Here is a 568580-nt window from a genome sequence, read left to right on the forward strand (position 1 = left end):
GTTTTGACTTTCAAATACCTCGGGGTGTGGTTTGATTCCAAATGCACGTGGGGAGGACACTTTAGGTTTCTGATAACAAAATGCCAACAAAGAGTTAATTTTCTTCGAACAATAACAGAATCTTGGTGGGGTGCTCATCAGGAAAATCTAATAAAATTGTATCAGACAACGATACTTTCAGTGATGGAATATGGATGCGTTTGTTTTCGTTCCGCTGCAAACTCTCATATTTTCAAACTGGAGCGAATTCAGTACCGTTGTTTGCGAATTGCCTTAGGCTGCATGCATTCGACATATACAATGAGTCTTGAAGTTCTGGCGGGAGTTCTTCCATTAAAAGATCGATGTTGGGAACTTTCATCACGCCTGCTAATAAGATGTGAGGTGCTGAATCCCATGGTAATTAATAATTTCGAACGACTAGTCGAGCTTCGATCTCAAACAAAATTCATGACAGTATATTTTAATCACATGTCACAGGAAATCAACCCATCAAGATATATTCCTATCCGTGTCAGCATCCTGAATGCTCCTGACTTAACTTTATTTTTCGACACATCCATGCAGCGCGAAGTGCGTGGAATCCCGGAACACATACGCTCGTTGGAAATCCCAAAAATATTTTCAACTAAGTTCAGGCACTCTGACTCTGAGAAAATGTTTTACACGGACGGATCGCGAATTGAAGAAGCGACAGGGTTTGGTATGTTCAACAATAATGTTTCGGCCTCATTCAGGCTTCAAGAACCTGCATCTGTTTATATACCAGAGTTAGCAGCAGTTCGTTATAGCTTGATTGTAGTCGTCATATTATCTCCAAACCATTATTTCCTCGTCACAGATAGTCTGAGTGCAATTGAAGCCATTCGCTCAAACATGACTGGCAAGAATGAACCGTTTTTCTTGGGCAAAATAAAACAGTGCCTGAACGACATATTGAACAATAATTATCAAATCACTATAGTCTGGGTCCCGGCTCATTGCTCCATTCCAGGCAATAAAAGAGCCGATGTTTTAGCCAAATGTGGTGCTATTGAGGGTGAAATTTATGAGAGACCGATTGCTTTCAGCGAATTCTATAGCTCATCTCGACAAAGAACACTTGTCAGCCTGCAAGCTTCTTGGGATAAAGATGATCTGGAACGGTGGATGCACTAAATTATTCCGAAAATATCGACAAAGGCATGGCTCAGGGGACTGGATGTGAGTAGGGATTTCATTCGTGTGATGTCCAGACTCATGTCCAATCACTACACGTTAGACGCACATCTCCTTCGAATTGGGCTCTCCGAGACTAATCATTGTGCTTGTGGAGAAGGTTATCGGGATATTGATCATGTCGGTTGGACATGCGTGGAGTATCGTGATGTCAGATCTCAACTAATAAATTCTTTGCGTACTATCCAATGTCCTAGTTCGAGACATTCTTGCTTGTCTTCTTGACAACTTCTTTATCATTTCATTAAGAAAATTGGAGTTTCAATTTAATAAAGGCCCCTTTTAAAACTTAGTTCTGATTCCAGCCGCGTCCATGAGCTCAACCAATAGCTAAATTAGAATAAAAATTATGTAATGATACAAACAAACTAGAAATAGTTTATGAAATTATCAACAAAATGTCTGAGACTAACAGCTTATTTTATAATTTATAGAAGTTAATCGTTTGGTTCAAATAATATTTCCGAGATTACCTAAGATGATATTTAAGTAATAAGAGGAATATGTTTTAATAAATTTAAATAGTTGTGACTATTTTAGAATTATATTTGGATAAGAACTTTATGTAAAAGTGATGCTACGGCGAAGAAAAACTTATGTAAACTGCCTTAAGAAATAAACGTATTTATGAAAACAAAATCTGGGTTCGCGTGTTTGATGTTGGTTCCTAATAAAGATCAAATTTAACAAACTATCGTGCAACTGCGGATTCAAAAGTGTGAAAGTTGATTGAACTGTTTGATTGAAAATGTCGATCAATAGCTTTGGTTGCCTTGTTCCACATCAATGGCTCGAACAACCCCATGGGGCTGATTCTTGTAGTATTATACACCGAAACCTCCATTTACGAACTAAACGGGGGTTGGTAAAAAGAGGTAGTTCGTAAAAAAAGTTTACGTTATTTGGGATTTGGCTCGTGAAAAAAGTTTTGTATAATGAATGTGAAAACCGCGCATCATATGGTTATTTTCGGAACGGATGTGAAGAGCAAGTGCAAGAAAATGATGTTTAGGCTCGTTTCAAAATCCAAGATGGCGGCTTCCGGTTTGTTGATATTCCTTGAAACCCCTTTCAATATGGGTACTTTCGGAACGAGATAGAAAAGTAGACGTCGGAAAACGATATTTGAGGTGGTTTAGAAATGCTAAACAGTGAATTCCGGTTTAATAGTATTTTTCTGAAAGTTTTTGCCGTATCCCTTCAACTTGGTATTTCTTTAAAACACTATACCGGAAGTCACCTCATTAAATTTCGAAACGAGCTCAAACATCGTTTATTGGTATCCAATATGTTTCGGATTTTTTTTGTTTTAAGAGTTTTTAAGGCATATCGATAAACCGGAGGATATTATATTTGAATTCGAGACGACACCAAACATAGTTTTTCGGCATCTGTTTATTAAATACTTTCCAAAAATAACCATACTGTAAAGGTTTTCCAGGAATATCGATAAACCGGAAGTCGCCATCTTGATTTTAGAACCTCCTCAAACATCGTTTTCCGACATCTACTCATCAATTCCGTTCCAAAATATTCCACTATTACACTCTCAGGTTCAGAATGTCAGAATTCTTAAAAACGGCCTAATGCCACCTATAAGACAACACACGATATTTTTAGAACCAGTTTGAAATCATTTCAACGTTTAAAAATTTATCGGTCATTTCCGTTACCTTTCGCTTTAAATTTAAAATTTTACTGTAAAGTTAATTTGGTGAACTCAAAAAAAATTAAAAAAGAATTGTTACTATTTAGGCATTACCCCTTCTTAAAACAAAATGCAGAACCAGAGATGCCATTTATACAGATTTATCAGTATTGAATAGATTTTTGCGTTCGCATACTGATTTAAATCAATGTACAGATTTTATACAGATTTTCTAAATTTAATACATATTTGTACAGGTTCATAAAAAGTGAGAAGTAAAATATAAGACTTATCTCTCTGAGTATCTATTAGTATTTGATTGCAATGATTCTTTAAAAGTTTAATAATCAACGGACAAATCACATGTTAAAGTGGAAATCTTTTATGCAGATAATTGATTATGATAAACACCATTTTATTGGTGAAAACAGATAGAGCAGATATAGACTTTCTATGCAAAGTAATACATATTTTCTAGGAAAATATCTGGCATCTCTGTGCACAGCCGATGAAACACGCACACTTCACAGCGTTATGTTGACATATAGCGGAATGAAACCAGTGCTTTTTTATTATTTGTTTCTCGAAACAGTTTTATTGAAACATTAATATCAATAATATAATTAAACTAATGTCACAGATACCAAAAACATACCTTCTGATAATAATTTGAAGAAGGAAAACAATTTTTGTTTTGTAACATTATGAGATAACTTGGCAACTTTGCGAAACCAAATGAGATGAAAACAAAGCGTAATCAAGTGAACTAAGTGAAAAACTTTCATCTCATATTTTTGAAGACTTTTATTGCTTGTCGGGTAATTTTTGAAGTTTTTAATCGTTAACTAAACAAGTGGGAAGTGAACATTACTAATTATGAGTTCATCCAGCATTCAATGGTAGTGTAATTGTGCGAAATAGTTATCATGTTTTGAGACGAATCGATTGGTAGATAATCATAAACATTACGACCCGTAAATCTTGAGACGAAAATGTGTCCTGAATTGAAAAGTGTGTTTATTTTAAATGAAAAAAATGATCACCGAAGAATTTAAAACCATTTCTATCAATGGGAAAGTGTGACAATAGCTTTTATAATCATTTTAAAACATTTCACAGTTTGGTTCCGGTAGGTTGTAAAATATTATTCATGTTCAAAGTAATGAGGTGACGGGATGAGATGGAAATAGGAGCTCAGATGAAATAGGGAGCCGTTACCCTAATTAAATGAAATTGGCGTTTACGTCCGGGTTGGCGGTACAATGCATAGGGAACTGGTCTTACAATCCAGTTATCGTATGTTCTAGTCCCGACCTGGAAGGGTTCTTAGTGTCAGTTGGATCGTAGCACCAACCATGCAAAGATTCTGAACACAATGAATCGACTGCGAGGTCTGTTGAAACTGAAGGTCAAATCCCACGAAAGGAATGTAATACTAAGGCTTTGCTTTTGCCAACAGGGTTCAATACTGATGGCGGTTACAAAAACTTAGACTATGTTCAAATATTAGAATATTTACTATTAGAAACATAAAACGATATTACATTCCTCCCAAAACTGTCGTCTCTGTTAGTGATGGCCATGACAGTGTCTTGAAGATCAAGAAAAATGAGACATTGTTTGCTATTAGTTGGATTTTTGGCCACTAACTATCTAAAATGTTTTTTCATCGTTGGGTAGAAATAATTCCAAGCAGTAAGAGCAATCATACAAAAAATCGGTAAAAAAGGAATTAAAAATGTCGGAATATGGTTAATAGCAGCGGAAAATTAACAATGCTTAAACTGCTCTTGTTGACAAATGTGAAAAAATAACTTTTAAATTTTATCAAATCAATTTATTCAAAACACAACTATCCCAGCAAGAAAAAGATAATTCCTAAAAAGACACGCATTTTGTACCGCTGTCTCCGTTGGACATTGCTTGAACGCATGTCAAGTCCTCGGCTTTCTCTTAGCGAATGTTGTGCGTTGTAAAGAGGTTTACAGAACAAAGGATTAGCATAAGGTTGACAAGTCATCAAAAAAACTAAAAGAAATGTATCAACCTGCCATCACACTTCGGAGGAAATCCTATCGATACGATCGTGTGATCGTGTTACACGCCGAAACATCCAAGACCAAAGCGTCAGAGTATTCATTTTTATACGCAAAGGTTCCATCGTCATTAGTGCCAATGTAAGCCGATTATGAAAACCTCACAGTTCCCCAACGAACATGAATGAGTAAAATAGTGAAAATCCGGTGATCGTATTTATGTCACGTCTTTCCCCCGAAGTCACCTGCTATCGTTCGTTAAGCAAATTATGATTTCAATTATTTTTTACGATTGCCTTAAATTTTATGCTTTATGCTGATTTCCGAGCATCCCTCTCTCTCCTGCGGACGGTTGGTTTTCGGGCCACAATAAGCTATCATTTGTGGAATCGTTGACTTGTTGAAGTCATACCAGAGCGCAAGGACCTATTCGCGTTCCAGTTTTCTCCAGACCCTTAATTCCATGAATTATCATTGTAGTGGCATAAATATTAGTGCAATTACATCGACTGCATCGTCCACACTGCGAACGTCTGTCTACACTCGAGGTAAGATTAAGTATGGTGCGAGATTCCGTTGTTGTTGTTGTTATGAATAACACTCGTAAAATAAAAAAACTACTTCGGTGCATAGCACAATCAAAATGTGTGGATTCCGATATGGGTTACATGACGATCAGTGTCTCATCGGACAGGGGTCATCGGAACACGAATCGTAACTTTAAATTGGATCAAGCAAAATCCGTATCCCGTCACAAGGGCAAGTTTTCGCATCATCGTACAATGCTTGGGCAAAAACCGTACATGAAACCGTCCTAAATCGGTTATTTTATGGTTACGGCCGTTTCGTGTAAGTATGCACTGTATAAAAACGAGATTGCTGAAAAATGGTTCATATAGATTATGTCTCCATTGAACTCCATGTTGCGATATAAAGATCGGAAAATATTACCCCACGCGATTGGATTGAAAATAACGACATTTAGGACGGGGATGGGGCTTTTATTTATTTCATATTGTATTAGCGAGAGTTGAGCTTTAATATACGGCACTGACCTTTGTTTGCTTTGTACCACTTGGTGAGCTTTATTGTTCTTTTTCGCATGCAGCTGTGTGCATGTGAAGCTCAGCCATAGCCGAAGCAGAAAAAAAGATCGGTCCCGGAAAGCTCGAATCGGTCGGAATAGCCTAGCGCGGATAGACCTGTTCCCATTTTTTTGGGTGGATAGGTGTTCGAAACTAAATAACATTCCTCGGAGTGTAATTGGTACTCTAATCGAATTTTCAACGCTTGAAATATTATTTTTATTGCTTTTTTGTGGCATGACTTGTCCACAAAAAAGGCAATAAAAATAATAGTCTTCATGCACAGCAAGTTTCATTAAAATCTGAGAGGTTGCTGCCAAAAGTCACGAGAGTTGTCTAGTGTTCTCACACCAACATATATGCAAGAAAAACAAGTAATTCGGATTGAAGCAATAGTTTTATTTCCATCGTATGATCGAACAGTTTGAAAAAAAAAACGCGCTTTGAAGTTTATGTGCTAATGAGGAATGGTATGGTGCGAGTAAAAGTAAAAGTACGACTTTGAAACTTTGAAATGATGTTATCAGACAATATATTTATCGATTAACAAGAAAAAAACCTTAAACTAAACCATGCCTGTCAAATCCGGAATCCAACTTTTTGTTCACCATTTTCCTACAATCACCAACGTTACAAAAAGATAAAGATCGGCAACGATAAAGAGACTTCATGAACCAAACGAAAACAACATAGGTTTTGTATTTTTCCTGCGAATCACGCGTTCACATACAATAAATAACTAAAACCTCACTTTCACTTTGTTAAAATCACCACACATTTACTGTATTTTCTACGAAAACGAGCCAAAATTGATACTAAATTTTGATGAGAACAAAAAATTTTCGCGTCGCCTACTGCGATCGTCTTTACGGTTTTTTTTTTGTTTTTTGCTACAAAAAAATAATTACGATGGAGGAAAGTTTAAAAAATACAGTTTTAAGAAAAAATGCGTTTAAAGGTTCAAGTTTAAAACAATGAAAATCTTGTCCTCTTTGTTTTGAAACTCTCTCAGAGCAGATTGTTCTTGAGTTAATTCAAAGACTGTCCCAGAAAGTATGGACGCACTTTGATTTCGCTGTAAATAATTCACAAGTGTTAGAAATTCAAATTTTATTCGATATACTGATAATATTAGACTAAAACAAAAGAATATTATTCTCAACATTTGCTACTTAGTCATTGTAGACTAGCTGGCGCACCTTCTTGCGAACGTTCCTCAATAAATTCCGTACAGACTTCTTGGCGACAAGTTTTGACACTTTTTTTCCAATCTTTTTCGAACTGTTGAATGGTTTCGGGTGCTGAGACATGTTTCCTAAGATGTGCCTTCGTTAATGCCCAAAATTTCTCAATTGGTCGAAGTTGTGGGCAATTTGGTGGATTCATGTCTTTTGGGACGAAAGTGACATTTTTGGTAGTATACCATTCTACCGTTGATTTCGAGTAGTGGCAAGAAGCAAGATCTCGCCAGAAGACAACAGGATCCTTGTGGCTTCGAATCATGGGTCGATTTGTAAACATTCCTTCATGTATATTTCGCTGTTCATTGAAGCAGTGGTGATTAAGGGTTTCAAAATCTTATCGCAGCTACAAATTGCTTGCCAGACCATAGCTTTCTTACCAAATTTTTCGACTTCAATCGATGTCGCGGACTGGTTTAACACTTACCCTTTTCGCACCCGTTGAATATTGTGGTCCCGGCAAGGATTTGTAATCGAGTTTCACGTAGGTTTCGTCGTCCATGATTATGCAGTTCAAATTTCCAGCAAGAATCGTATTGTACAGCTTTCGAACCCTCGGCCTGATCGATGCTTCTTGTTTCGGACTACATTTTGGTTGTTTCTGCTTCTTATAGGTTCGAAGATTCAAACGTTCTTCAGTACGAAGAACATTTTACTTCGATGTGCCCACTTTTTTGCCACATCCCGAACTGAAACCTTCTTCTTTTGCTCGAACGCCTTCAGTATACGTTTATCCAACTGAGGGTTAGCAGAACCTTTTTTTTTCGACCCGTTTTCGGTTATTCTAACCGAACTTCCTGATTGCATTTCGCATGGCTTTTTCACTTACTCCTTCCATTTTTGCTATCTTTCTCAGTGACAGTTCACGTTTTGGGCACCATTTGTACACAATTTTTCGACGTTATTCTGCTGAAAGTCCACGCATTTCGAAACAAACTAATGAAAACGACTAAACAACTGCACAAGTGGTTAAAGAAGAGTGTAAACAACAAGACGCAACCATAAAAATTGACAGATTCTAAACCATTGCGAAATGGCACCGGTTTTTGGTTGCGTCCATACTTTCTGGGACAGTCTTTAAGCTTGTTTAACGATATCACTTATGCACCGCTCAGAATGTGAGATTCGCTTTTCATCACGTTTCTCAACATAAGTATGGGCTTCGAAGCCAATGGGGCATCCCATAACCGACATTACTTTTAAAACTACTTCTAATTTGTTCTATTATTATGAAAATAAATGATTTTTGGGTATTGCGCTCTTCGAAGTTAAGCCAGGACTAAAATAACTTCAGTAATATATTTTCTAAAAATGTAGAAACTGAACCTCATAAAAGCGTATATGTGTATAAAAGAGTGTCAGGTACCAAGCCTACTACACAGATGGAAATATTTTGTGAAATTACATACATTTTCATGCACATACGCTGGAACCTCAATTTACGCGCAGAGCCGGGAGTGCGTAAATTTAATAAGACATCGCGACATTTCACTTTTTTTTCACATTTTACAAATATGAAGTTTGTTTTCGAGCAATGAAAAAAATGCATATGCAGCTCAGCCAGAAAAAGTCAACGCCGGAGAGCTCGGATCGGTCGGATCTGCATAATGCGGATAGCCTTTTAAGCCCGTATCCGAGCGAATTGCGCGTACGGGTCGTAATTTAAAAATTCACTGCTCCGAAATGTAGAGGATGAGCGAATATAAAGAAAAAGTAATCTGTATATAAGTTAAACTGAAAATAATGCAAATAATGAAGTTTTGTGGATGTTGACCTTATTATTCTTTCCGTGTACTTTGCATAGTTGAGCAACCCTGCTCAGAAATTTAGAAATTTTTTTTATTTAATTAATAACTTTTTTCATTATATTAACTTTAAAGGTTGTTCTATGGAATCGCTTATTTGAAAGCTAAGGATAAGACGCATATTTCATGTCTTGGATGAATTTTTGTATTTTTATTAGATTTTACAGTATAGGCTTTTGAAAAAAGGCAAAATTTCAAAAAAAGCATATCTCGAAAATTGCACGTATCATATTGAAATAAAAAAATACTTGTCGAATATTTTCGAGGTTCTTTACCGAAAAAAATAGTTGAGATTTTCTTCATTTAGCAAAAACCGTAAACGTAAATTGAGATTTTTGTGTATTTGGAGCAGGCAATCGAATGGAAAGTTACTTTACAGTTCTTTATTATTCAATATACTTTGAAAAAAAACTATACTAAGCATTTTTGGAATTATACAGCATTGTTCATTGAAAAGTCAAAGCATACCAATTTAATTTTATATCTATCATCTTTTTATGTCAGATTTTAGATTCAACTGACGTCTAGTTCATAGAATTATTAATTTACATGTCGTGAAAATTTCAATACACACAATAGGCACGAACTCAAACTTCCAACACAACGATCCGAATTTATTGCGGTAGGGGCCTTCAGTTAAAAGAATCAATCATAGTAATGATTGCTTATGAATCTAATTCTCAGTGCGCCTTCAATAGCTTTTATTTTTTGGAGGCATGAGCGCAGTTTTGAAATACATATCAATTATTAATAATAACTTCCAAACTCACTTAGCAACTACTTAAGCATTATATGGGACTGTGTGAGATTTTTAACTATCACTAGAAAGTTTTTTGTGGTGATTACACTCTTAAAATGTAATCACCAGAAAAGGAAAACTGAAATGATTTTGTCAAAAAGAAATATTAGAAGACAGAATTTCATGGATTTTTTTTTTGTTCGAATGGTATAAGTGAACCTTTACCTTCCTACAATAGCTGGATGAAACAAAACAACAATCTTTTAGAAAATTAAAAATTTTATAACACGAACATTCATTAAGATGAATTACTATAGTTATCATAATAACTTTTTCGGGCGCTCCAGGCGTGCAGTCATTCATAATCAGCTACTGATAGTCGCATTGTGATGCCTAAAGTGCCCGAAGAAAAGTGCAAATACGGTTACACTTTAAAGGCCGGTTGACTTATTTCCTTCGCTCAAAAAGAGTCCTTTATCACGAGACCGGGCATCGTCCGCTTTTAGTTGGCTGGTTGTGGTCGACGGTGATTTTCGGTCCGGTTCGTAAAGGCCAAGAACCCGGTGGGCCTCTTAATGAGAGTCCATTATCGACTAAATGGGCCAATTAATTCATACTCGACAGCGTTTCCCAGGTCAAACATTTTTCGAACCAGCGAAATCAATTATAGCCCACACTGCGTCCCGGCGCCGTTTCGGAGGAAACGATCGGTAATTTGACGGTGTGACATACCTTCAAATTGGATCCTTGCATCGCCCTGTCGCCCAACAAATCTCCTCGGGGCAAAACGAGAACCAATTCAATTAAAGTGAGCAAATCAAGTACGATAAGAATCAGAGTGTAAAGATATATGAGCGGCTTACACATACCAAAGTGGTTACTGACACGACATGTCTCCGTCTCCGGGGGATACTGTCCGAGGAATGCAAATTTTCGCATATGCCATCGATCGCACTCGATGGGAAGGCACCGCGGGACTGCGCCTTCATAGCTTCGGAGAACCTCGTTAAGATCTGCGCCTGATTTCGGAATTGTTCCTTCGGGCGTTACACGTCGATTTTGTGTAGTTTGTCTTTATTCGGTGAAATTTTCTGCAATATATGCCAATCATTACCCGAATCCGGGCAATGTGTGTTCTGAGCCTTGGTAGGTGCCTCCAGTCGAACTAGCCCACCTACCAAAGCCAGCTCATTCATTGATCGCTTGAGGTTTACTTGTACATATGGTTCGGTTCTATAAATGTATGAAAAAATTCGAAATCATCGAACCATTGCAGTAAGCTTCAACTTCAACGAAGGAGAATACATCAAACTCCAATTCAAACAACGAAGTCGTGCAGGGGCGTATCTGAAATAGTCTGATCGACACTGTCTATGTTTAACAGGCGGAATCAAAGACGGCTTTTCTGTGGTTCTCTATTGGCAGCGATTTAAGATAAGTTAGAAATTTAAACGCCACAATCAACAATTTCAGTAGCTACTGAATAAGTAGCATCGAAACAGTTTGTATTGCATGACCAGACATCGAAATCCTACGAGCATTGCGGGTCTGATCTATTCGGTTGTGGCATAGGGCAACATGCTTTAGCACTTAGTTAAGTGTAATTAATATGTTAATTGAATCGTTAGGCTCAACACAAGATAAATTGGATGTCTTTCTAAAGGAGAGGAAAGGGTTCACTTGTTTAGTGTTCAACTTGCACTTCTTTGCTAACTCCTGGGTGCCATGTGTAGTGTCTGTCTGTAACAAGGTGTCGATTCGGTTGTCTATGATTCAACAGTTTCGCCTCAAAGCTGCAGTACGTCACTGCAGACATCAGAAGTACCTAGAAGATTGAACACCAGTGTGACTCAATCAATCTTTCAAACGTCAAATTATACTGCTTTGCCTACTAAGCCTAGGTACTAGGTTGTGTTAGTAGTGCAGTCAGAGTCGCAATTCATCATGTTTAAGAAGAATCGCGTGGTCAAAATGCCAACCGACGGCAGACGACGAAAGCCCACATAGCCACCGTTGAACGTCACACGAGTAGAGCAAAAATTTATGATGGCTTGATTTATTGCCTCTAAGAAGGATTACTATTTTAGGAATTCTTGCAACTGTCAGCTGAGAGAGTAGAAGTCTTTCGAGTCGATTAAAATTGACAACTTGTGCGGTAGTGGACTGTACTTTCGTGAAGAATTTCAGATGTTATACACAATCTATAACGTTTGTAATTGCGTATTTAACCGGCTGCATGATACTAGGAAATAGTATATCAAGCAGAATCTAAGTTTGTGAGAATCGGTTCAGCCGTCTCCGAGAAAAGTGAATGCAAAAATGTTACATACATACAAACACATATACAGGGTGATTTTTTAAGAGCTTGAGAACTTTTTTAAACAATAAAATGCATAAAATTTGCAAAATCTCATCGGTTCTTTATTTTAAACGTTAGATTGGTACATGACATTTACTTTTTGAAGATAATTTCATTTAAATGTTGACCGCGGCTGCGTCTTAGGTGGTCCATTCGGAAAGTCCAATTTTGGGCAACTTTTTCGAGCATTTCGGCCGGAATAGCCCGAATTTCTTCGGAAATGTTGTCTTCCAAAGCTGGAATAGTTACTGGCTTATTTCTGTAGACTTTAGACTTGACGTAGCCCCACAAAAAATAGTCTAAAGGCGTCAAATCGCATGATCTTGGTGGCCAACTTACCGGTCCATTTCTTGAGATGAATTGTTCTCCGAAGTTTTCCCTCAAAATGGCCATAGAATCGCGAGCTGTGTGGCATGTAGCGCCATCTTGTTGAAACCACATGTCAACCAAGTTCAGTTCTTCCATTTTTGGCAACAAAAAGTTTGTTAGCATCGAACGATAGCGATCGCCATTCACTGTAACGTTGCGTCCAACAGCATCTTTGAAAAAATACGGTCCAATGATTCCACCAGCGTACAAACCACACCAAACAGTGCATTTTTCGGGATGCATGGGCAGTTCTTGAACGGCTTCTGGTTGCTCTTCACTCCAAATGCGGCAATTTTGCTTATTTACGTAGCCATTCAACCAGAAATGAGCCTCATCGCTGAACAAAATTTGTCGATAAAAAAGCGGATTTTCTGCCAACTTTTCTAGGGCCCATTCACTGATTTGCAAGCGTTGCTCGTTAGTAAGTCTATTCATGATGAAATGTCAGAGCATACTGAGCAAATAATAATGCATGAAAATCATAACCTCAAAAAATCTGAGCAAATACTAATGCATGAAAATCCTAACCTCAAAAAAATCACCTTTTACATGTGGACATTGTGAATTCTTCACTTTTTGCCTTTCTCATATAGAAAGGTTATGCAATCACTGTGAAAACCAACTTTTGAATCGAGGCCCAGAGAACCGAGTGTATGTGTTTAATTTTATCCGGTTCCGACTTCCGGTTCCGGAATTACAGAGAACAGAATGTTAAAAAATTTATACCGTCACTCAAAGCGTCAAAGCATAATACGTAAAAGGATTTCCAAACTGCTCTAAAAACTATTCCAATCGGCTGTCATTGTCACTAGACGAAAAATGAAACTAACATAATAACTAAAGGAAAGTAATAAGTGCAATTGAAGAGCAATTTAGAGTTTTAACGAAAAATTGACATTCTTGATTATATACATTACTTCAAAATGTTTGTTAGATTTTTTTTGATTCTGCGTTTATAAAATGAGTCATCGGTTTCACGTTTAAGTGACCAGCAGTAGTTAGCTATCATCCTAACTTGATTGTTTGCTCTAAACTATTTTTCAATCTTTAATATTTCTTGGAGGAATCGATCACTTTGTTCATCGCTGAATTGACCGAGATTGCCTGGTGAAAATTTCTAATGAGAATGCAAGACATGATTTTTTCTAGACATGTCCCGATCAACAGAGCATAACAGGATGCTATCAAAATTATATATGTTCCTAATATTTATATCTCATTATGTTATAAATATGATTCCAAATCAGAAGCAAGATTATAGATTATAGCAAGTCCAGATAAAACTCTTCTAGAGAATTGAGAAAAAAAAAGTTCAAACACTTTTGTCAATCATGTTTTTGACTTTCAACCAGAAAAATGCTATGCTTCAATAAAGAGCAATAACAAACACTTTTCCAATTTCACATACCTGAAGATGCTTTTGAAAACAATAATTTGATATTTGATTTTGGAATGACGGCCTAAACTTCAAATATGAGAACGTAATGAATGCTTGAATTCTTCAATTTTATCGGTGACCGATTTTTGTTTCCGAAAACACAGAGGTGAGAAGTGTTCAAAATTTTAAAACGTCTTCAAAAGTGATGCTGCAATAAACGGAAAACAAAATCTAAACTGGGCTCAAAACCAAAATCTAAACTCAGCACAATACTTTTTCGATTTATAGGTCTTTTAGCGGCAGTTTGAAAATAGTGGCTTTAGTTTTACCGGACCCCGGATGTACTGGAAATAGAGAAACAAAATTCTTAAAAGAAAATTCGTATCGATTTATCTTTAGTTCTTGCTGTACTTTTTACTATGTTGATCTGATGATTTTCTACGTAGTTCTAAATAAAAAAAACTTTGTTAATATAACATTGAAAAATGTTCACTGGTGCTGGAGCTGATGATATTATCATGGCCTAAAGCAAACTGAAGTAATATCGAATCACTTTCACAATTTTTCGATCCAAACCCAGTAAAATCGAAATGAGTTGGTTAGGTAATCTATTAATAAGATCTACAATTTGCAGATATCGTTTTTTACCCGTTGTATCTATATCATTGCATGAACATTTTTACATTCATGAATCAAACAAAAACGATTTATCGCACCATAATACGTTCGATTTGGAAAGTTCTATTTATCCATATCTGATAAATTTATGATTTCGTAGTATTTTGATTACTTCCAATCCAGAATCATGAGCTGGAACTCGAAATTTGCAATGTAGAGTTTAAAGCAACCGACCCGCATTATGAGACTTTCCATTTAAGCCATTTTTCTGTGAGTCAATCTAGGTAGATATCAAACAATCAAACCGGAATGAAAGTTGAATATTGATGGTTTTTGAACATTACTTGCTGGGCTTCTGGCTGCGGATATCGTAAACTAATGTGACTAATAGGCAATTGGTTGATCATCAATCATAATATATACTTCTTCAAATTTTTCACTGTCTTTCAAACGATGCAATCGTCGCGTATGTTGGTAACTCAAAACTTCTTGGTTCGGAACCAGTCGCTCAACTATGCATGACTTTTTTATGGCAAATCAAATCGCCTAAAGGTATGCAATTTCATCTTACTTCGCGAAATCTATTTTTAGATTTGCACGGTAAAGCTTTTCCCCTTTAAAAAAAATGGGTAATAACAGCTGAAAAATCGAACTAAATTTGTAACAAATTTTGATATAATATTGATATTTACATATCAAGGTTTGCAACAATTTTGTTATCACCTAGGTTAAATTGAGTTATAATTTTTGTTATTTTAACTATTAACGAGACCAAGAATATGACTAATTTAGATAGAAAAAACGAAACAACCCCAGATACAATTTTGTTCTCCCTTGTTGATCGGGGTTGCATCCCATTTCTTCATAAGCTTGCAAAATTTCAATTTCAATAAAATTTCTCCTCTAATTTTGGTGAGTTGTGCAGTTCTGAAGATTTTTATTTATTTTCCAGTACTGACCAAAATTCGCAGATTTCAGAAAGAAAGCAAATCAAGAAAAACTGTCACTTGCTGGTGCGGTCTTTTGAAAATTTTACCGGAAATTATTTTGCTGCGTTGCGTAGCGTAATGATGGTCTTGGTGAATTTCCACACTGATATCATCATGTGTTCTTAGCTTTTAGCTTAGCTTAGCTTAGTTGACCGTCCATGAGTTTCCCGTGATTGATCGGAAACCAGTTGAAATTGCATATTGAACCTAAACTGACTTAGAAAATGGACTGATCAATAACGTAGATGGCCACGTCTATGCAGGTCAATATGAGAAGGGAAGGAATGTTATATCAACAATTGTTGCTATTAGTAACCGAGGAATTCTCTGCATCACCACAAGTGTCACAGGAAAGGAGTGGTGTTAGTGGGACGAGGAAATGATCAGGATTTATCTTGGTAGATAATGTGATCTACTAATTACTTATAATATTATAAAGCATCTATTGCTCTGGATAGCCGGGAATACCGTTGAATAGAAATAGGAAAGTTTGTTCGGAAATAATCTAACAATCTCTACAAATCCTGTTCATCATGCAGTTCCGGAACCGGAAGAAGTATCCATAACAAATTTAGGAATTCCGTATGAAACTGAAAAGACTTTTTCTTTGAACCTATAATTTTGTGAAAATCGATTTGGCCATCTTGAAGGAAAGTGTGTGATACCCTTTTGCAGTTTTTAATCACCATTTCCAATTCTTCCGAAACCGGATTCAGTTAGTTTGTTTGCCTGCAACAAATATGACCTAAAAATTGGAACAGTTTTGAATCTAGTTAGACCTAGAATTACTATCTCATGCTGCGTTTCTGTTACTTCTGTATAAGTAAGTCAAGCTAAACAACATGAATCAGTTGCACAAAACATGTAGTAGGATTATTACTTCTATTATTATTATTATTGACATCATTACACCACCGGCAAGGTATTACTGCTCTACCGGATGTGAAAATTTCATATTTTTTCAAATAAATTTGAATTCATTGACATTCGCTTATTTTTTCAGTCGTACTGACATTAAAATAGCTATAATTTTTATCAACCGCAGCACCGTCTTTTACCAATATTACACACTAGTAGCAGACATCCGTCACCGTTTCGATTTCTTCATAGCGTGTACGAAATAGAACAAAGCACGCATCAGGTGTTTTGGGTTTTTTTCTTCTTTCTTCTTCTTTTCGCGTTGTACATATTTTCAATCTATATGGCGATTTGAAAACTTTGACACTCATCGCCCTGTAACTGCGGAACCGGAAGTTGGATCCGTTGGAGCTTTAATTCAAATCAAGATATGTGAAAATCGGATCAAGCATCACAGAGAAATCGAAGTGAGTTCTATTTTTTAAGTTTTTCTGCACCACTTTTGGTGCTTCTGGAACAGGTAAAGGGGGGACCAGTAGTGCCGAATTAAGCTTTTATGCTCACAAACTAACAAGTTCTTTATTAATTTTAGTTGTTTGACGTAAAGCCGCCATAACTAAGTTCAGTTTTTGCAATGACTGAGCGGAAACATATATTGGAGAAGCCAAATGAATGAAAAACTAACAGAAAAGATGAATTTTTGAAAAAAGCGACAGGGCTCGAACCTGCGTTCTTATGCATTCCGTGCATACGCGCTACCATTTCGCCACTCTGAATCTTGTTTTAGTCACTCTAAAACGCCAGTCAGACACAATAGCGCGTACATCGAACATGGTCTACATCCTGGCCGTCACCCGAACGATACCTTATATCCAAACATCTTCTCTGTCCATCAAACACTAGTCTTCTCGCTTTATACCTATTTCTCCGATCAAGCATTGAGTAGAAGAGTGTATTTATAATCGCTTGTCACCTTCTTTAATGGTGCCAGATGTCCAGCCAGCGACTGGAAAATTCCAAGACACGGTGACACAAGATTTTCCACTACAATTGAAACAAGCTTCTGGCAGCGCCCAATATCGTCCTCGATCAAATGTTCGGCTTGTGAAATGGCATCAACATTTGTTTTGCTTACATTCTAAAATCTGTTTAAAACCAGTAACCAAGGTTATGGTAACTTTTATTCAAAATCAATAATTTATCAACTTGTGCTGCCAGTTTCAACATTTTTTCTAGAGATTTCGTTTTGACATTACCAGTTACTGAGGGGTAGTTAAATTTGCGATAAAGTTTCGATAGGAGAGTGGCAGGTCGTGTCGTCTTTATATCATTGTTTGTGAAAATCAGCTGAGCCGTTTTAAAGGAAATTAAGTGCACACTTTTTCTTTAATTTTCACATATTACCATGTACCTCCGGTACCGGAAGTTGGATCCAAATGAAATTCAATAGCAGGCTATGGGACCATAAGACCTTTCATTTGAATCTTAGTTTGTGAAAAACGGTTCAGCCATCTCTGAAAAAGTGAGTGCATATTTTTGTTACATACACAGGCATACACACACAGACATTTGCTCAATCCGTCGAGCTGAGTCGAATGGTATATGACATTTGGCCTCGGTTAAAAAGTAGGTTTTCACAGTGATTGCATAGCCTTTCTATATGAGAAAGGCAAAAATTCAAAAAAAAAGTTTCGGGATAACACCACATCTCGACGTTTCATGCATTTCTAAGACAAAACACGAAAAACAGACAACTTCGCTAAAATCACACGTTTTTTAGCGAATTTTTAAAGTTATGCGGGTTTTAAAATTATTCGGAAATCCGCTTAGAAAAAAGCGCGTAACTTCGGAAATCCGCACAAAAAACGCGTAGCTTCGGAAGCCGCGTAGAAAAAGCCTTAAAAAAGATTTCAGTATAATGATTTTTTGCCTTTCTCATATATAAAGGATATGATGTGAAAACCGACTTTCGAGCCGAGGCTAGGAAGGTCGAGTATTACATACCAATCGACTCAGTTCGTCGAACTGGGCAATATCTTTATGCGTGTGTTTATAATTTCTTAATTCCTTAATTTCATCTGGATCCGACTTCCGGTTTCGGAAAATCAGGGTGAAGAATGTTAGAAAATTAATACCTTTATTTAGAGCGTCAAAGCAAAATACGTGAAAAGATTTATAACCTGGTCTTAAAACTATTCCAATTGGCAGTCATTGTCAGTAGACGGCCAATCAAACCGATTCCGACTATCCTGGTTCCCGGTTTCCGATTCCGGAAGCATCGGAAATAGTGGTCATATAGTCGGAAATGAAAGTCACTTATTTTGCTCAGAGATGGCTTGCCCGATTTTCACAAAATTAGTTTCAAATGAAATGTCTTATGCGATCTAGGAGTTGCTCTGAACTAGCGACACTACCGTGAGTTAAGATGAAACCAATACTGAATGATTGGTTTTCACCATAAGGTGTAAAAATATGATATAATTAAAACTATCTCACCGATTCCGTCATTCCTGTCAACTCGGGAATCTGAATAAAAATTCACTTCTACTTAACATAGAATCATAACATAATCACAATAACTAATACTATATTTACTACATTTTCACTAAAACGAACAAAAGTATCGCCCTTATTCTGAATTACGTCGTATCGATTTTACGATCGTATTTCATTTGTATTCCTGATAACGCTAGCAAAATCAAAGGTAGCTGGGATTCGATCGAAAAATCAATACGTCGTTATTCAGAATAAGGGCGTATGTTTTCGAAAAATTCTGATACGCTCGACGTGCCTACTGCGATCAGTTCTCAATTTAATTTTGAATTTTTTTTAGCGTCATATGTACGATTCAGACGGTCGCCTTCTTCCATCACCGTCACCGGAACGTCAGCTTCCGTCAAAATTAGTTTAATACTTTTTTACCGGAACGTATTAATGTGCCGGAAGGAGACGGATCGCCTGAATTTGTACGATTCATTAGCATAAGCTTCATTTTAAATTTTAAGACAATCTCAAACTTGCCGATAAATAAAATAATTTTCTTATTTTTGCTTATTACAAATCAAAATTCTGTTCCTGATTTTCATTGTAGTTCTAATCCTGATTGGTCTACCTAAGGCGCATGGAACGTACTCTATGTATAATCTTTCCATGCCATAAAGTAGTCCAAGAAGAGGCCTTCTGGTTGAACTGGTTTCGCTTATCGTATTCCTGTCCGCGAAAAGCACTGACTCAAAGCATGACGGGATATGAGTTGTCATTTCTGTTTCTTGGCTTTCATCGAACTAGAGCAGGCTCCAGTTCAAGCTGACACGTGAATGATGGACTCGATCGGTGGATAGTTGTTACCGGTGTACCTTAAGGTTCAAGTATGTTTAGAACGTCAAATCAGCTTTCAAAAAAATTGCCTTCCATTGAGTACAATAATTTTTTTCTAAAGATTGACTCAACGGCAAATCAAATGTGCGCTTTGGTTATCTTCATAGATGGCGGCTTTGTGCTACTTCTCACTACTACCTTAATCACCGACAAGCCAACGATGCAGACTTTGTATTCGAGAAGGATACACGCCGTTTGATTGCGGACAAACGCCAGACATATACTTTTGCAAGTGTGAAGTGATTACTCACAACAGTCAATTAAAGTCTGAATTCAACCATCGGATTAATGCATTCAATGGACGGATCATGATTAGATCGAATTTGGCTCCGACGGTGCACTGAAATGTTAATCTGCCAACCGGTCAGAGCAAATTAATTCATTAGAGCGGAAGAAATTAATTGCTAGGGGTAGATTTGATACAAAGTTGCAAACTTCATCGTTCGAACTGATGAGTTTACCGAAAACTAAATCTTTCAATTCGTACTCATTAGGAAACCTCGCGTAAATAAGCCATTAATTTACAGAATTTTGTGCTGTGAGAGTTCTATTTACATTCGAGAAATTATTATTTCCTGGTCTCATTTCGACAAATTAAGTTACATTCAACAGTCGACCGTTCCACTGATTGCAACTGGCACCGAGCCCTCGAGGGACGTTTACGACTCCATCTCATTTTCGAATGCACGATTGCAACCGGGCGTAGTGCGGCAAAACCGTACCAAATGTATTGACGTCGGTTTCGATCTGATCCTTTCAATTCGAGCCCCGGTACCGGTCCACTGCCGACGAAGATTTTTCATAAATTTTATTACCGGTAATAAAATGTTCGTTACCCGGTGTAAATTGGTTTGTAAATACCCGCAAGCGGCATTCCGTTCCGATTCCAACAAAACGGCAGCGCCGGAAAGGGCAGATCTTAACGTTGAAGCGGAAGACTTGTGCCGAGGGACCTGTTTCTGATCACAGAAGCTATTTCTTCGTCACAAAGCGAAGACATTTCTTCCGATAATTTATGGCTTTCAAAGCCTACTGAGCGAACCGTTGTGCAGACAGAAAACCTCCAGGCTACTGCGCGACGAGTGCCGCGGTCTGCGCGAAAAGTAGTCTTTGGCATGCAAGGCTCCATTAATCTCGACCGAATCCAATCACTGTCCTAATGAAAAAAAAACGGCGAGACGTGGATGCGCTCGGTGCTGACGGGTTTTGCTTCTAGGGATATCGGTGTTGACCTGTTTAAGTGTTCGTTTCAATACAGGACGGAATCTAACCCTCCGGCTTGCATCGTTCGTTGCATGTCAACAGGTGCTCATCGTTATGGGCAAGTCTTCCGAATGCTTTCCAAGCCAACCCGTACCGGCATAGCGGTTGTGAACTCCGTAAAAATATCGAACCATTTGAAAGTATAAATAAAAATGATAAATTGATACCTGATGACGTCCCGGCATTCCAGGGTTGCTTTTGCTCGCACAAGTCGATCGTTGAACATGCAATTAGTCTATTGCTAACATTATGTTACAACTCTACAAGCATTCACATCACTACACGTACACGCTGTAGAGTTTGGGGCGTGAAATGTGACCAAACGCTTATCAAGATTGCCTTCCTTATTCGTAAAGCTTAAAAGTTACTTTAGTTCGGTCCCGTTACCAACATGGCTCGACTCGACGCGGTGCATTTCGGTTGCACTTGCAGTTCGTCAGCAGCAGGTGAAAAGGTGAACATAGATGCCTGAAGGGGGGTGGGGGTAGAGACGCAACATAGTGTGACTTTCAGCAATCTCTTTTCTATTCCGAACATGAATTGCGTGCACTGCACCTGTAGGGCTATAACTTTTTCTTTGAACGCAGATCAATTTAATTGTTGCCTCTTACATCCCTAGCCGGTTCTTGTTTGCGAACCAGTCGATAATCTTCGCGAGGTTTGCCACGACCTATGTTGAAACACTGGTAACTGGTAATGATAGCTTATCTAAATGTTTAATCATCTACACTAACATCCATGTTAAGCATACGTTTGAGTTTAACTAGAAAAAAATTACAATGCAATCATTCAAACGAACATCGTGATGAAATCGAAGGTTGTTGAATCAGCTTGTGTAACAAGCTGCAAAAAATCCAGTAATTTTTTCATCTCCAAGGGGTCGTCCATCTCAATCAGATATCCAACATCGGTACGGCGTCATTCGACTGACATGGATTTCATCGTTATGTTATCGTTTTGATAGCGCCAAAAATTGGCACTTAAAAATAGGATACCTGTTTGCCACTGCGACAACAACATTTGGAGTGGATTTCATTAGCAACATCTGGCGGTCTGTTCGCGTAACACAGCATGACGTTTGCTTTTTGTTCGTTTTCCATATGCGTTAATGTTAATTATCCCCTAGTTTGGGTCGGAACCATCAATCATGTTGTTTAAAGAGGGTTTTGTTATTGGGACGGTATTAAAGCACTGTCGCCGAAAAAAAACTATCATATTTTCGCTACCAAAGAAAACAAAACAAAAAACAAATGTCGTTCAAAAGTTCTCAGAGTTGCAATGGGCAGGTTTCGACCTACAACCGGAGCCAAAAGTGTTCACACCATTGTCTCAAAATCCACCAATCCATCAAACGTGTTCAACCCGAAATAACAGAAACAGGAAGTAGAGCAAGATAGCAGGGCACCGAAATGACGAATAATATTGATGGGTTGCTTTTAAGTGGTCAATGGAATGATATTGCAGAAAAAAAAGAACTAATGGACGGTAATTTGTCATTATGGTTCTTCGAGAATCAGCAAACAAAACCGATGAATGGGGCAGGAAGAAAAAAAAGCGAATGTTGCACCTGCACTTGGAAACAATTAAACATACCTTACAATAAAAATTCCATATCTTTTACGTTGTTGAGCGATCGAAATTACCAACTGAACAATTACCAACTGCCCCGGTAATTGTCATTACCTCAGTCTGAATATAACTTTTTGGTTGGCGACATTCCAGTATTTCAATGTTTTTTTTTCGGTTTCCTGATACATACGAAACCATACAACATATCATGGAAGGACCGTAAAAAGTGTCCAAATATTGAGATAGCACATCGTGTCGAAATATTGGTGACAATAATAATCATAACAATAATAATATAAGCGGGAATAGCACAGACTTCGTTGACATTGACAACGAATTATCGAGGATTTTCGTTTTGCGGCTCAAGACTCGAAAGATAGCAGTCAAATATGTCGTTTTCGTTTGAGAACTAACCCAGGGCATTTTATCAAACCAACAATTTTCACGAAATGGTACAAAATAATGCAGTTTACATCGATCTAAAAGCAGCATTTGACCGTATAGACCACCAAATTCTATTACGTAAACTGATGCGATTTTGGTGCTTCACACAAGTTCGTTGAATGGTTGAGTTCCTATTTGTGTGGTAGAGTTCGTGTACGTGTACAGTTGGCAAACCTAAGTTTCATCCTCGTTTACGATTAAATCAGAAGTTCCACAAGGCCTCCTTCTGTTCGCACTGTTTTTCAATGATGCTGCTTGATTATGAATGCAAGCTGATCTACGCCGACGATTTGAAATTGTACTTAGTAATTCGTAGTTATGAAGACTACGTCCATCTCCATAAACTTCTGGATGAATTTGTAGCTTGGTGTCGACGAAACCATCGTGTGGTCAGCATTGCCAAATGTCAAGTAATTACATTTCACCTTGAAGTATTCGGTAGTATTGAAGCTGTATTGGATGAAAAACTCACCTCTAATTAGCATCGTTCTGATTTAATATCTAAAGTAACGGAACAACTCGGATTCATAGCTGGAATTGGCAGATATTCCAAGGATCCACATTATTTGAAGGCGTTATACTCGTGCAGCCATTACTGGAAAATGCAAGTTTGGTACGGAACTTGCGGATCGAGCATGTTAAAAAAGATTTGTTCGGTTTGCGCTAAGAGATCTCCCCTGGCGAAATCCCTTTGATCTGCCACCGCACTCTGATCGATGTCGTCTGTTAGGTCTGGACACCTTGGAACGACGAAGGAAGATTCACCAAGTTGCGTTTGTAGCAAAGATTATCAACGGCGAAATCGACTCCGGGTTTCACAACGAACTCTACGATCAACAGGCTTGCTTCAGTGAAGATTCCATCGGACAGCGTTTGGAGCCAACGATCCTATTACAGCGTGTGTTTGGATTTTCTCCCTAGAAGAAAATTTATTTGATTTTGGTGAATCATCGCATAAGTTTGTTCAAAAAGTGTCTCAATCCTCGATTTTATAACTTGACCTTAGAATCATTAAGACTTTTTGTCTGATGAAACAAGCAAACAAATAAACAGATAAACAATGACGGTGAAATTACACTCTTAGACAAAATGAAATTGACGCTTGACGTAAATTCAAGCATTCTTCGGTGATGACACAATATTACATCTATTAGCATGTAAAAATAATTTTAGAGACGATACAGTAAACTTAATCGAAATTGCATGTGAAGTTAATGATATGACTTATATTTACATGATTTGAACTGTAAATTCAAGTAAATCACGACGCTTCTTTTATGTGAATGTATAAAGACGTAAATTTACACGATTTTTTTAGTGTGTACGTCGAAATTGATTTCAAACAGTTCGACAACGAACGAAAACAATATTAGTTTGTTTGGTTAACGTAAAATGAGTTCATTCAATCATGTTGTCTGTTACCATGCCGGGATCGTCCAAAGCTTCAAATTACTACACTCTTATACGGTTTTCACTAGAAGCCTCACTAAGTCAGTTGCTACACCAAGAAGAAAAGCCTCGGTATTACATTCCTTTTGTGGAATTCAAACTTGTGTTGCACCAGACTTCGCAGACTGTTTATACACGAAACGATCGAAATTAGCTCTGCGCCTAATTCCTATAACTGTTTTCGACTTAGTTGATTTTAACAACAAAATTTCCAAAATAACTATAAAATTAGTTAAAATTGAGAATTTACTTTGCTGAAAAAAAACTCTTATTTTTAGAGAATGTGTTTAGTTGGCGAATATCCTGGACACAATACTTCAATCCAATACGAAGTTCTCAGTGACAACTAATTTTGTTATTAAAATCAGAAAATTTTTTTCCAGGATTAGGAGAGAGATAGAAGCCGCGTTTTGGAAACATTACACCAAGAACACATGTCCATTTATGATGCTTTCGGTAACGAAAGGTGTATTCCGCATGCCGCAAGTACAAATCATTTGCTAAATTAGGAACTGCACCACACCAATTATCTAGGAGATATAATACAAATAAACATTTTTCATGAACAGCTCCGCTCCCGAATTATGACACTATCAAAGTAACCTTATTAATCAGAACCGAATCAAATTGCGCATTGGAATGTAATACCACAAACGAATTTCCAGACATGACAGTCACGATCTTTTTTTGGCACACATCTACGGTCCTCCGTGAAACTGGCACCAATGGTGATAAATTGGTTGCACTGCTGAGTTCCCATCATCGCATTCATAATGCAAATGTCAAACCGTGAGAACCCTTTCGATACGTTAGCTCATTTGTACACGCAGAGAAATAGAGCATGTTTAAAATAACAAAACAGTTAGTAGAATTTTTAATATGATTTATGTTCATTTCAAGCTAGAATATGATTATTTTGAACCAATTTCTCCCTTAAATATAAAAAATGTTCACTGTTTGATTTGAATCTAAATTTTGGTTTAACCAAACGAAATATTTAGGGGACGGGCATAGCGTGATGGGTAAGTCGATACTTTTCACGCAGCCCGCCTGGGTTCGATTCCCAACCCCGCACATAGGGTCAGAAAGTTTTTCTGGTCCGAAGAGGCGAATGACCTTAAGGTTAAAACCTCTATAATCAAAAAAAAAAAAACGAAATATTTATTTGCTCTCAATGAATTTTGCTGTTGAAATAAATTAACTATTTGTTACATGTCAACCAAAGTTGAATTGACGTTATCGAAATATCCGTGTTGACTCAATCCAAGGAAAAAAAGGGTCAATTTATCTATGATATTAGTTGTGTACTGATATAACTAAGTTTACTGTTCAAATGAACCGTAATAGTTTTATTTCCAATAGACAAGAGCATTTTTCCCGCGAGAATAATCCAGAGCATTTTTTTTATCTCCTGCGAATAAAGTTTTTTACAAGTTTTATAAAAAACGTTTATCTGCTTCTTTAATTAACTAAGGGATTTTCAATAATTCAAGCGTATGTATCGATAATTGGAAAGACTTTGAAAATTGCATAACATTACATAACACATTTTCTTTGCAAAAAATATTTCATGCAGGATCTCTATTTTGACTGATGGAGCACCGAATCGTTGGATGCTATAAAAATTAAAAAATCAGGACTTGATAGTGGGGTATGGAAATAATTGTATATTAGGAAATTTAAAACAAATAAAAGTAGTATCAAAAATTATTTCTTTAAATTAGTATGAAAGAAATTATTTTATTCCTGAAATCAAACAAAAATGTATGGTTTCAACAATCGAAAGCGTTAGTTAAAATAACTAATTTTAAGGAAATTTATTTCAACTAAAAGAATTTGTGAATTTAAAGCGTTACAATTATTGACTTTACCTAGAGCTCGTTTCATTTAAAACTATATTTTAAGTTGAATTTACTGTGAAATTGTTTGTCAAGAGATTGACAGGAACGCGCAAGTAAAATATTTGTTATTTTTATAAAACTGTTTATTGAAACAAACTAATCCACCGAGAAATATAAACCATCATGTTTTGTAGTTTCAATTAGCAATATTTACAATATTAAACCAGATTTTCTTTTGTCACTATATCAACAAAAATATTCGTTTGGTTATTTTTACAATTTTTTTTCTCTGCATGTATATATTGAGATTTCTAGCTAGCGTTTCATGGCACACTTTGGTCGAAATCAATCTCGCGCTCCACCAAGCGGTGAGTGCGGTCATTTTAGAAGGTACCGGGAACGGACCAGATTTTTTTTTATATTTGTAAGCACATACATGTCTTTATTATTTACCTTTGGTAATACCATGACTTTGCTTTGTATCATATTTTGAATCATCATCGTTTAACATTGTTTAAAATACTACAAAATTAATTGTAGCTATACAAAATAAAAGAGCATGTTAGTAAGTCCTACTACTTCATCGTCAGTCTCCAGTTTTGTTTTTCAAACTGACCGCTAGTTGATTTTTCATCAACTTTTTTTTAGTAGTATATCAAAAAAGTCAAGCACGGTATGAAAAAAGCTAAACATTTCATCTCTACTCATGGTACTAAAATTGCTGCGATTTTTTGTGTACAAACATATCCACTGCTACGACCTTACGGAGACCACAAGGGAATTCAAAAAAAAATACGAAAATAATAATGTGCAATCAACGTTTTATCATAGATATACAATAAACCAGCATTTCATGAACTCTAATTAGATCAGCCGATTAACTTCAACGATTTCCGTTCCCATGAAACACCCTAAACTTCACACCGGAAGCCTACACCATTACAAAAACGCATTTCGTACATTCCTCCTCTTATACTGGCGACTGCTAGTCTCAGTTAATCTCATCCTCATTAAAGCAAAACTTAATCCAACCTTGGCAAAGACATTCGTTTGTTTCCTTCCCAAATTCAAACCGATCCCACATTGTCACTAGTAGTATCAATTTCAATCAGTTACGACGAGTTTAACACTCCGAATGAATTACTCGATCAACAAGCTGAACCAAACACGAACATGATGTTGAGCAGCAGAATTCAACTCGCAACGTTGATTGGTCCAAATCGGACAGCCGTGGATGCTGTGGGATGAACTTCGTAACGCATGCGAAGCATGGTTTAAAACGGACTCGGCCAATATAACCCGTAGGGGCACAACATCTTTCGCGTGCCGTTGTCGTTTGAATCATGCTGCTAGCCAAAAGGCGCAACTTGCGGATCGATCGCACGATCAAGTGTCTTGGCCGCGGAGTTGGAAACTGCGAGTCTTTAAACCGTTTTGGAACAGGCAGTCAGTTCTGTTTCGGATTTGCTAGCGTTACGTCGAGCTTAAAACAAGTGTCTCTCCGCTGCCGTTGGTGTTCTAGGTGTTCAGAATCTCCGGTGAAGTTTCTCAGTCCTGGATATCATACATTGGTGAAATTGTGTTCGACCATTCATTTTCCACAAAACGAAATCACTTTTGTACAAAGTGAACATAAAATTATTCCAAAAAGTAGAGAAAATAAAGTGCTATTGCAGGAAAACCATGCAAAAATTGTTTCAAAACTGAACAAGTGACCGAAGAAGAAGAAGAGGAAGATAAGTGTTTATAGCCATGGAAACGCCATCAACTAGCTCGGAAGGCCCCAAGCGACACAGCCTGACCGTGCACAATGAAAACGAAAGTGAAGCCTCTAAACTGTCTCGATCCCGCACTCCGTCACCCCCACTGCCATACAAGGGCCCGAAAAAAGTTTCGTTCTCCGATGAGTTACCCCAGGACGGTGAAGCGTCCGTCTCCGAGGCGTCTTCGGATTCGACTATGGCCCCAAAAGGTGAAAGTGTCAAACTGTCCCATTTCGATGTGAATCCGTTTGTATTTTTGCAACAGAAAAATGATTCCTATTTGAACGATTTACACCAGAGAGGTGACACCGTCGACTCCGTTCCGATGTCCGGCTCGGATATTTTCCCTAACCAGCGGAAAATTTCGATACACGGAACGGATGAAAGTGAATCCGTTGACACTGAACCGAAACCGCCTACGTCGATCTTGAAACCTAGTGACCTAGTTTCCAAGCAACCGTCGGTGAAACCGACCGACAACTTTGATCCAATATCCGCCGGGTTGGTGAATGATCTGCGGGCTCAAAGTAAACTAGTGAACCATCCGATCGTTGGAAAGAAGCAAAATTTGGCCGATAGTGATAAAATTGAGAAAAGTGTCGTAGTGGCCAGTGGTGGCCCGGCCGTCAGTGCAATGGAGCTGGAAGTGCAACGCGATAAACGTCGCTGGTTACTGATATCCGAACTGAGCGCTATTTTCGGCGAAGAGAAACACACCGTCGACGGTTTCAAGCGAATTTTCCGAGAACAGGTGAGTGTGAATAATGTTGTTCTAGTGCAATGAAATTGAACGAAGAATCGTTCCAATCACGTCAAACCAAGTGTGCAGGAGTGCTTATTCATTGAAGAAAAAAACAAACCTATTAGAAAACAATGCAAAGTGCTATTTGTAGTTTTAAATAGTGATTTGCCGTGCCAACGCTTTACCCTGAAGGGGGGAATTATAATTCATACAAACCATCATTTCCATTTATTAGCATATTTATACATTCACGATTACGCGCGAGTGGCGGCGGCGGTTCGTTGGATTTCACAAATTACTTTAACATCTGACAATAATATTCAGCGCCGAGGGTTGGTTGATGATGCTCTCCTCTTGGGTGAAGTGATAGGTTCAGAGCTGCACAAGTGTGTTTTGTGTCATTGCCCTTACAACTCATTATTCTACGGATTGGAGTGTGAGGTCGTGATTTTTGCACTAGCAAGGCGATTGCGAATTTTATGCAATCGTATGATATTATGAAGTCAAAGCACAATTCAGTTGCTGCGAAGTCACCACCCGACGAACAATCATAATTAGGTTAAATAAACGATATAAAAGGAGACTTCAAAGTCAAAGTTATATCTCACGTCTTTTGTGATAACGGCCAATAAACCAACTACCAAGATTCATTTTGACAAAGAATTCCGAAAGACTTGGTACTCACTGAGAGGAGTTCATAATAGTAAACGATAGAGAAAAGTTTTCTCTCTCGTCTGGTGTAAAAATCTAATACTCTACTTTCCATAGCTCGCCTGCCATTTCTCTCAAAAATGAATGGCTTATTAGCCGTTATCGCAAAAACGCGTGATATATTCATTAAACTTTGTTCAATGGCTACACTGGAACTACAACCGTTTCAAGATTTCCGTTCTGATTATTAATCATATCATCTCTTATTTCGACAATAATAATCCTCCAAAAAAATATTGTTATATCTACACACGGAACGACCGAAATTAGCTCTGCGCCTAATTCGTATTACTGTTTTTAAATTAGTTGTTTTTTACAATAAAATTTCCAAAATAACTATGAAATTAGTTAGAATTAAGAATTTACTTTGCTGAAAAAACTCTTATTTTTAAAGAATGTGTTTAGTTGGCGAATATCCTGGACACAAACCAGCAATATTTTAATCCAACACGGAATTCTCAAACTAATCTTGTTAATAATATCAGAAAATTTGTTTCTATTTATCTATCACCATCATTGTTGAAGGACAGTACAAAGAAAACAAAAATGAAATTTGTTTTATTAACAAGTTTTTTAGCCAAAAACTCATGAGAAGTGTCAAAGCAAAACAATCCATGAAAAAGCTTAAAAGAACAGCCTTGTTGAAACTGCTTGCAAATTGTTTAGTTGTTTTTCGCATGTGTTACGATATATCCATATATAAATTTCCAAACCGATTTGTTAAAATGACATAAACTCTTAGTGGAAAGTGTATTTATTCAGAATTTGTGCGCATTTGAAGCGATTGTGCGTAATAATGTTGTTACGCGGAACAGTGAAGTGAGTTTCAAATGTTGCACTTTAATTGAATGTGTCAAATGGTGTATTTTGTATCTTTCAACCTACGCGGTGTATTACTTGTATTCGTTGTTTGTTTTCCGAGTGCTCAAAGTTTTCAGTGAGAGAGTCGATTTCGCGAACTCGAATGAAGAAAACAGCGATTTAGAAGAAAAATTTTCAAAAAGAAGTTTATGTTCCGTTTATGTCTTTTTCTCCAATACATCATTATACCTGCCAATATAGAAAAGACAACCGCGACTGAAATTTTTCTCGGTAGTAGTGTGCCATCTAGTGGCTAGTAGTCATTACGGTTTTAAAGATTTTTCCGTGACAGTGCGCCATATAGCTGCAAATTGCAGAAACCAATTCAACCATTTATGTTGGTTGAAAACAACATTTTATTTCTCTAATTCAACTAAAAAATTAGTTGAATGAAAATGAAGTGTGTCTTAGCTAAGCAATGACAGCACGTTTAATTGGTGAATTCAACTAAAAAAAACCGTTTTAACAAATATTTTATTATTATTAAGGAAATGAGAATTAAAAAATCTAAATTACCAAAAGTACAATTAGAAAATCAACTATTTTTTTCGCCAAAATGTTGATTTCGGTCTTTCCGTGCACGTCTCAAAAAATGTCTTTCATGCTCTGGAATCATGAACAAAACATATAGTTTTGAAAACAATTAAAAATTCAATTCTTTTATTTATTAACATTATGCACAGATAAAAAATTGAGTGTTTTACGTTTGGAACCTAGTGTAAATAAACCAATTACTTGAAGTGATAATGGTGAACATTTATTACTCAGTGAAACAGTGTTTCTACACGTTTGAAGTGACATAGTAGAGATTGTTTATCTGGTCGAACATAACACAAAACCGTGTTAAAAATGTAGGTAACCCTAAAAATCTTTATTTATTTTTAAAAAAGCGCGATTTAAATTGAACTTTCTTTGTTTTGTACGACAAAGAAAAATTTTTTACGTTAAAATCTGAATTTTAGCCTTTTTATTCATGTTTTTCCTATTTTGGAGTTATTTTTCTGGTACTGCTGTCTTAAATTGCTTGATTTAGGACACATATCGTTGTTGTGCAATCAATGCTGAATAAAACTAGACAAATTTCATTGAAAAATAAATAGAGTAAATTAGCGAAATTATTAAATTTACCTAAAATGAGTATTGAAAGATAATGCCTTCAAACGGTTGAACTAAAGTTATGCACTGATAATTTTAGTCAATTTATATGAGCTTGAGTGCATCAACCGCTGGGAATTGGAATTTTGCGACGGCAATTCAAACGCGCCATTCAATCGCAGCGTGTTCTGTGTGTTTGAAACCCTTCGCCCTTGTTACTTTTATAAATTAAATTCATGTCAAAAAGCGTTGTATTGCTAATGCAAGAACATCATCATCGGTATCAAACAGCTGGAAGTAAAACAGTCTGCTGGAAGTAAATCAATGATCGAATTTGAAGCATAAAATTTTTGCGCATACCTGAAAGATTACGAGATGATCATTCATTAACATTTTCTAATTTGTCACCAAATCTTTTTCATCTTAAACAAGGTTAACTTTATCACAACACCGCTGTTAGATAAACACTTGTTATCTTGAATTTCTCAAATCGAATGAACACAATTTCACCAAACGCTTTAACCATCGATGTTGTTTTCATTGACATTTTGAAGCGACGCGAACAGTTTTCAACTAAAAAAGTTGTTGATTTTGCATTGCGATTATTGTTTTGCTTTCAATTGTCTCCGGCATTTGACAGCATTCAAAACAACATATTTTTCAACTACTTGAATATATGCAAATCAAAAACCAAATTGGTTGAATCAAAAAGAAATTAGTTAAATCAACTATCGCAAAAATCAAAAACTGCGATATCGCAATTTTATGATCGAAGGGTTCTCCGTGTAGTTGCTGTAGATGCACCTTATTGTGCATTGGTTGCAATTGCTGGTTGGTTGGATGGTAAGCTGTTAACTGCAGCTGGTGTACTTTGTTCTATAGGGGTTACGTTGGATGGTTTCGTTGAAGGGGATACTTCCCTGTTGTTGGTGTCTGTCACAGGTGCACTGGGGTTGCTTGGGGTTGGTGTGAAGGAAGCACCGTTATCCTTTGGTGTAGTTGTCTCCTTGTCCACTTTATCACATGGCTTACCGTAGTGAACAGCTTTTTGGCAATATTGACATGTGGCCATCTGATTGTCATAGGTAACAAGTGATTTGCACGGAATTCTTATATCTTGACCTAAAATCACATAAGAAGGTATAGCCTTCTTCAAGTGTATGCGTAATAAACGTACGCCATTTAGAATACCGGGGAAAAAATTCTTCCACTTTTATTTTTCGATAGAGAGAATCTCTCCGTATTGGGACATAGTTTTGCGAATATAAGAATCGGTGACGCTTGAGTGAAGATCATGCATACGCACTTCTATAGCTTTATCATCCATATATACTGGAATGTTGTACCTAATGTTCTGTAATCACATTATTTGTCTTATTGCATTGAAGTAAATGCACACGTTTAATGTCAAGAAGCATTTGCTCCTAAAGCAAACCTTCAAGTTCTCGTATCGAAGGTCGAATTTTGCACTGCCTGAAGTCAACTACAATTGTATTCTTTCGTGTCGGCGGTAGCTTTTGTTCGTTTGGTTCACTCATTTCGAGGTCGCTCTATTGTTCACTACACAATACTGTACTTGGTTTCTTCTGGCCCGAACGTAAGCGGTTTTGTTTTATCGACTGACTTGGGTGAGATGTGAAAGCGAACTGAATCCAGTTGATTTGATCTATGCCATGTCATCTAGCAACTTTACACTAATTATCTTAACATCTTCATTCTTACTGGAGTGCTATTGCTTCAAATAGTTTAGAACTTCAAAAATAGCAAGTTCAGCGTGGTTATTTTATTTCGATAATATAATTTTTTAGACACACTGCTTAAGCTCTAAGATGCCGAGGTCAAATTTAGTGCCGTTAAAATTAAAGAAATATAAAATTTATCACATTGAAGGTACTGATTAATCTAGAGCAACGGATATTACCATTGTGATAGAAGCCTGATTGTTTGGATATCATTACTTTCACGATCATTAAATGCTGCAATGAATTTATAAACGGAAGTAACATTTTCATCCATTCTTCAAACTATGTTTTTCAAGCTATTGTAGCTAATACAAAGAACTTTCAGTTTATACATTTCTACAACATCCGTTAGATTGAACTGTGTTTGCTACAAATTTTATTCTCACCAAAAGCGTTGACCATTTTCCTTACACTTGCGAATGAGAAAAAAAAACTGCAAGCAAAAAGAAAGTATGTGTGTGTGCAACCTGTCACAATTCTCCCCAGGAGAGTTTCCTTTGCAAGCGGCATCCCGCATCTTTGCCTTATTGTTGCCCGTAGATTACTGTCGAGGGCTTTCCGCGGGCCGTGCAGGGTCGATCGTCCGCCGTTCGTACGCGGTGCTCGTATCTTCCGCGATCGTACGCGATTTATTACACGAGTTTGGAGTTGCGCGACTCGTTTGAACTCTGCGCTTTGTACGCCGAAACGCAGGCCGTCAACGGTCGACTCGCATTGCGCTCATTCAATCGATAAGCCTGACAAAGCGCACGGTTCCCGGCAATGCGATTCGATCACCCAACGATGACAGTGGCCTGTAAATCGCACAAGGAACGTGTTGCCTCATTTCTTGTTATTCCTTTTCTTAGTTTACCCGGTCTGTCTACCATCAGCGAGTACGCGGGCATTGACAGTAACATATTGAGCGATGAGGTGAAAATGATACGACGATACGAGCCCTTTACCAAAAATGGGATTTGCCCGGTGCCCATCAGGAAGGAGGTGCAAAAGTACAGCTGCACTTGTCCATGTCTTGCGTTCCGAAAAGGGTTTGAAAAACACTTGCCATCAGTTGGCTGCTGCGGTTGCGACACCTGAGAAACAAAACATACCAATTAAGGGTGGTGTGGCCTTTCGTTGACGTTGGTGGAATTATAATGGGAAACTTTGTGGAGACCTTTTTGTTGGGTTTTTTGTTTACCAATATTTAACAACTGTGACACTTGTTAGAGGTGCAAGAGTATGTCATGAGTTTGCGTTGTGATTTTCGAATACTAAATCACAACTATCAATATTTTACCTTGCTGAAAATAGGGTTCATGACAGACAGCCTATAAAAAAAGGGCTCTGACAACGAAGTCGAAACCGGCGGACAAAAATCGATAAAATATTATTGTCTTCAATTTGTCAACCAGTAAAAAATACTGCAACGCATGGGCTTCTTTTTTTTTATTTTTGCTCCTGCAATATCAAAATGTAATGACACTGCCCATGCGTGCCCATGTTCCGTTCCCGATCGGCGCTCGCGGGAGTCAAAGTGTGGAAAGACTACGATTTTTGCTTTTGGTGATTTTTGTTTAATCTTTTCAACAGTTTTCGGTATTGGAACGCACTTTAAAGAAGGCGGGAATTGCAACAGGACCAAGCGAACCAACGACATCTGCCGGAACGGAACGTGGAATTTATCGGCAATTTTTATTGTTCCTTGTGCTCTGTGTGCTAAAACGGGTAAATGATTGCACAAATTGGAAGCAATTATTACTTTCGACATGATAAGTGCTTCAGCCTTGGTGAGAATGAGGTTTCCTTTTTTTCCAGGGCAGAAAAAATTAAGCTGTTAAGTTTCATTAAGTTTGTTTTGACTTTCGTTCCAATAACTACGGCTTGTTTCCGATTTTATGCGTTTTGACTTGTTCACTGTGTTGAAATCAGTGATTTTTTTAATGCATTGGTCCAAAGTAAAATAATCTGTTACTTCATATGACTCAATACTGACATAAGCATTCGGTAGATGATTTCAGCAAATGCGATTTTGCGGGTCGTAAACTTGTATGATTTATCGTAGTAATTATGAACGTTGCTCTCGAAAGTTGACCACAGAATCATGAATCAGTAACATCACAGTAACAGTAACTATCAGGTACTGATTTATTAAAATCAGTTTCCTGGTTTAGCTCTACTCATGTTTTATTGGAAAGACATGAAGATTTGCCTTATTTTTATAGAATTTTCATTGTAAATTTAGAATAAAAATAATGAAAGTAATGAAGATGAGTTTGCCTACAACTTATTCTATTTTTGTATACTATTTTTGTTCAATTAACTATTGCCGAAACTGTAAACCGATTTTAGTTATATTAGTTATAATTAGTCACTTCCTCCGTGCGAAACAAATGACAAACCATTTCTAAAGCTACGTGAACGTATCATGCGCTTATTTAAGAATTGTGAATTACTTGCAGCCCGGGTCGGCGGTTCAAAATATAAGGCACTGATCTAACAAATCAGACGTCGTACATTCAAGTCCTGATATGGTAGGATTCTTAGTATTTTCTTTTGTGTGTCTTCTTTTCCGTGTGTCTTCTTCTGTCGCCCATTTCGATTCAACACTGCTTTTAGCCACTTCTAACATAGAAATAAACGGGTCATTTAATTCTTCCTAATTTTACTAAGACTACTCGTATCCCCAACAGGGCTACCATATTTACAGATTCGCTTTGCTGCACACATTTTTTGTCACAGATTGTAGATTTTTTGTTCATATTTTAGAATTTTATTTAGAACAGATTTCTTCAATTTTTTATGATTATTTCTAAAAACTGACAGACAGCTATGCCGACATTATTTTGGTGAAATTGTTTCAGTAATTTTTGAGTAACTGATTTTAGTTGTCTATCGAGTCCTACGCGAGGGGCTTTCGGAATCAATAACCATTGTAACCAAAGAGATTTCGATTGGCATTGAATTGTCGGGATAATCTAAAGCAATTTTATTCGATCTTTTTCAAGTTCTAATTATGGACGTTTTGTAGCTTACCACTCGCATTATGACATTTAAAAAATTACCATTCTCCTCTCTTCCAACTCCGGATCTGGAACTCAGATCCAGATAATACTGTTACGCAGACGGTTGCACTTTTCCACACGAAATGTGGAACTACGGTAAAACATAACCGGATCCAATAAAAATCATCTACCCTATTGAGTATCTTCGGAATCGGAATATTCATATTTTTTTCGTCTTCGAACAATCAGTGCGTTAGCACTTAATATTGAATTGCAAGCACAACTTAGCAGTTAAACATAAACCGCTATACAGATTTTAAATTAAACTCAACTCTGAGTAACGACTCTTTTACAAATGTCATCGAACTGCAATGTCTAATCTGATGTCTCAAAGAACATGTTAATTATTTCCGAGAAATTACCGAGATTTTCATTCACGCAGAGACAAACTGAGAAATGCCAAAGCGATTCCTGCAAACCTTAATGGGACTAAAAAAACTCTCATCTATCGAAAACTCTAAAACATTTTACTAAATGCTTAGTAAAATGACGTTAACTTGAGGTACTTCTGTCATATGTAAAATGTCAAATATTTCGTTTTGCAGTTGCATCGATGATTTTGGCGTGCACAAACAAGGACATCAAAAATAATGATAAAAAATCAGTCGCGATATGAAACCTTGCGTGGATCATGCGACTCGTCGGAGTGACGGCCGAACCAACTTCAATGTACGGCACTACACAACACAATAAAAATTTTAATTCTAAAAATTACACTAGCTCAAATGAAAACATTTTTAACACAGGATGTGTCATTAAGAAGGACCTATTGAAGTATTGAAAAGCTCCGCTGTTTTGCAACCGGTATTGACAAATCGGCCAGATTCTAACACGTCAATCTTTGCCATTTTAGTCATGGATCGAATTACGCCAAAAAGGCGAACGGAAACTTTAGCCATGTTCATTGAAAAGAATCGTTCAAACCCGTGCGTGTTTATCGTAAAAAATGTGTTAATAGTGACGTATTTTTTACTCGATTAATCAAAATAATCGAATAAAAGGCTAAAGTAATCGAGTACTTGTAATCGATTAACGGTAATGCAACTAATCGAGATAATCGATTAATAGCAATCAATTAATCGAGATCTATATCAATTTGTAGATAACGTTTAGTCTTAGGCTGCAGATAGAGTAAACGCGAGAAGCTGAGCTAAATGGCCTTAGCAAAGCAAATGCGGGATTGATATTAGCAGCAAATCAAGCGATACTCAGCTTTCTATATACAGGGTCCGGCACTCGGAGTGTAACCAACTTCAGACCGCTCGCGCAGCTGACGCACGGGCATCAGCTCTCTAGAAATTTGCTAAATGACAGTTCGGAGTTGTATTGTTTACAAGCGCAAGAAAGCATTTTGCCAAAAGTGAACGCGAAAAAAAAATTTTGACTTGAGAGAGCGAAGGAGTTGCTTCGTTTGGCCGAAAGCGGTCAATTTCCGAACATTGTATTTTCTGACGAGAAAATTTTTCCAATTGAACAATTCGTAAACTCTCAAAACGATAGGGTTTACTTGACCGACCGTTCATACGAGAATTTGAGTCATCGATTGGCCACCAGGAGGCAGCACCCGCAACAGATAATGGTTTGGGCCACTGTAACCGCAGATGGGCGCTCTCCAATCGTTTTCATCGAGCCTGGCGTCAAGGTAAATGCGACATACTATCGGGAAAGTATTCTGGAGGTTGCTTTGAAGCCCTGGGCAGACAAACATTTCGGTGGCAGACCATGGACGTTTCAGCAGGACTCGGCACCGTCTCACAAAGCTCGAGTGAACCAAGAATGGCTGAAAAACAACGTTCCGAACTTCATCACGTCCACACAATGGCTCTCGAATTCACCAGATGCGAATCCAATAGATTATTCTCTTTGGGCTATTTTGGAGAGCAAAGTCCGAACTAAAAGATACACCAGTCTCGAGGCGCTGAAAAAAGTTATTGTCCGTGAGTGGGCCAAAATACCTGCAAGTCACATTCGGCAGCTTGCGATTCGTTTTTTGACCGTCTCAAGGACATAGTCAAGGCAAAAGGTGGTCATATCGAGCAAAAGTGAATTGATTCTGAATTTTGTATTATTTTTACACATTTTGTACTTTGAATTAAGTAAAAGTAATTTTCCAAACTGAATTTATGGCCTTTTCAATTGGTTACACTTCGAGTGCCGGACCCTGTATTGGCCACCCCATCCTCAATTAGGTTTTGCACGAACGTGACATAACCTCACAAAAATGAACAGAATGAACTTTTTTTGACAGTCGACGTGTACTTGTTTACAGTTTAAAAGTTCATCAGAAGTTCATCGTTCGAATGTAAAAATTGCAAGTCGCCTCACACTCAACAGATTCATACATATATCGCCCCTTGATGCTGGAAACACATACAGGTCAATCTTCTTAGTTATATCCACCGTGGAACAGTTTTTAACAGGTTTTTAATTTTTTCAACTTTTAACTTGCAGTCGCAAAACAAAACAAGTACACGACATCTGTCAAAGATGAACTTGATTCATCGGCAGTTCATTTGTGTCGTCATCGTGCAAACCTAATTAGATTTTTTTTCGTGACGTCACAAATGAACAAGCATTCATCTTTGACAGTTTAGCGGTACTGTTTACAAACAAGCTCAAACAAAAATCGAAGAACACGTCTTAAACAATCATCTTTACACTTTGTACTAGTCACTTTTATTTAATAAATCTCAAAAACAAACCGTATCCAATCGTGAACAAATGTTTTAAAACTCTATTTAGACGATATGGACCGTCCAAATTGTTAACAGACAAACATAAAAATATCTGTTTACAAACAGTACTGCTGGACTGTCAAAATGTGTTCATTCGATTGAGGTTAGCAGTGACGGTAAAAAACCTAATTGGCATTAGCAAACACACGATTTTGAAATTCATGTTTCCGCAGTATGAAAAAAAGTGTTGTCAGGATCACCGGCATTGGTTTGTTTTGTTCTTAATGTAAGAGAAGATTAATTTTTTCAGTTGATTACTGTTTGCCATAATCTTTAAATGAAGTATATATAAAGTGCAAAGCATTGTTTTGCAAGCGAATCAATTCGAAGAATACACAACCAAAGTTCTTCAGTTAGTACTTTAATATGGATTGTAATTGAAATTAAATTGAATATTTATCATCTTTTTCTGTTCTGGTATCATTGGTCTAGGGCCTTTTAAAATATACATCAGGGATCCACAAAAATAAGAAGATGCATTTTATATTGAAAAAAGCGGATGGAATCATTTACGAATAAAACCAACATGCCCTTTATCACATTTCCGAAAAGCGATAATAAATCGATAATTCTGGAATTGGACTCTAGAACTAGACTCAAAATCTTGAACAGGCTCAGAATTCAGTTGCAAAATTCTGGTCCGGAATCCAGATCAAGAATTCAGTACATGAATTTAGTTCTAGAGCTATGAAACTGAACTGAATCGAACTTCCAGAATTGAATTCTGAATTTGAACTCCAAACCTGATTGAAGGAACTGAATACAGTTTCGAAATCCAGTTCCAGAATCCATGTTCGGAATATAGTTTCAGCATACATGTCTTGAATTCTGAATATGAATTCTGAAAATGGATGTACCAGAATGATGAAGGTAAAATCAGAATTCTGGGCTCAAATTCCGAACATAAATTCAGAAAATATGTTTCCAAATTTAGTCAAAAAATCAGTTCCAGAATCCGGAATTATAATTGAGCTCCAGAGTCATAGTTTAAATTTCTGAACTGGTCTACAATGCCGTTCTATTTTTTGTATACTTGAAACACGAGTAAAACATTGCTGGGGCTGCCAGTTTTTCTTGTTATAAAATTCAGATTTAAATTTTGTAACTGACATAAGTTATGCATCTAGAACTAGAACACTACTGAATATGCCCTTATGATACACTAATGGTGAAGATTTTTTATTCAACACAGATTTTCATTTGGCAGCTCTGATTCCGCCTAGAATAATTTTATCGATTAATAACATTAATCGATTAATGCCTAATAGTATTCGATTACACTAATCGACTACTCTTTTATTAATCGAAAACATAATAATCGATTAATACGAAAAATCAGACATCACTAAATGTGTAGCGCTCGACGCACATGCCTACTACGATTCCCCTCTTTATTTGGCTAATATCGTACTGGTGGTTAGCAGAAACTGCGATACAACGAAATCATCACAAAGAAAGTGAAATTTTTTCGCTTCAATTCTATCCTTTCGAGTCCATAAAATAGAAAAATAATACCTGAGTCGACCGTAGCGATGTACAATTTTGAAAAACCCACTCACTATTTTTTTGTCGCACAGGTAAAACTATTAAACTCAGCTTTAATTCAAATGTTGAAAATTTCATACGATTTTGACGTCGAATATAAATTTTGGTAGGACCATAATTACGTTCATTTGAACCTAATATTGGAAATATCGGTTCAAAAATCTCTGGAAAAGTGAGTGAGATCCATTTTTGAGCATGTGACTATTAACTCTCGTCGTTAATCAAAAACCGGAAACCAGGATAGCCCGAATCGGTTTGTTTGGCTCCCTACTGATAATGGCCACCGATTGGAGTAGGCCAAGTTAGATTTTTTACGTATTTTGTTTCGTTGCTTTAGGTGAAGGTACACAATCTTATACACACTTTACCATATAATTCCGAAACTGGAAGTCGGATCCGGATGAAATTTAGTAATTCCGTAAAAAAAACACGAGACCTAAGTTTGTGGAAATCGGCCAAACCATCGCTGAGAAAAGTGAGTGAGATCCATTTTGGAATATATGACCACTATTTCCGGTGCTTCCGGAACCGAAAACCAGAAACCAGAATAGCCGGAATCGGTTTGTTTAGCTGCCTAGTTATTATCAGCTATCGATTTATGTAGTTTTGAGTACAGTTTAGAAATTTTTTTACGGTTTTTGTTTCGTCGCTGACGGTGAAGAATATTTAACACACTTTATCCTATAACTCCGGAACCGGAGGTCAGATCCGAATGAAATTCAGGAGTCCCGTATAAAATCATGAGACGTTTTATTTGAATTTTAGTTTGTCAATATCAGTTTAGCCGTATCCAAGGAAACCTAGTGAGATTATTTAACACATACATACACAGACAGACATTGCTCAGCTCGACGAACTCAGTCGAATGGCATGAAACTAAATTCTCACTTGTCGATTTTTCAAGTGATTGTATAACCTTTCGATATGAGAAAGGCAAAAATTCAGAGTATATCCACTTTGATTTAAGAAACCCTGCTTGAGATTACGTAGTCAACAGCATTAAAAATACAAATGAAATATTTATACTTAATATTTGACTAAGATCTTTCTTTTGAGGATACTAAACGGAAGAAAGTATTGGAGGAATCATGAATCAGAACAAGCTTACTCAAGTGGTGCGCTGCTCATAATTAATTGCGTATTTATGCATTTTAAGCCCAGCTATCATCATTAGCAATGGAAGAACAGAAAAATATCACTATTTAACGTGAAAGACAGATTAAGGGGAATTTAGCGAAATTATGAGATTGAAAACTGCCAAAAGTTCGCATAAATTTTTCCCAACCTGGGAAATCGTTTTAAAAATTAAACGACTCTGCCCCTAAATAAAAGGATACGAGCAAATTCATTTTATGTATTATATCCGTTTCCACAATCGGAATTTCATCGCACTGAATTCATAAGTCCACGTATTTCCAACAAACAACTGCGTTCGACATACTGAGCTCATCTTCAATATGAATTCAGTTAACGACTCAAGCTAAGAATCTTTGAATCAGCCCTTTTTCTATTCCAATAGGAATTCAACCCAACAATACAATACCCAACGAAACAGAATGCTCTAATTTCATTTCACTACAGTAAGCACCAACTGCCACGCACAGTAAAAATGATGAAATTTTCAGGTTACACAATTCCACAGGGCTGAATTTCACAAAGAGATCTGAATGTATACCAACCATATCGTGCCTATCAAGCAGGCGTATAAATTTACATGTTTCAGCACCTGAAAAGAAGTCAGAATGCATTAGCCATTCACACTTCGAAAATACATCTTATTTGATACACATAAATGGAGCATCATAGTTCACGTAAATTTACGTGAAGAACATATATTATTGTTTCTAAAATTCCATGACAAGATTCAAGAAATAAAATTAATACTAATAGCAACCGTAGTGATTCGAACCTAGAATCATTGGATTACAAAGCACGTTCGTTAACCGACTGACCCACAGAAGCACATATCTGCTTGGCTGGTGCATTTGAATTCATACAGTCGCACTTACTAACCGAATGCAAGTTACAGTCATAACCAGTCAAATTGATGGCAATCTAACAATAAGTCATTACAAATAAAATTTTCCGTCATTTGATGAATTAGGTCATTATGAATTGCATCGTATGAGGGATTAAGTTACCTGTAAAATTCATTTTTTTAAGTGTGTTTTAGATAAACTGCCAGTGTGTTGGTGTCGGAAAACGAATAGGATTTTTTTCTAGGTGTGCGATTTAATATGTTTCATGTTACTTAAATTGCGTTTAAATAATACTATATGTTATATATAATACCATAAAGACTGTCGCAGAAAGTATGGACGCACTTTGATTTCGCTGTAAATAATTCACAAGTGTTAGATATTAAAATTTTATTCGATATACTGGTAATATTAGACTACAACAACAGAATATTATTCTCAACATTTGCTACTTAGCCATTGTAGACTAGCTGGCGCACTTTCTTGCGAACGTTCCTCATTAAATTCCGTACAGACTTCTTGGCGACAAGTTTTGACACTTTTTTTTAAATCTTTTTCGAACTGTTGAATGGTTTCGGATGCCGAGACATGTTTCCTAAGATGTACCTTTGTTAATGCCCAAAACTCCTCAATTGGTCGAAGTTGTGGGCAATTTGGTAGATTCATGTCTTTTGGGACGAAAAATACATTTTTGGTAGTATACCATTCTACCGTTGATTTTGAGTAGTGGCAAGAAGCAAGATTTTTCCAGAAGACAACAGGATCCTTGTGACTTCGAATCATGGGTAGCAGTCGTTTTTGTAAACATTCCTTGATGTTTCGCTGATCATTGAAGTAGTGGTGATGAAGGGTTTCGAAATCTTACCGCGGCTACAAATTGCTTGTCAGACCATAGCTTTCTTACCAAATTTTTCGACTTCAATCGATGTCTCGGACTGGACTTGCCCTTCTCGCACCGTATAATATTGTGGTCCCGGCAAAGATTTGTAATCGAGTTTCACGTAGGTTCCGTCGTCCATGATTGTGCAGTTCAAATTTCTAGCAAGAATCGTATTGTACAGCTTTCGAACCCTCGGCCTGATCGATGCTTCTTGTTTCGAACTACGTTTTGGTTGTTTCTGCTTCTTATAGGTTCGAAGATTCAAACGTTCTTTATCACGAAGAACATTTAACTTCGAAGTGCCCACTTTTTTGGCCACATCCCGAACTGAAACCCTTCTTCTTTTGCTCGAACGCCTTCAGTATACGTTTATCCAACTGAGGGGTAGCAGGACCTTTTTTTCGACCCGTTTTCGCACGGCTTTCTCACTTACTCCTTCCATTTTTGCTATCTTTCTCAGTGACAGTCCGCGTTCTGTGCACCATTTGTACACAATTTTTCGATGTTGTTCTGCTGAAAGTCCACGCATTTCGAAACAAACTAATGAAAACGAATAAACAACTGCACAAGTGGTTAGAGAAGAGTGTAAACAATAGGACGCAGCCATAAAAATTGACAGATTCTGAACCATTGCGAAATGGCAGCGGTTTTTGGTTGCGTCCATACTTTCTGGGACAGTCTGTATTACTCTAACAATATGAAATTTTATTTCATTGCATTAATTTCTTACAATGTTTCACTCATTTTTCCAAATGTTGTATTTGCTGAATGCTTCAAATTCTTAAGTATAAATGATCTTATTTAAAAAAATCCCTTTCAAATTCTCCAACTCTGCATCTGCCGCACGAGAATCGTTCCCTTATTAATCTATTTGCTGTTTACTATGGTTGTACACTAAAATACGGAGATCACGCAGTTGTCCACTTTAAATCCAATGTAACCTCAGAAAACAAGGCAAACATTGATCTGTGAATGTTTCAAGCCAGTTGTTGCTGCGTTTTATGGAAAGCAGTTTTTAATCAACCGCCGAGGAATGATTTATTGATTTAGGCTCAAAGGCGCACTGTCCGATTGCGTATCCGTTGCTGTTTCGAAAACAGTTGTAGCAAACAGAGTCAATGCTGTACTGATCGTGTGCTCCCTTTGGGTAGCTGAAAAAGGATAAACTAGATCATTTGCTACGGGAATTTGACGGTTTCTGTTAGCTAAATACGAAAATTGATTTATATCTTGTGCTGGTATAAACCATTTTCCGTTGAAGCCTATCCAGTTTTGTTCGTTCGGACTTAAATGAAACGATCCGAACAATTTAGAGCGCATTATGTCGACAGTTTAGCATGTGTCCCTTCGGAGCGCACTACCCAGCAGCTCAATGAATTCCATTGAGGGATGTCCTAGTCGCTCATCGATGATTCTCTCATCTGCCACAAAGACCGAACATTTAGGCACGAAACTGGTTCAAGTGTTTGATTCAGGCTAATGTCCTCGCATTCGTTTGAACCATTCCGCCTGCTGGTATGACAGGTTTTGTAGACAGATCGTTGCCGGCTGACAAATCTTTCCATTCTTCGTGACTGAGACCGTTTTACAACCAACTTTTGACAACAAACGATTTATTTTTGACGCAAACCGAAAACGTGTCATTATTAATCACTTAACACGCTTGAAGTGTTTGAAACTACAGTTTGTTTGAGCAATTTTAAAGTCTCAATAGAGCGTCTTGCATAATCGACTTCCTTTCGAAATGAGCAAAAGAAAACCTTCAATGTTCATATAAAACCAGCTCAGCTGATTCAGCTGATGAGTAATCAGAGAACTCAGTGGACCAAAATATATTAACATTTTTTATCGTATCACTCGATTGCGTCTTATAGTTATAATTCATCTCTCTAAACTACGCGAAAAAAAGGAAGAAAAAAAACATTAAGTATTCTGCATTACCCCGACGAGCCCGAAAAAGTGATGTTCCCATCATGTAAATTAAACGCAAAAGTAAACAATTTTTGAGTGAAACAACAAAGTTCAAAGTTTAATCTTCCGACCATTTCCACTACAACTGGCTGGTTACGTTTTTTTAAATCGAGCCAATAAGATGCTCCATACGGTTCGAGCGACCGCGAATTGTCAGTTCCAATAAATTGTTTAACTTTATCTTGCGGGCGCAAAATGTCGGTACTCTGGCGGACCGAGTAGTGTGTGTGCCCCGGTCGTCCCAAGCGCAGGAAACCGTCGATTGGCGATTTTTATCGATTATTAGTCGCAGCTTATTAAGTCTCGAATAAATTACACCTCGGAATGAGCAGAGCACCGTAGATACTCCCGACATGAACGATGCCAGATTGAAGGTGCCATACACGATCTGTATAAATATCGGCATCGAATGCGTCACCTTCAGACGACCTTCCACTGGTTCGCTCCGGTTGGTTCAGCCAAACTGCATCAACTGCAGTTCGGATACCACCAATATACCACCGCCGAGAAGTGTGCACCGCTCAATCAGCATCATTCGACTGGAAGTGGAAGCCCGAACGTAACATTTGCTGTCATTACGAGCAACGACCGACCAATTTGCATATGCTGCTCGTAAAATTCGAGAGCAAATGTTCGAAAGTGTGCTGGACGACGCACAGAAATCGATGCATCGGTATCACGTCAGTCGGTGCAATCCATAACCTTCGCGGCAACCGCTTTTTTTTTCAATCGTAGCACTGTGAGTGGGTCTTCGGGAATTGTATAGGTTTCGGATAGTTTTGTGGAACTCGGCAGTTTCTTGCATGACCAATTGCGGGAGCAGCCCGCTCAAATCTTGTCTCGTACTATTGGGACATATTTTAAATATCTCATATCTCACTTGCCGCAGTTGGTATTACGTATCGTTTAAGGAATATTTAAATGGTTCATGAATTCAAAAACCACACTGATCAATATGCTTTGCCATATTTGCAGCCGGAAAACTATATCATAAATTTTTTTAGAGAAAACTTTACGTCTGCTTAGCGGTTTAAGTGTAATTGCTGAGTGGCGTGTCAGTTCAACATGAGCTGCTACATACTGATGAGTCGAAGTCGAAAAGTGAAATTAAAAACAAATAAAAAAATAAGTAGCTTCTACATCTTTATCATATCTGCAAACAAAATTCAATTAATTAGAGGTATTATTTGGGCAATTCTATATGTAAATAGACATCAGAAACTCGTGGTCGCTTCCGTAACACAGTTCTGTTCAGTATCCATCGACTCAAAGCTGGTTGGTCGTCACTTCGAAGAACTTCTGAATTGTTTGCAAAGTTTTGATTGCCGGAAACCTGTAAGTCATATGCTCTGTACCATCATTTCACTTCATGCCTCATTAAGCCTGAGTGAAATATTCATACAGTTACTCATAAAATTGATCGTATGATGCTACATTTTATTGCAGTTTTGAAACATAATTGAACGAAAACTTGGATTAAAATTATTTTGTTGTTAGAAATAATCGATTTATAAGGAAATGTATGCCTTTTTTAATCTCACAAAATTGATCGTACACCACTATCTACACAATTTACTATGAACTCGTTTTGTGTGTAAGCTGTCAGTGTTAGAGTAAACAACAATAACAGTTCGTTTTAGCTTTGGTTTGAGAGTTATAAAGTGGAATACAGAGAAAACCGTTTTTTTTTGTAATGGAAGGCAAACGAAAGCAAAAAGACATTTCTACAAGAAAATTGATCAAATCCTTACGCGAAATAGGAGAAATCGTTGGACACAGTAGCATTCCACCGTACAGAATATCATTGACAACTGGAAATACGAGGGAACTCTGAAGAACAAGGCAGAAAGGGGAAGAAAACGGATCCTATCGAAAGTTGACGAACGGTTTATAGTTCGCAAAATACGAAATAACCCGAAAATAAGTGAACCGAAATTGACGGCGGAAGTGTCTCAAGATATCAACCGACCTATTTCAACTGAAGCTGTTCGCCGCGTTCTCCGGAAATCTCATCTGCATAGTCATGTTGCCCGTAAAAAGCCATTCATATCAGCAGTAAATCAGAAGTGGCTTGAGTTCGCCAAAACCCAAAACACAAAAATAAATTGCTTTGGATTTGATGGCAGACAATTTTTTCGGAGGGAGCCGAATACAGAGGTGGAAAAAGCAAATTTTTTGATTCCCAGTAAATAAAAATAGTCAGTATTATTTTTTCATATCACATATTTATTGCAGATATTATAATGAATTTTGGAACGAATGATTTTTGATAAGATAAATTTTGGTTTTATTTGAAATATAAAAATGTCTTCATAGTTACCAGTATCACTGTCTGATTCGGAAATAACAAAGTGAGGCCCCTTTTAATGCTACTCTGTGTTCATTAAACAGGTTTGAAGTTCAAATGGCTGTCACTTACGATTCCGGTGATATAACGGTATAAGTGACGTATACGTCAAAACTGATTACCGCTCAATTTTCTCGGATATGAATTATCCGATATCAATAATTTTAGGCTCGTTAGGTGAATTTATTTCGTCGGTCGCATCAGAATTCCATGCTTCGTTATGTATTTGAAATTTATTCAGCAATACCGTCGTGGTGAAGTAATATCATCAATGAAAACAGCTAATAATATTAACATACATGCTGCGATTAATAATAATTATAATGATAAGAAAAACATGTCCAATCACAATGCATGCTATGCAGCTGAATAATATTACCCTATTTAACTTGAATATCATACACAGAAATAACAGGAGTGCAGGAGTTTTCTACGCCAATTTATACGCACCATTCGAACGCTGCGCTCCTGTTTGAGCACCTTCATACATATAAATTGACAAAATTCATTGATGTACATGCTCCTTTAAAATACCTTATCACCCATTTTCCACGATTTTAAAAGTCTCATTGACACGCGTTAAGATAAAAATTTCCGTATGATTATTTTTGTTACTAGTTTCCACACCCCTCGTCGGGATCAAGAATTTTAGACGTAAATCATTCGGCACTCATGTCTGATCTTGCTCATATTTTCTTCCATCATGCTCAAAGCTGATCGAATCACTGATAATAGTAGCTCAAAATCACTACCTATTTTGTGTGACGGAAGATCAAGATTGATTTTGATCAATGTGATTCAAAAATCACTTATCAACTGATCTTAAAAAGATTAGGACAGGAGTGATCTTTGTTGGGAAAGATCACAAGCAATCATCTTGATTTTCCCAACCCTGATTCAGTTTCACTGCCAGTAAAATTCAAGAATTCTACGGCAGGATCTTTCACATATGGGTATCGTTTTCTAATAAGATGCAAAAATTTTAAGAATAAAAAAGATGCCTAAACTATTCGTAGATTCTCAGCAAAACGACGCAGAAAAATTAAACTCGACATATTTTTTTAATATATTCGTGATTCAGTTTATATATTCGACATAAAAGGTAATTTGAAATGTATGTGTGAGACCAGTTTTGAATATTTATAGCCTCTTTGTGTTCATTTATATGCCAGTTTTAATTTTATTTGGTGAAGTTTATCTGATCCAGAGAGGTAAATAACCATAAGGTTAAAAGTCTGATAATTTTAGAATTGCAGGATGGGAAGTTGGATCTAAATGGAATTCAATTCATATTAACTTCGTTTTGAACCGTAAGTAAGTTGTAAGTTCGTGAAAATTGATCGATGCCAGTTCCATTTTGGATTTATTTAATTTTAGACTTTTACATCGTGATTGGAATGATCGACAACAACAAAAAAGTTTTGTTCACATGAATGAAATATTAATTTACAAAGCTTTTTATCAAAAAATCTCTGTGTGTGATACTGTTTGAAACATAGCAGATTTTAAAAAGTTATTGAGCGTTATATGAAAGGCTAATAAGTGCAACTTATCGTTGAAACCTCCTTCTAGTAGTTTTGAATACGAAGTAATATTTTGTGTGCCAAAAGTTCCGGAATTTTCAAGTGTGTGTTCAAGTTCCGGAATTTTCCAGAGCAGAAAACATTTGAAATCATTTTTAGTGCAAGAATTGGACAAAAAAGCAAAGTCTCGAACATACGACAGCTGGCTTGTAAGACCAGCGTCTTCTGCATTGAACCAACAACCCGGGACGAAAACCGGGCAAAAAACTTAGAATAGGATGACCGGATAAAATCTTAGCCGGTACTGTCAGAGCAAATGTGTTTACTTTCTACATGTTTCCCTCGGCTGCGGGATTCATTACACATATTGAATGTTATGTATTTTATCTAACAGATTCAAAGTCGTTTGATGTATCAATTAAACGTATGCGCTTTCATCCTACTATTTAACCTACAACTTTTTTGAAATTTGAAACATTTTTGAAAACAGGATATTGATGACAAACCTTTCATTTTAATCTAATTGTGTACAAATCTGATATTTTTATCTTGACGAATTAAGTCTATCAAAATATTTTTCGGAGCCAAAATTCAAATCAAAAATTATTTAAATTATCGATATTATCAGGTTTGAAAAGTATTTTAGTATAATTTAAATTACTAACAGGATTACTATATTCAATGCTAGACCGTATTGGAAAGGTTTTTATGTATGACCACGCAAACAATTTTAAGGTGGCGTTGAGCAAGATCGCATCGGAATTTTCAAGAAGAAGATAAAATTTTTTAAATGATTGAATAGTTACAGATACTTTTCCCCACCTTTGAAAACCTAACTATTAACAATTGCGCCGTACGCCAAGGAATGTAATTAAACAAGTCTCAGAAAACACAACTGGCAAAAAATCTAGGGTTTGATATTCTTACAAAGTTGTATAAATGTTATATTGTTATTGGGTCTTATCGGAGAGTTAAGTCACACAAACCTCGTTCTTGGCTAAATGCGCTGAAACCGTACGAAATGTTGTACATTCATTTCTGCCACGGCACATAAATGCGCGAACGAGTTTTTGAGAGAGCAGCTGAAGTTCTCCGCTTGCGCTTGGTTGTCTTCCAAGAAAGAGAACAAATTTGTCTAAGCTCAATAAAAAGAGCGCGGTATGCATAAGATCTGCTGCTACTCTGTGTAATACATAGTTTCCAAAATTTAGAAAATAATTTCAATTTTAGTTTTGTTGCTCAATTTTTTAATTCACGATGTTCGGTTTCTTGATTCACAATCGGAAATCTTGATTCACATTTTTGTGCGCAAAATGGGCTTATTTCCACCTCTGGCTCAAATATAAAAATTTGAGACCAACAGTGAAACATGGCGGTGGCTGTGTTATGTTGTGGGGTTGCATGGCAGCTTTCAAGCACAGGAACACTGGAGTTTATCGACCGGAATATGGACAAAATGCTATTTATGGATATCCTAAAACGTAACCTAAAACCAAGTGCACAAAAATTAGGACTATCATCAGGATATTATTTCGAACAGGACAATGATCCAAAACACACCTCACATGTTGTTCGGGAATGGCTGTTACATAACGTTCCTAAGCAATTCAATACACCACCACAGTCACCAGACATGAATCCCATCGAAAACCCATGGGATAAAATTAATCGGCGGTTCAAGGATACTAACACTTCAAAGAAAAACACGCTGAAATAGGTTAAAACCGGGGGTAAATAAACGATATAATAATAATAATAATAATAATAATAATAATAATAATAATAATACGCTGAAACAGAAAATAATATAAGTATGAGAAAACATCCGAGCATCTTGCGCAAAGAACTAGTGGACCCAATGCTCCGTCGTTTGTAATCCGTAATCAACGCTAAGGGAGGCCACACTAAGTACTAAATTTGATATTCCAATCCGCATTCCCCAGCTACACTTATTAATGCAGATTTCCATAATGAATGTACGATCATATATTGAGATAGAACTAAGGCGTTTTTTGTTGCATCGAACCACCAAATGGGAAGAATCTTAATATTTGAATAAAATGTATATTAATCCAATTCATGAAATATATAACATTGAAATTACATATATTTTGTTACTCTAAACTTACTAATTGAACAACAAAATGTGAAAATGTGATATTTTTTCGTGTGTACGATCAATTTAGTGAGTAACTGTATGTTAAATATGTTCAGTATATTGTGGAATCAAAACGCTACTGACATCTGCTGAAATTTTCTTTAGAATAGTCAAACCCTTAAACGACCTTTGTTCCAAACTCAAATAATTCGTTTAAAGTAGATGCGTCCGGAATGATACAATCAAACAGCCTCATTTTCGTTTTTTACTGTCTCATTCGTAAGTAATTGTATTTAGAACAAACGAAGAGAGCAAGAATTTTCGTCTCTCACTTCAACACAAGAGAGTATCAATTCCAACGTACCTCGTTTGAATTTGCGAGCAAATTTAGTCTATTATTTATTGAAAATCTATTAAGTTTGGCTTTAAAAAAGTCTAAAGTATTATAAATAAAAATTATTACACTTTAGAGCCTCTTTGGAAACCAAAACCACTATAGATAAAAGCATCAACAGGTAAAAATCATTGTGTATCGTTTTCTGTCAGTATCGATACTCGAAGCTTCGGTGCAACATCGATACTGCATAGTATACAAATTTCACTGAAAAACCGAAAATGACTGAATTTGAAATTTTGAAACAACTATTCCGCTTTTGTCTCTGACTGGACTTTGACTCTCGTTTCCAAAATGTGCAAGCGGAGCTGAGAGTGACATTTATTGTTCATCATTTTCGTCTATGTTGGGATCAATGAAAATTACTTTTATTAGCTCTGACCAGTGCTGTAAAACTTCATTCAATTCAATTGAAATCGAATGTGTGCACTGCAATAAACTTCACATTCTAACACAACAACTGGGTATAAAAATTTCACTGTATGCGAAAATTCCCAGGAAAATTTATATTGAAGCCTAACACACTTTTTCTTTTATGGGCGCGTTATCAAACGGTATAAGGAAACATTGACGACGATTCGGAAGCCTCAAGTCAATCGTCGGAGTGGAACTGTCTACCGGAAACTGCATGGTAAGATTTTGAAGACGATTAAGAGGAATCCTAATCTGTCGGACCGTGATTTGGCCAAAAAATTCGGTTCTGCCCATAGTATCGTGAGGAGAACTCGATTCCGGGAAGGAATCAAGTCGTATAGAGCTAGCAAACAGCCAAATCGGACCATAAAACAGAATAGTGTGGTCAAAATTCGTGCTCGGAAACTATATGACCAGGTGCTGACCAAGTTCAACGGGTGTCTTCTGATGGACGATGAAACCTGTGTCAAGGCTGACTTCGGTCAAATCCCAGGTCAAAAATTCTACTTGGCAACGGCTCGAGGGGATGTTCCAGCCAATTTTAAATTTGTTTTTGCCGACAAATTTGCAAGAAAATTTATGATTTGGCAGGGCATTTTCAGCTGTGGCAAATAAACGAAAGATTTCGTTACAAATAAGACAATGACATCGGAACTATGCCAAAAAGAGTGTCTCCAAAAACGAATTTTGCCGTTCATTCGATCCCACGACCATCCCGTAATGTTTTGGCCAGATTTGGCAAGCTGTAATAACAGCAAAGTCGTTCAAGAATGGTATACAGAGAAAGGGGTCCAGTTTGTTCCCCCCCCAGTTCCGCCCTATTGAGAAATACTGAGCAACCATGAAGAGGAGACTTAAGCCAAAGGGAAAGGTTGTCAAAGACATCAATCAGATGACGACCAGGTGGAATAGGATAGCTAAAACGATGGACGAAGAAGGTGTTCGCCGCCTAATGAGCCGTGTTACAGGAAAAATTCGAGAATTCCTTCGAAATCGTGACGAATAATTTTATCCGTATTTTTTCTTAAAAGTATAAAGAAAACGCTACATTTGTATAGAAAAAGATCTTGAGTTCAATAATAAATAACTAAAATACAGGCGAAACAGGTTTTTGTTCCAATTCTATCTGAAGCAAGCTACAAAATTTTAAGTGTCATATATGTTTTGTTTCCTTATAGTCTATAGCGTCTATTTAACTACACGAACGGTGATGTACACTATTTCAACGGCGATAACAAACATCCATGGGACGAACTGTATGCGATAAATTGATCTTTGAATAAATTGCGATATCCACAATGATCTACCCAGAATGAGAAAATTATTTTTGGCTATTTCCAATATCATCAATATCTGGAACATTTTTGTTTAATTGTTGCCCTTGCGTCCTTGAAAAATTTCGGCAAAATCCATTTTTTTAAATGTACTGGGCGCTGGTCTTACAATCCAGCTGTCGTATGTTCGAGTCCCGATCCGGAAGGATTCGTAGTGTCAGTGGGATCGTAGTACTAGCCATGCAATGATTCTGTACCCTAGGAATCGGCGGCGAACTCTGTTGAAACAGAAAAGCCAAATTCCACAAAAGGAATGTAATGCCAGGACTTTGCTTTGAGTAGAAACTCCGGTTATTATTAAATACATTACTTTCCCAAGGCTATCGAATGACAAGCAATTGAAATATCGATTTGCACAAGACCTATGAAATCGAATGCAAAAATATCCTTTAATCGGCCAAACAATAAAGTATATTTCCACAGCGTAATTAATATACTTCATTGGCGCAATGATATCTCTCCGAATACGATCATTTTGCAATCATTCAACAAGTAAAAATGCTAACAATACCGACATCTTATTCTACAACCGATAGCCCGAAGTATTAAGCTAAACGCAAGCCTCTACAGTGTTCGGATTCGTTTCCAGTGCACGGAACAATGAAAAATACGCGATTTTCAGCCCTGCCGTTTGAGGTCATTTCACCCGCTAGTGCACCAAACTCTGGCAGATACGATATGATCTTCAAGCCGGGTAAACAAATAATGATAAATTCATTTTCCTTCCTTTGCCGGTCGATCGCACCGGTGTGGAACCAGTCACATTTGATTCACCTTTAATTTAATTTGTATAACATATTGTGGGAAAGGGGGGAAGCCAAGTAAGTGAGAACGGCAACGGCAGAAAAGAAAAATCAAAACGTTTGTACCGTGGGAACCTTTGCGGCTTAAACGCACACGGCAGCGAATAATTGCACTTAATATTGAGTGTTGTTTTACGGCAAGCATTGCTTATTTTTCTCACTTTTCGATGGATGAACAAATGATACCGCTGCTAGTACTCAAGCAGACAGTCTTTAATTATATTATCACTGAATTTTCATTTTATTATATACTAAGAAGTATAATAATTTTTGGGCAGCGTTTCAGGTTAACACAGAAACATGTCATTATCTTCGTTCAAGTGTCGCCAGCTTAATCAGATATATGTAATAAGTTTATAATATATACGTGGCTACATTAAACAGAATCCAATATACGTAATGCTAAGTAAATATTATTTTATTTATAACACCCATACTTACGTTTTATAAAGACGATTAAGGATAAAACAAATTACGCAAATATACTGCTATTAATTATATAGTACAACATAATATATACAATTTAGGCCATAATTACTGGATCCACTTTACCACTTTTGAGTAAGATTACTTTATGATGCAGTTTCATGCTTTCCTGAGACGACGAACTGCAATTCCGAAGTGTTGCAGCGGTTCATTCGAATGTTGCACAACAGCAGTGCAACATTCATGCGACTTCTACAGTGTATCAAACCGTATCGCTGTCGATCAGTAGTCGGATGAAAGTGAAAGCTGGGCTTCGTGCCAGGTTGTGTTCATCTTCGCTGGAGTTTCGACGATGACGACGATCGCCACAAACCCGAACAGTGTTCGAGAGAAGTTGAAAATGAAAGAAAAGAACGATAGCAGGTTCGTCGTCTGTTCTAGTAACTTACATTCAGCGTTCAGCTCTCTTCTTTTGGTGGCTGTTTTTTTTTGCAAGGCATTGAATGTAAAGAAAATATTTTAGCTCATTTTTATTTAGTAGATAAAACTGAACCTATAATCAATCATGAGTCCCATTAAAAGTCGCAGTGCTTTTTCTCTAGATAAGACTAATGGGTATGTATCGAGAGCAAATCCATTACCGTACCCAAAATGTCCGAGACAGAACAGTTTAAGATTAGCTTTGGCTCGAAGGTGGTCATTAAAACAAACAAATAACCTTCCAGAAATGAGCCGGATTGCAAGGACCTACCGGAGATCTTTCACATTGGTGATGGCGGCGGGATTTTTTTTTTCATTCTTTTTTTTAATGATGCAGGTCTTAAACAAAAAATAAACTGAAAAATGTAGCCCTCCAAGAATTTCAATAAACAAACCGACCGAGCCAGCGTGTCGGTCATTATGATACGGCTTTGGATCCGCACTTGTGAACGCTCAATCACCATCGGCGGTTGCGCGGGCTGACGAAGATGGATAAATGCCCATTAACTGCGTTCATTCGCAGCCGGTGCTGATGCCGTCGATGCTCACCCTTTCGGGAATCCATCGTAGCCTCCGAATGTCAGTTTAACATTTCGATAACATAACTCAATCGGAACCCGATGGCGGATACTCAATGCTCATGCTGATGTGTTCGAAAAGTTTTGTCGACATTTTGTGAGAGTCGTGTTTTTTTTTTGGCTTTCTTTCGTCTGCTGATTTACGATTCGGTGGCTTCTGGCGGCGCAAGCACGATTCAATTAGCCGGTGTGTTGAGCCACGCCGAATTCGCCACGACTTAACAGGTTGAAAGGTGAATGGAGCAAATGCCATTTAAGGTTAGCTTTTCGTGGGATGCCACTTATGCAGTGAGGGGGTTTTGAAGGTGGGAATCTAGCTGAGTAGAGCATTATGAAGTGATGATGATAATTGGACTACATGCGTGTTGATTCACTTCTTGTCCGGCACAAGTTAGGTTTTAGTTGAACTTAGACTATTTGGTAATACTGAAAACCTGTTTAGATAAGATTTCGCAACACTGGAGTTTTTTTAGTCGAGAAGTGATTTCAGGATACTGAGTATAAGCATATCCAAGCTAAATAAAAAATCTAAATGAATCTACTATCAAAGGAAGTGAGAATAAACACGATTGCACTAGACAATTTTTACTGTCCATTAAAACATTAATTTCTAAAGGTTAAACGACGAAGCAATTTTTACAAAAGAAGAATGAAAGTACACCGAGAAAACTTGGTTCCGAGAGTTTCACGGTGGCCGAAACTCAACTGCCGATAAATCTCGCAAACGGCTGGTCCTCCCACGAGGTTATACAGGACCATGTTGAAAAAAAATACGTGAAATGGTGTTAACTGACAAGTCACAAGAATTAGGACTACAAAATATTCGTATATATATTGGATCCAGACCAAAAACCATGAACGCGAGCGCATTTCGGTTGCGTATTTGACCATGCAGATACGGAATCGAGTAGACTTTGTACGTCGATTGGTTGATGAAACAAGTAATCCATTATTACACGCCAGAGAACACTATGAGTACCCGACCTCACACTCGAGCCAACACGAGTGCTCTAAAACTGACAGATTTTGCCCAAGCAACGAATTATATTGCGGCAATATTATACAAACTAGGTTGCAACAAAAATGTTCATATTATTTCTGCTAATTTGCTACTAGGATGAGAATGCCATTTTAATTGTCTTTAGGGTGTATTGATGCTTTCTCCTATTACTTATATTTCCATCTACACTTTTTTATGCGGTTTTTTACACTTTTTTATGCGGTTTTTTAAGCGACTTTTTTATACGAATTTTCAGAGTTATGCGGTTTTTTTATGCGAATTTTCAGAGTTATGCGGTGTCCTTCTGCGGTTTTTTATGCGAAGTTTCAGAGTTATGAGGTTTTTTTTATGCGAAGTTTCAGAGTAATGCGGTTTTCTTATGCGAATTTTCAGAGTTATGCGGCGTCCTTCTGCGGTTTTTTTATGCGAAGTTTCAGAGTTATGAGGTTTTTTTTATGCGAAGTTTCAGAGTTATGCGGTTTTTTATGCGAAGTTTCAGAGTTATGCGGTTTTTTTATGCATAAAAAAAGACTTCAGTGTATATTACTTGAGAATTTTGTCCCGAATTTTATTTCAAACTTGAATAAAAAATAGAAGATATATTTGGCTTTAAACAATTATGTAAAATTTAGAAGAATTCTAGCCTTTTCTGCATCGTTGTTCTATATGACGGTTTGCAATTTTAAACGCACTCTACCCTATAGCTTCGGAACCGGAAATCTGATCTGGATGAAATTTAGAGTTATGTCCATTTAGAATCCGGAATAATAAAATCACCTGTGCCTCGGTAACGAATTGACGTAAAAATAAGGTTCATACATAAAAACAAAGATAATTCACTGTACTTTAAGGAAAAATATCAACACAAATCATTTCTCTTTGTTTCTAATGAAAATTCGCGCTTCTTGATTCCTCCCATCAAACGTTGCACACCTCCGGAGTCAACTTCCTTGGTACATTTTGTTTTCCGCATTATTGCTCAAAATCTCTCGATGGAATGGAACTGCGGGCAGTTGGGTAGATTTATGTTTTTATCTTTGAAATCTACGTTATTATTACGATACCACTGGATGACTTCCCGGTTGTAGTGGCAACTGGCCAAATTTTGACAAAACTTCACGGAACCTTTATGGGTCTTAATGCAAGGTAGTACGCGGTTTTTGAGGCATTCCTACTTGTACAGTTTCGAGTCCCCCGTCTTCTTCGTCAAGAACACTTTGGTCGTTGCTCCGCAGTTGCATATCTCTTGCCAAATCACCAGTTTTTTGGCAAATTTGTTTATAAAGCAAACCTAAACTTTGACGGAACATCTCCTTGTACCGTCGCCATGTCGAATTTTTAGCTGTCCGAAATCCATTTTGACGTAGGGTTTCATCGTCGATGAGCAGGCATTCTTGGTACTTTGTCGAAACCTGTTGATTTGCTTCAATGTTCTGTTTGGTTGCTTGCTGGTTCGATAAGAATATTTTTGTGCGATTTCATTATCTGATAGTGATGGGTTTTACCATTTGGACTAACTTTCCGTGCCGCTGCAACATAATAAATGATTCCTAATTCCAACTGGACATAACACGGAGAACCCTTCGATCATAAAATTGCGATATCGCAGTTTTTGATTTTTGCGATAGTTGATTTAACTAATTTATTTTTGATTCAACCAATATGGTTTTTGATTTGCATGTATTCAAGTAGTTGAAAATAATGTTGTTTTGAATGTTGTCAAATGCCAGTTGAAAGCAAAACAATAATTTCAATGCAAAATCAACAACTTTTTTAGTTGAAATCTGTTTGCGTCGCTTCAAAATGTCAATGAAAACAACATCGATGGTTAAAGCGTTTGGTGAAATTGTGTTCATTCGATTTGAGAAATTCATGATAACAAGTGTTTATCTAACAGCGGTGTTGTGATAAAGTTAACCTTGTTTAAGATGAAAAAGATTTGGTGACAAATTAGAAAATGTTAATGAATGATCATCTCGTAATCTTTCAGGTATGCGCAAAAATTTTATGCTTCAAATTCGATCATTGATTTACTTCCAGCAGACTGTTTTACTTCCAGCTGTTTGATACCGATGATGATGTTCATGCATTAGCAATAAAACGCTTTTTGACATGAATTTAATTTATGAAAGTAACAGGAGCGAAGGGTTTCAACCACACAGAACGCACTGCGATTGAATGGCGCGTTTGAATTGCCATCGCAAAATTCCAATTCCCAGCGGTTGATGCACCCAAGCTCATATAAATTGACTAAAATTTTCGCAAATCAATAACATTGTTCGTGTTGATTCAACTATTTGCAATGTCTGAAACAAATAAAACCGATTTATTGTTCAACTAACAGAATTTTGTTTCAATAACAACACCAGTTATTTCGACTAAAATATTTGTTGAAATTGAAAGGTATGTGTCCTCACTAATTGACAGCATTTTTTTTAAACAGTTAGTTGTTTCAACCATCGTTTCTGTTAATCGAAAAACAAAAATGACAGTTTAGTTAAAACAACAATCGATTAGTTGTACCAAATTTTAACCAATCGAATTCAGAAAATCAACTAATATTCTGGTTGAAATGGGATCACGGGTGGTTCCGTGAACTTTAATCGCAATTTAAGAAACTATAAGACCTTTCGGTCGAGCCTAAATTTTTGAAAATCGGTCAAACAATTTCCTAAAAAAGGAGTAAGTTCCGTTTTGGAGTTTTTGATTTCCGGTGCTTCTGGAACCGAGAACTGGGAACCGCTATAGCCGTCTCCGGTTCGTTTAGCAAGTAACTAACATACCCTACAAATGAACATAGTTTTGACCGAAATTTAGAAAAAATTTACCCTATTGTACATTGTCGTTTTCCTTTCTTTTGCGCTTAAATTTTTTTAAATCTTCACAGCTATCTCTGAGAAAAATGAGTGACATGACACTTTTTACAAGTTTTACTAGTTGATTAATGAGAAGGGCAAAAAGAACAAAAAAACAAATAGCATGTATTACTGCGCGTTATTAGAGCGACTTTCGCATCCACGGCTAAAATTCACATTTCATGGCTCCAGTTACTTCCCTGTCTACCTTATTCGCCAGATTTTACTCTCTCAGATTAAATTCTAAAATATGGCTCATCAACAAAAAATTCAGCTCGCGTGAGAAAAGATATCCATGTCCTCTGGTTTACGAAGAGCAAGCATAATTGTTGCTCTCGAACCGACAATATCAACGAGAGCACTTCTCTCTCACACATATACACCACTGTTCTATACAGTGTGCACGCATTACGAGAGCGCGTGTTCATTTTCTTTCACCTCTAGCATCGGATCACACGAAATGCTAGAGCAAAGCTCTCGAATGTTCTGAGTTAAGCGCAGGTATTTTTACCGTAGTGTACACGCTGGTGTACACTCTGGTGTATGGTTAACATATATTTTCGCTGAATATAGTTTATTTATCGTAGAATTTTCGTTTTTTCTATATTGCTCTAAAAATTAATTAAAATCCCAGAAGTGTTCGCCCACCACTGCACGTGCCAGTGCGCACTTGGGTGTATTTAGGTTAGAGCACGTGAGAACGATTTATGCCATAAGTTAAGTTTTTTTTCCGCCGGATTCCACACGGCATCTAGGCAGGTACTGTCCGGAGAAAGATAATAGGTACTATCATTCTCCTAGTGGACCCCAGCCCCTTCTTCGAAATACTTTTCTTTGACATGAGAAAGTTTGATCGAACATCAATCTTAGAATTTTTGAGTTATGGGCCTATTTTAGAAGACATTTTTAAAATTATTCTATTTTCGCTTTAAATAATTTAAATTTTAAACATTCTTCACCACATAATGATTTAACCGAGTGTCGAGTTCAAATAAAGTTCAAAAGCAATCTATTGGACTATAAGAATCTATGTTTTGAGAAAATCAGTCCAACCATAATTCGAAGTGAAAACAATGTTTTGGATTTTTTTATCACAATTTTCAGAGCTTCCGGAAACATGGGGACCCAAACAAGCGGAATCTGTTCGTTTTGCCAACCAACTAACATACTCCACAAGTTGAATCAGTTTTGAGTCAAATTTAGAAATAAATTTACGTTTTATGAACTGTCGCTTTAAATTACTGTTTGTCAACCTGTAATTCCGGAACCGGAAGTCAAACCTCAATGGAATTCAGTAGCAATATAATACCTGTCAAATGAATCTAAGTTTTGTGAACATTTACTCAGCTACTTCTGAGAAAACGAAATTGGTTCCATTTTGGAGTTTTTGGTTACTATTTCCGGTACTTCCGGAACCCAGAACTGGGATATGGAATACCGAAATGAAACTTGATGGCCATCCACAAACAAGTCCAACAAAATAGATGAGTGCTATGGCAAGTTCAAAGCATTTCGTTCGTTTTTACTTCATCATCATCACACTCTAGGAATTGAGTTTTCTTCTCACGTAACAGTCTGAAACTCCGCAACTGGAAGTCGGATTCCGAAAAAGATTAATAGCATTCTACGTGATTATGGTAATATGATACGATTATATGATTTGAAGCATGAAAATGTCATTAATTAGTCAGCAAAACTTTTTTTCTTTTTCTACTTTCTCTGTTAACTAAACTGACCCACTTTTACAGTTTTTCCGTAAGGAGCACATCGCATGCTCATTATCATATGTATTAAAACCATCGCAAACTCATAAAACATTACGACATTACTTCAAAATGCAAAAGCACTACAATTTCGCACATAGCGCAGATCAAATCGAGCAGATCAAATTGATGTAGAAGAGAGAAACTGGTTCAAAACAATCATATTCTAGCTTAAAATTAATAGATATATTTAAACGTGGAAAACTGTAAAACGGCTGTCTCAGTCTTATAATACAAACGAATGTTGTTTACTGTCCGACGTTTCGGCCTTTGATATATTTAAAAGTCTACTGACTGTTTTGCTATCTTAAACAAGTTCCATTTCTCTGTGTGTGCGTAATGAATCACGAGACATACCTTATGATCAAAAAAGAACCGGAATTTTATTAAAAAACGTGATTAATCCACCTAGCAGTGAGATGATATTTTTTTTATCAATACGCATGTATTTTTGCATGGGTATTCTTAGGTGTTTTAGTTCTCATGACATTATTTTAATTATCGTCGTTTAAAACGGCAAATTGAGATTTTAATCGCTCATTACCCTGTAATGCCGAAACTGCAAAACATATCGAATTTCAATCTTAGCGTGTGACAATCGATTGAACATTCCATGAGATGTCGAAGTAAGTTCCACTTTAGAGTTTTTCGTCATTATTTATGGTACTTCCAGAGCCGGTATTCAGGAATTAGCATAGCCCAAAATGATTCGAATGGCCATAAATTATTACGCCAAACAATTAACATGAAATTTATAAACTCATCATCTGTAATTCCAGAATCGGATAAAATTCACCAATTTTGTATGGGACCTTAAGTCCTGTAATATTTGTTTTTGAAGTTCGATTTGGTCTTTTTTGAGAAAATGGTTCCGAGCTTTGAGAATCGATTCGATACTGGAACCGGAATTCTAAAATCGGTGTAGCCGAAATCAGTTAAATTCACCTGAGGAGTGTGTAGACATCTTTGAGAAATTGTAGTGCGAATTAAAATTTGGGGGTACATTCCGAATCCAAAAACGAATACCGCTCAAACTGAAATAAATTTATTTGGTAATCGACTATCCAAATCTGCAAACCCGATAAACCTGATTAATTTATGTGAAATGAACATTTTTATACTAATCACCCTGCATTTTCTAAACCAGAAGTCGGATCTGACTAAAAAGTAAGAGGTTTTATAGGATTTTAAGACCTCTCATTTGAATCATAGATGATTCTTAGATTTCATTTGAATCTTAGATCGGTTCAGCCATCTACGAGAAAAATTAATTGCATTATTTTAATTTCGTTTCACATATCATCCTGTGGTTCCGCAATCAGAAGTCGGATCCAAACGTAATTCAGGAACCTTGTTTGGGAGTATACGACTTTTCATATCAATCTGAGTTTGTAGAAAACGGTTTAACCATCTTCGAGAAAATTTAGTGAAATTATTTGTCACACACGCATTTGCTGATCTCGACGAACTGAGTCGTATGGTATATGGAAGTCATGTTCTTCCAGCATTTATTGCTGTAAATAGTTTAAATCAATATAATTATGTAATTACTTCCAACTCGATAATGCTGGTATCATCTGGTTTACATATGTCATATTCGAAAGATTATGTTGCCAAAAATGAACCGTGCTAAAATTGGTCCGAGGCAAATTGTCATAAAAAAGGATGCTGTACACAGTCTTTTTGGTACTTAGAAACAATTATATGTAACAGTATAAAAAATCGTGTTTCATGTTGCTCCCAAGCATTGCTTTTTCATACAGCGCTCAAAATTCCTTCTACTGGAATAAGGCTTACACAAAAATATCGATATCACCGTTAAAAATGGACGGATTTTAACAATCTATGGCTTGTTGGATAGGTATTACCGAGCGAAATCTATGTCTGGAAACATATTCTGTTTTCAAGGTCAAATGTGACAGATACTGTCAAAAAACTGAAAATTTTGACATAAAACTTCGTATAACTCAAAAAGTAAACATCCGATCTCAAAACCATTCAATAGCATTCTGGGTGACGGGGAGACCTTTCATTTGCGACTAGTTTGATCAAAATCGGTCCAGCCATCTCTGAGATCTCGACCTCTTAGTTGACAACACACATACACACACACACAGACATTTGCTCAGTTCGTCGAGCTGAATCGATTAGTATATGACATTCGGCCCTCCGGGCCTCGGAAAATTTTTCGAAAGTTTGAGCGAATTCTATACCTATTTTTTATATATATATAAAAAGGTAAAACTCAAAATTTCAATTTTTCATTAATTTCTTTATTATCGCCTTCAAAGTACTCTCCCCCTGCGGCAATACATGCATGCCAACGCTTGATCCAATTTTCCATACAAGTTTTATAGGCCGCCGAAGGTATGGCCTTTAGTTCACGCATCGAATTCTCTTTTATGGTCTCTATGGTCTCAAAACGCGTTCCCCGCAATGGCAATTTGAGTCTGAGGAAGAGTAAAAAGTCACACGGGGCCATATCTGGAGAGTACGGTGCTTGGTTGATGATATTGGTTGAGTTTTTGGCCAAAAACTGCGACACAACCAACGCTGTGTGAGCCGGCGCATTGAATGAAGTTCAGCTTTTTTGGCACCAGCCGAGAAGCGACGCGTTTCAAACCCAAAACATCAGTTAAAATGTGTTCGACTGATCCATAAGAGATGCCCAACAACACAGCAATCTCTCTAATCGGTACAGAACGATATTGCAACACGATTTGCTTCGCCGATTCAATGTTTTCTTCAGTAACAGGTGTTGGTGGGCGGCCAGAGTCCAAGCTTGTACGACCACCTTTGAAGCGTTTATACCACTCGTATGCCTGTGCTTTTCCTAGACACGATTCACCAAAGGCCTTTTCTAACATTTTCAACTTTTTGGAACACTTAAATCCATTTGCAACACAAAATTTGATGCACGCACGTTGTTCTAAATTTTCATCCATTATAAAAATCGCCACACGAAAATTTTTCAACTTTGTATAGACGCCAATCAAAAACTAATCGTACGATATGCGTCAAAATTTGACAGAATGTGTATAAAAGTGTTGCCAATGTTGAGAGAATAAAAGTTTACCGATTGGACAAGCGCGGGAATTTTAAAATGAAAATTCCGGTTCTCTTTTTATCATAAGGTCAAGGTGGACTTCAACCAGATTTCAGGAAACCTGTTTGTGACTTCCAAGTATGAGAGTGATCAACATCTTTGCAGTTAGCTCGAGATTTAAATATAAAATAGATAGAAATGATACAAAACAAATTTGCTTCCTAATCCCAACGCGGTAAAAATTAATTGTTAATTCAAGACCCTATCGTTCAGACATTGGGTAAGCAAAACAACAACAAAACCTCACATATCATTTCTCAACCGGAGAAATAATGTGAGGTCTACTGGTAGAGGAATGAAGTTTTTGAGTGCGAAATTAGATCACAGGGGATCAACTAAAACGTGAACTTAATCGACCGTGCACAGTCCGATCAAATACCAAGTTCTTTTCTAGCGGGAAGTCTTCTGAGTTGTGTATCATAATATCCACAGTAGTTCGGTTAGCAGAACAATTTCCCCGGATTGGAGGAGCTTGCGGGTGGATTTGTAACTGGCTCAGAGAGCTTGTGACGCTGGTTTTTGGATTTCGTTATTTTCATTTTATCTGCCATGATTTCAGTCTGTCTTTTCGTTGGGTAATAGAAACAAGTTCTGCATTAGGCGTGTTTTCTTGTGACATATGTGCACAACACTGTGTATATTTTGAGATGCTCACCCAAAAGTAGCCTTTTGAGTCAATTCCTGTTTTGGTTTTACTTGTGTAAGAGACAAAAATGAAAGCACTTGAAATCAAACAGTTTATTTGAGGTCAAACAGTTTATTTGTGACTCTCAAGCGATGACTTTTCACAGGAGCAATTACGACAGAAATAAAGTTTTGGTGACTAAGATGTGCATGACTGTGTTTATTACATTTGTTAGTATTTGGTTCTATGATTGTTAGAAAAACTTGCAAGTCCTCTCACCCAGTAATAATTAAGCGATATCTAGATCTGGATTATGGTCCTGAACACTGCACAGTGGGAAAAAATTAAAAACAATCCATTTATCTAACTTATGAGCATGTCAGGAATACCTTCCGATTGGTTGAATTGAATTTTTTCCAGAGTTTCATAGTTAGTTTTCAAAGTAAAGTAAAAAAAAGAGGAACTGGAGCAAAACGGGCATGATAGTGAATTTTGCGGATCTTCTAACTATCATAAATCGAATCTACAGAAAAATTTGCATAACAAATACTAACTTTGAAAATATTTGCTTATGTTTTTATAAAATTATTGAGCAAAGTCGCGTTTTTGATCGTTTTTTCCCCACTGTGCACTGGATTAGAATACTGAACTATCGAACAAGGTTACTGAATCAGAATACTGAATCTGTACCTGGATTCTTGAAAGAGATTCATGACCTAAATATGGATTCTGAACTTGAAGCAGAACTCAGTACTTATATTCGGAACATTAATCTGGATTCGACGCCAGAATTCTGTTTTCTGGACTTCTGACAGAGTTTCCGAAACTAAACCTATTTTGCACTTGGATTGTGCGCCTGGATTGGATTCTGGACCTAATTATCTAGGATTCCTCAATTCTAAACATGAACCTAAATTATTGAAAGAGAGTTCAAACCTAGACCAGAATTCTGAACCAGGATACTGGATTTGGATATCCGACAAGGTTTCTGGATCTGAATACTGAATTTGGACATGGCTTTTGAATCAGAATTCTGACAGAGATTCTGAACCTGAGGCATCTGCTCTACTACTGAGCACTACTACTCGATGAAGGTCTTAGGTCTAAATCTGGAGCAGGATTCTAGAGCTGGATTCAGGATTTCAAACAAGATTTTTACTTAAAAATTTTTACAGAGATACTGACAATGTACCAGAATCGTAAACCTGAAAATTGATCCTGATTTAGGATTCTGAATTTGAAGCTGGATTCAGAAACATAACTCTGTACTTGAATTCTGGGAAAGAAATTTGAAGCATGACTAAGGATCTGGTTTCTGGATCTGAGTTCTGGACCTGCATTCTGACCTTGGATCGTGATTCTGTATTGTGAAACTGATACAGAATTCTTTAATTGGATTTTGAATCTATATCTGGATTCTGTACATTGATTCTAAGGCAAGATCTGATATCTAGACAAGGATTCCCACTATAATTGGAACTCAGAACCAGAATTGAGTAACTAACCTCTGAACATGATCTGAGTACAGAGTGAACTTAAAATCGGGACTTCGATTCTGGACCGAAATTCTTAGTCTGGATCTGAATTCTGAATTCTGAAATTGGACCTGAACCTGAATTCTGCACCGGAATTCTGAAATTTAATTTTCAACCTGGGCTTGGACTTTTGTTCTGGGTCAGAGTTCTGACCCCGGATCAGCTCCTGACAGAGTTTTTGAACCTAAACCTTGATCCTGAACCTCTTGACTCTTCACCTGAATTCTGGATTTGAATTCTGGACCTGGAGTTTCAGAGCATGGGCCTGAATTCTTGAACGAAAATCGGGATCCGAATTCTAGGCCTCCATTTTGGACCTGGGTTATAGACCTGAACTCCTGACAGAAATACATAGGTTTTCGTGTGTTTTGGACATGAGTTCTGATCCCAGGCCTAGATTCTGGGTCCGAATCCCTGACAGAAATTTTGGATTAGAATCTAAATTTTGAACCAGGAAGCGGATTCTGGTTCTGAATTCCGAACATGAATCTGAATTCTGCGTCTGACCTCAGGATTTAGACTGATTTTAGACCTCAGGATCTGACCTCAGGATTTTAGACTCGAATTTTGAAATCTGGATTCTGAACTTGGACCTGAATTTTTTTCTGCATTTTGTATAAATTGAATTTGGAATATAGACATGGCAAGAATTTCTGATGAAACACTTCTTGTCGACAAGTTTTGACACTTTTTTCCAATCTTTTTCGAACTGTTGAATGGTTTCGGCTGCCGAGACATGTTTCCTAAGATGTGCCTTCGGTAATGCCCAAAATTCCTCAATTGGTCGAAGTTGGGAGCAATTTGGTGGATTCATGTCTTTTGGGATGAAAGTGACACATTTTTGGTAGTATACCATTCTACCGTTGATTTCGAGTAGTGGCAAGAAGCAAGATCTGGCCAGAAGACAACAGGATCCTTGTGGCTTCGAATCATGGGTAGAAGTCGTTTTTGTAAAAATTCCTTGATATATATTTCGCTGTTCATTGAAGCAGTGGTGATGAAGGGGTTCGAAATCTTACCGCAACTACAAATTGCTTGTCAGACCACAGCTTTCTTACCAAATTTTTCGACTTCAATCGATGTCTCGGACTGGTTTAACACTTGCCCTTCTCGCACTGTATAATATTGTGGTCCCGGCAAGGATTTGTAATCGAGTTTCACGTAGGATTCGTCGTCCATGATTATGCAGTTCAAATTTCCAGCAAGACTCGTTTGTCTGATCGATGCTTTTTGTTTCGGACTACGTTTTGGTTGTTTCTGCTTCTTATAGGTTCGAAGATTCAAACGTTCTTTAGCACGAAGAACATTTGACTTCGAAGTGCCCACTTTTTTGACCACATCCCGAACTGAAACCTCCTCCTTTTCCTCGAACGCCTTCAGTATATGTTTATCCAACTGAGGGTTAGCAGGACCTTTTTTTCGACCCGTTTTCGGTTTATCCTCAAAGGTGTTATCCTCATCGAACTTCCTGATTGCATTTCGAACGGCTTATTCACTTACTCCTTCCATTTTTGCTATCTTTCTCAGTGACAGTCCGCGTTCTGTGCACCATTTGTACATAATTTTTCGACGTTGTTCTGCTGCAAGTCCACGCATTTCGAAACAAACTTATGAAAACGAATAAACAACTGCACAAGTGGTTAGAGACAGTGGACAGATTCTGAACCATTGCGAAATGGCAGCGGTTCTTAGTTGCGTCCATACTTTCTGGGACAGTCTTTATTTGCGACTCATTACCCACCTGTTAACAATTTTGAGATTAATATCCACTAAAAAAGAGCTAATGCCTACTAGTGGGCGGCTGTAGGGACCAGATTGGGAATCACTGCTCGATACCAAGAACGTGCTACAGTGGTGTATGGCGAACGATGCCTACGCCCAACAGGAAATCCTGTGCCATTATAAAGCAGTACCTTCTAAAACTACCTAAACTAAATGAAAGACGTCAATTCTAACTTTAACTGTTTCTTCTTAATCCCTGAAAATTTAGTGATAATTCTGTGTATGATTTTTGAACGGTACATCCTTCAATACCAAGGCTTTGCTTTTCGTAGCCAAAGCTGACACAAGAAATGATTATATTGGTTAAAGATTCTAGGTAACAAAAAGCCATTTCCTCTGAGACCACGCTCAAAACGATATCTGTCTCTGATTGCTACCAAGCTCATAACTTATTTTTCTTAGCACTTGATCCATGATCCTCAAGACCTCAGCATTGACTTCTACAGCCAAACGAAGTTTTGGATGACGCTATCGACATCAGCTCGTTATCGTCGTTCCAGTTTCTTTTCGCCCCTCCTACGCACAGATCATTTCACACCTTTGCCTAAATTAAGAAATCAAATATACAAACAGCATTGTTTGTGGTCATTCAGACAGCAGTCAAAATAAATAAATCAAATATTTAGATAGATTGTTTTTTTCTTCTACAGGCTTGTACACGAGGTCTCATAGAAACTCTGCTATTATAACGGTCTGATCATGTCGGTTTCGGATTAGAGGTGGGCGTTAAAACACCACTGTACTGCTTATCGAAACTGGGCCCGGAAATTTTCTTGCTGGCTCGAAATTTTAAATCAAATCAAATCAAAAACTGTATGTTATTATTTTTGTTTCGATTATCAAAGTTTTGACCATGTACATCCAGAGATTGGGAATCGACTTTAGGCAGTCTGTCAATATGTCTGCCCCCATCTAAAATATTCACTGCAGTTTGGGCCTGGTGATCATACGATGAAATAATCACTCATCAACAATAGACACGGGAGCTTTCACCGTCTACAGCTGGACCCATACGTTCGGGTCATATCCCCCGCATCATCCCACATCGAGCAGCATTTAATCTACTCCAACCATCTCCGGGGTAGCCAATACAAATCAATCAAATCACGACTCCTAATGCCAACCAGAAGCGTTCATCGTTTTCTGCTCACTAGCCAAACGATCCGACGATTTCGAGAAACACCGAAGGTAATCAGTCAAAAAAGAATCACTTGCGGAACACACAGCGGCGGCGGCGACTGCGGCGTGGTATCGAATCGAACCGCCAAAATCCATCATAAGAGAGGCATTCATTAACAGTTTTACGGCCTGCTCATCATAATTTTCTATTAGCTTTGATCATCATCATCATCATCATCGCCATCATCATCCACATCACCATTATCGTAATTAGCCAAATAGGCGGTGCAGAACTCTCCCGGCATCGCAAAAATTACCCCAAACAAGTCCCATTCAACTCACGAATCAACTCGCTACTTTTTCCCTATGCCGTGGCCGGCTTCGCCTTTGAGGCAAGGAAAGTAGAATATGCAATTAGATAACTAGCCACCACATGCATGGTTTCGGATTGTAGCACTACAAAGTTATTATTTTCACACGATTTTACAGATTGAGATACACGAGTAAGTGAAGGCTTTTTAGTTAGTTGTTAATCGGTTATGGCAGGGCTTGCGAAAGCCGGACTGGCATGCGAGGTGAGCTGTTCGCACATTGGAGGTTAGCATTTTTTTGCGGTATTTTGAATGATTTCTGTTCGAAAAACTTTTTCTATTAAAACAAATACTGCAGGTTCATAGAAATCTGCGCGCACAATGCAAACTTCATTCGCTCATTTTTCACTTTTGATGAACTTGACACCGATAACTCATGCAAGAAAAAAAATCGTTTCACGACATGTGACTCCACCGGAAAACCTATCGGCTCGGCAAGGGAAGAAAAAAAAGCAGCTAAATAAATTATGTAAGTAGAACAATTTCTGCTTACTTATTATGACATTATTATTAGATCGCGAAAGGAGTGAGCGAACATAAAAATTACGATCGGTGAACGGAGATCGAAACGAACGGCTGCAACTGGCAGAGCTCCGTCTCTCTTACTCGCACAAACCGTCGTCGTCGTCGTCAACACGGAGCACACTCATGTCGATCCGAAATGTTCCGATCGAACATTTATAGGTTCGCGAGTTGTGTCCCAATTATTGACCTACACCATCATCGCTCGCAGCACACACGCAATCGCTGCCGTTCAAATGTCAAATTTGCCCTGATGCCCCAAGGGAGTTCCACGTCCGTGCATGAATCTAAGGCGACCTACGTGAAACCGAAGTCATCGGATCCGTGTGCAATTGCAAACGACAGTACAACTGCGTACGTGCGGCTTCTGAACGCCGTCGTGTTCGCGCCACGGCTAACGATCACGGTTCATTTTTCCCTGCAAACAAATTCACGCCGGGTTTACGCCTTCTTTTATTTACTGAACTGACTGCGACGCGTGACTGCGAACCAGGCGGTCACACGTTTTGTGATCAGTTTGAGGAGGAACGCCTTCATTCGAGCAGCATTGATCGGGTGCTACCGTTCGAAAAACTCATTCAACACAAGTGACGATTTAATCGGTTTTTGTCCCATCTTAAAAAGGGACTGTCCTTCGATCGGGAGTAATTCGGTCGTCATCCCTTTCCAATAGTGACACATATGCCACATGTTACATACAATTTTACATGATGTTGATCATTCAAGCTTCAAGGTTACCACGGCACACAGCAGGAAAAAATCTAATTACTATGCAGACCCGAAAACATCGGTTGGCTGAAAAAAAACCGTGCGATAATCCATCAAACTGGCCAAGCGGGCTATAAATCACTATCGACATACGATCAAATTTATCTAATTACTGATTAGTGTGCATGTCGGTCACTGTGTGTGAGAAAAAAAAACGTTCCTCCGTCCGAGTAAACGCTGCAATTAACCAGTGGCCTGAAGCACCGGGCGTTTGATAGATCATTTGAAGGAACGATCGTTTTTTTTTATTGGCCCTTTGAGGGCCACGATGGCCTCATCCCTTCAGTAGCGCATTCATGGTCGAAGCAAAATTGGACTGTCTAAAAAAACTATAAAAATTGCCGTTTCACAGAGTATAGTATAATTTCATGGCTAATACAGCAATGTTACTGTCGAAAAAGGTGTTTTAGATTGTAAAATACTGTAATCGTTAATTGTTCTTGTATTTGAATCGTTTCCTGTTCTGTTCGGAAATTCAATACCAGAGCAGCTCAAAACCGCTAAGGTAGTCAAAACAGGCTAAATATAGCACAGACAAGCATCTTTATAGGCTTACAGTTATTTGATTTTGATGACAATACGTCTTACTTTACTATGGGGCGTCTTTCCAAAATTTACCTTGTAAAAGAATGACTAGAACTTTCGCGTGAATATCTCTAGTTCTGCTTAACAATATAATTTTTCTTAGTACGTGGATCAATAAGTTGCAGGACTAAATAAGAGAAAAACATTTTCTGGTAAAACTTAACTTTATTCATCGACATAGTTCCTTTCTAGAGCAACATATTTATCATTTGTTTCGAAATCGGCGTTTGTTCCAGTGTTTTTCGAAGCATGAAGCATATTGTAGTCGCATGGGGCCTTATCCACTGAATACGATGGGTGCGGCAGATATTCGAAGCCCGATTCACCCACATTGACAACAACTTCCTAATAGACAAATATTCATGGAAAATAGTGTTCACTCTGCTGTATAATATCTTTAAGATGTCAGTTATATCACAAAAGTTTTATTTACGGTTATCCAAAACTATTTTGCTGGACTTTTTTCACGGTTTCCGATGTAATTAGTTTATTTTTCGCTATGGCCGGTAGCTTCCGTGTCAGTAATAGCTTGTTTTAATTCTGCATATCTCCGACAAATGGTTGTTTTTTGATGGAGTAGAGTCCTAATAGCACTTTTGAGGCTATTACTGAGCATGCATTGTGTGTTATTTTTTATCAGAGCCACATGGTAAATCAACACAAGAAATTGTTTTAAATTTATTATTTTACCTTTTTACATTTTTTTATAAAGATACAAAATAGGTATAGAATTCGCTCAAACTTTACAAAAAATTTTCGAATGTCATGTACCAATCGATTCAGCTCGGCGAACTCTGAACGTTATTGAATGGTTTTGAGATAGGATATTTACTTTTCGAGTTATACGAAGTTTTCTGTCAAAATTTTAAGTTTTCTACCAATATCTGGCACAATTGGCCTTGAAAACAGAATATATTTTCAGACTTAGATTCTGCACGGTAATACCTATACAACAAGCCATAGATTGTTAAAATCCGTCCATTTTTAACGGAGATATCGAAATTTTTGTGTAAGCGACTTTTTCCCCTATTCCAGCAGTAGAAGTTTTGAGCGCTGTCTATCAAGAAAATGCTTTGGAGCAACGTAAAACACGATTTTTTATACTGTTACATACAATTATTTCTAAGTACCAAAAGACTGTGTACAGCATGATATTTTGCCTCAGATCGATTTTAGCACGGTTCGTTTTTGGCAACATAATCATTCGAATATGCCATATGTAAACCAGATAATGGCAGAATTTTCGAATTGAAAGCAATTCCATAATTATATTGATTTAAACTACTTACAGCAATAAATGCTGGAAGAACATAACAGCCATATACCATTCGAATCAGTTCGTCGAGATCAGCAAATGCGTGTGTGACAAATATTCTCACTCAATTTTTTTCTGTTTTCTCCCAAACAAGGTTCCTGAATTATGTTTGGTTCCGACCTCTGGTTCCGGAACTACAGAATGATATGTGAAACGAAATTAAAACTGTGTAACTCATTTTTATCGTAGATTGCTGAACCGATCTAAGATTCAAATGAAAAGCTTTAAGATTCTATAAGACATCTTGTTTTTCAGTCAGATCCAACATCCGGTTTTGGAGATACAGGGTGATTAGTATAAAAATGTCTATTTCACATAAATTAATCAGGTTTATCGGGTTAGCAGATTTGGATAGTCGATAACCAAATAAACTTATTTCATTTTTGGTTGTATTCAGTTTTCGTTTCGGAAGGCACCCAAAAATTTAATTCGCTCTACGATTCCTCAAAGATGTCTACATTGATTTTCAAACATTTTGAAACAAATGTAAACTATACAGTACTCAGGTGAATTTGTCTGACTTCGGCTACACCGATTTTCGAATTCTGAAGAACTGAAAAGTAGTGTTTGTAGCAGAATTTCACAAAGAATCTGAAAATGCAACTCAAAATTATAAAATTTTAGCTAAAACAACCGAAATTTGAAAAAGTTTACATAAACTTTTCCGCATTTTTTTATTGCTTACGTGCTGCTGTTTCGTATTGAGGTGGTGTGAGAAATGCATGGTGGGCACGGTGGCATTATATCGTGAGCAAAAATTACATATAAAATCATGACGCGAATTTATGCAGCATTGGGTTTTGTGTTGAAATAAAAACGAGTTGAATACAATAAAATGGGTATTGTAAAAAATTGTTTATTCTCTAAGTAACTGTCATTTATAATACTAATAATGTCCAATTGCATTGATGTTGCTGAAGCAATAAAGACTGGCTGTGTGATATCGTATAACAGGTATTATTTTAGATTGCAACAATTTTTATAGCAAAACTATAACTTCATCATTGACAAGCTACTGAATGAAATACAAACCAAGTATTATCGTGATACAAACAATGTAATAAACATTGAAAAACAACAGGCATATACATGGTTAGCAAGTTAGTCAATACATATACATATAACCTCATGTTACCCAAGTAACAATTTTTGTTACGCTAGCTTGTTTGTGACTAGTTTGCAACCAGATATTTGAGTGATTGTTACTAACATCTAACCACTTGCATGACTCAAAAAGCGCAGTTTCTACTAGTTGTTAATTCAGCTAAAAATAAGTTGTCGTTACGTTGTAATGCCATACTAGAATAACTTATCTTTTCATAACTTGAAAATAACTTGTTTCCAAGTAAACTAGTTGAAACTTAGTCACCATCGACATTATAAACATTGAATGAATCCAGAATACTTTTCTATCTTCAATAAAAAAGCAGGAGAGTGCTTTAAATCACAAACTTGATACAAGGTACAAATTTCACAACGATTTTAAAACTGTCGAGCGGAATTCAATTTTACTTAACTGTTTTTCATGCGCCTTCAATCAGAATCTGTTTATAAAGATATGAAAAATAAACAACAAAATAACGCTATGTTCAGAATGCTCAAATTAGAGTGATTTCTTATCATTTTAAATTCATATATCATGAGAGTTATAATATTATCACAATCGATGCTCAATCCCTATATTATTTTCTTCGTATTTATGACAGTGCATAGAACAAAAATGATTATTCTGCCTTTCACTATTTTCGGCAAAAAGTAGTTTGGAAAAAAGTAATCTCCTGGTTTTATTTACGTTTCATACACTTCTTGAGACTCCATATTGTATTCGCCATATTCAAGCCAACAAAGGTTGTTTTGTTTGCATTTTCGTTATCATAACGTTGGGAAAACCTACCGATAACTAACTGAATCAATGAAGAATTTTATGTTATAATCTCATAATATCTAAGTTATTACTACATCAATTCACATAGTAACGATTTACATATACGCTTACGTATTTATAATGGTTTCGCAACCTTTTTTCAACTTGTAGCTAAAACTAAAACTGTGATTAAAGATATGTTAGAATCAAGTAACGATAACTTACTAATGATAGCTAGTTCAATGTTTATGTTATAAAGAAACACTGCCGTCACCTTGTTTTAACCATAACATAAAAAAACATGTTCGTGTTCTTGTTGCAACATAGTTGGGCTAAGTGGTATCAGAACTAGTTACGGGTTGCCAATATTGGAGTCTAATAAACTTATTTTCAACTAGTAGCTAGTAATAAAGTTGCGATTAAAGATATGTTTGGATTAAGTTACGATAGCTTATAATTTATTATTAATTCAATATGACAAAAAGATGTGGTGATTTGAAACCTAAATAACTATTTCGTAACTGGTTAGGTTATGAGGAAACATTGCTGTCACCTTGTTTTAGCCAGTATAACATAAAAAACATATTCGTGCTCTTGTTGCAACATAGTTTGGACTTAGTCGCATCAGAACTAGTTGCGGATTGCTACTTGGGTAGTCATTCATAATTACTCATGATTTATAGCTCGAGTGTAAGAGTAATCACTAACAATAACGATTGAATTAGCATATATTCAAAGTGTGAAGGATTCAAAAATCCATTCCGTCCAGTCTTGTTTACAAGCCAATATAACGAGAGGTAAACCCACTGCGCTCAATCATTGAAAAAAGTTCTTGTCTCTATGTGTCCGTTTTTCTTGATTTCAAATTATTTCGTGCATCGAATTCACAGCTGACATGGTATTTCTATAGAGCAGCTGAATAATTTGATTATTTGGTGTGATATCAACAGAATTGTTTTGAATGCCTCCAAATGCTATGTTCCGTCATCTCCTTTAGTCGCCAACAGTAAATAGTAAAAATCGACTATAATATTTCACAAATTGTTTTGGAACGTTTATCGTCTGTGAAGGACTTTGGTGATCTCTTGGACTCTATGTTTGTTTTCTGTTCGTCGCTATGTTAGCAAGGCTACTTTTGTGACAGGTCTCTTCCAATCATGATTAGGTTGCTCCAAGCTCTTATAGCTTTTACAATTAGATATCCATCGCTGATACTATTAATTTTGATTTTAACTTATCACGAAATATTGTAAAAAATTGTTCCTCGAGTTACAATCTTATTAGTTTTAGTTGTTTTAGAAATACCACATTTAAATGAAATGTTTTATTTGGATGATTATAATCTGTTGATGCAAAAGAAAAGGAGGTTTTAAGCCTGTTGGAGAGCAAATTTGAAAGAAACTAACTCCACCAGGCGTTTATCTACTCCAAATGAACAAATAAACGAATTATGAAGTCACTGCAATAAGGAGTGTATAGATAATAAGCTATCCACATACATTTGTGTTGTACGCATATATTTGAGATGGTTTTTTATGCTCAGATCACAGTATGCTGTGCGTTTGGCTGTCAGTTTTCGTTTGTTTACTTGTTTGTGCGGTAGAAATTCCGCGTTTTCAAAATGTCGCGTATTGAATAGGAAGTGAAAATTAAGGTTCTGGACACATGGCTAAGTGAGAAGGGTATGACTATGCGAAAATTGGCGAAGCGGTTTGGAATTCATCATGCCAGTGATAAAACCATCATTAATAAGTTTGGGTAACACTATTCTTTGGATGAGCTACCACGAAGAGGCAGAAAACCCGGTTCTTCCAACCCGAAATTGGACCAGAGAGTGGTATCTCTAATCACAAAGAAAAAATCAATGTCAATACGTGATTTGGAGAAAAAAGCAGGAACGAGTGTCGGAATGATCCAGCATATCAAGAGGCGAAATCACCTGAAGACCTACAAGAAGCAGAAAATCTCGAAACAAAGTGTAGAACAGAAGAAGCGAGCAGCAACAAGGGCCCGGAAATTGTAGTCGCTTCTTTTACAGTTTCCCGATGCATGTGTTTTGATGGACGATGAGACCTATGTAAAGGAGGACTCAAAAACCCTTCCAGGTCCACAATATTTTACTGTCGTCGTTGGGAAGGATGTGAGCGATGCGGACAGGTCGATTCAAGTGAAGAAATTCGGTCGAAAGATACTGGTATGGCAAGAAATATGTTCCTGTGGTTTGAAGTCAACCATTTTTTATACTACCAGAACTATAAATGCAGAAATCTATCGATCTGAGTGTCTCCAGAAGAGATTGCTGCCTTTATATACGAAGCATAGTACATCTCCACTGTTTTGGCCGGATTTAGCGTCGGTTCACTGTGCCAAAACCAATCTCAATTGGCTTGTTGAAAAGGGTATACATTTCGTTGAGAAAAATATCAATCCACCAAATTGCACTCAGCTTCGACCAATCGAGCGTTACTGGGCAATCGTGAAGAGGGTCTTCAAGAAGACTGGTAAGGCAGCTGGGAACATGCAGGAGTTCCAAAAATTTGGGCTCAAGCGTCCAAAAAATGTGATGCAACACTTGTCAGAAACTTGATGAAGAGCGCTCGATGAAAAGTTCGAAAATTCGTGAAGAAATAACTTAAATTTCATTCGGTTTTCATTATGCTCAAGTTTAACCTCGTACAATAAAGGATCCATTTTTAGTTTTAATAAAATATCGTTTTTTATCATAATTTAAAAGAAAAATTTGTGGATAGCTTTTTTTTGATATACTTCTTAGGAGATATTCACGATCAAATTTCCTAAATTTTTTCGCGTGCAAAAGCAATAATCTTTTAGATAAACTTCTCTAGACGATTTAACGAATATTAAGACGTACAGAATAATTGTTACGATCAATCAAATTAAGCATTCATCCAAGCCTAACTCTTGTTTAAAACCTCTACAATTTTGAAGTTATAAAAAAATCTCTTTCAGAGACATATCCGCTAACATTGTATTAAAAGCTATGAATTCCTTGTCGGAACACATGTTTGCAAAAGCCACGATTGCATTGTCCAGTAATCGGTCTTCTGTTAAATTATACTCAATAACAACGGAAATAGGTAGTAACTTACATATGACCCGGGTATGTTTTGGTCTATTATCCCATTCAAGAGAGGTTATAAAAAAAACTGTCTGTAACCTATCGAACCAAAGTTGTTTCTCAACTTTAGCATTGTCAGTAGAGCGTTGTTCGCAACAAAAGCGTATATCTCACGGCTGTCATGTTTTCGTTTCTCCGTCATTTAATACACAGTAGACAGTATAGTGAGTGGCTTTATTTATGGTATACCGAAAAAAAACCACACCATAAAATAGCTTGAGACGGGTAGGAGATTTGGTAGCGTTTAGTTTGCCCACCTCGTCTCGGATTGTCACGACATGACTCGCCCGGATACTCAAAACAGGCGTATTTTGATACTTCGGTGAAAACCGCGACTGAACATAGAATCAAATCAAAGCGGCACGGCTCCCGCGATAATTCCGCCACAAGAGTGGAGAGTGAACTAGTTCCCCCTCCCCCCGAGACTGGATAATTTCTCTGACCATACATGGACCTTCCGTCGTGATCTACAGGAGACAGACCACTCAAAAGGAATGCCAACATGTTTCGGCTACTGCCACTTAATTTTACCGCAGCCAGACAAGTGGAAGGAAATACAAAGCCATTATTGAAGTTTTAATTTCCACCGACTGATCGTGGTTTTGGGGACGGCCTAACAAATCAATTCTGCAGTTTCGACGATAATTTGAAGAGATGTTTTAGGACTTTCGTTTTTTTTTTCTCTCTCTGCCTCGAAACGATCAATCATATTTTCGAACCGCTATCACCACAATTTTATGTTATACGAGATTCATTCACGCCTGTGCCGATTCTGAACTGATAGCCACGGGACGCTATTTTTTGCACTTCCAAGCTTGTACGAACAATCGTGAACACAATTCACGCGCTTCTGTCGGAATCAATATCTTCACCATGCAGGTGATAACTTCACTAGAAAAAAATTTAAACAGTTGAAATTGGATGGGAACGAGACAATTTGCGTATAGTCAACACACGATGGTGTGATTTCTGTTTATTTGAACTGGTAAAAAAAGGTTACGACATCAACAGATCTATTTAAATTAGAAATTAAATTCAATACAATGTTAAACAATCAAAGCGGTTATAAAACCGTGGCTAAGCACCATTTCGAATATCAAATTACCATTCCCTCCTTTTCAGACCGTAAATGACACACAGCGATCAATCGGTTTCAGTTTTAACTAAGGTCTGTCACGCTGTGTTCGTCGCGCAGCGGACACTTCAATGATCAATCGATTGTCCACTTCCAAACGTCAAAAGTCTACGTCCGCTCAGTCACACACATGTGTAATGGTGACTTCTGTGAATCACTGATCAATCTCCATCGGGCGCGTTCGACGATTCTTACATGGCGGTCCTAATTTGACATGAGCGGTTCCTCGTGCAGTCGGGACCGGTGGCCAACCGGGTTGACTCGATCGGAGAACGGAGTTCAACAACCAATCATCACATACCGCGGGTGACGACGGGAGCCAGAAAACTTTGACTGAAAGCAAACAATTTCGACTGAGGGTTAAAAAATCGATTTCACCATGCACTGTCGGAACGTTCAGGAATTGGCCGATCTCGGATTGTGATATCACCGGCGGTTGCACGGAAATCTACGATCTCCGGCGGCAATTGCGGCCACGTTCACTCGATTGTTAGCGATTCGATTCGATCCATTGTCCGGTAGAAATAGCTTAATCTAGAGTGGTTTCTTCAATTTGATTGGCGACTACTGTGCGGTTGACCGCTGCGCTGGGATTTTCGGTGATTTGGAAGAGCTGAGCTCATGATTCGGTTTCCTGCCGGGTGTGACGGATTCACGATGTTGACACAGTGGAATCTTGATAATTGAAGAAGGTTAGCGGCTTCTTTGTTTTCTTTTCACATTTGCAGAAATCGTTACAATTAGGATTTGCATTAAAAAGGTGACTTGATGTGTGAGACTGTCAAAAGGCACTGTCAATCAGGCAGCGGATTTCTACTCATTTGCTTGATTGAAGTTTTCTTACTATCTCTAAATCAGAGTTACTCTTTCATCCTCCATTATATTTCAAAATAATAGAATATGTGTTGCTTTATAAAAAAATCGATATGTCTTTTGATGTGACCCTAAGCAAACATAATACAATAAACAGAAATTGGCTTCAACGCAATTCGCTTCCGTGTCTCATTCAATCAAATCGAACAACGAACAGACGAGCGTTATTTCCGTTTATTTATTTGATACGACTCAAGATCCTGGAAGCTGAATGGAGCCGGTTTATCATATATATTTTGAATATAAATAAAAATACAATTGCAATTGTTTTTTTTTATGTTAGGCTTTTTCGATGCCCTTTCACTTGGGGGAGCTGTTGGTTTATCAATCGCACCATCGCCTTTTCTTATTACTTTCGTCTTTATAATCTTCTAGATTATTGATGTTATTGTTGTTGGCATCAGAGCTTAAATTTGTTACACATTTCCAATAAAAACATTCAATCCAACAGCTCTCATTGCACCAAAAGAGAGTATTAATGCCAACCTCACTCGTTCTTTTACGACGAGACGGAACAAAATTTGCAGGGAGAATCAGTCATTTCAATTCTCATTCTTTCATCGATATAATGAAAATCTGTGACGGGTTGGCTAAGTAGCACATGGGCTGGAAAGTCCCGGGCCTAACAAAGAGAACACATTTTTTTTGGTTCAAAATTAACTTTATTCATCAACGTAATCTCCACCAAATGCAACGCGATCATTCCAGTGCCACTCCAATATTTTAATACCACTCTTTTAGATCGATTTATCTTTTGCTTCGAAAATAGGTATCAGCGGCGAGCATTTTTTCTGGTCTGCGAACAGCCAGTAGTAGCTGGGAGCCAAATCTAGCGAGGGAGCAATTCGAAGTTCAATTCATGTAGTTTTGCCATGCGAGCCACGTGGTCGATTTAAAACTCAACACGCGACCCTCTGTCCTCAGACCTTAAGAGCTGTGCCAATTACAAGGTTTAGGGTGGCCAAATGGTAGCACGTGTGTAATGAATGCATAAGACCGCAGGTTCGAGTCATGTCTCTGAGCGGATCTTTTTCCAAAAAATCATCTTTTCTGTTAGTTTTTCATTCATTTGGCTTCTCCAATATATGTTTCCGCTCAGTCATTGCAAAAACTGAAGATCTACGAATTGGAATAGTGTTAAAAGCACATGAAATTTTCATCACTCATCGCCTTATATTTCCGAAACCGGAAGTACATGAAATAGAATCGAAACTGAAGGGATCACCAATTTAATAGAAATTTATAGGGATTATTAGACTTTTCACTTAATTCCAAGTGTATCAAAATCTGTTCAGCCATCTCTAAGAAATAAATATGACTTGAACTTTCGAGTTTTTAACTGCTACTTTTAGTGTTCCCGGAACCGGTACAGTCAAAAACAGTTTGTTTGGCAAACAACCAACATTTTGCTTCGTTATAAGTTATAAGTCCCCATGAAATTTTAATACTTTACAATTATCACCCTGTATTTCCGGAACATGATGTAATTCCATTACAATGCTTCCGACTATAAGGCCTTTCATCTTAATCTATCTTTTTTTTTAAATAACTATTTATTGGAATATGAGTTAAAACTAAATTATAAATTATTAAGATTTAAATTTGTTCAGCGACAAGTGGTGACTTTTCAGCCCTATTATATTTATGATTTGGTTGTTACCATGAGGACATCATTTGCTTCCGCAATTCTGAGATTTTTGTGTAGGGAAATTCTAAACCTACTTTTATTGTGTAATAGGAAGAAAGAACTTATATATTAACTCACTAACATTTTGTCGGAATTTGCTTATGATATTATGTGACATTACATCTAATGGTTCTATATTTGTGAGTCTGTGTAACTCATTTGTACTAAACCAGGGAGGACGCTTCAAAATCATTTTCAGAATTTTATTCTGAATCCTTTGAAGCGTTTTCTTCCTGGTGGAACAATAACTTGACCAAATTGGTACTGCATAAAGCATGGCTGGTCTGAAAATTTGTTTATAAATTAACAATTTGTTTTTTAGACAGAGCTTAGAATTTCTGTTTATAAGAAGATATAAAAATTTAATATATTTGTTACACTTTGCCTGGATTCCTTCAATGTGATCCTTGAAAGTGAGTTTTTTGTCATACGTTAAACCTAAGTATTTAGCTTGATCAGACCATGTCAATTCCAAGCCATTCAATTTGAGAATGTGATTATTGTTTGGTTTAAGAAAAGACGCTCCCGGAAAGATAATTATTTGCGTTTTTGCTGCATTTGGTTTAATTTTCCATTTTGACAGATAATCTCTGAAAATATTTAAACTTCTTTGTAGGCGACTGCAGATCACTCTAAGATTTCTGGCTAACAGACTTGTGTCGTCACAGAATAGCGATTTCTGACAACCAACGGGTAGATTTGGAAGATCAGAAGTGAAAATATTATACAAGATTGGAGCTACGCTCGAACCCTGCGGAATACCTGTTCGTACGGGTAGCAATTCAGATTTACAATTCTGATAGCTAACCTGAAGAGTACGATCAGTTAAATAATTTTGAATCATTTTTACCAAATAAATAGGAAACTGGAAATCAGACATTTTTGCTATTAAACCTTTCGCCAAACACTGTCGAATGCTTTTTCTATGTCTAGAAGAGCAACTCCAGTGGATGACCCAGAAGATTTATTTGTTTTTATCATGTTCGTTACTCTGACAAGTTGATGAGTAGTTGAATGTTCATGACAAAATCCAAACTGCTCTGGTAAAAAATTGATATCTTATTTATATGAGACATCATTCTCAACAAGATAATTTTTTCAAAAAGTTTACTGATAGAAGAAAGTAAGCTAATTGGTCGATAACTTGATGTTTCTGTTGGGTTTTTATCGGTTTGTGGATAGGAATTACTTTAGCGTTTTTCCATCTTTTTGGGAAGGAAGCTAAAGAAAAACTCTTGTTGAAAATTTTCACCAAGAGTCTCAAGGCAACATCGGGAAGATTTTTAATAAGAATATTAAAAATTCCATCGATACCAGGAGCCTTCATGTTTTCAAGTTTCCTAATAATTGATTTATTTTCATCAAAATTCGTCTCAATAATGTCATCTTTTGATAACACTTGGGTTGAAATATGATCATATTTCAGTGAGACTTCATTTTCAATAGGACTCACACCGTTCAAATTAAAATTGTGGACACTCTCGAACTGCTGAGCAAGTTTTTTTGAGCTTTTTCGCCATTTGTAAGAAGTATTTGATTTCCTTCCTTGAGAGCAGGAATTAGGTTCTGAGGTTTCTTAAGAACCTTAGAAAGTTTCCAGAAAGGTTTAGAAAGGTTGTCATCGATGATAGGAGAATTTAATTTAGTTTGAGCTTTGGGAACTGAAAGATTTCTAGCTTCGATAATGTAATGATTCAAATTATCAATTGCTGTGTCGATGTCTAAACTAGTTTCATGATCCACATGATTTTCAATGTGACATCTGTAATCTAACCAATTAGCTCTAGGATAGTTGAATATAGAACTAATTGGATTAATTAAAGCTTCGTTGGAAAGTCTGAAAGTTACAGGAAGATGGTCTGAGTCAAAGTCAGCATGTGTAATCGGTTCACTACAAATGTGACTTTGATCTGTTAGAACCAGATCAATTGTAGACGGGTTTTCCACGGAAGAGAAACAAGTCGGATTACTGGGATGAAGAACTGTGATGTAACCAGCTGAGAGTTGATTATGAAGTATTTTACCATTACTGTTATTTTACCTACAATTCCACTGGGCATGTTTAGCATTTAAGTCCCCTATTAGGAAAAATTTCGATCGATATCTTGTGAGTTTTTGCAAATCGCCTTTAAAGAAATTTAATTGTTCGCCGGTGCATTGGAATGGCAAATATGCTCCAGCGATGGAATAAATTCCATGAATGGTTTCAACTTCGATTGCCAAGCTTTCAATAACTTTAGTATTGAAAGAAGGTAAAATTCGATGTTTAATTTGCCGTTGGACAAAAATGGCAACTCCACCACCCATTCCATTAAACCTGTCAAATCGATGGACCACATAATGTGGATTGCTTTTAAATTTGACATTTGGTTCAAGAAAAGTTTCTGTCACAATGGCAATATGAATTTTATGAACTTAGAGAAAATTATAAAATTCATCTTCACTCGATTTCAAAGATCGAGCATTCCAATTTAAAATATTCAAATAATTATTTAACATCACTGTTAAATTTTAAATTCATTATAATATTATTTGCAAATTACCATCCGATTTGAAATGCTTCAAAAAGTGATGAAGTCGAATTCATTCGGATGATCATTTGAAAAAGTCGATCATTTTATTTTCAGTTATATCGCCTAAATCAACTTCATTTAAAGAAGCGAATGGCATTGAAGGAATATTTGTAGGTAGACTGCCATTAGAAGAAGATGATTTTGCCGATCTACCTATTAATAAATTGTTTTCGTTGAAAGATGAATTGCAAAGCGTTCCTGTGTTTTGAATATTTACATAAGAAGAATTAAGAGGTATTTGTCTACCTGTTACCAAAGCATAACTGCCATTAGAAGAAGATGATAACGAGGTCGATCTACCTGTCAATAAATTGTTTTCGTTAGAAGACGAATTGGAAGGCGTACCTGTTTTATGTTTTAAATTTGAAGAAATAAGTTCCTTAGAAGAATTAGGCGTGGCATTTGGAACGGTTTTTTGATTTTCAGGTATGTTCTGTAAATTTAAGGTCGTTGATTTGACTTGTTTTCTAAGCGAACGAGCGTTTAAAATTTTTTCCCTGACAGGACATTTCAAATAATTGGATTCATGATTTCCATCGCAATTTGAACATGAAAATTTATCAGTGGTTTCATGCATTCGACAAACGTCTTTCGAATGCGGTTTACCACAATTCAAACACCGTATATCCATATGACAATTTTTGGTTCCATAGCCGAAGCCTTGGCAACTACGACATTGCGTTAAGTTTGCAATACGATTATGCCGTTTATAATGTTCCCAATGAATTTTAATGTGGGAAATGAAACGTACTTTTTCTAAAGTTTTCAAATTGTTTACATCACTTCGATTGAAGTGTATTAGGTAAAGTTCATGGGGAATTCCAGAGCGTGGTTTAGAAGTACCATTCGCTCTTTTTTATAAGTATTACTTGGGAAGAGGCAAAACCAAGAGGCAATTCTTTTAGTTCATTTTTAATTTCAGTACTTTGATCATTTGATAAGCCTTTCAAGACAGCCTTGAAGGGTCTGTCTGATTTTATATTATATGAATAAAATTTATGAAGTTTCTCGGACAAATATCGGATAAGACGTTCGTAATCTTCCAATGCATCAACCAAGACTCGACATTCTCCTCTTCGTCCGATTTGAAATGAGACTTTTACTTCCGGGAGAAAAGTAGAAAGCCCAGTACGGAATGCTTTGAAGTCGGAAATCATCACCGTCACTGGAGGCATAGATTGTTTCTTCCCAGAACGACAAGCGTCCATTTTGGGAATTTTTGAAGAATTTTCTTCTATGTCGCTACAATCGGATTCAGGAAGAATCTCGTAAATATTGTTAGACGGCATAGAATCAACGAAAGGGAAATCCGTCCGTTGTTTTTATATTTTTACATTCAGATTCTATAAGATCGAGAATGTTATTAGAAAAATGTTGAAAAAACGGATTGTGATTTATTCCGTATTGAATTATTTTTAGCCTTAGGCTTGTTTCCTATCCGGTTGGACGCAGGCATTTTTGAAATGAATGAAATTTTAAATTAAATTAACTAGGCTGAATTAGACTTCGATTAGACTTCTAGTTTGGAGAAGTCTTGATAAAGACTGATTTTATGGTAGTCTTAATAAAGACTGATTAGTTCGAAGAATAGTTCTTTGAATAAGCCTATTAATTATAGGCTGGTTAATTTATTAGTCACTCTAATATCACTCTTTGTATAGCCTTGAGAAAGGCTGACTAATTGTTAGTCTTTAAAAAGACTGTTAGTGATACAGGTAGCCTTGAAAACGACTGAAGCCTTGAATCAATGAAACTGTAGGTAGCCAGAAAAAATTCCAGGAGCCAAGAGCTATACGCGTGCGGTGCGAACGACTGTTCAACACCGACTGATCTTAATCTATCTTCGTGAATATCGGTTCACCCATTATAGAGAAAAATGTTTGCATATTATTTTACCTTTCATGTAAATCTAAAATCTTCGAGAAAATCCAGTGCACATTTTTGTTACATACATATACATTTTTCATAAAATACATTCGCTTTTTATAAAAATTCACACCTTTATGCGCCACATTTCGAACTGAAATATCATATCAGACGGTTCAACGCTCGACACTATGCAGTTAACTATTTCCAGCAACATAATGTCCAATGTTGTACTGCAAATTAAATTGTGTGCTCACCAAACTGCAGGTTTTGTTTAGGAGATGTAGAAAATTTTTAATTTATTACCAGAAACATCGAACACTGTTAAGCTCATTTCTTCATGCCACTTTCGAGCTCGAAACAATTCGTGTTCTACAAAAATGCCTTTCAATATCTCCACATTTTTGTCAATGACACATACATTTTTTATAGAATACATCATCCTTACTTCATTACATTACACTTACATCATTACTTCATCCGTCATGAAACATAGAAAAAGTTTCATAAAAATCAAGGCTCGATCATGATTTCCCCACTTTTTCTGATGTTTATTTTCTGGAATTGCTTTAATCTGAGTACTCACTGCAGTTATCGGTCTATCAATATGACTTCTCTTTAACTGATCAGTATCATAGAAATTTGACCCACCGTCTAATGGTTGTGTCTCAGTCTCTGCGATTCAGATCAGCTTTTTTTGTGGACCTTCGAATAAAACAACAGAACAAAAAATAAAATTCAAATTTTACCATCGCACACCAAATTATCGGCAGTGCATCGTAGATGATCGAGAGCAACAAATCCATTTACCTAATTGCATTCTGCTGGCGCGCATTAAATTAACTTAGCGCTGCTTTAATTGGGCCACCTCGGAGGAGAGGCGAAAAAATGGCGATACAATCGACAGGAATTCGGCTGGGCCGGTTCGCCGTGTGTACGGTTTAATTAACGCAAATTAACGCTCCTTGCATATGCCCATGCCAGACCAGCTGCGACCATAAATCGGAACGATAATTATGGACTCGTTATAGAAAGTGTAGCGAAATAACTCGGCAAAGGAAAAAATTCCAAACTTTGAATTTAATTAGGTTGCGTTCTTTGTGAGGCAATCACAATTTGCATAGATTTCTCAACGATGATTACATCAACCAAACTGTCAAATATCAAAGGAAAATCAATGATTCTCCAGTCAAAGAAATGTTCGAGCTTAAGACAAACGCATGAAACATGCGAATGCGTTCGGTTTTGACGGCAATGTCAATTAGTTAGAACATCAGTTTCATTTCCAATTCTCATTCTTTACACTTTACTTAAAAGTTGAATCGAAATCTCCGGACTAAAGTAGATTGTAGATTGTAGTGTTTGTTTATGTACTTTGTCTATGATGTCAACTAGTCACGTAGGCCGGGCAGCCCAATAAAATAGAGCAACTTGCCAACAAAAAAGGACAGATTATGGGCTTCGACAAGCTCAAACAAACCTAACCGAGAGTTTCGTTATGTTTCGTTTTTTTTTACCAACGAAACTGTCTGCCCGTTCCTCGTCAATGTCAGTGCAAATTAAATCTGACACAAGCATGCTAACCCAATCAAATGCAAGTGCCCCTATCAATACTTATCGCTCCCAGCAGCTAGCTTTTCACCAGCATTACTCGAGCCGCACCGGTTGCAAACGCTGACCATCGCCGACCCTCGAAACGAACCAAGGAACCATATTTGGGTATCGGTTATTCAAGCCGTTCCACTCAATGCCGACTACTACGAATCTCGGCACTTGAGCATACATGCTTCTAGCGGGCCTAAACTGAAGCGAGGTCAGTGCGATTGTATTTCTTTTGCCATCCCGCATGGATGAGAACCCCACCACGTTTCGTCGGTTTGCGAAAATGTGCCAAAGTAAGACCCCGATCCTACAGGCAACCGCTACAATAGTCTTCACCGGTAGCACTCGAACACTTGATCGCTATGGCAAACCTTCATTACGGGACATCATTGTCAATCAAATACAAGAAAAATAAGATTGCTGTCTACATAGAAAATGGATAGATCTGGAGTGGAAACGAACGCGGCCTTTCTATAGCCCGAAGGAGACACACGGGAGATGAGGTTGCGTAAAAAAAACATTCATCCGAAAACGGTAGCTGTCGCTGACGGCAGATCTTTTATATCTTTTGGATCGAAAACTGAGCTTCAAATATCTCCTGCTACTTGACTTCCTACGATCAAATTCAGTTTCGATTTATCTGGGTCGTCAGGTGTTTTTTTTTGTATCATTCAGAGTTGATAGTTTTACGTTACTATGCTGGAACGATGTCTCACAATCAATCACGCGTTGATCTTTCGAAATGGAGTCACGCACAGTATCAATGTTTTCTAATTCAACAACTTCAAGAGTACAATGTATCATGAAACGAAAATGTTTCCCGGAAAAATTCGATTTTCTGTCGATTATAATAATGCTACTCACTATAAATGACGCAAACAGATTCGAGTGACAAAGTGTTCTGAGCACGCACATCAATTAAAACACTCAATTGTAACGATGCCTGATGGTAGATTTACGAAGAATCATTTTCATGTCCAACTTGTGTTTCTGTCAGCAATTGTGTCTAACAGAAGCAAATAGTCACCAGCCTTGGGCCACCCGTGTTTTATTGAAAAAGGTAGAAAATAAATTGAATTTGAGTTTTGTATTGTCAGTAAAATGAGTAATTTCTGTTACCTCCATCCGAATTTTATCAAAAATATTACTTTATTGCAAAAGAAAAAAAGACGGGTGGGTAATGTCAGAGACATAACTGAATGTCGTGAATACGAAGAAAACTGACATTCACTTACAAACTTCGTAAAAATTTTCTTTAGTTTGAACGAATTATATACAATAATGTCGAATCCTAGCAAAATTTGAAACAATTACATTTTTCATGGAACTGTAAGTAAATTGATGTCGACTACCGACGTATAACATGTAAAAAAAATTAAATGAAACCAAATATTTTTCATTTGTCAACTCATAAAGTTGTAGTGTATTGTAATCAATAGTGATGTATCTGAGTATTGGAAAGTTTTTACAAATTACATAAAAGTAAAGATGATCAGTCGACCACAACAAGTATCACACTCAGCATTCGCATGTCTCACCTCTGAACCGAATAAGCAGTACACAACTAATGCAAAAACTTTTGATCCGTAACAAAGAATGAACAATGTTCACTAAAGACTGTCCTAGAAAGTATGGACGCAACCAAACGCCGCTGCCATTTCTCAATGGTTCAGAATCTGTCAATTTTTATGGCTGCGTCCTGTTGTTTACACTCTTCTCTAACCACTTGTGCAGTTAATTATTCGTTTTCATTAGTTTGTTTCGAAATGCGTGGACTTTCAGCAGAACAACGTCGAAAAATTGTATACAAATGGTGCACAGAACGCGGACTGTCACTGAGAAAGATAGCAAAAATGAAAGGAGTAAGTGAAAAAGCCGTGCGAAATGCAATCAGGAAGTTCGGTGAGGATAACACCTTTGAGGATAAACCGAAAACGGGTCGAAAAAAAGGTCCTGCTAACCCTCAGTTGGATAAACATATACTGAAGGCGTTCGAGCAAAAGAAGGAGGTTTCAGTTCGGGATGTGGCCAAAAAAGTGGGCACTTTGAAGTCAAATGTTCTTCGTGCTAAAGAACGTTTGAATCTTCGAACCTGTAAGAAGCAGAAACAACCAAAACGTAGTCCGAAACAAGAAGCATCAATCAGGCCGAGGGTTCGAAAGCTGTACAATACGATTCTTGCTGGAAATTTGATCTGCATAATCACGAACGACAAAACCTACGCAAAACTCGATTACAAATCCTTGCCGGGGCCACAATATTATACGGTGCGAGAAGGGCAAGTGTTGAACCAGTCCGAGACATCGATTGAAGTCGAAAAATTTGGTAAGAAAGCTATGGTCTGACAAGCAATTTGTAGCTGCGATAAGATTTCGAAACCCTCCATCACCACTGCTTCAATGAACAGCGAAATATACATCAAGAAATGTTTACAAAAACGACTTCTACAAATGATTCGAAGCCACAAGGATCCTGTTGTCTTCTGGCCAGATCTTGCTTCTTACCACTACTCGAAATCAACGGTAGAATGGTATACTACCAAAAATGTCACTTTCGTCCCAAAAGACATGAATCCACCAAATTGCCCACAGCTTCGACCAATTGAGGAATTTTGGGCATTAACGAAGGAACATCTTAGGAAACATGTCTCGGCAGCCGAAACCATTCAACAGTTCGAAAAAGATTCGAAAAAAGTGTCAAAACTGTACGGAATTCAATTAGGAACGTTTGCAAGAAGGTGCGCCAACTAGTCTACAATGGCTAAGTAGCAAATGTTGAGAATAATATTCTGTTGTTGTAGTCTAATATTATCAGTATATCGTATAAAATTTGAATATCTAACACTTGTGAATTATTTACAGCGAAATCAAAGTGCGTCCATACTTTCTGGGACAGTCTTTATAGACACTGAGAGAATTTCGGTTACAAAAAATGAATGACTAAATTGACCGTCTTGAAAAGCAGGCACAAATATGTCTCCCTGATATTAGACAAATAAAAATATTTACGTTTTATAACCATCCATAGTAAGTGTCTGTTTTACTAGCGAACAAAAGGTGTAGTAAGCACACAGCACGGTTTTGCACGATACATTTTGTGCGATGGTCAGAGCTGCTAAATGTCACTATCAACTAGCAACTTTCCACGACGAAGACTGGAAAGTTTATGTCACTGGACTGCTACCAACCAGGCTTTACCAATCATCATATACTGATATCATAAAAACACCGCTAATACACCGAAGATGAATATAAATTGTATTCGAAATACGTATGTGTGATGTGACGTTCATTATACATGATTTATAGTGTTGTGAGATACATAGTGAATTTGTATAGTGACATGATATACTTATAACAGAATTAAATGGTAATATTAAAAAAATTATCCTTGAAAATCATTCTGTTCAAACACTCAAACGAAAAGTTAATCAAACGAAAAATTAATATATTGAGTGTCTGAGAGCCGATCTGTCATAACTTAAATTCTCTTGATATTATACTCACTAGGACGCTCATTGATTGCCGATGAGATTGATATTATCTTCATTTCTCCTGTCACCGCTTGATTACGATGTGACTAAATATTAATCAAGCAGCATAAACATTGAATTAAATTCATGTACACCAATAAACTCCGGAATCCGATGACTTTTTACAAAGAACAATCAACTTTATCAATTTATGTTTGTGTTAGTACTCTCATGGAATTTTTTACTTCAACAGGGAGTAGGAGAATGAGAGAGAGAACAAAATGCGTCATCTGTCTTTGACTGAGTATACTTCTACTTGGTCATTGAACTATCGAGTATGTTATCTCATTTGACAGACACTTTGACCGTATCGATTACATTTGACATGACTGACAATTAGCAGCTCTAGCGATGGTTGGTTCAATTCATGTGTTCGGAATTCTGCGCGCCTCATTTTGGTACTGAAATTCTCCTTATTGCTCGTTCATACATTTTAGAACATTTTAGAAAACTACAACTTTGAGTTATTTTTGGACATACCATACTACTGAAAATTTTATCATGAATTGCATATTTTCAATGGTATGGAGAAGAAATTATGTAGCTGCGTTCAATACAACAAGAGATATTCACGATTAAGTTATATCCATTCTTGTACAGGGTAAATTTTGGAAAGGCCATAGTAAAGTAAGTCATATATAGACAATACAACAATGGAATTGTTGTTTTTTTTCAGATTTACGTAGTAGGAAAACTTCGTATAGTTCTTTGGGAGAGTATTAATAGTTCTGAAAAAGAATCGATTTATAGAATTCAGGAACTGGACCCGAATTCAAAAACTAAACATGCTTAAAACTCAGTTACAATTTAGTTCTAGAACTAAATTCTGAATTTGTATTCCGAAACTAAATCTAAACTCCGAGTTCCAGTTCCAGAATTCAATTCCAGAATTCGGTTCAGGTTTTATACCACGCAAAATGTCTGCTTTCATTGCCAAAGACTGCTCCTCTTGACGACCGAATTCCAAATGAGGTAGGGAGAACCTCACCTCGAATTCCAGTTCCGTCTGAATCATGATATGAACGATTTTCGATCAAAGTTTACCTTGTATACTCTTTCAATAGAACATCGGAACTGGTATGTGCCTGGCAATCTAAAAACCGTCGTCCGGGTGCAGAAAAGGTAGGCAATGTTTGTATGTTTGTATGTTTGTATGTTTGTATGTTTGTATGTTTGTATGTTTGTATGTTTGTATGTTTGTATGTTTGTATGTTTGTATGTTTGTATGTTTGTATGTTTGTATGTTTGTATGTTTGTATGTTTGTATGTTTGTATGTTTGTATGTTTGTATGTTTGTATGTTTGTATGTTTGTATGTTTGTATGTTTGTATGTTTGTATGTTTGTATGTTTGTATGTTTGTATGTTTGTATGTTTGTATGTTTGTATGTTTGTATGTTTGTATGTTTGTATGTTTGTATGTTTGTATGTTTGTATGTTTGTATGTTTGTATGTTTGTATGTTTGTATGTTTGTATGTTTGTATGTTTGTACATTATTTTGATTGAAAATGAGTTCAAATGCTAAATGAAAACTACATTAGCAACTTTTTGCAACAGCCATTTTAGTTCAATTAAGTTTGATAATGTTGAGAAATTAGGCTATGTTTAAGAGTTCAATGTTGTCCGGACACCAAAAGACAGTTAGTTAAAAATTGGATGCGTAAGTAAATATACCATTTAGGATTTGGATTTGGAAAAAAAAACATTAATAACATAGTGGATATAATTGAACTTTTGCACCTAACTTGTGTTTCAACAATAATTATTATTAACTTTATTAACACGTTGATCACTGTACTGTGGACTCCATGTTTCTTCCTAAAGTGGTTTGCATTAACGTACACATCTACATTATTGATCATATCATATTTTAAGTTGAGTGATCAATGATCGTTTACCTACCGAACAAAACGTTATTAAATTTCCCAACTGGTCGAACAAGTGTTCGGCTTAGATTTTCAAGTAAAATATTGCAATTTAATGGCCTCATACCTAACTGCGACCCTGATATTTCGTGGCATGAGCATGAGCAGATTGGTGTTTTCCTCACCTGCTATTAAATCTCAAAAGCGATATCGCGCTACCTAGATCTGACTTTAATGCGCCTAAATTGAAAGCGTCATGCGGCTCGAACAAGCCCCTGTGAAGACCATAGGACGGAATAAATAGCCTAACAGCGTTTGCGCCGCAGCAAAACATCTCATTACCTTCATAATTTGAAAAGTACTGATTTCACACGGCACAACAAAATGACATCAAAGGCTTCATCCATGGTGCGCTCCGTAGGATGAGGGTTACAGAAAATAGATGAAGAGTATAGATTTGATGATCAGCAGTACAACATCATCAACCGTCATATTCATCATTACAATCATGATGTAAGCATACAGGAGACAGTGAATTTTGCAATCTGATTGGCGTGATTGGCGTATATTTGATTAAATGAGTGTTTAGTCGTCTTGCAAATTGAATGCATTTGAGCATAAAACAAGTACATTTACACATATAAAATTAACTAATTATTCCATTTTTTTTCGTTACAGGTGAGACCTCATTACTGAACGAAATTCCACATTTTTTCACGCCACATGGCTGTGCTCGGTATGATATGAAGAAAACTCATTTTATTGCCATTAATCTTTCAAAGCAAATGCTCGCTATTGGGTCAGCCTTCCATTTGCAAATTTCAGTATAGAAGAATAGAGCTTATGATCTATGCCGGCAAACCATTTCGGTTTACTCGCGAAAAAATTGTGAATGTCACCCAACAACTAAATCCGACGACAAAATATAATAACCCGATTCGGTTAATGATGTTTTGAGTGGTGAAACATGCGAAACAGTCAATCAAATTCGTTTCACTGGAAAACAAGTCACAGAATCCGATAAGCGTCGAATACTAATTAAGCCACAACTCGGTTGAGGATCACCGAACATTGAAAGGCATGTAGGATGGCACTCACGTACACGATGTAGAGTGCTATTCCTTCCAGCATTATTCACGGGTAACAGTCTTCTGTTGGTGCACTTGTACTGCAGCCTGCCATGCAGTTGAGAGCAGTACACTCAAATGGGTAGAATTGCCGATAAATCACGTTAATTACCTACCAACGACCAGCCAGATCTCACATCTTACACGCCTCAGTTTGGAGCAGACTGAGCCGAGTCCACTCCTCCGCATCAGCCTCTAGGGCGGGAGGAAACTTGCTAAAGGGAAAATAAAACATGAAACACTGGTAGACAAACAAGTTAACTTGTTTGCACTGGAAGATATTTTTCTCAATCAAACGAATGAACGATCGAGTTCAACAACATTTCATGTGCAATTTATCCTAATGGTCGTATGATTCTTCTTGCGAATTAGCTAAACCCGATCTCTAATTTGTTTATATTTATTAGTCTAGTACATTATAATTAAAAAATATTATGTTTCAGGTTCCATCGCAGTGTGGAGCCGTCGATTTTAATGACTGTAACACTAATGAAGCAACAAGTTTTAATCATTAAAAATGAAAACTATTTCAAAAGCAGATTATTCGAAAATGTTCAAAATTGCAATTTTGAATAATTTACATTTCATACAGGCATTTGTCTTTTTAGTCAAGTCGCTCGTTACGAAATCAATGAAAATATTGGTTAACTGTCGTTTTAAGTATAGTTTTCCCATATACATAGTAAATGTCATGGCATATGGGGCGATTTTGCGTATCTAGACGTAAGATTCTAGCGATAACTAAATAAATTCCATATAACTAAACACTTAACTTATGATGCATCAAAACACATAAAAAAATATTTTATTCAAACGTTTCCTTGCTGAAATAAAAATTGAAGATATGATATACACTACTGAAATTCACACATGGGCTGAAAAGTCCTAGGCCTAACAAAGAGAACATGATTTTTTTACCCTGTGAACGACCGCAAATAGATTAAAAACGGGTATAAATAAACACGACTATTTTCGATCAAAACTAGCTTTATTTATAAACCTTATCTCCATCAAGAGCAAAGCATTAATTAATTTTTTATTGGTTTCCTTTCTAAAGATAGTCGATAAATATTACACCACGCACATCCTAAAACACCGAGGCCATAACCTTTCCAGCCGATTGTTGTGCTTTCGGGACGAGCTTTGGACGAGGTTCACTACACAGTAGTCCACTCAGAATGCGATTGTTTTGATTTTGGAGTGAAGTGATAAATCCATGCTTCATCAATTGTTACATATCGACGCAAAAATTTCGATTTGTTACGTTTAAATATGACCAAACACTGCTCAGAATCATCAACACGTTCTCGTTTTTGGTCTGAAGTGAGCAAACGCGGTACAAACTTTGAACAGAACTATCTCATTGTCAAATGCTCATGCAATATAAAGCAATCACGTTCTTTTGGATCCTGACGATGTCTGCTAACTCACGCAATTTCACTTTTTGATCATTCAAAACGATGTTGTAGATTTTTTTACGTTTTCTGGTGTTACCGTCTCATTTGGACGGATCAGGGTCATTTCGCCAAAAGTCATTTCGCCGAAGGGGTCATTTCGCCGAATCCTGAAATCGTAATTAGAATTGATTTAAAATAAAGACAATTGAAAGATGATAGCGTTAACGCCCGTTTTGTTGACCTACAATTGTACTTCTTGAATAAAAATTGATTCTTGTACTCTTGAATATTTTATGTATTCAAACGGGACAGGCTGATGCTATACAGGAATAGCAGTCTCTGAGGAATATAGATCAATAAAGAAATAACTACGTGTTTTCGTGTCCAGTAACCAAAACGTTCTGCTCCAGTTTTATTACTCTCATACCTTCGACCCTTTATTCTTACACTCGATCACTCATTCGTTTAACGAGAGGGTTCATGCATTTTACCGAACGTATTTTAAATCGAATCATATAGTATCGTATACTACAGTCCTTCCTTCTCAAGAACTGTTTTACATATTATTAAACAAGTTGGAAATACTTTTTCAATCGATTATACCTCAAAAGTAATTCATGATCAAAATATTTACAAATCGATTGCATTACATGCATAAGTTTTCATTAATCAATTAAACATTTTTCTTGACAATTCGAGCCCGACTCCTGGTCATAATCAGGCTATCGCTCGTTTTTCGATATTTCATTTGACTGGGGTTTTGATCGCCTATATCTTCTGAGAATCCTAAAAATGGTCCTTCCTCGACCTCAGATCCCGTACAGCCCCGAAATTCTTCCGACTCTGCACGACTGCGTTTCCTTTGATTGACTTCCGGGAGTAAAACCATCGAGCTTCGAATCGGAGAATGAGCCAGCTTCAATTGGTTTCTGTGGGCCATGATCGTAGAGCTGTGAAGTATAATTTGAAATGTATTTTTAGAGAGCTGTTTGATGAACTTCGCCTCGATCCATCTTTGAGGATCGGTTTTCTTATAGTTTTTGTAATAAATTTTATCACCTGCAACTAGTTTTTTAAATGGGTCTGTTTGAGGAAATTGTGGCGTTGGCGAATTTACGAGACTAGAATTTTCTAAAAATTGCTTATGTTGTTTCTTTGGATGAATCAAATCAATTAAAACTTTTGGTTGAAAGGATAAAATTTTGTGTGATGGTGGAGTCCCTTCTTTAGTAGCAATTTGGTTACGATAGTTGATAAGAAAATAGTTTATTTTACTCGTTAAATCTAACTGTCGCAATTGAGGATCCAGCAAAAACTTTTTAAAAGAATCTTTTACTACTCTTACTAGACGCTCTGGTTGACCGTTACTGCTTGGATTGTAAGGAGGGCTTTTCATTACCCTCACACCATGTTTTTCTAAAAATACAACAAATTCTTTGGAATTGAAGGGAGGACCTCCATCTGTAACCATCACATCAGGAAGGCCGAACCTAGCAAAAAGAGTCGTGAGTGGGGCAATTACTCGTTTTGCGTCTGTTCCGTGTAGCATAACCTCTACTTCTACCCATTTTGAGTTACTGTCGACGACTAAAAGAAAAGTTTTTCCATCGAAATGAAAGAAATCTGCATGCAAACGACTGAAAGGCCTTGACGTTGGCAACCATTGACCATGGTCAGATTTTGAAGAACCCGTTCCCATTTTGATACATGCCTCGCACATCTTTACAAAATTCTCTATATCAGAACTAATTCCTGGCCAGAAAACTTTATTACGTGCTAACTGTTTCATCTTGACAATGCCGATATGATTTGCATGCAAGAGCGTGAGCACATTTCCCTTCAATATTGATGGAATTATTACTCTATCTTGGTAAAGAAGGCAATTTTGTACCACTTCAAGATCTGCCCTGATTGAGAAAAAATTCTTAACCGAACTATCCGGATTTTTAGGCCATTCAGTTTCTACAAATTGTATCACTTTATTTAAGTATGGATCTTTTTCAGATTCTCTAGCAATTAAGTAATAATCCAACGGAAATACCTCTGAGAAGTTTAAGCTGTTTATTTTCCCGATATCCAGGCTTTTGGGAACAGGTTGTTTTAATGGAAATCGCGAGCAGAAATCCGCGTTTCCCATATCTCTTGATGCTCTGTAGGCTATTTCAAAGTCGTAGATTGATAACTCCATGGTGTATCTCTGAAGTCTAGTTACAAATAGCGAATTGTTACCAGATTTGCCAAATATTCCCACCAAAGGTTTATGATCAGTGTACACCTTAAACCTTTGGCCAAAAAGAAATTTATGAAATTTCTTCACTGTACAAACTAACGCCAATGCTTCTAAGTGAAGGATAGGGTATCGTTTTTGAGCAGAATTTAGCGAAAATGATGTGAAACAAATAGGTCTTTCTAATCCATTAATTTCATGGGCTAGAACACCTCCTAATCCGCTTGAACTAGCATCCGAGACAACAATTAACGGCTTACTAGGGTCGTAGAATTCCAGTATATCTGCGTTTAATAAAGCATTTTTGCTAGCCTGAAATGCCTTCTCGCATTCCTCTGTCCAATCAAAAACTGTATTATTTGCTAGAAGAGCGTATAAGCATTTTAATTTTGTAGATAAATTAGGGACAAATTTATTGTAAAAATTTATCAACCCAAGAAATGCTCTCAGCTGAGTTACGTTTGTCGGAGGTTCAGCTTGACTAATCGTCGAAACTTTTTCAGGAGAAGGTGAAAGTCCCTTATCAGTTACCAAGTGTCCTAGATATGGTAATTGTGTAACGAAAAATTTGCATTTTTTTAAATTCACTTTTATGTTTGCTTTGAAAAGTCGTTCAAGCACTGAATCTAACGTTTTTGTGCATTTTTCAAAATTTTCAGATGCAATGAGGACATCATCTAAATAGCAGTTTACACCTTCTAGTCCGTGTAACACCTTGTCCATAATTTGCTGAAAAATTGCCGCAGAGCTTGATGCCCCTTGCGGAAGTCGATTGTAGATGAATAACCCTTTTACTGTGTTGATAACCGTGTACTTTTTGGAGCGCTCAGATAAAGGAACTTGTGTATATGCTCCTGCTAGGTCCAGGCAACAAAATATTTTGCAGCCCGCCAAGGAAGCGAATATGTCCTGTGCTAGTGGTAGAGGATATGTATTAGGTACTAATGCTTTATTTATAGAGACCTTGCAATCTATTACTAAACGTATATTTTGATCCCGTTTAACTACCACTATTACAGGTGACGCCCATTCACTAGCCTTTATAGGTGTGATTACCTTTTGTTGTTCCAGTATATCCAAATGTTCCATAAGCTTGTCTTTCAATTTGTAGGGTACCGTGTATGCCTTCTTAAAAATGGGTTGTTGATATTTCAGGATCAGCTCTCCCTCATAGCCTATGATAGGTTCTGAAAAATCCTTGTCGAAAATTTTCTTGTATTTTAATTTCATATTATCAACCACGTCATCTATACTTTTATTGAATTTCAAATTATTTATTAACGCTGTGTTCAAAAACCCAGATCTCCAACCAGAAAAGAAACAATCCAGCCACGATCGTCCAATCAGAGGAACAAAGCTGTTGCCACATTTCAACACAATCAAGTTTTGTTGCATTTTTAACCCATTTAACTCTACTTGCACAGAAATTTCCCCCAGAATCCTCAATCGAGCACCATCAACAACAATAAGCTGTCTACCAGAGCTACGTATTGAGATTGATTTGAAAAATTTCCTATAATCGGTCTCACTGATCACGGAAACAGCTGACCCAGAATCAACTTCCATCACCAAAAAACTGTCCTCTATCTTTGCCTTAATCATGCACGGCTCATTCAATTTGTTTACGGCTGAAATCATTAGGCATTCAACATCATCAGTTTCTTCCCCTGAGTCTTCATGCACACCTCTTTTAAAATCGTAGCTCGTATCATTATTAACCTTTTCTATGTGATTCACCAAATTTCGATTTCTCAAACTGTAACAGTCTCTCCGCAAATGACCTCGCTTTTTGCAATAATTACAAATTGCATTAACATACGCATTACGTCTTCTGATTTCCGATGGAGATCTATCACGGAATGTAACTCGCCTGTCATTCCAATTTCCGCTTCTACCTCTGTATGGTTTGTCTCGTCCATAGTCTTTACCACTATCATTAATTTTTCCACCTAATCTATTCTTAACTGAGAACACTTCATCATTTCGATGATCACTATTACTTATTGCTTTGGTCTGTTTATTAGCTACTTCACTACTGAGTATTTTTTTTCTATGGCTTCTAGTGATAGAGTATCCGACATAAGTAAGGTTTTTTGCAACTCCCGATCATGTAGCCCCATTATTAAACGATCTCTAATGGCAGTTTCCTTAAATTCTTGAAAATTGCACAGCTCTGCCTGAAGTTTTATAGACAATATATAACTTTCGGCGGATTCGTCTAATTTTTGAAATCTGTTGTAAAAATAAAATCTCTGCATCATATCAGGATCAACTTTGTCGAATCTCTCTTTCAGTTTTTTTACCATATCTGCATAATTCAGAGTAACTAACTCAACTGTCGGAAACATAAGTTTTAATTCATCATATACCACTGGACCGGTAAGAGCAATCAACACCGATTTTTTATTCTCTTCCGACCAACCATTGAAAGAACTGAGATGCTCTAAACGTTCCAAATAATTTGTGAAGGACGTGCCCTTCACGTAATGGTCAAGAGTTCCAAATGAAGGCATGCTGCTATTGCAGAACAAAAGTAATAAAATATTAAATGTCACTTACTTGAAAACTTTCGCTCACCGAGAATGAGAAAAACTCTTGTTTTTGCTTTACACTAACGAGTGGTTCTTTCCCACAACTCACTGTGAGAGCTCTTCATCTTTTGAGGGTTTCTCACCCGGAAACTCACAATTATGAATTCTACTATCGCACAGTCACTCACACTGCTACCAAATGAGTGTCTCTTTCTATCTCTCTCTGTGTACCGAGTCTTGTTCGATGATTTACTAATTCTCTGAAAGATTGAACAATGCCTCTTTTGTATAGATGACAATAGCCAAATCAAGGAACCTCTGACCTGCGAATAATCATAAAAGGAAACAAAATGGCCTCAGTAAGGTGAATATTTAATCAAAAAGGAAGCCTAGCTTCGAATGTATAATATGCACTCTATTTCTATATCAGCTTTATTAATTTGATCAAGGTGTGACGACCTCTTCCAATTGATTCAAACACAGCACAAGTTCTCTAGAGCTTACCACTCCCCAAAAACTTTACTTTATCTTACTTACTCAGCTCACTCTGAAATTTCCTTGCTAAAGGAATTATTTCGTTTGAGGAAGAATAAAAATGTTTCCCTCGTCGCCAGCTTTTATGTATTCAAACGGGACAGGCTGATGCTATACAGGAATAGCAGTCTCTGAGGAATATAGATCAATAAAGAAATAACTACGTGTTTTCGTGTCCAGTAACCAAAACGTTCTGCTCCAGTTTTATTACTCTCATACCTTCGACCCTTTATTCTTACACTCGATCACTCATTCGTTTAACGAGAGGGTTCATGCATTTTACCGAACGTATTTTAAATCGAATCATATAGTATCGTATACTACAGAATAAAGATTGATTCATGAACCTCAGAACGGAGCTCCCAAGATTACTTTTTGACTATTAGCTACTAAGCATCAAAACAATTGCATGGGTGTATCTACCAGGCAAATGTATGTGGTATTTTCCGTTTATTAAGTGAAAATGAAAATATATCTAATGCGGCTACGCCACATCGTCTTGGTTCATGTTCTGTTCGACCTCGCTCGATCGGACCTAACTAAAGCAAAGAAACCTAGTTTTGAGTAGACCGGACAAACGAGGCGGTTACAGGTTTGTATGCAAGAGGCCGCCGCTTCCGGCGGCGGGTCAGCGGCCGACTCAGCTGGCGTCGGCTCGGCGGCCGACTCAGCTGGCGTCGGCTCGGCGGCCGACTCAGCTGGCGTCGGCTCGGCGGCCGACTCAGCTGGCGTCGGCTCGGCGGCTTTGTACCGCCGAGCCATCTTGGCTTCGGTTATGTGGCTGCGCCACATCAGTTATACAGGAGACATAACATACAGGAGACATGACGCTTTCGGCAAAATAACCCTTCCGGCGAAATTACTCTTTCGGCGAAATAACCCTTTCGGCGAAACAAACACTCACAAACTGAATAGAATATTATGAAATTTTAACAGGATAGTATTAATTGAAAAAAAAGTGACTGCAATAAAACTACCGCCATCTATTTGTTAGGCCCTGGACTTTTCAGTCCATATGTTATGACAACAAATCCATTGGATTGTTCTGGTCGTACTGTACTGTGATGAAGTTAGCGTCAAAGAAAGTCACTTCTCCGCGATAATCTTCCTGGAATGTTGAAATAAGCAATCGATGTTATCAGTCAGTAAATCGGAAATGAAGAGCCTTTGAAGAATGGCCCGTCTAATTTTACATGATGATCAGTTTCTCGCAACGTGAATATTACGCAACACGGATCAGATTGTTACTCCGTGTTACAAAATAATATTGGGAGTACAAATTCGTTCATTCCGTTTTCAAAAGATGGCTCTGGTTGTTTTGAATATTAAACAGTAACAGTTTTTTTTTATTTAAAAGATATTTTATCCAGGCTTATTTGCGTACAAGCTTTACGTGGCCAATTTAGCTGAGTTTTTAGATATTTTTTTCATTGGATCTCGTTGTCACCCTTCCAGGAGAGGAGCTTCCATTTTCCCCCTGCGAGGATTGAGGGCCAGTTTGTTCGTGGTTCGTCTCGTCATCCATTGCCGTGGTATTGTTGTTGATATCGTTGCTAGTTGCTGTAGATGCGCCTTGTTGTACATTGTTTGCAGTTGCTGATTGTTTAGATGGTAGGCTGTTAATTGCAGCTGGTGTACTTTGTTCTATAGGGGATAACACTTTTGAAAAATCATTTATTTTTTTCTTTATATTTTCTAATAGTAAAACATTTAAAGAATATTCTGTGAAATTTTCAAGCCTATCGGAACAAAACTCAGCAAGTTGTGGTCTTGATCTTTGCTTATCTCATACTGCGAAGAAGTAAGAGCTCGGCACATAGGCCCAAGCCTTCTACTTCGATTGACTCAAAAACTTGACAAAACATTCTTGAAAAGTTTCATTATAACAAATTATAAAAGAAAATATATGATTTTTCAAAAGCAAGGCAGTTGGGTGCCTTATGAACTGAAACCGAGAGACATTGAAAGGCGATTTTTCACTTGCGAGCAGCTGACTTAAAGGCAACAAAGAAAGGGTTTTTTACATCACATTGTTGCTTGGGATAAAAAAAAAAAGAAGAAAAATTACTACACCATGCCCGGTCAATTGTTTCCATTGACCTCAATATCAACACCAAAGCCGAATATTCATGGTTCGAAGGTTATGTTGTGCATCTGGTGTCCAACACCAACTAGGCGATACAATAACTGGCGATAGGCATAGGCTGCAATTAATTCGTTCGAGGCATGAATAACGAGAAGTTATTATTCTGCATATAAACGCTCGCCCTTATGTCGTAAGAGTCGTGAAAAAAGTATTTGGGAACATTTTGCCGCACCCGTCGTATTCTCCTGACATTGCTCATTCTGATTACTGGTTGTTTCAACGGATGTAGCACGATCTGGCAAATCATCGGTTTTCTTCTTTCGCAGAAATCGAAAATTGGTTTCAAACTTGGATCACCTCAAAAAACGAGACATTTTTGGGAGATGGAATTCGAAAGTGGCCTGAGTAGTAACTAGCGATGGACGATAGTTTGATGATTCTTCAAATTCCTTTTCTTTTTCGGACAATAAACAAAATTCGTTCGTATTATGAGACTGTAATAGCCGCATTTCCTGAAATTTTCCTGGCTATCTCATGCAACTGAATTTGTTATCATAAATTACTGAAAATATTGTTGATGACGTAGAAGGATTACACGAACAAAAACTTCGACACTCTTTTTGGTATAGTTCCGATGTCAATGTCTTATTTGTAACGAAAACTTTCGTTTTTTTGCAAAAAAAAAACAAAAAAAAGGTTTGTTCCAATTCCAAATGAAGCAAGCTTTATTTCAAACGATTCAAGATCATCAAAGCTAAACAGAACCTAAATAGTAAACTAAATTTTATTTAAATAAAATGATTGAAATAAATTCTTCTCTTTTGTCGTGGAAAAGCGTCGTCATTACCATCCAGTGCAGATTGGGGGATCGTTGGCTCGCAACTTGCATATTCGTTCATATCTTTGTTTGCCATTGTTGTTATTTTCCGTGTTGGCGGAGACGTCGTTATGGAGCGTTAAAAAGAAATTATTGAACAAAGGAGGCATTGCCTGGGAAAACTCTATAGTATCTGATCAGAACTGAAAATAGCCAGCGCAGCATGCCCATAGATCCAAAAAACGACATGGCTACATGGGTATTCCCAAGCTGCCGATAGGAAAGAATTACAGCGATTCAAAACAGCATTCATCGGGTCATGTTAACAACTTCATTTAATTGCCTTCTTCTGCAGCAAGTAACTCGGTACAATCTCGTCGTCGTTGTCGTATCTAGTCTCTCATCGCACCTTGCTATTACTTATTGCAGAAACAGCTGGTACAAGTGTGAAGAATACGGAAAATGTTACACACTGGAATCCACCGGGTAATCACGCATGTCCATAGAAATGTACGTTGGCTTATTTTCGAATTAATTGCCACCATATGGAAGATATGTATTTACCGGGCTGTTCATCAGTCCTTCATCAGCTTGTTAGGATTGAACTTACGAACACTGGTTCACGAAACCGGTGCGCCGCAACCGAACTAATAATACGATGTTGCGGGGTTTTGATAAAATCAGCGAAATTGCCGGAATACGCACTGAAACCGCTCATTGTTCGCTTCACCACTTGAAACGGAATTTGATCACCAATGTGGATGGATACATCAGCAGCACCTCCAGGTATGGCAAATATTTAGCCAAGTTAATCCAAGACAAATTTTCTCACGTGAAGTGAGACAACACGAAATATTAGCATTAATCCGCGGCTAGTTGTAAATTTATTTCTGCTCCTATTATCGCAACAAGTACATAACTCAACGCACTAACGAAAAATTTACACCTCTCAAGAGGATCTTACAGAAAAGGAGCTCGAAGACTGCATTTTCAGCAGATTGGCTTGTTTGCTGTGTTTCGCGAAGATCGGAATTGAAGATAATTTACGCGCGCGCGCGCTCGGTTGCTCAGTTCCGAGCTCTTTCGACAGCAAAGAAGGCTCCATTATTGGATTTCGAATCGGAAAACCTGCTTGAGCTGGTACACACACCTAACCTAGAAGAAGTACCGATGTGAACAAACGGGGTGAGGAAACCATTTTATTTTGTGACATGATACATTTTCCGTTCCTTATTCGTGCACTTGCATGTCGTTGTTCGCAGTTTGTTCGTCGGCATTTTCCAGTTAGCGGATTAAGTCGAATGCCACAGACACAGGGGGGTTCGGTTTTTTTTGTTCAGTATAACCTCTACCATTGAAGCATCTGCGGACAGCGAGCGAACGGTGGAAAGTTTGTTCTACGCGGGCACTTGCGCGGTCACATTATGCTGGATGAGAAGCAAGTACACTCTGGTAAATTATTGCCAGTTGACCGAACTGTCGCGCGGCTAACTCTATAAATTATTGGCTAGACACCTGCCACAGACTCCGCCTGAACGGGGTCCTGCCTGAACCAATCGAGCTTACGAAACGGAACACCACGGCCGATTGAAAGTGGTAAATTTTGAGGCGGCTTAGTAAGTTTTTTTTCGATTCGAGAATTTTCTTGTAGATATTATATGTGTGATTTGTTAAGTTTCTGAAGTGTCTCCGTTGATTGCATTCTGCAAGCGAGCGTTACCTGAAAGTAGAACAAAGTAGAAACTTTTGTCTTGAAACTGCAAATTTTATTTTCATATGTACGTTATTATTACGAGATTCACGTTCAGAAAATACAACAAAGCTATAGAGCAGATATTTAGGAAAAATCGCACTCCTTGCCTGTGTGAACATTCAAAGGTCTAGAAAGTCTCGTAGCTTTCTGGCAACCCTATTTTTTATACTGTTTTAAACCAGAGATTATCCTAATGTTGTTCTTCGGACATGCAGACATGTCATGATCTCTACAAACATTATAAATATTAATAGTGTAAAGCAGTCCCTTGAACATTAAAAAATCAATTTGCCAAGGCATCTGTTCAAGAACAAAACCAGCGGATGTTCCGAATTATATGCTATCGCAGCATGTGAAAGACCTTCACAGCCTCACAATATCAATTTAGATTAACTAAATTGAATAGTCGTGACCCGTTGCAAACTTCCAGCCTTCAACGAGTGAAGCTTATTAACTCAGTCATACCCGAGCCCGAATCAGTCTGAAACGATCCAGCAGTAATCAATGATCAGCCAAAGATTATAACTTAATTTTTGCAATAATCCAGATCAAATCCACAGCTCGTCAGTAAAACCAGCTTTCAAACACTGACCGACCATTATCATACGAGTGACTGATGAAGTGCTCTGCTGCTGGTTTAGGTGAAGAGATAATCACTATAATAACATCAATCCGATATCCCTTGGCTTCCGACGATGGCTAGAGCGGCTCCTGCTGTTGCTACACCAACAGAAATGATTAGTCCGTGGATCTTAATTCTCTTGGTCGAATCGAGCGAGGCGGACAGCGAAAAATGTATTTAATTAGAATTGTTAAATTAAAAGTACATTATCTCCACCTTCAGGTGCGTGGAATGGTACACTCCCTCATGGGAGCCGGTGATTGAGTGATTGGTCAAACAAGATATTAATTAAAATGCAGGCTACATTACCCTGCTACTGCAGGTACAATGATCGAAAGGAATCTTAAAAGGAGAACGACCAACGAATCATGACAGTTGTATATCGACGTGTTGCCATTGATTAGTCAGTTCAATGCATTCAACCCGGTACTTAATTGGGTATCAAAGTTTTTTTTTATTTGAATGATCAATGATTGAAATTCCCAGAAATTACCATTCTGAACTAAAATAACATAAAAAAATTTTGCCGTGTAGTGGCATGAAAATAATCAATTTCTAATTCTATTTTTGGTTTAACTTTTTAAAGGAGCGGTATAACGAAAGATTGAAAATAAATCTTTTTGTAGCAATGGAGAATATATCGAGCATTTTCCGAGGCTTGTTTAAAAAAAGTCGACAACGAGTGTTAAACATTTAGCTACATATAAACATACTAACATATATACAAGAAAAACAGTGTGTTCCCTTGCTGCTTTTGTTAAAAATAAAGTAATGAAACGACACGAATTAATTCAAGAATCAGGAATCAAAACAAATTGGCTCAAATGGCACGTTCCCCTTGATATTTGGAGATTTGTGCCTTGCCATCAATTTGTTTTTAGCATCATTTTTCCGATATATAAGAAGGAGGGATTTAAGGGAAATGGTAAGGTTTGGACTAGGAGAATTGGGAAAATTGGCGACACAAAAACTCAGAAAAGCAGAAATAAATTCTCCCCCTTCGAGGAATGCTGAACAATCTGCTGAACCTCTACGAGGTCCCGAACAGTCTGCTGTAAAACCTGTTTAGGTTTGTTACTATGTGCGTTCTTTCTGATGAACGATGCACAGTTAATAAAACCTCCAACCCCCGAGAAGATTTAGAGATTTTACAAGAGCGACACCATTCTGCACTCTCGGAAGAATGCAGAACGATTCGCAGTATGTACGAGCAGGAGTAAAATTGGTACCCCATAAAGGATGCCAAACGATCTGCTAAACCCTATTTAAGGTGAATACATAAAGGGTTCATTCACTCCAGGAAGAACGATGAACACTTCTTACTCTATAGCTCCTTGTCAAATTGGGTGAGAAACGAGAGAACTCAACTCCGCATACACAGACTCAACCATGTATGGAGAACCAAAAACCCGGATACGTAGTTGCGTCAATGCGGGACAGTTACATATCAGATGATATGAAGTACCGTAATCGCATTCACACAAATCACACGAATAATACTCAGCACGTTGAATAGTAGCCATGTGATAATTGAGTTTGCAATGTCCAGTCAGAGCTCTGGCCAGAATACTGCAATGGTGCTTGGAAAAATGCAGTAGGCACTTTGACATTATCAGATTTAAATCTGGTAAAAATACTTTTGTCTGAGCGCAAGTTTGCAAGCTGTGCCAGTAGCTGGCATATTTGGATGCAGCCCAAGAACGAATCTTGTGCTTCATCCAACTAGTTGAAAGTGGTAAAGCTGGTTCCGGACCAACAAAATCATTCGTTGCACCAGCTCTAGTCAACTCATCAGCCCATTCATTTCCAGTAATACCAGAATGGCCGGGTACCCATAAGAAGTAAACAGCATTTGAAATGCTAAGGTCTACAATTTGAGTTCGACATGCGATCACTAGATTCGACTGTGAATCATTCGAACTGAGTGATTTTAAGACTGCCTGACTGTCGGAACAAAATAATTTCGCTCACCACAGATTCTCTGCTGAAGTGCCGATTGTATTCCACACAAAATCGCGTAGATTTCTGCTTGGAACACAGTACAGTATCTACCAAGTGAATGAGATTGCTCCAGCCTCATTTCACGACAGTAGATACCAGCACCAGCACGACCATTCAACAGAAAACCGTCCGTATAACAAACTATGTGTTCATCAAGTTGTCGTTCCAGACAACCAGACAACCATTCCTCACGAAGAGGATAGCTTACATTGAATGTTTTGAAAGGAAAACTGCATGTGAGAGTTAGGTCACTAGGAGCGAGTAAATACTCATCCCAGGTAACCATTTGAGACCATAAGCGAGTGTGGCTAGTAGCTTCATCTTAAGGGTTACTGTTCCAAAACCCTGTAACCTTAAGACGGTATGCACAAGATAATGCTTCTTGTTTTAGGTACACATGTAGTGGTTTAATACACAGTAGCGCCTCTAGAGCAGCAGCAGGAGTTGTCGTGAATGCTCCTGTCATCGCCATTAGGACCATCCTTTGGAGATGATTTAGCTTTGACTGAACTGTCGCGACTTCTCCTTTTTGCCATCATACAGGACATCCATATGCTAAAATTGGTCTAACAATAGTTGTGTAGATCCAATGAATGTATCTGGGTTTGAATCCCCATGATGAGCTCGTCTGCATTGGCCGAAAGCCATGCAAGCTCTTTTAATCTTGAAGTCAATGTGAGCAGACCAATTCAGTTTTGAATCAAGAATAACTCCGACGTACGAGGTCTGTTCAAAAAGTTCCCGGAATTTTTTAATTGCGCGCGTCTGGAGAGTCCGGTGGTCAAAAAAATTTTTTATTGTGTTGGTACATATGTCCCTAATGTATGGTGAAATTTTCAGCTGTATTCATTGTTTACATTCTGTCTTGTAGCGGCTGGTGTAGACGTGTTTTTTTGAGCTCGGTGATTTTTGTTACTTTAAACAATGGAAGAATTGAAGAGTCAAAGAATTTGTATTAAATTTTGCGTGAAAGATGAAATAAAGTGTAACCAAGTGTGCGAAATGTTACAGAGAGCCTACGGTGAGTCTGCTATGAAAAAAACAAGTGTTTACGAGTGGTATAAGCGTTTCCAAGATGACCGCGAAGACGTTGAAGACGACGAACGCTCCGGTCGACCCAGCACGTCAATAATCGATGAAAATGTGGGAAAAGTGGAAAAAATGATTATGGATGATCGCCGAATCACTATTAGAGAAGTTGCTGATGAAGTTGGCATATCAGTTGGCTCATGCCATCATATTTTTTCAAATGTTTTGGGCATGAAACGAGTGGCAGCAAAATTCGTTCCAAAACTGCTGAATTTTGATCAAAAAAACAAACGCATTACCATCGCTCAGGAGCTGTTAAACAACGTCAACGACGATCCAAATTTACTTGAAAGGGTCATAACTGGTGATGAAACATGGGTGTACGGTTATGATGTCGAAACAAAAGCATAATCGTCCACGTGGAAGCAGCCAACGTCAGCAAGAGTGAAAAAAGCACGTCAAGTTCGATCAAATGTCAAGGTTTTGCTTACTCTTTTCTTCGATTATAATGGCATAGTGCATAAAGAATTCTTGCCAAAAGGTCAAACCGTCAATAAGGAGTATTACCCTGAAGTAATGCGACGTTTGCGTGAAGCAATTCGAAAAAAAAACGCCTCGATTTATGGAAAAAAAAATCCATGGGTTTTGCACCACGATAACGCGCCTGCTCATTCATCGTTGCTTATTCGTGATTTTTTGGCTAAAAACAAGACTTTAATCATGCCCCAACCTCCTTATTCACCAGATATCGCTCCGTGTGATTTTTTCCTGTTCCCAAAGTTGAAGAGACCCATGAAAGGACAGCGTTTTTCATCGATTGAAGAGATAAAGGCAGAATCGCTGAGAGTGCTACAGAGCATTACAAAAAGTGACTATCAGGGGTGTTTCGAAGACTGGAAAAAACGCTGGCATAAGTGTATTATATCTAGGGGGGATTACTTTTTGAACAGACCTCGTATTTAACTTGATTAACCACAGTAACCTCTGAACCGAAGAACTGTAACGGACGAGCTCCTGTGATTATCCTACGATGTGTGAAAAGCACCATTGATGTTTTGCCCGGATTTACAGTTAAACCAACCTGACAATACCATTGCTCAACAAATCGTACACGGAACGACCGAAATCAGCATTTTCGCGAAAAATTTAGTTGATTTGCTGATTTTAGTTAGTTATTTTTTGAGACAACTAAAAAAATCTTACTTTTGCTAATTTAGATTTTTTATTCTCATTCCCTTAATAATAATAAAATATTTGTTGAAATGACTATTTTTTTTAGTTGAATTCACAAATTAAACGTACTGTCATTTCTTAGCTAAGGCACATTTCATTTCCATTCAACTAATTTTTTAGTTGAATTAAAGAAATAAAATGTTGTTTTCAACCAATATGAATGGTTGAATTGGCTTCTGCAATCTGCAGCTATATGGCGCCCTGTCACCCTGTAATGACTACTAGCCACTAGATGGCACAGTACTGCCGAAAAAATTTCAGACGCGGTTGTCTTTTCTATATTGGCAGGTATAAATACGATGTTGTATTGGAGAAAAAGATATAAACGAAACATAAACATCTTTTTGAATTTTTTTCTTCTAAATCACTGTTTTCTTCATTTTCACTGAAAACTTTGAGCACTCGGAAAACAAAAACCGAATACAAGTAGTACACCGGACGGTGCAGCTCGGAAGGTTGGAAAATACAAAAAAACTTCATCACAATTAGAGTGAAACATTCGAAATTCACTTCACTGTTCCGCGTAAAAACATTATTACGCACAATCGCTTCAAGTGCGCACAAATTCTGAATAAATACGATTTCCACTAACAGTTTACGACATTTTTACATATCGGTTTAGAAATTTAAATAAAAATATATCGAGCACATGCGAAAAGCATCAAAACAATTTTCAAGCGATTTCAATAAGACTGTCCTTTTTAGCTTTTTAATGGATTGTTTTGCTTTGACACTTCTCATGAGTTTTTGACTAATAAACTTGTTAATAATACCCATTTCAGTTTTGTTTTCTTTGTGCTGTCCTTCAGTAATGATGGTGATAGATAAATAGAAACAAATTTTCTGATTTTAATACAAAAATTAGTTGTCAATGAGAATTTCGCGTTGGATTGAAATTCGCCAGGATATTCGCCAACTAAACAAATTCTCTAAAAGTAAGAGTTTTTTCCAGCAAAGTAAGTTCTCATTTTTAACTAATTTTATAGTTATTTTGGAAATTTTGTTGTTAAAATCAACTAATTCAAAAACAGTAATACGAATTAGGCGCAGAGCTAATTTCGGTCGTTCCGTGTAGGGCTTGCTGCATTACATCAAAAAGAGTGTTAATGCTTATACCGATCATCAATACATGATAATCGTCGGCAGAACCATAAGTCGGAAATCCAAGGTTATTAAGTTCCCTTAACAAACCATCAGCGACTAGGTTCCATAAAAGTGGGGATGGTACACCAACTTGAGGACACCCACAGACACTCAGCTTTCTACTCTGTGCTTGCCGAAGCGATGAGCAAAGAAGTCGATTGCTAAGCATTGCGTGTATCCAATATGTGATACTTGAAGGTATGCCATGACCACGGGCTGCTTCCAGAATTGAATTGAAAGACACGTTATCAAAGGCACCTTCAATATCTAGGAAAACTCCCAAGCAATATTGCTTTTGTGAGAAAACTTTTTCAATGTTGTACACAACATTATGTAACAGGGTTGTAGTGGACTTCCCACGCTGGTAAGCATGTTGCATTCCATGTAACGGATGCACGCCCAAACTAACATTCCTGATATAGTGATCTACTATGCGTTCCACTATTTTAACATAAGAACACGGAACGACCGAAATTAGCTCTGTGCCTAATTCGTATTACTGTTTTTGAATTAGTTGATTTTAACAACAAAATTTCCAAAATAACTATGAAATTAGTTAAAATTGAGAATTTACTTTGCTGGAAAAAACTCTTACTTTTAGAGAATTTGTTTAGTTGGCGAATATCCTGGACAAAAACCAGCAATATTTCAATTCAACACGAAATTCTCATTGACAACTAATTTGTTATTAAAATCAGAAAATTTGTTTCTATTTATCTATCACCATCATTACTGAAGGACAGCACAAAGAACACAAAAATGAAATTGGTTTAATTAACAAGTTTATTAGCCAAAAACCCATGAGAAGTGTCAAAGCAAAACAATCCATTAAAAAGCTAAAAAGGACAGTCTTGTTGAAACTGCTTGCAAATTTGTTTTGATGTTTTTCGTATGTGTTACGATATATCCATGTATAAATTTCTGATTCGATTTGTGAAAATGACGTAAACTCTTAGTGGAAAGTGTGTTTATTCAGAATTTGTGCGCACTTGAAGCGATTGTGCGAAATAATGTTTTTGCGCAGAACAGTGAAGTGAGTTTCGAATATCTTCCAAACTTCCGGGCTACGCCGTCCGATGTATTACTTGTATACGGATTTTGTTTTCCGAGTGCTCAAAGTTTTCAGTGAGAGAGTCGATTTCGTGAAGTTGAATGAAGAAAGCAGCGATTTAGAAGAAAAATTTTCAAAAAAAAGTTTATGTTTCGCTTATGTCTTTTTCTCCAATACAACATCGTATTTATACCTGCCAATATAGAAAAGACTACCGCGACTGAAATATTTTTCGGTACTAGTGTGCCATCTAGTGGCTAGTAGTCATTACGGTGTTAACGTTTTTTCGGTGACAGTGCGCCACATAGCTGCAAATTGCAGAAGCCAATTCAGCCATTTATGTTGGTTGAAAACAACGTTTTAATTCTCTAATTCAACTAAAAAATTAGTTGAATGGAAATGAATTGTGCGTTAGCTAAGAAATGACAGCACGTTGAATTGCAGAATTCAACTAAAAAATAGCCATTTCAATAAATATTTTATTATTATTAAGGGAATCAGAAATAAAAAAATCTAGATTAGCAAAAGTAAGATTTTTTTAGTTGTCTCAAAAAATAACTAACTAAAATCAGAAAATCAACTAATTTTTTCGCCAAAATGCTGATTTCGGTCTTTCCGTGAAGAAATGAGTTTAGACTGATAGGCCTGAAACTCTTCGCTTCCTCATAAGTGTCGCGACCGCCTTTGGGAATAAATTTGACAATTATATTCTGCCAAGCTCTTGGAATATATCCTGTCGCAAGACTAAAAGTAACTATTTTCTTCAAAACATGTTTAAAATGTTCATACCCTTTCTGCAGTAACACTGGGAAAACTCCATCCTTTCCAGGAGACTTGTACGGAGCAAAACTCTCAGCTGCCCATTTGACCGATTCAATCGTCACAACCAGAGCTTAAAATTGTCACGCATTCTTAATGAAAGAAACCATTCCAGCAGTCTCATTTCCAGTGTTTTGCTGTCTAATTCGTAAATAACAGACACCAGAACAAACGAATAGAGACGAAGCATTTTCGTTTCTCATCGAAAAAATGAGAGAGTATAATTGCCAACGTCACTCTTTCCTCTGTGGCAAGACGAAACCAAACTAACGTCTTCAGGTAGCAACAACAGAATTTCAATTCTCATTCTTTCATCGATGTATTGAAAATATGTGACGCTTGGCTATAAAAAGTGACCAAAATATGGCAAATCGAAGTAATTACATCCCAGAACTTATTTGGAAACCAAAACTACTACAAATTCGAGCACCAACAGTTAAAGCTTATTGTGAAACCTTTTTCTGTCGTTTTCAATTCTCACAGCTTTGGTTGAATATCGACACTGCATTTTATGGGATTTTCACTGAAAGGGCAAATGAAAGAAAAAACACAATTTTGAAACTACTGTCCCGCTTATGTCATTGACTGGACATGGATTTCGTTCTCATAGTTTGCAAGCGAAGCTGAGAGTGACAGTAATTTCTTGTCATTTTGGTCTATTTTTCAGTCAATGAAAATGACTTTTATTAGCTCTGGTCACAATGCTTCGAGCAAGGGCCCAAGAATCGTAACTACCTGAAAAAGTCTCGGGAAGAGCTGTCGGTGATGGATCCATACATCCTGGAAAGTGAGTGTTAAAAAGATAGTGAAGTACATCACCTTCATCAGACAAGTGTTCACCATCTGAAGTTCTTAAGAAACTGACATTAAAGTCCTTAGACTTCGAAAGTAACTTATTTAATCTGCTAGCCTCGTTGAGACTAGAGACATTTGTGCAGAGGCTTTTCCAACCACTTCGCTCAGACGATCGAAGAGCATTTTTGTAAGCCCTTCGAGCCAACACGAATGCCTCCGACCCATTTCTGCGACGGTGGTTCCAAGCTCTTCTGCATAGTTTCCTTAGTCTAGCAAGTTCAACATTCCACCAAGGAGTTCCTCTAGTAGCCGGCACAATCCGAAGTGGACAAGCCTCTTCATTTGCTGCAACTATGAGTGAGTTTGTCTCGTCGACAACATTTTCCAAATCAATTGGGGTTTCAATTGTTGGTTAGTACCCGTAAAATCTAGTCGCCAAGCCCTCTTCATAGAGGTCCCAGTTTGTAGATTTGGGATTACGATATGTGATAATATCAAATTTAACGTTTGAATGATCAAAGAAGATGTACTTATGATCAGACAACGAAGGTTCGAGCTCATCGGAGACGAGCCAATTTACCAACTCATGCGCAATTCTATCAGAGCAGAGAGTTACGTCCAAAACCTCCTCTCTTCCAGATCTCGCAAAAGTTGGACGAATTGCTGCATTGACTAGGTGCAGGTTTGTACTGCTCACAAATTCCATCAAATCAGAGCCTCTCGAGTTTATATCTGTGCTGCCCCAAATGATATGGTGAGCATTTATGTCACTGCCGGTTATAAGTGGTAAATCACTCTTGCAGCAGTATGATACAACCTTTTTGAAATCACCGCTTGTCGAAGGTTGGTTATACGGCAAATATGCCGAACAATAGACATATTTTCTGTCTATGCCATCAATAGTCATACCAACTGTGACAGTACAAATATTCCGAACTGTGATCTTCGATATGAGAGAAACATCGAGAGCACTATTTGCAAGTGTGCATGCTCGAGGCATTTCACGTGGATTAGTCATACCGGTCTTGTTGAAGGCAACAAAGACTGGGTTTAACAATTTTCCAACGTAGAAGTTTCCCTTTTGGAAATATGGTTCTTGAACCAAATCTATAGAAGCTTTACCTTCTTGCAGAAGTCTGGATAGATTCATAGTTGCTGTACGTTTATGCTGGAGATTGATTTGTGCTACTCTAACAATTATCAATTAGAGTAATGAACACTCCACCTCCAGCACTTATCGTACAACAACTAGAAGAAACCAAATATATTGGCTTATAATCGCCTATAGCAAACCATGTACGGATTTTTTTAAATGTTTAAATCATTTAAATCCCACGAGTTGCGAAGAAAGAAGTCGTCCACTGTGCCAGAGCTTCGCTTAACACAGTAAGGGAAAACCCCAAGATATTCCGTTCACAACTGCATTGTTTAACCTCCTGCAGCCATTCAGCCATCGGCACGGAAACACACCTTGACTTGGGAGTTCCTATTTTTGTGGCCTTTTACGACATGGAACAGACCAGCGCCGTATGCATTGAACCACCAACCCGGGTAAAAATGAGTACCACACCTAACATAGCACAAGTTCAGATTACTGTTCATTATTCATTGCATTGGTAATCAAAAGGCTGGAGTTCGGAGCAAGTGTCTCTAAAAAGGGGTGTTCATTGTACAACTTATCAATTTGTAATTGCAAGTTTCAGTATAACTACGATCATAAAGGAGAGCTGTAGTAAGCTCACTTAAAAACGTGGAGTTCAATATAAAATTTATTCGACGAGAAACGATACTTCTTGACAAATACAGATACTACTTTTATATCAAAGGTTATATAAGGTTACTAGCGAACCCCTGAACACTTCGTCGCGCAATAATATTAGATTAGATGTAGAAAATCAAAACTACTTATCAATTTTAATGATTATTGAAGAAAAAATCATAATAATGCTATATGGTAGTGGCCCCAACCTTTTTATATCGCGGACAACATGACAAAATTTATAAAACCGATGGTTTGCCGAAACGCGTACGGGCAGCATATAATTTTCCACCTGAAACAACTCTAAATTCACGCTTTAGACTCATAATGATTGCCCACGCTACAAACTCCTAACGATTATTGCCGGTAACAGAAATGTTAAACGGATGGGAAAATGACGTGAAATGAAAACTTTTTCTTATTTTAATTTGTCATTCAAAATTGTTGCCTCAGCAACATTTGCAATCAACTTTTGAACTTGAAATTTTTTTCTGTACTTGTTCCTCTATTTTCTGCACTTTATCTTGTACTTTCTGTGCTTGTTTCAGAATTTTTTTCTGCACTTGCTGTACCTGCTACAGTATTTTCTGTATTTGGTCTTGTAACTTCTGTACTTATATCTGTACCATCTGCACATTCTGTACCTTTTCTGCACTCTCTGCAATTGTACCAGTACTTCTTGTACTTGTTTCTCTCATTTCGGTACTTGGTTTTGTACTTTCTGCACTTGTTCCTGTATCTTCTTTATTTTTTCCTGAACTGTCCTGCTGTACTTGTTCCTGGGGGTCAAAGATGCACGACATCCTGGAAAGAGCGACAAATATCATATCATACTGTTTGTATCGGCAGTTTGATTGACTTAGCTCTGGTCGTCACAAGCTCCCACCTCATACCTACCCGGTGTCAAATGATGACTGGTGACTCCTGTTTTTAGCAGAATGAGGAGGTGCGGAGTATTAGCAAGCGGTGGGACAAAGTGCAACTGTTGATAAGGAGCTACCATATTACTATAGATGTCTCGATTATCAACCCACTTTGTGACTCTTACTAATATTCTTAACGTGGGAAGTGTGCAACACGTTCATAAATTTTATATTATTACTAGTAACTATCCTATTGCCCTAAGCTTTGGATGATGAACTACAGGGCGCGTATCTTTGCTTGTTATTCAGAATAAGGGCGATTATGTCATCTGGATTGATCACGGAGTTGACATGACTAGTACTGCTTGAAATTGACAATAGGCCATTGGGTGGTTTCAGGCATTCTTATGTCTGGAATTGGTCACCAATTTGAATTATCTTGAGATGAGTGTTCATCCCGGTTCAGTATGTCGTTCGTATAGGATTGTTTCGAACGAGGGAGGCATTTTGTGTTCTGTGCTCGATCGAGTCCGAATTTTCCATACAAAAGCATCACTCGATCGAGTTACAGAGTTTGAACTTTTGCATTCGTGAACTTTTGCACTTTCCGATCCGGTTCGATATCGGTACTTATACAAATTGCATTGACGGCGAAACTGATTCGGCCAGAGGCGAGGGCATTCGCCCTTGTTCTGAATGGCGACGTGTCGTTTTTTCGACTGTATTTCATTCGTATTCCTAATAACGCTAGCAAAATCAAAGGTAACTAGGATTCGACCGAATCACATTCGATCGAAGAATCGATGCGTCGTTGTTCAGAGTAGGGGCGACTGTGACTTCCCTGGACAATCTAGTGTTGAATTCGCATCATTACCTTACATTATATAATTCAACAAACCAAGTAACTGTTATTTTTTATTATTAATATAGTTCCGTACGCTTTATTTTCAGCCATAAACACAGTAGTTAGTAGTAGTTAGTAAACTTCTAAATGCTAAATTTCCCTATTCATCTCCACTATCCCTAACCTAATGTATCTGAAACCAGTGGGACTCAGAGCAGCGCCTGCTGGTGGAGGAAGCCGGTGTGCTATACGGTCTAGTGCATATCAACGGTCAGGCTTTAGTAGGCTCACAACCAGCTTGTAGTGAACCTCACTCAAGCAGATGGGCGGACACGGTCTGCCAGGTTGTGGGCTGATAAATTACAAATTACAATTACAATTACAACTGTCCTGCTGTACTTGTTCCTCTTATTTCTGTACCTGTAGCTGTCCTGGTGAACTTCTCACAACTCAAAAATTATCTTTGGATTAAAATTTTTTCGAATATTCTAAAGTCAGAATGATCGAACGACCCTCATGATTGCTTGCGATCAGTGAAGTAGAATGGCACTGCCAATTAAAGGAAAAACATTCTCAAGCAAACTTACATGTATAGGTAAGCCCGGAGTTTGCATGGTTAATAACTGCGATACGCTGGGCCTGTCATTAAAATGCCCAACGATAGTCCAGTGTGGATCAAATTTTTTGATCTAAATTTGGATTACTTTCAAATTTTACAAAAACACTTCAAAATAGTCAAACAATTTACTAATTAAAAGTACAAAAGTAAAGTATGTAGGAAACCCAGAAAGTTACACACATAACTTTAGCGGAACTTGTTCAATGATACCATTGCAGACGAACCGTCACCTAAACATATGGCGATAAACAACGTGGATGAATTGAACTCACTACCATGCCTTGTTCCTGTCTCTTCTCTTAATTAACATAAACGAAGAATGCAATAAAACACGTCTTTACGCTCAACTCATCGCAAACAGTTGGACAACTGAAAAGTCAATGTAAACATAAAGACACTGTTTGACACTTTTCGTCGAATATCGTTAATAAAATATTATTTATTGACCGACGTCGTCCTGCATCCAGAGGAGTCCGGCATGTGTGTAGGAAATGTGGTGACCATACGCGTATTAAAATGAGCACCATCCCACCGAAGTGAGTGGCAGCACCCAGAGGCCAGAGGTTAATTTAACTGCAAAAGTTTAAACCTAATAAATAGCCAAGTGAACATACACCGCACATAAATTTGAGTGTCGTTCCGTCCTGCTTCAACTATCCGGAGCAAGGTAGTTACGACCTTTCGCGATTGGTATCTCGCTTCGCTGATCCGTGGCTTGAGTTGATTTTTATTCACTCTAATGACTCACCAATAAAAATCACTGGTCAGCTTTACTGGACAAAGCATGAATGAGGGAGGGGGGGGGGGACGTGGGTCTGGCGCATATCAGGCCAACAATGTTAGTGCACGTACTGACTGCCAGTTGCGAATGAAAATTAAATTCAACCTGCGCTGATCTACATTGGCGATAAGGTGTGTTAATATTTACAGCAGAAATCGCATTTAACGCAGGTTGACGCATTCGTGCCCCTCTTTCGGAGCGACAGGCCCTCCAGCTTGCAACGACCCCCGTAGGATATTTAAGTGGTGGCGTGTGCGGCATCCCATAGCCAATAGGCCGCCCGGGCTCTATCTCACGAGTTCCATTACGTAAGTGCTTCGACTGGACACAGCTTGACAATCACCATGTTTTTTTTTTGCGTCTCACTGAACGCGATATAAATTCTTGGCCTACCGCGGACTGCCCACCAACGGCCACTTTACGGGCATCGGAGGTGTAGTAAAACTAGAGCTTCAGTTTAGGTTCGCGCGCGCGCATTCCCCTCGTGGGTCAATTAGTGAGGGTTCTTTTTAATGTCAGAGCGAACATTTAGCTCCACCCAGAATTCGGTTCGTGGTTTTGTTCGTATTCATACCATACCGTTGGCAGTGTAAATGTGCGTTGTTTGCTTTGAAAAGGTGATTATTGCATGAACGTATTTATTGTATACCAGGAGCTAAACCTGCTGAGAGCCAGCGAAAATCATTGTGTTTGATATGGGTTTTCAGACACTGATGACCATCGAGTAAAATGGCACCAAAAAGGTCACATAAGGATTTAGAATCCATGCTGTTTGTTTTTATTGCTATCTCGTTGTTCAACTCATAATAATCTAATGCCAGAGGGAACCTCCCTCGTTCATTGCTCATTAGTAAAACATTTTAAATGTTTGTCTTTATTATAATCTATATTTGATGTTAAGTTCATTTAAGTCAAACATGTTGAAGTGAGTTTCACCAAATTGTGCGCTGCTGTTTTAGAATATGATTATAATAAGAAGCAAGCATGAATAGTTAGTTGACGGAACCCCAATCTAACATTCAAATGGGCTTATCGTACGATATATCCTAATCACATGTTGGTACCATTTTGATTTGATCAGGCCAAATCAAGGCCAAATAATCATATTCTTTCCCAGAAACCTCGAGACGTGATCATGAACCCAGTTTTGGTGACCTTGCAAAAGACAGACAAATAAAGAACTGCTTTCGACAGCATCGGTACAAGACTGCTAAGATCTGCTGAATTAATGGGAGCAGAAACAACTAAAACGAAACCCAAACAAGTTGCACACGTGGAAATGAGGAGTCGAAAGTTGTATAACTCAATGCTCGCAAAAAGCTGTAACGGGTTGCATAATTATGAATGATGAGCCCTACGTAAAATTCGAGTAACTGGAAATGGCTAGACTGGATATGGCTGGAAACCAGAATTTTTTTAAATTTGTCCGTTAAAAAAAAGTTATGGTGTGGCAAGGAATATGCGATTGCGCACAAAATCTTGCTTGGGAGTTTTCCTAGATATTGAAGGTGCCTTTGATAACGTGTCTTTCAATTCAATTCTGGAAGCAGCCCGTGGTCATGGCATACCTTCAAGTATCACAAATCTATACACGCAATGCTTAGCAATCGACTTCTTTGTTCATCGCTTCGGCAAGCACAGAGTAGAAAGCTGAGTGTCTGTGGGTGTCCTCAAGTTGGTGTACTATCCCCACTTCTATGGAACCTAGTCGCTGATGTCTGTCTTCTATTTAGTCACCGCAACTTCGTTAGATTTTGTTGTTTTTTGATACTTTTCGGTTCCTCACCGAAAAGTATCAAAAAACAACAAAATCTAGTCGCTGATGGTTTGTTAAGGGAACTTAATAACCTTGGATTTCCGACTTATGGTTTTGCCGACGATTATCAAATATTGCTGACCGGTATAAGCATTAACACTCTTTTTAATGTAATGCAGCAGGCCCTACGATTTGTTGAGCACTTATCGTAGGATGATCGCAAGAGCTCGTCCGTTACAGTTCTTCGGTTCAGAGGTTACCGTGGTTGATCAAGTTAAATACGTCGGAGTTATTCTCGATTCAAAACTGAATTTGTCTGCTCACATTGACTTCAAGATTAAAAGGCTTTCGGCCAATGCAGACGAGCTTTTGGAAAATCATGGGGACTCAAACCCAGATAAATTCATTGGATCTACACAACTATCGTTATACCAATTTTAGCATATGGATATCCTGTATGATGGCAGAAAGGAGAAGTCGCGACAGTTCAGTCAAAGCTAAATCATCTCCAAAGGATGGTCCTAATGGCGATGACAGGAGCATTCACGACAACTCCTGCTGCTGCTCTAGAGGCGCTACTGTGTATTAAACCACTACATGTGTTCCTAAAACAAGAAGCATTATCTTGTGCATACCGTCTTAAGGTTACAGGGCTTTGGAACAGTAATCCTTAAGATGAAGCTACTAGCCACACTCGCTTATGGTCTCAAATGGTTACCTGGGATGAGTATTTACTCGCTCCTGGTGACCTAACTCTCACATGCAGTTTTCCTTTCAAAACATTCTATGTGACCTATCCTCTTCGTGAGGAATGGTTGACTGGTTATTTGGAACGACAACTTGATGAACACATAGTTTGTTATACGGACGGTTCTCTGTTCTATGGTCATGCTGTTGCTGGTGTCTACTGTCGTGAAATGAGGCTAGAGCAGTCTGATTCACTTGGTAAATACTGTACTGTGTTCCAAGCAGAAATCTACGCGATTCTGTGTGGAATACAATCGGAACTTTAGCAGAGGATCTGTGGTAAACGAGTTTATTTTTGTTCCGAGAGTCAGGCAGCCTTAAAATCACTCAGTTCGAATGATTCACGATCGAATCTAGTGATCGCATGTCGAACTCAAATTGAAGACCTCAGCACCTGTTTACTTCTTATGGGCACCCGGCCATTCTGGTATTACTGGAAATGAATGGGCTGATGAGTTGGCTAGAGCTGGTGTAACGAATGATTTAGTTGGTCCGGAACCAGCTTTACCACTTTCAACTAGTAGGACAAAGCACAAGATTCGTTCTTGGGCTGCATACAAATATGCCAGCTACTGGCACAGCTTGCAAACTTGAGCTCAGACAAAAGCATTTTTACTAGATTTAAATCTGAAAATTTCAAAGTGTCTACTGCATTTTTCCAAGCATCATTGCAGTATTTTGGTCAGAGCTCTGACTGGACATTGCAAACTCAATTATCACAAGGCTACTATTCAAAGTGCTGAGTATTATTCGTGTGATTTGTGTGAATGCGATTATGGTACTTCATATCATCTGATACGTTTTGTATTAACTCAACTATCGCTTCACTAAATGATCCCGTGTTGCAGAAGGATGAACGAAATGAATATAAAATATGGGTATACTACCAGAACGTTCGTGGCTTAAGGACCAAAATCGATGAGCTTTTCCTGGCAGTGTGTGACTGCAACTACGATATCATCATTCTTACCGAGACCGGGCTCGACGATCGGATCAATTCCCAACAGTTATTTGGAAATGCATTCAACGTTTTCCGCTGCGACCGCAGCTTAGCAAACAGTGTCAAATCAAAATTTGGCGGTGTTTTAGTTGCTGTTTCTCAAAAATATGCCAGCACTGTTGTACAAACGGTGAATGGTCGTTGCCTCGAACAAGTGTGTGTATGTGCTACCGTGCGGGACTTAAAGATATTTCTGTGCGGTGTGTATATCCCTCCCGATAAAAGCCAGCAAGTTGGTGTGATCGATGAGCACATTTCTACTGTTTCGGAGCTGTGCAGCAAAAGTTCCGCAAGTGATATTGTTTTTGTGTGCGGTGATTTCAACCAGCCACGGATAACGTGGGGTCATGGATCAGACGAAACACAATCTCCTTCCTCTCTTCTACCCGCTGCCAGTACGACACTGATAGATGGTATGGATTATTTAAATTTATATCAAAGGAATCGCCATAAAAATCATCTCGGACGAACGCTCGACCTGATCTTCTGTTCGTTAGAGAGCCAATTGGTAGTTGATCGTTGTGTTGCCCCACTACTACCCGTGGACCTTCACCATCCGCCTTTAGCTGTTTCATTGCCCGTTGATTGTGAAAGCGTTTCATGTGATACCCAGCTTATTGTCGAATCAATGCCATTGAACTACCGAAAAATTGATTTTACTACCTTTCAAGCATATTTGCAGGATGTTAATTGGTCTGTTTTGTATGAAACTGATAACGTGAATGAGATGTCTTCGCTATTCTGTGATGTTTTGTTTCAATGGCTCAGTTCTAATCTTCCATTAGCAAAACGACCCATTGCTACTCCTTGGACTACAGCGTACTTACGTAAACTCAAGCGGGATCGTAATGCCTGGCAACGCAAACATCGTCGTTTTCATAATGCTGAGACATAAAGAATGTTCAAATACTCCAGTGAAAGTTATCGTAAATTGAACGCGCGGCTATACAAAGATTATGTCATGCGAGTTCAAACTGACCTTCGACGGAATCCCAGGAAGTCAACTCAAAGCGAAAATGTTCATCAATACCTCCAAATGTTTGTCTCGATGGCGTGGAGTCTAACTCAACGGTGGATTCGTGCGAGCTGTTCGCAACATTTTTCGCTTCGGTATTTGCTGAAAATACTGCTTCCGACGCCGAAGCTGATGTCGCTGCTATGAACGTTCCTGAAAATTTAGTGTCGATGGATACGTTTATAATTACTCCTGAAATGATTCTTGCTGCTGCGAAGAAACTGAAAAAATCGTATTCAGCAGGACCTGATGGAATAGCCGCTGCAGTTTACACTAATTGTACTGCTGCTTTAGCTGAGCCTCTGTGCATTATTTTCAACAAATCTTTCGAGCAAGGCATTTTTCCTGAGATTTGGAAGCAATCCTTCATGTTCCCTGTATTCAAGAGTGGTGACCGTCGTAATGTAAGAAACTATCGAGGCATAACAAGTTTATCTGCTGCTTCAAAGCTTTTTGAAATAATTGTAAGCAATGAGATGCTCTTTCGCACTAAACATTATATCTCAACTGAACAACATGGGTTTATGCCTGGACGCTCGGTCAGCACAAATCTATTAGATTTCACTTCGACCTGCATTTCGCGTATGGAGGAAAAGGTACAAATCGATGCGGTATACACGGATCTAAAAGCAGCGTTTGACCGAATAGACCACCGAATACTCCTTCGAAAGATGTCGCGATTAGGTGGAACTCAAAAGTTCATTGATTGGTTATACTCTTACTTGTGTGGTAGAGTTTTACGAATAAAATTAGGCTCGAGCGTTTCATCTCAGTTTACGAATGTGTCAGGAGTACCTCAAGGCAGCAATATGGGGCCGCTTCTGTTCTCTTTGTTTTTCAATGATGCTATTTTGCTGCTCAGTAACGGCTGCAGATTAGTTTACGCTGATGATTTGAAATTGTACCATGTAATTCCATCTATTGACGACTGTGTCCGGCTCCAACAGCTCCTCGATACATTTGTTGCTTGGTGCAAAAGAAACTGGTTGATTATCAGTACTGCGAAATGTCAGGTCATAACGTTCCACCGAATACAGAATCCATTGCATTTTGATTATCAAATTGACGGACAAACGCTCCAAAGAGTTGATCATGTTAACGACCTTGGTGTTTTGTTGGATGCCAAACTTACATTCAACCTACATCGCTCAACTTTGATTTCAAAAGCAACACGGCAACTGGGTTTTATTGCCAAAATCGGACGTGATTTCAAAGATCCCCATTGCTTGAAGGCATTATACTGTTCATTGGTTCGACCGCTACTTGAGAATGCTAGTTTAGTTTGGAGCCCGTATCAGATTGTTTGGAACTTACGGATTGAACGTGTTTAGAAAAGATTTGTCCGACTGGCTCTAAGAAATCTTCCCTGGCAAAACCCGCTTGACCTTCCACCGTACCCCGATCGCTGTCGTCTGATAGGTCTTGATTCATTGGAACGGCGCAGGAAAATTCAACAAGCTGTGTTTGTGGCAAAACTAATCAATGGCGATATCGACTCACCGCAACTTTTGTCTCTACTTGATTTCCGTGCCACGCAACGATTGCTGCGTTCTACTAGTCTACTTCAACCGAGATATCATCGAACGACGTTCGGATTCCATGAACCGATAACAACATGTATAAGAACATTTTCCACTGTTGAAAATCTTTTCGATTTTAATGAACCGACACATAAGTTTATTCAGAAAGTGTTACGATCGAATATTTTATAACTTGACTGATATATTCATTAAGACTTATTATATTGTCAGATGAATAAATGGAATAAATAAATAAATACGTAACTGTCCCGCATTAACGCAACTACGTATCCGGGTTTTTGGTTCTCCATACATGGTTGAGTCTGTGTATGTGGAGCTACAATTAAAGGATATTCTCTGGTTTCTCACCCAATGTGATAAGGAGCTATAGTCAGAAGGGCTCACCGTTCTTCCTGGAGTGAATGAATCCTTTCTGTATTCACCTTAAATAGGGTTTAGCAGATTATTTGGTATCCTTTATGGGGTACCGAATTTACTTCTGCTCGTACATACTGCGAATCGTTCTGCATTCTTCCGGGAGTGCAGAATGGTATCACTTTTGTAAAATCTCTAAATCCTCTCGGGGGTTGGAGGTTTTACTAACTGTGCATCGTTCATCAGAAAGAACGCACATAGTAACAAACCTAAACAGGTTTTACAGCAGACTGTTCGGGACCTTGTAGAGGTTCAGAATTTACTTCTGCTTCCACTAAATGTGATCGCCAGCAGATTGTTCAGCATCCCTTAGAGGTGCAGAATTTACTTCTGCTTTTTTGATTTTTTTGTGTCGTCAATTTTTCCCATCCCCCTCTTATATATCGGGAAAATGATGCCAAAAACAAATTGATGGCAAGGCACAAATCTCCAAATATCAAGAGGAACGTACTATTTGAGCCAATTTGTTCTGATTCCTGATAGTTCTGTCGAAAACTCCTATCTGTGCCTGTCGAAAACTGTCGATTTTCGCAAAATTCGAAACATTTTGCCTCAAATTTCCCCTGTTAGCAAAAACTTACACCCATCTACCCCTTTGAAATATTCTTATGGCAACCTATGAACAGCAATCTGAACTTGTGCTAAGTTAAGTGTGGTACTCTTTTTTACCCGGGTTGGTGGTGCAATGCATACGGCGCTGGTCTTACAAGCCAGTTGTCCTATGTTCCAGCCCCGACCTGGAAGTTGAAACAGAAACGCCGAATTTCACATATTTAGACATTATGCAGGATCCCAATAATCTTTAAATGTGTATACCAATACCCGTATGACTCGCTCCTCGGTTCATATCGATGCAAGATTTGCTGAATAAAACATTACATCAACACATCATTAAGTTTGAGAGACTAAACATTTTCGTGAATTAGTTTATGAATATGTTTGGCCATAGAAGCGGTAGGTGAATTATTACATTAAAATTCCTGCACTGATAAGCATTGAATCGTTATTCACGTAACAGAAGATATCGCGGAAACTAGCGGCCACGTAATTGTGCAATTTCCTCAAAAATACTCTCCGTACTGACTGGCATCCAGCCCGTCGTAAGCTTTTACCAAGCACCACATGGGCATTTGACAATGTGATATAACAGGTGCGACTAGTTTTTGCAATTAAAAACTCTGATTTTAATCTCGTTTATTACGGTCCTTCACTACGCTGGCCCCGAGCGAGGTTGCAGATCGATGCCGCCGTTACTATCGGTTATAGGTACGCATTCTCTTTTCTAGTTGTTTGATCGACCGATCGTTCGATCTAATAGATAAGAAACGGCCTCCTTCGATCTCTTCCCTCGGCAGGTGTTGAACTCAATCGGCGGGGTCATTGCTCTCGGCTGCGCCACCGAGTGAAAAATGAGCATCCTCTCGGAATAGGGTGAAGAACATCACACCACGGTGAGAGGTGCATAAAAGCACTTTAATCGAGCCACATTAAGTCTAGTACGATTTGCATTCGAGGAGCAGAAAAAAATTACACTACATACACTGGAGAACAGGTTTTCGAGAGGGTCTTCGTAGACGCTGTGCTCGATTCTTGGCGTGGCGCACTAAGTAAACCAAACAAACAAACTTAGCAACAAGCGCAATTTAAAATAAAGTACCCTACCCGAGTCCGGGCACTTGAAAGCTCTCTTCGATACATTGCGTTTACGTGTGGAACCGACGGCGGCCACCTTCACGATCTTCCCCAGTCGGGTTCCGAAGCATACATCTGGACGGATGCATGGTGGTTGTACTTTGTATGCAAAAAAAAAATATGTAAACCTATATGATCAATTATGCTATTTAGTCACACACCAGGTGGTCGTCTTATCGGTGAATGTACAACTGAAGTGATTAGACCGGGAGGGCACCGAGCAGCAGCTACTCGAAGATGGAACGATTGCTTTCGCGAAACGAACGGCAAAATATATCGTCTCTCGCCTGTCGCGACGCATTCAAGTGGTCTGTCATTATGCGAACTTCAACATTTTCCGTATTATAATTATACCATCCAAACTAATTGACGAGATAAGTCAGATGCGACCAGATTTGAATAATGTTTGATTCCCTCTTTCCTGCGGCCACGAACTTTCCAAGTTACCGTACCCCTTAATCTTAATTTCTGTACCACAGGAAGCAAAATCAATTTCTTGTAAGATAAAGAAAAATCCCAGCATGTCCTCCGATTCCGAACCCCGATCCGCAGCTTCAAACGGACACCGAACCGTAAACGACCAATTCAGAAAGTCGATTTTTTTCGATTTACATAATGTTGTACCCTTTTTGCAGCAACACGTGCATATTTCGCGTTTTATTGACAATCTACCCGGACCGGGCACGGAGTACCTACGGTTGGCCCCAACCGGGCAGCAGTAATCGAAGTGTCAGTCGAACAAATCTTCACCCAATTCCCTGTAGCCCACTTTAGCCGGTCCCGTTGGTTTCCCCTCGCGCACTGCCAAACGACAGGGAACATGCACTTATCGTCCAGTCGATCCGTGCTTCCTTGAAATGTCCGCAATGCTTCGCCCGAATGCCACCATGCAAAATGGAACATGTAAAGTAACAGATGGTTGATCGTTTTATTTTTTCTTGTGCGACATTTTAAAGAACTTTCGTTGTTATTTGAATCCTTGACTAAAATGGATCATTGAATTTTCTTTGTCTTAAACTGAAAACAACCCAGACGCCGCCCGTAATGCTGTTCGACCAGACCCGTACCCAGGATTTCGTTTCGGGAGGGGCCAAAAGATAAAAAAATAACTCTACTGAAGATTGCTTATGTACCCGAATTCTCGGTGTGTCTTTTACGGGTGTTTATAACAGATACTTTAAACTTTTAAACTAGAACTGTTATTGTATTACATTTCTTTACATTTACTGTCTTGTTGTTTCTGTAACCCATGTCTGAGACCTCCTAAATAATTATATATCTGTTTTTGATTTCGGGAGGGACCAGGGCCTCCTCTGGGTACGTGACAGCGTTCGACAATGAACTCAGGATTCCGTGTCGGAGCACACGACAGCAATCAATACTATCCCGAGTACCTAGCATGTTGCTGATGAGGGTATCGCGCGACGTCGTCTTTCAGTGCATACGAGTGGGAGGCAGGGAGGGTGGTAGCTACTGACAGACTCGACATGAAAGTCGACGTAATTTATGTAGGTAAACATTTAATTTGAAATTTAAATTTTAAATCTGACATCTGCTGCGGCACTGATTATACGCCAAGCGGAGTCTCTGGATGATTCGGTTTGGTATTCGGTTGAGCTGCTTTTTATTCATTTGTTTTGTTTTAATCTCTGCTCTGGTTTAGTGTAGTGGTTTGCTAGCCTAAATAGGCTATTAATACGGCAGACGGAAGATGAAAAACAACGCCGTTTTGATTGACGGTTTGTTGATATTATTCTTGTGATTATTTTTTTCAGGCGTTCCTGCAGAACCTGTTCCGGCTGTTTGACATGGACAATGAGAGCTGCTTGACGCAGGATAAGTGGATCGAGCATCTCAAAGGAAGATTGACGTAAGTTGAAGCCTCATAGCTATGAGTTTGTTTTTTGATGATAACAATGATCCACCCGAATGATATCACTCTTATTTGAACATGATATGGTTCCGTTTGACTACTTTTACCGGTATATCTGTTGAAAGAATCTATTTACTGTGATAACCGCTAGGAATCGAACGCCGAAAAAATTCATACCTTTTGGTAGAGCATTGATATTGAACTTGATGGCTAGAGATTATGGTCATAACGACGTTAATAGAAAATTTGTGAACTTGTGAACTCCGAATATGTTCAATGAATATATTCAGACTATTTTGGATAGAGCTAAGATGTAAGATGTTCGTCTTTCTGTTGTAATGCCGTTTTTCATTGAGAACACTCGTGGAATGTTTTGCTCGATTCGTGCAGTCGAGCAATCAAAACAGGTGCACTGTGTTTCATTGATTTGCACCGCACGAAAAAAATGCGCCTTTGGGGCAATTTGAGGGAAACTATTTTGCACCCGTTTTTACCGAGCAGCAAACGTGCAAACCAAACTTTACAAAACCGATTCATTGATCAACTGTCAGAGCAAAACACTGGCATCAAGCGATTTTAGAGTCGTTTTTCATTGATTCTAGAAAAACGACTCTAAAATCGGCGGTTTTATTTATTTTGCAATCGCAGTAGAAGGAGCTGGCGCACCTTCTTGCGAACGTTCCTCATTAAATTCCGTACAGACTTCTTGGCGACAAGTTTTGACACTTTTTTTCCAATCTTTTTCGAACTGTTGAATGGTTTCGGCTGCCGAGACATGTTTCCTAAGATGTGCTTTCGTTAATGCCCAAAATTCCTCAATTGGTCGAATTCTACCGTTGATTTCGAGTAGTGGCAAGAAGCAAGATCTGAACAGAAGACAACAGGATCCTTGTGGCTTCGAATCATGGGTAGAAGTCGTTTTTGTAAACATTCTTTGATGTATATTTCGCTGTTCATTGAAGCAGTTGTGATGAAGGGTTTCGAAATCTTACCGCAGCTAGAAATTGCTTGCAAGACCATAGCTTTCTTACCAAATATTATTGTGGTCCCGGCAAGGATTGTGGTCCCGGCAAGGATTTATAATCGAGTTTCACGCAAGTTTCGTGGTCTATGATTATGCAGTTCAAATTTCCAACAAGAATCGCATTGTACAGCTTTCGAACCCTCGCACAGTGGTCCAAAACTGGAAAAAGACGGTCAAAAGTCTGTACTGACTTCCATTGATTTTTAAGATCTAACGTGTCTTCGACAAAGTTTTACAAGATTATATTACGCTTCTTTTGAAAGTGGCACCTTAGTTTTTGTTAAGGGGGTAGCACCAATTTCGAATAAAAATAATTTTTTTTTCACAAAAAAATTTTTTTTCTATGACATTTTGAAGAAAAAAGCATTTGAAGTATTTTTGCTGAAGATATAAATAGTGTAAAAAATTGTTTTTGAGATATATTCACTTTATTTTAAAAATATTTTTTTGGATATATCTACGTAGAATCTACCTCTATTACCTAAGTATCTACTACAAAGTGCGCGTAAACACGCATAAACATGCTTAAATTGTTGGGATTTTTATTTTGTTTACTTTCTGAGAATTAACAATATTATAAAAAATCTAAGTAGAACTCGATGCAATTTTTTAGGCCTTTTCAAAGTGGGTTTTAAGTGGATTTATTGAAAATCCGAAATATTATCACAAGTTTAACACATATTAAAAAAATGGAAAAATGTTTTCCAATCAAAATATGAAAAAGTATTGCAAAAGTACAAATCTTTACGAAGAGATTTCATTTTTTAACGTGTAAATAAATTGAGTTATCGCGAAGCAACACGTTTTTTAAGATGATATATTGATCGTGCGACGCTCACTTAGAGATGTGCGAGGCAGCTCATACCGGTGAGCAGCTCCGAACCGATCAGCTCACTAAAGGGATATATTGATCGTGCGACGCTCACTTAGAGATGTGCGAGGCAGCTCATACCGGTGAGCAGCTCCGAACCGATCAGCTCACTAAAGAAAATCGATTCAATGTATCAGCTCATCAGCTCATTAAGATTCTTACTCCGTTTTTCTTTCAAATGCATGATCGAAATCATTGATGCAAAAAGAACTTGTCTGCGAATTATTATTATGTCATATTTGAGAATATCTGCAAAAGTGGCATCCCTGAATGTACCTTAGCCTACTGAATGAGAGGTAAGATTTCTTATTCACAACGGCTCATTCAATCTGTTAAAGAAGGATAAATACACATTTGGAAAAACGAACAAAAGCTCATGCACACATTTCTTCTCATTTATAACTCGCTCTTCAAGAGCCGAAAATCCGTTCAGCTTGTAGCTTGTTTCCACCTTACTAGCAGGGATGCGAGGTCTTTTTTTAAAAAATCTGTGATCAAGCCAACAACCTGTCTGTGCAAAATCTGTGCACGTTTCCCCGTTTCCATACTAACTAATAGGAATCATTTTGGTAAGCAAAAAAAAGGTCTCACTATTTCCTAACGCTCTGTAATTTTTGGTGCTAAACTGTGATAAATTTCAAAAATCTGTGATCGATTTCAGAATCAGTGTAAATCTGTGACCATTTTCAGAAATCTGTGAAAATCTGTGCCATTTTTTAAATCTGTGCAAAAGGTTGAAAATCTGTGAAACACAGATTAATCTGTGAACCTGGCATCCCTGCTTACCAGTGCGGTGATCTGGTGAGCTGCGGTTCTTTTAAAAAGAGCTGTGAGCTATCAGCTCTTTTTAAAGATTCGATTCACTGGAATAGCTGAGGAGCGAATTGCCCATCTCTACGCTCACTGCAAAAGTGAGTTGCAGAAATAGCAGACGCGTGAAGCCCTCCGTTTCTTAACCATTCATGGTTTCAGCATGGCCATAGTGAAAATGAGTCTCACGAATAGTACTCAGGATATTCTCATTGGAAAATAAATTGGATTAGGAATATATTTTCTTATAAGTATTGAAAAGTTTGCTGCAATAAGTTGCATGTTTCGCTTCGGCACAAGGTTTCCTAGGTAAAAATAGGTAAAATGATGTATAACTGTTCCAGAAAAGAATAAACTTATGCATTACCTTCTACAAACTTATGGGATTTTATATTTTCTACATTTATGCCAAACAAGTATGTATAAAAAATAACTTGAAACAAGTTATGATTAGAAAACTAGTTTTAAGAGGGTTGTCATAATTCAATAACTAAAACTAACTTTGGAATGGCCAAAAAAAAGTTCCATCGAATTCCACTTAGAATTTTTTTTTATAGTATTGGGCATATCTCTTCCTATAAATTTTGTAAAAATCAGCTGCATAAAGTTGCATATTTCGCTTCGGTGTAAGGTTTTATCATAGGTAAAATGTTGTATAACTTTACCAGGAAACAACAACAAAAATATGGGATTTTTTTTCTTCAGTTATTCCAAGCAAAGTATGCATACAAAAATAACTCGAATTAAGTTATGATTAAAAAACTGTTTTTAAGGGGGTTGCCATAAAAACGCTTCGTATATCCGAAACGGTGCGACCTAGACTTTTAGTATATTTGACAAAGTAAATTATTTTCAATAGTTCTAAAACTTTGTAGAAGAAAAAAATTTTCTATCTCTTCAGAAAAAAAAAGTTATGGTTATATTTTTTGTCAAAGTAGGCCATGAACAATTTGGGATAAAATCAAATTATGCGGTATATATTTGTAAATAATTTCTCAAAAGCAACTATATGCATTAAAAGAACGTTTTGGCAGCTACTGATTTATGTCCACGTTTTTATTGATTCGAACCACTGTGCCTCGGCCTGATCGATGCTTCTTGTTTCGGACTACGTTTTGGTTGTTTCTGCTTCTTATAGGTTCGAAGATTCAAACGTTCTTTAGCAAGAAGAACATTTGACTTCGAAGTGCCAACTTTTTTGGACACATCCCGAACTGAAACCTCCTTCTTTTGCTCAAACGCCTTCAGTATACGTTCATCCAACTGAGGGTTAGCAGGACCTTTTTTTCGACCCGCTTTCGGTTTATCCTCAAAGGTGCTATCCTTACCGAACTGCCTGATTGCATTTCGCACGGTTTTTTCAGTTACTCGTTCCATTTTTGCTATCTTTCTCAGTGACAGTCCGCGCTTTGTGCACCATTTGTACACAATTTTTCGACGTTGTTCTGCTGAAAGTAAACGCATTTCGAAACAAACTAATGAAAACGAATAAACAACTGCACAAGTGGTTAGAGAAGAAGGTAACAAACAGGACGCAGCCATAAAAATTTACAAATTCTGAACCATTGCGAAATGGCAGTGGTTTTGGTTGCGTCCATACTTTCTGGTACAGTCTTTAGTGTAAAACATCATTGCATGGCTGGTGCTACGATCCTGTTAATACTAAGAACCATTCCTGGTAAGGGCTTGAACATACGATAACTGACTTGAAAGACCAGCAGCTAGGCGAGTATTATTTTTGAAAATCGAACATAGACAAAAATATTAAAATCCAAAGAATTACATTATCACTGTTCAACTTGCATCAATACTCTTACTTAAAGGCAGAAACACATCTACACTTTTTATGCTTCTGTGATGTAGGGAAAAAATGTAAAATCAACAAAAAACAAAATTTCGATTATCAGCACTTACGGTTGGACCGAGCTTCTAAAAGCGCTCTAGTGAATGAAGTCGCTTTTAGAAGCTCGGTCCAACCGTAAGTGCTGATAATCGAACATGACGTAGTACATCACTAATCTTGAGAAGCACGTTTCGGTATACACTCACCACAATTGATCGGTTCGAAGAGTCATACATAAATTAAATTATTGCACAATCCATTTACAGCTTTACCTGTTGCTTGCCCATTTTTGGAGCAGAGCGAAAAAAAGGGTACCCTACTGAGCAAACAAACAAACAAAAAAAAGAAACTGGTTCAGTTTAAATGATTCTGCATATGTGCAATCCCACCCGGACCGTGGTGAGAGGAAATTAAAACATTAAAATAAAATCAGTTCATGGCGGCAGATTGAAACTGGCAGCATATCACCGTCCGAAGGAGCTCGTCGATTGTCAGAAATTATCAAATTTATGAACTCCACGTACCCCGATTTTGGTTCGGCGGTTATGATCAAGTTGTAAATTATTTTATGAGCGTTTGCCCGTTTCTGAATGTTGATGATGTTTTCAGGACCAAATATGGTCGGACAATATTTCTTACCTCATCTGCCCGTCGACAAGCAGGCCCCGTACGAGTGGGATGAGAGAGACACAAAGTCACGTCGCAGATAATGTAATGTCATTCTGGAGTGGTTTTATCAATTAAGCAAAATTGGAGACCGGTGTAATGAATGCTATTCATGTTATAAATTATGCTTTGATGTATCTGTCATAGATTGGTGTATTTCTGCATAAGGCGTATTCAAATTTTACTTACTTGTCGGGCCATTAACGCCCCATTCATACTTCTAAACATCATGCCATAAGCAACGGTAATTGAAGCAGGTACAGTTCATAAAATTTAACGCAATGTAACACGCCAATTGGTGATGCAGTCAATTCATTCCGACTAGGTTTACCTCCAAAGAAGAGATCCAGTTTGGTGGTCGTCCCCCTGCCGTGGCTGTTCACTTATTAATTCAAATATAAAAGGTGTTAAATAGTAATAATTGATTTTAAAAATGAAAACAAGTCAAAGCTGCACAGCTACACAAGAAACGTTATAACTTACGATCAGTCATTACTACACTCCACGCACAAACCGATGTACAAAGTTGGCAATGTAGGCTTCTTAGGATACCGACTTCTCCCTGGTGGCAACCGGCAGCACACAGAAGGCGATAAAAGTACCGTAAAGATGACCAGGTTGTCTCGATGCCTGTCAAGCTACCGGTGCGCCACTTTTGAATTATCATAATCGCCCAAGTCACAACACTGGCTGCTAGGCGACGCTTGGCTTGGGCTTGGTCTTGGAAAACAATCTGCATAACTATTTGTGCACGCACCTTATTTTCTTGTCGCAAGGGGAAAACGGGATTTCGTGAGAGGTGCGAAACTTCTGCGACCCCTTCTTCTGCTGTGGTTTGATTGCGAGACTCAAAAATATATATAAAAAAACGTGCAACCATTTATTTGCTACCAATAAGGCATTCTGAGTTGCGCTCCCAAACTGGTCAATCGGCGTCGCCGAATCGATTATGAATTCATAAATTCCTTCTGATTTTCATTGAATTTTGGTCGCTGCATGCGCAGATTTGACATTTCGAAATGTCCCATTGCTATTCGGATCGGAAAAGAGCTATTTATTGCTGTCACAGTTACGGGTCCCTGGAGCATTGTTTAGCGCAGTTTCATTTGTTCGAAATAAATCATGCAACATTGTAAAAATAAAATGTCGAACATTTCTCATTCAACGTGTGAAAATGGTTTTTCCACAGCTTGACAAACAATCGATTTCTGATAGTTTTTCTGGTGATATTTTGTAAGCTGGTGTAAAATGTTTCAGGGCTTCACTAATCGTGGAAGAGTCGCGCGACAAAGTGCCGTTCATTTAATTCCAGCGTTTCAATGTCAGAGTGAACTCGTTCGCAGTGATCGCATCAAACTTAAGGCAAGCATTCGTCCATTTTGAAATCAGATTTCAACCTTTGCAATCAGATGGCAATATAATTCATCAAATTTTTCAAGAATTACTTATGAATGAAATCAATTTTAGTGAAATTTTTGGCAATATTTATAAACTTTTCCATTAAGTACGTTTAAGGGATAAAAGGTTTTTACCCCCTAATTTATGCTAAGTGCACATAACCATTTTTACTTATATGTACTTATATGTACGTCAGTGCCTAGCAGTTTATGTTGAACTCCTTTTTGCTATTTGCAAAAAAACATTCATTTAAGTGTGATATCAAAACTGACGCCTCGGACGAAACAAGTTTCGGCTTGCTAGCTGTGGTACGTTTATATGAATAATCAATAAAAAATTTTCAGAACATGTTGATTAATTTCCATACGCATGGAAATGTGTATATAATTATGTAATATAAAATTTTCATTTTATAATTGACTTTTGCGCTAAATCATATTCGCAGTTGGCAAAATTTTCTCAGACGACCCCCAATGAAAATGTGGGGAAGCTAGTGCTAAAAACATTCAAATGTCTTGGTGTTAGTTTGTCCCGTGATTCCGTTGTTTCGTCATCCCGATTGTATGCGGGTAATAAAAACAGCTGCGCTCCAATTCCAATACGAGTGGTCTTCAAAGACGAAGCCATTAGAGAGACAGTTCTAGACAAGAAGCAGGAACATGGCCCTCTGATTGCTACTGCTGTTGACAAATCCTTCAAGACTAATGGAACTGAAATGAAAGTGGTAGTTCGTGAGGAGCTGTCAACTGCTTCTTTGGAACTGTTAAAAAACATGCGAGAATCTCAAAAATTATTAAATATTAAGTATGTATGGCCAGGTCGTGGAGGAGTTATATTAGTAAAAAAGGAGGACCATTCTAAATTGGAAAAAAATCGTAATAAAATAGATCTTGATCGTGTTATACATTTTTACCGATCCACACAATTGACGTCTCCTTCCCCAGATCAAGTACCACTCAAGCGTAAAAGAACTTAATTTAGCTATTATATTGATGTTACATGTGTTGTTATTTGTTTCTCTTTTAAATGGATAATACGACTACCAAAAATTTTTTTCACGAAAATATTTATAAGTTCAATAACAACTATACATTAAACGACAAAAAAACACTTAAGATTTTGCAATGGAATGTAAGAGGTATTAACGATATTTCAAAATTTTATGATATATTAATTGATATTGACAATTTTAAAACTCCTATAGATGTTATAGTAATCGGAGAAACATGGTTGAAAAATGAAAATTGTGCTCTCTATGAAATACCGCATTATAAAGCCTTTAATGCTTGTAGAGAACATTCTAGTGGAGGCCTAGCAATATATGTCAAACAAGATATTGAACATAGACTGATTAAGAACTACACGTCCGATGGATTTCACCATATAAACATCGAGCTTTGTATCAAAGGACACTTTTATAATATTCATGGTGTGTATCGTCCCCCTAGCTTTGATTTTAACGAATTTTCCGTTTACCTAGAAAGCTTGATGTGTTCAATTCAACCGAGACATACGTGTTTTATTGTAGGTGATATAAATGTTCCTATAAATCTCATTCATAACAACATTGTGACAAGATATAAGGCTCTGCTAGAATCATATGACTTTTCGTGTACAAATTGTTTTACTACAAGACCAATTAGCGACAATATACTTGACCATATTATTTGTAAACTTGACGACGTTAATCGTATTCGCAACGACACAATATTTAATGAACTAAGCGACCACTCTCAAATCTCAACAACTTTCAAAATACTGGCTGATAAAGAACCTATGACGTTAACGAAAAAAATAATTAACTATCGTCAGGTAAATCTTGATTTTTCCAATTTTATTAGTAGTATTGATGTCATTGAGGACGCTGAAACAGTTCTTCAATCTATAGTTTTCGTATATAACTCTCTACTCGAACAACATACAAGAATAATAACTAAAACAGTCACAGTGAAAGGTAATCATTGCCCATGGATGAGCTTTGATTTATGGACACTAGTGAAAATAAAAAGCAATTACCTCAAACGTATTAAAGCAAGCTCCCACGATCAGCATCTCAAACAAATGCTATCACATATCTCTAAAAAGGTCGACTCCATGAAAAAGGCGAATAAAAAAATTATTACGAAAACCTTTTCATTAACGTACCTCATTCGAAATTTTGGACAAATCTTAAATCTACGTTCGGACTAACAAAAGAAAAGGATAAGATACGCTTGATCGATAGGGGCAACAACATTAATGACAACAAGGAAGTTTGTGATATTTTCAACAAATTCTTTTCAAATATCGGTAACGAATTAGCTAAAGCTATTCCTGTAAACTCATCTTTTTGTCCAATAAGTAACGTTCCTCATGTTTGTGATTCTATTTTTCTACGTCCTTCATCTGTAAATGAAGTGATACTGTTAATACAAGGTTTGGATAATAAGAAGAGTAACGGCCCTGATAACGTCTCTGTCAGTGTACTAAAACATAATTCATTTGCATTCGCTAAAATACTCTCTCAGTGCTTTAACGTAATTATTCAGACCGGTTACTACCCTGATTGCCTCAAGGTGGCTAAAGTCATTCCTGTGTTCAAATCGGGTGACCGTTGTGATTGTAATAATTACCGTCCTATATCTACATTGTCCGTATTCAACAAAATATTTGAAAAACTTCTAGTCACTAGACTTATCGAATTCCTAAGTAAGCATAATATCCTCTTTAGATTCCAATATGGCTTCAGACAAGGTTCTAGCACCCAAACCGCTATAATTGAATTAGTTGACGAAATTATAAGCGAGATCGATAGTAAAAATATAGTTGGTGCATTATTTTTAGACCTTAAAAAAGCTTTTGACACATTAGATCATAGTATACTTTTGGACAAACTCGATTGCTATGGGATCAGGGGCATTGCTAATTCAATTATCCGTAGTTACTTGACTAATAGAAAACAATTTGTATCCATCGAAAGTGACAGTAGCAACCTTGCTCCAATAAACATTGGTGTTTCACAAGGAAGTAATATTGGTCCACTATTGTTTCTTTTATATATTAATGATATAGGTAATTTACATCTTAAAGGAACTCCACGACTATTCGCCGACGACACAGCTCTGTTCTATCCTGACAGTGACATCAATGCTATTATTAACTCAATGGAAAGTGATTTAAGAACTCTTGATCAATATTTCAATGCGAACTTATTATCATTAAATGCCACAAAGACTAAGAATATGATTTTCCGTTCCACAAGGAAAATTATACCAACGCATAATCATCCCCAGCTTGGACACAATATTATTGAAAAAGTTGACTATTTCAAGTATCTGGGCATATATTTCGACCCCACATTAACCTGGGCTCACCACATAAAGTTTGTTGCCAAGCACGTGGCGTCGTACTGCGGTGTTTTATGGAGAGTCAAGTCCTTTGTTCCCCAGCGTGTGCTGTTAAATTTTTATTTTGCTTACATCCATTCACAGCTCAACTACTTGGTATCGGTGTGGGGGCGAGCCGCTAGTTCTTATCTGAAGAAACTTCAAACTCTACAAAACAGATGCCTAAAAATCATTTTCAATAAACCCTTACTATTCTCGAGTCTATTGTTATACTCTGACAGAAACCATAATGTTTTACCAATAACATACTTATGTGATGTCCAAACGTTGCTATTCATCCATGATAATTTGTATAAATCCACAGTACACCATAACCTACAGTTCCCAACTATATCCCATTCTAGAACAACACGCCGTAGTAACAATTTGTTTCGTGTTCGAGCAGCTACAAGCCTTGGTCAAAGACGGATCCAACTAAATATAATGCACTTCCGCCTGACATACGAGGAATAAGCAATCGTGCCACATTTGCGCACAGATTTTAAGCACAGACTGAACGAGATATTTAGCTAATTTAGTTTTTTGTTTTGTAATGTAATGTATTTATCGTCAACAGTATTTCATATTAATACCTAAAATATTTGTACTTTCTTTCCAACATAGCGTGGTAATTATATTGTGGATCCCTTAAAAGGAAATCTTTTCCACTGGGACTCCACTTTAATAAATTGCACATCAAACCATGAATAAATAGAATCTCAGCGGATTTTGTATCAAAATTAAATTTGTATTTCTAGTATTATTATTGCCAGTGTCTATTTGTTTCTTGTTTTTCCGCTGAGACTAGTTGCGTCCACTACCAGGGGACTTCAAATTGAAGCTTTTTGGTGTGGGGGAGTGTGGTGGGCAAAAAAAAAGACTTGAATGAAACATTCTAGACATGTAGACTTTGTCTTAAAATGTCACATTGCATACTTTGTGTTTTTTTTTCAAACTCTATCTATACTGTCTTTTATAAAGGGCAAAACTTTTTTAACAATTTTCATTCAAATAGTTGACGAAAAATGACAAAGCCTGCAAAAAAGTTTTATATTATTTAACAAAATCAGTCTAATTTTCCAATAAAAATATTTAAAAACATCCGCATCGAGTCCAGTCCACAGAAAAAAAATTAACTTGAAATATTTAAAATCAATTTACAAAAAAAAATTTACAAAATCTTTTTATCGAAAACTCAATCGAGTTCCTCGAATTTCATCACGAAACAAAACAAATTGATATTCCGAACAACCACCCAAAACTTGTTTGCATTTCATCGGTAAAGATGAAAGTTCCATTCCGTCATATCACTTCTGGCGGAGCAGTTCGGTTATCGCGGAACCACTCCGATTTGCATTCAGCCTTTATTAAGTTATCTGTCGGGACCGATCTGCTATTGAAAAATGACCCCAATCTGCAGCCGAAACAGGAGCAGCCCGTGTAGCCACCATGTATGGCGGGTCGCTTCCGAACTACACCCCCACCTCCCTGTCACCCGCTCCGTCATCTCGTGTCCAATCAGCTTTCGGATTATCCAGCAGAGTGACAACAGCGAAATATGAATTATCTCACCTGCATCATCTGGATGTGGAACCCCTCTCCTACCTTGTTTCGAGGCTTGGCACGCACAGCCACACAACCGATCGCGATTAAAGTTTATGATAATTCGAACACAGTCTGTAACACGAGTAGGACCGCGAAATGGATCGGCCCGTTGATGCATCTGATGGCGTGTCCTCGGAAGGAACAAGCGAATTCTCGTGTACTTTTGCGCCAAATGAACACGTATTTCTTTCAAAAGCCTGAGCAGCTCACTTTCCACCTGCGCACACTCCCTGCTCCGTTGCACGCAATTCAATTTGTCAGTTTCGATTGGCCACATATATATTCCGCCACTGCGTCCAGGGCCTCTCAGGACTTGGCCCAGGAGAAGCCTAAAAGAAGGCAGTTGTTTCTTTTTTTCGTGAACACTGGAGAGAAATTAATATTGAAATTAATGCACGACAGTTCACATTCGTAAAACATGAACTTGCATCATGTTCCGTGGACTGCTTCAGTGTGCGTGTGGGTTGAGCGGGAAAAACTGTATTTAGAGAAATATGATTTATGATGATGGCTTTGCATTTTCGCTTAATATGATCCCGCGAGTCTTTTTTCGATTCCATTTGTTAATCTGATGTTCGCGAACTAAAAAAAAGAACTGTACCCAGCAAAGGATGCATTTACAGATCAACTCGATATGGTTGCGATAGTCGGATAAGCCGGGAAGGCTGGATTACTGTCGTGGGATCATAAATTAAAGCTGCGTACCCGCCTTCGCACATATTCCTCATTTAGCGCGACAGAAAGAGTATGAACTTTGTGCCGCTTTTGCGAAAACAATTTAAGCGAGATTAATAACGTCTCGTAGTCGCTGCTGCCGACCAGGGGAAAGAGATTTATCGGCATCGCCGTCGATTAGCGACAGTCTCGGATAACCCGCAGTCTCCTTCCCATTGGTTGGTGATTTGCGTTTAATCCTTTCTGGGAACGGTGCTACGGAATGGGAGAAAATTTACTTTTCCCCGCCTGAACCATACAATAAACGGACGGGCCGTGGAACCATTTAAATAATCTATCGAGAATTAATTGTTCGAGACCGATGAAATTAATATGGATTAGTTTCGAAAATATTACCCTCTGCTGCCTTGTACAGTCAAATCGAATTCTTTCCACACTTAACGCTTGGGCGTATTTCATCGAAATGAAAATTTAAAGTTGCATTTAATTTTTGTTTCGTTTTTCCGACTACTTCTTTCTTATCATCTTACTGATTCTCAACAATTTACCTCTATTACCTTTGCAAATTACATTAATAAATTTCATTGAAAAAAAAGTTGTAGTTATTTATTGAAGATGGCTTTTTGGTCAAATATTTCTTTTGGAAATATTTATTTTGTGTTCACTCTTCCAACTCCGCCCCTCAATTCAGATTATCACCTGAACCGAAATAATAGACCAAAGTTGAACCAACAACAAAAAATGCATTTAAAACTTTTCATAAAATAGTGAATAGTGACGCCGACCTCGACCAAATGTTGTGCTACTGAGAATGTCAAGGAATGTTAGTCCGACACTCATTGCTTCTTGATACCGCTGGCACCACTGCAGTTCCACGATTATCTCGGGAGAAGAATTGTATTAGTGTGGACGGAAGATATGTCCTGGTAAACAATGTGATCTTTACAGAAAGTCATTAAAAAAAATTCATGTTATCCCAAACAGTCGGCTGTCATTCATATATTAATTGGCAACATATCCCTAGGCTTTGGATGATGAGCTACAGGGCGCGTACCCCCCTTTGGCGGATGGGGGTGGGAGTCAATTTATACTTCGTATTGACAAAGTCGGACCATACCGAGATCGATCGATCGTTCGCTTATAAAAGTAAAAAAATGAAAATTATTATGTTATCTGGATCGATCTCGGAGTGGATAGGACTAATACTGCTTGAAATTGACAATAGGTCATTAGGTGGTTTCGAGCATGCTGAGTTATGCTTGGTATTGGTCACCAATTTGAATTATCTTGTTCTAGTTGGGGTAAATATTAATATAAAAAATATTCGTCCTTAACTGGTGAATTTAATTCAAAAAGGAGGACTATTGTTATCAGGAATAGGAGTAAATTGATATCTTATGAACCGTTTAAGAACTTTCAAACCTTTCCGATCTGGTTCGGTATCGGTAATGTTTACAAATTGCAATGACGCCGAAACTGATTGATCAGGTGTAAATACACACTCAAATCGGGAAAGGTTTGAATGTACTTAGATTTCTCCAACTTGGACACAGATGTCACCTTCTAACTAAGAGTGTGAGATGTGTGTTTCTGGAAGAGAACGGTTCACGTGGACCATTCCATACAATCACACCAAGTATTTCTTCACGAAATACATGTAGTTCTTGTTTCCTGGATGCGTGCTCAACACTAGAAGGCCCAAAACTTAGTATTGACCTAAATTGCTCAAAAGCAGTCAAAATGATTAAAAGAAAGAAAGTCAATAATAAAAACTGTGACAAAATAAATAAAAGCTAGTGAAGTGTGCCTTAGTGCATATATCGTTAAATAAAGAATTAAAAAAGTTCGCAGAATTTTAAGCAATCCTTCTATTGTTTACATATTGTGACTTTCCTGGGCAAACTAGTGTTAAATGCGCATCTTTACATTATATAATTTAACAAGCTTACTAACACCTGATTTTATTTTATTTTATTTTCTTGACGAAAAATGAGCCTGTTGAAATAAAGGATTATCATCGAAGATTTAAGACCAAGAAAAAGACCCTAGAATGTTCTCAAGAAAATGAAGAAAAATAGGTATTTCATGTAATTACCTAACTTTTGGTAAGTAAAATGCAGTACGATTTTATTATCACTTTTATTATTATTATTATTATTATTATTATTATTATTATTATTATTATTATTATTATTATTATTATTATTATTATTATTATTATTATTACTATTATTATTATTATTATTATTATTATTATTATTATTATTATTATTATTATTATTATTATTATTATTATTATTAATCTTATTATTATTTCTTTATTCTTGATAATCTATTAGCTTGTGATATTAACAGGTTTCTCCGGTATAGTAAAAAGCAATGCAATGGGGCAAAAGGAAACGTAACGTAATATCGACAAAGATAAAAACAATCAGAATTGATTAGATTGGATAGTGTTAGTAGACCAAACGTATCTACATTGATTTAGTAACTGGAAGTACGTGGAATCCCAGAACACCTATGCTCGATGGATATCCCAAAAATATTTTCAAGTAAGTTCAGGCATATTGACTCTGAGAAAATGTTTTTCACGGACGGATCACGAAATGAAGAGGCTACTCCATTCCAGGCAATGAAAGAGCCGATAGTTTTGCCAAACGTGGTGCTATTGCTCGCCAAAGAACACTTGCCAGTTGGCAGCCTTCTTGGGATAGAGATGATCTGGGTTGGTGGATGCACTCAATTATTCCTAAAATATCGACAAAAGCATGGGACTGGATGTGAGTAGGGATTTCATTCGTGAGATGTCCAGACTCATGTCCAATCACTACACGTTAGATGCACATCTCCTTCGAATTGGACTTTCCGAAACTAATCATTGTGCTTGTGGTGGAGGCGATCGCGATATTGATCGTGTCGTTTGGACATACGTGGAGTATAGTGATGTCAGATCTCAACTAATAAATCCCTTGCATACCAAAGGTAGACTATCCAATGTCCCAGTTCGAGACATTCTTGCTTGTCGTGACCTTTTATACATGAAACTTATTTATCATTTCATAAAGACAATTGCAGTTTCAATTTAATAATTGACCCTTTTGAGGGTTAGTTCTGACTCCTACCCGGTCCATTCGTTAATCCAATAGCAAAATTTTAATAAAAATGATGTGCTGATATAAACAAACTCAAAATAGGTTACGAAATCAAAAACAAAATGTATAAAAATTTCAGCTTATTTTATAATTTATAGCAGTTAATCGTTTGGTTCAAATAATGTTCTTAAGTAGATTTAATGATAAATAACGAAATACCTTTTATGATATTTAAAAAGTATATGTAGGAATATGTTTTATTAAACCTAAATCGTTGTGACTATATTAGTATTATATTAGGATAAGAATTCTATGTAAAAGTGATGCTACGGCACGTATAAACGTATTTATAAATAAAATAATGTTCTTTCAATAAGTCAAATGTTTCGGCTGCAGTGTGACAAGTGGCACCATCCTGTTGAAACCACAATATCTTATAGATTAAGCAACAAAAATTCATAAATCATGGTTCTGTATCGATTTCCATTCACGGTGACGCGTCGTACTTCCTCATTTTTAAACAAATAAAGACCGATGATTCCATCAGCCCAAAAATTGTCCCAAAGAGTACATTTATCAGGATGCATCGGTTATTCTTGAACAGCGTGTGGATTATCTTTGCTCCAAATATGGCAGTTTTGCTTGTTTGCGCCTCATCACTGAGGAGAATTTTGCGCTATAAAAAGTTTTATTTGAACACTGATTTTAAAAATAAATTTCCACGATTTGGAAGCGTTGTTCAGGAGATAACCTATTCATGCTAATTTGCCAAACAATACTAAGTAGAGACGTCACTTTACACTATAAAAACTATCCGTTATATGTACAACCCATGAAAACGACAATCTAATGATCAACAGTTAAAGAATTGTGCCACAGGAAGAAGAAAATGCTTTGTGACAAAACTTCTAGAACACGAATTTTTTCAATATTAAAAAAAAATTAACTAGTTTTGTAAAAATCACTACTACGACATTTTTTTTGTAAGATTCTTCATTTTAGACTATAGCCAGTTGAAAAAAATTGGAAAAAACGGTTTGTCCCTTTTTAAAAGACAGTCTAGTCATTTTTGGAAAGATAAACAAAGTAAGCAAAGTGCCTTTTTGTGACAAAGTCTTAAAGACTGTCCCAAAAAGTATGGACGCAACCAAAAACCGCTGCCATTTCGCAATGGTTCAGAATCTGTCAATTTTTATGGCTGCGTCCTGTTGTTTACACTATTCTCTAACCACTTGTGCAGTTGTTTATTCGTTTTCATAAGTTTGTTTCGAAATGCGTGGACTTTCAGCAGAACAACGTCGAAAAATTGTATACAAAGGGTGCACAGAACGCGGACTGTCACTGAGAAAGATAGCAAAAATGGAAGGAGTAAGTGAAAAAGCCGTGCGAAATGCAATCAGGAAGTTCGGTGAGGATAACACCTTTGAAGATAAACCGAAAACGGGTCGAAAAAACGACGAAACCTACATGAAACTCGATTACAAATCCTTGCCGGGACCACAATATTTTACGGAGCGAAATGGGCAAGTGTTAAACCAGTTCGAGACATCGATCGAAGTCAAAAAATTCGGTAAGAAAGCTATGGTCTGGCACGCAAATTGTAGCTGCGGTATGATTTCGAAACCCTTCATCACCACTGCTTCAATGAACAGCGAAATCAAGGAATGTTCAAGGAAATCAAGGAATGTTTACAAAAACGACTTCTACCCATGATTCGAAGCCACAAGGATCCTCTTGTCTTCTGGTAAGATCTTGCTTTTTGCCACTACTCGAAATCAACGGTAGAATGGTATACTACCAAAAATGTCACTTTCGTCCCAAAAGACATGAATTCACCAAATAGCCCACAACTTCGACCAATTAAGGAACTTTGGGCATTAACGAAGGCACATCTTAGGAAACATGTCTCGGCAGCCGAAACCATTCAACAGTTCGAAAAAGATTGGAAAAAAGTGTCAAAACTTGTCGCCAAGAAGTCTGTACGGAATTTAATGAGGAACGTTCGCAAGAAGGTGCGCCAGCTAGTCTACAATGGCTAAGTAGCAAATGTTGAGAATAATATTCTGTTGTTGTAGTCTAATATTATCAGTATATCGAATAAAATTTTAGTATCTAACACTTGTGACTTATTTACAGCGAAATCAAAGTGCGTCCATACTTTCTGGGACAGTCTTCAATGTACAGAAAATTTCATCATAATCTGAAAGCGTGCTGCTATCTCGGAATACGGAAATTTCGTCATATAGCTTCCCATACTTAATTCAAGTGTTTCTCACAGCTACCGTGATAAAAGTTACTGGAATTGTGTGTACATTGAAACAAATGGAATACGAGTAAGGTAACGAAGTTCTCCGGAATTGGAATTGTAAAAAATAAAATTCAATAATCAAATGATTATCCTCAATCTTTTGTTACTATTATTTTTCTAATTGAAGCTCGAATTCTTTAATCATAAGAAACAATATCATTGCGGGTTACTCACTTTCAGTCGGAAAAACTTGGACTAAAAGTTTAACGGTCTCGTCAAAACCTACTTCTACTGTTCATGCGTGGTAGGCTTCTGTTATCAAATCAGTCTTATTTCAATGCACATCCCATTGCTCAAGGCTAGAATGCAGCACAGCATGCTCGTCAAATGCGCGTGATTGCGAAACGAAATAATCATGATAATTTACGTCCACATGTGACTACCCCCCTGGGACCAGCGAACTCGGGGCTCGGAGTGATCATATAATGTCAGTCATTTTCACCGACTCGGGTACCGGCAGTACTTCACCAAGTGGCAATTACGGATGTCTCTCAGTACATTTACCTCGGCGCACTTCGGTTGGTGTTGAGCACAAGAACCTGCCATCAACTAAACTGGCGACCGTAAGACTTATCAGCTGACTGGCAACGGACGGTTTATTGAAAGTGTCCTTCAAACAATAACAACTAGCAATAACATGTGGTCAGAGGGAAAACAGCTAGGGAACCTGACAGGAGGAGGGATGAATCAAAAGCGCACGGTCAAAATATCGAATCCTTGCCGAAAAGTAATGTGCTCCGAAACCTACCATTGCCGGCCAACCAAATGGTCTGTAATTACGCGTACCGTAATAGCAACTAATGAAGGGCTGCAAGGATGGACTCGCGACAGTTATTATCATGACCTTATACACACTGATCATGAAATGATCGCTCACGGCAATGTTCCTTCCATGGCAAATGCTCATTCGTAAACAATTCTGTTGGCCTTTAGTCGCATCAGCGTACCGCCCAAACGGCCCACCGCACAGAAACGAAACAATTAATTCGAAAATGCCAATTAAGCGCCACACCACATTTCAACTTAAGTCAAGTTGAGCCCCTGCTGCTGGCTCGAGTGTTAAGGCTTAATAATCGAACGAGTTGTTTGGCGCTTTGTTTATGTGATGACGATGACGACGACGACGACGACGACGTGCTGTGTAGGTCTTAAGCACCCGAAAACACTTCGATTCAAGCTCCAGCGACAAATTGGATCTGGTTGACTCCATGGGTTTTTGGGCAATTCGAGTGGTGCGCTTATTTTGGGCAAAAAGAAATGAACAAACCCACGCACCGAACGACTGTTACTACTGACACTCATGATGATGGCGCAGGACAGGGCTCTTTCAACAAACAATTTTCTCGCATAAAGATAAGGACACTAATCCGTAATTGGTTGTAGTCACATTTGAGTGAAGTGATGTGAAGTTGGCTTTCGTAAACAGATTACCTGATAGCAGCTGGTGGTAAATTACTTCATTTCGGGTTTGCCCCTGCACTTGTGACCTATGAACTTTACGAGAGCGCCGAAATTAGCTAGTTCGATGCGGCTAGTTCTAAGAAATTAAATTATTTTCTGCAAAATGGCAAAATGATGTTGGCACCGTCATTGACAACGATCGCAGAAAACACAGTTGGCTGTGATGACACATAACATACCCAATCGAAGGAATATTTCTATCTCATTACGGTCTCGGCGAAACCTGTCACTCTTCGTCAACTAGTCAAGGTGGCATCTTCAAATGGCGAAAATGAAGAAATAAAATTCCCGCTGGCTCTGACAAACGATACCCCAGCGCAGAAAAGGCAATTAAAATGTGTCCGCTAGCGCTGGTCTTTCCTTCTTCATTTCTGATGCAACTGTTGCCGGAGAAGGGAGAAGGGGGAGCGGGGCTTTGATTGGGGATTGATCGGTAAACGACGGAGTGGATCCAATTCTCTTGGGAGGTTTTTACGCACTTTAAAACACGTTCCTGTCTATCACTTCACTGCTCCTGTCCAGGAGTGTGCGGTATACCATTTTCGAGTGGCGTGTGTGGTGGTGGCCAACCCTACCGACCGTCCATCCGTTTCGGGCTGTGCCGATTTCCATCATTGAACGACGGAGCAGCAAATTCTTGTCGATTTCAGAGATCTGTATCTCTGGGTGCGATAAAAGCGCGAGCAACACTTGTCCGACCGCATTCGCGTGTTCCAGGTGGTCTCCCTTCCACGGATTGATGCTCCGGAGCTCTGGGCATACGGAATGAATCGATCATTCCAACTGTGAACCCTTGGAGATTGCCAGCACCCGTCAAACTTGTTACAACGACCGCACGCCAACCTACAAGCGGGACTAGTATTAGCTACGTTAAGTGTCCGTCGGTTGACAAAGTCTGAAATGTTGTCCACTCTAACCGCGTTCGACAGCGTCTGGTCCGAAGAAACGGTCGCGCTGGTCGTCTGCATGGCGAACGTTTCGACCCGGATCGATGTTTAAACTCCGGACACATGCAACAGGTCCTGACTGACGCCTGTATGTTTCAACAAAGTTGTTAATTAACTTAATTGCATCAATTTTTTAACTCGTGCAAATCCACTGGCTTATATTTTTTTAGAGCAAATGCTCTTCACGAAACTATTTGCGACTTAAATTTCTTGTATTTTTGACATAATATCGCGTATCTAAACTTGGAAAAATTTAACTGATAGTTTCATAGCATATCTAATAATATACGGATTGACTCATGTTTAAAATTTGATTTTTTGCCGATCATATAATGTACATCGACTTAGTCTAGCTTCCAATAATAGCGACAGAACCCAAATTCGCCAAGCTTATACACCCAAGTAACAATTCATTGCCTTATGGTTTTGATTATAATTTATAGGAGTTTTGTAATTGATTTTTCAATCACTACCTGTTTTATGCCAACTAAAGGGTGATTTTTTAAGAGCTTGAGAACTTTTTTAAACAATAAAACGCATAAAATTTGCAAAATCTCATCGGTTCTTTATTTTAAACGTTAGATTGGTACATGACATTTACTTTTTGAAGATAATTTCATTTAAATGTTGACCGCGGCTGCGTCTTAGGTGGTCCATTCGGAAAGTCCAATTTTGGGCAACTTTTTCGAGCATTTCGGCCGGAATAGCCCGAATTTCTTCGGAAATGTTGTCTTCCAAAGCTGGAATAGTTACTGGCTTATTTCTGTAGACTTTAGACTTGACGTAGCCCCACAAAAAATAGTCTAAAGGCGTCAAATCGCATGATCTTGGTGGCCAACTTACCGGTCCATTTCTTGAGATGAATTGTTCTCCGAAGTTTTCCCTCAAAATGGCCATAGAATCGCGAGCTGTGTGGCATGTAGCGCCATCTTGTTGAAACCACATGTCAACCAAGTTCAGTTCTTCCATTTTTGGCAACAAAAAGTTTGTTAGCATCGAACGATAGCGATCGCCATTCACTGTAACGTTGCGTCCAACAGCATCTTTGAAAAAATACGGTCCAATGATTCCACCAGCGTACAAACCACACCAAACAGTGCATTTTTCGGGATGCATGGGCAGTTCTTGAACGGCTTCTGGTTGCTCTTCACTCCAAATGCGGCAATTTTGCTTATTTACGTAGCCATTCAACCAGAAATGAGCCTCATCGCTGAACAAAATTTGTCGATAAAAAAGCGGATTTTCCGAATGGACCACCTAAGACGCAGCCGCGGTCAACATTTAAATGAAATTATCTTCAAAAAGTAAATGTCATGTACCAATCTAACGTTTAAAATAAAGAACCGATGAGATTTTGCAAATTTTATGCGTTTTATTGTTTAAAAAAGTTCTCAAGCTCTTAAAAAATCACCCTGTATAATAAGTCTCTCTTTTAACCAGTAATATCATAGTTTTCAAAGCTTCTATAAAACCCTTTACCTGCACTAAAAATAAAATTAAAATAAAACAATTTGCACTAGAATAAAACCATGCAAACACTCTTAATATTGCTTTCAAACATTTTCTTTAAAACATTATTGCCAGTTAAATTCTTTCATAAATCTAGTTTTGTGTGTGTGTGTGTGTGTGTTCATTCTATGACAATTTCACTCAGAGTAAATTTGAGGGTTCTAAAGTACATTTATGACACATTAGTTGTAGGCTATTTGATTTATTGCTTCTTAGGTTAAGTGTAATTTGCATTAAAAGGAATTTCATGGCCGCCATTATGATGTTCTATACCGTAGCATTTACTGACATCAAATAAACTTCAAAATGCAAAAACGAGGGAATATGTTGGACTTTCATGATTCATTTTCAGATCGTATGCACAAGTTTTATCGCCACAGAATAGTTTTATACAAAAATGACTATGAATCACAAAAAATAATTTTCATAAATCATGGAGACTTTCGCAAAAACCGCATTTATTTCAAGGCGATTAGTTATAATTCTTATTTTTATCCTTACATTCACGATAAAAATAAAAGCGCATAAAGTTTTTACGTTCGGAAAAGGTCTCGAACTCGTAATTAAAATATAATATATTCTTACTGATTGCATTCAAAGTAGACATGACACACATAGTCAAGGAAAATATCATCAAAACGACAGTTTATTCATAGCGGAATTCATTCCATCCAAAGAAATTTAATGTTGATCGTAAAGCTGGTTTCAATTTTTTTTTAAATTTGGAGTTTTAAAGCAGGTTTATGCTGATTCTTCATTTTGATTTATAAACCTTATGAAGAATGGTCCACTTGGCAGGAACATGCTTTTATAGAGGCTTTCAGTAGGTTTTCGTGGAGTTTAAAGTTTTATTGCAAGATTTATTATGTAGCATTGAAGACAGCTACAAGTATTTAATAATATTAAAAATGTTACTTGGGCAATGCATGTGACTGCTCTAACAAACGAACCACCCTGTAGATGTGAGAAAAACACGTATTGCTTTCTTTGTTGTGACGAAAATGATTGTACACCATAGAACTCGCACATTACTAAAGATGTCCAAGTTTTTTCATGTACATCAAACGATTTGAGTCGATCTTTCGTAAGCAGGATATGAATTGTAATCGTTCATTTGAGAATATTGTAAAGTAAGGTTCGAAGTTTTCGTAGAAGTGTTCACGATCTAGAAAAAAGTACTACTTTATTTGCAGTACTACAAAAAGCAGACGCAGCGCTTGGGCGCTTGTTTTTGTTCGCTGTATTTGCCGAGATCGCCAGATCGCCATTGCTAATCCTGCGCTCCTTCTACTTCTGTTTCAAATATTCAAGTATATATTGGTATATATAAATATAACTATATTTTTACCCTCTTTTTACCTGACACAAATTAAATAAGTTTTCGTAGCATAAATCCATCATTAACATTCTCATATTAACATTCCGATGCATTATTTATTCCACGAAGCGCGCTAACTACGTAAAAGAAACCAGTCAGGACGTTAGAATAAAATCAAACGAATGCTTCGTTTGAACGGCCGTCGTACTGCGATACGGCCAAAAGAGTGTAAACGAATGGGAGCATTGAAAGACAAAACAGAAAAAAATCATGCACATAAAATACTTTGAAAAATTTTGTGCTGACGTAAAAATCTTCACAGCTTCAAATGACTGCGGCTTTCATTCGAATGAATGCGGGCTAGTCACCATTCGTTTAAATATTTGATCGGTTAAGCCTAGCTACGAATGGGATTACACACAAACATACGCACACAGACTTTTGCTGATCTCGACGAACTGATTCGAATGAAATATTACATCTTCCGGATCGGTTCTTTAATAAACTTTTTTTCAAAATTTGGTAAGCAATTTATATATGAAAATAACTAGTAATAACTAGTTCTACAGGGTGCGGCACTCGAAGTGTAACCAATTAAAAAGGCCATAAATTCAGTTTGGAAAATTACTTTTACTTAATTCAAAGTACAAAATGTGTAAAAATAATACAAAGTTCAGAATCAATTCACTTTTGCTCGATATGACCACCTTTTGCCTTGACTTGATGACTTGAGAGAGCGAAGGAGTTGCTTCGTTTGGCCGAATGTGACTTGCAGGTATTTTGGCCCACTCGCGGACAATAACTTTTTTCAGCGCCTCGAGACTGGTGTATCTTTTAGTTCGGACTTTGCTCTCCAAAATGGCCCAAAGAGAAAAATCCATTGGATTCGCATCTGGTGAATTCGAGAGCCATTGTGTGGACGTGATGAAGTTCGGAACGTTGTTTTTCAGCCATTCTTGGTTCACTCGAGCTTTGTGAGACGGTGCCGAGTCCTGCTGAAACGTCCATGGTCTGCCACCGAAATGTTTGTCTGCCCACGGCTTCAAAGCAACCTCTAGAATACTTTCCCGATAATATGTCGCATTTACCTTGACGCCAGGGTCGATGAAAACGATTGGAGAGCGCCCATCTGCGGTTACAGCGGCCCAAACCATTATCTGTTGCGGGTGCTGCCTCCTGGTGGCCAATCGATGACTCAAATTCTCGTATGAACGGTCGGTCAAGTAAACCCTATCGTTTTGAGAGTTTACGAATTGCTCAATTGGAAAAAATTTCTCGTCAGAAAATACAATGTTCGGAAATTGACCGCTTTCGGCCAAACGAAGCAACTCTTTCGCTCTCTCAAGTCATCAAGTCAAGGCAAAAGGTGGTCATATCGAGCAAAAGTGAATTTGATTCTGAATTTTGTATTATTTTTACACATTTTGTACTTTGAATTAAGTAAAAGTAATTTTCCAAACTGAAATTATGGCCTTTTTAATTGGTTACACTTCGAGTGCCGGACCCTGTAGTACTGAACTACTAACGGTACTTTCAGAGACGATTTTTACCACTTATTATAAACAAGGTGTTCGTGGTTATGTGAATGTTTCAAGAAAATCCGGTAAAATCCATTGTCACGTTTTTAATTTTTCAAATAAAAATTTTACTACACGTAAAATTTCTTTTAGTTGTGTAAAAGCGAGTAAGTTTGAAGAATAGTTACAAGCAAAGTTAACAGATTCTCGGTTCATCGTGATCAAAGTTCTGTTGGATTCATCAAAACATAGTAATGGTGCGGATTTCGGTCTGGCGGCATCATTGGGCCATTTTTCTTCGAAAATGAGGCAGGAGCCGCCGCCACGGTCAATGGCGAGCGCTACCGCGCCATGATTAGCGATTGGTTCTTCCCGTTACTTGAAGAGGAAGACTTGGACACCATTTAGTTCCAACAAGTCCGTGTCACACAGCCAACGCTACGATCGATCTTCTGCACACAGTCTTCGAAGATCGAATTATCAGTAAAAATTCAGATGTCGTTTGGCCACCTCGGAGCTGTGATTTGACGCCGTTAGACTATTATCTGTCAAAGATAAGTGCTATGTGGACAAGTCAGAGGCAATTCAAGCCTTGAAGTACAACATTCGTGAAGCCATAGCTGAAATAAAGCTGCATACAATCGAAAATGTACTAAAAAACTGGACCGACCGTATGGCGTACTGCAAGGCCAGCCGAGGCAGCCATTTGAATGAAATTATATTCCACAATTAACCGGAGGGATTGTACTTTAATATGAAAAAATAAATTGCATGTTTAAAAAAAGTTAAATGGAGGACCCTGTATATCTAACCGGCAAACGATAGATACGAAAATATAATAATTCTAGATTAAAAATAGATCTACATTAGAGATGTTCGGAAAAGTGTAGATTTTCACTCCAGGCGAACGATGGACAATAGGAAAGGATGATGACTGGAAAAAGCATGGAAGCGGCAGTACTTCATATTATAATTAAACATAACTAAACATGTACACTGTGTACGTGTACAGAATACCGTTCATACGGGTACAATTGAGGTACAATTCACTCACACTTATGGGGAGATTTTTAGAGTTTTGAAAATTTGTGCTCTGTCAGCAAAATTTTTCCCATATCATCAAACTATAGTTTTCGTACTTTTCAGCTTTTGGATATTGTTAGGAAAACATAACTCAATTACTTTATTTTTCAAATACAGTTTCAAAATCACGTAATACCATTGCATCGTTCTCGAACAATCCTAGCCCCGTCCCCGACTTCTCAAAGTAGGTTTCGACGGTTTCTTTGTGTTCAGATTTTTCACCGCATAAACCATTTCTTTGATGCCCACAAAAGACTCCTTCACGATCTGGTCAATGGCACTGGATGGTGGTTGAAAATCACTGTAACCATATTCGGCAATTTCCATCGCAAACGGCAGCTCGATTCCAATGGAGTACGCATAGTCGATGCTAGTTCCTGTAGCCTGATAACGTAAAATCTCGGCACTCGAACCAACCTTGTACTCGTTTCTACTGTAATGCCATATAGCACGAGCGGCACCAACACCCACCTGACGCAGATTGGCAACATTCTGTACCGTGGTACTGTCATGACTCCACGGAAAGATGAAATATCCTCCATAGCTGTGCAAACTAATGTACAGTTTCGCTTCGTCATTACTGTCCAAAACGCTTCGCAGTGCTCTAGCCTCGGGTTCCGAAAACGGTGCCGTTCCTCGAAAACCAGGATGGCATTCCTTCGAGTACAAATCAGCACCCGATTCCCAAGAGAAGCCAAAGTTGCGGTTTATGTCTACTCCAAAACATTTATTATTGACCACCCGACGGTTCTTCCGCCAGTAGCGATCCGTTGTCATCGAGTAAATATATCCATCCGGATTGACGAGCGGAACGATCACCCATTTGTAATCGTGCAAATACCGATACTGGTCACTATCTTCAATCAATTTCTTGATCAGATAAAGTGCAGTGGAAACCGTAATCCATTCTCTTGCGTGAATTCCTGCATCCACTATGATAGTATCCGTCTTCTTATGGTTAAGCGTAATCGCCCGAATAGGACGACCTTCAACTGACCAACCGATAATTCGAATACGAATCCATTCGAAATTTTCCGTTGCCATTTGCATCAGATAATCGTTGATTTCATCGTACGTGGGAAAACTGTTCTGGAAGGTTTGATCTTCCATCGGTTGCTGAAGATGTTGACTCATGGCATAGTTTCTGTAAGTGGATGTAGCGTTTAATTAGGTTTTGTTTGGTTTAATCTGTTGGCCACGAGGCCATACTTTCCGAAATCTTCTGCTTTTACGGTATAGTTTAGTCGATAGTGTTTAAAGTATGTTTCGGTCATATTCTGTGCCGGCGGAGGCACTAGCAGCCGTTTGGGCCCCAACCGATCCAAACCCCAGATGTCAATTCCTGGCCGGTTGCTCTGAAGATGTACCAAAAGCTCGACTTCGTGGCCGGATTTGATGTTCACTTCAAACAATTTGTAGCTACAATTGTATGTACGGTCATGAAACATTACGGATTGGACGGTACACACATCCGAAATACTTACCCATCATATTTATTCGGAGCCATACCACTGAAAACACTGATCAAAAGCAAAATTACTTTGATGGATCTATGATTCATGATGTAAAATCAGTGTCGTCGTCCGGTCAACTGTTTCAGCGGACCACAGCCTGTTTAAGTTTTATATAGAACATGCTTTGTTTAGAAATTTTCTAGTATTTTATATCCATGACTAAGTACCAGATGCTTGGTTTATTTACTGCCCAGATCTTATGATTCAAAATTAGCTGATTATTTATTACGACAGCAGAAATTAGAATCAATGAAACGCAAAACATATCATAAACAAAATCAACTTCAAGATTAAAATTCGAATCTATTCCGAGATGATATTTATTGCAGCACTCTTGCGTTACTAATGGGCATTTATTATTTATTGTGTCATTCCAGGGACGAAAAACAAATCGATTTCGCCGAACAGATCGAATCAGTGGCGTATGTGCTTTGTGGCGAGGGAACTGTGAGCTACGAAAAATTTTGCCAAATATGGCACGCTAAAGGGGTAAGTGATTGACAGGAACGAGCTCGATTTATATCACACGGACCCGCTTTCAATAATTACTTCTATCGGTTTCCCCGTATGGTTGCAGATCTTGGACAAGCTGTACCGGCTAATAGACGTAGATTCTACTAACCTCTTATCCACCAACCAAATTATGGAGTTCATCTCGAACCTGACCAACTCAAGGTAAGTCCATCAATCCGAAGGAGAGCCATTTCTAATCTAATTTGCGATCAGCACCTTTATTAAAAGCCGATTCGTAAAAAAAACTAACGGCATTTAAAAACATTCCACGAAATTATTGCTACCGTGCTAGCAATTAAACTTATTATACAATCTACACTTGCCAATCCAATCGACGTAACTACCGCGTGCTCAGTAGAAGGTCGCCGGTCCAATCCAAGGCGAAGAAGTTGAATTTGAAAATTGCTTTTCTCCTAATACGGTTTTCTGGACCACCGACAAAAAAAACAACAGCTTCACATAACTCTCTACACACCAACCATGTAGGGATCTGCGTCATCCGATCTGACCCTCGTTCGAACTGATGCACGCCGTGAGAGATCATTATCTATCTGGAGTTGTCCAATCTCCGATCGCCGGCCCCAGTTGGGGAAATCGATATCTAAATGTGCTATCAACAAAATACCTAGCACGGTTTGAGCCGAGGGTGCCGGTCAATTAATGCAATCCGTCCGCAGTCATTTTCGAACATGTACTCGCCGGAGATCTTAATCGGTTGGCAATGGAAGGAATGGTATTTGATTACCAGCTGCGATGTAATCACTTCCACAAAATAAGATGTCTCAGTTAGCAGGGTAAAATGTAGAAGATTTTGATGCATTTTTCAATATATGTAGCTTCACAGACATACAAACCTAGAACCATCAAAACGCGTAATTTAATAAACGACATAGTTCCCTTGTTCATTATTGCAATAAAATCTTAGAATTTGTTTCAAAAGTACTGGTATTGGGGGGAGTTGGAGTTTGTTCACTCGAATGGATCGTTCAGAAGTATTCCTATATTCCACAACGCTATCCTGTTTTTTTTTTGTTTCGTCCCGACCAAAAGAGGCTTGAGACTGCATCGATCGAGGCACGAGAGCTAACTAGAGTTCAAGCTCTTACAGAACTGATATACTGTTGATTCAGCCACTAGAAATTGTTTCTTTTTAATTTAAAACGGTCCAGTGCAAATCACTCAACAATTCTCAAAACGTGCTTTATATATACAGAGTGAGCCATTCATATGTGGCTCATGTAAACTCTTTGTAACTTTTTAATACGTCGTATGTCACATCCCATTGGCTAAACCCTCTATGTGTGGGCTCGAGCATTAGCTACAATGGGAGCGGGTCGTTGCGCCGAAAGCCATTTCGCTGAAAGTCGTTTCGCCGAATGCCATTTCCGAAAGTCGTTTCGCCGAATAGGTCATTTCGCAGAAAGTCGTTTCGCCGAAAGAGTCATTTCGCCGAAAGGGTCATTTCGCCGAAAGGGTCATATCTCAAGCATGTTATGTCTTCTGTAAAACTGATGTGGCGCAGCCACATAACCGAAGTCAAGATAGCTCGGCGGCATAAAGCCGCCGAGGCGACGCCGGCTAAGCTGGCCGCCGACCCGCCGTCGGAAGCGGCGGCCTCTTGCATACAAACCTGTAACCGCCTCGTTTGCCCGGTCTACTCAAAGCTAGGTTTCTTTGCTTTAGTTAGGTTCGAACGAGCGGTAGCGAGGTGGGACAGCACAGGAATCAAATCGATGTGGCGAAGCCGCATTAAATATTTTTGCCTTTCTCATATAGAAAGGCTATGCAATCACTGTGAAAATCGACTTTTCAACCGAGGCCCGGAGGGCCGAATGTCATATACCATTCGACTCAGCTCGACGAACTGAGCAAATGTCTGTGTGTGTGTGTGTCCGTCCGTCCGTGTGTGTGTGTATGTGTGTGTGTATGTAACAAAAATAAGCACTCACTTTTCTCAGAGATGGCTGAACCGATTTTCACAAACAAAGATTCAAATGAAAGGTCTCATAGTCCCATAGCCTGCTATTGAATTTCATTCCGATCCGACTTCCGGTTCCGGAGATATAGGATGTATGTACCAAAAAAGTGAAAAAAATATGCACTCACTTTTTTCAGAGATGGCTGAACCGATTTTCACAAACTAAGATTCAAATGAAAGGTATTATGGTCCCATAGCTTGCTATTGAATTTTGTTTGAATGTGACTTCCGGTTCCGGAGTTATATGGTAATATGTGAAAATTTGAGAAAAAGTTTACACTCAATTATCTCTGGAACAACTCAACCGATTTTCGCAAACTTAGATTCAAATGAAAGGTCTTATAATACCCTAAAAATTTGTGGAACATTTTATCTGGATCCGACTTCCGGTTCCGGAACTAAAGCGTGATAAATGGAAAATTACCAATTTTATTAGTATTTTCCCACGAACGATGGTTAAAAACAGGTACAAATCCCATAAAACTGTCTGATAAATTCTTCTAGTTTGCAGAGCTTGTTAGTTTGTGGGCATAAAATCTTAATTCGGCACTACTGGATTTTCACAAATCTTGATTTCAATTAAAGTTCATACTGTCTTTAAACCTACTGTGAAATTTCATCCGGATCCGACTTCCGGTTCCGCAGTTACAGGGCGATGAGTGTCAAAGTTTTCAAATCGCCATATAGAGTGACAATATGTACAACACCGAAAGAAGAAGAACACACAAAACGAACAAGGCGTGCTTTGTTCTATTTCGTACACGTTGTGTAGTGATGTCAATAATAATAATAATAACAATCCTACTACATGTTTCATTCTGTTTAGCACGCAGTAGTAACAGAAACGCAGGTTCGTTTCGTTAGATTTAGTTTAATTAGTTTAAACGAAATAGAACATGAGATAGTAAGTATAAGTTTAACTACGTTCAAAACTGTTCCAATTTGTAGGTCATATTTGTTGGTAGCAAACGAACCAACTTCGTCTATTCCGTTCATCTGAATCCGGTTTCGGGAGAATTGGAAATAGTGATTAGAAACTGCAAAAAGGATCTCACTCACTTTTCTTGGAGATGGCCGAATAGATTTTCACAAACTTATAGGTTCGAAACAAAAGTCTTACAGTTTCATACGGAATTCCTTAATTTGTTGTGGGTACTACTTTCGGTTCCGGAACTACAGGTTAAACAGGATTTATAGAGTTTGTGAGATTAGATCCGAACAAATTATCCTATTCCTATTCAATAAACAGTTGTTTTTGCGAATTTCACGGTTATATTTACGATGTAATAAGTAATATAAGAAAGGCATCATTACACCACTAGGTGGATTAAAATAGGTTTTTTATTTAGTAAACGGAAAATACCACATACATTTGCTTGGTAGATACCTATGGAATTGCTTTGATGATTAACATAGTAGTCAAAAAGTTTTTTTGGGAACTCCGTTCAATCTTTATTCAAGAAGTACAATTGTAGGTCAACAAAACGGGCGTTAACGTTATCATCTTTAATTTGTCTTCATTTTAAATCGATTCCCATTACGATTTTAAGACAATTGCAGGAATTGGCGAAATGACCCTTTCGGCGAAATGGCTTTCGGCGAAATGACATTCGGCGAAGTGGCCCATTCGGCGAAATGACATTCGGCGAAACGGCTTTCGGCGAAATGGTTTTCAGCGACATGACCCTGATCCGCTACAATTGGCTTATGTTTATTTGTCCACTCAGTTGAGCCTCAGAAGTTGGTGAATCTTGCAAATTTACCACAGTGGGGAAAGGGAGGGAGGTGGGTTCGGTGTACAATAAAAGTCCGAATTCGAGATTTTTTTTATGCGAATAGACTTCAATAAAATTGCATGAGACATAAAGATTTAATAAAATCTCGTCTTTCTGGAAAAAGTTTTGAAATTTCCAAAATCAAATTGCATGGTATTAATCGTGGAGATCTGGTGTTATCTCTAAAAATTTTTATCCAATTGAAAGACATTCTACAACAAAAAAAAAATCTGTTTTAATCCACCTAGTGGTGTAATGATGCCTTTCTCATATCAATCATACTATCATATATAATACTGTGGTATTCTTCAAAATAATTGTCTTCGATTCTTAAAAGAATAACCGAAATCGGTTTGTTTGACCATCTACTGATAAACACTATCAATTGGAAAAGATTTGAGGTTGATTTAGAATTTTTTTAAGGGTTTTCCCTATTTTCGGTGATGGTATACAATTTTTAACCCACTTTACCCTATATTTCCGGATCCGGTCGGGTGTGAAAATCGGTCTTCTTTTTTTCACATTTTACCCCATAACTCTCGAACCGGAAGTCGGATCCAAATAATATTCAGGAATTTTTATGGGACCTCAAGACCTTTCATTTGAATCTAAGTTTGTGAAAATCGGTTCAGCCATCTCTGAGAAAAGTTAGTGCACTTATTACTTCGCAGCCGATTCAGGAAACATTGCATGGCTAGTACTACGATTCTACTAAAACTAAGAATCCTTCCAGGCCGGGTCTCAAACATACGATAACTGGCTTGTAAGACCAGTGTCCTATGCATTGAACGGTCAAGACGGGCCTACGTGGACTCCATCAAAAACAACCATTCTTTGGCTGACACTGAAAACGAAAACCATGAAAAAAGTACACCAAATCGTGTTTGAAAACCGTTTGATGTACCGTGAGATAGCTGACATCAAAATAGCGTACGATAGCCGACATCTCAATGAGATCATTCTTCAGTGAGCACACTATTTTGTATGAACGTTTGCATATGAGGAAGCTATTGTTAAAGAGAATCCCGCGTTTGCTCAGCGCTGTTTGGAGCTGTTTCGTAGAGATAAACCGGATTTTTTTGCATCTATATGTGACAATGGACGAAACCTGGATCCATCACTACACTCCGGAGTCATAACGGTTGTAACCCGCGTGAACTTCAGTCGATGAGAACCATGAGAACGGTTATGGTCTCCGTATTTTGGCATGCTCGTGGAATCTTGTTCATCAACTACCTTGGAAAAGGTAATACTATGAGGAACGAAATCGGTGAGAAATGACTTCAAATCAAGAAGACAAAAGTGCCCTTTCGCCAACACAATCCGTGTCACTTCGAATTGATGAGACATACACCATATTTACCGCAGCGACTACTACCTTTTTGCAGGTCTCAAAAAAACTCGAAAACAACAATTCTGTTTGTCCAAATGGATATGGAATAATCAACAGATACATTTAGTTGTAACAACCAGAGCAATATGGCAATTGTGATCTGAGTATTCATCTTGCACACGGAACCCCTCGCGATCGTGAAACAGTCAAATTATTAGTTGTTTTTCTGAATTTGACTGGTTAAAATTTAGTACAACTAATCGATTGTTGTTTTTTCTAAACTGTCATTTTTGTTTTTCGATCAACAGAAACGATGGTTGAAATAACAAAATTTTTGGTTGAAAAAAAAGATGCTGTCAGTTAGTCAAGACACACACCTTTCTATTTCAATAAAGATTTTAGTTACAACAACCGACCTTGTTTTTGATTTAACAGTTATGTGAGTTGAATAATAAATCGGGTTTAGTTGTTTTAGATATTACGATTAGTTTTTTCAACTTAAGCAAAATGATTGATTTTGAATGACAATAAAATATTCCTCATTGATATACGTTCTGATTTTTTCAATGAAATTTTTTTCAATGATTTGCGAAAAAACTAGTACAGGGTCCGGCACTTGAAGTGTAACCAATTAAAAAGGCCATAAATTCAGTTTGGAAAATTACCTTTACTTAATTCAAAGTACAAAATGTGTAAAAATAATACAAAATTCAGAATCAATTCACTTTTGCTCGATATGACAACCTTTTGCCTTGACTATGGCCTTGAGACGGTCAAAAAACGAATCGCAAGCTGCCCGAATGTGACTTGCAGGTGTATTTTGGCCCACTCGCGGACAATAACTTTTTTCAGCGCCTCGAGACTGGTGTATCTTTTAGTTCGGACTTTGCTCTCCAAAATGGCCCAAAGAGAATAATCCATTGGATTCGCATCTGGTGAATTCGAGAGCCATTGTGTGGACGTGATGAAGTTCGGAACGTTGTTTTTCAGCCATTCTTGGTTCACTCGAGCTTTGTGAGACGGTGCCGAGTCCTGCTGAAACGTCCATGGTCTGCCACCGAAATGTTTGTCTGCCCACGGCTTCAAAGCAACCTCCAGAATACTTTCCCGATAATATGTCGCATTTACCTTGACGCCAGGCTCGAAGGTCTGAAGTTGGTTACACTTCGAGTACCGGACCCTGTATATCAATTCAAAGTCTAATGAGATCCTATGTTCCTAAAATTTATTTTTAATTTTTAGTTTTCGGTAAAGGATCACACTCATATCTTATCAAGCCAAGTATTATTTTTAATGAAGCAGAAAAATGATATTACCTTCCATCTATCGGTATGATAAAACCTTTCTCAGTCCTTGCTTTATATTAAATGAATTATTCATTGAAACCATTTTAAATTTGTGTTTTTAATATACTGTCTTTTAGTAGTGCTGGTGTCAACGAAACTTTCTAATTGTGACCACTATATTACTTACGAACAAAAAGTCGAACCGAATGTACTGATTTTTATTTTTTGACCATTGCAACTTACAGTTTCTGCAGATTATATGAATGAATATTAAACATTTTCAATTTAATCACTTTGTTCATACAATTTTGTACATGACTTGAAGATAACAAGATGCTCATTCATTAACATGCATTTCACGATGGAGAATCAAGTTGATTTTAAGACCAAAATTCAAACGCATACAATTCACTGGGTTCTAGTTTTGGTTAAACACGTTTTGTTAATTGCAATATATCTAACGGCTATCAGTTCTGTGCATAGCACTACTTTATATCAATCGTTTCTTCTTGTAACACCTAAGCAGTAAAGATGTAGATAATTTATCATCACATTTATATTCTGACAACTAGTGTTATGATAAACATTAATTTACTATCATTTAAAAGTTACTCTTCACGAGTTTTACAAACGTGTAATAAGCGAATTTCGTTTGCATGAAAATGTTTAAGAAACGCGTTTAAATTTCAACTAAAGTAATGGTTGATTTTTCATTGCGATCTTTGTTTTGCTTTGTGCTGTTTTTGATATTAGACAGCATTATAAACAACATATTTTTCAACTACTTCAATGTGTGCAAATCAAATAGCAAATTTGTTGAATCAACTAATTATTAGTTAAAACAACAACTGCAAAAATAAAAAATTGCGAGATCGTGATTTTTTTGATTGGAGGGTTTTCCGTGTAGTTCCGAAACCTGCTTCAAGGAAACGGCTTGATTGAGTCAAAACTGGATTATTGTCAAGCTGCCTCAACAATTCGTTAAGACACACCCCGTTGGCCTGAAAATACTCACATCAGTCGAAAACACTATTATCTCATAATAATATTAATTCTTCAGGAAACCAACTTCTAAGTGAAGTGAAATTGTAGGTTGGTAATACGTCCTAATCATCTAATTTACTAAATAAATGATAATGTAAATCAGTTCCATCGATAAATCATGACTCAGATCCATAGAATTTATAAAACATTTCATGATTGTGAATACAAAAAATCTTCTATGTACTTTCAATGTGGAATATTGATTCTCTTAGAAGAAGATGTGCAAGATAGAGCATAATGCTTGACATCAATCAAACAAGGGTAGCTATTTCAGCTAATAACAGTCTCGCAAAGTCTGCGTACTGCTAACATCCTCAGCAAATAGTCTTGCTAGAGTGAGACACAAATCTATAACCGATCGACAAGCCGAGATATGCGTAAATGTTCGTTAAAACGGTACGATCGGTAATCTATAGCCGAGTTGACGAACGTCCAGCAGCAGCAAACATTACCGGTAGCGTTCGACCTGAAACGGTAGCACTTGTGGTGGAGGCATTACGTTGCATAAATTATGGATTTTATCGTCCCGGCTACGGCCAAGAGACCGAGACTAAGACCTGCTCGAACAGGAATTCCAATCCTATCATTGGTATGGTTGAACGGTTAGTCAGTGGCTGTCGGTCGGTCTGTGGCGCTCACACAAAAATAACGCCCAAGCAACTACCAGCCAACACTTGCCATTACTATGGATAGTGGCCTACAGCAACAGGTAAAGTCAACAAGATCGTGATCGAGATGGATGACTTTCTTGGCTCGATGCTTGAGTTGAAATGGACAAAACTCCTTCTCATCAACATCATCATCATCGTCATCATCATCGTCATCGTCATCGCCATTGCTGTCTTCATCGTCGGTACCAACATCCCACGAAGATCATGACCATGCACAACTTTCCCGGAGCAGCAGTACAAGAGCCACTCGCCGTCTGAGATGACACGAGACGAAGGAACGCGTAAATGGATAGATGATCAGTTTTTGCTAGGTGGCAGAAAAAATTACAACCACACGGGTGCGTAGGTTGAGCTGATAGAGAGATTGATAGCCTTACGGTCGATGAATGTGAAATGAGCGCGGTCGCGGTGTGTAAATACCACTCATCTTCCCCGGTGTACAGCCGTTTTTTTTGCCGTGTGGCAACACCAAAGCTTCTTGAAGGATGAGGCGACAATGACGGAAATGACAGATCATTATGGACGGAGGAATTTCGTCTAACAAGCGAACGTGATTGAAAAGGGTAACGAGCAGTCTATCTGGTGTTGAGTCAGATTAAATTTGGCGTACAATTACAGGGACAACATCAAAGCAACTAAATATGTTGGTGAAATTACTTTTCCGGAGACCGGCTATCCGACATCCGAAAATTTCAATCCTATTACCCGTCAAATGGAACGGTGCAATAATTTTACCGAAAGCCGACAAAGTGTGCTCATCCAATAATAGACCGAAGTGTTCGATACCCCCAACGCAGATTTTTTATTTTTTGCAGACAATTAATCGAATTGTAATCCGTATCTAACCGAGCGTTACGACGTTTCCAGTAAGGGACACTATCAAAAGAAACCATTCATTCCTGTCCGAGTGGTCGGCTGTGCTGAAAACCGGATGACGCACTTGACTGCAAAGATGATGGGCTCTTGTGGTGCGCCAACGAATTCATTCGCAGCCGAATGTCCATCGTCGACTAGGGAGAGTCAATCAACATAGAAAGAAGCCGACTGTTTTCCGCCAGAGTATCCAAGTTTAATAAACCCGCGCATGAACTACTGCAGTAAGTGTGAAATTCGGTTAAAGTGCTTTGGGTTCACTCAAATGACCACTTCAGTAGTGGTTCGATGTCCGTCCCAAGACAGTGTACCGAGTGTTTTGGCCTTCGATTCAATGTGAAAACAAAGACATCTAAATAAAAACTGCTTATCATTCGATTCATAGAAATGGTACCAAATTGTAAATATTTAAGTTTATACTTCAAATATTTATTGACACACTTACTAGTGATGGATAAAATTTAAATATAGTGCTGAAATATAATATAGTTACCCTTGGATGTAGATGACTTGTCCAGTTTCTCACAAGGCTTCCCATAGTGAATAGTTTTTATCAATATGTTAGTAGTATGCGACCAGTTGATGATCGTAGGTGACAAACGATTTATACGGAACCCTAGTGTTCAAACCGAAATTTCCATAAGCAGATATGCACAGTTAGAAAAAAAACTGTAAAATTTCACTGTTTCACCTGTAACAAAAAACAACCATCAAGTATAATAAAATTTTACTGGCGATTTGGAAATAACATAACTTGAAAATCAATAAAAAAAAACCTGTTTTAATCCACCTAGTGGTGTAATGATGCCTTTCTCATGTACATATGATATTGTGGTATTCTATTCAAAATTTTTCTCTTCGATTTTTGAAAGAAACCAAGAGATTGTTTATGCATAACATACAACAGTGCTTTGATTGCGTAAGTCATCTTTAAGAAAACGAAATGGGTTCACTACACGGAAAACCCTCCGATCATAAAATAACGATATCGCAGTTTTTGATTTTTGCGATAGTTGATTCAACTAATTTCTTTTTGATTCAACCAATATGGTTTTTGACTTGCGTATATTCAAGTAGTTAAAAAATGTGTTGCTTTGAATGCTGTCAAATGCGAAGACAGCTGAAGGCAAAACAATAATCGCAATGGAAAATCAACATTTTTTAGTTGAAATCTGTTCACGTCGCTTCAAAATGTCAATGAAAACAACATCGATGGTTAAAGCGTTTGGAAAAATTGTGTTCGTTCGATTTGAAGAAAATTATGATTCCATGACAAGTTCTCTAAAAATAAGAGTTTTCTTCAGCAAAGTAAATTCTCAATTTTAACTAATTTTATAGTTATTTTGAAAATTTTGTTGTTAAAATCAACTAATTCAAAAACAGTAATACGAATTAGGCGCAGAGCTAATTTCGGGCGTTCCGTGCAGTATTGTACAGCGCTTCACCCCAGAAGTACTTAGGAACTCCTGATTCGACCAATAACGCTCGCATCTTCTCGGTAATAGTGCGATTAAATCGTTCAGCAACTCTGTGATGCTGAGGCGTATAACCGACCGATGACTCTACTTGGATACCATGCTGTTTGTAGTAGTCTAACTGATGTTTGCTGAAGTATTCACGCCCAATATCACATCGCAAGCTTGCTATTTGTAGTCCGAATTTTGCAGTAGCCATTACTTGATAATTCTTAAAATATTCGAACACTTGATCCTTAGATTTCATAAGGTAAACAACTGCGAAATGCGTGAAGTCGTCCAAAAACGTAACAAAATATTGATAACCTTCTATCGTAGCTGGAGTACTTTTCCCGCAAACGTCTGTATGAACTCTCTCCAGCGGTCTACTTGTTCGCGGTTTTGAGCTGTTAAATGGTAACCGTATAAGTTTTGCTTCAGCACCGGTTTAACAAAACATTTCGTCTTTCTTCAGTTTATCCATTCCACTGACCATTTCCAATCGTTGTAGTTTCTGGAGATTTCTATAGCTCAAATGGCCGTAGCGCTTGTGCCACAATTCGTGATGCATATTTCTTCACCTGTTACCAAGGCCGTGTGCACGTTTTCCACCTCCAGCGTTATGTAGTAGAAATTATCTTTCTTCAAAGCTTCTCTTATAACCTCCTATAACCATAACACTTTCCAGCAAATTTTGTTTTACGCTTACGAAAAACTTTCTTATGATTCCCAGTTTTCACTGCTAATACAGTTCCATCAGATCGATTTGAGACTCCACCGCTTGAGTCTCGTCCATGTCGTTTTTGCTCTTCAGCTAGCAAACGACTCTTCACTATGGCTAGGGTAAGCTGATTTTCTTCCAGGTTTTCGATTGCCGTGGTTACAACGTCATATGATGCCGGCAGCGAAATGAAAAGCTGGCTCACCTGGTCTAATTCCGTCAGTTTCGCCCCTGCGTCCTTCAACTGTCTCACAAGTTCATCGAAGTTACGAAAATGATCCTTGAGAGCGTCTCCTTTTTCCATCCGTAGCATTGCAAGCGAACGACGGATATAGGTTTGAGCTGCAAATCCTTTCTTGACAGACGTTGCTCCAAGGACTGCCACATCGATTTAGTAGCAGTTTTATCCCGCGCATATTCCAAGTGACTATCTGCAATGAACGAAACCAGCAAAGCCTTTGCTTTTTCGTCCATTTCCTTAAACACTTTTTTCGTCGCTTCAGTAGCCGTTTCTGTCGGAGCATCTGTTTCCAGAATTTCCCGTATTCCATGAGCCGACATTTGAGTTTCGACTCGGAACTTCCATGTATCGAATCCATCTCCAGCGAATTGAACGATCCCAGCTTTCTTCGCGCTACTTGCCATCGTTCGTGTCCTACAGATTCTTGAAAGAATAAACAGCTATTGGGCCTGATCTTCAACACCTCGTCGTATTCTTACGGTTCAGCCTGACTGGGCCAGAAATGGTCTTAAACTTCATATTGTCAATTAATCAACTGCTACTGCGATTTGTTCTTTCATCATGTACAACATTGAACACACTTCACCCTATAATTTCGGAACCGGAAGTTGGTTCATCCGGATTCAGGAATTCCGTATGGGACCGGAAGACCTTTCATTTGAATCTAAGTTTGTGGAAATCGGTCAAACCATCATTGAGAAAAGTGAGTGAGATCCATTTTGGTATATATGACCACTATTTCCGGTACTTCCGGAACCGGATACCGGGAACCAGGATAGCCGGAGTCGGTTTGTTTAGTTGCCTACTGATAATGACTAGCAATTTGTGTAGTTTTGAGACCAGTTTAGAATTTTTTTTACGTGTTTTGTTTCGCCGGTTTAAGTGACGGTGTACAATATTGAACACTTCAACACTTCTCCGTGCAACCAAACCGTGACTGAGATAGAAGCGACTGATTATAACTACCATCCTTAGTTAGCAGCTGAAATGTTGACTGGTCGCACAAACAGATCGAAGTTAGCTTCAACAAAGATCGTCTTCGTGCTTCATAAGCAACTCAAATTTGATTAATCAGACCGGTTTGATGATCGTCGCCAGTCAGATTCCCACAACCTTCACCTGGAATAATTGGATCATGTTTCGTGTTACTTCCAAACTGCCACTAGAGTTAATCCTTCCACTTGTCTTATGGAGACACGAGCAATTTTAACATCCCCTATAAAAGCAATCGCAATGGGTTCCTTCGGCGTGAGATACAATGTTAGGTCATTCAGCTACCATAATCTCTGAGTCTAACAGCTCTTCTTAGATCACGCAATTTCGTGACCACCATTCTCTTTAGTATATTTACCGAACGACTTAGCCAACATTAACAACAAATTTAATGAACCAAAATATTCATCCTACGGCATAGAGGCAGAAGAGGAAGACTCGAACCAAGCAATGTCTCATATCTGTCAGAAGTGGTCACGAACATCAGGTTGAGCGCAGGTTTGATCGAAGCTTTGGAAGACCACTGCTTTAATGAACAACAAACCGCTGATCACGAATGCCGAAGGAAATAGAAAGAGAGTGTGCGTGCGTGTGTCAGCAAATATTCGCAGATTAGCGACTCTTTTATAATTTATAGTTGCATCTTACTAAAGATTGCGAGATTGAAGCAAATTAGAAGCCAATTGGTGGTAGACAAGGCCTTTGGGGCCAATCTCACCTCACAGACACGCGGTATGTAGTTAAGGATTTCCCTATCAATCAGATTGATCTATAAAATAAAACAGCTAATGCATGCACGCAAGCGTCGTCGTAGAGATTGACGGCTTGAGATATGGCTTTTTGGTACATGACTGCGATCCGATCCAGCAGCTCAGAGGGAATATTTGCAACCGAAACTAGAGCACCTAACGCTATAATTTATGCCCTTGCCGATCAACGATTATAATAACAACCATCCCAAATGATGCAGCAATTATTTATGCATACATAAATTTTTTCATTATATAATTTTTGCAATCTGTTCCGCTCACAGGCCGCGAACCGGCTTCGATAAATCTTCACTGGAACGGCTGGAGCAGCTATTCATCAAAACGGTTGGGAACGAGAAGGAAATCCGGCGGGAGGAGTTCAAAAAGATCGTGACATCCAAAAATGTAAGATAATCTAGCGACAGTGCAGAAAGCGCGACAAAGCAAAAGCATCAGCAGCAGTGCGATGAATTTTCTTATACACCATTCATTATCTTGTTGCAGCCTTTCTTCACGGAACGCGTGTTTCAGATCTTCGACAAGGACAACTCCGGATCAATTTCACTGCAGGTAAGCACCGTGAAACCTTTTACCGAAACCGTTGATTACTTTCATTCGTTTTATCACTTTGATCTTCACTTGTTTGTTTTCACCCTTCTTCCCCACCGACAGGAGTTTATCGATGCCATGCATCAGTTTGCCGGCCAGTCTGCAGAGGATAAAATTAAATTTTTATTCAAAGTATATGATTTAGATGGTATATATGAATAATTTGATTTATTTATTTTAATTTACAACAATTAAGCTTTAATTATCGCCCGCTTCTCATACTTTCATACCTTTCATTCATGCGACAAACAACGCCCATCTCGACCTGTAATCGGACCCCGGTTCGCTAAGACATAATTCCTTCATTTGCCAGACACCGAACAGTTTCGACCATCGAGTTTTCCGTCCGGTTTTGCGGAAAACATTTAGGTCCGAACCGGTCAGCCCCAAAGTAATTGTCTTTTTGGAACCAGCTGGCGCCCGAACATCGTTAGCTCCGATAAAAAAAAGCGTTTTCATACACCATCGAATCGATGGCCATCAGGAATGTAGATTAATGGGTTGTCAATCAGAACCGTGAACTGCCTCACACCGACGTTAAACGTTACATGCTCACTCACTTAAGATCCTAAAACAACAAAGAATTGGTAATCAGATCAACACACTCGCTGTCTCAGTCAGCCCCAGTCTGTCAGTCAGTGCCAGCAGGAGGATGGCCAGGCCCCAAGTAGTCCACTTCTTAACCTGGTGCTTCACGACCAGCGATGATAAGTCCCAGTCCAGTCAGGGGGCCTAAAGCCCTCAGGGAGGATTACGTCGCACGGCACGGCACACACACACACATTCGGAGGCGACGGGTTTGTAGAGTGGACTGGTTTATACAGCTAATTTGGATGTTTCGGAACCAAACAAGGTAATTACAGGTGAAAGGCATTTGATGGAGATGCCATTATTTACATTTCATAGTGGGCTGTATTTACATTTCTGGTCTGTACAGCCTTTTGAAAACTTGACACTGTTTCGAATGTGGTATGGACCATCAGTATGGTATGAGCGTTTAATTTAGTAAACATGTTTGAGATAGCAGGATACAAGACACTGATATCGTAAAACTAGTGAACATCAATATTGAAGATGGATGCAAATCGGGTCATCGCCTTTCAAGGCAGCACTTGAATGGGAATAAATTTAATATTTATATCATAAAGAAGTTTTGGTCAGAATTATTTCTCCAATCATACAATAATCCTAAAAATTGCTTCGGTGTCTGAAATAAGTACATTTTTGCTATCAAGCCTCGATATCGTTCGTTCAGATTCAATTCAAACCAAAGGACCTAGCTTAGGCTTTTAGCGAAATGACACTGTGGAAAAATTACTAAGTCTTAAAATGCTGCCTCCGATTTTCTATTCCCTCCAATCCAGTCAGCTTTGCTACCGTTAAACGTTCTCCAAACACTCGAATGTGACAGTTAATTTGAACATACATCACAATTACACCAACTTCACCTGCGAGTAGTTCGAAATTTGACGACACACTAGCAAAATTTTGGAGCGTTGCTCCTCTAGATTTGAGGATAATTTAAAAACGATAACGAAAATGTCAAAGTCTACCAGTAAAATGTCTTTAAAATGAGGAATGTGAAGGTTTTTCAATACATAATTGAAAAATTTATTATGCAATCAAAGATCGATTTAGTTTTGTATGTTTGTGATTTGGATCAAATTTTGCATAAGTACACCCAAACCTCCGTTTACGAACACTTTCTATACGTTACCTTATTTTACGTACCTCTTTTTACGAATCAAATCCCAAATAACGTAAACTTTTTTTACGAACCTACTTCTTAAAAAGAGGTTTTGTCATTCATCGAAAGCGATTTCCGACTCCATGGAAACTACTACAATATAGGTATTTTTGGAACGGGTTTAAAGAGTAGATTCCGGAAAATGATGTTTAAGGTATTTTGGAAATCCAAGATGGCGACTTCCGGTTGAATGATGTTCCTCGAAAACCCTTGCAATATGAGTATTTTCGGAACGGAATTGATGAGTAGATGTCGGAAAATGATGTTTGAAGTGGTTCTGAAATCCAAGATGGCGACTTCCGGTTTGTTGATATTTCTTGAAAACCCATACAATATGAGTATTTTCGGAACGGAATTGATGAGTAAATGTCATAAAACGATGTTTGAGGTAGTTTTGAAATTCAAGATGGCGACTTTCGGTTTGTTGATATTCCTCGAAAACCATTACAATATGAGTATTTTCGGAACGTGGTTAATGAGTAGATGTCGGAAAACGTTATTTGAGGTGGTTCTTAAATCCAAGAAGGCGACTTCCGGTTTGTCGATATTCCTTGAAAACCCTTGCAACATGGGTATTTTCGGAACGGAATTGATGAGTAGATGTCGGAAAATGATGTTTGAAGTGGTTCTGAAATCCAAGATGACGACTTCCGGTTTGTTGATATTGCTTGAAAACCCATACAATATGAGTATTTTCGGAACGGAATTGATGAGTAGATGTCAGAAAACGATGTTTGAGGTAGTTTTGAAATTCAAGATGGCCACTTCCGGTTTTTTGATATTCTTTGAAAACCCTTACAATATGGATATTTTCGGAACGGTACAGTGTTTTAAAGGAATACCAAGTTAAAGGAAAATGGCAAAAACTTTCAAAATATACTAATGAACCGGAAGTCACTGTTTTGCGTTTCAAAACCACCTCAAATATAATTTTCCGACATCTACATTTAAATTTCTTTCCGAAAGTACCCATATTGTAAGGGGTTTCATGGAATATCAACAAATCGGAAGTTACCGTCTAAAATTTAAGAACCACCTCAAACATCGTTTTCTGACAACTACTCATAAATCCCGTTCCGAAAATACCCATATTGTACGGGTTTTCAGGGAATATCAAGAAACCGGAAGTTGCAATCTTGGATCCACCTCAAACATTGTTTTCTGACATCTTCTCATCAATCCCGTTCTGAAAATACCCATTATGTAAGGGTTTTCAAGGAATATCAACAAACCGGAAGTAGCCATCTTGAATTTCAAAACTACCTCAATCATCGTTGTCTGACATCTACTCATCAATTCCGTTCCGAAAATATCCATATTTCAAGGGTTTTCAAGGAATATAAAAAACCGGAAGTCGCCATCTTGGATTTAAGAATCATCTCGAACATTGTTTTCTGACATCTACTCATCAATCCCGTTCCGAAAATACCCATATTGTAAGAGTTTTCAAGAAATATCAACAAACCGGAAGTAGCCATCTTGAGTTTCAAAACTACCTCAAACATCGTTTTCTGACATCTACTCATCAATCCCGTTCCGAAAATACCCATATTGTAAGGGTTTTCAAGGAATATCAACAAACTGGAAGTCGCCATCTTGAATTTCAAAACTACCTCAAACATCGTTTTCTGACATCTATTCATCAATTCCGTTCCGAAAATACCCATATTGTAAGGGTTTTCAAGGAATATCAACCAACCGGAAGTTGCCATCTTGAATTTCAAAACTACCTCAAACATCGTTTTCTGACATCTACTCATCAATCCCGTTCCGAAAATATCCATATTGCAAGGGTTTTCAATGAATATAAAAAAACCGGAGTCGCCATCTTGGAATCACCTCAAACATTGTTTTCTGACATCTACTCATCAATCCCGTTTTGAAAATACCCATTATGTATGCGTTTTCAAGGAATATCAACAAATCGGAAGTCGCCATCTTGAATTTCAAAACTACCTCAAACATCGTTTACTGACATCTACTCATCAATTCCGTTCCGAAAATATCCATATTGCAAGGGTTTTCAAGGAATACAAAAAAAACCGGAAGTCGCCATCTTGGATTTAAGAATCACCTTAAACATTGTTTTCTGACATCTACTCATCAATCCCGTTCCGAAAATACCCATATTGTAAGGGATTTCAAGCAATATCAACAAACCGGAAGGCGCCATCTTGGATTTCAGAACCACTTCAAACATCGTTTTCCGACATCTACTCATCAATTCCGTTCCGAAGATACCCATATTGTTAGGGGTTTTAGGCAATCTCAATAAACCGGAAGCCGCCATCTTGGATTTTGAAACGAGCCCAAACATCATTTTCTTGCACTTACTCTTCACATCCGTTCCGAAAATAAACATATGATGCGCGGTTTCCACAAAACTTTTTTTACGAAGTAAATTCCAAATAACGTAAACTTTTTTTACGAACCAAATCCCAAATAACGTAAACTTTTTTTACGAACTACCTCTTTTTACGAACCCCCGTTTAGTTCGTAAATGGAGGTTTCGGTGTATTCTTTATGAAAATTTGCATGATCTATCATCCCAGAAAATTTTCAAAAATTCATTTGAATCATCCCAGAAAATTTTTGAAAAGCAATGTCTCATAAACGGTTTGTTAGATTGATTTGGTGTTGCTTTCGGTAATGTTTTAGGCAAAAAATGGACACATCTAGAAAACCAGTTTTGATCCACCTAGTGGTGTAATGATGCCTTTCCCATATATAATAATGTGGTATTCTGTTCAAAATGTACTTCCAGCACCGGAACCCTAAGATTGGGAATAAAGGTTTTGTTTCGCCGGTGTGACGGTGTACAATATTGAACACACTTTACCTTATAACTCGGATCCGTATGAAATTCAGGAATTCCCTATAGGACCTTGAGATCTTTCATTTGAATCTTTGAAGTTTGTGGAAATCGGTCAAACCCATCGTTGAGAAAAGTGAGTGAGATCCATTCTGGTATATATGACCACTATTTCCGGTGCTTCCGGAACCGGATACCGGGAATCAGGATAGCCGGAATCAGTTTGTTTAGTTGCCTACTGATAATGGCTATCGATTTGTGTAGTTTTGAGACCAGTTTAGAAAATTTTTCACGTGTTTTGTTTCGCCGGTTCAAGTGACAGTGTACAATATTGAACACACTGTACCCTATAACTCCCAAACCGAAAGTCGGATCCGGATGAAATTTCACAGCAGCTTCATAGATAAGATGAGCTTTAATTCAAATCAAGATTTGTGGAAATCGGTTCAAGCATCGCAGAGAAATCGAAGTGGGGCCAGTAGTGCCGAATTAAGTTTTTAGGCTCACAAACTAACAAGCTCTGCAAACTAGAAAATTTATCAGACAGATTTATGGGATTTGTACCTGTTTTTATCCATCGTTCGTTACTCATGAAATTGGTGATTTTCCACTTATCACTCTTTAGTTCCGGAACCGGAAGTCTGATCCAGATAAAATATTTTACAAAGTTTTAAAAAACTACAAGACCTTTCATTTTAATCTTAGTTTGCGAAAATCGGGAAACTTTTTCTCCAATTTTCACATATTACCACATAACTCCGGAACCGGAAGTCGGATCCAAATGAAATTCAATAGCAGGCTATGGTACCATAATATCTTTTATTTGAAGCTTAGTTTGTGAATATCGGTTAAGCCATCTCTGAAAAAAGTGAGTGCATATTTTTTCCATTTTTTTTGGTACATATCATCCTATATCTCCGGAACCGAAATTTGAATCTTAGTTTATGAAAATCAGCACAGCCACCACTGAGAAAAGTGAGTGCATATTTTTGTTACATACACACACACGGACGGACACACACACAGACATCTGCTCAGTTCGTCGAGCTGAGTCGAATGGTATATGACATTCGGCCCTCCGGGCCTCGGTTAAAAATTCGGTTTTCACAGTGATTGCATAGCTTTTCTATATGAGAAAGGTAAAAATCGTTTAAATTTACGTCTTCTGAGACCGACATATATGGGCGTCAAAAACTGACTCAATTCTACAGTAAATCTAACCCATATTCAATGCATTCTGATACTTATAATTTGTTTCATATGTGAATTTGCGTCACCTGTAAATTTCATATATTTTTGCTGTTTATTTTTATTTTATTCTCAAAATAAAACAAAAAATCAATTTTCTCAAAAAAGTTGTTCTTTCTAAATTTTCGATATATTGTGGCTGACAAATAATGAACTTCGTTGCAATATAGCTCAAATCGGATTATCAGCCTTAATATAAAATATTATTTCTTTATCACCCATGTTTTGTTGATTTTTCAATGAAGTATTTTTAATACAATAAAGACTGTCCCAGAAAGTATGGACGCACTTTGATTTCGCTGTAAATAATTCACAAGTGTTAGATATTCAAATTTTATTCGATATACTGATAATATTAGACTACAACAACAGAATATTATTCTCAACATTTGCTACTTAGCCATTGTAGACTAGCTGGCGCACCTTTTTGCGAACGTTCCTCATTAAATTCCGTACAGACTTCTTGGCGACAAGTTTTGACACTTTTATCCAATCTTTTTCGAACTGTTTAATGGTTTTGGCTGCCGAGACATGTTTCCTAAGATGTGCCTTCGTTAATGCCCGAAGTTCCTTAATTGGTCGAAGTTGTGGGCTATTTGGTGAATTCATGTCTTTTGGGACGAAAGTGACATTTTTGGTAGTATACCATTCTACCGTTGATTTCGAGTAGTGGCAAGAAGCAAGATCTCGCCAGAGGACAACAGGATCCTTGTGACTTCGAATCATGGATGGAAGTCGTTTTTGTAAACATTCTTTGATGTATATTTCGCTGTTCATTGCAGCAGTAGTGATGAAGGGTTTCGAAATTTTACCGCAGCTACAAATTGCTTGCCAAACCATAGCTTTCTTACCAAATTTTTCGATTTCAATCGATGTCTCGGACTGGTTTAACAATTGCCTTCTCGCACCGTATAATATTGTGGTCCCGGCAAGGATTTGTAATCGAGTTTCATGTAGGTTTCGTCGTCCATGATTATGCAGTTCAAACTTCCAGCAAGAATCGTATTGTACAGCTTTCGAACCCTCGACCTGATCGATGCTTCTTGTTTTGGACTACGTTTTGGTTGTTTCTGCTTCTTATAGGTTCGAAGATTCAAACGTTCTTTAGCAAGAAAAACATTTGACTTCGAAGTGCCCACTTTTTTGGCCACATCCCGAACTGAAACCTTCTTCTTTTGCTCGAACGCCTTCAGTATACGTTTATCCAACTGAGGGTTAGTAGGACCTTTTTTTCGACCCGTTTTCGGTTTATCCTCAAAGGTGTAATCCTCACCGAACTCCCTGATTGCCTGTCGCACCGCATTTTCACTTACTTCATTCATTTTTGCTATTTTTCTCAGTGACAATCCGCATTCTGTGCACCATTTGTACACAATTTTTCGACGTTGTTCTGTTGAAAGTCCACGCCTTCCGAAACAAACTAATAAAAACGAATGAACAACTGCACAAGTGGTTAGAGAAGAGTGTAAACAACAGGACGCAGCCATAAAAATTGACAGATTCTGAACCATTGCGAAATAGCAGCGGTTTTTGGTTGCGTCCATACTTTCTGGGGCAGTCTTTAGTTCTGGCGTCATGATTTAAAAAAAAGAAAGATTACAGCTATGTAGACCTGTTTCTACCTCTATAATAACTTGTTCGAGGTTAATTTTAGAAGAAATTGCATAATTTAACCCAAGATTGAGAAGTTTTGTTTGTTCGTTGATGAAATTCTGAGATGAGCGATTGATTAGGATGTCCTCTGAAAACAATACCGAAGGTTTTTGGGGTCGGCGTAAGGAATTTTTGAAACTTAAATTTTCGAATTGCTTATGAAGTAGAATTCGCATGCGCTCAGATTCGCAATGTTCTGCAAATTTGACTTTGCTTAGACAAATTTCAAAACCTTGGGGATAACCGTTTTTACGTTTAAAATGCTAAACATTTCTTTAGTCTTCTCTTTCAGAATTTCGTATTGAATTTTATTTTGAATCTTTATATACAGGGTCCGCCATGTAACTTTTATTCATATTAAAGTACAATCCTTCCGGTTAATTGTGGAATATAATTTCATTCAAATGGGTGCCTCGGCTGGCCTTGCCGTACGCCATACGGTCGGTCCAGTTTTTTAGTACATTTTCGATTGTATGCAGCTTTATTTCAGCTATGGCTGCACCAATGTTGTCCTTCAAGGTTTGAATTGTCTCTGACTTGTCCACACAACACTTATCTTTGACAGCCCCCCAAAAATAATAGTCTAACGGCGTCAAATCACAGCTCCGAGGCGACCAAACGACATCCGAATTTCGACTGAAGTGGATTCTTAGTGTCAGTAGGATCCATAGTACTAGCCTTACAATGATTTCTGTACACTAAGAATCATCTGCGAAGTCTGTTGAAACAGAAAGGCAAAATTCCACAAAAGGAATGTAATTCCAGGACTTTGACTTAGGCTCACTTGGCTTGGTAGCCATTGTCACTTGGAAGCAATAAGAGAAATAAAACTACGCTGCATATGGAAACACATGAAGAGATAGCCCGTTGAAAGTCAATCGAAGGTTTGATCATGTTCATTACATTGTGTTCGAGATCACAATCGTTACTGCTGCTATCACATATTGGCTGAGATCGTCACGTAGATGTATGATGCTGGTGTGAACCTCACTAGGTAGCGAAATAGACAAAAACCAAATCTCGAATCAGTGTCGGCGAAGTGTGTATGTTCTGTTGAATTTGTTTCCGTAGATTTAGGACTGCAAGTGAATACCGTGGTGACCAAGTACAGCGAAGCATGCATGGTTCATCCAATCAATTGAGCTTTCTGTTCATGTGTTTTTAGATGCAGGGTAGTTGGTGTTAAGCAAATTTTTTGCTAAATGCTTCCGTTCTGAAGATCAGCGAATTGAAATTAACAATTACTGGACATCTTTAACTTTCGGTCGATTTCGAATCTTTCTGGGCTCTTTTTCTAGTAGATGTGATAATTTTTGACTTCTACTTTACTTCAGTAATTCCGAAATATAGTAATTCAGTATGGTAAAATAATGTGCATTGGAAAAAATTTCATCAATTTTTCAATTTTTCGAAAAGAGCCTTTTTATTCTGTTGAAGTTTATTTATATGGTCTAGCGGATAACTAAAATTACTTTTTGCGTAGTGAGTCAAAAAGTAAAATATATTCGTAATTGAGATTATTAAATACCCTTGGCTCTTAGAGCTTAAGCAGTGTGCCTTAAAATATATTATACTATTAGAAAAAATGTAAAATATATGATAAAATCATAATGAAATAGTAATCAAATTGCAAAATGTTTATGAATCGAATTTATATAAAGATAATGTAATATTCAAGTAGAAAATAAAATTTTGAACGATCAAATAAACCATTTATGAGTCAAAGCTTTTGCTAACCCCCTTATCAAAAGTAAGGCTAGTGTTAAAATGGCAAACTTAAGATGCAAATTGTTCTTTTTGGTCACGAAGAATACTTGTGCAGAATTTGAGCTTAATTACAAAAAATACGATATGAAATTTAAGACAAAAAAATGTGATCTCCGAAGCCAATCGTTCAACTCGAAAAAATGATTTAAGTGGCAGTTGAATTTTTGGATGCAAAATCTGTTATTTTAAAAAAATTGAATATCAGACACAGCTGAAATATATCAGAAAAATGAAAAAAAAACTTCACTAAATTTTTATGTTTTCAGAGAATGCAGGAAACCGGTTTTATTGAACGTGTCTGACATCATGCAGATTATGAAAAAATGATTTTCATTCTCTCAGTGAACAACACTTTTTAAAAGACAAAACGTTAACATAAACCAAAGCTTAGTTGAATGGATAAAATGAAGCTAGTTCTCCTTCTGATTACAACGTTGTTGGTTTCCCATTTCTACCCCAGTCTTCTCATTCGACCGATTTGTCTCACTCGGACTATTACACGCTCCCAATAATTCCGCAAGAGTTATGAGTCGAGCTAACAGTCCCACAGTCAAATAATTATTGACTAAGTGGGACAGTACCGCTTCTATCTAGTAAAAATTGTCGAATTTCTGTAGATTTCGTCTGAGGATCCGTTATCTGAAGTTTCATCATTTATTACGACTTGGTGTGAGAGACGTACTTTGTGGCATAAGTTGGTGGATCCGTGTATTTCAATAGCTCAATGTTGTCGTCCGAGTGTGAGAAATCATTTGAATCTATCACTGTTCTGATAGACTAATGATGGTTTTATCTTAAGTTAAAAATGCACCAACTGTTGTCTCAAAACGATATTGTTTCTTCTCTCAATGACCATAATGGTGACAGTTAGGACTGAGGAAAAAAATATTCATCTTACTAACAGACACTGCGATCATTTCGTTGCATTCTAATATTCATGAAACTTAATCCAAACAAATAGAAAACGTTTCAACATCTGAACAATAAACTTTCTTTTTCAAATCCCAGGTGACGGATTGATTCAGCATTTAGAGCTGCAACACGTGATGCGAGCTTGTATGGAGGAAAATGGCATGCAGTTCTCAGAAGATCAGGTAAAGCTACACCTGTATTTTGACGTTTATTAAAAACTAAAAAAATAGCTCAGTTCCAATCGTAACTACTACCAATAAATACATTTGAAGCCAATTTTAAATACTAGCTACAATTTAATTGAGTTTGGGATATGTTTCGAACTTAATCCGATCTTGCTTCTTGGTCCCCAAGCGTAATCTACAAATCTTATTTAAGGGCGCTCATATTGAAATATTTAAAGGGCGCTTAGATTAACAGTTAATCGAACAAGAATGTGTGTAATAAATAATTTTTTTTTCGTTTTGTTTATACAGAATAAAACAAACTATCCACTCAAGCTTATTTTTAGCAAATAAAAATTTCAGGGTCTTTCGTTCGGTTACTTTCTTCGCCTCAGAACGCCGCTCTATAACTGCATCCGACTCCTAAACAGAACGGACGTCGTCAGAAGACTTTGAAGAGTTTATTGAGTTATTGGTGTAAATAAATTCCAATCCCATTACGCTGCTGAAGTGCGCAAAAAAACATCTCGTGTTGTAGACTCTCTGTTCTTATGGCTTGAAGAATAACATTCACATCGCGATCGGGATCATCAGCCAGAAATTTACGTTCAGGAGGTGCCGTTCTGTTTTAGTTGGGTTTGGCATTATGCCATTAATTAAAAGCTCTCAACACACCAGAGTGACGCTGAATAAATATTGGGCAATCATCAGGTGGAACCTCAAGAAGATGCGAAAGACAGTTGTCAAAAAAGGAGACATACAAAATATTACAAATTACCGAGGTATAACTTCGCTATGTGCTCGATCAAAGCTGTTGGAGATTTTAGTGGGAAACGTTTTATTCTGTGAAACATCTCTAATGATCAGCATGGTTTTAATACAGGTAGATCTACAATCCCTAACTTGACACAATTCTGTTCCCTTTGTATTAAGAACATTGAAACTAGACCACAGATAGATACAATATATACAGACCTGAAAACTGTGTTTGACCGTGTAGATCATACGCTCTTGCTTGCGAAACTTGAGCGTCCAGGTGAAATTCCTCTCGTCTAATTTCTCTCAGTGGCTTAAATCATATCTCGTAGGCCGAGTTTTATCAGTGAAGCTAGGAAATGTCGAGTCACACAACTTCATAAATGAATCAGGCGGTCCTCAAGGAAGCAATCTCAGACCATTGCTGTTTTCATTATTTTTAATGATATTTCTTTTGTTATTCCACCAGGATGCAGACTTATGTATGTGGACGATTTGAAACTGTTTCTTGTTGTGCGATCGACAGCTGATTGCATGAAACTTCAGCAGCACCTAAACAATTTTTGTGAATGGTGCACTATAAGTGTGTCCAAATGCTCTGTGATTTCTTTCACACGTGAAAAAAGCCCGATAGTCTAGAACTACACTATTTCTGGGGAAACACTTGAAAAAGTAACTGTTTTCAAATATCTTGGTGTGCTTCTTGATTCTTCAGACATCTTTACTCGCATATAATAGCTCAGGCAAATAGAAACTCAGGTTTCATTATGAGGATATTAGTGGATATTTGGTGTCCTTACGCCAGTGTTTGAATCAATAGAATTGAAGCAGTACAATCACGATTTCTACGATTTGCTCTTTGATCTCTGCCATGGCGTAATCCGACAGAACTTCCACCATACATTGAGCGCTGTCGTTTGCTCGACATGGACACACTAGACAAACGACGAAACATACTCAGAGCTGTATTTATAGCAAAATAGAACTTAACGAAATCTGACAGACGAAATGTCAAAGCATCGAATAACATTTCAGAAATGATCAATATAAGCTTTAAAATGTTTTGCACTGAATAATACAGATTCATTTAGATGTACTCTAGCTAACTATGATCGAGAAAGTCTAGAAGTACCTGTAAAAAAATCATATCGTTTTCGAAATCAAAAATTTAGTTTGTTTGTTTCTGATTTGAAACATCATAGTGAATAGACACAGAAGCTCGAGTTTTAATTGTGACATTTTTTTTAATTATACGACAGTCTGTCATTTTAAAACAGATATCCCTCACCGCGTCGAAAATAGCCCTAGGTTGTTCGCAACGCTGTTTATCACGTATGGGTTGATCTATTTTAGATCTACTACTAAACCATGTCAATCACAACGCTGAGATCTTATTCCATTTTCCGAGTACAAATTTGATACAGATTTAAAACTGCTCGACGAATTGGTTTCAAAATAATGCAAATTTGAAACACGAATAGAACACTGTTTTAGTGAGTGTGGGTAACGAGATCTGACAGGCGAAATGTCAAAGCGTCGAATGACATATCAGAAATTGTCAGTATAAGCAGGAAATGCACTGAACAATACAGTATCATTTAAAAGCACTGTAGCTCACTATCATCGAGAAATTTTCTCTAGAAGTTCGTGACAAAACTTTATATCGTTTTCGAAATCTTTTATTTCGTTTGTTTGTTTCTGATTTGAAACATCACAGTGAGTTGACATAACACCAATAAAGACTGTCCCAGAAAGTATGGACGCAACCAAAAAACTGAACCATTTCGCAATGGTTCAGAATCTGTCAATTTTTATGGCTGCGTCCTGTTGTTTACACTCCTCTCTAACCACTTGTGCAGTTGTTTATTCGTTTTCATTAGTTCGTTTCGAAATGCGTGGACTTTCAGCAGAACAACGTCGAAAAATTGTGTACAAATGGTGCACAGAACGCGGTCTGTCACTGAGAAAGATAGCAAAAATGGAAGGAGTTAGAGAAAAATGCAATTAGGAAGTTTGGTGAGAATAACACCTTTGAGGATTAACCGAAAACGGGTCGAAAAAAAGGTCCTGCTAACCCTCAGTTGGATAAACGTATACTGAAGGCGTTCGAGCAAAAGAAGGAGGTTTCAGTTCGGGATGTGGCCAAAAAAGTGGGCACTTCGAAGTCAAATGTTCTTCGTGCTAAAGAACGTTTGAATCTTCGAACCTATAAGAAGCAGAAACAACCAAAACGTAGTCCGAAACAAGAAGCATCGATCAGGCCGAGGGTAGGAAAGCTGTACAATACGATTCTTGCTGGAAATTTGAACTGCATAATTATGGACGACGAAATCTACGTGACACTCGATTACAAATCATTGCCGGGACCACAATATTATACGGTGCGAGAAGGACAAGTGTTAAACCAGTTCGAGACATCGATTGAATTCGAAAAATTTGGTGCAAGCAATTTGTAGCTGCGGTAAGATTTCGAAACCCTTCATCACCACTGCTTCAATGAACAGCGAAATATACATCAAGGAATGTTTACAAAAATGACTTCAACCCATGATTTGGAGCCACAAGGATCCTGTTGTCTTCTGGCCAGATCTTGCTTCTTGCCACTACTCGAAATCAACGGTAGAATGGTATACTACCAAAAATGTCACTTTCGTCCCAAAAGACATGAATCCACCAAATTGCCCACAACTTCGACCAATTGAGGAATTTTGGCATTAACGAAAGCATATTTTAGGTAACATGTCTCGGCAGCCGAAACCATTCAACAGTTCGAAAAAGATTGGAAAAAAGTGTCAAAACTTGTCGTAAAGAAGTCTGTACGGAATTTAATGAGGAACGTTCGCAAGAAGGTGCGCCAGCTAGTCTACAATGGCTAAGTAGCAAATGTTGAGAATAATATTCTGTTGTTGTAGTCTAATATTATCAGCATATCGAAAAAAATTTGAATATCTAACACTTGTGAATTATTTACAGCGAAATCAAAGTGCGTTCATACTTTCTGGGACAGTCTTTATGTAGCGAAACAATAAAATAGTCTTCAATAAAGACTCTAACGTCCTAAACGTGTCCGGCCTAGCCCTGGTCTCCCCCCGAGTACGTATTGATGTACACGTTAATATTTATTTAATAAACTAAATGAAATTGGTATTTTTCTTTTGTTCTCCGTTGAACTTAGTTAGAAACTTGGATTACGCTCTGTTATTTACATTTCGATATTTTCAATCTATATTCTCCTGAGATTGAATAACAACGAAACCCACCTCGTAAGAAACGCCCGTATTGTAGTACTGTCAAAGATTCGCATGGTGTTTTGCGCTTACGCTTGCGATTTGTCCCGACATAGTTGTCTGATGTGGATGAAAATTGTCTTCGTATTTTTTCTGTTTTATAATTTAATTAAACCTGATTCTTGATCAAAGACCCGTGGTGGTGTGTCAACCAGGAGGAAGACGAGTACCTTTCGCACTAGGCAGTCTCCGGGATCGTGAGTTGTGATCGTTACGATGAGAAGTGGCAATACGTACTTGGTTAAAAAGTGGTTTGAGGAATTTCTACTGCTAAAATCGAATTAAGTAAGTAATGAGTAAAATGCATTATTTATTGTCTTTTACGGGTTTATCTTTGGTTTCTTCTTCTGGTAAGCGACATATAGCTACAGTTAGAGGTACGTCGATTTAAAATTATAATTTAATCAACCGAGCTCACAGGGTTTACCTATAATAGGCGATGTGAATTTATAAAAGACAGCTCGTTTGGTGTTGCGTTTAGCGAAAGAAACGGCACAATATAGATAATGATTGAATAATTGGTAATTATTTTTTAAACGGGATTGCCGTTAATATATTTGTTGGTGAGTTATCCATTAGCTTCTATTTATTAGAAAATATGAATGTCTTTTTAACCAAAGAGTTGATTGAAATTGTAACATTTACTCTTTCCATTGAAGGTGTGCGGTTTGAACTTTAGCTGAAAATGGCTGATATTCCCTTTTCCACACTTCCACATGCTAACCAGAAGCACACAATGTATGTGTAATGAATTGCTGCTTTATAAAATACTTCGAATGGCTCATAAAAATGTAGATTATGTTCGCAACTGCCACCGGTTACCTTTCGGGGCCTTTGTACAATGTCATAATGTTAAATTGAGTTTCCCGAAGAATGTAAAATACCACTTTCAACTGCGGTGTTGGGGCGATAGCCGCACTCTCGCTATCTCTCTCTGTCCTCAGATGCAGATCACCGGTTGTACAGGCAAGAGAAATGATTTACGCCGAGCGGATCTGTCCCGGTATGATTAATACGGGTTTCAGTTGTGATTTATTTTATAGTCCCCGTTTATTCTACGGCACTGGCTCGCCAAATACGGTTCCCGTATTGATTTTTTTTATGAGCATCTGTCTGCGGCTGAGATTGCAGTGCTTCTTGTAAACTACGGAGTGAACAACTTGTTAGATGTAAAATGTATCATTCGCACTGGCTTTTCGAATCGTCGAGCTGAACCATTGCAGTGAGATGATTCATACTTTTCCCCGAGTTTATCTCTAGGAAAGAAATTGAATTGAAATCACAATATTTGACTTGAAGATAAAATGAGCTCATTTCTACAATCAGATATGAAAAATACTAATTCTCATGGTGAGAAGGTCTAGATGAACTTATGCTTGAGTAGAACATTACTGGTTAAAGGAAGCGAGAATCATCATCTTAACGAAAACTTACAACCATTTAAAAAAAAGAATATACTTTCGTTTAAATCTTGTATAAAAACAGGAAAGTTTGTTCGGTCATGAACTATCATAACCTACAAATTGAAACAGTTTTGAAAAATAAAATCATATTTAGAAGAATCGTCTTCGTTCATCTTCATGGTCGCTCAAAATGATGGTTTAAAAAATTAAACACACTCCATCCTGTATCTCCGGAACCGGATGTAGGATCCGGGTGAAATTCAACAGCAGTATATAGAGCCAAGGTCCAGAGTTGGCGGTTCAATGCATAGGGCACTGGTCTTACAAACCAGTTGTCGTATGTTCGAGCCCCGACCTGGAAGGATTCGTAGTGTCAGTAGAATCATAGCACCAGCCATGCAATGGTTCTGTACACTCTGAATCGGCTGCGAAGTCTGTTGAAATAGAAGGTCAAATTCCACTACAGGAATGTAATACCAATTTGAAAATTCCATTTGGTCCTCACTGTAAAAATCGATATATTTACTATTACTTCCGGTACTTCCGGCATTTATTATTATTTACTATTTGGGCAATTACATACGAAATCGAAGGTCGATTTTTTCTTGCATCTTTATCTTGTCGATTTGGCTCAGATTTTGCATATGCATCCTTTATTTATTTATTTTTTTTATTAATTTATTTATTTATCTATTTCTTTCCGTTTACCCTAGTTTGATCTTAATGAAGTTTTGGTGGAGTGGGAAAAGGCCATTTGAGATTCATCAAATGCACGTAAAAACCCATCATCTTCTTAACATATTCACAGGCTATTCACAACACTGTGATGGATATCTGTACTAAAATGACAGGTTGTCGTATAATTTAAAACGCGAAGATTTAAAATCTGTTCTACATTTTTCTGTTGATGTAAAGACTGTCCCAGAAAGTATTTTTTGTTAGATTTTCTATTAACGTTCTTTCACTTCCAACCGAAAATTAAAAATTTCCGCGCCGGAACACTCTCTTCGATAGCTGGGGGGGGTCACAAACCAATCTGCCGTGGACCGTGGATGTGGACTGTAAAGATTTCTAAATAGTTCACGGAAGCAATCTCTAATAGTTCTTTTGAATATCAAAGTTTAACTCAGACTTGGTTCTGTTCGGATAAATAGGAACACTGCGTGTCACGGTTTGATAATTTATTGCGATTCTGATCTGCTTTTATAGCGTTTTACTGCCTACTGTGCTATCTCACACGAGTGTTAATTCGAAATCTAGAGACAATAGGTTTCTTTATTTTGCGTTCGCAACACATTCCTTGATGTATATTTCGCTGTTCATGGAAGCAGTGGTGATGAAGGGTTTCGAAATCTTACCGCAGCTACAAATTTCTTGCCAGACCATAGCTTTCTTAGCAAATTTTCCGATTTCAATCGATGTCTCGGACTGGTTTAACGCTTGCCCTTCTCGCAAAGTATAATATTGTGGTCCCGGCAAGGATTTGTAATCGAGTGTCACGTAGGTTTCGTCGTCCATGATTATGCAGTTCAAGTTTCCAGCAAGAATCGTATTGTACAGCTTTTGAACCCTCGGCCTGATCGATGCTTCTTGTTTCAGACTACGTTTTGGTTGTTTCTGCTTCTTATTGGTTTGAAGATTCAAACGTTCTTTAGCACGAAGAACATTTGACTTCGAAGTGCCCACTTTTTTGCCACATCCCGAACTGAAACCTCCTTCTTTTGCTCGAACGCCTTCAGTATACGTTCATCCAACTGAGGGTTAGCAGGACCTTTTTTTCTACCCGTTTCCGGTTTATCCTCAGAGGTGTTATCCTCATCGAACTTCCTGACTGCATTTTGCACGGCTTTTTCACTTACTCATTCCATTTTTGCTATCTTTCTCAGTTACAGTCCGCGTTCTGTGCACCATTTGTACACAATTTTTCGATTGTTCTGCTGAAAGTCCACGCATTTCGAAACAAACTAATGAAAACGAATAAACAACTGCACAAGTGGTTAGAGAAGAGTGTAAACAACGGGACGCAGCCATAAAAATAGACAGATTTTTAACCATTGCGAAATGTCAGCGGTTTTTGGTTGCGTCCATACTTTCTGGGACAGTCTTTAGCCCTGCCATGATTATGTACGCTACAAATCGGCTGCGAATTCAGTTGAACAGGTAAAATTCCATAAAACGAATGTGATACAAAGACTTTGTCCAATATTCCAAACGATCAGAAATGAAAATGAACAGAAGAATTTCAAATACTGTTTGCCAACTTGAAACGAACTCCAACTTTCATCGTAAGCCAACAGACGTACAACAATATTTATTTACTTGCGCACTGCAGCAGTGCACTACATCAGCCGCACCTTTCATCACGGTTGTCATACTACAGTTTCGCTAAGGTTCCGTCGATAAATCATTCGTCCCGTCGATTATAATGCCAGAACTGCACTGCCAAAGGCAGCCGGAAACATAAACATATCATGACTCTCTTACCATCCGGAGTATAATTTGTATCATAAATTAAGACCGGAATAAATTATGAATCTCGATTTAGCTCACAACTAACCCGATTGCTACAAATAATTCCATTATACGAGAGCCACCGGCTAGTCGAGATTTCCTGACGGATGTTTCGATGCGAATAGGTCTAAGAAAAGTTATACGCCATTAATTGGCATCGGAACCGCCTTTCTCATTACCACATGTCAAAATACACGTATCTCTTAATGTATGCAATTTTTGAAATAGTTTCACAGGATTTAATAATATTACGGTTTACTACGCTCCCTAAGTAGCAAATGAGCGTTAATTACTAATTATTGTTTTCTTCTTCCAACTTATTTTCCTGTTCGACTCATCAACGCCCCTGTCGGTACCATCGGGGCTGGGACAATGAAACATCTAACGCACCCCGGACGAATGATCGATCGGCCGGGTCGACATTTCTGCTTTCATTATCACGCCATCGTCGCTGAAACCGGCACAACTTCCGGGGACTGAAGATCGAAGATCTGACCATGGCAATGTTTGAAGACGCCGACAAGTTCAACCGGGGCGCTATCACCTACGAGGCACTCAAAAACCAACTGGAAAAGCACGGCGGTCTGTTGGAGAATTTGAGTATCAGGTAAATCCAAGCATCCGCTATTTGCCGTTTGATGAAACTAATCACCACTTTTCTGATTCCTGCAGTATCGACCGGTGGCTGGTTCCACTGCCTCAGGAGGACAGTGCCAGGAAGAAGCATAAAAAGAAACCACTGCCCCACCAGTTGACGGCGCCTTACATCAAGAATAATTACGTGTATCTGGCCTTTCTGGCTATCTTCACTCTGATCAACGTGGGCCTGTTCATCTCGCGTGCGATCCAGTATCGCAAAAGCAACGGATTTGTCATACTGGCACGAGCTTGCGGTAAGTTTTGCGGCACATGCGCCCCGTCCTTCAGTGTCACTGCACGTTCTGTGGGCGTTGCATTTAAATGAATGTACGATACACGGTGCATTGCATACGAGATAATCCGTTCGAAATCACCGATCAATAAAATCAATTTTTTTGTGAAAATTATTCAAGGCTATTACTGATATTTTGCTCACCATGCTGGCATGATGATCTTGAAAAGTAGTCAAAGCCAGAGCATAGCAAAATGGCCGTAAATGAAAATCATTTCGAGAAAAATAAGTTGAAGTATTGCTTCGACCATCTAGGAATCAGTTACCTCATAAACAAAGCTCGGGTTTCAACTATCTAGTAGAGTATTGGCGCCTTTCTTCTAAGTTATATTTTGCTGAAAATAGAAGTCATCAACCAACGAGAATTGAAGACAAATCTTATCCTCCTTATGTTCACTATAAGGAGTGTATCAATAAGTAGTTAGAAACATTCAAAAAGTTATTACTCTGAAATGGCTTAATTTTAAGCAGCGTGTTTTGCGGTGACATGTTTGTTTACATGTCAATAACAGCTGCGCAATCGATTGGTTTCGGTACGGTTTATCGTTTCAAAGATGTGTCGACTTCCGGTGAAACTCTCAACGGGTGAGCACGTTGCATCATGTTAGTCCGGAGAAAATTCGAGTATTTCGCAAGAAAGAAAGGATTTTCAGCCGTATTTTGACGATTCGACGCAGCCACACAGCGAGATTTTCGCTTGTAGTCAAGTGAAAAAAAAGTCCATTGGACTATAAACCAAAATTAACTGGCAATATAGCCTTAGTTGCTGTGCCATCAATTCGGCGTCATCTCAAGTGAGGTGATGCCAACCAGAAAAGAAGAAGAAGAAATGTGTCGAATTGATCCGGAAACGCGAAAGAAAATTCTGCACACTTGGTGCTCAGAAAGTAGTGTCACGTACAATGAAATTGCGAAACGGGTGAAAGTGCACCACACCAGTGTCAAAAATACTATCGAGAAGTTCGGTAAGATCCTTTCCATGAAGGATTTGTCCCGATCCGGTAGGAAAACGGGTCCCAGCCAGCCCGGCCGGGACTTAAAAGTGGTTGAGTACATCAGGAAAAACCCATCGGCGTCGACGCGGGATTTGGCCAAGCAGCTCAACACCAGCATCGAGATGATTCAACGGTTCAAAGTTCGGAACTCCCTGAAACCGTACAAGAAACCGAAGGTGCCGAAAAAGTCCCTGGTATAGCAAGTTCAGGCCAAAACAAGAGCGCGAAAACTGTATAACCGGATTCTACAGAATAAAGACGGATGCATCCCGATCGACGACGAAACCTACGCCAAGGAAGACTCTCGAGCGCTGCCCGGACCGCAATATTATACGAAACCGGTGTACCAGGACCTGGACGACGCTGACACCACGGTGGCGATGGAAAAGTTTGGGCAGAAGGTGTTGGTCTGGCAAGCAATTTGTACCTGTGGTTTGCGGTCGTCGATTTTCTTCACGAAGGGTACAATTAACGCCAAGGTGTACGAGGAAGAATGTTTGAAGAAGAGAATGCTGCCACTGTACAGAAAGCATAAGGCTTCTCCTCTCTGCTGGCCGGATTTGGTTTCAGCCCACTACGCCAACTCCGTTCTACAGTGGTTGTCAAAAAATATTGTACAATTCGTGGAAAAGGACATCAACCCACCGAACTGCCCCGATCTTCGGCCAATTGAAAGGTATTGGGCAATTGTCAAGCGGCACTTTCGGAAGGAAGGTACAGTGTCCCAAAACATGCAGGAGTTAAAAAAAATGGACAGCTGCCATCAGAATTTAATGAACAATGTCAAGTCCAAAGTGCGAGCGTTTTACAGAAACTAGGATTTTCTTCAATATAATCAGCGAAATGCATAAAAATGTATTTTTTCTACAATATATCGAAAACTGATGTCAAAATATGTTTTTTTTTCGCTTTTTTATTCAATAATCAATGTTGCTAACTACTTTTCGATATACTCCTTATTAGTTACAGCAATATAATTACACTTTTTTTTAATACACGTTTGCTTGTCGCAACGCTTTTACTGTTTTACGCATTAAACGGCGGACGAAATTCTTCAGTCAATGAAAACATATGGAAAGAATGATTATCCTATCTGATATCAGATATCTTCCGCTAAGGTGCTTCAAAATAATTATAATTTATCACTTTATTTTTTCAGGACAATGTCTCAACTTCAACTGTGCTTTCATTTTGGTGCTGATGTTGCGGCAGTGTATTACATTTCTTCGGACACGAGGTTTCACCACCATCCTACCACTGGACCAGCATATCTATCTGCACAAACTGACCGGGATGCTTTTGGCCGCCTATAGCTTACTCCACACCATCATGCACCTGTTCAACTTCAGTAAGTTGCTTTCGAATAATGGAAAACTTTTCGTTGTAAATTGAAATGTGTACAAACAGATTTTTTTTCCTAACTTCTTACATTAGATAGATTGGATGATCTAATGTTGAAATCGTCGTTTATGTGGTGCTCTCATAGTAATTATTTTAGCAAAACAAATCACTTCGCCTTTTGTTTCATTAGCCGATAGCATAGCAGCCAACGACTGCATAGAGTCCATATAGAGTATCAATTATCATAGCCTACTTGGGACTCTGCCGAAAGAGTCACAAACAATATTGAAGCAAATTTAAACTTGTTGCATAAAAGTGAAACTGCGATCCGCTTTCAGTTTCACTTAACGATTGTAGCCACCTACCGTGCTCTGGTTTTGTCAGTTGAGCATATGATGCTGGTAATCTTCAATACAAGGGGACATACATTCTATAGTCGTTATTGTGTTATTTTGTTTCAAAATATCAATTTTCTCCTGCAAAATATCAATTTTCTCCTGCAAAATTAATGAAATACAATATTGGAACCAAATTGTACATTGGCAACGATACAGTAGATGAACTATACATCCGCCATCCTCAATTTCCAGAATGGTAGTCCAAATCGAAACACACTACTTTACCATACTGCGACCGTAAATATGAAATAAACATGACATTTGAATATAATACGGTCTCATGGGAGGTCAGATTATGAACCAACAACAAATCGAACGAATCGTATTTAACCATTTTGGGAGATACGCCGCTGTGATTTCCCACCGTCTGCATTAATAACCCTAATAATAGTCCGTTCAATTGATATGGGAAAATAAATTAAACATGGAGATTATGTCGAAGCTATACCCAGATGGTATCATCATTAGCTAGATTGCTTTTATTACGTGTTTTTCGGAATAATTATTAAAAGATAGTGGATGAATAAATAACACAGATTATCACGTAGAATTTGACCATTGTTGAATTACATCCCACTTGAGCCAATTAGCTGATTTCTGATACCGAAAAAAACACGACCTTTTCCGCAATATTCGTTTGATTATTTCCGATTTCACGGCAATTGTAAATGTTATAATGATATCAACTCTACCGAAATTTGGTTCTACCGACTACCGAAATTTGGTAGAGCTGCAGTGCAAAGATGAGCGACATTAATGATTGGAGATTTTTTAATCAAATGTGCTAAATTCCTTTTACTTTGCACATACATTTAGTAGCATCGTATTATTTTTTTTATTCAACAATATATTTAATAAGGGACACGGATCGTATTATTTAAAACAATTTGGAGTCAAGTTTCCATAAAGCTGAACCACATCATGGAGTTGTTAAAAGATTCCAGTATACTACTGTGGTAAAAAAAAATAGTGAGACTTTGTTCATAATTTAAAAATTCTTTAGTATTCTTCCAAATCTATTTCGTTCCCGACCGAAATACACTATCAAGGTTTTTTTCCAATTCTCGAAACAGTTTTTGAAGCCAATTTCCGGAATAGCCTTCATTGCCTGAAGCGATTCACGTTTGATGTCTTCGATTGACTCAAAACGGTTTCTTCGTTTGCGGTTGTCTGAGTTTTCCGAATTACCAGAAGTCACACGGAGCTAAATCAGGCGAATACGGTGGTTAAGCAGTATACGGCATCGTGGTGCAAAAACCAAGAGTTGTCTGCCCGTAATTCCGGCCTGTTTTTACGAATAGTCCCGCACAAATAACGCATAACACTCAAATAGTATTTCTTGTTGACTGTTTGGCCGGTCGGAAGGAATTCGGAGTGCACCACACCTCGCTAATCAAAGAAAACTGTCAACATTATCTTGATTTTTGTCTTACTTTGAGGTGTCGCATTCCTTGAACAACTTGTACCAATCAAAAACACTTGCTCGCGACATGCAATTGTGATAATTGACCTTTTACAACATTCTGAACATTTCGGCACCAGAAATTTGATTCCGCACATAAAATTTAATGTAACCTTCTTGTTTCGATGTTGAATAATTTCGCTCACTGTAAAAATCGCCGAATAAACTTTTTTGCCTTTCTCATATAAAAAGGTTAAGCAATCACTGTGAAAACCGACTTTTGAACCGAGGCCCGGAGGGCCGAGTGTCATATACCATTCGACTCAGTTCGTCGAGTACGCAAAATGTCTGGGTGTGTATGTGTGTATGTAAAGTTTTTTTGCACTGACTTTTCTCGGAGATGGCTGAACCGATTTTCACAAACTTAGATTCAAATGAAAGGTCTTGTAGTTCCATACAAAATTCCTGAATATTATTTGGATCCGACCTCCGGTTCCGGAATTATGGGGTAAAATGTGCAAAAATTGTAAAAATAAGTGCACTAACTTTTCTCAGCGATGGCTGAACCGATTCTCACAAACTTAGGTTCAAATGAAAGGTCTTGAGGTCCCATAAAAAATTCCTGAATATTATTTGGATCCGACTTCCGGTTCGGGAGTTATGGGGTAAAATGTGCAAAAAAAAAGAAAATACGTGTTCTAATTTTTCTCATAGATGGCGCCACCGATTTTTACAAACTTAGGTTCAAATGAAATATAGGGTAAAGTGGGTTAAAAATTGTATACCATCACTGAAAATGGGGAAAAACGTTAAAAAAAATTCAAAATCGACCTCAAATCTTTTCCAATTGATAGTTTTTATCAGTAGACGGTCAAACAAACCGATTTCGGTTACTCTTTTAAGAATCGCAGAAAATTATTTTGAAGAATACCACAGTATTATATATGATAGTATGATTGATATGAGAAAGGCATCATTACACCACTAGGTGGATTAAAACAGGTTTTTTTATTACTATTTATTGGAATATGAGTTAAGATTAAATTATTAAGATTTAAATTGGGTGTTCAGCCACAAGTGGTGACCTTTCAGCCCTCCACGGAAGGGGAACAAGTCGAATTACTGGGATGAAGGATTGTGAAGTAACCAGCTGAGAGTTGATTGCGAAGTATTTTACCATTACTGTTATTTTGCCTACAATTCCACTGGACATGCTTAGCATTCAAGTCCCCTATTACGAAAAATTTCGATCGATATCTTGTGAGTTTTTGCAAATCGCCTTTGAAGAAATTTAATTATTCGCCAGTGCTTTGGAATGGCAAATATGCTCCAGCGATGAAATAAATTCCATGAATGGTTTCAACTTCGATTCTCAAGCTTTCAATAACTTTAGTATTGAAAGAAGGTAATATTACATGTTTAATTTGCCGTTTGACAAGAATGGCAACTCCACCACCCATTCCAGTAAACCTGTCAAATCGACGAACCACATAATGTGGATTACTTTTCAATTTGACATTTGGTTTAAGAAAAGTTTCTGTCACAATGGCAATATGAGTCTTGTGAACTTTGAGAAAATTATAAAATTCATCTTCACTCGAATTTAAAGATCGAGCATTCCAATTTAAAATATTCAAATAATTATTTAACATCACTGTTAAATTTTAAATTCATTATAATATTATTTGCAAATTGTCATCCGATTTGGAATGCTTCAAAAAGTGATGAAGTCGAATTCATTCGGATGATCATTTGAAAAAGTTTATCTTGTAGGTAGATCATTTTATTTTCAGTTATGTCGCCTAAATCGACTTCATTTAAAGAAGCGAATGGCATTGAAGGAATATTGGTAGGTAGACTGCCATTAGAACTGCCATTAGAAGAAGATGATTTGGCCGATCTACCTATTAATAAATTGTTTTGGTTAGAAGATGAACTGCAAGGCGTTCCTGTGTTTTGATTATTTACATCAGAAGAATTAAGTGGTAGATTTCTACCTGTTACACTAGCGTAACTGACGTTAGAAGAAGATGATGACGAGGTCGATCTACCTGTCAATAAATTGTTTTCGTTAGAAGACAAATTGGAAGGCGTACCTGTTTTTTGTTTTAAATTCGAAGAAATAAGTGCCTTAGAATAATTAGGCGTGGCATTTGTAACGGTTTTTTGATTTTCAGGTATGTTCTGTACATTTAAGGTCGTTGATTTGACTTGTTGTCTGAGCGAACGAGCGTTAAAAATTTTTTCCCTGACAGGACATTTCAAATAGTTGGATTTATGATTTCCATCGCAATTTGAACATGAAAATTTATCAGTGGTTTCATTCATTGGACAAACGTCTTTCGAATGCGATCTACCACAATTCAAGCACCGTATATCCATATGACAATTTTTGGTTCCATGGCCGAAGTTTTGGCAACGACGACATTGCGTTAAGTTTGCAATATGATTATGCCGTTTATAATGCTCCCAATGAATTTTAATGTGGGAAATGAAACGTACTTTTTCTAAAGTTTTCAAATTGTTTACATCACTTCGATTGAAGTGTATTAGGTAAAGTTCATGGGAAATTCCAGAGCGTGGTTTAGAAGTACCATTCGCTTTTTTTTTTCATAAGTATTACTGGGGAAGGGGTAAAACCAAGCAATTCTTTTAGTTGATTTTTAATTTCATCAGTACTTTGATCATTTGATAAGCCTTTCAAAACAGCCTTGAAGGGTCGGTCTGATTTTATATCATATGAATAAAATTTATGAAGTTTCTCGGACAAATATCGAATAAGACGTTCGAAATCTTCCAATCCATCCACCAAGACTCGACATTCTCCTCTTCGTCCGATTTGAAATGAGACTTTTACTTCCGGGAGAAAAGTAGAAAGCTCAGTACGGAATGCTTTGAAGTCGGAAATCATCACCGTCACTGGTGGCATAGATTGTTGTTTCTTCCCAGAACGACAAGCGTCCATTTTGGGAATTTTTGAAGAATTTTCTTCTATGTCGCTACAATCGGATTAAGGAAGAATCTCTTAAATATTTTTAGACAGCATAGACTCAACGGAAGGGAAATCCGCCCGTTGTCTTTTATTTTTACATTCAGATTCTATAAGATAGTGAATGTTATTAGAAACATGTTGAATAACAAATTGTGATTTATTCCGTATTGAATTATTTTTAGCCCTAGGCTTGTTGCCTTTCCGGTTGGATGCAGGCATTTTTGAAATGAATGAAATTTTAAATTAAATAACTAGGCTAAATTAGTCTTCGATTAGACTCCTAGTTTGGAAAAGTCATGATAAAGACTGATTTTGTGGAAGTCTTAATAAAGACTGATTAGTTCGAAGAATAGTTCTTTGAATAGCAAGCCTTAAAAAAGGCTGATTAATTTCTTAGTCTTGCAAAAGACTGATTATATTAAAATATCACTGTTTGTGTAGCCTTGAGAAAGGCTGACTAATTGTTAGTCTTTAAAAAGACTGTTAGTGATTCAGGTAGCCTTGGAAAATACTGAAGCCTTGAATCAATGAAACTCTAGGTAGCCAGAAAAAATTTCCAGGAGCCAAGAGCTATACGCGTGCAGTGCGAACGACTGTTCAACACCGACTGCCGATTAAACTTTTAATACTTCAGAAAGGCTTGGCACTGATGTCATTGACAGTCATACCAACCTAGAAAAAAAATATTTTTACGAATAAAGTTTTCGCGCGAAATATAATTGAAAAGTCCTTTGACTTTTTGCCCACAGTAGTACATATTTAAAATCGATTCTCGAGCTCGGCAAATTGAAATGCTGAATCTGATCTGACACAACATTTTACTGATTGTTTTTCCTAAGCTTCGTAAGGAGAAGTGGTGATTAGTGCGCACCTAGGATTTTTTTTAAATCACTAACACGTCTACGTAAACGTGCTTTACAATAACATTGAATGAACAATTACAATTATTATGTTGCTTCCGAGTGTTTATGCCCACATACACCATTATTTTCTTGAAAGATTATGAAAAACACTTTCCATTTTCTTAATTTTACTCGAAGCTGCTCAAAACAAAACAAATTTGCTCATGACAACAATAAACATCATCGCACTTGTACACGCCGAAACAAAAAGACGGGTGGGTAATGTTACAGACATAACTGGATGATGTGAATGAGAATAAAACTGACGTGCTTCTTCACTTCTCTTCCGAATATAGATAATCGTTCGTATTAGTAGATTGTATGAATTTAGCAACTTGTACTGCTTTGCTTTCATAAATCTAATGGTGAATCTATACTAATATATAACTTATCGACGACAAACGTATTCTACCATACAATTGAATAACATGGAACAAATACAGTCGCATAACCCTTTAGGAATATTTTAGTGGTTCTAAATCGACTTGCAAAATTTATCCAATGTTGACCCAGACCAGACAGATAAACTGCTACAGTTGTAATTAGATTTTACAAGTAGACGTCAACGTAGAGGGCCAACCATTTCTAGCAGAAAATTTCGCATGTCAGTTATTAACGGTTTTACATTTATAGTGCCTTTTCTGTTTAGTTTCTTCTTTCATTGGATGTATTTATGAAGAGCAATTGAGCTGCTAAAAACTATATATAACCTCATATATTAATAAATCTTTTGGTAATCTCACCGAAAGTGAAATCTTCGTCAGCTCTGATTACTCCAACTAGCTGCCTATCTGCATCTGTATATTATATGTAATTATAAGTTCTACCTTCACCTCTGAACTCTCGAGGAATATCCAATATAACTCATGTACACAAATGCTCATATAATTGTAGTATCGACACTAATCCACAGACAAATACCGTCAATTTCAGTTAACTCTAAGTACCCTTTCTTTATATTTCTTTTTAATCAAAACCGATCCTGCTCGAATGATCATCCGCCTGCCTGCTTGTGCACCGTAAACACACGTACCTCTTCCACTATTCTTCGATCTACTGTACTTCCTACTTTTCCTGCTTCAATTTCCTCGATCCGGACATGCACCGATTGGTCTGTAAATATGAACATACTCCTGTATATACTAACTAACAAACAGCAACGATCGTGGTCAACGATCCGGTTATAAACGCAAAGAACTTCACCACGGCAGAATGGCTATTCACCACCCGGCCTGGTCTATTCGGTCTAGTAGGCGGCTGTGCGAACCCGACCGGAATCGCCTTGGTATTCATCCTACTGGTCATGTTCATCTGCTCGCAGCCGTTCGTCCGACGTGGAGGCAGCTTCGAAGTATACCAATCTGCAAAACAAAAACTCATCTAGCATCTAGATAAAAGTTCTCGGCAACTGTCTAACCATAACACTAACATTTTTTCTCTCTTCTTTGATTCTATTTTTCCGGTTTAATTCGGCAACCGTTCGTTACGCTTTGAATTCGTTTCTTTTTCCTCGAATCACCAGGTATTCTATTGGACCCATCTGCTGTACATCCCCTTCTGGATACTGGTGCTATTTCATGGTCCGAACTTCTGGAAGTGGTTCATCGTACCCGGGGCCATCTATCTAGTGGAACGAACCGTTAGGTAAGCATGTTTTTGCAAGAGCACAACCCTCAAGAACATCACGTAATAAATCATTCACCAAAGATTAGTTTGGATGCGAACACAACATGGCAAAACGTACATCTCATCCGGGCTGCTGCTGCCATCTAAGGTAACTCATCTGGTCATAAAGCGGCCACTCCATTTCTGCTTTCGACCAGGCGACTATGTCTTCGTCAACATTCCCGTCATTGCCAAGTACGAGTGGCATCCGTTTACTTTGAGTAGTGCTCCCGAACAGGAGGACTACATTTGGTTGCACATCCGAGGAGTAGGTGAATGGACAAATCGCTTGCATGGCTTCTTCGAGAAAGAACAAGAACGATTACACAACGGAGAAATTCCGGCGGTCATTGCCGGTTGCTCGACCAACCCGTGTTCTTCGACTAGCGTGGTCGTACAGGAGAAGCCCAAGGAGTTACCTATAAAGTTTTCAGCAGGCATACCCAAAAGCGCTAGTGTCGATTCTCCGTTGGCCAAGATTACGGAAAATACTTTCGAAAAACCTCTAATAAATAAACGTGCTCCTCCCGGAACGTCCAAGCTAGCAATGGAAAGCTATACCGCTCCCACGCCTAATGCGGCACCGAAATTCGACAGGCAACTCTCGGAAAACAAAGCGATCAAAAAGATTCAAGCTACACTTCAGCGAACATTCTCCAGGAAGGATCAGTTACGAGGCAATGGTTTCACTAATGACGGTTTCACCGGCGACGATGAACAGGACGAACCCAAACGAAAGGTAACTCCAGAGCATAATCTGCATAAACTGCTTTTTCAGCAGAAGGTTCCATTGGAAAAATCACTTTCCATGCCAGACATTCAGAATAAAGTGAAGAAACGAGAACGAATGATGGTGTAAGTAAAGGAATTCTATTTCATTTCTCATATCAAATGATAGCATTATCGTTTTAGGCTTCGCGAGTACATGCGCTCGGAGTCGGAAAGATCGTTCGATGAGGTTCAGATTCGCAAAGCTCGTCTGCAGTCCTTGGGTCTGGCTTATCTGAGCCCACAGAATAAATCACTGGCTCAAAGTTTCCGCTATATGCGCAACAAACCCACAATCATTGCCTTCAAAACTCCCAGTTTGGAAAACTGCGAACCACGCGATTCAACCAACTCCATGGTAGTGTCTCCCGGATTATTCACCCAGAAGGAAGCAGAAGAAGGGAAAATTCTTCATCGAAACGGGCATTCGCCCCAGGACAAGCCCGGCGCTACCGACGAAGACAAACTGCAGCGACCGGTTAACTATCCGGTGGGGAAACCACTAGAAATATACATAGATGGTCCCTATGGAGCACCCTCAAGTCACATTTTCCAGGCACAGCATGCCATCCTGATAGCGACGGGCATCGGTGTAACACCATTTGCCTCTATCCTGCAGTCTATCATGCATCGGTACTGGAAAGCACGACACTGCTGTCCACGTTGCAGTTTCGAGTGGTCCAGCGAAATTCCTCCCACCATCATGAACCTCCGGAAGGTCGACTTTTTCTGGATCAACCGAGATCAGCGATCGTTCGAGTGGTTTGTGAATTTACTATCACAGCTGGAGATCGAACAAGCGGAACTGGGCGGTGCGATGGAACGGTTTTTGGAAATGCACATGTACATCACCAGTGCTTTGCAGAAAACCGACATGAAAGCGGTCGGACTGCAGCTAGCACTGGATCTGCTACATCAGAAGGTCAGTATGTTTGCTCGGGTTTTCTTCGCTTCGATATCTACGCTTTTGCTGTAGACGTAGATGACTGTTTTAGCCGTTCAAAAATAGGATTCTTGAAAGAAATTAGATGTTATAAATAATTAAGGATCAAAAATTGATCAAACAACTTTATTTATCAGCGAACTGTCAAGCCTTCCTTTCGACTGCTTTCATCAAGCACAATCATCAAGTCATTTTTCGATGCCGGCATCTTAGAGCCTTTAAACTTATATTATTAAATTAGTCAAGTCATTTTTCTAGCCGAAGAACCTACTTGGAGAATATTTTGCTATTGGACGTAACTCCACTCGGCAAAAATCCGATTCTAGAAATGAGCAAAACGAGTCATGATTCAATGAAAATAATATATTTTCATGTTATCATTAAAACTTCTCGGATCATGATCCATTTGGACTGATTTCACTTTCGAGTATAATTTTAGTCGTGTTTCTGCTACCGTTTCTTACCTAGGTTTTTTACCGTCACTGCTAACCTCAATCGGATGAACATTTTTTGACAGTTCAGCGGTACTGTTTGTAAACAGACTTTTTTTTGTTTGTCTTGTGACAAATTTGATGAGACCATTTACGGTCCATATCGCCTAAATAAAGTATTAAAACATTTGTTCATGATTGTATTTTTGAGATTTATTAAATAAAAGTGACTAGTTACAATGTGATTGTTTAAGATGTGTTATTACATTTTTGTTTAAGCTTGTTTATAAACAGTACCGCTGAACTGTCAAGGATGAATGCTTGTTCATTTGTGACGTCACGATAAAAAATGGTAATTTTTGCAACATAAATTTAAGCGTTATGTTTTAAAATATGAAAATTTCAAATATGAATTAAATGGAATGTACATCTGAACATTAAACGGAATGTACAGTGAAAAGCACGACGAACTTCTTTTAATCAAAATCATAAACAATTAAAATAACATGGTTTTGAAAAACGACGACGCCTAAAATAACTTGCGTTAATTGCTCCAGTTTTAATTTTGTGTTTCAAAAATTAAACACTTAAACGAACTCCATGAAAAAAACACGTTTGAATCAAACCTCCTCAAAAGTATGTCCAACTCTTGTGAATACCACGGATTGATTTTTCCTTTTATATTTTCAAAACATCGCATGCAAAATCGTCTTATTTAAAATAGTGTTGTTATATCTATGAAACAAATTAATCAAAGTGGTTGAACAAAAAACTACAAGTATCAGCCCCATGGGGTTGTTCGAGCCATTGATGTGGAACAAGGCAACCAAAATTTCAAATGATCTACAATCAAACGCAGTTTAATTAATCTTCACACTTTTGACCCCGCAATTGCACGAGAGTCTGCTTAGATTGATCTTGATTAGGAACCAACACCGAACTTTGTTTGTCTTGATTTGTATTTGTTTTATAGCCGACGAAATTAAACCAATATCCCAAATGTATGCAATTATATCTTTGTACATACTTGCGATGCAGATTTCGATATTTCTGTATGAAATGATGAATGTAACAATCAGAGGTTCTCTTTGTTTACTTTCTCTCTCGATTATTGCGAAACAGTCCTGCTTTTTTGGGTAATTTCTTCAGTGCAGATTTAAAGATGATAGCTTTAGTTATTATTATCGGTAAATAATTGGAGTGAAGGATTGCTAACAGTACCGTAATAATCGAAAGAGAAAGTAAACAGAGAAAATCTCTCATTGTTGCATTCGTCGTTTTGAACATTTCATACAGATTTAATCTTCTCTTCGCCAAGCTTGATTTCAAGTTTTGTATGCAAGCATATATTTTATAGCGTTAAGAGCAAATTCAACAGCTGCAAGATTCATATGGGTGGTCTATAATGAAACTGAAACTGAAACAAACGTATCCCCAGCAAGCCGTTTTAGTTTTATTTATTCGAACAGTTCTACTGTCAAATTTAAAACTGGTATACGCTGCCGTTCTATTTTTTCTATATTTGAAACACAGATAAAACGCTGCTGGGGCTGCCTGTTTATTTTGTTATAAATTCTAGAAGAAAATTTTAAAACTATCATAAATTATGCATCTAGAACTAGAACACTCCTGAATATGCCCTAAGTTTCTCTACTATTCTGCTATTTCGGTTGAAGCGACAAACTTTTTCTCATTATCAATGGAGTTCATCTTATATAAATTAGAAATTAATCTTAAGCACTCAAAATTTATCCTAGGGTAGTTGTCAATTTCTCAGGCGAAACGACATAACATGGAATTTCATCCGAGCTTGCATGACACAAGATCAGAGCATACCAATTAAAGCTTCTAATCGTTTCATGGCACTTTTTGTCTTGCTGTTTAGCAACAACCTACCTCTAGCATGCTACGCGTAGGACTGAAACGTTAGCTATAATTTAGCTTATATTTATAGGTTCGCGTGCTTCCAACAGCTTCGCTTTTGCATCAATTGACCAATCAGAGCGATGCTTTCCCCTTTGATATATCGTTTATTCCTTCAAAACCGTCGTCTATGGCAGGGAAATCCGATATGCCGGAGATTTTTAGCAGACAAAATAGGGCACTGCTTGCTACTAATCAAAATTTCAATCATTTATTATTGAAAATAGGTGGCTTGATACACTCAAATCTAAGCTTAGAAACATTTCCAATCAAAAAATACAAAACATACTGAGCTGTAAGTGTTTAAAACCTGACCACATTTCCACGTGTATTTTTCCTTGAGTTTCTGATTTGCACCCCTATATAGAAAATTAAGATGTGTTCCACATCAAAATTTTCTGATTTTCGTTAGATGGCGTTCCAAGATCCCAGTCCAAATTATTTTTCGGTTAACGTTAGCTCTTGGAATATATTTTTAACAAAAATGGTCACATCAAATACGTGGTAGGGTAACAGAGGTATTTTGGCCCACTTTAGGATTGATTTTATTTTGGCCCACTTTGTAAAAATATCCACAAAATGTTGTAATATCTTTGAAAAAACTTCCGCATTAGGTAATTTAATGTGATTAGCTTCAAATTGATGCAACATGGGTTACTTATCATCGACTAAATCCATAAAGTTTGTTAGGTGGGCCAAAATATATGAAGTGGCCAAAATACCTCTGTTACCCTAATACGTTCAGATATATTCATACAAAATGTAACGTTTATATTTGCCAAATGAAAAGCGGGGTCGTGCTCAGCCTGTTACGATTTCAATTTTCGGTTCATTATCTTTATATTGTCAGTTCTCTGTACGCCGGTAGGTAAAACAATTATGAAATGAATATGCCTCAGGATCAAGTAAACATTGTCAGTAGTTCTTGCTTTTCAATGTCTGCGTTTTGCCTTACCATTTTTTTTTTCATTAGGAAATCTATCACATCACTTGAGGCAGAGGGTTCAACGTGATATCCGGGTAGAAAATTGGAGTTACGAGCTTCGAAAGAAATACATTCCTCAAGTAACGAATTTTCGAACCATGATTTTGCTTAAAAAAATTATTGGTTTCATGATTTTCTAATCATGACAGCAGTAACGGATTTCTTTCCGTGTATGTAAATGACACTCTTCAAACCACAGAAACAGATGGCCTACTGCACTTGGGATATTTTTTGCGAAATTATGTCGTTTTCGCTTAATGCCAAACCTAGCCCAGTTTCCACCCTAACTGCTGTCAAACCGTTTGTTTGAAACTAGTTTCGAACCTAGTTTCAACTTTGTTGGACTGAAAACCGAATCAGTTTCGAACCCGGTTTTTATATCAGTTTTGCTCAGATCCCCGTTGCTTAGTGCGAAATTAACACAGATTTGTTAAAATTGTTTGTTTGATGATATTTTTTCTCATTATTAATCGAGTTCATCTTATTTAAATAACAAAATAACCTTAGGCTCTCAAAATTTACCCTTGGAAATTTCTAAGACGAAAACAACATAACATAGCATTTCATCCAAACTCGCACGACACCTAAGATCGAAGCAAACTAATTAAATATAAAAACGGTTATGTGCCCTAGCACAAAATTTAGCTAACCCCTAAATGAAACTAATTAAAGCTTCAAATCGTTTTATAGCACTTTGTTTGATACTTGCTGTCTAGCAGCAACCTTCCTATGGCATGTATCATGTGAGACTGAAACTATAGGATAAATTTGCTCATATTTATAGATTCGCGTGACTTCCGGTGAAACCCTCAACGAGTGAGCTCATTTTATCGTGTAAGTACGGTGAAAATTTGAGTATTTCGCGAGAAAGCAAGCATGTTATCCGTATTTTGACGACTCGACGTTGTCACGCAGCGAGGTTTTCACTTGTAGTCCAGTGAAAAGAAAGTCCATTGGACCAAAATTATCTGGTAATATAGCCTAAGGTAATGTGGCATCAATCGGTGTCATCTCTTTGAACTTCTAATTTGCATCCTAATATAGAAAACAATGATGTGTTCTGCATCAAAAAATCAAATTTCCGTAGTTTTTTCCGTAGGTCCGTAGAAAATCTTCGAACCCGCAGATATACGGAGATTTCCGTACATCGCTGCTTTCAAGTTGATAGTTTAGCTCGTTTTTCAAACTCGATACATGATTGTAGTTGACACTTCCAGCTTGTATGCCACATCTCATAAGGAAAGGTTGGGATTCAGTTAGTAACAACTGGCCACTCTTTTCGTTTTCCCCTCTTCTTCGTTGACGACCAGTGTTTGCCGAACACTTTTATCGCGTTGATAAGACTTAATGTCACCAATTTCAGCACTTTCACCGACTTGGCGTGCGAGTAGTTCGGATTTTCGTGATGCCCGAGCAAAAAATTGAGCGTGGCTTCTCTTGTTTCTAAGCCATTTTCACAACTTAAGAGCTAATTTTTTAAATCAAACGGTACAACGGTACAGCAAAACAAAGTTCTATTTACTATGTACGGGAAATCAAAAATTCGGATACGCGATTGCTCAGCACGCTGGAGATTCTCCGTATGTAACGATGAGTCTAACTGCCTTTCTGACAAGAGATGCAATCTTATAGTTTTTGTAGTCGTTTCTATCTTCACACTTGCTGTAGCACTTCGTGTCCTCCTTAACGACATGACCGTTGGGCAACTTGACCGCGATTATGCGGGCTACTTCCCTAAATACGAGGCGTACCACCATACCTTAGAATCGATATTGCCAAGCCTGTGTCTACTACAGCACACAAACGAACCATTTGCCCTTAATCCCAAAGGCGTGATAGTTGAAGCTGAGTTTATCTTTGAGCATCACTCCAAGCTGCCTCAGCGATCTCCTGGAGCGTTATAACGAAAGTTCTGCGGGATGTCGTGAAACAGATGTTCGTAAAAATGTACAGTAAGAATGATTACGTGTTTCAACAGGGCGGATAGTGAATTCGATCCAAAATTGACCTTCCAGTTCACCAGATGATGAACCATTAGATGTTTTTTGTGTTTAGTAAATTGGACAGACTTGGATTCAGCTCGAATATTCAGTGAGTGTCAATCAGTAAACTAACAGCTTTTAAGGCTCTAACCAAAAACTTACCCCACCTTTGACAATACTTCACTTTTTGAATTATTATTAAAACCGTACATGCACACTGTATGACACCGGACCACACAAGGTTTGATACCAGGGCCTTACATCCGGAACAATTGACCAAGACTAGTCATAAAACCAATGATAATAGGCAACCTTAAATACCATCAGCACCTAATTATATTCGATATTTCGTTTGCGGAAAATCATGAAAACTCTATCTCTTGGTAGATTTTTGCGAATAACATTTTTCTCTTATCACCATACTCAATCTGCATTACTTTTCAGGAAAAACGTGACCTAATAACCGGGCTAAAAACGCGTACCAACGCCGGCCGGCCGAACTGGGACAAAGTGTTCAAGCAAATACAGGATCAGAAGAAAGGCAAAGTGACCGTTTTCTACTGCGGACCCCCGCAACTGGCTAAAACACTACGTTATAAGTGCGACCAGTTTGGCTTCCAGTTTCGCAAAGAAGTTTTCTAAAGTCCTTTCCGGCGCACAAACAGACATGCACACCCACAAACACGTTATCCTCATATTGATTTACATTGTTCACCCATAAAATGTTATGCAAATCGTTCAGATGCCGATTCACCAACTGTAAATTACTGACTTTATACTACCTGACCTAATCAGTGCTGTATGTAGAGCAATAAAGTGATTTAATTTATTGAGCTATCCTTAGTTGCGTGTTATTTCGAATTAAAAAAACAATAATCAAATACAAGTATACGAGAAGATTTATTAAACTAATTCCGAAATTGATTCCTATTTGTCTTGAGTCTGGTTTGGAAATTGCTTCAGTACCTTGTTCAACTGTTTGTAGTTGAGATCCTTACCGGGAACCAGAATTCCTTTACTAGAAGTTTCTTTTTTGGAGGCTTTTTTATCGATGTACACTTTGTAACACTTTTTGAAACTGGACACTTCCTTTGGGCAAAGCCGTTCGTCGAATTCGTTTGCTTTAAGACACGAGAACATAACGGCCATCTCTTGCAGGCATGCAACATCGCTTCCCTTGTCCGTTTTTCCACTGACCTGATTTTTGAGTCGTAGAGGTAAGATTTCCTGGAATGGTACGGCGTTCTCATTTTGAGGTACCCGAGCCTTCAACAACGCTGAAGCAATCCGCATTCTGAACTGTGAAACTGGGATACGAGAAAAACAAGCGAAATAATTACTATTCGCATACAATAATACCGAAATATGTCATTTATTCCACCTTGCATTACATTGTCGATGAACTTAAGTTCATCAGAAAGCAGAAATTACCTTAATATTGCTTCGAAATTCAATAAAATCCCGGCAGGTGTATTAGATAATAATATTGTTGAATGTTGACAATTTATGCATACACGGTGCCAGACAATTACTGACTTCAGATTCTGCTTACCCAACGAAGAAATCACATACACGAAGACAGAAAAGCACTGAATAGTTCGACGACGATGAGACGGTACCGGAAACTTTTGATTTTTTCTACAAATCAAGTAAACCTAGAATTTCAACTGTACGGACACACTGACAGCGCTACATGAATAAAAAATATTGTAGAAAAACAATGCGATTTGCTGTTCCTTCCACAATTTTGCTTTGACCAATGAAAAATATTTTAATGTATTGTTATACACTGTTCAATTAATTGTGAACATGCTTTTTACAATAGAATGTATAGGTTGTTAAGTATCGTAACAATTCAGATCATAAATTTTTCTCATACATGTTTTCTTGGAAAACAATCAAATGTACAGTTTGCATATTATTTGAAACACCACGTGTACAATAAATTCAATTGTAAAATCGTCGAAACAATATATTGAATGGTTGGAAATGAAAACTATCTTGTCAAGATACAATAAAATGTATTGTAACCAATAGATTTAATTGTGAATCAATTGTTTATGATGTAAAATCAATGGTTTATTTTTTTACGGGTATGCTTGAGAATCTACTGTGGTCGAGTGAAATGGGGTCACTAGCAGATCAATTACACTACTATTATACAGGGTAATCTAGATGTATTTGGTTTATGCTTTCGGTCAGTAATGAGAATGTCATGTCCGGTGGAGCTCTCAACGTGTGAGCATTTTTGTTCGCGGACAGTGCATAGGTTTTTTGGTGCTGAAGTGGCTCCGTGTTGTGACGCTGCGAGATACCATCGGTAGTCAAAAACAATAAAGTCCATGTGACCATAAACGAAACCGATGGATGTAGGATCATTATAACCTTTCCAATCAAACTAAGAAATAAGAAGAAGAAACACTGAGAAGGTAATGAACATCAGCCTAGCCGCGTCACAATGATCGAAATAGATACTGTCACTTGCTTATACGCCCGTTAGAATAATTCGTCGAAAGTTGAAAATCCAGCATTATTTCTATTATTTAATTATTCATCTTTATTTGTAATTCTTGGCATTAAAATACCTACTCTTCACTTATGTAATCGCAGTCCAAAGCTGCCAATCATACCGATTTTTGTGGCAAAGTGTTGAATCGGGCAAAGTGTTGAATCAGGTAGTACATTTTTTGGTTCATTTTTGCGACAAATAAAGATTTAAAAAACTGGTTGGAGCTCTGCTACAGTTCCATAGCTTGCTATTGAATTTCATCGTGATCCAACTTCCGGTTCCGTACCGCGTAACTTCGGAAATCCGGGAAAAAACCCAAAACTAAAGAAAAAATGTTTTGATACCAAATGTCTTAGAAGTGCATGAAACGTCCAGATCTGGTGTAATATCGAAAAAACAGTTTTTATGAAAATCTACTTTGAGAATTAGAGACCGCGTAACTTCGGAAAACCGAAAAATGGAAGAAATTTTTTTTATGCCAATTGTCTTAGAAATGCACGCAAATTTTGTGCAATCTGAAAAACAAATTTTATTTTTGTTCAAATCGATTTTGAGACTTAGAGAATTTGAGACCGGAAATTCGTGTAGAAAACAACCGTAAAATGCAAAAAAAAGTTTGATACCAAATGTCTTAGAAATGCATGGAACGTCCAGGAGTAATCTAAAAAAATTTTTTGTGAAAATCGAATTTTGAGACTTGAAAAATCATTTTTTTTTTTCATATCGAATGTTTTAGAACCGCATGAAACGTCCAGATCTGGTATAATCTGAACATTTTATTTTGAAAAGTATCGAAAATTTTCTAAGTGTCAAAGAGTTAACTTCCAAAAATATTCCGGGATAACACCAAGTTTTATGCAATTCTAAGACAAAACAAAAGAGCTGCGTAATATGGGAAATCCGCGTAACTTCGGAAATCCGAATAAAATAAATCGCGTAACTTCAGAAATCTGCGTTAAAAAAAGCCGCTATAAAAAACGGCGTAAAAAAGACCCCAGTATAATTACCCCTTAATTACATATGAAAAAAAATTAAAAAAGTGCACTCGATATTTTAAAAGATTAATCAACCAAATACAAATAATAATACCCCGGTCGGATAGTCAATGTTTGGTTCCCAAAATGATCAATTAAGCCCAGTCCATCTTTTTGTTTCGTTCTAACAACTGCGGATTTGCAGAAAGTGTTAATTCTGGCAACGTTAGCTGGTCGTTGCTATAGGTTTTAATTCATTTGTTTGAAGAGTAATAAAAATGTAATAAAAACAAAAACAGTTTCGTAAATGAATGTTCCATACGATTCACGAACTCCGAGTGGTATTTAATGTCTCTAAAGAAACCTGGTAAACAAACGCAATATAACTTACGGTGTATAAAATCAATATGATTTCCATTGCTCATTCTAGAAAAATTACTTGTGAATTGGACTCAATACACTGCGAATGTCAGAGGAACGGAAGTCGCTTCAATGTCATAGAAATTATATAAGAGAGCTGGAATACTATGATTATGCGGATTCGAGAAAAAATTGATGCAACATTTGAGAAGACAAGTAAGTTTAGAATGAATCAGTAAATTTTCAACGTCCTAGACTGACACATTTCTGAACTATCTTGATAATATTTCGATTCTTAGCAGTTATTGTCATATATTGAAACTCTGAACTTGAATTCTTATATGAAATTATATAACCAAAAATTCTTTAATCTTTTTTACATGATGCCACATATTTATCTCTCGAAAAATAACAAAAAAAATCACAAGTTGATAATGTGAATCTAATAAATAAATTGTTATTTTCAAGCATAGCAAATACAGGTTTTATTTAGGCTGTGAACCATTTCGCGGTTAGTTTTAACTTTTGGTTAAAATCTGACACTCGAGCGGTTAATTTGATGTTGTCAAAAATAACCCTGCTCGAGAGCATGGTTATTTTTGACAGATCGATAGTTATTTTCCGACACTAAAAAAAATCTTGCAATGAAAATTCTAATATTAATACTTTAGTTGAAATTATTTCCAGTGGAAAATAAACCCGAATAACTTTCCGTCCGTCAAACTTTGAAATGGGCCACAGTTTTAGTTAAATTTAACTACTCGACACGAAATAACCACTCAAGTGTCAGATTTTAACCAAAAGGTAAAATTAACCGCGAAATGGTTCACAGCCTTAGAGTAGATTCATAGGTTTTGTTTAGAGTAGAACTAATCTTTTGTACGAATTTGATTCATGATAAATGTAAACTAAATACTTTTAATAATCAGTTTTTCTAGTTCAACGTACTTAATTGATCCACCTTACTCAAAAATGACTCGTAGTGTGTTGTAAAATAGTATAGAATTATAAAGAGTATTGAAATAAAATGAAATGATTATTTTGAAAATATAAGAACAAAAGTAAACACTTTGTACATAAGAACAAATCAAGTGCCGTTTTCCGAGTTTCTAAATTTCAACAAGTGATGATATTCAAAATCAACGAAGAAACGAGTATACTAGAGTATGCTCGAACTTGTTTGTTTATGAAAACATGAGTTAATGAGGAAGGAATCCATACAGGCTTTTTTTAATTCACAAACTTTTTTGTCTGAAGGCTATTCAAATTTTTCAAACTGGCATCGCTGCACGGTACAGCAATATGTGAATCAACCCTAAAAGTTTTACATTTCCTGGCATCTGTTTGTTGGTTTGTTTACATGAGATTTCCAAATTCCAAAATATAATCGTTTTGTGCTGTCCTAGATCGGTCCATCGTATTTTAAAATAAAATCAAAGCTGTTTTATTTAAGTTGAAAATATATTTAACTAAAAAAAGGTTAATTACTTATTAATAAAAATGTCCTTTAGTGCGGAAACATTAAGTATTGAAGAAGATCCTGAATTTCTAGATGAATATTCATCACACGGTAGACAACATGTTCCAACACCATAAATATACATTAATTTCGTATTCTTTTCAGCAGTACCATGTCCCCCATCGGCGTTGATTGCCAGGGACAAATTCTGTCGATTGTGCCTAAAAAAATCTAGCACATTTCTGCTTCCGCTAATAGCGAAACTCGAACTTGTAAGCGTCATGGAAATGCTAGTTGATGTGACCGGAATCGAGATCGAAGTGAATCCACTGTATCCAACGAAAGTGTGCTCAAACTGCATGACGAAGTTGGACTATGCCTACTCAGTACGACAGGAATTCTTGAACAGCTCGGAACTGCTGTTGAAATTAGCCGTTGAAAATCGACTTCCGGCTTATTATGCTCAATTTGACGACGAAGTTTCGCTTGATCCGGGTTTCAGGGATGAAATAGCATTATCCAATCATGGAAATGAAAATGATAAACAAGAAAATTTGACGCTTTCTACAAGTAGAGACGAGCTAACCGAAAATGGAGAGGAATTGACGGTGTTGGATCGTCAAGTTAGTTTAGAAACAATCACAGAAATTAGGGATAAAGAACACTGCAGCGCATCGGAAAATATTGCTCAGGAAATAGAAAACGAAAAATTTGTTTACTCATGGAAGGAATTAATAAAACCGAAACGAAAGAAAAAAGATAAACCGAAAAATCCACTGACTGGAATAAAACGTAAAGCGAAAGCGGATGCTAAGTTACTTGATCAATTTCCGCAGACTACCTGCTACATTTGCGACACGGCACATCAGACATTACAGCAACGGGATGAACATCTTAACAGTCACATTGGAATGGTTCCCCATAGATGTGAAACTTGCAGTACGGAAGCAGAGCCAGTTATTTCGAAAAGTGTGGTGACATTAAATCGGCATCGGTTGATGCACCGTTTACCTCACAAATGCGAGTTCTGCTACCGGCGGTTTATCTCCAGTGGCAGCCAGTACACACACGTTTGGAGTATGCATATGGGCGACACTGAAGTCCTGACCTGCGATTACTGTGGCAAAGGATTTAATCAAAAGCGCTCCTTCCAGGCACACGTCCGTCGACACCGGTACAAAGCGAATGGGAAATATAAGTGCAACGTCTGTGAGGAAACGTGCGGTTCGAGTTTGCTTCTGATCCGACATAAACGTAAACATACTGGGGAGAAAAATTTCTCTTGTCCCTACTGTTCCAAATCGTTCAGCAGGGCGTGCAATCTTCTGACACACAAGCGAATCCACACCGACGAGCGGTGCCACAAGTGTCCGGACTGTGAATCTACCTTTCGAAATATTGTTACCCTGCGAAAGCACCGGGAACGGTTTCATCAAGGTAAAAATCCCACCTCGAAGATCGATCGGAATCCGTATGTGACCCTGGCAGATGGCCGGAAGCAATTTATTTGCAAGTACGACGGATGTTCGTACACGGCTTATAGCAGCACGTCTATTTCACGTCACAAAGCGCGCCACTCGAAACGGTACGCGTGTGGAGAATGTGGCAAAAGGTTTGCAGAACCGAATCTCGTTCGTCGACATCAGGATTCGATGCATAATGAGAAACTGGCGGACAAAGCTTCGAAGCAAATGATGGCGATCCAGCCCGTATCGGAGATTCAGGTAATCGAAAAACCTCTGAAGCTCGAACCGGACTATGAAGTGGAGATTGTAGACGAAATCGGGGAAACGGTGGAAGTTATTTACACACAAACGTAAAATAAAAATGAATATGGCACAGTGAATTTTTTTTTTGTTGTTTACGTCCGATTGATGTCGGCTGTAGGAGTTAAAAAAAAAGTGAATAACATTCAGTCATGCATATATAGATCTTTAAAAGTAATCAGGTTAATGCTATATATGTTAAAACTATTTCAATATAATTATTTCTCACAGAGGAACCATTTGGTATTACACACCCTCTGCACGAGACCTAAACTGAACATTTCTCATATGCAAAGGTCTTCCTCAAAGTAGTCATAATCTTCCACTATCAGATCACTTCCGTTTCCATACTCTAACGACTCATGTTTGGTGCGGACGTGCTTGTTCAGTTCTCCGTTTGTTTTGTACCGATTGCCGCACAGCGAACACCCATAGGAACGGTCCTCGGAGTGCGTCAACATGTGCGCCGTTAGATAGCGTGGCCTCGTAAAGGACTTCCCACACAGCTCACAACTGTACGCTTCGGCTCCCCGATGAATTGCCATGTGTTCCTTGTAGCTGAACATACGCCGAAAACGCTTGGGACAGACATCGCATTTGAACGGTTTCTCACCGGTGTGCAGTTTCTCGTGCACCCTCAGCTGATTGGCGAACGCAAAACGCTTTCCACAGCTTGCACATTTGTACTGTTGCAGATGTTTGGCTCGTTTGTGCACGTACATGGCCCCGTAAGTTTCGGCTGTGTAGTTGCAACCATCGAATGGACACGTACTGCTTTTCAAAATAGGAGCTTTTTTATCCCGATAGCTAACCAGACCGATTTTCTTGTTACGAAACTTTACTAGACACGTACCCTCATCGACATGCTTCTGAAGTTGCTCGGATGTATCGCAATAAAATTTACAACATCCGCAGCGATACTTTCCCTTCTCATGCAGTATACGATGCGCTCGCATATCATGTCCATCTTGACCCACATGCCCACATAAATGGCAGCATAAATTTTGCTCATGGATTGCAGCGTGTCGTGTCAGACGATCCTTCGTACCAAATGCCTGAAATTGGAATATTTACTAGACTAAGCTATACCAAACGTCTTTCAACATACCTTGTGACAAGTTGAACATTTAAAGGACCCCTTCAGCACATGGTCATGTCGTTTAACGTGATTCTGAAACGTCTTCCGAACCTTAAATGTTTTCGAACACTGAGTACAAACGAACAGACCGCACTCATTTGGAACAGCTTGCCTATTCTGTTGACGTTTATTTGCCTGTTCAAACAGGGTCGGGTCCTGACTGTCACCAGAATCTTCGCAGATGAAATTAACCATCTCTTGCGAATCGTTTTCTACGTATTTCTCGCAAACTGAAGATGATTCGTGTTCAGATTCTATCCATTCTTCTTGGTCTAATTTATTAATTGTGAAGGACAGCAGATCATAACCGGAATTAACATCCGAAACGTCGTTAGGTAAAGTTTGAGGGGTCTCTTTCGCCGATTCCAGCTGCTCAATTACATCCAATGTATCATTCTTATCTTTGACCAATTCTTCCTCATCATTGATTTCCTCCACTATCATATCCAAAGATTCGGAGAGAGAACTGTCAGTCTCGATGATATCGTCCAACTGCGGTGAAGAAATTTTCTCTATCACTTTGGGCGTCGTCTCCTCGATTAAATCATCCTTCTGCTCCTGTATCACAGGTAGCAACTTGAGAATGACCTCTTCGGAGTATTTTTCTTGAAGGGCGTCTTCCGACTGCTGGAAACGTTCCAATTCCTCCAACAGCAATCCTTTCCAACAAAAACTTCTCAATCGTTCCTCCTGTTTACGAAACTCTTGAGCGATACTGTAGGCCAAATCCAGTTTGTTTAGGCATCGTTCGCAGACGACTCTCGGTAATGGCTCCAGAACATTAATCAATGTCCCAGAAACCTTCCACAACATTTCGGGTATCATGATTCCATTGAACTCACTCGTCAGCGGCAATAGCACGGCTTTTCTCATTAAACAGAGCCGACAAAAGTCGTCAAACTGTAATTTCGCTGGAAAACCAATGTTAATTTCATACAAACATAACATTTAAATATGTGTAATTGCAACTAACCAGTTTGCTCTGCCTGATTCGCTATTGATGATTCCAGCTCCATAATTATAGGAACAACAAGGAAAAAATACCTGATATACAATAAACACTTCAAACTTTTACCAATTTGAAGACCTATTTAGTTACATCTTTCGAACTAATTGTACAAGACAAATCTTTAAAAAATATAGAATATTCTCCAAAACAATTTCCAGAACAAAAACGAATTATTGGTTCTATAGAATACATAGAATATATCACTACATAGTCAGAGATGCCAGTTTATTTATATTCAATACATTTAATTTTAAGATTGCCATTGCCCTCCTCTTGAATTTCGTAAGTTTAGTTGAGTCAGAAAAGATCAATGCAATTTAAAATTAGAAAAAAAAGTGTGTTACCGGAGGCCTGCAAACCCCACTGAAAGTGTATAATAATCTACAGGTGTAAAATAAGAAATCTGTAATATGGCGTTCTTCATAAGAAAGTTTCCCGAATAAAAAATATTGTAGAAAAACAATACGATTTGCTGTTACACAACCTGCCACAATTTTGCTTTGACCATTGAAAAATATTTTAATGTATTGTTATACACTATTTAATCAATTGTGAAAATGCTTTTTACAATAAAATGTATAGGTTGTTAAGTATCGTAACAATTCAAATCATGAAGTTTTCTCATACATGTGTTCTTGGAAAACAATCAAATGTACAGTTTGCATATTGTCTGCAACACCACGTGTACAATAAATTCAATTGTAGAATCGTAGGAACAATATATTGAATCGTTGGAAATTTAAAAAAATCTTGTCAAGATACAATAAAATGTATTGTAACCCATATGTCTAATTGTGAATCAATTGTTTATGCTATAAAATCAATGGTTTATTTTTTTACGGGTTTTATTTAAAGAAAAATATGCAAACCTCGCATCCCTGTACATATCCAGAAAATGACAACAGCTGGCAACGATGGTAAATGGACGGGTGTAGAAATTTTCCTACATGGATAAAAATCGACACGTTGGACTTTGCCGCATTTGATACAACACCTGATTTGCTAGCCCGTAAAAAAATAAACCATTGATTTTACATCATAAACAATTGATTCACAATTAAATCTTTTGGTTACAATACATTTTATTGTATCTTGACAAGATAGTTTTCATTTCCAACCATTCAATATATTGTTTCGACGATTCTACAATTGAATTTATTGTACACGTGGTGTTTCAAACAATATGCAAACTGTTCATTTGATTGTTTTCCAAGAAAACATGTATGAGAAAATTTTATGATTTGAATTGTTACGATACTTAACAACCTATACAATCTATTGTAAAAAGCATGTTCACAATTAATTGAATAGTGTATAACAATACATTAAAATAGTTTTCAATGGTCAAAGCAAAATTGTGGAAGGTTTTGTAACAGCAAATCGTATCGTTTTTCTACAATATTTTTTTATTCGGGCACCTTCGCGTATTTTTTGCACGTGCGTAACGGAAACTACCATAACTTAAGCCATACTTTGCATAAAACTAATTCACAGACTAACAGACATGACAGTATGAGAAAATTCTCATAAAAATAATGTTTCGTGATGCACTAGTTCCACCTATATTGTACTGCGCGAACTATTTACTATCGGTACCGATCAACTGCTTGCAGGGATGCCTGATTTCATCATATTTGAAATCGAATCGTCACAATAAATTATTGGATTACGTTGATAATTCATTTAACTTTTTTAGCGATGTTGGAAGGTAACCATTTATTTTTCTCAACGCTGTTCATCTAGACTATTTTTGATTGTGTTGGTAAATTTCACCCGGCAGACAAGTGAATATTGTAACAAAACGGGTTCGATTTTGTATTGCGTTGGAGGATGAGAGTTAGGTGAAAATCTGTTTATTGTTTTGGCAATATGCATTATATCTGTATCCTGCATGAAATTCGCATAGCCGTATACAAATCAATACACTACAGGTAATTCTGTATGAATGGCAACTCTGTTGGTAAATGAAAAAAATAAACACAGTCTAGATGACAGACAGGATGTTTTTTGTACGATAACGTGGCGCCATCATGACATATGCGAGTACTGTCCCAACTTAAGGAATATTCGAAATGACCGTTAAAATGATTAAAGAAACTAATTTGAGTGTCCTGTCTGTTAGTCTGTGATTAAGTTATAGAGAGGAACCCCCAAATTGGGTAGAATGTTTAAGTACATTGTACATTAGGTTGTTTTGCGGTTCCGTGTAGCAAAGTTCACTGTGTACCATATGTTATGTAGACTATCATGCAATATATGATGTAAAATGGTTCTATCAAATGATAAATAGAAAATGACAGTTCAACTGACGTCGCTCGAAATCGTCGCTGCGCTGAACTGTCCAGCGAATTGCAGATTTGTGCTGTAGCGACAATACATCGTGAATTATTATTATTATTATTATTAAATCGTTTATTTCTCCCCAACGTTAACATAGTTGCGGTTGTTCGTCGAAATACATCGTAAGTTGGTTCAACAATCGATGAATGTTTCGTCTTTGATTTCAATTCATCACACTAAGATTTGATTCCATTGCTTGGTAATTTTTTTATAAGAATTAACCGATGTTTCGGTACATTTTACAAAAATTATGCAAATTTTTACCGGACGATCAAATACGCAAGTTTTCATGAAAAAGTTCTGAAAATAATTTTATAACTCATTCAGTTAATCTGAATAATCGCCGAGTACGGTAAAAATCATACTGTCGGTATGGTAAAATTATTTTCCAAATACCGAACTTCTGTAATTACTGATTGTCGTGAAAACTAACTATCAAACAGTTATTAAAATTGTATTATGGTTGTTTGTTGATTTTTTTCGGCGAGAATTAAAACACTGTACTCAACTTTTTCGTACGCCCATCGTCGGGCGCATACAACATATATTTTTCGTCATATAACAGTCACAAGAAAAGCAAACAATCGACGGCACACATACTACTCACCATCTGCCATTTTTACTATTCTAATACTGTCGAAACTTAACCACCAGTCCATTGTATGTATAGTGTAGTATGTTCTACACTATTTCTGGACGTTGACTCGCCTCGTGTATTTTTATGTGAAACATTTCTGCTGTTACTCTGCTCTCCTGGTTCTCGATTCAGTTGAAAACTCCATTTGATTCAACCTAAATCTTTGGTATGGAACAAGCAATTTTTGATTTTTACTTAAAAATATTTCGAATTGGGAATCAACCACAAAATTAGTCGTTTAAACCTAGGCACATTCCTTTCCGTGTTGCTATAAACAAGAACTTTTTGCACCTTCTATGTTACGTCATGTACCAAACCAACGTGTTGAATTTTCGCACTCTCCTTTTCGTAAATATTTACTATTCTGAACGTGATAACCGGAGCTACTTGGTGTTTAGTTATTTTTAATTAATTGAAATGGTTAAAGTTAAACGTAAACAAAATGATCAGAAAATTCAGCCGGAAGTAGACGACAGTGGCTCCGATTATGATGTGGAACGAAATTTCAAACCAATATCTACAGTGAAAACAGCAAAGGAGGAATTCCCACTGCCAAAGAAACTGCGGAAAAGCGTGAACAAAAAAGGCAATGGTGACTCTGATAGTGAATCGGAAGAGCAAACGAGCAGCAGCGAAGACAGCGATGATGATGTAAACTTGCCAACATTGACCAAATCACAATTGGAAGATATTCTGCGAACGGTTAAAAGTAACAAACGGCTGGTGTTGAACGTTTCAAACGTGAACTTTTCCACCGCTAAGGAGGAAATCGAGGAGCACTTCCGGAAAGCAGGTCGGGTGAAAAGTGTTCGCATCCCAAAGCGAAGGGCATCAGGCTTCGCATTCGTTGAGATGCTTGATTCTGACGGATTTCAGGTATGGTATATCATGATAGGTTTCCGATAATTCGGAATGCTTATTTCAATCGATTTCAGAAAGCATTCCTTCTGGACGGTAGCTATCTCGATGGCCGGCAGATTCGGGTTCGCCTGTCCGAAAGTGGGAAGAAAAAATCTCACCAGAAGATTTTACTGCTCGAAAAGAAAAATGCTGAGATTCGCAAGCTGAGGAAAAAAAATCGAACAAAACCGGAAGCGGTAGATGTGACGTTGTTTCCGAAGGTGCAACCCAAAGTGATCGAGAGGGATCCGATATTGGACAAGACAAAAACCAAGCCTTACACTAAAAAACAGATAAAAGTTCACAACAAACGAGTTTCGATGAAGGCCAAATTTAGTAATCTGGCCAAAAAAGGAATAAAAGTTTAAATCAATAAATACACTGTAATATCTAATGATAACTTGGCTTTTCTTTCCTAAAATCTTTATTGAAGAGATAATCGAAGGGACTAAAAAATAGATCATTTGTGCATTTACTCATAGTTTGAAAGGTTCAACAATTCGTTCCATCCTTTGTTCCAGATCGAACCCAGCACTAACCAGTTGTTCGATCTCCTCTTTCGACACTAGCTCGATCGTTTCTAATATCTCCTGGTGGGTACTATGCTGCGTATATTCGTGATCACTTCTGGATTCGGCATCAGCAAATTGTTCGGTACAAAACTGACAGAAAAATGCAGCTTCCTGTGGTTCCGTCGGATCTGACAATGTGTTTTGTTCTGAACTACCGAGAAAGTGTTCCTGTATATGTTGTCTTAAAGTAGTTAATCTTACAAATACTTTTGGGCAATGTTCGCAGTGGTAAGATTTTCGACCGGAAAAATGAAGTAGTTTGTGCTGTCGGAAATTGTACTGATGATTAAATCTTTTACCACAGTAAGGGCACTCGTAAGGACACTCGCCGGTGTGCGTTCGAATGTGCCGCTGGAGTGATACCTTGGTACTGAATACTTTGCAGCACTGCTCGCACTTAAACCGTTTCTCTGTTTGAACTCGGTGCTTCAATGCGTGTGCCAAGAATGTTCGTTTTTTGTCGAAAGCCTTACCACATGATTCGCAGGTAAACCCATCTTTCTGGAAGTTTCGATGAATCCAGCGAATGTGAGAATACCGACCGTATTCCGTGCAGAATCTCTGCGGACAGTGAGTGCAAATATAAGGATACAGATGGGATTGCAAGTGTCGGTTTAAAGACACCATTCCTTTTAGTACAATTGGATTAGTTTCAATACTACACTGTTCGCATTTGTAGGGTAGCATGTCTACGTGAGATGTTAGATGTTCTTCTAACACCTGTGCGGAAGTAAAAGCTTGGTTGCATACGTAGCAATTGTTAGGAACAAGCTCCGGCATTTTCAAAGTTTGTGAAGATTTTTTCTGCTTGATCAACTCTGGAGATGATGTAGACTTTTTTACTTTTCTTGCATCGTCAGAGTTTCGTTCAAGATGAAAATTTGCATTACTACAAACATTGTTTCCGAAAGCCTCCAAGTCATCCGCTGCCAGAATACATTCGTTTACCAATCCTTCCCGATCGTCCATATCATGCTCGACCAAGTGTTCGACATTATCGAATTGTTCCTCCATCCCACAATCGACATCTGAACGGGATCTTTCTTGTACAGTGTTATGAGCACTGTTATCCTTGGAGATTTCAATCACGCCATGCTCTGAAAGAGCTTCTCGGTTACTTTGAATAATACTTTTGACAAAATTAACTTTCCTTTCGTTCGACACATCTACAGTTGAATCATACCGTTCAAAATAGCTTATCAATCTATTTTCCTTCAACAACCTTCGTAACTTTTCTGCATGCATCTGAAACTCTCGTCGAATGTTGTAGGCGAAATCAACCTTAGTTATGCATCCGGGGCAAATTTTATTCGGAAGATTCTCGTTAGCCCGAATCTGAACTCCACTTACTAAATATATAATTTCTGCCAGATCCAAATTGTGAATTCGCGCATTTAGAGGAAACAGTTTTGCATGCTTATTGAAACATAGCCGACAAAATTCATTCGTTAGCTGAGATATCCTGAGCAAGTCTCCATTGTCTTCAACCAAATGCATTGTATCGTCATCATCACAAATGGATGGAATTGCTGGAATGTTTAAAATCAAACAGTTCATTTTTAATTCAAACGAACAAGTTTTATAAACTTACCTCCCTCGGCTAGTATTATTCCTTCATCTTTGGATATTAGATCCGACGGCAAGAAGTGATTCGAGCAAACCTGTTTTGTTTTCCACCGGAAACGGGTTTGATTGGTAATGGCCAATGCATCCAGCCACAGCGAACGTTGAATTTCATTTTCAGGGAAATGATGGAAAGTGACCGAAGTCTGGAGACTGGAATTGATTAATTCCGAAGATTTTCCGTTAACGTTGCTGTTCGGACAAATCGAAATACAGCAGGTGGACATAACTATTCACATTACACTTCATCTAACGACACTAGATATATTTATTCCGAACTAATAAATTTTTCCGCATACAAAAACGATGGAAATGAAATCAACTGTATTTCAACGAAGGGCGAATCTAACAAAATAAACAAATTTAGTTTCACTATTCAACACGCTTATAAAAAGTTACTTAAAGTTTGAGCAAATACAATTTGGTTTGAGTACTACACTCAAAAAAATATTACAGTAACCGCAACCTCCCGCATAGCGTTTTGGCTACCTGGGCAGCCATGGCCACCAGAAGGCTACCAAAATTGATTCAGTTACGGTTGTCAAATCCAATTTGACAAAACAAAGTCGCCTGTATCCAAGTTAGCCGAGCGTTTTCATCTTCTCACCTTCGCTGAAAATGTCAAAGATTTCAATGTGGAAAAATCCTGGTGGATACGGTTGTATCGTTTGAGTTGTATTCCTGGCAGCGGTGAGGCAGCCGGTCACCAGAATGTCTGCCAGCCATATTTTTCCAGCTGGCAGCGTTTAGTCAGCCGTCTGGCAGCCATGCGTATGCGGGCTGTTGCTCATGGTCATTTCAACTACGCACTCAAATAATAATAACGAATATGATATCAGCACAGAAAACAGATATACAGGCTCACACATGGGCTGTGTGTAAAATTTGCTCTTCAGTGTGGCGAACACTTGCAGATGTCGCCGCGATCGCCAATATGTGTTCCAGGGGTCAGATTTCAATCACACCATTTTGTTTGTCATTATGTGTTCCAGGGGTCAGATTTCAATCACGCCAATTTGTTTTTATGTAGCATGTCAAATCGCCGTGATTGTTCTGCTATTGAATTTAATGTTATTAGATTTTGCTATTTTCTGTGACATAGTAATTAAAAGACATGGGAAGGGAATGTGAATTCTATACTTGTGGAAATCGCGAGAGCAGCTGTAGCCGCAGTGACGATATTTCGTTTTATAAATTTCCTAAGAAGAATAAACTGTAAGTAACTTATTATTGTAGAGTTGAATTGCATTCGAAAAAAAATAAAAATCTATTTCTTAGATGTTCTTTGTGGGTAAAGGCATGTTGCTCTCCCGAAGCAACTCATATTTTTGAAACGAACGGAGTAGAAGCTTTTCGAATGAGAAAAATCTGCTCTAACCAACTGCATTCAAAAATATTGAAAGGAAAAATAAAGAGTAAGTACTTCAATGTTAATTCCTGTGTATATTTTAATAGAATAATATAAATTATAGATTGACGCTTGGTGCGGTACCGTTAACCTGTGAGGGATTTGTAAACAGAAGTAAAGATATTACACCAAAGATGATTTTCCAAAACAAGGATCGAAACCATGAAATGAAATTGTGGGATCCGAAGTACATTGAAAATGAGAAACTAAATGACCAGATTCTCGCAGACTCTTTATTGTCAATAGTGTGCCGTAGCGATAATTATCATATATTATTAAAAAATGAAGATATCAATCTCAAAGCTGAAAAGTCAATACAGTTTTTGTCATCTGATTGTTTTCATGACATTATTGTCGAAGAAGAAATTCCGGGTGATGAACAAATTGCCAGTTTTTTTTTTTTGTTTCAATTATAGAGGCTTTAACATCTTAGGTCATTCGCCTCTTCGGACCAGAAAATCATTCTGACCCTATGTGCGGGGTTGGGAATCGAACCCAGGCGGGCTGCGTGAAAGGCATCGACTATCCCATCACGCTATACCCGTCCCCTGAATTGCCAGAGTTATCTTCGTTACAAGCAAAGCAAAGTCCTGGCATTACATTCCTTTTGTGGAATTTGGCCTTTCTGTTTCAACAGACTTCGCAGCCGATTCTTAGTGTACAGAATCATTTCATGGCTAGTACTATGGATCCTACTGACACTAAGAATCCTTCCAGGTCGGGGCTCGAACATACGCCAACTGGCTTGTAAGACCAGCGCCCTATGCATTGAACCACCAACTCGGGCGTTACAGAAAACCACCATTAAGAACGAGCTTTCGGAAGTATTAACCATTAAAACAGACGGTCTTGAGGCTTCTTGTTATTCTATATATGACCAAGTTCAACAAGTTGCCAATGACAGCACTCTGAAAAATATATCGATGAATGAAAACCAGAAAAACACGTTCAACGATGACAGCGAATCGTGTAATAAAACTAAAAGATGGAAACGTATACAAAATGAAAAGAAAACTATTAAAATTCTTAAGGTTAAGCTTAAGTCCGTTCGTCGTCAGCTTTTTGTATCTATGCAAACCAGTAATCGTCGATTAAAAATGATCAATCGAAGCAAACGTATTTCAATTAAGCTATTGAGTAAGATTAAAAAAATCAGAAGACAAAAATCTGATAGGGAAATGCTCGGGGAATTGGCTGAGGTTAATCCCATAGTAAAAGATTCATTGCTTAATGCAGCGCGACGCCCAGCGGCTCGTCGTTATCATCCAGCTACGATGAAATTCGCAGCTGGAGTGTATCTAAACGGCCCTCGTACTTACCGGTATATAAGAAACTCAAAGCAAATAATGTTACCACACAAAAACATTGTGTACAATTTCAATTTAAACATTCGTTTAAAGCCAGGGTTGGACGGAGCAATCTGGAATCGAATGAAAACTAAAACTAAGCGGCTGCGAACTAAACAGAACAAATTAGTAATGATCTGTCTAGATGGAATGTCTGTTAAATCAGAACTGACTTATTGTGCTAAGTCCGACACATTCTATGGATTTTCGGATTACGGCATTGTAAGGAAGGTCGAAAGGAATGATCTATGCAAGCTAACTTAATTAAAAAATCGTTCAAAGTTTCTATCGAGCAGTGGTTCTAGTTTGCATGGAATATATGACTGAATTATATGACTGAATACCAGTTGTCCTAACTACATTTATTACTTCAGCCATACAGAACTCCAATAACAGACAATTCCGTGCATCTTAAATTTCTAGAGGAAACACAACGAGTCTTCAAGACAATGTACTATACTGTAAATACGTGCTTCAACATTAAAACGGTAAAAAAAATTTGGGCATATTATAACTCATTACTTATACCAAATATATTGATTATTTTCAGGCAAAAAATTGTCCAGAGCACTAACTAGTGCCCAAAAACGTCCGGTATACCTTAAAGGTTTTAAAGGGAACATCAACGCTTTGAAGTGGATTTGGAACACGCTAAAAAACAATACAGCTGCAATTATCTATGCACAAACCCACTGTACCAGGACTGCTTGGAGAACTTTTTTTCTGAAATTTGACGCCGTTGTGGGTTTAATGAAGCTCCTAATGCTTTCCAATTTTGCACTGTATTTAAATATGCCATCCAGTAAATCAAATAACATCTCCAATGAAGGTATGAATTGTGAGAACGATAGGCTTCCGCTTTTCCTGAATGAGGAAGATCTTGAAGAAACTTTCACGGCAGCGTCAAACACTCCCACATTTGATTTCGAACCATTAAATGTTGATGCACCCTATCAGTTCCTCGCGAAGGACATAAACGCATTGATATACAAGGTGAGATGAAAAAACTGCAACAAAGTAAAACGCCATAATTTTTTCATTTTTTTTTTAAATTTTATTGAATGAAAGCAAAAAATGTCGGAAATAACATCAAATTTGAGAATCGGTTTAGATTTGTTCGAATTGGCCACCTTTGGCACGAACTATGGCCTTCAAACGGCCAATGAAACCATCACACGCTGCCCGAAAGTGGCTCTGCGGTATTTTGTCCCATTCTCGGCGAAGCGCTTGCTTGAGATGATCGACACTTTGGTATTTTTTAGTGCCAACCTTGCTTTCCAAAATACCCCAGGCACAATAGTCCAACGGATTGGCATCCGGAGATTTTGGTGGCCATTGTGCGGTGGAAATGAAGCGAGGAACCTCATTTCTTAACCATTCTTGGGTGGCGCGTGCTGAGTGCGATGGTGCTGAGTCCTGTTGGAATGTCCAAGGTCTGCGGCCGAAATGTTTGCGTGCCCAGGGCTTCAGAACTCCCTCCAAAATATTTTCGCGATAGATTTGCGCATTTATTTTGACCCCACGGTCGATGAATACGAGCGGCGAGCGACCATCGGCTATTATGGCGGCCCACACCATCACCATGGCCGGCTTTTGAGTTCTGGTGGCCAACCGAAGTTGCAAATTTTCAGCTGACCTCTCTGGCAAGTAAACACGATCATTTTGTTTGTTTACAAACTGCTGGATAACGAATGGTTTCTCATCGGAGAAAACCAAATTCGGCAGTTCACCACTTTCGGCCAAGCGAAGCAACTCTTTAGCTTTTTCGAGTCTAACTTTTTTTTGCGCATCAGTAAGATCTTGCACTTTTTGGAACTTCAATGGCTTTAGTCCAAGCTCATTTTTCAATATTTGCCGAATGGCATATTGCGATATGTTCAGCTCACGAGCCATTTTTCGGCCACTGCGACGCGGATTTCGTTCAATTCGCTTCTTCACTTTTCGAACCATTTCTGCCGATGTTGCTGTTTTTTTTCGTCCACTTCCTTGACGTCGGGCTACGCTACCAGTATCACGGTAACGAGCGATGGTACGAGACACAAAAGATTTATTCACTTTTAAATGCTGGAGGGCTCTAACGATAGCCACTTGTGGTTTTCCAGCCAAATGCAAAGCAATCACACTATCACACTTGAATTCCATCACAAAAAATTTTTTTTCTGAAAAATTCCCACCAAAATGCTTTTGTGCGCTTGTAAATAATATAATGAGCTGTCACTAGAATAAATCTGACAGCTGTGGGACGAGCGGTTTAGAAATGACAGCAGTCTGAAGTTGGTTGCAGTTTTTTCATCTCACCTTGTATATCATTGAAGCAGCAGTTCATAAACTGCCTCATGCAAGATGTCGTTCAGTGTTGAAAATTGAACAGGATAACGCTTCCTCGCATAATGAAGATTACGCGTTTTGCAAATTGAAATCTCAATTTTCTTCTCGTCAGATTAATATTCCTAACAACAAACTTTATGATATTGGGTTAGTTTCATTTGCCGTATTTAAACAAAAATTTAAAAAAATTTTATATGATAAAAGAAAACATGTTAAGTTGCGAATGAAACAATATGTCAAATATGAAAGCTTCGGAACCTCAGTTTGCAAAGCATATTTTACCAAATTAATGGATTGTATTTTTAATACGTTTATTCAGGGATTTTTAAAAGAGACTCACTTCAGGAACAAAATAACAGCGAATAATAAGCGTCGGCAGAAACGCAACCGCAAAGCTTTTCGCATGAATTTGAACGAATTTATTTAGAAAGCTCCCGTACTCTTGTTAATTAATAAAATCACAAATTGTGCGCATTATTGCTTATTTTATTTCTAAGCTCTACCATCTGAAAAGTACGATTGAAAACATCGATTACGAATTCCTAAAATTGGAAATTAACGTCTATCTACTGAAACTGTTTACGATTTAGGCATAATCCATATATTGCTTGTCTTCTTACCTATTATCGAGTGATTTTACGAAAGGTTCAAACCTAGTACTCGTTCTCTACGTACCAAATCCGCCATTCAGCACATACTTAAGGTTCTTATTGTTACATTCTAATCTTTATATACAATCCGATTCTGTATTCCGATCGAATCGGAATATTTAAATCGAATTAAATTTGCCATCTGTATTTCGATTGAATTCGAGTTTTTCATACATCACTTGCATTTAATGATATCGGGAGAAACAAGTAATTGGTAATAGTGTTGCTAATATAGTTCATCTTGATAATTTTTCTTGTCATATGATTGTTACACTGTTCTCCCATGTACAGTTATTTGCATTCGTAATGGCTTTCCTGTTTGATGGAAGTGATTCTACTGATGAATTAGATAACGGGAATTGGATGTGATGAAATCCTTCGCCATGGAATATTATCATTCATAATATCATTTTCCACTCGAGGAACAAAGAGCCGGAATGCTATCGAGTTTTGTCAACTGCAGTGAATTTGCGATTCAGTGCATATTGTTTGCTTTGTAACAATAGTTTTGTAGCTCGTCCAGCTCTGTACCATCCTAGGAACACATATGATCATATGTTTAAATGTCTAGTAGAATGAAGAGGTCGAAAGTAAACTTTAATCAGGAATTTTATATCGCATCTCCGTTGTTTATGTTGTACCGGAAAAATGTTCAAATCATATTCGATCAATATTACTTGGTTCCCGAATGCTAATTATTCACATTTTCTCATCGATCTCATCAATTCAACCAGCTTTATCAGCCTGGAAAAAAACCAATCTAAATCATTAAATCACAAATTGATTATTGAAAATCACCTCCTAAGCATCTACTCCACAAACACGTTGCTAAAAGTTTGATATTCGATTCGTTTTTCCAACTACTGTGGAAATAAAATTTGTGCTATAGCAAAATAACCTTTGTTATCGTTCCGGAACGAAGAGGAACGTTTTGAAATATTGAGGCTGTGACCGAGGCGAACAGTCGAGTAGGTGGCAGTAGTGAGCCCAACGTACAGCAAATTTAAAATTTACACAGGAATTTGAAATTTTTTGTTCGAGCCTGTATATCTGTTATCTGTGGTTATGGTAACTGTTAATCAAAATCAATAACTTAGCAATCTGTGTTGCCAGTTTCAACATTTTTTCAAGGGATTACGTTTTGACATTACCAGTTACTGAGGGGTAGTTAAATTTACGATACAGTTTTGATAGACGAGTGGCAGGTCGTGTCGTCGGTTTTACCCTATATTTGTGTAGTATTGATAACAGTATTGAAAGGCTAACTTTGCATCTGGTGTTTTGTTTATGCTCGATATCTGTCAAATTTATTCAGTTTATAAACAATACGAGTTTTTATTTATCATTATCCCTGAATCCTGTTAGAAATTAGAAAAGTCTTCTACAGTGCAGCTGAATAATACTACAAATATCATGGATGACGTTTTAGAGGAAGTATTTCTAAGTAGGACTTTATACATTGTTGGCTCTTGACACAAAATTTATGTTATTCTTATTTCATAGTTAAGGAAGAACCAATTAATCCTGAATTAGCACCGATTAAAGTTGTAACTTTTCCACTGACAACTAGTGAAGCAATTGATAGTCACCTAGATCGTTTCTGTCGGTTTTGCTTACGTGAATTACCTGGTTTGATTCCTCTGATGTCCCGTATCCAAGACATTCTGATTACGGATATGATTCGAACGCTAATGGGACTCAGCATCACACAGTTGCGTCTCGGTTCACTCAGACGGATATGCAACGAATGTCTTGTGAAATTAGATTATGCTTACAATATCAAGAAGGAATTCGAGGATACGGACATGATTTTGAAAAGTTTGGAACAAATAAATGATGTTACTCTAGCAGATAGTTTGCAAAAGTATCAGAAGAAAATCTGTCCTAACGTTACAAATTGTAAATCAAGAACGTCCTCTTTTACCGATACTCAAAGTGAATATTTTATCGAACATTCTACGGAAGAGTTGATAGAAGAAGAACGACTTGACGATCTTCCCGAGGTTGGACAAAAACAAACATCTCCAGAACAAGTTAAACCTTTAGAGAAAAAACGTAAATGTCGTCGTTACAATATTGAAATGAAGGAAACCAAGCTTGATCCTAACAAGTGCTACATCTGCTGTGAAGTTTTCGACTCACAACACAGTTTGAATGTGCACCTCCCGGTGCACGTAGATATGATTCCATACTCTTGTCAACGATGTATCAACGAGAGTGGACAAAAAAAGGATATAAAGTCTCTCATTTTGCTCCACCGTCACTTTAGAATGCATGCAGGTTCGATCAAGTGTCCAAAGTGTCCTTTCCAAACCTGCACCGCCGTTGGTTTGTACAATCATGTACAACGTTATCATGGGGAAGAAACGAATACCGAGTATACTTGTGAAATTTGTGGAAGTAAAATGGTAAACAAAAGAAACTACGAAAGTCACATACGGTACCACAAGGCGGTTGATGAAGGCCGATACACATGCAAATACTGCGACAAGAAGTTTGCCACAAATGCCCGGCTGGTTCGTCATGAGCGAAGTCACACAAATGAAAAGCCATTCCGGTGCAAATACTGCGAAAAGGTGACAATTGTGAATTCTAGAGATTGATTGTTTAATTTTTATTTTATTTTTTCTATTAGAGCTTTAACAATGAAACTTCTCAAAATGCTCATGAACGAACTCACACCGGTGAGCGAGGCTATCGCTGTGACTGCTGCGGTAACTGTTATCGTACAAGTAATGCACTTAAAGAACATTTAGGATCGGCTCATGCCGAGAGCACAGGCAGTAAACCTAGGAGTCAAATGACCAAATCTTTCTTTTTGGATCCAGTTAAGTGTGAAGTCGAAGGCTGTGATTTCAGTACCATAAATCGAGCTAAATACTACAGTCATAAAGGAAAGCACGAGCTGAAGTATTGCTGTCAGAATTGTTCAGAACGGTTTCCCACCAGACAGAGATTACAGCAACACATGTATAAACATACCGGTATAAAACCGTACTGCTGTGAGTTGTGTGGCAAAGGATTTCGGTTTAAGGTAAGACTGGTCATGTTCGGAACTGTGTTGTAGAAAATCCAAAATATTTAAAATAAATTCTGCATGCAGAATAGTTTCAACGAACATTTGGATAAGCATGGCAACGTACGAGCCTACTCGTGTGAAATCTGCGGTATGTCGTTTGTGCGCGAGCGTACACTGAAGGAACATCGACTGAAACATAAAGAGGGAATGAACTACGAGTATGCATCTTGTATAAGCAACCATAGCTTTGAATAACGTTTCTTTTCAAATTTATCCCTCAGATGTCGTGTCTGTGGAAAAAAGTTCAAATACCGTGCGGATCAATCAAAGCACGAACGGACGCATGCTGATGGAGGACTGAAAGAGGAAATTGTGCTGCTGAATGAAACTCACGAGGACATGGATTTGATCGAGGAAGATACCGAAGGACTTCACTGAACCTGTTGTCAATTAGCTAATTTTATGACTTGTAATAGTGGAAGCAAATTTTCTAGGAATCTAGGGATCATTTTGTTTTTTAAAATTATGTGGCAGTTTTTTGTATGTAGATATTGCTAAATGCCAATTATTTTACGTTTATTACAGTAAAAAGACATGAGTTTTCCTTTCAAGGAAATTAAAATCCAAGCAGAAAATTAGGCTGGCCTCTGAATGAATATTATGATGTTAGACTGAAGGCAGAGTTTAAATATTTGTCTGAAATTAACCAGTAGCTGTGGATATTTTTTTGCCTAAGAGTTTCGAGAAACATTATGCATTTTTACAAACTAAGCTTCAAGTTCACAAATTTATCACGTTCTCCAATCCGTGGAATCTTTGCTATCGTTAAAACACTATTAAAAACCGTGGTCTTTCTGTGAGATTTTGTGTTCGTATATCATAATCGAAATCGCAATACGCAAATACGAATGAAATTCGATCGGAATTTCCGGACCGAAGTTTCCGAACCGATCCGAGTCGGAATCGGTTGTTGCACCTGATTCGGATTCCATTTATAAATCATACAGATTTGTGAATCAAATTCCAGACGAGTTAATTGGGTAGCGGCCGGTCAATCCAAAGTATTGCCAATAGATTTGGTAATCTGTGTCCGAATTTTTCAAAAAATCGAGGGCTTAGATCTTTAAATATTGTAACTAGATATCGAAACATTTACTATCAGGAGAGAAAGTATTGTTGGATTTATGAACGGTTTTGATATTCTGACAATATTTTCGACAATCCGATGAAGTTTCCACTATACGTTCAAAAGTATTGTCAATACACTTTGAATTGATAATAATATTTTGTGTAAAGCGGCCTTTCGAATGTGTACATGAACCTGAAAGTGGTTTTACACGTGACAATATTATTGTCAATCCAAAGTATTGTCAATAACGTCAATTCAATTGCCTTGGTAGCTTGTGTCCGAATTTTATCAAAAAATCTAGGGTTCACATATTAAACGGTTTCCTATCAAGAGAGAACCCCGAATAAAAAATATTGTAGAAAAACAATACGATTTGCTGTTACAAAACCTTCCACAATTTTGCTTTGACCGTTGAAAAATATTTTAATGTATTGTTATACACTATTCAAATAATTGTGAACATGCTTTTTACAATAGAATGTATAGGTTTTTAAGTATCATAACAATTCAAATCATAAAATTTTCTCATACATGTTTTCTTGGAAAACAATCAAATGTACAGTTTCAATATTGTTTGAAACACCACGTGTACAATAAATTCAATTGTAGAATCGTCGAAACAGTATATTGAATGGTTGGAAATGAAAACTAACTTGTCAAGATACAATAAAATGTATTGTAACCAATAGATTTAATTGTGAATCAATTGTTTATGATGTAAAATCAATGGTTTATTTTTTAGGGCAAGTGTTGTTGGATTGATGAGCGGTTTTTTATTTTTTAACAATATTTTCGTCAATTCGATGAAGTTTCCACTACACGATCAAAAGTATTGTCAATACTCCTTGTATTGACAATAATATTGTCTCGTGTAAGGGTCGCTAATAACATTGTCTTGTGTAATGCGGCCCTTAAGCAGCCCTTACACGTGACAATATTATTGTCAATCCAAAGTATTGTCAATACCGTCAATCCAATTGACTTGGTAACTTGAGTCCGCATTTTTCGAGAAAATCAAGCGTTTAGCTGCCCTTACACGAGACAATATTATTGTCAATACAAGGAGTATTGACAATACTTTTGATCGTGTAGTGGAAACTTCATTGGATTGACGAAAATATTGTCAAGAAATCAAAACTGCTCATCAATCCGACAATACTTTCTCTACAGAGAGGAAACTGTCAAATATGTGCAATGAACTCATCTCTCAATATTTCAATGTTCATTTGCAATATTTGAAGCTCCAAACACTTGATTTTCTCGAAAAATGCGGACTCAAATTACCAAGTCAATTGGATTGACGGTATTGACAATACTTTGGATTGACAATAATATTGTCACGTGTAAGGGCTGCTATTACCCGCATACGCATGGCAGCCAGACGGCTGACTAAACGCTGCCAGCTGGAAAAATATAGCTGGCAGACATTCTGGTGACCGACTTCCTCACCGCTGGCAGTTATACAACTCAAACGATACAACCGTATCCACCAGGATTTTTCCACATTGAAATCTTTGACATTTTCAGCGAAGGTGAGAAGATGAAAACGCTCGGCTAACTTAGATACAGGCGACATTGTTTTGTCAAATAGGATTTGACAACCGTCACTGAATCAATTTTGGTAGCCGTCTGGTGGCCATGGCTGCCCAGGTAGCCAAAACGCTATGCGGGTAGTTTCTCTTTCAATCAAAGCTCAGTTTAGACCCACACGGACCGAAGGATGCGGCCAACATGGATATTCGCCAACGTCATATGGAATCCAATATTCAATTCACCTCGCCTGCTGAAAGCTGAATTGTCGAGAAGTGAATACCCTTGGCATCTTAGAGCTTAAGCAGTGTGCCTTAATATTATATTATATTATTGAATAAAAAAAAAGCTCAGTTTAACAACTGTCAGTCTATCTCTTGAAATAACAAAATACCTCGTTCAGTTGAATAAGAGAGCATGAGAGCGGCTTCCAATTGAGGATTATGTAAACATTCGAATTGGTTCAAGATAATAGATGAAAGCTAAACCAGTTATGATAGCTGAAATATCCATTACAGCATAAACATAAACTCTTTGTTTCCTCTTTCAATTTTCATTTTAAAGACTGAAAAGTTATCGATTTAAACTTGCTGATGATTTGTTTTGTGTTTCGTACAAAGTTTATTACATTTTCAGTGATTTGGCCCTTTGGCTCTACATCTTTGTTACATATCGGTTTTGTTTAAATGCTGTTTGTGAAAATTAAAGTTTATGTCTTAACTGATTGGTTAAGAATTATTATTATATCGAAGGTTACCTTCCTACGTATATCCTTAACCTAAAACATTTAACCATCGAATGATTTTAATCTCAAAAGTTGAAGCACCTGTCTCCAAATGTTGTGCAAAATAGTTCGAATCTTTGGTATCTAGAATATTCAGGGAAGCCCGCTCATGAACTTCACTGGTTCTCGTCCTGTTGAGGATCATTTTTGCCTTTCTCTATAGAAAGGTATTAGAATTGCTGGAAAAACCGACTTTCGAACGGAGCCTCGGAGACCCATAGTGTTATATACCATTCGACTCAGTTCGACGAGATCGGAAAATGTCTGTGTGTATGTGTGTGTGTGTGTGTGTGTGTGTGTGTGTGTGTGTGTGTGTGTGTGTGTGTGTGTGTGTGTGTGTATGTGTGTGTGTGCACTTTTAGAAGATATTTGAACGCGCTCGATTTTCTCAGAGATGGCTGAACCGATTTTAACAAACTTGGGCTCGTTTGAAAGCTACTGTCGGGCCAATCATCAAGTTCGAAGATCAAATGGCTGTGACTTTTGGTTTCGGAGATATGATTGTATAAGTGACGTAACCGACAAAAGGCGTTGAATTTGAACGCGCTCAATTTTCTCAGAGATGGCTGAACCGATTTGAACAAACTTGGGCTCGTTTGAAAGGTACTATCGGGCCATTGATCAAGTTCGAAGATCAAATGGCTGTGACTTTTGGTTCCGGAGATATGATTGTATAAGTGACGTAACCGACAAAAAGCGTTGTATTTGAACGCGCTCAATTTTCTCAGAGATAACTGAACCGATTTTAACAAACTTGGGTTCGTTTGAAAGCTACTGTCGGGCCATTGATCAAGTTCGAAGATCAAATGGTTGTGGCTTTTGGTTCCAGATATATGATGGTATAAGTGACGTAACCGACAAAACACATTGATTTTTACCGCTCTTATATATATATGGGTGCCAAAATTTTGGGATCACCTCTATTTTCGTTAGACTCTAGTGCTCAAAAGTTTAAGCACCTCTAAAAAGCCTTCATGCAAAATTTGAGCTAAATCGGACATGCGTAAGGGGTGCTGCCCGGTGGTAAAGGTTTGACAATTTTCGATCTTGAAAAAGTACCATAGGGGGGAGTACATGAAATTTCCAAAATCGAAAAATTTTTTTGATGCCGAAACTCTTAAAACTGCATGAAACATCGAAATTTAGTGTCATCTCAAACAAATTTTTTTTTGAAAAAATCAACTTTCTGGGACTTAGAAAAATTTTCATATTTCTTCTAAGTCCCAAAAAGTCGACTTTTTCAAAATTTTTTTTTTCGAGATGACACTAAATCTCGACGTTTCATGCAATTCTAAGCCTTTTGACATCAAAATTTTTTTTTTCGATTTCGAAAATTTCATGTACTCCCCCCTATGGTGATTTTTCAAGATATATGAAAATTCCACTGAGTGGACTAAGGCTTTTTTTTTAGATTAGCATCACTGTTCTCATACAAATAGGCAACGCAAATGTCAAGCACTAGTTTGGGAAAATGATGCTGACTGTGTGACATAAACACTGATGCATGCTTTTGTGAACTACTCGAATACTGGTGTCAAAATTAGTATCCAAAATTATTTAATAAAAGTATGAAACATATTTTCATGAGACTGTTATGAAAGAAGAGAAAGGCATTATCACACCACTAGGTGGATTAAGAAGGGTTTTTAAATTTTGTTTTGAACTCGTTAGAGCTTTAGCCTGTTTGACCAAGCACTACCTCGCCAAACCTAGTTATAATGGATGTTTTTTTTTCGATTTCCATAATGTGTCCGGTTTAGCCCCATTCTCCCCAATATTATGAAAACTGTTTTCCTTAAATATTTTGATCAATTACGAAATTGACACTTTTCAAACAAACGACTTTTTTCCATATGTATAGAAATATTTCCATACTTTTTTGACGTATTTTAAAGACACTTAAAATTGTCGGTTACGCACCTATAAGGTTACAGCTCCCGAAATGTTCACCAAATCCCATCCAAACATAATCAGTGATGTCATAGTAGCTTTTAAAACAGCATAAATTTATCGAAATTTTTTTAGTTATCCTCGAGAAAATTGAGCCGATAGTCGGCTACGTCACTTATACCATTACATCTCCGAAATCCGAAATAACAGTCATTATCATCTTTAAAGAAAAAAACGCTCAATTTTCTCGTAGATGGCTGAACCGATTTCATCAAGCTCAGGCTCGTATGGAAACTACTGCTGGTTCACTAAACATGTTTGAAGTTCAAATGGCTCCGAAGATGTAATGGTATAAGAGACGTAAACGACAGATGTTTTTTTTTTTCTATCCGCATAATTGTTTCAGATAGTGACCTATGATCACTTGGATGGGACAAAATTTTCTAGCTCCACCAAATTTTTCGTTCTGGATCCCATAAGAGCTATGCACAATTTTAGCTCGGTTGGTAAAACTATATTTTCGCACCCGACGTTTAAAGTTTGTTTGGGATTCGGCACGAGGAAAATTACTTTTTATAAAGAAAAAAAACCGGTTGGAGATCACTCTATAGACTCACCCTATACTAAATCCCATACAAACTTCAAATCTCGGGTGCCAAAACCAAAGTTTTACCAAATTAAGCTTAAATTTTGCATAGCTCTTATGAAATCCAAAAGGAACACGAAAAGTTCGATGGAGCGAGAAAATTAACCTTTTCATCGTTTTCCCATACCGCCTTTTCCCACCCTAATAACCACGTTCAAATGTATTATTGCTGATACGCTTTTGTGATTTACCCGAATCAATCTGAATAAATTGATTACATAAATGAGCCCAAATTACCCAAGTAACCACGACGCATTATAACTTTACATCAATTCAAGTTTTAAAATTTCGCGTAAAATTTGATTAAATGCAGCGGAGTTACTCGTGTTTTTACAATGCTATTCTAAAGCTGAAAAGAGCGATTATTAGACTCTTATAGGATTATTATTCTTATAGTTATTATTAAAGTTTCGTTGCTCCAAAATATAGCATTGAATGTCGATATATAGCACAGCGGAAGGTCGTTGTAAAATAATGCTCAGTTACCTTTTGAATGCGAATTTATTGCACATTGCTTTAGAGTATGTAAGATTAGTGTAATTAGACATTAACAATGTAAAAATGTGCGGTGATATAATGCATATGTTTACTTGGGTAGTGTCATAAATTATCCCAAAGTAAAATGCAAAAAATGTTTTCATAAGACTATGTCGGTGAAAAACGAAAGGCATTATCACACTACTAGGTGGATTAAGAATAGCTTTTATTCATTTCTGAAAAGAGGCGAAAATTTGCAGAGTATATCCATAAAAGTGTTAGAATTTAGTAAAAATTGAATGACGATTTATGCTGACAGGTTCATCGATTTACGTTGAACCGTTAGGTGGCATTGGTATTTCAAAATAAACTGCTGGCGCACTGATGAGCCGAAGGCGAAACATATAAAATGAAAATAGTTATACGCATTTAGCACAACACTGGTACCAATACGGTACCAAGTCCTCTGAATAACAAAATTTAATGTTGACGTAGATAACAGATATCCAGGCTCGTACAAAATTAGTCAAAAACCTTTGCAAATTTACTATGCGTTGAAAATAAGGGACTCACTACGGTCTTCTACTCAACTATTTGCCACAGTTTGCGTCGGTTCAAAAGTTAGTGATTGCCCAATTTTTCATTATATTAAAAACTGTCGTTACTATTTCGCCACTGATCTGTGTCTATTACTATTTCATGATATTAGCGCCGAAATGGTTTTTTTTTATACAGTAAAATTATTTGGAAACTATTTTCTTTTAAAACGATTTAGTTCTACATGATGGTTTAGAAAAATTTCCGAACTGGTTACCAAAATAATTGTTTATGTGTACTGTTTCAAATAATGCAAAAGCGTTTAAAGGTAAGGTAAGGTAAAGGTAAGCGTTCTACTTACAATTGTAGGAAAATAGCCAGTGTCGAAAAACAGAAAAATCGAGTCGGTAATATCAGAGACATAAATAGATGACGTGAATATGAATAAAACTGTCACGCTTCCTTCTAACTTTTGAATATTCTTCACTAAACTTATTATATCCACTTCCGATTTGCATATTTTAACAGATAAGTAATGCTAATAGCAAATACAAATTATTTTGATGTTCTTTAGATAGCATTTGGAGCCTTTGGAAATGCTGATTTTGCATAATGTTCCCAATTGATGTCCACTTTTCGTTGTGTTTTGCTCCAATGCAAACGACCAGCAGCAGGATGACCCAATCGCTCTTGTTTGAAGCGAAACGGGCTCTGCGATAGGGATGTCCGATACCGAGTTGATACTTTAAGGTATCGATATTTTCTTTCAAGAATCGGGTATTTTTGGTATTGATATCGCATCAGAACGATACTGTTAGTATCGATACTTTTGGTCTCGATACTTACAGTATCGCAACAGATTGAAATCAATTCTAATTACGATGGAACTTTTTTTTTGTTTCAATTATAGAGGCTTTAAGGTCATTCGCCTCTTCGAGCCACAAAATTGTTCTAACCCTATGTGTGGGGTTGGGAATCGAACCCAGGTGGGCTGCGTGAAATGTATTGGTATGACGTTGACTAGCCTTCGTTAAAATCGACATCTCGCTTCGTTTTACAGGTGCGTAGAAAAGAGAGTACAATGAGAGTAAACCATTAAAAAAACACGCACATAAAGTTCATACTCCAAGAGAATTCAATCATTTCAATTTTGCACACTTATTGCACTCTCTTTCAGTGCGTCTCAAAACGATGGAATAATAGCAATAGGAATTGGCTTTTAGTGTAGTATTCGTGTATTAACATAAAGGTTATGACATGAAAATTGTTGAGAAAAAAAGTCGAGAAAGGTGAAGTGCGATCTATGTGGCAAGTAATATGCGTATACTGTTTGCACAACAAATTTATGCACAGCATAAAAAGAATTGTTACAATTTCGATGTTAACCCAGGTTGGCGGTTCAATCCATAAGACGCTGTTCTTACAAGCCAGTTGTCGTATGTTCGAGCCCTGATCTGGAAGGATTCTTATGGCTTTTTTCATTGAACAACACTGGTGGCGTGGATTGCTCTGGTTTTGCACTTTCGGGCACAAAAGACAATGAATCACCGTCAAAAAAATTCACTTCTGCTCAAAAGTGCAAAACCAGAGCAATCAACGCCACCAGTGTTTTACAATGAAAGACGGCATTAGTGTCAGTAGGATCGTAGTACTAGCCATGCAATGATTCTGTACGCTTTGAATCGGCTGCGAAGTTCGATATAACAGAAAGGCCAAGTCAGATCCAAATAATATTCAGGAATTTTGTATGGGACCACAAGACCTTTCATTTGAATCTAAGTTTGTGAAAATCGGTTCAGCCATCCCCGAGAAAAGTTAGTGCAAAAAAACAGTACATACACACACAGACATTTTGCGTACTCGACGAACTGAGTCGAATGGTATATGACACTTGGCCCTATGGGCCTCGGTTCAAAAGTCGGTTTTCACAGTTATTGCATAACCTTTCTATATGAGAAAGGCAAAACAAATAACGCCGCATTCGACAATTTTATTTTATGTTGAAATGATTGCTGCGCAAGTATCAATTGATACTTACAGGTATCGATACTTTATTGCCTTTTGATACCTTGTATCGATACCCAAATTTTGGTATCCCGATATCCGGGGTATCGATACATTGCCTTCCGAGTACCATTCCTACTCTGCGAACGTCCTACAGCAGAACTGTTCACAGGGCCGATTGATTTCATACTGAACCAATAATCCCTTGGCATCGTAAACCTAAATGGATTTTGCCTTAATAAATATATCTATATATACTGAACCAATTTTCGTTTAGAACTTTCTTTTTACGTGATTTCGTTTGTAGCTTTTTTACAAATGGACAGTGCCAACGGCCAAAAAATAGCAACATACAGAATTCTGATGCCTATTATTTCATTTCGAATTTGCATATTTCAGCGAAAGAATCTAACAAAATTCTGTACGGGACTCATTTATGGAATTTAGAAGGACCAAATTGTGGAATTCTCCACGATATCAAACACTGTTCGGAGAATTTTTTCGAACGTGAAGCAGTCAAATGCTGGCTTCGAACATCCCGCAATTGATTCAATACTGAACTGAATTCTTGATACTGGAACTAAAACTGAGTTCTGGATATGAATCAACCGGAATGATGCACTTGTTTTACTTCCTGATCAATCAACTGCGCAGACTAGCACAAATGAAATATATGAAGTATTAACCTTCTATACCTATTCAGATACAGGAAAGGCGTCATGAGTTTTCTTCTTTGATACTCGTTGATACCAAACATTTCAGAAAGCATTAATTTTGAATTATTTGTGATTATGTTATACAGTTGAAAATGCTATAATACATTGATGACCATATTTCCGATGGCAAGTAGCAAACTTCATGTTCATACGTTAGATACAACAAAACTTCTCACTCTCTCAGAGGGTAAATTTTGAAAAGGCGCCCCATAGTAAAGTAATTTGTATTCACGACAAAAAAATATCATTTTATTTATTAAAATGTACTAAATGAACTTTTTGGATTTCCTATCAACGGTAATTAGAAAACTGCTTCGATTTGCAACAATGGCAGTTTTTCTATATCATTTCAATTAGAGTTTTCAAAAACAATTCCACAAATTTACAACAAAATCTCTATCGAATTTGCTCAATGAAGGTAAATGCAAGCATAAGTAGTGATAAGTGTATAAACTTTTCATTCGCCACTTGCTGGTGTCACCCGAAATCGCGGCCGATTACAATTTGAGCGTTCAACGTTTCTTCAGTTGTTGTCTCGCGCCTGCCGACCACTGTCACATTCGTCGGTGCCGTCGTCATTGTCCGCGACAGCATCTTGTCGCGCGTCGTCGATTTGTGAGTTTAGTTCAGTTGAATTTGAGAGCAATACCATCGCCAATCGCCATATACCTATCCGGTGATGATGATGAGCCAACAAAACCGAAGCAAGCGGCAGCAGTAGCAGCGACGGTGGTGGAAGTACTGCCATCAGCAATAAGCAGAAGCAGCGAGACTCGTTCTTTTTCTCTTTTTTCTTCTTCCCTCGTCCCGCTTGTCGACCAACATACGTCGTTGCCGTCGCCACCACACTCGTCGTCGTCGTCGCCGTCGTCGTCATCCACATGCCTTGTTGCCCTGCCGTGGCCTGCTTGCTCTACGCTGTGTGTTGAATTCACATTCATTTCGTGCGATGTGAAAAATAAAAATGGCTGTAAATATCTTGATATCTGAGCGATATCGGTGAAAAAGAACGGTTTTATGGTGTTTTTCGGGAAATTTTAGCCCAAACTTTGGTGTCGTAGGTGAAGCTTTGTGCAGTGAATCGCTGAGTGATAAAATTTGACGGATTCGAGCAGCGGAAGTGTGTATTTAGCGAAGTTTGAAACTTTTTGTTTCCGTACGGCTTGTGGTAGGGTTTTTTCTGAGGTTATTTCGTAGTGAGTTTGAATTATTTATTGTTGGACAAACGGTGCAGTGCAAACTGGTTGATAGAAGGTTAGTAAAATTAGTTCTTGAACTTGGCGAAACCAGTTGAATCGGTTTTCGGTTTCGTGAAGTTTCCTCCGAAGGAAATAGGCTGTCATCCATCAACACATCAAAGACGCCGATTGTCGTGAAATTCCAGGGCCGAATTATTACTGTCGAAGGTAAGTTTCTTGCATTTTCACTGGCTGCTATGTCTTCTTGCGAACGATGATAATAAAAATTATGGGATTTCTAGGGGGACATGGTAGAGCTTTTTTTTTTGTCTTGCTGGTGAACGCTGATGGACAAGAAACATTCATTTGGCAGTTTTAGGACTCATACGAGCTAGTCGCCTATTGCTTTTCACTCGATAGGTACGAGTTGTTCGGTTTCTGAGAAAATCAATAAAATCAAGATTCGTGTAATTCGTAATGATCGCGCTAAATTGAAGGGGCACACACAAAGGGGCATTGCAGATAGAAAAGGGAGTCACTGTGTGCTTGCTGATGTATAAACGAAAGATCCATAAGAGCGAGGGAGAGAAAGAGAGAGAGCGAGTGGTGCAAAGAAGAGAGAATAAGAAGCATAAATAAATCATTCATTTCGTACTTTTAATTACGAGGGGGCGGTGGGCACGGGATCAAATTCAAGTGTCATAGTAATTTTTTTTCTGGCCAGTATAAATTTGGTTAAGTGCGATGGGACATTACAATGTACCGCAATAGAAGTAGTTAAATTTTCACTTGGATTCGGGATGAGTTTGAGTGTAAAATTTGTGATTGTATGGCATCGGATTTGTCGTCTGCCATAATGCAAACTAGAGAGACAGACCGAAAGGCCAAAGACAAGACACTCTGAACCGTGTCAGAATACTGGCCGCTTTCTGCAAATGGTGGCTTGATTGCCCGGTACCGCGCAGAGGGTGACTACGAGTGGCAAGTGGTCCGGGCGGAAGTTGGTGCTGGGGTGGTGGATTGAACGGTTGGCACTGGTGGTAGGCAGCACAGGGAAAAATTGGAAAACGAGAATAATGAAGAAAAAAAAAATAACACCGCGTGCGAGTTTCAGTGTATTGGAACTGACACCCCACTGGAAGAGAGGGTTCCGGCTGGAGGGGCGCTTCGAGCGGGTAGTTTGGTGAATGTTTTATTGTGGTGATTGGGTGTGCTGTGTAAAAGCGAACGAAGTAAACGGTGGCGAGAGACAGCTATCCGCGGCACCAACAACGGCAGCGAGAGAGAGAGATTCAGTTCGTTTGCCCATGGATGGAAGAAACGGTTTCTGAGTGGGTTGGAATGGAAAAGGGAAGCGCGCGGGGAGTAACTTCGGCAAAGAAGGGTATTCTCAGTGTTGCATTGAAGCTTAACCAGGGGTAGTTCGATCAGTCAGTCGATTATAGTTCTGCCTTCATTTGGGTATTCGTCGTGTAATTTCTGTTTTGCCTCGAATGACAGTTTTAGTTTGAGTTTGATATCCTTTTTCTTCCGGTAATGTCTTTGGAGATATTATTTAGAGAGTGTGATATAATTTGTCAATTCTTTTTTGTTTCGTATGTTTAAAAGGATGGTGAGGATTTATGTCTGACTGAATCATGACCCAATTCAATTGAATACTGTCAAGAAAGGCTACATTTCTTCACCTAAAACGTATTCAAACGCCCCTCGGCGGTAGTAATTCATTCGATTTCACATTTAGCTGGCTCCGATAACTGCGCTCGCTTGTTTTTGTGGATACATTTCGTGTTTCCTCCAACCTTTTGCCACTTCCATTTCTGTGCAACCTTCATCAGAACCTGCTGACTCAAAAGAGAGCAATAAGCGCTGTTGGCGACGGAAATTTTTGTAGCAGAAGTTGCGGTCCACATCTATCATGATTTTATAGGTGTATCTGTCGGTAGGGTGGTAATCCTATTTTAATCGTGTATGTATTGTCATTTGTATCCGTTTCGGATTAACAGATAATAACTAGTCATGTGTAATCAGAATTTTGATTTGATAACTAGATTTTAATTCAACTTAATTAATTTTGATGCATTATTGATCGGCGCAGGCTGTGCTCTAACCATAATCATATAATCATATCTTATGCCGTAACAGATCTATCTTGAGCAAATTAACAGCACACAACCAGCTCCGAAATCTTTCCCGTTCTCCATGTGTGTTCTGTAGAAGTCCTTGATTAAGACCAATTCTAGGAGAAATCCATCACAGAAGGTGTATTTAGACCGACGGCTTCGTGGGATTTCGGATACCTGCTAGCGCACCGCCACCACTAGAAGAAAAGAAGAAACTTCCTACATATTCTCGAACCCGAATCGATTCGACTTTTATTACATTCTCTGTTTTCGGCTCTCATATTTCGGAACACCTCCCGTCTCACCTGTTGGCTTGTTGGCGGCGTTGATTGGTCTACCCCGAGATGAACTGATGTTCTGAGAGCAGCTCTCGTGTGCCCAGAAATCCTGCTTCTCGCCCGACTGCACTGCAACTATGGATAACAAACACTTCGAAGTGCCTGCCACATGTGATGCCTCCACCGGAGCTCGGCAGAACCTTTGGCGAATATATCGGTTTTAATTTTGGTCCGTTCCGCGCACTCCTTTATGCTGTTGTTGTTGTTGTCGTTGTTGCTGTTGTTCGGTTGTGTGACTCAAGCTCCCCGCAATCTACCACGTTCACATTTCTCTGTTCAGCGACCGCTTCTGAGTGAGTGCTCTCTTTTGTGTACACGGTATTCATATACCGGTCGGAAATATAAAGCCTGATGACGACTACGACGATGATGAGGAAGAGCAATTTTACACCATCAGCCCAAGCCGACCGAACGCAGTTTCGTCTATTCCCATGTGGTCTCGGCTGAACTCGACTACTGTTACAGCTGGATTGGAAAGGAGAAATAACGACCACGAGGACGCCATATTTAATCTGAATCAAGACTGTTTGCCTGTGGTAAAGTTTGTGATTCGAATATACTTAATTGACCTTTTATCGATAGACTATTGGTCAGTTTTTATGGTTTTCTGTTAGACTTTATAGTTCAAATAAAATACATCCGATATATACTGAACAAGAAATAACTTAGTCCCTACTTCGAGATTTCGCTCTCATTTTGCTAGTTTTAAACGAACCAGAAAATTGTGATGTGGAATACATCTTTATTTTCTATATTGGGGTGCAAATCAGAAACTCAAGAAAAAATCTACGTAGACATGTGGTCAGGTTTTAAACACCTACAGCTCAGTCTATTTTGTATCAATTATTAATATTATTTCATCATTTGATTGGAAATATTTCTAAGTTTCGGTTTGAATGTATAAAACCACCTATTTTCAATTATAAATGATTGAAATTTTGATTAGTAGCGAGCAGTGTCCTATTTTGTCTGCTAAAAATCTCCGGCATACCGGATTTCCCTGGCATAGGCGACGGTTTTGAAGGAGTAAGCGATTTATCAAAGGGAAAGCTTCGCTCTGATTGGTCAATCGATGCAAAAGCGAAGCTGTTGGTAGCACGCGAATCTATAAATAGAAGCGAAATTATAGTTAACGCTTCAGTCCTACGTGTAGCATGCTAGAGGTAGGCAGGGTTGCCACATATGCAGATTAATCTGCATTTTACAGATTTTTCAGATAAATTTGTGACCAAGATTCTGTATATGCAGATTTGCAGATTTTTGGCAAAAAATACAGATTTGTACAGATTTTTGATAGCGTGGATTAAAAATTGCTTATACTTTCAAAAATTGCTTCTGATAAGATGAAAAGATGGCCATAACGTAAGGTAGCAAAGAAGAAAGATTACCAATTGATCAATCAGATTAAGTTTAACTTTCAGATTGGATTTTGAAAGTTTTTCGTCAAATCATTATTTCGAAAGGCTCCAAAGCAAAAAGCGTTTTTTCAACTACAAAATCATAAAATTCAGACTAAGAAAAGTTTTGGTTTTTTTAAATTTGGGTTCTAAAGACTTTTTCATTCCGTTGTGCTTCGATTTCTTATCACTTCTATATACAGATTTTCAATACAGGTTTTTGAGCTCCCGATACAGATTTACAGATTTTTCTTCTGAAAAATGCAGATTTAAATGTGGCAACCCTGGAGGTAGGTTGTTGCTAGACAGCAAGACAAAAGGTTCCATAAAACGAATTGAAGCTTTACTTTACTCTGATCTTGTGTTATGCAAGCTCGGATGAAATTCCATGTTATGTCGTTTCGCCTGAGCAATAGACAACTACCCCAGGGTAAATTTTTGGTTCTTAAGATTAATTTCTAATTTATATAAGATGAATTCGATTGATAATGAGAAAAAGTTCATCGCTTCAACCAAAATTGCAGAATGGTAGAGAAACTTAACGCTATAAAAAATATTTGCTTGCACACAAAACTTGCACCCAAGCTTGGCGAAGAGAAGCTTAAAAATCGAAATCCGTATCGCAACTATGTACAAAGATATAATTGCATACATTTGGGATATTGATGTCATTTCGTCGGCTACAAAACAAATACAAATCAAGACTAACAATAATCTTAATCAAGATTGATCTAAGCAGACTCTCGTACAATTGCGATTCAAAAGTGTGATGATTGATTGAACTGTTTGATTGTAGATCATTTGAAATTTTGGTAGCCTTGTTCCACATCAATGGCTTGAACAACCCTATGAGGCTGATCCTTGTAGTTCTTTTTAATTTAAATTATAACCAATGTTCACACCCATTTCGTTTTGAATCTCTCATATCTTGGTTTGCTCGTTTATGTATTAAAAACATTTGTATTTGCTATGTTGTGCATTGAAAAAAGACTATTTCAATCCTTCGAGTTGCTTTAGTTATGTTGTGTCGTAATGATATTTATGTCGGTATGTGATCACTTCGGCTCATCATCACCTTTTATAAATTGATCATTGCATTACAAACAATATGAAAAAATGCTTCTTATTCAACGTATGCCTTTCATTTGTCATTCAAATAGTCTCACTATTACATTTCGCTAACTAACTAACTAACGATAATTCTGAATTTGTTGCTCAATTATTTTTCAATTCTTTTGAGTACTTCGTTCAATTAATTTGAAGTCAGCGAAGCCCCCCTTCCAAATATGCTTCAAAACAAATCGTAGCCCAGTGAATAATTTATTGCTAATTTGTTGCTAATTAGTTACGATAATTTCGAATTTGTTGCTCAATTTAGTTTTCATTTGTTTGAGAACTTCGCTAAGTTCATATGAAGTTAGCGACGTACTCAAGAAAATAAAAACAAAAATTGAGTAACAAATTCAAAATTACCGTAACTAATAAGCAACAAATTATTCACTGGGCTTCGATCTGTTTTGAAGCATATTTGGAAGGGGGCTTTGCTAACTTCATATGAACTTAGCGAAATACTCAGAAAATTTTTAAAAAAATTTAGCAACAAATTCAAAATTACTGTAACTAATTAGCAACAAATAAGAAACAAATTATTCACCTATTTGCGTTATCAGCGGCGAGAGGTGCCTCGCTAAGTTCATGTTCATTTAGATGTGACTTTGAAACTAGTGGTTAACAAAAAGATTTAGTTGCTTTGTGTTAACATCCACGCTCTTAAAAGCGAGATGCTTCCATTGTTTGCTGATTTCAAAATAAATGGCATAACTAATTCACGTGAAAACCCTCGTGCTTGCAGTGTTTTCAACGCATTTTTAATATTTGAGCTCACAATTCGCAGCTTGGTGGACTGTTATTGACATAGACAGGAAATATGTACATCGTTCAGTGTATATTTAGAGTAACCACCTTTGAGTGACCGATGAAGTCTCCATGCGGTCAACCGGTCAACTTATGCGAAATCTGGAAGTGAGAAGGTTTTTTAATGTAACTATCTGCTCTGAAGAGTTTTGCTTGAGACGGTAAGTTAAGATCACCCTGGTATGATCGAATCTTTCTTATTTATAAAAATCTCCAAATGACTTAGATAGTGTTGAATTTTGTTTACATTTCGTCTTAGACTCATCAGTGCATAGCTAGCTGAACTAACAAAGCAAAGTCTTGGCATTACATTCCTTTTGTGAAATTTGGCCTTTCTTTTTCAACAGACTTCATAGCGTACCGGATCATTGCATGGCTGGTACTACGATCCTACTGACACTAAGAATCCTTCGAAACGTAAACGTAGAGTTTAAATTTATGACAGATGGAACCGAAAAAAGGGATATAATTTTGGATACCAGCGGTTAAAATTCTACGTGATGAGTTTGAAAAATGCTATACACAGTAGCGTCTCGTGACAAAATGTACGGGTTGTGCACTGAGCATGTGGTATGATATCAGATATCAGTTCGTTGTAAGTGAAGACTAAAGATTGACGAATGGATATTCGCTTGTATTTTTCAATACAATGAAATAACAATATACTTTTGGATGGGATTTTTTATTAAACTTATTCTGTATCATCGATACAATAGAAGAATTCGGTGCTTAGCACGTCAAGCGAATCTGTCAATAACATCATCAATGAAACCGCTTCGACGTTGCGACTGAGACAACAATTTGTTTTCAACTGCCATAGGCATAAGCCACTGAAGCCTCTCTTGAAGGTGTGTATACAAGTTCTCACAGAGCCAAACGTGACAGAGAAAAACAAACAAATCTCAGTGCTGAGCTGAGTAATTACTTCTCTTCTTGAATCTGTGCAGTGACTCATGTGCACGGAAAAGAAAACACACGCAAATGAGATGTGTGTTATTACACGCAATTTCGGTGCACAAGGCAAAATGCTCGAGTTCGCCACGTATTGGCTACGGCAATGCGATATGAAAATATGGATGCAGTTCATTCCTTCAATTTGACTGGTTGTGCAGTGCACAAGGTGCACATAAGGACGAGACGCCACTGGCGATACAGTTGAATTTGGATAATTCTATGACGTGGAGGAGTCGTCAAACGATTTCGTGAGCCGTGAACTGTTACTCGGTCGACAATGGCATTGACGGTAGAAAGGAAAATTGAAGCAATTCCAGGACACTCAAACAAAGGACTGGTCGAGGAACCGTTCTACGTGAAAATTGTCGTTCAGTCGAAAGTATATAAAGTCCCTGATTTGGCTAACGATTTGTTGCTGCGGACAAACAAAAATTAAATTTTCCATGAACTCAAAGCTCAACAAGGAAGTGTGACTGAAAAGAAAAAAAAAACTCTTTCTATTACCCATCAAAACACATAAAGATCTTGTGAAGCTTTGGTCGTTGCTTGGTTGGCTAGTTGCCACTACAGTCGAGAGAATTCATCGAACAGAACCTCAATCCTTCCAATTTCCCTGAAACTCGATCGAAAAATATTGAGTGACTGTCAAGCGGACATTTGAAAAGACTGAACAAATTATGATTCAGAGATGATTAGATGGTTACTGATGTTCAAACCTATCGCGAAACTTTACTATTAAAATTAGATACCTAATGTTGCTATTTTATTGAAGTTTTTAGATGACAAACTTCGACGATTAACACAGCTTACAGTTGCAAGTTTGCATACGATAAATCAAAAGACGCCACCACTGAAAGGTCGTTTCCGTCAGTATTCATCAACAAAGAGAAAGTCATACACAAGGACAGGAACCGAGCACTGAAATTAATTATCTCCCTTCCTCCGGCCCCGGTTATCCCTCCGACGATTGGTGTTCTGCTACAGTCAGGCGTGTAAGCGACATTTCTTCGGTGCGAAGGGAAAAAAAAGGAAGCTTGCCGCTTTTTGCAATGATGCTGACAGGCGGAGGGAAAATGCGTCCCAATCCCGTGGTAGTAGTTTTAGCACTCGGTAGGAACAGTGCAGTAGTGGTAATATGTGTGCCAGTGCCATCCGTTCGCTTGCTGCGAGCGAGCGCAATAGGACCTTCCGTTTGTAGAGGACGGCTATCTCGGGATGCGATGGCGGTGTTTCATCTTGGCAGAATCCCCAGATCCACATCGTGACCGCTGGAGACCGGGTGCAATATTGATATCATTCCGAAGCGGTACGATCGTTGATGCCACACTAATTAGCCTGTTCGGCCGTTTTGTTATTTTATGAAAGTATACTTTCTCTAATTCAGAAGTGCATAACATTGAATTTTTATGTTTCATGTTGTTTTCATAACCTTAGATCATAATTAGACTTCACAATAATCGCCTCAGCATTAGAAATTGTATATTAGCTTCAAGAGTTTAATACAGAATCAAACTAATAACATGTCTTGGAGATGTTTATCTTTTTGAAGTGATTGAAAACCACTAAAATGGAATTATAAAATGTCCTGCTCTTTCTGGAAACCTTCCAATTGCGTTCATTTATGCTGTGCCATGGGTACTGGAGTGAAAATTTCATTTCATAACTCATAGAATCCTTCGGAGGATCTATCACAGATTTACAATCCAGTCGACTAGTTAGAAGATACGCTGCGAACCGAAAGCACCGATGTAGGCAAACACTGAGAACCGATGCCACATCTCGACAGACGGTGAACCGATGAAGGAAAATTAATCGATTTTTAGGGGGCTCTCCAACCACACCATAGACAGCGCCATATCATCCGGTGTGGTAGACCAATCGTGCCGATATCATCGCCATGGATGTGTTGTGTAGAATCCTTCTGGAAGCTGAAAGCATCGTGACCGAAGCTGTAACGCTTTTGTACCGTATCGGATCAATACGTGACGAACATAAATTTAATTTATTACTTACTAATTTCACCGAGTCTTGTCCGAAGAGTCGCGAAATGATTACGAAAGCGTTTCGTATGTGGGCATCTGTACGGTGAAGCATACGGCTCACAATCACAATCGAGCATCGTTCACGGAATGGAAAATCGAACATTTTCCACCCGTGGATTTTGCCTATATGCATAATTAAAAACGGGCTTTGGTCTGTGCTCGAGCCATCTTTTCGTCTGTGTATTTTGGTGGAATACTGCTTTGGGAGTGGGCGATTGAATGGTTCATTGGAGAGAACGCATTCATGTCGGTAACCGCTGTGCAACCAACTAGGACTTGTCCTTTGTCAGGACATGCAAAACGGGATACCGCATTTGAATACGGACATACATTCGCACGTACGGTTTGTTCGGAATAGTTTTGGGAAATAGTCTGTAGTATTGGGATTCAATTGTTTGTTTAATAAACTAGAATAAATAACACATTGTTTCTACCTTAGACAAGAATGCTTATGGCATGTTTCGTTCTTTTTCATGATAAAAAATGTTTGAAAACTTAAAACAGTACTCTTCCTAATGGATGTTCATTCTTTCAAATGAAAGAATGAAATTGTGCTCTTATTAATTGAGTCTAGTAAGTTAGTTTTAAAATTGTATGTGTCACATTGAATGCTGGAAAATCTGTGACCAAAATTGCGTCTATATTTGAATAGGCTGGAATAGGTGTACTTTGTTGTACATTGATTGCGGATGATGATTTCTTTGAGAGTTTTTTATTGTTGTTAATCTCTGTTTCAGAAGCACTGAAGTGGTTTGGGGGCCGGTGTAGAAGAAGTACCATTGTCATTGGGTGTCATTGAAGCCATTTTGTTTAGTTTCTCGCCAGGCTTACATAGCAAACAAAATTTTGGCAATATTATCATGTGGTCAGTTGACGGTAGCAGGTGACAAGCGATTTACATGGAATTCTTGTGTCTGGGTCGAAAGTCACATACTAAGGTATAGACCATGCGTAACAAACGTATGCCATTGTATATACCAAGGTAAAACATCTTCGGGAATCCTTTCATTTAGTTGATGCAAATGCACCTGTTTTAGATCGAGGTACATTGGCTTGTAATTCAATTTTTTTTGTTTAAAAAAAGATGAAGAAGTTGAGTGAACTTCAATACTTGAATAAATAACCAGAAAACAGAAGTCATTTCTTTGAAATAAAATAATTGTATGTTATTTTTGTCCTTTCTCATGTAAAAAGGTTTTCCAATCACAAAGAAAATAGACTTTTGAACCGAGGCCCGGTGGGCCACCTGTCATATACCATTTGACTCAGTTCGTCGAGTAAGCTAAATGTCTGTGTGTATATACACGCAATGTACACTAGCGTTTCTCGGAGATTGCTTGACTGATTTGTACAAACCTAGATTCAAATGAAAAGTCTCTTGGTCCCGGAGGTTCCTATTTAATTTTTCCCGGATCAAACTGATTTCTATTGATTTTTACCCGGATCAAACCCGGTTCGGTAGTAACGGAAAAAATGTACAAAAAATGAAAAGGAAAAGTGCACTCGATTTTCTCAGAGACCGCTTAACCGATTTTTTTTAACTAAGATTCAAACTAAAGGCCTCATAGTCCCATAGGTTCCTATTGAATTTCATATGCATCCGACTTCCAATGAACTAAAAAAGTGCACTCGATTTTCTCAGTGACGTTCATCCAATTTCCACAAACTAAGGTCTTCCAACTCTATATAACCCTACCGAATTTCATCCGGATACGACTTCCGGTTCTGAAATAACAGGCTAATAAGTATAAAAGTTTTATATTCAGGAGCATGTTTTTATACATGACACGGAAAAATCAAGCCAAATACATTCAAATAGCCGTACAATTCTTCAATTTGGTAGGTATGGTTACTTTATTACCCAATACGTTGATTTTGAGTACACCGGGTTTTCGTTCCTGGTTGCGGAAGTACATGAAAAGTGCGGAAATCGTTTCAATTTCTCAGAAACGGCAAGACCGATCATCGCAAACTCAGATTTAAATAAAAAGTATTATGTTATCATAAGATGATATAGCGTTTTATCCAGATGTATCTTTCTGTTCTGGAAATACAGACTGTCCCAGAAAGTATGGACGCACTTTGATTCCGCTGTAAGTGTTAGATATTCAAATTTTATTCGATATACTGATAACATTAGACTACAACAACAGAATAATATTCTCAACATTGGCTACTTAACCATTGTGGACTAGCTGGCGCACCTTCTTGCGAACGTTCCTCATTAAATTCCGTACAGACTTCTTGGCGACAAGTTTTGACACTTTTTTCCAATCTTTTTCGAACTGTTGAATGGTTTCGGCTGCAGAGACATGTTTAATAAAATGTGCCTTCGTTAATGCCCAAAATTCCTCAATTGGTCGAAGTTGTGGGCAATTTGGTGGATTCATGTCTTTTGGGACGAAAGTGACATTTTTGGTAGTATACCATTCTACCGTTGATTTCGAGTAGTGACAAGAAACAAGATCTGGCCAGAAGACAACCGGATCCTTGTGGCTTCGAATCATGGGTAGAAGTCGTTTTTGTAAACATTCCTTGATGTATATTTCGCTGTTCATTGAAGCAGTGGTGATGAAGGGATTCGAAATCTTACCGCAGCTACAAATTGCTTGGCGGACCATAGCTTTCTTACCAAATTTTTTGACTTCAATCGATGTCTCGGACTGGTTTAACACTTGCCCTGCTCGCACCGTATAATATTGTGATCCCGGCAAGGATTTGTATCGATGCTTCTTTTTTCGGACTACGTTTTGGTTGTTTCTGCTTCTTATAGGTTCGAAGATTCAAACGTTCTTTAGCACGAAGAACATTTGACTTCGAAGTGCCCACTTTTTTGGCCACATCCCGAACTGAAACCTCCTTCTTTTGCTCGAACGCCTTCAGTATACGTTTATCCAACTGAGGGTTAGCAGGACCTTTTTTTCGGCCCGTTTTCGGTTTATCCTCAAAAGTGTTATCCTCACCGAACTTCCTGATTGCATTTCGCACGGCTTTTTCACTTACTCCTTCAATTTTCGCTATCTTTCTCAGTGACAGTCCGCGTTCTGTGCACCATTTGTACACAATGTTTCGACGTTGTTCTGCTGAAAGTCCACGCATTTCGAAACAAACTTATGAAAACGAACAAACAACTTCACAAGTGGTTAGAGAAGAGTGTAAGCAGCCATACAAATTGACAGATTCTAAACCATTGCGAAATGGCAGCGATTTTTGGTTGCGTCCATACTTTCTGGGACAGTTCTTAAATAGAATTGCAATCTATCATATAGAGCGATAAGGCAAAAAAAGAAAAAATCTTTTAAATTGAGTTCAAAGCTGTTTTAATTTATAGGTTCTGCAAGTTGTTGGTCAAACGAACCAATTTCAGCTCCCAGCTCCCGGTTTCAGAAGTACCGGAAATAGTAGTCGAAAACATAAATACGGAACTCTCTTCCTTTTTTCCAGTAACAGTTGAGTCGATTTTTACAAACTTAGACTCAAATAAAAAGGTCAACGTCTATGAAATAGACTGCTTTTGACCTTTGTTAGGATCTCACTTCCGGTTCCGGCACAACAGGGTGAGAGGTGTTTAAACTTTTACCCGTCATTTAGAGCAAAAATGCGAGAAAAACAAAGAGTTCCTTTTAACTTGATTGAAAACTGTTAAAAATTTAAAAGCTTATGCTAACGTATGTCCAAACAAACTGTTTTTTATTCTTTTTCAATATTCAAAGATTTTTTTTGAAAAATACCTTAGTAAGATAAATGAAAACATGAGTTATAAGACATATGTGGTTGTTACTAGGCGGGGTGAAATATTAACTACTTGATCGCCAAAATGCACTGCAATTACGAAACAGATTTGTTGCGCCTTATACACCTTTCATATATAGGTAGACATGTCATTATGTTGTATAAAAACGAAACAATTTTTGTTCTCTTATAAAACATCATTTAAAAAAAGATGGCGAAGGAAACTGAAGAAAAGTTGGAGGTCAAATTTTGGTGGGGCTAGTTCTCCTTTAGCTTACACCTTTAAATGTTACTTTCAAGAGATTCGAGGTGGCCGCAATTCCACTGCCGATGAACCTCACAGCGGCAGGTCATTCGAAGCGGTTATACAGCGAAATGTAAAAAAATATTTGAAATGGTGTTGGCCGATTGAAATGTGCAGGTTCGCGAGATTACAGAAATTACGCCATATTTTAGTCGAGACTCTGCGGATGAAAAAATATCCTTGGTATGATCACTTTGTATGAAAAAATGCAAACGCGAGCGCACTTTAGAAGCGTGTTTAGCCATGCTGAGTGACAGTTGGAACTTGGGAAAACGCTCTAATCCCTCCAATCTAGTTCAACTTAGGTTCTCGCTGCCACTTGAATTGTAAAGCTTATTTGTTTTTTCGCCAATATTTTCATACCAAGTACTACTAAATTTCGTACGTATCTGCTGTCCGTCAAATAGTTCTATCAGTTCGGAGATCAATCTGAAACTCGTCACTTGTATTCTACTTCCTCAAAATCATTTGAAAACTTGAACGTTCTTCATGAAAACTTTGCTTTTGATTTGCTTTTCAAGGACTCAATTTTGTTTAGCATTGAATAAAATAGCGTCATTATAGAAAGGTTTGTGATAGTACAGAGTTAGAGTCAAGAAGCTGCCGCATTCTTTCGAGTGAGTATAGGATTCAGGATACACAGTACAGTAACTGTAACAGTTTAAGGGTTGTGTACTGCTTATGTGATATGATGTCAGATGTCACAGTTCGTTGTAAGTGAAAACTAATTATCTGACAGATTGTGAAATAACAAACATGACCAATAAAATAGTTTTGGTATTTTGTGTGAATGCGGATATGAAAAAGTGAAAGAAAGCTCGTGCATACCATTGAAGCGTGCAGAGCTATGAAAATCTCAGTGGAATATAAAAAAAATCTGCTAGATTTTCGGAATATTTGAAAATCTTCAGAAATCTATTATTTTGTCCACTGTGTAAAAAAAATTGTGATCTGTGGCACAGAATCTCGAAAACTCTGAGTTTCAATAACCGTTCTAAAGTTTGAATCATTTCATATCTGGATTTAACTCATAAAGAAATAATAATGTTGAATACTTACAATGAGGGTCATTTAAGGGAAAAATAACAAAACAAATTTTGGATTTGATGAATTATCGAACTTTTCTTTAAATACCGTTGATCATATTATGGACCGTCAGCTGGCTAACTTGAGCGAACATTTTGTTCTTCTCCCACTCTTTTCCAAGTTCTGTTTCACATTTGGCCAATACACTGAAGTCTTTTCTATACGAGTTAACGTACCGCATAAAAAAACGCATAAAAACCGCATAACTCTGAAAATACGCATAAAAAAACGCATAACTCTGAAACTTCTCATAAAAAAACGCAGAAGGGAAACCGCATAACTCTGAAAATTTGCATTAAAAAAAACACCTAACTCTGAAACTTCGCATAAAAAAACCGCATGACTATGAAAATTCGCATAAAAAACCGCATAAAAAGACCGCATAAAAAAAGACCTCAGTGTATTTCTCAATTGGTCTGAATCGAGGCTAGTTGGGTAGATTGATTGATCGAAAAATCTACTCCACTGTCTCGATAGCTTGCTAAAACTTCACAGGTTTACTGTTAGGTCTGATGTACGGAAGAATACACTTTTCAGACTTTCCGGCTTGGAATTTCGGGAATCCATAGCCTACGTTGTCACGGAAACCCCGTTGTTTTGTTCGAGCTGCAAATACCTTGCCAGATCATAAGATTGCTTCTCGCAGACGGTGGCGGTGCTCTGGCTGATATCGAATTTCTTGGCGATATCATAAATCGACAATTCTGGGTTTATCCTAATCGTTCTTCACACTTTAAATTACAGTTTCCGATTTCTGGTTTCACGAAGATGCTTGCTGTGGTCCTGCAGATTGATACCGTTTATCGCTCACGGAAATGTTTGAGAACGCTGGGTAAGGTTGATGAAGCACTGAGAAAGGAACATTTCAAAACATTCCAGATTCGATAGTTACGAGCACTATGTTTTGACGGCTTGTTGTTGGAAATTGTATTCCTATTGTTAAGAAAAAATATTGTTCATTCTCAGCAATCGGCTACCCAGAATTTAATATACAGAAATGGTACAATTCTTTGAAACCTTTAATCTTCCCTGTGCATTGGTTCTGTACTGGTACTTAGAACTATGTTCAGTGATACTGAATATCACCGTCATAGCAGAGGCTCAGCATTACTTCCATTTTCTTGAATTAACGAGCCATCCACGGCACATTCTGTTTATGTCGGATGTGTTGATGATCAGTTCTACTATCGATACCTCCACAATCTATTGCACAATGTCTGTTCTCCGAGACCAGAAACAGGGAAGCGAAAAAGTTCACCCGCGATGGTAAATAAAATAAATTACTGCTCGCAGCAGTTGAAGGCAAACGGTTTCTTGCCGAGGATTCTTTTCTTCTTCGCCTCACCGGTCGCTTGAAGATACAGAGGAGCTCGGAAACCCGAAGGAAGATTATGCACATTACTGCGCGGTCCGCGTTATTGGGAGCCAGCAGAGTTCACCTATCCATCACATTCGAGCGGTTATCCGGTCCGCGGCGACAGCAGCTCACCTTTTCCAGCGGGCGGCGGGGCTAAGGTCTCCGGTCTTTCTCTTTTTCGCGAATGGTGGGAGTGAACGGGTGTGGGGAAGACACATCGGACCGACCAGGCAAAAATCTACCGACAACGAATCACGGCGCTCGCTAATGGAGAAGGCTAAGGAAACATGTACAGTGAAATATATAATTTTCTCATATTTTTCTGAGACTGACACAAAAGAGAAATGAATTAAAAAAGTTTACAGCACAAATATGCATGGACTAACCGGGCAGCGAATCGAGCAAACCGTCAGCGAACTGATTTCTCCGAGGCTTCTGAGGGTCGGTCAGAGGCTTACTTGCCACCACCTGCCGTTAATCGTTTCCCCTCCCGTGCCCTCTTCTCGTGGGTCCGCATGTGGCGTGGGGTTCAACAGCGAACAATTTGTGTAGACTGGTGAACCAACCGTAGGTAGCAGTGCAGCACATACCAGCGAAGTTGGTTCAAGCTCCTCAATGCTCTATTAATTTTACAGCGTTTTCGGATGTATCTATACTGCGAATGATTGAGCTTATGGTGGATAAGCTAATTAAATGTCAGCTTTGAAAATGAAATACATATGTTGGTGTGGGTTGTTGTACAATTCAGTAACACTTGATTGTTTTATTTTGATTTTATTCACATTATGGTTGAAGGAGGTTAAAAATTATTAATACAAGTCTTCTCTTTCGGAGCAGTTTTATTATTATTATTTTTTTGTTGGAGATTTTAGGAGGTCCAAATCTATACGACAAATGAATCATTTTTTTTAAAATATTAAACTAAATAGAATACCTACTAGGTAAATTTGATGATTTTGTCGCGGTCAGATTGTAAAAAGTACAGAGTTTTTACAGCACTTCAAATGAATGTTTACTTCAACATACTCATCATCCTGTTATTGAGGAGGCGGAAATCAGATCCGGCCAAAATTTATAAACTTTCTAAAAGACCGTAAGATCTTTCATTTGAACCTAAGTGTGAGCAAATTGGTTGAGTCATCTAGGAGAAAAGCGAGTGAGGTTCGTTCTGGATTGGACAAGTTTTGAGTCAAATTAGAATTTTTCCTCTTTAACTATACGACTGTTTAACATTTCAAACACTCATCACGCTGTAATTCTGCAGTTTTTTTTCACTTGCCACCCTGTAATCCCGGACCTGGAAGTCAAATCCAAATGAAATTCAAAAATTCTATAGGACAAAAGTGGTTTTCGTTTGAGCTCAAGTTTGTTAAAACCGGATTATCCTTCTCAAAGAAAAGCGAGTGCATATTTTTGTTGCACACACAGACATTTGCTCAATTCGTCGAGCTGAATCGAATGGTATATGACATTCGGTCCTCCGGGTGTCTTTTCAAAGTCGGTTTTCACAGTGATTGCATAGCCTTTCTTTTTGAGAATGGCAAAAAAATAAGATGATTGATTGACGGATAATATTGAGAGTACAAATTATTTCGGTACGTTTTCAAAATATGGCTCTGGCTGTTATGAATATTGAACAGTAACAGCTGATGTTGATAGTTTGCACCACTTTTGAAAAAATCCTCATGAAATTGAACTTTTTCACTTATCGCGCTGTTATACCGGATCTGGATAAACTTTTCGGGCTCTTTCTAAATAATTTCAAGACCTTTTATTTGCATCTTAGTTTGTAAAAACCAGCTAAGAAATTTCCGAGAAAATTGAGTGCGCAATCTCTTAGATTTGCACATATTTTCTTGTAATTCGGAACCGGAAGTCGGATCGGGATAAAATTGAATAGCGATTTATAAGACCTTTAATTTGAATCTGAGTTCGTGATAATCGGTTCAGCCATCTCTGAGAAAATCGAGTGACATTATTTGTCACATACACACATACATACATAAATACACACAGACATTTGCTCAGTTCATCGAGCTGAGTCGAATGGTATATGATATATAAGATGGCGTTGGTTCCGAAGTCGGGTTTCAGTGATTGTGCAGCCTTTCTATATGAGAAAGACAAAAAGAATTTGAATTGTATCAGATACTAAACTGATTATATTAATTTCCTATGGCATATTTCAACAGATAAGTAATTCTAATAGTGTTTTTGATAACATTTAGAACCATTAGAAAGGATGATTTTGCATAATGTTCCCCATTGTTGTCCAGTTTTCGTTGTATTTTTCTCCAAAGCAAACGACCAGCAGCAGAATGACGTAATGGCTCTTGTTTGTAGCGAAACTGGCTCTTCGAACGTTTTACAGCAGAACTGCTTACAGTGCCGATTGATTTCATACTTAACCAATTTTGGTTTCTTTCTTTTTACGTGATTTCGTTTGTAGCTTGACGATCACACGGTCACCAAAATTTCAACATATATAAGTTTTATTCATTTCATTCCGGATTTGCATATTCAGCGAAAGAAACTATCAAAATACTGTACGGGGCTCACTTCTGGCATTCAGAAGGACTAAATTATGGAATTCTGTACGATATTAAACACTATTCGGAGCATTTTTCTCGAACACGAAACAGTCAAATACTGGATTTATTTGCACTCGTTCCAATTTCCAATTTGATCCGACTTCTGGTTCAAGAACTACAGAATGATATGAGAAACGAACTTAAAATAACGTAACTCATTTTTTCTCGACGAAGGCTGAACCGATCTAAAATTCAAATGAAATTTAAGAACCATTCAAGATTCAAATGAGACCTTTTATTCCTATAAAACATCTTGCTTTTTAGTCAGGTCCTACTTGCGGTTTAGAAAATACAGGGTGATAAAAATGTCCATTTCACATAAATTGATTAGGTTCATCGGATTTGCAGATTTGGATAGTTGATAACCAAAAGGCTTAGAATTGCATAAAACGTCGAGATTTAGTGTCATCTTGAAAAAAAATTTCGGTTTAGATTCACTTTTTGGAACTTTTTTCAAAATTCCCAGAAAGTTGAAGTCCCAGAAAGTTGATTTTTTCAAAAAAAAAATTTTTTTTAGATGACACTAAATCTCGACGTTTCATGCTGTTTTGAGACTTTTGGCATCAAAACAAATTTTCGATTTTGGAAATTTCAAGTACTCCCCCCTATAGTGCTTTTTCAAGATCGAAAATTGTCAAACCTTTACCACCGGGCAGCACCCCTTACGCATGTACGATTTAGCTCAAATTTTGCATGAAGGCTTTTTTCGAGGTGCTTAAACTTTTGAGCACTAGAGCTTTACGAAAATAGAGGTGATCCCAAAATTTTGGCACCCTCATATATAAAAGCGGTAAAAATCAACGTGTTTTGTCGGTTACGTCACTTATACCATTATATCTCCGGAACCAAAAGTCACAGCTATTTGGTCTTCGAACTTGATCAATGGTCCGATAGTAGCTTTCAAACGAGCCTAAGTTTGTTAAAATCGGCCATCTCCGAGAATCTTGCGCGGTAAAAACACAACGCGTTTTGTCAGTTACGTTACTTATACCATCATATCTCCGGAACCAAAAGTCACAGCCATTTGATCTTCGAAATTGATCAATGGCCCGACAGTAGCTTTCAAACGAGCCTAAGCGCGTTCAAATATCTTCTAAAACTGAACACACACATATACACACACAGACATTTTCCGATCTCGATATTGCAATATATTCGTCATATTAATTTATGGCCATACGAATAATTTTGGGTTCTGCTGGTTCCTGAATACCGGCTCTGGAAGTACCGTAAATAATGGCGAAAAACTCTAAAGTGGAACTTACTTCAACATATCATGAATGTTCAATCGATTATTACACTTTTAGATTCAAATTCGATTCGATTTGCAGTTTCGAAATTACAGGGTAATGAGTGATTAAAATCTCAAACTGCCGCTGGAAACGACGATCATTGAAATTATGTCATTAGAACTAAAATATCGAAGAATATTCTTGCGAAAAACACATGCGGATTGATAAAAAAAAAGGTATCATCTCACTGCTAGGTAGGTTGAGCACGTTTTTCTTATTAGCGATAATTAATATTTCCTATTAATACAACGAAATAACCAAAAAAATACTTCAATCCTCAACTAGCGGGCCAATTAGAATGTTCTTTTTGTTGACTTCGGATACCTATTTGATGCTTGAATTAAAAGAATATTAATTCAAAAACTAAACAGAGGCGAATTGGGGTTATACCATAAAACGGGAAATTGATGTTAGTTATAATTTTTTTATGTTAGTTATATTTTTTTTCAATAAATTTTAATTTTTGTTTCTGTCATGCACTTCATCGTGTTGATCTAGAAAATTCAATTAGCTTGAATCGATACAGAATTCTACAATCTTCTGAAAGAAGCTTCCGTAACACATCTGATAAATTGTATATTATTATTGCCATATAAATTACATGAATTGAGCAGTTAGGGAACAATATTGTTTTCATAATTCAAAACATCGAGTGGTATCTTATTTCATTTAAATGTTAAAAGTGTGCTCTCCTTTGGTTCATTGCGTGTCCTTTTTTTTCTTTTCTCTCTCTCTCCCTGTTTTTTTTTTATTCAAGAATATAATGTTTAAGGATCTCTCTCCCTGTTTCTCATTCCTCTTTCCGCTTTGGACAGATTGGTCTTCATCTAAAACAACAACAACAACGAAGTAGCACCGCACAAACATCGAACAACTGTCGAAGCGGAACAGAAAGAGTAAATTTTTCTGGCGTTTCTGGCTACGGTCGGTCCGATGCTGTGGATGTGTGCATGATGCGTTGCTACTCGACGCGAGACAGTTCGAAATCGTCGACTGGTGGTGATGATTCGAGATGGCTCTGGCCCGTGGGTTGCCAGGTCCGTCGAAAGGTGAACTCTGAGCTCTCGGTGAGCGCCTACCAACATAATAACCAGTTCAGTTCACACTGGGACCGAGTTGAAGTGTTCTTGCCGAAAAGTTGAGTGTCACTTCGTTGCTGTTGTGCCCAATGTTGGAACTTTTCGAATTACTGCCGTACGTAACATCATACGTCGTTAGAATCAATTGAAATTTCTTCGTCGGTGTCCGTTTTCGGGATCTGTATGACCTAATTTTCTAAAATGGAAGTGTTTTTTTGGTGCTGCACAATCCACAAGCAGGTAGTGGCCATTCTTTAGAGGTATGTCTTCTCTCCCGTCCGTTCAGCCCAGTGTGTTGTGACCCGTCCGTAGTTCATCTTGCCGTTTATGTGTGTTGGATAGCAATCGGAACCGGAGTAGTAGCCGCGCGTTGTGAGTGATGCTAAATAAATTTACTCCATCGTGGATTTGGTGCCTACCCTGCGGTGCGGTATTCAGTCTAGTCTCTCGTCGCCGTCGTCGCTGGTAGCATCGTGGTACCAATAAGCGTTTCGTTTCGGTGTCGATGCGTCGTCGTTTTTCTTCTTCTTCTTCTTTATTTCTTTGTAATTGTCGCTAGTAATTTTTTGATTACTGAAAAACAGGTACGAAGGTGGTGCTTATAAATATTTGCATTATTGGCAGAATGTGAAGCATAGTGAATGGACGTGATTAGAAACGAAGTGACTTTTTCAAGGATTTTCCAGCGTGTGCGAGGAGGACCGTTTTAAGCTTATAATGTGGGGGTGGTACGTTGTTGTTTCCTGCATTCAGTAACAGTAATAACAAAAGCAATTAGTGTTGTGTAATGGAACAAAAATGTGCTGCGCTCTGGGCGCAACCGTTTCTCGCCGTGCGTCGTCACCAGAGTCCGCAGTTTGGTGGTGTTTCTTTGTTGTGTTAGCTTCGTGGACCAGCGATTCATTTTGTGGTTTAATCTGATTCCTTCCGAATAAATTTCGCGCTCGTACACATAGATTTGCCGAATGGTCGGTCGGTCGGTCGCTCGCTCTTTGCGCCTTTGCTTATGAGTGAGTGGTCTTCTCCGGCGGCGTTTGGTTGGATTGAACGGTGTTTTGCTTTGTACGGCTCTGCGCTGCACATGTCTGCCGATGTGTTGGTGCTCACTGTGAACCGCGCGACCCATTCGAGGAGCCACTAGACGTGAGAAGTTGAAAAAAAATAAATATTTGTGTGTGTGTGTACACATTTTAATATGTGTATACAACAATATTTCTAAGGTGATTTTCTTCATATTAAATGTTTCAGATGCATTTTTCCGTGCTCTCGCACGCCAAAAAGGCAGCCATTTTGACTACTCTCGGTGTGCGCTTGATTGTGTCGCAGCGGAGACCGGGTCCCGTTTCAGTAGAGCCGACCGACCGACCGACCGATAGTGTAGAGGGACTGAATGGGAATGAAAAGAGACACATACGGAAGCGCGACAAAACGAGCGGCGGCCAGACCGTGCAGAATACGCAAAGACAACGACCGCGTTCGACTTTTCTCCTGTGAACTAATCAAGTGGAATTACACTGGATAGCATATTTTCCGGATTGATCGGTATGAAAAATAGTGTTTTCAGTGGAATTTAGCGTCCAACTATTGAACAGTGAGTGTTGCTATTGTTAGCACTGGAAGGTTACGCGTGTAAACAAACAAACAGCTGGTGTTTGATAAGTGCGTATGTGTGCTAGTGTGGGGCTGTGTACTGTGAAAAATTCCGTTTTTCTCCTATTTCCATACTTGCTAAGTATATGTTAAGCTTATCAGTAGATGCAAGTAACTTATTAGACATCACAATCCGTGGTTATTTTTCGTGTTAGACAGCAGATTAAGGATATATAACGTTTTTATCGAAAGTGCTATCAATCGAGAGCATGCCGCCATCGCCGTAGGCTGCTCATTCGAACGGCTCTTTGTCTCCGGGTATTGCCTAACCAGCCAACAGATAGCATTTCATGCAGACCGCATACGTTCATCTCGCTTCGGAATGCTTCATCCTTGGGCTCGGGAGCCTACAAAGGTAAGGCAAAGCGGCAGCAGCAGCAGCAGCAGATATATCGAACCATTTAGAAAAATCAATATTCTTCCATAACACATTCTGACTCTCTGTGTAGAGGAGCTTGATGTCTTTTTGCTTACTTGCCCCTGCTTTGCCCTGACGGTGGTGTGCTGGTACGGCTGGTGCCGCTCGAACTTCGTCGTTGTCGTCTTGTTGCTCTTGGTCCTCTTCCTCCCCCAGTTCGGGAGGGTTGTTCGAGTGGAGGAATTGTGGAAGCGTTTCGGCTTCGCTCTTGTTTTACTTCTTTCGCGGTAACCCATCCCCTCCCCCTCTCCCCCCTCCCACCGTGCCCTCTCCCCAGCGCTTCCGACAAGCTTTTTCCGAACCGCTTCTGCTCGCTGAGTCCACAGTCCTGTCCTGTATGATTCTGATGGTTATCCGTTGTATACCGCCCGTTCCTCGATGTATCACACAGTTGGCGTGTGTAGTCCAACTCATCAGACGCGGGACTTGTTTGCGGCGCGATTCCAACCCTGGACTTGTCCTGTTTGCCTCTCTGAGGTTTGTCTTCGGACAAGTGCGAGGGATGTTACACTTGGATTCAGTGTTGCTGACGAAGCCGAAGCTGTTCCGGGAAAGGGTGCTTGAAAGACAAGAATATAACTAAAGCCAATTTGGATTGTGGATGATTTCAAATGAAGATACCGCTACATGTGGGTTCATCACTTAACGGGTGGGGAGTACAGAACTACTCATGCAGGTGGATAGAACTGTTCAGAATATTAAATAGCATCTTTTGATTAATGGGATTACCGTTGTACTTTGTCGTATATGTCGGACTGTGAAGTCTACAGATAAGGTTCCTGTATATATCAAAGTTGTGTTACATTTGAAGGGTTATAGTCTTCTTCTTAATCGCTTCATAAGTACAAATTTTCTTAACCATCATGTGACTCATATATATTGATAATACATTTCAAGCATAATTCAGAAAAGTTGTTTTGTTTCTTGAATGATCACCGATGTCTGAATTTTCTTTCTCTGTTCTTTGCCAAAGAGATATTCCCTTACATGGAAACTTTCAGTATCATCATTTCATTATCACATAATAATTCATCTAAGGGTGTAAACTTACAATAAAGTAATTTCAACTATGTTTAATCAACCTTGAAAATCCGGAAATTTAGAGGGAATCTTCACTCGAATCAAGGAAGAATTCTAGTCTCTGAAAACAAAAAAAAACCTATTTTAATCCACCTAGTGGTGTAATGATGCCTTTCCCATATTACTCATTACATCATAAATATAATCGTGAAATTCGCAAAAACAACTGTTTATTGAATAGGAATAGGATAATTTGTTCGGATCTAATCTCACAAACTCAATAAAACCTGTTTACCCTGTAGTTCCGGAACCGAAAGTAGTATCCACAACAAATTAAGGAATTCCGTATGAAACTGTAAGACTTTTCTTTTGAACCTATAAGTTTGTGAAATTCGATTTGGACATCTCCAAGAAAAGTAAGTGAGCTCCTTTTTGCAGTTTTTGATCACTATTTCCAATTCTTCCGAAACCGGATTCAGATAAACGGAATAGCCGAAGTTGGTTCGTTTACTACCTATGATCTACAAATTAGAACAGTTTTGAACGTAGTTAAACCTATACTTACTACCTCATGCTCTATTTCGATTAGAGCTGTGCCCCGATCAAAATTTGTCAACATCGGCGGCTGAAACGTCTTTTTGACCAGCGGCGGCGGCGAATCGGCGTGACGCTATTTCCTGAAAACATCGGCGGCGGAGGCGGCGCGATTAGGCGTAATCAATTATAAACATATTAAAAATTTTAATATTGATTCACACAGGACAATTTCTCTATCTTATTGTTTTGTCGACCTACAATCAAAGACCTAATGTTTATGTGATCCATTAAAGCCAACGTAGTGAATAGAGATGGTAAATGGTTTCGAATGCATCGAATTAGAAGAGAAATTGAGATGAGTATAAGTGCGATTATTTGGAGATGGTTGACTATTGTTTAAATAAATATTTCATTCATATACAAAGGGTTTTTTTATTATGAGCAAGAAATATGAAGTTTTATTCGGAACTATTTATCAAATCGCTTTTTACATAGTTGATAATTATCATGTATAAAAATCGTTTTATCAACTCAAAAATTAAGTATATCTTTTTCGTACGTATGTAATTAACATAAAATCGATTTGGCGCTCAAATTCATTCAGATATCAAAAATAATATCAAATTAACAAATTCAAATTTTAATTACTTCACATTAGTAACGATTTCTTATACAAACGGGTAAATTCATTTGAAAAGTCATAGTAGAAGTAGAAGAAAATGTTTTTACTTTGAGTTGGTAACGTTGATCTTAATTTATTGTGCGAAAACTAACGTTTATTTAGAATGGAACATGAAACTTTGTTCAATACCATTTTTCGAATGCCCGGAAATAACAAATAAAGTATCCAAAATAAATGGTACTCGATCGCTAAACATTCTAGTACCCGAGAAATCAACACTACACTGGTTTCTAAAAAAATGTTATTCCGAAAAAACCTAACATTATTTATTTTTTTCGGAAGAACCCTCCTTTTCTTGGTTCCATTTTTCATTTTCAGATGTCGCGACCGATAATGTTGCGATAATGTGCCAATAGCTCAAAACCTTTTAAATAAAGACAGAAAATAGACTTTGAATCAAATGACATTGGCTTCGGTTGACAACGGTAGTACTGATTTTCGGTATAAGTAGGAGGAAAGTGACTGTACTGTAATTTTCAATGAATTTTCATGAAAACTGTGAACAATTTTCCACATTGATAAAATAATTTTTTCGGCTGATGTAATATTATCGGCGGCACGATTAAAATGGAATAACCGGCGCGCTGATCATCTTTTTCTTAAATTGGCGGCGTGTCGAAATTATCGGCGGCGGCGGCGTGGCGCGGTGGCGCACAGCTCTAAATTTCGATTAAACCAATTTAACGAAAACTAACAAACAAAACGAACCTGCGTTTCTGTTACTTCTGCATAAGCTAAACAGCATAAAACATGTAATAGGATTATTATTTTTATTATTATTATTATTATTATTATTACTATTATTATTATTACTATTAATATTATTATTATTATTATTATTATTATTATTATTATTATTATTATTATTATTATTATTATTATTATTATTATTATTATTATTATTATTATTATTATTATTATTATTATTATTATTGTCATCACTACACAACGTGTTCGAAATAGAACAAAGCACGCCTTGTTCGTTTTGTGTTTTCTTCTTCTTTCGGTGTTGTACATATTGTTACTCTATATGGCGATTTGAAAACTTTGACACTCATCGCCCTGCAACTCCGGAACCGGAAGTCCCCCAGTTTCAGCGATAACCTCTTCATTCGTGCAAAGTGTATTACCGGGAAGCATTTTTTCAGGTCTGCGAACAGCCAGTAGTCGCAGGGAGCGAAATCAAGCGAATGACACGATGCGTTGTTTTGATGAAACAATTTTTTTTTCTTTGACATATGCGGTAGTTTTTTGCAAATTCAATCTTCAAACGCTTCATTAACGCTATATAATATTCACTATTAATAGCATGTCCTTTCTCAAGGTAGTCGATAAATATCCATGTTTCATCCATTGTCACATATCGACGTAAAAATTCCGGTTTGCTACGTATAAACATGGCCAAACACTGCTCAGAATCATAAACGCGTTCTCGTTTTTGGTCAACAGTGAGCAAACGCGGCACTTACTTTGAACAGAGCTTTCTTATACTCAAATGCTCATGCAAAACCAATACGTATGTTATTTAGTTTGATTAGCTGCATACTGTCTACTATATCGATTTTGATTGATTCTTTTCGGCAAGCATTAACTGATAGAGGCGAAAGGTATGAAATGAGAAGATGGATAGGTGTTCTAGATTGAATCAGTTGAAAAATTAGAACGGATAACCAATCAGAAGAAAGAAATGAATTCTATTTTACCTTCTACTCGAACACTAAATTCAAGTCCCCAAGTATGGTCGTGTAACAAGTGTAGTTCTTTACCACACTATGCTACTGACAGCTGGTGTCAGTAGTATAGTGTGGTGAAGAACTACACTTCAAGGTTCAAATTCTTCCACAGCGGTTACTAGGAATAAAAATCTCATTTACAAAGAAAACGAGCTGATATATCAGGTGTACAACTTTGCTTCCGCCGTTTTCCGATAGGTGGCTGTACCAGCTGAGGCTGGTCAAAATACATAGATGATAATGCCTTTAAAGTGAGTGTGTACAGTGCCTAACGAATTGTCATCGCCGTTTCAGTGACAGTTGTTCATGTTTTTGTATTATTTACGCTCGAAAATGTCTGTTTATGTGCCCAATTCTCGCCATTTGCGGGAAGTTTTACTTTTCTGTTACAATTCGAAAAAATGCAGCTGAAGCGCATCGAATGCTCTCAGAATATTACTGTGATGCTGCTCTGAGTGAAAGAACGTGTCGAGAGTGGTTTCAACGTTTTAATAAATGGTGATTTCGATGTCGAAGACAAAGATGGTGGTGGAAGAGAAAAAACCTTCAAAGATGAACAACTAGAAGCATTGCTTGAAGAAGATTCGTGCCAAACCCAAGAAGAGCTTACCGAATCGTTGGGAGTGAGTCAGTAAGCCATTTCAAAACGTCTCAAGGCCCTGGGCATGATTCAGAAAGAAGGAAACTGGGTGCCGTACGTGTTGAAACCGAGGGACATCGAGCGCCGTCTATTTGTATGTGAGCAACTGCTTCAAAGACAAAATCGTAAGGGGTTTTTACATCGAATCGTAACCGGTGATGAAAAGTGAGTTCGATACGATAATCCTAAACGCAGAAAATAATGAAGAAAGCCCGGGCATGCTACTTCGTCGAAGGCAAAATCGAATATTTACGGCGTCAAGGTTATGATTTGTATTCGGTGGGATCAGCTAGGTGTGATTTACTACGATCTTTTAAAACCGGGTGAAACCATCACAGGAGATCGCTACCGAATGCAACTGATGCGCCTTAGTCGCGCGCTAAAAATATCAAGAGCGACATGACAAAGTCATCCTCCAACACGACAATGCTCGGCCTCACGTCGCAAAAGTGATCAAAAAGTACCTGGAAACGCTGAAATGGGAAGTCTTGCCTCACCAGCCGTATTCCCTAGATGTCGCCCCTTCTGACTTCCGCCTATTCCGTTCGATGGCACACAGCCTGGCAGATCAACATTTTCAATCCTTCGAAGAGTTGGAAAAATGGATTGCTCTATGGATAGCGTCAAAAGACGTCCTTTTTTCGAGCCAGGATCCAAAATTTATCGGAAAGATTGGAGAAAGTTGTCGCTAGCGACGGACAATACATTGAATAATACATCTGTAAGCAATTTTTCGTAATAAAGCTTTTAATTTTGGTAGAAAAAAACGGCGGAAGCAAAGTTGTACATCTGATATTAGATATATTATCTAGACGAACTTAGTCGAATGGTTTATGAAAAAAGCCTGTTATAATCGAAGTATTTGTATGATGAAGCTTTTCACTTATATATGTTAAACTAGTATGATTTAAGATATGAAACAAGCCTTGCAAACTGAAACATCTGTTCTTAACCTTCAAGGAGTTGATTCCATGCCTCAAGACAGTATCATTTATAGCTTTATACAAGCACAAACTGGATGCATCTTCAGCATTATCTGATTGTTTAGTGGGAATCCGAGTAGTATTTTCACAAATCGACTTAGTAGTTTGTTAAATGTAAAGTTATTGCATGCACAGTTCGCTTTAATGCCTAGTTCGATACAGGCGTAAACCGCTTACGACAGTCGTAAATCGTGGGACGAGAGAAACAGATAATGTTATACTGTCGAGAACATTATGACGATTTTGAAATTTTTATATATTTTGATCGATGGCATTTATGTGTTTCCGCGACCCAGGTGAATTTCTATTTATATCAATTATCATCGTATTTGCCCTACGTATGGAGTTAAAAGCGGGTGCGTAATGTCATAGACATAACTGGGGAACGTGAATGCGAATAAAACAGTCACACTTCTTTCACTTTTACGAATATAGATGATCGTTCGTTTTAGTTGATTGTGCGAATTTACCTACTTCTCTACCATACATTTGAAACATATTATATCATACAATTGAATAATACGGAATAAATGAAAGTAAAAAAATACAACAAACAATTTTATAGTTTTATATGAATTTACATACTCAGTAGCGGAAAACTTCGCGTAATCTTTTGGGAACATTTTAATGGTTCATGGAAAAAAATCCGTTACTGCTGTCATGAATAGAAAATCATGAAACCACTCATTTTAACTTCTCATGAAACCATGAGCAATAACTCTTCTCCCATGAAAATTAATCATGGTTCGAAAATGCGTTACTTAATAGATTGATGGTAAAGCAAAAAGCAGACATTGAAAAGCAAGACCTACTGAAAATGTTTACTTGATCCTGAAGTATGTTCATTTAATAATCGTGTTGTTTTATCCACCGGCTGATAGAGAATTAAACATAACATAAAAATTAAGATAATGAACCGAAAATCGACATCATAAGAGACTAAGCACGGCTACGCTTTTCATTTGACAAACACCAGTGTTACACTTTGTTTGAATGTATTCTTACATATTTGATGTGACCGTTGTTGCTAGAATAATATTCCGAGAGCTAGCGTAAACCAAGGATTAAATTCGATTGTGAATTTGGAACACCATCTAATGAAAATCAGAAAATATTTTGTTCAACCTCTGATTAATTTGTTTCATAGATATAACAACACAAGCTGTATTGATTCATCTAAATATTTTAAATCGGATGATTTTGCAAACGATGTTTTGAAAACATAAAAGGTGAAATCGATCCGCGGTATTTGCAAGAATTCGACATAGAGTTTCTTTTTAAGAGGTTTTATGCACACGTGTTTTTTCATGCAGTTCGTTTAAGTGTTTAAATTCTGAAACACAAAATCAAAACTGAAGCAATGAACGCAAGTGAACACGTTATTTTAGGAGTCGTCGTTTTTCAAAAACATATTTTAATTTTCAATGATTCTGAATAAAAGAATTTCGTCGTGATTTTCACTGAATTTATGTTGCAAAAATTACTATCGCAACGACGCAAATGAAAGTTCTTGCAGCCCCATATAAAGGTCCCGATTTTTTATTCAAATCTGACTTCCGGTTCCATAATTACAAGGTGATTAAGGAGTGTATCGATAAGTAGTTAGCAACATTCAAACAGTTATTACTCTGAAATAGCTTAATTTTTTGCAGCGTGTTTTGCGGTGACATGTTTGTTTACATGTCAATAACAGCTGCGCAATCGATTGGTTTCGGCACGGTTTATCGTTTCAATGATGAGTCGAATTGATCCGGAAACGCGAAAGAAAATTCTGCACACTTGGTGCTCAGAAAGTGGTGTCAAGTACAACGAAATTGCAAAACGGGTGAAAGTGCACCACACCAGTGTCAAAAATATTATCGAGAAGTTCGGTAAGACCCTTTCCATGAAGGATTTGCCCCGATCCGGTAGGAAAACGGGTCCCAGCCAGCCCAGCCGGGACTTAAAAGTGGTTGAGTACATCAGGAAAAACCCATCGGCGTCGACGCGGGATTTGGCAAGCAGTTCAACACCAGCATCGGGATGATTCAACGAATCAAAGTTCGGAACTCCCTGAAAACGTACAAGAAACAGAAGGTGCCAAAAAAGTCCCTGGTACAGCAAGTTCAGGCCAAAACAAAAGCGCGAAAACTGTATAACCGGATTCTACAGAATAAAGACGGATGCATCCTGATCGACGACGGAACCTACACCAAGGAAGACTCTCGAGCGCTGCCCGGACCGCAATATTATACGAAAATTGTGTACCAGGACCTGGACAACGCTGACACCACGGTGGCGATGGAAAAGTTTGGGCAGAAGGTGTTGGTCTGGCAAGCAATTTGTACCTGTGGTTTGCGGTCGTCGATTTTCTTCACGAAGGGCACAATTAACGCTAAGGTGTACGAGGAAGAATGTTTTAAGAAGAGAATGCTGCCACTGTACAGAAACCATAAGGCTCCTCCTCTCTTCTGGCCGGATTTGGCTTCAGCCCACTACGCCTACTCCGTTCTACAGTGGTTGTCAAAAAATAATGTACAATTTGTGGAAAAGGACATCAACCCACCGAACTGCCCGGATCTTCGGCCAATTGAAAGCTATCAAGCGGCACTTTCGGAAGGAAGGTACAGTGTCCCAAAACATGCAGGAGTTCAAAAAAACTGGACAGCTGCCACCAGGAAAGTCACAAAAGTAACCGTGCAGAATTTAATGAAGAATGTCAAGTCCAAAGTGCGAGCGTTTCACAGTAACTAGGATTTTCTTCAATATATAAGTGAAATGCATAAAAATGTAATTTTTCTACAATATATCGAAAACTGATGTCAAAATATGTTTTTTTTTCGCTTTTTTATTCAATAATCAATGTTGCTAACTACATTTCGATACACTCCTTAAGCTACGATCAGACTAGCCAGTTTATCTGTCACAGTTTATCTGCCACAGACAAGTAATTTTTCGGCAGTTAATATTTGGTCTGGCAATGTGATTACACTATTCACAGTTAAATGACTGCAATAGTCAAGTTTGACTGCCGACAGTCAATACTTTGACAGTTGTTATGTTTGACTGTGACAGACTTTTTGAGCATGTCTGTATTGTGATTACATTGATCAGACAAATCAAACTGGTTACAGACTTAAATATAGGGAGTGGGCTGTTTATTGCTGTTTTTCTGCACAAAGTGATCACATTGGAAGAAAGTTTGTGGGGCAGAGAACTTTTCACAAAATATTGCATTATGATAAAATATCGATCTGATCTCACAAACGGAAGTTCGATGCGTTGTTACTTTGTGTGTTGTGTTTCGAAGCAATTAAAGAAGGAATATAAATGCTCCGTTTTTTAACCTTTTTTATAAATATCAAAAATAGGTATAGAAATCGCTCAAACTTTAGAAAAATTTTCCGAGGCCCGGAGACGCATGGTGGATTGGTTATTATTTTAGACAATTTGAAATACTGAACTTTTCCACAGTTTTAAAAAATATGAAACCGAAGCTCTTCGATGTGTCTAAAAATCATTTATTACCCAAATATGAAGTGAGCGGGTTTTTGTTAAAATGAAACGTTTTTTTTTGAATGTGAAAAAAAAGTCGAAATAGTGACCATCTTTCTGGCAATTTGTGGACAATAAGTATTTTTCACGCAACAAATACATTTTCAATAAATTGTAAATGAAGTGCTAGATTCAAAATTCAAATGCAATGAAAATCCATAGAATCATCCTACCTCCGTAAATATGACAATTAAAGAGTTGACATTTTGGGAAGGTTGTCTCCAGTCCAAGCTCTTTCAAATATGGTATAACGGTATGAATTCGCTTTGGGTAAGAGCTCAGATTTTGACAGATCCCCACTTTTATTACCAAACGCTTTGTAATCAATGCAATTATCGAACTAATGAACGAACGATAAGCTATTGGAAATTCGGTAAATATTTACAAAATCTAGAAAAATATTTCAAATAAGTACATTTTCTGTTACCGTTCAGAATTTTTTAATTTGGAGTAGTTAATATTTTTTTCATTAATTCATTATTTAATTTTTCATAATTATTTCATCCAAGTACAAAGCAAAACGTTAAAGTACTATGCTTCTGGAGATCCATTGCACTTTATCGTGAAGGAGGAGCTCGGAAAATTCAGTAGTAATTTCTATTAAGAATTCTACGAAATATGCGATAAGCTTCATTATTTCGACCGGAAATGACGACATTGACAACGCGGTTCGGTGAGAAGTTAATACACGTGGTTAAGCGATAGAATTGGGGTCCAATACTCGTTAATCGATTTCGATCGATTTTAAGTACTTTTTTGTAAAATAAACAATATTTGTGTATAAAACTAAAGAGCCCTAGCATCATATACAAAGAGCCTTGGGCTATTCCCGGCTTTCTGTTCCTGAAATAGTGGTCATATACTCAAAAATGGAACTCACTCACATTTCGTAGAGGTCGCTTGACCGATATTCACAAATTTAGGTTCAAATAAAAGGCCAAAACTCCTGAGCTTCTAAACTTTGCGCGGATGCAAGTGTTTTAAATTTCATTTTTGCCATTTCTAAAATTATAAGTATTTAAAATTTAAACCGTCGTTTAAAGTACGATGGCCGAATCATATAAAATCTTATAAAATTGACTATAATGAAAACAGTTTGTAAGTCATGTTAACAGATGGTCATTCGAACTGACTTCATTTACACCGGTTGCAGAAGTACCATCAATAGCAAAACTGTTTCATTTTGTTGGTTGTTGGTTGTGCTAATTGGTTTTTTTTTTGTTTTCTTTCAAGAAGCAATAAAAATTATTTCGAAGAATACCACATGTATGAGAATGTGAGAATATGAGTAATACGAGAAAGCCATCAATACACTACTAGGTGGATTAAAACTGGTTTGTTATTACAATCTGGTTTCTACACATTAGAAAATAATTGATCACGAAACCAACCCTCTTGGGGAAAACCACGTGTACTCACTTCTCAAACTGGTGCTGGAACGTTTTGCTTTGTGTTTGGATGAAATAAACAAGTTTTTGGTTGTCATAGAATCTGTGGCAGACAACTTCTGCACAACAGTTTCAGAAACAGTCAAATTTGTCTGTACAGTCATCAACTGGTTGTCTGTCGACTATGATCACACTGTGATTACATTGTCACAGATAATCTGCACACTTTGACTGCATACAGATGGACAGTCAAGCTGAATTTGACTGCTTGCAGACAACTGCGAACCGATTACACTATATTACAGTCAAACTGCACAAGTTTGTGCAGATAAACTGGCTAATGTAATCGTACCTTTAGTATTAGTATCATTTCTCAGTGACGGCTAAACCGATTTTCATCAACTTCAAATGAAAGGTACAATTGTCCCATTCAAAGCTCTTGAATTAATCCTATTTCAAATTACTTCCTCACTTTTCTCAGAGATGGCGTGACCAATTTCAACAAACTTAGGTTCAAATGAAAGGTTTCATGATTCCATAAAACACTTCCATATTTCATCCGGATCTATCTTCCGGTTCTGGAATTATAGGGTAAAGTGTATTAAAAATTGGATACCGTCACTAAAAGTGGCGAAACTTAACACGTAAGAAATACTAAACTCTCCTCGAAACTACTCTAATCGGTAGCCATTATCAATAGATAACCAAACAAATAGTGATCATATGTTCCAAAATGGATCTCACTCACTGGTGAAGATTGTTCAAATATTTATACTGTCACTAAAGGTGACGAAGTGAAAAACGTAAAATAATTTCTAAACTTAGTATGACTATTCCATTCGGTAGTCATTGTCAGTTGAAGGCAAATTAACTTAGGCTTTCCTGGTTTCCTTTTTTTTATTAACGACCTGAGATTGTATCCATAGACTCGAAAATGGATCCCTATCTCTTTTCTCGATACGACTGCGATTATACCGATCTCAGGATTCCGGTTTCGGAGGTACCTTCGTTTTCTCAGAGATGGCCTAACCGACCTGAGAACTATTTCACTCTGTACGTTATACTAGTTTATGTATATACATTTTTGTTTTGTAAGAATCAAAGAAATTTTGTTGGAGGATTACTACACATTTATATATGATAATAGAGATATGAGAAAGGCACTAGGTGGATTAAAACAGATTTTAAAAATTACGGCCTCTGAGACCGACGTATGGCAAACGCTTCAAAAATACTTTATTCTTGTTGATTTAACACATGTTTCATGCACTCTGATATATTTTTAAGTGCAATTTTAAGCACCTGCGTGACAGGTGAAGTATATTTGACTCAGATTTAAATTATTTTTGTATAATTTAGTCATTTGACGAATTAGGGTAACGGCTCCAGTATTCATCTCAGCTACAATAGTCATCTCATAAACAAAAATCATTAGTTAGAGTGAGATCTGCTGTCTTTGTTCGATAGACTGACCCTAAGGTAGAAAGAAAATAGATGCATTCGATTCGAGTTTGTGCGTCGCTATAATTTAATAATTTTCTAACTATTTTTTCTGTGGTATTGCTAATAATTTAAACAATTTTCGAACTATTTTTTCTGTGGTATTGCTTCTTAGAGCAGAAGCAAAGATATTGTATCCGATTTTACCACAAATCGTTGATTGTAAGTCGAGTAATCGGCAAAATAGCATGGCGGCTTCACGAATGAGATGGCTATTGGTACAATAGCCCTGTTATGTCCTTTTGAATTGTGTCATATGTCATGTTCATTCTAATGGTTCAGATAACGAACAAAAGCCAGTGAATTCATACAGTATTTTTGTAGCGGGTGTAGTGAAATGCTATTGAATAATCTAGCACCAATTCGGAGAGTCCATGCATCATCGGTATTCTAGAATCTACCGCATCGAATAACTGAAGAAGCAAACAGTTTTTTCGTTGTCGACTAGCGTCGTTAGCATTCAAATTATCCCGGAGAGTGAAGCGAAAAGAAAAACAGCAGTCGCTCTAGTCTGATTCTCGCACACATTTTCCCCGAGAAACGATCAAGATGGAGGACCGACGAATCCAATTCATCAGCAGCAGCAGTGGCAAAAGACAATTTCTACCCCAGCCACGGTCGCACCCTAGTCGTCGGGTCAACATTGGCAAACATTTTTTTTCCTCGGCTATAACCTGTATACTCGATGTTCTGAACTGAGTAAAGAGAAAAACAACGGTCGTGTCGTTTTTCTTCCACTATGATAATTCCACCTTGCCCAAACCGCTGTCCACCGTTGCTTGCCGGGGGCGCTGTGCAAAGAATATCTAATTTTCCACTTTTCATTTTGCGTGTCTCCTCCCCCTTGTCAATCCACCGACCGGGCGGGAGTGCAATTTCTCAGGGGATTTCGGGAAAACGATTGGCCATCTTTTTTTTAGCAACTTTCCGTCCGTTAGCACTGATGCGATGCTAGGAGTTGTAGGATCTAGAACAGGCACAGTTTGGGAAAAGACATTAGCTGTCGTTTTCCAAAGTTTCACCACCAATTCGATTGCTTCGGACATGGAAATTGGAGAGCGCGTGAGCAGGAGAAAATAGTGCCTATGTTTTCTTCGATGCAATGAGCTTCTGCTTGGCTTCTGGATGTGACGAGGAGGTGACAGGGTTTCCGGAAATCCATATCTCCGATATATTGCTGCATACATTCGCTTGGCAAATCATTATGACACACCAACAAGGCGAGCACGGATGCTTCTGCTGAACACACACGAGCGGTTGGGTAACAAACTTGGTACAAGCCAGGGCCGTTGTGCCGCAGGGACGTGATCCTTGGCAGAAGTGAAGCAGACTATTGCCTATAAAAAGCTGTTCTGTTGTGTTTTGTGCCTTCGACGGGATCTGGCAATTCCGAGAGAAAAGGAACGAACGCCTAGGCAAGGATATATGAGAGTATATATTTTCATTTTCGCTTTATTTTTACTTCCTCGCCATGACCATCGCTACCGTGTCCTCCGTGCTGCCTTTTTTGCCAGCCACACTAAAAAACAAGCGGGTGGTTGTGAACTAGAGAAATAGAGAACGGTGGTGCGACCGTGGAACCACTTTTTCCCCCCCAACTGAAACCACTTTCCAGGCGCTCTTCCTTTTCAGTATGCGATTGTTGTTTCCTTCTGGGTTACCTCTTCCCAGTCTCTTCGTGTCGTTGTCGAGTTGACATACCCAAGCCCAACGGAGCGAAGTCTGGAAGGACCGTTTTTATTTATTTCTCGTGCGATAAAGCTCCATACATAAATCTATTCACATAGAATCAAAGTCCAGTATGCAATAGTTTCCTCCCTTCCCTGCATCAGGCCAATTGCAGAGGAACTACCGGATGGTGATTCGACGGTGCTAATATTTGATCTAGAGCTAGTTGGTTTTAATTGTTCATGTGCATTTTAATTCCAATAACAGTGGAAGGAGGTATTCATTCTGAAATAATGTCACACTTAGTCGGAAATAGGATCTGCAACGGTAGAAGGATGCGATAGATACTCATACCAGCATACGAAATGCCGTTTAGCGTGGGTCGAGAACGCGGTGCTGAACTGCAGTTAACAATCCGCAATCCATTCCGGGTGTAGAATTTGGCTAGAATAGAACATGGCAAACGAATTTGAAATTGGTTGTTCTGTGCAGGTGGAGAAACTTTGACAGATCGATATATTGAAAGGTGTGTTGTGATGAAATGAAATAAATGATTGGAATTGCATGGCTTTTTTGTTGTCTTTCCAACCAATTCGGAGCTTCAATGTTATGTCAAACTTGTCATTTTGGTACGCATTCATTAAGCAAATGTTGCTCAAATGTTCGTTCCTTGTAATTAAAGTTAGCGAAAATTTGTCCCGAGTTTTCCCAAAAATTCCGTAAAGATCGTGTCAACATGCATCATAAACAGAAATTTGTCTTCGAATTTGAATGTGATTGTCGCCTGGCATAACAGAAAATCGATGCACACGGATTTTGACTTTCGGTGACTGTTCAACGTGGCCAGTTTGAGACTTGCGTTTCTTTACCTGCGTGACGACATGACGATGACTGCTTGCTGTGAGTGGACCTTTCCCATTTCAGCGAAACTGAAGCAAGCCAATACACACATCCATGCTGTTGTACGGTCGGTCGATCGTAGTAGCACTCACCAGCGGCAGACAGTGAGTGACTTGATGAGTCGGAACACCAGGGAGGCAAAAACCAGGCATAGGGCAATAAAAAAAAGTTACGTTTCCTCGCAGTCATTTTGTTTTAATACCACTTCGTTAACAACCGCTTGGTTCTCTTTTTCGGGGTTACACGGTACGAGCACTGAATGAATGAGTAGATTGTTGATTCCAATCGAAAAATAAAAGCGGCAACAAGTTTTGCGTTGAACTTAGGTCATCATTGCCTGTGTATAATTTTGATCCAGATCAGCTTAAGCTAATAGGGTTGTTTCGACGAAAATGTATATCAGAGTGTTTTAGCTGTTATCATTTCCAACTCCAGGCTATATGCGTTTTTACAATCGTTTACCATGTACAGTACAGTACCAGTACATTTTTCTCGAACTAAGAATCAAATGAAATATATAAAACAACATCAAGTTGTCCCATTTGGCAGTTATTAACAAAAGATGTCCAGCGCAAATCCCGTTGGTTGTGTTGGTTTCCGAAAACCACGGAAAGTTGCGAACAAAAAAGTCCATTGTGGTACGAATTTCCAATTCTCGGAAACAGCTAAACCACTTTTTACTGAATTCGGATTCGAATGAAACTGTTGATTTAAAGCCATGATGATAAGGTATACATAAGTAAAAACATAAATGAAGTCAAACTTTGAGTAGCAACCTGGACAGGAATATAATACGTTAGCTAAAAGAGGAAAGGTGGCTGAGATTTTAAAAATATATTAGGCTGTTGAAATTTGCAAAGAGAATTTCGTGTGGTAAGTTTTCTATTTGTTTAACTTGAAGGATGATATTTTAATCTCGGAGAGGGTCGCCAACCTTAAAATGTAAGCGCATAAGTGTCGGAAGAAACTTTTGTTGTGTTCTCTTAAATACAATTTTTCCGTTCTGTTTTGGTATGATTTAGCATCTTGCCATCAAGTAAAAAGGCTATGGCGTGTTATGGCGCAAGCACAGTACAGATGATATCCAATGACATGAACTTATCCAGAACGACAGCAGTCCACCAAATAAAAAAAGTATAGGTGTGTAATGTCACAGACATTACTGGATGTCGTGAATACAAATAAAACTGACACTCTTTCTTTATACACTAAGGTCTTTTTTTATGCGGTCTTTTGTTTTAGGCCTTTTTTTATGCGAGTTTTCAGAGTTATGCGGTTTTTTTATGCGAAATTTCAGAGTTATGCGGTTTTTTATGCGAATTTTCAGAGTTATGCGGTTTTTAATGCGAAGTTTCAGAGTTATGCGGGTTTTTTTTGTGCGAATTTTCAGAGTTATGCGGTTTTTTTTATGCGGTTTTGTTTATGCGGTACGTAAATTCGCATAAAAAAAACTTCAGTGTACTTCCGAATATCAATTAGTTGATAAACTGTGTGAATTGTGCAAGCTTTCCACTTTTCACTTCTGGAATTTTAAACGATACACCTAAACTAAAGTACAGATTAGTTACATTGAACATGATGATTCTTTATGATAAAATAATGATGGTTCTAAAAAAACCTTTTCTGAAGTCGTTCCTAATGGAGAGTGACGAGTTGAGTTCGAATCTATTCTGAGTCGGTGATATGCATTGTATGTAGCAAATTATAAGAAAATACTACTACAAACTACAACTGGTTGAAAAATGGGCCGTAAACAGTATAGAGAAGGAAAATTTCGCATAATTCTTTGGGTATACAATTATGGTTCTAAATAACAACATACAGAATTTTTTTTTGTATTTGAATGTTACAGTGAAACTATCAAAGGTTAGTGCCGGATTATTTTCTGACATTCAGAAGGGCCAAATTATGTAAGATATTAAACGCTGTTTGGATATAAACGATATTGAACACTGTTGCAAATTTTGCACTGCAAAAATTGCACAAAGCTAATCAAATTATCCCAGAGTTGCACTACATTGATGGTTTTAATTACCGATTTGCAAAGAAGCAACCTTTATAGTTCTTTAGATAAAATTTGGAGCCATTAGAAGGGCTGATTTTGCATAATGTTTCCCATTGTTGTTCGTTGCATTTTGCTCCAATGCAAACGACCAGCAGCACGATGATGCAATCGATCTTCTTTAAAGGAAAATTGGCTCTGCGATCTGTGCGTTTGAGGCTTTGTACCAAAAAAAGGTTTGCCCTCATTGCCGACTGCTCCAGACGACCGAAGTCCAAATGAGAGCAGAACCTGAGCCTCTCTCGCTTTATACTTGGTTTGTTCTTACTGATGTTGTTGGGAAAACTTCACCTCGACATCCAGTTCCATCTGAAGCACTAGAAGAAAGGAATGATTTTCAAAGTTTACCTTTCATACTCGTCCAGTAGACAATCGGAACTGATACGAGCTTGACTACCTCAAAACCGTCGTCCGGGTGCGAAAAAGGCAAGTAAGCGTGATGCATTTTCCTCATTATTTCCAAAAGTTTTAGAAAACGTTGTTTTCAGTTATTTATGGTTTTCTCACACTGTTGAAAATTAAATAACAAATTCCTGATCATATTTTTTGTACAAAAAATTATGTTGTTGGGTTAAGTAAATCAAGAGATATTCGCGATAAAGTTCTGTCCATTTTGAAAAGGCGGCCATACTAAAGTAAGTCACGTAAGTTCACGGCAAAAAAATATTAGATTATTACCTCTAGGAAACGCGGAAGACATTTGTCAGTGAGATGGAGATCAAGGCCAACTGGTGTTGAGTAATTTTATTCTTCATTCTGTAAGAATTGAATATGTATCAGGTGTACAACTTTGCTTCCGCCGTTTACCGATAGGTGGCTGTACCGGCTGAGGCTGGTCAAAATACACAGATGATAATGCCTTTAAAGTGAGTGTGTACAGTGCCTAACGAATTGTCATCGCCGTTTCAGTGACAGTTGTTCTTGTTTTCGTATTATTCACGATCGAAAATGTCTGTTTATGTGTCCAAATCTCGCCATTTGCGGGAAGTTTTACTTTTCTGTTACAATTCGAAAAAAATGCAGCTGAAGCGCATCGAATGCTCTCAGAAGCTTACGGTGATGCTGCTCTGAGTAAAAGAACGTGTCGGGAGTGGTTTCAACGTTTTAAAAATGGTGATTTAGATGTCGAAGACAAACATGGTGGTGGAAGAGAAAAAGCCTTCAAAGATGAACAACTAGAAGCATTGCTTGATGAAGATTCGTGCCAAACCCAAGAAGAGCTTACCGAATCGTTGGGATTGAGTCAGCAAGCCATTTCAAAACGTCTCAAGGCCCTGGACATGATTCAGAAAGAAGGAAACTGGGTGCCGTATGAGTTGAAACCGAGGGACATCTCGGCCTCACGTCGCAAAAGTGGTCAAAAAGTACCTGGAAACGCTGAAATGGGAAATCTTGTCCCACCCGCCGTATTCCCCAGATGTTGCCCCTTCTGACTTCCACCTATCCCGTTTGATAGCACACGGCCTGGCAGATCAACATTTTCAATGCTTCGAAGAGTTGGCAAAATGGATTGCTTCATGAATAGCGTCAAAAGAGGACTCCTTTTTTCGAGCCGGGATCCGAAAATTGCTGGAAAGATGGAAAAAGTTGTCGCTAGCGACGAACAATACTTTGAATAATAAATCTGTAAGCACTTTTTCGCAATAAAGCTTTTAATTTTGTAAAAAAAACGGCGGAAGCAAAGTTGTACACCTGATAGAAGAAACACGATTTGAGTATTCAATGAAATGTTTGACCGATTTACACACATTTTTGTGTTGTTACTTCTTTGATGTTGTGAATATTAAAAAACAAAATAGCTGGTACTAGAAATCGTGCTCTTTAATCAAGTATATTGAAAATTGGTTCAGCGGTTTAAGAGTCTTGAAAACGTTATTTCTGAAATTGTTGTTGCTAATTATCACGAAACTCTGGGAACCGATCTACTCTTGTTTCGTCCCGTTCACAAACCTGTACTCATTTTCATACCTCACTCTTTTTTCTAGGTAAATATGCTAATTTTGACTCGCTTTATTGTCGCAAACACATCGTAAGTATTGAATTTCTGTATTTGGAGCTTTTTAGAATCTGTTCAGTTATAAAACCGAAATCCTAGTGACAACACAAATTGACTCATAAAAACTCACTCACAGTTGTGCAAAGTCACGGACGGTCATCTTATTCAGATTCAACTAATAAAACCATTTTACCAATTTTACAAGGAAGTTACGGGTTTGATTCCCGTCTATGAACTATCATGATCGCAAATTTTTATTGCTGCTATTTCATTCATCAGTCTTTTTCCTATCCATTCCTCTATGTATCTATGTGGGACATAGACTACAGCTGATTAAAAAAACATTCTTTTTTAATTCAATTATAGAGTTATCAACCTTAAGATTATTCGAATCTTCGGGTCAGCAAAACATTCTGAACCCTTTGTGCGGGGTTAGGAATCGAACCCAGTTGGTTTCGTGAAAGGCATCGACTAACCAATCACGCTATACTCGTCCCCGACTAAAAAAATAAACTAAACGACTAGCTTTCAAATTTTAAATAACGGATAGAATTGTTTCATTATTTGTAAAGCATACTAGTTTAACTAAGCCAAACAATCCAGCTTTGAGTAACCTGGACAAATCTAGTAAACCTAGACAGACTACAAAGATTATTATGGGCCAAGGTTACTGTTACTTTTGATCTGTGAAATCATTCTGTTCTAGTTTTTAAATAACTATTTGTTTAAAGCTTGAAGCTGAATCTGAAAATTGTGTTGACGTTGGAAATTTTGTTTTGGAAAATATTTTTAAACCAAAAAAAGGGGATTTTTTTTTAAGAGTACCCATTTTTGTGCAATTATCAGTATCTGAGATACGACGAATCCAGTGGCGTCTCGTTCTGCACTGCACAACCGTTCAAATTAAAGGATATAACTGCATCCCCAGCCGCATTTAATTATCTTTTAAGAATCTCTATATAATCGATTACAACAGGTCGAATAGTATCGAACATAAATAATGAGCGATTTTATCCACAGCATAATATGTACAAATTCACCCTAAGCTGCTTGCGCTTGCTGGCCAATGACAGCCAAACGTTCTTTTCATATCGCATGGCCGTAGCCAATACGTGGCGCTCTGAACTCGAGCACTTTGCCTTGTGCACTGAAATCGCGTATGTTTACACACATCTCATCATCAAACATAAAATTTTAAGGAAATTTTTTACGTTTTTTGTTTCGCCGGTTTAAGTGACGGTGTACAATATTGAACACACTTTACCCTATAACTCCGGAACCGGAAGTCGGATCCGGATGAAATTCAAGAATTCCGTATGGGACCGGAAGACCTTTCATTTCAATCTAAGTTTGTGGAAATCGGTCAAACCATCGCTGAGAAAAGTAAGTGAGATCCATTTTGGTATATATGACCACTATTTCCGGTACTTCCGGAACCGGATACCGGGAACCAGGATAACCGAAATCGGTTTGTTTAGTTGCCTATTGATAATGACTATCGATTTGTGTAGTTTTAAGACCAGTTTAGAAATTTTTTTACGATTTTTGTTTCGCCGGTTTAAGTGACGGTGTACAATATTGAACACACTTTACCATATAACTCCCTAACCGGAAGTCGGATCCGGATGAAATTCAGGAATTACGTATGGGATCACAAGACCTTTCATTTGAATCTAAGTTTGTCAAAATCTGTTCAGCCATCTCCGAGAAAACCTAGTGAGATTATTTGACACACACATACATACACCCACAGACATTGCTCAGCTCGATAAACTGAGTCGAATGGTATATGACACTTGGCCCTCCGAGTCAATTTTCACTAGTCGGTTTTTCAAGTGATTGCATAATCTTTCTATATGATAAAAGGCAAACCCTAATATTTTAGTAAAATAGAATAGCAGAACTTCTAATCAGTTTTTATTGTTATAAAATAGTAACTTTTGTTTACAACATACGTATCAAATTTTAAAGCAGCTTCCAAATTTGGATGTTAAAAATTTCAACTTCCGTATGGCTGATGACGCAAAAACAGGGAGGAAATCATCAAGATTGATATCAACATTGTTCCGATTTGTTGGTCTGATCATATATTGATGATCAAAGTCATTTACGAATTGATAAGTATGATAAGTTCAAAATGTCCAGATGCGTCAGGGTGATATTTTCGAAATTTTCTTTAGGGGCACTGCGTGTCCTCGCGTGCTTCCACAAAAAAGCCCTGTATGTATGTATGTATATACCTATCTATCTATGCATATGTGTATGTATGTATGTATGTTTGTATGTGTGTATGTATATATGTAGGTATGTACAATATAAATATTAAAAAATTAAAACAAACAAATACACGATGATGACGAAAACAGCAACTTAGTTCATATGACACAAACATGAACACACTTATCAACAATTTTATAAAATCTGTTTGAATCAGCACAAAAAAAAACAGTGACCAAGTGGGCACCATAGCCTAGGAAGGTCTGTTTGTAGATTTAAAATAGAAGTTGATAGAAGCAAATTTTATAAAGGGTCCAGTGTAGAACTGAAGCAAGAGTTTGCTGCCACTGAGACTACTTACAAAATAAAAAAATAGAAAGAACCGATTAGAAAATTGAGGTTATTTATGGTTATGCCATACTGATGAATATTTAATTTTGAGTTATTGATCATATATACGACAGAGTGAAGTTAGAAGAATGTTGTTACGTTTAGTACAAGTCGAAATATTTGCGATCAATAACTCATCATTTTCCCACATTGTAAATTTTGAAAAGGCGTCCCATACTAAAGTAAGACGTATTTCCGTCACAATGATTGTAAATCTTACACGTTGTAAATTACAAAATAATTGTTTCCGCTACTAATCGATTGAGAGACTTGATTAATCGAATAATTAATAACCAAGCACTCGTACAACTAATGGATTACAACAAGAGATAAAAGATTATTGGCGAAAATCACACACCGCTGAACCGAACCGACTCATCGACCAATCCTGGTCCACCGGTATAAAATGGAATCATCACTCTACTCGTTCGTTTTCAACAAAGCTTCATGCCACCGATCAATACTAGCAATTCCTTTTCTCTGCAACTGTCCGGATAGTGGTTGACCTGCAACATTGTTCTCAGCCATTAAATTCTCTATCGTTGCAATACACATCCACACGTCAGCGTAAATCTAGCATAGAGAAACGGATGATCGTCAGTCTGTGTATGTGAATTCGTACCTGTGCATGCATGGAGAAGAATCACCTTTTGAAGTTCTACTAGAAGAGCGCACATGAGGCCGCTAGAGATGATGGTGAAGCGAATCGCCTCCTCTAATGTAATATATTTTTAATTAAATGCACTACCAGCAGGCGCACGTGAGGCGAAACCAACCGAATATAGTCGAGTGTATGGCTAATACGTTCTTTCGTGAAATATGGGTTCTAAGTTTTTAGTGTGATTGCAAATGATGATGACAAATTTGAAATTTTTGTTGATAGTTTGATGACAGAAATTTATCACAATTCATAGCCAAGAAACCAACATCGGAATCTCGACCCAGTTAATTTATTATCCGATCTCCACTGTTTTAGAGACGGTACCGAATCGTACGCCTTTCCCAAATTGTGAGATCATTCATTCGCTACAAGTACACTTTTGGTTAAACAGATGTCATGACTTAGCAAAACACATCATCATTAGGAAAAAACACACAGGAATACGTGTAGTGCTTGCCGATGTAATTACTACGTTTTAGGGTCGTGCCGCTTATTTTTTTCGTTAACCTCATTCGAACTTTCCAGCTTCGAATTCGTTCGGTGTTTTAGCTAGTTCCATGAGTTTCGCAATTCCAATCATGAACCCGACACAGCGAGGATTTACTCACGCAGCTTAATGCCACATGTACAACATTTTATATTACACTGTTCGATACGATTCGGTAATAATGGGTAACTCCCTGGCTATAGCTATTCCGATGTACCGATGTGTTTTAGTTTTTCCGATTTCGTTCGACCATCCGCTCGAAGAAAACGATCAATTTTGTGTCGCTGTGTGTGAGTATGTGTGTGTATACGCGTGCTTGTGAAACGATGGATTGCGTTAGAGATTGTGATCGCCGGTCGAAGGGAAATTATTTAATTCTATTTCTCAGCGTTCCGGAGCGGAGCCGTTCGAAATAGCAACGACAGTTCTTCGAGTCTATTTGGAATGGGTGACGACCAGAGTTTGTGTTGGTCTCGGCTATTCAGCAGTTTGCCTTCGCTCTGTTCACCTCCTCCTGGGGGCGCACAATGGCAGAACATAAATTTATCACTGTCATGCAAAATGGTATTGCGCTGCTCTGCGCTACTCGGTGCAAAAACTGCTAGCAGCCAGTATCAGTCGAAGCATAGATCACACTGTTTGGATAAGCGAAACCAGTTCATGGACGCACGGTGTTTCAGCCATTGCGTGGCCCATACGAGTTGGTTTGTGCTGCGACCATCCCCGGGTAGTTGGTTGCAGCCAATGGCTTTCTTTTTAATTGGTAGCTAATGACACATAGCAGAACCGTGGCTTTGTTTCGTATGGTTGGCAGGCATCGCATTGAGGATGATTTGCCACTGACGTTAGGTTCAATGGCTATGTCAATCAGGTATCGCTATTGATCGCTTTAAACTTCGATGATTGTGATGTGATGAGTTTTGTACTTTGAACATAATCGTGAAAAAGTTTTAGTGGTTTCCATTAACCACTCGCGTTAGCAGCAGAATGTTGAGTTTATTGCTCCAAAAAAGTTTTATCGTTACCGTTATTTTCGCCGGTTGGCATTACCACAATCATCAAGTTCATTACACACGTTTTACCTTTTTTCGAACTACCCACACTCATATTATCAGCATGAAGTGCTCGACAAAGCATGACATATTACTGAAACAAGGCGAAACTTTGACCCTTTCTCCGTTTGTGCTGTCTTGGTGGTAGATGGTTCCGCAACAAATTTGTTGCTGAATCATGCACTTTAATTTTCGGTATATGTATATTTTACGCAGATTTAACGTAATGGATCGCCGTAATTCCAAGGAACGTCGGGTTGAAGCATTGGAATTTCGGAAAATAATTACAGTCAGGCGCCTGAAGACTGTTCCAGAAAGTATGGACACAACCGAAAACCGCTGCCATTTCGCAATGGTTAAGAATCTGTCAATTTTTATGGCTACGTCCTGTTGTTTACACTCTTCTCTAACCACTTGTGCAGTTGTTCATTCGTTTTCATTAGTTTGTTTCGAAATGCTTGGACTTTCAGCAGACCAACGTCGAAAAATTGTGTACAAATGGTGCACAGAACGCGGACTGTCACTGAGAATGATAGCAAAAACGGAAGGAGTAAGTGAAAAAGCAGTGCGAAATGCAATCAGGAAATTTGGTGAGTATAACACTTTTGAGGATAAACCGAAAACGGGTCGAAAAAAAGGTCTTGCTAACCCTGAGTTGGATGAACGTATACTGAAGGCGTTCGAGCAAAAAAATGAGGTTTCAGTTCGGGATGTGGCCAAAAAGGTGAGCACTTCGAAGTCAAATGTTCTTCGTGCTAAAAAACGTTTGAATCTTCGAACCTATAAGAAGCAGAAACAACCAATACGTAGTCCGAAACAAGAAGCATCGATCAGGCTGAGGGTTCGAAAGCTGTACAATACGATTCTTGCTGGAAATTTGAACTGCATAATCATGGACGACGAAACCTACGTGAAACTCGATTACAAATCCTTGCCGGGACCACAATATTATACGGTGCGAGAAGGGCAAGTGTTAAATCTGTCCGAGACATCGATTGAAGTCGAAAAATTTGGTGAGAAAGCTATGGTCTAGCAAGCAATTCGTAGTTGCGATAAGATTTTGAAACTCTTCATCACCACTGCTTCAATGAACAGCGAAATATACATCAAGGAATGTTTACAAAAACGACTTCTACCCATCATTCGAAGCCACAAGGATCCTGTTGCCTTCTGCCCAGATCTTGCTTCTTGCCACTACTCGAAATCAACGGTAGAACGGTATACTACCAAAAATGTCACTTTCGTCCCAAAAGACATGAATCCACCAAATTGCCCACAACTTCGACCAATTGATGAATTTTGGGCATTAACGAAGGCACATCTTAGGAAACATGTCTCGGCAGCCGAAACCATTCAACAGTTCGAAAAAGATTGGTAAAAAGTGTCAAAACATGTCGCCAAGAAGTCTGTACGGAATTTTAATGAGGAACGTTCGCAAGAAGGTGCGCCAGCTGGTCTACAATGGCTAAGTAGCAAATGTTGAGAATAATATTCTGTTGTTGTAGTCTAATATTATCAGTATATCGAATAAAATTTGAATATCTAACACTTGTGAATTATTTACAGCGAAATCAAAGTGCGTCCATACTTTTTGGGACAGTCTTTAGTGAGTTGTTTTTGTATAAATTGATTTTGTATTCGAGATAATAGGCAAATTATCGAATAAAATTGAATTATATAATTTTGTTCTGCCAAATACTGAGTGACAAAGGGACACACAAAATCTCACATATCTTTACCGAACGAACGACAGAAAGAGTATTGGATCTGTGATTAGGGGAACACCTCACTGAGTGAGACTAAAAATTGTTAGTGAGACTGAATGGATTGCACTAGCTTCGCAGATTCGGGTTCCGCCTTATTTTTCGATCTCTCATAAGTTAATACTGAAAAAAAGGTTAAAATATTTTCTGAGGTTGTTTGAAAAACATCAAATCTAGAACAAACTGTAAGTACTGAAAGACTTGGGGTAAAGCTGCTTCATATTTCTGGACGTAGTATGAGTACAAAGTGGTGATTTTGGAATTCGGAAAACCTAATTTTGTTAGAAGATGATAAACATGCCGCACAGTGGTCCAAAACTGGAAAAAGACGGTGATAAGTCTGTGCTGACTTTCACTGATTTTCAAGAGCTAACGTGTCTTCGAAGAAGTTTTACAAGATTATGTTAAGCTTCTTTCGAAAGTGGCACCTTATTTTTTGTTAAGGGGGTAGTACCAATTCTGAATAAAATTTTTTTTTCCCAAAAAAATATTTTTTTTCTATTTCTTTTTGAAGAAAAAAACGTTTGAAGTATTTTTGCTGAAGATATAAATAATGTAAAATAATTATTTTAGAAGATATATTCACTTTATTTTAAAAACAGTTTTTTTATTTATCTACTTCTATTACCTAAGTATCTACTACAAAGTGCGCGTAAACACGCATAAACAAACTCATGCTTGCACGCGCAACTTAATCAAATTGTTGTGATTTTTATTTTGTTTACTTTTTGACAATTAACAACCGCTCTTTAAGTTTGGGTGTTAAACTGTGATCAATTTAAAAAATCTGTGATCGATTTCAGAATCTGTGAAAATCTGTGCCATTTTTTAAATCTGTGCAAAAGGTTGAAAATCTGTGAAACACAGATTAATCTGTGAGCCTGGCATCCCTGCTTACCAGTGCGTCGATCTGGTGAGCTGCGGTTCTTTTAAAAAGAACTGTGAGCTATCAGCTCACTTTAAAGATTCGATTCACTGGAATAGCTGAGAAGCGAAATGCCCATCTCTACCTACGCTCACTACAAAAGTGAGTTACAGAAATAGACGACGCGTGACGCCCTCCGTTTCTTAACCATTCATGGTTTCAGCATGGCCATAGTGAACATGAGTCACACGAATAGTACTCAGGATATTCTCATTGGAAAATAAATTGGATTACGAATATATTTTCCTATAGGTATTGTAAAAGTTTGCTGCAATAAGTTGCATATTTCGCTTCGGCACAAGGTTTCCTAGGTAAAAATAGGTAAAATGATGTATAACTTTTCCAGAAAAGAACAAACCTATGCATTACCTTCTACAAAATCATGGGATTTTATATTTTCTACAATTATTCCAAACAAAGTATGTATAAAAATAACTTGAAACAAGGTATGATTAGAAAACTAGTTTTAAGGAGGTTGTCATAATTCAATATCTAAAACAAACTTTGAAAAGGCCTAAAAAAAGTTCCATCGAGTTCCACTTAGATTTTTTTTAATATTTTTAGGCATATCTTTTCCTATAAATTTTGTAGAAATCAGCTGCATAATGTTGCATATTTCGCTTCGATGTAAGGTTTTATCATAGGTAAAAAAAAGGTAATATGATGTATAACTTTGCCAGGAAACAACAAACATATGCACTACCTTCAACAAAAATATGGGATTTTTTATTTTCTTCAATTACTCCAAACAAAGTATGCATAAAAACTAACTCGAAACAAGTTATGAATAAAAAACTGATTTTATGGGGGTTGCCATAAAAACGCTTTGTATATCCGAAACGGTGCGACCTAGACTTTTGGTATATTTGACAAAGTAAATTATTTTCAATAGTTCTAAAACTTTGTATGAGAAAAAAATTTGTATCTCTTCAGAAAAAAAGTTATGGTTATATTTTTTGTCAAAGTAGGCCATGGAAAATTAGGGATAGAATCAAGTGACGCGATATATCTTTGTAAATAATTTCTTAAAAGCAACTAAAGGGTGATTTTTTAAGAGCTTGAGAACTTTTTTAAACAATAAAACGCATAAAATTTGCAAAATCTCATCGGTTCTTTATTTTAAACGTTAGATTGGTACATGACATTTACTTTTTGAAGATAATTTCATTTAAATGTTGACCGCGGCTGCGTCTTAGGTGGTCCATTCGGAAAATCCGCTTTTTTATCGACAAATTTTGTTCAGCGATGAGGCTCATTTCTGGTTAAATGGCTACGTAAATAAGCAAAATTGCCGCATTTGGAGTGAAGAGCAACCAGAAGCCGTTCAAGAACTGCCCATGCATCCCGAAAAATGCACTGTTTGGTGTGGTTTGTACGCTGGTGGAATCATTGGACCGTATTTTTTCAAAGATGCTGTCGGACGCAACGTTACAGTGAATGGCGATCGCTATCGTTCGATGCTAACAAACTTTTTGTTGCCAAAAATGGAAGAACTGAACTTGGTTGACATGTGGTTTCAACAAGATGGCGCTACATGCCACACAGCTCGCGATTCTATGGCCATTTTGAGGGAAAACTTCGGAGAACACTTCATCTCAAGAAATGGACCGGTAAGTTGGCCACCAAGATCATGCGATTTGACGCCTTTAGACTATTTTTTGTGGGGCTACGTCAAGTCTAAAGTCTACAGAAATAAGCCAGTAACTATTCCAGCTTTGGAAGACAACATTTCCGAAGAAATTCGGGCTATTCCGGCCGAAATGCTCGAAAAAGTTGCCCAAAATTGGACTTTCCGAATGGACCACCTAAGACGCAGCCGCGGTCAACATTTAAATGAAATTATCTTCAAAAAGTAAATGTCATGTACCAATCTAACGTTTAAAATAAAGAACCGATGAGATTTTGCAAATTTTATGCGTTTTATTGTTTAAAAAAGTTCTCAAGCTCTTAAAAAATCACCCTTTATATGCATTAAAAGAACGGTTTGGCAGCTACTGATTTATGTTCACGTTTTTATTGATTCGAACCACTGTGTGCCGGTTCAATCCTGATGCAAGCAGACTTTACTGGGAATGGCTTAAAAAAATATCACATGCACTTAAAAGAATTTACCCAAATTATTTTTAAATTCGGTACAACGTGATTTGAAGTCAAGCGATGTTGATGTGTCACAAAATGTATTAATTCAGCCATTTCATGAGAAAATCGTCTGCCTGTATTTAGCCTAAAAATGAAAACAGTATTATATTTGACGGAAATGGTTTTATTGTTTGCATACATTTGAACCAATTTTCATAGCATTTTTCTCCTTGAGGTTCCCCAAAAACATGAACGCTTCAACAGCTTCTACAGGAGAATTGAATCGCTCCCTACGCAATTTATTCTTCACGGAAGGAAACAAATAGGAGTTGTTAGGTGCCAAGTTAGGACTATACGGCGGGTGGCCCGTAAATTCGACGTTGTGGGTGCTCAAATATTCGGTCGTTTGGGCCGATGTGTGAGAGCTTGCATTAACGTGAAGAAGAATAATTTTACGTTTTGCGTTTGTTTTCCTCATTTCACGAAAATCTTCTGGCAAACAAATGGTGGTATGCAAAGCAAAGTCTTGGCATTACATTCCTTCCGTGGCCTTTCTGTTTCAACAGACTTCGCAGCCGATTCTTCCATTATCAGATTTTCACAGCATCGATGTTTTCTGGCAAAAAAACTGATTTTGGACGACCTTCTTGGAATTCATCGACAAGCGAACTACGACAACAATTGTTTTCGTTATAATACCAGTTTTTTGCATTCGCATAGGTGCTACACTGCCAAAAGTCAAACTAAGTTGATTGAAGCACTCTTCTCTTGATAATCAACAACAAAAATCGTAATAAATTTTTGCATGAAAATGTTCCCAATTCAACTCGTGTTGCCAATGTTAAACACATAAGTAACAACCTACGTATACACTTGTTCGTAGAAAAGTGAGCGATTTTTTGTTAAAATAAAACAATTATTTTGAAAGGAAAAATAAAAAAAAATATTCAAAGTATTTTTCGATCAATTCATGGTTTAAATTAATTATTTGTTGGCTGTAGCGACTGGTACTAACCGTTTCATCAGGTTTTGAAAAGCTCATGATAGACCACATCTTTCTGATCCCACTAAACACAGAGCATTGCCTTCTTGTCGAATCGATCTGTTGTTGCAGTCGATATTGATTGTTGCTCCGGGTTATCCCTTGAATTTTTCCGTTTTGGATTCTTAAAATAAATCCTTCTCTCATCGCCAGTAACAGTTCGATGTGAAACTGATTTTCTTTCGAATCTTTGAAGAAACCGAAAGTGTTTTTTTCGGTTTCCCATCTGTCTTTCGTTCAGTCCCGTGGGACCCATTACTTTAGGTCCTACTTACAATCTTAGTAAAACAGTAAGTGTTGAAAAACGCTGAAACAGTTTTCTCTGCTACTGCTTGATGAGTTTTAAAGATAAATGCATCAGTTTATCCAGAAAAATGTACCAATAAACTGATATTTCTATTTAATTTCCGCTCAATGATAGCGAAGAAAACTGTTCTTGCGTTTTGTCACAATGTTCGTTTTTTTAAGAATGTTAATTGCCCCTGAACCGGTAAACACAAACCGCTCTAGGCTTGTTAAAGAGCTACTATTAGGTCAAGTTCAAAATTAATTGCATTTGTTATGTTAAACTTCCGGTTCCAGAAATATGGTGCAAGAGACGTAACCGGCAAGCTGCACTTTTTTTTTTATTTAAAAGATATTTTTATTCAGGCCTATTCCCGTACAAGCTTTACGTGGCCGATTGAGCCGATTTTTTAAATAATTTTAATGTGGAACACATTTTTGTTTTCTATATAGGGGTGCAAACTAAAAACTTAAGAAAAATACACGTATAAATGTGGTCAGGTTTTGAACAATTACAGTTCAGTCAATTTTGTATCAATTATTAATATTATGTCACCATTTGATTGGAAATATTTCTACGTATTGATTTGAATGTTCATAGCCATGTATTTTTAATTTTATATCATTGAAATGTTGATTATTAGCTAGCAGTGTCCTAATTTGGCTGCAAAAAAATCTCCGGCATACCGGATTTCCCTGCCATAGTCGACGGTTTTGAAGGAAAGCAGCGCTCTGATTGGTTAATCGATGCAAAAGCGAAGCTGTTGGAAGCACGCGAAGCTATAAATATAAGCAAAATTATAGCTAACGTTTCAGTGCTACACGTAGCTTGCTAGAGGTAGGTTGTTGATAGACAGCAAAAGAAAAAGTGCCATAAAACGATTTGAAGCTTTAATTGCTATGCTCTGATCTTGTGTCATGAAAGATTGGATGAAATCCCATGTTATGTCGTTTCGCCTGAGAAATTGACAGACTACCCCAGGGTAAATTTTGAGTGCATAAGATTAATTTCTTATTTATATGAGATGAACTCGATTGATAATGAGAAAAAGTTTATCGCTTCAACCGAAATCGCAGAATGGTAGTAATGGTAGAGAAACGCTATAAAAATAACTACTTGCACACAAAACTTGAACACAAGCTTGGCGAAAAGAAGCTTAAATATCAATATCCGTATCGCAAGCATGTACAAACCTATAATTGCCTACATTTGGGCTATTGATGTAATTTCGTCGGCTACAAAACAAATACAAATCATGACAAATATAGTATATATTCTGGGTTCGCGTGTTCGGTGTTGGTTCATAATAAAGACTAAGGGGCTGTCCATAAAAGACGTCACACGTTTTTGACGATTTTTTACTCCCCCTCCCCCCTTTGTCACAAATTGTCACAGAAGCAAAGACCCCCCCCCCCCCCCCCCTTTGCCACATGTCACGAATTCAAAATAAAATTCATCTCAATACATTCTCAATATGTATGACAAACCATACAAATATGAGGGAAAAATCGATATAGATATATTATTGTTTTAGGTAAAGAATAATATTTCCTTAGTGTAACATACAGGGCTGAGAAAATGAAGACCAAAACCTCATCAAAACGAGATCACTGCCGGAGAATCTTTTAATTATCAGTTGATCAGTGAAATTTAAATCACATCGATCAATATCGGTACTGATCTTCCGTCACACAATGGGTAGTGATTTTGAGCTAAAATGATTCTTGATTTATGTAAGTTGAATCATTGGATGATTCGATAAGCTTTGATGTTGGTGGAGGAAAATCACATATGATCAAGATAAGACATGACATGATCTACGTCTGAAATCGATGATCTCCCGCCCTTTTTCAAATGGAGTACAATTGAATAAACTGCATCAGAATCTGATAAGAGAAATTCTTATGATATACTATTATCAATGCTAGAAAATCAAATTACTGAAAAAATTGTCAGTGCATAACTTAAGTTAAACCGTTTGAAGGCATCTTTTTCTGTTTTACTCATATTTGGCAAAATTTATTAATTACGCTAATTTACTCGCTCCTCCATGCACTTTTGCTGATCGCAACAGAAATGATTTCCTGCATCACTCATTTCCGAATTTACAAGAAGAAGCTTTTACATCAACAAATACACGTTTTTCTATAGAATGTAAACGTTTATTGTGGAGATTTTTTCAGGAAATATGGCAAAGCAGTAATATAATTAGGTATTTAAAAAATGCGCTCATTGAAAATATTGGACGTCACATTTCAAAAACCTACCCCCCCCCCCCTCCCCTCTGTCACAAAAAGTCACGTTTTATGAAACACTCCTTCCCCCTTACGGCGTGACGTCTTTTATGGACAGCCCCTAAGCAGACTCTCGTGCATTTGCGGATTCAAAAGTGTGACGATTAATTAAAAATGTCGATCATTAGAAATTTTTGTTGCCTTGTTCCACATTAATGGCTCGAACAACCCCATGGGGCTGATCCTTGTAGTTTTTTTTTTGAGTTGGATCTCGTCACCCTTTGAGGGGCACTTCGTTCGTGGTTCGTCTCGTCATCCATTGCCGCATCGATGGTATTGTTGTCGATTTCCGTCTTCTTTTGGTTGCTAATTGCTGTAGATGCACCTTGTTGTACATTGGTTGCAATTGCTGGTTGGTTGGAGGGTAAGTTGTTAACTGCAGCTGGTGTACTTTGTTCTATAGGGGATGATGATGGATACGTTGAAGGGGATGCTTCATTGTTGTTGGTGTCTGTCACAGGTGCACTGGGGTTGCTTGGGGTTGGTGTGAAAGAAGCACCGTTGTCCTTTGGTGTAGTTGTCTCCTTGTCCAGTTTATCACATGGCATACCCTAGTGAACAGCTTTTTGGCAATATTGACATGTGGCCATCTGATTGTCATAGGTAACAATTGATTTGCACGGAGTTCTTGTATCTTGACCGAAAATCAGATAAGAAGGTATAGCCTTCTTCAAGTGTATGCGTAATAATCGTACGCCATTTAGAATACCGGGGAAAAAATTCTTCCATTGTTTTTATCGATAGAGAGAATCTCTCCGTATTGGAACATAGTTTTGCGAATATATGAATCGGTGACGCTTGAGATCATGCACACGCACTTCACGGGGCAGCAGGGACTATGTCTAAGGGCTTGACGACCCCTCCCCCGGCAACTGCGAGTTGTAGGGCTTGCCTAGGATGCGGTGGGGTTTGGCAGTGGGCTCTGCTAATCCCCTACAAAAAGCTGCATGTATCCGCAAGCAAGTCCTACCAAAGCGATCGTGTGCCGCTCAAAGTGCACAAGCCCAACGGGAGTGCCGACTCGGCACGTTAGGACTAACGCCAGTGAGGTCCTAACTATGGCATACTGGCTACCATACCATCCATGGATACGATACGGTAGATCGGAATATATAGAGAAACTAGGGCTGACAGCTGCGGTATTCTACTCCTTCAGTAAAGCAGGGTGGAACCGGCTTGAAATGGCGAGTAGGCTAATGCCGCAGCTGCCTTCCGTCCCATAAAACCGTGGCAGGCCTTATGGCACGCCGTCTCACTTTCAGCCACCCGGTTGGGATGACTGGGTGGAAGTAGGTTCAGATGCCCTTTTCCTGATTTGCGCTGATCCGGCTCTGAGCGTAAAGCCAACCCTCGCATGGCCTCACTGCACCGCATAGGTAACCATGGGATCATGATAGCGACTACTTTCGGCTGGGTTTGACGGTAGCCATAAGGGGGACCCATATAAAATGAGCTTTACATCAACAACATCGACGTCGAGTAAGGAGGTAAACCCTTTCGCAAGAGGGGGTTTGAGGAGATCTCCATCCAGAACGGGTGCGAGAGAGGAGAGCGAGGCAGTAGCTGAGGAGACGAGTGACAGCAATGTCCATGTCAAACCAGCGAACCAGCCTGAGTCCCAGGAGCAAGGGAAGGAAATAATCAAGCCGAGTATGACAGCGGTCATAGATCAACTCGACGCGATTATTGAATTCGCGCAGGAGAAATCCAACATCAGCAAGGAGCTGAAGGCGAACCTTCTGAAGCTACGTAAGGCCGTGAACGTAGCTAAAAGGGACCAAGAGGCGTTGATAGTGCGGCTAGAGGGTGGCGGAAAGTCGGAGAAGTGTTCTCAAACAGAGCCCTTCACCTTCGATACCGACAAAAAACAGGAGGCGGTCGACTATGCGCTCCGGCTCACGATTGAGCGGAACAAACAGCGCCGGAAACGCGCCAGGGATTCTCCAGGCAGTAAACGCCTGACTCCCAAGGCCAAAAGGAGCAAAGACCATGGCGGAAGTGATGGGGCAAAGGAACGTGGCGAGGGGCTCAACCCAAACCTCGGCACTCGAACCCCGGACCCGAGCCATGTAAGCGAACCCGGCGAGAATCCATGGGTGAAGGTCGCGAAAAAGAAAAAGGTCCCAAAAGAGGCCGGGCCCATTCCCGCGAGGAAGGCTAGGGACAAAGGAGAGGCTTTGTTGGTTAAGGCCGACAAAGAAAAGTACGCCGATGTGCTCAAGGCCATGCGGAGCGAGGCAAAGCTAGCCGAGCTTGGCAAAGAGGTTCGCAGCATCCGTCGTACGAAGACGGGAGAGATGCTGCTCGAGCTTAAAAAGGGAGCTCAGGGCGGAACGGAGCTTGTTGCGCTTGCCCAACAAGTCCTGGGCGATACGGCCGAAGTTAGAGCCCTGCGTAACGAGGTTGCACTCCAGTGCAAACGGTTGGACGAAATCGCCACCGCAGAAGAACTTGCCATGGCCATCAAGCCTGAGGTGTGGATGTCTCACGGGAATCCATCCGCATGAGGAAAGGACCACAGGGCACCCAGATAGCTACATTTAAGCTATCGGCCACGGATGCCAATAAGGTCCTCAAAGTGGGCAGGCTAAAGGTCGGATGGTCGGTATGCCCAGTGACCGCTTACCAACCGCCGGTGGTCGACATGTGCTTCAGGTGTTTCGAACCTGGCCACAAGTCGTGGAATTGCAAAGGCCCAGACCGAAGCAACCTCTGCAAGCGTTGCGGCGGCGAGGGGCACAAGGCGTATGCATGCGAAAGAACGCCACGTTGCATGCTATGCGCGAGCAAGAAGAAGGCCACAAACCACGTCATGGGCGGACCTACTTGCTCAACAAGTGGAGGGAGTAAAACAGCATGCAAGTAGTACAGCTGAACCTAAATCACTGTGCAGCTGGCCAGCAATTGCTGCACCAGTCAGTGACGGAATGGGGCATTGATGTCGCGATTCTTTCGGATCCCTATCACACACCGGTAGATAACGGGAACTGGGTGTCTGACGAAGCCAAGGCGGTGGCGATCTTGACGACTGGTCGATACCCAGTGCAAGAGGTGGTGAAAACACAAGCGGAGGGAGTAGCCATAGCTAAGGTAAACGGAGTTTACTATTGTAGCTGCTACGCACCACCGAGATGGTCAATAGACCAGTTCACTCGGATGGTCGACATGTTGACCGCAGACCTGGTGAGTCGGAAGCCGGTGGTGATAGCCGGAGACTTCAATGCCTGGGCAACGGCTTGGGGCAGCCGCTTCACCAATAGGAGAGGACAGACGCTAATGGAGGCCCTCGCCAAGTTGGACGTCATGTTAGCGAATGATGGACTGAAAAGTACCTTCCAGCGGAACGGAGTCGAGTCGTTTATCGACCTGACTTTCTGTAGTCCCGGCCTAGCTGGAGATCTTAATTGGAGAGTTGATGATGGCTACACCCATAGCGACCATCTAGCCATTCGCTACACGATCGGCCAATTGGCGAGAAACACAAGGAGGAGTAATACTCCCAAAACTCTAGCGTGGAAGGTGGCTAACTTCGACCGCGAAACGTTTTGCGCTGCCCTCGAATTAGAGGAGAACAACGCGAACCTGAGAGGGGACGAGTTGGTCGCTATCCTGTCACGGGCGTGTGACGCGACCATGCCTAGAAAGGCTCAACCGAGGACCAATAGACCACCGGTCTACTGGTGGAACGAGCAAATTGCACGCCTTCGCGCATCCTGCCTCAGGGCTAGAAGAAGGATGCAAAGAGCTCGATCAGCGGAGATGAGGATGGAGAGGAACACGGCGTTCAAAGCGGCGAAGCTAGCACTAAACAAGGCCATCAGCGCAAGCAAAAGAGCCTGTTTCGACAAGCTATGCGAGGGAGCCAACTCCAACCCATGGGGCGATGCCTACAGGATGGTGATGGCCAAAACGAGAGGGGCGCTAGCACCCCCTGAACGTAGTCCGGCGAGGTTGAAGGAAATCATAACGGTTCTCTTTCCCCACCACGACACGTCCCCCTGGCAGCCAGCTCCGCTACCAGCGAATGAAGTCGTAAAGGTGACGAACGAGGAGTTGCTCACTGCGGCGAGATCACTCGATACAAAGAAAGCCCCGGGGCCAGACGGTATCCCGAACGTGGCTCTAAAGGCGGCTATAATGACAAAACCGGACATGTTCAGGGAGGTCATACAGAGATGTCTGGACGAGCGTATGTTCCCAGACATTTGGAAAAGACAAAGATTGGTACTATTACCGAAACCTGGGAAACCCCCAGGGGATCCTTCGGCGTATAGACCAATCTGTCTGATAGACACTGTGGGTAAGCTCCTTGAGAAAATCATCCTCAACAGGCTAGCCCCCTTCATAGAGGAGGTAGGAGGACTGTCCAGTCAACAGTACGGGTTCCGCAGAGGCAGGTCGACGGTGGACGCCATAACATCGGTTGTAACCACGGCGGAGGTAGCTATACAGCGCAAACGACGAGGGATCCGCTACTGTGCGGTAGTAACGCTAGACGTCAAGAACGCGTTCAATAGTGCTTGCTGGGCAGACATTGCTGATTCCCTACTTCGACTAGGAGTACCGGAAGGGCTGTACAAGATTCTGGAAAGCTACTTCCAGAACCGAGTATTGCTCTACGAGACCGACGAAGGCACACGTAGCACTCCAATCACGGCTGGAGTACCACAGGGATCTATCTTGGGCCCGATCCTGTGGAATATAATGTACGATGGAGTACTGAGGTTGAGGCTCCCTCCGGGTGTCAAGATAGTCGGGTTCGCAGACGACGTCACGCTGACAGTCTACGGCGAATCCATCGAAGAGGTCGAACTGAGTGCATCACACTCAATCTGCTTGGTGGAGGACTGGCTGCGTAGCAGGAAACTGCAACTCGCGCACCACAAAACAGAAGTGATGGTGGTAAACAACCGCAAATCGGAACAGGAGGCGCTGGTACATGCCGGAGATTGCGTGATCCCCTCCAAGAGATCACTGAAGCAATTGGGTGTGATGCTTGACGACAAACTCAGTTTCAGCAAGCACGTTGAATACGCCTGCAAGCGCGCATCAACAGCGATCGCGGCGCTCTCTCGTTTGATGGCCAACAGCTCGCCTGTGCGCTCCAGTAAACGAAGGTTACTGGCAGGAGTGGCAGTTTCGATCCTCAGGTACGGCAGCCCGGTATGGGCGTCGGCACTGAATGTGGAACGCAACGCACAGATGCTGGAGAGTACGCATAGACTGATGTGTCTTCGCGTAATCAGTGCATACCGCACTGTATCGAGGGATGCGGCCTGCGTGGTTGCAAGCATGATGCCTATCGGTCTGATAGTGAAGGAAGACGCGGAGCGCTACAGCATGCGAGGAGACAGGAACGCCCGTAGGGCCTCCAAAGCCGCTTCTCTACGCAGATGGCAACAAGAGTGGGACAGCTCAACCAAGGGCAGGTGGACACATCGGCTCATACCTAGGGTCTCGAGCTGGTTAGATAGACCTCACGGAGAAGTGAACTTCGGCCTGACGCAGTTCCTCACAGGGCACGGGTGCTTCATATGGTACCTCCACAGGTTCGGCCACGCGACATCCCCTGTATGTCCTGGCTGCCCAGACGAGATCGAGACGGCTGAACACGTCTTGTTCGCATGTTCCCGTTTCGCGGCTCAAAGGAGTGAGCTACTGGAGGCATGCGGCAGGGACACCACACCGGAAAACCTGATCCAGAGAATGTGCCACTGCGTAGAGAACTGGAACGCAGTGTCGACCGCGGCATCCCAAATTGCGGGAATATTGCAGCGGAAATGGAGTGCGGATCAACAACAGGTCAGCCGTGTACCGTAGCAGGCTCAAGAGGGATCAGCGAATAAACGTCGGTCCGGGAGAACCTTCTTCGTCGGGAAGCTCTTCGTCGGAGTAGTCTAGATCCATCGTCGGGGACTAGACGAGTAGTACGTAAAACTGTTAGGATCGTCGGGGCGCCAGTGAACCGGAAGCTTTCCTCCAACCGGAATCACTGGATCGACCCAGGCATCCTCTCGGTCGGGCGTTGACGGGTATCGAAGGCGTCGGTTTCGGGAGGGCCTCCTTCGTCGGGGAACTCTCCGTCGGTGTAGGCTAGATCCTTCGGCGGGGGCTAGTCGAGTAGCCGCCACAACACCGATTCGAGTCGTCGAGGCGCCAGCGAACCGGAAGCCATGCTCCAACCGGAATCATTGGATCGACTTAGGCATCCTTTCGGTCGGGTCGTAGACGCGTACCGTAAGCGTCGGTTCGGGAGGACTTCCCTCGTCGGGGAACCCTCCGTCGGTGTAGACTAGATCTTTTGGCGGAGACTAGTCGAGTAGTTCCGCGACGTAGCATCAGTTTTGGGTCGTCGAGGCGCCAGTGAACCGGAAGTTACCCTCCAGCCGGCATCACTGGACCGACCTCGTCATCCAACTGGTCGATCCCTCGAGAGCAGGATGCTGATCCCCATTCTGCATAAATCTGGGGAGGGTGCTGTGAGCACCAATAGCCTTCCACCCCGAAGTAATACCTAGCGGTGGTGCCGGGGAGGTAGGGTTGGAGATCCAAGGTGTTTTAGTGGGTAGTTCCAATCAACAGTTGGGTAGTCCTGTGGAGAGTCCCACACTCCGTGCGTAAATGCATTTCACCTTGTAAAAAAAAAAAAAAAAAAAAAAAAACACGCACTTCTATAGCACTATCTTTCATATATACTGGAATATTGTACTTAATGTTCTCGTGCTCCACATAGTGCACATTGTTATTGTCTTTTGCGAATTGAATTGCATCCAACTCTTTATAAAACTGGATGTAAATAACATTATTTGTCTTATTGCATTGAAGTAAATGCACACGTTTAATGTCAAAATGCATTTGCTCCTTAAGCAAACCTTCAAGTTCTCGTATCGAAGGTCGAATTTTGCACTGCCTGAAGTCAACAACAATTGTATTCTTTCGTGTCGGCGGTAGCTTTTGTTCGTTTGGTTCACTCATTTCGAGGTCGTTCTATTGTTCACTACACAATACTGTACTGAACTGAGCTGCACTTTTATCTATACATTCAGTTTTCTCGGAATTCATTTGGAAGCCATTGATCAAGTTCAAAACGGCCACGACCAGCACTTCCGGTTTTGGATATAGAATCGTAAAAGTGAAATAAGCGACCCTCCGCATACTTTTAATTTACTCAATCTCTTGGAGATGCTTCAGTTGATCTCGACAACTTCAGGATTGGTCAGTTACAATGAGGTCATGGTAAACAGATCTTCGGACCCTGTAGATATTATCGCACAAGTGTCATAACCGACATATCTTCTTGCTCAGTTTTTTCAGAGAACAAAATTTTGACTTATTCATGCAATAGTGTGGTTTTGGATCAATTTCCGATGGATTATGGCCGGTTCTGCCGAAATAATCGTATAAGTGACGTAACAGCGAAAGCAAAATCTTCCCGTAAAAAAATAAACCATTGATTTTACAGCAATTGATTCACAATTAGATTTATGGATTACAATACATTTTATTATATCTTGACAAGATATTTTTAATTTCCAACGATTCAATATATTGTTTCTACGATTCTACAATTGAATTTATTGTACACATGATGTTTCAAACAATATGACACCTGTAGATTTGATTGTTTTCCAAGACAACATGTATGAGAAAATTTTATGATTGGAATTGTTTCGATACTTAACAACCTATACATTCTATTGTAAAAAGCAAGTTCACAATTAATTGAATAGTGTATAATAATACATTAAAATATTTTTCAATGATCAAAGCAAAATTGTAGAAGGTTTTGTAACACCAAATCGTATTGTTTTTCTACAATATTTTTTAATCGGGTTGGTACTACATTTTTTTTGTGGAATATGTTACGGTACGAGGTATTTTACCGTGCGTTGAAGCATAGTTTTATGAATTACGCAAATAAATTGGGAAATTATTCGTTCACACTATCTTATTTTGCTAAAAATGCTATAATAAGCTAAGAATGTTATAATAGGATTGTTAGAATGACAAGAGAAAGGCATTATCTCTTCACAAAGGGAAATAAAACGCTGCGCTCTATCATATGCCCATATCAACCTTTTAGTATATGGTAATATTCATACATGATGCAATCCCAAGGTCTGTTGTGTTAATTGAGATTTGTAGAAAAATTTTTCCCAGTGTAATTCTTGAAAATCGTGTAACAAGCTTATTTTTCCGGATAATGCCGGTATGATCACTTCTATTGCCTGTTTAATTAGTAAGGCCTGATTATTGGTCATTACACTACAAAATATTAAATTTTGCGTTCCTGGCCGAAGTTTCGAAAAAATATTCCTGAAGCTGAAGTAATTTAACTGAAGGAATAATCCTTTTATACGCTATGAGTTAGATGAGTGTTGAAAATATCAATCCATTATGAAAAGACACTAAAACTGGGTGAAGTCAGCATAACCGATCAAACAGATTCTTTTCAAAAGTTAGAACTTTTATCGGAAAAATTAGATGCATGAATAGTATATGAGAAAGATTTCATTGAAACGAAAGATTAGTGGAGTTTTGCTGCGCGTCTCACCCTGTTCAACAACGTCGATAAAACTTTCATAGATTATTTTGAGATCAACTTTTCCAGTTCATGTTGAGCTAAAAATTATTCGATTCACCTATGTTCTTAGTTCAAACTATTTACACTCGAACAAACCTCACATGTTCCAATCAAAATTTCCATTCAGAGCGAATGACAATTTAATTACACAGTTTGCAGAAGAGCGAAAAAAAAGAATCACCTTTCTGGCTCTGCCGCCTCGGGAAGCCATCGTGTTACCATCACCAGTTGTATGTGTCTGTCTCTATCTCGGCCCAGGCAGGCAGGCAGGAAGGCTGTGTCTCTCTACCATTCCGTACCATTCTACCGATCCGCAACTCTTGGCAATAATCCTGAAATAAAGCAAAACTGTTCGACGATGCTTACAGCGAAGCAGTTGCTCTCGTCGCTCGATGATGGTGTTGGAAGAGTGCTGATTTGTCCCCTGCGTACCCCCGTACTCCGTGTCCGTGCACCCGCCGCAATACGTTGAACATATATAAAACCCTGCCGGAAGGTGCGGTCCCTCGCATATCTGCGACCGGGGCCGGGTGCTACACTATACGAAATGGCACACACATGCGGCAAGTAAGCGCCGAGAATAGTGTCTTTCTCTCCATTTCTGGGTGTGTTTGTGTCTTTTTCTCTCTCTCTCTCTCTCTCTCTCTCCACAACGATCAACGATTCGAAGCCAGCGTGGTTTGGCCTGGACTGGAAAAACGGTGCATTCTGTGTCTCTGCCTTGCTTGTACTTGCGCCATAACCTCAAAGTGTATGCAGCATTTCGCTCGTTAAAAAGGGGCATACCGAAAAAAAAAACTATATTAAAATATGTAAATTTCCCTTCGAGAAAGTGAAGGAGCGATCACCACGTTGACTGGAAGCGAGCGAATGTTGGAAAAAGGACTTATACCAAATCGAAATGCGGGCCCAACAGAAAATGCTCGCCCATTTCGCCATCGTCAATAAAACTAAGAAAAGCAGAAAAGACATTTTTGAAATGAGTGCATCACTTTTTTTTCATCCCGTAGCAACAAACCTTCTCAATGTGCGGAACCAACCACGTAACAGGATGCCAGTTCAATTGTTGGACGACCGACCGCGCAGTAGGGTAACAGAGGTATTTTGGCCACTTCATATATTTTGGCCCACCTAACAAACTTTATCGATTTCATCGGATTTTATCGATGTTAAGTAACTCATTTTGCATCAATTGCATCATGAAGCTAATCACATGAAATTACCTATTGCGGAAGGGGTTTTTAAAGATATTACAATATTTGGTGGATATTTTTATAAAGTGGGCCAAAATAAAATCAATCCTAAAGTGGGCCAAAAAACCTCTGTTACCCTAGTAGTCAGTACCGGATTCATCGAAGAATGCTGTCGTTGCATTTACGACGAAGAGGATGCAATTATTGAGCAAAACGACCAACTAATCGATCGTAAGGAATGGTCTTCGGTTTGGTTCGCATCGGGAATTGAGATTGAAGCAAAGGATGATATGCTACTAACCCTGATGGACCGATTTATGCAGTGAAAGGATTTGATTGGAATGAGGGTGGATAATGTTGTCAATAGACTAGGGCTGTTAAATCCGTTAATTGGATAGGGTATGGTAGAGAAAATGTTGATCTGATCAACCAAGCCCGCTAGAAATTATTCTAGTTATTTTTATGAAACATAATCGAAGCACAGTGATGGTGTTAGTTAGAGTGAAATCTGCTGTCTTGTAAAATAGGTACATTCGCTTCGAGTTTTCGCGTTGCTAACACATGGGCTGAAAAGTTCCGGGCCTAACAAAGCGAACACGATTTTTTTTGGGTCAAAATTAACTTTATTCATCAACATAATCTTCATCAAGAGCAACGCAATCATTCCAGCGCCGCTCTAACATTTCAATACCACTTTTGTAGAATGATTTATCTTTTACCTTAAAATAGGCCTTAGCTTCAGCAATAACCTCTTCATTCGTGGGAAATTTCTCAGCGGAGAGCATTTTCCAGGTCTGCGAACAGCCAGTAGTCGTAGGGGGGGCCAAATCTGGCGAATACGGTGGATGTGGGATCAATTCGAAGTTCAATTCATGTAGTTTTGCCATTGTTTTGAATGACAGTGTGTTGTTTCGATGAAAAACATTTTTTCTTTGTCATATGCGATCGTTCTTTGCTATTTCAATCTTCAACCGCTCCAAGAACGCTCTATAATATTCACTGTTAATAGTATTACCGTTCTCAAGATAGTCGATAAATATTACACCACGCACATCCATAAATAGCGAGGCCATTACCTATCCAGCCGATTGTTTTGCTTTCGGGCGCTTTGGATGAGGTTCACCAGTTGCTGTCCACTCAGATGGCGATCGTTTTGATTCCGGAGTGAAGTGATGAATCCAGTGTTGCATCCAGTATCCGTAAACAGAGAATATTCACTGACGGACACAAGCGTTCCAACAGGCATCGTTTCTCTTGCAAGCTCTCTCACTGAGAAGCTGCATGTACTGTCATTACTAATGTATGAGTTTCACTGAGAGAGATATTCCGTCAGTTCAGTCTGATGCTCACTTGGAACAAATCAACATGACTGAAATCTTAGAATGACGATCAATTTTTAAAATTTCCGTCGTGATCATCAATTGCAAGGACAACGTTTTCTCGGTTTGACTTAGTTCTTAGAAGGAAAATAAAAGTGCATTCGCAATGATGTGATGTCAGAAAATGATAATGAAAATCAAAGTGTTATCATTTTCAATTCACTATAAAACTATAAACAGACCGTTTTAAAAACAAACAGAGAATGACCGATCTGTTCTCTCATTCGAAATATTTTACTCTCTGCGTGTTGCCACTCTCGCGTCACTGTTGTTCGTGTTCGCAGTACGCTACCCATGGCATGAATTCGATCAACGTTGAATGACGATCATTTTGGTTCGTGACGGAACTACTTCGTATGATTTGACGTGTGGATGATGATCACGACTCAGTGCAACTCTGGATGAATCCATGTTTCATCCGTTGTCTCATATCGACGCAAAAACTCCGGTTTGTTACGTTTATACATAGCCAAAGACTGCTCAGAATCATCAACACATTCTCGTTTTTGGTCAACAGTAAAGCGGCACCAAGTTTGAACAGAGCTTTCTCATAGTCAAATGCTCATGCAATATAAAGCCAACAGGTTCTTTTGATATCTTTACGATGTTAGCTTCAATTTTATTTTTTATTTGTTTCGATTATAGAGGAGGTAACCTTTAGGTCATTCGCCCCTTCGAGTCAGAAAAACTTTCTGACCCTATGTGCGGGGTTTGGAATCGAAACCAGACAGGCATCGTGATGCGTGATAGGCATCGACTTACCCATCACGCTATACCCGTTCACCCGTAGTTTACATGAAATATTACCCTATATTGTATCGATGAACTATTTTTAATTCGTGTTCTGAATCGGCAAGATGGAATAAAAAAAATCTTGTGATGTAAAAAAGATGTAAAGATTCGACTCATAACGATGACAATAGATTAGGGCTGTTGACTTCTCCATTCAAAAGTTTGGCAACAAATCCAACCTGTTGGATACAACTATGTCGTTGAAGAGTTTCCATATTTAGCAGCTTGCAGCGAGTACAGTAGATTTATCGGGTCACGCCAAGGAAGGTACCGCAATGCAAATCGGATGAACTTGCGCTGCACGTTTTCGATGCTCAGGCAATTGAAGCATTCTCCAGTATTGACAGTTAAACAGTACGGATCAGAAATTTTGTTTGATATCTTCGTTATAAACCCTAATTGTCGATTAGTCGATTGAACGTAAGCTTTTGATCAAGTAGCACACCCAAATCGCTAAATTGGTGAGTTATTTGCTGAATAACACTATTGATGACATAGTCGAATCCTATTGGTTGTTTGCTACGATGGTAGGACATATATACATGCATTTCAAAATGCTCACGGTCAGCTTGTTTCGATGACACCAGTCGACGAATTGATATAATATTGCTTGAAGGCAAACGCAGTCCTCAGTAGATCGAACGATGAAATAAATCTTTAAATAATCGGCCTACGCTAATTTATATCCAGGCCTTAGAAAAAAATATTGAAATAAAGAATGAACAGCAACGGATCTAGGTTGCTTCCTTGGGGTACTTCGGGTGAGTTAGAGAAACTGGAGGGTTTAGTTGAACCAAGCTTAACTCGTAGAGTTCTGAAAGTCAAGTATGATCTCAGCCAATTAGGTATACACTCTGAAGTCCCTAATTTAAAGACTGTCCCAGAAAGTATGGACGCACTTTGATTTCGCTGTAAATAATTCACAAGTGTTAGATATTCAAATTTTATTCGATATACTGATAATATTAGACTACAACAACAGAATATTATTCTCAACATTTGCTACTTAGCCATTGTAGACTAGCTGGCGCACCTTCTTGCGAACGTTCCTCATTAAATTCCGTACAGACTTCTTGGCGACAAGTTTTGACACTTTTTTCCAATCTTTTTCGAACGGTTGAATGGTTTCGGCTGCCGAGACATGTTTCCTAAGATGTGCCTTCGTTAATGCCCAAAATTCCTCAATTGGTCGAAGTTGTGGGTAATTTGGTGGATCCATGTCTTTTGGGACGAAAGTGACATTTTTGGTAGTATACTATTCTACCGTTGATTTCGAGTAGTGGCAAGAAGCAAGATCTTACCAGAAGACAATAGGATCATTGTGGCTTCGAATCATGGGTAGAAGTCGTTTTTGTAAACGTTCCTTGGTGTATATTTCGCTGTTCATTGAAGCAGTGGTGATGAAGGGTTTCGAAATCTTACCGCAGCTACAAATTGCTTGCCAGACTATAGTTTTCTTACCAACTTTTTCGACTTCAATTGATGTCTCGGACTGGTTTAACACTTGCCTTTCTCGCACCGTATAATATTGTGGTCCCGGCAAGGATTTGTAATCGAGTTTCACGTAGGTTTCGTCGTCCATGATTATGCAGTTCAAATTTCCAGCAAGAATCGTATTGTACAGCTTTCGAACCCTCGGCCCGATCGATGCTTCTTGTTTCGGACTACGTTTTGGTTGTTTCTGCTTCTTAAAGGTTCGAAGATTCAAACGTTCTTTAGTACGAAGAACATTTGACTTCGAAGTGCCCACTTTTTTGGCCACATCCCGAACTGAAACCTCCTTCTTTTGCTCGAACGCCTTCAGTATACGTTTATCCAACTGAGGTTTAGCAGAACCTTTTTTTCGACCCGTTTTCGGTTTATCCTCAAAGGTGTTATCCTCACCGGAACTTCCTGATTGCATTTCGCACTGCGTTTTCACTTACTCCTTCCATTTTTGCTATCTTTCTCAGTCCGCGTTCTGTGCGCCATTTGTACACAATTTTTCGACGTTGATCTGCTGAAAGTCCAAGCATTTCGAAACAAACTAATGAAAACGAATAAACAACTGCACAAGTGGTTAGAGAAGAGTGTAAACAACAGGACGCAGCCATAAAAAATTGACAGATTCTGAACCATTGCGAAACGGCAGCGGTTTTTGGTTGCGTCCATACTTTCTGGGACAATCTTTATCTTCGTTATAAACCCTAATTGTCGATTAGTCGATTGAACGTAAGCTTTTGATCAAGTAGCACACAATCTATCGATGACATAGTCGAATCTTATTGGCTGTTTGGTACGATGGAAGGACATAACCATGTATTTCTAAATGCTTACGGTCAGCTTGTTTCGATGACACATGACGAATTGATGTAATATTGCTTGAAGGCAAACGCAGTCCTCAGTAGATCGAACGGTGAAATAAATCTTTAAATCATCGGAATACGCTAATTTACATCCAGGCTTTAAAATTTGTAATATGTCGTTGAAATAAAGAATGAACAGCACCAGCACCTAAGTTGCTTCCTTGGGGTACTTCGGGCGAGGTAACACGTAGAGTTCTGCAAGTCAAGTATGATCTCAGCCAATTAGTTATACACTCTGAAATCTCTAGTTTAGATAACTTTGCTAGCAGAATATCATGGTCAATTGTATCGAAAGCATCTTTAAGATCCGTATAAATTACATTCACTTGCGCTCCGTGTTCTACCTGTTCAAAACAAGTTGTTGCGAATTGAAGAAGATTTGTGGTAACTAATCGTCCGGGCATAAATCCATGTTGATTGTTCGAAATATAGCATTTAGCATTTAGGAACCATAAACGATTGTTCCCAAATCGCCGGGAATCGAGATTCAACAAGTGACTGGTTATAAATTCTACACAATGGTTCTGCAAGAACTTCAAAATTACGGCAAAACACGACCATTCAGACCGAGCGTGAAAACAACACGAATTTGTTTCAAATCCATTGTTCTGAAAATAACAAAAGTAGCGTCACTCTTAGCACAATAACTCAAAACTAATGAATAGAATATCATAAAATTTTAACAGCTGTCTTTTGAAGGTTAGTATTAACTGAAGAAAAGGTGACTTCCCGGGACGTTTTAGCCTATGTGTTATATAACAGCAGTAACATATTGCACAATTTTCGAACTATCTTTTCTGAGGTATTACTTTTGAGAGCCGAAGCAAAGATATTGTATCCAATTTTATCTCAATTCGTTGATTGAAAGTTGAGTAATCGACAAAATAATAAGGCTGAGATGACTGACTATTGGTACAATAGCGCCTTAGATAAAGTTGGAATAATCGCCAGTTAATCATTGTCTGATTTCCATAGTAGATTCACAACGTTTATCGACCTTTTGACAAGTTGTGGTTAAAAGTCCAGGGTGGCAAGTGACCGGGAAAATCGGGAAAACCGGGAAAAAAGTCGGCAATTTTAGTGCAAATCCGGGAAAAAATTTACTAGTCCTAATCTTAGTAACGATTTTCAGCATCATGATTTTCCTGATACAACAAATGAAAAGATGAAGGCCATTTTGTGTTTGAACTAGGAGTTCAGAACAAATTTTGAAACTTCTTATTGTCCCTCACCGGTTCAATGGTGCACAATCCATTGAAAATGGAGCCAACACCTCAGCAATTTTAAATAAACAAGAGCTTTCTTAGTTGCCATCAATAACAGCACAATGGATGTTCATAATGAAAAATAAGGATAATTTGATACTTCTGCTGGATTTCTATTAAATCTCGACAAATATTAGAAAAGATCCCAAGTGCAAATGACAGTTTCTCTTTGTTTATTTTTTAAAAAGCACCGTAATAATCGAAAGAAAGAGTAAAGAAAGAGGAACTGTCATTTGCACTTCGAACCTTTTCTAGTGTTTGTCTTCAAATTTCAGAATAAGTATGCATAATGGTAAAAGTAACATCAGGTAACATGTTTAATATTTTTTTTAAAGAATTCTTAGGAGCCGTGTTTTTAGTTGCCAGCTAGTGATTCCACTAATTTCACCAAAATTTGTCTCAGTAATGTGAAATTGTGACAATACTTGTTGTTCAATAGGATTCACAAAATCGACAAAACTGTCGACTTTCATTTTATTCACCGTTTGCAAGGAGTATTTGATTTTCTTCTTTGACAGCTGAAACTGGTTTTTCAAAGTTCGGAAGGGCCTGTTCAGAGTCGATGATAAGAGAATCAAATTTAGATAATCTCAGTCACTAGAGGCATAGATTGTTGTTGTTTTTCCAAAGTGACAAGCGTACATTTTAAGAATTCTAGAAAGATTTTGTTCTCTCGCCAAAACCCAACTCTGATGGGATATCGTATATGTTGTTAGCAATGGTCCTCATGTGCACCTCGTGCACTGCACAACTGGTCAAACTGTCAACTCTGTGAGAACTTGTAGGCATACATTCAGGAAAGGTTTCAGTGGCTTATGCTTATGGCAGTTGGAAACAAATTGCTGGCTCAGTTGCAATGTCGAAACGGTTCTGATATCATACCATATAAGCAGTGCACAACCCGTAAATTTAGTCACGAGACGTCACTGGTTGTTAGAAGGAATCGGGTTTGCGGGAGGAGTGTTGTTCTTTAGTTAATTCATTTTTAATTTTTAACCTTATACTATCCCAGACAAAAAAAAGTATTGGAATACACTAGTCCACGACCGAAAAATTGAATAGTTCGAAAAATAATTATTTTATTTTTAATTGTAAGACTTTAAATTTAATTTTTCATCATTAGGTTTTCAAATAACTGATGATATTTCTGGAAAACTACAAAACACCACCAATAATCGTCGAATATGATGTGAAAGCTGCGCTTAAGAGCATTCTTGAAAAAAGCAAGAAGTTTAAAAACATTGTGTTGATTTTTCAAGAAAATTGCAAGAATTTTGATGCTTCATTCCTTCATGAAATGCAAGACTGATCACTTTCATCACCGTTGGAGAGATATGTTTCTTGTTTTAATCCTATTGCTACATCGAAGTTACTGGTGAAGTGAAAGACAAAATAAAGATGGAATACATTGGACTGGATGGTACTGTTAGTTCAGTAGATGAACGTTTGGACAAACTGTGGATGAGAGTTTTAATCGTAGTTCCAAGGAGATACCCGAAAAATAGTTGTTTCTCAACTCTCGATGTTTATTGGACATGTTAAAAAACCGGGAAAGATGTCCAAAAAACATAGAAAAGTGGATCTTGAATCTATCACCATCCAAGTTTCTGAATATTTCTCAAATAGATTCTCAAATGAAACATCAGAGTATTTTGTTCCTAGAAATAAATCAAAAATCGTTTCATACTCGGTGCGATCCGGAAATTGTGCAAAAGGGTTTACTTTGACTGAGTTGTTTCTTGTTTGGTATACTATTCAATCCAACGAGAAACAGAGCTATGTTTATCACTTGAATTAAGGTCCAATTTAGACGAATCCCATTACCATTCCACGCATCATATGAATAGCGTCGTCGTAGAGCTGAAGCGTGGTTTCGCTTCTCAGCGTTTTTATTTTATGCTTCGTAACCACCTCCTCAACGACAATCCAACCAACCCGCATCCATTGAACACACCACCACCGACAGTCCGTACAGTGCTCATTGGCATATCGCCAGTTCCAAATTACAGCCTTTGACTAAGTTTCCTAGAGGGTTCCACCACCGACTGACGCGACCGCAAATGGGCATCCCGTGGCACAGTCACGATTCTATGCTGACTGGTATTATAGTGGTCATCGCGAGCAGCGAACTTAGAGTAATGGGTGGAAAAAAAGGCTGTTTCAGCTAATAGGTCTGTTTCGTTTCCCCTCCACTGCGCTCGTCGTGGTCTGCCATATGCTTCCGAACCCAACCCAACCCAACCCAAATGGGGTAATGTATGTGCACATAAATAAATGAATAAACAATCAAACGGTTCTCTCGTACACACGGGGTGTACGACGAGTGTACACAACGACGATGATATTTTTGCCTTCTGCCAGCGTAACACCCGTGGCCGCCCATCCACTCGCCCCCGTCTCTTCACTGGCGAACTGGACACACGGCAAGATGAAACGAACGGCGAGAAATCGAGTGAGAAATACGAAATGTCGACCATCTTGCGAGTTTCGATCGCGTAAGCACTTTTATCAAGTGTTGTTAGTGGAGATCTTGTTCAGATTGAAGTCGGCTTACCTCCTTATCTACTTTGCCTGAAACGTTGGGCGCTTTTTTACTTCGGTGAAATGCTTCCGAACATCACACCCAAGAGCAATTCCAGTTCTGTGCCGATGCGGTTGTTATTTTGATTGTACTTTGTTCGACTTTGAAGGCTGAATTTTAAATACAGTAGAAATTTTTAATTGAGCAATCCAATTTTCACCCAACCACTTGAGTCAACTTATCTAAGAAAGGTTTAAATCTTTCCACTTATGATGACTAGAAATTTGACACATGATGTATTGCTCTATTAGAAGATGTAAATTCTCTTAAAAAGTTTTCATTCGTTATGCTTTTTATCGAAGCATAAAATCTATTTCATATGCGTAACTGCGGTGGCGTTAAAAAAATTGAAATGTACATTTTTGATTGATCTGACATTGCTTTTCGACCATGCTAAAAATGTTCTTCTCATTCGGAACGAAAATAACTCCCACACCGTCGTGCACAGTCGAAATTTCCAAGAAGCGCCATCGTCCTCTCTGATGACGAAATAGTAATAAATCCGCAGTTATGCCATGCCCCACGGCAGAACTATAAAGCGTACACTCGAGTAACCGTTTTGGAGTTATTTCATAACTCGTGCAGAGAGTGCGCGGCAACGCATCTGTAATCGTTTCGTGTCCAACAGCGCAGCAAAAAAAAATAAAAAGAACTATCCGAATCCGACCGTACACGCATTACAATTTCAAATGTCGTATGCTTCCTCGCGGTGCGGTGTACCGGTGCTCCGATCCTATGGCACCTTTTTCCAACCGGGTCCAACAGCTTCTCGCCGTTCGAGTTCGCCCGCGAGCCTTCATTCCGAGTTGCTCTGAAGCGAACTCACGGGATTTTTTTTTCGTCTCCTCCTTCACCTCTACCGTCGTCGTCGTCATCGTCGTCGCCGCCAACGAAGCTGGTACCCCTCACGGAGTGAATGTCGTGGGCTGGCCTGGTTGGTATTATGGTTCATAATTAGGGGACTTGCACACTGAGCGCCTGGTAGCTCTCTTCTGGGTTATTTTTCATCCTTCCCCATCCGTTCGATCCATCCATCATTGATTCGTATGCCGTCCTTCTGTTCCTTCTGACACATCACATCTCTGTGCAAATGGCGAAACTTTGAAATTCTGTTCAATGCTGGATTGAAAAATGTGATTTGCCAGCGTATGAAATTTGAAAACCTCGTTCCGTCGCACGTGCCCTCTCTTTTCTGACTATCTATGCGAGGATGATGTCACTGCCGTCCCTTTTTTCTCGGTGCAGTGCCTGCTGCATGTCACCGCATGCGAAATGAAATGATTCCGGGAAGGTTGCAACCTATTTAGTACAGTCCGAAAAGGGATTTGGTTGTTTATTCCCCCTTTGGCAGCAGTAGAAATGCAACACATCAGGGTTCAGTGTTCCGCCGGTTTCGTTGCTAGTATCAGCTTCCACAAGGCATCTCTTGCTTTTCAGAGCTGAGAATGAGTTTTTTTTCGTCCGAAGCTACAGTAATTTATTCACCACATTCAGTTGGAAGTGTGAATGTGTGTTTGTGAATAAATATTGTTAATATTTTACGAACAGTGAACAGATGTCAACATTTTGGTGATATTTCGATCGCAAATAACATGCGTTAGTCGAACTCATCAGCGGTGTTTTATGAATAACCGAATGCTATCTGGAACGTTGTGTTAATTACCGGAGATGCGAGATGTAGGAGGTATCCATCAAACTGTCGCGATGAAGCTTTAGAGTTATATATTATGCTCCATTCGCGATGCTATGGTACTTTCTTATGGTAAAAGATGTATATTTAAATATGTTTCATTGGTACAGCCATTTGAACTTTTAACCTATTCAATGAACCAATACAATAGTAGTTTCAAACAAGCCTAACTTTGTTGAAATCGGTTCAGCCACCTACGAGATCGAAGAGAAAAAAGCGCGTTTTGTTGATTAGGTCACTTATTCCATTATATCTCCGGAACCAAACGTCATTGCCATTTGATCTTTGAACTTGATCAATGGGTTAATTAGTAGCTTTCAAACAAGCCATCTCTGAAAAAAATGAACGGTAAAAAACTCGTTTTGTCCTTCGCGTCACTTATACCATTATACCACCAGACCCAGAATTCACAGCCACTTGATCTTCGAACTTGGCAATGACCCAATTTAAACGAGTAAGTTCAGTGAAATTGGTTCAGTCATCTTCGAAAAATGGCCCGGAAAACGTTCGTTGAAAGATGTATACATCCATTTATACTTACACAGACATACATTTTTCTATCCCGTCGAGCTGAGTTGAATGGTATCTAACACTTTGGGTCTCTGAGGCTCCGTTCGAAAGTCGGGTTTTCTAGCAATTGCAATTTCTGTAGAGAACGGCACAGGTGAACGGTGTATATAAATTTCTACAGTCTCACTAGCCGAATGCAATTTACAGTCGGAACCAATAAAATTCATTCTGAAACATCACAAAGTCATTACAAATGGAATTTTCCACCATTGGACAAGTTATATCTTTTTGAATTGCATCGTATGTGGGATGAGGTCATCTGTAAATTTCACAATTTTTTTTGTATGGTATTCGTACATTCCGAAAACTAAACTCATGCTTAATCCAATTAGTTGTCAATGCACTATGATCCGAAACAGGAAATTAGCGTGACAAAAATAGTTTCACTATTAAATATTAGTTTTTTATAGTTGGTATCTTCACAAAAGTTGTTTGTAATCAAATGGCGCTCAAAAATGATTCTGTTGTACAATAAAGTTGTAGGAAATTTTATTTTTAAGCAACTTTGCGGAAAAAAGCACCTCTCTAGCTTTTCATTTGATCGAGTTGCATCAATTTTTCCGAATAAAAGTAGGGTGGCTCCTGAAAATTCACTTTTTTTGTTCTAACTTTTTTGTGAAACGTTCAACGGAAAAGTTGTCTTCAGAAAAGTTGTTGTACTAATCATTGCGCACAATTTTGTTCAACCAAGTTTTTTTTATATGAGCCAGCAGTTAGAAGTTATGATTATTTTTTCATCAAAAACTAGTCAAGCTTCAAATATCAATATTCATTAGATGCCAGATCGATAAAAATGTATCCTATGCGGTTCCTGAAAGGTCATAATATAAGTAAAAATTTAAGAGAAAATTGGGAGGGTGTTATTTTTTTTAACTTATTTGAATTAGTTTTAAAAATACCTTTAAAAAACCCAAAAACATTTTCTTTTTAGACTTTGTTAAGACGTAAAGCCGCCTTGAGCTAGTTTCAATATGATCTGTATCTAACGGGGAAACAGATTGGAAAACCGACATGTGAACACAATGATGTAATGAAAACCACGAAAATGTTACCGCAGAGACGGGACTCGAACTCGTAGCTAACTCCTAACCGGGGAAATTGTTTTACCAATTAAACTACCCTGCATATGAAAACACATGAAGAAAAAGTCCAATTGATTGGACGAAACTAAGCATGCTTCGCTCTACTTAGCCACTACGGTATTCACTTACAGTCCCGTATCGACGGAAACAAATTCAACAGAAACACATACAATGATCACGAGTCTATTTCTACCCATCTGTTCTTGCCGCACGATACTGATTTGAGACTTTTGTTTTTGTCTATTTCGCTATCTACGGGATAACACACGATAGTTTCATCCATCGATTTAATGGATCTCCACTAGTGTGTGGAGCATAACTCTTGAACGCCTTAACGTATCAACATCCAACAGTTTCACTTTTTCTGTACCATTTAATTCCACTATTTCACTGTCACGTTATTACACTTTCACAAAGTCACTCTACTTTAACGAAGCATAACAAACGTTACAATACAGATACGCGTATTTCGGAATGTTACTTACATCCTTCTTCAGTGTATCGGTTTTACAAGTTTGATAAAGACACCAATCGGTATCGGTTTTACAAGTTTGGTGAAGACACCAACTACTAAAAACTAATATTTAAAAGTCAAAATATTTTTGTCACGCTAATTTCCCGTTTCGGACCACTGTGCAATGGTTGGGCAGGTTTCCCTATTATATGAAGATATCGTTTCAGAGCCTATCGATTTTATTTCCAGTTTTAGGTGGCCAAAAACAATTATGAATGGGACGTACCATTTGTAGAAATTAACTTTTTGAAAATCAACGCTCCGCGATTCGGCAAATATGTAAACAACGGGCCTATCGGCATCAATAGCCAATCTAACTGTGATACCACAAATGCATACACGAGGTATTTCACGTTAATCAGTTATGGCAGTCATGTTGAAAGAAGTAAACATAGAACTCAAAAGTTTTTCGATGTAGATGTAGTCATCTTTTCTTGAGTAAAAGGTTGGGGTTGAATCAATACTATAGATAGAAATGTTGGATGTCGGTTACGCCACTTATACCAATATGTCTACGAAACCGAAAGCTACAGCCACTTGATTACATATTGGGAGAAGTGACGTAGTCGAAAAAACTTGAATGTTTCCAACCGAGCCTAAACTTGTAGAAATCGGTAAAATTTTGCGGGGAGAAAAAAAGCGTTTTGTCGACTCAATATATCTCCGGAACCGGAAGCTACTTGAACTTCGAACTTGATTCACAACACAATAGTAGCCTTAAACGAGCCAATTTTTGTTATTATCGGTTCAGCCATCTCCGAGAAAATTGTGCGGAGAAAAAAATCTTTAAAAAGGCGCATACACATACACACACCCGTACCCGATCCAAATCCGAGACGTACCCGATAAAAAAATAAAAATTTCCACCCGTACCCGATCTGAACCCGAAAAAAGTCCCGAGACCCGACCAAATTTTTTTACCCGAACCCGACCCGTACCCGTTGAAAATGAAAACCACTACTCGACTTGAACCCGACACACATATCTTTTTCTGTACCCGAACCCGACCAATACTCGTCGGGTTTGTGTTCGGGTCGGATTTCGGGTACAAATACCCGTAAACTGACCATATTTAGCACACATGACTGATTCTATTTTCTCAAACATATGTTTCGTCTTTGACTCGTCTATTAACTAGGAGTTCATGTCAAACTGCCACGCCAGTTTGACATGAACTCAGTAGTTCAACGTAAACGGCTACTTCGGTCCTATTCTGTTTACAAATCTCAAAAAATATATCATTAAAAAATTTAGCTCATGACAAGGAAATCACCTTTCGCAAAAACATTATTCGCAATGGAACAGGTGTATCAATCGAAAGGAGACTACGTTGAATATACTTTGTTTTCATTCTCAAGAGGATTGCTTTTCACCTAATATGGTATTAGAACAATCAGAAAGTGTAATCTTGTTACGAGTTGCAGTTCCAGAGAAATTGAAAAAAAGACGGAGAGAACGGAAAAAAAATTTTGCACAATTTCCATGAAACTCCCGATTAATACTAATAGCCAAAGTAACATCAATCCCAGTCCAGTACAGAAAAATAGTCTTTAACGTAGTCTTAAGCTCATCCCTATCTTCTCTCTTTCTCTATCTCTATCCCCTCACAATCTAAGACATATGAACCGATACCATGAATTGTAACCATTATTACTGACTCTATGTAAAAACTCCCCCCCCCCCCCTTTTTCCCCGAAATGCCCCACCTTATATCTCCCAGCCACCCCCAAACCCCTACCCCAATCTGATACATACCCGGTGAACGACCATTATTAGGTTAAAACCGGGGGTAAATAAACGATATAATAATAATAATAATAGCCAAAGTGATCAGGTCTTGTGAGGTCTTCGGTCGGCGATGATTTGAGACGCTTTAAGAAGACTCAATCCGGTAAACCAATTAAAGGATCAGGGTCGCCAGATTTTCGAAGAAAAATCAAATGATTCGGCTTCAAAGACATGGAACTTCTCTGTCAACGAGAACTTTGAAGATATTTGTGTTTATGTTCTATTGTACCATAAATATTTCAAACCGCAATTATGAGAACGATGAAACAGCTACAAAACGTCTTGTCGTAAGAGAGCATGCAGAGATTTTGGTACATCGTGGGTATCGCTCTCTAAAGTCTTCTAAAAATTTAAAAACAAAAAAATTTTAACTGCATCATCATGATCGGTAAATCGAACGTCCTAGTTGATTAAAAACAAATTCCAACCTAGAAATGATACATTTCTGATAAACATCAGGACGTTTAAGTACATCAACGTTGACGTTTAAGTACATCAAAGAAATTACGCATCTGACGAGCTACTTGTTACTGTGGTCGAAAGAGTTCTCAATTTGTCAGTTCAACAACTGAAGATATTTTCTTCCGTTATTGCGAACGTTCTAGGGAAAAATTGTGGCCATTTATCTGACAGCACACCTACCGGACTATTTTCAGAAGTGATTTGAAAGCTGTCACTATTCTCTCAAGAATATAAGACTTGATATGAAAATACGACGATATCAACCAGTCGACGCCGATCTATTGACCAAATGTCAGAATAGACACATGACGAAACAACCTTTTGACAATCTGTTTGGTCACATTCTAAAGTTCACTAAAAATCTTAAAGCGAGTGGATGTTTATTTTTCCTAAGAACACCTAGTAACTTAAGTGCATGATTGATGAAGTACTTAATTCAACTATATTCTTTTTATTTACTTTCGCCTACTTATTGCATACTTATCTAATACAAACTAATCTAATCTTTACGTACACACCGTCGTTTAAAAAATGGCGATTGAATTCATGTGAGACCGTGGATTATCTTGCATGCGTATATCCAAAACTAACGAATGTAAATGAACTGCTCTAAACTAAACCCAATAGCATTTCTGGGATTGAAAATAGTATTAATCGGAAAACGAACTCGCCATCGGAATTTCAATGTCTTTCATATGTTTTCCAATTCCAATAAGCAATTGAGTGCACATGTCATTGTCATTGTGTATCTTTTTAGCCTCAGTTTATTTTATAGTCGCTCTCAGTCAAGGCACGGATTTGCACTGCAACACGATGACAATCGTGTTTCAACCTCGATTCCAACCGCTTTTTGTTAATCAGCCAAATGGATATAGTTCGGAACATACAGAAACAAACATTTTCTCACACATCTCAAATAAATCCAACAACAATTAGTAGTATGACTAATTGAAAATTTTATTCTATTATCTCTTTTCAGTGATGCAAACGAGGACTGACTCTATCGTCACGGTACTTTTCAGTAGTGTTCGAATAATTATCAAATTGATTTTTGAGCATCAGTTGACCGGAGAAGACGCGACCGTTCACTACAACAAGCGATAATAGCAATGCATACTCGTGGTTCGATTGGTTTATTCCAGAAATTCGATCGATCGTGTCGTGCAGCTTTGATCCACCGCGTAAAGCCCTTTTGTAGTGGTCGTTATTTGTCAGAACATGACGGAAGTACCAACAACAACAGTTTGTACATTCATCGTTGCGTGATAAAACCAGTGTAGTGTACTGATTTGTAGCCCCGCACTCCAGCGCTGGGAGTAAACCAGCATTAATTTATCTCATATTCGAATATTTTACCTTCATTCGTTAATTTTTAGTTAATCGTTTTGTGCTTCTTTACACACCATCGTTTCGATACTCTATCTCACTCGTACATATGAATGAACGCAGGAGGGTTTTGTTTTAATGAAGAAAAGGTCGGCTGACGATGGGAGCACTAAGAAGATACAAAGAAGGAATGGAACGAAACGAGTTTTTGCTGTTATTGTTATAACAGTCTGCTGAGCAACTGCTGATGCGGTCGAGAGAGAAAGAAAAAAAAAGATGGAATGGTGGCCTGTGATGGTAGTGCCATCGCAAAAAAAAAAACAAAACCAGCAAGATCTGACTCGCCGGTAGTTGCCTGACGCAGGTCGTGCTGAATGTGTCGAAACAGCTTTCGGTTCGATGGGCCCGATTTGCCCGATTTTCAGTGATATCGTGTTCAGATGATGGTGTTAAATGGTTTTTTTTTTTCTATTGTAGTTTGTAGGCCAAAATCGTGAAAGGGGGGACTGGTGATTGGCTTACTTGATTGATAACGTTAATTCAAATTAATATGATGTGTGTTTATATCCGATTTGTTTGCATTTCAGTGAAACATCGCAAGGAGGAAGAAATCTATGTGCTATAATCATATATCAAAAAGGAAAAAAATATAGAAATTAGTGCTGGTGCGAACATCTGCGTTCGGTTATTCGAAGTGAGGTATGATGAAAGGAAAGAAAAATATCAAATAAGTCCCATTATCTTCCTCGATACCTGTACCGAGTGTTAAAGAATAATTCAAATAATCGATATCGTTAGTAGTGAGTGTTGCGGGAAGAGGCACCAAAATCGGAATCTGGTTTCGGAGCCGAAGCTCTGCAATCAGTGTCTATGTGTGAGTGAAAACAACACCCCAGTTGGAATAAGAAGAAAGGGGGAAAATTGAAGGAAACAACAACAACACCAAAAAAAACAACCCAAGAAATGTTTCCCAAGTGATGTAAGAAAGCAGCAGTGGACAGAAGGAGTCACAAATCACGTGCGAACGCCGAGTACAGCTACATATCGACTAGTACCAGGAGCAGCAGTGTAGAAACCAGGGGAGAATCGCGCAAAATCTGGTTTTCTCTCCTTGAGAAAACCTGGGATCGGTGTTGTAGTCGTCGTCGTCGTCGCGGTTGCAACTCGCACGACACACACACCTGTCAAGATTGGGAAGATGGACAAAGATGGTGACAAGAAGGGTGGTGACAAAAAAGGTGGGCAATCCGGAGCCGGCTTGGGAGGCGCAGCCGGTGTTCCGGATCCTGCCTCACTACTTGACGCCGCTTCGTTATTCGGTGAGTTGATTGCTTTTAATCCGATCCGTGCAGTCCCGGTTGCTTGTGAGATAGTGCTCTGCCGTTGTTCGGTCCAATTCCATTCAACCATCAAATCATTATCTTATCTTGTTACTGCAGGCTTCCAGCTGAATAATGTGTATAGCGCAATAATTTCATTCGACAAGCTCATTCGAATCACACCTAAACAGTTAGTTAAAATATGTAAGGAACGTGATATTGTCGGTAGTACGAAGACGAATTACATTGATCTGGAATTCATTTGTAAAAGAATCAGCTATCATTTTACTCATGAGCCACTTGCAGCGAACAAGTTTAAATGTGTTTATGTTGGAGAGCCTTTGAATTTATCCCCACAATTTCACGTTAGTCAGAATTCTTCGTGACAGTTTCTGATCGTGAGTAAACAACCAATCAGTCTAGGTTTAGTCAAATTTTAAAATCTTAGTCTCTCTTTTAACGTTTCAACTTTTTAACGTTCTACGGGCCTTTGGAAGAAGTTTTTAAAATATGAAACTTTTTACACCGTTTCTTTAAATATTATTACCGCAGTTTTCACGCTTCTTCGACCCCGATGGCACAATGGGCATCTATTCAAGTTGTGTTTTTATCTTGTATTCATGCGACAGCATCAGCATACGTAAGTTGTGTTGTAAGAATATGATATGATAAAAATCCGTCGAACCTAATTCTAACGTTTATGCAAAAATAAACATGTACAGTGGCGAAAATATACAGGGTCCGCCATCTAACATTTTGTTTTGAACTAGCGGTTATTTCGACATTGGTAACTTAATATCACTTCTGATTTGACAGAAACTTAGTTTTATCCTTCCGCTAAACGAAAATGGTTGTGTATACGCTTGAGGAATGCGTGAAAATAGTGCAGTTTTACTTTGAAAATTATGGTAATGTTGCGGAATGTTTGCCAAAAAATCCTCTTCTCGGATGAGGCACATTTTCATCTCGGCTGGTATGTTAATAAGCAAAATTGTCGCATCTGGGGGGCGGAAAACCCGCACGTTATCATGGAGAAGCCGATGCATCCTCAGAGAGTGACGGTTTGGGGCGGATTTTGGTCTGGTGGCTTCATTGGGCCATTCTGGCAGGCAGGAGCCGCCGCCAGGTCAATGGCGAGCGCTACCGCGCCATGATTAGCGATTGGTTCTTCCCGTTACTTGAATAGGAAGACTTGGACACCACTTGGTTCCAACAAGACACGGCACTCCGTGCCACACAGCCAACGCTACGATCGATCTCCTGCGCACAGTATTCGAAGATCGAATTATCAGTCGAAATTCGGATGTCGTTTGGCCGCCTCGGAGCTGTGATTTGACGCCGTTAGACTATTATCTTTGGGAGGCTGTCAAAGATAAGTGTTATGTGGACAAGCCAGAGACAATTCAAGTCTTGAAGGACAACATTCGGGCAGCCATAGCTGAAATAAAGCTGCATACAATCGAAAATGTACTAAAATACTGGACCGACCGTATGGCGTACTGCAAGGCCAGCCGAGGCAGCCATTCGAATGAAATTATATTCCACAATTAACCGGAAGGATTGTACTTTAATATGAAAAAATAAATTTTGAAATCGGATGAATCGTTTGTGTTTTATTGCATGTTTAAAAAAAAAGTTACATGGCAGACCCTGTATTTCAACACGTATGCCCCTCAAAGTGGTATGAATGAAGCTTATCATATTGTTGACAACATCCACCAGCCACCAGTAACCCGTGGCAGGGGTCGGAATCTTCATCTGAATTTCTCATTTGAGGTACTGGAAACCTTGTGGAAACTTAAATATGCTATTGGAGATATTAGTTACAAGCAATTATTTTCCGGGAAATGTCTAAAACTTGTTGAGCTTAATTTCTTAATATTTTATTAGGGATAAATGTATCTGTTTTATGATACAGACTAAATTGAAAGAAATTTGACTTTTCTTTTGAGACTTTTTTTTGAGTCAATTCGCCGAAAGGTATTTATGGCTGAGATTATCAAGACAAAATGAGCCTATCACCATTACAGGGTTCGCGGGTTTTCTGTTCAGGTTTTAGAGATGTAACGCGGATTCTTCGAAATTACAGAAATCGAACATTTGATGTTTTAAAAATTTGGTGTTGTCGAGATCCGCTGTTATCTGGAATAAATTTTTCTGCTGAAAATCTACTCTCTGTGCTCCAGAGAAGTTTTTTTTTCCATAAATACGTTTATTTCTTAAGGCAGTTTACATAAGTTTTTCTTCGCCGTAGCATCACTTTTACATAATATTCTTATCCTAATTTAATTCTAACATAGTCACAACGTTTTGAATTTATTAAAACATATTCTCTTATAGCTTAAATATCATCTTAGGTAACTCGTCATTAATTATGAAATCTACTCGGAAATATTATTTGAACCAAACGATTAACTTCTATAAATTATAAAATAAGCTGTTATTTTCAGACATTTTGTTGATAATTTCATAAACTGTTTCGAGTTTGTTTGTATCATTACATAATTTTTATTCTAATTTAGCTATTGGTTGAACTCATGGACGCAGCTGGGATCAGAACTAAGTCTTAAAAGGGGCCTTTATTAAATTGAAACTCCAATTTTCTTTATGAAATGATAAATAAGTTTCAAAAGGTCACGACAAGCAAGAATGTCTCGAACTGGGATATTGGATAGTCTACCTTGGGTACGCAAAGAATTTATTAGTTGAGATCTGACATCACGATACTCCACGCATGTCCAAACGACATGATCAATATCCCGATAACCTTCTCCGCAAGCACAATGATTAGTCTCGGAGAGCCCAATTCGAAGGAGATGTGCATATAACGTGTAGTGATTGGACATGAGTCTGGACATCACACGAATGAAATCCCTACTCACATCCAGTCCCCTGAACCATGCCTTTGTCGATATTTTCGGAATAATTGAGTGCATCCACCGACCCAGATCATCTCTATCCCAAGATGCTTGCCAGCTGGCAAGTGTTCTTTGGCGAGACGAGCTATAGAATTCGTTGAAAGCAATCGGTCGCTCATAAATTTCACCCTCAATAGCACCACGTTTGGCTAAAATATCGGCTCTTTCATTGCCAGGAATGGAGCAATGAGCCGGGACCCAGACTATAGTGATTAGATAATTATTGTTCAATATGTCGTTCAGGCACTGTTTTATTTTGCCCAGGAAAAACGGTTCATTTTTGCCAGCAGCGTTTGAGCGAATGGCTTCAATTGCACTCAGACTATCTGTGAAGAGGAAATAATGGTTTGGAGATAATGTGACGATTACACTCAAACTATAATGAACTGCTGCTAGCTCTGCTATATAAACAGAGGCAGGTTCTTGAAGCCTAAATGAGGCCGAAACATTATTGTTGAACATACCAAACCCTGTCGCTTCTATGCTCCAGAGAAGTATTTTTTTTAACTATATCCTTCGATTTTAGTGATTATTTTTGTTTATTTTTCAGTACTGTCCGAATGTCTAAGAACTCTAGTAACATTTTATACCAAGAGATAAAAGTTTATCGTGGCTGTTGGTTTTTTAGATGAAAAAAGAGAAACTCCTTTCTTCGAGAATTTTAATGCCGATAACAAATTTTCGACCCAGTGCCGATAGACAAACGAAGTGAAAAATACACGAATCGTTGTTTGTTGAGTAAGGATTGAGTAGTGCTATAAAACATGTTGTCAGTAGTCAGTAGTCCTATAAAACATTACATCGGACTCCGTGCTACACTACACCTGAGTGATAAACGGAATAATGGGCTGTTCTGACCAATGAGGTTACTATTGGTACAAATCTCCTACATAACAGAATTGAAAACTAGCTTGTATAATTTACTAATACTGAGCCTAAATTTTTATGATTTTTCTTGTATAATTTATTAATAACTTCATGCTTAAAAAGAATCGTGCGGATTTGACGCGTTTTCGTTCTGAGCTTCGTTAACTCGATTTTTTTGCCTTTTCTACCAAAAAGCGGCTATCACTCGACTCAGTTCGTCGAGATCACAAAATATCTATGTTTGTATGCGTCTGTCGGAATGTGTATATGTAACCAAAATATGCACTCGATTTTACTGGATCGAGTTTCGCTAACTTAAACCGTTTTCGTTTATTGATCAGAGCAGCCCGAAAGCTGACCCAGAGTCGCCCAAACAACGTTTGATATGTTTGCTCTAGCAACCTGAGGTCGCTCTAGAGCGGACTCCAATCGCGTAGTTTCGCTCTGAAAATTTTCTCGGGTCGCACCACGCATCCAGCCGAGTTTGTTTATTTTATCTTTTTTTCATGAGTTGTTGTTTAGGGCGCGTAAAACGTGTTCGTTTTACTCGGAGTCAGAGTAGCCCGCGTCTAGGTTCAAAAACGAAAACGGTATTAGATTCAAACAAAGGGTCTCGTGATCTCATTGCCTGCTATTTACAGTGGCGTCTCGTCCTCATGTGCACCTCGTGCACTGCACAACCGGTCGAATTGAAGGAATGAACTGCATCCCCAACCCCATCCAAATTCAAATATTTTTTCGGAATTTTTATTTATTCGATGAAAGCAGGTTGGATCGCACCGAAACTGCGTGTATTTACACCTTTCTCATATACATCAGACATACAATTTCAAGTATCTGTTGTCGCTGTGTTAGTGTCTTTTCCGTGCACATGAGTTACTGCACAGATTCAAGAAGAGAGAGAGTTACTCATCTCAGCTCTGAGATTTGTTTGTGCAATAAAAAATCTCATCCGAAAGTATATCGTTATCTCATTGTATTGAAAAAGACAAGCGAATTCCTCAATCTGTGGTTTTCACTTACAACGAACTGTTACATCTGCTATCATACCACATAAGCAGTGCACAACTAGTCAATTTTGTCACGAGACGCCACTGGCTATTTAGTTTTATCCGGCTCGGCTCAGAAGTTACCAGATTTTCTCAGAAACTTATTTAGTTTTATTCAGATGAAAATGCCGGCTCCGAAATTACCAACTGATTAATACAAGAAAATTTAATTCCTGGCGTCGAAAAAATCAAACAAACAAAACCCTTCAACCAGTCGTATAAAGCTTGCTTCAGATAGAATTGGAACAAAGACAATTGCCTGTATTTCAGTTATTTATTATTGAACTCATAATCTTTTTTTATACAAATGTAGCGTTTTCTTCACACTTTTAAGAAAAAATACGGATAAAATTATTCGTCACGGCTTTGAAGGAATTCTCCAATTTTTCCTATAACACGGCTCATTAGGCGGCGCACACCTTCTTCGTCCATCGTTTTAGCTATCTTATTCCACCAGGTCATCATCTGATTGATGTCCTTGACAACCTTTCCCTTTGCCTTGAGTCTCCTCTTCATGATTGCCCAGTATTTCTCAATAGGGCGGAACTGGGGCAGTTGCACGGAACCACCCGCGATCCCATTTCAACCAGAATATTAGTTGATTTTCTGAATTCGATTGGTTAAAATTTGGTACAACTAATCGATTGTTGTTTCAACTAAACTGTCATTTTTGTTTTTCGATTAGCAGAAACGATGGTTGAAACAACTAATTCAACTGTTTAAAAAAAAATGCTGTCAATTAATGAGGACACATATCTTTCAATTTCAACAAATATTTTAGTTGAAATAACTGGTGTTGTTATTGAAACAAAATTCTGTTAGTTGAAAAATAAATCGGTTTTATTTGTTTGTTTATTTTGAGATCAGTAATCTAAGTTCTAAAAAAATACTTCTGATTCGATCGGAAATGATTGATGTAGAAAAACGTTTTTAATCAGCAAAAGTGCCCGGAGGGGCGAGTAAATTAGCGAAATTATTAAATTTACCAAAATGATGCCTTCAAACGGTTGAACTAAAGTTATGCACTGATAATTTTAGTCAATTTATATGAGCTTAAGTGCATCAACCGCTGGGAATTGGAATTTTGCGACAGCAATTCAAACGCGCCATTCAATCGCAGCGCGTTTTTTGCGTTTGAAACCCTTCGCTCCTGTTACTTTTATAAATTAAATTCATGTCAAAAAGCGTTTTATTGCTAATGCATGAACATCATCATCGGTAACAAACAGCTGGTAGTAAAACAGTCTGCTGGAAGTAAATAATGATCGAATTTGAAGCATAAAATTTTTTCGCATACCTGAAAGATTACGAGATGATCCATTATTAACATTTTCTAATTTGTCACCAAATCTTTTTCATCTTAAACGAGGTTAACTTTATCACAACACCGCTGTTAGATAAATACTTTTTATGGAATCAATAATTTCTCAAATCGAATGGACACCAATTTCACAAAACGCTTTAACCATCAATGTTGTTTTCATTGACATTCTGAAGTGACGCGAACAGATTTCAACTAAAAAAGTTGTTGATTTTGCATTGCGATTATTGTTTTGCTTTCAACTGTCTCCGGCATTTGACAGCATTCAAAACAACATATTTTTCAACTACTTGAATATATGCAAATCAAAAACCATTTTGGTTGAATCAAAAATAAATTAGTTAAATCAACTATCGCAAAAATCAAAAACTGCGATATCGCAATTTTATGATCGAAGGGTTCTCCGTGTGGGTGGGTTAAGGTTTTTCGGAACAAACTGGATCCCTTTCTCTGCATACCATTCTTGAACGACTTTGCTGTAATGACAGCTTGCCAAATCTGGCCAGAACATTACGGGATGGTCGTGGGATCGAATGAACGGCAAAATTTGTTTTTGGAGACACTCTTTTTTGGCATTGTTCCGATGTCATTGTCTTATTTGTAACGAAAACTTTCGTTTTTTTTGCCACAGCTGCAAATGCCCTGCCAAATCATAAATTTTCTTGCAAATTTGCCGGCAAAAACAAATTAAAATTTGAGTGGAACATCCCCCCGAGCCGTTGCCAAGTAAAATTTTTGACCTGGGATTTGCCCGAAGTCAGCCTTGACATAGGTTTCATCGTCCATCAGAAGACACCCGTCGAACTTGGTCAGCACCTGGTCATATAGTTTCCGAGCACGAATGTTGACCACACTATTCTGTTTTATGGTCCGATTTGGCTGTTTGCCAGCTCGATACGACTTGATTCCTACCCGGAGTCGAGTTCTCCTCACAGTATTATGGGCAGCACCGAATTTTCTGGTCAAATCACGGTCCGACAGATTAGGATTCCTCTTAATCGTCTTCAAAACCTTACCATTCAGCTTTCGGTCGACAGTTCCACTCTGACGATTGGCTTGAGGCTTCCGAATCGTCGTCAATGTTTCGTTATACCGTTTGATAACGCGCCTTACGGTATTTTTGGGCAATTTCAGTTGTTTAGCTAGCCTAGATGCAGACCACAATAGATTTTCCAAATAACTGTGCACAATTTTTTTCCTTTTTTCGGCTTCCATGTAGATTGTTTACAAATTACAGTCGTTTTGCGGAATTTCAAAAATCATACTTGAAGCTGACAAAATTCCCGACACGTGGGCGCAATGAACTTCCAAATCCGTCCACCAGGAGCGCCAGAATATGAGCAAAAGTTTGTTCCAATTCTAAATGAAGCAAGCTTTAGTTCCTGAATTGTGTAGGTCTGGTTATTTAACCGGTTAACAGTTTGATTTCGGGTATACCAGACCTCAGTTCCGGAAGAAATGGTCAAATACTCTCAAACAGACAGAGGCTGTAACGAACTTTGGCTCGAATGAAAAATTTACGGTCTCATAGGTTATCATTGAATCTAATGCGGATCCGCCTTCTGCTTCCGGAATTACATGATGAAGTGTTTTTAAAACTTAAGTTTCATTTTTTTTAGCGACAATTTAAAACCCGTTTTTTTCTAAATTCGGCTCAAAACTGTTTTATTTATTGATTTATTGTAGTTACCAGTCAAACTGAAATGAAATGAAATTTGTAACTTTTACTATACGAAATGGAGACTATCCTCCAGGCGTTGTTTTGAAAAATGCTCGCTTCAAATTTCGTATTATATTTAAAATGCGCATAGAAATTCTATGTTCTCCGGGTACAAAAATAAGGCCAAAACTATTCGTGGAAATATATTTTCTTAGTTTCTTCTGCGTAGCTTTCCTCTTCTTGAAAAAAATCAGTTAAGTAACAACTCAATTTGATAGTTTCATTTGAAGTTTTTAAGTTTTTGAGGAAAAAATTTTTTAGATTGAATTTTATTTTAACAGTCACACATTTCAAATATAAAAGTTATTTTAGGTTCTTGCGTGTTTTCGAAGTGGCATTTCCACAATATTTCCCAATTTAATGGGAGATTTTAATAATTAATGTTAGTGTATTTTAACAATATGTTTAATGTGTTTCATTTTATGTACAATGAAATACGGCGCAGAACCCATTTATTATCATTTGTATATTGTTATCATCTATTGCCTGGTGGAAATAAAGACAGTTTTCTGTTAGTAAATAATACTATTATTTCTGGTCCGTATGTTAGAGTACTTTTTCAATGACTACTTTATGTGTAGTATTTCCTATGTATTTCTTTTCAATCATTAACTCCCACTAGTTAGATCTACGGTGTTATAATTTGATCTGAAATGCTTATAGTGATGCCCGGAAAAATGTTAGTCACAATTTTGAAATAAAACATGTGTTTCGAATTTAATGAATATAATTTTGTTACTTAAATATATGAAATATAGTCTCGATTTCATGAAATGTAGAATTAATTTGTTTCGTGTCTTGGCAATCACAAGTATTGAGGAAAATCTCGAATTAGAGTCTTTGAATTAAAAAGTTAAATTTTATGATACAACAAAACGCACAAAAACATATAATTCACTTGCGAAGAAGAAAATGATAACAGCTTGCCGGTCGTAGATATTCTCATCATTAGGGAAGTAGAACACGTGTATCTTTTGAAATGTATAGGAAGCCAATCAATACGGAGAGAATTATAGCTTATACTTCTAATCGTTCCCATCAACATAAAATAACAGCTTTTCACCATATGATTCATATAATGCAAACCCTACCCCTACAAAAGACCATATAGATTGGGTGTCCTATACCATTCAGCTCAGTTCGTCGAGATCACGAAATGTCTGTCTGTATGTGACAAACCTGTGTACTCATTTTTTCGCAGATGGCCTTGAAATTTATCCGTATCTGACTTTTGATTCTTGAGTCGCAGTGTAGAATGTGTCAAAATGTGAAAAAATCAAATATAAGATTCGATGATCCTATCGATTGCTAAAGATTTTCATCCGGATCAGATATCCGGTTCTTAATTTACAGAGTAATGAGTGTTAAAAATTTCTCACCGTTTTATGATTCAAATCAAGATCTGGTGTTTTCTCGTCGATAATTGGTTTGAAAAGTTCGACAAGTTTAGAAAAATTTTGAAATTTCCGGATTTTTTTTATGCCAAATTTCTTAGAAATGCATGAAACGTCAAGATATGGTGTAACCTCGAAAAAATTGAAAATTTTCTGTTCTGTTGACCAAAAAAAATCGTGATAACACCGAATTCTCAACGCTTCGTGCATTTCTAAGACAAAACAAAAAAACCTTATAACTTTGAAAACTCGTATAAAAACCTCGTAACTTCGGAAATCCGCGTAAGAACGAGCAAAAAATCGCGTAAAATATTGTATTGATTTCTCTAATTTGAATGAGAAAGGCAACATTACAGCCTCGAGTTATAAAAACGGTAGATTCGGTAGTATAAATTTTTAGGTCACTTACCTTTCGATTGAGATACGTGTGCGTTGTTGGGAATTGTGCACAGATAGGCTGCGTGAGATTGAACTTTTGTTCGGAATCTTATTTTATTAGCGTAGTCATTCTTCATAAACAAATTATACTGGGAAATATGAAAATTAGGAAAACGTTGCTGAGATATATCGCACAAGAATTTTTCCGCTTACAAGCTAATAGTAAAATTATTTGAGAATCAGTTCTGTTACAGCATTACAATTACAAATGTTTAGTTGCCGTTGTAGTCCCTAATTCCAAACGTTCCCCGTAAAAAAATAAACCATTGATCTTACTGCATAAACAATTGATTACAATATTGGGTTATTTAAAAGTTTTTGCTCTATGAATTAGTCTTGAAGTTGATGTGTCGGTCACAATTCATGTGACTACAACGATTATGCATTTACATAGAATGCTCGATTTCACTCTTTCTATCTCCCCTTTCTATTTCTCACTCTTGATATCTCTTCACTATCTCGCTCTATGAGGTAGCTACTAGTTCTCACGGGTAGAAGTGATTTGCAAACTAATAGCAAGCTTTATTATTAAAACCAAATAGTTTAATGGTGAAACTTAACATTATTTTATTTGAAATAAGAACGAAAATATCAAAAATAATAATTCAATCTGCATGAGAGAATAACAACAAAGTGGCAAATTCTGTCATTGTAATATCAAACCAAGAGACGAATTTCTCAGAGGTTATTGAATTAGTTTCACCTAATACAATTGAAATATTTCTTCAGTATCAAAATTAAATGCAACAGCTAAAATTTATGTTATTTTACTATTTCTTGGTTCCTCTAATAGAATATCAAAGAAATATCGAGTATTGCAATGCCAAACTAGAAATGATATGATGGTAAAATTTTATGTTACTTTGATCTTTGTTTGCTATTAACATCTACCCGGGCTGTGAATGAATATATGTTATCGATTATGTTAATCGTTTTACTTAGAGATAACTGAGTTAAACAGCACAAATTTTGATTCAAATAAATAGTACAATATTCTCTTTGATTACTATTGAGTTTTGGGTCTCAATAGGAAAGTACGTCTTTCAAGTTGATTTTATTCTTAGAGCCGGTGTAAGAGATGTATTTAAAAGATAAAATGAAAATCGAAACATTCGTTTCGAAATGGTTGTTGTAATGATTGAAGGATTGCACATGTCAACACTAATTATGCATCAACTTTCGGCTTTACAATTTTATTTCCAAATAGCCCAATGTGATTTTTCTTCTGTGAGAAACCCAAAAATCGAAATCGAATACTTCTTACAAATGACAAAAAAGCTTAATAACCTGCTCAGCAGTTTGAGAGTGTCCTCAAATTTAATTAGAACGTTGTGAGTCCTTTTGAAAACGATGTCTCACGGGAATATGATCATATTTCAACTCAAGTATTCTTACAAAATCCGTTATTATGACGATTTTTGATGGAATAAAGTAATTCATTAGGAAACTTAAAAAATGATGGTTCCTGGTAATTGTTGAATATTACTATTACTACAATTCTTCCCGATGTTGTTCTGAATTGGTTAGAATTATTAACAAATATTTTGCATTATTTTTCTTTTCTAAGAAATAGTGGAAAACGCAAAAGTAGTTCCTATTCTCAAACCCGATAAAAGCCCCACGGAAACTTGATCATGCAACTACTCATCAACTTGTTAGATTAACGAACAAGATATAAGCAAATGAATCTTCTGGTTTGTCCACTGGAGTAGCACTTCTAGACATAGGAAAAACATTAGACAGTGTTTGACACAAAAGTGTTCAACAAATTTGACCTAAATGATTCAATGTTTGGTTTTTCTCTATAGAAAGGTATTAGAATTGCTGGACAATCCGACTTTCGAACGGATCCTCGGAGACACATAGTGTTATTTACCATTCGATTCAGTTCGGCGAGATCGGAAGTATCTGTGTTTGTGTGTATGTGTGTACACATATATGACTTTTCGAATATATATTTACCGCTCAATTTTCTCAGAGATGACTGAACCTATTTTAACAAATTTAGGCTCATTTGACAACTACTATTGGGCTATGGATCAAATTCGAAAATCAAATGGCTGCCACGTCCGGTTCTGGAGATATGATGGTATAAGTTACGTAACCGACAAAACGCGTTGTTTTTTTTACCACTCAATTTTCTCAGAGATGGCTTAACTGATTTCAACAAGCTTAGACTCGTTGCACGGAAAGACCGAAATCAGCTTTTTGGCGAAAAAATTAGTTGATTTTCTGATTTTAGTTAGTTATTTTTTTAGATAACTAAAAAAATCTTACTTTGCCTAATTTAATTTTTTTAATTCTCATTCCCTTAATAATAATAAAATATTTGTTGAAAGGGCTATTTTTTAGTTGAATTCACCAATTCAACGTGCTGTCATTTCTTAGCTAAGGCACACTTAAATTAACATTCAACTAATTTTTTAGTTGAATTAGAGAAATAAAACGTTGCTTTCAACCAACATAAATGGTTGAATTGGCTTCTGCAATTTGCAGCTATATGGCGCACGGTCACCGAAAAAACGTTAACACCGTAATGACTACTAGCCACTAGATGGCACACTACTACCGACAAAAATTTCAGTCGCGGTTGTCTTTTCTATATTGGCAGGTATAAATACGATGCTGGATATTGAAGAAAAAGACAAATGCGAAACATATATTTCTTTTTGAAAATTTTTCTTCTAAATCGCTGTTTTCTTCATTCGACTTCGCGAAATCGACTCTCTCACTGAAAACTTTGAGTACTCGAAAAACAAAAACCGAATACAAGTAGTACACCGGACGGCGTAGCTCGGAATCGCTTCCAATGCGCACGAATTTTGAATAAATACACTTTTCACTAAGAGTTTACGTCATTTTTACATATCGGCTTAGAAATTTATATATGGATATATCGTAACACATGCGAAAAACAATTTGAAAGTAGTTTCAAAAAGACTGTCCTTTTAGTTTTTTAATGGATTGTTTTGCTTTGACACGTCTCATGAGTTTTTGGCTAATAAACTTGTTAATAAAACTAATTTCATTTTTGTTTTCTTTGTGTTGCCCTTCAGTAATGATGGTGATATATAAATAGAAACAAATTTTCTGATTTATATAACAAAATTGGTTGTCAATGAGAATGTCGTGTTGGATTGAAATATTGCTGGTTTGTGTCCAGGATATTCGCCAACTAAACACATTCTCTAAAAATAAGAGTTTTTTGTCAGCAATGTGAATTGTAACTGATTTCATAGTTATTTTGAAATTTTGTTGTTAAAATCAACTAATTCAAAAACAGTGATACGAATTAGGCGCAGAGCTAATTTCGGTCGTTCCGTGTGGAAAGCTACTATTGGACTATTGATCAATTTCAAAAATCAAATGGTTGGCACTTTCGGTTCCGGAGATATAATGCGAAAAATACGACAAACAAACCGTTCAATTATCTCAAGTCTAGACACATTTACAAGTTACTATTGAATTATTGACCAAGTTCGAAGATCAAATGGCTGTCACTTCTGGTTCCGAACATATAATGATAAAAGTGACATAAACGAATGACTGAATTTTCTCGAAGACGAATCAACAAATTTCGATAAACATTTGCTTATTTGGAAGGATAGTGGCGAACATATCCGTTTCGAGAGATGAAACGTTATATGTGACGTAACCGACAAATCCCAGTGTTTATCAGTGAAACAAAATTTTTCGGAGATAAAAGAATCGATTTCGAAAGACTTAGGCTCATTTGAAAGCTGAAAGCTTTTATTAGATTGTTTGATAAGTTCACAAAAATGAGACTACTTAAATGGCAAGAGAAAGATTTTATCACATCACTAGGTGTATTAAAAAGGGCTTTTTTAATTGAGCATCGTACTCTCCAGGTTAGCTATCAGCCAAATGTATTTTCGTCTTGATGGTAGAACCGATTTTAGATGAATGAAGGTCTTGCGGTTCCATGGAAAAGTCTTAAATTTTATCTGAATAAAACTTCTAGTTTCGTGTTTAAAAATTGAAATGAAGTGTCTTTTATTTCCTATGAGAAAACTTGATCGATTTTCACAAAAATGGGTTTAAATGGATGGTTTTATGATCATATGGAATTGAATCCTTGAATTCTCTTCGCATATGATTTATTTTTTTGGTTTTAGATATGTGTTAAAACAAATATTATGTTGATTTGGTTGAATTGAATTGCACGAATTCCGTTTTAAATGGAAGCACTTGTGGTGAGGTCGAATACTATTGAATCTGAAGGTATTCATTTATGGAGCTCGTTGTGATTTTATGAGAAAGATATAATTAACTGAATGAAGATATATTTTTAGTGTTTCCATAACTTGATTTTAATTACGGATTATTTCTCTCTTCCACAGCCTACTGGGGTCGTGACCCGTCGGCGATGGCCGCAGCAGCAGCTTCGAATCAGCTCTTCGGTTCCCAGTTCGGAATGCCTGGTGGACTCGGAGGCCTAATGCCAAATGCAGCAGCTGCAGCAGCAGCCGCAGCCTCCGGGGGTGGCTCGGATCGCTATTCGATGTCTCACTCGCACCCGAACACGATGGCAGTAGCCGCCTCGCAGGCAGCCTCCCTCGCCGGTCTGCATTCCAGTGAGTATCTGATTGATTGTTCTAACTGTATGTATTCGCTCGTCTTGTCCGTTGGGAAACATTCCACATTTGCTTTTGTTAAACTACGCGTCAACATGTCAGCAATCAGTGCACCGGAACTTTCACAATTGATGATTCTGCGGGAGCCCTTCTTAGCGTCAACAATTGATTCTGAACATGGGAAGCGCGTTTGTCAAGTTTGACAAGTCAATTGACCATTGCTGGTTTTGCCGTACTTTTTAAAGTACAGTACAAGCAAACTGTACATTCCAGAGTAATGAGCAGCTTTAAATAGTAACTGAAAAGGCAATTGTACGAGATGAATATTGTGTATGCAAGGATGAATAATTTGGTGTACGCTGTTAAATATATCCTCATCCTGTTGCATTCTTCGGTGGACACGACAAAAACGCTGCCGGCAACATTTCAGCGTTGAATTGTACAAGTTGTAATCGTTAGTCCGTCATGATAGTAATAAATTTATGCATGTCATTGCAGTTGTATGCCAGGAGCAAGTATGTCACTAAATACGAAAGCCTACATTAAAGTGAAAGCTGCTGTTTCGTGTGTCATTGAGTACTTCTGTTTAAAGCTACCACCTAGTAGCTTTAAAGCGTTTATTTGTACACCCGTAAGTTTTATGAATTTGCTTTGTTAGTACCATGTGTGCCCTGACCAAGTGGAAGTAAAAAAGTTGAAATCATACACTGCTTGGATGGAACGGGGATGGTGGACGGTGACGTGTTTACTGGTTTCATGAGAGCTGAAAGTGGTTGAGATTATGAATGCTGTCGCTCCATTGAATTTTGATCTGGGCAATTGTGGGGTGTGTGTGTATGGTGGGGGAAATGAATGTGCGATAATCGCATAATAATCAGCTTCAATCCTTGTGCCGCACTAAACCGGGCTAATTTTTATTTTACACCTATACATTGCCTCAAGAGGTTATTCAACAGCTTGCGGTTGCTTTGTTACGGTTCGGATACGCTTGAACGCTAATTGTTGATATTGATATGAATATTGGTTACGGATGTAAATATCCACATAAACACATAAGGCAATCATTGCTGAATAGCCTCATTAATTACTGATGAAGTGGTTGAGTCCAATCTAACTAACTCTTATGAAGTTAATGGTCAATTATAATTGAAATTGTAAATAAATACTGATTCCTTCGTGGTGAAGTGCTGAGTGCTTTTGTATTTAATTAGAACTTTTAAAGCAGTCTGCGTTTGTTCGAGCCACAATGAGAATGGATTTGTAACACCAATGGAATTATGTCACCAGTTTTGATTTTTTGTTTTCGAAAGCTGATTTTCATAATAGGAATCACCACCTTTCAACCTCCCTGGAGTAATCATGTATATTTATATAGTACACCTCTCGAAGGTCTATTCCGGTAGATCTCTCTCATTCGACATTGACTTTCGACATGTTCACTACACTGTATGTGCAAGATACTAAGAACGACGCAATAGTTAGTGGCAATAGAATTAAGTCTGTCGAAAAAGAAGGATAAACTCCACATCGTAATTTACTATCGGGGTTTAGCATTGCTTATCACTGCTGATAGAATATTATTTCGATTTTGTTGCATTTGTTATCTGTCCCTATTGGAATACTTTTGAAACTTGCGTTAATGCGTTTAAACAGAGCTTTCGAAGAAAAAGAACTGAAATTCATGGACCAATTCGACAATGTAAAGTATCATGTGACGTGCGAACTAATTTGAAGACACTCAAATTAGAACAGCTAATTTGCCACATATACAAGATAGTTTATCGTATTTGTAGAGCGATCCGACATTGCTATCATGATAAAAAAGTTTTTGCAACAACATATTTCATCGTGTAATGAAATCATGACCATAATTCGTAATTTCATGATTGAAATTCTACATACCATTGTCAACAACTTCTCTTTCTTTAACACTCAAACGCTCGGGTAGGGATTTTCATCGAATTTATTTTTTCAAAAAATCATAACTCTTGAAACCGTCGACCAATTTTCATGCGTCCAGTGTAAAAAAAACAGATTTTCTTCTAGTCCATGCTGACTCATACGGAACCGCAGCGGTCCAAAAACACCGGAGTTATTCCAGATCGCGTTGGGGTATGTCTGTTCTGCCGTTAGAAGTTTATGATACATAAAATTTTATATAAGTATGGGATTAATACGGAAATTGTATAAAATGTGAAGGAATTACTAGAGCTCATAAAATGCAATGTATTGTTCCGGTAAATCCGGATTGTGGTCCCATAGAATTGTGCTTGAAATTTGACATGGCATTTCATCTCAGGACTCAGGACCCAAGACTTTCAAAACTAATTTGGGAACTCCAGTTTAGTTGATCTGCATATTTTCGAGCTTTTGATGTAAATTCAAAGTACTTTCTACTTAGAGCTGTTTGATCAACTACTTTTTGCCACCTTCATAACATTCTTCTAACGGCAGAACAGACATACCCCAACGCGATCTGGAATAACTCCGGTGTTTTTGGACCGCTGCGGTTCCGTATGAGTCAGCATGGACTAGAAGAAAATCTGGTTTGTTTGACACTGGACGCATCGAAATTAATCAACGGTATCAAGAGTTATGATTTTTTGAAAAAATAAATTCGTTGAAAATCCCTACCCGAGCGTTTGAGTGTTAATGTTTACCATGATCGCTACATGCGTTTCACGTGAAGTGTGTTTCTTCCAAAATTCGATACTCTCTAGTTTCTTTCCGGGAATCATTTTCAACCCTTTGATAATGAGGAGTTAGATATTCAAATTTTATTCGATATACTGATAATATTAGACTACAACAACAGAATATTATTCTCAACATTTGCTACTTAGCTATTGTAGACTAGCTGGCGCACCTTCTTGCGAACGTTCCTCATTAAATTCCCTACAGACTTCTTGGCGACAAGTTTTGACACTTTTTTCCAATCTTTTTCGAACTGTTGAATGGTTTCGGATGCCGAGACATTTTTCCTAAGATGTGCCTTCGTTAATGCCCAAAATTCCTCAATTGGTCGAAGTTGGGGGCAATTTGATGGATTCATGTCTTTTGGGACGAAAGTGACATTTTTGGTAGTATACCATTCTATCGTTGATTTTGAGTAGTGGCAAGAAGCAAGATCTGGCCAGAAGTCAACAGGATCCTTGTGGCTTCGAATCATGGATAGAAGTCGTTTTTGTAAACATTCCTTGATGTATATTTCGCTGTTCATTGAAGCAGTGGTGACGAAGGGTTTCGAAATCTTACCGCAGCTACAAATTGCTTGCCAGACCATAGCTTTGTTACCAAATTTTTCGACTTCAATCGATGTCTCGGACTGGTTTAAAACTTGCCCTTCTCGCACCGTATAATATTGTGATCCCGGCAAGGATTTGTAATCGAGTTTTACGTAGGTTTCGTCGTCCATGATTATGCAGTTCAAATTTCCAGCAAGAATCATATTGTACAGCTTTCGAATCCTCGGCCTGATCGATGCTTCTTGTTTCGGACTACGTTTTGGTTGTTTCTGCTTCTTATAGGTTCGAAGATTCAAACGTTCTTTAGCACGAAGAACATTTGATTTCGAAGTGCCCACTTTTTAGGCCACATCCCGAACTGAAACCTCCTTCTTTTGCTCGAACGCCTTCAGTATACGTTTATCCAACTCAGGGTTAGCAGGACCTTTTTTTCGACCTGTTTTCGGTTTATCTTCGAAGGTGTTATCCTCACCGAACTTCCTGATTGCATTTCGCACGGCTTTTTCACTTACTCCTTCCATTTTTGCTATCTTTCTCAGTGACAGTCCGTGTTCTGTGCACCATTTGTACACAATTTTTCGACGTTGTTATGCTGAAAGTCCACGCATTTCGAAACAAACTAATGAAAACGAATAAACAACTGTTTAAGTGGTTAGAGAAGAGTGTAAATAATAGGACACAGCCATAAAAATTGACAGATTCTGAACCATTGCGAAATGGCAGCGGTTTTTGGTTGCATCCATACTTTCTTTATCCCGCATTGACGCAACTACGTATCCGGGTTTTTGGTTCTATATATATGGTTGAGTCTGTGTATGTGGAACTAAAATTAAAGGATATTCTATCGCTTCTCACCCAATATGGTAAGGAGCTATAGTCAGAAGAGTTTACCGTTCTTCCTGGAGTGAATGAATTCTTTTCTCTATTGACCTTGAATAGGTTTTAGCAGATTGTTTGGCGTCCTTTATGGGGTGCCGAATTTACTTCTGCTCGTACATACTGCGAATCGTTTTGCATTCTTCCGGAAATGCAGAATGGTGTCGCTTTTGTAAAATCTCTAAATCCTCTCGGGGGTTGGAGGTTTTATTAACTGTGCTTTTCGGCACCTGCAGATCGTTTAATATCCTTTCGGGGATTCAGAACGATTTGTTTCTTTATGTTTTGTGCTGTTTTTCCACCTCACCCACTTCACAATTTTCTTCCATGTTCCGTTTAACCTTCCCTTCCTCTCAGAAAATTGACGATAAGCTACGGCAGGGCACAAATCTCCAAACAACTAAGGGAACGTGCCCCTTGAGCCAATTAGTTCTGGCTCCTGATACCTCATTGGCGTTTGCAAAACCTTTTTTTCGTTTTTCCCAGGCCCTATCATACCACATGTCCAATGTAGGATCTCATCGATATTCAGTTTTTCATATTATTGTAACCTCGACTCTTCAATCATGTTTCGAGAAAAAAATGGTGATTCTATTTTGTCGGAGATCATATTTTGGGGTGAGAAGATAACTCATAATCAAAATATTAGTTTATTATCATTATTCGTTTATTTGGCCTCTGCTTTAACTGAGAGCTGCTATTCAAAATGGTCTCTGTTGCGATGTTAAAGTTGCTATTCAAACCACTTGATGGTCTACCATACGACATTGGCGTCTCGTGACAAATTTTACGGGTTGTGTGCTGATTATGTGGTATGACATATGATGTAACAGTTCGTTTTAAGTGAAAACTAAAGATCGAGGAATGGCTACTCGATTGTCTTTTTCAATACAATGAAATAACGATATACTTTTGGATGGGATTTTTTTTTTTGTTAACTCTGGCACTCTGCACGTCGAGCAACTCTGTCAAAAACTTAATCAAAAAATCGCTTCGACGTTGCAACTGAAACAGTAATTTGTTTTTAACTGCCATAAACATAAGCCACTGAAGCCTCTCTTGAAGGCGTGCAAACAAGTTCTCACGGATTCAAACTTGACCGAGAGCAACAAATCTCAGAGCTAACTGAGTTATTCCGTCTGTATATGAATTCGTGCAGTAACTCATGTGTACGGAGGAATAGAGATGCAGTTATTTTTTTTATTTTTTCAATTTGACCGGTTGTGCAGTGCACGAGGTGCACATAAGGACGGGACGCCACTGCCATTACAAAATATTTTTTGCCAACTTTGACAGATGTACGTGTTCGAGAATCTCTGTCATCTCTCTTCTTCCAATTGCTGTATAGAACGTCGCTGCAGGAATTGTTTAATGACTGTCTTGACGTATCTTTCATCATTTGGTATCACGCAATAAAACTATCAGTATTTTCATGTACATTTTCGTAATCATACTTAGTATGAATATTACTTATCAAGTATTATCTCCCCCTTAATATGAAGTAGCGCCCATTGGTGGTGGTTCAATGCATAGGTCGCTGGTATTACAAGCCAGTTGTCATATGTTAGAGTCCCGATCTGGAAGGATTCTTAGTGTCAATGGGATCGTAGCACCAGCCATGCAATAGTACTATCGCTATGAAGGTCAAATTTTTCAAAAGGAATGTAATTTCGAGGCTTTACTTTGTCCAATTGGTGATTAACTACATATACTTTCTGATTGGTTTCCTGATCTTTTATATATCATCAAAGAGTTATCATTTTTATTTTTCGTAGGAAATACACATTTTTATACAAGAGCAATATGTTCGGTGTATAAATTCACAGAGCCAAAATTTAATTATTTCGTTTCATTCGTTATGACGTCAATTCGTTATTAACTTAGCTTAACGTTCTCATTAATCAATGATAGCAGACTGAAAACGAAAGAATGAAATATCCATTCCGAGAAACTGCTCTATCAAATAAGCCACTATGGAGAAACCACTTACCGAAAGTAATCTGATATTAATGGAATAGAAAAAGTAAAAAAACGTTTCGTGTCGCTCGATGTCTAATGAATAGCTCAAATTGTAAAGAAAAATTTCGCAGAATTGATAAGATGGAACGTAAACGTTACACAAAGTCGCGGAATCGCTGCTGATATAAATATGTTTTTTGCTTAAACCAAAGTAAAGTCAAGGTATTTAGAAGCAGATTTTTTTAATGGATGTGTGAGCATTCCGAACTTGATCGATGGCCAAATAGTAGCTTTCAAACAAGCTTCACTTATATTAATAACGGAGATGGTTAAAATCTGTTCAGTTATCTACGCGAAAATTTAGCGAATAGCGTGGAATGGTATTCACACAGACAATACTAGAGGTGTCTGATCAAATGTCAGGTTTCCCATCAAATCCACATCCTTTCTATAGAGAAAGTAAAATAATAGCCTGGCTCAACAGATCAAATTATGATTTAATTTTATTTAAACGGGTTTCAGGAATCCTTGGAAAGTAATTTCAAATATCATGTGATTATGTCTCGATTAGTGAAATTGAGGTGTTAGAAAATACTTTCATTTATTTTATCTTATCTTAATAATTGGTCTATATTTTTATTAAAAAAAAATACTTGGTATGGCAGGATATACGCAATTGTGGATTTTTGACTATAATAACTTAGTTTAGGAGATTAAAATAGCCAATCGTTTGAATTATGTAGAACTACAGCTAATGAAAATTATATCCAACATTGGTTATTTAAGTAATCGAGAAGGTATATCCAAGTGCTAGAACGAGAGAAGTGAAATATAACATTGATGAGACCAGCAATTAGAGATATATTCGAAGAACAATCGTGGAAGTATCATGGCATATGGACCTGTCATAAGTACTATCGATAGCGTTATCTCATTTATTAGAAAAAGAATTTCTAGTTTCTAATCACATTACTGGTTGAGCTTCTTTTCAAATAGATTATCTCTTCTCGGAACAGTGATATACCTGTTTTTTTTGCAAAGCTAAACCTCCGTTTTGACTGATAAGCTTCATCATATATTTGTTAAGTGGAATCAATTTCACTTTCATCCAATGCAATTCGCAATCAGAAAACGTGTTGCATTTTGTTTATATTTACTGCAACAATTCATTTGTGAGGATCTGTTTTCTTCTGTATTTTAAACACATGCAACAAAGTAATGGCACATAGCATAATTAGGTCATACTCAGTCTCACTAGGTTAACATTCGTCTAGGAAAATTGATACGCAACCATCGTCCTTTTTAACAATTCTACTTTCTTCTGCTATCATTGATTTCCACCGATCGCCCAGCCCGTACCAAGTTCAAGGTTGTCTGAATTTCTACTGCCACTTTAAATATCGGCTTCAAGCCGGTTTGATGTTCAAATAATGTTTCCATGTACATATGTATACGTATGATACGCTCAATCACGTTATATGCGTTGGTGAATTTGGCCGCGTGCTGAAAAGGAAATCTATGTATCACAACCTCTACAAACATCGCCACCACCACCACCACCACCACCACCACCACCATCATCATCATCACCATCAAAGGAATAACAACAACAGCAATAACTGAGCCGTCAATAGCAAAAGCCGGTTTCATTCATTGTGGATTCTGACTTTGATAACGTCGTGTTTTTTTGTGTAAGCCACAATTCAAACAGCTGTGTATAGAAATATTTGTGTATTTACTGGTTGTTACACACGTAGACAAGACTGAAAAGATCTATATACATCCAACAAGTATAATATGCTCTACATAGTTGAATATTTAACTATAATCGTAGTTGAGTTTCTGCTTCAAGAGTTCGGCCCATGTTTTATCGTTCGTTACGCACTCATTTCAAATCAGATATGTAACGAGTATATATGTGAATACAAGCATATGCCATTTGCCATTCATCATCATCATGATTTGTATGCAATACCTAAAAGTTCATGGGTAAGATTCATTAATGGAACTGAATATCACCCTTGACACTCAAAGCACTCACTCAGTCACCCACGCTTTATTTAACAGCTATTGAGATTTTGACATACACACAGTCATCAGTGGTTCATCGAACCGGTTTACACTCATTCCCACACAGTCAATGCAATTTTACAACTTCTCCACACAACTACATTACGGTAGTGATGCATTTGAAAACATTGCACAAATACGACCTTAATTCTACCGAAACGAGAGTTCAGCATAGCTCTCTTACGCATGTTTCTCTCATTTCACAATCCGCGTATGTTGTGACAAATACAACAGCTGGCCATCGTTTAACAAATACTACTTTGAAATTGCACACTGAGAGAGGGAGAGCATTCGATGTTTTTCACTCACCAATCCTCCGTACCGCTGACAGATGATGCTACTTCTGTTCGACACCGCAAAATCAAATGCACTACTTTACTAGAGTGTTGGTAATGCCGCCTTATTGCACTGCGCGTCTATGAAATTGAGAATGCAACGTATCGGGTCGCCTTGTTCTTTGTGTACGTGCCGCTTATATCGCCCGTGTATTAGTGATACTTACACCGAGAGAAAAAAAATGTTGTCAAACAGTTTTGAGGGTTGCGCTAAAAATAAACAATGATTCGTACAAGTTTATGAATGTACTACCGATGTTTGTAAACAGATTGCACCTTTTGAATGGACTTTTGAATGGACATTTGAACGTTTTACATTGTGTCATATCTCATACCACTTATCTCGTATATTTTTTATGATGATAGTAATCGATTCCTGTTTCTTGCTTTGCTCTTCTTATTTAGAAAGTTAAGCAATGAAAATTGTATTGATTTGCATGATCAGTACCTATTTTTATTTGTTACAGTAGAAATTGAATTTATAACATTTAATGCAAAGCAAATTATCGGTTAGATCCGTAGACTAACCTGCTTAAGTTAGGTACGTCGTTACTAGGGTTACCACTTCGGATGCATCCTTTGGAGGAAACAAGATACTGCAATAATATTTTTTAAGTTTCGTCTTCGACTCATCAGTGCGAAGCAGTTCAAATTGAACGGCTTAATGCTTAACTCGGCAGCTCAATTTAAATCGCTAAGCAGACGTAAAGTTTCTGCAATTTGCAAAACACTTTTTATTTAGCAACGGAGTGCAATGTCTTTGCTGATGTGCCGAACGAAAACGTGTTTTCGACTTTTTCTAGCCGATGGTCATTTAGGGGTTACGTTTGCTTAGCGGTTCAAATTGAACTGCCGAGTTTAGCATTAAGCAGTTCAATTTGAACTGCACTGCACTGATAAGTCAAAGACGAAGCGTAAAAAATACTAAAAACTAACCCCTTAATCATACTGAAATACTTTTTCAACTTTTCTTGTTAAACAGGTATAAATCATAAAATCGTTGTGGTGTAATACTTCATTGTACTTTATTTAAATAAAATTACAGTAAACTTAATATATTTTTTTATTATAATTTAAACCTTAAGGTCATTTGCCTCTTCGGACTAGAAAAGCTTTCTGGCCCCTATGTGCGGGTTGAGATCGAACCCCATTAGTATTATTTCTTGATCACAATAAAATTATGTTAAACCAAGAAGACAAAGATGTTTTGAAAATTAATCATGTTTGAAAAGTTTTTTAGCATGAATCATCATAAAATTCTGTGTAAAAGCTAAAACTTTCTTGTATATGCTCTGTGAATCATTTTCTTCTCAACAAATGCGAGTTGATGAAATAAGTTGTAAATTTTCATTTTCATAAGGCAACTCACAAAAACCTGAACTCCATTTAATTACATGTTTCACTAAATACAATTTCAATACTGGAATCTCACTATGGGTAATATGTTTGTCTCCTGGGATCAAGCTACAACAGCAATAACAAATGAAATCAGTTTTATGTCATTCCGTAGCGTTTCAATTTTCCGCTTTTTTATTTGACTTCAGTTTCAAAAGCTAACAAGAGTTTCTCGCAAGCATATTTTCGGAAAATTGTAGCAGCTGTTAGGATTATCGGTTGAATCTGCAACGACCAAGCAAAGTCTTGGCATTACATTTCTTTCGTGGATTTTGACCTATCGGTTTCAACAGACTTCGCAGCCGATTCATAGCGTACATAATCATTGCATGGCTGGTACTACTATTCTACTGACACTAAGAATCCTTTCAGGTCGGGGCTCGAACATACGACAACTGGTATGTAAGATCAGCGCCGTATGCATTGAACCGCCAATCGTGGCGCAAAGGGTCTTAAATCATACAAATGAATCATTATTGTTTGAATTCTTAATGTCCATCTTCCACGCGTTAGAAATTCCGTTTGCCAAAATCGTTCATTTCACACTCCACAATCATAAAATTTTTAGAAAAAACCTATTTTAATCCACCTAGTGGTGTAATGATGCGTTTCTGTTACTACTGCGTGCTAAACAGCATGAAACATGTAGTAGGATTGTTATTATTATTATTGACATCACTACACAACGTGTACGAAATAGAAAAAAGCACGCCTTGTTCGTTTTGTGTTTTCTTCTTCTTTCGGTGTTGTACATATTGTCACTCTATATGGCGATTTGAAAACTTTGACACTCATCGTCCTGTAACTGCGGAACCGGATGAAATTTCTCAGTAGGTTTAAAGACAGTATGAACTTTAATTCAAATCAAGATTTGTGAAAATCGGTTCAAGCATCGCAGAGAAATCGAAGTGAATTTAGTTTTAGGAGTTCTTCTTCTCCACTTTCGGTGCTCTCGGAACAGGAAAAGAGGGGACCAGTAGTGCCGAATTAAGTTTTCATGCCCACAAACTAGAAGAATTTATCAGAAGAATTTATCAGACAGTTTTGTGGGATTTGTACCTGTTTTTAACCATCGTTCGTGGAAAAATACTAATAAAATTGGTAATTTTCCACTTATCACGCTTTAGTTCCGGAACCGGAAGTCGGATCCAGATAAAATGTTCCACAAATTTTTAGGGTATTATAAAACCTTTCATTTGAGTCTAAGTTTGCGAAAATCGGTTGAGTTGTTCCAGAGATAATAGAGTGTAAACTTTTTCTCAAATTTTCACATATTACTCCGGAACCGGAAGTCACATTCAAACGAAATTCAATAGCAAGCTATGGGACCATAATACCTTTTATTTGAATCTTAGTTTGTGAAAATCGGTTCAGCCATCTCTGAGAAAAGTGAGTGCATATTTTTTTCACTTTTTTGGTACATATCATCCTATATCTCCGGAACCGGAAGTCGGATCGGAATGAAATTCAATAGCAGGCTATGGAACTATGAGACCTTTCATTTGAATCTTTGTTTGTGAAAATCGGTTTGGCCATCTCTGAGAAAAGTGAGTGCATATTTTTGTTACATACACACACACACACACACACACACACACACACACGAACGGACACACACACACACACACACACACACACACACACACACACAGACATTTGCTCAGTTCGTCGAGCTGAGTCGAATGGTATATGACATTCGGCCCTCCGGGCCTCGGTTAAAAAGTCGATTTTCACAGTGATTGTATAGCCTTTCTATATGAGAAAGGCAAAAACGTTTTCCAATTTTCAAAATTCCGGTGCCACATTGATATTGGTGCCCTAGGCGACTGCCTACTCCTAGGCGACTGCCTTTGTCCTGCCCTGCTATTCTGTCATATATCTCTAATGGGTAAACAATTGGAAAGATAATGTATCAAAAATTGCTTGTAAATGCTTGCTTGCGATATACGGCCATATGAGTAAGGTTAATGTGAATCGCATCTCAATCACATGTGAGACGTATTTCAATCGCATAGTTAAATGGTAGAAAAATTTCAGTGATTGGAGAAGGATGACAAGTTCGAGTCCTGTCTCTGAAGAGAACATTTTCTTTATCACAATCCCATCTTATTATCTAGCGATTCCCAATATGTCTTTCGTTGGGTATTGATTAAAAGTTAGGTTAAGTGAAGGATTATTTTAGGTCCTGACGAATTAGGCACAAATCTCCAAATAACTAAGGGAACGTGCCATATGAGCCAGTTCAGTGGCGTCTCGTCCTTATGTGCACCTCGTGCACTGCACATCTTATATACATCCAACTTAAAATTTCAAGTATCTCTTGTCGCTGTGTTAGTGTCTTTTCCGTACACATGAGTTGCTGCACAGGTTCAAGAAGAGAGAGAATTACTCAGCTCAGCTTTGAGATTTGTTGTTCTCTCTGTCACGTTTGGCTCTGTGAGAACATGTGTGTACACCATCATCTGATTAATCTGAGTTTCACAGGTTCTGAATATGCTACATAGATTTTAAAAATGACACAGATTTTCACAAATTTCTGGAATCAATCAAAGACTAGCAATGAGCCCCTAAAAGTTTTCAAATTATTCCTACAGAACGATTAAAATTGGCAGTACCTTTTTTTTGCTGAGACTGATTTTTGGTTCGATTTAAAAAAAAAACGTGGCATCCTTGTCTGACATCATATTAACAAGTTATCCAGCTCTCACATTTGACGACCAAATCATTGGCAACATCCTTTTTAGCGAGCATGGTGCCATCAGACGAGTCCGCATCGAATGTCGTACATAGAAGTAGGGCAGAGAAATGTCAAATTCGTGCGCTCCAAAAAAGCAGCTCTGCGCACCCATAAAATTGACATGATATGAGACGCTACTGAGCCATCTAGTTCTGATTCTGATTCTTTTTTTTTTAGATGGCATATTTTTCACATCGAAAGTACTACGATTTTTATAATATTCAAGACTTTATTGTTATTTATTCAGGCTTTGCCTTCTACTCATCTGTGCGCTAGCTGTTTATAATGAACTGCTATCGCGATTTATCAGTTCAACCTAAACCGCTAAACAGACATAAAGGTTAACTTTTTTGTGAGGAACACTTGTTCAAATTTCACGGAAGTTCAATGTCTAATCAGATGTTATCTGTTTCGTCAGCATCGGATTACCATTAGGTTGTTATTTTTGGATTAGTTTAAAAATTTATGCGAAGAGCACGTACTCTATAATATTTTTATACATTTCTTCTGCGAGTATACACTGAAGTCTTTTTCTACGCGGAGGAAACGTACCGCACAAAAAACATGTAACTTCGGAAATCCGCGTCGAAAAAAAACGAGTAACTTTGGAAATCTGTGTAAAATAAAACCGAAAAACTATAGAAAAAAATTTGTTGTCAAATGTCTCCAAAGATCTGCTTTTATCTCGAAAAATGTTTGTTTGAAAAAAATCGACATTGGAACTTTGAGATTTCCGAAGTCGAAAATTTGTTTGATTCCGTATGTTTTAGAAATGCATGAAATGTCGAGATCTAGTGTAATCTAGAAAAATATTTATTCGGTACAAAAAAATTATTTCTAAATGTCTGAGAGTTGATTTGCAAAAAAAATAAGGATGACACCAGATCTCGACGCTTTTCGAATTTCGGAAATCCGCGATAAAAAAAAACTCAGTGTACTTTGAAAAATTGTCACTCACAGAAGAGTTGAACTTTACGTCTTATTATCGGTTTATATAAGATTGATGAGATCCGGAACTAGTAGAGTTTGTAAATTGTAATAGATCAAAAATGAGGAAAAGAGAACTCCTTTTTTGTGCTCTCTGTATTGCAATTTTTATACTGCTTGTTATCATTATGTTTTCATTGAAAAATAAATCCATATTAGCTACCATCTGTTAAATGTGGAAGTGGGTAGTAATTTTAGTCAAACTTAACTACTCGATAAAAAATACCTATCGGAATAACAAATTTCAACCAAAAGTTAAAATCCTTCGAGACAATTTTCCACAGCCTAAGAAGGTGTAAAAATTTACTTGAGTGTAGTAAAACTTTTATCTTCATATGCTAATCAATTGAAATATTTTGTTCATAAAACTTATTTACACACACTAAACCTTTTTCCCTTATTTTTCAATTTCAGGTTGGTGGTCTATGGCCCAACTGGCGGCACAGGACTACTTCGCCCGGCTGCAAGCATCCGGCATGTCGCAGTTGCAGTTTCCGCATGGTGCTGATCTGAGCGGTGCATTTCCCGGTGGTTTGGGAAGTCTCGGCGCAATGGGGGCAGCCGGGGCAGGTGCTGGCGCCGGTGGTTCTGGTGGTGCCACGGGAGGCGGCGGTGTTGGTGGATCAAATGGAAAAGGCGGTGGTGCTGGGAAGGGGAAAAAGCGCGATCGCAGCAGTAACAGTAACAGTAGTAACGCCAGCAGCAGTGGAGGGGCTGGCGGAGTGAATTCCTCTTCCTATAAGGTAGGTTTGCAAGATGCTGTGTGTAATAAGGTCATAAACTAACAAAAACTACAAGGAATAGTCCATAAACTAACAAAAACTACAAGGAACTGTTGTCGAAATCACTCCTAACAATTGTTTTGAATATTAAGGCAGCAGTTTTGTGTGTTCCTGCATTTTTATTGAATATGTAGAAACAGCAAAATTTCGATGAAAATGTTCCTCGTGTGAAGTGAACGGCGCACAAAACAAATCCACAAACGGTTCAGTTGCTGATGTGCATTACTAACCGCACCGTACAAAGTGCAAATTAATTCGATACCGATTCTTGTTTAATGAGGGGGCTTTATTCAACGGAATTCCTATGATTATCTTTGTCTCTTGTGCGAGGAGAACGGTGCAAGAAATAATCCCGCACTTGCTGATGTGCAGCAACCTTCTCTACGGCATTATCGAACTGAACAGAGTGCAAGTTCATACTGGTTCTTGTTTTATGCTTGTGAAAACAGTGAATTTATGGATAGGAAACTGTCGTTCTTGTTAGAAAAACGTGTTTAATCCACCTAGCAGTGAGATGATACCTATTTTTATCAATCCGCATGTGTTTTTTGCATGAATATTCTTCGGTGTTTAAGTTTTCATGACATTATTTTAATGACCCTCGTTTTAGGCGACAATTTGAGATTTTAATCACTCATTACTCTGTAATGTCGAAACTGCAAATCGGATCGAATTTGAATCTAGAAGTGTGATAATCGATTAAACATGCCATGATATGTAAGTTCCACTCTAGAGTTTACGGTAATTTAAGGTACTTCCAGAGCCGGTATTCAGGAACCAGCATAACCCAAACCGATTCGTATGGCCATATGACGAATAAATTACAACAGTTTTGAGTTCAACTTTGAAGCTTTTCGGGATTGTCATCTTCTATATCGGTTTGAATTTTAAAAATTCATCATCATGTAATTCGAGAACCGGAAGTCATAATTGGATAAAATAATTAATTTTTGTATATAAGTTTGTTTTAATTAAAATTTTTGTTTCTGAAATTTGATTAGGCTTTTTTTGAGAAAACGATTGAGCTTTGAGAAACGATTTTATACTGGAACCGGAATTCTAAAAGCGGTATGGCCGAAGTCAGATAAATTCACCTGAGTAGCTGTACACTTTACATTTGTTTCAAAACATTTGAAAATCAGTTAAGACATCTTTGAGAGATTATAGCACGAATTAAATTTTTAGGTGCCTTCTGATCGACAACTGAATACCACTGAAACTGAAAAAAGTTAATTTTTTTATCGACTATCCAAATCTGCTAACCCGATAAACCTGATTAAATTATGTGGAATAGACATTTTTATACAATCCCCGAAACCGGAAGTTGGATCTGACTGAAAAGCAAGATGTTTTATAGAACTTTGAAACTTTTCATTTGAATCTTAGATGATTCTTAGATTTCATTTGCATCTTAGATCGGTTCAGCCATCTTCAAGAAAAATGAGTTACACAATTTTGATTTCGTTTCACATATCATTCTGTAGTTCCGAAACCAGAGGTCGGAACCAAACATAATGCAGGAACTTTGTTTGGGAGCATACGACTTTTCGTATGAATCTGAATTTGTAGAAAAGAAATTTTCCGAGAAAATTAATTCAAGTTATTTGTCACACACGCATTTGCTGATCTCGACGAACTGATTCGAATGGTATATGGATGTTATGTTGTTCCAGCATTTATTGCTGTAAGTAGTTTAAAACAAAATAATTTAAAAAAATTCTGCCATCATCTGGTTTATATATGTCATATTCGAACGATTATGTTGCCAAAAACGAGCCGTGCCAAAATCGGTCCGAGGCTAAATGTCATGAAAAAGAATGCTGTACACAATCCTTTTGGTTCTTAGAAACAATTGTATGTAACAGTATAAAAAATCGTGTTTTCCGTTGCTCCCAAGCATTTCTTTGTCATACAGCGCTCAAAACTCCTACTGCTGGAATAGGGGGAAAAGTCGCTTACAGAAAAATTTCGATATCTCCGTTAAAAATGGACGGATTTTAACAATCTATGGCTTGTTGGATAGGTATTACCGTGTGGAATCTAAGTCTGAAAACATATTCTGTTTTCAAGGTCAATTGTGACAGATACTGTCAAAAAACTGAAAATTTTGACATAAAACTTTGTATAACTCAAAAAGTAAACATCCGATCTCAAAACCATTCAATAGCGTTTTGGGTGACGGGGAGACCTTTCATTTGCGACTAGTTTGATGAAAATCGGTCCAGCCATCTCTGAGATCTCGACCTCTTAGTTGACAACACACATACGGACACACACACATACACACACACACACATTTGCTCAGTTCGTCGAGCTGAATCGATTGGTATATGTCATTCGGCCCTCCGGGCCTCGGAAAAATTTTCGAAAGTTTGAGCGAATTCTATACCTATTTTTTATATATATATAAAAATAGGTAAAAAAACGATAATGACTTGAATAACAGAGAAAATTAGACATTGCTCGTTATTAAGGTAGCGCTTCGCCGTGGTCAGGTCTAAGCGAGACAACTCAATGCTTCCTCTTGCTTTGTCGCCGAAATTTCACCCTAAATTGCAAATTTCTCCAATACCAACCCGATTCACGAAAAATCAACAACATACAATTGTAGATAAATGATTTTTCTATGTATTTATTGAAAAATATCAGTTAGAATGCCTTACTTTCGCGAAATTCTGTGCGAGTTTTGTTTTTTTGTTTGTTTACATTGTGAGTGTGCGAAAAAATAAGGAAAATTACTTGTGATGAGCATTTACTCACTACTAGTATCGTAAATGTCACACGCAGTATTGCTTTCCACTCATTCCATTCTTCATCGTTTGACAAATTGAAATGAAAATTTGTCGAATTCATATTTTGTATCCAGTACGGTTCTCTGTTGTAGAGTCGAGCAGATGCTGGTGTCTACTGTCCTGAAATGAAATAAAAGCATTCTCATGTACTGGATAGGTACTACTTTGCGTTGCAATCAGTCTGCGATAAATGTATTTATTTTCGAATGCTATTTACTTTCTATAGGTTAATATAGCATTACAGGAAATAAAAAAAGCCTGTGACCAAAACGCAAATAAAGCTTGCTTCAGATAGAATTGGAACAAAGACAATTGCCTGAATTTCAGTTATTTATTATTGAATTCAAGATCTTTTTTTATACAAATGTAGCGTTTTCTTCATACTTTTAAGAAAAAATACGAATACGGATTCGTCACGATTTCGAAGGAATTCTCGAATTTTTCCTGTAACACGGCTCATTAGGCGGCGCACATCTTCTTCGTCAATCGTTTTAGCTATCTTATTCCACCAGGTCGTCATCTGATTGATGTCCTTGACAACCTTTCCCTTTGCCTTGAGTCTCTTCTTAATGATTTCCAAGTATTTCTCAAAAGAGCGGAACTGGGGGCAGTTGGGTGGGTTAAGGTTTTTCGAAACAAACTGAACCCCTTTCTCTGCATACCATTCTTGAACGACTTTGCTGTAATGACAGCTTGCCAAATCTCGCCAAAACATTATGGGATGGTCGTGGGATCGAATGAACGGCAAAATTCGTTTTTGGAGACACTCTTTTAGGTATAGTTCCGATGTCATTGTCTTATTTGTAACGAAAACTTTCGTTTTTTGCCACAGCTGCAAATGCCCTGCCAAATCATATATCTTCTTGCAAATTTGTAGGCAAAAACAAATTTAAATTTGGCTGGAACATCCACCCGTTGCCGTTGTCAAATAAAATTTTTGACCTGGGATTTGCCCAAAGTCAGCCTTGACATAGGTTTCATCATCCATCAGAAGACACCCGTCGAACTTGGTCAGCACCTGGTCATATAGTTTCCGAGCACGAACCACACTATTATGTTTTATGGTTCGATTTGGCTGTTTGCTAGTTCGATACGACTTGATTCCTTCCCGGAGTCGAGTTCTCCTCACGGTACTTTGGGCAGCACCGAATTTTCTGGCCAAATCACCTTCCGACAGATTAGAATTCCTATTATTCGTCTTCAAAATCTTACCACGCAGTTTCCGGTCGTCAGTTCCACTCCGCCGATTGGCTTGAGGCTTCCGAATCGTCGTCAATGTTTTCTTCTACCGTTTGATAACGCGCCATACGGTATTTCTAGGCAATTTCAGCTGTTTAGCTAGCCTAGATGCAGACCACAATTTCCAAATAACTGTGCACAATTTGTTCCCTTCTTTCGGCTTCCATGTTGATTGTTTACAAAGTACAGTCGATTTGCGGAATGTCAAAAATCATACGTGAGGCTGACAAAATTCCCGACACGTGGGCACCAAGAACTTCCAAATCCGTCCACCAGGAGCGCCACAATATGAGCAAAAGTTTGTTCCAATTCTAAATGAAGCAAGCTTTAGGTGAAAGATTTGTTGCTTATTAGTTACGGTAATTTTGAATTTGTTGATCAATTTTTTATTGTTTTTGAGTACTTCGTTAAGTTTATATGAAGTTAATGAAGCACCCCTCCTAAATAAGCTTGAAAACAATTCGAATCTCAATGGATAATTTATTGCTAATTAGTTACGATAGTTTTGAGTTTGCAGCCCATTTGTTTTAAATTTTTTTAGTACTTCGCATATGAAGTTAATGAAACCCTTCCAAATAAGCCTCCAAATAAGCTGGAAAACCAATCGAAACCCAGTGGATAATTTGTTGCTATTTAGTTACGGTAGTTTTGAGTTTCCTGCCCATTTTTTAATTTTTTTAGTACTTCGCATATGACGTTAACGAAGTACCCCTCCAAATAAGCTTGAATACCAATCGAAACCCAGTGGATAATTTGTTGCTTATTAGTTGCTAATTAGTTATGGTTGTTTTGAATTTGTTGCTAAATTTTTTATTTTTTTAAAATAATTATCTTAGCGAAGTACTCGAAAATAATTTAAAAAAAAAATGAATCACAAATTCAAATGTAACGTAACTAATTAGCAACTTATTAGTAACAAACTGTCCACTGAGTTTCGATTTGTTTTCAAGCTTATTTGAGAGAGATACTTCGTCAACTTCATATAAACTTAGCAAAGTACTCAAAAAAATTGAGCAACAAATTCAAAATTATCTTGACTAATTAGCAAAATGTTATGCAACAAATTATGAACTGGGTTTCGATTTTTTTTCAAGCTTATTTGAAAGGGGTGCTTCGTTAAATTCACATGAACTTAGCGAAGTGCTGAAATAATTTGAAAATTGAACATTATCGTAACTGATTAGCAACAAATGATTCATCTATTTGCGTTATTCTCGGCGAGAGGTGACTCGTAAAGTTCATGATCATGGTTTTTTGTACTAGAAAAGTAAACCGCTACTGAGAAACTTGTGTAAGCAAAGCAAGATACTGGTTCTAAATTCCGATGCGGAGCTTAATTTAATGTTCAATAGACTTCGTAATCGATTCTTAGAGTATAGGACAATCGCATGGTTAGTGCTATGACCCTATTAACTCTAGCAATTAATTCAAGGTAACATTTTTATTAATTGTACCGCAACAGGATGTTCCTATTGTCGTCCTACTGGCCTAGCAAAGACCAGGGTAATTAAGGGGCTTTGTTGAAAGTACCCTTTTTAAAACCACATGGGAATTTCTTTACGTGATGATGTGTCAGTAGTTCAACTTGAACAGCTAAGCCCTGAAGAGCAGAAGATGAAACGGTATGACTGGTAGCAGGTTCTCCTTTTTTTGAAACTGTTTCAAATAATACTTTTAGGAATATGAGCAGCTAGTTGAAATAATACAGCCGATCCTAGCTGCAATGTAAAACATGGTTATCCACTGAAATGTGTGTGACAAAGATTCTAATTCTTCAGTCATTTATTTAAGTACCGGAATCCATGCTATAAATCAGTTTTCCGGTCACTCAAACAGCTGTGGAGTGAGTTTATCGTCCTCCATGCGCGAGCTTCACTGGAAAGTGAGAAAAACGCAAACCGTAGCATTTTGAGGTTAGCAAACGAATGAAAAACGGCGAGGGTTCACTTTTCATTTCTCATTATAATTTGATGTAGTCAACGTGGGTAAGAAAAAAAACTGAAGTTATTTTATTTTGCGCTTCACTGCAAAGGTGTCCCCGGAGCGTACCTTGTCTAATGTCGAAATCCTGGCGAATCGGGCTGGTGGTACGATTCTACGATTGACAAAGGCTATCTCCTTAGCTTCAGAAACTGAGACGGTTACAGGTTCAACAAAATTATTTAATTTTCGGTTATGATTGAGGCCGTTTGCACTAAGATCGAGATTTCGGTATAAAGTGGGTGGGTAAAATCGATATAAAATTTTATTTACTTCTGTTCGTTACAGTGATTGTGTCCTTAGCGATGACATTCTGTTGCCAACAATCTATCGATGTGATAGAAAGTTTGAGCTTTTATGAACTTTGGGACAAGTACTGATAAACATAATTTGAAGAGAAATCATTTATTCAGTCTACAATTTACTCCAATTTTGATTGCAAAGGGTAGAACTTATAACGTTTATTTTATTTTGCAGAACTCATCTTCCCCTTCGGTGTCGCAGGCGGCAGCAGCCGCGGCCTACAAGCAGTCATTGTACAGCCAAGCCACCCTGCACAAAGAACTGATGGCGATCACGGCTGCAGCTGCTGCAGCGCAAAGCCAACAGCAGCAAACTTCTTCCGGCGGTGGTAGTGGTGGTGGTGGTGGTGGTGGCGGCGGCACTGTCGGTAACCAATCAGGTTCATCCAAATCCAAGTCGTCCTCGTCGTCGCATAACAGTAGCGGCGGAAGCAGAGGTGTCGGTAGCAACCTAGGAAACGATGTTCTGTCGCTAACGCGAGGGTCCTCTTCGTCGCCATCGGTTAACTCGTCCAAATCACAGCCATCACCGAGTGTCACCATCAGTGCCAGTACTATGCCTAACTCGTCACCCGGAAATCATCTGCAGAATATGTCACGTTCCGGAAAGGACACTGGTAAGGGTGGCGGCGGTGGTGGCAGCAATTCAGTGGCGGATTTAGGTGAGTGCAATTTTGTATGGTTTCGATCGTGCCCATTGTGTTCCGTTTCCTGTTTTCTGCTTGATCAATGAAATCGATGCTTTTGTTTCCGACTTGCAGGTCTCAGTGCATCAATGAATGCCCTCAATACACTATCTCAGTTTGGCAATCTGGATCTATCTACGCAGCAAAATGTCACGGCAACTATGAATGCCCTGGCAGCAAGCTCTGCTAAGGCGAAAGACTATATGTCCTCGGGAATACTCAAGTAAGTGTTGATTGTTGAACATAATGATTTCCTGTCATATCTGTCCTGCGAGGAAAACAATTATTGAAAGTAAAATAAAACCTGCAAAATGGTTACCGTTCCTATCGCAATCCTCGCCAGAGTCCGGAGCTTCTGTCTTTTTCTGTGTGCTTTCTGTCATCATTGCTTCCGTTCTAATGATGATGAACTTTTGTTCTCTGTTTGGAAAGTGATGGGGGTGTGTGATGTCCTAGTTCCCACAGGTTCGAGATAGTTATTGCATCCAACGGTAGTACGCAAGCGTTTTATCGATGCCTCTCACTTGGTTGGAGTTTGTTTTTTTTTCTGTTGTGATTTCAACTGTGCGTGAATGAAAAGTGTGAGTTGTGTTTTTGAACGGGGAAATTAATTCGAACAAAGAAACTGAAGTAGTTTTGCTAATGACGAAGATAAAACGGATGTGGAAAATAAATTACTAAACGGATGTGGAGAATAAAATACTTTTCTGAACGACCCTCAGTTTCTAATGTAAGCGAAATTGCTACTTTGATGATTCTCCAAGTTTCGGATGTCTGAAAGCATCGAAATTTTATCTTCGATTTACTGTTTTTTGTAAAGTGTTCGATTGCTGTCAATTATAGTAATTTACAAAATCGTTATTCCGTATAACGTTTCGAATATTAAAGATTTGGTTTTAAATTTCGGTTGAATGCCGCATCGTTGTCGGTATTTATTTTCACCAACATCAAAATTGAGAGAAGTGCGAATACATGCAATTGATACGAGAATACAGATTGGAAAGGTGTAAATAGAGCTTAAGCTTAGGATGACTCAAACGCAATGTTAAGTTTACGATACGACATTTATGTTTAGTGCTATCACTGCTATCACATTTTTGTTTGATACCAAATTCCGCAATTCCGCAGAAAAGTCATCTCAGCCTTCCGATTTTTTTCTGTACCTCAACGTTATTTTGTTTTTTTTATGCGACATGAACAATTTTGGCTGGCAATAATGTAAAATGCCATCCGTTTGGCATCGTCTTCTTCGTTGGATGTTGATAAGAAAACAAACCCTACAAAACTGAATCTCTAAGAAATTTAACATTAAAATCGCAAGCCATTTGGTATCAACTACGATATAATTATCAGTTATTCCCTCTTTTCCATCTTTGCAGTGATCCGTCCTCGCTACTAGGAGTGCGTCTACCACCGGACACCGAAATCATCAAATATACCAGCTCGATCGTTGGCCCGAAGGTACCGGGATCAACCGGTCGTGGACGTAAGAAACCCGTATCGTTAGATGAAAGTTCAATTTTTGCTCAATTACATGGTTTAAGTACAGCCAAACGAGCGAGACTGGATTCGAATGATTTCGGACAGCAAGGCGGGCTCGGTAGTTCCGGGTCCGGTAGTGGCAATAGCGCTGGTAACAGCGGAGCTGGCAGCAGCTTATCCGGTCATGGAGTGGGGGGTTCTAGTGGTGCTTCTGGTGCAGGAGGAAACAATGATCGAATCGAAGTCATCAAATTACCTCCCACGATTACGTCCAATGGCGTATATAATGCTGGAAAAGGTAGCTAGCAGTGTTATCATTCTTGTAGCTTTTTGTTAATATCGCTTATTTTTTGTTTGCAGGAAAAGATCAGATGACTGATTCGGTAAACGAATGGGCCGGACTTAATCTCAGTGCTAAGTCTTCATCGTCGATTGCATCTTCGTTGGCAGTGGCGGCAGCAGCTGCGGCCGCCCAAGCGGTTGTCAACGATCAACAGGACGATGCACCGCTTAACCTTTCAATGAAACCTTCCAAAGCGTCAGACAGTCGCGAATCGCCAGTTCCGCCATCCGGTTCTACGACACCTAGTGCCAACAGCTTACAGAGCCTCAGCACAATAACAGCTGCGTTGGGAGCATCTGGTGGAGCTGGCTCTTGCAATTCCGATACGCCACGATGTGAGTGTAGTAGACACAAAATGAGTATAATTTAAATAGCTAGTAGTTGATAAAGATTTTGGACCGGAATGCCTCAAAATTTTACCCGATAGGCCTATAGTTTCCCAATCTTGCATGTTGAACCTCTCGATCCCACAGTCAATCCTGCCATACACTGACCGTGTCACATGTCCAGTAAGCTACTCACAACATTTGCTGATTGATGAAGAAAAGATGCATCGAGAAACAACATAAGATTTTCCACCTTTTCTCTCTCTTCCACATATGAACGTGTCGTGATTATTACGCGCAGCCCGTCGAAAATCCAACAACAAGAGCCGTTCGGCTGCTGCAGCCTATGCGTCCTCGCTGGCCACCGGGGCCGCTCTGGGTGGCAGTGCTTCATCCGGTGACAGCAATAGCGCTTTGAATAGTAGCATCAGTTCGCTGCTATTGGCTGCCAGTGGTGGAGCTGGCGGCAGTAGCGGTGGTGGCAGCTCCGCCACCAGTGGCAACGGAACACAACCGACCGGTGGAAGCGCTGTCACCGGAGCTGGTGGTGGCGGCGGTGGTGGTGGCGGTGTTGGTGGTAACGGCGGTTCCAGTGGTGTGAACAACCATCTGGCTGCCCAGCTTGGACTCAACAGTTCCCTGTCCGAGCTGTTGAAGATCTCCAATTACGAGGAGTACGATTATGCGGCACTTGCAGGATGTTAGTATCGTAAATTTTTTTTCATACCACTACATATTAGCGTGACGTGGCTAGAAAGTTGGGTCTATTTTTTATTTGGGAGCTGCTTTAAACATATTTATCAAGCAAATGTTTTTTGCAATTTCACTTTGAAAAATGTTCTTCGTGTGTACGATTTGAACACTGAGAGCGGTATTTTTGTCACTCTTATGAATAGTCCAAGCTTTGCACCTTGTTACGTATAATTGTTTTTTTGTGATGTATTAAAAATCTCTGCGGAAACGTTGGGGTATGTAAGCAGGTCGAAAGCAGCAAATATTAAACTAAAAACCGCAGGTTTCCTGAGGAGAACAGGAGGCACAATGAAATCCTTAAGGAAATCGATACTGTGAGAAAATGCAAGAAATACAACATTCATAAAACAGACGATAGTTTGTATAAATCATCTAACGTGAATTTGTGAGACAGACAATCGGGCTGCCAAAGACCAAAATTGTGTTCTGCATGTTGAAATTGTCGTCTTGAAATGAAACACGATTGCTTTCACTGACGGTAGTACGTAAAACTATCTTTTCAGCTCAATTCAAGGAAGGCCGTCCACGTAATCTTGGCCGAGGAGTTTCCAAACCGAAGAAGAATACGGTGGCATCTCTGTTAGCTCAGAGCCGTGCAGTAGGATCGAAACCTCTTACCGCGCAGCAACTGCTTACACAGGAAGCTGAAATAGTAAGTTGAATAACAAACGCAATCCTAATTGCAAGTTGGATGTTCAATGATCGTTTCAAATCACAGGAAAAACTTCGCCAAGCAATGATCGAAGCTAGTCAATCGATGGACAGTACCTCGAATACTAACACCGATAGCGAAAGCGTTGCCGAGAGTGGAATGTCCGAATCGGAAGGTGAAGAACAAATTAACGTGAAAGAGCTGCGGGTTCCGCTGGAAAAGGGTTGGCGCCGGGAAACGGTTATTCGTGGTCTGACGAAGAACGGTCAGATCAAGGGAGAAGTGTTCTACTATCCACCGCAAAGTTTGAATAAGATGAAAGGAATGAATCAGGTTCAACTGGTAAGGCGTTAGGGATTTTGTTGCCAAACAGAAATGTTAATAATGAAACCTTTTTTATCTTTCGCCACCCACACACAGTACTTGGATCAGTTCAAACCAAAAGACTTGTCGCGGGATAATTTCAGTTTCTCGGCTAAAGCTATCGTTGGAACGTTTCTCCAGCCGGCTCCCCCTCCATACGCGACCGATGGTGAGTTCATCAAAATGACCGACACGGAAGTTGCCCGCCGGCTAGAGGAACTGAAAATGTTTACTAGACACACTGCTTTAGGTGTTGAACAAAGAATCGAAATCGCCAAACAGCAGCAGGCTCTGAGGGATGCAAAGAAAATGGCAAAGGATGAAATTAATAAAATCAAGGAAAAGGTTAGGTTTTTTTTCTCTCGAATGGATAGACGAATTGACATTGAGGGCCTTTTGATTTTAGGCACGGCAGGCGAAAGAGGCAGAACGCAATGAACGGCTAGAACAGCAACGAAAGGAGCGGGAATTGAAAAATCAACAGGCTTTGGAGGTACTGTCATATGTTACTGATTAAAATAAATCAACTACTAAAACTGAAAACCGTTGTTTTACAGGCTAAGAAAAAACGTGAAGAGGAACTTGCGCGCCAGAAAGCCGAAGAAGCTGCTCGTAAACAGCAGGTTAGTACTGTATTTGCCATCATTAGTTTATTTTTATTTTATTCAATTCTAATTTTCTCTACAATAAAAAATCCACCAAATCCGAACATTGGCATTTTTTACTCGGTCCATCTTACATGGTTTCCAAACAAACACAGGAGAAAGAACAGAAACGACAACAGGCTTTATTGCAAAAAGAGCAGGTACAGATCGACCACCGGCATGTGGTTTATTTCCCTGTCATTACTAGTTTAGATGAATAGCAAGTGTTTGTCATTCTCTACATAGTTTGTAGATCATCGCCAAAAAAAAAAACGAAAACCACCTTAGGTTTCTTTTAAGTTCGAAAAGCATTTTGTGTGTTTGTGTAATCGTCTATTTCTATTTAATTGTCTGTTGATTTTTAGTACTCTGCACCCAATTGGTAGTTACTTCCCAAAGCATTATTTCACCATGTCCAAACTTCAAACTACATTTGTTACTAACAATCCTTCGAGAAGATTATCTTTAACATATTAATTAGAAATGTATCAAAAAAAAAAAAAAAACAGTCGAGTATGAAATGCCACACTTTAAGTCGAAACACATATCTAAACACCAAACATGTTCTGTATTGAAGCGTTTTCAATTCACATTTGGAACATATTTTCGTTTGTTACCATACAGGAACTCGCCAAACAGAAAGAGCTGATGTACGCCGTTGAAATGGTAGGCTTCAACAGTATCTGTTAGAATGTTTCTTGTTCAAATCCATTTTAATTACTCATTAACACTTTGCAATTGGTTGAGCTGTTCTTTTGCTTCGTCTTTTTTTAACATATTTCTCGGTTTATTTTCTCTAATCGTTCAAATTAACTCGAAATGACGTTCCTTCGTTGCCGTTGAATAAATGGTGAACTTCAACCCAACCCAACCCAACTATAGCTACGATTGATTATTTTGGTTTTTTTCTTGTTATTTCGCTAGCTTCACTCACTGAGACTAACTCATTTTACAGTTTTAATGATTGTCTAATTAAAATCATACCGCTGATCCTTGTTCGATAATATTCCATTTTTTAATCAACTAACTTCATTCTTTCGTATATTAGAAATTTATTATTATGTTTGGTATATTTAGCAGGGTTAGGCAATAAAAATAAGGGATGGGGATATTCAAAGTATTAGAATTTAGAAAAAATGTAAAGGTTACAAAAGAATCATTTTTTTTGTAAGATGTTTGTTTGGACATCTTCATCAGGTGACGGATGATTAACTTTTATAGCTGTTTGCCTATTTCATTGAAACCTAATTGAAGCCAAAACTAACCCTGTTTCAATCACAACTTGGGTCAAATGTAAATACATTTGAAAGCAGTTGTTATCAATTTTTTGCCGAAAGATTTATAGTAATTTGTTCATACGAATAATGTTGACGTAAGACAGTTCGAAAAGAGATAATTGGCGAAAAACTATAACTTGCTTCCTTCAACGTTCAGGTTTCATGATCAAGCTGGATCTCACTTCAACAACATGAACAATGCAAATGTGTAAACTCCAAGGAGGCTATGTAAATCGAAGGAATCCTACACTCGAACAAAATAATCTTTGAAAGGAATAAGAACGAGTTATGACTTTCAGACATGAGAATTATAAATATATGCCATAAGTTTGGGGTAATTCTTCAAGACTATTCAGAAGCTAATCTTGTGAAAATCACAAAAACAATGTAGGTCATATTAGTAGATGGTCGTACAAATTTACTTTGACTATACTGGTTTCGGATTCAGGTTGGTCTGAAATTCCTAAACGAATCTAACATAAATTTCTCAGAGATAAATAACGTTTGAGCACAGAAAACAGTACGAGGAAGCCAAATCAGGTGAACAAGGGTAATGATCAAGTGATTGTAACCTAAACCGTTGATTTAAACCATGGTAACGATGCTCATGTGCCTCTTGTAAGGTCATTTCACAGCGATTTCGGTCTTCAATTGCCTTATTAATGCACGCTAATACTGGCTTTTTTCTGATTTGAGCTAGTCCTCCGAAAGTATACTATGCCGATCCCAGAAAACCGACATTGTGATCTTTCCATCCCATCGGGATGCATTTCGAGGCACTCGTGCTGCTTCGAAACACTCGTGCTGACTTCAGTATATTGTCGGGTAATCATTCTGCTCTCTGACGTGTAATAATGGATTCAGCCAAACATGTACTCGAAGTGCGCTTGCGTTCGTATTTCTAGCCCTAAATAAGTATGTGCGGGATCCAGCGACAGGATATCTTTATCATCTGCAGAAGCTTGCATAACTAAAGCATGCTCGCGCACTTTCTCTTTCCGCTCGACCGAATACTTAACATTGTATTATTATTATTAGCATTTATTTTATCCCGGTTTCATCCTCCATTTTATGTGGTTTTGACTATGTTCTGCTTCGTAGGACCTGCCACTGCGTATCTTATCGGTAGTGAAGTTTTGACCATCGCTCTCTCTCGGTAACTTTCAAAACCTCTATCTTAAGGTGTAATCTACAGGATCGACAGCCCCATAATATTTCTCCAACTTTTTTCGTTTCTGTTTCTGATTTCGGGAGGGACCAGGGCCCCTCTGGGTACGCGACTGATACTAATAACTAATCGCTTAACATGTATTTGCAATTTTGACGACTTTTGTATCCTGTGACTAGGGTATTCAAGTTAAATCTTTCGCCTTAATCAAAAACACTATTTTTTGCTTTTGTCATGCTACGGTTCTCCGTAAACTCCTCTCAAAAGTAAATTATAACAGATAGTTTTAAGGTTGGAATAAAATAAATCATTAATTTAATAATTTTGGCTGTCTTGAAATAACCCGATAGTTCGGATCCGAATTTACTCTTTCGTCGTTACCATTCTTATAATGACGAAATCATAAGGATTTATTTCTGACTGCTAGAGGATCGTAAATTTTATGGCCAAAGTTTCATGATTACATCCAGTCACCGTTGGGTCAAATTTGCCGTGTAGTTTCATAGTAGTTCTGGAAGATGCATGAAAGTCTTCTTGGATTATTCTTCATATGGTTTCCTTGACAAAAGAAAATACAACAGAAATATTTTGGATCAATTTCCTGGAAGGCGAAGGCATTACATTCCTTCTGTAGAATTTGGCCTTTCGCAGCCGTTTCTTAGCGTACAGAATCATTGCATGGCTAGTACAGGGTGGGCCATTTATAGTGGAAGCATCGGGCAACCCAATAACTTTCTGACAGAATTGTCAGATCGACTAATGACATATCGCGTTGGAAGCGTCATTCCAAGAAAATGTTATCATGCGTTGATAAGTAAAATTGTCGTTTCCATGCCACTGAAATCTCTCAATTAATTGAGGAACAGCCTCTATACGACCAAAAAGTTACAGTTGGGTGTGGTGTTCGTGCGGATATGGTGATTGGTCCCTATTTTTTCCAAGACGATGATGGAACAACAAAAACTTTCAATGGCGATCGTTATCGAGCCAAAACAAATGATTTTGTGATGCCCATTGTTCGTGAAAACGGTTTTGAATGGCTACTGGTTTAAACAGGACGGTGCCACATACCATACATCTCGACTAACAATCGATTTGCTACAACCATTGTTCCCCGGACGAGTCATATCGAAAAACGATGATTTTGACTAACCCCCGAGAATCATAGCTCAACTCAAAGACAACATACGACGTGAAATCGACCGATGCATTAACCAAAACGATGGAATACACCGAAAAAAAATGGCATAATTTGTACTCAAGGCCAAAACTAACGAAAAGAGACGACGCATTCTCGTTTCTCACTGAAATGATTCTCGAAGCATCGGTTGAATATCGACACTGCGCAGCATACGATTTACACTGAAAACCGAAAATGACTGAAAAAATAAATGAAAGGAAGAACACAATTTTGAAACTACTGTTCCGCTTTTATCGTTGACTGATATGGATCTTGTTGTCATAATTTGCAAGCGGAGCTGAGAGTGACATTTATTTCACGTTATTTTCGTCTATTTTGAGGCGAAATGTCTAGGAAAAATTTATTTCTGGCTTGTATTTTCTATTTGTTATACAAATTTTTCATGCTGTTATTAAAAATTACATAAAAATGAAATATTGGAATTATTACAATTTTTACTGAAAATCCGAGTTGTATTTTCACGAAAATCTCGTACGAAAATTTTTTTTATTCTTGAGTTTTCTTTTTTTTTGTCTTTTTGGAAACATATATAAGTCCGCGTGAGCCGAATTGGGCGAATATGGTGGATGTGATGGAGCACAGAATTGATTCACCTGACGGTTGCAATGCTCTCTTGTAGTGGCGCATTGTCGTGTAAAAACTTTTTTTCATTTCTCATATAGAAAGGTTTTGCAATCACTGTGAAACCCATCTTTTGAACCGAGATCTGGAAGGCTGAGTGCAAACCATTCGCTCAGTTCGTCGAGTGCTTTAAATGTATGTGTATATATGTGCGTATGTAACATAAATGTGCATTCGATTTTCTCGAAGAAGGCTGGACCGATCTTCTCAAACATAGATTCAAATGAATGGACTCCCATAGATTCCTATTGAATTTTACCCGGATCGAACTTTTGGTTCAAAAGCATCGGAGTAAAATGTGCAAAAAAATAAAGAAAAAGTGCACTCGATTTTCTTAGAGACCGCTCAACCGATTTTCTTCAACTTAGATTCAAATTAAAGGTCTTATGAATTTCAGCTGGATTGAACTTCGGGTTCCGGAGTAACGGGGTAAAATGTGCAAAATGAACTAAAAAAGTGCACTCGATTTTTATCAGAGACCGCTCATCCAATTGTCGAAAGCGTAGCTTAGATGAAAGGTCTCGTAACTCCATTTAACCCTACCGAATTTCATCCGGATCCGACTTCCGGTTCCGTGATTACATTACATTGTCAGGAGTATGGTTATATACATTATACTGACAAATTTCTATTCAATTTCTAAAAAACGACATGAACGATCTTCGCAAACTGAGATTTAAATTAAAAGTATTATGTTTTCATAAGTTGATGTAGAATTTATCCAGATCTGGCTTTCGGAAATACAGGGTTGAATGTTTATGAAATTGCAACTTGTCATATAGGACGATAATGCAATAAACGTAATTTTTTTTCTAAATTTGGTTCAAACTGTTTCAGTTTATAGGTTATTCCTTAGTAATATCAATGAAAACATGAGTTATATGAGAAAGACATCATAACATAAAAAACAGGTTTATTTTATATTATATTAAACCGTTTTGCTGCGATGGACACACTCGGACACACTCTATAAACCGCTTCGGACCACTTGCTCTTTCTCTAACATGTAGGATTCATGAACAGTTCGATTGGTAACGAGAAAGTTCATCCGGCTTCTCATTACCATGACCAAATACGATTCCGAAGTGCGCTCGCGTTCGTGTTTTTAGTCGAGAGTTCAATAGAAATTGATATCTTGCATTCTCATTCAAGTATTGTGATTGAAGCTTCACCGTAGAAATATTTATCCGATGACACCTTGTATTACTAGGCTCATGAATGTTTCAATAACATAATTCTCATTGCAAAACATAAACTGGAGCTAGTTCTGAAATAAATGAAACGGTTTTCTTTTTCATCTGTCATAACTTGCAAACTTGCCATAGAATATCGATATATTTTACTTACAATTCCTCCAGTTATCGGAAATGTCTAGAGGAAAGATGGTGTTAAATTCCCTAAATTCTATGCTTTATAATTTATTCTGCATGTGCTTTATTTAACATATTTAGCTCATTGGATTACCTAGTAAACAAAAGCTAAACGCTTTGAAAACATGACTCTAATCACAAACTACTACTATTTATTACTAATTTCGCAAAAGGAACGTGAAAGACGACGGCAGCACATGGCCCTAATCAAGCAGCTAGAACTTCGACGAAAGTTCGATGAAAAGGAGAAAAAGAAACATCAGGTACGTTAATTCGAAAACAAATCAAAACACTGCTAGCAGAGATTAATGTTTCATTTGAACCCACTTCCGTACAGGTCATCCTGGACAAACTGATTCAACGTGAGAAGAAGCTGGCCATGCGAAAACGTGATACCAGCATTCTTCAGGAGTTGAGGTAACATTCACTGTCGACATTGTCTTTCGATCAAAGCCATACTGATTTATTTCATACAACGTACAACAGAAAACCACAGGAAGATTCGGAAATCGGTGACCAGCCCGAATTGCCGGAACTGTCGCGAATTCCGGGCCTGAAGCTCACTGGAACTGGTTTTGCTGATCTGTTGATGGTGTTCGAATTCCTGCACAATTTTGGCGAAACCCTCGGTTTCGGTGAGTCAACGGGTAAACAACTTATTCCCCCCAAGATTCCCATTAAACTCACGAATTGATTTCCGCTTCCGCAGATATGGAATCGCTGCCGACGTTACAGTCGCTTCATGCAGCGCTTACTTGTGACAATGCCATCGATGCCGAAGAGGAACTGCTCTCCGTTATGACCCATCTGTTGGTATGTGCCATCGAAGATCCGGGCATTCCGAACCCGGGACGTCACACAACACTGCTGGGACAGACGTTGCGCCAGGCAGATATCACCCACTCGAATGTGTCGGAGATTCTTCGGATATATCTGTATGCGGTGGCGATCGGTGAGGTCAAACAGCAGAGTGGCATTAATCTGGAGCGAGAGAGAGAACGGCACCATCTGCCCACCGAAGAAGATATAAAGACTGCCAGCGACAAGAATCGACAGTTTTATGGTTTGCTGTCCGAGAATGTACGGTACAAACTTTCGGAACTCCTAAAGGATAAACCATTCGTGTCGATCAATCCGACAACCAAAACACAGATCCTGGCTATGCTGTGCAATGATTTGCTACTGAACAAAGCAGTTTGCAAGCAAATTGAAGGTAGTCTGGATGCACAAGCTCAACTTAAAAAGGAACGTTATTTGCTGGATAATAAAATAAGAAAATATAAAATGATGGTAGCAAGAAAGCAACGGCTTGAACAGTACGAGAAGGCCCAGGCGGCAGCGTTGGAAAAGTCACTTTCTATGAAGGCGGCCGAAGAAGCTAAACGGTCCGAGGAAGCTGCTGCCGCTGCTGCTATGGACGATGGAGGTGAAATAATAAATTTAGATGACCAACCAGGGGAGGAGAAGACTGAAGGTTGTGAAGTCGTGAATGTCGAAGAAACTGCTATTGGTGGTGCTACGGTGGCCGAAGAGGAAACTCCTGCTACTGCGGCTGCTGTACCAGTAGCAGAAACTGAATTCAATCATAAAGACGAAACATCGGTCAATCCTAGCCATGAACCTGTTTTTTTAAACAACGGAAGCAGTACTCCGATGGAAGAAAGTCCGATTAAAGTCCCACCAAACCCGCAACTTCAAGACGATTCGATGATCAAATCGAAGGAGATGAGTTACTCCGAAATGAGCGAAATGTCGGGCCTAAATGTATCGCAGCAACCCACCACAACCGGTGACTTGGATAATCCGTTCTCCAAGTCTATGATACACGATGCTCCGAGTGAAAGAAACTATGACGACAACAGTGACCTGGAAAGTGAAGGAACACAGATGGAAGAAGATGAAGATGCACAACTGACTGCCGAGGAAGCACAGAAGAAATACGACAAGATTCTTGAGGAATCGTTCCAAAACAAACAACAACTGGAAAACGCCCTCAATCAGCTACGTGTCAAGTGCTACGGGCAGGATCGTTACTGGCGTAGGTATTGGAACTTGTCGAAATGTGGAGGCATCTATGTTGAAGCGATGGAATCAACCCAGCCGGATGTGAACAAATACGAGAATGCTCTCGAGGAGGCATTTGCTAGTCAGGAGGCAGAGGTTGCTGCTGCGACTGCTACCGCAGAACCAAGCACAGCGGCAACGGCAGTGGTTGACAACATTATTGCTGGGACAGAATGTGAAGAAATACCCCCCGAAGATGATCTACCTCGTTTTATTCCTACCATAGCAGATATCGTGAAGCGCGATCGTGATAAGAATAAAGAAAACAAAGATTCCAACGAGTTTTCGCATCACGTCGGACTGGAAGATCGCAAACGAAAACGATCAGGTCGAAGTAAAAAGAAGCACGATTTCTACAATCAGGAAAGTGCAAACGATAGCGAATCCCAGGACGTCCAGGAGGAAGATAATTCCAGGACGAGTTTCAGCAATTGTGATGAAAGTAGAATGGATCTACAATCGGAAACAGATCATGCACCATCGATAGTGACACCGGTCGAGCAAGCACTGCAAGCGCTAACTCCTGCTCCAGTTATCGTGCCACCACCAATGGTTCAGGAACCCCCGGTACCGGCTCCTATTCCATTGGGTGTGAAGAAAAAACGTGAGGACGACCATCTTATGGACATCGAAGATTCTATTCCGACGGCTATTTTGGTGCAAAAAGGCAACAACCACGACGAAACGAAGATTGTTGAGGTGAACAATCAGATTGGAGGCGTTAATGTGAGCCGACAGCATGATGATGGAGATGTGAGTAGTACTTTCCAGTTGATTGCGATTTATTTCCCATTTATACCATTTATCCTTTCAGGTTCAACTGGTGCAAGATGAAACTCCGACTATCACCATTCCGGATGATGACACCGAAAGTGGAGATGCCAATCACCACCAACCGGCGACAATGGCTGGTATGCAGCAGGATGGTTTCGACCAGAACTCCCTGATGATGGCTGGCGGTGTCGTCGGAAGTAACTGTGATATTAAGCCAAAGCTGGAGAACGGTGAAATCGGCTCTAGCTGTGAATCGGGCGAAGAAGGTAGCAAAGCTCTCTATGGAAACGATGTGGAAGTGATCGAAGTGAAGGAGGAAAAGGTGAAATCCGAATTCAAGCACGATATGAACCAATATTTGATGGAACGATGGTTCTCTATTGTCGATAAAGATCTGCCATTGTCGAGCATGGAATGTCCGTTACCATCGATTAAGGGAAGCACTCCTGCTTCGATGGCCCGTCAAGTGTATACGAATATCACTTGCCGTGAGATTTGCCAGGTTCAGGGCAATCGATGGGACATTGGCAACAATATTCAATTTTTCAGTGTTCCTTTGGATAGAGGTGTTGAGATTCATTTTAAAAATGAATCAATTCTATCACTTTCTGGGCTGGATGAAGACGAAATGAATGACGTTATTGCTAAAAAGGTGAAGAAGGAACCGGAACAGCTGGTTGATCTGAAACCGGTCGCAAAGCGAGAGTCCATTGATGAGAACAATGCGGAATTGAAACATGACATCAAGCAAGAAGGGGAATCGGAGGAGTTTGGTTCTTTTTCACTTCCCGCTTACATGACATTAACGTTAAGTAACTTGACCGCTTACGTCCAGTGTGATCAGTTTCAGCCTCTGCAAATGACTCCAGAAGAGAAGAAACAGTTGGAAGAAATCAAAGCGCTGGGATGTTTGCAGAAACCGGAAATTAAACCTATTCATAAACAACTTCGCCACGGTTGGTGGAAAATAGATGAAATAGATGAATTGAATGATTTCATTAAATCGCTCAATCCACGAGGAGTACGTGAGCGTAGTTTGAGGCAGAATTTGCTTGAATCTCTCTCGGATAGTGTGAATTTGACTACGCCTTATCCAGTGGCACTTCCAAAGAACAATGCTGTCTCGTACGGCTGGATTGAGTCTGAGGCGTGGAATGCGTGGAATCCGGCGATAGCCCGCCGTGTAGAGGTTGCTCTACTGGATCAGATCGAAGCCATGGAGGATAAGGTTGCGTCCGCTTCGATGCAGATAAAAGGATGGCAAATTCCCCAGCGGGAAGGAGACAGTGATAACGACGTCGTAGAGGAAGTTACCATCGATATTCTGCGGGATCGGATAGCTGGACTGGAGGCGGCTATCGAGAGACGTTATCTCAAGCCGCCACTGGGAATCAAGTGAGTAAAGTAGTGAGAAAATAATTTGTCTCCTCAGATGCGCTGTCCGGCGTGTGAGGGACCAGCGAAGCATACTTATGAATAATTATCCTTCGTTTTCTAGTACGACGGAAGCACAAATGGCTGTCATCGCACAGCAGGAACACAATCACAGCACGTCGCTTGCAAATACGTCCAACTGCTCAAATAGTTCGGAGGATGAGAACATTCCGAAAGGTTGGTAGAAGAGCTTTCGACCGTTTTGGATTCATCACCTTCATTGGCCTTCTTTCCTTTACAGGTTTAATGTCATGGCGCGACGCAGTCGAACGATCAGTCACTACCGCCCAACTATCGATGGCACTGTACGTGCTGGAATCGTGCGTCGCGTGGGACAAGAGCATAATGAAAGCGGTAAGTGTGTTTATTGATTCATAACTACAATTCCTTTTGTTAAAAAAAATCAACTATTCCCCTTCATCCCGTCCCGAGTAGTCGTGGATCGTTTTCGGGAAGGCTACCGCGTTCTGAAAGCACATGATCCAAACGAGTTGTTTCCGAAAACGATCACGAGATTTGATTCTACATCGACAACGTTATAGTGTGCACTTTTCCTTCTCCTTCGAAGCCGATGAATAAAAACAATGCGAAATATATCGGCTATACTAACACTACTAATTGGTTGAAGTTTTGATTTGTTTGCTTTGACTAACGTTTAGTTCTGATGAAAAATATTCTATTCTTACAATCGTCTAGCTGGGTTAGTTAGGATTATTTAGAGAGAGATAGAAAGGTGCTTACTGTTGGTGTTAGGGAACGATAAAGATTCTGCGACTGGAGAGTGTAGAGGACATTGTTCAATATCACTGAAATTCAGGTTGTCGGTTTTTTAGTTGATTGGATATCAAACATCTGCACACTATTTCCATGACAATAACTTCTTCTGAATTCTTTGATCCAAAACGCATATTGTAGCATTCATTTCAATACCTAATCAGCATATCGGACAGTTGATGACTGTGGCTCTCAGCTTTTCGATTTACGAGTATTTGCGATATGTTACAGGGAGTTTATTGGAAGAAAAAGCCAAATCTCCGAATTTCCCGAGATAGTTGCTTCAAACTGTGAACAGGCTTTCCTACAAATTAGCTCTCAATGATTAACTCTTAACATTTTAGATTGGAAGAACCAATCCAAGGTAGCGAAGGTCTGAGAGGATCCATTTTCTGTCATGATATTAAAACATCTCGACCGACTTCATAATGCTTCGTTTGTAAATTGCGATAATTTTCGGTTCATACTCATACCAACTTCTACTCTAAGACGCGCTTTCAACATATTCGCTTCTACCGACTGTTTGGCAGTGTATTGAATGAAATCGAAACCAACTGACACGTTCCATTCGAACTCACGTCCCAATAGTGGCTTCAACAAAGGACATTGTTTTCGATCAATTGTGACTCATATTTCCATTTCGAAATGAAATTTCCATCTGACTTCCATCCAGAAATTTCATTTCGAGCCTGTAGATCAGTATCGTATTTTATATTCTGGTAAACGTCGTCCGTTTGTGCTGAGACTAAATTGGATTTCCCTTAAAACATGTTTCGGATATCGCTTCCATCTTCAGGAAAGGTACCAACATTATCAACATTATTCAGTGGCGTCTCGTCCTCATGTGCACCTCGTGCACTGCACAACCGGTCGAATTGAAGGAATGAACTACGTCCCCAACCCTGTTGTCGCTGTGTTAGTGTTTTTTCCGTGCACATGAGCTACTGCACCGATTCAAGAAGAGAAAGAATTACTCAGTTCAGCTCTGAGATTTGTTTGTTTAATAAAAAATCACATCCGAAAGTATATCGTTATCTCATTGTATTGAAAAACACAAGCGAATCTCCATTCCTCAATCTTTAGTTTTCACTTACAACGAACTGTTTCATCTGCTATCATACTACATAAGCAGTGCACAACTAGTCAATTTTGTCACGAAACACCGCTGCATTCATCCAAAAATGCGCCTCATCACTGAATAGAATTTTGCTCTATAAACAGTTTTAATTGAGAACTGATTAGAGAAGTCACTTTACACTGTCAAAACAACTTTCCGTCAATAGAGTAATCCCTATTGAAAAATCTGTTTTAATCCACCTAGTGGTGTAAAGATGCCAGCAGAAGTTCTTCGAAATACTACAATTTAAAAAAGTTTAGAAAATAGTTTTGAAGATTTCTGTTGCATAATACTGCTATTCAGGAATCAGAACAAATTGGCTCAAATGGCACGTTCCCCTTGATATTTGGAGATTTGTGCCTTGCCATCAATATGTTTTTAGCATCATTTTCCCGATATATAAGAGGGAAGGATTGAAAGGAAATGGTAAGGGTTGGACTAGGAGGATGGGAAAAATTGACGACACAAAAACACATAAAAGCAGAAGTAAATTCTGCACCCCTAAGGGATGCTGAACAATCTGCTGAGGATCACATTTAGTGGAAGCAGAAGGAAATTCTGAACCTCAACGAGGTCCAGAACAGTCTGCTGTTAATAAAACCTCCAACCCCCGAGAGGATTTAGAGATCTTACAAAAGCGACACCATTCTGCACTCCCGGAAGAATGCAGAACGACTCGCAGTATGTAAGAGCAGAAGTGAATTCGGTACCCCCCAAAGGATGCCAAACAATCTGCTAAACCCTATTTAAGGTGAATACAGAAGGGATTCATTCACTCCAGGAAGAACGATGAACCCTTCTGACTATAGCTCCTTACCACATTGGGTGAGAAACGAGAGAATATCCTTCAATTTTAGCTCCGCATACACAGACTCAACCATGTATGGAGAACCAAAAACCCGGATACGTAGCTGCGTCAATGCGGGACAGTTACATATCAGATGATATGAAGTACCATAATCGCATTTACACAAATCACACGAATAATACTCAGCACGTTGAATAGTAGCCATGTGATAATTGAGTTTGCAATGTCCAGTCTGAGCTCTGACCAGAATACTTCAATGATACTTGGAGAAATGCAGTAGACACTTTGACATTTTCAGATTTAAATCTGGTAGAAATGCTTTTGTCTGAGCGCAAGTTTGCAAGCTGCGTCAGTAGCTGGCATGTTTGGATGCAGCCCAAGAACGTATCTTGTGCTTTATACAACTAGTTGAAAGTGGTAAAGCTGGTTCAGGACCAACGAAATCATTCGTTGCACCAGCTCTAGCCAACTCATCAGCCCATTCATTTCCAGTAATACCAGAATGGCCGGGTACCCGTAAGAAGTAAACAGCATTTGAAATGCTGAGGTCTTCAATTTGAGTTCGACATGCGATCACTAGATTCGACCGTGAGTCATTCGAACTGAGTGTTTTTAAGGCTGCCTGACTGTCGGAACAAAAATAAATTCGTTTACCACAGATCCTCTGCTAAAGTTCCGATTGTATTCCACACAGAATCGCGTAGATTTCTGCTTGGAACACAGTACAGTATTTACCAAGTGAATCAGACTGCTCTAGCCTCATTTCACGACAGTAGACACCAGCAACAGCATGACCATAGAACAGAGAACCGTCCGTATAACAAACTATGTGTTCATCAAGTTGTCGTTCCAAATAACCAGTCAACCATTCCTCACGAAGAGGATAGGTCACATTGAATGGAAAACTGCATGTGAGAGTTAGGTCACTAGGAGCGAGTAAATACTCATCCCACGTAACCATTTGAGACCACAAGCGAGTGTGGCTAGTAGCATAATCCAAAGGGTTACTGTTCCAAAGCCTATAACCTTAAGACGGTATGCACAAGATAATGCTTCTTGTTTTAGGAACACATGTAGTGATTTAATGCACAGTAGCGCCTTTAGAGCAGCAGTAGGAGTTGTCGTGAATGCTCCTGTCATCGCCATTAGGACCATCCTTTGGAGATGATTTAGCTTTGACTAAACTGTCGCGACTTCTCCTTTCTGCCACCATACAAGACATCCATATGCTAAAATTGGTCTAACAATAGTTGTGTAGATCCAATTAATATATCTGGGTTTGAGTCCCCACGATTTTACAAAAGCTCGTCTGCATTGGCCGAAAGCCATGCAAGCTCCTTCAATCCTGAAGTCAATGTGAGCAGACCAATTCAGTTTTGAGTCAAGAATAACCCCGACGTATTTAACTTGATCGACCACAGTGACCCCTGAACCAAAGAACTGCAACGGACGAGCTTCTGTAATTATCCTACGATGAGTGAAAAGCACCATTGATGTTTTGCCCGGATTTACAGATAATCCAACCTGACAACACCATTGTTCAACAGATCGCAGGGCTTGCTGCATTAAATCAAAGAGAGTGTTAATGCTTATACCGGTCATCAATATATGATAATCGTCGGCAAAACCATAAGTCGGAAATCCGAGGTTATTAAGTTTCCTTAACAAACTATCAGTGATTAGGTTCCATAAAAGTGGGGATAGTACACCACCTTGAGGAAAAACCCAAGATATTCCGTTCACGACTGCAATGTTTAACCTCCTGCAGCCATTCAGCCATCGGCACGGAAATACACCTTGACTTAGGAGTTCCTATTTTTGTGGCCTTTTACGACATGGAACTGGAAACCAGTGGATCAATTCTTGGTAAAAAATAATTCCGCCGGATGCCACACGGCTTACCTGTTTGGTGGACTTATACCACCGGTACAGGTGGACCGTAGCGTTATTCTTAGCCAGTTGGGAAACCGCTACCGACACTACACGGCTATCTAGGCTGCTCAGAGAGGGAAGTTAACATTGATGGTCAACTTCCATGGATGGCCGAAACACCGCTGCATTCATCTAAAAATGCGCCTCATCACTGAATAGAATTTTGCTCTATAAACAGTTTTAATTGAGAACTGATTAGAGAAGTCACTTTACACTGTCAAAACAACTTTCCGTCAATAGAGTAATCCCTATTGAAAAATCTGTTTTAATCCACCTAGTGGTGTAAAGATGCCAGCAGAAGTTCTTCGAAATACTACAATTTAAAAAAGTTTAGAAAATAGTTTTGAAGATTTCTGTTGCATAATACTGCTAGATAAATATACTACATTCGGACTGGTAGTCGGATAAAATTCAGCAGATCTTTTATGGGATTATCAATGGTTGGTTTATTTGGTTACAGAGGTAGCTAATGAAAAAAAAATTGAAACTGCCACTTTTACATTAAGCACCCTACCTCTGGAAGCAGGGGTTTAAGCCGAATAAAATTTAGAAGTTTGTGGAAAGCCATCTCCGAGAAAAGTGAGTGACATTATTTTAACATTTTTGGTGCATAACACCCTGTAATTTCGGAACCGGAAGTTGGATCCAAACGAAATTTCAGAACTTTGTATGGGGCCCTGAGACCTCTCATTTGAATCTAAGTTTATAAAAATCGGTTGAGCCATCTCCGATTAAAGTGAGTGACAATATTTCTCTCTCTGTGAGATAACACACACAAAACTGTTTTAATACTTCGCTTAGTGTTTGGGCCTCGGATCCCTCGAATGACCAAGTCCTAGTTCTGTTTGGTTTTGACGTCTGGGTTGTCTTAGATATTTTAGTTGAAATAGTTTAAGTGTCTAGGAACTGCCCGGACGAGACTAGCTACAAAACGTAATGTTTCACTGTGAGACAAACCGAAGATTACTAAACCTGAGTTATAGTTGTTAGTAAGAATCTGTTCTTTCGAAAATATATAATTAATCAGATCAAGAATTAACATTACTCCCTATTTTTCTAGCGGTAACCGGCTGCCTAGAGATTGAAAACTGAAATCTCAAAGATTGAAAACTGAAATCTTAAAGATTGAAAACGAACATTTCATTAGAAATTTTCCAATACACTACCTGGGAGGGCGAGTTGTTTTTTTCTCACGAAAGAAAAGATGAAAATTATCAGACAGTAAAATAATTTCGCATTCCGTGAAAAAAAAAACGGTTATTACATGTTAGACGTAAGACAAAAAGTCCAAGATATTGTTGCTTCTTCTATGCTTTATAAACAATGACTTATACTATACCTAGAACCGTTGAAATTAGTTTTTGCATGCGTACTTTTCCTTAGTGGTTTGATTGTTTTAATATAAAACTTCGCTTTTTTGTTTCTTTTCCGTTCTTTCTTTTCGGCTACCTATTTTTGGTTTCGCACGACTAACCTCTGGTAAAACAACTCGACATGTAATACAAAATTCAGGCTTCCGACAGAATGGAACCACCAACGACGCCTTCGAAAAAGCAAAAGAATTCGAAGAAGAAGGAAAATAGTACTTTCCCATCCTCCGTTACTACTACTGCTGCTACTACTACTACTAACAATGCTAACAGTAGCAGTAGTGGTAGTAGTAGTAGTAGCAAAGTTTTTCCTATTGCCAACAACCTCTCAACTAACCAACATCGCAGTGCTCTCGCCATGAAAACACAAGTTTTACAGCAGCTAAGGAAGAACCGCTCGAAACCAATTCCTTCTTCTAAACTTCTATTGCAGAATTGCCAGTTCTGCCAATCGGGAGAACAGGAGGATAAGTTGTTGTTGTGTGATGGATGCGATCGGGGTTATCATACCTATTGCTTTAAGCCTCGGATGGACAAGATTCCGGATGGTGATTGGTCAGTATATTCGTTCTGTTTTGGGCGGGAAACAAACACTAATTCGGAATGCTATTTATTTTAGGTATTGCTTCGAATGTAAAAACAAGGCTACCGGTGATCGAAAGTGTATCGTTTGCGGTGGACAACGGCCTCCCCCGTTAGGTAAGATGGTCTATTGTGAACTGTGTCCTCGGGCTTATCATCAGGACTGCTACATTCCACCCATGCTGAAGGTATGACTGTGACTTTGCTAAGACATTTTACGAAGTCGGGCAAGTATAAGTATTTTTTATTCTATTTTTTAGTATCCTCGCGGCAAATGGTACTGCCAAAACTGTATCTCGAAAGCCCCTCCCAAGAAGAAACCTCAGCGCAAACCGAAAGAGAAGCAAAATCACAACTCCTCATCATCGCAGCTGAACCAGTCCAGTTTGAGCAATCAATCAGCGAACCAATCGCTGAACTCATCCCACGAAGAGATCCCACCATCGACGACGCCCACGGCCATGCCCGGAACCCCAATCCCCAATACCATCTCGAACGCAAACACCATTCCTTTAAGGTAGCTATTACTGTTTGAAATGTTACATTTCCCCCCTACCCCATCACTAGAAGAACGAATTACATTAAACGAGAAACCCATTAATACAGTCCAGCACATTCAGTAGCATCCACGAGCCATGAAGAGCTGTCGTCGACTACTGCCATCGTAGCCCAGTGTTCATCAGCGACGATACCAATGCAGTTAGATTTTAGTCATCAGCAGCCTCATCATCACCAGCAGGCAGTTGCATTTCCACAGCAAGCGTACTCCAATCTCGAAGGTACACCGGCATCCAATGTACTCAACAGCTTCCAACTGCCAGCACCGCCACTGGCAAACAGTTACGACCCGCTGCAACAACAGCAGCACCAACAACAGCAACAACAACATCAACAACAGAATCAATTACATCAACAGCAACATTATCAGCATTATTATCAATCTCAACCCCAGCAACAGTATTATGGTCAGCAGCCACCACAAATACCGGACTACAATGTGTACGCCCATCAGCAGCAGCAACAGCAACCACAACTACCGATCCCAGAATCTCATCTTTATCATCCAGCTGCTGGTAGCAGTGTCACTGGCATGGCACCTCACACTATGCAACCCAACGATAATAACAGCAGTATGGAAATTAGCAGCCTCAATGCGTCTATGGCAAGCAATGACGGTTCCCAGTACGAGGGACATCACACACCACAGCAACCCTGCCAGGATAATAGTGGCAGCAGCGGGGGTAGCAGCATAACCACTTCTACGCCAACCCCGGGTTCCGGTTCGGCTGGGTACTACTCGCCATCCAGTGCGAACGCGTGCGCTTCCGGTTCCGGGTACGATTCGGAAAAGCACTGTGAATCGTCCGAGGAACAGCCCCACTCGATGTCAGCGAGCGGTTCGCACAAGTCCGACAAAAAGGACCGCAAGGAACGGGACGAAGCGAGAGAGCAAGCCAAAAAGGAAAAGAAAGCCACTAAAAAGCTGATGAAGGAGTTGGCCCCGTGCAAGACGATCCTGGAGGAGATGGAGGTGAGTTGTCGGTTGATACTTTTTCCCAGTCAACTGTATTTTATTTGATCTGTTTTATTTCCGCTCAGGTGCACGAAGATTCCTGGCCATTTCTTCTGCCGGTGAATACGAAACAATTTCCAACCTACCGAAAAATTATTAAATATCCAATGGATTTATCAACCATCAAAAAGCGCATACAGGACATGATGTAAGTACCCGCGGAAGGTGGCAGTCACTCTTATCGTACTAAACCCCGATCATCTCCCGTTTTCTCTAGCTATAAATCCCGCGACGATTTCATCAACGATGTGCGGCAAATCTTCGACAACTGTGAGGTGTTCAACGAGGACGACTCTCCGGTGGGCACGGCTGGCCATGGAATGCGCAAGTATTTCGAGCAGCGGTGGGCCGAACTGACCGAGAAACACTCATCATGATATCACGCCGGCAGCGGAGCCGCCAACCAAAAACCGCCACCAGAAGCAGCAAACGTTGCAACAGTAACAACAGCAGCAGCAGCAGAAACAGCAGCCGCACCGGGAGAAATTATGTCACATGGGAATTTGTTGGAGCACGACAAGGGAGAAGAAAGTTTCCTACCAACGTCGTGTATTGTACCGGCATCTACTGCTGATCAGGACGAAGATGAAGGTGATATTGCAATGGCAATGGAAGAAGAGCACGAAGAGCGAGACTAGCAGCAGCAACAACAGCAGATTCAGGCTGTCGAAAAGAATAGTAACCTTGCAGCAGGTGGTTCCGGGGATGATTAGAGGTTTAGATTTAATTGATTTCGTATTAGTAAACTCGCCAAGCGAGTGTCATGCACCATGTGAGAGGAAAATACCGTCGCAGTATTTTTTTACTTTCCCCTGTGTCGTCTGTACATTTTATCTTCTGTTTTTTTTCAATTGATTTACACTGTCTCAGTCCCATGTGAGAATGCTGCAAAATCACCACCAGTTTGGAGTAACAAAATTCAGTATTGTTCGGTAAACGAAAGCGAGACTATAGCCATTAGTCATTTGAACTCGACTTCAAAATTAAAATATATCAAAACAAACAAAAAAAAATCCATTACTCAACATTAACTTAAATGTATTCAAGCAAGAAAATAGACTGTTTTACAAGTAATGAAACAAAAGATAACTTATTAAAAAAAACTACGAACTCCCTCTACCTTTAGCATTTAGAAGTTCAGAAGTAAAACGACAAATTCCTTCAAAATTGCATCAAACATTGATAGACACGTGATTGAGTAGAGATATGTGGGACAAACAAGAGTATGACCACTTTAAAGTGTATGTGACCGCTAAATTTGGAAGATACAGTTGATTCGTAGGATTCATGCAAATATATTTTTATCACTCAAACTTGGTTTCCAACACGCAAACGCTAACCAAACCATACAAAGATGCTGCAGGAAAAAAAAATACTTTTGCAGTTCATAATAAAATCACACAATCGTTTGCTTTGGAAGTCCCACACACACTCGGAGGTTTGTATTTCCACAGCGTGGAAATACGACCAAACTGACTTGTAAATAGTAGAGTTTAGTATTTTTTTTACCGTTAAGTGCAAGAAGTTTTTAAAATGCGAACGCAGATCTATTTATAAGAACGGAAGAAGAAAACAATTACTTTTCGCCACCGCAACCTTTTGGTGATTTCTACTTCTATGCGAAAGAAAGTGATATCATATAAACAGGCTAACTCATTTCTCACAATCCGGTTAGTTTGTGAATATATATATTTTTTTCTCAAACCTCCCGACAACCCGACAACCCGGGATTTTCGCTTGTGAAGCATTGAATGAATGTGTTTAGGAATTAAATCCACTTAATATTTTGTTTTTGGTGGAAATCAAGAAACTGCTACAATAATTAATTGATAACAAAAATACTAAATCATTGTCATTGTACGGAAGAAAAGTAGAACATGTTTCATATTTATGACAGAACAAAAAAAAAATCAATCACATTAGAATTATGTGTAATTTAGGTACTTTCTAGGTCATTATCGTACAATATTACTGTACATTTTCGATTATTTTTACGTCCCCCTCCCGACCTTCACTTAACAGAATATAAAACTACTGAGTTGTAAGTCAGCGCCCCCAAAAGAGAAATCGAACGGCCGAGTAAAAACTATATTTATGGAAAATGCAAAATGAAATGGCTGCGAAAACAAGAATGAACATGAAATCGACCAACTAACAATGATGGTTGTTAACGTTTCGTCGTCATGTAATCGCAAGTTCAATGCAAAAGAAAGAAAGAAAAAAAAACAGAATAACACAAATAAACGCAGTAGTGATTCAATGTGAATATTATCGATGTACTGATTAGAGACTATGGTAAACGAACACCGCGAGATTCATAATCCACTGCTAAACTACTACAGTAATAGTGTGTTGTACTATTTGAATTTGCTAATAACTTACAGTGGGTAGAGTTTTCTATTTTTTGTTTGTTTTGCGTTTCCTAGCATTATATTTCTCGCCCTGTGCGCTTTTTGCATTGACACACTTACTTTTATTATTTTAGATATTAACGCTCGCTAGCCAGCTGAACCGGAAGTAAGTGGTAATTGAACATTAATGAAAATATGTTATTAAATATGTACATATTTTGACGATTTCGCAAGTAAGGTATTAAATAGATTAAAATTATTGAAGAATATGAAACCGTTTGCTCATTATTTCAAGTAAGAGAAAGAAACTATTCCATGTTATTATTCCATGCATTACTACAGTTTGTATTTTTGAAAGGAATTTGACTGATTTGATTTGGTTGAAACATCGATGTCCCCATAGAAGCGTTCAGATGTATTGAAGCTGATGATGATTGTTCCCCGAAATCGAAGAATTTTTACGCTAAGGATTTGTTTCCTATTAATGAGAATTTGCTGAATAGTTTCTCTAGTTGAGCGTTGTAATAAAGCAAATGGGAAGCTTTTTTTCGGATTTTGAAGAATATTTTGCTCTAAAAAATACATTTCTCAACATTCTACTAAAAGGCTCAAATGTGGGCTTTCTTTCTAGGTTAAATCTAGCGACCCTGACAAACTTCAATGATAATGCAATGCACAACTCTTCATGCTTATGACAGACATGTGATATCGGTATCACTGTACACCATGAAATCACATGTCTGTCACCCTGAATCACGGTGGTATCACGCGAGCATCATGATACAATGGTGATTTCCGTACTACGGTCATTTATCGTTGTACTGTGCAAATGCACATCACTGTTTACTGCTACCAGCGCCATTTGCGAACGATGGTGAACACATGAAACAATATTTCATTTTTCTGAGCATCAAATACTAGCATCAGCCATTGTTTTATTTTGAAAAAAAAATCTGTAAAATGCTAATAAGCAGCATAAAACTTATATATTTTATCAACGTTGTAGCATATTTTCAAGAAGCAGTCAAACCAAGAAATGTTCTTAAATTTGGTGAAGTTTTGAAATACAAATAAGTAAAACAATATATTCATATTTGCACATAAAAATCAGCACTATCGACCAAATGTTTTCTATTCAATAACAAGTAAATTTATTATTGAAATGGATTTAAAAACATTATGATTCATATTTTGAATGTACATGCGGTAATAATAAACGATAAATATCCAACACATCAATAAACCAATTACGCAGTCATCCTGTTTATTGATAACCAATCGAAATTCCATTCATCACATTTGTACCCCTATATTCATTTCTGGAAACTCTAAGTCTTCTAATGATTTTGTCTTATATCATCAGGTTGAATGTCGTTGGATAGAAAGAAAACTTGTTTTTAAATTGTTTCCATGTTATTATTCCATGCATTACTACAGTTTGTATTTTTAAAAGGAATTTGACTGATTTGATTTGGTTGAAACATCGATGTCTCCATAGAAGCGTTCCGATGTATTGAAGCTGATGATTTTGAGATCGCATTGTTCCCCGAAATCGAAGAATTTTTACGCTAGGGATTTGTTTCCTATTAATGAGAATTTGCTGATTAGTTTCTCTAGTTGAGCGTTGTAATAAAGCAAATGGGAAGATTTTTTTTTGATTTTGAAGAATATGTTGCTCTAAAAAATACATTTCTCAACATTCTACTAAAAGGCTCAAATGTGAAAAAATGTGGGCTTTCTTTCTAGGTTAACACCCTCATTCTTGTTTACGTCCGTATCCGCAATACGACGAACGGGTACTTTCGAACGAATACGAATAAGCCATTCTCGTTTTCACTCGAATGAATTCGAACGCGACTCGTTTGCCACAAAATATTCAAATATCAGTAAACTTCTTAAAATAAATGCTAAGCCTTGATGTAATCAGTCCAATTCATGTGATTAACCATATGCGAAACGCTAGAATGTATGCCATTTTAGTTTCAAACGAAGCGTGTGTTCGAACATCATTCGTACGAACGAAATGTCCCATTCCCGTTTACGGACGAATAGACGAAATGCCGTGGTTTCGATTCGTCAGTTTAATGTTGCGAATCAACGATTCGAACACATTGAAAAAAGTTTAACCGATCTCTAACAAAATTATTTTCGAATCTAAAGTTATTTGTAATCAAATTATAAATTTGTGTTTTGCATAAATCATTTAGAAAGCATAGCAGTACAGTAAAATGCTGTTTTTTTGTGGGGAGCCTTTGAATATATGCGAGGTTCAAAGTTTTTACGCATCATTTTTGCATCTCTTAAGTACTTTATGGGAAATACGCCATGGGTAAACATGCTGTAGCATCATCTGAACGCTGTCTATCACCGCGCGCCAACGCTACAAGCAACAAGCACGCGGTAGTTTTTATTGTCAGAGAGACAATCCGCAATCGCTTCACAAAACGTACTTCTTTTGCTTTTGTGTCTCTACGATTGTTTCTGCTGATCTCTGCAGAAAAGTTTAGCTCACGCAAAACGAATTATATTGAATTTAAACAATAACCCTTTATAACATTATTCTTATAGTTTCTAAGCGCCACATGATAAGGCACCTTCTGAAGTTGTATAAATACCCCCAGTTGTTAAGAATAAATTTTAGTTTTAAACCAAACCTGAAGATAACTCATTTCTGCCTTAAACCGGCCAAAATGCTTTATTTTATATTAAATGCATGATTTTACCAATGAAATAAATATGTAAGCTATCGAAAACATGACAAAATTACAAGAAAAATGCAACATATTTTTCGCAGATACTACTGATCGGACTGCTATTTCAAATGCTTTTTTTTTACTTTGCACGAAGTTAAATTCGAAAATTTCATTTACCGACTTGAATAAAATTGGTCCTGTGTACGATATTTATTTATTATGTAGCATTCGTCACTTCCTTGATGCTTGGAATCTTCCTTAAAAAACTACCTGCGCTACCGATCCTTCTTTTGCACAGGAATCGCGTACGTACACGTTCGAGTGAAAACAAGAATGGCTTGTTCGCATTCGTTCGAAAGCATGTGTTCGTCGTATGGTCGATACGGACGTAAGCAAACATGATGATACAAAATCAGTGAAAAAAACAAGTCAAATAACAAATGATATCAAAGATTTTTATTTACAACTCAAATCTGACCAGAACTGATAGTTTAAAGTTGGATGGGCGTTGTTTTTATGCATGTACGATGTTTAAAAGTGTGATTGATTCGAACGTAAACGGGAATACGAATTTGCTATACTTTCGAACGTATCGCATACGGCCGTAAACAAGAATGAGGGTGATCTAGCCACCCTGACAAGCTTCAATGATAATGCAATGCACAACTCTTCATGCTTATGACAGACATGTGATATCGGAATCACTGTACACCGTGAAATCACATGTCTGTCACCCTAGATCACGGTGGTATCACGCGAGCATCATGATACAATGGTGATTTCCGTACTACGGTCATTTATCGTTGTACTGTGCAAATGCACATCACTGTTTACTGCTACCAGCGCCATTTGCGAACGATGGTGAACACATGAACCAATATTTCATTTTTCTGAGCATCAAATACTAACATCAGCCATTGTTTTATTTTGAAAAAAAAAACTCTGTAAAATGCTAACAAGCAGCATAAAACTTATATATTTTATCAACGTTGTAGCATATTTTCAAGAAGCAGTCAAACCAAGAAATGTTCTTAAATTTGGTGAAGTTTAGAAATACAAATAAGTAAAACAATATATTCATATTTGTACATAAAAATCAGCACTATCGACCAAATGTTTTCTATTCAATAACAAGTAAATTTATGGTTGAAATGGATTTAAAAACATTATGATTCATATTTTGAATGTACATGCGGTAATAATAAACGATAAATATCCAACACATCAATAAACCAATTACGCAGTCATCCTGTTTATTGATAACCAATCGAAATTCCATTCATCACATTTGTACCCCTATATTCATTTCTGGAAACTATAAGCCTTCTAATGATTTTGTCTTATATCATCAGGTTGAATGTCGTTGGATAGAAAGAAAACTTGTTTTTAAATTGTTTAGAAAGAGTTTCATTTTGGGTATGACTAGAAAACAGCGAATCATGTCTTTAAGTGTGGGTAAATTGAAGTTGAACACGTAACATATTCCATTTAATAAATACTTGTAGTAGTTTTCAGTGTTACTTCTTAAATATAGCATAACTACTTTAAACTCGTCAAAATCCTACTAAACACCATTATGAGATTATATTCCAGTCTAGTAGACCAGTTTTGATCAAATTTATGGTGCAAACTGAAGCATTAAACCTATGTCAAACCTGTTTCGGAATGATTTAAAATTCAAGAAGGCTTTAAAATCAGCTTTCTGTTAAACATAACCCTTTTTATGAAAATTTCGTAATGAATAAACTATTACGTGGATAGCATTTTTCTGATATACCTTATGATAAAAAAAGAACCGGAATTTTCATTTTAAAATTCCCGCGCTTTTCCAATCGGTAAACTTTTTTTCTCTCAACGTTGGCAACACTTTTATACACATTCTGTCAAATTTTGACGCATATCGTACGATTAGTTTTTGTTTGGCGTCTATACAAAGAAGTTAAAAAATTTTCGTGTGGCGATTTTTATAATGGATGAAAATTTAGAACAACGTGCGTGCATCAAATTTTGTGTTGCAAATGGATTTAAGTGTTCCGAAACGTTGAAAATGTTATAAAAGGCCTTTGGTGAATCGTGTCTAGGAAAAACACAGGAATACGAGTGGTATAAACGCTTCAAAGGTGGTCGTACAAGCTTGGATCATGATGAGATCCCTGGCCGCACAACAACATCTGTTACTGAAGAAAACATTGAATCGGCGAAGCAAATCGTGTTGCAAAATCGTTCTGTGCCGATTAGAGATATTGCTGTGTTGTTGGGCATCTCTTATGGATCAGCCGAACACATTTTAACTAATGTTTTGGGTTTGAAACGCGTCGCTTCTCGGCTGGCGCCAAAAAAGCTGAATTTCATTCAAAAACAGCGTCGTGTTGATGCGGCCAAAGAGATGATTTCCAACTCAGGTAGTGACCCCACATTCATCGAATGCGTCATAACTGGTTATGAGGTGTGGATCTATGAATATGACGTCGAAACCGCACAACAATCGACCGAATGGCGCTTCGAAGGCGAGCCGTTGTTCTAAATTTTCATCCATTATAAAAATCGCCACACGAAAATTTTTCAACTTCTTTGTATAGACGCCAAACAAAAACTAACCGTACGATAAGCGTTAAAATTTGACAGAATGTGTATAAAAGTGTTGCCAACGTTGAGAGAATAAAAGTTTACCGATTGGACAAGCGCGGAAATTTTAAAATGAAAATTCCGGTTCTTTTTTGATCATAAGGTATGTGTTTTCCATGCCGTTTATATGGTTACATACTAAGAATATCTTAGATTTATTCACTATTTTGAAGCTCAATGTTCAAAGTTTTTGTGCTCTTATTTTTATCGTGAATATGCGGGTAAAAAAAGAATTATGACTGAACACCTTGAAATTTATGCGGATTTTGCAAAGTCAGGCATGATTTAATTTGATTTAATTTGGTGATTCATCACCTTTTTGATAGAAATCAGCTTCGTTGCATACAAAATAGTGCTAGTGTTCCGAAAAGTAGTTCTAAAAGTCTTTCATATTTCCTCCATTTTCTATTTTTTTAATGTCAGTGAATGTTTCGGTAGAACATCAAAATTATGGACATCAAGTTTTCCCTAATTCTAGTTACATTTAAATAATTAAGGTAAAAATCCTGTATCCCAGAAAAAACGTGTCATAAATGTACCTTAAAACTGTCATCCGAAGAACACTCACCCACAAAACTAGTTTAATAATTCAGAGAGGCATTGATTATATCTGCCTTAAATCAGTTACTAGGAATACACTTGAAACCGCCAAAAATTCGGTTTCTTCGATCATCTGAGCTGGGAAATCAAGCTAAATTTGAGTTGTTTCGTTTCACTGTATATTCTTTCTGTGCGCAAAACATGTCTGTCACCTCATCGTTGCGTATGCGTATAGCGTTGTACAGAAATCATTGTACCGAAATCACATGTCTGTCAGCGGTACGCTGCTTGCTGCATGAGAAGAAAATCATTTTTGTTCGTGCCCGCCTGGTTGGTGTACCATCTAGTCTAGCTGCGAACCACTTTTCTTCTGCAATAGGCTTTCTACGTTGTGGATTGGTTGAAAGATACGTCAGATTGCAACCAAACTTGTATAGCGCATAGGTGAATCCAAGTTGCAAAATTGAACACACTCTGAATGAAATCTATTAACATTGAAGGTAAAAACAGTTTGTTGTAAATCTACATCTCATGTACTTCACTAGTCCTTGTCCAAGGGGGTAGATTTAGAATCATCTTTAAGATCTTACTTTGAATGCGCTGAAGCCTAAGTTTGTGCGTTCGTGCACAGCCCCGCCAAACAGGGACTGCGTATTCAATTGCGGGGTAGATGATTTGTTTATAGACAGCCACACACAGAAGGTTTGTAGTTGCTTCTGTTGCTAGAAGGTCCTCGCCGTGTATAGAACAAGAAGAAATGATCAACTTTCGACCGTTCTACCTTTTATTCTCGTCCTGTTGAACATCAGGACTGATATACGTCTGACTACCTCAAACCGCGGTCGCGGATACGAGAAAGGCAAGAAAGCGTGATGAGTTTTCGTCATTGTTTCAAAACATTTGAGGAATCTTAATTTTTGAGTTTTTCATGTTCATCCCACACAGTTGAAAATTCAAACATAAAATGCTGATTATATTTATCTTGTTGTAAAATGGTATGATTTTGTTGAAAAAGTGATAAGTTTCATTTTACAATTTTTTTCGACTTAAAACATCGAACACGCTATCTCAGAACATAGACTCTGTTTGCTTTGATTTGTATTTGTCTTGTATCCGACGAAATTGTATCAATAGCCCAAATATATGCAATTATATCTATGTACTTCCTAGTGTAATGGATCTCAATATTTAAGCTTCTCTTCGCCAAGCTCGAGTTCTAGTTTTGGTACGCATGCAGTTATTTTTATAGCATTAAGTTTTACTTGTGAATGTGTAAAATAGCGATTTGTGGGCAACCAAAACTTTAAATGATCGATATTTTCTGCTAAACACTACAATCAATCATCAGCATGCTTCATTATTAATAAATGCGATTTTACGATCATTTAACGTTCTTAAATCAGAACAAATAGCTTTTAGTCGCGAACACGCGACCACGAACATAAACACTGTCATAATTTGTATTTTTGTAGTACCCAACGAAATTATATCAACAGCCCAAAAGTATGCAATTGTATTTATAGCGCTTGATTGTACTCTTGATTACGTTATCCAATCAATTCAGTCAGTCAAATCTGTATTCAAAATTACGTTTCGTGCAATTATATTCATAGGTGTCATTCGTGCTACAATTATGTTGAACGCGATCATGTTTATCTCATTATACTGCCCATACTTGCGTATCAGTCTCATAATAGCAAGCAAGGGCTGATGCGATCATAATTGCCGGAATTCAGGGAATTTGATGTTGGATCAAGGAAACGATAAGATGTTGAACGTTCATTCAGCTTGATTGTTATTGCTTTTTCCCTGGAAAGTTCAAGTGTGATTTTTACGAATTAAAGTGCAATACATGTGGATAAAGTACACGATTTCTGCATGTATGTAGTAGTATTCTTACGGCAAAAATAAGTAATGAGAAACTTCCGAAATCCTACATTAAAACTAGTCTGACGGCGCTTAAACGCTTCACATTTGAAATTGTTCAACAATGGATCTTTATCTGTCGCATTCGTTGAATGGATTTTGCTGTTAGGAATTTCTTGCGATTGAATACTCAGTTTCAAAAATAACGTGAATAATATCAAATCGAAAATGTAGGAATGTAGTGAGAAAAGCATAAGCATAAAGAAATTTCAGGTTATCGTGGATAAAACAATCAACAATTGTTTCTCGAACAGGACATCATACTCGTAGAATGAAAGTGAAAATACCGATCAATTGTATCTAATATCTTGACGAAGAATAGCTTCAGTTTCGGAAACCGCTTTGACCTGCGTTAATAGGGTGACTCGCATTCGATTGTATGGCGTTTTCTCAATGAAATTATTCCCTGTTTCAGGATGTCATCATATGACTTATGGTTGCTTGGATCCCTAGTCTGTTCTTTTGAAGTTCTTATATATTACTTTTGTCGTGAATACGACTTACTTTACTATGGGGCGCCTTTTCAAAATTTACCCTCTGAGAGAGTGATAAGTTTTTGATCGTGAATATCTCCTGTTATATCTAACGAATCAACATAATTCTTGATATATGCCATCGGAAATATGATCACAATTTTATGATAAAACTTTCAGTTGTGTGACATATTCTTAAATAGTTGACAATTAAACTTTTCTGAAATGTTTGGTATAAACGAGTATCAAAGAGGATAATTCATATGGCGCGTTTGCCTTTCTCGTATTTTGAAAGCTCATAGCTCAGTGATCTGTAGAAGGATTTATATAATCTAACTACCAATAGAATCGAAAATCTTCAACTTGAACGTGTATTACAACAATATTGAAGTTTTTCAATAGTACACTATTGAAAAACCTGTTTGATTTAACCCATGACAGCACCAGCCAATCAGAACGCGAGATGTCTGTATCTATACAAGAGCATCCATATAAAAGTTGAATGGTTCACTTTTCCTATCATTTGCTGAGCAACTCTTCTCGAAACAAGACACACGACAGCAACATCGAGGACCTGTCGTCTCATTGTTTCCCGATATGAATGCACGAGACACCGTCAGCACAATGCAACCGAAAAAGGCAGCCAAAAAGTCCAGCAAGGCCCATTGCCGAAACAAGACACACACGAGAACCATCTCAGATCTCAATATTGCCTACCAAAAGATTCATCAAGATGGGAGTTAAAATAATTTGCACCGTCACTAACACATTCAATTACGAACGGCAATGCGAAAGCGAAAGTGATGATTTTGAACACATCTTTATACTAGTTTACAAATATGCCGTGCGAAACAGAGTTGCCACAGATCAATATGTATTTTTGTCGCGAGTACTTTAGTATGCGGCCGAAAACAAAAATTGTTAGAACAAATGTTTCCACTTGATTTGCGCATTCTACTTTCCAGGCGTATCAGAACTGGCTAAACTTAAAGCAATTCTAAATATTTCTTTATCACAGTGATGTGGTCATCCTGAAAAGGACGGGGTTTTCAACGGATGGCCAGCTGCAGATGGCGAGGGATGATTTTCGTTTTCGTTGTCATGGGGAGCGTTACCGGTCAACTCCAACACTTCGGCAACCAAGTACTCCATCACTGCCGCCAGATAGACCGATGCACCAGCACTGACACGCTCGGCGTAGTTCCCCTTCCGAGGCAAACGATGGATTCTGCCGCCAACTGGGCACTTCAGACCAGCACGGTTTGAGCGGGACTTTGCCTTGCCCTTAATTGTTCCTCCACAATATGCTGTTAACAGCTCGACGACCCATTCAGTATTACTGGCTGCCGCTCTGCTAACTCTCTCTTTTATATCGTTTCACTGTTTCCCGTTCTGCGTATAGGAAAGGAATTCTAACAAAGGGGACGTCCTACCGTGCTACCACTAGCACGTATAAAAGGAAATGTGATGTGAGAAATAGCGTCATTTAATGGCGTTTTCGTTTTTAAATTGCACTACACCGGTGCAGTGCTACACTGAGGCATGAATAAACGAACAAAAATGACGAAAACATAAACAGTAACCATTGACTACAATACATGATTCCATTGCACAGAGCTACACCAAACTTTTGATGAGTGCTACACCAGTGGTATCGGTGCAGAAAAAGTGTAGCACTGGCGTAGTGCAATTGGTAAAAACGAACGGTTTCAGTGCAGCTTTCGCTACACCAGTGTAGTGCAATTTAAAAACGAAAACGACATAAGTTAAAGCAGCTACTCTGTACGTACGAGACACTGTCAGAACGATGGCTCCGAAAACAGGTAGAAAAGCAGATTTGTACCGTCACTAACACATTCAATTACGAACGGCAATGCGAAAGCGAAAGTGATGATGTTGAACACATCTTTATACTAGTATGGGGTCGTGTGAAAATATGCCATGCGAAACAGGGTTGCCATATATACAGGTTAATCTGTATTATTATTATTACTATCATTATTATTATTAGAATCACTCTTGCATACCGAAGATCGTAGATACATTTCAGACCAGGCCATTGCAATTGTCTCGTACTGAAATTTCGAGAAGAATCAGATATCTTCGAACTTCATAGCTTCAATAAAAATAAACTACAAATTTGTCGTACCTAGCTTCCTATATTAGCAAATTAAAAAGGAATTGTTTCAAGTTTGGTGTATATAGTTGTAGAATAGTAGCTGTTTAATGTAACTAATCTGTACTTTAATGTAGGTGTATCGCTTCAAATTCTATAAGTGAAAAAGAGGAAAGCTTGCACAATTCATACAATCAATCAACTAACTGATATTCGGAAAAGTGATGGGAGCGTGTCAGTTTTTTCGTATTCACGACATCCAGTTATGTCTCTGACATTACTCACCCGCCTTTTTTTATTTATTCGACATATGAAAAGCAGAAATGAAAATGAAATTTGAAATTATTAAATATTTATTGTTTACATACAACTCACATATAGTGAATTCTGAAGAAAGAACATGGCGGCTACAAGAGCACATTATTTAATAGCAAAACTAATTCCTACATACAGAATTTTGATAACTATCTTCGGCTTTGATTAGAGTACATTTGAGTGAAAGAAACTATCAAAATGCTGTACGGGACTCATTTCCGGCTTTCAGAAGGACCAAATTGTGGAATTCTCTACGATATCAAACACTTTTCGAACATTTTCCTCGAACGCAAAGCAGTCAAATACTGGCTTTATTCGCACTTGTTTGGTGCGAATTTTGCTCTGCTAAAAGTGCATAAAGAGCTTATCAAATTATTCTAAATTTGCACTGAACTAATGGTTTTTAACTCTCCGATTGGCAAAGAAGCAATCTTTATAGTTAAGTTTAGATAACATTTGGAGGCATTAGAAGGGCTAAATTTGCATAACGTTGTCCACTTTTCGATGTTTTTTGCTCCAAACTGGCTCTGCGAATGTCCCGCAATCGGTTCAAGAACGAACTGAATTCTTGATACTGGAACTGGAACTGAGCTTCTCGGACCAGAACCAACCGAAATGATGCACATGCTTTACTTCTTGCTCAGTCAACTCGTAGGCAAGAATAAACCAAATATAACGTTTATACCTACCTACCCAGGAGGTACGAGAAAGACGTCATGAGTTTTCTTCTTTGATACTAAACATTTTAGAAAACTTTAATTTTGAATTAATTGTGATTATGTCATGTAACTGATAATGTCTCTATAAATTGATCATATTTCCGATGGCATGTAGCAAAAACTATGTTGATGCGTTGGAAACAATAAGAGATATTCATGATATAAAACTTATCACTCTCTCAGAGGGTAATTTTAAAAAAGGCGCCCCACAGTAAAGTGCGTCGTATTCACGACAAAGAAGTGTTGAAGATTACGGGTACCATGCTTTATCGATCTCGACTTATGAACGTTGGTTTAAACGATTTCAATGTGAAAGACAAAGAACGCACGGATCAACCCATAAGAAATTTAGAGTTGCTGAATAAAGACTGTCCCAGAAAGTATGGACGCACATTGATTTCGCTGTAAATAATTCACAAGTGTTAGATATTCTAATTTTATTCGATATAATGATAATATTAGACTACAACAATTTGCTACTTAGCCATTGTATAGCTGGCGCACCTTCTTGAGAAACGTTCTTCATTAAATTCCGTACAGACTTCTTGGCGACAAGTTTTGACACTTTTTTCCAATCTTTTTCGAACTGTTGAATGGTTTCGGCTGCCGAGACATGTTTCCTAAGATGTGCCTTCGTTAATGCCCAAAATTCCTCAATTGGTCGAAGTTGGGGGCAATTTGGTGGATTCATGTCTTTTAGGACGAAAGTGACATTTTTGGTAGTATACCATTCTACCGTTGATTTCGAGTAGTGGCAAGAAGCAAGATCTGGCCAGAAGACAACAGGATCCTTGTGGCTTCGAATCATGGGTAGAAGTCGTTTTTGTAAAAATTCCTTGATATATTTTTCGCTGTTCATTGAAGCAGTGGTGATGAAGGGGTTCGAAATCTTACCGCAACTACAAATTGCTTGTCAGACCACAGCTTTCTTATCAAATTGTTCGACTTCAATCGATGTCTCGGACTGGTTTAACACTTGCCATTCTCGTACCGTATAGTATTGTGGTCCCGGCAAGGATTTGTAATCAAGTTTCACGTAGGTTTCGTCGTCCATGATTATGCAGTTCAAATTTCCAGCAAGAATCGTATTGTACAGCTTTCGAACCCGCGGCCTGATCGATGCTTCTTATTTCGGACTACGTTTTGGTTGTTTCTGCTTCTTATAGGTTCGAAGATTCAAACGTTCTTTAGCACGAAGGTTTTTTAGATGAAAAAGGCGGGTGAGTAATGTCAGAGACATAACTGGATGTCGTGAATACGAAAAAACTGACACGCTCCCATCACTTTTCCGAATATCAGTTAGTTGATTGATTGTATGAATTGTGCAAGCTTTCCTCTTTTTCACTAATAGAATTTGAAGCGATTTACCTAGATTAAAGTACAGTTTAGTTACATTAAACAGCTACTATTCTACAACTATATATTCCAAACTTGAAACAATTCCTTTTTAATTTGCTAATATAGGAAGCTAGGTACGACAAATTTGTAGCTTATTTTTATTGAAGCTATGAAGTTCGAAGATATCTGATTCTTCTCGAAATTTCAGTACGAGACAATTGCAATGGCCTGGTCTGAAATGTATCTACGATCTTCGGTATGCAAGAATGATTCTAATAATAATAATGATAGTAATAATAATAATACAGATTAACCTGTATATATGGCAACCCTGTTTCGCATGGCATATTTTCACACGACCCCATACTAGTATAAAGATGTGTTCAACATCATCATTTTCGCTTTCGCATTGCCGTTCGTAATTGAATGTGTTAGTGACGGTACAAATCTGCTTTTCTACCTGTCTTCGGAGCCATCGTTCTGACGGTGTCTCGTACGTACAGAGTAGCTGCTTTAACTTAAATGACGCTATTTCTCACATCACATTTCCTTTTATACGTGCTAGTGGTAGCACGGTAGGACGTCCCCTTTGTTAGAATTCCTTTCCTATACGCAGAACGGGAAACAGTGAAACGATATAAAAGAGAGAGTTAGCAGAGCGGCAGCCAGTAATACTGAATGGGTCGTCGAGCAACAACACAGCATATTGTGGAGGAACAATTAAGGGCAAGGCAAAGTCCCGCTCAAACCGTGCTGGTCTGAAGTGCCCAGTTGGCGGCAGAATCCATCGTTTGCCTCGGAAGGGGAACTACGCCGAGCGTGTCAGTGCTGGTGCAACGGTCTATCTGGCGGCAGTGATGGAGTACTTGGTTGCCGAAGTGTTGGAGTTGACCGGTAACGCTCCCCATGACAACGAAAACGAAAATCATCCCTCGCCATCTGCAGCTGGCCATCCGTTGAAAACCCCGTCCTTTTCAGGATGACCACATCACTGTGATAAAGAAATATTTAGAATTGCTTTAAGTTTAGCCAGTTCTGATACGCCTGGAAAGTAGAATACGCAAATCAAGTGGAAACATTTGTTCTAACAATTTTTGTTTTCGGCCGCATACTAAAGTACTCGCGACAAAAATACATATTGATCTGTGGCAACTCTGTTTCGCACGGCATATTTGTAAACTAGTATAAAGATGTGTTCAAAATCATCACTTTCGCTTTCGCATTGCCGTTCGTAATTGAATGTGTTAGTGACGGTGCAAATTATTTTAACTCCCATCTTGATGAATTTTTTGATAGGAAATATTGAGATCTGAGATGGTTCTCGTGTGTGTCTTGTTTCGGCAATGGGCCTTGCTGGACTTTTTGGCTGCCTTTTTCGGTTTCATTGTGCTGACGGTGTCTCGTGCATTCATATCGGGAAACAATGAGACGACAGGTCCTCGATGTTGCTCTCGTGTGTCTTGTTTCGGGGAGAGTTGCTCAGCAAATGATAGGAAAAGTGAACCATTCAACTTTTATATGGATGCTCTTGTATAGATACAGACATCTCGCGTTCTGATTGGCTGGTGCTGTCATGGGTTAAATCAAACAGGTTTTTCAATAGTGTACTATTGAAAAACTTCAATGTTGTTGTAATACACGTTCAAGTTGAATATTTTCGATTCTATTGGTAGTTAGATTATATAAATCCTTCTACAGATCACTGAGCTATGAGCTTTCAAAATACGAGAAAGGCAAACGCGCCATATGAATTATCCTCTTTGATACTCGTTTATACCAAACATTTCAGAAAAGTTTAATTGTGAACTATTTAAGAATGTGTCACACAACTGAAAGTTTTATCATAAAATTGTGATCATATTTCCGATGGCATGTAGCAAGAATTATGTTGATTCGTTAGATATAACAGGAGATATTCACGATCAAAAACTTATCACTCTCTCAGAGGGTAAATTTTGAAAAGGCGCCCCATAGTAAAGTAAGTCGTATTCACGACAAAAAAGGCGGGTGAGTAATGTCAGAGACATAACTGGATGTCGTGAATACGAAAAAACTGACACGCTCCCATCACTTTTCCGAATATCAGTTAGTTGATTGATTGTATGAATTGTGCAAGCTTTCCTCTTTTTCACTAATAGAATTTGAAGCGATACACCTACATTAAAGTACAGATTAGTTACATTAAACAGCTACTATTCTACAACTATATATTCCAAACTTGAAACAATTCCTTTTTAATTTGATACTATAGGAAGCTAGGTACGACAAATTTGTAGTTTATTTTTATTGAAGCTATGAAGTTCGAAGATATCTGATTCTTCTCGAAATTTCAGTACGAGACAATTGCAATGGCCTGGTCTGAAATGTATCTACGATCTTCGGTATGCAAGAGTGATTCAATAATAATAATGATAGTAATAATAATAATACAGATTAACCTGTATATATGGCAACCCTGTTTCGCATGGCATATTTTCACACGACCCCATACTAGTATAAAGATGTGTTCAACATCATCACTTTCGCTTTCGCATTGCCGTTCGTAATTGAATGTGTTAGTGACGGTACAAATCTGCTTTTCTACCTGTTTTCGGAGCCATCGTTCTGACAGTGTCTCGTACGTACAGAGTAGCTGCTTTAACTTAAATGACGCTATTTCTCACATCACATTTCCTTTTATACGTGCTAGTGGTAGCACGGTAGGACGTCCCCTTTGTTAGAATTCCTTTCCTATACGCAGAACGGGAAACAGTGAAACGATATAAAAGAGAGAGTTAGCAGAGCGGCAGCCAGTAATACTGAATGGGTCGTCGAGCTGTTAACAGCATATTGTGGAGGAACAATTAAGGGCAAGGCAAAGTCCCGCTCAAACCGTGCTGGTCTGAAGTGCCCAGTTGGCGGCAGAATCCATCGTTTGCCTCGGAAGGGGAACTACGCCGAGCGTGTCAGTGCTGGTGCATCGGTCTATCTGGCGGCAGTGATGGAGTACTTGGTTGCCGAAGTGTTGGAGTTGACCGGTAACGCTCCCCATGACAACGAAAACGAAAATCATCCCTCGCCATCTGCAGCTGGCCATCCGTTGAAAACCCCGTCCTTTTCAGGATGACCACATCACTGTGATAAAGAAATATTTAGAATTGCTTTAAGTTTAGCCAGTTCTGATACGCCTGGAAAGTAGAATGCGCAAATCAAGTGGAAACATTTGTTCTAACAATTTTTGTTTTCGGCCGCATACTAAAGTACTCGCGACAAAAATACATATTGATCTGTGGCAACTCTGTTTCGCACGGCATATTTGTAAACTAGTATAAAGATGTGTTCAAAATCATCACTTTCGCTTTCGCATTGCCGTTCGTAATTGAATGTGTTAGTGACGGTGCAAATTATTTTAACTCCCATCTTGATGAATCTTTTGGTAGGAAATATTGCGATCTGAGATGGTTCTCGTGTGTGTCTTGTTTCGGCAATGGGCCTTGCTGGACTTTTTGGCTGCCTTTTTCGGTTGCATTGTGCTGACGGTGTCTCGTGCATTCATATCGGGAAACAATGAGACGACAGGTCCTCGATGTTGCTGTCGTGTGTCTTGTTTCGAGAAGAGTTGCTCAGCAAATGATAGGAAAAGTGAACCATTCAACTTTTATATGGATGCTCTTGTATAGATACAGACATCTCGCGTTCTGATTGGCTGGTGCTGTCATGGGTTAAATCAAACAGGTTTTTCAATAGTGTACTATTGAAAAACTTCAATATTGTTGTAATACACGTTCAAGTTGAAGATTTTCGATTCTATTGGTAGTTAGATTATATAAATCCTTCTACAGATCACTGAGCTATGAGCTTTCAAAATACGAGAAAGGCAAACGCGCCATATGAATTATCCTCTTTGATACTCGTTTATACCAAACATTTCAGAAAGGTTAATTGTCAACTATTTAAGAATATGTCACACAACTGAAAGTTTTATCATAAAATTGTGATCATATTTCCGATGGCATATATCAAGAATTATGTTGATTCGTTAGATATAACAGGAGATATTCACGATCAAAAACTTATCACTCTCTCAGAGGGTAAATTTTGAAAAGGCGCCCCATAGTAAAGTAAGTCGTATTCACGACAAAAAAGATAAAATAAACAAACTCGGCTGGATGCGTGGTGCGACCCGAGAAAATTTTCAGAGCGAAACTACGCGATTGGAGTCCGATCTAGAGCAACCTCAGGTTACTAATGGCGTTTTCGTTTTTAATTTGCACTACACCGGTGCAGTGCTACACTGAGGCATGAATAAACGAACAAAAATGACGAAAACATAAACAGTAACCATTGACTACAATTAACGATTCCATTGCACAGAGCTACACCAAACTTTTGATGAGTGCTACACCAGAGGTATCGGTGCAGAAAAAGTGTAGCACTGGTGTAGTGCAATTGGTAAAAACGAACGACTTAGGTGCAGCTTTCGCTACACCGGTGTAGTGCAATTTAAAAACGAAAACGACATAAAACAAACATCTCAATTTTGTTTGGGTGACTCTGGGTCAGCTTTCGGGCTGCTCTGATCAATAAACGAAAACGGTATTAGATTCAAACAAAGGGTCTCGTGATCTCATTGCCTGCTATTTAGTTTTATCCGGCTCGGCTCAGAAGTTACCAGATTTTCTCAGAAACCGTTGCAGTAATTTCCGAAATCTGAGGTTCGAATTAAAGGTCTCACAATAGCATAGAACCACTTATTTAATTTTATTCAGATGCAAACTCCGGCTCCGACATTACCAACTGATTAATACAAGAAAATTTAATTCCTGGCGTCGAAAAAAAAACAAACAAAACCCTTCAACTAGTCGTATAAAGCTTGCTTCAGATAGAATTGGAACAAAGACAATTGCCTGTATTTCAGTTAGTTATTATTGAATTCAAGGTCTTTTAATGTGGAACACATTTTTGTTTTCTATATAGCGGTGCAAACACGTAGAAATGTGGTCAGGTTTTGAACTATTACAGCTCAGTCAATTATGTATCAATTATTAATATTATGTCACCATTTGATTTGAAATATTTCTACGTATTGATTTGAATGTTCATAGCCATGTATTTTTTATTTAATCATCATTGAAATGTTGATTAATAGCTAGTAGTGTCCTATTTTGGCTGCAAAAAATCTCCGGCATACCGGATTTCCCTGCCATAGTCGACGGTTTTGAACGAGTAAGCGATATATCAAAGGGAAAGCAGCGCTCTGATTGGTCAATCGAAGCAAAAGCAAAGCTGTTGGAAGCACGCGAATCTACAAGTAGAAGCGAAATTATAGCTAACGTTTCAGTCTTATGCGTAGCTTGCTAGAGGTAGGTTGTTGCTACACAGCAAGACAAAAAGTGCCATAAACGATTTGAAGCTTTTATTGGTATGCTCTGATCTTGTGTCATGCAAGATTGGATGAAATCCCATGTTATGTCGTTTCGCCTGAGAAATTGACAACTACCCCAGGGTAAATTTTGAGTGCATAAAACTAATTTATAATTTATATAAGATGAACTCGATTGATAATGGTAGTAATGGTAGAGAAACGCTATAAAAATAACTGCTTGCATACAAAACTTGAACACAAGCTTGGTGAAGAGAAGCTTAAATATCGATATCCGTATCGCAAGCATGAACAAACATTTAATTGTGTACATTTGGGCTATTGATGTAATTTCGTCGGCTACGAAACAAATACAAATCACGATAAATAGAGTCTATATTCTGGGTTCGCGTGTTTGGTGTTGATTCCTAATAAAGATCAATTGTGCATTTGCGGATTCAAAAGTGTGACGATTAATTGAAAATGTCAATCATTGGATATTTTGGTTGCCTTGTTCCACATCAACGGTTCGAACAACCCCATGGGGCTGATCCTTATAGTTTTTAATGTGGAACACATTTTTGTTTTCTATATAGGCGTGCAAACTAGAAACTCAAGCAAAATACACGTAGAAATGTGGTCAGGTTTTGAACAATTACAGCTCAGTCAATTTTATATAAATTATTAATATTATGTCACCATTTGATTGGAAATATTTCTACGTATTGATTTGAATGTTCATAGCCATGTATTTTTTATTTAATCATCATTGAAATGTTGATTAATAGCTAGTAGTGTCCTATTTTGTCTGCAAAAAATCTCCGGCATACCGGATTTCCCTGCCATAGTCGACGGTTTTGAAGGAGTAAGCGATATTTCAAAGTGAAAGCATTGCTCTGATTGGTCAATCGATGCTAAAGCGCAGCTGCTGGAAACAAGCGAATCTATAAATATAAGCAAAATTATAGCTAACGTTTTAGTCCAATGAGTAGCATGCTAGGGGTAGGTTGTTGCTAGATAGCAAGACAAAAAGTGCCATAAAACGATTTGAAGCTTTAATTGGTATGCTCTGATCTTGTGTCATGCAAGTTCGGATGAAATTCCATGTTATGTCGTTTCGCCTGAGAAATTGACAACTACCCCAGGGTAAATTTGGAGTGCATTAGATTAATTTCCAATTTATATAAGATGAACTCGATTGAGAATAAGAAACTCGCTTCAACCGAAATCGCAGAATGGTTGTAATGGTAGAGAAACGCTATAAAAATAACTGCTTGCATACAAAACTTGAGCACAAGTTTGGCGAAGAGAAGCTTAAATATCGATATCCGTATCGTGTACAAACATATAATTGCATACATTTGGGCTATTGGTTTAATTTTGTCGGCTACAAAACAAATACAAATCACCACAAATAAAGTCTATATTCTTGGTTCGCGTGTTCGGGTTTGGTTCCTAATAAAGTTCAGACTCTCGTGCATTTGCGATTTCAAAAGTGTAACGATTGATTGAACTGTTTGATTGTAGATCATTAGAAATTTTAGTTGCTTTGTTCCACATCAATGGCTCGAACAACCCCATGGGGCTGATCCTTGTAGTTTTTTATACAAATGTAGCGTTTTCTTCATACTTTTAAGAAAAATTACGGATAAAATTATTCGTCACGGTTTCGAAGGAATTCTCGATTTTTTTGCTGTAACACGGTTCATTAGCCGGCGCACACCTTCTTCGTCCATCGTTTTAGCTATCTTATTCCACCAGGTCGTCATCTGATTGATGTCCTTGACAACCTTTCCCTTTGCATTGAGTCTCCTCTCCATGATTGCCCAGTATTTCTCAATAGGACGGAACTGGGGGCAGTTGGGTGGGTTAACGTTTTTAGGAACAAACTGAACCCCTGTCTCTGCATACCATTCTTGAACGACTTTGCTGTAATGAAAGCTTGCTAAATCTGACTAAAACATTACGGGATGGTTGTGGGATCGAATGAACGGAGAAATTCGTTTTTGGAGACACTCTGTTTGGTATAGTTCCGATGTCATTGTCTAATTTGTAACGAAAACTTTCGTTTTTTGCCACAGCTACAAATACCCTGCCAAATCATAAATTTTCTTGCAAATTTGTCGGCAAAAACAAATTTAAATTTGGCTGGATTTGGCATCCTCCCGAGCCGTTGCCAAGTAAAATTTTTGACTTGGGATTTGCCCGAAGTCAGCCTTGACATAGGTTTCATCGTCCATCAGAAGACACCCGTCGAAGTTGGTCAGCACCTGGTCATATAGTTTCCGAGCACTAATTTTGACCACACTATTCTGTTTTATGGTCCGATTTGGCTGTTTACTAGCTCGATACGACTTGATTCCTTCCCGGAGTCGAGTTCTCCTCACGGTACTATGGGCAGCACCGAATTTTCTGGCCGAATCATGGTCCGACAGATTAGGATTCCTCTTAATCGTCTTCAAAATCTTACCACGCAGTTTCCGGTCGACAGTTCCACTCCGACGATTGGCTTGAGGTTTCCTTACACCGTTTGATAACGCGCCATACGGTAATTCTGGGCAATTTCAGCTGGTTAGCTAGCCTAGATGCAGACCGTAATGGATTTTCCAAATAACTGTGCAGAATTTTTTCCCTTCTTTCGGCTTCCATGTTGATTTTTTACAAAGTACAGTCGATTTGCGGAATGTCAAAAATCATACGTGAAGCTGACAAAATTCCCGACACGTGGGCGCCAAGAACTTCCAAATCCGTCCACCGAGAGCGCCCCAATCTAAACAACAGTTTGTTCCAATTCTAAATGAAGCAAGCTTTATTACAATCCGATACGGAACTAGACTTTGCAACTGATCCACAAGTTGCATAGCTAGTGCTACGCAACGATCCTAAGAATTCTTCCAAAACGATGCTCGAAAATACCACAACTGGTTTTCAAAACCTGCGTCCATTTCTCTGACTCTAAGAAGCGTCCTACAAGTCCTACACTTAAATATCCCATTCAAAACATGGCTGTATCAAATGTGTGTTTGTGAAGCATGATTTCAAGCCACCTACCGCGAATCCGTCCCCCGTGCATACAAAGTACTCAAACAAGTCAGATCAGCAAAAAGGCAAAACATCTCGATTTAAATACTGTTCACATTCTGCGGCACCACTCACCTATTTGGCCCGGTGGAAATCGTTGGCAATCCTAAGAACTAAGGTAGGCCTTGTCCGATAAAAAGTTGATTGAGACAATTCAATGCGCAACTTCGAGGCGGCGGTGCCCTGTAGCAATAATTTACCGTAGGACACTAGGACACACAGTGTTTTGTTTTTGTTCTTGTACTCCTGTATCTAAAAACGAATCCTACCGCATGGACCAAGTTACTGCAGCGAAAAACCACTTTGTAACTGCCTTCGGCCATATTTGACGTGGCATACTCTGATGGGTGCCGGTTCGCCATGCCAGGCATGCTTCGTCCATTTCGATAGCAGATGAAGTTCCTTAATTAATTTAAATAATATCATCACCCTTCTGCGTTTGGTGTGCGGTGGCAACAATTCAGCTTGTTCTATGTCACCATAACCATGTGGGAATGTGAAAAAATTGTGGCGTATGCGCAAACGCGTTGACGTTTTTGTCACAGTCGTATCAGCGGTGGACTTGCGGCGCGTGTTGAACGCAATTTCACAAAAACACCCAAAATGGTGCCCGGCCAGAGCAACAGTCGTTGGGTCTTTTTATGGGATTCCTATGTAGTACATGTTTTGCCAATTGTAAAAGAAATGGGCTCAATTAATCATGCACATGGGCACAGGCCAAGTCGAGAGTGTGGTTCAGTTTTATGGAACATCACAGTATCAGTTGCTGCGTGCGGACTTTTCTCGGCCAGTGTTTGAACTTATTGAACGAAGGATTGGCCAAGAGCTTGTTCGGTAATTGAATACTTTTCTAGTGACTTAACGCACTGATCTAACACAAGTGATACGCAATTAGTTTACGGTTGTTATTCTCGCAATTTACTCTTTGGCTGTGACTGTTTGATTTGTAGAGTTGATAGGTAGAAGTACGCCGATTTTATTGGCCGTTGTTAACTTGCGATTGGATCCACAATTTGAATGATTAATCGCATTGGAACGTAAATCATTATTCGCTTTGACAACTTTATTCTGGATTACTGAAAACTGGAAGTGATTTAGATACTGTGCCTCTGCGATAAACGTTTAAATACTGGATGGTCATGGTCATGGTGATTATTGTAATTATTAAACACTATTTTTAAGAATTAGATATTTTGGCTCAGCAATCATGGCAATAACTTCAAAATGTCACAGGTTATGCATTGAAGGGTAGATCTTGGAATGTTCGACCGCGCAGAACGACGTCGACGTTTCCGAAGACCTTTCAACACTAGTCTGTATCCTTTACGGCAGTGACATTTTCATGATAATATGCGTCAAGCATGTGTTAGATAAACTGCAAACATATTTTTTTGGCATTAAAAATGCCTTACTCTTCACTATATGGGGCCGGGTGTCAATTAAAAGTTTCAAAAATAGTCGCGTAACCTTTTTGTGTCATAATTTTGAACGTTAATAACTCGGTCATTTGTTGATGGATTGCTATAATTTAACAACCAATCGATTCGGAAACTTTTAACTTAAACATGTATGACGACTTCGTTTCAGTATTTCAATAGCATACTATTGAAAAAATGGTTGGAATCGACCTATGTTTTCATCCACCAATCCCAGTTGTACAAAATGACGTCAACTTCTTGTTCGGCATAGGAGGCTTTGCGTCATGCATAAAAAACACCGCATCGTTCTGCGTAGTATGAAGAGAAATCTATAAATATAGGCGGCACAATATTTCTTTGCCTAGTTGATGTTTGACTGTGAATGAAACAAGTAGCTTGTCCAGTGAGCTGATGACTGGATTGTATATGCGTACACTTGCTGGATTGTCGCTTTTGCATTATGTGTTGGTGAAATTTCCTGTTGTCTGCGCAACACCGTGTTCGCTTGAGTATCTTAAATATCATCTTGCTATTGAAAAGCCGAATCAGCGTGGTTACCGATTCTTTTGAAATATCCCATGTATTTAGCAAATTTTTGGTCGATTTTGCCATTAAAAATGCCTTACACTTCGCTTCCCGAGGCTGGGTGTCAATTTAAAACATGCAAAACTAATCGCGTATCATTTTTCTGTCATATTTTCGAACGCTTAAAACTCAGTCATTTGTTGATGGATTTATATAATTCAACAACCAATCGATATGGATACATTTAACTGAAACTTATGAGATAACTTCATTTGAATATTTCAATTGCATACAATTGAAAAATTGGTTTGAATTCAGTATTTTATTTTGGTTGTCTGGTAACTATCAGGCCAATTTAGAACTATCGGCGATAGATCTAATTCGGATCTAATTTGCAGCGCTTGTTCCTCGATGATTTGTTAATGGATTTTCCTAATTTAAATGATTCCAAAGCTTCAATATTGTAAGCTTAAAAATGTTTTGATTTGTCAACGGATCGGTTTCCATACTTAAATCTCCATTCCCATACGAACAAAACGTGACAATGTGACTGAAGAAGTTTAAGTTTGACCAGGAATTAAACGCTTCAAAAGATTCAAAATTAAATTCTGAAACTTATCTAAAAGTGGCCTCCTCGGTTTGGTAGTATAAATGAGATCCACAGGCTCACATATACAGTACAATTAGATGCAATATCATATAGTATCAAAGATAAACTAAAGGTACCTGCGATTTTACATGTATCGTTTGAATAGCAACCCTCGTAGAATTTGGTTAACCACCAGTTTCAGTTCAATTATAATTTGCTTCAAAATAATAAGCATCTGATGGCTACACGCGTTGTAAGTGTTGGTGATTGCCGATAATTTGACAGAAGCTGCTCGATATTTATCTATATTGTATACAACATTTTGAATCCGGTAGAAGATGCTCGCCGCATGAGCCGTGAGAGAATTTTTCTACAATTCTTCGCTCCACTTCATACTCTGAGTATTTCACGGACCTTAAAAAACAACAGTCTGATAATGATCGTTGCTGTATGGAATTTCGCAAGATAGAATCGCAAGTTGACAATTATCGCAGAAAATCAAATCGATGATTCGACTTGATGATTCTCATACTAGGTTGCAATATTCCAAAACTCTTGTATGGAGCATCCACATACATTTTCATAGACACAAATTATACAAAAGTTATAAGCACATAGTTAGAATAAGCGGCAATAGTAAAATGATTCTATCGCTATTATCCACTGACCATACAGAATCGGATCGCGAAACGAGAATAAGCGACCGTTTGTTGCTTCAGAGAGAATCCCCACAGCAGCGTGCTAGCCGTTGATTCTCAGACGGTTCACCGAGAGAAATTCGCTCTCGCACTAGTGTCTATTCTATGTTAAATGTACCATGCCGGTTTTTTTGTTGTTGCGATGATTTCCGATTCTCTTTGATGGCACTGATTTAATCGTGGAAGAGTTGCGAGTGAGCATTCTTTGATACGATAAAAGCCATCCTTGGTTTTAACTATGGCAATGTTCATTTATGTGTTATTAACATCAAGTTACAATATGAACAAAATTTATGAATTTTGTTTCGTATCCATTCCGTATATTCCTAATATGCCAAAGCGAAAATCAATGTAAGTAACTAAATATTTTATGCGGATTGTTTCACATGTTTTCTTCCTCGTATTGTTGCCATATTATTTACCGACACTTTAAAATTACACTATTACTGAGTGTAAACTCCAACACAACATTTTTCGTTAAAATATATAAAATCTTCTCTTGGATCGATTAACTGTTTATGTCTCGAAAATTATTATCATAAAATAAAATAGTTTTATTTGTTCAGGTTCAAATCTTTGGGTTGTTTGTATCTAAAATTGAGATTTCGAGTAAATTTGGATTCATCATAATTGACTTCTAGTTAAAGGACGTTTTTCAAAAATTTAACAATGTAAAAAGTTGTGGAAAGGGATAAAAATTGAATAGAATTATTTATGAAGAAAGAGTCTAATTGTCAATTTTATCATTCGCTAACAATCTAAGCGCTTGAACTAGAGCAAGTTTGTAATTAGTCAATTGAAAAAGTTTTTAGTTTAGTTTATCATCATCATTATCATCTTTATTTTTGTATTTATTATGAAGTTCCTAGAAACGTTCCATTTTTAATGTTATTGTGCTCGGTCGTGTCTTGAATACAACCCTCTAATCTAAATCTAACTCGACCTACTTTACTACGGGGCGCCTTTTCAAAATTTACCCTCTGAGAGAGTGATAAGTTTTTGATCGTGAATATTTCTTGTTGTATCTAACGAATCAACATAATTTTTGCTACATGCCATCGGAAATATGATCATATTTATGTTAAAATTTTCAGTTGTGTGACATAACCTCAAATAGTTCAAAATGAAACTTTTCTGAAATGTTTGGTATAAACGAGTATCAAAGAGGATAATTTTTAAGGCGCGTTTACCTTTCTCGTACATTTAAAGCTCATAGCTCAGTAATCTGTGAAAGGATTTATATAATCTAACTACCAATAGAATCAAAATTTTTCAACTTAAACGTGTATAACAACAGCATTAAAGTATTTCAATAGTACACTATTGGAAAACCTGTCTCATTTGACCCATGTCAACACCAGCCAATCAGAACGCGTTCTGAGGAAGAGAACAAAATATCTGCTGCTGTACAACAAATCGTTCGAGAAAAATGTTCCGAACAGTGCTTAATATCGTAGTGAGTTCCACAATTTGGTCCTTCTGAAAGGCAGGAATGAATCCCGTACAGCATCTTGATAGTTTCTTTCAACGAAATGCAAATTCGAAATGAAATAATCGACATTAAAATTCTATATGGTGCTATTTTTATAGCCGTTAGGACCGCCCATTAGTGAAAAAGCTAAAAACGAAATCACGTAAAAAGAAACCTCTTAACAAAAATGATGGATGGATTGGTTTGGATTCTATCGCCACTGCGAGCAGATGTATTTTGTGTCGTTTGCAAAGCTAGTTTCGCTTTCGGCAAGAGCGATTACGTCACAACTGCCAGTCATTTGCATTGGTGAAAAAGCAACGGTGGAGAGCATTACACAAAATCAGCCGTTCTACTGGTTCTAAAAGTTTTCTAAAGAACTATTAGGATTTGTTGTCCGCAAATCGAAGGGAAGTATCCTCAGTTTAGTGCAAATCTGAAACAGTTGGGTTAGGTTCGTGCACTTTTCGCTGTGTGAAATTCGCAGTAATCGAGATCAAGTGAAACCTTCTTTGTTTTTGCGAAAAATGTTCCAGAGTTTAATGTCGTAGAGAATTACGCAATTTGACCCTACTGAATGCTAGGAACGAATCCCTACAGCGTATTGATAGTTTTTTTCAATAAATTATGCAAATCCAAAATGAAATAATCGACATTAAATGTTGTATGCGGCTATTTTTATAGCCATTAGGACCGCCCATTAATGAAAAAGCCACAAACGAAATCACGTAAAAAAAAACTCTTAACAAAAATTGGATCAGTTGTGATTCTGTCGCCACTGCGAGCAGATGTATTTTGTGTCGTTTGCAAAGCTAGTTTCGCTTCCGACAAAAGCGATTACGTCACAGCTGCTAGTCGTTTGCATTGGTGGAAAAACAACGAAAAGAGGACAACGGTGAAGAGCATCACATTAAATCAGCCGTTCTAATGGCTTTAAAAATTTTCTAAAGAACTATTAGGATTTTTTGCTCGCAAATCTAGAACAGTTTGATTAGATTTGTGCACTTTCCGCTGTGTGAAATTCACAGTAATCGAGATCAAGTTGAGCCTTCTTTGTTTTTGTGAAAAATGTGGAAAAGGGGAATGCTTGCATAATTCATACAATTGATCAACTAATTGATATTCGGAAGTGTTAAGGAACATGTCAGTTGTTTTCGTATTCACGACATCCAGTTATGTCTCTGACATTACCCACCCGTCCTTTTTTACGTGTTTTGTTTCGCCGCTTCAAGTGACGGTATCCAATTTCAACACACTTCACCCTATAATTCCGGAACCGGTAGTCGGATCCGAAAGAAATTTGGAAGTTTTTTTTGGAACTATGAGACCTTTCATTTGAACCTAAGATTGTGCAAATCTGTCACGCCATCTCTGTGAAAAGTGAGGAAGTAATTTGAAATAGGATTTTTTTACCAATCGCCTTGTAACTCCGAAACCGGAAGTCGGATCAAAATACAATTCAGGAACTTCGTAAGGACGATTGTTTCTTTTAATTTAAATCTAAGTTTGTTAGAATCGATTTAGCCGTCTCTGAGAAAAGTTAGTGCACTTAAGGAGTGTTCAAACTAAAACAAACAAACAATGTTAGGTGTTGGTTCCTAATCAAGATCAATCTAAGCAGACTCTCGTGCAATTGCGTATTCAAAAGTGTGACGATTGATTGAACTGTTTGATTTTAGATCATTAGAAATTTTGGTTGCCTTGTTCCACATCAATGGCTCGAACAACCCCATGGGGCTGATCCTTGTAGTTTTTGAGTAATTTGTCTCAGTAAACGCAGCATTTGTCCAAATCATTCTATGGTTCGGAATATTCGCTCATCTTTTGTGCTGCAGAATGTGCTTTAGAAACATTTAGAAGTATACACACGTAGTTGGTAATATCATATTGGATATCATCTATTATGGCTGACATTATAAATTTTTTGACTATTTTATTGGTAGGCGCTCGAAAATAGCGTTGAGCTTCATGAAATCAGCAAGTTTTTTTTTGTAAAAAAGGCGGGAGGGTAATGTCAGAGACATAACTGGATGACGTCAATACGAATAAAATGGATCGTTCAGTTTCTTTGACGTTAAATATTCTGAATTCTTTAACTGGAATTCAGGAGCCGAATTTTTTGATCCGAATGCTAGAATAGAATTCTGAAACTCAATTTCAATGCCAGATTCGGGAATTGAATTCTGAACTTGAACTCGATAACTGAATTCTGAATAGTTAAACTCATCACTGAACCTATGTTGTTGAACTGAATTCGAGATTAGGATTCTTTCTCGGCTCTGAATTCTGAACCTGAATCCTAGCACTGAACTCTGGACCTGGATTTCGATCCACAGCTGAATTTTAGTTATAGAATTTCAAGATTTTGTTTTCGAACTTGGATCCAGAGTTCTGCTCAGAAGATCCAGAACTTTGTTCAAAGATCTTCCGAATGTAGCTCCTAAGTTCAGTTACTTTTCTAGAATTGTAGAACTGAACTTTTTAGAACCAAATTTATTTATTTTTATTTATTTATTTATTTATTTCTTATTGGGTTCATCGGACATATGTCTAAATGAACCGACAGAGTGGGAAAAAGCCTATATGAGTTGAACAAATTTCATGCCATTCTCAGACAGGCGCAAAAATCACTATCTTTTAAACAACAAACACAAAACAAAAAGTAATTACAATGCGTCAAGTGAAATAAATTAACACATAAAAAAAACAGTCCTTATAATATAGTTCGTTTCATTCTTTCTGCGAAGCGACGGGAAGGTTCATCAAACTCAAAAATTGTTTCAACAGAAGTAAAAGCTCGTGTGCACGCAGTTATAGGTTCGTTACTTCCAAATAAAGTCCTGTGGAATCCGTTTTGAAGTAGAGTCGTATATCGCAATGATCTGCTTGATACTCGAAAACTAATTTTGCTACGCAATTCTGGAACGTTGATCTCCCCGTTTATTAATTTCGCGATGGTCAATGCTTGTTGAATTTTCCTTCGGCGCTGTAAAGTATCGATTCCCAATAATTGGCATCGGTCCGGGGATGGTGGCAAGTTTACAGGATCTCTCCAAGGCAAATGTCGTAATGCCATGCGAACAAAACGTTTCTGAACACGTTCAAGTCTAAGGCTCCACGATATTTGATACGGACACCAGATTACTGAAGCATTTTCCAGAATCGGGCGGACGAGTGAGCAATATAAAGCCTTCAAGCAAAGCGGATCTTTGAAGTCTTTAGCCATTTTAGAGATGAATCCCAGCTGACGGGAAGCTTTCGAAATAACTAGCGACCGTTGGACATCGAACGTCAATTTGGCATCCAGTTGTACACCAAGATCACACACCTGAGTCACTCTAGATAAAATTGTTCCATCAATGTTATAGTCGAATATAATGGGACGTAGAATCCGATGAAATGTGATAACTTGGCATTTGGTTACATAGATAATGAGTTTATTTTCCGAACCTTGTAAGCAAATCTTGCAGTCGTTGGCAATCCTCAACACTACGAACGGCGAGATACAGTTTCAAATCATCTGCGTAGATTAATTTACAACCAGATCCCAAAAGTAATGCAACATCGTTGAAAAATACTACAAATAGCAAGGGTCCCAAGTTGCTACCTTGCGGAACACCTGATTTATTCGAGAATTCGGACGACGCAACGTTATTGATTTTTACACGCAGTTGTCTATCGGAAAGATATGAGTTCAGCCAAGACACAAGTTGCGATGATAAACCAAGTCGAGATAATTTACACAACAGTATTCGGTGATCAATCTTGTCAAACGCTGCTTTTAGATCGGTATAGATAACATCCATTTGTGCTTTTGCCTCCATACTAGAAATACATTCAGAAGTTAAGGTTAACAAATTCGTTGTAACTGATCTACCAGGCATAAATCCGTGTTGATCAAATGAAATGTAGTTCTTTGCAAGATCTATAACAGCACCACTCACAATTATCTCGAATAATTTCGATGAGGCTGAGAGGCTGGTTATTCCTCGATAATTTGCTACATTTCGTCGATCACCATTTTTGAAAACAGGACACATATATGCCTGTTTCCATATGCGAGGGATTTTAGTAGAATAATATTTTAACACCATTCAATTCTACTACACGTAGTAGAAATGAATGATATTAAAATATTATTCCAGTGAAATTATTCTACTACACGCTCAAGTGACAAACTAGTGACCAAATTTTAAACTTGCATTCTGGTCTAGAACCCCCAACCTGGACTTTGGAATGCAGTGTAGAACTCAATTAATGAAATACAACATAATTTTGGATCTGAGTTCTGGGAATGAAAAAATATCAGGTATTGAATTCTGAAACTGGATTTCAGAACTAAACCCTAGAATTGGATTCTGATCTGGACTGAACGAGTCAACTGCGTTGGCAAGAATGAATGAAGTAGAAGGATTGATTTTGTATAATGTTCCCCATTTTGCTCCAATGCAAACAACCACCAGCAGGATGACGCAATCGCTCTTGTTTGAAGTGAAACTACGAACGTCCCGCAATTGATTCATTGTTGAACTGAATTCTTGATAATAGAACTGGAACTGAGCTTTGGACCTGAACCAACCGGAATGATGCACTTGCTTCACTTCCTGGTCGTGTAGTTGAATGACGTGTAGATTGGAATGAACGAAATATATCCAGTGTTAACCTTTTTTATATTATTTATTTTACTAGTTAACCTTTTATACCTACCCAGGTACGAGAAAGGTGTCTTTATTTTATAATCGTTGATACCAAACATTGTAGAAAACTTTATTTTTTAATTATTTGTGATTATGTCACACAACTGAAAATTTTATCATAAATTGCTGATCATATTCCCGATGACGTGTAGCAAAAATTATGTTGATACGTTAGATACAACAAGAAATATTCACGGTCAAAATACTTAACACTCTCTCAGAGAGTAAATTTTGAAAAGGCCCCCATAGTAAAGTAAGTCGTATTCATGACAAAAAACAACATAAATTTACGAGTCTGGCCGAGTCTATCCCGGGTTAACGGTTCAATGCACAGGGCGTGAAAACAACTAGTACCATTCGATTCATCGTATCTTTAACACTAACAGAATATGTTTTATTCCTGGGATTATATTTTAATAACAAAAAAAATCTGGAACAAAAATGTGACTTTTGATGAAAAAATCGATACTTCCGCACTCATCGACTACTGAGACTCAACTGAGAGGACGGCATGTCGAATGAATTAGTGTTCGAATTATTACTAGTGATCATTTTCACTCCGTGTCCAATCGTGAGGGAATCGTGTTCAAGTGCAAGTATGAGATGCAGCGAATGGCCATATGTTTTATCTGAATAACTCCTGCAGAAAAATTCGGAGCTTTTATGAGAAATTATAGTCATTCTGTAATGGGTATAATTTATAATTAAAGTCACGAACTCTTCAACTGAAGGGTAACGGATTGTGTGCTCATGACTACTTATACGAAAGTCGCTATCCGGCACCAGTTAGAATCGAAACCGACAATTTGGAACTGTTCAGGTGAAATAATTTCATGTTTCAAACACACCTAATTGACAACCACTTGAAGTTCCAATAATTGGCGAAAGAACAGCTGTGATCAAAATTGACGAAAACCGAACACACTAAACAGTGACCTGATGTCAATTGAATAAATGCTCACTGCACACTTCAAATACGGTGAGTAAACGGTTCAGTGACGGTGAGGTCAACCACAAAGACACTTTACAAAAAAATTCATTGACTTCAGTTCGCAAGAGGTGCCAAATAAATATTTGCATATGTTTGCTCATCTGCTGTCGGAATTGTGGGTTGGTGTGATGCTCGACGACAGAAACGACCGTAAATGAACCGTTGTGAAATGAGGATCATTTCGAATCCATTGCTGATTTAACTACATTGTTTCTTCCTATGTAATTTCCTACTGGTAAATACAAAACGAACGAGCGATGAGTACGTTTGTGGTTAATTGGTTCACGCATGCACTTTGTCTGCAACATGAACAGTTGCATGTCGCATTTGAACTGGAAGCGTTCATATAATTTCAGCTTGTTTTTGTTGTTTATTCAAGAGGGAAACGTTCATTTGAGCCATAAGTCTGTATCCCGAGAAACGTTGGTTGAACGATATTTATGAATCAATCGACGACGAATTCCCAAAACCAAAATCCGTCGGAGAAACGTGAGATCAGTTAGCTGAGGAGTATCACGTTTAATAAAATAAGATTATTTAAACAAAAGTCGGTTGCGAAGTCTGTTGAAACAGAAAGGCTAAGTTTTAATGCCAAGCCTTTGCTTTGCTTTGTTCATAGTGGGACTACGTCTATCTTTGCCATACTTACCTGTGTGTCACATATTTAGCACATCGTGAGCGTTACGAAAATTTAAGGTTTATAATTTAGTTCCAGAATACAGGTTCAAAAGTCAAAACTAAGACTCTGGAATTGAATTCTACTCTTCACTATATGGGGCCGGGTGTCAATTAAAAGTTTCAAAAATAGTCGCGTAACCTTTTTGTGTCATAATTTCGAACTTTAATAACTCGCTCATTTGTTGATGGATTGTTATAATTTAACAACCAATCGATTCGGAAACTTTTAACTTAAACATGTATGACGACGTCGTTTCAGTATTTCAATAGCATACTATTGAAAAAATGATTGTCAACTTCTTGTTCGGCATAGGAGGCTTTGCGTCATGCATAAAAAACACCGCTGCACAATATTTCTTTGCCATAACAACAAAGATGAAAGGCCAAAGGGTCAAAACACTTGTACTGTAAAATGTTGATGTAATACACAAAAATAAGATTAATAAACAGATATTTATGCATGATATTTCTTTGCCTAGTTGATGTTTGACTGTGAATGAAACAAGTAGCTCGTCCAGTGAGCTGATGACTGGATTGTATACGCGTTCACTTGCTGGATTGTCGCTTTTGCATTATGTGTTGGTGAAATTTCCTGTTGTCTGCGCAACACCGTGTTCGCTTGAGTATCTTATTTATCATCTAGCTATTGAAGAACGGAATCAGCGTGGTTACCGATTCTTTTGAAATATCCCATGTATTTAGCAAATTTTTGGTCGATTTTGCCATTAAAAATGCCTTACACTTCGCTTCCCGAGGCTGGGTGTCAATTTAAAACATGCAAAACTAATCGCGTAACATTTGTAACAATTGCATACCATTGAAAAATTGGTTTGAATTGAGTATTTTATTTTGTTTCTCTGGTAACTATCAGGCCAATTTAGAATTATCGGCGATAGATTTTCCGGATCTAATTTGCAGCGCTTGTTCCTCGATGATTTGTTAATGGATTTTTCTAATTTAAATTATTCCAAAGCTTCAATATTGTAAGCTTAAAAATGTTTTAATTTGTCAACGGATCGGTTTGCATACTTAAATCTCCGTTCCCATACGAACAAAACGTGACAATGTGACTGAACAAGTTGTTGTCCCACCAAGAATTAAACGCTTCAAAAGATTCCAAATTAAATTCTGAAACTTATCTAAAAGCGGTCTCCTCGGTTTAGTAGTAGAATTGAGTTCCACAGGTCCACATATACAGTACAATTAGATGCAATATCATATAGTATCAAAGATAAGCTCAAGGTAAGTTTACCTACGATTTTACATGTATCGTTTGAATAGCAACCCTCGTAGAATTTGGTTAACCGCCAGTTTCAGTTCAATTATTATTTGCTTCAAAACAATAAGTGTCTGATGGCTACACACGTTGTAACTATGACAATGTTCATTCATGTGTTAATAACATCAAGTTACAATATGAACAAAATTTCGGAATTTTGTTGCGTATCCATTCAGTATATTCCTAATATGCCAAAGCGAAAATCAATGTAAGTAACTAAATATTTTATGCGGACTGTTCCACATGTTTTCTTCCTCGTATTGTTTCCATATTATTTACCGACACTTTTCGAAGATTATCGACGATTTTGAAGGATTAATAAAATTACTCCATTACTAAGATTACTGGTACAACATTCTCATGGATCGATTAACTGTTTATAAAATTAATAAGTTCACCCAGTGAACGACCATTATTAGGTTAAAACTGGGGGTAAAGAAACGATATAAATCAAATCAAATTAATAAGTTTGTACGTTTCTCGAAAATTATCATCATAAAATAAAATAGTTTAATTTGTTCAGGTTTAAATCTTTAGGTTGTTTGTATCTAAAATTAAGCTTTCAAGTAACTTTGAAGTGTAGTGAAGTTTAGTGTATCATCATCATTATCATCTTTATTTTTGTACTAATTATGAAGACTTTAGAAACGTTTCATTTTTAATGTAATTGTGCTCGGTCGTGTCTTGAATACAACCCTCTAATTTTTTTCCATACATACGTTTATTTTTTAAGACAATTTATATAAGTTTCTCTTCGCCGTAGCATCACTTTTACATAGAATTCTTATCCTAATATAATACTAATATAGTAACAACAATTTGAGTTTAATAAAGCATATTCCTCTTATTTTTTAAATATTATATTATTTAAACCAAACGATTAGCTGATATAAATTATAAAATATGCTGAAATTTTTATACATTTTTTTGTTGATTTCGTAACCTATTTTGAGTTTGTTTTTATCTGCACATCATTTATCAGTATTGGTATTGTATGAACTAATAGACGCAGTAGGAGTCAGAATTAACCCTCAAAAGGGTCAATTATTAAATTGAAACTTCAATTGTCTTTATGAAATGATAAAGAAGTTTCATGTAAGAAAGGTCACGACAAGCAAGAATGTCTCGAACTGGGACATTGGATAGTCTACCTTGGGTACGCAAGGAATTTATTAGTTGAGATCTGACATCACGATACTCCACGCATGTCCAAACGGCATGATCAATATCGCGATAGCCTTCGCCACAAGCACAATGATTAGTTTCGGAAAGTCCAATTCGAAGGAGATTTGCATCTAACGTGTAGTGATTGGACATGAGTCTGGACATCACACGAATGAAATCCCTACTCACATCCAGTCCCATGCTTTTGTCGATATTTTAGGAATAATTGAGTGCATCCACCGTTCCAGATCATTTCTATCCCAAGAAGCTTTCCAGCTGGAAAGTGTTCTTTGGCGAGTCGCGCTATAGAATTCGTTGAAAGCAATCGGTCGCTCATGAACTTAACCTTCAATAGCACCACGTTTGGCAAAACTATCGGCTCTTACATTGCCTGGAATGAAGCAATGAACCGGGACCCAAACTATTGCGATTTGATAATTATTGTTAATAATGTCGTTCAGTCACTGTTTTGTTTTGCCCAAGAAAAAAAGTTCATCTTTGCCAGCAGCGTTTGAGCGAATGGCTTCAATTGCACTCAGACTATCTGTGAAAAGAAAATAATGGTTTGGAGATAATGTGCGATTACACTCAAACTATAATGAGCTGCTGCTAATTCTGCTATATAAACAGATGCAGGTTCTTAGTAGCCTTTTCAATTCGTGATCCGTCCGTGTAAAACATTTTCTCAGAGTCAACATACCTGAACTTACTTGAAAATATTTTTGGAATTTCCATCGAGTGTAGGTGTTCCGGGATTTCACGCACTTCGCGCTGCATGGATGTGTCGAAAAATAAAGTTGAGTGAGGGACATTTAGGAGGCTGTCACGGATAGGAATATATCTTGATGGGTTTTTTCCTGGGACATATGGTTAATATATACTGTCATAAATCTTGTTTGAAATTGAAGCTCGACTAATTTTTCGAAGTTACTTATAACCAGGGGATTCAGTACCTCACATCTTATTAGCAGTTGCAATGAAAGCTCCCAAAAACGATCTTTCAATGGAAGAACTCCCGCCAGAACTTCAAGACTCATTGTATGTGTCGAATGCATGCACCCTAAAGCAATTCGCAAACAACGATATTGAATTCGCTCTAATTTGATAATATGAGAGTTTGCAGCGGAACGAAAGCAAACGCATCCATATTCCATCACTGAAAGTATCGTTGTCTGATACAATTTTATTAGATCTTGCGGATGAGCACCCCACCAAGATCCTGTTATTGTTCGAAGAAAATTTACTCTTTGTTGGCATTTTGTTATCAGAAACCTAATGTGTCCTCCCCACGTGCATTTAGAATCAAACCACATCCCGAGGTATTTGAAAGTCAAAACCTGGATCATTCTTCCCATCATATTAAGCTGAAGCTGCGCGGGATCATGCTTTCTGGAAAAGACGACCAGCTCTGTTTTCTCCGCAGAGAATTCGATACCCAGATGATCAGCCCAAACGGACAATTTATCTAAGGTATCTTGCAATGGTTTTTGCAGTTCAATACCTTTAGGTCCAGTAACTGAAACCACGCCATCATCTACCAATTGTCTTAGTGTACATGGGGTTACTAGACAGCTGTCAATGTCATTCACGTAAAAATGATAGAGGAGCGGACTGAGGCATGAGCCTTGCGGGAGACCCATGTAACTAATTCTGAGTGTTGCCCATTCGCCATGTGAAAAATGCATGCGTTTCTCTGACAAAAGGTTGTGCAAATAATTATTTATAACCGGTGGAAGTCCATGTTGGTGGAGCTTGTCTGAAAGAACATCAATGGAAACTGAATCAAATGCTCCTTTAATGTCTAAAAATACAGATGCCATTTGTTGCTTTTGAGCGAAGGCAATTTGGATGTCAGACGAAAGTAATGCAAGGCAATCATTCGTCTCTTTATTTCTTCGGAAGCCAAACTGAGTATCCGACAACAAACCGTTCGTCTCGACCCAAGTGTCGAGATGTCTTAGAATAATTTTCTGATGCAGGACAACATCGCAATGGGTCTATATGAGTTGTGATTGGAAGCTGGTTTCCCCGGCTTTTGAATGGCGATAACTTTCACCTGCCTCCAGTCAGGTGGAACAATATTTTGCTCAAGAAGCTTGTTGAACAATTCCAACAAACGTCTTTTTGCGAGGTCGGGCAGATTCTTCACCAAGTTGAATTTAATTCTGTCCAACCCAGGAGCGTTATTGTTACAAGACATGAGTGCTATGGAAAATTCCATCATTGAAAAGGGGCTATCAATTGTACCATTTGTTGCGTTGCAACTGAAATTGCGTAGAACAAACTTTTAACATCGTGGAGGGTTCATTGTATTTATCGGAGATATACTGGAGCACGCGAGGGCGGGATTCATTGTGGGTATGAAACGGCTCGTTCACTGTACGTCGAATTCTGAATCGAGCTTAAAAGTGCAAGAAAATGTCTATTTTCACGCCGCTTGACATGCGTTTCTGAGGTTACAGCTTTTAGGAGAAAGACTAAAAAGTTTTCTGTGACTGAGAAAAGCTTTGAATCGCTCTCTTACAATTGAACCATTGAACTGAACAGTCGATACTGTCGCAAGATCCTACCGTGCGAAGGGTGTCGGTTTTATTTGATTGGATTGCGTGGCCGTCGTTCTGGCTAAAGATAATTTCGGAGTTAAATGGTAGAAACCGTATAATTCGAGCTTGTTTCGGTCCGTGAGTGAAGTGTGTGAAAAAGGTCGACCTCAGAAGCAGACTACTACCTAGCTCTGGATCCTTGCCGTAGCTAGTGGCCGAAGAAATCGCGTCGAGATCGCTTGAAGATGTGTTTGGCGATCCGTGGGTAAGTCTTTTTGTATTTGCTTTGTTTCTTAGCTCTCGTAGTTTCTAGATATTTTCCTTCGGTTTCAATGAAACTTTCCACGGTATTGCATTCCCAAAAATTAGTGCGAGCCAAATTGTCCCCCCTGGGATAAGAGTCCGGGCAAATTAAATTAAAATTCGCTAACACATCTGCTTATCGCGGAAGTCGCAAAAGTGTTAGTTGGTAAGGTTCGCGCCATCTTTCCCTTCACAGACAGAACGGTCGGTTCTATACGTAACACATTGTTTGAAGAAGACTCCCTAATAATGCTATGCGTAGGAACAGATCTGGACAAACTTTCAAATATCCATCGGTTCGAGTATTCCTCACTCTCATTTCCTACGTTACGATTCCTCATTCGTCTGGCCGTATTCCAAAGAGTGCTCATTGCTTGCCATGTGTTCTCACCATTTTCTTGATGGGAACGGAAGGATAAAAGGAACGTGGAAGTGAATTGTCTAGTGGATGAGGCGGCAAAACAGTACAAAAGAAAAAGAAACAAATCGTTTTGCATTCTCGAAAGGTTACAAAATGCACATTTATTAAAACCTCCAATCCGTGAGAGGATTTAAAGATTTTACAAAAGCGACACCATTCTGCATTCTTGGAAGTATGTATGAACAGAAGTAAATTCGCCACCCCAAACAATCTCCTAAAACCTTTTAAGGTAAAAACAGAAAGCGTTCATTCACTCCAGGAAGAACGATGAACCGCTCTGACTATAGTTCCTTACCATATTGGGTGAGAAACGATAAAATAGCTTGTAATTTTAGCTCCGCATATACAGACTCAACCATGTATGGAGAACCAAAAACCCGGCTACGTAGTTACATCAATGCGGGACAGTTATGCATCAGATGATATGAAACACCGTAACCGCATTCACACAAATCACGCTGATTAGTCGCCATCTGATAGTTGAGTTTGCAATGTCCAGTCAGAGCTCTCTCCAATGATACTTGGAAAAATGCAGTAGACATTTTGACATTCTGAAATTCAAATCTGGTAAACTGCATTTGCCTTAGCGCAAGTTTGCAAGCTTCGCCAGTAGTTGGCATGTTTGGATGTAGCCCAAGAACAAGATATGAATTCTAGATCTGGATGCAGAAAAATAAAAGTTTTAGATCTGAGCTCCGAACCTGAAGTTTTGAACTGACATCCGAATCAAGTTTATATTTTTAAATTAAGTTTAAGAATTCAAATTTAAGGATTCAGAACCTGCATGTTGGAATTGAATTAAAAACTTGGGTTCTGAAACTCTATATTGGAACTGATTTCAGTTTCAAAATTCTGGTTCGAAATTCAAGTAATAAATTCAAAAATTAAATTCTAAAAGTATTCAGTTCCAGAACCAAATGAGCAAAATTCTTAATCTGAATTCCGAACATAATTAATAAAATAGGTATAAATACAAAACAAAAAAATCTACCGAATCCTTTAATGACTCTTCTTGCAAGTTTGTTAGTATCAATCTATGCTCGACTACGGGGGCTGTCACATCGAGTCCACGCCAAATAAGTTTGAACTATATCCAGAATTATTCATTAGATGTTTATTTACTGATTTACATGTTTTTCACCTGAAAAATATAGATTCAAATGTAGCAACCATGCACGCTATACGAAATTGAGCAAACCACGCTGCGAAACGATCAAAGCCGGTGGTGTTTTTTTTTCTGTACCGCACGTACTAGTTTGCATAGTCATTTTGAATGTTTTGAAACTCATCGCCTTATAATTTCGGACCAGGAAGTCGGATCTGGATGAAATTGGACAGTATATTTTAAGACACTGAGAGGTTTAATTTGAATCATGACTCGTGAAAATCGGTTTTACCGTTGCTGAGAAATCGAAGTGAGTTACGTTTTTAGAGCTTTTCTTCACTATTAGCTATTAGCTTTTGGAAGCGGAAATCGGAGACTATTAGTCCCAAGGTAGTTTTATAAATTCACTAACAAGATCTGCAAATTAGATGAATTTAGCAGTAAGTTATATAAAAATGTGCACCTCGTTTCACCATCTCGTGTGAGAAAAATACTCATGAAATTGAATTTTTTCACTAATCGCACTGTAATATCGGAACCGAAAGTTGGATATGTATCAACTTTTCGGGAACTTTTTGAAGAATTTTAAATCCTGTTTTTTTGCTACTCAGTTTGTAAAAATCGTTTAAGAAATTTCCGAGAAAATTAAGTGCGCATTTTCAATAAGTTTACACATATTTCCTTGTAATTCCGGAACCGGAAGTCAGATCCAAATTAAATTCTGGAAAATTGTGGAGGCCAAAAGACCTTCCATTTGTACCTAAGTTTGTGAAAATCGGTTCAGCCATCTGGGAGAACGTTGAGTGACAATATTTGTCACACACACAGACATTTTATGATCTCGACGAACTGAGTCGAATGGTATATGCACTCGGCCCTCGGTTTTAAAGTCGGTTTAGCATAGCAATTGCATAGCATTTCTTTATGAGAAGAAAGTCAACAAGTCAAATAATAAATGATATCAAACATTTTCCATTACAACAACTTAAGTCTGTACCAGAACTGATGGTTGGAAGTTGAATTGGCGTTGTTCTTATGCATGTACGACGTTGGAAAGTGTGATTGATTCGAACGTACGAATTTTACATACGGCCGTAAACAAGTATGAGGATGATAGTTTCGTCACCGGTCGGTAATTGAATGTTTAAAATCGAATGTTATGGATTCATTTATAGTATTTCGCATTGTATATTTCAACAAATTGTATGAAGAAAAACCTTTACAAGGTACACATATTTTCACACAAACATTTTCCGATCTCATTAAATGATATATAATACTGTGAGTATCCGGAGCTTCAATCAAAAGTCGGCTTTTCCGGAAATTCTGTTACTTTTGCATAAAGTCGAAAAAACATCATGACTTCCGATGACGGAATTACAGGATAATTTGCGATTATTTTTTAAATAACATAAAAAGAACAAGCTATGGACTCATGCGACCGTTGGTCATATGATGACAACGAAAATAGAAATAGAAAATATTGAGAACATGCTATACGATTATGAGTCGCACACGACAAACAACAAAACCTGCAATCCTTCTAGGAACACAAAAATATATTCCACGCAGCAGAATCACATCATTGTTCGAACACTTTGTTGATTCAATCAGTTCCCCCTCTTCAAATATGATGTCCTGTTTGAGATCAAAAATCGTAAAAATGATTACTTCGCTAGAGTCATGGTAAACTGTCATGCAAATAGCCTACTTAAGAGCGTTTCCGAATAAAAGAAGTTTCCAAGTTATCCAGTGAATGTATTGAATGTTTAAAGTAGAATCGATTTATCTCAAGGAATACCAATGAAGGGTAGAACTTTTCGGGTTGAGCGAAGTGATGATTTGTATAGCCCCCAGTGAGGATATTTTTACTTTCCATCACTGCCAACGAGAAACAGATCGAGACCTTGCTCTGAAAGATTCCATTTAGCGAATTGTTATTTTTTCGCTGTTTTATTTATCTATCTTCCCCTAGGATCTGTTTCTCATTGGTAGTGAGCTTTGTTAAATCATATTCTGGTGTTTAAGGGCTGAGAACAGTACGTTAAAGGCGTAGGTTTGTTCTTACTATTTTCCCGTTTCAAATTAGATTTTCTTGGATTATTTTCCTGGTGATGAATATCGAGAAACCCACCTGACAATGTTTTCGAAATTTAGTTGAGAATATTCTGGGAAAAGTTTCAGAATGATTTATTAAGGTTACCGCTCGTGTTGTATTTTTTCCGACTGAAGAACTGCTGAAAATAGCAACGCTTGAAATGACATCTATTTGTTCATCAAATATCTAGACTTTGAAGCCTCATGCCTTAAATCTACAATGACAAAGTCTAGATAATTTAGTTTATTAGTACATAAAATCATATATGTTGTCGCGATAAAATTAAAGTCTTATATTATTCTGTGAAACAGTTTCAATGTGTACGACATTTTATTCGCTTTAATTTCCTGGTAGTGTTTGGGAAAAGAAGAGGAAATACTTTCAAACTGCTTTAGCTGTAACTAACTCCGTTTTTATAAGATATTTGAAAAGATATGAAAATAAGATTCCAGAAATTAACAGCATGGAAAAGTGGTAAATTCAGGATCGATGTTTCAGGATGTTCCGATTTGGATGAGACCTTGCACACATGTCCAATGACAAATCATTTGTTTTGCACGGATGGTGAGATCAATTTGACTCAAGATGGATTTTTCAATAGAGGGGTATGTATTTCTGTATGAAAATTTCATTCATATCGTTGTAACTCGGTAACTGTTATTGATAGAAAGAAAGAAGAAAAAATTCTGAGAAATCGATGCGGCACTGTAAAATAAATTTGTACTGAAAATGAAATCCAACACTTATTCTGGAATTCAAAGTTTAACCGAAAAAATTAAAATAAATAAATAACGTAACATAATTTTTTTGAATAGTTTTATTTGGAATTCAAACATCCAAATCCTCAATTGATTAATGTAAATTAAAAGTAAGAAAGTTACAGCTTAAATAACTTTTGGGCATTTTTACAGCTTTATGTTTCTGGCGAAAGATAATGTTTGAAAAAACTACAAGGATCAGCCCCATGGGGTTGTTCGAGCCATTGATGTGGAACAAGGCAACCAAAATTTCTAATGATCTAGTATCAAATAGACGAATCAATCGTCACACTTTTGAATTCGCAAATACACGAGAGTCTGCTTAGATTGATCTTTATTAGGAACCAAAACCGAACACTCGAACCCATAATATAGACTCAATTTGTCGTTTTGTAGCCGACGAAATTACATCAATAACCCAAATATATGCAATTATATGTTTGTGCACGATACGGATATCGATATTTAAGCTTCTCTTCGCCTGTGTTCAAGTTTGTATACAAGCTGTTATTTTTATAGCGTTTCTGTACCATTACAACCATTCTGCGATTTCGGTAGAAGCGATAAACTTTTTCTTATAATCAATCGAGTTCATCTTATATAAATTAGAAATTAATCTTATGCACTCCAAATTTACCCTAGGGTAGTTGCCAATTTCGCAGGCGAAAACGACATAACATGGAATTTCATCCGAACTTGCATGACACAAGATCAGAGCTTACCAAGTAAAGCTTCAAATCGTTTGATGGAACCTTTTGTCTTGCTGTCTAGCAACAATCTATCTTTGGTTACTACACGTAGGACTGAAACGTTAGCTATAATTTCGGGTGCTTCCAACAGCTTCGCTTTTGCTTCGATTGACCAATCAGAGCGATGCTTTCCCATTGATATACTCCTTACTCCTTCAAAAGCGTCGTCTATGGCAAGGAAATCCGGATTATCGGACAAAATAGGACACTGCTAGCTATTAATCAACATTTCAATGATATACAATCAAAAATACATAGCTATGAACATTCAAATCAATACGTAGAAATATTTCTAATCAAATAGTGACATAATATTAATAATTGATACAAAATTGCCTGTGCTGTAATTGTTCAAAACCTGACCACATTTCTACGTGTATTTTCCTTGAGTTTTTAATTTGCTCCCTTATATAGAAAACAAAGATGTGTTCCACATTAAAAAAAAAACAGATGGATAGTGTCAGAGCCATGGATTCAATTTCTTTGATGTTAATGAATTTGAATTCTGAACCTGAATTTCTGGAACTAAATTTCATAGCCGAATGCTAGAACTGAATTTGAGGCCTGAATTCTCAAATTCAATGCTAGATTCTGGAATTGAATTCTAAACATGAACTCGGGCACTGAAATCTGAAGCTATATTCTAGATCTTAATCAACTGATCGCTGAACCTGTGTTGTGGCTCTGAATTCGAGACCAGGATTCTGGTTCGGCACTGAATTCAGAACCAAGATTCTAGCACTGAGTTCTGGACCTGTATTCTGGTTTACAGCTGAATTTCGATTGTAGAACTCCGGTTCAGGATTTTGATTTCAAATTCGGGTCCAGAATTTAGGTTCCGTAATTCAATTAAAAATCTTCAGAATATAGTTCCTGAGTTCAGTTACACTTTTAGAATTGAAAAACTGAATTTTTGGATCAAATTCTACAGGTCTGAAACTGAATTCTGATCCTGAATTCTGGAATGCATTCCAGAACAGAATTCTGAAAATACAAATGTATTGTAACTCTGAATAATGGTCCTGGATGTCGTTCTAAAGCTCCAGAATCTTCTGAAACTGAATTCCGGTTAGGAATTTTACAACTCTGGCTCTGGTCTGAACCTCAATTTCTGGATTCAGTTTCAAAATTCAGATTCCAGTATTCATTTCCGAAAATAAGTTCGACAGTCCAGGTCTAGAATCAAGATTATGAACTGAAATTTAGATCTGGATTTCGGAAATGAAAAAGGATGCTGAATGTTAGTTTCAGAAATGAACTCTAGGAACTGAACTCTGGACCTGTATTCTGGTCTACAGTTGAATTTCGATTACAGAATTCCGTTACAGGATTCCGATTGCGAATACGGATCCAGAGTTCTAGAATCCAGACCCGGAATTTAGTTAAAAAATCATCGTAACCAAGTTTCTGAATTCAGTTACACTTCTAGAATTTGAGTTTTTGGATCAAATTCTAGACCTGAATTGTGAACCTGGATTCTGGTATGAATTTTAGAACTGGATTCTGAAAATACAAATGAGTTGTGGCTCTGAATTATGGTCTTGGATTTCGATCTGAATTCTGAATCTGAATCCCGACCTCTAAACCTAAATTGCAGTTCCAGAATTCATTTCCGGAAATTAGCTCGACAGTCTAGGTCTAGAATCAAGATTCTGGCATTGGATTCATGACCAGAAACTGAAATTCAAATCTGGATTCTGAAAATGAAAAAGGAAATCTGGTCTTGGACTCTGATTCCAAGTTTAAAAAGTGAACGCTAGGAACTGAATATTGGACCTGGATTCTTGTCTGAACTGAACGTAGCTGACTCAAGGTAGAATGAATGAAACATAAAATTTCTACCTCTTTTACTTATAGAACGTTGTAGAAAACACAAATTGCTGATTATATTTTTAAAGGCGGGGAGAAAAAACCACGTTGAATAAAACAAAAAATATTCATAATCAAAAACTCATCACTCACCTATAGGATAAATTTAGAAAAGGCGCCCCATAGTGAAGTAAGACGTATAGAATGTAATCAACAATCAAATATAATTTTTTTGATGTGGAACACATCTTTGTTTTCTATATAGGGGTGCGAATTAGAAATTCAAGGGTAAATACAAGTAGAAATATGGTCAGGTTTTGAACACTTACTGCTTAGTCAGTTAAGTTTCAATTAGTAATATTATTTCACCAATTGATTGGAAATATTACTACGTATTGATATGAATGATGATAACCATGTATTTTCAATTATATATCATTGAAATTAATAGCTAGCAGTGTCCTATTCTGACTGATAATCCGGATTTCCCTGCTATAGACGACGATGTAAAAGTGAAGCTGTTGGAAGCACGCGAATTTATAAATATAAGCGAAATTATAGCTAACGTTTCAGTCCTACGTGTAACTTATCAAAGGTAGGTTGTTTTTTTTATAAAATTTTTTTATTCGGGCCAATTTGCGTACAACCTTTTCGTGGCCGAATGAGCCATGTTTTTATTAGATAAAAAAAATTTTTTACCGTTGGATCTCGTTGTCACCCTTTTTCTAGGGGGAGAGGAGCTTCCATAAGATAAAAATCTTACGATGATTGATGGGCACTTTGTCCGTGGCTCATCTCGTCCTCCATTGCCGCATCGGTGGTATCGTGGTTGGTTTCCATTTTTTCTTCGTTTTCCTTGTAATTCGCATTCTTGGGTTGGTTGTTAGTTGTTGTAGACGAGCCTTGTTGTGCATTAATTGCAGTTGCTGGGTGGTTTGATGGTACAGCAGGAGTACTGCGCTCACTAGTTTCCGTTATTGGGCGGTTGTCCTTGTTTTTGTTTGATGATGTCCTTTTCGCAGTTTCAGTGCAAGGTTTTCCGTAGTGTGCAGGTTGTTCACAAAACTGACATGTAACCAGCTGATTTTCATAGGTAATCAACGTTTTACACGGACGTGTCCCACCTTGACCACAAATGATGTAAGATGGAATTGCTTTACGTAGTTGCATACGTACTACTCGCACGCCATTCCGGATACCCGGGAAAAAATTCCGCCATACTTCCCTTTCGATGGAAAGAAATTCCCCGTACTGCGACATACTTTAAAGGTAGGTTGTTGCTAGACCGCTAGACAAAAAGTTCCATAAAACAATTCGAAGCTTTACTTGGTATGCTCTGATCTTGTGTGATGCGAGTTCGGATGAAGTTCCATGTTAAGTCGTTTTCGCCTGAGAAATTGGCAACTACCCCAGGGTAAAGTTTGAGTGCTTAAGATTAATTCCTAATTTATATAACATGAACTCGATCAATAATGAGAAAAAGTTTATCGCTTCAACCGAACTGACAGAATGGTAGTAATAGTAGAGAAACTTAACGCTATAAAGATAACTGCTTGCATACAAAACTTGAACACAAGCTTGGCAAAGAGAAGCTTAATATCGAAATCCGTATCGCAAAAGTATGTACAAAAATATAACTGCATACATTTGGGATATTGATGTAATCACGTTGTGACTCTCGTGCAGTTGCGGATCAAAAGTGTGACGATTGATTGAACTGTTTGATTGAAAATGTCGATCAATAGAAATTTGGGTTACCTTGTTCCACATCAATGGCTCAAACAACCCCATGAGGCTGATCTTTTTAGTTTTGTCGTGAATACGACTTACTTTACTATGGGGTTCCTTTTCAAAATTTACCCTCTGAGAGAGTGATAAGTTTTTGATCGTGAATATCTCTTGTTGTACCTAACGAATCAACATAATTTTTGCTACATGCCATCGGAAATATGACCACAATTTTATGATAAAATTTTCAGTTGTGTGACATAATCTCAAATAATTCAAAATCAAACTTGGTCCACAATTTGGTCCTTCTGAATGCTTGAAACGAATCCCTACAGCATATTGATAGTTGATATCAATAAATTATGCAAATCCGAAATGAAATAATCGATATTAAAATTCTGTATGCGGTTATTTTTATAGCCATTAGGACCGCCCATTAGTGAAAAAGCTACAAACGAAATCAGGTAAAAACAAGCCTCTCAACAAAAATTGGATCAGTTTGGATTCTATCGCCACTGCGAGCAGATGTATTTTGTGTCGTTTGCAAAGCTAGTTTCGCCTCCGACAAGAGCGATTACGTCACAGCGGCCAGTCATTTGCATTGGTGAAAAAGCAACGCTGGAGAGCATTACACAAAATCAGCCGTTCTAATGGCTCTAAAAGTTTTCTAAAGAACTATTAGGATTTCTTGCTCGCAAATCGAAGGTAAATATCCTCAGTTTAGTGCAAATCTAGAACTTTTTGATTTGATTTTTGAACTTTTCGCTGTGTGAAATTCACAGTAATCGAGATGAAGTGCAGCCTTTTTTGTTTTTGCGAAAAATGTGGAGAAGGGGAATGCTTGCATAATTCATACAATTGATCAACTAATTGATATTCGGAAGTGTTAAGGAACATGTCAGTTGTTTTCGTATTCACGACATCCAGTTATGTCTCTGACATTACCCACCCGCCTTTTTTTCTACAGCTCAACCGATTTGCTAGAGCTTCTTCTCCGGTAGCATTTTGTTATAATTAGCCGTTTCCAAGCTACCGAGCGATAAGAATAAAGAAAATTGAAATAATCATTCGTCCTTTTTGAAAGTCATTCTTGAGTTGGATTGATCTTTCCGTTCATGAAAAATAGATGATTTGTAATAATGCAGACGTGTGCAAAGATTAATTTCAATCGTCGTGTGTGCAGTTTGAAATAAAAAATATTGCGGATAAAAATTAGTTTTCTAGTTTTTGGTTTTTGTTAAAAGATTCAAATTTTTTTTCTTAGTGCTCAATTATGTTAGAATGTCCAATTGATTTATTACAGCTTTTTCCTTGACGTCCACTTTGATACAAGAAACAGTTTTCGTGATTCTTTGGACATGGATTTTTTCAAAATATTGAATGATCCATGAGAGATACGAAATCGAACGTGTACAAAATTATGAACAGAAAAAAAAAACAAAATACAAATTATATAATTCATGACTTCTCCTGACAAATTTATTGTAAGTGTATGTTTACTTGATGACTCGCTCGAGTCCCTATTAGTATCGCAATTTATTGAGGCGTGTAAACGAGCCCGGCCGTAGCAAAGGTCGTTATGATTTAGGATGAGTTCGGCCTGCCGTACCGCGGCTTGACTGCATTGGGTTTTTTTTTTCTTCCAAGCAAATAATACACAAATCTGCTCCGTACCAGTGCGAAAGGCTTCACACTCCCATTTGGGATGGAAGACCAGGACCCTGGCACCGACATGTTTTGCTGTTCGGTTGTCCGTGTTCACGTAGCTATCGTTATGACACGGGAAGGCGGAGCAAAGTAAAACATTTCCACCCAGCAAAGTACATAGTCATATTTTAGCGAAAAACAAAGTACCTTCAACGATATTATTAATGTTTTCATTTTTCTCACTTTGCACACGTTCTTTGTAACCACCACTGCCTGTTCCGGCGGCCCTGGACTTCACGCGGGTCATCAGCAGAAGTATGAGCTGTGAGCCCTCCAAGAATTCACGTTATCCACACGAATGGCTGCAATGGCTCTTGCTTGACTTGACTGTGAAACTTTGCTGAACTGTGTACATATTTGTTATGATATATTAGGCATGGGAAAGCAATTCTAGACAGTGAAGCGTAAGAAACGAGAGTGCATTCTAAAGTTGGGTTTTTTACAGTTTGTTGGCTGATTAACAAAACGCAGTCTTCATTTTTAATTTATGACACCCTGTACTTTATTAATTTTTGGTCTAGGCAAGCCTTGGTGGATGACAAATACTTTTGTGTTGCTCAGCTCATTTTGTTATTTCATGGACATTTTTTCATTACAGAATTGACCGTTCGATGAGTTCGAGTTGGCCTACCTACTGACCTATTTGATAATAATTCCGCCTCGAGCTGTTGTTATTTAGGTACGAATTGAAATTATGGACAAATATTGTAATGTCAAGTCATCGAAACAAACAATATTAATTTAAGCTTGGAATTTCAATAACAACTGTGTCTTCAGTGTTCACTTCCAAAATCAGCCCGAAGGAAGGGTAGGAGTGGTTCAATGGACAGTAAATTGGTTAGGAAAGTGTTGCAACAGTTCAAGAACCGTCCAAACATGTCCAAACAAACCATAAACCAGGATGAAAAGCAAAACATTACTGCAAAAATTAGAGGGTTGTATGCAAGACACGACCGATCACGATTACATTAAAAATGAAATAATTCTAAGGTACCCATAATAAATACAAAAATAAAGATGATGATGGATGCACTAAAAGTCACAAATTACAAACTTGCTCTACTTTTAGTGTTCACATTTTAGGCGAATGATCAAAATGACAATTAGATTCTTTGAGCACAATTGATTCTATTTTATGCCTTCAACAAATTTTTACATTTAAAAATTTTTGGAAAATATCCTTTTAATGAAAGCCAATTATGATGATTTCAAAGTTACTTAAAAGATCAATTTTTGATACGAACAACCAAAAGATATAAATCTGGACAAATGAAACGATTTTATATCATAATAATTTTCAAGACAAAGAACGTACAAACTTAATCATTTTATAAACAGCGATTAGAGAAGATTTTAAATATTTTGATCGAAAAATGTGGATGTGAAAAATTTCAATAACCGTCAACCAATAAACTCAGCGATAGTGTAATTTCAATGATCCTTCGTTCAAAGAGTCGATAATCTTCGAAAAGTGTCTGAAAATAGAATCGCAGCAATACAAGGAAGAAAATATGTCACACTGACCGCAGAACATATTTTGTTACTTTAATTGATTTTAACTTTTGCATATTAAGGAACCAATGCATACGCAACCAAATTCCTTAATTTTGTTCATATTGTAACTTGATTTTATTAATAAATGAACGAACATTATCATTGTTACAACGCATGTAGTGATAAGATACTTGTTGTTTTGATGTAAATGATAATTTAACTGAAACTGGCGAGTTTAGTAAGGATTTAAATGATATATGTAAAATCGCAGATCAGCTTGTCTTGAGTTTATCTCTAATACTGTATTTTATTGCATCTGATAATTCTATATATGCGAGTCGGTGCAACTTATTTGTTCTAAGTTCCAAATCTTTTGAAGCGTTTTATTCCTAGTGGAACAACAGCTTGTTCAAATCGATACTGCATAACGATTTGCATTGCATTATTTTTGCTACACGTAGTCTGGATCCCTTCTATAAGATTCTTGGAAGCAAGATTAGACCAAAATATTATGCTTTATACGTCTAAATCAGTTTCTAACTATTCAATCAATGTTTGAGTTCTAAGCGTTCAAAATTATGACAGAAAAAGGTTACGCGGTTATTTGTGCATTTTTTTTTAAATTGACACCCAAGCCTCGTACAGTGAAGATTTAGCAAAAGCGACACCTCACTGGACGAGCTACTTGTTTCATTCACAGTCAAGCATCAACTGAAATCAAGAAATGATTTGCAGCATATATTTATATATTCCCCTTCGAACCACGCAGAATGATGCGGTGTTTTTATGCATTACGCAAAACCTCCTATGCCGAACAAAAAAATGACGTCAATTTGGTCAGCTGGGATTGGTGGATTTTGTCATTTCTGGACGATGCTATTGAAATACTAAAACGACGTTGCCATACATGTTTAAGTTAAAAGTTTCCGAATCGATTGGTTGTTAAATTATATCAATCCATCAACAAATGACTGAGTTATTAACGTTCAACCTTATGACGAAAAAAGGTTACGAGGCTATTTTTGAAACTTTTGATTGATCCCCGGCCCCGTATAGTGAAGAGTAAGGCATTTTTAATGCCAAAACCCGCATCTGGAAATTTTACACGAAATTGCTTATCAAATCGTGTTTCATCGTTTCGTAACTTACGTCAAGGGTACTACCGTCAACTTTCAAAGCAAGTATATTTCGTTATTATAGGATAACGGCTCCAGTTGTCATCTCACATACATAAATCTGCTGCTTAAGGGTAAGATCAAAATAGGTGCATTAGCTTGGAGTTCTCTAGTCGCTATAACAGCAGTATTGAACAATTTTCGCATTATTTTTTCTGCTGTATTGCTTCTTAGAGCTGAAGCATAGATATTGAGCAATTCCACACCAAATCGTCCAGAAATGGCAAAATTCTGGCACGACCCCCTTGAATATGCCTTAGACTTTACATGTGTGATCGGTATAGCAAAAAAAGTATTTTTCACTGGTCTAGACATTTTGTCGTGAATACGACTTACTTTACTATGGGGCGCCTATTCAAAATGTACCCTCTGAAAGAGTGATAAGTTTTTGATCGTGAATATTTCTTGTTGTATCTAACGAATCAATCTAATTTTTGCTACATGCCATCGGAAATATGATCACAATTCCATGATAAAATATTCAGCTGAGACATAATCTCAAATAATTCAAAATTAAACTTTTCTGAAATGTTTGGTATAAACGAGTATCAAAGAGGATAATTCATAAGGCGCGTTTGCCTTTCTCGTATTTTGAAAGCTCATAGCTCAGTAATCTGTGAAAGGATTTATGTAATCTAACAACCAATAGAATAAAAAATTATCAACTCAAACGTGTATAGCAACAGCATTGAAGTATTTCAATAGTACACTATTGAAAAACCCGTCTCATTTGACCCATGTCAACACCAGCCAATCAGAACGCGTTCTGAGGAAGAGAACAAAATATCTGCTGCTGTACAACAAATCGTTCGGGAAAAATGTTCCGAACAGTGCTTAATATCGTAGTGAGTTCCACAATTTGGTCCTTCTGAAAGGCAAGGATGAATCCCGTACAGCATCCGGATAGTTTCTTTCAATGAAATGCAAATTCGAATTGAAATAGTCGACATTGAAATTCTATATGGTGCTATTTTTATAGCCGTTAGGACCGCCCATTAGTGAAAAATCTACAAACGAAATCACGCAAAAAGAAACCTTTTAACAAAAATTGGATCGGTTTGGATTCTATCGCCACTGCGAGCAGATGTATTTTGTGTCGTTTGCAAAGCTAGTTTCGCTTCCGACAAGAGCGATTTAGTCACAGCTGCTAGTCGTTGGCATTGGTGAAAAAACAACGAAAAGAAGACAACGGTGAGGAGCATCACACAAAATCAGCCGTTCTAATGGCACTAAAAGTTTTCTGAAGAACTATTAGGATTTCTTGCTCGCAAATCGAAGGTAAATATCCTCTGTTTAGTGCAAATCTAGAACAATTTGATTAGATTTGTGCACTATTCGCTGTGTGAAATTCACAGTAATCGAGATCAATTGATGCCTTCTTTATTTTTGCGAAAAATGTGAAAAAGGGAAATGCTTGCATAATTCATACATATGATTAACTAATTGATATTCGGAAGTGTTAAGGAACATGTCAGTTGTTTTCGTATTCACGACATCCAGTTATGTCTCTGGAATTACCCACCCGCCTTTTTCTCCATTCAAGACTAATTTTTGAAAAGGGCGTATGTGTTTTTAGCCAAATCAATGTGTTTATAATACGTAATTCCTGAATTTCATCCGGATCAGGAAATATAGGGTAAAGTGTGTAAAAATTTTTCACCATCACTGAAAGGGGCGAAAAACCGTAAAAAGTTTTCTAAATCGACCTCAAATCTTCTCCAATTGATAGTTTTTATCAGTAGACGGTCAAACAAACTGATTTCGGTTATCATATATGATAGTATGATTGATATGAGAAAGGTGGATTAAAACAGGTTTTAAATAAGTCTAGATTCTCCATCGCCAAATTTATTATCAGGTGTACAACTTTGCTTCCGCCGTTTTCCGATAGGTGACTGTACCGGCTGAGGCTGGTCAAAATACATAGATGATAATGCCTTTAAAGTGAGTGTGTACAGTGCCTAACGAATTGTCATCGCCGTTTCAGTGACAGTTGTTCTTGTTTTCGTATTATTCACGCTCGAAAATGTCTGTTTATGTGCCCAATTCTCGCCATTTGCGGAAAGTTTTACTTTTCTGTTACAATTCGAAAAAAAAATGCAACTGAAGCGCATCGAATGCTTTCAGAAACTTACGGTTATGCTGCTCTGAGTGAAAGAACGTGTCGTGAGTGGTTTCAACGTTTTAAAAATGGTGATTTCGATGTCGAAGACAAACATGATGGTGGAAGAGAAAAAACCTTCAAAGATGAATAACAATTTACTACGCTTTAGCTCTTAAAACCAGGTGAAACCATCACAGGAGATCGCTACCGAACGCAACTGATGCGCCTTAGTCGCGCACTAAAAGAAAAACGGCCACAGTATCAAGAGCGACATGGCAAAGTCATCCTCCAACACGACAATGCTCGGCCTCACGTCGCGAAAGTGGTCAAAAAGTATCTGGAAACGCTGAAATGGGAAGTCTTGCCCCACCCGCCGTATTCCCCAGATGTCGCCCCTTTGACTTCCACCTATTCCGTTCGATGGCACACGGCCTGGCAGATCAACATTTTCAATCCTTCGAAGAGTTGGAAAAATGAATTGCTTCATGGATAGCGTCAAAAAAGGACTCCTTTTTTCGAGCCGGGATCCGAAAATTTCCGGAAAGATGGGAGAAAGTTGTCGCTAGCGACGGACAATATTTTGAATAATCTCAACATTTTGATTCGTCAAATCATCCGCTTGATCACTGTGTTGGGAGGATGCTGAGACGAGTGAAGCTGCTGATGGTATTTCTTCTAAATTATTCCCCGACGTTGCTGGCAAAGATGTCCTATAAACCGGCATCTCGTTGTCGGTGGAAGCTAGTAGTTGTGCACTCGGAAACAGCTACTCGCATCGTCTTGATGGCAAAGAAACATTTATTCAAAATATCAATTTTCTCGATTTAGTTCCTCATATCTCCAAAATGACTGCATTTAGGAAGTAGCTTTTTGTTAGCTTTTTCATTGAACGTAGCTTGGAGAATAACATTTCATTGCTCAGATACATTTATTCCTATAAGAACATCGTTTATCGAAAATTGTTAAAAAGTTTTTCCTCGGGGAACTTTTTCACTTATCATCTCTCCAACTTTCTAAAACATTTATTAGTTTCCTTGTAACTTGACGTTTTTTGTGTTATAAAATTTAAAAAATCGTTCGGTAAAATAACTGAGAATCTTTAATTTTTTTTAAAATGTCAATTGATTACCTACAACTTTTTCTTAGACATATTTTTCGTAGAAGCTTGACATTTCTAATTCTAATTGTTACACATACGTCCTTTTCAAAAATTAGTTTTGAATGAAAAAAAATATCTAGGCCAGTGAAAAATACTTCATTTGCTATAACGAGCACACATGCAAAGTTTCATGCAAATCGAAGGGGGTCATGTCAACAGTCAGCATATTCCGCATGGAATTGCTCTATTATATCCGATATTGTGTCAATTCGTTGAATGAAAGTCGAGTAATCGGCTAAATAATATGGCGACTCTACTAATAAGATGACTATCGGTACAAGAACGCTAAGTGTAAGTTCAATGTACCGGAAGGTGTTCGAAAGAAGAAACTACCGAAATATGCAAAGATGTTTCTGATCTGGCAGGCGATTTACAGTTGCGGTGAAATAAGTGCTCCCTTCATCACTTCCGGAACAATCAACGGTGCGATTAACACGGAGAAGTGCCTTAAAATGCTTCTCTAAGAAAGCACAAATAATCAACTTTGTTTCAGCCAGATCATTTGGAATCCTGTCACTACGCTTGAAACATGTTGAAGTGATACCGAGCCAACGGAGTCAACTTTGTACTGAAAGATATGAATCAATCAAATTAATCGGAACTTCGTTCAATTGAAAAATTCAGGGTAATAATGAAGACGCTACTTCTTTGTTCTCACCGGACATGACACGTTTCTCAGTAAGCAAGTGTCAGTACGAAACACCGAATATATTTCAATACTCGCGATCTGATCGTCCGAAGGGTTATAATCGAAAATTGATTGACAATATATTTCCATTATCATCAGACTGTATTACCCTATGTAGACTATGTTATTTCTGGAAGTAATGAGCGGTGTGTTGTGTGAAATTCACGCTCGATCGAATGCATGATTAACACTGTTAATTACACTGTAATTCCGAGGTTCATCGACTTTTTCGGCAATAAACGTGTTGTCAATTAAGGACGAAACAATCAACGACGGTTGGTAGGCAGGCAGGCAGACAGACAGGCAGGCAGGGGGGAGGGCAGGTTGAAGCCATCCGACATGCTGAAATTCGACAGCTTGAACAAACAGTGCTTAATTGAACTAACGAATAAGGGAAGGCACAATCGCAAAGTTTTCAATTTGAAACCAGCTAACGAACCCGAAATTGATTAAAAAACAAACGTCGAGAAAAAAGCAGAACATACAAATCAAATACCGAAGCAAGCCCACGAGATCCCCAGCCACTGCCAAAAAATGTTATCCCGCGGTTGCTGCGATGGTCGAGACACGGTTTGGCTTGTGTTGCAAGTTTCAAGATGGTTCCAGTGCGCGCATCTCGGCCGACCGGCCATCATTCGCGAAGGAAGAGGAGAGAAAAATCTGTGAAGCCGATAAAAACTCATTTCAGGTGAAATTGACTGTGTATCGGGAAAGCCATTATATAGAGTTGTATCAACATACGAAAATGCCCAAAATACGCGACCAGAACTGTCCGTTCAGGAATGTCGGGGCAATCGAGCTGAGAAGTCTGTCGGGATGCAAAAACCGCAGACAGTCGGGTTCCAACTTTTTGTTTCGTCTGTTTTTGGATGGAATTTCATCTCTCACGGAACGAATGGAATCAATTACGTTGATTTTTTCTTCGGATGGATTTCAAATTTTCCGTAGCTCAATTCAACGGGAACTGTTTTAACCTTTCGACTGTCGCGCCTGCGCCCATTTTTGAGTACAAATCGAATAGCCGGAACATAGTGTAAAAATAGGACAACACCTCTAACTGTATGAATATTTGATATGATATTGAGTTTACAGGTAAATTTTGAAGGATTCAAACTGGATAGCGGCATGAGCAGACTGATGAACGCTTTTCTGTTCATTGAGTAAAATATTTTCAAATTTTGATGATACTACAAGCTTTTAGATCGTAAATGGCGTCGACAGTGCGAAAAGCATTCCCGCATACGCATGGCTGCCAGTTGGCTGACTAAACGCTGCCAGCTGGAAAAATATGGCTGGCAGACATTCTGGTGACCGACTGCCTCACCGCTGCCAGATATACAACTTAAACGATACAACCGTATCCACCAGGATTTTTCCACATTGAAATCTTTGACATTTTCATCGAAGGTGAGAAGATGAAAACGCTCGGCTAACTTAGATACAGACGACTTTGTTTTGTCAAATTGGATTTGACAACCGTCATTGATTAAATTTTGGTAGTCGTCTGGTGGCCATGGCTGCCCAGGTAGCCAAAACGCTATGCGGGTTTGTGTGTGGTCACAATGAAAATCCGGACCTGTCAGTAAGGAAACTTGCAAAAACGCATGACTTTCCAGCAGATTTCTTGAATCTTTTGATACACGTTTGACAACAGCCAGCAAGGCTGGCATCGGAACAAAAATGGATCTCAGGAATCTCCAGAAGTACGCGAAGATGAAGCAAATATTGAAGAAGAAACCAAATCTTTTCGTACGTACTTTTGATAGAAAAAAAAGAATGTCTCCAACTTACGCGCATACTTCCAAGCACCGACAAGGTATGAAGACGTTCAAGGTGAAAGCTGTACCGAACGATAATGATGATCAGAATGTGACGGCAAGAACTCGGGCTCGCGATATGTATGGTGATAATGGACTATGAAACTTGTTTATAGGGAAACTTTAAGTAGCTTCCCAGAATGTCTTTTTATAGTACCATGCAACGGAACGGCGTACATGAGCATTTTAGGACGAAGAAAAAGGCCAAGTTTCTTGAAAAAATATATGGTTTGGTAGGCAATATGCAGTTGTGGTCGATCAAACCAAAGCTTCGTCGCAACCGCAAAAGAAAACAACGAAATATACCTTGAAAAATGCCTAAAGAAGCGATTGTTACTATTCCTACGCAGCTATTCCTCACTATTCTGGCCTGATTTGGCCTCATGTTACTTCGCAAAAGATGTTTTGGAAAGGTATAAAACGAACAGAGTCCATGTTGTATCGAAAGAGGTTAATCTATCTAACTGCCCGGAATTGCGACTTATCGAACGGTATTGCGCTCTCATGAAGAAAGATCTCTCAATATAAACAACAGGCTAAAACAATAGAAAACTTTAGAAAATCTTAGACAAACGCTTAGAAGTTGTTTATATTCAAAAGCAAGGATGGCTTTTATCGTATCAAAGAACGTTCAACGATTGAATCAGTGCCATCAAAAAGAGTTGGAAATCATCGCAACAACAAAAACCCGGCATGGCTCATTTAACATAGAATCGACACCAGTGCGAGAGTGAATTTCTCTCGATGACATTTCTGAGATTCAAAGGTTAGCACGCTGCTGTGGGGATTCTCTCTGAAGCAACAAACGGTCACTTATTCTCGTTTCGCGATCCGATTCTACATAGGCAGTTGATAATTGCGATAGCATCATTTTACTATTGCCGCTTATTCTAACTATGTGCATATAATCTTTGTATAAGTTGTGTCTATGAAAATGTATGTGAATGCTCCACACAAGGGTTTTGAAATATTGCAACCTAGTATGAGAATCATCAAGTTGAATCATCGACTCGATTTTCTGCGATATTTGTCAACTTGCGATTCTCTCTTGGGAAATTCCACACAGCAACGATCATTATCAGACTGTAATCTTTTTTAAGGGCCGTGAAATACTCAGAGTATGAAGTTGACCTTGTCTTTGGTGGAAGATGTCCTTTTCGCAGTTTCTGTGCAAGGTTTACCGTAGTGTGCAGGTTGTTCACAAAACTGGCATGTAACCAACTGATTTTCATAGGTAATCAACGTTTCACACGGATGTGTCCCACCTTGACCACAAATGATGTAAGATGGAATTGCCTTACTTAGATGCATACGTACCACTCGCACGCCATTCCGGATACCGGGGAAAAAATTCCGCCATACTTCCCTTTCGATGGAAAGGATTTCACCGTACCGCGACATATTCTCCCGAACGTACTGATTGATGACCTGCGGGGGGAGGTCATGCAGGCGTACTTCTATGGCATTGTCCACCATGTGCACAGGGATTTTGTATGTAAAGTTATCACACTCAACACTGTGACCTCGTTGTTAACCGAAGCGAATGCAATTGCATCGCTTTCACGTTTAAACATAATGTACACACAGTTAGACGCCTTGTCGAATTGAATCTCACTTACTTTATTAGCGTCTAGATGCATTCGTTCTTTAAGTAAGATTTCAATTTCATTTGCTGCTGGTCTAACTTTGCAACGCTTGAAATCTATACAAATTGAATTTGGTCTTGTATGCAAAGATTCCGGCTTTGTTAAATCGTATTTGACCATTCCGTATACTCTATTGTTCACTGTACTGTCTTTGTTTCTGTTATTTCGACCGTATATGATTTGCGACCGTAAATGATTTTCGACTGCGTCGTGTGAGATGCGAGCACGAACTGGATTGAAAATGTTGTATAACAGATCGGCTGAAAAGTTCGTATCGTTTCTATGAGAGGGCGTCACTAGAATTAAATCCATACCATTTTCAGTTAGTACCAACCTTCAAAAGATACGTGTATAAATTTGACAGCTGTCTGATTATTAGTTTGTGAGATATTGCATTTTGAGTGAAGCTACTTTTGTTATTGTGAAAAAATGGAAAAAAAGAAATTTCGTGTGTTGATGAAACACTACTTTTTGATGAAAAAAAGTGCCGCCGATACCAAAAAATGGCTTGATGAGTGTTATCCAGACTCTTCACCGGGCGAAGCAACAATTCGTAAGTGGTTTGCAAAATTTCGTACTGGTCATATGAGCACCGAAGACGATGAACGCAGTGGACGTCCAAAAGAGGCTGTTACCGATGAAAACGTGAAAAAATCCACAAAATGATTTTCAATGACCGTAAAGTGAAGTTGATCGAGATAGCTGACACCCTAAAGATATCAAAGGAACGTGTTGGACATATTATTCACGAATATTTGGATATGAGAAATTTGTGCAAAATGGGTGCCGCGTGAGCTCACAATCGATCAAAAACAACAACGAATTGATGATTCTGAGCAATGTTTGGAGCTGTTATATCGAAATAAAACCGATTTTTTTCGTCGATTTATAACAATGGACGAAACATGGCTCCATCACTTCACTCCGGAGTCCAATCGACAGTCAGCTGAGTGGACTACACGCGATGAACCGAAGCCAAAGCGTGGAAAGACTCAACAATCGGTCGGTAAGGTTATGGCGTCTGTATTTTGGGATTCGCATGGTATAATTTTCATCGACTACCTTGATAAGGGAAAAACCATCAACAGTGACTATTATATAGCGTTTTGAGAGCGTTTGAAGGACGAAATTTCAAAAAACGGCCTCATTTGAAGAAGAAAAAAGTTTTGTTTCATCAAGACAATGCACCGTGTCACAAGTCGATGAAAACCATGCTGAAATTGAACGAATTGGGCTTCGAATTGCTCCCTCATCCACCGTATTCTCCAGATTTGGCCCTCAGTGACTTTTTCCTGTTCTCAGACCTCAAGAGAATGCTCGCTGGTAAAAAATTTAGAAGCAATGAAGAGGTAATCGCTGAAACTGAGGCCTATTTTGAGGCAAAGGACAAATCGTACTACAAAAATGGTATCGAAAAGTTGGAAGATCGCTATAATCGCTGTATCGCCTCTGATGGCAATTATGTTGAATAATAAAAACGAATTTTGGCAAAAAAATGTGTGTTTCTATTAAACGATACGAATTTTTCAGCCGAACTGTTACAATATAGATAGCAATATAGCAGCTTCTGTCAAAATTTCGGCAATCACCAACACTGTTCAACAGTACGATTTTTCACGAAAAAATCGTCCATTTTGTAGCTGTAAAACCTCCCTATAGTAACAAACAACGAAACGTTGGGGCCTGGTTTTTTATATGTAGAAAGTGTGTGCAAAATTTGAAAAAAATTGGTGCAGTAGTTTTTGTATGACGATGGACACGGACTTTCAAAACTTGCTTTCGAGAAAAGCGCGTTTAATGTTTATTGTCGATAAAATCGAAGGAAACAATTTATTACTCAAAGGAGCACGTAGGCTTTAACATTCTCAAAAAGCCATATTTTTTCTTTTGTATTTTGTTATAATGAAACATTTCAAGAATGTTTTGTCAAGTTTTTAAGTCAATCGAAGCAGAAATCTTGGCCCTGTGCGCGCAGCTCTTATTTCTTCGTAGTATGAGATCGGCAAAGATAAAAACCCATAACTTTCTGAGTTTTGTTCCGATAGGCTTCAAAATTTCACAGAATATTCTTGAAATGTTTTACTATCAGTAAATAGAAAGAAAATAATAAATGATTTTTCAAAAGTGTTAGACCCTACCCGCCCCTTAAGTCACCTGTAAAATTTAAATTTTGTTGGAGTGTATGTTTTCATCGTCGCTTTAAATAACAGTTTGCAATTTAAAAACAAACTTTACTTTAAAGCTCGGGAACCAGAAGTCGGATGCGGATCTAGATCACAATGAATTGCAACTATTATTATTATTATTTATTATCAGATTAGAGTTTATTAGACCTTTCATGTGAGCCTCAGTTTGTGAAAGTCGGTTTTGTCACCTCGGAGAAGAGTGAGTCTATATTTTTCTCGCTCCCTCTCTCTCTTACAGTTTGAATCAGAACAATTAGTTCAAATGTCCCGCAACCAAGAATAAAGAGAATTGTGTCTTCTGAAGCATTCAAAACACTTCCGGTGAAACTCTCAACGGGTGAGCACGTTGCATCGTGTTAGTCCGGGGAAAATTCGAGTATTTCGCAAGAAAGAAAGGATTTTCAGCCGTACTTTGACGATTCGACGCAGCCACACAGCGAGATTTTCGCTTGTAGTCAAGTGAAAAGAAAGTCCACTGGACTATAAACGAAAATTAACTGGCAATATAGCCTTAGTTGCTGTGCCATCAATTCGGCGTCATCTCAAGTGAGGTGACGCCAACCAGAAAGGAAGAAGAAGAAGAAGAAGCATTCAAAAACAAAACGACACGAATGCTGAATTTGGCAGACAAAGCGACAAGCAGTTTTTAACAGTGATTTTGGAGGTGGCTTATTTCTTTTGTTTGCACACCTTGCCACCACACCTAGATAAAACCGTGTAAATTTAAATTTTTTCTGACCGATATATTCGAGGGTCAAAATTCACTTATTTTTGCAGTCGATCTAACACATGTTCAATGCACTTCGACATATTTTTAAGAGTAGAAATATGTAATTTTACATGTATGGTAGAAAGATGGGATACGTTTAACACACATTCAAATACTTTTTGTAAAATTAAGTAATTGTGCGAATTACGAATTCCTATGATTTGTGTCACCAGTAAATTTCATATTTTTTTCTCTGTGTAGTTTTGCTACAAGGTCAAAATGAGAACTAGGGAATTATAGTCGGATTGTTTAGAAATCGTCATCATCATTATAAGCAATAATCATACTACGAGTTGAAAATTTGTAAATTTGATCCAATTACTGTCTGTATAAATTTCTAATCACTGGACAACCATCGACACAGAGTAAACAGTCCTCGTCTACTGACATGCCAGAAGAGTGCGCCCTGTCACGAAAATGTGGAATTGAATGCTTCCCCCTCGCTCTTTCTTCAAACAGTCAACAAATTGAAAACTCATGCAATTATGCAGAGTGGATACAGCCACAACCGACGATGCACCAGTCCTTGTTTAGCTGGTATTATGAATAATGAACACACTAACTACTCTCGATCGATCGCATCACAGTCCGCAGAATGCACGGCCCTGGTCGGACTGTTGACTGCCGCAATGCGTACCCAATTTTCCGTATATATTTTTTTTTCTGTAATCGAATTCATGCATAGGGCAAACCATTATAAACGGGCCCTCCGGCTTCAGGTGAATGGTCTATGGTCGGCAATTCTCAGAAGAACCTTTCCGATCAGCTCGACCGCATGTTACAGAAAACCATCCTGAGGGGGTTTCGCATTTGCAGGGGCTTTTTTTTGCGTTCTTACGCATCATCTCCTTATTCATCTAGAAAAGCGAAAAACCTAAGTCGAACGCAAACGTTTGCAAAAAGTTGTACATAGAGTTGTTCGCAATTTTCCACTCCGGTTGTGATTATTCAATTATAAGCTCGTTGCCATTGCCTAGCAGGACGCTGACGGCGAGGGGTTTTTCCCTGAGAGGGGTTTCAACGGCGGGAACACCACACAGGGACGTACCGTGCGGACCTAATGCAAACCAAATCGACATCTATTTATTTATTATTTCAATTTAGTTGGAATAAATTAGCCTTATTTGGTCGAGGGAAAACATTTGTAAATTGTCCGCTTTGCATCCAGTCAGCTATGCAAAGTGCACGCGGGTCCTATTTCGAAATGAGTTGTTGGACTTCGGTTGAATACGCAAATATACGAGTCAAATAAGTACCTATCTCCCACACACGCGGCTTCAGGTTTGGAAACAATGCTGACAGGAACGGAGAATGCATATGCAAAGTAACGATCGGCTCGATCGAGGTTGAAGGAAAATAGCTGCCTCCATGGACAGAAGGCACGGTAGAAAAATTGTTCAATTAAGGTTTGTACTTTGCACTAATGGGATAGTTGCATAATTTGAAGAATCGTTCGAGAATTCGTAGTATAATTAGTAGTCTAACGGATTGAACGGTCCTGTTACGAAAGTTAAAGATATATTGGGTTATTGTGAACTTCTTGGTGATCCACAAGGTGACATGTTTTGCTGTTTGTATTTCTGATTAGAATCTAATAATTTCGAAAGTGCCTAAGTAACTAAGAATTAGTACCTCATAATGACTGTACATAAATGATAATAAGCGTTTTATTAGCACTCTAGAGTCCAGACTATTTAAATGGTGCTTTGGACAGAACGTACTTTTATGCTCATGCTCAGGCTAGTGTACATTCAAAATTCTTAATGCTGATCGATTTTCAGAAGATAAATTTTCAGATTGTTGATGTAGAGCTAAACGCGTTTATATACGTCTATAGAAGGTTATTTTCATTTAGTCCATGCGGAACTTGTTCTGTACTGCCAATTTCTCAAAAGTTTCGCGTGTACTATTAAGCAACAAGAAATTCTCGGTAATTGTAGAAATGATGATTGCTTGGACAGTTGCATCGGAAGATCATATTCACAAAGATTTGAGCTACTTTCATTATCTATTACTTTTCAACATCTTAACATTTAGTAGTCAAGTCTATGGTTTTTAGTTAATTGAAATGTTACAAACATTTGTTCAAAGTATCGTAAGAGTACGTGAATCGTGTTTGGCTGGAATCGGGTGAATTTTTGGCGTCAATTGATAACTGTTGATGAGATCTAGATCCAATATTACAAGCCAGGCCAAAGGAAAACGCAGTGGGTCGGAAGGTGAGCATTTTTGGAGTGACCTATTCCTAATCATGAAAAGTAAGATAAAGAAAAAAAATCAAGCATGCGAGATATCTTCAAGCAAGGGCTAATGCTATATTCACTAGCCTTAAAGTTAATACGAAACTAGTCAAAAACAATACATAAAGCTTGCGTCAGATAGAATTGGAACAAAGACAATTGCCTGTATTTCAGTTATTTATTATTGAATTCAAGATCTTTTTTTATACAACTGTAGCGTTTTCTTCATACTTTTAAGAAAAAATACTGATAAAATTATTCGTCACGGTTTCGAAGGTTTTCTCGAATTTTTCCTGTAACACGGCTCATTAGGCGGCGCACACCTTCTTCGTCCATCGTTTTAGCTATCTTATGCCGTTTTTCATTGAAAAACACTGGTGGCGTGGATTGCTCTGATTTTGCACTTTCGAGCAGAAATGCAATATTTTGACGGTGTTTCATTGCCATTTCTGCTCGAAAGTGCAAAACCAGAGCAATCCACGCCACCAGTCTTTTTCAATGAAAAACGCCATTATTCCACCAGGTCGTCACCAGGACCTTTGCCTTGAGTCTCTTCCTAATGATTTCCAAGTATTTCTCAATAGAGCGGAACTGGGGGCAGTTGGGTTGGTTAAGGTTTTTCGAAACAAACTGGACCCCTTTCTCTGCATACCATTCTTGAACGACTTTGCTATAATGGCAGCTTGCCAAATCTGGTCAAAACATTACGGGATGGTCGTGGGATCGAATGACCGGTTTCGTTTTTTGCCACAGCTGCAAATGTCCTGCCAAATAATAAATTTTCTTGCAATTTTGTCTGCAAAACCAAATTTTAATTTGGCTGGAACATCCCCCCGAGCCGTTGCCAAGTAAAATTTTTGACCTAAGATTTGCCCGAAGTCAGCCTTGACATAGGTTTCATCGTCCATCAGAAGACACCCGTCGAACTTGGTTAGCACCTGGTCATATAGTTTCCGAGCACGAATGTTGACCACACTATTCTGTTTTATGGTCCGATTTGACTGTTTGCTAGCTCGATACGACTGTATTCCTTCCCGGAGTCGAGTTCTCCCCACGGTACTATGGGCAGCAACGAATTTTCTGGCCAAATCACGGTTCGACAGATTATGATTCCTCTTATTCGTCTTCAAACCTCGCAGTTTCCGGTCGACAGTTCCACTCCGACGATTGACTTGAGGCTTCCGAGTCGTCGTAAATGTTTTCTTATACCGTTTGATAACGCCCCATGCGATATTTCAGGAGTATTTCAGCTGTTCAGCTAGTCTAGATGCAGACCACAATGGATTTTCCAAATAACTCTGCACAATTTTTTCCCCTCTTTCGGCTTCCATATTGATTGTTTACAAAATACAGTCGATTTGCGGAATGTCAAAAATCATACGTGAAGCTGACAAAATTCCTGACACGTTCCCAATCCGTCAACCAGGTGCGCTACAATATGAGCAAAAGTTTGTTCCAATTCTAAATGAAGCAAGCTTTAGACCCTTCTAATCCATTATTCGAAATGATATTGCTGATAAAACGCATAACAGTAATATCAAAAAGCCTTATTTTTTTGCTTTCTGCATTAATAAGAGAGTATATAGAGCGAAGAGTTCATGAATTTAAAATACCACTTTTATGGCACGGACCTCTGATGCCATACTGCACATTATTTTGTGAGCGGAAACACAGCTTTGAATGTGGAACACATTTTTGTTTTCTATATAGGGGTGCAAATTAGAAACTTAAGAAAAATACACGTCGAAATGTGGTCAGGTTTTGAATATTTACAGCTCAGTCAATTTTGTATCAATTATTAATATTATGTCACAATTTGATTGGAAATATTGAATGTTCATAGCCATGTACTTTTAATTGTATATAATTAAAATGTTGATTAATAGCGGGCAGTGTCCTATTTTGTCTGCGAAAAATCTCCGGCATACCGGATTTCCCTGCCATAGTCGACGGTTTTGAAGGAGTAAGCGATATATCAAAGGGAAAGCATCGCTCTGATTGGCCAATCGATGCTAAAGCGGAGCTGCTGGAAGCACGCGAATCTATAAATAGAAGAAAAATTATAGCTAACGTTTCAGTCCTACGCGTAGCATGCTGGAGGTAGGTTGTTGATAGACAGCAAGACAAAAAGTGCCATAAAACGATTTGAAGCTTTAATTGGTATGCTCTGATCTTGTGTCATGCAAGCTCGGATGAAATTCCATGTTATGTCGTTCCGCCTGAGAAATTGACAACTACCCCAGGGTAAATTAGGAGTGCATAAGATTAATTTCCAATTTATATAAGATGAACTCGATTGATAATGAGAAAAAGTTTATCGCTTCAACCGAAATCGCAGAATGGTAGTAATGGTAGAGAAACGCTATAAAAATTACTGCTTGTATACAAAACTTGAACACAAGCTTGAAGTCCTGATGTAATTTCGTCTGCTACAAAACAAATACATATCACGACAAATAGAGTCTATATTCTGGGTTCGCGTGTTTGGTGTTGGTTCCTAATAAATTTTAATCTAAGCAGACTCTCGTGCATTTGCGGTTTATAAAGTGTGACGATTAATTGAAAATGATGAGCATTAGAAATTTTGGTTGCCTTTTTTTTATTCAATAATATAATATAATATTAAGGCACACTGCTTAAGCTCTAAGATGCCAAGGGTATTTACTAATCTTAATCATCGTCTAACTTAAAACTAGAATACTATTATTATGTAATGTAGTATCGGGGTCGCGGATTCTCGAGAATCCAGCTTTCAGCTGGTGTGACGGTGGACCCTCCGTTACTTCGTCGCTTGGTAACTGCAGCAAGTAAGGGAACACGTCGAGCCGTCGTGATGGTAAGGCTGGCAACGCTGAGTCAGCGAGCCGTCAAAAAATTGAGAAGCAGAAGAAGAAAAACTAGAATAAGTAAAAGTTTGCAAGTGAAAAGAAGCGATTAAAAGCCGTCTAAAATGTGTTAAAATCTATATACATATATTCCTAGAAATTTGAATTCAGTTATCAGTTATCTTAAATGTAAGTTAAAATCTACAATATTTACAATTGTCACTTTGCTATTTACACTATTTACAGTACGAAGATCGCAGATACAGATTTCGTTGATAAGACCCGTTCATTAATCCAAGCGGTTCACCAAATAATTGTAAGTAAACTAAAAGAAAATTATTAAAACCTAACCTAAAATAAATATAATTGCAGTTGAAGCATTCCGAATTAAAAACGTGTTTGCTGTCAAAGTTGGTGTTATCACCACCCCCACAAAATCTTCAAAATTATTTGCATTGTGGGCGGAATGATGGACGGACATCACGATACCACGGGATTCAATTGCAAACGATGCAATCTTACGGATTCAGCGGACAACCACATGGTTGCATGTGATAAGTGTCACGAGTGGGAACATTTTAAATGTGCCGGCGTAGATGAGAAAATCAAGGATAAACCGTATTCCTGCCGGAAATGTTCCGTTCAAGAAAATTCCACGCTATTGAAACCAACGGCGGAGAAAAAAGATGCCTCAAAAGGAGCAAGCAGTAAGGCTGCATCGAAGCGCAATAAAAAACCTGTACCGGCTGATCCTGCACCGAGTGTTACTTCCAGTGTCCGTGCGGCGATGGAATTGGAGCTAAAGCTGATAGAGGAAGAATGCCAGCTGAGGGAGAAAGAGCTCAATGAACAGAAAGAGCTACAAAAACTGAAGCTGGAGGAGGAACAGCGACAGCTGGAGGAACAGCGTGAGTTGCTGAAAAAAGAAGCTGCGTTACGTGAACGCAAATTACAAGAAGCTGCAATAATCAAGGCAAAGCAACAGTTAATTCGGCAGAAATCAATCGAAAAAAAGCGTGAACTTATGCAGCGGCTTGGTTCAAGTAGCAGTCAAATGGATGCGGAACTCGGTAGCGCGAAATTGGTAGAAAATTGGCTGAAAGGGCTTCCCCCTACAGATGAATCCGCTAATAGCTCGGTGAGCGGCAATGAACGTAGTCGTCTAGACAGTCTGCTAGTTCCCGAGGACAGGCCAGAATCTGTAGAACCAACCGTACCGTCTTCAGACGCTGTCGTCTCAACCCCCGCAGCTGTGTTCTCTTCCGCTGCTAGTGCAGACTGTGCCAGTGCATTTGTTGTACCGCCGAAGCGTAATGAACAAACAACAGATGGCACTGTATATACTCCCGGCAAAGTCGAACTTCAATCGGGAAACAAGTTTTATGTAAGTCCACAGCAAATCGCAGCGCGTCAAGTGATCGGAAAAGATCTGCCAGCATTCGGCGGTAACCCCGAGGAATGGCCGGCCTTTATTAGTTGCTTCGATCAAACAACAGCTGCTTGTGGGTACACAAATATTGAAAATCTTAATCGCCTTCAACGAGCGTTATACGGTCATGCAAAAGATACGGTGCGAAATCAGCTGTTTATTCCTGAATGTGTGCCGCACGTCATCAAATCGTTGGAGAAAATGTACGGCAGACCGGAACTTCTAATTCGTACGCTGTTGGAGAAAATTCGTGGTCTTCAACCTCCAAAACATGAAAAGTTAGAAACACTGATGGAGTTTGGGATAGCAGTTAGGAATTTCGTTGGTCATCTTAAAGCAGCGCGACAGGATGCACATCTCACGAATCCGTCATTGATGCAGGAGCTGGTGGAGAAATTACCGGGGCAACTAAAGCTAGATTGGGCTATTTTCAAAAGCCAATATCAAACAGTCACACTCACTACTTTTGGCGAGTTTACGGATAAACTAGTGGATGCTGCCACGGAAGTAACTTACTACTTGCCGTGTTTCAGAAGGCCACCCAAAATTGAAAAACAAAAGGTGAAGGAGAAAGTTTTTGTACAAGCGCATTCAACGGACTCATCGGCGAATCGAGATAGCAAACAGCAGCATGGCAAAACGTGCGCGATGTGTAATCTTCAAGGACATCGGATAATAGAATGTCATCGGTTCAAATCACTTTGCGTAAGCGAAAGGGTAAACGTTATTCAACAAAAGGTTTGTGTAAGACTTGTCCTAACAATCACGGGAAATGGTCCTGCAAGTCCTGGAAAGGCTGTGCGGTAGAAGGCTGTCGGGAACGCCATAACACACTTCTCCATCCTGCGCCGTCTGTGAACGCTTCGGCAAGTCATGTCGGCAAGGGTGCGCAACAAATTCCACTGTTCCGTATCATTCCAGTAGTGCTTTTCGGTAAAGACCGATCGCAAACAGTATTTGCGTTTATCGACGAAGGATCTTCAATTACATTACTAGAAGAATCAGTCGCTAACCAGTTGGGAATCGCAGGAAAACCAGAACCGCTGACACTCCAGTGGACTGGAAACATGACGCGCGTCGAGCAAAACTCGCAGCAGGTGAAAATGGAAATAACAAGTAAACAAAACGAATTACGGCGAAGATCATTTCATGCTCGTACAGTTAGTTGTTTGGTTCTTCCGTCTCAATCGATGTGTTACCGAGAATTGTCACAACAGTTTCCTCATCTTCGAGGACTTCCAATGGAAGATTATGAGCTGGTTCAGCCAAAATTGCTCATCGGATTAGACAATCTGAGCTTAACGGTGCCGCTTAAGCTACGCGAAGGGAAAAATAGCGAACCAGTAGCAGTCAAATGCCGACTTGGTTGGAGTATCTATGGTTGTGGATCATCTAAGTCGATTCAACGGTCAGTCGTCAATTTGCACGTCAGTGCATCTCCAGATCCAGATCGGTTGCTGAACGACCAGCTTCGCGAATACTTCGCAATCGAGAATACAGGAATCGCTATCCCGATCGAAAAACTTGAGTCAAAGGAAGACAATAGAGCGAGGCGAATTCTTACTGAAACAACGCATCGCACGGGAAATCGTTTTGAAACCGGTTTACTTTGGCGGTCTGAAGAGCCGAACTATCCTGACAGTTTTCCGATGGCGATTCGGCGTCTTTTAGCGCTGGAACGTAAATTACAGAATGATCCGGCGATGAGTAAGCGTGTCAGCAGTCAAATAGCTGAATACTTACAAAAGGGGTATGCCCATAAGGCCTCCGAAGAAGAACTGCGTGGCATAGATGCGAAGCGCATCTGGTATTTGCCGCTCGGAATCGTCATCAATCCGAAGAAACCGTCGAAAGTACGTCTTGTTTGGGACGCGTCAGCGAAGGTGGAGGGAGTTTCGTTCAACTCAAGCTTACTAAAAGGACCCGATCTTCTAACTCCACTTCCAAAAGTTCTCAGTCGTTTCCGTCAGTTTCCGGTGGCCGTCAGCGGAGACATTAGAGAAATGTTTCACCAGATCGAAATCCGTCATCCCGATTCTCAATCTCAGCGTTTTCTATGGAGAGATTCTCCGTCAGATAATCCAACGGTGTACATAATGGACGTATGCACGTTTGGTTCGACCTGCTCGCCGACATCAGCGCAACACGTGAAAAATACAAACGCTCGAGAGTACGAAGAGAAATTCCCGCGCGCATGTGAAGTAATTTTAAATAGCCACTACGTGGACGATCTGCTGGAAAGCTTTCGCACAGTTAAGGAAGCAATCGATGTCATAAACGACGTGAAAACTGTACATTCGCTGGGCGGGTTCGAGATAAGAAATTTTCTGTCCAACAAGGTAGAGGTTTTGCAAGGCATCGGCGAAATCTCGGCTAGTGCAACGAAAGATCTACTACTGGAGCGCGAGAGCACAACAGAATCTGTCCTGGGTATGAGATGGATTCCGTCAGAAGACATGTTCACGTATACGTTCGTTCCCCGAAGTGACTTGCAGTCAATTCTTGCCGATGGTTATATTCCAACAAAACGCGAAGTGTTAAAGGTGGTTATGAGCTTGTTTGACCCTTTAGGACTGTTAGCGATCTTTCTCGTCCATGGCAAGGTCTTAATACAGGACTGCTGGGCGGCTGGGTTGGCCTGGGACGATCCAATAAATGAAGATCTCTGTGAACGTTGGCGACGATGGACGAAATTCTTTCCATCTTTAGACACACTGCGAATTCCACGTTGTTATTTTCGATCTCCATCGACGGACGATACAAGTTCCCTTCAGCTTCACGTTTTCGTCGACGCCAGTGAAGTCGCATGTTCGTGCGTAGCTTATTTCCGCCTACAGATCAGAAGCGACATTCAAATAGCTTTAGTAGCCGCTAAGACAAAAATTGCTCCTCTTAAAACGCTCTCTATCCCGAAGCTGGAACTGAAAGCCGCTGTATTAGGCGTTCGACTGTTGGAATTCGTGCAAAACTCACATTCGTATTCGATTAAAGAAAGATTTCTCTGGAGTGATTCATCTACCGTTCTTGTGTGGATCCAGTCCGACCACCGCCGATATCCCAAGTTTGTGGCCGTCCGGGTTGGAGAAATACTGATGGCAAGCGACCAGCGCGAATGGAGATGGCTGCCTTCCAAGATGAATATTGCCGATGCGGCCACCAAATGGAAATCTGATCCTGATCTTGGGCATACAAGTTCCTGGTTTGCGGGACCGAACTTTCTACGGGAAAAAGAAGAAACCTGGCCTGGACAGCGACGATTTACAACCACGTTGGCAGAAGTTAAAGCATCTATGGTACATACGACTTTCAATCCTATGTTGGATGTTACTCGTTTTGGTAGTTGGACAAAATTACTGCGAACAACAGCCTACGTTTTGCGTTTCATCGGAAACCTGCGCCGGAAGAAAGCTAGAATTGCTCTGGAGATGCACATCTTCACTCAAGAAGAATTGAAGAAGGCGGAAGAAATCCTATGGAAGCTGGCTCAACAAGAATCGTTTTCGACAGAGGTTCATGTTCTACGAAGTACACAAGGACCCCCGGAATCTCGTCATGCTGTTGTTGCCAAATCGAGCCCCCTGTACGGTATGTGGCCCTTTATGGACGAGAAGGGAGTCGTTCGAAAACGTGGCAGAATTGGTGCAGCACCATTTTCCAGTTATTTTGCCCAAACAACACCTTATCTCATCTCTAATTGTAGACTGGTATCATCGCCGTTTCCGACATGCCAACCGAGAAACCATCGTTAACGAAATGCGACAGCGTTTCGAGATCCCGAGACTACGAGGACTGATTAAAAGAGTGACGAACAACTGTGTCTGGTGTCGCGTCGCAAAAGCAACGCCAAAACCTCCGCCGATGGCTTCTCTTCCGGCAATCCGTTTGACACCATTCGTAAAACCTTTCTCCTTTGTTGGTCTGGACTACTTCGGGCCAGTGTTGGTAAAAGTCGGTAGAAACCAGGTTAAGCGCTGGGTAGCTTTATTCACCTGCCTTACCGTGCGAGCAGTGCACCTCGAGGTGGTCTACAGTCTCACAACCGAGGCTTGTATCATGGCGGTGAGACGTTTTATTTCTCGAAGAGGTCCTCCGGCAGAGTTCCATTCGGATAACGGAACGTGTTTTGTAGGCACTAACAATATCCTGAAAAGGGAAATCGAGATGCGCAATCAAGCTCTTGCAGAAACTTTCACGAATGCTGAGACAAGGTGGAGATTCACCCCACCCGCTACGCCACACATGGGCGGCGTATGGGAGCGGTTAGTTCGTTCGGTTAAAACGGCGATCGGTACGTTGTTAGATGCACCACGCAAACCCGATGATGAAACGTTACTCACGATTCTATGCGAAGCTGAAATGATGATCAACAGTAGACCTCTCACTTACGTGCCACTAGAATCTGCGGAACAAGAAGCTCTAACGCCAAATCACTTCTTGTTAGGAAGCTCGAACGGGAAGAAGATTCTACCGACAGTGCCAGTAGACCGTGGAGAGACACTCCGTAGCAGCTGGAACCTAGCGCGGCATTTGTGCGACGAGTTTTGGAAGCGCTGGGTGAAAGAATACTTGCCAGTGATTACGCGTCGGTGTAAATGGTTCGACGAAGTAAAGGATATTGCAGTAGGAGACCTAGTTGTGGTGGTGAGCGGAACGGCGAGAAACCAGTGGGTGCGTGGGCGTGTAATCAATGTGGTTCCCGGACAGGATGGCCGTGTTCGTCAAGCTTGGGTTCAAACACCGACAGGTGTACTCAAGCGAGCGGTAGTGAACTTGGCGGTATTGGATGTCATGAAGAAAGGTAAATCCGAGTCTTCAGAAGAGAACCATCACCAGGATTTACGGGCGGGGGATTGTGACGGTGGACCCTCCGTTACTTCGTCGCTTGGTAACTGCAGCAAGTAAGGGAGCACGTCGAGCCGTCGTGATGGTAAGGCTGGCAACGCTGAGTCAGCGAGCCGTCAAAAAATTGAGAAGCAGAAGAAGAAAAACAAGAATAAGTAAAAGTTTGCAAGTGAAAAGACGCGATTAAAAGCCGTCTAAAATGTGTTAAAATCTATATACATATATTCCTAGGAATTGGAATTCAGTTATCAGTTATCTTAAATGTAAGTTAAAATCTACAATATTTACAATTGTCACTTTGCTATTTACACTATTTAAAGTACGAAGATCGCAGATACAGATTTCGTTGATAAGACCCGTTCATTAATCCAAGCGGTTCACCAAATAATTGTAAGTAAACTAAAAGAAAATTGTTAAAACCTAACCTAAAATAAATATAATTGCAGTTGAAGCATTCCGAATTAAAAACGTGTTTGCTGTCAAAGTTGGTGTTATCACCACCCCCACAGCTGGGGATCGGTAGTGGCCGGTGAATTGAATTTAGGGTGAGATGATTCCAGATGGCGTTGATAATTTTCTATGTTGGCCGCATTCTTCGGTCCGTGTTGGTCCACGGATTTTGGTTGCCTCGTTCCACATCAATGGTTCGAACAACCCCATGGGGCTGATCCTTGTAGTTTTTTAGGAGAAATCACCCAATTGTCGATCTCTTCTATAAGCTACCCAAAATTAGGTCGTTATCTACTCAAACTTTGACTTGATCGTAAAAAATGGGTAGCGTGCTTTGTTATGGCATAAAACTTTGAGTAAACTTACATTTACCTAAATTTTAAGTTCATCACTCGTTACCTAAAATTGGGGAGATGCACTTTAGTTGATTTTGGGTAGGTTTTGACCCAAAATTAGGTTGCGGCTGGTAAGAGTGTAAATAAGTGAAGAAAATTATAAGAGTGTAAATAAATTAAGTGAAAATTCAATTAAACTCGGAAAAAATAACAAGAAAGCTTCCTTGAAGATGAAATTTGAATTGTTTGAAATAAATTGGAGTAAAATGAGTGTTAATCTACTGGCTAATTTAGATCGAAAACAGGATTTCGAAAACTAAAATCCGAAACAGAAGGTACCTCCTGAGCTGCCGATCAGTACGGATAAAAATTCACTTTTTAATGTTGATCAGTTGCGGAACATAGATATGTACAATCATTCGGGCTGCAACTATGGAAGCCGTAGCAAAGCCAATACTATATAAATATCCATGCTTGGATTTCGCGGACGATGACGAATCGGTACCGAATACATTTATTTAAAGTATAAAATGATTAGCAGGAACGATTATTTTGTAAGTAGCGGCTTTCCCAACTACTCGGTTTCTAATTTGCCCGACTGACCCTTGGTTACAGGGCGGCCTAGATACCACTACCAAATATTTCGGATTCCGTACCCAAACAAAAGATAAACAAAATGAATTATTAAATTTACCTTACTTCACTCTCCCTTGCCGTAGTGCCTGTTGCTGGTAGTTCCTGACGAGGTAGATCGGGACGATGACAGCTTTTGTCCTTTGCTTTTAGCCAGGGAGGTGAGCTTGGCTCCTTTGTTGGAACCTCCCTAGCGACGGTGGCGAAATGACGCCGGATCGGTTTACTCCCCGTAAACGATCTCAGAAGTCACCGCAGTAACTTCCCAGGGGAATCTGTTCGACCCTGCTTCGTTCTCCTTGGCTATTAGCTGTGAAGGAGAGCTCGGCTCATTCGACTGATCCTTCACAGCGAGAACGGACGGTTCAATGGCTTCTTTACACTTAGCCACTTGGCGAGCCAATACCGCACACTTTCCCCAAAAACCCACGAACCGACTTTTGACGGGTATTATTTTCCGTCACACACGCGCACTTCACGAATTTGCTATTCTTGCGGAAAACAATCGCACTTCTCACCAACGACGACCGATCTTCCCCGTGGTTGATTTTTGCCTTTCTCTATAGAAAGGTATTAGAATTGCTGGAAAAACCGACTTTCGAACGGAGCCTCGGAGACCCATAGTGTTATATACCATTCGACTCAGCTCGACGAGATCGGAAAATGTCTGTGTGTGTGTGTGTGTGTGTGTATGTGTGTGTGTGTGTGTGTGTGTATGTGTGTGCACTTTTCGAAGATATTTGAACGCGCTCAATTTTCTCAGAGATGGCTCAACCGATTTTAACAAACTTAGGCTCGTTTGAAAGCTACTATCGGGGCATTGATCAAGTTCGAAGATAAAATGGCTGTGACTTTTGGTTCCGGAGATATGATTGTATAAGTGACGTAACCGACAAAAAGCGTTGTATTTGAACGCGCTCAATTTTCTCAGAGATGGCTGAACCGATTTGAACAAACTTGGACTCGTTTGAAAGCTACTGGCGGGCCATTGATCAAGTTCGAAGATCAAATGGCTGTGACTTTTGGTTCCGGAGATATGATTGTATAAGTGACGTAATCGACAAAAAGCGTTGTATTTGAACGCGCTCAATTTTCTCAGAGATGGCTGATCCGATTTTAACAAACTTGGGCTCGTTTGAAAGCTACTGTCGGGCCGTTGATCAAGTTCGAAGATCAAATGGTTGTGACTTTTGGTTCCAGATATATGATGGTATAAGTGACGTAACCGACAAAACACGTTGATTTTTACCGCTCTTGTATATATAAGGGTGCCAAAATTTTGGGATCAACTCTATTTTCGTAAAGTTCTAGTGCTCAAAAGTTTAAGCACCTCGAAAAAAGCCTTCATGCAAAATTTGACCTAAATCGGACATGCTTAAGGGGTGCTGCCCGGTGGTAAAGGTTTGACAATTATCGATCTTGAAAAAGCACCATAGGGGGGAGTACATGAAATTTCCAAAATCGAAAATTTTTTTTGATGCCAAAACTCTTAAAACTGCATAAAACATCGAAATTTAGTGTCATCTCAAAAAAAAATTTTTTTGAAAAAATCAACTTTCTGGGACTTAGAAAAATTTTCATATTTTTTCTAAGTCCCAAAAAGTCGATTTTTTCCAAAAAATTTTTTTTCGAGATGACACTAAATCTCGACGTTTCATGCAATTCTAAGCCTTTTGGCATCAAAATTTTTTTTTCGATTTTGAAAATTTCATGTACTCCCCCCTATGGTGATTTTTCAAGATATATGAAAATTTCACTAAGTGGACTAAGAAGGCTTTTTGCCTTTCTCTATAGAAGGGTATTAGAATTGCTGGAAAAACCGACTTTCGAACGGAGCCTCGGAGACCCATAGTGTTATATACCATTCGACTCAGCTCGACGAGATCGGAAAATGTCTGTGTGTGTGTGTGTGTGTGTGTATGTGTGTGTGTGTGTATGTGTGTGTGTGTGTGTATGTGTGTGCACTTTTCGAAGATATTTGAACGCGCTCAATTTTCTCAGAGATGGCTCAACCGATTTTAACAAACTTAGGCTCGTTTGAAAGCTACTATCGGGGCATTGATCAAGTTCGAAGATAAAATGGCTGTGACTTTTGGTTCCGGAGATATGATTGTATAAGTGACGTAACCGACAAAAAGCGTTGTATTTGAACGCGCTCAATTTTCTCAGAGATGGCTGATCCGATTTTAACAAACTTGGACTCGTTTGAAAGCTACTGTCGGGCCGTTGATCAAGTTCGAAGATCAAATGGTTGTGACTTTTGGTTCCAGATATATGATGGTATAAGTGACGTAACCGACAAAACACGTTGATTTTTACCGCTCTTGTATATATAAGGGTGCCAAAATTTTGGGATCAACTCTATTTTCGTAAAGTTCTAGTGCTCAAAAGTTTAAGCACCTCGAAAAAAGCCTTCATGCAAAATTTGACCTAAATCGGACATGCTTAAGGGGTGCTGCCCGGTGGTAAAGGTTTGACAATTATCGATCTTGAAAAAGCACCATAGGGGGGAGTACATGAAATTTCCAAAATCGAAAATTTTTTTTGATGCCAAAACTCTTAAAACTGCATAAAACATCGAAATTTAGTGTCATCTCAAAAAAAAATTTTTTTGAAAAAATCAACTTTCTGGGACTTAGAAAAATTTTCATATTTTTTCTAAGTCCCAAAAAGTCGATTTTTTCAAAAAAAAATTTTTTCGAGATGACACTAAATCTCGACGTTTCATGCAATTCTAAGCCTTTTGGCATCAAAAATTTTTTTTCGATTTCGAAAATTTCATGTACTCCCCCCTATGGTGATTTTTAAAGATATATGAAAATTCCACTAAGTGGACTAAGAAGGGTTTTTTAGATTAGCATCACTGTTCTCATACAAATAAGCAACGCAAATGTCAAGCACTAGTTTGAAAAAATGATGCTGACTGTGTGACATAAACACTGAAGCATGCTTTTGTGAACTACTCGAATCAATCTGAATCAATTGGCGTCTAAAATTATTTAATAAATGTATGAAACACATTTTCATGAGACTGTTATGAAAGAAGAGAAAGGCATTATCACACCACTAGGTGGATTAAGAAGAGGTTTTTTTCTTTTCGGTTCGATGTCAACAGACCACTCTTCCAACTGTGATTTTTCAGCAAAGGGAGAGTTGCAACCTAACTAAGCCCTATGTTATTTATTTACAATTATTCTACAAAATTTACTACACCTATCTAAACCTACAAAATCGTTCACACAACAAGAAATAAACAAAAATTACAGGAAAATGTGAACGAACATTGGAAACAGTGGTGACATAGCGTAACATTACACACTGTGATGAATGTACACAAAATCATGTGATTCTCCACCCAGTGCAAAATTGTTACCCTAATGGGTTACAATTTGAATCGGTTCAAAGTGTTCAATATACATCCGATCTATCCTGCTGCGATGTGAACCAATTCTTCTTACCGAGGAAATATTGATCGAGTCTCAAGCATACGTTATACGCGGACAAAGTTTGTGTAAATGAAGTAGCTGACAATTTTATTGATGGTTTGGAAAATTCAATGGCAGTACATTACGTACATAACTTTATGTACCTCAACAGCAATGCCAAGCTCTTAGAATATATTCTCAAAATCATCCCACTGTTGGGATCGAAATGTACAGCTACCAGAGTGAGTCGGCGTTAACGTATTGTTCGCAAAATTATTGCTGCGCTTTCTGAACACGAGATTGTAAAGAAATGAAACGTAAATGTCTTTATTATTATAAAAAAAACATTTCCATAAACAAAACTAATATCTTGATACAGCCTGCACAGTTCGAAAAAAATCTTGTGATTTTACATCTTATAAGATGCACATATATGGAGCGTTGTATTTCACACAAATTTATATTCAGGAACATGTAAAATTGTCTGAATCGAAGATTACATGGCTTGAAATGTGATAAAAAAGTACGGGTGTGTAATGGCACAAACATAACTGGATGTCGTGAAAACGAATATAACTGAAACGCTTTCTTCTTACTTTCAAATATCATTTAGTTGATCACTTGTTTTAATAATGCCCACATTAATAGAACTGGTTAAAAAAAGGACCGTATATAGTACAGTGAAGTAAAATTTCGCATAGTTCTTCGGGAATATGTTAATGAGTCTAAAAAGAACCAACTCGAAGAATTCAGGAATTTGGGACTAATCCTGAGTTCAAGAAGTAAATTCAAAACAGGTTCTGTATTCAACTGCTCCACCTGACGGCCGAAATCCAAATGAGAACACGACATGAACGTTTGAGGTTTTGTACTACGCAAAAGGTCTGCTGGTCTCATTATTGGCGACTGCTGCTCCCGACGATCGAAGTCCAAATGAAAGCAAGACCTGAGCGTTTCAAGCTTTATACTTGGTTTGTTCTTACTGATGTTGGTTGGAGAATCTCACCTCGACATCCAGTTCCGTTTAAAGCATTAGAAGAAATGAACGATTTTCAATCAAAGTTCACCTTTTATACTCGTCCAGTAGATAATCGGAACGGGTATGAGCTTGACTACTTCAAAACCGTCGTCCGGGTGCGAAAAAGGTAAGCAAGCGGGATGAATTTTCCTCGATATTTCCAAAAGTTTTAGAAAATTTTGATTTTAAATTATTTACGGTTTTCTCACGCTTTTGAAAATTGAATCGAAAATTCCTGATCCTATTTCCGATAGCTTGTTGAAACAATTATGCTATTGGGTTAAGTACATCAAGAGATATTCGCGATAAAGTTCTGCCCATTCTTAAACAGGGTAAATTTTGAAAAGGCGCCCCATAGGAAAGTAAGTCGTATTCCCGACATTGAAAAATAAAAGAACGAGCAGCGCGACTTGAACCGAGAAACATTTGGCCACAAAGCACATGAAATAATCGACTGAGCCACAGAAGCACATATCGGCTTGATGGATAATTGATACATATAAGCCCATACAGAGGCACTTTGTAGCCGAGTGCAGATTACACTCGGAGCTTGTAAATTGTTGTACGAATGGAATATTTCATCATTTGACAAGTTAAGTAGCTATGAATTGTAGCGTTTGTAGAATTATGTCACCAGTAAAATTCATAATTGTTTTTCTGTATGATTTTTCTTGAAGTATAGGAAACAATTCTTCGCGTAGACCCAACGTTTGTTTTCAAAACAAAATGAGAAACAATGTGGAATGTATGCACAAAACAAACATAACTGAAAATAACAGCGAATATTGCTTGGATGCTTCTCATTAAGTATGAACATATTATATTGAAAATTATAGCTAAACAGCACTTATTTAAGTAAAATTTGCAGCATGCAAAATTCAATGCATGTAAAAAGGTGGGAGGGTAATGTCTGAGACGTAACTGGATGACGTGAATACGATTCCAACTGACATGATTCTTCCACACGCCCAAATATAGATAATTGCACTTACTTACTTACTAGTTGATTAATTGTATGAATTTAGCAATTATAATGCGGAGCAAACAAGAGTAAAAAATTACGGGGTTGTAGAGGACAAGACTGATTAAATCAAAATGTTCAAATTCATTCAAAAATTGAAAAATCCAGCAATCGAGGATTTCTAACTCTCAGTTGGGAATTAATACAACATTAGTTTCAATAACTCAAATCTCAAATCCGTCTAAAAACTGTATAGCGGTTTGAAACAATATCCACAAACCGAATTGAAGAATTTTAAATATAAATTATTGATATCAATTCGGCAAGCGGGGACAAAAAGGACAAATATTATTCACGTATATACTGATATGATATGCACTAGATATTTTAAGTGAATATCTAACAAGCCAGTTTTAATTCCATATAAAAAGTTCTTGTTTGAATAATATTCAGTTCTTTTATAAAATGATACGTAGTTGGAATCAACAAGGTGAAATATTGTCATCATGCCAAAGGTATGAAAATGTTTCGTAGTTATATGTTTCGGTTTTGAGCGATACGCTTTGGGCGATGATTAGCTCAATTCATGCGTTTGGAACTTTGCGCACCTTGTTTACACACTGAAATTCACCTTGATGCTCAATCATACCAAACATTTTAGAAAACTTCAATTTTAAGTTAGTTGTGGTTGTCCCATATTACTGTAAATTTCATCATAAATTGCTGACCATATTTCCGATGATATGGAGAACAAATTATTCTGCTACGTTAAACACAACAAGAGATATTCGCGATTAAGTTCTACCCATGCTTGTACAAGGTAAATTTTGAAAAGGTGCCTCATAGTAAAGTAAGTCGTATTCACGACAAAATCAAATGTTTTCGATGCTTCTCAAAAGCATGAAATTGCAATCTTGTGCTTCACGAAACGCTCCCGTTATGTGCATCTTAGATGATATAGTTCAACAATTTTTTTATCTGTGTATTTTATCCAGCTGATTGTTTTGGAAAACGGAAGACTTGGTATAGTGAAAGTCAGCTCAAGTTCGGTTGAGATCGGTTAAACCATCGCTTGGATCTGCATTCACGCTTGACCTGTACTCGTCAAGCTTAAGCGAATTGTATGCAATACTCATTTTCGTTTTTGTCCCAGTACTGCCTCTGGGAGATTACGAAAGTTATCTTTCATACAATTTTGCTTTATTGTTTGGGTAATGTAATTATTTTTTAGCCTTTAACTTTCAATTAGGACCAGTGAATGTCGAATAATTCCTGAGGCTTACCTTTACCGAAATCGTCATTTTATTTTCCCTCAGTAGCCACCAGACGACCATCCGTATCTTCCGACCGTCGGCATTTTGACTGTACGGTTAGCAAAAAGAGGAGGGAAAACTTGATAGCTTTTTGTGCACATTCGAACCGACACGACGTCGATGGTAAAATTAAATTGCTATATCAGTTTCGAAGTCGTTACGCTTTCATGTCTTCTGATTGGACACCGAAACCCTGCTTCGCCGCCACCGGTTCTCGTCGTTGCGCGGGGCAGCAGAAACCCTAAAATGAAATCTTTATCCCTCCCTGGTTGAATCGAAAAGCAATTTTCTACCTTTATATAGATATATCGAAGGTCTGCATGAAACCTCAAAATTGTAATCTTAAGTGAAATCACACGAGCACCTCTCCCTCCCATTCGACACCCATTGGAGAGCACGAAAATTGCCTTTCCGACAATTGCGTTCCAGCCATTCGGTAACCGCTTATTTTAAAATTTCACAAAAGGACAAGTTCTTTTGCAGAGGCAGACTACCAGACAAAAAAAACCTTTACCCAGTCTCCTCGCCCCATCACTGTTTTGAAACAAGAATCATAAAAACAATTTACCTTCCACCAGGTTGCAGTTTGCTGACCGAACAATTCTCGCATTTTCGATGCTTTAAATTACCTTAAATTGCAACCCAAAATCGTCCCCGTTTCCTCACCTAGCCACCATTTATCGAGCACAGCGCTGCTGAACGAAATTATCTTTTCATCACCGAACCGGTCCAAACCTCACTCGCTAACTACTGTTCCTCACCGGTTCAACTTTCCAAAGGGTAAACTTAACGGGAAAGTGTCAAGATAACGACTTATTACATCAAAAAGTCGTTCGACCATCGGAGGAGCGCTCGGTGAGGACTTTGGTGAATTTTCTGGGGATCGCAAAACTGCGATGATGGGTGTCTGACGGGTTCATGCGATCGGAGAGTACTGATAATTGTGATAATGTTGTCGAGGGATGGTTGATGCTTTTTTTTGCTGCTTGCGAACCAGTTGTTGATAACTGGTTCCAGCCCATGAGAATTACTATCCCCGACTGGCACTATAAAGACATTGAGTCATGCCAGGTTTGGCTGTACGATTGATACGTTGCAATCGCCCTTGTGTTATTTTAGTCAATAATTTGCAAATGATTATTTTCTGAATCAATGTTATTCGTGCTGTTCTTTTCGTGGTCTCAAATTAAAAAAAAAACTGGTAGTCGAATGGCAGTAGTACTTCAGTACTGCATAGTTCAAAGGTACCAGATGTTACTCAATTAAATTGTTTTATACTCCGCTTCAGCTGAGTTTGTCATGAACTCTTATTGTCACGTCACAGAACCTTTCGTTCGTTCGTTCGTTGAATAGTAAAATGTCTGCATTCGGATGATACCCCCTATTTACTAAATAACAGTAAATTACCACCATCAACCATTTTTAATCTCTAACCTCACATTTGTCATCATGCTCCCATGTTGTACGGTGGTAAAAAGCTTCACTCTCGAAAGCCCACCCAGCTAAACTATGCACTCATGAATAACTAATCAACGGTTTTCCATCCCACTGTGTTTAGCGTATATTATGCCATTTAGCTGATGAATTTAGCTGTCAATCGTGATTTTCCCTCGCGATGTACATTCCACTATTCGATTCTTATGTCCCACGTTTGTTGATTTGATTACCACTCACGACGAAGAACCCAGTAGCGCCGGCGTGACCACGGCCAGGACAACGACGAAGACGACGACGACGACGATGACGACGACGGTAACGCTAATATCGTAATAATGCCACCGATTGCTGGTTTGTGATGACTGCCCGGCAGCGGACAGATGAGTTCAAACTAGATAAATTGGCAACCGGCACTCCGTTCACCCCCGTCCGCCCGCGGACACGGGGTCGATTTTAGTACCCGGCACTGGCAGACAGGTTCAAAGCATAATTAATGCTTGTTCGAGGCTTGTTTACACGCGCGTGTTCTCATTTGCTCGGTGCTGAGCCACCAGATTTGCTTCGAATCTAACCTGCACGAAAAGGCCAAGCATACATACCAAGCGTTCCGTCCGATATCGGAAGGTTGCTGCCGGAGCTGAATGCATATGCGAGCGTATTAACATAAATGCTCCATCCCGCAGTGATAAATAGTATCATTTATCAGACCACCCAAGACACATTGTAGCGCTATTTGTTCGGGTGGTAATTATAATTATGATAATAATCGTTACTTCACTTATTCTATCGTGCGCTTGTTTGCTAAGCTGAAAACTTGACAGGGTGTTTATGGATCGAAATCATGATGAATACTAGAAATAACGCGGCAGTTAAGGATAAGCAGGAAATTTCGAAATGATAAGACCTGAGATTGGGAAATCATCTTTCCATGTAGAACTGTTGATAACCCCCGAATTCATTGATCAGTTCCGGTGCCGGCCCGAATTGTTTCTAGAAACAATTATGTGGCTTATTATGTTCCTATGGATTAAATTGCTCGGCTGCTTCAAAAATCTTATTGACTTCCTGAATGGATATTCCAACAATATTCCATATGCAAGTGTCGGAAATTCTCGAATCAGAGTGTTCATTTATTAAAACTAATTTCACGTGCAGAATTCCAATTCTGAAAATTAGTGAAATGAGTCCATTGAATGTATCACAAATTTTCGTATATCTATTCATATATAAATATGCAGCGTAAACTTAAACTAAATAAAACGTATCTTTCTGCCTATCATCTGTATTTTTCAAAACTACTGATTGAGATTTACATGTTTGGTACGAAATTTTCCCTTGCCGCATTTCCTCAGCTTGCTAAAGGAACTGTATGGATTTTTGTGAACCATTTACATGACAAGCAGAAATGAGTTTCTGTGGCTGAAATTATATTTTCTGTTTATTTTGATCCCAATTTCAACTGAATGAGTTGTAAAGCTTTTGGCATGATTTAATTTTACACGTTTTCGGCTGTAAATTTCAGTGAAGACGCTCCTTATATGTGCATCTATCGAGACTGCCACGTGATTTTTTTTCGTAGTGCGTGAGAGTGCCCAAATTAGTCATAATTTAGAGAAGTTGTAGCGCACAAATGACTTACAGTACCTGAACAAAGTAATTTTGGGAAAACCATCTCTGAGAAAATCGAAGGGTTTGGAGTTCTCTGGAGATTGATAGCACTTATAATCTTTTTCCGGACTGAACCAGCCTAGAGACCGCGTGGAATCCGGCAGAAAAAATTACTGAGAATAGATCCACCAGTTTCTTTTTTCCATGTCGTAAAGTTTCTCTTTTTCTACTTTCGTATGCCAGATTCTTTCAACGATTCAAATCTGGAGACTAAGCTATCACTATGTTGAACCTACAATTTTTAATTGATATAAATATTTCTTTTTGTTTTCCGAAAGCATTCTGTCTTATGTATTGTTTGATCTTGCAAAATTGTTTTTCTCATTTTATATTATTTCATGTTTTACAAGACTGTAATTTTCATAAATTCATACATAAATTTCATCATATTTCTTCGATTCTTCTGGAGAAGCCATTTTCAATTAGAAAAGTTTTTGCTTGTGGTTGCTCGTTTTGCCATAGCATTTCGAAATTACCTTTTAGTATATATTTAGCACATGCCGTTCGGCCCTCCAGACCTCGGTGAAAAAGTTGATTTTCATGGTGATTGCATAGCTTTAATAGATAGTAGAGAACAGAGATAAACGATAATACGTAAACATGAAAGATTAGAGCACTAGATGACTGGAAGATGAGTAAACTAGGAGACTAAAGACTGTCCCAGAAAGTATGGACGCACTTTGATTTCGCTGTAAATAATTCACAAGTGTTAGATATTCAAATTTTATTCGATGTACTGATAATATTAGACTACAACAACAGAATATTATTCTCAACATTTGCTACTTAGCCATTGTAGACTAACTGGCGCACCTTCTTGCGAACGTTCCTCATTAGATTCCGTACAGACTTCTTGGCGACAAGTTTTGACACTTTTTTCCAATCTTTTTCGAACTGTTGAATGGTTTCGGCTGCCGAGACATGTTTCCTAAGATGTGCCTTCGTTAATGCTAAAAATTCCTCAATTGGTCGAAGTTGTGGGAAATTTGGTGGATTCGTGTCTTTTGGGACGAAAGTGATATTTTTGGTAGTATACCATTCTACCGTTGATTTCGAGTAATGGCAAGAAGCAAGATCTCGCCAGAGGACAACAGGATCCTTGTGGCTTCGAATCATGGGTAGAAATCGTTTTTGTAAACATTCCTTGATGTATATTTCGCTGTTCATTGAAGCAGTGGTGATGAAGGGTTTCGAAATCTTACCGCAGCTACAAATTGCTTGCCAGACCATAGCTTTCTTACCAAATTTTTTTCGACTTAGTTTAACACTTGCCCTTCTCGCACCGTATAATATTGTGGTCCCGGCAAGGACTTGTAATCGAGTTTCACGTAGGTTTCGTCGTCCATGATTATGCAGTTCAAATTTCCAGCAATCTGAACCATTGCGAAATGGCAGCGGTTTTTTTTGCGTCCATACTTTCTGGGACAGTCTTTAGGAAACTAGACTAGAAGGCTGGAAGACTGGAAGGCTGGAAGGCTGGAAGACTGGAAGGCTGGAAGACTGGAAGGCTGGAAGACTGGAAGGCTGGAAGACTGGAAGGCTGGAAGACTGGAAGGCTGGAAGACTGGAAGGCTGGAAGACTGGAAGGCTGGAAGACTGGAAGGCTGGAAGACTGGAAGGCTGGAAGACTGGAAGGCTGGAAGACTGGAAGGCTGGAAGACTGGAAGGCTGGAAGACTGGAAGGCTGGAAGACTGGAAGGCTGGAAGACTGGAAGGCTGGAAGACTGGAAGGCTGGAAGACTGGAAGGCTGGAAGACTGGAAGGCTGGAAGACTGGAAGGCTGGAAGACTGGAAGGCTGGAAGACTGGAAGGCTGGAAGACTGGAAGGCTGGAAGACTGGAAGGCTGGAAGACTGGAAGGCTGGAAGACTGGAAGGCTGGAAGACTGGAAGGCTGGAAGACTGGAAGGCTGGAAGACTGGAAGGCTGGAAGACTGGAAGGCTGGAAGACTGGAAGGCTGGAAGACTGGAAGGCTGGAAGACTGGAAGGCTGGAAGACTGGAAGGCTGGAAGACTGGAAGGCTGGAAGACTGGAAGGCTGGAAGACTGGAAGGCTGGAAGGCTGGAAGACTGGAAGGCTGGAAGACTGGAAGGCTGGAAGACTGGAAGGCTGGAAGACTGGAAGGCTGGAAGACTGGAAGGCTGGAAGACTGGAAGGCTGGAAGACTGGAAGGCTGGAAGATTGGAAGGCTGGAAGACTGGAAGGCTGGAAGACTGGAAGACTGGAAGACTGGAAGACTGGAAGACTAGGGAACTGGAAGACTAGAAGACTAGAAGACTAGGAGACTAGAGCATAGAGTACAGTTCTGCGATTGGTTTTTATAAACGAATCGAATATCAAAGGAACATAAAAATGATGAATTTATACCTCTCGACCTTTGCCCACGCCCTCATCATTACTATGCCAAATATTGCCCTTTTTCAAAAAAAATCATTTGTCATTTGATGTTATTCCAAATGAATACAGTTATGAATATCGCTTTTCACGTCACGGGTTTGACCATTTTTTAGATCAAATAAACGTGAAAATTCTGTGAATTGGAAAAACAGTTCACTTAGGAATTCATTTTCGTGTTTAGATTTTTCAGATATTCATATGAAAGCTTAGTCCTACATCAAAAATATTCCATCATGCTCCATCATATTTTCCAGTATTTCTGTCTAGCCAACGTAATCTTTTTTAGGTTGAAGCCAGAGTGAGCGCGACACGCGACGCGATGCGTAACGCGAAAGTTTTCCAATGATAGCGGGTGTCAAAGTGATAGTAGTAACAAAACAATATAATTTAGTTATATTCCTATTTAATGAAAAGAAAATTCAGATCAAAATTAATCGAAATCATCTTGACTGAATCCACTCTTATTTAAGCCATCTACATGCTGTAGTGTTAATCGCCTGCAGCTCTATCCGAAGTTGTAGCTTTTTTTGCAAAATGCAAATCTTTCTCACGCGACAATGTTTTTTTCTGCAGTAGTTTCAACTTTCGAAGTTCCATTTCCAGAAGTAGTGCTGATAGGAAACCAGCTTCTTAACATTTTCAACTAAAAATTTATGGAAAATGTATAAACTTTTTCCATAGACATAATTCGAAATATTCTCAAAACTCATTTAATGAACTTCCATTGACTTTATATGCCAGTAATTTCTAATGTTCTCAAATCTCCAACACTTGCGCATTTCGTTAAAACTGCTCCGATTAGTGCTTTGATGTCAATAAAATTATCTTCTTTCGCCATAACGAAAAATAATTTAGGAAACCTTTGGTCGCTCGTTAATCGCATGAAAAACTGTGCACGTACGCCAGAGAGAAAGCGACTAGCGATGCGATGCGACCATTAAAGTTCTGTATTTCATTCATTTGTTTACAGCAAAAAATTAACATGTATTTCAGAGTAAACACGAGGCGTTGCATAGTGACAAACGATTTTCGGTGCGATTAAACAACGAAGCAGTACGTGCACAGTTTTTCATGCGATTAACGAGCGATCAAAGGTTTCCTAAATTATTTTTCGTTGTGGCGAAAGAAGATTTTTTTTTATATCAAAGCACTAATCGGAGCAGTATTAACGGTATGCGCAAGTGTTGGAGATTTGAAAACATTAGAAATTACTGGTATGTACAGTCAATGAAAGTGCATTAAATGAGTTTCGAGAATATTTCGAATTATGTCGATAGAAAAAGTTTATACATTTTCCATAAATTTTTAGTTGAAAATGTTAAGAAACTGGCTTCCAATCGGCACTACTTCTGGAAATAGAATTTCGAAAGCTGAAATTACTGCAGAAAAAAACATTGTCGCGTGAGAAAGATTTGCATTCTACAAACAACTTCGGATAGAGCTGCATGCGATTAACACTACAGCATGTAGATGGCTTAAATAAGAGCGGATTCAGTCAAGATGATTTCGATTGACGATTGAGATGATTATATTGTTTTATTACTACTATCACTTTGACACTCGCTATCATTGGAAAACTTTCGCGTTACGCATCGCGTCGCGTGTCGCGCCCACTCTGGCTTCACCCTAAGAACTGTTAGAGATTTGATGCATTCCAACTTATTTTATCTTTGAATGTTTTGTAATTAACTTTCCAAACTGATAAACGGATCACAAGCTAATACTGATAAATGTGCAAAATCGTATAAAAATTATGTGCTATTGTTAAACAAAATTTAAGATATTGACCTAAAAAATTCCGCATTGGAATAAGATAAAACTGATGAAACGCCAGATTACGCAGCAGGTGAAGGAAAAATGAGCGAGACCGTAAAAGTGCCAGCTCCAGTATCCAAATTTGGACGCAATAATCACGATCAATCTATCGTTTATTTCCAAAATAAATCGTCATTTGTTTGCTCCCAACGAAGGATAAATAAGCGATAGTAAATATTTGACTAATGAGGACATTATGTCGCCGGTGAGTAGTGGCAGTGGCGCTAATGTGCCAAGGAAAAGATAGAGTCGAAAATGCATAGATTGATTGAAGCGTGTCGATCATAAATCATATCTTTCTGGGGTAATGGTCCTAGTCTGGGTGGTGGTGATTCACCAGTTATATATTTTTCCTGTTTGGACCGTGAAGCTCCGGAGAATGAATATATATTTTGATTTGATGACCATCGAATCTTGATTGTGAATTAGAATCGTAATTCGTTCCAAACTGCCTCATAAAAAACAGATTAGATATAGAAAACATCACAGACAAATTGTTGATCAATTCAATTGTTGACTTTTAAATTAAATGCTCAGTCAACAGCGTAAAACGATAGTCTCGAATGACCCCAGGCCAGATGGTTGATTCACGCTTATCTTAACTGAATGGTTTCGTGCAATTAAATTCAGAAAACGAAAATCCTAGAATAGCATTACCCATCTTCGCCGGTTTCAAGCGAAACGACGGCAATTCCGATGGGAGTGAGAATGGCTAATAGATAATATAAACAAATTTGAAAGATATTAGCGGAAGATAAACTTATTGAATTGCGAGAAATTCCCGTTGGCTTTATTATGATGTTTTTGTTTCAGCTTATGGGTTTCGTAAGTAAACGAAGTCAGAGCGAAATGATATGGAAAAGGTGTTTCTGGAACGAAGGTAAATTCATATAAGACCCTCAGTGCTTTAACTCAGTAACGATCTACGGTGTTGTGATTCTATCGTTTCTGGAGGAAGACTTTCTGGTCCGATGAAAGAGCTCACAGCTATCAACGCCCCCTGTTTCACGTTGATTCTTTCTTTGAATATCTTCTTACCAGCACAATCGCGCTCGGTTCATTAGCTAGACCCGCCATAACAAATGCAGGTACGGCCGACGGGTTTCTTTCCTTTGATAATATTTCAATCTAATAATTATACACGCTGTGTCAGCCATATTGAAACGGTGATGGTATAACTTAACTAATGAAAAGGTGTAGAGGAATCAGAAGACAAAAAAAACTATATAAAGGAAAAGACGATTGGCCTCAGCCAGCGGCGCAGAATTTTAAGCTGAATCATAAAAACTAAATTAGAAAACCGGGTGGAATGAAGAAACGCGAATGTAACTGGAAAAGGTTTGGTCATTCGTTGGTTTTTGTTGTTTTAGGTTCGCATGATTCTAAGGAGGCGGGTGTATGAAGAGCCCGGTGAGGTTGAAGATGATCCTGAGGCTTAAAGCGAGTTGAGGATGGCCACTGAAAGCTGTATCATTTTTTCCATTAGTGCAAACTGGTATAATTTACAGTACAATCATTTCGTTTTGTTATGAAAGATCAGCAAATATTTGTAAGAATAATTAGCTCCAATTATATATAACTTAGTTCAGTCATGTATACAAAATTAACTTTTCATGCACTACCATCTTTATACTATCAATATAACAGAAAAGTGCTTCAGCTTTTTTTCAATTATTACTGTTGAAAAAAACCTATTTTTGGATTTTAACCTTTCTTTTCCACCGCCGCCTTTACGATATTTATACATGTGAAGCAAGTTGGAAAAAGCGTTGTTTTATGAAAACAGCACAGCACGGAAAGTAATTTGATTGCTAATTTAACAGAATTTTACATCAAAGCAGACTGAAAACTTAGATATAGTTGTTGATTGATGTGATTCACTTCCAAAAACACGGCATGCTTCGATTTTCTTAGGGTGTAACTTTCAATTTATTTTAAGAGTGTGCAAAATTTTGAAGTTTCACTATTTTAAATTTCTATCAAATGCTTGCGTAAATTTCAATGCTAACAGTATTGGTTTTGATTGGAATATTTTCATTGGCTGCGCAACTTTATAAAATTATGCCAAATCACAGTACGACCGACGACTTCCAATAATTTAGTTCACTTCAGCGGAAACGATTGGAAAACTCTAAAAGATCCCGATCAGATGCACATAACAAAATCATAGCACAAGTATATCAACAGTTGATATGTATAACAATTTGTGTTATTTTGAGATATTTAACAAATTAGATCAGTTGAAAGTTAAAACTTATGGTAACTATGATAACGTTCATTAATTGGAAAAATGAGTTCTTCCGTTGCTTTATATCGAAATAAAATGATCAGAATTTCAAAAAACCAAAAGCTGAATCCAGATCACTTAACCAATTATTCATTTAATGAAAAAAATCATTCAATAATTTTGGACTTTAACGATGCTAAAAGTTGGCTGTGATATAGTTTTTCTGTGTTAAATTTGCTTTCTAATTTGTTACAACTATTGTTATAAGTTTCTGCTTCCGGAATACTGTAGTTATAACAAATTCAATAATAATTATGATACGAACGTTTCAAAATCCGTTACGATTTTGTTCCCGCTAGAGTCTTTTTTGTTATGAGTTTTGTTATTTTACAGCTTATATTTCAAAATTTGTTACAAAATTTTTCTGAAATAAATTACTCCAGTTGTTATAATTCTGTTATTACCATCTGATCGGGATGCGATAGGATTCTAAAAAGAAAAACCTTTTTAATCCACCTAGTTTTGTAATGATGCCTTTCTCATATTACTTATATTTGCTAAAAAACGATACTGCGAAATTTTTTTTCAATCTTGAATAAAATAAGAAACTTTCTTTGGGTATAAACTATCATAACCGTTTCAATTTGTAAACAGTCATGTCAAGTTAATAAGAATTAAAGGTACTTCTGGAACCGGGAACTTGGAATCAGTATAGCCGAAGTCGGTTCGTTTAGTTAGTCACTAATATAGCCTACAAATTGAATCAGTTTTAAGCCAAATCTAGAAGGATTTTACCCTTTTTCTAAATGACTGTGCAATTTTAAACACACTTTACCCTATGAAAGAATGAGGAAATTCAATAGCAACCTATGGGACAACGAGATTTTTTTATTTTCATCGTGTGATTATTTGACACATACTCACACACATAAACGCACAGAAACATACATTGCTCAGCTCTGTCGAATTATATAAAACACTTAGCCTTCTGGGTCAATTTTCACAAGTTTTCGAGAATAAACTTTCTATATGAAAAAGGCAATAAGTGTACTTTTATAGAAAGCATCGTTATCATGATTTTGTAATAACACAAATTGAATAAAAGGTTTAGAAATTTACATTTTTTTCACCAAAAATTTATAAATATAAATTTTTAATGTGGCAACCTTGTGAAGCTTGATTCGTGAAAATCGGTTTAATCGCTGCTGAGAAATCGAAGTGAGTTACATTTTTGGAGATTTTCTTCACTACTATTGGTGCTGTCGGAAGCGGAATCCGGGGACTAGTAGTCAGAAAATAGGGTTATATACTCTCTAAATAACGAGGTCTGCCAAATAGATGAATTTAGCAGTAACTTTAATAAAAATGTGCACCTTATTTCGCCATCGCTTGTGAAAAAACACTCATGAAATTGAAAATTTTCACTAATTGCACTGTAATACCGGGACCGGAAGTCGGATCGGAATCAACTTTTCGGAGACTTTTTAAAGAATGCAAAGACCTTTTATTTGTCTATTAGTTTGTGAAAATCGGTTAAAAAATATCCGGGAAAATAGAGTGCGAATTTTTCAATAAATTTGCACATATTTCCTTGTAATTCCGGAACCGGAAATCGGATTTGAATCATCTTTCATTTGCATCTTAGTTTGTAAAAATCGGTTAAGATATTTCCGAGAAAATTAAATGCGCATTTTTTATAGATTTGCACATATTGCTTCGTAATTCCGGAACCGGAAGTCGGATCGGGATAAAATTCAATAGCGATCTATGGGACCGTAACCTTCCATTTGAATCTAAGTTTGTGAAAATCGGTTCAGCCATTTCTGAGAAAATCGAGTGACAATATTTGTCACACATACACACACAGACATTTGCTCAGCTCGTCGAGCTGAGTCGAATGGTATAGGAATTGTATAGCCTTTTTATTTGAGAAAGGCAAAAAGACTTTCTCGACCGCTAAAGTCAATGAATCATTCTTAAATTTTCACAGAATAATCTAAACTAATTTTCTAAGAGATTGTCGGTTGGGGTTTTTGATATTCGTCACCGTTTCTGAGAAAATCAGATTTAAAGCGTGAAAATAGCCCTCTAAAACACACTGGCCTCAGACATTAATAAACTGCGGACATTTTTCATATTTATCAAACATTTTGACCGACAGCTAAACTTAGCAGACTTGTTTTTTAATGAGTAATAAGAATCGTCTTCGAAGAAATCATTTGCAGTTCGATGCGTGAATCCGAATTTATTCTGTTCTTGTTTATTGTCATGCCATCTCTATTGTGTGTGTGTTGTTACGCCGTAACTCTTCTTACACTGTATTAGGTAGGTAGGATAATTCAACAATTTCAACTGATCATAAATTGAATTCGATACAGTGTTTCCGTTTTTGCCAACAGCTTCTTAATTCCAACAGATGTTGGAGCGATTGAACAAAGGCAATTCGTATTTCGTTTAAATTTTTAAATATCAGTCAATTTTGAAAATTGAAAAGGTTTCATTCATTTTTATTGTTGTTACAGTTAAGTTAGAATGGGTAGTTTGTTGGCGATAAAGTGCTTGTCAGTAAGTCAATTAAGTAAAAATTTGATTGTGTGCAAGAATGTTTTGAAAATTATGGTGTAAAAAACTCATAACACCCGCAGAGGGATGCTTTCCAGTGAAAATGAGCGTTTATCTACATCGCTTGAAAAAGTGGACAGGTTTACAGATTTGGTTTACAGAGTTGATCCAAGAAAGTTTTACCATTTTGTATGAAGATTTGTGCTGAAAAGTTTAATGACAAATTTTTTACAAAAAATAAACTGTTAGTACGGTTGAAACGAAGTTTTATTTTGATTAGGACATTATGACTTTCGAAGCGTTGTTGAAGTAAAAGTTATTGCTTTTCAATGATTCATCGATATAAAATTTGTTTACATTTTGGTTATAAATTGAAATATTCGGGTAATGCTCGATCTCAGTAAGTAGGATCACACACACACTCAGAAAATTATGTTAAGCTTCAGATGTGGAAATCAGATTCCACATTTCGAGAGTCACAAATCTTCACTAATCAGCAGGTTACCCATCGGATAAAATATTACTGTTATAAATAGAATCACTCAGATAAAACTATACGTATATCCCACGCATCTTTGACCTTCAGAATCTCTACTCAGTTACATACATTCCGAGAATATTATGGTATAATCAGTACTTAAGGACGTCTACAGCATTCAAAATTATCGTTAAATAAGATACTTTCTTGAATTGTAGGATTTTTTTCCCCAAATAAAATTGCCGCCAGACGAACGATACATCCGAACTGACAATCGCATTTTGACACATTCAGTTGTTGAACCATTTTCTTAACAAAACGAAATAAACTACATCCTTGGCTTTTATTGCAATCTAATCATCGAAACAAAATTTGTTGTTTGGACACCGTTTTTGTACAATTGATAGTGTTCAATTTATAAGTGCATGCAAAAAACACTATCGCTTTTTTCAAATCCTTCTTAAATTAAATCAATCTGTCCATCTGTTTAAACCAGTATTAAAATTAATTTATCAGATGATAAATATTAGAGCTGAAAAGTAAAGTTATTCCGATTGTACTTATTTTGTTCCTGGTATCTGAAATTATTGCAAATACTTCAATTGAATAATTGCTTCATAACTAACATTTCTATTACCCTTAATAATAAACACAAACAACGATGTTTGTGCTGTGCCAGATCCATGTGAGAATGGCTTCACCTTAAATGTAAAATAGAACTTGATTTAAATCCAATATAACCACATAGGAGTCACACATTAGATCACTTTCGTTATTCGTCTCGTTTCCCCGACCGCTCTCGGCCCAGCAGGGTACAGAACAGGGAGCGGCTGGCGCTCACAGTCCAACACAACCCAACAGGTCGGTCAATCACTGACTGAAAGCTCTAATCCGAACGATCGTTCCATCATCGTTCCCGAGATCAATTAAACAATTCATCCATGTATAATTATGAGCCGATCTGTCGAATGAAATTCAATTTAGAAGTGGAAATTACCACAACATTAGACGGATCGACCGATCGACGGGGGTTCGTTCGAGGTCCCCGAAAGCGACAAGTTGAACCAAGGGGCCATGTGTGTGGTCTTCGCCTACGGGTAGAGAGAAGATCCCAAGCCGGCAGAGGCACACGCGTTTGATCTCAGCTCCTTGTCGGCTTCGATAATTTTTCACCTCATATCAATAGGAACGGATCGAAGGGACTAATTGTTTTCGGACCTGATCCTTGCTGTCGAGCCCGGAGGGGTGGATACTATTTTGGAAAGTTTCCGTTAGGATCTGTCAAAACAAGCCGAGATTTAAGAGGGTTGGTGTGGTTGTGTTTCATTTTAGGGGATGGACTTGTTTTGTAATTTCTTGGTCATGGAATCTACCTGTTCGTTTTGTATGGACTGTTTGATAAATGGTTTGAACAATTCATGTGTGTTATAATATTTCGTTTTGGTCAGTGTTTTTGGTTTGGACATGCCATTCCGGGTTTCCAAAGTCTTATGAGAAAATCACTAGAGTTCGTCATCGTCATAAGGAACAATCAAAGAACCCGATGATAGTACTTTTATTCTTGCAGGCTGGTATCTATGAATGCTTGTTAGGTAATTACGATAATGCTTACACACTGAAATCATCATTTCGCCTAAAAAACTTGTTAGTTTACTATAAAACCAAAACAACAATTGTATTACTAAAAGTTATTCCAATACTTTTTGATTATTTACTAGCAAGTTACATGTACTAAACAGGATACGTGTTGAGAATTAATAGCGCATCACGTTCCAATTGTTGGTACTTTTTGATGTATATTTGATCTTTGTTTTCTAGGTCAGGATTTGAATACCCATACGTCAATCAATTGTGTTTCAGTCACTAATGTTATTTCACCCGCTGGCTGGAAATATTTCTACTTAGCGATCTGAAAGGATGCAACCATATGTATTTTCAATAACATATAATTGAAATTTTGTTTACTCTTGAACAGTATCATGTATCATGCATCTGCTATAAATTCATATCGACATATCAGTTGAAAAGCGTCGCTCTGGTTGATCATGCAGAGCAAAAGCGAAACTGTGGAAGCTCTCAAATCTAAGAATATAAGCGAAATTATTTCTAAAGCTTCAGCCTCAGTGGGTAGTGGCTCTTCGTCGGTTTGCAAATTTAGAGAAATAATACGGATGCGCAGAAAATATTTACGAAAATCTATGGATCGGAAATTCATTGGATGTTAAACGCTATTGCACGAGAGTATGAATAGATTCATCTTGATTAGGAACCAACACCGAACATTGTTTTATAGCCGACGAAATTACACCGATATCCCAAATGTATACAATTATATCTTTATACATATTTGCGATACGAATTTTGATATTAAGCTTCTCTTCGTCAAGCTTGTGTTCAAGTTTTGTATGCAAGCAGTGACTTTTATAGCGTTAAATTTCTCTACCATTCTGCGATTGCGGTTGAAGCGATAAACTATTTCTCATTATCAATCGAGTTCATCTTATATAAATTAGAAATTAATCTTACGCACTCAAAATTTACCCTGGGGTTCTTGTCAATTTCTCAGGCGAAACGACATAACATGGAATTTCATCCGAGCTTGCATGACACAAGATCAGAGCATACCAATTAATACCACTGACAGACATATGATTTCTGTACAATGATTTCTGTACAACGCTGTACGCGTACAACGACGAGGTGACAGACATGTTTTGCGCACAGAATGAATATACAGCGAAACGAAACAACTCAGATGATCGATAATATAGAAACCAAAAATTTTTGCGGTTTGAGGTGTGTTCCTAGTAACTGATTTATGACAGATATAATCAATGCCTCTCTGAATTATCAAACTAATTTTATGTGTGAATGTTCATCGAATGACAGTTTCACTCATATCAAATTTTATGGTTTTAAGGTACATTTATGACACGTTTGTTCTGGGATACAGGATTTTTTCCTTCATTGTTTAAATGTAATTAGCATTAGGGGAAATTCGATAATTTTGATGTTCTACCGTAACATTCACTGACATCGAATAAAAATAGAAAATGGAGGAAATATGAAAGGCATTTAGAACTAATTTTCGAAACACGAGCACTATTTTTATGCAACGTCACCGATTTCTACCAAAAAGTTGATGAATCGTGAATCATGATGATGTTTGTAAATCATGCCAACTTCTGCCAAATTCGCATAAATTTCAAGTTGTTCAACCATAATTCCTTTTCACCCGCATATTCACGATAAAAATAAAAGCGCATAAACTTTTAACATTGAGTCCCAAAATAATAAATAAATCTAAAATATTCTTAATATGTAACCATCAAAATCGGCATGGCACACACATATTCCAGAAAAATTGTATCAACGTAACAGTTTATTCATTACGAAATTTTCATAAAAAGGATTATGTTTATCATAAAGCTGGTTTTGAAACATTCTTGAATTTTAAATCATTTCGCAATAGATTTGACATTGGTTTGATGCTTAATTTTGCTTCCTAAATCTTATGAAAAATGGTCTACTAGACTGGAATATAATTTCATAATGGTTATATTAAGATTTTGAGGAGTTCAAAGTTGTTATGCTATATTTATGAAGTAACACTGAAAACTACTACAAGTATTTATTAAATTGAATATGTTACTTGCTACGTGTTCTGTTTTAATTTACCAATTTTACTGAAAGACATGATTCGCTGTTCTGTATTCATAACCAAAATAAGACTCTTTCTAAACAATTTAAAAACAAGTTTTCTTTCTATCCAACGGCAGTCAACCTGATGATAGAAGACAAAGTAATTAGAAGATTTAGAGTTTCCAGAAGTGAATATAGGGGACCAATGTGATAAATAGAATTTCGATTGGTCGTCAATAAACAAGATGATTACACAATTGGTTTATTGATGTATTGGATATTTATCGTTTATTATTACCACATGTGCATTCAAAATATGAATCATTATATTTTCAAATCCATTGCAACAATAAATTTACTTGTTATTGAATAGAAAACAATTACTCAATAGTGTTGATTTTATGTGCAAAAATTTATACATTATTTTCCTTATTTGTATTTCAAAAATTCACCAAATTTATTAACTTTCTTGGTTTGACTGCTTTTTGAAAATATGCTACAATGTTCATAAAATATATGAGTTTTATGATGCTTGTTAGCATTTTACCGAGATTTTTTTTTTAAATATGACGATGGTTGTTTATTATTTGATGCTCTGAAGAAGGAAATATTGTTTCATAAGTTCACCATCGCTCGCCAATGGCGCTAGTAGCAGTAAACAGTGATGTGATTTTGCGCAGTACAACGATCAATGACCGTAGTACGGAAATCACCGTTGTATCATGATGCTCGCGTGATACCACCGTGATTCAGGGTGACAGACATGTGATTTCATGGTGTACAGTGATACCGATATCACATGTCTGTCATAAGCATAAAACTTCAAATCGGCGCTTTTTGTCTTGCTGTCTAGCAACAACCTACCCCTAGCATGCTACTCGTTGGACTGAAACGTTAGCTATAATTTTGCTTATATTTATGGCTTCGCGTGCTTTCAACAGCTTCGCTTTTGCATCGATTGACCAATCAGAGAGCTGCATTCCCTTTGATATATCGCTCACTTCTTCGAAACCGTCGACTATGGCAGGAAAATCTGGTATGCCGGAGATTTTTTGCAGACAAAATAGGACACTGCTAGCTATTAATCAATATTTCAATGATATAAAATTAAAAATACATGGCTATGAACAATCAAATCAATACGTAGAAATATTTCCAATCAAATGGTGACATAATATTAATAATTGATACAAAATTGAGTTGTAATTGTTCAAAACCTGACCACATTTCTACGTATATTTTTCTTGAGTTTCTAATTTGCACACCTATATAGAACACAAAAATGTGTTCCACATTAAAAAATAGTCACAGATTCTCAGAGATGGCTGAACCGATTTCCACAAACATAGATTTATATGGAAGGTCTTATAGCCTCATATAATTTTTTTGAATTTCATTTGGATTCGACTCCGGAATTGCAAGGAAATATGTGCAAATTTATTGAAAAATGCGCACTCAATTTTCACGGAAATTTCCTAACCGATTTTCACAAACTAAGAAGCATATCAAAGGTCTTAAAATTATTTAAAAAGTCCCCGAGAAGTTTATTCAGATCCGACTTTCGGTTCCGGTATTACAGTGTAATTAGTGAAAATTTTCAATTCATGAGTATTTTTTCATAAGCGATGGCGAAACGAGGTGCATATTTTTATAAAACTCACTGCTAAATCCATCTATTTGGTAGATCTTGTTAGTTAGTGAATATATAAAACTACCTTGGGGCTAGTAGCCCCCGGTTTCCGCTTCCGAAAGCACCGATAATAGTAAAGAAAATCTCCAAAAACGGAACTCACTTAGATTTCTCAGGCGATTTTCACAAATCATGATTCAAATTAAAGCTCTCATTGTCTTTAAATATACTGTGAAATTTCATCCTGATCCTCTGGTTACGAAATTATAGGGCGATGAATGTCAAAACATTCAAATCGTCATTCAAAATGACGATGCAAAACTAGTACGCAACGGTACGTGCGCTTTGCTCCGTTCGCAGCGTTCTCTTATTCAATTTGTACCTACTTGTCAGTGTTATTATAAGTTCATGATAACGATGCTTTTCTATAAAAGTACACTTATTGCCTTTCTCATGTAGAAATTGTATGCAATCATTTGAAAAATTGACTAGTGAAAATTGGCCCAGAGGGCTAAGTGTTCTATATCATTCGACACAGTTCATCGAGCTGAGCAATGTCTGTGTCTGTGCGTGTATGTGTATAAGTATGTTCAGGGCCAGTGAAACATGTAAAACCCAGGTGGTTAATTTTTCATACCGGGGGACCCACTATTTTAAAGTACACGAAAACCTCAATTTACGCAAACTTAATTTACGCGAATTTAATTCACGCGACTTTTTTCACGCGTTTTATTTGAAATAACGCGATTTTTTGAAAATTTACGCGATGATCGCGTAAAAAAAAGATTTCTTATAATGATGGAAATTTCAATTTAAATACACATACAAAACAATCTAACATGCTTCAGGAAATTGTACATTGTGACATGTACATTATTGAATTGTTTAGTTTCAAAGAAACTAAATAAGAGCGTGGGCATCCAAGAATTATATGGAAAACAAATATTGTATATAATCGCTCTTATATAACTATTGAGTGCTCGTAGTATTATTTACAATAAAATGACATACCGTGATAAGATCTGTAGAAGAACTTGCTCATTCAAAACCACCTCGAAAAAGGCCTCAAGGTCTACCAACGTAACGGATGATCAATCCAAAAACTAATTGAAGTTTAGACCTTAAGATCTACCAGTGTAACATAGTGCATTAATGAACTTATCGTTCTCGGTCTGCTGAATGCTCCTATAGATCTCAAGACCTGCTTTCACTGAAGTTCTTGGACGACTGGGAATCTACCTGGACAGTTATAAATAGACAAGTAAGCAATGTGTAGCTCTAAAAGTTGTAACTACAAACAAAAAAGGCATTAGTCGTTGTAGTTCTTGTTGTGAAACAGTGTAGTTTCTAAGGACAATACTCCAAGTAATTCTTGGATCTTGGCGCTAAAGCATCGGACGTAGTATGATTGTTCATGTTATTTACACTAAAATCAAATGAAATTTGAAAAATCCTTTTTTTACCCGAAAAATTTGAAATAACGCGATGTTTTATTTAATTTACGCGAAATTTAATTTATGCACCCCTGGCTCTGCGCGTAAATTGAGGTTCCAGTGTACTCCTTTATTCTAACGGAAATTATATTCACTATATGGGGCCGGGTGTCAATTAAAAGTTTCAAAAATAGTCGCGTAACCTTTTTGTGTCATAATTTTGAACGTTAATAACTCGGTCATTTGTTGATGAATTGTTATAATTTATCAACCAATCGATTCGGAAACTTTTAACTTAAACATGTATGATGACGTCGTTTCAGTATTTCAATAGCATACTATTGAAAAAATGGTTGGAATCGACCTATGTTTTCATCCACCAATCCCTGTTGTACAAAATGACGTCAACTTCTTGTTCGGCATAGGAGGCTTTACGTCATGCATAAAAAACACCGCATCGTTCTGCATAGTATGAAGAGAAATATATAAATATAGGCTGCACAATATTTCTTTGCCTATTCGTCATCTAACATTCGATGTGGATAGACGAATAACCTACTACGACTAATTTCGATTTTGTTTTATTTTTTTATTCGCAGTTGTCTACCTACCCAAGCTATGGGTAAAAACCGCCATAGATCCGAGAAGGATCCAAAGGATGCTAAGCGTCTGAAGCCAAGTGATGTACAGGTAAACGACCGTTTGTTGAGTAAAAACCAATATGCTGATCTGCCAGTAGATGTCGAAGAGGAACTGCAGAAGAAAGAAAAAATGCTGCCTTTCTACCTGAAGGGCTTCCCACCAACTCTACGCTCGGATTTCAACACACTGATCAGCAAAGGACTACAGGCAACAATCCGTTTATGTACTGAAGGCTACAAAATAACTGTTCCGGCTTTGAACCACTACAAAGGAGTGGAATGCTATCTGAAGCAGATAAAAGCGGAATACTTCACACACGATGTTGCGGCCAACAAACCTATGAAGGTTGTACTTCGAGGACTACCCGACATGATGGAAGCCGAACTAAAGCAGGCACTGTCGGAGGCTGGACTAAAGCCTTTGATGGTATTTAAAATGAAGCGCCATAATACGGACAAAAAGTTTAGAGATCAACTGTACCTGATTCATCTGGAGAAGGGCTCCATCACCATGACTCAGCTGAAAACGATTAAATCGTTATTTCACATAATCATCGAATGGCAAAAGTATAAACCGGTACATCGGGATGTCACACAGTGCACGAACTGTTTGAACTACGGCCATGGAGCGAGGAATTGCCACATGAAAAGTCGGTGCGGGAAATGTGCCGAACCACACAATACCAACGATTGCCTACTAGATGACATCGCTGTAAAATGTGTGAACTGTGATGGCGACCATCCATCTACTAGCAAATCGTGTCCCAAACGTGCTGAGTTCACAAAAGTTCGACAACAGGCGTCCCGCAAACAATCAACGAGCAAAAATGTTCCACAGAAGGATGAAGTTAATTTCCCACGGCTCCCACCGAAGAGGGATATTCCGAATTTGCCGCCACTTCCTCGCAGCAATCCAAAAGATTCAGCCGCTGGATCACAAAAAGAATCTTCCTCAAAAATCCCTCCTGGATGGGGCAATAATCAACCCCAAGCAAAAGATGACTCTGGTGATTTATTTTCTGCTGAACAACTGATCGTCATTTTTGAAACAATGACAACAAAACTACGAAACTGCAGAACGCGGTTAGATCAAATCAACGCCTTAGGCAAATTCATCATCGAATATGCAATATAATGAGTTGGTTATAGTAAATTGGAATGCTTGCTCACTCAGGAGCAAAACTGCTGAATTGTCCGACTTTCTTCAAGAGAAGAATGCCGATATTGCTATTTTAACTGAAACTCATCTTAAACCTGAAATTTCTATTTTTATTTCCAATTACAGGATTCACAGGCTCGACAGGGCAACTACCAGAGGAGGGGGAGTTGCCATTGCCATTAAACGATCCATTCAGCACAGGCTTCTGTCAGCCTTTAAATTGCAACTCATAGAAGCCATCGGAATTGAGATTACAACGACGATGGGACCCATCATCATCATTGCAGCGTACTGCCCCAAACAAACCAATCTTCGAGATGGTACGTGTGCATCATTGAAGCGAGATCTGGCTATGCTCACTCGACGACAGAACAAATTCATCATTGCTGGGGACCTGAACGCACGGCATGAGCTGTGGGGAAACAGAAGACAGAATCGAAACGGATTCGTACTTGCCGAAGATTACGAAGCTGGACAATACAACATCTTCGCTCCGGATCAACCAACGCGACTTTCCAGATCGGGAGTTCATTCCATTTTGGATATATTCATCAGCAACATCGCCATAGACAGCTCTCCGGTTGTCTTCTACGAGCTCTCTTCTGACCACTTTCCAGTAATATTGACGTTGGGATCTTCACCAGAAACAGTGCCTATTCAACCACGGAGGAACTATTATCGCACCGATTGGGTCCAATTTCAACAAATCGCCGACCAACTTATTAATATCAATGTTCCACTAGATTCCCCGATGGAAATCGATGCGGCCCTATCTTCCTTCCAGCATTCAATCACAGTCGCTCGTGGTAGGACGGTTCCAGTACAACATATGCCGAATTCCTCTCTTCAAATCGACAGTGTCACCAAGAAACTCATCCGACTTCGGAATATCTACCGGAGGCAGTATCAACGAACTGGCATCCTAGATAGGAAGACTACTTATAACAACTTAACTAGGATAATCCAGGAAAGGATATCTGAGCTTCGCAACAGGAACTTCCAGCAAAAGCTTCGAGAAATTCTCCCACATTCAAAGCCCTTCTGGTCCTTAACGAAGGTGCTTAAGAAAAAACCGAAGCCTATTCCTCCTCTGATGTCACCCCAGGACGCAGCTGAAGGAATACCTTTAATCACACCAGTAGAGAAGGCAAATGCGCTAGGCCAGCAGTTTGTGTGTTCTCACAATTTAGGACTCAACATTGTTAGTCCATATGAAAGAGCCGTTGCTGATAGCGTAGCTGAGGTTGACCAATCAGACAGCTTGGTTCATGAGGAAAGTAGAGTCACTGCGAATTAGCTGATGGCTATTGTGAAAAAATCCAAAAATATGAAGGCCCCCGGTTTCGACAACTCATTCAACATTGAGCTGAAACATTTGAGTATTCGCTCATTTGTCTTCTTAGCTAAAATTTTTAACAGGTGCTGGGAGCTTGGTTACTTCCCTTCAAAGTGGAAGTTAGCTAAAGTTATCCCAGTTTTGAAACCGGGGAAAGATCCTTCCTTTTCCAAGAGCTATCGGCCCATCAGCTTACTCTCTGCCCTATCCAAGCTGTTTGAAAAGTCAATACAAAGGCGAATTCTTGCTTTTGCAGATGAACAGGATATATTTCTGGAAGAACAGTTTGGGTTCCGGAAAGGAAGATCCACCATCCACCAGCTCACAAGGGTTAACAACGTCATCCAGCAAAACAAATCAGTGTCCAAAACGACTGCCATGGCAATATTGGATATTGAAAAGGCATTCGATAATGTGTGGCACGATGGACTGGTGTTCAAACTGCATCGGTATAATTTTCCCATGTATCTTATTAAAATTATCAAAATTTATCTTGCAGATAGAGCATTCCAGGTTTCTCTGAATAATGCACTTTCAGAAAGATTTACTATTCCTGCTGGTGTACCCCAGGGAAGTATCCTAGGTCCCATTCTATACAACATTTTCACATCAGACATCCCACCTCTTCCAGGTGGTGGTGTTCTGTCACAATTTGCTGATGATACTGCCATTCTTTACAAAGGTCGTGTCATTGATGCTCTGAAGAATAAACTACAGACAGGTCTGGACGCTTTAACGGAATATTTTACAAGCTGGAAAATTGTGATCAATGCAGCAAAAACTCAGGTCATCTTGTTTCCACATTCAAGATCTCCAAAACTTGTTCCATCAGACGAATGCAGAATACGATTCGGTGATGAGGTCATTCAATGGTCCGATGAAGTTATCTATCTAGGACTCACCTTTGACAGACATCTGATATTCAGGTCACATGTTGACAAAATCGTTCAAAAATGCAGCATACTCATTAGGTCTCTGTATCCGCTGATTTGTAGAACATCTAAACTGTGCCTGAAGAACCAGATGGCTGTCTATAAACAAATCATCTACCCCACAATTGAATACGCAGTCCCTGTTTGGCGGGGTTGTGCACGAACACACAAACTTAGGCTTCAACGCATTCAAAGTAAGATCTTAAAGATGATTCTAAATCTACCCCCTTGGACAAGGACTAGTGAAGTACATGAGATTGCCTCACTGGATATACTAGAACAAAAATTCGAACAATACTGCACGAAATTTGAAGAGAGGTGCTCAATCTCTGAAATACAAATAATTCAAAATTTGTACGTATTAGGTTAGGGATAGTTATAAGTAGGTAGACATTTTATAAATAATTAAAATAAATATTATGATTAAACATTAGTATGTAAAACAAGAGTAACTAAAACACCTAATAATTATAACGAATCGTATGAACAACAAAGATGAAAGGCCAAAGGGTCAAAACACTTGTACTGTAAAATGTTGATGTAATACACAAAAATAAGATTAATAAACAGATATTATGCAAAAAAAAAAATATATTTCTTTGCCTAGTTGATGTTTGACTGTGAATGAAACAAGTAGCTCGTCCAGTGAGCTGATGACTGAATTGTATATGCGTTCACTTGCTGGATTGTCGCTTTTGCATTATGTGTTGGTGAAATTTCCTGTTGTCTGCGCAACACCGTATTCGCTTGAGTATTTTATATATCATTTAGCTATTGAAGAACCGAATCAGCGTGGCGATTTTTTCAAAATATCCCATGTATTTAGCAAATTTTTGGTCGATTTTACCATTAAAAATGCCTATTATGAGATAACGACATTTGAATATTTCAATTGCATCCCATTGAAAAATTGGATTGAATTGAGTATTTTATTTTGGTTCTCTGGTAGCTATCAGGCCAATTTAGAATGATCGGCGATTGATTTTCCTAACTTAAATGATTCCAAAGCATCAATATTGTAACCTTAAAAATGTTTTAATTTGTCAACGTATCGGTTTGTATACTTAAGTCTCCATTCCCATACGAACAAAACGTGACAATGTGACTGAACAAGTTGTCCCACCAGGAATTAAACGCTTCAAAAGATTCAAAATTTAATTCTGAAACTTATCTAAAAGCGGCCTCTTCGGTTTAGTAGTATAAATGAGTTCCACAGGCTCACATATAAAGTACAATTAGATGCAATATCATATACTATCAAAGATAAACTCAAGTTACACAGATAAAAATATTTTGTGATTTTACATTTATTTTCATGCACATATTTGGAGCAGGCAATTGAATGGAAATTTACATTACAAAACGAATCGGTTTGTAAATATACAGTCTTGTTTAATGAAAAACTAAATGAATTTTAATGTAATTTTACATCAATCATGGTTTTAAATCAGATTTTCGTTTCAACTGATGTATATTTCATAGTACTATCGGTTTACATGTCGTGTAAGTTTCATCTTTTCTTTCTGTGTACCTGCGATTTTACATGTATCGTTTGAATAGGAACCCTTGTAGAATTTGGCTAACCGCCAGTTTCAGTTTAATTATTATTTGCTTCAAAACAATAAGCGTCTGATGGCTACACGCGTTGTAACTATGACAATGTTCATTAATGTGTTAATAACATCAAGTTACAATATGAACAAAATTTTGGAATTTTGTTGAGTATACATTCCGTATATTCCGAATGTGCCAAAGCGAAAATCAATGTAAGCAAGTAACTATTTTATGCGAACTGTTTCACATATTTTCTTCCTCGGATCGATCAACTGTTTATAAAATTAATAAGTTTGTAAGTTTTTCAAAAATTATCATCATAAAATAAAATCGTTTCATTTGTCCAGGTTTAAATCTTTAGTTTGTTTGTATCTAAAATTGAGCTTACTTGAAACTTTGAATTCATCATAATTGACTTCTAGTTAAAGGACGTTATTCAAAAACTTAACAATGTAAAAGTTTGTGGAAAGGGATCAAAATTGAATAGAATCAATTATCAAGAAAGAATCTAATTGTCAATTTTATCATTCGCTAACAATCTAAGCGCTTAAAACCCTAGAAACATTTCATTTTTAATGTAATTGTGCTCGGTCGTGTCTTGAATACAACCCCCTAATTTTTTCATAATGTTTTGTTTCTATAAAACATTGCATGTAACGTAGGACTACCCAGCTAGTTTCAAAATCAATGCCAACATTTGTTTTCAATACAAAGGCAGCAGGCTTTCGTGATCTGTTTTAACTTATTCGTGTCTGCGAATTTTCGAATTTATTTCTTTAAGAATTTTGGTTCCAGGTCATCCAGAATTGAATACAAAGAAACAACCGATCTTCGATCAAATTGTGGCGCGAGTCGAAGGGCGCATAAATCAAATCCATGAACAGTCCAGCCGCTGATGTACATAACGAATTGATCAATAAGTCACGGGATTGACCCAGAGCTGACGTTTGTGATGTCGAACTAATCTCATTTTGCGAAAGTACCAACCTATAGAGAACATGTGACAACATTTTCACATCAATAGCATCACAAACACTGAATATAGGTGACGTTACATATAAGCGATGTTACAAATTCATTTATGAAAAATGGAAATAACGAATTCCGTGTATTGATAAAACATTGCTTTTTAACGGGAAAAATCAGCGCAAGCCAAGCACTAGCTTGAGAAGTATTTCTCTCACTCGGATACATTAAAAATAAAGGTTTGTGGAGTTCTGATTTTGAGCGTGGCCAAATGAAACAGTCAACCGGAAAAAATAAGAAAGTTTTAATAATCGTAATGTACGAACGCAAATTCAAAGTTCGTTAGATTAGATGTGCTGAGATGGTTAGCACGTGAACTGGAAGTTCTTTTACGATCTTGTACGAAAATCTGGACAAAAAAAAATCTTTTATAAATGGATGCCGCATTCACTCACGATGCGTTTGTATGAAGCAATGGACGAAACATGGATCCACTATTTTATCCGGAGTCATACCAGTATTCATACTGGAACAGTCACCCGAAAACGTAACAGGTAGCTGAACAATCATGGCATCTGGTTTTTAGATGTTTGAGGTATCATTAACATCGACTACCTTGAGCTAGAAAGTACCTTCAAAAGTGGTAATTACATTGATTTATTAATGCGTTTGATGTGCGAAATCGTAAAAAACGGCCTCATAAGATGAACCAAAAAATCACCGTCAACCAAGACTATGCATCGTGACATAAGTCAATGAAAATATTAAACGAACTGCTTGTCCTTCACTGATCAGAAAAAGACACGCAAGTGAAAAATATTTGGCTCGAACGAGACAGTCATCACTACAACTGAAGTCTATGTTCAGGTCATTGACAAATAATTCTATAAGTATGGAGTCTATTCGATACAGAATCTTGTTTTATATGAGTAATATTATTAAATGCGAACAAACTCATTGAATCTCAGAAATCTTATGGAAACCGTGAACTTATGTATATGAAATTGTCTTATTTGCTAAAGGATACCATGGCAATGATTTTCGTTCCTAAGTGAAGTTTCAATCACCAATTATCTGAAATATTTCCAAGCAGTTTGTGTAATGATATTGAAAATCAATTAAAAGTGGTTGATATATAGATATTCAAAACCTGTTTGTACGATATTATTTTCTGTATTTTGAATTTGCACACCGGTGTAGAAAACGAAAACGTAGTCCCACGTCAAAAGATTTTGAGTGGTTTTATTTATGTGAAAATATAGAAACTGAGACGAGACAAGTATCTTAGTATCTTAGCTTTAACTTTATACCAAAGGAGTCGAGCTTAAACATCTGCCGGAAAAATTACGATAAAGCACTTCTACCATTTACTATTAGTTTCGTCAAAGCTACCAGAAAATGTTACTTTCTACTGCATTCTTCTTTTATCGGTTCGGATAGTAAAGGGTAAAAGACCTTTATTGGTACTTTCCGGTATATCGAAGAATTGAATGGTTTACATTGATGAGATGCTTAAGCTCGGCTCCTCTGCTGGAGGCGAAAAGTTAAGTTACTAAAAGGTTTCTGCTTGCTCGAATGACCCTTGTCAAGTCTCATCTTAAATTTGTTGAATTAAAAAAAGCCTCATCTTTCTGCAATATATCTTCACATCCTTGCTCTACCTTGAGAACTAGCATTCTATAATTTGGATTTTATTTATTATTCCGAATTACAATAAAAATATTCTTATTGTTATGAATAATACTAATATTACCGTTGTTTTTCGCTCGAAATTTCAGGTGGTTAATTACCCACCTTTGGAATTTTCGGGTGGTTAGTACTACCCACCGTACCTACCTCTTTTACCGGCCCTGAGTATGTTTCAAATAATATCACTCAAAAAATAAAAAATCTTGTGGTCCCAAAAATTGCTGTTGACTCTCACACCGTCATTTAGAGGGACGATGCAAAAAAGGATTAAATTCTTCGAGATGGCTTAAAACTGATTCAATTTGTAGGTTATATTAGTTACTTACTAAACGTACCGACTTCGGCTATACTGGTTCCAAGTCCAATGCAGCATAAATTCGTGTCATTATTTGATATGTAATTTTTGCTCACGATATAATGCAACCGTGCCCACCGTGCATTTCTCACACCAACTCAACACGAAATAGCAGTGCGCCAGCAATAAAAAAAATGCGGAAAAGTTTATGTTAACTTTTTAAATTTTCGTTTGTTTTGTATGAAGTTTTATAATTATAACACTACTTTTCAGTTCTAATACCATCCCCGTGAAACGGAACAATAACCGTTTATACATATCAAAAACCAATTACAGCTCGGCAAGGCAAAATTTCAAAATTTCGGAATTTCAAGAATGCTTAGTTGTGATAAATTTAATTGCAAAAACTTGAGTGTTTTTAGTTTTTCGAAAATCTGTCTAGTTTTTGAATAATTGCTCAAAAAACGCGACGCGCGCATTCCGTTACATTTCACCTTAAGCTTTGAATCCGACATAATTTGACATGATTGATGAAAATTATCGTGTTCAAAACTTGTCAAATTTGCATGTCAACATTTTTCTTAGGCATTGAACAATGAACCCGATTCACGCTACCCTAGTCGACAAACAATGAAAATAGTTTTAACGAGCACTGCCGAAACCCAGCAACGTATTTAACTATGATACCGCAAACGAGATGATCAAGGCGAAAGTAATTTTCCACCTTGAGTAGGAATCACACTCAATGACCAAACGTCGTCGATTAGATGGTTACGCTGGAACGAATACCGCGGCAGCTAGCTAGCTAGCTATCCAAACCGCACCAGAGAAAAACGCGAAGCACCTATTATTTGGAGAGCGCGAGGCGACTTCCATTAACCCGTCATCACCGCCTTCGCCGCCATCATGGCCGCAAGAATGATCCACCGTCCGAACCCCGATTCGTTGCGCATTTCCAAGAAAAGGCAAAATTAATTACAAAAGTAAATAGATAATGATTGTACCATCAAATCAACTGCCGAGCAGGGCAGGGCAGTAATGGACGAGCCACCGAACGGATTGACGGTGAATGGGCTTCCGTGGCAGCTCCTATCATTAACGCTGTAATCGTGATCCGGCGTATAGATGAAAATAACAGGTAATAGCGAACCCCCGAAAAAAAATCTAGTTCAAGAGGAAGTTGTTTATTATTTTATTATTCGTGATGGATGAAAGAAAATTTTTGGGTCTGATCCAAGCGAATTGATTACGAAACATTGAAAATGCTACGTAATACCCACATAGGAACCACACAATGCGCTAGGATTGTGTGAGAGAAGGTACAAAAATACCGAGAACTAGTTTTTCCCACGTTCGGTTGGCGTGGACTCGTGTGTCCTACCTTCTATTATCAGATTTCATTGGATTTCAGCATATGTTGAGCTCGTTTGGAAAACAGACATGAGTTTGAGCCACTAACATCCTAGCAAAATAATAAAAAAGAAACATAAACCCATAATCAATGAACTCATCCACAACAATGACTTGACTCTGCCAGCAGCAGGAATCCGAAGATCAAGATCCGAAACAGAAAAGCTTCACACAAAGCAAATGCTTTCAACAGTGCACCCAAGTTCAGAATCATTATCTCCGAGTAAATAATGCAGAGTGAAACCAAAATCTTTTTGATTTTCACCGCAAAAAGGGACAACAAGCGCAACCTTGACTCTATTGTCCAATTTTGTCAATATTTATATCGATCGTGTCTCACCACACCCCGTGGTGTTCTGATCCCTGATCGGCAGTGATGTTTTGAACAAAGCCGGGGTTCGTTGGGCTTTTGCCGTTTGATTTTCAGTGTCCAAGGTGACCAAACCAACTTTGCGAACGCAGTCGTCTCAGCCGCTTTCGTTTGAAGCTCGATGCCTGTGGTCCACACTCCACGATCAGTCTGTCCCACCGGGGCGGCACCGGGGCAAAGCTCGAGATCATATATTATCGCATTGGAACAGGTAGAACCGACTGGGTCTCTCGGATCTCCGGGATCGACCCTGTGCGGATTGCCATCCACAAATTCCACCCCGTGGTTGTTGGTGTGACAATTTCGACCGACTTTGAAGTCCGGCTAGGGTTTCAATCGGTGAGAATTGGGTACGTGATGACGGGATCGGGAGATTAATGAAATTGTCATCTCGTTTTTTTTTGCACCTTGCCGAGTACGATGACAACATTCGGCAGCAGCGTGGGTGGTCTTAATGTGATTATTGATCGTTCGAGGGGTTGAATTCGGTGATTCACAAGAAGGAAATTTTACGGGGAACATTTAGAAGGTGTCATTTTTTTTATTGTTATCGTTTCAAGCAAATTCAATATAATTATTTCAATTTTTGCTTCTCATTTCATCGTCGGTCATCACAATTGCATACATTCAACTACAATTTGCCTATTTGAGCAGCTCAGCAATCGCTTCCAGACTCTTGCGTTAGAGTTTGCATTCAATGGTAATTTGTGCGTGCAAAACCGTACGCAACTGTATTATTTTTAACAAATTTTTATTTGTATGTAATGAGATTTTCAAAAAAGTTTATTTAAGCTTGCAGTCTATTCTTTGTGGTAAAATTGCCCAAACTCAAATATTATTATAGAAGCTGCCTTGCAAAAGCTTTTGAAATGAAACTGTACCGTTTATTTGTAAATACATTTAAATTTAGTCATTCTAGAGAGATTTAAATTCTGGGCTACAAATGCATCTCACGGTGGCGTTTACGTATTGAAAAAGTTACAGTAGCGTTCTAGGGTTAATTATGCAACCACAAACGTTTTGTTAACGAAAGGTCATTGATCACTGTTTACAGGCTTCAATAATTTTTATTGGTAGACTAGGATTGATGATTTATTTTGAAGACCATAAATGTTAGTTCGAGAACATAAAAGCTTTAGATAAGTTAGTTAATTATTACCATCGACAAATAAACCTGAGTAAATGATTAATATAAATAACATCCATACTATAATTTTTCATACATATGAGTATGATTCTCTACTAACGCATGTAAATAGGCTATTTGCATAACAATTCACTATTACTCTAGCGGAATAATCGTTCGGTCTATGTTTAATCTCGAACAGGACATCATGTGCGTGGAGCAGGGAACGGAAATAACCATCAAATTGTCTAAACAATTTTGCTATACTGTAGCTTAAATCAATCAAAAATTTTGTGTTCTTGGAAGGATTGCTGGTTTTGGTTAAGTCGTTTTCTCTCAGTCGTTTGGCATGTTCTCAATATTTTCTTTTCGTATTCGCAAATTGCATGTGCCTCTTGTAACTTGCGCAATAGTTGTCGTAAGTTTCACGAAATTTTTCCTTAGTTGTTGAATGATTTCATCATCGTTTCGAGTAGGCAAACTAGCTAGTATGGGGTGCTTCTGGAGATGGTAGTGTTTTTGGAAATAAATAAAATTATATGAGTATGATTCTACTTCGCACTTCTATCGCTTTCTCACAGTTGTTTGGCATGTTCTCAATATTTTCTTTTCCTTTTTAGGTTGTCATCATAGGACCAAAGGTCGCATGAGTCCATAGCTTGTTCTTTTTAATTTTTAACTTATTTTGTTTATTTGGGATTTCTTTCTCCTTCTCCAACAGGCATAAAACCTTCTCATCTTTTGTATCAACAGATTACATATATCCCAATGATACAAAACAATCTTATCAGTTTGTTAAAGACTGTACCAGAAAGTATGGACTCACTTTGATTTCGCTGTAAATAATTCACAAGTGTTAGATATTCAAATTTTATTCGATATACTGATAATATTAGACTACAACAACAGAATATTATTCTCAACATTTGCTACTTAGCCATTGTAGACTAGCTGGCGCACCTTTTTGCGAACGTTCCTCATTAAAATCCGTACAGACTTCTTGGCGGCAAGTTTTGACACTTTTTTCAATCTTTTTCGAACTGTTGAATGGTTTCGGCTGCCGAGATATGTTTCCTAAGATGTGCCTTCGTCAATGCCCAAAATTCATCAATTGGCCGAAGTTGTGGCAATTTGGTGGATTCTTCTCTTTTGGGACGAAAGTGACATTTTTGGTAGTATACCATTCTACCGTTGATTTTGGGTAGTGACAAGAAGCAATATCTGGCCAGAAGACAACAGGATTATTGTGGCTTCGAATCATGGGTTGAAGCAGTGGTGACCGCAGCTACAAATTGCTTGCCAGACCATAGCTTTCTTACCAAATTTTTCGACTTCAATCGATGTCTCGGACTGGTTTAACACTTGCCCTTCTCGCACCGTATAATACTGTGGTCCCGGCAAGGATTTGTAATCGAGTTTCACGTAGGTTTCGTCGTCCATGATTATGCAGTTCAAATTTCCAGCAAGAATCGTATTGTACAGTTTTCGAACCCTCGGCCTGATCGATGCTTCTTGTTTCGGACTACGTTTTGGTTGTTTCTGCTTCTTTTAGGTTCAAAGATTCAAACGTTCTTTAGCACGAAGAACATTTGACTTCGAAGTGCCCACTTTTTTGGCCACATCCCGAACTGAAACCTCCTTCTTTTGCTCGAACGCCTTCAGTATACGTTTATCCAACTGAGGGTTAGCAGGACCTTTTTTTCGACCCGTTTTCGATTTATCCTCAACGAATTTCCTGATTGCATTTCGCACGGGTTTTTCACTTACTCCTTCCATTTTTGCTATCTTTCTCAGTGGCAGTTCGCGTTCTGTGCACCATTTGTACACAATTTTTCGACGTTGTGCTGCTGAAAGTCCAGGCATTTCGAAACAAACTAATGAAAACGAATAAACAACTGCACAAGTGGTTAGAAAAGAGTGTAAACAACAGGACGCAGCCATAAAAATTGACAGATTCTGAACCATTGCGAAATGGCAGCGGTTTTTGGTTGCGTCCATACTTTCTGGGACAGTCTTTAGTTCTTCTCATATCGGAACCGAAAGTATCGCGAAAGCTCAATTTGTTTCTACATTTTTTAATTAGAATTAGATTCGACTAAATGACCATGATTGCCGTGATAAGATCAAGAAAAAAAAACAGACGGACTCGAAATAATGGACCAAATCAGAAGAAAGAACGAATATTCTGAGTTCTATCCAGCAAAACCCTTGTTTTAATCCGTCTAGTGATGTAATGATGCCTTACTCATATTATTCATTATTACAGTAGAATTTCTCAAAATACTGCAAATTGAAAAAGTTTACCAGTTTAGATGAGGAAATGAAGTGAATCAATTTGAAAGATTTTGACCACTATTTCCGGTACGTCCAAAATCGAAATCTGAATCTAACTAATAATTATGTGCTGCAGATAACAACGATTTTAAGTCCAATTAGAAAGAATTTCAAAATTATTTGCAGATTCGATTTAAATGGCGGTTTGACATTAATGGCGGCTACTATGTATAACCAAAAACAGTTCGCATAACCTACAAATTGGAACTGTTTTAAGCCTAGTTTAGAAGATTTTTTACGATTTTCAGTGGCGGTTTGAAATTTTAAAAATTTATCACCTCGTAATTTTAGAACCGGAAGTCGAACAACAATTTTTTTATGGGTCCTATCAGTCCTTTAGTTCGAATTTGATTTCATATATCTCTGATATGCTGTTATTTGGTCATAGACTATCATAATCTGCAAACTAGAGAAATCCATTAACCAATTCAAAGAACTCGCTACTCATCTGTATATATAAAATAATAGTGGAAAAGTGTGTGTGTGTAGCTAATGCTCTCTGGTATATGTGGTCCGATCTGCAAATGATTTTTTTTGTTCGAAATTTTACTGAGCGTATTTGATTCACATGTTTCTTTATTTCGAACCACATGTTCAATTAAGTATGGGCGTTTTCTTAGAATTCAAAAAATGTGAATTTCTATCTTCACCATAGATGCCATTATTGGTGTCGCAATGCGTTGAAACTTCATTCAAAGACAACAGGATTGAGAAGTGCAAGTGGCAAAGTCAAATGATCACCTTCAACTCAAACATCAAAACCGTTTGGTTCTTAACCTTGTGGAACAATTCCATTTTAATAAATACGATTGCATTAAACTTTACCCATGTAAAAAAGTAAAATTTGCATCATCAATTGTAGTCATAAACTGTTAGTAAAAAAATGAATTTCTTGAACTTCTTTACAATAACCCAAACACAGCTGTGTTATACAAAGATAATTTATGAGTGGTACGAAGTTCGCCGGGACAACTACAGGTAAATAAATAAGAAGAACAAGTACAGAATTCACAGGAAGGTACAGAAACAGGTAAAAACCTGCTTTAATCCACCTAGTGGTGTAATGATGCCTTTCTCATGTACATATAATATTGTGGTATTCTATTCAAAATTTTTCTCTTCGATTTTTGAAAGAAACCAGGAGATTGTTTATGCATAACATGTTTGTTGCATCCGAAAATATTTTAAGTGACGGTGTACAATATTGAACACACTTTACTCTATAATTCCGGAACCGGAAGTCGGATCCGGATGAAATTCAGCAATTCCGTATGGGACCGGAAGACCTTTCATTTGAATCTAAGTTTGTGGAAATCGGTCAAACCATCGCTGAGAAAAGTGAGTGAGATCTATTTTGGTATATATGACCACTATTTCCGGAACTTCCGGAATCGGTTTGTTTAGTTGCCTACTGATAATGACTATCGATTTGTGTAGTTTTGAGACCAGTTTAGAAATTTTTTTACGTTTTTTGTTTCGCCGGTTTAAGTGACGGTGTACAATATTGAACACACTTTACCCTATTATTCCGGAATTCCGTATGGGACCACGAGACCTTTCATTTGAATCTAAGTTTGTCCATCTCCGAGAAAACCTAGTGAGAGTATTTGACACACACAAACACACAAACAAACACACACACAAACACACCCATGAGTAGATGTCGAAAACGATGTTTAAGGTGGTTCTGAATTCCAAGAAACTGTTTTGACTGGTATTTTAGTCATTTTTTTACTAAATCCGACCATAATTAAGATCTGCCGCAGATATTGTGCTACTGTTTCGGAACAGTTTTCATTGCTTACTCCTGCCAATGAAAACCGTTCCGAAAATATAGTAATATCGACACACATTGTAAGGGTTTTCAAGGAATAGTTGGAAGCCGCCATTTTGGATTTCGGAACGACCTCAAACAACCTCTTCCTACATCTATTCATCTAACCCGTTCCGTAAATAAAGACTGTCCCAGAAAGTATGGACGCAAAAACTGCTGCCATTTCGCAATGGTTCAGAACCTGTCAATTTTTATGGCTACGTCCTGTTTTTTACACTCTTCTCTAACCACTTGTGCAGTTGTTTATTCGTTTTCATTAGTTTGTTTCGAAATGCGTGGACTTTTAGCAGAACAACGTCGAAAAATTGTGTACAAATGGTGCACAGAACGCGAACTGTCACTGAGAAAGATAGCAAAAATGAAAGGAGTACGTGAAAAAGCCGTGCGAAATGCAATCAGGAAGTTCGGTGAGTATAACACCTTTGAGGATAAACCGAAAACGGGTCAAAAAAAGGTCCTGCTAACGATCAGTTGGATAGACGTATACTGAAGGCGTTCAAGCAAAAGAAGAAGGTTTCAGGTTGTGGCCAAAAAAGAGGGCACTTCGAAGTCAAATGTTCTTCGTGCTAAAGAACGTTTGAATCTTTGAACCTAAAAGAAGCAGAAACAAGCAAAACGTAGTCCGAAACAAGAAGCATCGAACAGGCCGAGGGTTCGAAAGCTGTACAATACGATTCTTACTGGAAATTTGAACTGCATAATTATGGACGACGAAACCGACGTGAAACTCGATTACAAATCCTTACCGGGGTCAAAATATTATACGGTGCGAAAAGGGTAAGTTTTAAACCAGTCCGAGACATCGATTGAAGTCGAAAAATGTAGTAAGAAAGCGACGCTCCCTTGTCTGGCAAGCAATTTGTAGCTGCGGTAAGATTTCGAAACCCTTTATCACCACTGCTTCAATGAACAGCGAAATATACATCAAGGAATGTTTACAAAAACGACTTCTACCCATGATTCGAAGCCACAAGGATCCTGTTGTCTTCTGGCCAGATCTTGCTCCTTGCCACTACTCGAAATCAACGGTAGAATGGTATACTACCAAAAATGTCACTTTAGTCTCAAAAGACATGAATCCACCAAATTGTCCACAACTTCGACCAATTGAGGAATTTTGGGTATTAACGAAGGCACATCTTTGGAAACATGTCTCGGCAGCCGAAACCATTGGAAAAAAGTGTCAAAACTGGTCGCCAAGAAATTGATGCTGCTGAGAACATACTTTTCCTGCAAATACTGATAATTTTCGTTCTATAACTATCCTATATATAAAACATATCCAATAATACACTAAAAATTCCAAATAAGGTAAACCTTTTTTACGTCATAATTCGATATATGAACCCCTGATTATTACGTAAATGAATGTTTGGTTGTACATGACCTTTTCCGCAGGTCAGTAATCTTTACGTTCGAGAAAATATTTGTTGCAGTATGGAGAAATTCATTAAAAGGGATTTTTTGGGGATTATTTTCCCCGGTATCCAGAATGACGTGCGGGTGTGAAGGATGCAATTACATAAGGCAATTCCATCTTACGTCATTTGTGGTCAGGGCGGGAGAAATCCTTGTAAATCGCTGGTTACCTACGAGAATCAGTTGATTATATTCCAGTTTTGTTAAAAACCTGCTCACTACGGTAAACCTTGCATTGACACTACGAAAAAGACAACTTCAACCAAAGACAGGGACAGTCGTTCAACAACGGTAACTAGTGAACCTGAGTATTTTCAATTTCTCATCCGAAAAATGTATTACAATTAGATCCAGTGAAAAAATATTTCGATGATTGTAATTTTTCCAAAATTGTAAATTAAAAACCGGCTCCGTTTAGCTGATGTCCTTGAGCCACGCAAAATACAAAATTAATTACTCAAGATAGTCATGCTTATTGCATGTTCAAGTATATTATCAAGAGTACATATATCAGGTGACGTACTGCAAATTATTTCAACATCAACTAAGTACAAGCTATCTACGAGAACTATTTGAACAGACTACTCAAACAAATTACCTACCCTCTACAGCAAAGGATAAATCTCGGATCATAAAACAATTCTATTCAACGGTGCTGGTGGTTCTTCCCCGATGGCAGACACACACAGTTCCAACGGCTGCTTTCATGTGATTATTACATTTATCAATCCTTTAAACAACCAAACCACAACGGAATCCCCCGTCTCGCATGCCAGCTGTGAACCTCCCATCCAGCGATAGATATAAAACTGCGAAAATAAACTCAATTTCACCCTTGGCTTGGCAGTTTGGATAGCGCCGAGGGCCGAACCCTTGATTTCGGTAAATTATGGCGGAAATTATCCCGAAAAGAAATACGAAAAGTACTACATGCTACCGCATTATTATTTTAATCCAAACAGGCTGGCTGAAATTACGTAATAATGAACATGTATTCAATTTTCGATGCTCCCTTGTCGCTCGTCGTCTACCGTGAACGAATCCGCTGGGGTAGCGAACATTCTCCCTTTGCGGGATTTAGGGATCCGGGTGCTGAAGGTCTCTCTCTTTTACGTTGATTGCACATGTAAGTTCGCCGCGGTTGTGGAGATGTTCTAATATGTTCGGAATAACGACACGATGTTTTGTATTTACCGTAGGCGCTGAAAAGAAGATAAAAAAGTCCGAAAAATTAGTTTTGTTTATTTAGAAAAACTTTAAACTAAGTAACTTTATTCGAATACGTTTATTTTTTGAACCCGAAATGTTTTCTCAAATTCTGACTGCTTTGAATTTGACCATCTCTACGTACACCCCTCGTAAATAAAGCACATTCCACGAAACGTATTCCACCATAGCCGACTAAGAGCGCCATTTTAATTCAATTCATCCTTGCTCTGGGAATCCTGTTCCCTGTGCTTCTTGTCCCAAACGGTCACGGTTTAATTCCAGGGGTGAAAATTCAATCAAATATAATTCCCTTCTATCCAACCCTCATTCGGTGTCTGCTGAAAGTATGTATGTAGGTATGTGTGTGTACGGACGGAAAAATTGCCGACTCATAAACGCGCCATTATATGTTTCCCTCTGCTGTCCGAACGAAACTCGTCCCCAGTTGGGATGCGACCGCGGTGAAAACTCAGAACCTGGGCTCTGGGTTGATTTTTCGTGTTTATTAGCTACCCGGAAAGCTGTTAACGAAGTAGATACATCCATAAGGGTTGGAATATCGAGTGTTGGAAGAGATAATCATGAGTTGCGAATTCGTTACTGTTTGCCTGATGGTCGAGGGAGACGGAATGAGTTATTTTATTTTATTTTACGTGTGTAACGGTATCGACCATGAAGAGCGTCATCATAGAACTGGCCTTGCGTAAAGTCCGACAATAGATGAGTTTATGTTTCGGTATTGATATTTTTTCATCATGTAGTGCAGTCAAATAAATTATTTTCTTTGTATTTTTAGTCAAAATGGCTCTGGTTGAGAAAAAAATGCATCACTCATAAACTTTATTCATGCTCCATAAAACTCGAAAGCGATCATCCTTTACCTGATCCTGATGATGTGTTCCGCCTTACAACATAAAATCGAACGTTTTTTAATTCGATCCTTGGCGGCATTCTGAGGACCTTCTGATCCACGTTTTATACAAAAAAAATCAAGTTCAGTCACGTCTTTTCCACAAGCACAGTGCATCAAATGTGTTATAAAATCACCCAAATAACCCTCATTAATCCCACTAATTTTATGCCTCCGATAACATCTGATTGTACGGCAACCGGACCGAGTGGCGGCGGCGTCGACTTCGTCATTCGACCGTGATCAACGTTGGTGGTCCTGCGAGACGTGATCGAACGTGATCCTATGATGTGCGCTTCCTTTGGGCTGTCGATCGGTCGATCCGTCTTCAGCTTGAAGCGCAAACGACAAAACCCCGAAAATGGTGTTGAGATACAAATAGTCCGATTAGAACCGAGGTCCATTTTCTGTTTTATTGCATAGGAAGCCCTTTTTTGTCTGATCGTTTGGTGCCTATCGGTGGCGGCGGCTGCTTCAATACGCTATCAATATGCTGGTATTGGCTTCCAACCGAGAATCCTTATAGTAGAATTGAACAACAAGGTCTTTTGTATGGAGCAACCGAATAGTCCCTAATGTTTTTGGATTCTCTACGTCTCGTGATCCTGGAATTTGTGAAATTTTTATTAATTCAAACAGTTAATTCATGATGAGTTTATACGTGAATAAAGTATTTTGCTAAATGTTTTTGACTTCCTCATATAGACGCATTTCGCACTAAATCGAACAAATGTTGACAGATTTTAATGAGACTTCGTGGACCTGCAGATTTTGTTACAAACAGCCACTTTGCATAATTTGTTGCTGTATCAAAATTTTTCCCACTGAAACTGTAATTTTTTCCCACTGAAACTGATCTCACTTGCAAAAAATCAGTTGCAAAAAGTTCCACTACTTCCGAAGCCGGACTCCGGGAACCTGAATTATGGAAGTCAGTTCCAGAAAAGTGACTGAGATCCATATTTGAGTCTATATACACCCCTATTCTGTACGTCGATCAATTCGAAATATTCCGATCGATTAGTATGTTGGTATTCATTAGTTAATCTAAACACTGTTTTTTTCAAGCGAGTTGCTATTAGAAATTACATTAAATGAAATACATTTATTTTGTACATGATCTTATAACTAAATCAGGTTTGTTTGTATCAGTTCATCACTTTTATTTAATATAAGATAGCTGGCTATTGGTTGAACTCATGGAAGAGAAAACAGTCTAACATAAAATAAAATTTAAATTGGAACTCCAATAGAATGAATGAAATAATAAAGAAGTTTCATGTAAAGAACGTCACGACAAGCAAGAATGTCGCAACTGGGACATTGGATAGTCTACCTTGGGTACGCAAGGAATTTATTAGTTGAGATCTGACATCACGATACTCCACGCATGTCCAAACGACATGATCAGTATCGCGGTAACCTTCGCCACAAGCACAATGATTAGTCTCGCAAAGTCCAAGTCGAAGGAGATGTGCATCTAACGTGTAGTGATTGGACATGAGTCTGGACATCACACAAATGAAATCCAACGGTCTCTCATAAATTTCATCCTCAATAGCACCACGTTTGGCTAAAACATCGGCTCTTCCATTGGCTGGAATGGAGCAATGAGCCGGGACCCAAACTATTGTGATTTGATAATTATTATTCAACGTCATCAAGCACAGTTTTATTTTGCCCAAGAAAAAAGGTTCATTTGTGCCAGCTGCATTTGAGCGAATGGCTTCAATTCAACTCAGGCTATCTGTGAAAAGAAAATAATGGTTTGTAGATAACGTGACGATTATACTCAAACTATAATGAGCTGCTGCTAACTCTGCTATATAAACAGATGCAGGTTCTTGAAGCCTGAATGAAGCCGAAACATTATTGTTGAATACACCAAACCCAGTAGCCTCTTCAATTCGTGATCCGTCCGTGTAAAATATTTTCTCAGAGTCAATATATCTGTACTTACTTGTAAATATTTTTGGGATTTCTAATGAGCGTAGGTGTTCCGGGATTCCACGCACTTCGCGCTGCATGGATGTGTCGAAAAATAAAGTTTAGTCAGGGACATTTAGGAAGCTGACACGGATAGGAATATATCTTGAAGGGTTGATTTCCTGTGACATATGGTTAAAATATACTGTCATGAATCTTGTTTGAGATTGAAGCTCAACTAGCCTTTCGAAGTTATTAATAACCAGGGGATTCAGTACCTCACATCTTATTAGCAGTCGCGATGAAAGCTCCCAAAAACGATCTTTCAATGGAAGAACTCCCGCCAGAACTTCAAGACTCATTGTATGTGTCGAATGCATGCACCCTAAAGCAATTCGCAAACAACGATACTGAATTCGCTCCAGTTTGATAATATGAGAGTTTGCAGCGGAACGAAAGCAAACACATCCATATTCCATCACTGAAAGTATCGTTGTCTGATACAATTTTATTAGATCTTCCGGATGAGCACCCCACCTAGATCCTGTTATTGTTCGAAGAAAATTTACTCAGATACCTAATGTGTCCTCCCCACGTGCATTTGGAATCAAACCACACCCCAAGGTATTTGAAAGTCAAAACCTGTTGGATCATTCTTCCCATCATATGAAGCTGAAGCTGCGCGGGATCATGCTTTCTTGAAAAGACGACCAGCTCTGTTTTCTCCGCAGAGAATTCGATACCCAGATGAACAGCCCAAACGGACAAGTTATCTAAGGTCTTGCAATGGTTTTTGTAGATCAATAGCTTTGGGTCCAGTAACTGAAACTACGCCATCATCTGCCAATCGTCTTAGTGTACATGGGGTTACTAGACAGCTGTCAATATCATTCACGTAAAAATTATAAAGGAGCGGACTGAGGCATGAGCTTTGCGGTAGACCCATGTACCTAATTCTGAATGTTGCTAAATCGCCATGTGAAAAATGCATGCGTTTCTCTGACAAAAGGTTGTGCAAATAATTATTTATAACCGCTGGGAGTCCATGTTGGTGGAGCTTGTCTGAAAGAACATCAATGGAAACTGAATCAAATGCTCCTTTAATGTCTAAAAATACAGATGCCATTTATTGCTTTTGAGCGAAGGCAATTTGGATGTCAGACGAAAGTAATGCAAGGCAATCATTCGTCCCTTTATTTCTTCGGAAGCCAAACTGAGTATCTGACAACAAACCTTTCGTCTCGATTCAAGTGTCGAGACGTCGTAGAATAATTTTTTCGAACAATTTTCTGATGCAGGACAACATCGCAATGGGTATATATGAGTTGTGATTGGAAGCTGGTTTTTGAATGGCGATAACTTTCACTTGCCTCCAGTCAGGTGGAACAATATTTTGCTCAAGCAACTTGTTGAACAACTCCAACAAACGTCTTTTTGCAAGGTCAGGCAGATTCTTCACCAAGTTGAATTTAATTCTGTCCAACCCTGGAGCGATATTGTTACAAGACATGAGTGCTATGGAAAATTCCATCATTGAAAAGGGGCTATGAATGGAACCATTATTTGGAAAAGATTCCCTAATAATGCTATGCGTAGGAACAGAATCTGGACCAACTTTCCTCGCAAAATCTAATATCCATCGGTTCGAGTATTCTTCACTCTCATTTCCTACGTTACGATTCCTCATTCGTCTGGCCGTATTCCAAAGAGTGCTCATTGAGGTTTCTCTTGACAAACCTTCGACAAAATGTCTCCAATAGCTACATTTCTTGGCCCGAAGTATGCTCTTATACTTGGTTTCTAAAGTCAAGAATTCTTCAAAATTCTGAGGAGTTCCTCCTCCTCGTTTTAAAAACGTCTTGAAAGCATTTTGTTTCGCGTGTTTAGCATCTAGGCACTCTTTGCCCCACCAAGGGTTTGGAGGCCTTCTGTTAGACGATGGATCAAGAAATCGTTTGGTTTGGGCTTGTTCTGCGGCCTCCAATTTACTAAGAAATGAATAATATAAATAATATAGAACGTGTAAGTAGTGTTGACAGCTTTGAGGGTTACGGGGTGACAGTCACAATCTCCGTTCGTTAATCGAAAACCGGGAATCAAAAAAGCCGACTTAATTTGTTTGGCCGCAGTCACGTACCCACAGGGGGGGGGGGGGGGAGCCCGAGGGGCCCTGGCCCCTCCCGAAATCAAAAACATATAATTGTTTGAAATGTCTCAGACATGTGTTACAGAAATAACAAGACAGTGAACGTAATGGAATGTAATACATTATCAGTTGCAGTGGAAAAGTTTAAAGTGTATGCTAAAAACAGCCGTAAAAGGCACACCGAGAATTAGGTACATAAGCAATCTTCAGCAACATTATTTTTGAATCTTTGGGCCCCTCACGAAATTAAATCCTGGGTCCGAGCCTGTTTGGCCGTCTACTGACAATGACTATCGATTGGAATAGTTTTGAGGCGAGCTTAGATATTAGTTTACGTGTTTTACTCGCCATTTTGAATAACGGTATAAATATTTTAACAGTCTTCACCCTGTAATTCTGCAATCGGATGTCGGACCCAGATGAAATCCTGGAATTCAATGCAGCTGATTTAAAAATATTCACCCCAATTCTGCAATCCGACGGATTTGTGATACGAATGAATCTACACTTTCGCTCAAGTTCGAATTTTGCATTCTTTATTCCGTTCGACTCGATCGACTCTCGTTCAGGAACACTTGAAATTTCGAACACTAACCATCAAAGCTGTCAACACTACTTACACGTTCTATATTATTTATATTATTCATTTCTTAGTAAACGAAACCGTCACACTTGTATAAACAAATTAGAACGATTCTAAATCGAATAGAAGTAATTCGTACGCAAGTTGATCGAGTAATGTTCGAAAATTGAACAACTCGAACGAATGATATTCGAGTTCAAACCCAACTCGAACGAAATGCAGAATGGAAATTGCACATTCGATCGGAATATTTCGAATCGATCGATGTACAGAATAGGGGTGATTACCTTATTCAGCTTGAATATCATACGCAGAACTAACAGGAGCACGGGATATCGCTATGTCTGCTGTGTGTTCGAGACATGCAAAATCCTGAGCTCTTGTTACTTCTAGAAATCAAATGAATGCTTAAGGCCATCGTCCAAGTATCATAGGCGCGGGTGGTTTTGGGAAATTTTCGATGTAAATTTTGAAAAATTTGCCAAAACCAAAAACCATACAGACTTTTGAAAAACTTTTATCTATCTGCAGGGCAAAAATGGTTGGTAAATTCGGAGGATTTTCCGAGTGTTATCAATAAAAGCTCTGAAAAATGAGTGTTTTTGTGATCTTTCACAATTATTTTGAAAAATAATGCGATGATATGATAATTTTTTTTCGATGCAAGGATTACATTCAGATACATTTTCGGCAAAGCTTTTCACGAATTTCATAAAACCGATTTCGTTGTATTTTGACGATTTGGAAGTACTAAATGATATACAAATTATTTCGCAACGATGCTAATTCAATTTATAAAGGGAATAATGTTAGTTTTGTGAAGTTTTCTAAGTTTTGCACAGAATAAGATCAACTTTGCAATGAACTGAAGAAAATCCACTTCAGTTTGAATGTGTGTAATAATTGTGAAAGATCACAAAAACACTTATTTTTCATAGCTATTTTCGATAACACTCGGAAAATCCTCCGAATTTCTCCAGTCATTTTTTCCCTGCAGATAGATAAAAATTTTTCAATGGTTTGTATGTTTTTGGTTTTGTAAAATTTTTCAAAATTTCCTAAAACCACTCGCGCGCATGGTACTTGGACGATGGCCTTAATAGTGTTTATAGAGTTTAATCTACGTAACCGTACCGAATCCGGTATTATTCCCAACTCTGGTGAAAAGGGGTGTTGAAGAAGTATTCCTGAAAGTTACGATCTACATTGATTTACATTGATTTAGGTTCCCTAGAGATACAAAATACCGTTTTTCCACCCAACGCTAACCGAGAATGACAAAAAAAATATCAAATTCAAACTGCTATTGATTCACTTGTCAACAGAGCAGCGATTCGATAACAGTGAAAAAAACGTGCTTAATCCTCTTAGCAGTGAAATGATCCCTTTTTGTATCAATTCGCATGTGTTTTTTGCATGAATATTTTTCGGTGTTTCAGTTTTCATGACATTATTCTAATGTCAGTCGTTTTAAGTGGCAATTTGAGATTTTAATCACTCATTATTCTGTAATGTCCAAACTGCAAATCGGATCGAATTTGAATCTAAAAGTGGAACAATCGATTAAACATTCCATTATATGTCGAAGTAATTTTTACTTTAGAGTTTAGTGTAATTTAAAGTACTTCCAGAGCGGATATTCAGGAACCAGCATAACCCAAACCGATTCGTATGGCCATATGACGAATAAATTGCAATATTTTTGAGTCCAACTTTGAAGCTTTTCGGGATTGTCATCTTCTATATCGCTTTGAATTTTAAAAATTCATCATCCTACAACTCGAGAATCGGAAGTCAGAATTGGATAAAATTGGATTTATTTTAATTTAAACTTTTGTTTCTGAAATTCGATTAGGCTTTTTTTGAGAAAACGACTGAGCTTTGAGAAACGGAATTCTAAAATCGGTATGGCCGGAGTCAGATAAATTCACCTGAGTAGCTGTATAGTTTACATTTGTTTCAAACTTTTTGAAAATCAATGTAGACATCTTTGAGGAATCGTAGTGCGAATTAAATTTTCGGGTTTCTTCCGAAACGGAAACTGAATACAACCAAAAATGAAAGTGAAAATTTATTTGGTTATCGACTATCCAAATCTGCTAACTCGATAAACCTGATTAATTTATGTGAAATGAAAATTTTTATACTAATCACCCTGTATCTTCAAAACCGGAAGTTGGATTTGACTGAAAAACAAGATGTTTTATAGAATCTTAGAACTTTTCATTTGAATCTTAGATGATTCTTATAGATTTCATTTGATTCTTAGATCGGTTCAGCCATCTACGAGAAAAATGAGTTACACAGTTTTAATTTCGTTTCACATATCATCCTGTAGTTCCGGAACCAGGGGTCGGAACTAAACATATTTTAGGAACCTTGTTTGGGAGTATACCACTTCTCATATGAATCCGAGTTTGTAGAAAACGGTTTAGTCATCTCCGAAAAAAATTGAGTGCAATTATTTGTCACACACCCATTTGCTGATCTCGACGAACTGATTCGAATGGTATATGGCTGTTACGTTTTTCCATCATTTATTGCGGTAAATAGTTTAAATCAATATAATTATGGAATTGCTTTCAACTCGAAAATTCTGCCATCATCTTTTTTTCATATGTCATATTCGAACGATTATGTTGCCAAAAACGAACCGTGCTAAAATCGGTCCGAGGCAAAATATCATGCTGTCTTTTGGGTACTTAGAAACAAATGTATGTAACAGTATAAAAAATCGTGTTTTATGTTACTCCCAAGCATTTCTTTGCCAGACAGCGCTCAAAACTTCTACTCCTGGAATAGGGTAAAAAGTCGCTTACACAAAAATTTCGATATCTCCGTTAAAAATGGACGGATTTTAACAATCTATGGCTTGTTGGATAGGTATTACCGTGCGGAATCTAAGTCTGAAAATATATTCTGTTTTCAAGGTCAATTGTGACAGATACCGTAAAAAAACTGAACATTTTGTCATAAAACTTCGTATAACTCAAAAAGTAAACATCCGATCTCAAAACCATTCAATAGCATTTCTGGGTGACGGGGAGGCCTTTCATTTGCGACTAGTTTTTTTTCGATCCAGCCATCTCTGAGATCTCGACCTCTTAGTTGACAGCACACGTACAGACACACACACACATACACACACACACACACACACACACACACACAAACACGAAAATTTGCTCAGTTCGTTGAGCTGAATCGATTGGTATATGACATTCGGCCCTCCGGGCCTCGGAAAATTTTTCTAAAGTTTGAGCGATTTCTATACCTATTTTTTATATATATAAAAAAGGTCAAACCGTTTTTAATCCACCTAGTGGTGTAGTGATGCCTTTCTCATATTACTTATATTTTTAAAACTATCAATAACAGATTTTTCAAAATAAATTGTTTTCTATCTTGTATAAAATAGACCCTCTTCGGGTATGAACTAACATTACCTTTCCAATTTGTAAACAGTTATGTCAAGTTAATATTTTTTTCTTTATTTTGCATCGTCGCACTAAATGATTAAATACATTTTGTCCTATAGATCTGGAACCGGAAGTCAGACTCGGATGAAATTAAACAGCAACTTATGAGACTATAGGAACTTTTATTTGAGCCTGTTTGTGGAAATCGATCAAATCATCTCTGACAAAATCGTTGTAAAGTTTTTGACAACTATTTCTGCTAATTCTGGAACCGAAAACATGGAACCAGTATACCCGAAGTCGATTCGTTTCGTAAGTAACTAATATAGCCTACAAATTGAATCAGTTTTGATAAAAAATTAGAACTCTACCATTTTTGGCATCGTTGCTCTAAATGACGGTGTGCATTTTTAAACACACTTTACCCTATGAAAGCATAATGAAATTCAATAGTAACCGAAGGGACTATGAGATTTTTTATTTTATGAGTGACATTATTTGACACATACTTACACACATACCTACACACTTAGTCTTCCGGGCCAATTTTCACTAGTCAATTTTTCAAGTGATTCCATAAGCTTTTTATATGAGAAAGGAAATAAGTGTACTTTTATAGAAAAACACCGTTATCATGATTTTGTGATAATACTAACAAGTAGGTACAAATTGAATAAAAAATTTACAAATTTACATATTTTTCACCTGAAAAATATAGATTGGAATGTGATAACCCTGCACGCTATACGAAATTGAACAAAACACGCTGCGAACGAAGCAAAGCCGCACGTACCGACGCGTACCAGTTTTGCATCATTTTGAATGACGATTTGAATGATGAGATGGAAATCGGTTTAACTGTTGCTGAGAAATCGAAGTGAGTTCCGTTTTTGGAGATTTTCTCCACTATTATCGTTGCTTTCGGAAGCGGAGATCAGGGACTAGTAGTCCCAAAGTAGTTTTATATATTCACCTGCTAACAAGATCTGCCAACTAGATGAATTTAGCAGCATGTTTTATGAAAATGTGCACCTTGTTTCGCCATCGCTTGTGAAAAAATACTCATGAAATTGAAAATTTTCAATAATCGTAATACCGTAATACCGTCGATAATCGTAATACGTAATACCGGAACGAGAAGTCGGATCTTGATCAATTTTACGGAGACTTTTCAAAGAATTTCAAGACCTTTTATTTGCTTAGTTTGAGAAAATAGTTTAAGAAATTTCCGAGAAAATTAAGTGCGCATTTTTTCATAAATTTTTACATATTTCCTTGTGATTCCGGAACCGGAAGTCGGATCGGGATGAAATTTTTATAACAGTCTATGGGACCATAAGACCTTTCATTTGAATCTGAGTTTGTGAAAATCGGTTCAGCCATCTCTGAGAAAATTGAGTGACATTATTTGTCACATACATACATACATACACACAAATAGACACAGACATTTTGTGATCTCGACGGACTGAGTCGTGTTTGACAGTGATTGCATAACCTTTCTATATGAGAAAGGCAAATATTTTTGTTCGCATGCATCGAAAACTCGATACGAAAATCATTATTTCTCAGTTGTGAATTTATTCAGTAGAGATTTTTTTATGAGAATATAATAATTAAATCTTGCACGAATTACTTCGGTGTCGAACTGAAGCGTAGTAAAAAATTCATCATGTTTCGACCGACACGAAAAATCACTTGTGAACTTCGAGGGAGTTTGGTGTATGCTTGTTTACTGATTGAGAATCTCGGAAGTGATTTTTTAGTCACTGAATTTTTGTCGTGAATTACTTCACTACGGGGCGACATCCAAAAAATCTGCCCTGTACAAGAAGTGGCAGAACTTTATCGTGTATATTTTTTATTATATGTAAGGCTAATAAAATTTTCAGCAGCATGCAGATATCCAAAAATAGCTCAAAGGTGAAGTTTTCTAAAACCATTGGTATGACCGAACATTAAGGTGAAATTCATTGCGTACAAAATTCCAAATACATGGATTGAACGAATCATCACACAATATTTTCAGTGATTTACTTACAACACGTTTTGTTCCCTAAAAAACAGACACTAACTATGGATGGTTAAAAACCATGAGTAAAACTGAAGAAAATTTTCCGAGGTGTGGAAAAGCATGTGTTATTCGAAGTCACGTCATTGAATTATGTCTCTGATATTACCCACCCGTCTCCGTTTTCGACATCGGTGAATAAAAAGAATTTGTTTTTTTTAATTAGGTGTGTTTACGAAATTAAGGAGATTAAAACCTTACTGCCCAATAAAGCAACTAGAGAAAAAAAACTAAAATGGCGCAATGTATAATTTGAAAATTTGAAAGATAGTTACAATAGAGTACAAAACCAACTGCAAGAATGTGTTATCTAAAAAAATAAAACATTATGTTATCCTGAACATTGAAACTACTTAAAACCGAAACATGAATTTATTTCTATATTTGCAAAAAAAAAGGATGCAACTTACATCCCTCAGCAATCAACAAATCAATTCCTGCGAACATCTTTCCAAAAACATCCCACGATTTAATACAGCTCCTAATTTAACGGTCACCCGAAATCTGTACCAAAGCCCTGATAAACTTCCACCCTTCCTGGTTGAACGAAATCTCTGTATTGTTCTCCCGAAAAACATTTGCTTCATAATCTGATTCATAACAACAATAAATCGTTGCAGCTTCGCAGGGGTGTTGAGGGCGTGTGCCTTCGTCTACGCTTCTGTGACCATTGTTGTTTATACAATCCGGGGTGCTAAAGTGCGACGACAGTCGGTACCCCTTTCCCAGCTGCCACCCACCCAGTGGAAAAGCTCTCAGCGGGTTGCCGCTTCGCATGCTAAGTGCCGTTTATAATTTTAATGGAGTTTTCATGAGAATCTTGCTATTTTCGGGATTTGGTTTAATGCGTCGGGTTCGCACAGAGCAAAGACTACGACGACGAGGCGCAGTTTGCCGGGGGCAGGCGTGTGAATTGTTTGCTAGGAATTATCTACGCCACTTCAGACGTGAACAATAATTTGTCGTGGATGGCACCGCACCGTGGAAACGAAATACATGAGCTTATAATTTACGGTAATAAAAGTACTCGTTTATGGTGAGAAATAGCGGTGAAGATGATGAAAATGATTTTATAAGTAGTCATGAAGCAACATTTGATATAAAGCACTAAAATAATAACTGACTTACGAAGATTGTGCAGCCTAGGAATAAAACATTACATTTGAATTTTTTATTCGTTCACAAGCGCTTTTTTTTTCTAGTAGAAAATTATCTGAAACACTTATATGGGAACAGGGCTTTCATGAATATAATACAGAAAGCATGATGATTTCAGAAACTGAACGTTTGACACATTGAATAAAGGAAACAAACACAAACTAGGTTCCACAATTCTTACTTTTTAAACTCGATCCGTATTCACGCATTCAGCTCCACCGACTGAAAAAAAACGTCGTGGAATCTGTAGAAGCACAAAACGTGTCAACGGGTCCAGATAGGCGATAAATAATGACCATCTGCTTGCATCGGGTGTGGCAACATTTACAGCAACAGCAACCGAAGCAGCATCACGGTATCAGTTGTTGTCAACTTCAACCAAGTTTCGATTACTCGATTGCCGTTCCGTCCGGTCCATTCCCGGTCCATACCGACAACAGGCGACAAACAAAGAGTATCTGCTCCCGTGGTCATTAATTTAAGTGGGCAAGATATAAATCGTTTGGGTTTTTCACTCTTGCTTGGTCCCTGGTATCATTTGGAACCAGGAACATGTGGATTATAATAGAACAAGAACTAGAAGCTTTCGAGGATCGAAAATATCAGGAACGTCACTGGGTTGAAAGATAGGAAAACTTTTCTATGTAGGAATGGTTTACATAGGCGAACATAGACCAAATACTCATTTTTTTCTCAGCCCATTAAGAAATTTGGCTTAAGTTGAAATTCTAGACGATGCTACAGAGGTATCGAAAATATATTTTACTTTCGTTCATCTCCCGAGTAGCAATCCGCAACTAGTTATCATGCGACTAAGTCCAAACTATGTTGCAACAAGAGCACGAATATGTTTTTTATGTTATACTGGTTGAAACAAGGTTACATCAATGTTTCTTCATAACACAACTAGTTACAAAATAGTTATTTAGGTTCCAAATCACCACATCTTTTTGTCATATTGAATTAATTATAATTTATAAGCTATCGTTACTTAATCCAAACATATCTTTAATAACAACTATGCTTCTAGCTACTAGTTGAAAATAAGTTTATTTGACTCCAATATTAGCAACCCGTAACTAGTTCTGATACCACTTAGCCCAACTATGTTGCAACAAGAGCACGAACATGTTTTTTTATGTTATGTTGGTTAAAACAAGGTGACGGCAGTGTTTCTTTATAACATAAACATTAAACTAGCTATCATTTGTAAATTATCGTTACTTGATTCTAACATATCTTTAATTACAGCTATAGTTTTAGCTACTAGTTGAAAAAAGGTTGCGAAACCATTACAAATACGTAAGCGTATATGTAAATCGTTACGGTTAATTGATGTAGCAATAACTTAGATATTATAAGATTATAACATACAATTTCTGCATTGATTCAGATAGTTATCGGTAGGTTTTCGCAACGTTATGATAACGAAAATGTAACCAAAAAACTTTTATTGGCTTGAATATGGCGAACACAATATGGAGTCTCAAGAAGTGTATGAAACGTAAATAAAACCAGGATATTACTTTTTTCAAAACTACTTTTTGCCGAAAATAGAGAAAGGAAGAATAGTCATTTTTGTTCTATGCACTGTCATAAACACGAAGAAAATAATATAGGGATTAAACATCGTTTGTGATAATATTATAATTCTCATGATATATGAATTTAAAATGATGAGAAATCACTCTACTTGGAACAATTTTGAGCATTCTGAACATAGGGTTATTTTGTTGTTTATTTTTTATATCTTTATAAACAGATTTTGATTGACGGCGCATAAAAAAACAGTTAAGTAAAATTGAATTCCGCTCGACAGTTTTATAATCGTTGTGAAATTTGTACCTTGCATTAAATTTTTAATTTCAATTACTATATATACTATACTGTCTTTTTATTGTTGATAGAAAAACATTATGGTTTCATTCAATGTTTATAATGTCGATGGCAACAAAGTTTTAGCTAGTTTACTTGAAAATAAGTTATATTCAAGTTATGGAAAATAAGTTATTTCAATATGGCATTACAACGTAACGGCAACTTATTTTTAACCGACATAGAAACTAGTAGAAACTGCGCTTTTTGAGTCACGCAAGTGGTTAGATGTTAGTAACAATGACTCAAATATCTGGTTGCAAACTAGTCACAAATAAGCTAGCATAACAAAAATTGTTACTTGGACTTCCAGGAACCATACATATTGGTAAAATGCTTCCGGCAGTGAATTATGCCCTTAAAGTGTGTCTCTTCTATCTAAATGCTTAGTAATATTCGTTAAAAGATCCTGACATTTACACTTTAACTATTTCAAGCAGAATCGAAAATTAACAGACAATAAAAATTCTGATCTCCCGGTCCGAATTGTTTCTCTTGAACATTGACTTAACACATGGATCAATAAGTCCCGAGACTAAAGCAGAGATGGCGCTCGTAGTAAACCAGTAACCACGTCTTTCTAGAGTACTAACCTTTGCTTGAAACGGGTCAAAATTTTAAGTCGATCCGACCAGAAACAGCTGAGTTATCGAGGTTGGAGTAAAGTCGTTTTGTATTTTGTTTAAAAAAAATGGAAAAAACCGAGTTTCGTGTTTTTATAAAACATTGTTTTTTAATGGGTAAAAACACCGTGCAAGCGAAACAATGGATTGAAAAATGTTATCCGGACTCTTGTCCATCAAAAGCAAAGATTTGTCGGTGGTTCGCCGAGTTTAAACGTGGTCGTACCGACACAAATGACGCGGAACTCTCGGGTAGACCTGTGGAAGCCGTTACACCAGAAAATGAGAGTGAAGTGACAAAAATTATAATGAAAGATCGTAAAGTGAAGCTCCGTGAGATTGCTGAGATGACACAGATATCATATGGAAGTGTATTTACTATCCTTCATGAAAATCGATGGAACAAAAACAGCCTGCCACAAGTCGATGAAAACAATGGCGAAATTGAACGAATTGGGCTTTGATCTGCTTCCCCACCCCCCATACTCGCCAGATTTAGCCCCCAGTGACTACTGGCTTTTGGGAAAAAACGATTTGGCTCAAATGAGGAGGTCATTACTGAAACTGAAGCTTATTTTGAAGCGAGAGATAGATTTTTTTATAAACATGGTATTGAAAAATTGGAAAAACGTTGGAACCATTGTATCACCCTAAAAGGTGATTATGTTGATGAATAAAAAAAAATTTGCAAACAAAATGTTGTTTCCATCGTTAGTCTCGGGACTTATTGATCCATGTGTTACAATAGTAAAATATTTTTCAAGTAAATGAGAATTAAAATCAGAAATTAACCGGATTTACACTGAAGTTGTTTTTTAGCAAGTCTGTCTCTATAGAAAGGTAATAGAATTGCTGGAAAACCGACTTTCGAACGGAGCCTTGAAGACCCATAGTGTAATATACCATTCGACTCAGCTCGAAGAGTTCGGAAAACTTATGCGGGTCTCAGAAGTAATTCGGTTTCTTATTACGCGATGCATATCCAATTTTGTAGCATATGTTTCGAATCATCACAACATGCTTGCCCGATATTAGCAAACTTAGTTGGGAGATTGGGAGATTTTTATTTTTCATTCGGATCCGACTTTCTGTTCAGAAACTACTGAAGGATGAAAGCAAAAAATGGAAATGTATGAAACACCATTCCCCAAAATGGCCGCACTGATTTTGGCAAACAAAAATTTAAATGAAGAATTTATGGTATACTTCAGTTCAATAATAAACTTTTCAGCCCTAGTTATTACCAATAAGACATCATTTGCTTCCGCAGTTCTGTGATTTTTTGCAGGGACAATTGTAAACCTACTTGAAGTACCTCATGATCAAAAAGAACCGGAATTTTCATTTTAAAATTCCCGCGCTTGTCCAACCGGTAAACTTTTATTCTCTCAACGTTGGCAACACTTTTATACACATTTTGACGCATATCGTACGATTAGTTTTTGTTTGGCGTCTATACAAAGAAGTTGAAAAATTTTCGTGTGGCGATTTTTATAATGGATGAAAATTTAGAACAACGGCTCGCCTTCGAAGCGCCAATCGGTCGATTGTTGTGCCGTTTCGACGTCATAATTTTTGAAATGAAAATTCCGGTTCTTTTTTTATCATAAGGTATGTAATGGGGAACGCTCGTTTTTGTACTGTATATTACAGTATTGTACTGTATTTTTAACCCAAATACCCTTAAATGTACTGTATTTGAATTTGTACTGTCTTTTCCCATTAAAATGTACTGTATTTTTCGTATCGAAAATTACTACAGACTTTTAAATCTTTAACACATTGAATTTCGACTTGCCGCTATACAAAATGTCAGAAGGATAAGTTACAACACGTAGTGACCTAACAAAATCAAAGAAACCTAGCTTTGAGTAGACCGGGCAAACGTGGCGGTTACAGGTTTGTATGCGAGAGGCTGCCGCTTCCGACGGTGGATCGGCGGCCAACTCAGCCATCTTTGCTTCTGTTATATGGATGTGCCTCATCAATTATCCAGGAGATATAGTAACACAAAAAATGATAAAGACTGTCCCAGAAAGTATGGACGCAACCAAAAACTGCTGCCATTTCGCAATGGTTCAGAATCTGTCAATTCTTATGGCTGCGTCCTATTGTTTACACTCTTCTCTAACCACTTGTGCAGTTGTTTATTCGTTTTCATTAGTTTGTTTCGAAATGCGTGGACTTTCAGCAGAACAACGTCTAAAAATTGTGTAAAGTAAGTGAAAAAGCCGTGCGAAATGCAATCAGGAAGTTCGGTGAGGATAACACCTTTGAGGATAAACCGAAAACGGGTCGAAAAAAAGGTCCTGCTAACCCTCAGTTGGATAAACGTATATTGAAGGCGTTCAAGCAAAAGAAGTTCGGGATGTGGCCAAAAAAGTGGGCACTTCGAAGTCAAATGTTCTTCGTGCTAAAGAAGGTTTGAATCTTCGAAACCAATAAGAAGCAGAAACAATCAAAACGTAGTCCGAAACAAGAAGCATCGATCAGGCCGAGGGTTCGAAAGCTGTACAATACGATTCATGCTGGAAATTTGAACTGCATAATCATGGACGACGAAACCTACGTGAAACTCGATTACAAATCCTTGCCTGGACCACAATATTACACGGTGCGAGAAGAGCAAGTGTTAAACCAGTCCGAGACATCGATTGAAGTCGAAAAATTTGGTAAGAAAGCTATGGTCTGGCAAGCAATTTGTAGCTGCGGTAAGATTTCGAAACCCTTCATCACCACTGCTTCAATGAACAGCGAAATATACATCAAGGAATGTTTACAAAAACGACTTCTACCCATGATTCGAAGCCACAAGGATCCTGTTGTCTTCTGGCGAGATCTTGCTTCTTGCCACTACTTGAAATAAACGGTAGAATGGTATACTACCAAAAATGTCACTTTCGTCCCAAAAGACATGAATCCACCAAATTGCCCACAACTTCGACCAGTTGAGGAATTTTGGGCATTAACGAAGGCACATCTTAGGAAACATGTCTCGGCAGCCGAAACCATTCAACAGTTCGAAAAAGATTGAAAAAAAGTGTCAAAACTTGTCGCAAAGAAGTCTGTACGGAATTTCATGAGGAACGTTCGCAAGAAGGTACGCCAGCTAGTCTACAATGGCTAAGTAGCAAATGTTGAGAATAATATTCTGTTTTTGTAGTCTAATATTATCAGTATATCGAATAAAATTTGAATATCTAACACTTGTGAATTATTTACAGCGAAATCAAAGTGCGTCCATACTTTCTGGGACAGTCTTTAATATGATGTATCCGAAATTACCCTTTCAGCAAAATTTTCTTTTTCAGCGAAATGACCCTTACGGCGAAACGATTTTCGGCGAGATGACCTATTTGGCGGAGTGACATTTGACGAAATGCCTTTCGGCGAAATGACCCGCTTCCAATGTGAACAATGAATGGATTTTTCTTTCTCTCTCTCTCTCTCTCCCCTTGTCATCGTGTTTTTTTTTTCATAATTAACTTTTGTCCAGAGCGCGTCACAACAAGTTTGCTAAATTCTGTTGATTTAAAGCAAAAGAGAATTGTCTCCACCAATAAGTTAAAAAATTCGTTGTTTTAAAAAAACTGAATTTTGTGCAAAACATATTTGGTGATTAATTCGTACAGTGTTTGGATTATATTGAACTAAAAATATACCCTGAAAATTGTGATTTTTACACAAAACGTACTGTTTTTCGTGAAAAAACGAGGGTTAGTAATGGGGAAAAGGAACTTGTATATTAACCTACTAACTAATACAGAGAGCGAATCGATTCAATCAAAATTGCATCGATTTTTGTTGGCGAATACTAATTGCTAATGATTCTCTATTTTTGTAAGCCTGTGTAATTCATCTGTGCTAAATCAGGGAGAATGCTTCAAAATCATTTTCAAAATTTAATCTGCATTCTTTGAAGCGTCTTCTTCCTGATGGAACAACAACAAGGGGTATGTTCACTTCAAGGGTGTATTGACTAGTATTAGAATGCCATACTAAATTCCTGATTTTTATTTTTTGATACGACTTCCGGTTCCGGAATAGCAGAGTGATTAGTGCAAAACATTTGATTTTTAGAGCTGCGATTCCCTTTTAAATTGTTCAAAAATTTCTCTAGTTTGTAGATCTTGTTGGCAAACGTCCAAATAATCTCATTTCAGTTATACCGGTTCTTGTTATTCGCTTACGGAAGGATCGGAAATAAACTTGATTAAACACCGTTTACTAACTGAAATTGTTGTGCTATTTTATGCCCAAATTAACACGATTTTGATTTAATTATGAAGATGTTACCGGTGGTACTTGGGAACTTTGAGTGCTCAGAAAGTGTAGAATTAAAACTAAATGGTCTTTAAGAGATTGGATAACAAAGCGCTCAAAAAGTTCCTATCTCATACCGGTCAAGAATATTTCAGCAGTTGGTATTGTTTATGTAATGACCAACATTCTAAGTTTTTCAATGAATGAAAATAAATACACGAAAATAATTTGTAACAAATTTTGTCGGGTTTACACATGTATTGGAGATTAAGCACTACTGTGCTACGTAAAATACGTACGTCTTACTCGTCCCGTAAAATTCATCCTCATACCACCATCTGTAAGCAATTTTTTCCGCTTTTTCAGCCAGCGTTGAGTGAAAAAAAAAACAAACAATTGCAAATTAATTTCAAGTGTGAACTACGAAGCCTTTCATCATTCAATTATATCTACAAACAGCTACTTCTCCTCCTTGTTCGTCTCTGTCTGTTTGCACGTCTTCAGCTACATAACATGCAAACATGTTTCTTCTTTGGATGTGCTTGTTTTTTTTTAAAGTAATTAACACAATCACAGTAGCGTAACTAATCGGTTTTATCCGTTTGCCGTTTTGATCATGGGCAATTTGGTTTAGCTCCTCGATGAGCATAGCAGCATTGAATTCCACAAACCCTTCCTTCAGCCACAGTTACGACCAATTGTGACGCGCAACTCATTTGCAGGTTTAAAATAAAAATCGTGTAAAATTAACCACGAACAAGTTGTTTCAGGCACTGGTTCAGACAGCTCCCCCTACTTAGTGGACACAAGTCCCGGTGGCAATCACGTGGTCATGTTTCTGCCGGTGTGATCCCATCCCAAGACGCTCACTCGACTTGTAAAACTAGCTCCGAACGAAGCAAGAAGGTGTGAAACAGATAAGACTCGTTAATATGCTGTTTTTGGTTTCGGCCGTCACCGGTCAACACCCACCCAGCCAACCAGCCAACCAGCAACCTGCTTCCTGCTTACGTTGGAACGTGGCCAACGTGACTAACGGGGTAAGTTTTGTTCGGGAAACAATAGCGAAATTATGCTGTGTCAGTGGGGATAAACTTTGCAAATAAATGAACAAGAAATAACGCAAAACGTTATGCAGCCAAGTGAGAATTCCGAGGAACCCTCTTCGGGTTTATAAAATCCATTGTGTTTATTCAGAATAATTGATTTCGGCTTCAAACGATGGTTCTTTGGAACTTCGGGAGACTGGTTAGAGAAAAAAAGAAAATCCTAGTCCTATTGATGCATTGTCTCGCATCGCTCATGAGGCCTGCTTTGATTGAAATTTATCCAATTTTGTGAAGGCTCTACTAAATAATTATCAATTATCACGACAACTAATTAATTTTGTATTGAGATTTATTTTGTGTTGCCATACTTCGTTCGAATGACAGTAGCCCGCCTTATTAGCTGCCACCCCCTCCACACAGTAACTTGTTCCTTCCAGTAGACCCTATTGTCGAACTGTCAAACTGTCAGCCACTTTAACGAAACTAGTTTGCAATTTCATTACAGGTGGTGTGTGAGTTCGGATTTAGGCTTCAACGTAAAATCAAAACTAGTCCACCTCTCACCTGCTGGTGAGCCTCGTTTCCGCCCTTTTGTTTTTGCGGGGAAACAATCCAACGGAACATTTCAATCCACGGTACGCCCTAACTGTTGCCGGCTTGGTGTGAATCGGAAAGGTACCATTCTTTCTGCGCAGCTCAGGCGCCGTACCACCATGATTGTATTGCAGAATCAATTGCACGAAAATTCGCAGGCTAACAACCTGTGCGGAATAGCGTAGGTTTAGCGCCTCCGACAGCGAAGATGTTTCAATCGATAAAACGCTATAAAAATAAGCTGTTTAGTTTTAAAATATGTTCGTGATCGGTCTCTCGTCCGAACCCCGCCGGTGGTTCCCGGCTTCGCAATCAACTTTTCAAGTTGCAAATGAAAGCTTCCTGACGGCCGAACGAACGTCGACGGTGATGATGAAAAGTAATTATATTTCCCTAGAACAACAACAACAACAACCAGGCTCGTGAATAGCGCAGCTAGGGGTTATAAAAAATTGTTATTGGTACCTATTTCGGTCGATCTACCAACAACATGAAGGCTTTCTTTTTGTTCCGTCTAGTTCGGTTTTGCTTTAGGATGGTAGGCACGGATGAATTGAGAATTACACCAATTTGTATGTACGCTGGGATGGTCCTTGGAAGGGACTGCCTCCGGTCGTAAGGGCAGGAAAAAGCTACAACCTAGCACTATCGTTAGAACCGTAATTTAATTTCATGTTTCACTTTCGAAACCCTGACAGCCAATCATTTATCATAGAAACTTAATTTCAGACACCCAAAAGCCCGAAGAACCGACAGGCTGTTATTAGCTAGTGGAATATATTACACAAGACTTTTCTGGGTGAAGTTCCAACAAGCATAGTTGGTTTATTCAAAAGATTGATCTAGCATAATTTTACATATATAGAAGTTTTCAGTTACAACTTATCTAATCTTCAGATTTCTGAATCCAAGTTCAAGGTAATTTTAAATGTCACTACATTGGAATGGTAAAATATATGCCCAAATTAACCATATTCTGATGAGTCACCGACATTTCTCTTAAATCATCGATATTAAGGCCTTTCGAGGAATGATCGACCACTATCTGATGGTATGTAATTCATTCATGTCGTTGTCCAAAAGGCAAAAGTTTTTGCCTTTCTCATATAGAAAGGTATATGCAATCACTTGAAAAATCGACTAGCATGAAGCAAGTCCCATACACTAAAACCTCCGAACTTGCATGACCTGTTTTCACTGATGTTCTTGGACGACTGGGAATGTTTCGAGAAAAGGTCAAAATACACAAGTAAGCAGTATGTAGTTCTACGACTATGTGCAACATTGATAAACTACACATAGACTGCTGAATGCTCGAGTAGATCTTAAGACCTGTATTTACTTAAGTTCTTGGACGACTGGGAACGTACCTGGAACAGCTATAAAGTAGTAAGACAAGTAAGCAATGTGTAGCTCTAAAAGTATAAACCACAAACAAAAAATGTATTAGCCGTTGTAGTCCTTGCTGTGACACAGTGTAGTCCCTAAGGACAATAATCCAAGTAGTTCTTGGATCTTGGAACATCTCGTAAGCATTTTCATAGCCTCAGAATATACTCAGAGCGTCCTCAGGTGCTAAAGCATCGTAGACGTAGTAGGATTGTTCAGGTTATTTACACAAAAATCAAATGATATTTGAAAAACCTTTTTTTACGCGAAAAATTGGAATTAGCGCGATGTTTTATTTAATTTACGCGAAATTTAATTTACACACTCCCGGCTCTGCGCGTAAATTAAGATTCCAGTGTATACCATTCGACTCAGTTCATTGAGCTGAGCAATGGCTGTGTGTGTATGTATGTGTGTATGTGTCAAATAAGGGACGATACAAAACATGCAAAAAAATATCTAAATCGACCTCAAAGCTATTCTAATCGGTAGCAATTATCAAACGGTAGTCAAACAAACTTTTTTTTTACGTTTTTTGTTTCGCCTCTTTAAGTGATGGTATACAATTTTTAACACACTTTACTCTATAACTCCGGAATTGGAAGTCGGATCCGGATGAAAATCAAAAGCTTTGTATGAGTAAGGCCATTCAGTTCAGAATCCAGGTTTGTAGAAATCGTAAAGATTTAGTGTCATCTTAAAAATAACTTTCTAAGACTCAGATAAAATCTCAACATTTTCCTTAGTTACAGAAAGTCGTTTTTTTAATTTATTTTTTAAGATAATACGAAATATCGACGTTTTATGCAATTCTCAAGTTTTCGGCTTTTGATTTCGGAAATCTTATGTACTATGGTGGTGATTTTCCAAGATCGAGAAGAAATTAGTGGTGATCCCAAAATATTGGCTATAGAAAACAACGTGTTTTGTTCGCTACGTCACTTATATCATCATATCTCCAGAACCGGAAGTCACAGCCATTTGATTTTTGAACTTGATCAATGACCTCACAAGATCTTTAAAACGGACCTAGGCTTTCCACACACACACACACACACACACACACACACACACACACACACACACACACACACACACACACACACACACACACACACACACACACACACACACACACACACACACACACACACACACACACACACACACACACACACACACACACACACACACACACACACACACACACACAAACACATACTCACACACACTTTTTCAGATCTCGTCGAATTGAGTCGAGTCGGTTATTTCAGCAATTCTTATACTTTTATATAGATGAAGGCAAAAATTAAACTAAGATGAGGTTTTTACATAAAATGAAAACCATAGATTCTAGAAAACGATATTTGAGATGGTTTCGCAATCCAAGATGGCGACTTCTGGTTTATTGATATTTCTTGAAACCGCTAGCAATAAGGGTATTTTCGGAACGGACCAAATCAGAAAAAAAGTTAGAGCTCGTTTCGAAATTCAATATGGTGGCTTGCGGTTTATCGATCTTTCTTGAAAATTCTTACTCATATTGTAAGGGTTTTTAAAGAATATAAAAAAAACCGGAAGTCACCATCTTAGATTTTGAAACGGCCTCAAACATAAGTTTCCAGAATCTACACTCTAAACCCGTTCAGAGAACACCCATATTATAAAGGTTTCAAAGCAACATCAATAAACAAGACCGGTCGCCATATTGGATTTCGGTTCGACCTAAAACATCGTTTTTCGGACCCTGCTTATCAAATCCGTTTTTACTGTAAAAGTTTTCACGGAATATCAATAAACCGGAAGTCGTCATCTTGGATTTCGGAATGATCCCAAACATTTTTTTCGGCACCTTTTCATCAAATCCGTTACGAAAATTTTCAAATGATTAGGTTTCATAACATTCACTGCACAAACTTTTTTTACTTTTACTAACTCGATTTACGAAACCCCGTTCAGTTCGTGAATGGAGATTTCGGTGTATTTGAAATCAAGAATAATAGTTCGAAGTTTTAAAATTTGTTAACTGTTCATTGTTCGCTTTTGTTAATGTTAATTGTTCGCGAGGTTGAAAATGAAAATCATGTCCCAGGTTTAAGGCTAAATGGATGAAAATCACGCTAAAATAAAAGGCATAGCGATTGTGCTGGTTATGAAAGAATTAGACTAGTTTGGAACGTACAAAACTGCTTAAGTCTGCCAAGAATTATTTATCCTAAACAAAGTCACGATTTGTATTATCGAAGCAACTTTAAGTCATAACTTTCTGGTCGAACTTTATGATTCTCATGAACGTTTCAAGCAAGGTTTTCTCCAAACATTTTTTATGTCTCTTGGAATTAATTATATTTAGAAAAACCTGCGTAGCTCCCCTAGTAGTAATGTGAGATTTTCTTTTAAATCACCCAGCACTAGATTTGACGCATGACAAAATATTGAAATTTATGCTAAAAATGTTTCTCATCAGGAACTCAAGGAAGAGTGTTTATTTTTGGGTTGCATATGGGTCCTTTCATCGATTGTCTACATACTTTTGTACCCGTGCAATGTATGGAGCTTTTTGGTGCGTGATTAAATTTTTAATTTAAAGAAAAATAACATTTTTAATTCAATTTTTCACCATAGGAAGGAATGCGAAATACATATTTCTATGTAAAAGTGTCTCAGCATTTTGAATAGCATTTTCATTCGATTCCTTGTTCTGTTTTACACAAGGATCAATCTTGTAAATAAGGGATTCTTTTTGTAAGGGGCTGTCCATAAAAGACGTCTCGCCGCAATGGGGAGGGGGGTGTTTCATAAAACGTGACCTTTTGTGACAGGGGGGAGGGGGGGAGGTTTTTGGAATGTGACATCCAATATTTTCAATGAGCGCATTTTTGAAATACCTAATTATATTACTGCTTTGCCCTATTTCCTGAAAAAATCTCCACAATAAACGTTTACATTCTATAGGAAATTTGATTTTCTAGCATTGATAATAGTATATCGTATCTGATTCTGATGCAGTTTATTCAATTGTACTCCATTTGAAAAAGGGCGGGAGATCAACGATTTCAGACGTAGATCATGTCATGTCTTATCTTGAACATATGTGATTTTCCTCCACCAACATCAAAGCTTATCGAATCCTCCAATGATTGAACTTACAAAAAATCCAGAATCATTTTAGCTCAAAATCACTACCCATTGTGTGACGGAAGAGCAGTACCGATATTGATCGATGTGATTTAAATTTCACTGATCAACTGTTAAAGAAAAGATACTCCGATCTCGTTTTGATGAGGTTTTGGTCTTTATTTTCTCAGCCCTGTATGCTATACTAAGGAAATATTATTCTTTACCTAAAACAATAATATATCTATATCGATTTTTCCCTCATATTTATATGGTTTGTCATACATATTGAATGTATTAAGATGAATTTTATTTATTTTGAATTCGTGACATGTGACATAGGGGGAGTGGGGGGTCTTTGCTTCTGTGACAATTTGTGACAAAGGGGGAAGGGGGAGTAAAAAATCGTCAAAAAGAGTGTGACGTCTTTTATGGACAGCCCCTAACACCAGCAGTTGAAATGCAAAAGAAGCGCAGTAGCCACATCGGCAGCATTTAATATTTGAGTATGGTGAGAATTGCTCTTCATATCCACAGTAGGCAGTAATTTCTTTTCTTTCCTTTACTTACTTACTTTACTTAATATTTGATAAACAAAAAAAAAACAAACTAACCGAAAAACCAATCAAAATATATTTTTCAATATTTTAGAAGTCATTATCTCACTTTAGGTGAATCGAACATTGTTTTATCTATATATATAAAAATGCAGAGATCATTCTTTGTAATCGCATCACGTAAGAACGGATGGACGGATTGAGATGCTTTTTTTTTGTTTGATCAGTTTTTACCCCCACCGGGTTCGTACATCAAAAAAATTAGGAAAACTTACCGGAAAAGTGGGAAAAACCAATAAAGTTATTTTGTATGGACAATGGAATTTTCCACTGAAAAAGTCGCCAATGCTTGCTAGATCTACGGTTGATGTTTAGCGCGCAACGAGTTGCATAATGGCGTTTTCGTTTTTAATTTGCACTACACCGGTGCAGTGCTACACTGAGGCATGAATAAACGAACAAAAATGACGAAAACATAAACAGTAACCATTGACTACAATTAACGATTCCATTGCACAGAGCTACACCAAACTTTTGATGAGTGCTACACCAGTGGTATCGGTGCAGAAACAGTGTAGCACTGGTGTAGTGCAATTGGTAAAAACGAACGGTTTAGGTGCAGCTTTCGCTACACCGGTGTAGTGCAATTTAAAAACGAAAACGACATAAGTGTTTGACCGTCGAAGAAAAGAATACTAGATCGTTGAAAAAATCGTTTGGCGCGCAAAGATTTGTAGTGGAGATTTCCCGTGCATCATTTAGAGCCACGTGTTGGGTATTAAAACTTGACAAATGACTCAATGACGGAATGCATATGACTGTTTTCTAGAAAACCGCTGTAGGCAGCAGAAAAAGTTCTGATATCATTTACCTGTTGATGAATTGTGATTAATGATAAATATTGGCCATCCCGGCCTAACAAATCAGTAAATTTTTGAATAAATCAATGCAAAGTTTGTGCTGTAGAAGCGTTTAGGTCAAGCTAAGAGATTGTCCGTGCAGTTTGTTTTCTAATGATTTAGAGTATACTAAGCCTCTCTAAGCAACCAAAGGTCCACAGTACATGAAAAATATCCACTTTATTAGAGCTCTAAAGTTTGCGTGGCACTTTTTGGCAACTTAAACATACAGAACAAGTTCTGAGAAAACTTTCCCGCTGCCTTAAAGCTGTGCAAGGAACTGCTCTCTGTTCAGAGAATTGTCTCAAAGGATGAGATTACAATCTATGCATTTGATAAATTTTTGCTTAAGAGAAGTGTTTCACATTTTCACATTACTTTTTGGTGATATTTCTTTTTTGGGCAAAAGCGAATGTGTATCGAATTCTATTGATTGTAGGTTAAGTAATCAGAAAAATAAGGAAAAAGAGTCGGATGAAAGAATACTAGATCGTTGAAAAAATTGTTTGGAGCGCAACGAGATGCTTTGTGTAGTCAATCTAAGAGATTTTCCTTGCATTTCTCTTTCTAATGATTTAGATTAGACTATGCGCACACAGTAAGTGGCTATCAGATATCAATGTTCAAGATAATTACCATAATGAATTGAGACTGTCATTTCATGTTGCATATTCTGTGAAGAATGTTCAAACTGGTAAGATCAATATCAAATTACAATTTAAGCGTCGTCTCCAAGCAATCAAAAGTTCCACAGTACCTGAAAATATCCACTTCATTAGAGCTCTAAAGTACGCATGGTACTTTTTGATAACTTGAACGTACAGAACAGATTTTGAGAAAAATTTCTCGCTGCTTAAAAGCTGTACACACCGAATTATTTTTACGGATGTCGGTACAGTTTTACTGACTTTCAAACAGCTGAACATTCGGTAATTCGTTCGGTAAAAGTTTTATTTGCTGAATGATCCGTATAGTTCCAATGAACTTCGATCTGTCATAATTCTAATGACTTCTTCATCATTCAATACCGACGTTCGGTAAAAATCATAAAACAATCCTAAAAATATGTAAACGTCTTGACCCGTAAAGTATTACTGTTTTTGGTAAATTGTATTAGAGATCTAGGAAAGGAAGGAGCATTTTTGTTTTCAAAACATATTTTCATCCGATTAATTTATTTATTTGCGTGTGATGAATGAATTGAATTACATTTGCTCTTCAGAAATATTTTTTTCAAATAAAATGATCAAATATCTTTCGGATGCAATTCAGTAGAATATGGGATCACCCTTCATATTTTTAGAGAGCAGAAATGATAAGTTGTAGAAGGCTTTTTGAATATATTCACTAAATGAAAAATTACCGCTAGGAATCAGTATTATCTATTTTTCGCAAGCAATCAATTCGCACGACTATTTTTTTCTTTACATATCTAGAAATTTTCACACCTTTACGTCCGAAAATTATGTTTTTTGACAGATCTTTATTTCTACTGAATGTGTAGTGATTATTACTGAAATTCTTCATTATTTTTTATTAATTTTCCGGATATTGATAAAACTTTTACTGAGTTCGTCAAGAGAAATGACATTTCAGAGTTCACAGACTCTGAAATTTTTGTGTATAAGAAACTGTTTTGAAGTTTGTTCTGTCGGGTGAACATTCACGTATGAGTAATTCCTTAAAACGGACTGTTCAAAATAGATATCTGTGCATTTGTTCAATTTTCGCTTAACAGAGGTGTTACATATTTTCACAATAATCTTTGGTGATATTTCTTCTTTTTGAGCTAAAGCGAGTGTGTGTCGAATTCCGTTGATTGTAAGTTAAGTAATCAGAAAAATAATGGAGAGAAACGTTGACCACTTAGTCTTTTGACAATTCTTCTGGCGAGACGAAGTTCGACGGGTCAGCTAGTATAATATATTGATGGGAAGCTATTAAACGGCCGTATTTACATATAGACTAATTTGAATACATAATTTGTAAAACGAAAAACTTACAATGTAAAAACCGGATGAAAACTGTGTTCGTATTTTTCAGAACAATTTTTTTTCCGGGTTTCGCATCCAAAACTCTTGTTCGACTGATGCTGCTAGTCTGCTTGTTTGTCCCGGGAAGTCTATCCATGTTTCGTCCCGCCGCCATGACAGTCAACGCTGCCAACTACGCAGATTTATCGGTATTTATATCAATTTTCAGTTGTATAAAAATACCGAATTGTATGCCATAGTTGGTGTAAGAAAGAGATTTTTGAATAGAATTGAATATTTGTACTGTACACAAAACTTATCGATGTGGTTCATAATAATTTCGACAGTCGAAAAGAAACCGGTTTCGTCGAAATATCCCGAAAAAGATAGATACGATTGAAAATGTTGAATTTGCAAAACAACGTCTGTAACACTTATGGGAGTATAGAAAATGGACAACAAATGCGTCGTACATGTAGACTGTGCACGGTTGACGAAATTGAGCAGAAGAATATAGCACAGTATTTGATCACCATATTTTTGATAATTTTAACATTTGGCTAGCAAAAAATCAATGTTCCATAGCCAAGATGTGAAAAGACGAGCAAGCCAATTGGTGCTAAAGAACCCTACTCAGCAAACTGCTGCGAGAAACATATTTCATAACATTCTCATGCGACGGTGCCGTTTGGCTAACCCTCAATCGAAGCAGCTTTTATTGATTGTAAAACGCTAATCCAATATAATTCAGTCCAGTCCCAGTTATAGAGAAACCAAAAATCAACATCTGGTTGGGATGGTGGTTCTTCCCTCGCAAAGTACTGCGAAGATAAGATAAATCATTACGTCCCTAGAATGCGAACACAGTTGCAGTCTTTGTTAGACAAGTATCCGCAACCTCATTATCGACAGCGGTGACGAAGGTTTGCCAAAATATGTGAGGACCACAAATGAAGCAAAAAAAAAATGAACAGTTCCCTTCAGCGTCGGCAAGGATGCTGCGGGAAAACCCCCTCCCATGGTTTTCTTGCGGTGATTGCTCAGCATTGAGGCAATCAATTACAGATCAAATATTGATATATTGTTTGCCGAGCAGCCATCACGAGCACGGAAACTACATTATGTAAGCCTAAAATGGATCCGAGAACACGCAAACGTACATTACTGTTGAAATGTATCTCCTCCTCTGTTCTGCCATAAAAAAAATACACAAAGAAAAAGGTTTCGCTAGAGTCCGAATGTGCTGGAAAGGATGATGGTTGAAGGGGATGGCGGACGAAAATAGCGTATCATCAGCCGAACTCCGATATCTTCGAACGCTCGTTCGGAGCAGCCATAATTCAATTTAATCCAATAACATTATTACGTTATTAGAAAAATCCATGTGTGAGAGAGCGACAGATGGTGGGAAGTGTTTTTTCCCGTTTTGCCGAGGTTTGCTTTTCAGTGTTTCGCAACGTGATGATGAACTCGGTATTGTTCGTGTTGTTTTTACTATTGATTGATTTTCTCGAATAAAGTTTGTTTTTAAATGACAAACTAGACTTTTTTAATGACTTAAACTATACGGCAATACTATACCGGGTTAGCATAAATATTACAGTATTTAATTCGTTTACTGATAATCGCAAAATGCAAACTCAAAATGATTGTATTTGTCTATATTATGGACTCTGTAAGTGCAATGTTTTCCATAGTTGCACAATAATACAATAAATTAATCGAAGTTTAGAGGTTAGACAACGTACAAGCTAACAACTGACAACTAAATTACTTTTTTGTTGTTTCGATTATAGAGGTTTTAACCCTAAGGTCATTCGCCTCTTCGGATCAGAACGTCCCCCTACAACTGATTTACTTCATGATTTAAAATTAGTTTGAACTTATTAAATTTTATTGATTTGGTCAATAATATTCGACTTCATGAGTTGAAACAAGGATGTATTTTTGCACACTTTTTCCTTAAATTAATGTTATTAAAAAAACTTTTCCAAAATGGTGTCTAAGAAGCAAATTGTAAGAAATCGATTTGGCACTCTGAAAAATATACATAAGCATTAGAATTCAGCGAAAAGTTTAAAATTAAAAACAAACGTCATTGTTTATTCAAAATTAGATGTTAAGGAGAAACTCGAGCCATCGTAAAAAAAACTTAGTGCATTGCATTACATCGTTCAGTGCGTTTTTCTGGAATGAAGAAAATCAAAAACTGATTGTCAGTGTAATCAAAACGTAGGATTCCGGCTCAGAGGCATGTATAGCACCCAACCGTTTGAAATACTGCTCACATATCCAGATTGGAATGAAATTCCAAAAAAAAATTAAATAGTTTGAAATTTTTTATACGGAACTCCACGCGGCATTCAGTACCAATTCGTACTTCAGTGTAATTACCGATTCCGAATGGCTACCAATCGATTGGTTTGGAATTTGAATTTTGAAACGAAAACTTAGTTTCTTAATTTTGAAACAAAAATTTAGTAATATAAAAATTCTTGATGCACCGAATAAAATTTTTCGAATAGTAAAAACTAGAGATTAGTTCTAATTTTTCGGTTGTGCATATTCTTGTAGCTACTTTTTCATCTTTACTGATTATAATAACGCATGGTTATGGATCGATTGTCTTTTGTTGGGTTTTCGGTGGTTCGAAATATTACCTTGGTGATTGATACGTTGTTGATAACAATATTTGTGTTAATGTATCTGCAGAATTGGCACTAGAAGAATCATGACCGGAATAGATCCTAATTTATTTGTTCTAGAAAATACATATTTCAATCAGTTCTTTGTCGAAAGTAAAAAACAATATCACATAATAGAGTGATAAATACTTCCGAGATTATCTGTCACAATTTCTTTTCAGCCATGACAGCGATTTCTATCAAACCAGCTATAAGCTCGACGCGAAGCTATGTTGATGATCTTCTGTAACAAACATCACAGTTAGCACAATCGAATTCAAGTTCTGTTGATTCAAATAACGCGAAAAAGACCATCCGGATAAATATACGGTGGAAAATATACTCGCAAAATTAATATGTCCACCTTCAAACAGTTCAATACTCTCTCAACGTGCAAGAGTTTTAGTCCTGGAATCTCGATTTGTATTAACCTACAGCAATAAAAAATAATCAAATTCATGAAATTTTTGTTAATTAATGCACCACAAAATGTATTTTTTATCCAGAAATTAGTTTTCTTGATTGGTTACGTTGTGTAACGGTTGGATGCGCTTTTGAATGGTTAGATGTATTAATGAGGATATATGCAATTTGATTAGTTTCCATTGACTTTTCAAGTTTTTTTAGCATTATCCGGATCTGTCGTCTCCCTCGTGAAAACCAACAAAAACGCCTACCTTGGTTAGTACCGTTCATTTATCTAGCTGGATTGTGATAAAATGCTGTAAGTCGCTATAATTTTACTACAACAAATTGATAAAGTGATTGAAAATTCTGTTACAATCGGGTTGATCGAGTACTCAAAATCAAGCAGTAGTACAAGAACTCATTATTCAGACAATGTGAGTTTGATTAACCAAAGTAGCTAGAATTCGCTCATTTTTTTCATTTTCTCAGGATATTTTTTATAGCTTAAGAATTATTTTGGATTAGCAATTTTCCTGTGTTTTGTGCAAATACATTTATTTAGTAAGCAATATCAGAAAAAAAAACCCAGCAAATTGACGTAGGACTGCATTCGAGCCAGACACATATTGAGTGTTGTATACTAATCAAGTTAATGCAGTTGACATTTTGAATTCTTCTAATAAGTTCTTTATGTTTGTTTTGGGAGCCCTTGAAAGGACAATGTGAGGCTAAAAAGGGCCATTCGGTTTCGGAAGAATGCGTTAGTATTACTAGAAGTGGGGTGCCAGTCTAAGTCAGTTTCATATATAAGTTCTTTACGTGTCGTTTGAAAGCCTGGGAAGGACCGTTTGTGGTTTTGGAGTCCTGAAATAGATGATTACGTTCGTGTTAAAAGAGAAAGGGTGCCAAGATGTTTGATTATCGACCAAGAAGGTCGTACCCCTAACACCCGACCCGAGCCCGAACCCGAAGGGTTGTACATATTGTCATTTCAATTCGGATTGTTCGGTGTTGTACATATTGTCACTCTATATGGCGATTTGAAAACTTTGACACTCATCGCCCTGTAACTGCGGATCCGGATGAAATTTCACAGTAGGTTTAAAGACAGTATGAACTTTAATTCAAATCAAAATTTGTGATAATCTGTTCAAGCATCGCAGAGAAATCGAAGTGAATTTAGTTTTAGGAGTTTTTCTTTTCCACTTCCGGTGCTATCGGAACAGAAAAAGAGGGAACCAGTAGTGTCGAATTAAGTTTTCATGCCCACAAACTAACAAATTCCACTTATAACACTTTAATTCCGGAACCGGAAGTCGGATCCAGATAAAATGTTCCACAAATTTTTAGGATATTATAAGATCTTTCATTTGAATCTTAGTTTGCAAAAATCGGTTGAGTTGTTCCAGGGATAATTGAGTGTAAACTTTTTCTCAAATTTTCACATATTACCACATAACTCCAGAACCGGAAGTCACATCAAAATGAAATTCAATAGCAAACTATGGGACCATAATACCTTTTATTTGAATCTTTGTTTGTGAGAATCGGTTCAGCCATCTCTGAGAAAAGTGAGTGCATATTTTTGTTACATACACACACACACTCACACACACACACAAACATTTGCTCAGTTCGTCGAGCTGAGTCGAATAGTATATGACATTCGGCCCTCCGGGCCTCGGTTAAAAAGTTGATTTTCACAGTCATTGCATAGCCTTTCTATATGAGAAAGGCAAAAAATGTCTGGCGGGTTCGAGTCTGGTACGGGTCGAGTCCGGGTTTGGAAGTAAAATTATTCTCAAGTTCGGGTCGAGTACGGGTAAAGGCATTTTATATCAATCGTGTATTGGTTTAAGAAATTGCTTACCCAACCATCTCTAATCTATACGTTGAATATCGACCGACCGATTTATTGAATTTTCCCAATCTTTAGCAGCGTTCAGTGCATTTTTCTCGATAGAATGGCAGCGGATCAGCAGCTGAATATCGGTGTAACTATTTGCACATAGTGCGGATTAATTCCACACTGATGTTAATTTCGTAAACCACACATTTTCATTCTTACCGGCCTCGCAGAACAATCTCATATTCCGGTGAATGAAATTGACAATGAGAGTTTTGGGATTCATTTTTTTACCCTCGATTCATTGAATTCTCCGATGTTGTACATTGTTCAATACATTTTTCAGAAATGAAGAATATCAAAAACAGTGTAATTTCAATTGAGACGAGGTCCTACGTCAAAACAATCTCTCTGTGGGGTACTAGAAGAAGTTTTCATGTATGTTTCATGCATTCTGAATTTCGATTTATTGATTATGAAATAAGGGAATATGTAATTCCCATAAGTTCCCATAAATTGAAATTGTTGAAGTAAGCGTTGTAAATGGTAATGGGATGAATTATTAAGCGAAAACTATCTCTTATAATTCTCACCAACGACCAAATCGAATACAAGCAAAGAAAAGTATTTCTAGAGAAAACCATCTCCTAGAAATACTTCTCAAACCTTTTTCTTTAGCCAAGTCGGAGGTCAAGTCCAACAATCAAAAATAATTGTCTAGTTAATAACATTTATTGAGAAGAACAATTATAATCATAAAGGTTGTAATACATTAAACAAAATATAACTCACAAGACTATTCTTACTGTTCTGCTTTGATATCGATGGATATTTACATACTACCTATACAGTCTACCACTAGGTTCAATGTATTAGTTCAATCTTTGCAAATTCACTACGAGCAAGGAAAATGGCTTCCATTGAAGCACGGAAAGATATCTGCGCTCACTACTGGGTTGATGTTTCTATTAAACAAATTGTACTCTAACAGAAATGCAAAATGATTTCAACAATTTTCTCTCTATACATTGAATGTCCTAATCAACCAAACTTCTCGCCAGTAGTAAACAAACACTCCTTTGAACATGAAAATTATCCCACACCGACAAAACAATCCATATCTTCCAATTCACAGTTATCCCAAGGTGATCTGGTTCCTGGTTAGATGAATACATGCTAAACAATTGATAGACACTATCATTTAACAGTTCAGTTGTTTCGAAGTTTAACAGTTTCTCACAATCCGAGATAAATTTACCTTAAACATATTGCTCTTCTACCAACAAGATCCTTAGAAATTTTCACTGTAGAATTTGATATATACTACAAAATGTAGTTGACTTTTTAGATACTTATAACACATATTCGATGCATAAAAACAACTTAATATACATATTTTTCAATCAGTATCGAGAGCTGGGCTGACATTATGCATCTCGAATCGAGTTTCTCGAAACGATTATTTTTGAAGTCGATTCGACTGATTTGTGGCATTACGTATCGACTTCTTGATCAAGATCAAAACAATGTGGTACTAGATTTCGACTGGCGCGGTTCGAATTGTCAAATAAAATTTAAATAAACAAACCAATACACATTGCAATCACGAGAATAAAAAGAAACTATGAAATATTGTTTGGATATTTTCGATTACATTAATGCGGTTTTAGTACTGAAAAGAAGGAAAATGTTTGTAATACGAAGTTTTGTTTGGAATAATTTGACTACATTTCTGCAATTTCTTTCAGTTGAGTTGCGATACGTTTTCAATCCATTTGAAAGAGTAAAGAATTTTTGAAGTGCGAGCTTATAGAAAATCTATAGATAAACTTTTGAAATTATAATAAAATATACTCTGTGTTTTTCATGTATTGTTGCAAATTTGATACATTTACGTCGTCCATATGTGTAGTTTTAATGAAAGGTTTTTAGGTTCTGCAGCATTCATTGTAGTGTTTATAATCTATCTATGTACTATTGAAGAGTCACATCAGAGTGTTTATCACGAGATAGCGATAACGATTATTGACTATAGAACCTTATAAATATGAAATAAACATTATTCACGTATTGTAAACAAGCGTATATTTGAAAACTGCCCAGTATATTTGAAAATTCCGAAAAAATTTATATTATTTGTACACATATAAATTTTATTTGTATATTACGACTCGTGCAGACTGACTAAAAATTAAGAATTTAGCAGATGTGTAAACAACATTCAATCTCAATTCTTCGAAATTCATAATCCAATTATAAATTATTGAATAATATTAATCAAATATACCTCAGAAAATCACAAAAACATTAAAGGTACTTCAGATTAGACTGAAATAAATCTAAATAAAATTTTCTGTTATCATGCCAAACATTAAATGGAACACAAATGAGTCAAAATTGTTGAGTCAATAAAATTCCATTGTACTATTTTCAACTTTCTGCATCAGGAAATCTTTTTCAACATCGCCCACTTTCCTACGCCTCTTTCCACAATTCGTTTTAGTAACGTTTTCCGTCCACCGGTTCCAGAAATTTGATAACAAACTACGGTTACTGGACACAGTTTAGTTTCGACATACTTTTGTTATATTAATTAAGTACCGTGCTGCTTTCAATTGATATGATTTTTAAACAGTCTGAATCAAACATAATATGCCAAACGCATAAACACATATCATGATATATAAAACAATGCATTAGACTGAAGCTTAAAAATATTAATATGTTTATGAAAATCTATGAAGCTATCAATAACTACCTTTAAATACAACGGAACGTATAAAAAAAATTCACAGTCGATAGCAATAAAGCTTTTCGACCATTTCTTATCGAGTTTAGTTTCATAATGCCAAAACTTCTCGATAATCTAATACTTCTTCGAGTGAAGTCGAACGAAGCTCAATGATCGAGTTTCAATCGAGAACCATAATACGAAACATGGTCTATTCGATAAAATTTTAGTCGAATCGAGATACATAATGCTACCCCTGGTTTCAAAGTGACGAGATTACAAAATGCTCATAAGTTCTTGTTCCATACTTCTATGTGAATGACATTTAGTCATTGAATCGACGAAGTTCGGGTTCTATTACTTTTTGCGTCAGTAGTGAAATGAGAGGGCGCAAATCAGTTTGCATACCGTTTGTTCATCCCCGAGTCGAAGATTGGCTCACCCCCTGACAAAGAGCAGGAATTAGCGAAGAGAAAAAATGGTTGCCAACAGAAAATGTCATTTGTAATTTCCGCCAACTTCCTTTTATTATTCCTAAATTAAATATGTAGGGGAAAGTCTTATAAAGCGCCCCTGCTAGCCAAAATGCCCCCTTATCTTTCATAAGCATTGAAGACTTTTTTGAACCAAAGTTTTATCTTTAATACTATCTTTTCGTAGGATCTTTCTGCTATGCAAGTTTGGTGGTTGTCGTTTGCAGGAAAGTATGAAAAAACTAAAAATTTCATTTGGCAGCTTTTCGATGTAAGGTTTTGCTTCGACTAAATAGATGTTTTATACGCCATTTCTTTGACATACTGATTATCTCAAAACAATAACTTTATGGACATTTCAAGAAGCATAATGCATCATTGTTGTGGGACAAAATGTCTTTTGTTGTGTGTCATGCCACTGATTTGTTGTGAGACATATTTTACGGCTGCTGGGGCATTATGTCTGAGACGAGCGAAAAAAACTAAGAATGTGGTCGTTTTGGAAAATGTGTTTATATCAATCAATTCTCATCTTTTCTATTGGAGTCAATGAAAATTATGTTCCTCATCCGTATTGCAATGAAATACTTACATTCTCGAGGAAAATATATCAATACACTGGAAAATATCTCAATGTTTTCTTAAGAAGGGCATATTATAACACTTTACCCTATAGAGTACGAGTTGAAAAACCCTCAAAGTTCTCATCGTGATTTATTCGCCGTTTCGTCGGAATTGACTTCGTTTTCGTACCGTAATCGTGCTCGCCGTCGGGCAACACCGTTGACAGTGCCAGAGTCGGAGGTTCAGTGTATAAGGCACCAGTATAACAAGACAGATGCCGTGTGTTCGAGTCTTGATTTCTTGGGTCAGAGTTAGCGCGTCATGCGAAGCGTCTAGGCACGCGTGCGAGCTAGTTGCATTCACTCTGACATCAACCTTAGTGTTCGTAGGATCATAAAAATGACCATGTACACTTTTGAAGTGTACATTTACGCACAGTTTATTGAAAGTGACTGTATTTGAGTCATAAATATAATGACATTGCCTGTATCATTTTAAACAAGATCAATATCGCGTAAACTAGAACAATTGATGGCAGCACTTGCTCCGGTTTCAATTAAACTTTTTAACATGTCACTTTTTCATGAAAATACGCTCGGCATACTTTGTTTTACAGAAAATGCTCTAGACTGTTATTGAAAACGGGTTTAACTTTAATTCGCCAATTTTATTCAATTGAATATAACAAAATGACAGATCCTAAAAAATATTGTTGTACTTTCGAAGAATTAGTCAAGATTCTAATTAAAATTATTAAAAACATCCAAAATGAGTTCGACTCTGTCAAAATTCGAATTTGAAAATTTGAAGTTGATTTGCTAAAAACAATACACATTTTGTCCGTTTTCTTCTTATTCAAAAGTATAGATCAATATTGGAAAAAATACCTATATTACTCTACTTAGTGTCGTAACGATACTTTTTTTCATATCTCCATAAACATTACAAAGAGACTTATCTTCGAATCTTCAATAAAAACCTGAACCTTTTCAATTTGTAAGCAGTTTTGAGCCCAATTTAGAAGATTTTCCTCCCGTTTTTTGCATCGTCGCTATACATTAAGGATTGCGATTTCAAACGCACCTCGCCCTGTAGATCCGGATCTAAAAGTCGGATCAGGACAAAATTCAATAGTAGAAAATGATACCTCGCGTCTGAAATTAATTTGGTTTAGGCATCTGTGATAGTGACGGCAGAACCGTTAAGTTAGAAAGAACCGTTCTGAACTAGAAGGTTCAATCAAAAGAACTAGTTCCTTCGTTTGTTTTTTGTACTTTTCTTTAAAGACTAAACGAGAGCATAGGTTTAGCGAGTAAAAAAAAACGTGCTTAATCCACCTAGCAGTGAGATGATACCTTTTTTTTATCAATCCGCATGTGCTTTTTGCATGAATATTCTTCGATGTTTCAGTTCTCATGACATTATTTTAATGACCGTCGAATTAAGCGGCAATTTGAGATTTTATTCACTCATTACTCTGTAATATCGAAACTGCAAATCGGATCGAATTTGAATCTAAAAGTGTGACAATCGATTGAACATTCCATGATATGTCGGAGTAAGTTCCACTTAGAATTTACGGTAATTTAAGATACTTCCAGGGCCGGTATTCAGGAACCAGCATAACCCAAATCGATTCGTATGGCCATATGATGAATAAATTGCAATGTTTTTGAGTCCAACCTTAAAGCTTTTTGGGATTGTCTTTTTTTTATCGGTTTGAATTTAAAAAATTCATCATCCTGTAATTCCAGAATCGGAAGTCGGAATTGGATAATATTAATTAATTTTGTCTTTGTAGATCTGGCTTTAGTTTACATTTGTTTCAAAATGTTTGAAAATCATAAACATCTTTGAGAAATCGTAGTGCGAATTAAATTCGAATCGAAAACTGAATACCACTAAAACTGAAATAAGTTTATTTGGTTATCGACTATCCAAATCTGCGAACCCGATAAACCTGATTAATTTATGTGAAATAGACATTTTTATACTAATCATCATGTATCCCCTAAACCGGAAGTTGGATCTGACTGAAAAGCAAGATGTTTTACAGGATCTTAAAACTTTTCATTTGAATTTTAGATCGGTTCAGCCATCTACGAGAAAAATGAGTTACACAATTTTGATTTCGTTTCACATATCATCCTGTAGTTCCGGAACCAGAGGTCGGAACCAAACATAATTCAGGAACTTTGTTTGCTCCCACATACGACTTTTCGTATGAATCTGAATTTGTAGAAAAGAAATTTTCCGAGAAAATTGAGTGAAATTATTTGTCACACACGCATTGGCAGATCTCGACGAACTGATTCGAATGGTATATGGTTGTTATGTTCTTCCAGCATTTATTGCTGTAAGTAGTTTAAATCAATATAATTATGGAATTGCTTTCAACTGGAAAATGCTGCCATCATTTGGTTTACATATGTCGTATTCGAACAATTTTGTTGCCAAAAACGAACCGTGCTAAAATCGGTCCGAGGCAAAATGTCATGAAAAAGGTACACAGTCTTTTTGGTACCTAGAAACAATTGTATGTAACAGTATTAAAAAATCGTGTTTTACGTTGCTCCCAAATCTTTCCGTCATTTGACAAATTAAGTCTTTAAGAAGTACATCGTATGACAGATTAAGTCACTCGTAAAATTTAAATTTTTTTGGAGTGAACTTTACATCAACTGATTAGACCATAAAACCTATGTTGTGAATTTAAGTTTATGAAAATCGGTCCAGCCATCTCCAAGAAAATCGAAATTTAATGAAATACGCTTCAATTTTTTGTAACTTATTGCCATAAACCCTTCTGTGATGTTTAAATCCATTTAATGCCATCATTGCAGGTAAGCGGGGCTGTTCAATGAATCTATTGCTTAAATAACTCGATTTTCTAAGATTCGTCATCAAACTGTGTGGATAGATTTCGCACACAAACAGAAAACGTTTATGATCAGTGTTTCTAAATAAAATATGGGTGTGGTGCGCTAAATAGAAACGTGCAAACCCATTGGCTCAAATTTTCGACCACCCACGTGAGTCTTTGCGTTACAGTTTACCTTGGATTCCCGAATGTTAATGGTCCGTTAACAACCAGTCACGAAACAACATAAACAAATGTCATTAGTCCTATCATAAATTAACTGAAGATTTCTATTCCATTCCTGCTGATCGTTTTCAAACAGACACCGAACCGTACTAATCTCCTGTTCTCTCGTTTTGTACCGTTGCCGTTCCGAGTCGGATTTTGCATTCAGGCAAAAAAGGCAACATATATTTAATAGAAAACACAATCAAGCCACGTAATAATTTTGTTGTTCATTCTCCTTCGTTATCCTGTTCTGTTTCCAAACCTTCTTCCATCCACTGACAAAAGGATATGCCACAACAAACCCAACCAAGGGACATTATAAATTGCAATGTTTGATCTGTATGCGGTAAGGTTCTCCTATGGACGGGCAACAGCAACAGGAGCAGGAGCTGCAGTAAAACGGCCCAAACAGGACAACAAAACACCCATCGAGAATAAAAGCGCAGTCAAAATATTGAGCTTCCTTTGCCTTCGACTTCTTATAGGGGAAGTCCTCAGCCGTCAGCCGTCGGTGTTTTATTCTTTTTGACTTGTGTAACGAACAAAGCAGGAACTCTGCACAATAAATTAAGGTCACCTGACAATTTTTTTCTTCTTCTGATAGTCAACATCAAAAGGAGTGTTCGGATGCGAGAGAAATCTCGATTTTCTACTTGGGTGGCAATTTTATGCTCTAGTGATAAATGGTTGCCGCGCCGAGGAATGGCAGAAGCATGGTTTGTCGAAGAAAGTAAATCATTAGTTCGGTTCATGGACGCAAAGAATTGTTGTTGTTCGGCTGTTATCAAGGTTGGAATTGTCAGTGGAGAGCAGAAATTTAGAAACAAAATCGATACGGCAATTTCACTTGTTGTTGTTCGATAGTGTGAATTTTGAAAATTGGCTTTGAACTAGAAGTAACTGAAACTTTATGATTTTTGATGCTGGCAATAAGTTCGATTAAGCGCAAATCCCTTAAACCAACTACAAGCAAATGTTGAATCACAGTAATATCATCGCAATATTGGAACCGTGTCTCTAAATTTCAAAAGTATCACAAAAACGCATCCTATTCAGTAGGGTACCAATCTACCTATCCCAGATTTAGTTAAAGCCTGTTGTAATTGTTGTCAGTTTACTTCAAAGTTTCCAATAAACAGTTTGCAGCACAAAAAATTGTAATATTCGACTTCTTTGTGAGACATCTGGTTTCCGACAGTTCGTCCGTCTCCTTTTTATCTTATTGTATCCTGACAGAGCCACAACAAGTCACCTCAAATTTAATTAGTTTCCTTTTCAGTTTCCTAAATTGTGCAAGCCATACCAAGATTGTGTATCTTTTTCGGCTCGGTACACCGCCAACAATGACACTGGCAGATTGGGTCGGTAGATTCTTACGAGAGAGCATAACAACAGGATCCTCCCCGGATGGTTCGGTATCTTATTAAACTCTTTTATGCATGCCCATGGTCACAGTTCGCATTGAGGACAACCAGCAGTGACAAAAAAATTAAGCTCTATGCCAGCTGCTGTCGGAAAGATTTCAGTTATTTAGCCTTTTCTTCGATATTGTTTTGTTCTGGAGTAGGATGAGTGTGCGCTACATTTTATATTGAAAATATAAATTCGTTGTTTAAGATTTGAAGTATTTTTTAAACAATTCATCAATTTGAATGGGCGGGAGAGTAATTTCAGAGACATAGATGGGTGACGTGAATACTATCACTATATTGTTCTCATCCACAAAAAAGGCGGAGCTAACATGTGTAAAAATTTTGTAAGCACAAGATATAATCTTTTTTGGATCAATAACATATCTCCTCGAATGATTTTTAAATGTCCATAAATTCCTCGGGAATGTTGATGAATGAATGATGAGTAAACGTGATATACGACTTGCAGGTTCGTTTATGAAATGTTTAAAACGTGAATTTTTAACTTTCTGATGAAGGAAAAGTCGTCCGCAATGACTCTGTTTTGTAAATATTAAGTTACATGTGAAAAATGTTATTCCACAATACAGAAAATGAATTACGTTGGCCTATTAAAAATTCATAACTTGATAATCACTGAACTGTGTGTTTTTTTTTTAATTTTTGGATATGTTGTCTAGATATATCAATAGTTTCTAGGGAAAAAGCGTAACTTTTTCTACGCTTTGGTTTTTGTTTTGTGGTTGATAACGCCAATTGTACACGTTCTTATCGGCTTCATGCTTGTTGTTTTTTTTTAAACTTAGATTCTTCTACACAAAATATCCAAAAATGAATTGAATGACTTAGCCGATTTTTTATTTTTTTGGATATATTCTGAAAAATGCTTATATTTTCCAGAAAAAATGCTTATATTTTCCAGAAAAAAAATTAAAACATGAAACAATTGAGTTTTTGTGTTTGTAAGCTCTTTTTAGCTATTTGTAGTGGTTTTTACGGTTTGTGGATAGAGGGCGTTACGTGTTTTCATTTTTTGGCATTAAAAACGGGGCCAGGTGTCAATAAAAGATTTTAAAACTATTTGCATAACCATTTTCTGTCATAATTTTCAACGATAATAAATGTTGGGAATAAATCAAAATTTCGAAAATCGCGACTGATATCGATCAGAAAACTTACTGCAGAAAAGTTCAGTATTGATTTTTTGACAACGCGTCACTGAAACTGATTTCGCATGGTAAAAAAAAAACAGGTGTGAAAAGTTCTGCTCGATGATATTTAAGAATAAAGTTCGCACTTTGAATATATCTGATATGATTCTCGAAAAGAAGATTTTTGGAAAATGAGTTTTCATAGTCGTTGTATATCAACCCATTTGCATCCGCAATTCTGAGATTTTTGTGTAGGGAAAATTTTAAACCTACTTGTATTGTGTAATAGGGAAAAGGAATTTATATACTAACTTACTAACTAATACAGAGAGCAAATCGATTCAATTGAGAGTGCATCGATTTTTGTCGGAATTTGCTTATAATATTATATGACATTACATCTAATGGCTCTATATTTGTGAGTCTGTGTAACTCATTTGTACTAAACCAGGGAGGACGCTTCAAAATCATTTTCAGATTTTTTTTTTAATTTTCCATTTTGACAGATAATCACTGAAAATATTTAAACTTCTTTGTAGGCGACTGCAGATCACTCTTGGATTTCTACCTGTGGCTAACAGACTTGTGTCGACACAGAATAGCGATTTCTGACAACCAACGGGTAGATTTGGAAGATCAAAAGTGAAAATATTATACAAGATTGGAGCTACGCTCGAACCCTGCGGAACACCTGCAATTCAGATTTACAATTCTGATAGCTAACACTGTCGAATGCTTTTTCTATGTCTAGAAGAGCAATTCCAGTGGATACTCCAGAAGATTTATTTGTTTTTATCATGTTTGTTACTCTTACAAGTTGATAAGTAGTTGAATGTTCATGACGAAATCCAAACTGCTCTGGTAAAAACAATTGAATTCTCATTTATATGAGACATCATTCTCAACAAGATAATTTTTTCAAAAAGTTTACTGATAGAAGAAAGTAAGCTAATTGGTCGATAACTTGATGTTTATGCTGGGTTTTTATCAGGTTTGAGGATAGGAATTACTCTAGCGTTTTTCCATCTTTTTGGGAAGTAAGCTAATGAAAAACACTTGTTGAAAATTTTAACTAGGAGTCTCAAGGCAACATCGGGAAGATTTTTAATAAGAATATTAAAAATTCCATCATTACCAGGAGCCTTCATGTTTTAAAGTTTCCTAATAATTGATTTAATTGCATCAAAATTCGTCTCAATAATGTAATCTTGCGATAACACTTGGGTTGAAATATGCTCATATTTCAGTGAGACTTCATTTTCAATAGGACTCACAACGTTCAAATTAAAATTGTGGACACTCTCGAGCTGCTGAGCAAGTTTTTGAACTTTTTCGCCATTTGTAAGAAGTATTTGATGTCCTTCCTTGAGAGCAGGAATTGGTTTCTGAGGTTTCTTAAGAACCTTAGAAAGTTTCCAGAAAGGTTTAGAATATGGTTTAATTTGTTCAACTTCTTTAGCGAAATTTTCATTTCGCGAAAGAGTAAATCTATGTTTAATTTTTTTTTGTAAATCCTTAACTATGTTGAGAACGTTGATATTGTCGTCGACGAACATTCTTCAACCGAATGAGCAGTTGAAGATTGTCATCGATGATAGAAGAATTTAATTTAGTTTGAGCTTTGGGAACTGAAAAATTTCTAGCTTCGATAATGTAATGATTCAAATTATCAATTGCTGTGTCGATATCCGCAGAATTTTCTAAAAGAGTTTCATGATCCACATGATTTTCGATGTGTAATCTATAATCCAACCAATTAGCTCTATGATAGTTGAAAATAGAACTAAATGGATTAATTATAGCTTCGTTGGAAAGTCTGAATGTTACTGGAAGATGATCTGAGTCAAAGTCAGCATGTGTAATCGGTTCACTACAAATGTGACTTTGATCCGTTAGAACCAGATCAATTGTAGACGGGGTTTTCACGGAAAAGAAACAAGTCGGATTACTGGGATGAAGTACTGTGAAGTAACCAGCTGAGAGTTGATTATGAAGTATTTTACCATTACTGTTATTTTGCGTACAATTCCACTGGACATGCTTAGCATTTAAGTCCCCTATTACGAAAAATTTCGATCGATATCTTGTAAGTTTTTGCAGATCGCCTTTAAAGAAATTTAATTGTTCGCCGGTGCATTGGAATGGCAAATATGCTCCAGCGATGAAATAAATTCCATGAATGGTTTCAACTTCGATTCCCAAGCTTTCAATAACTTTAGTATTGAAAGAAGGTAAAATTCGATGTTTAATTTGCCGTTGGACAAAAATGGCAACTCAACCACCCATTCCAGTAAACCTGTCAAATCGATAAACCACATAATGTGGATTACTTTTCAATTTGACATTTGGTTTAAGAAAAGTTTCTGTCACAATGGCAATATGAATTTTTGGAACTATGAGAAAATTATAAAATTCATCTTCACTCGATTTCAAAGATCGAGTATTCCAATTTAAAATATTCAAATAATCTTTTAACATCACTGTTACATTTTAAATTCATTATAATATTATTTGCAATTGTCATCCGATTTGAATTGCTTCAAAAAGTGATGAAGTCGAATTCATTCGGATGATCATTTGAAAAAGTTGATCTTGTAGGTAGATCATTTTATTTTCAGTTATATCGCCTAAATCAACTTCATTTAAAGAAGCGAATGGCATTGAAGGAATATTTGTAGGTAGACTGCCATTAGAACTGCCATTAGAAGAAGATGATATGGCCGATCTACCTATTAATAAATTGTTTTCGTTAGAAGATGAACTGCAAGGCGGTCCTGTGTTTAGATTATTTACATTAGAAGAATTATGTGGTAGATTTCTACCTGTTATACTAGCATAATTGACATTAGAAGAAGATGATGACGAGGTCGATCTACCTGTCAATAAATTGTTTTCGTTAAAAGACGAATTGGCAGGCGTACCTGCTTTTTTTTGTTTTAAATTCGAAGATATAAGTACCTTAGAAGAATTAGGCGTGGCATTTGTAACGGTTTTTTGATTTTCAGGTATGTTCTGTAAATTGACTGTAAGTTGATTTGACTTGTTGTCTAAGCGTACGAGCGTTTAACATTTTTTCCCTGACAGGACATTTCAACAAATTGGATTTATGATTTCCATCGTAATTTGAACATGAAAATTTATCAGTGGTTTCATTCATTGGATAAACATCTTTCGAATGCGATTTACCACCATTCAAACACCGTATATCCATATGACAATTTATGGTTCCATGGCCGAAGCCTTGGCAACGACGACATTGCGTTATTGAAACGTACTTTTTCTAAAATTTTCAAAGTAAACAATTTGAATCAATCACTCATTTCGATTGAAGTGTATTAGGTAAAATTCATGGAAAATTCCAGAGCGTGGTTTAAAAAAAACTGAAAAGTTCATTTTCTCCTGGGCCCGATGGCTTACCTGCTGTTATTTTACATCGCTGTATTGACGCTTTAGCTGGACCACTAAGTGTTATCTTCACTCGATCATTTTAGCAAGCTAAATTCCCGCGGATATGGAAACAATCCTATGATCGTCGTAATGTTGTAAACTATCGTGGCATAACTAATCTTTCCGCTTCATCGAAACTTTTCGAGATTATTGTGAGTAGTGCTATATTAGATCGCTGGTCTTACAAGCCAGTTGTCGTATGTTCGAGCCCCGACCTGGAAGGGTTCTTAGTGTCAGTAGGATCCATAGTACTAGCCATGCAATGATTCTGTACACTAAGAATCGGCTGCGAAGTCTGTTGAAACAGAAAGGCCAAATTCCACAAAAGGAATGTAATGCCAAGACTTTGCTTTGCTATATTAGATCGAGCAAGGAATTATATATCATTCGATCAACATGGATTCATGTCAGGAAGATCAGTTGCAACAAATCTGCTAACACTTACTTCAAAGTGTATTGCCAGCATGGAAGCTAAAGCTCAGATGGACGTCATTTACACGGATCTTAAAGCTGCTTTCGGCAAAATTGACCACACAATACTTCTCAGCAAATTATCTCGTCTCGGATTTTCCGCCCATCTTGTGTCCTGGTTGAGCTCATATCTCTCCGGGAAAGTTCTACGAGTAAAATTGAGCAACAGTTCAGGAGTTCCCCAAGGCAGTAACTTAGGACCTTTGCTTTTCGTGTTATATTTCAATGATGTCTCATTTGCTTTGGGAACTGATTGCAAACTGACATATGCAGACGACCTGAAATTGTACCTCGTTATTGACACTGTGGAGGATTGTTGGCGGTTGCAAAATGCACTTGAATCGTTCGTAGATTGGTGCAGTCGAAACAAACTTATAATCAACGTCGCTAAATGTCAGGTGATCACGTTTCACCGTACCCTGAGACCTGTTAAATTTGACTATCGCATCGATGACTCAGTCTTGACTAGAGTTACCCAGGTTCGCGATTTGGGAATACTGCTAGACGAAAAATTATCATTTAATTTACAACGATCACAGATCATCTCAAAAGCATCACGTCAATTGGGCTTTATCAGTAAAATCGCCAAGGATTTTAGAGATGCTCACTGTTTGAAAGCTTTGTATTGTTCACTTGTCCGGCATATTCTAGAGAATGTTTCAGTAGTTTGGATTCCTTATCAACCTTCTTGGAGCATACGCATTGGAAGAGTTCAAAAACGATTCGTTCGTCTGGCATTACGAAACTTACCTTGGCAAAATCCTGCAAATCTGCCCCCATATCAGGATAGATGTCAACTATTAGGAATCGATACGCTTCATCGGCGCCGAAAAATCCAACAATTAAGTCGGTGAAGAAATATTTTTGAGAACGCTTCTTAAAAATCATGATTTGCGGTGTCCACTGTATCTCAGCCCAAACTAATCAGAAGTGAACAAATCAAAACAGCATAGATAGAGTAGAAGTTTTTCTAAACCTAAACGTTTCTGTTTGATTTCTTTTTAAATTTTGTGAATTTTTGGTGATTGTTCAAAGTGAAAACTACGATTTTTCACGAAAAAATTCGCCATTTTGTAGCTGTAAAACCTCTCCAAAGAAACAAACAACGAAAAGGAAAACGTTGGAGTTTGGTTTTTTATATGTGAAAAGTGTGTGTAAAATTTGAAAAAAATTGGTTCAGTAGTTTTTGAATGACGATGGACAAAGACTTTCAAAACCTGCTTTCGAGAAAAACGCGTTTAAAGTTTTTTGTCTATAAAATCAATGGAAACAATTCATTACTCAAGGGAGCCTGCAGGGTCTAACATTTTCAAAAAATCATATTTTTACTTTTATTATTTGTTATAATGAAACATTTAAGGAATGTTTTGTCAAGTTTTTAAGTCGATCGAAGCAGTAATCTTGGGCCTGTGTGCCGAGCTCTTACTTTTTCGCAGTATGAGATAAGCAAAGATAAAGGCCTATAACTTGCTGAATTTTGTTCCGATAGGCTTGAAAATTTCACAGAATATTCTTGAAATGTTTTACTATGAGAAAATACAAAGAAAATAATAAATGATTTTTCTAAAATGTTAGACCCTACCCGGCTCTTAATAGCCGTTCCAGTGCCTCCAGTTCCTTGCACATTTTTGTATAAATGTGTGAGTTTTTACAAGTGCATCTCAAAGCAGCTACATTTTCTCTCTTTCATGTTGTAAAGTCAGGATAATTAATTTCATACACACCTCGGTTTATGATGGTTCTCTTATAATTTTCCGACTGCTATTTCGTACTTTAATTATTCGAATATTCGTTTCTACTTCAGCTACTGTAAGTGGACTCCTAGAGTTATGAATCGCATTTAGTGTTTGTCTTCCCTTCAATATTGAACATATCAGCTCAAAGTTGACAACGACAACTAATTCGGCAAAAGAAAACTTGGAACATATGTTGAAAATGGGCCGTAATTGAACAGAAAAACAATTTCTTCTTTGGCTGCAAAAACTAAAATTACCCACCGATCAGGCGGTAAGTGCAAAAACAAAAAAGAATGAACGCCATTTATTAGCCTTTGGCTAAGAACAGAATACCGTAAATAACTCGTCCTTCTACGGAACCTTTTTTTGAGCCCTCCTCGTTCGACATACGAGCCCCGATGTGACGCACCGCACCGCTCTGACGCGACGGAACCAATAAAGTAAGTTCATGGACACATGTGCGGACAAGATACTTTTGGGTAGGCGAAGAAACTGGGACTACATTGCAGTGTGTTAACGTTATATTTCTATTCGGCGCTTCGAGGGGATGTTTGCAAACAACAACCGCATAATATGACGCGACGGCATGCAGACTCCATCCATCCATCCGTTATTTTTTTGTTGTTGTTTTCGTTGTTGCGATATTGCGATTGTAGCACTAATACGAGCCTTATTTGCGGTTTCCCCCGTTTACGATGATAGCCCGTGGCCAATTGGAGTTTATTGTTTCAACAACAGCTTGTAAATTTTTCTGCTATAAGTGGGAAATAAATTAGATATTTGATGTGAGCCCGGGAGACGGAAAAAAGCGACGGCTTGTTAGCGCAATAGAAGCGCGCTTTTCTGTGTGAAAACATGTGTAGCAGATTGTTTCCAGTCTTATGTGAGTAGGTGAGAGATAGAAAATATGTTGAAATTTATGTGCATTCTACATAACAATATGTTGAAGAATTCCTATCCGGAAGTGTTTGGATAATGTTTGAAAGCGGGTTACGACCAATTTGCGTTATTTCTTCATCTTTATCTATAATCATCGAAACGTTGGTCGTTACCGCAAAATAAATGTTTTGACGAGAAACCAATTGACCAGAAACCTTCCGAGGATGCAGCATGCACATTTCAATATCATTTAACTTCATTCGATTTGTGCAATTCATGACTTCCCCGAAACTTTTGCTTCCCTGTCGAAGAACAATGGAATCCAAAAATTGGAGAAAAATTAAAATGTCCCCTGCACGAAGTTCGGCCCTCTCCATTTCGTTGTTTTTTTTTTTTTTTTGTTCGTTCGTTTGTTTGCGACCCATCACTAGTACGGAAGAACGAGGCGAAAACACGACCCCGATCGACGCGACACAACGGGAAACAGTGCAAAAATATCCTCGCAGTCGGGATCCCGCGATGCGCAACCATTCGACATTTATTTGTTCGAATTTATGTTTCACAATTGTAAAGCATGATATGCTTTTCAGTGGAATTGGTTCCTCACTTTCAACTCCTTTTGTGCATGGCTGCTGCTGCTGCTGTCTCTTTTATTATATCATTCTTTTTCCGAGTCGGATTCGATTCGTTAAATTGTTCTCGTTTTGTGTTGGTTCATGTTCCTTTGTTCTGTTGTTGTGTTGAATCCGGATTGCCTCCCCGCCACCATGCGGATTGCAGTCCTTCAAGTTCCTCGGATTCCTGCCGGGACTAACAAACGACAGACAGTAAAAGAAGGTAGAGATAGTTCGATCGAGCTGTTATAATAATAACATAATAAAGTCCAAACTTGGCCAGCCTTTTGCACCCTTTCAGTTGGTTTAGGGTAAATTTACATCAGTTCGAACCTTGCCAAGCCGATGGCTGTGTGGAGCCATGCTTTAACAGTGCTTAAGAGTCTATACACAATCTACAGCCCAACATGGGACACTCACCCTAGGCGAGCAGGATCGCATCAGAAGCACGCTCGTGATCGCCGTTTACTGCCACCACCCAACCGACGATGGTTGAATGTTTAATTTTACCAGGTTTTTTGTTTTCGGCAACGAGATTGGTGTGATTTAGTACTCACAACGAAAAATAATAATACCCACATCCCACGGCCGCACGTAGGATACGAATTGCAGGATACAAGCAGGCAACCTATACCTACTCGAACTCCGGAGGGGAGTTTGAACAACGACGCGTCATGACCGAAATGAATAAACATGTACGGATGGAAAACGTGAGAGATCATATCATTAGGCGAACAGAGGAGAGAATGAGACGAGTTTTGCCCTTTTGCTGGGCCGAAGGTACTAACTAGCGGATCAGAAGGTTTTCTTTTTAACGTTGTAGCTTGAGATGATTTCAAAAATCTTGAGCATCAACGAATATGGAAGGATTTGTACTACATTGAAATGATTATTATTCAGTCAATTATGTTTTATTTTCAGTTAACTGTTTTTCACAATTATGAACTTACCATTTTTTCCTCTCGGAGATGCCGGACCTAATTTTTACAAACTTAGACTTAAATATAAAGCCTTTTGGTCCCGTACAAAGTCCCTGAATATTATTTGAACATGACTTCCTGTTCCGGAGTTACCGGGGGATGACTGAAAAAAAAATGAAAATATGTGCACTAACTTTTCTCGAAGGAATTACAGGAAGATTAGTATAATTATTTTTTTAAATGCAAGAATTTTCACTTTTGGTCTTGTGCAAAAAATAGAGCGAAAAAAAAATACGTATGATGGTTGTAACGACTGGAAGATGAGTTTATATAAGTATAGACGGCTTTCTCAGGCCGAAACGTCGGGCAATTTAAGAATTGAATCGATTACCTAGTGATTTGTGACTGAGAAAGCCGTCAATACTTATATAAGGGAAATAATAGGGGAAGACGTTCGGTTAGCGGCACCCCACCGTAACTTTTGACAGAAAGCAGATAGCGTGATTTCGACAAATGTCATGTATGTGTAATAGCAGCACGTTTTTTTGTGCCGAATACCAAAGCAAGCAGACGCTAGAACTTTTTGCTGCGCTCAAAACAAATTTTAATTGCGTGAAAATCAACACAAAAGTTTTTTATGACTTTTTTATAGTATCATAATTTGAAAAGCATCAATCGAAAAGGTGAGTGGATTGAATATTTATGAGGTGAAATCGATCTATTTCGTGATTTAATACCGGATGCTATTAAAATTTTCGCAATCAAAGTTTATTTTCGTCATTTTCAAAACGTCTAACGATTGCGTTTACCGGAACCCCATTTTTTTCGACAAATCGCGAAAAATTGCCATTCTGCAGATATGCCAAGTCTGAAAATTTTTCTGTAAATTATCAGATTTCATGTAAACATTTTTTCGTCTAAAGACTTTTTATAGACTTTTGAAACTTCGATTGTTTGGTACAACACGGGAAATTAGCATGACAAAAATGTTTTCACTATTAAATATTGGTTTCTGTAGTTGGTGTGTTCACAAAAGTTGTTTGTAATCAAATGGCGCTCCTTCTGATGCAAAAAATTAGAGTGTTGTATTCAAGACACGACCGAGCACAATAACATTTAAAAATGGAACATTTCTAGGGTTTTGTTCGTATGGGAATGAAGACTTAAGTATGCAAACCGATCCGTTGACAAATTAAAACATTTTTAAGCTTACAATATTGAAGCTTTGGAATTATTAAAATGAGGAAAATCCATTAACAAATCATCGAGAAACAGGCGCTGCAAATTAGATCCGAAAAATCTATCGCCGATAATTCTAAACTGGCCTGATAGTTACCAGAGAACCAAAATAAAATACTCAATTCAAACCAATTTTTCAATGGTATGCAATTGAAATATTCAAATGACGTTATCTCATAAGGTTTAGTTAAATGTTTCCGAATCGATGGGTTGTTGAATTATATAAATCCATCAACAAATGACTGACTAATAAGCGTTCAAAAGTATGACAGAAAAATGTTACGCGATTAGTTTTGCATGTTTTAAACTGACACCCAGCCTCGGGAAGCGAAGTAAGGCATTTTTAATGGCAAAATCGACCAAAAATTTGGTAAATACATGGGATATTTCAAAAGAATCGGTAACCACGCTGATTCGGTTCTTCAATAGCTAGATGATATATAAGATACTCAAGCGAACACGGTGTTGCGCAGACAACAGGAAATTTCACCAACGCATAATGCAGAGCGACAATCCAGCAAGTGAACGCATATACAATCCAGTCATCATCTCACTGGACGAGCTACTTGTTTCATTCACAGGGAAGCATCAACTAGGCAAAGAAATGTTTGCAGCATATATTTATAGATTTCTCTTCATACTACGCATAACGATGCGGTGTTTTTTATACATGACGCAAAGCCTCCTATGCCTAACAAGAAGATGACGTCATTTTGTACAACTGGGATTGGTGGATGAAAACATAGGTCGATTCCAACCATTTTTTCAATAGTATGCTATTGAAATACTAAAACGACGTCGCCATACATGTTTAAGTTAAAAGTTTCCGAATCGATTGGTTGTTAAATTATAACAATCCATCAACAAATGACCGAGTTATTAACGTTCAAAATTATGACACAAAAAGGTTATGCGACTATTTTTGAAACTTTTAATTGACACCCGGCCCCATATAGTGAAGAGTAATACCGTTTTCGTTTATTGATCAGAGCAGCCCGAAAGCTGACCCAGAGTCACCCAAACAACGTTTGGTATGTTTGTTTTAGCAACCTAAGGTCGCTCTAGATCGGACTCCAATCGCGTAGTTTCGCTCTGAAAATTTTCTCGGGTCGCACCACGCATCCAGCCGAGTTTGTTTATTTTATCTTTTTTTCATGAGTTGTTGTTTAGGGCGCGTACCACGTGTTCGTTTTACTCGGAGTCAGAGTAGCCCGCGTCTAGGTTCAAAAACGAAAACCGTATAAGGCATTTTTAATGCCAAAAGTTACTAGGGTGGTCCTCATTTAGATGAAAATCTGAAATCTAACTTTCTTAATTGAACTCAAAAATGATTTTGTTATACAATAAAGTTGTAAGAAATTTTATTGCGAGCAACTTTGTTGAAAAAAGCACCTCTCTAGCTCTTCATTTAACCGAGTTACATAAATTTTCCCAAGTAAAAGTAGGGTGGCTCCTGAAAAATCACTATTTTTATTCTAACTTTTTTGTGAAACGTTCTATGGAAAAGTTGTCTTCAGAAGAGTTATTCAACTAATCATTGCACACAATTTTGCTCAACCTTTTTCATATGAGCTACCAGTAAAGGGTTATGATTGTTTTTTCATCAAAAACTAGTCAAGCTTCAAATATCGTTATTCATTAGATGCAGATCGATAAAAATGTATCTTATGCGGTTTCTGAAAGGTCATAATATTAGTAAAAATTTAAGAGAAAATTGGAAGGGTGTTAATTTTTTAACTTATTTAGATTAGTTTTAAAAATACCTTCAAAAAAACTCAAAAACATTGCATAGCTCTTAAACGCGTTAACGTATCAACATATTTCCTTCAGCAATATAATAGTATCAAATTAGTTCTACAAAAGTTCCATACATTGTCCTTTCGATAAATGAGACACACAAAAACTACAGCCGAAAATAGATTTTTTGTAAGTCAAAGCACTTCCTGAAACCCAAGAAAATCATTAGTTTGTTAAAATGAGTAGAATGTATTAATTCGAACCAAAACTCATTGTGCGTCGTTTCCCGGCTTTTACAGGCTATTCGGTACACAAGTGGATGAAAAAGAAGGGCCAGTGTCATAGGCGTCTCGGTACGATGTGGATAAAAATATTTGCATTTTACTAACTTGCACCAGCTTGTTGAAATGGTTGTCGAGATCATCAAAATTTCTGTTCTTAAATTAATCATGGTCAACTAGTTCGAAAAAAACCATATTACAAAGTATCTCTAATCCTCAGTTGCTCAAACTCAATTGAAGTAGTTATTTTGGTAATAAATGAATTAAAATTGTTCTGCAATCTATTTTCGGCTGTAGTTTTTGTGTGTCTCATTTCTTGGAAGGACAATATATAGAATCAGTGTTGGTGATTCGTGAGAAATTCCGTGAACGTAAACGATATTTATCTGTGTCTGGGCTAACATGTATACTAACGCACCACTGGAAATTCACTTGGATTACCCCTCAATGAATGAATTAATTTTGACGTTTGGTGGACTGGTTCATTCAATTACGAATACTGAGTGGATAACCACTCCACCTATCGCCAATTAATTGTTTAACGATTGAGTTTGTGTGGAATCATTCAACAGAAGAATCGTTAGCCGATATTATCCGAAGACGATCGCTGATTGCAATCATTTCACATATTATCTTCACGAATTTTATTTCAGAAGTGTTGGAAATTTCATTGATGAACAATCCATATTTGTTATTCGGGTTTCACTTATGCTTACAACTTGATTACGAATCATTTGTAACTAGAGAATTGCAGAGACTGGGATGAAGTAAATTTACAATAATGGTAGGTTTAAGCTATTAGAATATTCAGAGCATACCAATTAAAGCTTCAAATCGTTTTATGGCACTTTTTGTATTGCTGTCTAGCAACAACCTACCTCTAGCATGCTACGCGTAGGACTGAAATGTTAGCTATAATTTTGCTTCTATTTATAGATTCGCGTGCTTCCAACAGCTTCGCTTTTGCATCGATTGACCAATCAGAGTTATGCTTTCCCTTTGATATATCGCTTACTCCTTTAAAACCGTCGTCTATGGCAGGGAAATCCGAGATGCCGGAGATGTTTAACACACAAAATAGGACACTGCTCGCTACTAATCTAAATTTCAATCATTTATAATTAAAAATACGTGACTTTATACATTCAAATCAAATGTTAGAAATATTTCCAATCAAATGATGAAATAATATTAATAATTGATACAAAACATACTGAGCTGTAAGTGTTTTAAACCTGACCACATTTCTACGTGTATTTTTTCTTGAGTTTCTAATTTGCAACCTACATGTGATGTGTTCCACATCAAAACCAACAATAAATGTACGACTCAGACCGATTCTAGCTGCCATTTTCGCCCCACCGCTTCGTTTCGATTTGGCCAGGTCATAACATAAACAGAAATAATTCTATCATAAAAATCACTAGTACCATTCGATTCAGTGCATCTTAATTAGCTAAAAACACTCACCGAATATGATTTATATGCCAATATATTCTACAACTCAAAAAAGCGGCTGGATAATGTCAGAGACATAACTGGATGTCGTGAATACGAAAACAACTGACATGTTCCTTAACACTTTCGAATATCAATTAGTTGATCAATTGTATGAATTATGCAAGCATTCCCCTTTTTCATATTTTTCGCAAAAACAAAGAAGGCTTCACTTGATCTCGATTACTGTGAATTTCACACAGCGAAAAGAGCACAAATCTAATCATACTGTTCTAGATTTGCACTAAACTGAAACTATTTACCTTCGATATGCGAGCAAGAAATCCTAATAGTTCTTTAGAAAACTTTTAGAGCCATTAGAACGGCTGATTTTGTGGGATGCTCTCCACCGTTGGAGGAGTTGTTTTTTCACCAATGCAAACGACTAGCAGCTGTGACGTAATCGTTTTTGTCGGAAGCAAAACTAGCTTTGCAAACGACACACAATACATCTGCTCGCAGTGGCGATAGAATCCAAACTGATCCAATTTTCGTTAAGAGGTTTCTTTTTACGTGATTTTGTTTGTAGCTTTTTCACTAATGGGCGGTCTTAACGGAACATTTTTCTCGAACGACTTGTACAGCAGCAGATATTTTGTTCTTCTCCTCAGAACGCGTTCCGATTGGCTTGTGCTGACATGGGTCAAATGAGACAGGTTTACAGGTGTACTATTGAAATACTTCAATGTTGATTTCGATTCTGTTGGTAGTTAGATTATATAAATCCCTTCACAGATCACTGAGCTATGAGCTTTAAAAATGCGAGAAAAGCAAACACGCCTTATGAATTATTCTCTTTGATACTCGTTTATACGAAATATTTCAGAAAAGTTTAATTGTGAATTATTTGAGATTATGTCACACAACTGAAAATTTTATCATAAAATTGTGAACATATTTCCGATGGTCCGAAATTGACACTTTCGCACTCATTGACTACTGAGGCTCAGCTGAGTGCCAACATAAGCCAATTATAGTTAATGTTCGGACATACGTATAGAGGGTTTAGCCGATAGGATTTGATATTTAGTGCTCTAATTATTGTGAGTGGCAATTTTCGGCCCGTGGCCCTTTTATAAACATATTCCAAATTTTATCAAGATCCTACTTCCGGTTACTTAGAATCGTTGTTTAGAGTAACAATGCGATAAACGGACACATGTTGGTTGCTGGCTATTATGACTTACATTGGCTATACCAGCCCCCGGACTCTTGTTCAAAAAAGTACCAGCAATACTGAGCACATGCTCCAAAAAAGAAATCACTTAATTTTTTCAAAGATGGCTAAACGGATTTTCTCAAACTTAGGTTCAATCGAAAGCTGTTATGGAACCATTTAAATCTGCTGAATTTTATCCGGATCCGACTTCCGGTTCTTGGATTACAGATTGATAGCATTTGAAATACTAGTATCTGTGTGTCAGTATTTTGTTAGTATAGTATTATAACGAAATAATTAAAATTCTTCATAGTGAAATTTAAGAGAACTCTCATTTTTTACCTTTCTCAAATCGAATAATCTCACTAGGTTTTCTCGGAGATGGCCGATTTTGACTTAGATTCAAATGAAAGGTCTTATGGAACCATACGGAATTCCTGAAATTCATCCGGATCCGACTTTCGGTTCCGGAGTTATAGGGTAAAGTGTGTTAAATATTGTACACCGTCACTTAAACTGGCGAAACAAAAACCGTAAAAATTGTTGTAAACTGGTCTTAAAACCGTTATCTCCAACCGTAGGGTCAAATGGAAGGTCTTATGATTCTACTAAAAATTACTGCATTTTTTCGGATACAACCAAAATTTCAATAGTCGTTTAGAGTACGATATCAAAATTGTATAAAATCATCAAAATATGAATTAAAACTAGTAGAGTTTATTCGTCATGTTGATGGATCATCGATCATGGACATCGATTATACCGGTTCTCGGGTTCCGGTGCCGGAAGTGCGTATAATAGTGAACCCACTATGACCTACGCGAGCAAAGCACTGTTTCATTCTGTATTTTATAATAGTTAATGCACAAACAATACCTTGAGAAACATTCTGAATAGAATATTATATCACTAGGTGAATTAAAACAGGTTTTAACCTAGGACGAAACCTTGCACCGAAGTAAAATATGCAACTTTATGCCACTGATTGTTACAAAATTTATAGGAAAAGATATGGCCAATACTATAAAAAAATCTAAGTGGAACTCGATGAAACTTTTTTAGGCCTATTCAGAGTTAGTTTTAGTTATTGGATTATGGCAATTCCCTTAAAACTAACTTGTTTCCAGTTATTTTTATGTATACTTTGTTTGGAATAATTGTATAAAATATACAATCCCATATTTTTGTACAAGGTAATGCATAGGTTTATTCTTTTCTGGAAAAGTTATACATCATTTTTTTTCCTCTAAAACCAAAGCGAAATATGCAACTTAATGCAGCAAACTTTTACAATACTTATAGGAAAATATATTCTTAATCGAATTTATTTTCAAATGAGAATATCTTGAGTGTCTCGTGTGACTCATTTTCACTATGGCCATGCTGAAACTATGAATGGTTATGAAACGGAGGGCGTCACGCGTCTGCTATTTCTGTAACTCACTTTTGCAGTGAGCGTCGCACGATCAACATTTCGTCTTAAAAATCGTGTTGCTTCGCGGTAACTCATTTTTTTTTACACATTTAAACATAGAATCTCTTCGTAAGGGTTTGTACTTTTACAATACACTATCATATTTTGTCTAGAAATCCTTTTTCCATTTTTTTAAGATATGTGTTGAACTTTTGATAATTTCTCGGATTTTCAATAATTAAAACTTACTTTGAAAAGGCCTAAAAAAATTGCATTGAGTTCCACTTAGATTTTTTCTAATATTGTTAATTGTAGCAATTGTATTGTTAAAACAAGCATGAGCTTGTTTATGCGTGTTTACGTGCGTCCAGGCTGGTAGTCGCTGGTTTCACTTCTCCTCGGAAATCGGATAGAAATATCTTTCGCATATTTGCATACATGCATAGTATGTATAGTAATAATCAATATACATTATTATCTTGTTATACACTATATTAATTTGAAAACTGGAAAGGAAGTGTAACTGGAAGTAATTGATATGCTAGAACTTACATAAGAACAAGAAAATACAGAGCAAGAAATTTCCGACACAGAAAACTCGGACGATAGCGTGACTTATACTGATTGACCGAATGCAATGCGACTAAGTGACATATTGTAAAGATTTATTAGGTAACATTGATTACCTAATCGATTGATTAGGTTGTGAAAAGTATTGGGAAAAGTTACTCATTTAAATGCTATCTAAAACTTTGTAGTAGATCTTTCGGTAATAGAGGTAGATAAATAAAAGAACCGTTTTTAAAAATAAAGGGAATATATCTCAAAAATTGTTTTTTTGCATCATTTATATCTTCAGCAAAAATTCATATGTCAAACGATGGCCCTCCGGTGTGACAAACCTATGTGTTGGAAAACACTCGTTACAGATGATCTAGCAATAAATACGAATCGGAACATGCGGTATCGACAGGCCCGTACCTAGGATTTCATTTCGGGAGGGGCCCAAAGATTAAAAAATAATGTTACTGAAGATTGCTTATGTACCTAATTTTCGGTGTGCCTTTTACGGGTGTTTTTAACAGACACTTTAAACTTTTCCACTAGAACTGATATTGTTTTACATTTCATTACGTTTACTGTCTTGTTATTTCTGTAACACATGTCTGAGACCATCTAAATAATTATATATCTGTTTTTGATTTCGGGAGGGGCCAGGGCCCCTCGGGCCCCCCCTCTGGGTACGTGACTGGGTATCGACATAGGCGACGAATAAAATACAGTGATTAGAAACACGGCACATGGAACTGTAAATCGCTTGGTTTCCCAGGGTGCGATCAAATATCCGTGCCTTGAATGGCTGGCGACGAGCAACCATGGATCGAGCTACATGGAAACCGTTCGCTTGATACTGTGTTTTCAGGTTCCTGATTGATGTACTTCCAGGTTATGAGATTTCTTAGATTTGATTCTTGCATTGTATTAGCTTGTTTACTTCTCATGCTGTCATTATGTCAAGGAAAAGCTAAGTCTGAAGAAAAGAGAAATAGAATTTGAAAGAAAATGTTACAAAAGAAAATCTTGTCCGAAAAGTATACAGATGAAATTCAATAGTGAGCTATGGAACCATAACACCTTTCGTCTAAGTTTATGAAAATCGGTTTAGCCATTTCTAAGAAAAATGAATTCGGGTTTCAGCAATTCTAATGCCTTTAAAAAAGACAAAAAGTTTGTATTTATATTTAAAAGAACAAGCAATGGACTCATGCGACCTTTGGTCATATGATGACAACAAGATAGGAAATAGAAATATTGAGAACATGTCATACAATCGCGACATACATCTTGTGTCCCTTACACAGCAAGAGCTACCAATTATCAACTCTGAAGTGAATAATTTGAGACATCCTAGGCACGTTGTTCACTCTTAATCTACGAACCTGATGTCCTGTTCGAAAATCAGTTTCCTAAAAACTTCTGTTTGCGCTATGGTAACAGAAAGCAGTTATGCAAATAGTCTATTTTCGTGCGTTTACGAGAAAATGCAACTTGACCTCTTTTTGCCTTTAGCTATACGACGGGTAGAGAATTGCTGCTACGAAAGAGTGTATTCCACTATTCGACTCAATTCGATTTCAACAAATTCAGGCTCATTTGAAAGCTACTCTTCGACCGTTGATCTAGTTAAAAGATCAATTTTCTGACACTATCGCAATTTGTGCTATTTTCTGGAAGTGTTGTTGGTAGAAAATAAAGGTCCTATTTAAAATTGTTTAAAGAGTTCGCTCAGTCAATGAAGACGTTTTTGACTTATTTGTGCCTAAGCGAAATATTTTTTCAAAAAAAAAATCTTTAAAAATTTTGTTTGCCCAGAATTTTTTTGGTATTTGTGATGAAATGTGCAAATCACTTTAATCCAGCGATCCATGATCGAGGTCATTCCGCGTTCCAGCATAATCACAAATTACTAATATGGTCTTTTTCGCCATCAGTATTTTGTCTTCGTAATGTTAACATTTTTAGTTAAATAACTTCATAAATGAAGAACGCGAATGCTTAGAGATCTTGACGTAATGCTCCAACTTACGAGGGATGCATATTTTTTTAATGTGGAACACATTTTTGTTTTCTATATAGTGGTGCAAACTAGAAACTCAAGAAAAATACACGTAGAAATGTGGTCAGGTTTTGAACAATTACAGCTCAGTCAATTTTGTATCAATTATTAATATTATGTCACCATTTGATTGGAAATATTTCTACGTATTGATTTGAATGTTCTTAGCCGTGTATTTTTAATTTTATATCATTGAAATGTTGATTAATAGCTAGCAGTGTCCTATTTTGGCTGCAAAAAATCTCCGCCATACCGGATTTCCCTGCCATAGTCGACGGTTTTGAAGGAGTAAGCGATATATCAAAGGGAAAGCAGCGCTCTGATTGGTCAATCGAAATAAAAACAAAGCTGTTGGAAGCACGCGAATCTACAAATAGAAGCGAAATTATAGCTAACGTTTCAGTCTTATGCGTAGCTTGCTAGTACACAGCAAGACAAAAAGTGCCATAAACGATTTGAAGTTTTTATTGGTATGCTCTGATCTTGTGTCATGCAAGATTGGATGAAATCCCATGTTATGTCGTTTCGCCTGAGAAATTGACAACTACCCCAGGGTAAATTTTGAGTGCATAAGACTAATTTCTAATTTATATGAGATGAACTCGATTGATAATGAGAAATATTTTATCGCTTCAACCGAAATCGCAGAATGGTAGTAATGGTAGAGAAACGCTATAAAAATAACTGCTTGCATACAAAACATGAACATAAGCTTGGTGAAAAGAAACTTAAATATCGATATCAGTATCGCAAGCATGTACAAACATTTAATTGCATACATTTAGGCTATTGATGAAATTCGTCGGCTATGAAACAAATCACGATAAATAGTCTATATTCTGGGTTCGCGTGTTCGGTGTTGATTTCTAATAAGGATCAATCTAAGCAGACTGTTGTGCATTCAAAAGTGTGACGATTCAAAAGTGTGACGATTAATTGAAAATGTCAATCTTTGGAAATTTTGGTTGCCTTGTTCCACATCAACGGCTCGAACAACCCCAAGGGACTGATCCTTGTAGTTTTCTTACACAAAGCGAAGGCAGACTGAACATAACGATGTGGACTATCGCTGGTTGATCTTAGTATAAAACGTAAATTATAGGATCAACAGATTGCACCATCAAACAAATATGCCACATCCTGATTGGTTGAAACGCACAAGTCAAACATTAGGCTGAAATCATTCACTGTTGCAGTTTGTTTGCTAACACCAGTCTTTTGCAGACTGATAGGCGCTTTGGTACTGCGATGACCGCTGACAGGTTCGTTTCTCCGAAGGATCGTGTCGGTTTGTTGATTTGTTGAAATTGAAGAATAAAAAAAATAAGAACCTACAGGACACGTGTTTCACGGAGGGGGATTCCGTTTCCTTTTGTGACCAAGATTTGTTTGCTTTCGTTTAACAAAAATGGAGAGCAGTTTGATGACAATGTCACTGTGGTTACCGAAGAAGCTGAAGTTTGGCTTTCTTTTCTTCCATCGATGATGAACGATCGTTCCAACAATAACCTCCCGTACGGACAAGAAGGTTGCGAAAGGTGTAGCGTTGTTTGTTCCTTTCGGTAATGGTTTCCGACCTATCGTTCGGCTCTGTGCCAGACACGCGGGATGTTCGATTGTTCGGATGGCCGGCTTGGTCGCAATGCTGGCAGATGTTTGTGCTTCGTGGTAGACCTATTTGTAGTCATTTGGATGGAAATTGACTTTAAACAGGGGCTGTTTTGTGTTCTCCCTGGGATGACCGGCCATAATTTTCTATTGAAACCGGCAGATGTTGGTTTGGGATGGACAAACAAATTAATGATACAAACTTTGAAAATGTTTTACCCAAGGTGTCTGATTTGAACAAGTTTTGATCGGTTAGCGATTATTACTAATAATCGACTAACAAGGTTATGTTCAAAATTCATCAGAGATAAAACTGCCATTACTACGATCGATACTTTCAGTGCTCTGGCCATAACTATAATGTTATTATTAAGCACGACAATTAACATACCAAGATTTATGTAATACTAGCTGACCCGTCGAACTTTGTCTCGCCCAAAAATTATTGGTTCGAATTTGTTTTCTGACAGCAGAATTGTCAAACGACTAAGTGGTTAACGTTTCCCTCCATTATATTTCTGATGACTAAATCTACAATCAATAGAATTCGATACACATTCGCTTTAGTCCAAAAAAGAAATATCACCAAAAATTAATGTGAAAATGTGAAATTCTTCAGTTAAGTGAAAATTGAGCAAATGTACAGATTGTTATCTCATGCTTTGATTTAATGCACTGATGTGATTCTTGCTTTCGGTAATCAATAAAAAGCTCAATAACCAGATTTTTGTACTGTTAAACTTAACACAATGTTCAAGAGTTTCTTTTCTAGAGTTGTTCATTCGGTATAGTAGGATATTTTTGCCTTTCTCATATAGAAAGGTTATGTAATCACTGTGAAAATCGACTTTTTAACCGAGGCCCGGAGGGCCGAGTATCATATACCATTCGACTCAGCTCGACGAACTAAGCAAATGTCTGTGTGTGTCTGTATGTATGTGTATGTATGTGTGTATGTATGTGTGTATGTATGTGTGTATGTAACAAAAATGTGCACTCGATTTTCTCGGAGATGGCTGGACCGATTTTCAAAAACTTACATTTAAATGAAAGGTCTTGTGGTCCCATAAAGTATGCTAAAAATTTTATACCACAACTGAAAAGGGCGAAAAACCGTGAAAAGTTTTCTAACTCGGCCTCAAATCTTCTCCAAATGATAGATTTTATCAGTAGACGGTCAAACAAACCGATTTCGGTTATTCTTTTAAGAATCGAAGAAAATTATTTTGGAGAATACCCTCAGTATTATATGTGATAGTATGATTGATATGAGAAAGGTATCATTACACCACTAGGTGGATTAAAACAGGTGTTTACTATTAGAATTTAGTCACTTGACTTAGATTTGACTTAAACATCATTCGGAATAGTCCGTTTTTCTTAGAAATTACTCATATTTGAATGTTCACCCGACGCAACCTAACAAACTTTGAAGCAGGTCCTTGTACAGCTTTTAAGCAGCGAGGAAATTTTCTCCAAACTTGTTCTGCACGTTCAAGTTTCCAAAAACTACCACGCGTACTTCAGAGTTCGAATAAAGTGGATATTTATGAGCTTATGTGGAACTTTTGGTTGCTTGGAGAGACGACGCTTAAATTTTAATTTGATATTCATCTTACCAATTTGAACATTCTTCACAGAATATGAAATATAAAATGGCAGTCTCAATCCATTATGGTAATCATCTTGAACATCAATATATAATCGCCACTTATTATGTGCGCTTAGTCTGATCTAAATTATTAGAAAGAAAAATGCAAGGAAAATATCTTAGTTTGGCCTCTACAAATTTACAATTTATACACATTTATGATTTGTTATACTCGCGCCCGCGATGACCAATACTATTCATCTATCTCCATTGAATACAATTAATCATTTGGTAAATGATATTAGAACTTCTTCTCCTGTCTACAGCTGTTTTCTAGAACAGTCATTAGCATTCCGTCATGGAGTCATTTGGCAAGCAATAACTTTGATATCCAATTAAGCACGTGGCTCGAAATGACAAAACAATGGATCAAGTATGCATGTGAAATCTTCACACAAAACAACTCGTAGCGCGCAAAACAATTTTTTTAACGATCTAGTATTCTTTTCTTCGACAGCCAAATACTTATGCAACTCGTTATGTGGCAAACACCTATCGATGATCTAGCAAGCATAGTCGACTTTTTCAACTCCATTTTCCATACAAAACAACTTTATGGAGTTTTCCTACTTTTCTGGGCTCGAACATACGACAATGGGCTTGTATGACCTGTGTACTGAACCGCACACCTTCTCTTCTTTTCTTTTAGAAAATTCATATAATCAAATGTCATTGAACCCTTTGCAGCTTTCAAATGAACGGCAGAATGGAGAAATAGGATAAGTTCTACTTAGTTTGAAAATCGCGTTTAAGTATTTCTTGATGTTTGAACCGGATAAAAACAGTGTGAGCCGGTTCTCCCGACACAAATGTCTCCCGAAATAAAAATTTTTATCCGGTTTTTGCTTTTAAAGTTATTTTTTGTAAACTGCCGCTGCGGGCGAACCATGGTTTGTTTGCTTGTTCTACGGACTAGAGCGTTCCACAACGACAACCGGCTTAGTATTCATTCAATTAAGGTTTTTTTTCCGGTTCTTGAATCGCAAAATCCGTGTCCGGTTTTCGCACTCAATGTTTTTATTCGGTTTTTGGCATAAAAAAAATACTTAAATGGGGTTTTCAAGGATTCTGCAATTTATTTAAAATCTGCAAAGGGCTCCAGAAACCGCTTTAACTTTATGAATTTTCTGAAAGTGTGCGAAGAAGGGAATAGAAGAGAAGATCATCACCCTCTATTAAGGGGCGGGTAGGGTCTAACACTTTTGAAAAATCATTTATTATTTTCTTTATATTTTCTTATACTGAAACATTTCAAGAATATTCTGTGAAATTTTCAAGCCTATCGGAACAAAATTCAGCAAGTTATAGGCCTTTATCTTTGCTTATCTCATACTCCGAAGAAGTGAGAGCTCGGCACTCAAGCCCAAGATTTCTTCTTCGATTGACTTAAAAACTTGACATAATATTCTTGAAATGTTTCAATATAACAAAATATAATACAAACTATATGATTTTAACAGGCCCGTGCGCAGGAGGGAAGAATTTTTTTTTAAATTAGGTTTCATGAACAATGGAGTACTTATTATATTAAAGTGCAAGTAACTTGACAATTCATACTACGTTTTCAGAATTTTTTTTACAGTTTCAATATTGTGGATGATGCAACTTTATTTTTCAAATTTTAGCGCCTTTCCCACTGTAATTTGTAATGAAGACGCGTTTCCAAATGTCCACCAAATGCTTCGCGTTCTGGCAGTTTTGCCGGTAACAACGGCGACGAATGAACGGTCTTATTCAACATTGCGTCGTCTCAAAACTTACCTCAGGTCGACAATGGTCTTGAAAAGTTTTTTTCAGTACCACGCAGAATTAATCTATTGACGAATTGTAACTGAGCACTTTAACACAATAGAATGCCTTCATTTGAACAAAAAGTTCAATTTTTTATCAATTTATAAACTGACATTAGAGGTAGGTTGTTGCTACACAGCAAGATAAAAAGTGCCATAAACGATTTGAAGCTTTTATTGGTATGCTCTGATCTTGTGTCATGCAAGATTGGATGAAATCCCATGTTATGTCGTTTCGCCTGAGAAATTGGCAACTACCCCAGGGTATATTTTGAGCGCATAAGACTAATTTCTACTCTATACAAGATGAACTCGATTGATAATGAGAAATATTTTATCGCTTCAACCGAAATCGCAAAATGGTAGTAATGGTAGAGAAACGCTATAAAAACAACTGCTTGCATACAAAACTTGAACACAAGCTTGGCGAAGAGAAGGTTCAATATCGATATCCGTATCACAAACATATAATTGCTTACATTTGGGCTATTGAAGTAATTTCGTCGGCTACAAAACAAATACAAATCAAGACAAATAGAGTGAATATTCTGGGTTCGCTTGTTCGGTGTTGGTTCCTAATAAAGATCAATCTAAGCAGACTCTCGTGCAATTGTGGATTCAAAAGTGTGACAATTATTTGAAAATGACGATCATTAGAAATTTTGGTTGCCTTGTTCCACTTCACGCTCAAACAACCACATGAGGCTGATCCTTGTAGTTTTTACATATAAAAAACCAGACCCAAACGTTCTTCTTTTCGTTGCTCTTTACTTTGGAGAGGTTTTACAGCTACAAAATGGCGGATTTTTTTGTGAAAAATCGTAATTTTCATTTTGAAAAACCACTAAAAAATTAAGAAAATTAAAAAAATGAATCACAAACGTTGAGGTCTAGAAAAACTTCTTCTCTAACTATGCTGCTTTGATTTGTACACCTCTGATTAGTCTGCGATGAGATACAGTGGACACCGCAAATCATGATTTTTAAGAAGCGTCCTCAAAAATACCTCTTCACCGACGTATTTCTCAATATTTTCCGACGAAAAAATTACAAAATGTTTATGATGAAAAAAATATGTATTTATTTTATTGAACGATTCTGTATAAAATTCTCAAAAATAATCTTTTTTTCATCATTTAGACCCAATTATGGGGTAAAATGTGCAAAAAAAAATTGTGAAAATAAGTGTACCAACTCTTTTCGGAGATGGCTGAACCTATGTTCACAAACTTAGATTCAAATGAAAGCTCTTTAGGTCTCATACTAAATTCCTGCATTTCATTTTGATCTGACTTCCAGTTCCGGAATTATGGGGTAAGATGTTTTCTAGCTTTTCTCATAGATGGTGCGACCGATTTTCACAAACTTTAGGTTCCAATGAAAGGTCCTGTGGTCCCATACGGAATTCTTAAATTTCATTCGAATCCGACTTCCGGATCCGAAAATATAGGGTAAAGTGTGGTAAAAATTTTATACCATCACTGAAAAGGGTGAAAACCCGTGAAAAAAATTCCTAAATCGACCTCAAATATTCTCCAGTTGATAATTTTTTATTAGTAGACAGTCAAACAAACCGAT

General features: G+C 37.9%; 11 protein-coding genes across 30 annotated transcripts; 7 read left to right on the top strand and 4 right to left on the bottom strand.

Moving 5' to 3' along the window:
* The first annotated feature begins 27674 nt into the window (after nt 1-27674).
* Nucleotides 27675-207352, top strand: LOC131431349 (NADPH oxidase 5). The gene is made up of 16 exons (XM_058597003.1): nt 27675-28801; nt 129205-129299; nt 156686-156797; nt 156886-156983; nt 170224-170344; nt 170444-170509; nt 170612-170696; nt 180784-180869; nt 189291-189415; nt 189481-189701; nt 191894-192082; nt 198927-199120; nt 199292-199413; nt 199477-200289; nt 200347-201124; nt 206911-207352. The coding sequence occupies exons 1-16, from the start codon at nt 28040-28042 to the stop codon at nt 207106-207108; spliced, it is 4065 nt and encodes a 1354-aa protein (XP_058452986.1). The 5' UTR covers nt 27675-28039; the 3' UTR covers nt 207109-207352.
* On the bottom strand, nt 154859-156426 carry LOC131431350 (carboxypeptidase B1-like). Its single transcript, XM_058597004.1, has 3 exons — nt 156279-156426; nt 156004-156213; nt 154859-155938 (listed from the first exon to the last, which is right to left on the bottom strand). The coding sequence occupies exons 1-3, from the start codon at nt 156353-156355 to the stop codon at nt 154954-154956; spliced, it is 1272 nt and encodes a 423-aa protein (XP_058452987.1). The 5' UTR covers nt 156356-156426; the 3' UTR covers nt 154859-154953.
* Nucleotides 207348-208033, bottom strand: LOC131431351 (uncharacterized). The gene is made up of 2 exons (XM_058597006.1): nt 207898-208033; nt 207348-207773 (listed from the first exon to the last, which is right to left on the bottom strand). Exon 2 carries the CDS (start codon nt 207757-207759, stop codon nt 207394-207396), a length of 366 nt encoding a protein of 121 aa, XP_058452989.1. The 5' UTR covers nt 207760-207773; nt 207898-208033; the 3' UTR covers nt 207348-207393.
* A 3416-nt stretch (nt 208034-211449) lies between these two features.
* LOC131431353 (zinc finger protein 737-like) lies at nt 211450-213614 on the top strand. 2 transcript variants are annotated; one of them, XM_058597008.1, is made up of 2 exons: nt 211450-211879; nt 211934-213614. In XM_058597008.1, exons 1-2 carry the CDS (start codon nt 211810-211812, stop codon nt 213586-213588), a joined length of 1725 nt encoding a protein of 574 aa, XP_058452991.1. In that variant the 5' UTR covers nt 211450-211809; the 3' UTR covers nt 213589-213614. The 2 variants fall into 2 exon arrangements, with proteins under 2 accessions (XP_058452991.1, XP_058452992.1); XM_058597009.1 differs by having other exon boundaries at nt 211937-213614.
* On the bottom strand, nt 213615-215853 carry LOC131431352 (zinc finger protein 723-like). Its single transcript, XM_058597007.1, has 3 exons — nt 215646-215853; nt 214643-215583; nt 213615-214589 (listed from the first exon to the last, which is right to left on the bottom strand). Exons 1-3 carry the CDS (start codon nt 215686-215688, stop codon nt 213819-213821), a joined length of 1755 nt encoding a protein of 584 aa, XP_058452990.1. The 5' UTR covers nt 215689-215853; the 3' UTR covers nt 213615-213818.
* Nucleotides 215854-218978: 3125 nt separating this feature from the next.
* On the top strand, nt 218979-219952 carry LOC131431354 (uncharacterized). Its single transcript, XM_058597010.1, has 2 exons — nt 218979-219534; nt 219594-219952. Exons 1-2 carry the CDS (start codon nt 219076-219078, stop codon nt 219924-219926), a joined length of 792 nt encoding a protein of 263 aa, XP_058452993.1. The 5' UTR covers nt 218979-219075; the 3' UTR covers nt 219927-219952.
* A 16-nt stretch (nt 219953-219968) lies between these two features.
* Nucleotides 219969-222085, bottom strand: LOC131431355 (zinc finger protein 99-like). The gene is made up of 2 exons (XM_058597011.1): nt 221722-222085; nt 219969-221659 (listed from the first exon to the last, which is right to left on the bottom strand). Exons 1-2 carry the CDS (start codon nt 221978-221980, stop codon nt 220035-220037), a joined length of 1884 nt encoding a protein of 627 aa, XP_058452994.1. The 5' UTR covers nt 221981-222085; the 3' UTR covers nt 219969-220034.
* Nucleotides 222086-228804: 6719 nt separating this feature from the next.
* Nucleotides 228805-233751, top strand: LOC131431357 (zinc finger protein 564-like). The gene is made up of 5 exons (XM_058597014.1): nt 228805-228929; nt 228989-230061; nt 230121-230519; nt 230589-230722; nt 230786-233751. The coding sequence occupies exons 1-5, from the start codon at nt 228899-228901 to the stop codon at nt 230940-230942; spliced, it is 1794 nt and encodes a 597-aa protein (XP_058452997.1). The 5' UTR covers nt 228805-228898; the 3' UTR covers nt 230943-233751.
* Nucleotides 233752-240937: 7186 nt separating this feature from the next.
* On the top strand, nt 240938-383338 carry LOC131431358 (uncharacterized). Of its 19 annotated transcripts, none has more exons than XM_058597030.1 (30): nt 240948-241471; nt 321667-322398; nt 336467-336700; nt 350719-351047; nt 357575-358061; nt 358161-358308; nt 359465-359571; nt 359635-359865; nt 359928-360245; nt 360538-360936; nt 361493-361641; nt 361708-361983; nt 362062-362349; nt 362411-362497; nt 362562-362627; nt 362765-362809; nt 363273-363314; nt 368459-368548; nt 368623-368702; nt 368772-368932; nt 368995-371102; nt 371164-372518; nt 372622-372734; nt 372799-372911; nt 378992-379113; nt 379178-379328; nt 379401-379657; nt 379747-380671; nt 380740-380861; nt 380931-383338. In XM_058597030.1, the coding sequence occupies exons 2-30, from the start codon at nt 322278-322280 to the stop codon at nt 381088-381090; spliced, it is 9084 nt and encodes a 3027-aa protein (XP_058453013.1). In that variant the 5' UTR covers nt 240948-241471; nt 321667-322277; the 3' UTR covers nt 381091-383338. The 19 variants fall into 19 exon arrangements, with proteins under 19 accessions (XP_058453016.1, XP_058453017.1, XP_058453008.1 ...); XM_058597016.1 differs by lacking the exon at nt 240948-241471 and adding exons at nt 241478-241623; nt 320733-320764 and having other exon boundaries at nt 359465-359865; XM_058597018.1 differs by lacking the exon at nt 240948-241471 and adding exons at nt 263281-263606; nt 320733-320764 and having other exon boundaries at nt 359465-359865.
* Nucleotides 383339-449531: 66193 nt separating this feature from the next.
* LOC131429320 (uncharacterized) lies at nt 449532-455396 on the top strand. The gene is made up of 3 exons (XM_058593385.1): nt 449532-451232; nt 451280-454133; nt 454195-455396. Exons 1-3 carry the CDS (start codon nt 449532-449534, stop codon nt 455394-455396), a joined length of 5757 nt encoding a protein of 1918 aa, XP_058449368.1.
* A 1157-nt stretch (nt 455397-456553) lies between these two features.
* Nucleotides 456554-468824, top strand: LOC131429321 (uncharacterized). The gene is made up of 3 exons (XM_058593386.1): nt 456554-456622; nt 456841-456915; nt 468012-468824. Exons 1-3 carry the CDS (start codon nt 456554-456556, stop codon nt 468822-468824), a joined length of 957 nt encoding a protein of 318 aa, XP_058449369.1.
* The last annotated feature ends 99756 nt before the right edge of the window (nt 468825-568580 follow it).

The sequence above is a fragment of the Malaya genurostris genome, chromosome 2 (genome assembly GCF_030247185.1).
Source record: "Malaya genurostris strain Urasoe2022 chromosome 2, Malgen_1.1, whole genome shotgun sequence".
In the NCBI taxonomy this organism is placed as follows: domain Eukaryota; kingdom Metazoa; phylum Arthropoda; class Insecta; order Diptera; family Culicidae; genus Malaya; species Malaya genurostris.

What these genes read in the sequence shown, in the direction of transcription:
- LOC131429320 (XM_058593385.1), top strand. Translation starts at nt 449,532, where the DNA reads ATGATGGACGGACATCACGATACCACGGGATTCAATTGCAAACGATGC. An exon ending in TAAACGTTATTCAACAAAAG is followed by an intron (nt 451,233 to 451,279) that starts GTTTGTGTAAGA and finishes TGGTCCTGCAAG; the next exon opens with TCCTGGAAAGGCTGTGCGGT. An exon ending in TCGAAAACGTGGCAGAATTG is followed by an intron (nt 454,134 to 454,194) that starts GTGCAGCACCAT and finishes CTCTAATTGTAG; the next exon opens with ACTGGTATCATCGCCGTTTC.
- LOC131431358 (XM_058597015.1), top strand. Translation starts at nt 322,278, where the DNA reads ATGGACAAAGATGGTGACAAGAAGGGTGGTGACAAAAAAGGTGGGCAA. An exon ending in TGACGCCGCTTCGTTATTCG is followed by an intron (nt 322,399 to 336,466) that starts GTGAGTTGATTG and finishes TCTCTTCCACAG; the next exon opens with CCTACTGGGGTCGTGACCCG. An exon ending in AAGCTGCTCGTAAACAGCAG is followed by an intron (nt 362,628 to 362,764) that starts GTTAGTACTGTA and finishes AAACAAACACAG; the next exon opens with GAGAAAGAACAGAAACGACA.
- LOC131431351 (XM_058597006.1), bottom strand. Translation starts at nt 207,759, where the DNA reads ATGCGGATTGCTTCAGCGTTGTTGAAGGCTCGGGTACCTCAAAATGAG.
- LOC131431354 (XM_058597010.1), top strand. Translation starts at nt 219,076, where the DNA reads ATGGTTAAAGTTAAACGTAAACAAAATGATCAGAAAATTCAGCCGGAA. An exon ending in TTGATTCTGACGGATTTCAG is followed by an intron (nt 219,535 to 219,593) that starts GTATGGTATATC and finishes AATCGATTTCAG; the next exon opens with AAAGCATTCCTTCTGGACGG.
- LOC131431349 (XM_058597003.1), top strand. Translation starts at nt 28,040, where the DNA reads ATGGAAACGCCATCAACTAGCTCGGAAGGCCCCAAGCGACACAGCCTG. An exon ending in CATACTGGCACGAGCTTGCG is followed by an intron (nt 189,702 to 191,893) that starts GTAAGTTTTGCG and finishes TTATTTTTTCAG; the next exon opens with GACAATGTCTCAACTTCAAC. An exon ending in CTAGTGGAACGAACCGTTAG is followed by an intron (nt 199,414 to 199,476) that starts GTAAGCATGTTT and finishes CATTCACCAAAG; the next exon opens with ATTAGTTTGGATGCGAACAC.
- LOC131429321 (XM_058593386.1), top strand. Translation starts at nt 456,554, where the DNA reads ATGGAAGCCGTAGCAAAGCCAATACTATATAAATATCCATGCTTGGAT. An exon ending in TCGCGGACGATGACGAATCG is followed by an intron (nt 456,623 to 456,840) that starts GTACCGAATACA and finishes CCCTTGCCGTAG; the next exon opens with TGCCTGTTGCTGGTAGTTCC. An exon ending in CTTTGCTTTTAGCCAGGGAG is followed by an intron (nt 456,916 to 468,011) that starts GTGAGCTTGGCT and finishes GACAGTCTTTAG; the next exon opens with GAAACTAGACTAGAAGGCTG.
- LOC131431350 (XM_058597004.1), bottom strand. Translation starts at nt 156,355, where the DNA reads ATGAATCATAGATCCATCAAAGTAATTTTGCTTTTGATCAGTGTTTTC. An exon ending in GCTCCGAATAAATATGATGG is followed by an intron (nt 156,214 to 156,278) that starts GTAAGTATTTCG and finishes ATACAATTGTAG; the next exon opens with CTACAAATTGTTTGAAGTGA. An exon ending in AAAGCAGAAGATTTCGGAAA is followed by an intron (nt 155,939 to 156,003) that starts GTATGGCCTCGT and finishes ATCCACTTACAG; the next exon opens with AAACTATGCCATGAGTCAAC.
- LOC131431353 (XM_058597008.1), top strand. Translation starts at nt 211,810, where the DNA reads ATGTCCTTTAGTGCGGAAACATTAAGTATTGAAGAAGATCCTGAATTT. An exon ending in AGATGAATATTCATCACACG is followed by an intron (nt 211,880 to 211,933) that starts GTAGACAACATG and finishes TATTCTTTTCAG; the next exon opens with CAGTACCATGTCCCCCATCG.
- LOC131431352 (XM_058597007.1), bottom strand. Translation starts at nt 215,688, where the DNA reads ATGGAGCTGGAATCATCAATAGCGAATCAGGCAGAGCAAACTG. An exon ending in GAATCAGGCAGAGCAAACTG is followed by an intron (nt 215,584 to 215,645) that starts GTTAGTTGCAAT and finishes TTGGTTTTCCAG; the next exon opens with CGAAATTACAGTTTGACGAC. An exon ending in AATGTTCAACTTGTCACAAG is followed by an intron (nt 214,590 to 214,642) that starts GTATGTTGAAAG and finishes TTCCAATTTCAG; the next exon opens with GCATTTGGTACGAAGGATCG.
- LOC131431357 (XM_058597014.1), top strand. Translation starts at nt 228,899, where the DNA reads ATGGATGACGTTTTAGAGGAAGTATTTCTAA. An exon ending in GGTGCAAATACTGCGAAAAG is followed by an intron (nt 230,062 to 230,120) that starts GTGACAATTGTG and finishes TTTTTCTATTAG; the next exon opens with AGCTTTAACAATGAAACTTC. An exon ending in GCAAAGGATTTCGGTTTAAG is followed by an intron (nt 230,520 to 230,588) that starts GTAAGACTGGTC and finishes TTCTGCATGCAG; the next exon opens with AATAGTTTCAACGAACATTT.
- LOC131431355 (XM_058597011.1), bottom strand. Translation starts at nt 221,980, where the DNA reads ATGTCCACCTGCTGTATTTCGATTTGTCCGAACAGCAACGTTAACGGA. An exon ending in AATAATACTAGCCGAGGGAG is followed by an intron (nt 221,660 to 221,721) that starts GTAAGTTTATAA and finishes TAAACATTCCAG; the next exon opens with CAATTCCATCCATTTGTGAT.